We start from the raw sequence: 576,716 nt of genomic DNA on the forward strand, positions 1-576,716 counted from the left end.
TGTTGAACATTTCTTCATGTGTCTATTGGCCATCCTTCTTTCTTCTTCAGAGAAGCTTCTCTTTAAGTCTTTCGCCCACTTATTTATTGGGCAGTTGTTTCTTTGAGGATTTGTTGTTGGGTGGTTTAATTTTTTGAGTTCCAAGTATATTTTAGATATGAGACCCTTGTCCGTTGTATGGCTAGTAAAGATCTTCTCCCAATCGGTGGGCTTTCTATTGATCTTGCCAGCTATGTCATTTGCCCTGCAGAAGCTCTGCAATCTTATGCAATCCCATAGTGACTCACATTTGTAATCCCAGCTACTCATGAGACTAACCATCGAAGTTCAAAGCCAGCCCAGGAAGCAAAGTTTATGAGATTCTTATCTCCAATGAATACCAAAAAGCTGGAACTACAGATGTGGCTCAAGAAGTAGAACTTTAACCTTGAACAAGACCAGCTTAGGAACAGTGCCTAGGCCCTGAGTTCAAGCCCCAGGACTGGCATGTGCGCATGCCCGCGCGCGCACGCACACACACACACAGAGTAAAAACTAAAGTAGAAAAGCAAAGAGACTCACCAAGTTTGGATTTGACTGAGTTCTGATTTTATCTCCAGGGCCTGTGGTTTTTAACAAAGGGTCTCATTTGGGAGGGTCGGAGGTAGGGGGGATCCAGGATTTGCCAAGGAAGCAATTTATAAATTAACTTTTGGAGTAGGATACCTTTCGTTTTGCATAACAAACTCCATTTTCACCCAGGTGGCCCTCTGCTGTCTCTACCCACAGGATTCCAGGGCTGCCAGCCTCGCCTCGTGGAACATTCATTCCCTTCCAGGTTTCTCTTCTGCAACTTCCAAAAAAAGAATTCTGATGCATGTCTAAGCCAGGGTTTTTCAATTGCACACCACTGTTACTAGAGTCCAGCCATTCTATATTGTCCTGTGCATTATAGAATGTTTACCAACATCTCTAATCGCTACCTACTACTCACCAATGCCTTCATCCCACCCTGTAGTTGAGAGCTACTGCTTTCAGTGTCAGATGTAGAAGTCTTTTCTTTCCCAGTCAATTGATGTTATACGGTGACTAGACAGGACAGTCCCTCCCTCAAGAGACTGCCTTTGCTTAACAACCATAGGAATTGTTTGCTCCCCACCATTAGGTCTCCAGGGTCTGCATACAGCAAACACTCAATAAATGTGAGCACAGTGAAGAATGCTCATGGTTTTTTAAGTCAAATGCACGCAAGACATATCCCAGATGATTGTGTTTCCTTTCCACCTGGGCATCTTTGACTCATACCTATAATCCTAGATACTCAATAAGCTGAGATCTGAAGGACTGTGGTTCAAAACCAGCCTACACAGAAAAGTCCATGAGACTCATGTCACCAATTAATCAATAAAAAGCTAGGAGTGGCTCAAGCAGTAGAGCGCCAGCCTTGAATGATAAAATGACTTATCTCCTTTGTCCCTGAAGTTCTATGCTTGCCAGGTTCTGCTGATCAACTTACTATTTTCATATAGCAAAGAGAAATAGATACAATCTTAGCAGTCACATCCACAAAGATCACAGCAAAGCTGGATTTTACATGGATTCTCTTCGCTGGATTGACAAACATTTCTATAAAGATCTTTCCTTTCTTTTTTTTTTATTTATTTTTGAGACAGGATCTTGTTATGTGGTCTGAGCTAGTCTTGAATTTTTTATGTAGCCTAGGCTAGATATGAACTTACCTCAAGCTGACCTCAAGCGTGTTTTTCCTGACTAAGCCTCCTGAATGTGAAGATTACAGGTAATGTATCACCACATCAAGCAAGAAAGATAAATGTTTAACATTATCTTCTATGCTGTCTTTTGAGCCTACCAAAATCAACTGCTTTCCAAGATTTGAGGCATTCACATTGTTTCCTACTTTTCCATTTAAAATACACAGCGAACATCCTTTCTCCATGCCCTTTTAATTTTCTTTTGGATCAGAAAACTCTCTTGGGAATACAAAAGGAAACAACCCCTTTGCTCATCTCAGACTCTTTTATTGAATTTTATACCTGAAAAGTCCTCTGCTAATTCAAAAAACAAATCTCTGACATTAAATGAACTTATAGCTGGCCATCATTGGGTCAAGTCTGTAATTCTTAGGAAGCTGAGATTTGAGCATCATGATTCAGAGCCAGCTCAAACATGAAAGCTCAGGAGATTCCTATCACTAATTAACCAACAAAAAGCCAGAAGCGGAGCTGTGGCTCAAATGGTAGAATGAAAGTCTTGAGCAAAAATGCTAAGGGACAGTGCCTAAACCCTGAGTTCATGCCCCAGTACTAGGAACAAAAGAGAAGATCAATTCCGCTTCAGTTGGCCTCCATGTCATTAATATAACTAAGTAGTGTCTTTGTAGATAGTGGTTTGGGGGACACTTGTCTGTTTTTCCAAGTCTTTAAGGCTCATTTTCGTCATCTAATAAGTGGGAGTGACAATAGTTCCAAATTCAGAGAGATTTTCCTTCTTTCTTTCTTTCTTTCTTTCTTTCTTTCTTTCTTTCTTTCTTTCTTTCTTTCTTTCTTCCTTCCTTCCTTCCTTCCTTCTTTCTTTTTCTTTCTTTCTTTCTTTTCTTTCTTTCTTTCTTTCTTTCTTTCTTTCTTTCTTTCTTTCTTTCTTTCTTTCTTTCTTTCTTTTTCCTTCTTCCTTCCTTTCTTCCTTCCCTCCCTCCCTCTTCTTTCTTTCTTCTTTCTTTCTTTCTTTCTTTCTTTCTTTCTTTCTCCTTCCTTTTTCTCCCTTTTCTTCTTTCTCTTTTTTCTTCTGTGTGTGTGTGTTGGTACAGGGGCTTGAATTGAGAGCCTTACTCCCTTGCTTGGCTTTTTCCACTCAAGGCTGACACTCTACCACCTGAGCCATACCCCCATGACCAGTTTTTTTTTTTTTTTTTTTTTTTTTTGCAGGGGGGCTGGTTAATTGAAGATAAGAATTTCACACTTTTCTGCCTGGGTTGGCTTTAAACTGTGATCTTCAGATTTCAGCCTCCTGAATAGCTAGGATTACAGGCACAATCCACCACAGTCTGGCCCAAAGAGAATTATTTAAAGACTAAGGAAAATAATCTACACAAAGTTCCTGTACATTTTGGGGGGGGGTCCAGTCGTGGGGCCTGAACTCTGGGCCTGGGCACTGTCCCTCAGCTCTTCAGCTCAAGGCTAGCGCTCTACCGCTTGAGCCACAGAGCCACTTCCGGCTTTTTTCTTTTTGCTTATGTGGTGCTGAGGAATCGAACCCAGGGCCTCATGCATGCAAGGCAAGCGCTCTACCACTGAGCCACCTTCCCAGCCCCCTGTACATTTTTGTTGTTGTTGTTGTTGGTCCTGGGGCTTGAACTCTGGGCTTGGGCACTTTCTCTCAGCTCTTCAGCTCAAGGCAAACACTCTACCGCTTGAGCCACAGCACCACTTCCAGTTTTCTAGTGGTTTATTGGAGATCAGAGTCTCACGGGCTTTCTTGCCCTGGCTGGCTTTGAACTGTGGTTCTCTGATCTCAGCCTCCTGAGTAGCTAGGATTACAGGCATAAGCCACCAGCGCCCGCTTCCTGTACATTTTTTAACTTAAAAAGGCTTCAGCAACACAGTGATACATTGGAAGAATTTAGGTGATGGATATATGAATGACCATATATAGTCCTTCTCAAACTTTATGTTTGAAACTTTTCATAGTAAAATGTTGGGAAAAGAAACTTGGTATCAGTGAATGGGGCAAATATTAGAAAAAGTCAGTTCACAATGTGGGATCTGCCAGGTGTTGGTGGCTCATGCCTATAATCCTAGCTACCCAGGAGGCTAAGATGTAATTATTGCAATTTGAAGCCAGTGGGGCAGGAAAGTTCGTGAGATTCTTATTTCCAATAAACTACTCAGAAAACACTGGAAGTGGTGCTATGGCTCAAGTGGTAGAGCACTCACCTTGAGCAAAAGAAACTCAGGACAGAGCCATGGCCCAGAGTTCAAGCTCCAGGATTGGCATACACACAAAAAAATGCTCATGTCTTGGAGTTCATTTCGCTTAGCATCATCTTATGTGGTCATATGTACACAGCTATTAAGCTATTCTACTCATTGAGTAGGACTAGCCTAGATATATACTAGAGATTTTTCTTTGTCATTGTTGTTTTTAATGTACTACGTGATTTTTTTTTATTCTTTTGTGTGTTCTTCTCCCTATGGTTTATCCACTGCTGTCACTGTGTTTGATTTTGGCACCCTGGGTATTGCACATACGTTTATCTGAATTAGGGAAGGGAAGGGGAACAACAAAATGGTGAGACAAAGGACAAAGGGCAAACCAATACAACAGCGAGACTCACAAGACAATATGCTGGAAATGATCTATACAACTTGCGGGGGGAGGGAGGGGGTATGGGGGGGAGAGTTGGAGAAAAATGAGGGAGGGGATAACAAGTTCAATAAGAAATGTAATCACTACCTTAAGTATGTAACTGTAATCCCTCTATATATCACCTTGACAATAAAATTAAATTTTTTAAAAAAGTGAAAATGTGGGATCTATACTTTGGATGTCATATTGGATTTATTTAGATTCTCTTTGGCTATAGGAAAGCATGTCTAGAAGCTTATGTGAGCGCTGGAAAGGACTGTTAGGTTTTGTTTTACCATCTGGTCTCAGACTATAAACCACAGTGCTGGGGATAGCATATGCTGTGGAAGTGATTTGGTGTTTCATTTCTTTTCTTTCTTTCTTTTTTAACTTAGGAGATTAAAATATATAGTTTGTTTGCAGAGTTATTCTGGAACATTTGGATCAAGCACCTGCTTTGGCGTCAAATGCAAAGGATTTGAGTTGGAATTCGTCCTTGGCTGGTTGTGGGCGCAGTTTCCTCGACTGTAAAATGGGACCGATATAATGTATTCCTGGGAGTGAAATAAAGATGAACTGAAAGCCTACACGAGTGAGGTTGTTTAATGCAGGGCTTGGCAGGAGGCAAGGCTAGCAATAGAGAAGGCATTTTCCTCCTTCCTCAGGGGCAAGTCTTAGTATGGGTTTTGCCATTCTGCTAATGGATCTGAAGGTGATTTTTCTGTTGGGAAGGTCACCCAGGGCTGCATATCCTGAACTGCCCACAGGCTGGTGGCTAAGCCCACAGCATATTGTTGTCCTGATTTCCTCCTATTCAGAGACTTTGCAAGTGATGACTGGCTTTATGATTCACGAGATTCCTCCCAGAAATTTCACTTTGACCTGAAATGTGTGAAAATTCCATTCCTAGCAAGTGGGGGAGGGGGGGAGAAAGAGAGAGAGCACAAACTGAAGGTATTTTGTATTTTGAATCTACTGTTATTAGTTAAGATCGGAAGATCTAAATTGTACGCCCATCATTTGAGCTTGCTATAACAGTTTATGGAATTCCACAACCTCGTGTTTCCTGATATTTACTGAATACATTCCTCTTCCTATCCTGTAGCAATGGCAACATGGACTACATCCAGAGACATGCTCATTATTTTCTACAACAATCATGCTCATGGTCAGCCTTCCCTTCCTCTTGGCATAGGATAGAGGGAAAAGAGGAGGTCTGGTGCTAGATTGTGGGAGCCTTGTGCCAAGCAAAGGAGCACACCCCTCCCTCTCCTCCAGGCAGATGGACCTTCCCTAAGGCATATGACTTAGTAAACAGTCATGTGACTGTTTCAAGAGCTAAATGCAAGGCTGGAGGCGTGGCTCAGGTAGTAGAGTGCCAGCCTGTAAGTCAAAGCACCAGGACTTAAGTTCAAGTTGTGGTCCCAGAAAAGAAGAGCTAAATAAGATGGAATACTTTAAACCTCTATGTGTATTTGAATACACATAAATAAAAGAAGATATACATACAGAGCTCTTAAGTGAGGTTAGAATTTAGGGGCAGAATTACAAGGCATAAAGGACAAATGTTAATTTTAAAAATATTTCTGGGGCTGGGAATGTGGCTTAGTGGTAGAGTACTTGCCTAACATGCATGAAGCCCTGGGTTTGATTCCTTAGTGCCACATACACAGAAAAAGGTGGAAGTGGCGCTGTAAGCTCAAGTGGTAGAGTGCTAGCCTTGAGCAAAAGAAGCTCAGGGACAATGCCCAGGCCCTGAGTTCAAGCCCCAGGTCTATCAAAATCTCTCTCTCTCTCTCCCTCCCTCTCCCTCCCTGCTTCTCTCCCTCCCTCCCCCATCTCTCTCCTCCCTCCCTCCCTGCCCTCCTCCCCGTGTGTATATGTGTGTGTGTGTGTGTGTGTGTGTGTGTGTGTGTGTGTGTGTTTTGCTGGTTGTGGGGCCTGAACTCTGGGCCTGAGCACTATCCCTTGGGTCTTCAGCTCAAGGCTAGCGCTCTACCACTTGAGCCACAGCACTACTTCCAGCTTTTTCTGCTTATGTGGTGCTGAGGAATAGAACCCAGGGCCTCATGCATGCAAGGCAAGCACTCTACCACTGAGCCACATTCCCAGTCCCTTTTTGGTAGTTTTTTGGAGAGAGGACTCAGACCTTCCTACCCCGGCTAGGTTTGAACTGTGATCCTTAGATCACAGCCTACTGAATAGCTAGGATTGTAGGCGTTGAGCCACTGTACCTGGCTCTTATTTCTTTAAATACTTCCTTCACATTTGAACTTGTTAATGGGCTTTTATTACTTTTTAAAAAATAGTGGCTTTATTTTGGAATAATTTAGATTATTTACAGAAAAGCTACAGGAAGGGTAGATTCCTTTTTATTCTCCACACAAGTTGTTCCCCATATGGGAAATGTTATTGACAAATATTACTTAATATTTGTCAAACTTAGAAGGTGGAGATGTGGCTGAAATGGTAGGACACCTGCCTAACAAGTGCAAGTCATTGTGTTCAAATCTTAGTAAAACCACACACACATAAAAACAAAACAAAAACAGGCCCGGCAGCAGTGGCTCATGCCTGTATTCCTAGCTACTCAGGAGGCTGAGATCTGAGGATCACCATTCAAAGCCAGCCTGGGCAGGAAAGTCCGCGAGACTCTTATCTCCAATAAACCACTCACAAAACTGGAGGTGGTGTTGTGGCTCATGTGGAAGAGCACAAGCCTTGAGCTGAAGAGCTGAGGGACAGCGCTCAGGCCCAGGGTTCAAGCCCCATGACCTACAAAAACAAAATAAGACAAAAACAAAAACAAACCAAAAGAAAAACCTTAGGTGAAAAATGAAACAACCGTATTCATACAGGATACTAATTAAATCTCAAACTTTACTATTTCATTGGTTTTCCCACAAATGTCCTTTGTTCCAATAATTCATGTAGCATTGCACATACATATACCTATATGTGGGTATGTGTGGTATATAATATAAATAAGTATATCACATAGGTTTTTGTTGTTGTTGTTGTTGCTTCCACCCACAGGGAGGAGGGGGGATTAAGACATTTGAAAGTGACTTTGCTACATACAGCTGTCAAGTTAGAGCCAGTATGTCTGCTCTCTGACCTCAGTGTTCTCTGGAGAAAGGATGCGTGGGGGAGAAGTTACCTCTCTTACATTACAAGCTCTATTGTTTGCAGGGGAGGGGAAAAAAGAGAGAAAGTTGTAAGATACAAAGGTACTTTTAAAATAAAAATTCTCAAAGTATTAAAAGAGATGCCATAGCTCCCAAGGAATCCCTTTTGGCCTCATTAACGAAAGGAACAGTTAAAAGATCTAATCACATCTTCCAACTTGGGACTCCTGGGTACCAGGGCCACTGGGGATGAAGGTATTTGGGGAGCTCACAGGTCTTTTCCATTTCTCTCTACTAGGGTTTATTTTTATAACAAAGACTTTGAGGGAGACAGAGGGAGATTTTTATCTGTAGTCTTTCAGAAAGGAGAAATGTAGTAAATCTTGATTCTTGTTTTCCCCTAGTACGTTTGTGACCTTGAGATCTCTGTGAAGGAAGATTTGAGGTTAGTCTCCCAGTTTTTCACTAGCTGGTTTAGTCTAAAGTTCATGGCAGCCTGCCCAAAGTGTGCCAGTTGAGTGAGCTGTAGATAGGAAGATCTGAAATGGATAATTTTGCATCAAAACTCATTCTACTGTGGTTGGAGGTGGGGTTCAGTAGAGCATGTGCTTATTAGCAAGCATGAGACCCTGGGTTTAGTTTCCCGAGACACAAAAGAAAACCAAACAGCCCACCTTGGTTCTACCATAGAGGAACCTGACATCTGATTTCTTTTTCTTTAAACTATTGGCATGGACCTATTTGTTTAGAATTGTGTCCATGGTGGGCAGATTCAGTCCAGGTGTAGCTCAAGGAAGAAGTGATATAGCGTGGTCAGCACGCTATAACTTCATTAGTGTCTTTCCTTGTGGTTCTCAATGAAGACAAATCTATTCCCCAAGAGACATTTTGCAATATCTGAAGACCTTTTATAATCTGTGGTCACAGTAGGCAATGGGTATACTGTGGGCATCTTAGTACGTAGAGACCAGAGGTGCTGCTTAAACACCCAACAGTGCACAGGACAGCTCCAGCAACCCAAACTTATGTATCCACATAGTAAAGACTATGAGGATATGGTCTCAGTCTATTTTATTCAAAATGACCCCAGGAAGTTCATAGAACTTGTCACCAGAAAAGATCTGATGTGTAGCTGAGAAGTGACATCTGCCTCATACAACATCCGGGATTTGGATGGCCTCAGTCCGAATTTCATTTCTCAGCTGAACCAAGTACATAAGTCAACATAAGGAAACTACACTGAACCCAGTACTTGAAGAAAAGATAAGCGTGACAGTAAATAAATGGGACAGGAAATGTGGCTCAGTGGTAGAGTGCTTGCCTTGCATGCGTGAGGCCCTGGGTTCGATTCCTCAGCACCACATAAACAGAAAAAGCCAGAAGTGGTGCTGTGGCTCAAAGTGGTAGGGTGCTAGCCTTGAGCTGAAGAGCTCAGAGCAGCCTCCAGTCCCAGAGTTCAGGCCCCCATGACTGGCAAAAATAAAAATAAACAAACAAACAAATAAATAAAAGTAAGTAAACAAATGAAGAATCTGTGAATGAATGAATGAATCTATCCATCCATCCACCCATCCATTCCTCTATCCATCTATCTATCCATTCATTTTCCCATCCATTCATGATCCAATTGGACCCAGATGCCAAAAATCCCTCAGTAGTTTTGAACCCCAATTTTGGTTTTACCAATACCCAACTGAAGTGATCTTATCAATGCGGCCTGTATCTTTCTAGACCAGAATTGATCTGCAGTTCTGCATAGGTTGTAAAACCTGTCCCAGGCATTGCTCCACTTATAACACAAACAAATGCTTATGTTGTTCAATACAGTCATCAATATACAGTTCCATATAGTAGTGATTGGCCACCTATGGCTACTGAAACTTGAAAGTGTGACTATTTTACTTCATTTAAATTTAAGCAACTTCATGTGGATAGTAGCTACTATGCTGAAAATAGAATATTTGAACTTTTAGAATAATATTGTATTACATATCCTCAATACTATACCCACATTAAAAATAATATTGTTTGAGTCTATAGAAATACACTTCCATAAATTCTACCACTTGGCTCTTTTATTTACTGCATAGTGATTTTAGTATGTCTGTTTTGCATTTTTCAGTCATTTTCCTTCTGATGGTATTGTGGCTTATTTCAATTTTTTTAAAATGCTCTTCTTACAGCTGGGTACCAGTGGCTCACGCCTATAATCCTAGCTGTTCAGGAGGCTGAGATCTGAGGAGTGAGGATCAGAGCCAGCCTGAACAGAAAAGTCCATGAGATTTCTATCTCCAAATAATTACCAAGAAGAAAGAAATGGAGTTGTGGTTTAATTGGTAAAGCACTAGCCTTGAGGGAAAAAAGCTAAGCAAGAGCTCAAGGTCTCAGTATTGGCACACAAAAAAGTTTCTGTGATAAACAGAGCCTCAATGAGCATCATTACATGTTGCTTTGGGCTTCTCCTCAGTATTGCTCCAGTGGAATTTCTGGGTCAAAATGTGTATGCAAGGGTAAGTGCTAGTGGCTCATACCTGAAATCCTAGCTACTCAGGAGGCTGAGATCTGAGGATCAGATTAGCCAGGACAGGAAAGTCCGTGAGATTCTTTTTTTTTTTTTTGGGTCCAGTCGTGGGGCCTGAACTCTGGGCCTGGGCGCTGTCCCTCAGCTCTTCAGCTCAAGGCTAGCACTCTACCACTTGAGCCACAGCGCCACTTCCGGCTTTTTTTGTTTTTGCTTATGTGGTGCTGAGGAATCGAACCCAGGGCCTCAGGCATGCAAGGCAAGCGCTCTACCACGGAGCCACCTTCCCAGCCCAGTCCGTGAGATTCTTATCTTCAATTAACCACCAGAAAACTGGAAGTGGAGCTGTGGTTCAAGAGGTAGAGCACTGGTCTTGAGCTGAAGAGCTCAGGGACAGCACTCAGGCCCAGAATTCAAGTCCCACAACCGAAATAAAATAAAACAACAACAAAAGGGCATATAGGTTTAATTTCATTAGTTTCTGTAAAAATTGGGCCCTATTTTTTTCAACCTGTAAGATGAATACAGTGCAATGATTTCTGAGGTTTCTTTCCCTAGTATTAAATCCCAATACTTCTAAAACAATAGAAGTGAAAGGCAGACTTAGAATTATTGGCAGTGATCTAGTCTATACTGTGTTCCATCAGATGAAACAAAGAAGATAACGGCCAGGGTCATGTATCTCCAGTTGTTCCCTCTTCAGGTCTCTGGGAAGAGAAAAAAAAAAACTTCATAAAACACTAGATCAAATTTTATTTTAATCCTCTAAGTAATGAAGTGGATAAAAGTTTTTGGCAGTGGAAAACTCCAGTTATTCAATTACATTCAAATAAATCTGTCAAAGAGACTTGGAAACCCAAGCTTTTCTTGCTTAGATAGCTACAAAAGTAAAAAGGTTTCCATGCTATGCATGGGCTTTCTAACTTTCCTCATGTGACTATGATTTAGAGTTGCTGTACCTACTCACACCTGCTGTGCCCCAGCTGATAAAAGGGACTGTAAGAGGAACCCTATCTGATTCCAGTAAGTACCTCATTTCTACTAATTTTGAATGTGTCAGTTGTCTTTGGGCAGTAACCACAATTCAGCATTTGAGAATATGTACATGTGCACACAAACATATTCTCTTCCCTAGGAATTAAGATACAATGGTCCTTGACATCTTGGCCATGACTCATGTCCTCATGACTCCAAACTCATGAGAAGGTTTTAACCCATTTTTCAGGGTGAGAGAATAGGACAACATGGACCTTCCAATTTAATTTCAATACTAAGTATTGGGCAGTATATTAGTAAATATATATTATAATATGTAATAATATATTAGAACACAATATTATAGCACTATATAATATAATAACAGATGTTGTATTTATGTATTATATATTATAATATATTAATGGATGTTATATTAATGTGTTATATTAATATAATATGTAATATAGTAGGCATTAGTAAATACATATATATATAATATAACATAAATAAATACATAAACAAATGTATATAAATATAAATATATATGAGGGCTGGGAATGTGGCAGAGTAGTGGTAGAACACTTGCCTAGCATGAAGCCCTGGGTCTGATTCCTTAGTACCACATAAACAGAAAAAGCCAGAAGTGACACTGTGGCTCAAATGGTAGAGTGCTAGCCTTGAGCACAAAAGGAGCTCAGGGATAGTGCCCAGACCCTGAGTTCAAGCACCAGTACTGGGGAAAAAATGCATGTGTACACATATGTGCATATGTACATATATGTGTGGATATATGTACATATATGTGCATATAGGTACGTATGTTCATATATGTGTGTATGTATACGTATATATGATAGTTCAGTATTGCTTCTATACTAATAGTAACTATTTATACATATGAGGAGGCAGCTAAGAACAAAACGAAGTGACTTCATAATTTCCTTCTGCTTATGCATTTCCTCATTACAAAAACTGGAAATTACCGAAAAGCAGAAGAAAGGATAAAAGGATGATCACTATTACTATTTTGGTGTGGTTCCTTCCCTTTTTTTTCCTTTAGAAATTCTTTTATATTTTGAGAACAAAATGTAGCTATAGCGCCTCACCCCACTTTCACCACCGAGTATTTTGTTACATATGCTGCCAGCCTTTGTTTCCTTTCTTCCTCTCTAAAACAAAAAGCTTCAAAACATTGCAGAGAAAATTAAAGAGAGATTTCATCAAGATCCCCTTATCATGATGTTTGATTTTTTTTCCCCTCAGTTTCTTTAACATTTTTACAAAACACAAAGGGTTGTAATCCTGGCTCAAGTGAGAAAGAATTTGCCTAACAAGCACAAGGTCCTAAGCTTACACCCGAGGACTACCCTCGGAAAATTATAAAAACAGGGCTGGGAATGTGGCTCAGTGGTAGAGTGCTTGTCCAGCATGCATGAAACCCTGGGTTTGATACCTCAGTACCACATAAATAGAAAAAGCCGAAAGTGGGGCTGTGGCTCAAGGGGTAGAATGCTAGCCTTGAGTAAGAGAAGCTCAGGGACAGTGCCCAGGCCCTGAGTTCAAGCCCTAGGACTGGCACCAAAATTATAAAACAAAAACCATAAAAATACACTGGGTGCTGGTGTTTCGTGTCTATCCTAGCTATTCAGGAGACCGAAATTTGGGAGATTGCAGTAAAGCCAACCTGGGCAGAAAAGTCTCTGCCGTCTCTGACTGCATCTCTAATATAACCAGAAAAAAAAGAGGAGCTGGAGGCATGGCTTAAATGGTAGAGTGCCAGCTGAACAAGAAAAGCTAAGCGAGCATGAGGCCCTGAGTTTAAACTCCAACAAAAAATAAAGTAATTACGTATAATAACATGTATAATTGTATAACGCTCTGTGTGTACTGAACATATGCAGATTTTTTTTCTTACTAGTATTCCAAAGAGCTTGCCAGACCCTGGGTTTGATCCCCACAATCTTGGAAAATTGAAAGAAAAACATAAATAAGTAGATAACAACTATTTACAAAGATATTATGTCATCTATGAGGGATAAAATATGCAGGAGGATATATGTAGGTTATATTTTTATACTGTTTTTTATACTGTGTTATAGAAGGAACTAGAACAGTTGAAGATTTCAGAACTAACTTTGAGGAATCGATCTTGGAATAACTCTTTGCAAATACCAAACAACTAACTGTATTTTATATAAAATAGCACTGTGTGTGTGTGTGTGTGTGTGTGTGTGTGTGTGTGTGTGTGTGTGTGTACTGAACTCAAGAACCCAGGCCTTGAGAGAAGGGAAAGAAAAAGGAATGGGAAATGGATTTCAGTGCTATGTATGCAATATATTATTTCTTGTTAAGAATAAGAATATGAAGCCAAGAACTAGTGGCTCACCCCTATAATCTTAGCTAGTCAGGAGGCTGAGTTCTGAGGATCATGGTTCAAAGCCAGACTGAGCAGAAATGTCTATGAGACTTATCTCCAATTAATGAGCAAAAAGCCAAAAGTGGAGGTATGGCCACCCTTGAGTGGAAAAAAGCAAGTGAGAACTTGAGGCTCTGAGTTCAAGCTCTGCTACTGGGTCCAGAAGAAGAAGAAGGAGGAGGAGGAGGAGGAGGAGGACGAGGACGAGGAGGAGGAAGAGAAGGAAGAGGATGAGGGTGGTGGTGGTAAAGAAATGCAAGTGATATTTGATATCTGTCAAATCTAGGTAGTGAAAAAATGGCATGTATTTCATGCCATTTGAAATATTTTAAAATATTTAATTTTAATTTTAAATATTTATATTTCCTCTTCTAAAATAAGCAAATAGGTAGGGAAAAAAACCTACCTTGAGCTGATTGATACAAACAAAACCTTCAAAAGACATCATTTATAAAATTCTTTTTCTGTATTAAGTATTATGTTTCATTTCTTCCATTTGTTGCTTTTGTGCTTTGATCAACACATTGCTGTGAAATATTTTGTTCATTGTAAACACGAGAGATGTTGGAAGTTGTGGTTTAATTAGCCTCTAGGGTCTATAGTGCAAGTGTTTAATTGTTACCTTGCCCTTAAAAAAAAAAGTAACTGCGTAAGGATTTAGAATAATCGGAGGATAATCTCTAGGTGTATCAGTCAGGACTGAGTAAAGTTGTGAGTGACAGACAAATCATATAAAGTAAGTTTAAGATAGAATTTTAGTTGGATGTGTTACTGAAGAGTTTGGAGTTGCATGAGAGCTGGTCATGCTTTAAGTGCCAATAGATTTTAAGTGATAATATATTGTCCCACTTTCTAGTTTTTTGGGTTTTTGGGGGGGTGGTGCGGGTTGGTCATTTGTTGGGTTTGAACTCTGGGCCTGAGCACTGTTCCTTGGCTCTTCAGCTCAAGGCTAGCACTCTACCAGTTGAGCCACAGTGCTACTTCCAATTTTCTGAGTGGTATATTGGAGATAAGAGTTTCACGGCCTTTCCTGCCCAGGCTGGCTTTGAACCGAGATCCTCAGATCTCAGCCTCCTCAGTAGCTAGGATTACAGGCGTGAGCCACCATGCCCGGCCCACTTTCTAGTTTTTAATACTATAAAAAATGTTGCAATAAACATGAAATCTTTTACAAATGAGAGAATTTCTCAAATATAGAAATGGAGTTGTCAGATCAACAGTATACACACACACAACATATACACACATTTATATTATATAAAACAGTTCATATATATATATATATATCTAATAGTTCCAAATTTTCCAGATAGTGACAATGTTTAGCCAAAGAAATAGTTTCTTTCTTCCAATTTTACTTCCACTTATATTAGCACAGTATGAAAATTTGAATTTCCTGTTTCTTATTCTTTCCTTCCTTTCTTCCTTCCTTCCTCCTACTCCTTCTTCTGTCTTTGTCTTTTATATTTTTTGTCAGCCACAGGGCTTAATTTACTTTGTATAATGAATAGTAAATAGTTCTAGCACCATTGCATTTCATCTCTTTCCACTGTTATTATGCTATTTCTGTTTCATGCAAAGTTCTCATATATATTGAAGCTGTTTCTGGCCTATCTTCTCCTTAATCTATTTCTCTATCTCAAAACAAATATTGTAGGGGCTGGGAAGGTGGCTAAGTGGTAGAGCGCTTGCCTTTCATGCATGAGGCCCTGGGTTCGATTCCTCAGCACCACTTAAGCAAAAAGAAAAAAGCTGGAAGTGGCGCTGTGGCTCAAGTGGCTAGCTTTGAGCTGAAGAGCTGAGGGACAGCGCCCAGGCCCAGAGTTCAGGCCCCACGATCGGATCCAAAACAAACAAACAAAAAAAACCCCAAATATTGTATTTTTTAAAATAAGGCTGTGTGATAAATTTTTCTTATCTACGAGGTCAAGTTCCCTCCCCCTTTTCCTCCCTCCAAAATTTTCTTGGCTATTTTGATCTATTTGTTCTTTCCTGTTAAATTTAGGCTCAGTTATCAGTACTAAGAGCATAAGAAGTCTTTTTGGATTTCTGATTGTTGCTACAATGAATTTTTTGTTTTGAGACAGTCTCACTATTATAATTATTTTTTTTAGGTCTGCAACTGGGCCTCAAACTCAGTACCTGCCTCTTTTGGTCACTGGCTAGCACTCTACCAACTGGGCCACGCTTCCAACCCCTATTGCAATGAATTTGTAGATTGCCTTTGTAATATTAAACTGTTCATGAACATAGTATGCTCTCCATTTAAAAAAATTCTCTCTTTATGTCCTTCAATAACGTTTTGTAAATTTCTCCCTGAAACTCTTGTCCATCTTTTGTTATTTATTCTTGGGCATCTATCTGATAGTTTTTGTTACTCTTCAAATTGTACTTAAAATTTTATTAACAACATTATTGATTTTTGAATGCTTTCATTACCAGAAAATTGCTATTACTAGGAGTTCTAGGCCAGAGGCTCGACTCTCTGAGATTCCACATACCTGTTCTAGCTACTTGCCCCAACATGCCAAAAAAAAAAAAAATGAGTAATGGCGAAGGGCAAAGGAAAGGAGTTTTATTACGTGGCATGGGCATGCTGAAGGATGATGCAAAGTAAACACTTCAGTCGATCCTCAGTATATATGAGCTTTATTTAGGCTTAAATAGAGATAGAATTGGGGCAAAGGGTATTCAACAGGGTTAGAACTGGGATCTAGTATTCATTATTTCAGATGGTTCATGCTGAGCTCTGTCACAATAAAGAAGTCATCCTTACCTGGCCAGTGGTCTTCCCTGGGTAGAGTTTCATCCCTTGTGGTAAAGATGCTGTGCATCAGTCTTGATCTTCCTGGAATCCAATGTGATTATAGGACAGAGAGAGAGAGAGGAGAGAGAGAGAAGAGAGAGGAGAGAGAGAGAGACTGAAAGAGACATACAAAATGGAGGCTAAGATGTCTAGCTTTTCTCTTATTTTTAGTTACCCAGGCTCAAGTGGGGTCAGTGCTTTTTGGCAAAAACAGTTTCTGTTCTGAATTATTTTAATTTTTTTTTGGGGGGGTGGTGTCTTCCCAAAGTAGACAATTATTTCAATGGCCAATAATAAACATGTTTTCTTTCTCACTTTCCAATCCTTATTTTTTCTTATTTATTAAATTTATTTCATAGTATGTTGATCAGACCCTTTTGGATAACGTTTAAGAGTAGAAAGTAACTTTGTCTTGATCCTATTACAAGGAAATTCTTTTAAATTTTCTTCTAAAATTTCCATCAACTATGGTGTTTTTGCAAGTTTTTGGTAAGTTAATTGTCACTCATTACTCATTACTTATTCTGTTCCTCTTGTGACATTAGACCCCCAGAATTTTTAGCTAGTTATATACTTTTCCAAAATACCCTTGCTCAGCTTCTTTATAGTTAAGAGATGTGGTGTATTTTGTTTTTGTCAGTTATGGGGCTTGAACTCTGGGTCTGGGCACTGTCCCTCAACTCTTCAGCTCAAGACTAGCGCTCTACCACTTGAGCCACAGCACTACTTCTGGCTTTTTCTGCTTATGTGGTACTGAGGAATCGAACCCAGGGCCTCATGCATGCATGGCAAGCGCTCTACCACTGAGCCACCTTCCCAGCCCCCAGATGTGGTTTTGTCTCCAAGCTTTGGTAAATATTATATAATTAAAATTGTCTGTAAAGGGCAAGAAGACCTTCTCTTTCATTTTCCCCCTTTCTGTTATCTGAGGTGAAATAGCCATCCTGATTCACAATAAACTAGGACTGATGGCATAGACAGATATCAAAATAGAATAAATTTGGGAAATGAAGGTCTTGGAGCTGCCATTCCAGCTGCCTTTCACACAAATAAGAAAATCAAACTGCTGATACTACTGGTGTGTGTGTGTGTGTGTGAGAGAGAGAGAGAGAGAGAGAGAGAGAGAGAGAGAGAGAGAGAGAGAGAGAGAGAGAGATACATTTGGTCATTTGTGCTTAACCCTATCTTAATTAAATCTCTATTAGATTAAGAAAGGCTTTTGTGTTTCTGGTTTGCTTAGAAATTTAAAAGAATGGTTCATAGCACACAATGCATTTTTTCTGCACTGATTGAGCTGACCACAAAATTTCTCTCCTATCTTTCTACTTCACCTGTAACATTTATTTATCTTGTATTTTTTTCTTAACCAGAAGAGGAAGATTTATTATTCCAGAACATAGATTAAAAGGGTATGTTTCCTGCCTAATTAGAAATATTTTGAAAGTTGGCTAGGAATGAACTGACTGGGGAACACAGAACTCTTTTTTTTTTCTTCTTTTTTCTTTTCTATCTGTGTGTATGTGTGTGTGTGTGTGTGTGTGTGTGTGTGTGTGTGTGTGTGTGTGTGTGTGTGTGTGTGTGTGTGTGTGTGTACACCAGTTCTGAGGACTTAAACTGAGAGCCTGGGTGCTGTCCCTGAGCTTTTTTGCTCAAGGCTAACACTCTACCACTTGAACTATAGCTCCATTTTCAGCTTTTTGGTGGTTTAATTGGATATGAGTCTCACAAAGCCCAGCACCGGTGGCTCACATCTGAAATCCGAGCTACTCAGAAGGCTGAGATCTGAGGATCACAGTTCAAAGCCAGCCCAGGCAGGGAAGTCCATGAGACACTTATCTCCAATTAACCACCAGAAAACTGGAAGTGGCGCTGTGGCTCAAGTGGTAGAGCACTCACCTTGAAGAGCTGAAGAACTGAGGGACAGTGCCCAGGCTGACAGCACCCAGCACCAAGCCCTGGGCACTGTACCACTGAGCCACCTTCCCAGCCCGAAGTAAATTTCTTAAAATGAATTTTCTTAGGTAACTATAATTAAATTTTAAAGAAATGGATGAAATATGACAGAGGAAAATTGTTTATTTAAAAATTATTTGAAATGATGCATGATTTATGAAAAAGCGATATATAAAATTGACAAATACAATAATATTTTTACCTATTATTTTCAGTCTTTGTTTCTATATTCTTGTTTATGCTCATGATATACTATATATATTATATATATATATATATATATATATATATACTTTTGCATCATGAAAAATTACTTCTTTTTATAGTGGAGATGTTTAGCCTCCATGTATGAAAAAAATAACAAAAGTCTTAAATAACAAGGGCAGGTATCAGTTGTTCACTCAAGTGCCAGCCTTGAGTGAAAAAGCTAAGAAACAGAGCCCAGGCCCTGAGTTCAAGACCCAGTACAGGTGCACAAGTACATGTATGCACAAACATACATACATATATATTCATACACACACATACACACATACACCTATTACCTATTTAGCAGAGAGAAGACAGTTTTCAAAGTGATTAAGAGAGTTCAGGGCTAGCTACATCCTGGCCTATGCAAAGCCCTGGGCTCAATCCCCAGTTTAGCAAACCGACTACTTAACCAAACAAACCAACCCACAACAAGATCTATGTATTTAATAAAAAGCACTGTGGAGAGTAAAAACAAATATTCTGTTTCTCCGCTTGCACTCGTGTTTTTTGACCTCCACCAAATCAGATCATGCCAACCTTATTCCAGTTTCAAGTAGAAAAAGAATTAATGAGCCAAACTTTCTCAATGACGAATTGTTCCCTGGATGTGCTTTTCATAAATGGATACTTCGTACTGGATCTGTATTGGGTGCTGCAGTAAGATGGCATTTGACTTAGCATGAAGTTGCATGTTCTGTGATTGTTAAGTTTCCTTGTCAGCATTTCTACAGTATTCTGCAGAGCTCAGATTTCCAGGTGTTGCACTATGGGAATATATTTTAAAACCATTGCATTGTTTTTATGCTGAATAAGCTCTGGAACTTGCAAGATAAACACATTTGAGGTCCCCAAATAATGGCAAAGTGCTACTTTGGGCTTGCTTCACTCTCATTTCATTTGAAATATGTTTCTTCTTACTAAATATCAAAGTCAATTTTGTTGAGGAATGTATCCAAAGGGAATAATTTCCCCCTTCCCAAAGGGAATAATTTTTCAAAGGCCATAAGCATAGATTTAGCTACAAGGATGTTCATTTCAATGATGTTTATAAAGGGTTTGAAAAAGGAAATGAAATAAATGCCCAAAGTAGAACATTGGCTAAATATTGTATTTCCTGTAATGGAATATACTGCACTATGCATTAAGAATATTTACTGAGGGATTGGAGGGATGGCTCAGGTGATAGAGCACCAGCCAGTGAACAAAGGCATCAGATACCAAGTTCGAGTCTCAGTCTAGGAAAAAAAAAAAAAGAATATTTACTGATGTGAATTGATGTTCACAATGAGATCAAAAAAGTATGATAAAGCTCAGTGTTGGTGGCTCACATCTGTAATTCTAGCTACTTAAAAAGCTGAGATCTAAAGATGGAGGTTCAAAGCCTGCCAGGGCAGGAAAGTCCATAAGATTGTTATCTCCAATTAACAAGCAAATAAATGTCAAGTGGAGCTATGGCTCAAGTCGCAGAGCAATAACCTTGAGCATGAGGTCCTGAGTTCAACCTTAGTACTGGCACAACAAAACAAAACAAAACAAAAATCCCCAGGATAATAAACATATAATATTTTTGTAACATGTAATGCAAAATATACAGAGAAACTTTTCAAAAAAGATAAGGCACTGTTTTTTGTGGTATTAAATAGCTACAAAACTTTTTTTTTTTAAACAACAACAAACCCTCAGTTCTTTGAATGCTTTTCCTTCTTTCTTTTTTCATGTTGTGGTCCTAGGGATCAAACCCAGGGCTTCAAAAACACTAGACAAGTTTACACACACCCTGAGCCTTTCGCACAGACTTATCTAAAGCATTGGTAAACAAGGTACCTGCTATATTCTGTCAACTTACAGAGCAAAGGAAGCGGAAATGGTTGTGTACAGAATTTAATTTAGACATAGAAGTATTTCCTGAAGATAAACCCTTTAATTTGTTAAAATGGGAAGGGGCCTCTGAGAAACAATTAGGCAAAGGGAGGTGGTGAGGAAAATCTCAGCTGGGCAGGACTGAAACTATAAAGGTGGAGAGAATTTGAAGATAGATAATAAAAGGCTTTCTAAACTTGGCTACCTAGGATACAAATTGCCTTGGTAATGACTCTGAAGCAGTCAGTTAACAAGCATGCTTTGAGAAGAGTCCTGTTGAAAGAAAGAGAAACTCAGATTTCAATTATTCATTCACTCATTTATTGCTCAAACATTATTGATTGCTCACTACAAATCCAGCATTGTGCTCACTGTTGGGCCTTGCTCTTGGACAATTGCTCTTACAACTCAGCTGGAAAGATGAAACACAAAGCTACAATATCATTTGAGAAGGACTAGATATCAAAAGGAAAAGCCAAATAGTTTAGTTCACTTACTCTCAGAATACCTGAGATTAATATGAATAAATTCCTGAAGATTGGAATTTTAAAGTTTAAGAAAACTTAAAGCCAAAGATAACAAATATGAAGGCCTTTTTGACTATAATAACATACTGTATATACGAGATATATTTTAAAATGTATTCCCTTCATCAAGCCCAGTGGCTCACACCTGTAATCCTTCCTACTCAGGAACTGAGGAAATCAAGAGGATTGTGGTCCAAAGCCAGTCTAGGCAAAAATTGAGAGGCCTCATTTTAACCAATAAAAGTTGGGCATGGTGATACATGCCTGTCATTCTAGCTAGGAGCAAAGTGTAAATAGTAGGCTTGCCTGGGCATAAATGCAAGATCTTACGGTAAAAATAACTAAAGCAAAACTGGGGGGCTGGGAAGGTGGCTCAGTGGTAAAGCGCTTGCCTTGCATGCTTGAGGCCCTGGGTTCAATTCCTCAGCACCCATAAGCAAAAAAAAAAAAAAAAAAAAGCCAGAAGTGGCACTGTGGCTCAAGTGGTAGAGCACTAGCCTTGAGCTGAAGAGCTGGGACAGTGCCCAGGCTCATAGTTCAGGCCCACGACTGGACCCAAAATAAAACAAAACAAAACTGGGCCCTGATGGTGCTTTGTGCCTATGATCCTAGTTATTAAGGAGGCTATTCTGGAGATTTGAGGATTGAGGCTTGGAGCCTGCCAGGCAGATGAAGAGGAGAGACGTTATCTCCAATTAAATAGCACAAAGCTGAGAGTGGAGGTTGTGGCTCAAGAGATAAAGTGCCAGCCAACTAGCTATAAGTAGAAAAACTGAGTGAGGGCCAAAGACCAGAGTTTAAGTCCCAATACAGGCAAGAAAGGTAGGAAGGAAGGAAGGAAGGAAGCAAGCAAGCAACCAACCAACCAATCAACCAACCAAGCGTGGCATGGCTCAAATTGGCCTGCCTAGCAAGCTCTAGGCCATGAGTTCAAACTCCATAGCACAAAAAAATTGCTCTTTTTCTATTATTTGTAGTTCAGGTATTTCAGATTAAGATGTTGCCCAGGTACAGCTGGAGAATCACAGAGAACAGGAACATAATAAAGAGTGATTTCTAAGACAGATGTTGGTGGCTCATGCCTTGTAATCCTAGCTACCCAGAAGGCTAGGACCTGAGGATCAAGATTGAAGCTAGCTTGGGGAAGGAAAGTCTGGGAGACTCTTCTCTCCATTTAATCAACAAAAAGTGTTAAGGTGTACAGTTTGAAGCATCAGCTGCCTCAACAGGAACAGTACATCCTGAGGGGTGAGGCAGGCTATTTGGATAAATATTGACTGTCTGGAAGATATTGAGCTTGGGGCTTTATCCAATAGGGTTAGATTACTAGATTATTAGATGGTTCAAATCTGAGAGTCTCCCCTACCCCCATGACCCTCTCCAAATGGAGTGACCACTGTGAAGAGGCTACCTGGGTATAGGAAGTTATTTCTGTGCATTTGACCCTTCCCATTTGGTCCTCTTCACCCTTCCTGGTCTAATCTTGAAACTTAGAGTGGGCTCTATGGGGATAAAGGGCCATCATCCTAATCATTGGCCTAGGGTAAGAGCCATTATGTCTACTGTAGGTCCAGGTATGAAACTTCTGGGGCTTGAAGAATGGATCCTTATAATCCTGTGCATTTTCTCATTTCTGATCCTACCTTCCTATGTGGCTAACATTTTTAGCTCTTCTTTGCTTTGTGTGTGTGTGTGTGTGTGTGTGTGTGTGTGTGTGTGTGTGTGTGTGTGTGTGTGTTTGACACATGACCTTGCAATGTAGTCCAAGTTGATCTTGAACTCTCTATGTAGTGTAGGTTAGTTTCAAACTGGAGATCTTCGACCTTTGTCTCCCAAGAGAAGGGACTTCAAATGTGTCCCACCAGACCAGATTGATTCTGTTCTATTAAGATAGTATTAGGATGTTTGAGTAAGTGTAGCTTAGTGGTAGAGCACTTGCCTAGAATGTGCAAGGCATTTGGTTCCTTCCCCAGCGTAACAAAGAGAAAAGAAAAACACATTCTGTACAATTACAGAATTTCAGCTAGGGAGAATGTCTTCACTATTATGTATGTAGATATTCTAATTGTCTTCCACTTCTGTTCTCTCTACTTCCAACTGACCTCCAGCTTTGTTCAGAACCTCAGTGTACCCATCCACAACCCCACATTACCCAGTATTCCCTTTTTGATGGGTGACCACATAACTCAAACTTGCCTAATGAAATGTAAGTTGGGGCAGGTGTTTAGGTCTTTCCATAAACTGAACTGTTCTTTTTGTCCTTCAACCTTCTTCCTTCTTTGGTTTAGAATGCAATGATGCCTAAAGGTAATAACCATCTTCTAAGTATGAAGACGTGATCATTTTTTTTTTATTTTTTTTTATTTTTTTTTTGGGTCCGGTCGTGGGGCCTGAACTCTGGGCCTGGGCGCTGTCCCTCAGCTCTTCAGCTCAAGGCTAGCGCTCTACCGCTTGAGCCACAGCGCCACTTCCGGCTTTTTTCTTTTTGCTTATGTGGTGCTGAGGAATCGAACCCAGGGCCTCATGCATGCAAGGCAAGCACTCTACCACTGAGCCACCTTCCCAGCCCAAGATGTGATCATTTTTAAGTTGTGAGAGGAGAAAGGCTTGTGAGACTAGCCTCTGAAAACCCACCTCCATACTTGTATGAGGAAAATAAGACCTCTAAACCAACCCAGGCACCAGTGGCTCATATCTGTAATCCTAGATACTCAGGAGTCTAAGATCTTAGGATTGTAGTTCAAAGCTAACCTGGGCAGAAAGTCTACAAGACTCTTATCTCCAATAAACTAAACTCAACAAACAAACAAATAAACCAAAAGGCAGAATTGCAGCTGTGGCTCAAGTGGTAGAGCATTAGCCTTGAGCAAACAAACTCAGGGACAGCACCCAGGCCCTGAGAACAAGCCCCAGGACTGGCACAAAAATCAAACAAACAAACAAACAAAAAACCCTCTAAGTCACTGGTGTTTGTCATTCACAGCAAACAATCCCTGACTATACATAATCTAATTCACTTCATAGGAGACAAGGCCAAGAAAGTTCTATAACTTGTCAGATTTTCTTACTCTGAAGGGAAAGGAAACCCAATGTGAAACTCTTAAGGAAAAACGTATGCCGGGCGCTGGTGGCTCACGCCTGTAATCCTAGCTACTCAGGAGGCTGAGATCTGAGGATCGCGGTTCAAAGTCAGCCCGGGCAGGAGAGACCGTGAGACTCCTATCTCCAATAAACCACCAGAAAACCGGAAGTGGGGCTGTGGTTCAAGCGGTAGAACGCTCGCCTTGAGCTGAAGAGCTGAGGGATAGTGCCCAGGCCCAGAGTTCAAGCCCCATGACCAACAACAAAAAAAAGGAAAAACGTATGATTTATTCACTCAGACAATTGAAGTCACATCATTGAAGCCAACTCTGGCTTCCTCCAGAGAATCAAGTGATCTCTCTTTTCTTTTTCTTTTCTTTTCCTTGTTGTCTAGTCTTTCCTCCCCCCCCCCATTCCTCCCCTCCTTTCTCTTTTCTTTGCTTATCCCTCCTTCTCTCCCTCCTTCCCTCTCTCCCTTTCTTCCTGTTTTTCTCACTTCTGTAGATTCTGATTTTTCTTTCTTCCCATCGCCTGGCCCTGCTTTGTGGTGGTAAGTCCACTCTTCCTTCTGTGGCAGGGTAGCTGCTGGTAGTTCCTTTCTTACCCTAACAAGGATTAAGCCCGGAGAGAAAGCAAAAACTCCTCTGTGGAGGAAAATCACAAGACCCCGAAGTATGAGTTCCTGCTGGGCCTGGCAAAAGTGAACGTCCTCTATTGGGTAGGTGTCAAACTAGAACTAGAACTTAGGACTCCAAGATCTCCTGGGTAAGTTCATTTTCTGCTTTAGCAAATAACCTGTAATAAACTTATATACATGCAGTAGCATCCAGAAGAAATAGCAGATATTCCCATCAATCACATACATTACTATTCCTTTGGGAGCTTTGATTATTGAATCATAAGAGTGCACCAGAGGGGGTAGGGTGGGGGGTGGGGGAGGAATCAAGTGTAAAAGAAATTACAGAACTCATTCAGCACCATGACTAAAGATGGCCTCAACACTAAAGGTCAAGTCTAGTTTGGGGATAAAGTTGATCTGTTCATGAACAGTGATATTGGTTACATCTTCCTCTTTGCTTTAAAGGGAGCTTACTGGAGTGACTATAAAGAGAGTTTCTCTCAGGGTTTTCTCTTAACCTTTATTTTATTTATTTATTTACTTATTTATTTATTGTATGTGCAGGTCCTAGGGCTTGAATACTTGGCCTGGACACTGCCCTTGATCCTTGGGCCACACCTCTACTTTCAGTGTTTTGGTGGTTAATTGGAGATAAGTCTCTTGGGCTTTCCTACCTGAGCTGGCTTTAAACCTTGATTCTCAGATCTCAGTCTCCTGAGTAGCTTACAGGTATGAGATACCAGCAACCAGGCTCTTTTTCTTTTGATGCTAAAGATTAATTCCTGGGCCTTACTCATATGAAGCTTGCATGTTCCCTTCTGAATTTCTCTCTTTTTAAAAATTATTCTTAATTAAAAAAAAAAACTTTAATAGCCAGAGGGCATAGATAGAGGATCTACTTTTTTGAACTTTGGTTCATCCTGTTAGAGCTGAGTTCAGAGTTCCCTCCTCTTTACACCTGGTTTTTACTTGCTTTGTTCCTTGGTCCAGACCTTAAGGTGTAATCTTGGGTTCATTAGTATCTTAAGTCTTCCATGAAGGGAATGTTTGCCTCTAGAAAGCCATGATAGCTGGGCGAGGGGCATAGGGGTGGGTGGGGGGGCAGGGGCAGTTATTTTTTATTTTTACTAGCTCTTGTTGTTGTTGTTTTTCCAGGAGAATTGTCGATCTTAGAATTATTGAGCTTCTTCCACATTTAGTTATGAAAGTGAGCATTTAGTGACATAAATAGGAATCTTCAAGTATGTTTGGAGTAAAACTTGAAATGCATGATTTTTGTTGTTGTTATTTATTTTCATGCTAGCACTGGACCTTGAACTCAGGTCCTATTCTGTGTTCTTTAGCTTTGTCACTCAAGGTTGGTGCACTCTACCACTTGAGCCACATCTCTACTTTTGGCTTTTGGCTGGTTAACTGGAGATAAAATCTCAAGGACTTTTCTGCCGGGGCTGGCTCTGAACTGTCATCCTCAGATCTCAGCTTCCTGAGTAGCTAGAATTACAGGTGTGAGACACTGGCATTGGTGCTCATCCAAATGCATGCTTTTTATAGATTTGTTTCTCAACACTTCACTTTTTCATTTCATGTTTACCAAGACTTCCTACCGGGAAGGAGTAAGTCTAAGATCATGTCCTTTAAGGTTAGAGTATTTTCCATCCCAGATAACAAAGAGTGTAAAGTTTCTTGGGTGATTCACGTGTAGTGGTGTTTGCTTTTCTGTTAAATTGTTTTTTTTGTTTTTTTGTTTTTTTTTGCTGGATTAAGCTATTGGATTTCAAGGAGAATGTTTCATGTCTGCATCTCTTCCTCACTCTCAATATGGGAGCAGTTACTGAGTTCTTTAGACTCTACTTCTGCAATAGCTAACACATACAATTCCTTCTTTCCACTTTTTCATATACTCTTAGAGCCTCATTGGCTTTTGGCTAGCTTCTCTAGTTCACACTGTACACTGTTGCTTCTGTTATTTTCTTAGTGTTTGCCTTCTTCAAAAACCTTCTAAGGAGCTAGAAACTGTGGCTCATACTTATAAAGCAGGCTGAAGCAGGAAGATTATGAGTTCCAGGCCAGCCTTGAGAGGACTTGTTTCAAAACAAATCAAACAAATAATACTGTCAGTGGCTTAACAGTGCCTATAGCATAAACAACAAAGTTATTGGCTTAATCTTCAAGGCCTTCCCCCTCTGCCTTTTTCTTGCCTTTTCAATTTCTTCTTCTAGTCCAATGATTGCTATAACCTAACATCCAATTTCTATTAAAATGTTGACAGATAGATGGCTATGAAAGAGTTTACTTCATTCTGCCAGGGTAGTAAAGCTCTGCATTTAAAATCACTTATAAGCTATTTAAGGAATGGATTGTTTGTTTACTAGGATTTGAACAGAGTCTTGTGCTTACAAGGAAGATAGTCTGCTACTTGAGTTACATCTCTAGACATGGATTGCATTTTTATTAATTTTTATTGTGTTAGAAGTTAAAATCAGGGTTTCATGCAAGTGAGGCAAGCACTCTACACTCCTGTACCATTTTGTGTGTGTGTGTGTGTGTGTGTGTGTGTGTGTGTGTGTGTGTGTGTGTGTGTGTGTGTGTGTGTGTGTGTGTGTGTGTGTGCTGGGGCTTGAACTCAAGGCCTTACTTGGCTTTTTCTCAAGGCTGGCACTCTACCACTTGTGCTACACCTTCACTTTCAACTTTAGCTGGTTAATTGAAGATAAAATGTCATGGACTTTTCTGCCAGAGCTGGCTTTGAACCCTGATCCTCAGATCACAGCTTTTTGAGTAGCTAGGATTATAGGCATGAGCCATCAGTGAACAGCTGGTAAAGCAGGGACTTTGCAGGTGGAGAAACTGAATGAATAAATAAAGGAATATTATAATTTTTTACTGTATAATTGGACTCTAACCCCTGTGAGCAGATCTCTAGTATATTTCTTCTCATGTTTGTGGAAATCCACTTACTATTTTTTAATTTTTTTTATTCAGTTGAAACAAACGTTTCTCAGATAGAATATATTATTTTTAAAGTCAGTCTGGTTTATGCAATAACTTCTACTTAGCCCTTCAATTTGAGGTTTAGTTGTGGATGACCAATTCAGCTATTTTTAACATTGTATCCTTAACTTGAGTATTTAGCTATAATCCTCAGAAAAGCTGAAACAAAGACACTTGGTGTTTTTTTGACCATCCAATGACAAAGTCCAATGACGCCCAGGTATTTCTTGGAATATTTGCATCAACACCTCATAGCTGTGATGCATTACATTGTAAACATGAATGTGTCAGGACTTTGCCCTGCAACTACCCAGCTCCTTTCTGCCTAGGCAGGAAAATGTTGTTGGAATGAAGAGACCATCCCTACAGGATACAAGTAAGAATATGAGATACCATTTTGCCTCTATCAAACCACTAAGAAAGCAAATGCATAATTTGTTTGTAGATACCTGTATACATTTTTAGCCTGGCTTCTATCACAATGCATGTGCTTTTGTAGTATACTTCTTCCATTAGGCTGAGTTGACTTTTTTTTGGGGGGGGGGAGGGTCCGGTCATGGGGGCCTGAACTCTGGGCCTGGGTGCTGTCCCTCAGCTCTTCAGCTCAAGGCTAGCGCTCTACCACTTGAGCCAGACAGCCACTTTCCGGCTTTTTTCTTTTTGCTTATGTGGTGCTGAGGAATCGAACCCAGGGCCTCATGCATGCAAGGCAAGCGCTCTACCACTGAGCCACCTTCCCAGCCCCTGAGTTGACTTTTTTTGTGTGTGCTGGTCCTAGGTCTTGAACTTAGGGCCTGGCTTTGTTGCTCTGAGCTTTTTAGCTCAAGGCTAGTTAGTGCTCTATCACTGGAGCCACAGTTTTTTTGGTACTTAGTTTGGAGATAAGAATCTTACAGAGTTTCCTGCATGGGCTAGGTTTGAACTGAGGTCCTCAGATCTCAGCCTGCAGAGATTCTAGGATTATAGGCATGAGCCACCAACATTTGGCATGAGTTTACTTTTTAAATTCATGGTTGTAAAATCTCTGTGTCTCTATTACTAGAGTTTCTGGTGTTCATTTTGTCGGATGAGAGAAGAATGGATTTGCTTCATGTAGAAGAATGGTTTTCCATCTTCTCTGGATTACTGAACTGTCTTTCAGAAAGCTTCTGAAGGATAGACTTTTAATTTTTCTTTATTTCCTGTGTTTGCCAAAGAAAGAGATCACGTTAAATCAAGCTTACAAATCTGTGCTCACAAGTTTAAGAAGATGACAAATGACTTCATGCAAACCCATGGACCTCTGATTGAAATTCTGAATTAAGGGAGAGTAGAGAAAATTCATAGCCTTGGTTAAATTAATGTCACATGCCAGATAGGGCTATGAGGTACACTCAATGAGTACTATGATTACAGGTGTAAAGAGTAGCTAGCAAAAGTAATTTCAGTACCTGTATTAATTAGGGTTTGCTTGAAGTTTGCTTATGTTTAACTCAACTAGTGGTGGGATGAATTGGAGAAATTACTTTCTTTCCTTCTTGATTTAATGACTCGGGGTTTTCTACTTCTCATTAGAATTTCTCTTCTGCTAATCCCTTCTTCACATTTCTGTTGCTTTTACATCCTTTCTGCTCACTGTCTTTCTAATTCAAGCTGATTGCACTGCTTCTCTGGGCTTAGAATTACTCTAGATCTTGACTTAACATGTCTATGCATTCAGGTGCAAAAAATAAGATAGTGCAAAATGAAATAGGGGTGGGGGCATGGCTCAAGTGGTAAAGCACCTGCTCTGAGTTCAAACCCTGACACATACTTCCCCATAAAAAAGGAGGGAAAAAGAAATACTTAAGACTTCAGATGAAACTGATGCAGATAAATGAATAAAATACCAAAGTAATTCACTGGAATGAAAATACCTGGTTATAATAAGGTTTAGGAACTTTGGATGATTGAAGGTGTGAGAATGTTAGATCCAATGGCAAATAGTATGAAAACTAGTTGAGTGCCAGAGGTTCACACCTGTAATTCTAGCAGCCCAGGATGCTGAGATATGAAGATTTAGGTTGGAAACCAGCCCTGGATGATAGGTTTATAAGACACTTTTTTTTCTTTCTTTCTTTCTTTTTTGGAGGGAAGGCTTGAACTCAGGGTCTGGTCACTGTCCTTGAGTTTTTTGCTCAAGGCTACTGCTCTATCATTTGAGTCACAGCTCTTCTTTTTTATGGTGATAACTAAAGATAAGAGTCTCTCTTTTTTATGGTGATAACTAAAGATAAGAGTCTCATTGGGGCTGGGAATGTGGCTCAGTGGTAGAGCGCTTGCCTTGCATGTATGAGGCCCTGGGTTCGATTCCTCAGCACCACATAAGCAAAAAGAAAAAAGCCGGAAGTGGCGTTGTGGCTCAAGTAGTAGAGCACTAGCCTTGAGCTGAAGAGCTGAGGGACAGCACCCAGGCCCAGAGTTCAGGCCCCACGACTGGATCCCACCCCCCCCACCCCCCGCAAAAAATAAAAGAAAAGAGTCTCATGGACTTTCCTGTCTGAGATGGCTTCAAACTATGATCTCAGCCTCTTGAATAGCTAGGATTTCAGGCGTGAGCCACCGGCACTCAGCTCCATGAGACTGTTATCTCCAGTTAACCAGCAGAAAGCTGGAAGCAGAGCTGAAGCTCAAATAGCCTTGACTGAAAAAACTAAGAGACACCTCCAAGACCCTTTATTCAAGTCCCAGTATAAACACACACACACACACACACACACACACACACAGAGGTAGTATGGAAACTAATTTTTCCTTCAGCAGTATTTGCTACAACCTATTCTTAGGGTGAAAACTGACACATCAATATAAACAAACAAGAATGTATTTATCATTTCAGCACAAATGAGCTCACTACTCTTTCCCACCACTATCAATTCTCCATGATTATCAAGGAGTGTTCCAATGTGGGGCCAAAATAATTTGCGGTCTAAACTTTTTCTTTTTTAGTTTATTACTTGAATTGCTCTGGAAATTTTCCTTTCAGATTTTGTGTTTAGCAGGTTCTTCAGAATGTATGTGTGACTAAAATTGTTTTAGCAGCCTTAATTGTATTACAATGACAAAGATTCTGTAGATCTTGAGACAACACATTGTTCTGTAGTTTAATTCCTTTTCAGTGGTTGATATTTGACCCTCTTTCATTGAGAGTTGATCCAACTACCCAATTCACAAAGTGCCTAAACAGGTCCAGGAGAGGTTAAAGAACTCACTGCCAATATAAAAACTGCCACACTATTGCATCATCTGTATATGATCTTGTAGTTGAACCTGGGTTCTTGTGAAATTTTTATCAAGTGAGTAGGGAATGTGATATATGATTGGGAAGTAAAAATATAAAGGAATTCTACAAACTACTAAATCTGTATGCTTTGTTCTATGATCCTATTGTAATTTTCAAGGAGAGGAAATTTCCAAATTTTTAGCTTTAAACATTTTACTTTTTTTTCATTGTGCATTTCATTGTTTTATGAAGTGTGGACGATGGGCTGTTGTTAAAATACATCATTTGGCTTTACGCCAATGGCTCACACCTGTAATACTAGCTATTTGGAGGCTGAGTTGCAGTTCAAAGACAGCAGGGGCAGAAAAGTCTATAAGACTTTATTTTTGTTGGTAACGAGAATTGAACTTAGGGCCTGGGTGCTGCCCCTTAGCCTCTTGAGCTATAACACACTACTGGTTTTTGAGTGGTTAATTGGAGATAAGAGTCTCATGGAGATTTTTCTGCCCTGGCTGGCTTCGAACCATGATCCTCAGATCTCAGCCTCCTGAGTAGCTAGGATTACAGGTGTAAGCCACTGGCACTGGGCTTCTAAGACTCTTATCAATAATTAACCACCAAAAAGGCAGAAGTGTTTGCTCAGCCTTGAGGGAAAAAGCTAAAGGATATTTCCCAGGCCCTCAGTTCAGTCCCCAGTACCAGCATAAAAACAAAACAAGGGCTGGGAAGTTGGCTCAGTGGTAGAGTGCTTGCCTTGCATGCATGAGGCCCTGGGTTCGATTCCTCAGCACCACATACGAAAAAAGCCGGAAGTGGCGCTGTAGCTCAAGTGGTAGAGCGCTAGCCTTGAGCTGAAAAGCTGAGGGACAGCGCCCAGGCCCAAAGTTCAGGCCCCACGACCGGACCCCCCCCCCAAAAAAAAACAAACCAAACCAAAACAAAACACTACTATAAAAAAGGAGATAAATGACCACATAAATGACCACAGAAGGAAATAGCATTGGATCTAAAAGTGGCATATAATTTACTATAGACACCATGATCAGACCTTGACTATAATGTAAGTCATGGTATTTTTTTTAAATCAGAAGACAGCAAATATGAACAAACTTGTTTTTAGTCACTGAAATTTGAAAGACAAAATGAAAATCTAGGTTTTTATGTTGCTGCAAAACATGGCCATAAAAATCATCCATCTAAGCAGTTTTTCAAAGAATGTATGTCTGAAAAAGGACACAATGAGGGTGGGGAGGGGAACACTGAATTTTCAAATATTTACTTAGATATAATCAGTTTCAATGCAGGGTCTAAAAGGGTGGGGCCTGAGCCCGAGAAATCTGATCTAAGGGAATTCACAATAAGTGCCAAGTCATACTTTGAGTTTCCCTTCTTCATTTTGCTCCCACCTAATCAGGGGAAATCTAATTACTATAAACAATACGGCATAATGTGGGGGAAAATGTTATCAAAGGGCAGAGTATTGAGAGGAAGTGGAAGGGGCCTAGCCACTTCTTGATTTGTTAATTAGGGGCAGAACACTATATGATTGCCTAGGTCTGAAGAAAAGGAATGGCTTAATGTACTTATAATATACTATGTGATTTTTTGTTTGTTTGTTTCTTTTGTATGTTCCTCCCCCATGGTACAACCCCTGTTGTCACTGTATTTGATTCTGGTGTCCTGCATCTTGTATATACATTTCTCTAATTTGGGGAGGAGAAGGGAAATAACAAAATGCTGAAATAAGGATACAGGATGACTCATTGTAACAACGCAGTATGTTGAAAACTAACTTTACAACTTGGAGGGGAGGTGGGGAGAGAGGTGGGGAGGAGTTGGGGAGGTGGGGAGGAAAGGGATGGTAGGGGAAATATAAAGGAGAGTATAACAATGCTCAATAGGAAATGGACTCATTACCTTGCTCTTGTAACTGTAATCCCTCTGTACAGTATCTTTACAATAAAAAATATATATTAAAAAAGAAAAGGAATGGCTTTCTTAGTGTTGGGGCTCTGCCTACTGCATTGCAATTTCCCCTTTGTATTATATGGTGATCAATAGAGGGGGGAGATCTCTTAACAGGTGTTCACTGCAGCTCAAAGGCTCATTAGATTTCAATAGGCCTTGGCCTGTTAGTGTGAGGTCTGAATCTTCCCCTCTCTAGTGAGAGTGGGTTTCTTAGTAATGGAGGGACTTCCCTTGGGACTTGTTACAAGTCTACAGAAATTTGGAGGTAGTTTCCAGTTTTGTTTTGCCATCTTGGGGGTGGTTTTAAAAATCTTTCTCACCTCTCACAGAAGTAAAATGTTCACAGCATTGATTAATTACTACACAGAGTTCAGTGAAGATAATTGAGCAACCTCAATCAGATGTCCAGATAGAAAGATAGACAGGTTTTGATGACACAAGGTTAAATTCTAGGTCTGCAGGTAAAGCTTTGGAAAAAGGCCCACCCATGACTGTACTGGATCAAGTTTTTGGTGTTTTTTTTTTTTGGTGCTAATTTTAGGGCTTTAATTTAGGGCCTAGGTGCTACCCCTGGGCTTTTTGCTCAAGGCTAGCACTCTACCACTGTACCACAGCTCCCTTTCTGACTTTTTGCTTGTTAATTGGAGATGAGTCTCTGGGACATTCTTGTCTGGCTGGCTTCAAACCAAGATCCTTAGATCTCAACCTTCTTAGGTATGAGCTACTATAACACAGCTGGGTCATCTTTTGCTAGAAGTGCTAAGCCCAGCACCACAAGCCCAGATGAGATGCTGGGAATGAGGCTGACGAATTAACGGGAGAAAGGCTTTGTAAATTATATGTACATATATAATAGAACTTTTTAAGAAAAATTTCTAATTGTCTTTGTAGATTAAAAAACAACAACTAAACCATCTCCAATATCCCAGACAAGATTAAAATTATTTCCCAAGATGCACACCCTGTGGTCCAATTGATATTTTAATAACTTGTTTACAAATTTCCCAGAAGTCTATTATTGTCAGGAAACAGTCTGCAGTGTAGGTGAGGATTTTAGGGTGGGTTTTTTTTTTTTTTTTTTGCAACGGAAACATTTGGCCCCCATGAACAGAATAGCAAAAAAACTCATTGACGTGTTCTTCCTCCACCCTCGCCTAATCCAAAAGTTAAAAAAAAAAAAAAAAAAAAAGGAAAAACCTGTTTGGAAGAGGAGTGTTTTAGGTTTGCTTTTTCCTTTACAGGAGCCAGGCGGATTCACATGATCCAATTTTTAAATTATCTGCTATTTTCCACGCTGAGGAAATGTGGGCGATGTAGAATAATCAGAGGACTCTTTGAAAAAAGAAAAGGTATATATATATATGTATATATATATATATTCTCTCTCTCAAGGCTAGGGGACAAGGTAGAAAGTACTTTAATTAAAAAGCACCAATAACTTGGAGGGGGGGCGGTTTCGGAAATGGTTGGCTATTTCCTAATTAACAAATGAGTTTGACAATCCTCTGGCCAGCTCATTGCAGACCCTGCTATGACCACCCCCATCCCCCAAAGAAAAGGGTTGGTATCGGTCCAGATGATAAACTCCATTCCCCCCAAGACACCTGCCCTCCCCCCGCCGCCAGTCGCCCAGCGTTTCTCTGGGGTCCCTCTCTCCCTCCCCGGCAAACATGTCGGCTCCCCAGGGTCGGTGTCCTCCCGTGCCCAGCGCGAGCGGGGCCGGCCGCCTCAAGCTCGCCGCCACCAGGTCGGTGCACAACATCTTTTCCCTGCGCGGGGCCCCAGCGCGCCGTCGCCACCCGGCCTCCCTTCCTCCCGCCCTCCCCGCCGGCGGGGCCCAACTCCCGGCTCGGGATCAGCAGCAGCAGCAAGCAGCAGCAGCAGTAAGCAGCAGCAGCAAGCAGTAGCAGCAGCCATCCCCGGCCGCGGCGGCAGGAAGCGAAGCCCTTGTTGATGCTGTTCCTTGGCGCGCCTCTCCGCCCTCCGGCGGCCGCGGCCGCTCTTCCCAGTTCTGAATCGCCTCCCTCCGCGCCTGCGCAGTGGCGCGCGGGGGCGGGGCTCAGATTCCTGTCAGCGGCGGCGGCGGCGGCTGCGACCGTCAGTTTTCGCTGAGGAGAAGCCCGACACGGACCCGTTGGCTCTCCCCTCTTCCCCCACCTCCTCCCCGCCCTGAACCTCTCTCTCTCTCTCTCTTTCTCGCTCTCTCTCGGCTCGTCGGGACTTAGTCCCTGTGGAGTTGCCCTCCATCCACGCCGCCGTTTCGTCGGTCTTCGGCCCGGTGGAAGTCGCTGCCCTCGAGGAGGAGGAGGAGGAGGAGGAGGTGGAGGAGGAGGCAGCGGCAGCCGCCCTCGCCTCGCCACCCCCGGTTCGGTGCCCGCGGTCCCGGAGAGGAGGTGCCGCCGCCACCGCCGCTCCCCCCCTCCCGCCGCCCTCGGGCCGGGCTGGGTCGAGCTGCGATGCCCTCGGACTTCATCTCTTTGCTCAGCGCGGACCTAGACCTGGAGTCGCCCAAGTCCCTGTACTCGCGAGGTGAGTCCGGTGGGGGGTGGGGTGGGGGGGCCGAGCCGGCTCCGGGGGACCCCCCCCTCCGTGTGTGTGTGTGTGTGTGTGAGGGGAGGGGGGGGTCCTCGCCCCGGGCCGGCCACCTCAGCACCCCGGAAGTCCTGGCTGGAGTTGGGGGGTCGCGCGGATGGTGGCGGCGCCGGCGGAGGAGTGGCGGCCCCTCCCCCGCGGAGGCGCCTGGGGAGGCCCCGGGTTCCGTCGGCGCCCCCCCGGGGGTCTCTGCGGCACCGGGCTGGGGGGCGGGGTACGGAGTTGCAGCTCTGGGGCCGCTTCGACCTCTCCCCCCCCTTCCCACTCCCACCACCCCCCCGTCCTCCGCGAGCTGCCCGCCCAGGCCTCCCCCCCCCCCCCCCGCCGTCCTCCCCAGCTCGGGGATCACCCTGGACTGGGCCCCGCGCCGGGGCCGCCGCGCTTACCCCCCCGGCTCTGCTTCCCAGTAAAGTTGCTCCCCTTCTCCGATCCTCCCCACAGAGCTTCGAGGCTGGGAACGGGCTCCGGGGTCACCGTCATCCATTTTTCTCCCCTTTTCGGCTTGTTTGTGCGCCGTGGTTGTACCCAGCTCTTGCTCTGGGCCTAGTCCACTCCCTCCCCTTGTCGGGACGGCCCCCCTCGACCCAGGCGTTCTTCCTTTCCTCGTCATCTTCTTGCTGGAAAGGGCCCGAATTTTCTTCTCTCTTTTTCTTTCTTCTTTCTTTCTTTTTTTTTTTTTTTTTGCCACCTCCGTGGCATTCGAATAAACTTACTTCTCCCTCCCTCTCCCTCTCTCTCTCTCTCTCTCTCTCTCTCTCTCTCTCTCTTTTTTTTTTTTTTTTACAAAGATTGGGGAGCTTTTCTCTGGATTAGTTTTGTTCCTCATCTCTCTCCCTGGAGTGCCAGGTTCAGGCACAGACGCCGTCCTCTGAGAATTTTCTCTTTGCCGTTCAAGGGCTCCTTGCAGAGAGGGGGCACTCACTGGACAGAGATTCCCATTTAAAAACTCTTGCTGGCTAAGGCCTGCAGGGGATTCCCATCATCTAAAATATTAACTCTTTGAGGTGATCCCTACTGGGGTCAAATTCCTATACTTGACACAAGAATGTGTCAAAACAGGTTCTCAGTGTAAGGGGCATCTCACAAAAATGCGCTCACTGCATCGATCAGTTTTTACCCTGGCATAGGACAAGAGATGGAACTGGGTTAGCTCTTTATTTTATCTTAAAGATTAAGTATGTGACACTGTGAACCCCTTTCCTGAGAAATTTCAGCAATCCTCTTGTTTTTGGTTTCATGTATCTATTCAGTTGATTTTATGCTCCAGCTTCACATTTAAATTTGAATTTAAGTGAATTAGAATGACATGGTTTTCACTGGAAGGCACTGGACTTCATAGACTGACTGTTGAGTTTGTACACAGAGTCCTACTTAGTAACTGAAGCCATTGTCTGTTGCTCTAATGGCTTTAGTTGGCAGTCACCATCCGATAGGATGTTTTTCAGATATTACCTGAAGTAGTCTGGAAATATCGTAGTTTTGAGTGTCAGGAGGAAGAATCAGTATCAAGAGATGGCTCTTAGACTAGGACTAATGTAGTACAATTGGGTGCTAAAAATAAAGACACTAACACCATTTGAGCAGTAATCTTCAGATAATTTTCCATGAAACAAATACTTTATCAAAGTCTAAGTTTAGCTTGGAGAACAGTGTGGAAGCACTCGACCTTTTGCAGTGAATAAATTCACAAATATGGGCTTTAGCTCTCAAAAATACATGGTAGTTATGTAAGAGATGTATGCTATACTTGGCATTTTTTTCTTATTCAGCATAAAAAGTACTTAATGCTTTTTGTGTTTTTCAGATTCTCTGAAGTTACACCCATCACAGAATTTTCATAGAGCTGGACTATTGGAAGGTCAGCAAAGTGCATTTTAAAGCATATTGTGTTAGTATGCAAAGGTTTTCTTAGTTTATATTGGAAAGCTGGAAACTTTGCAAACTCACACAATGTAGTTTTTCCTAACGAGCCTGATCCTTCTTTTAGAGCAGCTAAATATTTCAGTGGATTTTGTTGCTGTGCTTGAAGTGCTTATTGGCTGTGGAATCTGCTTTGAAAAGGCTTGAAAAAAATTCTCAAAAATCATATAAAATTATGTGTTGGGTGTTCTACTTTAGAATTCCAGATCTTAATTCTATCTTTTTATATACAAACTAAATGTGCAAAGGCCCAGACATTAAGATGGATTAATAATTATGATTGTGACACCAAACACATAGTTTGAAAATTTTGAATTTAAAAAATTCTGTGTATTTCAAAGTATATTATTTATTTATGGTAGCGTTGATATTACTACTGTTGCACTATATTTAAGGATAAGAAAAGCTAAGTAACAAGACAATTAAGTTATGTGTAGAAAAAAGGAACTTAAGAAAGTTTTGAAAATGTTACTTTCTGTAAAATAAACAGCTGAAAATTATTATAGAAACTTTGTTTTTAGTAAACACTTTATTAAATACTCGTGTTTTATAGATTTTGTAGATTTTACGTTTATCATCTTTGAATCTTATAATCATCGTATTGGGTAACAAGGATATTATAGAAATGAAAAAATAGGCTGAAATTAAGAGACTTTGGGGGAAAAAAAAGGCTCACAGCAGCAGAAACAATGCTTTCTGTGTGTCAGTTAGTATTCCTTATCCAAAGCCAAGTTCTGTCACTATGAAATATATATATATATATATGTAACCAGTAACTTAGGCATTTTATGACCCACTTAAATAAGGCCATAAGAATTCAAGTTTGACTTGGGTATAGGTTTTTCCTTCCTTAGAGGTACTCCAGTAAGCATTGTGGGGGGAAAAGTGGGTGTTATAATTGAGCTTTAGTTTGAATACCAATTTAGCAACATATTGGCTCTGACCTGGGGCAAGTGATTTAGTTCTCTAAACTTTAATATTGTTTCTATAGAAACAGATATTTCAAGTTTAGTTAGCTAATGTATATTAAAATGCCTAATATAGGCAGTGTCTGGCTTAATAAACTTGCTTTTTTCCTTTCGAATCAGCTAAATTGTTTTGACAGCATAATTTAGAACATATAAAATACATTAGTATGAACAAAATTCAAAGTAGTTTTTTGTTTTGTTTTGTTTTTTTGGTGCCAGTACTGAGGTTTGAAATCAGGGCTTCTTATTCTTGCCTTCTTTTTTGCTCACAGCTGACAGGTGCTCTACCACTTGAGCCATGTCTCCAGTTCTGAAACTTAAATATTCTTAAAACTATAGTCTGTAGAGAGAAAGGTTTAGAAATGTTTCTTGTGAAGCAGAAAATGTTTACTCTTCTTGGGGGATGAGGGGAGTATTGGATTTGAACTCAGGCCTGCTGCTGTGCTTGTTTGCTTACCTGGCTTTCTACCACTTGCGCCACATCTCTAGCCTGTCTTTTTAGTGGTTATTTTATAGTCTTTTGGACTTTTCTGCCTAGGCTAGCATTGAACAATGATCCTCCAGAGCTCAGCCTCCTCAGTTACTAGGATTATAGGTGAGAGCCACCAATCTCTACGTAGGTAGCTAGGTGTGTGTGTGTTTGTGTGTATGCGTCTGCACTGTTTTGGGAGCTTGAACTCAGCCTAGGTGCTGTCCCTGAACTCTTTTGCTCAAGACTAATACCAGGACTGACAAAAAAAAAAAAAAAGTCTCACGAACTTTCCTGCCAAGGGTTGGCTTCGAATATAGATCCTCCGATCTCAGCCTCCTGAGTAGGATTACAGACATGAGCCACCAGCACCTGGCTCTAGCTGGGTTTTTATTCCTGTTCTGTGTTGTAGAGTCATTTGTCCTGACCAATCCATTTCCTGGCTAACAAACAAGAGTGTCATAATCATGGAGCTTATCAAGCAGGAGAAAGAAATGAAAAAGGTGTTATTATTTAAAAAATTTTATTGAGTTATAGGAAGTACAAGCATCTAATATGTATCTTTACATGTTTGTGCCTAAATCTACCTGTTAACAAATTTTTTGGTTTGGTTGAGAAGATACTTAACTATTTAAGACCGTCCTTATAAGATTGCATATAAAAAGCAATGTCTTTTTTTTTGGGGGGGGGGGTCCGGTTGTGGGGCCTGAACTCTGGGCCTGGGCGCTGTCCCTCAGCTCTTCAGCTCAAGGCTAGCGCTCTTCCACTTGAGCCACAGCGCCACTTCTGGCTTTTTTCTTTTTGCTTATGTGGTGTGAGGAATTGAACCCAGGGCCTCATGCATGCAAGGCAAGCGCTCTACCACTGAGCCACCTTCCCAGCCAAAAAGCAATGCCTTAAGTGTGTCATGTTCTTTTCTTTATAAAATTATTACTTTTTTATATTTTGGTAGGATTGGGATTTGAACTTTGGGTCTTGTGTTTGCTGGGCTGATGCTGTGCCACTTGAGCAACACCTCATACAATTTTTTTTTTTTGCTGATTGCTTATGAGATAAGGTCTCTTGAACCTTTCTGCCCAGATTGGCCTCAGACCTCAGTGCTCCGTTCTCAATCTCTGGAGTAGTTAGGATTACATGTGTGAGCTGTCCCTTTTTTGGTATTTTTGACACAGGTATGACAAAAAGTTATTTGGCTGTTTAATGAAGTATTGAATCTATGCCATCCTATTGTTATTTTTAACCTCTAATTTAGACAGATAAAGAATACATAAAAATAGAATAAAATGTATTCCTCATGCCTTTTTCTAGGCTTTAGAAATTACCAAGCTAGTTTCTTTTATTCTTTCATTCTCCTATGCTGGATTATTTAAAAACAAATATTATATGTAACACTTCATGTATAAATAATTGTGCATTACTGATTTAATATCTTTTGAAGGCCACAACAGGGTCCTTACGTAGCCCAGGCTGGCCTGGAACTTTGTGTGTAGGTCAGGCTGGCCTGGGATTCTCCTACATCTACTTCTGCCTCCTCAGGGCTGGGATTGCCAGTATGTACCACTATATACTCAGTTCTTGTATTAATTTTCACAGTAATTCGATTTTATTCAAGAGTACATATTCGAACTTACTCAGTAAACTTTCTTGTGGCTCCCTTGCCCTTCTTTCAACAGTATGGCAAGTAGCTATTGCTTTCAGTATTTATATCCTGTAAAAACACATAGTCCATTCTTTTAGACTCAGGTTTGAATCCTTAACTCACTAATTTCCTATCTCAGCCTTTTGAGTGCTGGGATTCTAAATATGTTTCCACACCTTACTCTGTTTTCTGTTAATTTTGGTATGCTGTGAGGTAGGAGTGCTTCATTCTTTAGTGTGTAGATACTCGTCTGTCTCAGCACTTTTTGTTGAAATGACTATTGTTTTTCCATTGAATGGTCTTAGTGTTCTTGGTATTAATAAGTTGGGCATATATGTATGTGATAATTTCCAGACCCTCCCTTGGTTCTTTCATTTGTATGTCTAGCCTATCTTAGTATCTACCAGTTTTTAAATCTGGAATTATGAGCCTTCCAACTTTATTTTTTTGCTGTTATAAGTGCCTCACCATGCAGTCTAGGCTGGCGTCAAATTTAGGATCCTTTCCTTATTCTCCAGAGTGTTGTATTACATGCTTGTATCTTCTTCCCACCTGTCTCAACCTTTCTCTTGTCATCTTCCATCTCCCACCAAGCTGATGATTAAATCCAAGGCCTAACTACTCTATCAGTTGAGCTACACCTCCAGCTCTGGTGTGTTGAGATAGAGTCTCAAACTGCCCTACCTGGCCTCAGAATCAAGAGTCACCTACTTCTGGGATTATAGGCATGGGCCACATCACCTGGCTCAACTTTTTTGTTTTGTAAGATTGTATTGACTGTTTAGTGTTCTGGGAATTCTGTATAAATTAGAGAAGCAGTGTCACAATTTCTGCAAAGAACTTAGATATAACTTCCATAGTGATTGTGTTGAATCTGTAGGCTAATTTGAGCAGTTTCAATTTACATCACTTGTTTTGTTTTGTTTTGTGGTGATGCTGTCCCACTGAGCTATATCCTCAGCCCTGGTATTGAGTTGTTTTGTCTATAAACATAGGATTTTTTCTCATTTTTTAGGTCTTAATTTCTTACAGTAATTTTTTTGGAGAGAATAATTTTTAAGTTTTTAAGTTTTTTTTTTAAATTAAAGGTCTCAACATTTAGAAAAGCTCTTTTATTTAAATTCCAAGTTACAATATTCCCCTCTTTTTTTTTCCCACTTTCTTTGGTTTCAGTTATCCAGGGCTAGCTGCAGTCAGAAAATGTTAATATTTTGATTATTGAGAGAGAGATCATAGTCACATATATATTTTTTTCCTTTGTGCCATTTCTGGGGTTTGGACTAAAGGCCTGGGTGCTATCTCTGAGCTTTCTTGCTCAAGGCTAGTGCTGTGACACTTGAGCCACAGCTTCACTTCTGGCTTTTTGGAGATGAGAGTGTCACAGAGGCTGGCTTCAAACTGATTCTCAGGGCTGGGAAGGTGGCTCAGTGGTAGAGTGCTTGCCTTGCATGCTTGAGGCCCTGGGTTCCATTCCTCAGCACCATATAAGCAGAAAAAGCCGGAAGTGATGCTGTGGCTCAAGTGGTAGAGCGCTAGCCTTGAGCTAAAGAGCTGAAGGACAGCGCTCAGGCCCAGAGTTCAGGCCCTACCGACAAAAACAGACAAAAAAAACCCAAAAAAACAACTGTGATTCGCAGATCTCAACCTCCTGAGTAGCTAGAATTACAGGTGTGAGCCACCAGCACCCAGCTTACATAATAACTGTTATTATAGTACTTTTAATTTTCAGCTTAGTTATTAGCAATTGTTTTTTTTTTTTGGGTCCGGTCATGGGGCCTGAACTCTGGGCCTGGGTGCTCCCTCAGCTCTTCAGCTCAAGGCTAGCACTCTACCACTTGAGCCACAGCGTCACTTCCGGCTTTTTTCTTTTTTGCTTATGTGGTGCTGAGGAATCGAACCCAGGGCCTCATGCATGCAAGGCAAGCGCTCTACCACTGAGCCACCTTCCCAGCCCCAGTTATTAGCAATTGTTAATATCTTTCTGTGCCTAATTTGTAAGCTAAACTTAATCATAGGTATGTATGTATAGATAAGTAGAGTTGGATATTATCTTGTGGTGTCTTTCAGCCATTCCCTGGCGGTCATAGAATATAACTACTACAGATAAGGGGAAACTAATATGTGCAAGCATTTAGGCAAAGAAATCTAAATCATGCTAAGATAATATCTGTGAAATATTAGGAGTACTCATTGAAGTAGAGCTATGATAAAACCTAAAGAACATCATCTATTAAAGTCAATTTTTAAAAAAAGAGTTACATTGATGGTGACCTCACTTATTTGCCTGGCACATTGCTTTGAATATTACAGGTTCTTAATACCTATTAAATAAACAAAAGAGGAAATACTGCATTCAGAAAAGAAGGGAGGTTGTTAAGTTTGAAATGATTGTGCTGCAATTATACACAGTCATGTAACAAGCTTCAATTGGAATAATAATTACACTAAAATGATCAGATGAAATATTAGGCTTTAAAGAATTGAGCACTGGTGGCTCATGCTTGTAATCCTAGCTACTCAGAAGTGGTTTGAAGTTAACCTGAACAAAAAAGTCCCTGAGACTCTTATTTCCAATTAAGCACCAAAAAAGCTGGAAGTAGAGCTGTAGCTCAAGTGGTAGAGCACTAGCCTTGAGCCAAAAAAAGTTAAGAAAAAGCTCAGGAACAGCACCCAGGCTCCAAGTTTAAGCACTAGCGCACGCACGCACACGCGTACACGCGCATACACACACCTGGAGTCATCAGCTCATATCTGTAATCCAAGCTATTGAGGATACTGAGATAGATTTATTTATTTATTTTTTGTCGGTCGTGGGGCCTGAACTCTGGGCCTGGGTGCTGTCTGAGTTCTTCAGCTCAAGGCTAGCACTCTACCACTTGAACCACAGCACCACTTCTGGCCTTTTCTGCTTATGTGGTGCTGAGGAATCAAACCCAGGGCATCATGCATGCAAGGCAAGCACTCTACCACTGAGCCACCTTCCCAGCCTGAGGATACTGAGATTTTAAGGAGTGTTGTTGGAAACCAGCACTCAGCTGCTACTTGTACACTAGTAGCATTATTTACAACGCTTAGAAGATGAAAGGATTGGGGAGATAAACTTGTGGTAGAGTGCTTGCCTATGGTGTGAGTCTCTTGAGTTTTATCCCCAGCACCAAAAGAAAAAGAAAGGCCAGACTTCATGTTGCATACCTGTCCTAGGAGGTTGAAGCATAAGGATTATGAGTTGGAGGTCAGCCAGGTTACATAACAAGACCCTGTCTTTTGGTGAGGGAAGGAGCAATCCAAATCTCCTTCAATAGATGATGGTTAAACAAAATACAATGTGCATGAACAATAGAATATTATTTTCCCTTAAAAAGGAATGAAATTTTGATACATTCTACTACATGAATGAACCTCAGAAACATAAAAATGAAATAAGCCAGACAGAAAGAAGCCATATTGGTTATGTTATACACCATTGTGAATGTATTTAATATCAATGAGCTTCTTTTAAGATGACAAAATGAATACATTTTCTGTATTTTGACCACATTATTATGATAAAACTTTTTTTTGTGTGTGTGCCAAAACCTGAGTTTTGAACTTGGCTTGCTTGCTCACTCAGTTTGTACTCTACCATTTGAGCCAGGCCTTCTTCCTGACTTTATGTTGATTATTTTTGGCGGTGTCATCTCTCAGGCTTTTTCTGCTGGAGCTGGCTTTTAGCTTTAATCCTCCAGATCTCAGTCTTCTGAATAGCCCAGGATTATAGGTGTGACCCACTAGTGCCCAGCTCCTGTTAAAATTTTAAGAGTGAGGGCTGGGAAGTTGGCTCAGTGGCAGGGTGCTTGCCTTGCATGCCTGAGGCCCTGGGTTCGAGTCCTCAGCACCATACAAGCAGAAAAAAGCTGGAAGTGGCGCTGTGGCTCAAGTGGTAGGGCGCTAGCCTTGAGCTGAAGAGCTGATAAACTAAATTTCAGTAAATTAGAATACAGATGACTGAAAAATTAGTGATGTAGACATATTAGCCTCATTTAGATTAATATGTATGGTCATTCCCTTATGTTGATTTGTAGAAAGCAAATATGTATATTTAATAGTAGCAAGAGAATTACAGTTTTCCAATAAATACCACAGATTTCAGAGGCAGAAAGAAAGAACTACACTGGTGAAGTGAGACTTAATTCTGTATCTACAGATGCTATAAACTATGCTAAATCTCAAAAGGTATTCTTGTATTTGTATTATTAATTAGACATTGCTAGGGGTTAATGAGGACCCTGGATAACTGCTAGTTAAATATAGGTATAATTAAATTCATTGAAGGATTTGGTTAGTAGGTACAATTTGGTAGTTTAATATTTGCTTTGTGTGAAGTATAAAAAGTACATAATTTACATGAGATAGTGAAATAATTATATATGAAAGTTGATATGAAATAACTTATAATAATTTTTTAATGCATTGAGGCTGTCATATAATTTGCTATGTACCCTAAGCTGGCCTCAAGCTCAGAATCAAGTGGTAGGATTAAAGGTGTGTGCCACTATGCCCAGCATATATAAAATAAGATTTTACATTATGCTAGTATTTTTAAATATTATTTGAAACAGGGACCAAAAACTTCCTGCCAAAATACAGGACATGAAGAGAGAGATAGGCTAATTTCTAGCCTGTCCAGCCAGTGGGGCTTGAGTGATAGAAAGCTCAAACCCTAGTATAAAAAAGCCAATGAAGGAAGAAAAGAAACAAGCTAGCAAGATAATGGAGAGTAGGCCCTCACAGTCAACTGTTTCAGAAGTGAGAAATAATTCAGTTAGAAATTTATTGGTAACAATAATTTATAGTGTTGTGAACACAAGCCACGTAGTTGAGTGAGTAATAAATGTGAATAGAGAAAGTACAGGCAGACAGTGAAGTCAACTTTCATTGTGCTAAGGGTGTTTATGAATCATTGGTGTCCAGCTTACTCCTCCACTTCCATGTGTGTGCTGGGGCTTGAACTCAGGGCCTGGGTGGCTTTCCCTGAGCTTTTGTGATCAAGGCTAGCACTTTACCACTTGAACCACAGCTCCGCTTTCAGCTTTTTAGAGATAAGAGTCTCATGGACTTTTCTACCCAGGCTGGCTTTGAACCACAACCCTCAGATCTCAGACTCCTATGTGGCTACAGATTATACACATGAACCACCAGCTCATGACACTTCTCCTTATTTTTAAAGTATGTTTGTTTTGCTTGTTTTTTTTTGCCAGTCTTGGAACTTGAATTCAGGGCCTGGACACTGTCCCTGAGTTTCTTTTGCTCAAGTCTAGCACTCTACCTCTTGAGCCACAGAGCCACTTCTGGCCTTTTCTGTTTATGTGGTACTGAGGAATCAAACCCAGGGCTTCATGAATGCTAGGCAAACACTCTACCACTCAGCCACATTCCCAGCCTGTGTGTTTGTTTTTGATTCTGATATAAAACAAGGCAGTATAAGCAGGGAAGAACATGAAATAAAAAAGATTAATGGAAAATAACCTTAAGGATAAGATAAAGTATGAGTTTGTATCCTAAAGAACTCTTTACTCTGCCTATGTTGTTTCCCTATCATATGCATCCATTTAATCATGCCCTGAATAACCCTAACCATTCATCTTCAGTAGTCCTAAACTACTGTTTTTAGGGTTCCATGGAGAAAATAACATGTAGTCTAATAGCCTGTGAATTCAGGACCTTCCTATAGCAGCTCAGGAGCTCTTTTTAAAGATATATTTCTTGTCAGCTTTACCTCACAATGAATCTCTTAAGGCTACTCCTTTGTATCTATCATTCTTGGCAAATAACAATTTATTTCAACAAAGAAAATGGACTATAGGTCGTGAATTTTCCTTTTTCCTTATCCTTATCTCTGCCCCTTCAGGCTCAAGAGAAAGAAGAAACATTCCTGCATATTAGATACCCCCTTTCTCTTTTTTTTTGGGGGGGGGAGTCTGGTCATGGGGCCTGAATTCTGGGCCTGGGCGCTGTCCCTCAGCTCTTCAGCTCAAGGCGAGTGCTCTACCACTTGAGCCACAGCGCCACTTCCGGCTTTTTTTCCTGCTTATGTGGTGCTGAGGAATCGAACCCAGGGCCTCATGCATGCAAGGCAAGTGCTCTACCACTGAGCCACCTTCCCGGCCCTAGATACCCCCTTTCTTCCTGGGCTCCAAAACTTCCTATTTCTTATTCCTGTCTATTGACTACAGTCCCTTCACCTTGGAAGAAATTCCTGTTGCTGTTAGCATCTCTTCTTAGTTTCCTCCCTTGGCTTCTTTACATATTGTGCATCATGTGAGTTAAATTATACAAAATGTAGCCTTTTGTGTCTTGCTTCTTTCAGTATTTTGTTTTCCTTATTTTTTGCTGTGCTGGGATTAAATACAGGGTCACACACATGCTTAAGCAGGAACTGTACCACCAAGTTACAAACCTATCCTACAATAAAGTCTTTTAGGTTTACCCATTTTGTGGCATTTATTAGTATTTAGTTTCTTTTTCCGGGTAAATACTATTCTGTTTTATGAACATCATGGTTTACTGTTCAGTTTACTATTCATGTATTAATAGGTATTTTGGTTTCTATGTTTTGGCTAATGTAGATAGTGTTGCTGTTTATGAAATATGCAGTACTTGTATAAGAGTATCAAATTTTAATTCATTTAACTATAAGATTGGAGCTTTTTTTTTTTTTTTTTTTAAGAAATTAGTCTTTAGCCAGGTGCCCTGGCTCATGCCTGTAATCCTAACTACTCAGGAGGTTGAGATCTGAAGATTTCGGTTCAAAGCTACCCTGGGCAGGAGAGTCCCTGAGACTCTCATCTCCAGTTAATCACCAAAAAGCCAGAAGTGGAGCTGTAGCTCAAGTGGTAGAGCACTAGTCTTGAGCAAAAAAGCTTAATGATAGTACCCAGGCCCTGAGTTCAATCCCCAGGACTGGTGGGAGTAAAAAAAAAAAAGGAAATTTTTTTTTTTTTTTTTGGCATCACAGCCTTATTTTCATTGTCTGGAAGATCAGGTATTTGCCAGCCTTTGACTATTATAAGCTCGCTCTCTCTTTCATACTTTTTTCTTTCTTTCTTTCTTTCTTTCTTTCTTTCTTTCTTTCTTTCTTTCCTTTCTTTCTCTCTCTTTCCTTTTCTTTAATTTTCTTTCTTTCTTTCTCTCTCTCTTTCTCTCTCTCTCTCTTTCTTTCTCTTTCCTTTCTTTCTCTTTCTTTTTCTTTAATTTTCCTTTCTTTCTTTCTTTCCTTCTTTCCTTTCTTTCTTTCTTTCTTTCTTTCTTTCTCTTTCTTTCTTTCTTTCTTTCTTTCTTTCTTTCTTTCTTTCTTTCTTTCTTTCTTTCTTTCTTTCTTTCTTTCTTTCTTTCTTTCTTTCTTTCTTTCTTTCTTTCTTTCTTTCTTTCTTTCTTTCTTTCTTTCTTTCTTTCTATTAAATTGCCTCTAAGGGCCAAGGTGTGTATGGTCCAGAAAGATGAGACCACTCACTGTTCCAATCTTTAATAAGCTCTTGAAGTTTTGCCAGGAATATATTCTTTGTCCTCTCTTCCTCCTGTTCCTTCAGTCTTGCAACCTAGTGTTGGTATTGTAAACTTAGGCTCCTGCAGGAGACGATATAATACACATCACTTGATATTGTAACTGGAGAACTCTAAAGTAGGCAGGGTGCCCCAGCTTTTCTTCTGAGAATATAGATTTTGTGTTGCCAGATCTTGTGATTTGTCCGGAGAAGCCCACAGTCTGGATTTTCATGTAAAATGTTATTGTTCAATGTTGACAACAAATTCAAAATGTCTTTAAAACACTACAGGTATTTGATGTAAGGAACTCTTCTGTAGTCTAGATATGTACAGGAAGTTCAACTCCTATGGAAAGGAAAGCTGTGTATTTTGAGGTGAAATTAAAGTCATCTTGAAATGAGCATGGAACTGCCCTCAGAATAAAAGACATAGAATCCAATCAGTATCCTAGTAACATTTCATTATTGCATACCCTTTTCAGGGCAGAATTATGGCTTTCATTTGTTATTAGAAGCTCCAACTGACGGGCGCTGGTGGCTCACGCCTGTAATCCTAGCTACTCAGGAGGCTGAGATCTGAGGATCGAGGTTCAAAGCCAGCCCGGGCAGGAGAGACCGTGAGACTCCTATCTCCAATAAACCACCAGAAAACCGGAAGTGGCGCTGTAGCTCAAGTGGTAGAGCGCTCGCCTTGAGCTGAAGAGCTGAGGGACAGCGCCCAGGCCCAGAGTTCAAGCCCCACGACCGACAAAAAAAAAAAAAAGAAGCTCCAACTAATATAGTAGTATTAGTTTTAGGTGTGTTGTACACATTACTAGCACATAGTACTCTATAAGTTGATATAAACACGTGTACAAATGAGACAACTAAGTGTTCCTTTTAACTTTCCCAAGGTTATGTAAGAAAAAGTAAGAGTCATAATGAAAGCTTGATTCTGTCTTTGATCTTTCATTATAATATGCTATCTGCTTCTTATCACAAATAATATTGGAATACACTAGTGCTCTTCCCTTATCTGCAAAGGGTACATTCTAAGAATCCCATTGGAAGCCTGTACTTAGCAACAGGGCTAAGTCTTACCACTGTGGTTTTTCATATATATACATCTCCATGATACAGTTTCTAAACTCAGTTCAGGAAAAGATTATCAACAATAGCTAGGAATAAAGTAGAATAATTATAACTATATTGTAATAACATTGCGACACTATCTTTCCCTTAGGGGCCATTATTAAGTAACATAAGGGTTACTCAGCTTTCCTAGTAGCTGGGAGTATAGACACATGACACAGCTAGGGCTTGACTGTTTTGTTTTGTTGTTGTTGTTGTTTTTTTTTAGTTAAATCTCTTCTGTATGATCTTTTTGTGTGTTCACACTGATCCTATTGTTTGAACTCAGCCTGAGTACTATTCTTGAGCTTTTATTTATTTATTTATTTATTTATTTATTTATTTATTTATTTTGCCAGTCCTGGGGCCTGAACTCAGGGCTAGGCACTGTCCTTGAGCTTCTTTTTGCTCAAGGCTAGCACTCTACAACTTGAGCCATAGCACTTCCAGCTTTTTCTGTTTATGTTGTACTGAGGAATCAAACCCAGGGCTTCATGCATGCTAGGCAAGCACGCTACCACTAAGCCACATTCCCAGCCTCTCCTTGAGCTTTGTTGTTGTTGTTCAAGGCTACAGCTCTACCACTTTGAGCTACAGTTCCACTTCCAGCATTTTAGTGGCCAGTTGGAGATAAGAGTTTCATATACTTTCCTGCCTAGACTGGCTTACAGTCATTATCCTCAGATCTCAGTATCCTGAGTTGCTAGGATTATAGACGAGTCTCTGGCACCCATCATCTTGACTCTTTAAGCATTATTTTTTATTTTTATTTTTTTGTTGGCCGTGGGGCCTGAACTCTGGGCCTGGGCACTGTCCTTCAGCTCTTCAGCTGTAGACTAGCGCTCTACCACTTGAGCCTCAGCCCCACTTCCAGCTTTTTCTGCTTATGTGGTGCTGAGGAATTGAACCCAGGGCCTCATGCATGCAAGGTGAGCACTCTATCACTGAGCCACCTTCCCAGCCCTAAACATTTTTTTAAATGACTATGCTGTAAAATATATACAATTTCTTCTTTCACTTAATAAGTCTTTTATATGGCCCAGGCTTCTTAAGAAAATCCTTTCTTTCCTATGGGAAGAGTTTATTGATTAGTAGTTTCCTTCCCCTCCTTTCCCCTTCCCCTCCTTTCTCCTTCTCTTTTTTCTCTCCCTCCCTCCCTCCCTCCCTCCCTCCCTTCCTCCCTCCCTCCCTTCCTCCCTCCTTCCAATGTTTCCTGCTTGTTAGGCAAGTGATCTACCACTTGAGTCACATTCTAATCCTTTTTGTTTTAGGCTATTTTTCAGGTAGGGGATGTACTTTTGTCTGGGCCTGACCCTCTGTCCCTCTCCCCCCCCCCCTTCCCCCTAGCTTTTTTCCTGGTTCTTTTGCCATTCTGATCCTTCTCCCTCTTTTCTTACATGACCTGTCCCATGGAATGTGTTTTCTTGTTCATTCATGCACTCATCAAGTGAATGCCATATTTATGTAAAGCACTGTACTGTTGAGTGAGTAGACAGTATGAAACTGACCCAGCTACCATCCTCATGATGTATACAGCTAACAAGAAATAAAGGGGGCTGGAAAGGTGGCTCAGTGGTACAGTGGTTGCCTTGCATGTATGAGGCCCTAGGTTCGATTCCTCAGCACTACATAAGCAGAAAAAGCTGGAAGTGGTGCTGTGGCTCAAGTGGTAGAATGCTAGCCTTGAGCTGAAGAGCTGAGGGATAGCACCTAGGCCAAGAGTTCAGGCCCCATGACCTGCAAAAAAAAAAAAAAAATACAAGAGGCAATTATTGAACAATATGTAATATTCTGGTGAGGGTAATACATAGGAGAGATATATAAATAATATTGAAATGGTCAGGGAAACCATAGCGTCAAGTAACAAAGGGACTGTAGGAAGGTCAGTTTTTAAAATAAAAACAATAGCATTTCCAGAAAAATAGAGGAGAAGCCAGTGATCTAGAATTGATGCAATAGAGCACAGAGTCTGAGAAAGTCAAGCTGCCTGGACTTCGCAAGGCAAAATAGTGGACTGGAAGTAGGCAAATAGAGCTTTATATCTGCAGAGGGTTTCCTTGGATGCCAATTGAGTGCTTAGTATTTGTTGCATGTATGTGGAATAACTGAGAACTTCGCAGATTCCCATATTTCCTTTTACTTCTGTATTCTGTCATGGAAAGTGGCTCCACCTTCTATCAATTCCTAACTAAGAATTCCTATGAATTAGTTGGAAATCTTTATTTCCCTCTGCTGCAGCCAGTCATCTAATTCATTTCATCTACTTCCTAAACATTTTATTTATTTATTTATTTATTTATTTATTTATTTACTTATTATTATTATTAGTCATGGCTTGAACTCCGGGCCTGGACACTGTCCCTCAGTCCTTCAGCTCAAGGAGAGTGCTCTACCACTTGAACCACAGTGCCACTTCAGGTTTTCTCAGGGTTAATTGGAGATAAGAGACTCACGGGGACTTTCCTGCCTGGGCTGGCTTTGAACCTCGATTCTCAGATCTCAGCCTCCTGAGTAGCTAGGATTACAGGTGTGAGTCACTGGTGCCTACCTCTTCCTAAATATTTTTACATTCATGTCCTTTTCATTACTCTAACTGCTACTACCTTGGTTCAGGAATCCATTCTTTCTTTCTATAGACTCTTACAAACATTTTTTTTTTTGGGGGTTCGGTCATGGGGCCTGAACTCTGGGCCTGGGCACTGTCCCTCAGCTCTTCAGCTCAAGGCTAGCGCTCTACCACTTGAGCCACAGCGCCACTTCTGGCTTTTTTCTTTTTGCTTATGTAGTGCTGAGGAATCAAACCCAGGGCCTCAGGCATGCAAGGCAAGCGCTCTACCACTGAGCCACCTTCCCAGCCCCCACAAAAATTTTTTCTTACTTTCATTTTATGATTATTTCACATATATGTGATAGGATAAGCTTCCTCATATATAGCTGATGATCTTGTAATTTATTTGCTTCAAAACCCTCAATATCCTTTATTTGTTTTTGTGATAAAATTTTTCTTAGCCTGATACATAAGGCATTTTTTGGGGGGGGTCCAGTCGTGGGGCCTGAACTCTGGGCCTGGGCACTGTCCCTCAGCTCTTCAGCTCAAGGCTAGCACTCTACCACTTGAGCCACAGCTCCACTTCTGGCTTTTTTTCCTTTTTGCTTATGTGATAATGAGGAATGGAACCCAGGGTCTCAGGCATGCAAGGCAAGTGCTCTACCACTGAGCCACCTTCCCAGCCCCCATAAGGCATTTCTTTTTTTGGGGGGGGAGGGGGTCCGGTCACCGGGCCTGAACTCTGGGCCTGGGCGCTGTCCCTCAGCTCTTCAGCTCAAGGCTAGCACTCTACCACTTGAGCCACAGCGCCACTTCCGGCTTTTTTCTTTTTGCTTATGTGGTGCTGAGGAATCAAACCCAGGGCCTCAGGCATGCAAGGCAAGCGCTTTACCACTGAGCCACTTTCCCAGCCCCCATAAGGCATTTCTTAACCTGACTTCTTTCTCCTTTAGTAAGAGCCACATTATTTACTCCTTGTAATTCCTGTGTTTTAAGGAGTTAATAAAATTACTTGATTAAAAAAAGAAAGAAATACCTGAAATAAAGATTTTTCTTCTCTGCTTTTTATAGCTTCTCTGTTTCCCCAAGTCTGTATGTTAAGTATCTTTTTCAGTGTTCAAGATTCCCTTCAGGTGTCATCCATCCTCTGAAGTCTTCTTGTGATTCTCCTCAGATAATGCTAAGGAGTCCCTCTTTTCCACTTCCATAGCACAGGACACTTTTATTAAAGTTCATACTTTTATTATTATTTTATTTAGCTATGAAGAATGAAATTATGTCACTTGCAGGAAAATGAGTAGAACTAGAGATCATCATGTTAAGAAAAATAAGCAGACTCAAAGACCTCATGTGTGGAATCTAGAGCTTAAAAAAAAAAAAACAACATAAATGGGAAACCATTGGGGAGAAGTATGTCGTTGGTTTTCTTGATGTTAACTACTCTGACAGGGGTGAGATGGATGTCATCATTGTTTTGATTTATGTCATTGCTTTTTATGTCATAGTGTTCTTTATAATGAAAGAATACAGTATAGAATTACCTATCCTTTTCTTCAATCTGAGTTTGTTCAATGGTCTTTCCTGGACAGTTCTGCTTGCTATCGTCTGAATATTTGTTTCCATAGAATTCCTGTCATTGTCATATATTAGTGAGATTTGGTGGGAGCCTTTGGAAGCTAATTGGATAATTAGGATTCTCTTATGAATGGATTCATCCATCCATAGATTAATGGATTAATATATTCTCATGGAAGTGGCTTGGTTACAGAAGCAGCTAGCTTTCTCTGACTTCCTTGCCCAGTTTTACCATGTAATGGCCTGCAGAATGAATCTTGGGTCTCTGTGGGGTACCCACTAGCAAAAAGGCTCTCATCCAGCTTTGGCTCTCATCTTTAGAACTATAGTTGCCAGTTTTCAGAACTGGAAGAAATAAATTTCTTGATGAAGTCTTGACTATTCTCATACAAAAAAAAAAAAACTGAGTAAAATGATTTCAATATTTTTGAAAATTATAAATCAGTTTACTAGACTGTCTCAGTTAAGAGTTGCATCCAGGGTCTGGGAAGGTGGCTCAGTGGTAGAGCCCTTGCCTTGCATGCCTGAGGCCCTGGGTTCTATTCCTCAGCACCACATAAGCAAAAAGAAAAAAGCCGGAGATGGCGCTGTGGCTCAAGTGGTAGAGCGCTAGCCTTGAGCTGAAGAGCTGAGGGACAGTGCCCAGGCCCAGAGTTCAGGCCCCACGACCGGACCCAAAAAAAAAAAAAAAAAAAAGTTGCATCCAAATATGTGTCTTTAGAAGGAAAGATACAGAAAAGTTTCATTCTTTTTTTATCCTATCAAGTGGCTTTATAATTTTAATTTGTGTCATTACTAAAGATATTCACTTTGATCATTTGCTTAGGTACTATCTGTCATAGTCCTCTTTGCCCTGTTTCTCCTTTGGAGTAACTTTTATGAAGTTGTGCTTTGAAACTAGATGTCTTGCTTTATATCAAACTTTAAACTTATTCATTGTTTTATTTTGATATGGATTAACATATTTTAATAGATCATAATGTTGTTTTTATTTAAAATTGCCTAGTGTCTCTTATTTGGTCCATGAAAACTTGTTTCAGGGTGACTTCTGTGTCCTTTTTACACATTCCTATGATCTTTTAGTTCTTCCTTTTTAATTTTATATATTGTTTATGTGGTACCAAGGAATTGAACCTAGGGCTTCATGCATGCTAGTCAGGCATTCTACCACTAAACCACATTCCCTGACCCATCTTCTTACATTTTAAAAGTAAGACATTCCAGGGTCATTTTGTCCTCTTCTGTTCTCAGGTCTATTTCTCTATAAAGCTTACATTACTTTTAGTTGAGAGTTTTTATTTAGAAACCAAAATCTGAAGCTAAGTGTTGATAGGTCATGCCTCTAATCCTAGCTACTCAACTGGCTGAGATCTAAGGATCAAAGTTTGAAGCCAACCTGGGCAGAAAAATCTAAGAAACTCTCCATTTAACAAGTAAACACCAGACTGAAGGGTGTGGCTCAGGTGGTAGAACACCAGCCCTGAGTGAAAAAGCTGAGTGAGAGTAGGGCCTAAGTTCATGCCCTAATATCCTTCCCCCGAAAAAGGTAAAAGTCTTCTATAGTAGAGTTTCCCACAGAACCTGTTGTGCTAGGGTCTTAGTACTTGTACCCTTCCCCAAAAAGTCTCCCACTGCAGGATAAAAGTCTTCAATAGTTTCCATGGTAGGATCTCCCACTGAACCTACTATGTCAAGGGTCTATCAGTATGTATAAGCCAGAAGTATTTGTTTAATGAGCTTGATATGCCAGCATTTGGTGTAAACATTTTAATGTGACAAGTTTTACCTCTATTTTATTTTTTGTGCCAGTGCTAGGGCTTGACCTTAGGGCATTGATTTTTTTTTTTTTTGCTTAGCTTTTTCACTATTTGAGTCACAAGTCCTCTTTTGGCTTTTTGTTGGTTAATTAAAGATAAGTGGCTCTTGGATTTGTCCAGGCTGGCTTTGAACTGAGATCCTCAGCTCTCAGCCTCCTGAGTAGGATTTCAGGTATGAGTTACTGACACCTGTCTCTATTTTCCTTTTGATCCATTTTTTCTTTATTAATATGAAGTGACCTTTTTCTTTCTAATTTTATTTATTTATTTATTTTTTGGGTCCGGTCATGGGGCCTGAACTCTGGTCCTGGGCACTGTCCCTTAGCTCTTCAGCTCAAGGCTAGCGCTCTACCATTTGAGCCACAGGCGCTGTGGATTTTTACTTTTTGCTTATGTGGTGCTGAAGAATCGAACCCAGGGCCTCAGGCATGCAAGGCAAGCACTCTACTACTGAGCCACCTTCCCAGCCCTCTTTCTAATTTTAATTTAAAATATTTTGTCAGATAAAAATATAACCGTGCCGGGCGCTGGTGGCTCACGCCTGTAATCCTAGCTACTCAGGAGGCTGAGATCTGAGGATCGCGGTTCAAAGCCAGCCCGGGCAGGAGAGACCGTGAGACTCCTATCTCCAATAAAACCACCTGAAAACCGGAAGTGCACTGTAGCTCGTGGTAGAGCGCTTGCCTTGAGCTGAAGAGCTGAGGGACAGCGCCCAGGCCCAGAGTTCAAGCCCCACGACCGACAAAAAAAAAAAAAAAAAAAAGTATAACCGTGTTTGCACTTGTTTTCAGGGTTAGTTTGCTTGGAATTTTTTCCCCATCCTTTATCCCTAATCATGTATTTGTCAGCAAATGTATTTCTTATGACAACAAATGGTCACTGTTTGTTTGTTTGTTTGTCTTTTGTTGGTCCTGGGGCTTGAACTCTGGGCTTGGGCGCTATCCCTCATCTCCTCAACTCAAAGGGAGCACTCTAGGGCTTGAGCCACAGTGCTACTTCCGGTTTTCTAGTGCTTTATTGGAGATAAGAGTCTCACAGACTTTCCTGCCCAGGCTGGCTTTGAACCGAGACCCTGAGATCTCTGCCTCCTTAGTAGCTAGGATTACAGGAGTGTGCCACTGGTGCCTGGCTCACAGTTTGGTTTTTTAATTCAGCTTGCTGTTCTGCCTTTTTGATTGAAAAGATGAGACCATTAACATGTAGTGTTAATTTTGAAAGGTATTTCAAAATTATTTCCTATTATGTTGTTGTTTTATGATGTTTACTTCTTGGCTATTCTTTCTTTGATACTTCATCCAGTGGATTTATTTTTTCTGTACTTCCTGTTGTGTGTGTGTGTGCATGCGTGCGTGTGTGCGTGCATTTGCATGTGTGTGTGCGCATGCATGTGCGCGTACCAATATTGGGGTTGAACTCAGGGCCTCACTCTCTCTTTGCTTTCTGGATAATGACTGGCACTCTACTGTTTAAAACATGCTTCCAGTCTGACATTTTACTGGGTAATTGGAGAGAGGGTCGAAAGGACTTTTCTGTCTCAGCTGACTTTGATTGTGGGCCTCATATCTTTATCTCCTGAGTAGCTAGGATTATAGGCATGAGCCATTAGCAACTAGCTTACTTTCCTCTTTTTGTTGTCTTTTGGTGTGTAGGATCCTTAAGGTATCTTCTTCAGTATTGGTTTTGTGGTCATCAATTCCTTTAATTTTTTGGAAGCCTTTGGAAGCCTTTTATCTATAAAAGATTGCTTTTCTGAGTACACTAATAATCAATTACTACCTTTTAGGGTTTGGAATTATAGTCTTCCATTTAGAGTTTGTATTGAGAAATGTCATTCTTAATAGGTTTACTATTGTATATAGCTTGTCACTTCTCTTGGAACTTTTATTGCATATATTATACTGTATACTTTTCTGTATGTTTAGTGTTTTAACTGTAATTTGTCTGAGTATTACTTCTGATATTTCCTGTTTGGTTTTCTTACTTTTTTTTTTTTGAATCCTGGGGATTGAACTCAAGGCCTGGCCCTGGCCCTGAGCTTCGGCTAGCACTCTACCACTTGACCCACAATGCCACCTCTGGCTTTTCCTGAGTAGTTTTTAAAATTGGAGATATGAATCTCATAGACTTTCCTGCCTGGGCTGGCTTTGAACTGCGATCCTCAAATCTCAGCCTCATAAGTACCTAGGACTACAGGTGTGCGTCACTAGTGGCCTGCAGCCTGTTTGGTTTTCTTTTTGTTTTTTGGGTCCAGTCATAGGGCCTGAACTCTGGGCCCTGTCCCTCAGTGCTTCAGCTCAAGGCTAGCACTCTACCACTTGAGCCACAGCGCCACTTCCAGCTTTTTTCTTTTTGCTTATGTAGTGCTGAGGAATCGAACCCAGGGCCTCATGCATGCAAGGCAAGCACTCTGCCACTGAGCCACCTTCCCAGCCCTCCTGTTTGGTTTTCTGTAAGCCTCTTCTACTTAATGACTCTTTCTCAAGTTGGTGGAAACTTTTTCCTGTTATCTTATTGAATAGGTTGTCTGTGCCTTTATAGGTTTGGTCTTTTGATGGTGTCCCAAAGGTCTTTAAATGCGTATTTGCTTCATGTTTTTTTTTTTTCACTGTCTTTGACTGATTTATCTAATCAGTCTGCTTTATCTTCAGTCTCTGATACCCTGTTTTGTACTTGTTCTGTAATATTAACTAAGCTTTCAGTTGGGCTTTTTATGTGTGTGCTGGGCTTAAACTCATGGCCTAGGCAATGTCCTTGAGCTATAGTGCTCTACCATTTGAGCCAGAGCCCCACTTCTGGCCTTTTAGTGGCTAAATGGAGATAAAAGTCTTAGGGACTTTATTGCCCAGGCTGGATCTGAACTTCTGTCAGCATCCTAAGTAGCTAGGATTACAGTCATGAGCACCAGCAACCAGTGATTGTTTCTTGTTTTTTTATTTTTAAACCAAACCTTAATACTTTGCTTATTTGATTAGTCTGATTCTTTGTTACCACTCTCATCCTCCTTTCTGACATGCTAGTACCCTAGTTGCCCAACCTGAACTTTCATATTGTACCTCCTTTCTGGATGCTTTTGATACCCAGAGCTCTCCTTCACACCTGTGGATACCTGTCTCACCCTGCGTGTGTTCTTATTCTAAACATTGGACAGTCTTATTTAGTAGATAGTCCCTTGTCTTCCTCACCTTGCTAACATTTTAATACTCTCCCTTACTGCTTTTCCGTTGTGCATTCTTGACCTCTGTGAATATATTTCTTATAATACTTTTAACACCACACCCACTGTTAGTTTTTCCATCCATAAAAATGTCCTCGTCATCTTGCTCGTTTTCTTTCTTTTTTTGGGGGGGGTCCTGTCATGGGGCCTGAACTCTGGGCCTGGGCGCTGTCCCTCAGCTCTTCAGTTCAAGGCTAGCACTCTATCACTTGAGCCACGGCGCCACTTCCGGCTTTTTTCTTTTTGCTTATGTGGTGCTGAGGAATCGAACCCAGGGCCTCAGGCATGCAAGGCAAGCGCTCTACCACTGAGCCACCTTCCCAGCCCATGTTGCTCATTTTCTAACATCCCCACACACAGGAAAGCCTTCCTTATCCTGCTTAGGCTCTATAATCATTAATGCCCTGACCATCTTCTTGGATTATAATCTACTTGCTGGAATCCCTTACTCCTCTCATATGGGCACAGTATTCATACCTTCAGGATAATCTATTTGATATCTGTCCTTTGGAAGTCCTTCTAATGTGGATATCTTCATTATTGCTTAGCTTCTACACCCTGGATTGGATGTCCCCACATGTAAACTCTCCTAATTGCTCTGCCTTTGACATCTGTGTTAGGCTGTCCTACTCCCGCTCATAAATACTCTTCTCATTCTGCTCCTTTCTACTCCCTAGCCTGGGCTATCTACTATGCTTGGGTTCCAACCTCTCTCTCCAAACTACCTTACATTGTGTTATCCTTCCTGCTTGCATGACTGCTCTCCTCATCCTGTTTAATTATTTCCAGCATCTCAAGTTGAGCCATCTGTGAAAGTACATTTTTCATGATGCTTAGACTGTGATACCACACTCCAGATTTTCTATATGAATATCTCCTGTATGTTGCTTTTTTAGTACCTAGATATTCCTTTCCTTTTCTCACTCTCCACTTGGGCTACTTGGGCTCTGAATTTCCTTTCCCCTTGCCAAGTTTTTGACAACCTGTTCTTGGACTTCCAGATCTCTCTTGGACTATACTTACTCTAGTTTGTTTTTTTGTTTTTTTGTTTTCTTTCATTGTTGTTGTTGAGACAAGATCTTGCTCTCAAGTTTAATTCCCAAGCTGGCCTCAAACTTGTAGTTATCCTGCCTCAGCCTCCAAAGCACTACATTTACAGATGTATACTGTCATACTCAGCTTATAGTTTGTTTTGTTTTGTTTTTCCAGTCCTGGGGCTTGAACTCAGGGCCTGGCCACTGTCTCTGAGCATCTTTTGCTCAAGACTAGTACTTCATCACTTGAGCCACAGCACCACTTGAGGCTTTTTCTGTTTATATGGTACTAAGGAATCAAACCTAGGGCTTCATGCATGCCAAGTAAGCATTCTACCACTAAGCCACATTCCCAGCCCCTCAGCTTATAGTTTTTAATACCCAAGTAAGATTTTGGTGACTTTTAAATAGGCCATAAATGTATCTCTTAATGGTTTATGGATATTGGAATTTTGTTCTTCTAGTACACATCTGGGTACTTTTTTTAAGGAAAAAAACCATGAAATTTAAAATGTAGATAATTATAATAGCTTAAAGCATGTTCTGTCCTGTATTTCAGTAAGTAAGTAATTTAGAAAATAATTGTGAAGTTTTTAAGTAAAATGCAATGGATGTCTAAAGGAAATAATACATGATATAAAGTTCCACAATTTGGTATAATGCATACTGTTGTATATTCTATTATCTTAGAATACTAAATTGTTTTAAGCAAATAATAAAATCTCAAATTACCAATGTGAATAAGTAAATACATAGCATCAGACTAATAAATTGGCTTAAACTTAGAAACTGACAAAATTTTGTTATAGCAGAGAATCACTGACCGATTATTCTTGGAGTCTATAATCTTTCAGAAACCAAATACCCTGTGGATCTGCAGCCAGTACATTTTTTCCAGTGGAGATGCCAAGTACAATGACTGTCAAGTCTGAAGTGTGTTTTTAACAAAATGAATATTGTCTCTTTTTATACAGAACTACATTGGCACATTGAAGATTTCAGGCACTTTGTTTTAGAATGTTGATGTGAAATCTTGGCTTTGGGATTCACCAACTTATTGAAATGATTAATGGAAAGATAGAAGAGTAAAGCAGTTATTTCCCAAACCATTTTTAAACCTTTATAAAACTTTAAGATGCCTTATATAAACTCATATTTAGAGTTAAAAATGGTGAAGGAAACCTCATATTTAAAAGAAGAGGGCCTCATACTCTTACTGGGCTTACTGTAGCTGGTGCTTTACCATTGAGCTGAGCTTCCAATTCTGGCTTTTTGCTGGTTAATTGGCAATAACATGTAGATTTTTCAGCATTATATCTGCAGCTGGTGTCATTGTTGTAGTACTTAATGCCTTTGACTGAGACTCAAAATCAGTACTTGATGCTTTGCTCATTGGCTGGTGTCCTACCAACTGAGCCATACTTCTAACCTCCCCACAATATCTTTTTTTTTTTTTTTTTTTTTTTTGTCAGTCCTGGGCCTGAACTCTGGGCCTGGGCGCTATCCCTCAGCTCTTCAGCTCAAGGCTAGCGCTCGGCCACTTGAGCCACAACGCCACTTCTGGCTTTTTCTGCTTATGTGGTGCTGAGGAATTGAACCCAGGACCTCATGCATGCAAGGCAAGCACTCTACCACTGAGCCACCTTCCCAGCCCCCCAATATCTTTTTTGATCATTAGTTAACTTTATTTTAGAAACATCCTTATTATAAAAAAAAATCCATTTAGCTGCTTGTTGACAGTTGAGTAGAAACAGTCTTTTTATAGAGCTTCTTATTTTTTTGTCCCTGCATAGATGTAAGTTACTAGTATCTGTATACAACATTATTGCCTGAACATAAATCAGATAAATATCATGAAGTACATGGCTCTGGCAATTTTTTGTTTTTTACTCTGTGACTCTCCAGAGCAGGTTAAAAGTCAGTTTTCAGGTCAACAAAGATAAAGTGAGCATCAGTAATCCAAAACAGAATAATAATCTACAGAGTACTTTTAAACAGACTGTTTAAATAGTTACTATTTGGGGCTGGGTCTATACTTGTAAAACTCTGGTTTTGGTTTGTTTGTTTCTTCCCAAAGGCAAAATCTCAACCTATAGCAAAGAATGGCCTTAAACTCACTATGTAGTGGAGGATGACTTTGACCTCTCCATTATCCTAATGCCTCCATTTCCTAAGTGCTGGGATGATATACATTCACTATCATTCCCAGCTATAGCTCTACTTTTGTTGTATTTATTATTTGATTTGTCCATATACTTAGTAAAAAGATATGAATTCACTGTCTTGCCCAACTTATTTCTATCCTCTTTTGTCCTGTCTTTTGAATGTGAGGGGAAGTAGGGGAAAGCTGCCCTGGGGCTTGAACTTGGAGTACAGGTACTGTCCCTGAGATTTGTTTTTCTTCTCAAAGTTTAGTGTTATATTACTTAAGCTACAGCTCCCTTTCTGGCTTCTTGGTGATTAATTGTAGGTAAGAGTCTCATGGACTTTCCTGTCTGCATTGTCCTTGAACTACAATATTCAGATCTCAGCCTCTTGAGTAGGTAGGATTATAGGAATGAGCCACAGGCACCTGGCTTTTATCTTTTGTCCTATCTTTGTGTCTCCTATCGTAGGAAACTAGTATTTGAACTTTGTATTTATCAATCCCTTCATTTGTTTTACCACATTTTTCATTTTTTGTTATAATTCTCAATTTCTTTTCTTTTCTTTTCTTTTCTTTTTTGTCAGTCATGGGTCTTGAACTTGGTCTGGGCGCTTTCCCTCCGTTCTTCATCTCAAGGCAAGCACTCTACCGCTTGAGCCACAGCACCACTTCTGGTTTTCTAGTAGTTTATTGGAGATACATGTCTCATGGAGTTTCCTGCCCGGACTAGCTTTGAACTGTGATCCACAGATCTCAGCCTCCTGAGTAGCTAGGATTACAGGCATGAGCCACCAGCACCTGGCTGCAATTCTCAATTTCTTGATAGGTAAAACTTACCTCATAGTAACGTTTTCAAAGTAACTGAGGTTATATATGTAATAAGTTTTGCATAGTGCCTGGCACTTCAAATGACCAATAAATGGTAGCTGCAGTCTGTTATAGTTGTTTTGCTAAGCTAGAAGAGGGAAGAAAAGTGTCTTTACCCACCTGTTTCCTTTGGTTTGTCTCCCTCGACTCTTCTGCCGAAAGTGAGTAAACAGAGTTTTGAGATACTTTGAGCAATAACAGAATGAAGCCTTAAGGCATGGGATTTGACAGTAGTTAGGCACAGAGTGCCTACTGGGAAGATTAAAAAAAGCTACATCATCAGATTAAGACATTTCCTCTTCTCTCTCATTGTCCTGTACCCTTAGGATAGAACTTCTTTCTACTTTCTTCTTTGAGCTTGATTCTTCTACACCTTCATAGCCAATGTTGAATAGTAAAGGACTTGGATTGACCCAGAAATAATCAGTAATTACAGGTGTGGTTTTTTTTTTTTTTTTTTGTCGAGGGGCCTGAACTCTGGGCCTGGGTACTGTCCCTCAGCTCTTCAGCTCAAGGCTAGTGCTCTACCACCTGAGCCACAGCGCCACTTCCAGCTTTTTCTGCTTATGAGGTGCTGAGGAATCGAATCCAGGGCCTCATGAATGCAAGGCAAGCACTCTACCACTGAGCCACCTTCCCAGCCCAGTAATTACAGTTTTTTAAATAACTAAGAAAACAAACAAGTTAGCCCATTTTTATTGCCGTGCACTTTGCATCTTAACAGGGGGAAGCATAATTTTTTAAATTTTTTTTCCTGTACTCTGGCTTGAACTTGGGGTCTCCTGCTCTCACTGGATTTTTTTTTTTTTTTTTTTTGCTCATAGCTAATGTTCTACCATTTGATCCATGCCTCCATTTCTGATTTTTTTGCTGGTTAATTAGAAGGAAGTCTTTTGTATTTATTCTTATTTTTATTTATTTATTTATTTTTTGGGTCCGGTAATGGGGTTTGAACTCTGGGCCTGGGCGCTGTCCCTCAGCTCTTCAGCTCAAGGCTAGCACTCTACCACTTGAGCCACAGCGCCACTTCCGGCTTTTTCTTTTTGCTTATGTGGTGCTGAGGAATCAAACCCAGGGCCTCATGTATGCAAGGCAAGCACTCTACCACTGATCCACCTTCCCAGCCTCTTGAGTTTTTCTTTACGTCTAAGCAATCCTTGTTTTTAAATGGATTGAAAAATGAGTATTTGATGATAATGCCATTTAACTAATTTCCCATATCTCCTCTTTTCCTATTTATTGGAAAGATGTTTTAAGAAGCTGAAAATTTTTTGTCAGGCACTTTATATTCAGAGAGATGCAGTAATTAATTTTAGCTATCCTTCATGACCCTCTTCTTTATCCCTAGCAACATCAAAGTTAGGATACATACATTAGGGATTAATTGGATCAAAGTATTTATGAACTCAGTAATCAGTTAACTAAAAGTATTGTCTTTTACCAAGGTTGAAATGTCTGATAGTGCTACCATTTTTTTTAAGTCACTCTGAAGATAATAATCTCCTTTGTTAGAATATTACTAGGGATACTAGGCAAGACACTTAAATTTTATGCTTTTATCCTTTTAAAAATGGACAAATGCTTCTAATTGTTCTTTCGAGTATTGATTCCACTACCTCTATTTTGAAATTATTTCGTTCTAAAAACCATAAAATGATAACCACAAAAGAATTTTAAAGTACTACATGTATCTAATTTAATGGACAATAAAGTGTAAACAATACTTTCTAAAGATATAGGATGCTTTAATGTGGGGCAAAACCAAAACAACAAAAACTTAAGGTACAGGGGCTGGGAAGGTGGCTCAGTGGTAGAGCGCTTGCCTTGCATGCCTGAGGGAGGCCCTGGGTTCGATTCCTCAGCATCACATAAGCAAAAGAAAAAAGCCAGAAGTGGTGCTGTGGCTCAGGTGGTAGAGCGCTAGTCTTGAGCTGAAGAGCTGAGGGACAGCACCCAGGCCCAGAGTTCAGGCCCCACGACCGGACCCAAAAAATAAAAACCAAAAAAACCCCCTAAGGTACAGAACTAATGGAAAGATTCCTTTTCTGTTTTGTATAAAATTATATAATAAAAGAAAAAAAATATAAAATTTATTGTATAAAATTATACAAGAAAAGAAAAAAATAAGTATCACTACTCCACAATACTGTGAAATATGTGAAATTTATGTAATCACCTAATCTCAATAAAAAAAGAAAAAAATTGCTAATAACTTTACAACATTCATCCTTTGGGGTTGATTTTTGTGAATAACTTCTCACAAAAGAAGAGATAACAGGGCTGGGAAGGTGGCTCAGTGGTAGAGCGCTTGCCTTGCATGCATGAGGCCCTAGATTCGATTCCTCAATACCACATAAGCAGAAAAAGCCAAAAGTGGCTCTGTAGCTGAAGTGGTAGAGCGCTAGCCTTGAGCTGAAGAGCTGAAGGACAGCGCCCAGGTCCAGAGTTCAGGCCCCATAACCGACAAAAAAAAAAAAAAAAAGAAAGAAAAAAAAGAAGAAGATAATACCAGGGGTGATATCAATCAGGATTCATTGTGTTTATAAACTGGCATGTTGAATGGTAACCCCTTTGTACAGTTACTTAAAGATAATGGAAAAGACAAAAGACATTCATGCATATATAATGAAATTGCTGACTGAGTTTCTTAAATAGTGTTTTTTTTTCCTGTGTTCTTCCCACAGAATCTGTCTATGATCTTCTCCCAAAGGAGTTACAGTTACCTCCATCTAGAGAAACATCTGTAGCATCAATGAGTCAGACAAGTGGTGGTGAGGCAGGCTCGCCTCCTCCAGCTGTAGTTGCTGCTGGTATGCACTTCATTCTACTTTATTAAAGAAAGCTAGGATATGTTACCTGGCCAACATGAACAGTGCTGGCAAAGTTCATTTTTAAAAAGTGTGTGATTTGAGGGTTTGTTCTACGAAGTTTTAAAATATAAACCTTTAATCTGTAAAATTTTTAATGTAATTTTCTTTTTATAAAATTTCATTTTGGCAAATCTGTGACATCTCCTTTAAATGGGCCTTGTCTTCAAATATGCATTGTTTATATAACAGTCACATTAAAAGCTTAACTGTCAAGCTATGGATTAAAAAATTGTATTTGAGTTTCTAGTCAAGAAATACTTTTTCTTATAAAACATAGTATTTAGAATTTTAAAAAAATAATAAATTATACATTAAAAACAGCAATTTTGAAAAGTAATTAAGATAAGCTAGGCACTTGGTGAGCTCACACCTATAATTCTTACTGCTCAGGAGGCTGAGATCTGAGGATCAAGGTTCCAAGCTAGCCTGGGCAAGAAAAGTCCATGAAACTCATCTTCAGTTAACCACCAAAAAGCCAAAAGTAGAGCTGTGGCTCAAGTGGTAGAGTACTAGCCTTGAGAAAAGTTCAGGACAGCACCCAGGACCTATGTTCAAGCCCTAGGACTGGCACCCACTAAAAAAAGTAACTGTTGATAGACCTCTTTAAGAAATATTTTTAAAGACTTGTTCAAAGAGGACAATATTTTATATATTCTGAAAATCAAGCTCTTAATACTTTTTCTGCTTGTAACATATTACTATAACCTTTTTTCTACATTAAAAAATCTGTGATATCATTCTTAAACATTCTCTATGTCAGTATAAAAGTATAGAAAGTAATATTTGAAATTTATGAAGATTATTTGTACTTGCTCTCAAATCATACACTTTATAGCTATATAAAATTGGTTCAAAATTTCATTTTATAGTAAAACATCAACAGATAAGCTAATAGAAAAGTTTTGATTAGTGATAAATTAGTATAAATGCTTTGTATAATATTAACTTGCCCAACTACAATTCTTTTTTTAAAGTTGGGATTATAGATAGCTAAGTATTTTTGTGTAGAAAAAGGAAAATATATATCTATATATCCTGAAGTTTAATCTGTCCTTCTTAGGTAGATGTTTCTTGCTTGATATACTGCCTCTCATCTTTTCAAATGGTATTGAAAAATCCATGAGAGCATTATTTTCAGTAAATTCTTTTAGTTTCACAGACAGAAGAGTGAGAAATAGAAGGTTGTAAACTGAATGTGGATTTTGGTACTATAGTATAGCGTCAGATATTTTCCTCAGATGTATTAACATATGTACCATTAACCTTGTGTACCAATCTCTCCTAAACTGTATAGTACAATATGAAACCTTCTATATTGAGGTCAGGAAAACATTAAATATGGCAAAGAAATTTATTGGCCCTGCTACTGTTCATGTGTTGCCAGAAATTTTCTAACAGTTTTGTGGATTTAATTGTGAATTAGTGAACTTTTTAGTAATACAAATTAATAAAAATAACCTGTTTTACTTTGCCTACTGAATTCTAAAATGGCTCTGAATATTTTTCTGGAATTTAAAGTTTTAGTTCTATCTAATTATATCAGCTAGTAAAATATGAAATATTTTTATTAATGTATTTCCCTTTAAATCCACATGTAGAAATGGACTAACTGATATCTTTTGTATCTTTTGAGATTGTTTTAAAAAGACATGTTGAATATGTATAGAACTAAAAGTCTGTTTCTTCTGTGCTTTTTAACATCTGTTTATAGTACGTTCACTTCCTTTTAAAAGCTGAAAAAGTTCTAGCCAGGTTTGGAAAAAAATATCAGCACTTGCTTTTAAGTAATACCAACTCAATTTCAGAAATTATTTGTATCAAAGTTCTTGATTTTTGGTCAGTGATGAAATATTAATTCTCACCACCACCACACATAACTGAGAAAATCCTGTACAGATGAATTAGATTCGAGGCTATGAGTTGAAAGATTATGAAAGTAAATTATTTGAAATGTTTGACGTATTCTGAAGCTATAAATTTATATTACTTCGAAATGATTGACATTGTAAGGATGATAGAGAGAATAAGGAGGTAACTGAAATTTTTCTCACTCACACGGAGTTTCTGTTATCTAAAATGAAATGATTTGCTGTCTCTTTTTTCCTCCCCACAATCTACTTTTTCAGTAATCACCCTAATTGATTTTAATATTCTAATGTCTGATTGGTAGAAAAGAATCCTTTAAAGGTGGGCAAATAGTACATGCCTCTAATATCAGTATTTGGGGATGCTTAAAAGTCCTGTCTGGGCTACTTAGAAGTTCCCAGGCCAGCCTGGACTATATAGAAATAGAGAGAGAGAGAGAAACTCCATCTCAAAATAAGTAAGTGAATAAAATAAAAATAATCAATCCTTTATCATATACTATCATAGACAACAGAGAGGATTTATAGAATAGTAATGTTAATACATATAATTAGAGTCACATTTTCATTTGTTATATTAATATCCTTGGTTATATACATATATATATATCATCAAAGAGATTTGGAATACATTACCAAATTATTCATTATTTTCTGGTCAAAAGACTGGGAAATGAACATTAAACATCTGTGAGTTTTTTAAATTGTAGCATTTGCTGTTTAAATATGAAATGCATTAAAAATGACTCTTGATATAGTTAATTCTTCATAGTGTTTTGAAGGAGCCCGATTGGCTGCTATCAGGTATGAGGGCCTGGTGGGAACAGACTTCTAGTTCTGCCATAAAGGTTTGTGCTTCACAAGTTTTAAATCAACTTAAAATTAAAATTTAGATGCTTGGGATATGCATGTTCAAGTACATTTTTTGTTATTAAATTGTGAAAAACATGTTTCTCAGATTCACCAATATAAATTCCTCCCTCCTCTCATATGTTACCCAAGGCATAAGTAATCATGATGCTGCTAATCCACAATCCAGAATATTGAGTAAAAGAATCTCTCTCAATCCTGACTTTTTAAATCTTTGCCTCTATACTATTTGTATACCTTTACATACACACATTTATAAAATCTTTTTATCCTGTTACTCCCACAGCTGGAATGTAGGAAGGAGGAGAGGAGGGTGGGTTTCCACAGGGTCAGGTGTCACAATCTGGGAGGTAATTGAGAGTTACCAGTCTGAAATTGTTCATTTCCCTGTTTTAAAGAACTCTGTATTTGTCCCATGAAAATGTAGTTTCAATTTGTCCATGAATGGAAGCTAACAGTATTTTAGGATCTCAGTATTTAAGGTGTAGGCCATTTTTCCTAAATAACAAAGTGCAAATGAATTGGAAGTATTAGCAAAATAAAGAATTAAAAGAAATGTGCAGGGCACTAGTGGCTCACACCTATAATCCTAACTACTCAGGAGGCTGAGGCCTGAGGATTGCCAGCCTGGTCAGGAAAGTATGTGAGACTCTTATCTCCAATAAACCACCAGAAAACTGGAAGTGGCACTGTGCCTCAAGTGGTAGAGCTGAAGAGCTGAGGGACAACGCCTAGGCCCAGAGTTCAAGCCCCATGACCAATGGAAAAAAAAAAATGCAAGTCCAAACTGGATTTTGTTTTGTAGAATCCTAAAGTATTATAGAATATAAACAATCAAAATATAGATATTTATTAAAGAGCAGTAAAACAATCATAGCAAACTTTAGGATTTTAAAGAGTCATGGTAGGGTTTGAACCAAAGGGCTCAGGTGCTCTACTACTTGAGCCATGTCTCTAACTCATTTTGCCCTTGTTATCTTGATCTTGGCTCAGGCTGGCTTGTGTGTCTGTGTGTGTGTGCGCGTGCGTGTGCGTGCGTGTGTGCGCGTGTGCACGCTGGGGCTTAAACTCAGGGTCTAGGCACATCCCTGTCCTCACTCCCACTCCCACCCCCCAGCTTTTTTGCTCAAGGCTAGCACTCTTCTACTTGAGCCACAGCTCCATTTCCAGAATAACTAGGATTATAGACTCATAGTCACACGGAGCTCTTGATGGGGTAGAAATCTCCTGAACTTTTTGCCCAGATTGGCCTCCAATCATGATCTTCCTGATCACATCCTTTAATTATATGTATAGTAATTAACTGTAGATGTGGAGGTTTTAATCCTTAGAATTAATTTATTCACAATAGAAAAATCTTTCACAGAAGTCAAAATGACTTTGGGTTAGTTTAAAAATCATTATCTTGTATTACCCTAGATTATTTGTTCTCATTTAAGGATGTTATCTTTATTAGTTTATATCAAAATATTATGTTTTGCTAAAGTGACTATTTCAAATTTCTTTAACATTTCTAATTCAAGCTCTTGAGCTGACTGGAGGCTGAGCAAAAGTGTGGGGTCCAGAGTTCAAGTCCCTGTTGGTTCAAGGATCAACCCTTCTCCCTGCCCCCCCCCCCTTGTTGTCTCTCTGTCTGTGTCTCTGTCTGTCTGTCTGTGTCTCTCTCTCTCTCTTATTGGAGGCTGAGCAAAAGTGTGAGGTCCAGAGTTCAAGTCCCAGTTGGTCCAAGGATCAACCTCTACACACGAAAAACCTTGAGCTGTCCAGGAGTGGTTGTGGGTTTTCAAGGCCAGCCTGGGTTACATAGCAAGATCCTGTTTCAAAATACTAAATAAATAATACTTATTTTAACAATGAATTGATCAACTTGTAAGTTTTGTAGTTTGGCTGAGAATTTCTTTTGGTTGGGGGAGCAGTTCTAGAGTTTAGTGTCAGGAATTTGCACTTGCTGGGCAAATGCTTTACTTCTTGAGCCACATTTCCAGCCCCAATGTACATAGATTTTGTGAGTGCAGATGGTTTATTCCATATGAATAGTCCCAGTTTTCATAGAGAATAAGACACAAGATTGGGGCATGCATTGGTGGTAAGTACTTGCTTAGCATGCACTACTACCACAAGAAAAAAAAAGTAGTACAAAGGAAAAAGAAGAAAAAGAAAATTAAGCTTAACCCTAGAAGGAAGTTATAAACATGTTTTGTGGAATACATTTAAAAATCTCACTTTTTTTCCTTTTTTTTTTTTTTTTTTTGTCGGCCGTGGGGCTTGAACTCTGGGCCTGGGCACTGTCCCTCAGGTCTTCAGCTCAAGGCGAGCGCTCTACCACTTGAGCTACAGCGCCACTTCTGGTTTTCTGGTGGTTTATTGGAGATAGGAGTCTCACGGTCTCTCCTGCCCTGGCTGGCTTTGAACCGTGATCCTCAGATCGCCTCCTGAGTAGCTAGGATTACAGGCGTGAGCCACCAGCGCCCGGCTCCTTTTTTTTTTTTTTTTAATGGAGCTCGTACAGGGCTAGAGCTCAGGGTCTAAGTACTATCCTTTAGCTTTTTCACTCAAGGTTGGCACTTTACCACTTAAAGCCATAGCACCAATTCTGATTTTTAAAGTGGTTGATTGAAGATAAAAGTCTTAAACACTTTCCTGCCTGGGCTGGCTTTGAACATGGTACTCATATCTCAGCTTCCTGAGTAGTTAGGATTACAGATGTGAGCCACCAGTGCCTGGCTTCAATAGACACATTTTTATATTCTGGTGTCTATAGAATAACATTTTCCTTTTTAAATTACTATTATGTTGGGTGTTGGAAACATCACATCTCACTTGTATTAGGCAAGTCCTCAACCTCTGGGCTGCACTCACAATGCTTAGAAAAGCATTAGAAATGCTTAGAAAATTTGTCACCGGTTATCAATCATAGGCCAAAAACTTACACAAAATAGATACAATTTCTGTTTTTTTTTATGTATAAATCTTATTTATTTTTTTGGTCAGTCATGGGGCTTGAACTCGGGTTCTGGACACTCCCTGCTCAAGGCTAGCATTCTACCACTTTGAGCCACAGTGCCACTTAGGATTTTGTGGTGGCTATTTGGAGATAAAGTCTCATGCACTTTCCTGCCCAGGGTGGCTTTGAACTGTGATCCTCAGATCTTAGCCTCCAGCTAGCTAGGTAGTTATAGGTGTGAGTCACCAGCACCCAGTTTCACAATTTCTATTTTTATGTGTTCTGTGCAATTTTTACTAAGTTCTGTTGATGCTGACACTCAAGAGGAGCCCTTGCACATAAAAAGAACATTGCTAGGGTCTGGGAATGTGGCTTATAGTGGTAAAATGCTTGCCTACGGTGCATAAAGCCTGGGGTTCTATTCCTCAGCACCACATAAACAGAAAAAGCCGGAAGTGGTGCTCGGGCTCAAGTGATAGAGTGTTAGCCTTGAGGGGAAAAAAAAAAGCTCAGGGACAGTGCCCAAGCCCTGAATTCAAGCCCCAGGATGGGGAAAAAAAAACAAACATTGATAGAGGAAGATGAGTAATAGGAATATAGAGAATGCTTGTAGGGATAAAATTCTACAAAGTAGACTGTGTAAAAGTTCTACCCACTTTTCTTTAATGGAGTGATAAAATTGCCTGATCAGGCTGAGCATATACTCCCTGCCCTCAGGAGATGGAGGATTGGGAGGTTGAGGCTGGTCTGCTCTACATAGTGAGATCATGTGTTAAAACAACAATATCCCTTCCCCCCTTTTATTTTAAAAAACTTAGTTATTATAAAGGTGATATACAGAGGGGTTACAGTTATGTAAGTCAGGTAATGAGTACTTTTTTTTTTTTTTGGGTCCAGTCATGGGGCCTGAACTCTGGGCCTGGGCACTGTCACTCAGCTCTTCAGCTCAAGGCTAGCGCTCTACCACTTGAGCCACAGCACCACATCTGGCTTTTTTTCTTTTTGCTTATGTGGTGCCGAGAAATGGAACCCAAGGCCTCATGCATGCAAGGCAAGCGCTCTACCACTGAGCCACCTTCCCAGCCCCATGTACATTTCTTTTTGGACAATGTCACCTCTTTCCTTGCTCTCTCCCAGTTTTTCTCTCCCATTCCACCCACAAGTTGTATAGTTCATTTTCTTCAACATAGTGTCCAGTGTTGCTTTTATTTTTCACAAGGCAAATTAGCCTATAATGGGAGCTAATATACACTAATCCAGACCACAGGTTTAAACCTGATTAATGATTTTAATGATACTGCATATTATTTTATTGTTCTGGTTATAGCTAAGAATAATATGAAGATACTGGACTAGGATACATTTATTATTTAAACTATATTAAAATTTTGCCAGGTGTCAGTGGCTCATGTCTGTAATCCTAGCTACTCAGGAGGCTGAGATCTGATGAACATGGTTCAAAGACAGGCTGGGCAGGAAAGTCCATGAAACCTTATCTCCAATTAACCGCTAGAAAACCAGAAGTGGTGCTGTGGCTCAAGTGGTAGAGCACTAGCCTTGAGCTGAAGAGCTGAGGGACAGCACCCAGGCCTAGAGTTCACACCCCACAACTGACAAAAAAAAAAAAAAAAAAAGCAATATATTTTTTTAAACTTCTGCAGGTTTTTTTGTTGTCGTTTTTTAATTTTATTTTATTGTAAGATGCTGTACAGAAGGGTTATGGTTACATGAGTAAGGTAATGAGTATATTTCTTGTCAAGTATTGTTTCCTCCTCCTCTACTACTGGAAGTTTTCCCATGGTTTTTGCCAGTGTCTTTACCAGTGCAATACATAGAGTTATCAACTAATACAGTTTATTTTTGTCTGAATTTGAGGTAGAGGAATATGTCTGGGCTTTTGTGTTTTTACTGTAAAGCTACCCGGTAGTACTTAAATCCCTACAAGATAATGGATACTTTTTATCCAGTAATTTAGAAAGGATTAAAAATCAGGTTATTATTTTGAAGGAATGGCTCAGTGGTATAGCACTGACTTAACAAGGCCATGAGTTCATGCCCAGTATCAGAAAAAATAATCATGCTATTTAATTTGTATTTACAGTTTGTTTAACCCTGTAAATAAATACTGTGGGTAGACTAGAACAAAAGATACATTTTAAATATTGCTGTGTCAGAACGAGCATTTTTTAGGAAGCATTCTTTGATAAATATTCTGAGTATATGACATTCTGACAAAGTAAAAATAAAATGGTGACTCCGTGGCTCATATCTGCCATCCTACCTTCTTATACCTGCCATCATCTTCATAGATCAGGTGGATCATAGTTGGAATAGTGGGAGAAAAGTTTGTGAAACTTCATTGCATCCAATAAAAGCTGGGCACATTGGTATGTGTCCGTCATCCCAACTACATGGGAAGTGGAGGAGGGTTGAGGTCCAGATTGGCCTACATTTTTTTTGCTGGTCCTGAAGCTTTAACTCTCGGCCTTGGTGCTATCTCTGAGCTTCTCTTGCTCAAGGTTAGCACTCTCCCACTTGAGCCACAGCAATACTTCAGGCTTTTTTTTTTTTTGAGTAGTTTATTGTAGATAAGAGTCTCATGGACTTTCCTGCCCCAGCTGTCTTTGAACCACAATCCTCAAATCTCAGCCTCTTGAGTAGTTTAGGATTATAGGCATGAGCGACCAGTGCCTAGCTCCTATGCATCAGTATGAGACACTATTTGCAAATTTAATAAAGCAGGGCTGGGAAGTTGGCCCAGTGGTAGAGTGCTTGCCTTGCATGCATGAGGCTCTGGGTTCGATTCCTCAGCACCACATAAGTAAAAAGAAAAAAGCTGGAAGTGGTGCTGTGGCTCAAGTGGTAGAGCGCTAGCCTTGAGCTAAAGAGCTGAGGGACTGGGACCAAGCCCAGAGTTCAAGCCCCATGACTGACAAAAATAAATAAATAAAATAAAATAGAGCCTTGAATCACAGTTTGAAAGGCATCAGAAGAAAGAGATGCTCTCAGTAAATCAGCAAACCTTCCAGTGTCCATTGGTTGTGCTAATTACTTTCCTTAAAAAGCCTTTGGATCAGACATTTTATACATAGTAACATATCTAATTTAAAATTACAAATAGGCAAATATTTTGAAAAGAAAATCAGTGTGGGGATCAGTATGAAAAATAAAAAACATTTTTGCTGCTGCAAACATACAGGTGTTTCTTACAGTCTGGGTGTACTGTTGACAATACATATTCTTCCACTCTGTATGAGAGTTTGGGTAAGGGTGCAGCCCCAAAACAAAACAAAACATATGAACTAGAGTTCTGGCTTATGGATTAGATTGCATTTGTAAACAGAAAAAATTGGTGAATATGAGTTAACAAAAATTGGGAGTAAGAAATTTTCTGACATGCATTTATTTGGATGTTAATAATTTAATTTTAAAACATTGCTAATTGTAGCATGTAAACTTAGGTTGGGTGGGAAAAGTACAAGTGGGAAATTGAAACTGTTTTAAACATGTAAATTAAATGATCAGCCCTACAATTTTTGTTTTTTGTATTTTTTTGTAAAGTAATCTGGATTGTTTATTTTATATGCTGGGATGCCAGTTGTTTTTTCTATTAATACACTTAACTTGCATTCTAGCTTCGCCATTCAGAGACAGGCATCGTGTGGTGGGTTGTGTGACAGTGTCTGTCAATAGTGAAGAGAAATAGTGCCAGAGACACTTAACCCATCCAATCTCACCCAGGGTATAGGTCGGTCTCGTTTTCAGACTTCTTCATAAGTCTTTTTTACTTTCTTTCTTTCCTCCTTTCTTCCTTCATTTCTTTTTTTTGTTTGTTATTTTATTTCTAATTAGTGGATTGATACTGATTGAAACTAAACCTTTTTGTAAAGCTTCAAACTTTGCATTAATATTTTTAAGAAGAAGAAAAGTAGAAAATGAAGGTTGGCATGTAAGGTGTTGACAAAGCAGGTTTGCAGCCACTTTGTGTATTAGAGATATATTAGTATCTTGGCAACATAAATGTTGGCCTTATAATTTTTTTCTCTAAAAATCTCTTTTGTTTGATCTGAAAATATGCTCTTATATCTGGTAATTTTTATCAAATAGGCTGTTTAAATTTGAAATCATTCTTAACATTAAGAAAAATAACTTATGAGGAATAACTAGGGTTCAACAATGTGTTTTAGGTTAGAAATTGTTTCCAAATACCTGTTGGTTTTTACAATTATTGTATGAATAATCAACAATTTGCTCCTTCTCTGTTCCACTATTGGTTCACTTAGCACGCTTAAAATATTAGAAGGTTCTAAGAAATGTACATATATTAGAAAGTTCTTTGCTGGGTGCCTTTGGCTCATGACTGTATTCTTAGGTACTTAGGAAGCTAAGATTGGGAGGAGTGCAGTTCTAGGTCAGCCCAGAGGTGGGTGTGGTGGCATATGTCTGTTACCTTCCATATGCTAGGAAACCTGAAATAGGCAGATCAATAGCCCAGGAATTGTCCTGGGCAGGAAGTGAGACCCTGTCTCAAAAATCACAAGTGTTAGCCAGGTACCAGTGGCTCATACTGTAATCCTAGCTACTCAGAAAGTTGAGAAATCAAACCCTAGTTAGTACTATTGGGGGTGAGGGAAGGAGGGAGAGAGAGATTTCTTTTAGTGACATTTTAAAAGAAACTGCTTTTGCACAGATGTTGAAAAATTATAACATATATGCATAGTTAGATGATAGGGTTCAGATTTGATTTAGGAAATGTAGTTAAATATTTCTATCATAGCCGGGCGCTGGTGGATCACGCCTGTAATCCTAGCTACTCAGGAGGCTGAGATCTGAGGATCGCGGTTCAAAGCCAGCCCGGGCAGGAGAGACCGTGAGACTCCTATCTCAAATAAACCACCAGAAAACCGGAAGTGGCACTGTAGCTCAAGTGGTAGAGCGCTCGCCTTGAGCTGAAGAGCTGAGGGACAGCGCCCAGGCCCAGAGTTCAAGCCCCACGACCGACCAAAAAAAAAAAAAAATATTTCTATCATGTGTTATATTTGTTGGGTACAGAATGTTTCTAATGTCAGCTTTCTATTAAAAATAATTAGTATGGCTTTTAAAACACTGAAATATTATTGTAGTTAAAATACCTTATTTGGCATTAAAGGACTAAAATATTATTATAGTTTAAATAACTTATAATTGACACATCAAGAACTAAAGTCCTTATTTTTAAGAAAGTAATATATAAAATCTGTACATTTTTCTGTATATGCTACTGCTTAGTCTATTTTCATCTTTTTCATTGTCACAAAATTGAACATATTGGGCTGGGAAGGTGGCTCAGTGGTAGAGTGCTTGCCTAGTATGCATGAAGCCCTAGGTTTGACTCCTCAGCACCACATAAACAGAAAAAGCCGGAAGTGGTGCTGTGGCTCAAGTGGTAGAGCGCTAGCCTTGAGCTGAATAGCTGAGAGGCAGCACCCAGGTCCAGAGTTCAAGCGCGCGCGCGCGTGCGCGCGCGCACACACACACACACACACACGCACGCACACACGCACGCACGCACACACACACACACCCCATATTGTCAGATACTGTCTACCAGTCTTTTTACCCCAAATACTCTGCATGTTCATTGCCTATTAGTGACTCCATTCTTTTTGTTAGTTCTCCCTGCTGGAGTTTGAACTTAGGGACTTAATTACATGCTAGGCAAGCAAGAATACCTCTGAGCCTTCTATCAATTCTTAAAAAGAAGTCATACATACAAATGAGGCTCATTATCATTACTGACATTTGGACTGGCAGTTGGCTATTGCTAATAGAATATTAGTCTTAAATACAGAACGCTATAGATAAAATACTTCCCTTCCCTTTATTAAAATTTTGAGATTACAAATTTTCATTTGTGAATTATAGACTGATCTATTTCCCCTCTCCCCCCTTCAGTTCATGATGTTCTCTGTATTCACAGAAAACATTTTAGGAAAAATAAATTCTTATATGTAAACTAAAGTAGGTTCAAAGATAATTAACTTCACAAAAGTAAAATTGAATAAAAGCATATTCACATGCTATTTAGATGAGTAATTTAAAAAAAAAATAAAGAGAACTGCAGATTTATAGTTTGCTTCTGAGAAATAAGCAACAAATAAAATCAAATTTATAAAGTAGAAATTCATTATACCTCAATAGGAAATAAAAGCAGTGAATATAAAAATATAGTAAAAAATGTAAAAACTTTTATATTGAAGTTTCTGTATTTTTAGTATGCAGTAATTAAACATAGACTACACATTCCTACCAGATAAAAATAGGGACTCAGTACTAAAAAGTAGGAAAAAAAGTAGTTGCTATGTTTTCTTTGGAGGAATTTATTTTTAAAATGTATATACAGATAAGTCAGGATTGCATTAATATTAGTTTTATAGGATGCCAAACTATTTCTTGTTAGTGATAAGAGGACTGAAAGAGCTTTATAGATATTTTATGTACATTTTTATTCCTTGGGATATATTATATGATACTTTCCTAGGAATCCTTGGAATTGAGAAATTTAAAATGTTGGTGGTTGATGAAGTGGTAGAGTTCAGGTGGTAGAGCAACCTAGCAAGTGTGCAGCCTTGAGTTCAATACCCATTAACACCAATAAATTATAAAGAAAGAAAAAATAGATATGTAAAATGCTTTTAATGTTATTTTAATATATTTATATTTTAATTAGATTATATTAAGAATATTTTTATTCTTGGTAAATTTATAGATTATGTACAAGTAGGTAAAGTAGGAGAAAAATGAGGGAAGGGTAGCAAGTTTGACAAGAAATGTACTGATTACCTTACTTATGTAACTGTAACCCCTCTGTACATCACCTTGATAATAAACTAAAAAAATTTTTTTTTTTTTTGGTCCAGTTGTGGGGCTTGAACTCTGGGCCTGGGCGCTGTCCTTCAGCTCTTCAGCTCAAGGCTAGCACTCTACCACTTGAGCCACAGCACCACTTCTGGCTTTTTTCTTTTTGCTTATGTGGTGCTGAGGAATCAAACCCAGGGCCTCAGGCATGCAAGGCAAGTGCTCTACCACTGAGCCACCTTCCCAGCCCCCTAAAAATGTTTTTAAAGGAATTAATAGAATACTCTGGGAAATAGTAAGTAGTTATTTCTAAACATAGTTTTTTCCTTGGATTATATGTTATTTTAATGTTTATTTGAAGAATTTTGTGTAAATCCTTTCTTTTTTCTTTAACCTATATTTATTTGCCAATTTAACTTGATATAATTCAGTAAATATTTCCAATATTTAGCTTCTGGCTGTAAGTTTAAGTTCCCATGATCCTTACTTTGGGTTCAATTTACGTGCTAGGATAATTCACAGAACCCAGGGAAGTACTTCTTATTATAAAGGATTATAAAGGATATTTTAAAGGGTACAAATGAATAGTTTTAACAAAGAAATATATGGAGCAAGGTGTAGATGGATACTGAGCACAGAACGTCTCTGTGGTGGTTGGATGCATCTCTCTCTGCCCCATGAATGTGTTCTTGTTCACTTCCTTAGAAGCTTCTGAACTCAGGCTTTTGGCTTTTTATGGAGGCTTCATTTTATAGGCATGATTGATTAAATCATTGGCCACTGGTGACCAACTTAACCTTCCTCTCACTTCCTTCTTCAGTGGTGAGAGGATGGAGTTGCTGTTAATTCTCACCCTTTGAGCACATGGTTGGTCCCCTGGCAACCTGCCATTCTTCATGTGGTTATCTAGTGACTTCCTCAATTTCTTTTTTCCTTTATCACTCTGAAGCAAAGGGTCAAAATTGTAACTAGAAATATTTTTTCCTTTTTTAAAATTAATCAACTTTTATGTTTTTTGAACAGTTTCAGGTTCACACTAGAAGTGAGTGGAGTTCCTATATCCCCTGTCCCTCCGTACCAATAACCTCCCCGACTACCAACATCAACCATTGGTATGCTTGTTACATGCAGGAACCCACATCCATACATCATACCACTCAAACTCCATGGTTTATAGGGTACGGCTTGTTTATTATATGGGATTTGACAAATGGGTGATGTTAGGTATCCATCATTGTTCACTGACCTAAAACTCCTCTGTATTCAGCCTATTTTTCCCCATAATTCCTGGCAAACATTGCCCCTTGCACTTCTCTCAGGTTTTTGGAATTGTTACTGGTTTTCACAACCACCCAGGGTAGGAAATCTTGTTTGACCTTTGAAGAAACTGAGACTCAGGAGGGAGATTTCTAGGGTTTAGTTAGGGCCTACTCAGTTGGCCACCCAGACTCTATGCCTGCACCCTGGTATGAAATGTATTCCTGAAGGAGATAAAGCCAGTAATGGTGTGAGAACCATGCAAGAACATTCAGGCTGCATAGGACTGCCTTGCCCTGACCAGAAATACTCTTAATGATCTAGTTGTTTAGGAGTTAATGAAACTCTAAGTCAGGAACCTGAGATGAACCAAAAAATAATAAAATGCTGTTGAATTCATTATTGGTTTTCATACAAACTTTCCATCTGTGATGGACAGGGATCTCTGAGATGTTCTGCATCCTCATGTGTGATTCAAAAAAGATGGATGGGGAAGCAGCTTTATAGAAATATAAGTTCACAGCATTTGTGCTGTATGCTTTGTGTATTCCACTGCAAATATTGCATGCTGCCTACTTATATTTCTCTGAAAATCAAGAACATAGACACACACATTTATTTCATTTTTTGCCAATAGTTGGAACAGATGGAGGAATGTTTGGCACATCTTTTCTATTTTTTTTCTAAAATGAATGTGGTAGTGTTTTTCAAGAAGCAAGGAAAAAACTTTATACTTAAACCCAAAGTGGCTACAAATCAGCTCTTAAACTGTCACTGACATTAGCATCTAGATTTTGTAGTTTTTACAAGTCTTTTAAAATATTTATTTACTAAGAAAACATTGCATTAATGCATGATACAAAATTGATAGATTTTTTTTTCTTTAAATTGGAATGCAGTTTAAAAGTGACTGAATTTTCTAATTTCAGCTACTGCATTTGACAAGAATACAACCTGGAAAATGGAACTGGTATCATCTTTTTCCTCTAGGTTCTTTGACTTATAGTAGTTGGGTAAACATCTTTCAAAGTGGCATTATGTAGATCACGTTTTTTAATATTTTTTAATATTTATCATAGTGCTCTTAATAACAAAATGTCAATTGTAGATAATTTACATATTTTGATATATTTTTAATTAAAAAATAGCTTTGGCTTTTGATTATCTACAAATTGATATTCCTACATTTTATTCTTTATAACTGATGTGTGTTTTGTAATTTCAGTAATGGCACATCTCAAAACTGTAATAAATGCCATAGATAGCAGTTAAATATAAGTATTTTAGTTGTCTGACACATTACCTATTTTTATGTGTATGATTATAAATCTTTTCTATTTTACATCAAATAAATGATATTTTTAAAGTATTATAAGTAATGACTGTCAGCCTACATTTTAGTGTGCCTCCAAGGCTAAGAGTTAAAGGTTAAGATTAAAGTAATATTTTCAATATTACTACTTCTAGTTGCTACTCATCTGAAAAAATCTGTTTATATCTTCTTTTTTGCTTACCACATAATAGATACATGTGGTTTTTTTTAAATTTGATGTGCTCCAGAGATTATTCTTACTGTTTAACAAACCAGTAAGATTTGCTGTTTATGATATTAGGAAAGTGTGTTAATGGTCACAATTACACAGATCCTTTGAAAGATAAAGGTAATGAACAGTGGCAACCAATTTCTGAGCACATAATCAAGTACTTTAAAAAGAGAAATCCATCTAATAGTCTTTTACTCTGCTTTTTATTCAGTCTTAAAGAATGGATTTTAGACCTCATGATTTTAAAATGCCACTTCTAAGTTCTGGAGACTCTGAGTAGTTAACTTGTTTATCTTCTACAACCCAGCATGTTCCAAATCAGACTGTTTTCATCTTTTTCTCATAGATTTTACAGTCAATCATAGTGACGGTACCAGTTCCATTTTGCCTCCAATTCAGTTGATTATATATTTTTCTATTTATTTCTCATTTTATAATTGATATCTGGAATAATCAGCAGCTCTTTTCTCATTTATTTTCTCATATTTTTATTCCAGGATTTGCCTCTGAAGCAGGGAGTGTCTGCATTAAAAATGACCTGTAGTTCTCTGCTTCATAGGTTAGAAACTTATTTTAATATTTTGTGGCTAAGCACAGTCCCACTTCTCAAATTTTATAATGAATTATTTAATTGGCATTGAATGTGGACCACAAGAATATTTCATATTGGGGTTTTCTTTATTATTTTAAATGATTAAAATTCAACAGAACATCCAGCTGAGGCAATAAAAGCTTTGTTCTTGCTTTACAGCTTAAAACACTAAATTAGATTTTTTAAAATCTATTGATTATAACACAAAATGATGCTATTTGAGCATTTAAAAAATTACATTTCTTAGGCCTTTTATCGCTTGAAGCATTTATATTCTAAAACTTAACCAAATTCCAACTATTCATTTTGGGGAAAACAATCTGTTTACAAATCACATTTTCAATGGGACTGCTAGCCAGCACAGGTGAAAACATGTATAGTGTATTTACTCTTGAATTGTACACTGCAGATGCTTCTTCAGCTCCCTCCTCTTCCTCCATGGGCGGTGCTTGCAGCTCCTTTACCACCTCTTCCAGCCCTACCATTTATTCTACCTCAGTCACCGACAGCAAGGCTATGCAAGTGGAGAGCTGCTCCTCAGCCGTGGGGGTAAGTAACAGAGGGGTAAGTGAAAAGCAGTTAACCAGTAACACAGTTCAGCAGCATCCATCAACCCCGAAGAGGCACACAGTTTTGTACATCTCACCACCACCCGAGGACTTGCTGGATAACAGTCGGATGTCCTGCCAGGATGAGGGGTGTGGATTGGAATCTGAGCAGAGCTGCAGTATGTGGATGGAGGATTCCCCCTCCAACTTCAGTAACATGAGCACCAGTTCCTACAATGATAACACAGAGGTACCTCGTAAATCACGAAAACGAAATCCAAAGCAGAGGCCTGGGGTCAAACGACGAGATTGTGAAGAATCTAATATGGATATATTTGATGCCGACAGTGCCAAAGCACCTCACTATGTGCTTTCTCAGCTTACTACGGACAACAAAGGCAACTCAAAAGCTGGAAATGGGTTGGTATTCATATTTTTTTAAAGTTCTATCACCATTATGCAAAACAAAAGAAATAAATCATTCCCAACTTTTCTTAATTGTTCAGTATAAGTGTGCATATAAAGCAAAGATGCTAAGTTTATCATTGAAATACACAAAAACTTAAAATAATCAAATTTTGCAATACAAAAAAAATAACAATAGATTATAGCAATAGATACCTTCGAGGTATAGTGCTAGTAGAAAATGAGAGTAAATGCTTTGAAATAAACTTTAAATTTCAAATGAATTTGTATTTTAAAAGGATTTTTAAAACATTTTTACTTACAGAAATAAGTAGCATTGTAATAGGTATAACTAAAACAACTTAAAAACCTTCTCCAAAAAGTAATTTGTTCTCTTTATAGTGCATCTTCATATAGTTTACTCCCATTACATTTTGAGAGGATTTTAGGTCTTATTTTTGTTTTTTTCTTTTCACTTGATGAAGGCAAGAACAATCAGTATTAATGGCTTGTCTCATCACTTATTTAAGTTTATGTGTTTTAAACTTTTTTCCTTTGATATGTTATTCCAGATGAGGATTTGTTTTTTTAGAATCATTTTTCCCCTTTGTGATTCTGGGTTACTTGAAGGGTGAAGGAGCCAGATCATGGTGCATATTTGAGTTTGCATTTATCTGTGTAACTTATACTCTTCTCAGGAAAGATATTTCATAGCTGTATTACAGATTATTCCCTGCTACAGTGCAGAGATATATTTTAAACTGTAAGTTCTTTAGTATTTTAATTTAATAGTTAATTGCTAGAGTTTTTTTTTTTTTTAATTTTTTTTGGGGGGTCCGGTCATGGAGCTTGAACCCTGGGCCTGGGCGCTGTCCCTTAGCTCTTCAGCTCAAGGCTAGCGCTCTACCAATTGAGCCATAGCATCACTTCCAGCTTTTTTATTTTCTGCTTATGTGGTGCTGAGGAATCGAACCCAGGGCCTCATGCATGCAAGGCAAGCACTCTACCACTGAGCCACCTTCCCAGCCCAATTGCTAGAGTTTTAAAAGTAGCTTTTCCTACAATATATAGTCAATACTGTTTAGTAAATTTCACTGGATTTTGAAAATTTAAATTTTTGGGAGGCAGAGTATAACTTTTTTAAAAAAAGTTAACCTTTAGTTGAGTCCCTTATAATGTCAGCCCAAAAAGTTCAGATTGATTTACTAAGTTAGGACACCATAATCTCTCTTACATTAAAATCTGGTTGAATGTTATAATCTTCTTACATATTAACTTTTTCCTTAAATATTTCCTCTGTACATTTTTAAAGTAATAACCATCATATAAGCTAGAAGATTCATACTATTTTCCTTTATAATTTTCAGTTTAACTTCTTTAGGATAATAGAGTTAAATAAAAATGCACATTTAGTTTTTTCAGTTTTAGAAAGTACAAATTAATAAGTTTCCAAAAGGAAAATAGAATATTACCTTTCCTAAAATGATTCTACTTAACACAGTCAAGAATTTCAGAATATACATATAGAACTAATAAATACAAGACTATGAAACATAAAACCAGAAGTCACTAAAGTAAATATGACTAGTAGCACAGATCTAAAAGGTTCATGAGTACCTTTAAACCCATGTGTGTTTTTGAGTTTCAACAGAAGAAGGTATTTTATAAAGTTACAAAGAGCTTTCATTCTTCTAAAATAAATAACAAAGATTCCAATTAAAATTAAGTTAAAAAACAAAAAGAAAATTTGTGCTGGTATTGGAGCTTAAACTCAGGACATTTCACTTTGCTTTTTTGCTGACAGCTGACACTACCAGTTGAGTCATACCTCTAGGAAGATTGGTTTTTTTTTCTCGGGTCTGGTCGTGGGGCCTGAACTCTGGCCTGGGCGCTGTCCCTCAGCTCTTCAGCTCAAGGCTAGTGCTCTACCATTTGTGAGCCACATTGCCACTTCCGGCTTTTTTTTTCCTGCTTATGTGGTGCTGAGGAATCGAACTCAGGGCCTCATGCATTCAAGGCAAGTGCTCTACCACTGAGCCACCTTCCCAGCCCTCTAGGCAGATTTTTTTTACTGGTTACTTGGAGAGAGTCTCACAGGCTTTTCTGCTTGGGCTGGCTTTGAATTGGGATCTTCAGATCTCAAGCCTCCTACAAAATTAGGATTACAAGGGAGCCAACAATACCTGGCCAAGAGCAAGAGCAAGTAAAATTTTAACTTAGAGTTAGTTTATACAATGATACATTGCTGCTGACCTAAAAGGGATATTCTCTGGTTAGAAAAGATTTGAGGTTACCCAGTTGAAGTATAAAGGTACTGGTCAAGACAAAAATCTTTCATTAAGATAATTCTTGGAAGCAGAAACTCCATCAAGCAGCAGAAGAAATGTGCATTATTTGACCCTAGTATGGAAATTATAGGGAAATTAAAAGTTTTTAGTTATAAAAAATATATTCAAGAAAGAGGCTGGGAAGGTGGCTCAGTGGTAGAGTTGCTTGCCTAGCATGCATGAAGCCCCGAGATTGATTCCTCAGTACCATATAAACATAAAAAGCTGGAAGTAGCACTGTAGTTCAAGTGCTAGCCTTGAGCAGAAGAAGCTCAGGGACAGTACCTAGGTCCTGATTCAAGCCCCAGGATTGGCAAAAAAAGAAAAAAATGTATTTTTAGGAAAGAATGAACCACATGGAAAAACTGGTCTCAGTTATTATTATTTTTTTTAATGTGTGTGCCAGTCCTCAGGGCCTGGGCTCTATCCCTGAGCTTGCTTTTGTTCAACATTAGCATTACCACTTGAGCCATTAAAATTCAATTTGCTTCTTTTTGTTCAAGGGTAGCACTCTACCACTTGAGCCACAGCACTACTTCCAGCTTTTTTTGTTATGTGGTACTGAGGAATCGAACCCAGGCTTCATGCATGCTAGACAAGCACTTTACCACCAAGCCACATACCCAGCCCAACATTTAATTTTTAAAAATGGATTTCTCCAACTTTTTGGAGGTTAATTGGAGACAAGAGTCTCAAGGACTTCCTTGCCCAGACTGGCTTCAAACCACAATCTCAGTTTCCTGAGTAAACAGGATTACAGGCATGAGCCAGCACTGGCTTCAAATAATTTTGCATTCCTAAGCTAATTACAATTTCAACAATGAGAGAAATGCTAGCAACATGAAATTTTAAAATGTTTTGCGATACAGTTACATTTTATATACCATAATTTGTCATTTATATAATACTAAGTAGTTAGAAAATAAACTTCCAAATATAGTATATATAGCAGTTTTTCTTCAAAATAGTACATAGAAATGTACATGCCCCTTATCCTGTGAGCTTGTGGTGGGGCTTGAGTTCAGGTCCTTACTCCCAAGTCAGGTGTTCCACTATTTGAGCCACACCTCCAGTTCTGTTCTAGAATTTTAGATGGTGGAGATAAAGAGTATCACAAATTTGTCTGTTGGTGCTGCCTTTGAATCAGATACTTAGAGCTCAGGCTCCTGAGTAGCTAGGAGTACTAAGTATGAGCCACCAGCACCCAGCTCCCCTATTTTTTTAGCCTGTGTTACTTGTACCAAGGAGTTTCATTGTGATATTACCATATGTGCATGCATTATTCCCTAAAGAAGTCTTTTTAACTTGTAGAAAATCCATTTTTTAAAAAACTTAATGTTGTTTATTAAGGAAAAACCTGTTTAAAAGAAAAATTTGGAGCCGGGCGCTGGTGGCTCACACCTGTAATCCTACTCAGGAGGCTGAGATCTGGGGATCATGGTTCAAAAGCCAGCCTGGGCAGGAAAGTTCATGAGACTCTTATCTCCAATAAACCACTGGAAAACCGGAAGTGGTGCTGTGGCTCAAGCAGTAAAGCGCTCACCTTGAGCTGAAGAGCACAGTCCGCCCAAGCCCAGAGTTCAAGCCCCACGACCGACCAAAAAAAAAAAAAAATTTGGCATTTAAATATTCTGCTATGTTATTCTTCAGTTCTTCAACTAAATATCCTGAACAGTCAGTCCTATATGTCTTCTAGATATTCCTAGAAGATAAGGTATGATGGCACGTAGATGAAAAATGTATTTTAGACATTTTATAGTAAAAATTATTTTTGTAAACAACCACAGAAAGAAATGACTTATGAATAGAGCATTCCACAACAGTGGATTTTCCTTTTTAGTTGTCCTTTATAATTAAGCTGGGGGCCGATGGCTCTTGCCTGTAATTCTAGCTACACAGGAGACTGAGATCTGAGGATCGTGGTTCAAAGCCAGCCCAGGTAAGAAAAGCTGTGAAACTCATCTCCAATAAACCACCAGAAAACCGGAAGTGGCACTGTGACTCAAGTGCTAGAGTGCTCGCCTTGAGCTGAAGAGCTGAAGGACAGTGCCCAGGCACAGAATTCAAGCCCCATGGGCTAGGAAGGTGGCTCAGTGATAGAGTGCTTGCCTTGCATGCCTGAGGCCCTGGATTCGATTCCTCAACACCACATAAGCAAAAAGAAAAAATCCGGAAGTGGCGCTGTGGCTCAAGTGGTAGAGTGCTAGCCTTGAGCTGAAGAGCTGAGGGACAGCGCCCAGGCCCAGAGTTCAGGCCCCACGACCAAAAAAAAAAAAAAAAAAAGAATTCAGGCCCCATGACTGACAAAAAAAAAAAATTCTAGCATAAGGTTATCTCCAACATCATAATCAATAAATAGTTACTTTTTTTCCCTTATGCTATTGTACCTTAAGAATTAGTTTTTCATGCCTATAGATAGACCTAAATATATCTACTTTTTATTTTTACAATTTAAACTTAGAAAATAAAGATTTTAAAGACTTTTCAAACATTATTTCTAGACTAAATAGGAAAAATATGAATTGAAAAACTCAGACGTGGAGCTGCAGCTCAAAGTGGTAGAGTATTAGCCTTGAGCAAAAGAGCTCAGGGACAGTGCCCAGGCTGGGCACTGGGCAATGACAAGCTTAGTTCAAGCCCCATGACTGACAAAAAAGAAAAGAACAAAAGAAAAAAACGCATTTCAGAAACTACTTAATTCCATGTTCTATTCCTTTTTATGCCTTATTGTATACTTTGTGAACTCATCCAGTGGTCTTCATTCTAAATAAGATATTTTGTTTACCTGGAATAGTAAAAGTTATTTTCATTTATTTACCTTCATGAAATACTAGCTTGCCGAGCTTAAATGAGTATACAAATCTTATCTGGCCAACTTATTTGATGTGCCACACGTGTTTTCCTTATATTTCAAACTTAAAATTCCCCCTTTTTTGTTATAAAGCTGATATATATGAATTATAAATACTTGAAAAGTACAAGGAATTAAATAACTTGTAATCCAGCTATTCAGTACAACTTTTATTGCCATTTTGCTATATGCAATCCTTTTTTATGTGATTGTGAGGGATATTTTACATAGTTTCAACAAATTAAGTTTTTATTTTGATATTGATGAATGTAAAACATTATTACAGGTTTGTTTGTTTTTTTCTCATGCCAGTCTTGGGGCTTGAACTCAGGAACTGGGTTCTATCCCTGAGCTCTTTTTGCTCAAGGCTAATTTTCTACTGCTTGAGCCACTTCCAGCTTTTTGGTGGTTAATTGGAGATAAGAGTCTCAGGGACCTTTCTGCTCAGTCTGACTTCAAACAGTTCTCAGATCTGGGCCTCCTGAGTAGCTAGGATGACAGGAATTTCATATGAAGAATGGCACACTATTCAGGCCAACAGACTTGAATTTGCCCCCAAATGATTTAAAAAAAAAAAAAAGGCAAAATTTCTTGCCCACTTTTCCAGACATAACTTGATATTTTCATAAAATTCTTCCCAAGTTTTTAAAAAATAACTTATACAGGTAATCTTCGATTTAATTATGACATTTTTATGACTGGCATTTGTCCAGTTATGATTTGGTGACTTTCTCTTCCTTTCCTTTTCTGTCTCTTTGAGTGTTATGTAAAAGCTCAACACACACACACACTCACAAAACAAAAGCTCTGTTTGCTTTTATCATCAAACATTTCACTTCTGTTGTGTTTTGTGAATTTATGAAGACAAGCACAAGACTTGCCCTGAAAACTTTTCCTTTTGCCTAGTAACTTACTGCTTCTGTGTCAGTTCCATGCCTGCTTTCCTTCATTCTTCTGTCCTTTCTTAGTAGTCAAGGGGTTCAACCCAGTTCCCATTTTTATTGAGGTCACTGTCTTTCTTCCCTTTGTTCCTGATGACCGAGTCAACAGCTTCTTTTTTATTTTCACCTGAAGCGGTAAACATTAGAGCCAGGTTTTAAGGCTTTTTAGTTTGTCTTCACTTGGAGTCATAATATTTCTCCTCTGACCTGGTTACTTTCAGAGATTTTGTCCATAGTGTCTCCTGATTTCAAAATCCTTAATGTGAAATCAAGACATGATAGATCTAGCATTAGACATGTACTTTTAAAAATAAATGTACATTAATAATTTAAATTTTTATGTTGCTCAACAGTATTATTACTATTTTCATCACATATTTACAATGTTGCGGTTAACTTTACAAATTAAATATACTGGCCTCAAGTCCTAATAGTGACTTTGGATATTGTCTGTTTTTGAAGATACATTCAGTCTTTATAACAAAAATATTAAAAACAGATGTTTAAAAATTATTTTTAAATAACATGTATTGTCAGTACTGTAAAGCCCAGATTGTTAAATTTTTATTTAGGGGTTTAATCATTTAAGCAATCACAAAGATAATCTGAAAAAAAAACAACAACATAATGCTAGAGAATGTTGTTAGAGTAGAGATCGTTTCTAGAGTAAAACTAATTTCCCATAGAATCACATTTTTTAATTATAAATTTTTCTTAAGTGATTTACTAAGGAGGAGATCCAAAAGAATATACTTAATATATTTTCATTTCTTTAGGTGTGTGTATATATATGTATTTGCTTCTCCTACTTTTTTCTTTTGCTTTGCAAATCTGATTAGAAATACTATCCAATTTTGGTGGTTTAATGCTCTAATCCCAACACTGGGAGGGCAGAGGCTAGAGGATTTCAAGTTCAAGGCTGATTTTGGCAATATAGTGAATTTAAGACTAGCTTGGGCTGCATAGCAAGATCCTGTCCCCAAAATACAGGGGAAAAAAGTAGTAATAGTTCACCTGTGAGCTTTATATAAGCTCACATATATGTGTAATTAAAAATTTTTTTTTGTTCAGCAATGTGAAAGATTCTAGTTTATTGTACTCTTCTTCCTTCCTGCTTTTACTCAAATGCATTCTTTTTCTTTTCTGTCCAGTTTTTTATATTATAAGCTTTATGGGTTGTATTTTTGTTTGTTTGTTTGTTTTGAGGTGCTGGTCCTGGTGCTAGAACTCAGGACCTAGATGCAGTCCCTGAGCATTTCTGCTGAAGGCTAGTACTTGAGCCATAACTCCATTTCTGACTTCCTGGTGGTTTAAGTGGAGATAAGAGTCTCAGAGACTTTCTTGTTTCTGTTGGCTTTAAACCACAATCCTCAGATTCCAGCCTCCTGATTAATTAGTTAGGATTATAGGCATGAGCCACCAGTGCCTAGTGTCTGGCAAACTTTGTTAAATTTTGAAGATACTTGGGTTATGGAATGTTTCTTCCTTTAACGCTGTTTTATAAGTAAGCTAAGTAGTTGTATTTAATGTTATAGCCTATTCTGTTTCTTTATCTTAGATGGCTTACCTTATTAGAAAAGTGTTTTTGATATTTTCTTCATGTTGTGCTTTTATTTCTCAGAACATTGGACAACCAAAAAGGAACTGGAGTAAAGAAGAGCCCTATGTTGTGTGGACAGTATCCTGTTAAAAGTGAGGGAAAAGAGCTGAAGATAGTTGTACAGCCTGAGACCCAACACCGAGCTCGTTATCTGACTGAGGGCAGCCGAGGCTCAGTGAAAGATAGAACACAGCAAGGCTTTCCTACAGTAAAGGTGTTTATTTTGCTTAATATTACATAAATTTTTTTTCTAATTTCACTATTTTGAATTTTTATTTTATGTTGTATTACATTTTAAACTCAAGACTTTTTGCACTCTACCACTTGAGCCACTCCCCTAACCTAATAATTATTTATTTTTTAACTTTGGCAAAAGCTGCCTAAAGCAGAAAAGGCAACATTATTATCTCTGTATAAAAGAGAATGGACTTAAAGGGCTGGGAAGGTGGCTCAGTGGTAGAGTGCTTGCCTCACATGCATGAGGCTCTGGGTTTAATTCCTAAGCACCACATAAGCAGAAAAAGCCAGAAGTGGCACTATGGCTCAACTGGTAGAGCGCTAGCCGTGAGCTGAAGACCTGAGGGATGGCATCCAGGCCCAGAGTTCAGGCCCCACAACTGACAAAAAACCAAAACAAAACAAAACAAAAAAAGAATACTGGAAGTCTAATTGGCTCCTAAGTCAAATATTACCTTGATAGTCATTTAATTTTAGTTTACATAACGATGAGATGTTTTGAAAAATAAACGTGTTTACTTTTACCAGCTCCAAACATTGTTTTTAAGAAGAATTAGGCTTCAAACTCTTTACATGCTTGCTTAACTGGTGCTCAACCACTTGAGCCGTTTCTCCAGTCAAGCATTTAACTGATTAATTGGAGATGTAATCTCACAGACTTTTCTACCCAGACTGGCTTCTAACTTTGATCCTCTACATCTCAGCCTCCTGAATTTCTAAGATTACAGGCATGAACACTATCACCTGACCCCAGCTCCTTTATAAAAAAGTTTTAGGAGCTGGGAACTAGTGTCTTGTATCTGTAATCCTAACTGCTCAGGAGGCTGAGATCTGAGGATCGTGGTTTCAAGCCAATCCAAGCAGGAAAGTCTAACAACCAACCAAAAAACCAGAATGGAGATGTGGCTCAAGTAGTAGAGCACTATCTTTGAGCAAAAAGAAGCTCGGGGATAGCAACCAGACCTGAGTTCAAACCCCAGGACCTACACACACACACAAAAATTTTTTAGTGGTAGAGTGCTTGAGTAGCATTCTTGAATTTGGATTAGTAGCACCACACAAACAATTTTTTGACCTGTTTTTCTTTAGGATTTAAATTACTTATTTTAATCTAGTTACAAATAAAGGATTTTAGTCTTAAATATTTAATTTTATAAATAGCTCTTTTGAAATGGTAATTAGTGATTCTCTGTTTCATGGTTTTTGGTTCCAGCTGGAAGGCCATAATGAACCAGTAGTGTTGCAGGTGTTTGTGGGCAATGATTCTGGCCGAGTGAAACCACATGGATTTTATCAAGCCTGTAGGGTAACTGGACGAAATACAACTCCCTGCAAAGAAGTAGACATTGAGGGCACCACTGTGATAGAAGTTGGCCTTGACCCTAGCAACAATATGACACTGGCGTAAGTGCTTAGTACAAGCTTTTCATTATATATTGTATTTTGTCCTGGGCAGAAAAATATCTTGGTTTCTACTGTAAAGAAGATGAAATTCTAACACCTTAAGGATTTTACTAAAATGTTTTAGTAATTGTACATACAAAGTGATTACTATAGAATGTAAATGGGTTAAATTTAAATCTTACCATTTACCAAGGTGAAAGATAAAGAAAAGAAAACCAGGTAGAATGCTGGCTTTTGGAAATTTTTGAACTTATTGAGATTTATAATATTAATATAGAAAGTAAAAGTTTGATTTATTAAATTCAGTATATGTAGTAGAAGAGGAAAGGAAGACAATACTGGTCATTAAAATAGAGAAAAGCCAGATAGGGTGTTACACGCCTATGATCCTAGCCCTTAGGATGCTAAAGCCAGGTGTATAGCAAATTTGAGGTTAGCAGAGGGTATGTAGAAAGATCCTGTAAGGAAAAAAGCAATAGAGACTGGGGTCACAGATCATTGTTAGAATATGTGATGACTACAGCAAAATCTTAGACCCTAGCTCAAAATAACCAGTGGAAAAAAGGGCTAGAAGCATATCTCAGCAGTAGAGTGCTTCTTAGCAAGCAAGAAGCCCTGGTGCAAACTCAAGTATTACTACACATATACAGTGCCCCCCCCCCCCCCGGCAAAAAAAGTAAACCTATTCTATTTTAATGTCTGTATAAGCTGCAAAAACAAAGTTAAATTAATTATTTTAAAATGTCTTGGGCGGGGCTGGGAAGGTGGCTCAGTGGTAGAGTGCTTGCCTTGCATGCCTGAGGCCCTGAGTTCGATTCCTCAGCACCACATAAGCAAAAATAAATAAATAAATAAATAAATGTCTTGGGGCTGGGAAGGTGGCTCAGTAGTAGAGTGCTTGCCTTGCATGCATGAGGCCCTGGGTTCAATTCCTCAGCACAATATAAGCAGAAAAAGCCGGAAGTGGCGCCATGGCTCAAGTGGTAGAATGCTAGCCTTGAGCTGAAGAGCTGAGGGACAAAGCCCAGGCCCAGAGTTCAGGCCCCACGACCAACAACAAAAAAAATAATAATAAAAATTTTTTAAAATGTCTTACAAGGCATTACTTGTATTCAGATTTTAAAATAGTGATTTTTTATTTAGGTTAGGAACTATGAATGTTTAAAATTTTCCCTTCTGTACTTTGTGACTTTAGATTTTATGACTATATTGCATATTTAAAAATGAATAGATAAGCATAGTTTTCTTTAAAATAATCTAATTTACTAACGTGCTTCATTTACAATCATGTCAATTCATAATTTTTTTCTGTGTTAGGGTGGACTGTGTAGGGATACTGAAGTTGAGGAATGCTGATGTTGAAGCCAGAATAGGAATTGCTGGTTCCAAGAAAAAAAGCACTCGTGCCAGATTGGTTTTTCGAGTTAATATCACAAGAAAAGATGGCTCCACTTTGACATTGCAAACACCTTCTTCTCCAATTTTGTGTAGTAAGTAAGAACATATAGAAATATTAAATGTACAGAGAGGTTTTTTATTTTTCTATCGGTCTCTAAATTTTAGATGTTTCATAGACTCTAGCTTGTGGTCATGTAAAATTTGAAAGTCCAAAACTATATTAAAGAGCTAGGCTTACCTAAGGTCCTAACTATTCGAGAGGCTAATGCAAGAGAATCCCGTAAGCCCATGTGTTTTAGGCCAGCCTGTATCACATAACAAGTCTTTGTCTCTCTTTTCTTTTTGGTTGGTTGTGGGGCTTGAACTCTGGGCCTGGGCACTGTCCCTCAGCTCTTCAGCTCAAAGCTAACGCTCTACCACTTGAGCCACAGTGCCACTTCCAGTTTTCTGAGTGTTTTATTGGAGATAAGAGTCTCACGGACTTTCCTGCCTGGTCTGGCTTTGAACCGTGATCCTCATATCTCAAGCTCCTGAGTAGCTAGGATTACAGGCGTGAACCACTGGTGCCCAGCAAGCCTCTGTCTCTTAAGGAAAAAAAAAAACAAATGTTGATATTATCAAAGCCAACTCTAGGTTAGTAGTTGAGATAAAAGTCAGAGGTACATGTAGTTTTATGTTCTCATCATGTATCTATTTTTTTTTTTTTTTTTTTTTTTTTGGGTCTGGTCGTGGGGCCTGAACTCTGGGCCTGGGCACTGCCCCTCAGCTCTTCAGCTCAAGGCTAGCACTCTACCACTTGAGCCACAGCGCCACTTCCGGCTTTTTTTTTATGTGGTGCTGAGGAATCGAACCCAGGGCCTCGAGCATGCAAGGCAAGTGCTCTACCACTGAGCCACCCTCCCAGCCCTCATGTATCTATTTTAAAAGTAATTGGAGCTGTGGATTTAGCCCAGTGGTAGAGCCTTTACCTACAATGTATAAGGGCCTGGGTTTGTAAAGTATGCAGGATTTTGTAATTAACAGCATTTCAGAAATTCTAACTACAAATTACAGGACTGTAGTATACTGTTGAAAAGTGGAAAATGAAATTCTTTTTTATGAAAATTTTTAAAACATTTTTATTAAATAGTTGTACAAAGAGGTTACAATTCCATAAATTAGATTATGAGTACAATGTATCTTGATCAGGGTCACCAATTCTATCATTCTCCCTCATTTTTTCCCTTTCCATCCCTACCTTCCATTTACATAGTTCAATTTTTATGTAATGTATATTGAATATAATGACTTCGGGGAAGTGAAATTTTTATCACTTACCTTGAAGAACATGTTATATGGATGTTTCTGCATTTAAATGCAATTATGTTGTTACAGGGTTCTTAATCATAGTTATTGTTTAGATGATTATACAAGTAACAAATAGGAGAATCTTCTCTTTGTATATGTGTTTGTGTGTGTGTATACATATATGTAGTTTGTTTTTACTTTGTTTCTTCATTGGTTTTGTTTTGCTTTTTTGTTTTGTTTTACAGGAGAATTGAACCCAGGGCCTAGATGCTGTGCCTGGACATTTTTGCATTGGCTAGCTCTCAACCACTTGGAGCCACAGCACCACTTCCAGTTTTCTGGTGGTTAATTGGAGATTAGTCTCACAGACTTCCCTTCCCAGTCGGCTTTGAATCATGATCAGAGTAGATAGGATTATAGGCTAGAGCCACCAGCAGAACTTGAAAAGCTCATTCCAGTTTGGGACCACTATGAATTGGACATGTTTCAGTGTCTGCTTACCAAATGCTAGGGTTATGGAAATATATTACTACATATTGCTTTTAAAAAAATAATATGTGTGGGGCTGGGAAGGTGGCTCAGTGGTAGAGCCCTTGCCTTGCATGCCTGAGGCCCTGAGTTCGATTCCTCAGCACCACATAAGCAAAAAGAAAAAAGCCGGAAGTGGCGCTGTGGCTCAAGTGGTAGAGCGCTAGCCTTGAGCTGAAGAGCTGAGGGACAGCGCCCAAGCTCAGAGTTCAGGCCCCACGACCGGACCACAAAAAAAAAAAAAATAATAATAATAATAATAACAATAATATGTGTGGCTGGGCGCCGGTGGCTCACACCTGTAATCCTAGCTACTCAGAAGGCTGAGATCTGAGCCAGATGATCATGGTTCAAAGCCAGCCCAGGCAGGAAAGTCTGTGAGACTCTTATCTCCAATAAACCACTAGAAAACCAGAAGTGGCGCTGTGGTTCAAGTGGTAGAGGCTTGCGTTGAGCTGAGGAGCGCAAGGACAGCACCCAAGCCCAGAGTTCAAGCCCCATGACCTACAAAAAAAATACATGTGTGATTTTAAAAGATCAAAAAAATAATTCAGTTGAAATGCTTGTTATATTGCTATGGGCTTTATGTTGTTTATTATAATGTCTTTAGTTTTGTAAAATATTCATCTTTTATGAATAACATCATTCTTTGTTTTAATTTAATTAGAAATTATTACACTTAAACACTTTAGGTTAGCAACCATACTGATTTTAAAAAGCAAGTGTACCAGGCACCAGTGGCTCCACGCCTATATTCCTAGCTCCTCAGGAGGCTGAGATCTAAGAATTATTGTTGAAAGCCAGCCCTTTATCCCTTTATCTCTATTAACCACCAGAAAACCATAAGTGGCACTGTGGATTGAAGTAGTAGAGTGCTCTACTTGAACAAAAGAGCTCAGGGACAGTGCCCAGGCCCTGAGTTCAAGCCCCACAACCAACAAATAACAAACCTGTATTTTATACTCTTTGCTATGCTTAAGATATTGTTGGCCACTTTAAAGTATTATGTAACCTTCATCATCACCTTCCATAGATTGAATTCTGTAGTGGATGAAACTGCAACATGCAAATAACTTTCTCAAGATGACATCACTAGTAAACAGCAAGTCCAGGATTCCCACAAAGCCTCTGCTTTTATCTACTGTGCTATATTGCCACCATGGTCACTTTAATTGTAGATTTGAGCCCTGTTTTGTACAACTTATTTCATTTAAGTCTTGGCCTTTGAGTGGCTAGAACTATAGTCAATGATATGAAATTATTATTGAAAGAACTATACTTTACCTAGACACTTAAAATGTATAATTCAGACATTTTATGAATTTAGAAAGTTGATTTCAATATATATTAAGGAGTTTCATGATTACCAATGTTGTCCTTTCCATTTACTTTTGTGGGTGCCATTTGTTAGGGAATTGTAGGACATGTGTTTTTTTTATTTCTTTTATTGTATACTTCACACTTGCTATTTGGTTAGAGAAACAGCTTAGATAAGCATTGGCAGTATCTTCTTTTAAAGGGAAGAAATTTTAAATAGCTAGAAAAGAATAGACTGAAGATTTGCAACACTTAGAGAAATGATTCTTTTAGGAAATAAAATGTGTCCTGGTTTTGTTGCTTCATATTGTTAGTATGAAAGGTTGGAATTAGAGCCTGGCACCAGGGGCTCATTCTTGTAATCCTAGCTTAGGAAACTGAGATCTAAGGATAATGGTTTAAAGCCAGCTCAGGAAGGAAACTTCATGAGAACTCTTACCTCCAATTAACTACCAAATAAGGCTACAAGTGGAACTATGGATCAAGTGGTAGAGTCTTAGCCTTGAAACAAAAAAAAGCTCAGGAACAGTGCCTGGGCACTGAGTTTAAGCTGCAGGACAAGAAGGGAAGGAAGGAGAGAAGGAAGAAAGGGAGGGAGAGAGGGAAGGAGAGAGAAAAGAAGAAAAAGAAGGAAATGTAGAGATGAGAGGGACATTGGAAAGCAAGTGGGCCCAAAAGAGAAGTAACAGGGAGAGAGCAAATAGGAATTTAGAAACATCTAGAAACACAGTGGAAAAGAGGCCTAATGCCAAGATTCATGCTGGGCTTTGTGGCCTCAAAAAAAAAACCACAACTGTTTTGAATTGTTGCCTTAACAATGGCCATTGGATTCTTTGTCCTTTTGTTTGTTTTTTACATTTTCATGGATCACCTTCCCCTGCTTACAGGAAGAACCAAAAAGTTAATCCTTTTTTTTTTTTTTTTTTGCCGGTCCTGGGGCCTGAACTCAGGGACTGGGTGCTTTTCCTCAGCTCTTCAGCTCAAGGATAGCGCTTTACCACTTGAGCCACAGTGCCACTTCCAGCTTTTTCTGCTTATGTGGTGCTGAGTAATCTATGCATGCAAGACATGCACTCTACCACTGAGCCACCTTCCCAGCTTTTTGTCCCATTCCTTAAGCTAGACCTTAGAACCTGTCCCTGAGCTCTTTTGCTCAAGGCTAAAGGGTATTAGACTTTGTAATTGCAAAAGAATTTAATCCCAGAATTTCCTAGTTCAAAAAAACAACTTGATAGATAACTTATTTGTTCCAAAATAGATTGTATATTTTTAGGTGCTCTTTGGGATGGGGGTCTCTGGATTCTGTGTCTAGGTACTTACAAATCATCTGAGTAGCACCCATTGCCTTTAGAGATACTACAGTGTGATGATCTAAAAAGCACATGGCCCTGAGTTCATTCCCAATACCCAATAAATTAATTCATGAAGTTTTGAAGCTCAATTAAATTTTGTTGTACCCTTATTGGGAATATAGAAAAGAAAGAAAGCCATAGGACTGCTAATTCAGTCTTGGGAAGATTTGCATGTGTCTGCAAAAGCGAAAACGACTTGACTTCTTTTTTTTTTTTTTTTTTTTAACGACTTGACTTTTATGTATGACACATCTCTACTAGTCCACCTTTAGCTGACTGAATGTTGTATGATAGTCCTTCTCCAAAGCAGGAGTAGAATGTTATGGTTTTACCACATATTTCATAAATAATTTCAGTTTGAACCAGCACATAGATTACCGCATTTTTTTTTGTCAGTAACTTTATTCTTTTTGCTTTTTTTATTTATTTTTGTCAGTGTGGGGCTTGAACTTGGAGGCCTGGGTGCCATTCTGGGTGACAGCATCACTTCTGATTTTCTGGTTGTTAATTGGCAATAAGTCACTTGGACTTTCCTACCTGGGCTGGCTTTGAACTGTAATCCTCAAATCTCAGTCTCCTGAGTAGATAGGATTAGTCATGAACCATTAACGCCCAGCTTTTTTCCTCTTGCTGTTTAAAAAATAATTTTTGTTTCATATTTAAAGGCCTGAAACTTGTCTTTAATCCATCTTTTTTTATACAGAGGGGCTACCATTCAGCTTGTCAGTTAGAAGTACAATGCGTCTACATATCACCCCTTTTCATCATTCTCCCCTTTCCCTTCCAAGTCCATCCTTCCCTCAAAGGATATGTATTGAATATTATGAATATCAATACATAGGGATATGTATTGAGTATTATTGAATATTATGATATTATTAAATCAATTTAATTTTTAAAAATATTAAGGTGGAGGGGCTGGGAAGATAGCTCAGTGGTAGAGTGCTTGCCTTGCATGCATGAGGCCCTAGCTTCAACTCCTCAGCACCATGTAAGCAGAAAAAGCCAAAAGTGGCACTGTTGCTCAAGTGGTAGAGCGCTATCCTTGAGCTGAAGAGCTGAGGGACAACGCCCAGCCCCAGAGTTCAGGCCTCACAACCGACCAAAAAAAAAAAAAAAATTATGTGTGTGTGTGTGTGTATATATATGTGTGTATATGTGTGTGTGTGTATATATATGTATGTATGTATGTATTAAGATGGAAAATGTTTATATTTATAAACTTTTACCATACACGTAATGAAAACTAAGATGAATTAAAGTGAAAACATTCAAATTAGGCATTTATCTATACCCATAAAACTTTATGACAGTTGTTAGAAATTAATATGTTAGAGTAAATTTAAGCTTCAGAATAAAAAAAACTTAAGGATCAACACAAACAAGTCATGAAACTAGAGATGTAATTACAAGTTGGTTTTCGAAAGAAGTACACATAACATTATGGAATGTTTATGTGTATCTACAGCTCAGCCAGCTGGAGTGCCAGAGATCTTAAAGAAAAGCTTGCATAGCTGTTCAGTGAAAGGAGAGGAAGAAGTGTTTTTAATTGGCAAGAACTTTCTAAAAGGAACCAAAGTTATTTTCCAAGAAAATGTTTCTGGTAAGTAGGCATATTATTCTACAGAGATGTCCCTATGTTTCACTTGTTATATAGTCATAGCTACAGAGTTAAAAAAAAAAAAGAGGTTCAAAAATTCAGTAACTGTTTTTATTTCAATCAGATGAAAACTCTTGGAAATCAGAAGCTGAAATCGACATGGAATTATTTCATCAGGTATAATTTAAGCCTTTTAAAATTTGGTTATTTTCTGATAAGTTTAGTTTTATTCTGAAAATTTCCCAAATCAGTAGATTCTATTTCATCAATATATGGGATTGATATAACTCCATTAAACTTTCTTTTCTGAGTTTCTTTAACTTATTCTTCTGATGCCACACATGACAAGTTTTCTATTTTCGGAGGTTAAGGCTATCAGCAAAGGCTTTCATTGGTAATAAATGAAATTTTTATATTTTTTTTCTTGAGGATTTGGATATCCTTAATCTACTAAGTAGTTAAATCAAAGGGAAAATAATATTTATAGAGTACTTACTTATGGGTCACATGCTTTATGTTTGCTAAAATTACTTACATTTAGAGGTATCTTCCTTTATATTAAAGAATCTGATTGAGTTAGCTATGGTGGCCCATACCTCTAATTCCACAGTTGGAGGCAAAGGCAGTAGAACATCAAGTTTGGGCCCAGCCTGGGCTTCATGGTAAGACCCTGTTGAAAAGAAATTTGTGGTAGTAGTGGTATGTGTGACTAGCTCTATATATTTATAGGATCTTCATATGTGTAAGTGTTATTTTCAAAATAAAAAGAAGAAACAGCCATTAAAAAAAAAAGAATAATGATTAAAGAATTAGTATGTAAAGGAAATAAGACCAGACCCATAGAAATTGAGACTAACAGAAGAAAATGCCAAGTTTATGAGCAAGTTAGAAGGCATATGCAGGAGTAGTATATAAAAATACATATGGCAGTGGGGCCTATAATCCTAGCTGCTCAGGAAGCTGAGATCTGAAGATCAGGGTTTGTAGGCAGCCCAAGCAGAAAAGTTCCTGTGAGACTCTTATCTCCAATTAAACACTCAAAAACTGGAAGTGGAGCTGTGGCTCAAAAATGGTAAAGTATGGGTTGGGAATGTGGCTTAGCAGTAGAGTGCTTGCCTAGTGTGCATGAAGCCCTGGGCTCAGTTCCTCAGTACCACATAGAACAAGCCAGAAGTGGCGCTGTGGCTCAGCTCAAGTGATAGTCTTGAGCAAAAAAAGCTCAGGGACATACCCAGGCCTTGAGTTCAAGTACTGTCACAAAAAAAAGAAAAAGTGGTAGAGCACTAGCCTTGAGCAAAATAACTTAGGGACAACTCCCAAGTCCTGTGTTAAAACTCCACAAGTGCCCCCTACTCCCCCCCCCCAAAAAAAAGGAATCTCATGGACTTTCTTGTCTAGGCTGGCTTTGAACTGTGATCTTCAGATCTCAGCCTCCTGAGTAGCTAGGTTATATAGAGCCACTAGTGTCTGGCCAAATTTTACTTTAAATTTAGATCAGTTATAGAGTTTCTAATTCTGTTGAAGTAGTATGAAGCATTAATATTAAAATAAGTTTCTTTGGCTTTTAAAAGATTTCAAGTTAGGTTTCCTTAAGTGCACTGTCTGAAGTAAGTAGAATAGTATATCAGTAAAAAAGACATATCTGAATTTTAAATGCTAATCCCTAATATAAGTTGCCCTATTCATGTGTTCTGTTCAAAAGAGTAATTTCTTTTTTTTCAATTTCTTTATTGTGACTAAGTAATTATATAATTTCACAAATTTTACAGTATTGTGGGATTGTGATGCTTAATTAAATTCACAAACACATTCTAACTTTCATGGTGCAAATTGTCTATTGTGGTCTGTAAAGTTTATGAATTTATGACAATACAGTTATTTCTTCACATCAGGTGATGTGTACATTTCTTTGTTTTTGCATAGTGTCAGCTGTTGCTTCTTTCCCACTCATTCCTTCCCTCCCATTGCTGCCATAGAGTTGTTTGTTTTGTTTTGATCAATGTCCAAAGCAGCTGATGGGTCCCACTGTTGTATGTTTTTTCCTTAAAGGAGTAATTTCAAATGTAGTTTGCCACATAATTGAAAGAATTCTTCACAAGCTCTTTGTTCAGCTGTGTCCTTGACTCTGGGCAGACTACTTTAGTGAAGGAGTTTTAGTGTTTAAAGAATAGGCCACAAATTGAGGGCATTCAAGATACAAAAGTATTTCTAAGAAGTTGTATAATTACAGCTGTCGTTTTGATGGTGAGGTATGCTTCTAGATTCTATCCGCCTAGTAACAGTTGTATACACACACACATTTATAATATACTTTTCCACCTGATTTAAAAGTGTGGGTAGGCCAGATGCTTCCTGGTGGTTCACACCTGTAATCATCCTATCTACTTAGAAGACTAAGATCTGAAGATTATGGCTCAAAGCCAGCCCAGGCAGGAAAATCCAAGACTCTTTTTTCTTTTTTTTTTTTTTTTTGGGGGGTCCAGTCATGGGGCCTGAACTCTGGGCCTGGGCGCTGTCCCTCAGCTCTTCAGCTCAAGGCTAGCACTCTACCACTTGAGCCATAGTGCCACTTCCGGCTTTTTTTCTTTTTGCTTATGTGGGGCTGAGGAGTCAAACCCAGGGCCTCATGCATGCAAGGCAAGCGCTCTACCCCTGAGCCACCTTCCCAGCCCCAATCCAAGACTCTTAACCAGGAAAAAAAAGAAAAAAAGAAAGTAGAATTGTGTCTCAAGTGGTAAAGTGACAGCCCTTGAGCAAACTTCAAACTCGAACATTGTCACAAAAAAGATGGGATGAAAGGGGTATCTTTTGTTGTGTTTTGACAGTAGCTAAGTTAGGAGGCATTATTATATTAGTTATTTTAGGAGCTTTAAATTCTTTCTTTCTTTCTTTCTTTCTTTCTTTCTTTCTTTCTTTCTTTCTTTCTTTCTTTCTTTCTTTTTTTCTTTCTTTCTTTCTTTCTTTTTCTCTTTCTTTCTTTTTTTTTTTTGGGGGGGGGGGCTGAACCTCTGGGCCTGGGCATTGTCCCTTAACTCTTCAGCTTAAGGCTAGACCTCTACCAGTTGAGCCACAGTGCCACTTCTGGTTTTCTGAGTGGTTTATTGGTGATAAGAGACTCATGGCCTTTCCTTCCCGGGCTAGCTGACTTTGAACAGTGATCCTCTGATCTCAGCCTCCTGAGTAGCTAGGATTACAGGTATGAGCCACCATACCCTGATTAACTCTTATTTTCATAATGTGAATTTATTTCAAAGACTATTAAGATGATCCAAAAACAAACTGAATGCTCAGATATTGAAACCTTTATTTGGTCTCATTTGTTTTCTTTTCTTTTCAATTGAGTCAACCAGCTGTAGTCTGATTAAATAAGAAATTTTATCAGTTACTCATCGTCAGCCTTGGCCACCTGTATGTCAGATCATTGGTTAAAAAAAAATAGAAAGAGAAAGAGACATAAAATATAATCCTTGCTTCCTAGGATTCTTTGTATTCCTCAAATTTACTAGAGAAGAAGAGAAAAAGTCAAATGTACTTGACTTTATCTTCAGAGAAATGTAGTTTTCTTGAATAAGTGTTGTGAAATATTTATGAGCTCCACCCCATTTTTTAAAATAAAGATTCATTGACCACTAAAATTTTTGATTTCCTGGAGTTTGAAAAAACTGAACTCATTGACTTTAAGTGAGAATTAAAGTGGCTTAGAAGTAGTAAGATATACTATGATCTACTGTCACATTGAGCTGTACAGAACAGATGGCAACTTCTTTGCTCTTAGTGGCATATTTTTTCCTCAGAAATTAACTATTATTTAGGCACATTCTCATTATGTAGCCCAGGATTGCCTCAAACTCACTTATTCTTTCTACAAACTCATTTATTCTGTTCTCTGGTACTGGAAAAAGGTTTTCCCTTTCATCCAACAAATATGTTTAAGTATATTTGTATATGGTATATATTAACAGAGGAAACAGTGAAAACTAAAACAGCGTAGTTCTTCATGGTGCTTACATTCTTGTGGTTGGAGAGAGTATCTCCCCCTCTTGAAAAAGTAAAAAGTAAATCAGTAAGTTCAAGAGATAAGTTCCATTGCAGAAATAAATACTTACATAATCATGTTAAGAGAGATACTACTTTAAATACAATGGAAGTGAGGTGATAGTAGCTCATGCCCATAATGCTAACTACTCAGGAAGCTGAGATCCAGAAGATCATGGATCTAGACCAGCCTGAGCAAAAAAGTCTTGAGAGATTCCAACTCCAGTTAACCAGTAAAAAGTCTGCTGGAGGTGTTGCCAGGCCAACCATGTGTCAAGCCAGGAGTTTAAACCCCAATACTGGTGGGGAAAAAAAAACCAGGATAATCCAGGCAAGCTTCTCTAAGGAGATGACATTGGTATGTAAGAATGGGTAAGGAATTTAACATTTTACAAGAAGGAAGAATATTGTAATTGTAGACAACATGAGTTTACTTATTAAAGGAATGGGTTGAAATGGTCAGTGTGCTGGATTGTAGTAAGCTGGAGGAGTCAGTGGAAATAAGATGACATTGACAAGGTACAGGGTGTTAAACATTTTAATTTTTACTTTAAAAGAAATCATGGGGGGGGTGAAGGATGGGAAGGGGAAACAAAGGAAAAGGCTACAACGCTTGATAAGAAATGTACTCATTATCTTGCCCATGTAATTGTAACCCCTCTGTACAGTATTTTCACAATAAAAAAAATTAAAAAAAAATCATAGGAGGGGCTGGGAAGGTGGCTCAGTAGTAGAGTACTTGCCTTGCATGCATGAGGCCCTGGGTTCGATTCCTCAGCACCACATAAGCCAAAAAGAAAAAAGCCAGAAGTAGCTTTGTGGCTCAAGTGGTAGAGCGCTAGCCTTGAGCTGAAGAGCTGAGGGACAGAGCCCAGGCCCAGAGTCCAGGCCCCACGACTGGACCCCCCCAAAAAAAAAAAATCATAGGATTAGGTTGGGTGCCATCGACTCACACCTATAATCCTAGCTACTCAGGAGGCTAAGATCTGAGAATCTCCATTCAGTGCCAGCCCAGGCAAGAAAGTCCATGAAACTCTTTATCTCCAATCAACCACCAGAAAACCAGAAGCGGTGCTGTGGGTCAAGTGGTAGAGTGCTTGCCTTGAGCTGAAGAGCCCAGGGATAGCACCCAGGCCTGGAGTTCAAGCCCCACGTCCAAAAAAAAAAAAAAAAAAAAAAAAGACCTGGTAGAGCTCATTCTGCCCTACTGCTGCCAGAGCCATCTGGTCCCCAAAATCAAGTTCAAAGCCAGCCCAGGGAGGAAAGTCTATGAAACTCTTATCTCTAATTAACCACTAGAAAACTGGAAGTGGCTTTGTGGTTCAAGTGGTAGAGGGTTAGCCTTGAGCCTTGAGCTGAGGGACAGAGTCACAGGCCCAGAGTTCAAGCCCCATGACCAACAACAACAAAAAAAGAAATCAGAAGACTGAAGACCTGGAACCTGTCCACCTGAGCTTGGTGTATGACTACAATCCCAGTACTCTGGCTACATAGTGAGACTTGTTTCAAAAAGAATCAAAAGATAGCTCAGTGCTGGTGGCTCAAGCCTATAATCCTTAGCTACTCAGGAGGCTGAAATCTGAGGATCGAGGTTCAAAGCCAGCCTGGGCAGAAAAGTCCGCGAGACTCTTACCTCAAATTAACCACCAGAAAACTGGAAGTGCTTCTGTGGCTTAAGTGGTAGAGTGCTAGCCTTGAGCTGAAGAGCTAAGGGACAGCACGTAGGCTCAAGAGTTCTAGCCCCATAACCAACAACAAAAACAAAAAGAATCAAAAGATATTGGAGGTGTGGTTCAGTTGGTAGAGCACTAGCCAGTGAGTTAAAGCATGAGGTACAGAGTTTGACTCCTCGTCTCAGACATAAACACCCCCCCAAAATAATAAAAAAATAAAAATACATTCTTTTTGTTCTAATCAGAGTTTTTAAAAATTTACAACCAACAGGAACTACATGTTATTCTTTAAACTTAAATACCACTTATTTTCTGACTTTTGTCCTTTTTTATTTCTTAGAATCATCTTATTGTGAAAGTTCCCCCATATCATGACCAACATATAACTTTACCTGTATCTGTGGGAATATATGTGGTGACCAACGCTGGAAGATCTCATGATGTTCAGCCATTCACTTACACTCCAGACCCAGGTATGTCAAAATGAGAAATTTCTCAACTAATGTGAATAATTAATTTCTACATTTTGTTTTCAATTTGAAGATTAGCCAGCCAAAACCAAAAAATTGCTCACTAAGTAAGATAAAATTGATATTAATTTGTTTTGTGGGGGCATTACTTCCTAAAAGATAATATCATTTTGGCTCTTACTTTAATGGAATCATTTTCTCTCATACTTTAATGATACAAGAGAGGATAGGGCACAATCTTTATCTGCACTGCACAATCTTTATCTGCACTGCCAGCCTCACCCCTTTAATTGTACTTTTATTTTCCTAATAAACCAGTCTTATTTGGAAGGGGGGGGGGGTATGGAGAGAGGGAAAGGAAAAGAAGAGGAAAGCTCTGAGATCAAACTCTTCAGAGCTATCTTACAAGTTAATTCTCAGTAAAAATTATCGTTCATCTGGGTATGATGGCTCAGGCCTATAATTTTAGCTACGTGGGAGCCAGAGATAAGGGTACAGAAGCTCAAGGCCAGCCTGGCAAAAAATTTCAAGACTCCATTTAACCAATGGCAGAGTGCAGTGGTGAGGACTTATCATCCCAAATATAAGGGAACCTACAGTGGCTGGGCATAATGGCATGTGCCTTAAAGGCATAACTTGAGACCCTGCTGTAAAATTTACCAGTGCAAACAGATACTGGCCAAGTTGCTTAAGTGATAAAGCAAGCAATAGGCCCTGAGTTCAAACTCCAGTACCTCAAAAAAATAATGACTCTTCATTGAGTTCCTTTTTTTTTCCAGTCTTGGGGCTTGACAAACTCAGGGTCTGGACACTGTCTCTGAGCTTCTTTTGCTCAAGGCTAGTTAGTCCTCTACCACTTGAGCCACAGTGCCACTTCTGGCTTTTTCTGTTTATGTGTTACTGAGGAATTGAATAGGGCTTTGTGCATACTAGGCATGCACTAAACCACATTCCTAGCCCTCATTGAGTTCTTTTATGTGCTAAAAATTGAAAGTGTCACTTGAGAAATCGTTAGATTTAGCTTTTTTTTTTTGTCAGTTGTGGAGCTTGACCTGCCCTGAGTTTCACTCAAAACTAGCACTCTACCATTTTGAGTCACAGTGCCACTTCTGGTTTTCTGGTGATTAATTGGAGATAAGAGTCTCACTGACTTTCCTGGCTTTGGACTTCGATCTTCAGATCTCAGCCTCCTGAGTAATTAGGATTACAGGCGTGAACCACCAGCACCTGGCTTAGCTTGATGTTTGTGTGTGGGGGGAGGGAGGGATGATTATTGAACCCAGGGACTCATGAATGCAAACAGGTATTCTACCACTGAACTACAGCCCTGGCCCTGGGGGTGCATTTTGAGAGGCGTAGGAGATAAATTTGGTGTGGTAATTGAAAATATGAAAGTGTCAAAGACTGCTAATGAATATTTTAAATAAAATTTTAACATTTAGGTAAAATAAAAGCTTTAGAAATAAAAATATCAGGAACAATTGATGTGTTAAAAGTTTAGAATATATCTAGTTAAAGAGTGACTTACAGCTGGGTGCTGGTGGCAACACCTTAAGCTGAAGAGCTCAGGGACAGTGCCCAGGCCCAGCGGTCAAGCCCCACAACTGACAAAAAAAAAAAAAAAAGAGTGACTTACAAATTATTGCCTGCATTCATTTAGTTGCCTGAAGAGGACAAAAGGTAGGAGAGTGTTTTAGAAATGGAAACTCTTTGCATATCACATTGGTCTAGGCTTGGTTTCTGTTACGTTTACTGAAGAAGCTAAGGTAGGAGGATCACTTGAGCCCAATAATTTTAGGCCAACCTGGTCCCTGTCTCAAAAATGTAAAATGAAAGGGAAAAGCAGGCTGGTGGCACATATCTGTAATCCTAACAGTTAAGAGGCAAAGGCAGAAGGATTGTGATTTCAGGGCCAACCTGGGCTATATAGTAAGATTCAGACAAAAAAAAAAGGGAAACAGATCAGGCACCAACTTCTCATGTATGTAATCTTATCTTTTCAAGAGGCTGAAACCTGAAGGGAGAAAAGAATACAAAACTTCCTCTCTAATTAACCAGCAAAAGTTAGTCTGGAAACATGTCTCAAGAAAACAAAGCCAGTGCAAGTCCCTGAATTCAAGATCTAAGAAAAAAAAGAGAAACAGTAACTAAAGCAGAGTTACACCTAGTCTTAACAATTACTTTTTTTTTTTTCATTTTGTCTGTTCCTTTTTTTTAGTCATAATTGAAATTTGCAACATTGGTTATTTTTCACTAGTGTGCTACAAAGATACAAGACAGTTTATAGCATGAATGAAATTCCCTGGTTATTTGTCACAGAATAAAAGGTCACAAGTAAAAACTTAATACCAAAAAGGCAAAGTTTAAAATTTAGAATTATTCTGGCTTCAAAAAACATAGGAGAGGGGCTGGGAAGGACTCAGTGGTAGAGTGCTTGCCCTGCATGTATGAGGCCCTGGGTTTGATTCCTCAACCCAGGCTGAGTTCAGGCCCTACAACTCCCCCCCCCCCAAATAGGAGAAAGAATACTAGTTTATACTCAAAGACCAAGTATTATTTGTTTCTACTTTTTTAATTTCTGAGTTAACATACATTTGTAATATGAAATGGGTCTCACTGGAAGTGAAGCTGTGGCTCAAATTGATAGAAAACTAGCCTTGATTGAAAGAGCTCAGGGATAGTGTCCAGGCCCTGAGTTCAAGCCCCAGGACTGACCAAAAAAAAGTTTCATTGTATAAAGCACTATTGACTATTGATTCATTCTTGTAATCCTAGCTACTCAGAAGACCTGGGCTTTCAATTTAAAGCCAGCCTGGACAAAAAAGTCCACAAGTTCCATCTCTAGTTAATTAGCAAAATGTCAGACTGGAGATGTAGCTCAAGTGGTAGAACACAAGGCTCTCACCAGTACTAAAAAAGGAGGGAAGGGGCTGGGAAAGTGGCTCAGTGGTAGAGCGCTTGCCTTGCATGCATGAGGTCCTGGGTTCTATTCCTCAGCACCACATAAGCGGAAAAAGAAAAAAGCCAGAAATGCCACTGTTGCTCAAGTGGTAGAGCGCTAGCCTTGAGCTGAAGAGCTGAGGGACAGCGCCCAGGCCCAGAGTTCAGGCCCCACGACCAAAAAAAAGGAAGGGAAAATGGATTTCATTGTAATATTTCCATACGTTCAGTCCATCAAAAAATAATACTCAAGGTTCCTGTGTACTTAGAACATGGTCCAAAGATTGGATTGGGGAAAAGGACTCAGTGAGCATATCCTGGCTTCACACAGCACCAATTGTAAATGTTCCTTCTGGAGCTATACAGCACTAGATTATGCATTTTATGTGTGTGCTCTGTGTACTTGGGTCATTTGCTTAAATGTTAAAGTATCTTTAATTTTGTACTTGAGTCTGAGACATAGAAAGCAAGTTAGACATTATTTTGGCACTACATTGGTGATTCTTATAGGAATGGTATGTTCATACCAGTTTTTGCTGCTATAAACACAAATTAGTAATAATTAAAAAGTAGAAATTATCATTTTTTCCAGGTATTAGTTTCTATTCTTAAATCTTTGATTTTTGCAATTACTCCCAGCACTCAGAAGTATGGCACTGGAATAAAGAGTTTAAGGCTAGCCTGGACAACATAGCAAGCCCTTGTCTCAAAAAAATCATCAACTTAATTAATTAAAATGCATTGGAAAATCAGTGTGTAACATTTGGACCAGACTTAGTTTATTTGCAGTTTATTTAACTTCATCATTTAGAAATGATCTCTTTTTTTTTTTTTTTTTTTTTGTGGGGATGGGGAAATGGGGAGGGTGTCAGTTGTGGGGCTTAAACTCAGGACCTGGTGCTGTGCCTGAGCTCTTTTGCTCAAGGTTAGCACTCTACCACTTTTAGCCACAGTGCTGTTTCCAGTTTTCTCAAGGTTAATGGGAGATAAGAGTCTCATGTACGGGCTGGGAAGGTGGCTCAGTGGTAGAGCACTTGCCTTGCATGCGTGAGGCCCTGGGTTCGATTCCTCAGCAACACATAAGCAAAAAGGAAAAAAAAGCCGAAAGTGGCGCTGTGGCTCAGGTGGTAGAGCGCTAGCCTTGAGCTGAAGAGCTGAGGGACAGTGCCCAGGCCCCATGACCGGACCCAAAAAAAAAAAGAGTCTCATGTACTTTCCTGCCTAGGCTGGCTTCAAACTATGAGACTCGGCCTCCTGAGTAGCTAGGATTTCAGGCATGAGCCACTGGCAGCTGGCTTAGAAATGATCTCTCTTACTGGGCTTATTAAATTCAATCTTGTCATAGAAGATTTAATTGATGTGACTAGATCCCATCAGCTGTCAGGGAATGCTAGTAAAAGTTTTATTTTTTTTAATTTTCCTATTACCAAATATTCATACTATTACCCATTTAGTATGTTCATCACAGTTGTTTTGATTTAACTTAAACATTTACTAATATTTTCAAATTAGCATTTTTAGTATATCTAAGTAAATGAAAATTTTCTTGCTAGTATTCTAATATTAACTGATTTTATATCAGTCTTCTACTGAGCTGATACTGTCAACATGTATAGGTTACAAGGAGGATTTTGTTTTGGTAAGTGATCATATGCTTTATCACTTGGAGATTAGTGAGTTTTGTAACTACTTGTTACAAAAAAATAATCTCAGCATAGAATTTCTGCCAAACAAATAAGTCAATGATGCTCTATGATAAAATATTCCAATTACAGAATTTTAAGGTTCACATTTCTTAGGATGAATAAATTTAAATAAATACATGAACTTTATTTTTTTAAATAGCAGCAGCTGGTGCTTTGAATATAAAAGTGAAGAAGGAAATATCTAGTCCAGCAAGACCTTGTTCTTTTGAAGAGGCCATGAAAGGTACCAACTTGATTTTTCTCAAAAATTACAATTAGGTGATCCCATTTATTTTCTCTAGGAAACCTTAGTGTTTTGTTATTTTATGTATTTGTAACTCATAGCAGGGTATCTTCCATATTGTAAAATAAGTATTTGTTTAAATTTAGTGAATGCTCCCAGATATCAGTGGCTCATCATGCTTGTATCCTAGCTGCTCAGGAAATTAGGATCTGAGGGCTGCAGTTTTAATTCAGCCCAGGCAGAAAAGTCCAAGAAATTCTTATTGCTACTTAACCAGAAAAAAGGCTGGACCTTAATTAAGTGTGGCTCAAGTGGTAGAGTGTAAGCTGTCAGTAAAAAAAAAAAAAAAAGCCAAGTTTGGGGCTTGGGAAGGTGGCTCAGTGTTAGAGTGCTTGGCTTGCATGCATGAGGCCCTGGCTTCAGTTCCTCAGCACCACATAAGCAGAAAAAGCCAGAAGTGGCACTGTGGCTCAAGTAGTAGAGCACTAGTCTTGAGCTGAAGAGCTGAGGGACAGAGCCCAGGCCCAGAGTTCAGGCTCCACGACCAACCAAAAAAAAAAAAAAAATGCCACGTGAGTGTGTAAGGCTCTGAATTCAACCTCTAATACTGGAACCAATTTAAGTTTATTTTTTACTGAATGCTTACACTTGTATTTATTTATTTATTTATTTATTTATTTATTTATTTATTTATTTATTTATTTATTTATTTATTTATGGGTCTGGTCATGGGGCCTGAACTCTGGGCCTGGGCACTGTCCCTCAGCTCTTCAGCTCAAGGCTAGCACTCTACCACTTGAGCCACAGCACCACTTTCGGCTTTTTTTCTTTTTGCTTATGTGGTGCTGAGGAATCAAATCCAGGGCCTCAGGCATGCAAGGCAAGCTCTCTACCACTGAGCCACCTTCCCAGCCCTTACACTTGTTTTTCAACTTGATATGTTCCCTCATTCAGTACAATAATTGAAGGGCTAAGGCAGGATGATTACAAGTTCAAGGACATCCTGAGTTGTACCAAAACACCAAAACAAAAGATACATTGGTCTACAGGAGTTTTTGGTTTTTTATTCCCCAATATTAAAACTCTTAAAGGTAAAAAGCTAGACATAGAGAATACATTTAATCCCTGCAATCAAGAGGTTGAGACAATAGCTTTGTGAGTTTGAGGACAGGACAGGACACACATTGAGATGCTGTCTCAAAAAAAAAAAAGTAAGACAGGGAAAGAAGGGAGGAAGGGAAAAAAAGAAAGGAGAAAGAGAGGAAGAAGAAAAGAATGAACATAAACTTGTTTCCTGTATATTTTAATCTGGTAGGGCAGATGAACAGATTTCTACTTTGATTATAGTTTTGATTTACAATAATGAAGCATTTATGCCTTTATTGTGAAAGCACAATTATTTAAGGGAATGGTTTTTAAATCCTGCCCTTACTTACATTTTTGTAAATTCTAAATTACATTTTCATAAATAATAAATCATTTTCTAAATTATATTTTCATGAATTCCTATGGATTAAGTCAAATTAATTTTAATTTTTATTTAGTAATTAAAAATTAACTTTTAAATACTTTCAAAAGGCACAGTACACTTAATAAGTTTTATTAAATACAATGACACCTTTTTTGTCTGTAGGAAACTTCAACATTCACATATTGAATGGTTCAGTATAGCTTACCATGCTAATTTTTGGCCATGAACATTTTTCCAACATACTTTAAAGAGGAATTGTGGAGTAGTAAATTAACTACTAAGATTATCAATTTTAGTTACCAAATTTAACTGATGAAAAATTCGCAGATCTATAGATAACTAACTAACATTGGTCAAGCATATATTAAGTGGTAGTCAGTATGCTAAGTTTTTCACAGGCATCATCTTGTTTGATCTTCCAAACTACTTATATTGATAATACAGTGTTTCACATTTATAGCTGAGAAAAACATTCAGAGAGGTTAGATACTCTGCCCAAGTTCACATAGTTAGGATTTTTAAAATACTGTTGGTTGAGTGGGTCCTAGTGGCTGTTGCTTGTAACCCCTTGGGTACTGTAATCCAGAGAATCAAAGTTTGAAGCCAGCCTGGGTAGAAAAGTCCACTAGAAGGGCTGGGAAGGTGGCTTAGTGGTAGAGTGCATGCCTTGCAAGCATGAGGCCCTGGGTTCGATTCCTCAGCACCACATAAACAGAAAAAGCCGAAGTGGCGCTGTGGCTCCAGTGGTAGAGCGCTAGCCTTGAGCTGAAGAGCTGAGGGACAGCGCCCAGGCCGGCCCAGAGTTCAGGCCCCATGACTGGCAAAAAAAAAGAAAAGAAAAGAAAAGAAAAGTCCACTAGACTCCCATTTTCAAAATAGCCGAGATCCTGGCTCCAGTGGTAAAAGTAGCAGGCAAACAAGCACATGGCTCTAAGTACAAACCCCAGTATTGCAAAAAAAAAAAAAAAAAAAGAAAAAAGAAAAAGAAAAGAAAGAGCTAATTGAGCATCAGTGTATAAACATATCAGAGAAAAAAATTCAGATCATGTTTATAAAACTAATATCTTAGTATTAATAAATAGACCATAATAATATGGCCTAACTTTTAGTTAGTTAGTTAGTGCCAACTTTTAGTTATCCTGTTCTCCCGAATAGGATATTGCTTTCATAGAATTCCAGACTTTGTAAAAACATTTAGTACTTCAATCAAAATCTTACCAGCCAAAGAAAAAGACATGGCTATTACTCTTTTTTACATGTGCTGGTTCTGGGACTTGAACTTAGGGGCCTGGCCACTTGTCCCTAAGCTTTTTTTTTTTTTGTCGGTTGTGGGGCTTGAACTCTGGGCCTAAGCACTGTCCCTCTTCAACTCAAGGCTAGCGCTCTACCACTTGAGCTACAGAGCACTATCTAAGCTCTTCTTTTTTTCTCTCTCTCTCTTTCTCTCTTTCTCTCTTTCTTTCTTTCTTTCTTTCTCTCTCTCTCTCTCTCTCTCTCTCTCTCTCTCTCTCTCTCTCTCTCTCTCTCTCTCTCTCTTTTTTTTTCTGCTCAAGGGCTAGTTATCTTACTACTTGATCCATAGCTCTACTTGCAGCTTTTTAGTGATTAATTGGAGATAAAAGTCACTGTTTCTTGCCTAAGCTGGCTTCAAACCATAATCCTTAGATCTCAGCCTCCTGAGTAGCTAGAATTTCAGGCATGAGTCATCAGCACCTGACTGAGACCCTCTTATTTTGATGATTGCTTTATCTATAAATTGAAATTGATAAAATATAATTTTATGGGGGGGAGAAGGATTGGGACTCAGGGGGTGAGGGGGGAGGCTGGGAAGGGATGTGAAGGATAAACAAAGGAGGAGGCTGCAATGCTTGGTAAGAAATGTATGCATTATCCTGCCCATGTAATTGTAACCCCTCTGTACAGTATGTTCACAAAAAAAAAGACAAAAAAAAATATAATTTTATGAAGCAAAATTGGATACTAAATTTTACCAGTTTAAACTTTACATTTGTTGTTTTAGTTACAACAATTAAAGCTGGGCATGGGAGTACATGCCTATAATTCCCAACTCTTGGGAGGCTATAACAGGAGGATCATGAGTTCAAGGTTCATCTGGACTACATTAGTGAGTTTGAGGCCAGCTAGACTAGTGAGACCTACCTAAAACAAATAAAATATAAATAAATATAACAATTAGAAATCCCTGACCAGTTTTAAAAAATAGGTTTCAGGACTAGGGGTTTTCTTTGACAAATAGTTTATTTTTATGATTCCTTGAAATCAGGGCTTTAGTTCTTGAGTTAAAGTGCTGTGTGGAGATTTAATTGGCTTTACTTTAATGATGAAGACTAAGAAGCATCAATGATTTTTAAATTTGTGTGATGGCAGTAATCCTTGAAGGATGCTTTTTTTAAAATTACCTTTAAGTAGTTGAATCAAGGGAGTTTCAGTTCAGTCTGTCAGTTTATGAGCATAAAGGATGGCTCTTATAAATAGCCATCAGTTGCAATGCAATTTAGAACTTCATACCCCAAAATGGTTTTCTCTAAAAGAAAGCTTTACTCAGTGGTATATGTATATCCATAATACCAAATAACTCAATGAAGTATACGGTACAGTATATGTATATACTGCTGTTAATGGTTTCTTGGTGTTTCTAGAAAATTTTCTAGGTATAGGTACAAGAAGATTGGAGAATAAACCAATAAATTGCACAAAAATTCTGCATGTTTAAAAGACCTAGGAATAAAATGTTTGTTCATCGTATTTTGACTTTGTAAGGAGTTGTTAATTGAGTGAGCATAAAGAACAGTTGGGAGTATATTCTTTTCTCTTAACTAGTTACAACTACATGATAAAATTTAGGAGCTTAGAGGAACCATAAAGATAATTCAGTTCAGTTATTTTACAGGTGAATAAGCCAAGGCTTAGAGACAGTGAGTGATTTTTTCAAGGTTTGAGCTAAAGAAAACATTAGTGATTGCAACTTAGGTTTCCCCACAAAAAACTGTAGCTGGGCTGTAGCCCAGACTTACCTCAAACTCTTTGTTCTCCTACCTCAGCCTTCCAAGAGTTGGGATTATAGGCATGTGCTACTATCTACTATGTTGGGCTTTCTTAGGTCTTTTTGCGTGTGTGTGATATACTGATTTTATTTTTTTCTGAGACAGGATCTCACTATGTGTAGCCCAGGCTGGCCTTGAACTCAAGATTTTTCTGTTTCAGCCCCCTTCCCCGCTTCTCTTCCCAAGTGCTGGGATTACAGATAAAAGCCACTACCTGGCCTGTTAAAGGTTTTAATTCATATTTTAATCAAGCATTTATATTTGAGCTAAATGCTGTCTGTTGGCAACATGCTTTTATTTAAATAAACAGACAAAAAAATACATGGGGCTGGGAAGGTGGCTCAGTGGTAGAGCGCTTGCCTTGCATACCTGAGGCCCTGGGTTCGATTCCTCAGACCACATAAGCAAAAAGAAAAAAAGCTGGAAGTGGTGTTACGGCTCAAGTGGTAGAGCGCTAGCCTTGAGCTGAAGAGCTAAGGGACAGTGCCCAGGCCCAGAGTTCAGGCTCCATGACCAGACCCAAAAAACAAAAAACAAAAAAAAACTGCTATCCTAAATTTCAAATACTATTATTTTGCATGGGTGAAAAACTTTTAAAGTTTTTTGGAATAACTATAAATACCAATGTTCTCCATAGTTCAAATAAGCATTGGGATGGTAAATGTATCTTTCTTAGCTGGGTGCTTGTGGCTCACACTTATAATTCCTAGCTACTCAGATCTGGAGGATTGAGGTTAAAGTCAGAAACATCTGTGAGCCTCCATCTCAAAAATAACCAGCAAGAGAAGGCTAAAGGCCTGGTTCAAGTGATAGGATTGCAGCTGAGCAAGCAAGCCAAGTAAGCACAAAGCCCTGAGTTCAAAACCCAGTGCTACCAAAAAAAAAAAAAAAAAAGAAGAAGAAGAAGAAAAGATTTTCAGAATTTGTTTAAAAGAGCCTCTTTCTCCATAGGTGGTATATATACTTTATTATTTTTTTTTCATCCCTTACTGGCCTATAATTTCCAGTACCCATTTTAATCTTCACAGGGTCTTCAGCTTAGAGCAGTACTCAGCACATTGTAAGGCTCAATAAATACATGTTGAAATGCAGAAAAGAAAAGATGGTAGCATCTCTCATGCTACTTGATATTGTTAAAAAGACTCGTTAGAGTACAATCATGAATTCTAGGTCAAAATAGTATAAGTAAACTTTTTCCTGCACTTCCCCTGCAAATAGCTGCTAAGTCACTTGGAAATAATTCAACAGTCATAAAAAGTACTTTGAAATATAGAAAGAAGAAATCAATATACTTAAAAAGGGAGGGTAAATATTGATACACTTGGGCTAGGAAGGTGGCTCAGTGGTAGAGCGCTTGCCTTGCATGCCTGAGGCCCTGGGTTCGATTCCCAGCACCACATAAGCAAAAAGAAAAAAGCCAGAAGTGGCGCTGTGGCTCAAGTGGTAGAGCGCTAGCCTTGAGCTGAAGAGCTGAGGGACAACGCCCAGGCCCAGAGTTCAGGCCCCACGACCGGACCCAAAAAAAAAAAATATTGATACACTTCTTTGTATCAGGCTACCATTGTAGCATAAATATGTATACTACAATGTGTATGTATGTATATACATCGATAATGACTTGTCAAATTATAGAGTTATTTTAGTGATTTTATTTCACACAACATATATTTATTTTACTGATTTTAAACTTTAATTTCCTTGTCTTCTTTTTTTGTGTGGGTACTTATTTGTATGCAGCAATGAAAACTACTGGATGTAACTTAGATAAGGTAAATATTCTTCCTAATGCTCTGATCACTCCACTCATATCAAGCAGTATGATTAAGACTGAAGATGTTACTCCAATGGAAGTAACAGCAGAAAAAAGATCTTCCCCTATTTTTAAGGTAAGTTACATTGACTAGTGCCCCAAATTTTCACCTCAGAGACAATATTGTTAGGTTTACTTTTTCTTGTTTTTTTCACATTTACTTTGCATTATATATACGTAATGAATTTTGTTCTCAAAGTCAATGCTTTGAACTTTAGCAAGAGTGCTTGCAAAGCAACTTTCAGTATCCATTTGAAAAGTGGAGGAATTAATACCTGTGGGATAAGGAGTATTGATAAGTACTAATGGCTGGGCATGGTAGCATATGTGTAATCCCAGCAATTGAGAGGCTAAGACAGGACTATCTTGAGTCCAACCTAGGATAAAATTGGGAGGCTCTTGTCTCAAAAAATGAAGGAAAAGTACTAATTTAATAGCACTTCGTGATGTAGAAACATTTTTACTTCAGTTTTCCTCCAGTGCTTTTCTGTAATTCCTTTCTGTTTCAGTTGCTTTTTCTACTGTAGTGTTACTGATAATCCACAAAATGATTTCTTTTTCAGTTTGATATTTATGAACTATAGAATTAATGTTCTCTTAATTACCTGTAATTTGCCTAAGAATGTCAGTAGCTGTTTCTTCTGCTTTCCTATTAGATTGTCTTACAATATTTTTTTTTTTTTTTTTTTTTTTGTCGGTCGTGGGGCTTGAACTCTGGGCTTGGGAGCTGTCCCTCAGCTCTTCAGCTCAAGGCTAGTACTCTACCACTTGAGCTACAGCGCCACTTCCGGTTTTCTGGTGGTTTATTTGAGATAGGAGTCTCACGGTCTCTCCTGCCCGGGCTGGCTTTGAACCGCGATCCTCAGATCTCAGCCTCCTGAGTAGCTAGGATTACAGGCGTGAGCCACCAGCGCCCGGCCTAGATTGTCTTACAATATTGAAAATCAGAAGTTACATTATCATAGTGAGTCAATCTTGAACCTGTTTTCAATGATAAAAAAAATAAAATTGGTTCTAAATATATTTTACAGTAGTAATTTTAAGTAGCATATATATTTATTTAATATTTATATGTGCATTTGTTTGGGGATTTTTATTTTTTAGACTACGAAGTCAGTTGGATCAACTCAGCAAAATTTAGAGAATATTTCTAACATAGCAGGAACTGGATCCTTTCCATCACCGTCGTCTTCCCACTTACCATCAGAGAATGAAAAGCAACAGCAGCTTCAGCCCAAGGCATACAACCCAGAGACCCTGACAACTATCCAAACACAAGACATCTCACAGCCTGGGACCTTCCCAGCTTCTGCCTCTAATCAGCTGCCCAGCAGTGATACACTACTACAGCAGGCTACACAGTTTCAGACAAGAGAAGCTCAGTCTAGAGAAGTATTGCAGTCAGATGGCACAGTGGTTAACTTGTCACAGTTGAATGAGGCATCACAACAGCAGCAGTCCCCACTGCAAGACCAAGCTCAGACTTTACAGCAGCAGATATCATCAAATATTTTCCCATCACCAAATAGTGTAAGTCAGCTCCAGAACACTATTCAGCAGTTGCAAGCAGGAAGTTTTACAGGCAGTAATGCTGGTGGCAGCAGTGGAAGTGTTGATTTGGTGCAGCAAGTTTTAGAGGCCCAACAACAGTTATCTTCAGTTTTATTTTCTGCTCCAGATGGTAATGAGAATGTTCAAGAACAACTTAGTGCAGACATTTTTCAACAAGTCAGTCAAATTCAAAATAGTGTAAGCCCAGGAATGTTTTCTTCAACAGAGCCAGCAGTTCACACCAGACCAGATAATTTAATGCCTGGAAGAGCTGAAAGTGTTCGTCCACAGGCTGAAAATGCATTGTCTAATCCACAACAGCAGCAGCAGCAACAGGTGATGGAATCATCAGCCGCAATGGTGATGGAGATGCAACAGAGTATTTGCCAGGCTGCTGCCCAAATTCAGTCAGAGTTATTCCCTTCAACTGCTTCAGCAAATGGAAGCCTTCAACAATCTCCAGTTTACCAACAGCCTTCTCACATGATGAGTGCACTATCTACCAGTGAGGATATGCAAATGCAGTGTGAATTGTTTTCTTCTCCTCCTGCAGTTTCTGGGAATGAAACTTCTACAACCACCACACAACAGGTTGCTACCCCAGGCACTACCATATTTCAGACATCAAGTTCAGGAGATGGAGAAGAAACTGGATCACAAGCAAAACAGATTCAGAATAGTGTCTTTCAGACAATGGTCCAAATGCAACATAGTGGGGACAGTCAATCTCAAGTTAACCTTTTTACATCCACAAAAAGCATGATAAGTGTTCAAAATAGTGGTACCCAGCAGCAAGGTAATGGTTTATTCCAGCAAGGGAGTGAGATGATGTCACTTCAATCTGGGAATTTTTTGCAGCAGTCTTCTCATTCACAAGCTCAACTTTTCCACCCTCAGAATCCTATTGCTGATGCCCAGAACCTTCCCCAGGAAACTCAAGGCTCTATTTTTCATAGTCCAAATCCTATTGTCCATGGTCAGACTTCTACAGCATCCTCTGAACAAATGCAGCCTCCGATGTTTCACTCTCAGAATACTATCACTGTGTTACAGGGCTCTTCAGTTCCACAGGACCAGCAGTCACCCAACATATTTCTTTCCCAGAGCCCTATGAATAATCTTCAGACTAACACAGTAGCCCAAGAAGAACAGATTTCATTTTTTGCGGCACAGAACTCAATTTCTCCACTTCAGTCAACATCAAATTCTGAACAGCAAGCTGCTTTCCAACAGCAGGCTCCAATCTCACACATCCAGACCCCTATGCTTTCCCAAGACCAGGCACAACCCTCTCAGCAAGGTTTATTTCAGCCCCAGGTGTCCCTGGGCTCCCTTCCACCTAATCCAATGCCTCAGAATCAACAAGGAACAATTTTCCAGTCACAGCACTCCATAGTTGCTTTGCAGAGTAACTCTCCATCCCAGGAGCAGCAGCAGCAACAACAGCAGCAGCAACAGCAACAACAACAGAGTATTTTATTCAGTAATCAGAATACCATGGCTTCAATGGCATCTCAGAAGCAACCACCACCAAACATGATGTTCAGCCCAAACCAGAATCCAATGGCTAGCCAGGAGCAACAGAACCAGTCCATGTTTCACCAACAAAGTAATATGGCTCCAATGACTCAAGATCAGCAACCCATGCAGTTTCAGAATCAGCCCACGGTTTCATCACTTCAGAACCCAGGTCCTACTCAGTCTGAGTCATCACAGACTTCCTTGTTCCATAGCTCTCCTCAGATTCAGTTGGTTCAAGGGTCACCTAGTTCTCAAGATCAGCAAGTGACACTCTTCCTCTCTCCAGCATCCATGTCTGCATTACAGACCAGTATAAACCAACCAGACATGCAACAGTCTCCTCTTTATTCTCCTCAGAACAACATGCCTGGGATCCAAGGAGCCACCTCTTCGCCCCAGTCTCAGGCTACTTTATTTCACAGCACTGCAGGAGGCACAATGAACCAGCTACAGAATTCTCCTGGCTCATCTCAGCAGACTTCAGGAATGTTCTTATTTGGCATTCAGAATAGTAAGAAACTTTCTAATTTCTCATTACTCCATTCAAATGTTCGTTCAAAAGGGAAGCAGAGTAAAGCAGTTTTAAGAATACAGATTGTATTTAGAATTCTACCAATAAAAGACGAGGAAAGTTATTTGTCCTATGTGGACCCAATTTCCACACATAAAATAGTGATTATCCTCCACAAGGATATTGGAAACATAATGGTAACGAATAAAAATGCTATGTTTGCTATTATAAACTTGACAATGAATGAAGACTGTCCAATAGGTCTGGGATGTAAAATAAGTGGCAAAACACTTGCCTAGAAAGTGCCACACTTGGGCTGGGAAGGTGGCTCAGTGGTAGAGCGCTTGCCTTGCATGCATGAGGCCCTGGGTTCGATTCCTCAGCACCACATAAGCAAAAAGAAAAAAGCCGGAAGTGGCGCTGTGGCTCAAGTGGTAGAGCGCTAGCCTTGAGCTGAAGAGCTGAGGGACAGCGCCCAGGCCCAGAGTTCAGGCTCCATGACCGGACCCAAAAAAAAAAAATTAAAAAAAAAAAAAGAAAGTGCCACACTCTAGGTTTGATCCCCAGTACCAAAAGAAAAGTTAAGAAAAAACAGACTGTCCAATTACAGCTAGTTAAAGTAAGTAGTTTCTAAGTAAGTAGATACCCACCTTTAAGGTTCATATAACAAGGAAGGACTGGATAGGTTATTTTTTTGCTTTTTGTCAGTACTGGCACTTGTAGATGGGTACTTACTCTACCACTTGAGTCACACCTCCAGTCTCTCTAGTTTGTTTTCTTGCTTGTTTTTGTATCAATGCCTTGTGTTGTCGCTTAGCTTTTTCACTCAAGGCTAATATTTTAACACGAGCTACACCTCCATTTCTCGCTTTTTTAAAATTTTTTTCCTGATTAGTTGGAGATAAGTTGTTTGTTGGGACTGGCTTCAAACCTCAGTACTCAGATTTCAGCCTCCTGAATAGCTAGGACTACAGGTGTGAATCACTAGTGTTCCTTGAACTGGTATTTTTCTATCAATAAAAGAAACCTTTTTCTTATACTGTCAAATGCCTCACTTTTAGTTTTGAATAGAATAATGAATTTCTGCTGGGTGCCAGTGGCTCACGCCTGTAATACTAGCTACTCAGGAGGCTGAGATCTGAGGATCATGGTTCAAAGCCAGCCTGGGCAGGAAAGTCTGTGAGACTCTTACTGCCAATAAACCACTGGAAAACCGGAAGTGGCGCTGTGGCTCAAGCGGTAGAGCTCTTGCCTTGAGCTGATGAGCACAGGGACAGAGTTCAAGCCCCATGACCGACCAAAAGAAAAAAAAAAAGAATAATGAATTTCCCTGGCAACTAATAAATATTTTCTTGTGAATCCTGACTAACCAAGTCATTTCTGTTTTCATTGTGCCTGCAGACTGTAGCCAGCTTTTAACCTCTGGACCAGCTACGTTGCCAGATCAGTTAATGGCCATAAGTCAGCCAGGCCAACCACAAAATGAGGGACAGTCACCTGTGACAACACTTCTTTCTCAGCAGATGCCAGAGAATTCTCCTCTGTCATCCTCTATAAACACTAACCAGAATATTGAAAAGATTGATCTGCTTGTTTCATTGCAAAACCAAGGAAACAACTTGACTGGCTCCTTTTAACTGGGTAAGTGAATAATAACTTTTGGCTTCTTACTGAAAAGCATCAATAATTTAATTTTTCTTAACAGATTTGTGCTAAATAGTAACACTGTTAGAGCCTTAAAATCTGGTTTTCCACAAGATGGTACTTTTTTTACTTTTAATAAATTGTGAATAGTGAGCATTCCTTTGGTCTCTATATTTCTTTGCTTTGGAAAGTTGAGACATTGGACAGATGCATTGCATTTCCCTCCTACTATATATTGAATATGGTAATGCTGTATTTTTCCTGTCTCCAGGAAGCATTAAGTAAGAATAGTCCGAAATAATAAATATGATAAAACTCTATTTAAGCTGGGTGCTGGTGGCTCACTCCTGTAATCTAAGTTTACCCAGGAGATTGAGATCTGGGAATTGAGGTTCAAAGTTAGGCCAGGCTGGAAAGTCTATGAGACTCTTTTATCTCCAATAATAACTGAAAAAGTCAGAAATGGAGCTGTGGCTCAAGTGGTAGAATGCTAGTCTTGAGCCAAAAAGCTCAGGTACAGTGCCCAGGCCCCCAGCTCAAGCACAGGACCAGCACCAAAACAAAAAACAAACAAAAAAACGCCACATTTATAAGAACACAATATACTTTGGGATTATTCTTTGTGACAAACACCTTGTAAATGCTTCCATTACCTAGTGAGGTTTTTTGTTTGTTTTCAGATATTTCCTGAAGAAAATCATGACTCCAAGATGTCCTGAGATCTTAATGGTTCCTTGAAGATTACTAAAGCAAAATATAAAAACCTGTATTTGAATAAATGGATAAATTTTACTCTGATTGCAAAAGAGCACACTGTGCTGCCTATTGCAGTGACTAGCCACCAATGTTAACAAATTCAGTTTATATTTCTAATAACAATTATGACTGAGAATCTTTAGAGTTTCCAGCTGACGGAAATAATTGTTGCTATTTCCTTAGGCACAGTTTCTTTAAAAGTATGCGTCAAATTAAAGGCTAGATCACTCAGTTATTATTGCTGTTAGAAAATACTATCTGACATGTTTACTTTTGTTGTTCATTATTCTCTCTCCTGCATTATTTTTGTCAAGTAGTGGCTTGTGAAAAAGTGAGGCTCAATAATAACTAAAGCTGTGATTTTTTTTTCAATATAAAGAACACAGCTGTTGGCCAAAGTGAAGGAATCTTTTTTTTTTTTCAGTTTTTATAAAGAAACTGAAGTGGTAACTTTCTGAAAAAATAAGCTGTATTAAGAGGACTCTTGATTAAACACAAAGGCAGATGACATACAAAACTGGGGACAGCTGGAATGTTACTGATTTTTATTTTTCAGAGGATTATTCTCTGTGTTTCTACTAAGGGGTATAGCCATAAATGTATAGAAAAATCATTATTTTGCTCTGAAAAATGAAGGGGGTAATATATGGTAAATTATGTTCTGATATCCTCCTACAGTAGTTTAAACTGACAGTAATTTGCGTTTAATTTCTTCTTTACTCAGTTTTAGGCTGGTATCCCTTTTCTATTCCTCTGTATTATTTTCTACCTACTTTTCACTTCATTGTAGAGTACTATTAATATACTAATGGCTTTGTGACTCTGTATTATCTTAAAGAAAAAGGCCACTTCAATCTAAGGTGACCTAGAAATCCTGCAGCACAGTTCTTTTAGGAAATATTGAGAGTTGCTTTTTGAGAAAAAAAAATATTTTTTTCCATGAACGGTGCTGTTCTGAAGTTATCAAAATTCTCCCTCTATAGAACACAGTATAAATTTTCATTGAAAAAAAAAAAACCTTAAAGGATTTCTGAAACATCACTTCTCCCTGAGCTGCAGTGAGTATCATTTACTCGTCACCTTAGTGCTTTACAGTTTGAAGTGTCACTAACCTGATGGTTCCCACAGCCTTAGGCTTTACGGGGTCATATTATTGACTTAAAATGAAGAATTGATTTGTGTAACATCTATAAAGAGCAAAATAATACACTCCGGAACTTGCAGTTGTAGCATTAGTTATACAGTTTTGGGTGTTCTTGCCACCCATGGGATGCCTGCTTCTAACTACCACCTGTGTCTGGACACGTGCTTATCTCATTTTCCTTTTGGCATGTGGAAAGCTGTCCATGCAGTGTCAAGCCAACTGTGTGTGGATTCTATGTGTTGATAAAATATTTTGGTATCCTATCCATTTATTTTTAAATGTATAAAAAAAATAGCCTGTTAATGGTTGTTGAAGGCTACTTTTCTGTTCTTTATTTTCTTTCTTTCTTTTTCCCCTTTCCTGTTGTATTCATTTAGTTGAGTTGTGGCATTGGGTTTTTGTTTTTTTTTTTATACAGCCAGATTTTCCCCCTTTGTGATGGTCTTCATTGCTCTTTGAATGTGTTGTTTTTCTAATTTGTGTTTTCTCTTCATTCTCATATATCCTCCCCTTCACCCCTAACCCTTTCTTTCTTTCTCTCTCTGATTGAGAGGCATTGAATTATGTTTTCAGTAGTACAGGCTTCTGGCCGATATGAAGGGAACTTTCAGAAAGAGACCTACTCTGGGTCATTTAATTTTGAATACAGTTTTCAATCGTTCAAGTTTTGGATGGTTTATATCTAATGTGTGTTTCATTTTTTTGGAAAGCTATATTTTGTATTTAGGAAATGGTATACTATTTTGCTATTTGTACTGAGTGAGTACATTGGCATAAATATAGAAATTTATATATATACATATATATAAACTATTCTTTTTTTGCCACACATTTTTGTGGTAAATTTGTGAGTTTGTCTGATGTTCTACCACAACGTGGCGTCTGATAACAGTGACAGGGGAGGGGGGGTTTGTTATGTCTTTATGAGTATTTAAGTACCTTTTGAAACAAATGACCTGTTCATCTGTAGCCATTCCATCAGGCAGTTCCTTGATGTTATTAAGTGGGCTAAAGGCAACTTACAGTGTGTTTGCTGGATCTTTCACTCAGATGAATGTGAAAGAGTAAGGAAACCTACTGAGGCAGTTTGTGTCAAATGGTGTTTTATAAGAATGAGCCATTCAGTCTTTGCTCACTATATATTTAATATTTTATTATTGTTATTGTTAATATTAATTGGCTTTCTGTATTCTATGCCTTTTATTTATAAAGACACTAAAAATTTGTAATTTTAATAACATTTCTCCCATCTTGTAATACCTAGAGCAAGCTACTTTATAAATTCTCTTAACCAAAAGTATTTTCCTCAATACATCTCTTCTCCCCTGGGATTAGGAAAGATTATCCAATATAGTTCAGGTTTTAAGAAGGATCAGCCACACAAACCAGTGCTTCAGTTTTAAAATGTAAAATTCTAACCCTAGAGAATTACCTATAATGTCAGAGAATGCAATCCCAGAAGGAATTAAAAAAAAGAAAATAGAATTAGTAAACTATTTTTTTCTGAAATCACATAAAAGGCTCAATAAGCCTATTTGTTCACCAAGATCTGATTAGAATGCTTGTTGATACTATACTTGGGATGAAATGGTGGCAAGAAGACTGGCTTGTGTGGTGATTTCTGTCTGTTCTGTGGTTTAAGCAAGAGGCTTATCTCCTTATACAGTGATGACTGGCAATGCCAAGTCACCGGGACCAATTTTCTGTTTTATAATACCTTAAGTTTAGAACAGAACATACACCTGAACTGTAATGGTTTCATGGGATAGAGACAGAAAACCCAATTTTTATTCTCATAAATTTTGTGGTTATTTATACAAGGGCTGTGCTACCATATTCTTATTCAATAATGATAGGGGTTTCTTGTTTGTTCTTTTTTTTTTTTTTTTTTTTTTTTTACTTTGTTAAATGTTTCCAACCCCTAAAGGTCAATGTTAAGTACAACATTCTGAACATATAATTTGGTTACAAAGAGTATTTGTCTTCTTATTGAAAAGTTAGCTCAGTGGTTGATACTTGTGCTAATAATGTGATTTCCCAATTACTGTTACAAGTTACAGCTACATATGGGAAAGACTCAGTGTGCCACCAAAGGCCTTGGAAACAAAAATGACTGACTTTTGGCAGAAGGACCTAAATAAACTGTGAATCACATTGTATTTCTTTATATTAATACATTCAATTTTTTGCTTTCAGTGACTCATAAATACTTGGAGCTTATCTCTTTCTATGTGTGTTTGTTTGTGTGTATATATGTGTTATTCCTTATTATCATTCCATTATATATCCACACCAAGGGGAGGAGACAATTAGAAGTCATACTTTGCTTCTAAGTTTTGTCATGTTATACTTGTGGAGTATCATATTGTTATTTCGCCAGTGCAAATCTGTTTTTTGTTGTTATATCATGTGCTATAGTTGGGAATTTTCTGTTAATGTTTATTTCTTGCCCCTCAGAACCTCAACTAATGTATGTTAGAAAAATAATTCCAAAGAAAATAAGGAAGTAGTTGTATCTGTTGTATCTGTGTCCCTCCAGAATAAAAACAATAGATCTTTTTGGCCTTTTTTTTCTATCTCCTTTTATTTTTGGCCTTCTGTTTTACTTAATTTTTGATACAGAGCCTGATTATGTTGCCCAGGTTAGCCTTTAACTATCTGATCCGCTGGCCTCAGCCTCCCAAGTAGCTGGGACTTAAGAGACACATACCATTGTTCCTGGCCTTTTTGACCCTCAAAGCCATTATAAAGTATTGTTTTGGAAAAGTAAAATCTTAGATGCATCAATAATTAAGGACCAAAACAAATGACCTAATAATTCTCAATACTCAGATAGCTATAAACAGGAGTAATGTGAGATTTTCCATTTATATGATGAGAGTTTCTGTTATATCTGTTTCCTGGCTGTTTTAACTAATAAAAAATTATGAGACCCATTAGCTTTACTATGAATCTTAGGTTTATTCTTAACCAAGTCAGCCATTTTACATCTCTTTGGAGGAACTTGATGAAAGAAAAAGACGGCAATTCAGCAGATAAAGTAGAAAAATAACTTATGACTCAATGCAGCCCACTGCTAGAGCACTTACCTAGCAATGTGCAAGCCCGGACTTGATCCCCCAGCACCACCAAAAAAAAAGGACTCAGAGTGTATACCCATAAAAGTGAATTAGCAGGATCTTATATATTAAAAAGGTTTTTCTTTCTTCCTGATTTTGTTACTAGGGCTCAGTTTTGGAAATTAATGTTCATAATGTAGATATCAGAATTCTGTCTATAATATCACTTGTGAATTGTCCAAATGCTCTAGATATGTTCAAGTCTAATTCCTTTTGTGTCATTCTAAGCCTCACTTATTAATAAAATTCTCTTTTTACCCCTCTTGCTCTTTCAGGAAATTTTTTACATTAATATTTTATACCTAGATTAAATATTTATGGAAAAGTGCCTTTTTTAAAACTGTGATTGTGCCCCTTAAATTCTACTTTTCACTGTTGCCAAAAACACAGAAACAACTAGTTTTAACAGATTCCAACTTTCCCTTTTTTGCTTTTAGTCATTCCTCCCACTCCCGACCCCCCACCCCCTCCCTGCCCCTGACTCTCTCTCTCTCGGGCTGGCCAGGACTTCAGTCATCTGACATAGCTGGGATAAAAGTTGAGGGCCAGTGTGTCCAGCTGTTGGTTGTTGTTGGGGGCACAGGTCTCAGGAGTTTCTGCCTGGGCTGGCTTCCAAACATGATCTTCTTGATCTTGACTTCTCTAGTAGCTAGTATTATAGGCAAGAATCACTGATACCTGGCTTCTTTTCTCTTATTACTTTGTTACCCTAGAAAATAACTTTGTAAGTTTTTTTGAATAACAGAAGAGGCTGGGCTCTGGTGGCTCATACCTATAATCCTAGCTACTCAGGAGGCTGAGATTTGAGGATTGCAGTTCAAAGCCAGCCGGAGTAGGAAAGTCTCATGGACTTCCAAAAAAATTGAAAGTAGAGCTGTGGTTCAAGTGATAGAGTGCTAGCCTTGAGCAAAAGAAGCTCAGGAACAGTACCCAGGACCTGAGTTCAAGTCTCAACACTGGCCAAAAAACAAAAACACCCAAAAGATACAATTTTAAATTGGTCCTTTGAGGAAAGCAAGTAAAAGATTATAGGATCATACCATTTGTGCTTATATAAATCAACTATAAATTTGTCTTTATCTCAACCAACTATTGATTGGTTGTACCTGAATGCTAGAAAGTATTGTTATCTGTGAGATTCTCTGCACCCAAATGTTAAATTTCAGAAACTATTTAAAACATCTTTTCTGATCTTAACTAGATGAATAAAAGTAAGTCAGTAACATGCAAGTAAGGCTTGGTAGTGTCAGTTTTTCTAACTAAGTGGGATACCATAGTTCATTCTAATCATATATCTTGCCCACTAGAACCTGTTCACTAGAAAGAAAATATTGAGCCTCTTCAGACCTAAAATAATCATTTCTTCTACCAGATAGTTAGATTTAGTGTCCTGGGTTTTGTGTGTATATGTGTATGTGTTTGTTTCTAATTTTTGCTTCAGTTCTGGCTTCTTACAGCAGTGGTGGTGCTTGAAAAAAGTGCCATCAACAGATGAAGGACAGTAGGGACTTTGTGGTAGAGCTGCTTTCCCCATGCAGGTATTGTCATGACTGTTAGTGGCACTGAAGACTGGAAACCTTTATGCAATATTCCTAGCTCCTTGTTGACAATATGCACTTATATCATTCCAAAGAAGCCAATAATACTGTACGGTGATGATTCCTTCTTAACGAATACATCTTCAACTATTTAGAATACTGTCTCTTTTATTTTGGTAACAGACCTGCTGTTAGGTGGCTATTTCCTAAAAGATTTGGTATAAAGTGTTAAGTAGATGTTTTCTAAAGGACTGTAAAGAGAAATGATTACACTTTAGCAAATTATTTTAGAAACATTAAAATGTTCTACTTGCTAGTCCATATGCTTGGGAGTTAATTAAAATCAACCCCCTTGCTGTATAATTTGTGTTATGTATTTGAGAGCATTATAGAACATAGTTTTCTATTAGATTATCTGAACTGGTGGTTTTTCAAGTATCGTCCTCAGCCCACCAGCTACCATCAGTATCACCTGGAAACCAGTTAGAAAGAAACATTTTTGGACTTGATGTCAAACTTTAACTGAGTCAGAGACTCTAGAATGGGGTCCAGCAGTCTGTTTTAACAGACCCTCAAAGTGATTCTAATATGCATTAAAGTTTGAGAATCACTGGTATAAACTATATCTGGTGAGAGAAGTTTAATCATTTCCCACTCCTGGAGATGCAGTTACATGTTTTTCTTTATGTGAATTCATCTTAATCTGGTCACCTATAATAATGTCTTGGCAATGGTAATTTATTCTCCAGTACTGCCTAAAAAATACATATATTTTATGCACATATACAATTAGAATAGTTTAGTTAACTTAGTTGGGCATTTTCTTGCCACTTACTAAGAAGTTTACATTAAATGACAGACTTAAATATATAGGTGCAATGTTCTATATTTCTTTGAATTGTTAAAACATTTGAGTAGCTAATAACAATTGATGGGTGCTAATGTCTCCTGTTTATCTGAAAAATGGGTACATTGTGGGCAGTGTAGTACAAGCTTTCTCTCCATTGCCTCTTTACCAGCAGATGACAATTTTGCTCTGGCTAGACCAGCGCTAGGAACAAAATTATCATTCCTCATAATGACATTTGTATCTGAAATAGTAAATATGATGGCTGGCCAGGCCAACATAGCACCTTAATTTTTTCTTTTAATAACTAAAATTTCTTTAAAAGTAACTTGCTCGTAGTATAATAATAATGTTGCAGTAGAGATAGAGCTATCCTTGAAGTTTTATGCTTCAGATAAGAGTTACTAAAGTATTGAACAAGATAATACATTATTTAATTTGGGCATTTCTCCCTTCTTAGTTGTATGCATGGTAGTGAGTATACTCTAACCACAAGCAGACTTACTCATTTTTATTTCCTTGTATAATAATTCAGCACCTCCATAATTATTCTAAGCTGGTACTGTTTACCAAATCATCAACTAGTTAACTCATGAAAGGAAAATTTACTTTTCTCAAGAAAAGTTTATATTTTCTCACTTCTGAATTCACCGCTGCTCCCTTAACACTAGCAGTGGAAGTGGAAGTGGCATGCTCTACAAACTTTGGTGCTGGCAGACTGCTGAGAGATGCTCTAGTTACATTCCTCCTTTTTAGTTCCTTTCCTCACGACTTCATAGTGTATTTTGGTACCCAAAGCATTCTGCCACAATCTTGTTCAACCTCAGTTTGTAATACCTCCTTCTAAATTCTGTTTAACCATATCAGCCCTGCTTGCACGCGCGCACACAAACACACACACACACACACACACACACACAGAAGTTATTTGCCTGTTTGTAGTGATTTGTTATTATTTTATTTAATGAACCTCAGGACAACACACATGCATACATACAAACATCCACACATACACACATGAGCTCTGATGTTTGAGAGTGAGTTTGGAATCAGACGTCTGTGTCCAGTAAAGAACTGTCCTGCACTGAAGTGATTGTGACCTTACTAATAATACTGATTCCAATGAACTTGAGCTGATTTCTTTTAATCTAATGAATGTATCTGCTCACCTTGTTCCCTTCTAATAAGCTCCAAGTGATTCATTTTAGGCAACCTTATTGAGTCCCAGTCACTTATTTTACTTAGTGTTTCAATAAATATGCTATGAATATTTCACTAACCTGTTCTCAAGTAATTTAGCTACCATTCTGCCATTTAAATTTTTTCATTTAATTTTATTTGCCTGAGCACACTGATCAACCACTGAACTGCCTTCTTCCATTGTCCTGCAATGATGTACAAGTTACATTTTTGTGTATATGGCTTTCATAGTTGGGATTTCAGAGCACTGACACCTGATATTTTCAGTTTGTTCTCTGGGGGAATTTCATTTGCATCTATGTTTTTAGCTATCTGTGATAACTTGTTAAATATTAAAAAAGATATTTTGCTTCTATTGGAACATTTGTATACTTGCAACTATATTTCTGTAAACAGCTGCAGTCAAAAATAAAACATTGAAAGTTTTCATTTTGCATTGGTAAGTCTTTTTCTTTTTTGTCAAACTGTGTGCACAAACAGGAGATGAGAACAACACCAAGTACACAGCTGCATTTACAGAATCATTTGGAAGGAGGTGAGATGCAGAAATCTTTTTGATAGTTATTTTGATTGCCAGGAGGAATAAAAATATGACAGCTTTTGGGGTTTTTTTGGTTTTTGCCGGTTCTGGGGCTTGAACTCAGGGCCTGGGCACTGTCCTTGAGCTGCTTTTGCTCAAGGCTAGCACTCTACCACTTGAGCCACAGTACCACTTCCACATTTTTCTGTTTATGTAGTACTCAGGAATCAAAGCCAGGACGTCATGCATGCTAGGCAAGCATTCCACCAACAAGCCATAGTCACAGCTCCAGCTTTTTTTTTTTTTTTGTCAGTTGTGAGGCTTGAACTCTGGCCCTGGGTGCTGTCCCTGAGCTCTTCAGCTCAAAGTGAGTGCTCTACCACTTGAACCACAGTGCCACTTACAGCTTTCTGGTTGTTAATTGGAGATGAGAGTCTCACAGACCTTCCTCCCTAGGCTGGTTTGGAACTGTGATCCTCTGATCTCAGCCTCCTGAGTAGCTAGGGTTACAGGCATGAGCCACCTAGTTGTTTTTTAATGTTTAGCAAAGCAGTACTTACACAGAGGCACGTTAGATGAAAGCTAAGTCTCTCCACTCCTCAATTCCATACTTCTTTTAGGTAGTTATTTCCACAGATATAAATCTGTTTACCAGAGTTGGTAAGTACAACTACCTATCAGTAATACTCAGAATTGTTTCAGGTGATGCATGGATTGGGGGAGAGGTGAAGGAGGAGGAACTATGCATGGGAGGTTAGGAAAGAAAAGGAAAAGTTGCTAGGTAGATATGAATGTAGTATGTAAATAATAAACTGCTTTAGACAATATACACTTTCTTACCAAATTTTAAGAAGGAATGACAGTTTTTAACATCTAAATGTATTCATCCATTGAGCTGTCCTCTGACTATGGTTTAACAATGTTACCCTTCTAAAGAGAATTAAAAATTGTCTTGGCATTTTTTTATTTTAGCACTGGAAATTCACATGAAATTTAATAGTATAAATGTAAGATTATATACTTTTCTCCCTCAGAAACAATATAGAGGGAAAACGTCAATCTGAAGGTGAGGCTAAAACAGGATATGGCTGCCAAAATGCTGACCCTACTTCAGGTTGCTTCAAACCGGTAGGAGTCCTATGCTGTACCAGATGTAAATCCAGCAATCAGCAAGCTGATTCAGGAAGATCTTTAGTTTGAGGCCAGCCTGAGATAACACAGTAACTCTATGGTTAAAAAAAACTGTAAGCAAGCTGGGGACACAGTAGCCTGCACTTGTAATTGGAGCTACTCTGGAGAGGGACGTATAGGTGGTTGTTGGAGGCCAGCCCAGGCAACACATTTACAGGACTCCATCTCCTGTCATCCCAGCTATGGGGAAAGCCTAAAGAGGAAGACCACAGTCCAGGCTGGCTGGGCCATAACTCTAGACTCTTCAAAAAAAAAAAAAAAAATTAGCTGGCTAAAGCAAGAAGAGCTGAGGGGGAGGGGGGGGTGGAATGGAGCTGAGGGGAGGGGAGAGGGGGGTGAAATGGAGGGGGAGGGGAGAGGGGTGGGATGGGCATGGCCTAAGAGCATCTGCTGTGTCATAAGATTCTCAGCAGCCATATATAAAGCCCAGAAGACAGTGGAAACAGGAATCACTGTTCAGGACACAATAGAAACTCTAGGACCAGCTCCAGTTTCTCAACTAACAGTCTTGTTCTCAGGAAGGAAGTACTGATTGATACTCCGGGCTTTAGGTTCAGCATCCCAGCATCTCTGCTGATTCTGAGGCCGTGTTAATACAGTGTGTCAAAGTGTGGGCTCTTGAGTTTGCCTCCCCTTTGAGAGCCCTGACACCCACATTTTACTGTTGTAACTCCCACTTCTTAGTTTTCCCTTCTATAAAGTGGAAACAATAGAACCTTCCTTAAAAAGTTGTCACAAGTGTTAAGTACAGTAGTACATATAAGATACTTAGTTCCTACAGCACCCAATAAGTAACTCAGAATGTTACCTTATCTTAGTATTATTAACCAATGCTGTTTCTTTTTTCTTTAGTGAAGGACATGCCTTTGTCCCTTTAATTGGCCTCCACATCAAAACTTTTAGTCATTCTCATTGGCATATGCATTTGCTTTGTTTCTTATCTCTTAAAAATGCAATTAGTTTCAGCTGGGCGCTGGTGGCTCACGCCTGTAATCCTAGCTACTCAGGAGGCTGAGATCTGAGGATCGCGGGTCAAAGCCAGCCCGGGCAGGAGAGACCGTGAGACTCCTATCTCCAATAAAACCACCTGAAAACCGGAAGTGGCGCCTTGAGCTGAAGAGCTGAGGGACAACGCCCAGGCCCAGAGTTCAAGTCCCACGACAGACCAAAAAAAAAAAAAAAAATGCAATTAGTTTCTTTGATCACACATCTACATTATTTCTCCTTCCTCTCCTTCCTTCTTGAACCCATTACACTGGTACCTGGCTATTGGCCTTTTGTTTTGTTTTGTAAAACCAAATTTTATATAATTTGGAACTTTGCAAAACTTGCCACAGAACTGCAGTGACGATTAAGGCAATAGAGTACATTTTCAAACTGAAACACCTCCCTCTCTGCTATTGTGTATACTATGGAAGGGCATCTGGACACACACACACATCTGGACAAACACACACACACAGGCTGATTCCCATTTTCAGGTCACCTGGCTTTGTATCTTTATTCTCCTTCAATACACCACAAGAGGGCAGTCTTTCATCAAATTCTACTTGAATTATAGCAATTGTGAAGACATTTAAATTGTCTAAGAATTAATATTAGAATATAAAATGTTACTCCAAAATTGGAAGTTGGTCTGTAGTTCAAAGATAGAGGGCTTATTTAGCCTGTATAAGGCGCTGGGTTTCTTTGATCATGTGTGAGCATGCGGACATAACATTATCCTATGCCGATATTGTTCACCAAATTAGTAAACTTGTAGGTGTGCAACTTTATCCCAAAAGTCATGGGATCCATCCAAACAAATCCTTCAAAAAGAAATCCATAAACTTAGTAATGTTATATAAACAACCTTCCAGACATAGCTCAGACAAAATACTTTTTTTATGGACACCTACTGTTTTTAATACTTAAAAAGTATTAAATGTGGGCTGGGAATGTGGCTTGGTGGTAGAGTGCTTGCCTAGCATGCATGAAGCCCTTGGTTCGATTCCTCAGTACCACATAAACAGAAAAAGTTGGAAGTGGCACTGTGGCTCAAGTGGTAGAGTGCTAGCCTTGAGCAAAAGGAGCTCAGGGACAGTGCACAGGCCGTGAGTACAAGTCCCAGGAAGGGCAAAAAAAAAAAAAAAAAAAAGTATTAAATGTACTATTTCCTTTCTTTAATTCAATCAGTATAGAAGATATAAGGTGTGAACATGTGGGATTATTTCTGCAAAAATTAGAAGATTAAGGAAAAGAAGAGACCTTTATTAGCTTCATTTTAAGGTATATGTGCACATGGGTACAAAAAAAAGTTGGAGGAAGAGAGGCATATTAGTCACTGTATAGTAATTGAAACCAATAAAGATCATAAACAAGCATTGGATTGCTAACAACCAAACAAAGTCCCTTAGGCTAGATGGATTCAGTCATTATTTTCTCTGGGCAATTCCCCTTCTGCTGTAAACCATAGAGAGGTAATTAAAATAGATCACTGGAGATTTGGATGATATCTAGCTCGAATTGGCCCTAACAGTTCAGCCCTAAAAAAAGGAATTAAATTGTATAGCTGACCTTCAAGACTATTTTCTAGCATTTTCCTACACCTTTCTTTGCTTTACCACCCAAGTGGCCTCTAATGACTAAAACAGTCTAAAAGCCACACTAGCAATCCTAACAACCAGTTACACTGAAATAGTAAGACTATCTACAATGTTACAAATACAACCTAATCCTTTTCCTACTCATTCTTTATGGACCTGAGGAAAAACACAAACCTTAAAATCTAAAGCAAGTTGGGGAAACAGAATGATACCTAGGCTGTCTACATGTTAGAAAAGAAAGCCTATGAGTCATTTTTTCTGGCTTTGATCTGGTTGTCAGTTGGAATGGACTTGCCCAAGTGATGGCCCACAGAAAGGCCAAATTTCTTATTTTTCTGTTCCTCCTCTACTTCTTTTTTCATAAGGAATCCTGCCTGGAAGTTTAGGTCAAAGAGGCTGCTTGGAGCAAAATACAGTGGTGTTTCCTCCCAAATATTTTCCAGGCGTTTCTTCCATCCTTCCAGGATCTGGGTTCGGGCATCCGGTGGCACATGCCCAATGCTGTAAGTCAGCTGAGGTTCTAAGACTTGGAAGCCACAGAAATGCAAAGTGCCACTCTGAGGAGACACGAAGCACAGAAGTTAGTCACAGAATCAGTCCTGCTCACAAAAAAAAGTTGATCTGGGCTGCCCAAAGGGAGACTCCAGTGAGGAGAACTGAGGTGCCCTGGAGAGTCTGCTCAGCTGCACCTCCTCTCCTTTTATCCTTCCTACCAGCTGTGCCCTGCGTCAGCCTATTCCTCTGTGCTCTTCTTGAAATGAGTGAAACTTTGAAAGTGTGCCAACCTGGATCCTTTGCCAAAAGAGCTGAAGTTCTATTACATTAGGGAGAGTTTAGGCTTCTTGGTGGCTAATTCCTGCCAAGGAAGGCTGATGTGCATTTCTCTGCCTCTCTACCTAACAAGATCAGTCTCGATGATTCTTCCAGACAGCTACTTCACTCGCTTTCCTCTCCAACTCACTGCTTTGAAAGGTTAAGGCCAGGGGTGGTGGTACATCCCTTGAAATTCTAGCTACAGTGGAGCTTGGAGGCAGAGGTAAGAGGATTGTGGTCCAGGCAAAAATTCAAGACCCTATTGGGGGAAAAAAACAAAAACAAAAAAAGGCTAGGGACATGGCTCCAATGATAGAGCTCCCTGTCATAAGAAGTATAAGACCCTGAGTTCAAACCTGGTGATTTCCCCAGAAGCTCTTCTCAGATAGCAGTTTTTAATTCAGCTCTAAAAAACTGGCTGGACAGCTAGGCACTGGTGGCTCACACCTATAATCCTGCTCAGGAGGCTAAGATCTGAAGGTCATGGTTGAAAGCCAGCCCAGGAAGGAAAGTCTGTGCTCTTATCTCCAATTAACCACCAGAAAACTGCAAGTGGAGCAATGGCTCAAAGTGGCAGAGCACTAGCCTTGAGCAGAAAAACTTAGGGACAGTGTCCAGGCCCTGGGTTCAAGACCCATGACTGACAAAAACAAAAAACCTGAATCATAAAAAACTTCTCAGAGTCCGTGACACTGAAGGAAACCAGAAAGATTGGTGAGTGATGCGTGTCTTCTGGAAAGAGGAGAACCAGAGCCCCAGGCTCCACAAATTGAGGCCTGTATGCACCAGTACATGGCTAAGAAAGAGTGCAGTTGGACTAGGCATGTGCATGTTGGACCATGTGCTAGAAACCCTGGGCCAGAGGTCAGGCAGGTTCTGAGTCCCTGCTCTGCAGTCATCCTCACACCGCCCATCTTGTGTTTGGCCCCAAGGAAAGCTCAATTAATGAATTCCCTGCAGGCTCACTGAGCACAAGGTACCTGAATTGGCCAGAGATTGATGTTCATGTCCCCGTGGACACCCTGAAGGGAGTACATGGAGCCACTGCCACCAGTGGTGATGGAGAGCACCGTCTTCTTATTCTGGGAAAGAGAAAACAAGCCTCCATGAAAGACTGCACAGAATGGGACACGCATGCCCACGCTGTTGGCTGTTTCTGTTGCACACAGTGTGGCTGCAGAAGTTCCAGCCTGGACCATCCACAGACAGGGAGGATGGGCAGGCCAAAGGCTCCACGCACCTGCCTGCAGCCAGCAGCTCAGCGCTGTCCCAGCAACTGAAGGCAGTTATGCGGAACAAAAGACCTCTCACACCTGGGCCCTGGCGCTCTTGCCTGTAGTCCTAGCTACTCAGAAGGCTGAGATCTGAGGATTGAGAGTTGAAGCCAGCTCAGTAGGAAAAGTCCAAGAGACCCTTATCTCCAATTAATCACAAACAGCTGGAAGGGGAGCTGTGGCTCAAATAGTAGGCTTTGAAGCCAAAAGAGCTCAGAAACAGTGTCCAGGCCCAGAGTTCAAGACCCAGGACTATCACCAAAAACAAACTAAAAAACTAAAAACAAAACAACAAAAAAAAAAAAAACCCTGTCACTTGGCAAAACATTTCTCAAGCAGTATTTGGGGCTCAAGAACAAAACAAAGGTGCACTTTTATTTTTATTATGGAAAATTTCAAACATAAAGAAGAGAAAGTCATGAATAGTCTGTTGATGCATCTACCACCAGCCTCAACTCTCACCGCCACTCTAGCTCCTCCCCTCACTCCTCCTGCCGTTTATTCTGGAATATTTTCAAACAACTCCCAAGCATGATGTCACTTTCTGTGTCTAAGACCTTTGTCAGGCATTCCTCCCAGAGGACTTGGTGCTTAGCTATGCTCAAAGCTCAACCTATGGAGGGAATGTACACAGACTCCCCCCGCCCCCCCTGCCCCAGCAAACAACAGCTCACCTACCTGGAAAGGGCCCTTGTCGTACATGGCAGCGTACGTGTAGGCAAACCCTGCCACGAGCACTCGCTCAAACCAGCCTTTCAGAATGGCAGGCATTCCAAACCACTGCAGCGGGAACTGTGGGACAGAAGATACCAGAGGTCAGCTCCAGGTGTTTCTGTGACCCTGTGGAGAGCCACCTTCCTTCAGGGCTTGACAGTCCCTCTGGAGGAGTTAGTATATTTAAAAGAAAAGTGAAAATTAGTGGAATGTGATGCCCTTTCCCTGTCATCTCAGCTACTCGGGAGGCTGAGGTGTGGAGGATCGTCCCTTGAGCCCAGGAGTTTGGCATAGTTATTCAAGGTCAGCCTGAGCTACATATTGAGACCCTATCTCAAAAGCTGAGAGAGAGAGCAAGCGCAGGTAGCGCAGGTAGAAGGCTTTTCTAGAAAGCACAAGGAAGTTCAAACCCTGATACTTCCAACAACAAAAAAAGCCAGTGCTGGTGGCTTGCACCTGTAATCCCAGCCACTCAGGAGACTGACAATCACAGTTTGAAACCAGCCTAGGGTAGGAAAGTCCATGAGATTCTTATCTCTAGTTGACCACCAAAAAGCCAAAGTAGAGCCCAAGTTAGAGTATCGGTCTTGAGCTAAAAAACAAATAAGGGACAGTGCCCAGGCAGAAAGAAAGAAAAAGAAAACTGTCAAAATGCAAACGATGTATACCTGTCACCCTCGCAAGTTGGGATATTGGAGTAGGGGGCTCATGAGTTCAAAGCCTACCTGGAAAGCCTTTAGGGAGATCTCAGAAACATAACACTCCAAGACAATGCCCAAGCACTGAGTTCAAGCCTCAAGACCAGCATACCCATACAAACACACACACCCACACACCACCACCACCACCACCACCACCACCACTAAAAAAAAATCCTGTGTGGATAATTAGCAGGCTTGATGGGCCTGGTTTTATCCCCAGCACTGCAAAGACCAACAGCAAAAACAAAATGTAAGCCATTCTGTGGAGCTCTGGCTGCCAGTGTGATATCACTTCATACCCACAGGCCTGAGGGGTAGGAAAAAGGGCCGTAGGGATCACGTGCTTTCGAATAACAGCCAGGAGAACTACAGCCTATAACACCTTCCCTGGGCAGTTTTCAGCACCATATACGCTCTGTGATGAGCATGGAAAGGCTGGTGAGGGTCGCTAGCAGCCAGGTCATTGACTGCAGAGCGCACTGCCTTTACGGGGAAGACGATGGAAAAGATGCACACACAGCCGCAGTGTTGTCTGCTGAACAAATGGGGAGATGACTCCGCTGCAGGCAGCAGGAAGCCCCCTAAGCAGGGCCAGCCCCCTCCAGCTGGGACACCCCAGCAGCAAGGAAGTCCGTGTCTTACATGCCACTCTGTAAATGGTTCAGGATTTCCATGGAGAGAGGAGAGACTGAGTCCACTGAGAATAACTGAACGAAGGGAAGTTAGGCACAGGGAAGGGAAATGCTGAAGACTCCTGCTTCATTTTTGGAGTCTCCTTCCTCTAGGCAAAGAGGACTAGCATGCCAGCACTCAGGAAGGAGGCTGAGTCAGGAAGGTCTCAAGTTCAAAGCCTGAATAGCTACACGGTAAGACATTATTCTTGAATGCCATGGCCAGATGCACAGCATGTACAACTCTGTGCCATGCTGAGCTTTGAAGCAATCGCCCTTACTACAGAACAGACTGTGTAAGCTCGCACAGCTAGTGAGGGGACAGGCTGAGAACAGTAAGAATTTAAGCATCCCAGACAGCTTTTTTTTGGGGGGGGAAGGGAGGGGAAGAGGGGAGTGCTGTCCTGGAGATTGAACTCAGCAGGTCCTGGGTACTGTCTCTGAGCCTTTTGGCTCAAGGCTAGCACTCGACCCCCTTGAGCCACAGCTCCACTTCCAGCTTTTTGGGGAGTTAATTGGAGATAAGAGTCTCACAGACTTTCCTGCCTGCACTGGAAAATCTCAGCCTCCTGAGTAGTCAGGATTCTAGGCCAAAGCCACCGGCGCCCGGCACAGACAGCTCTTCTGATATCCTATCCTTACCATACCTGAAATATCACAAGGTCTGCAGCTTCCAGTTTCTTTTGCTCAGCCACAATATCCGGGCTCAGGCGACCTTCCTTGTAAGCTAGCGAGGCCTCAGCAGGATACTGAAAGTTCTCAGGGTCCTTCAGCTCACCTGCAGGAGGACAAAGAGGCTGAAGCCCTGGAGGCCAGGGCTGGACCACAGCGCCCACCAGCAAGGAGTTCCACAAAGAACTCAGGAAAAGGAGGGGTGGGGAAGGCAGCTCCTACCTGTGATGTCCTTTCTGGAAATGAGGGGATTGAAGTTCATGGCATAGAGGTCAGACTCCATCACCTTCCATCCTCTGCCCTTCAGAGCCTCCACAGCTGCCTCCTTCATGGCATGGTTGAAGGATGTCCTTTCTGAGTGTGCCAGGACGATCAGTGCTGTCCTGACTAGAAATACACAGGACAGGGGCTGGGAAGGTGGCTTAGTGGTAGAGAGCTTGCCTAGTATACATGAAACCCTGGGTTCGATTCCTCAGTACCAGATAAACAGAAAAAGCTGGAAGTGGAGCTGTGGCTTAAGTGGTACAGCACTAGCCTTGAGCAAAAGAAGTTCAGGGACAGTGTCTAGACCCTGAGTTCAATCCCCAGGACTGGCAAAAAATAAATAATTTAATTTAATTTAATTAAAAATAAATAAATACACAAGACATAGGAAATCCAAACAGGCTGAAATCTGCTGTCTTTCACATTTGGAAATACTTGGCTAGATGTTACCAGTTGAGTCATCCCCCATCCAAAACCTTGAAATTCAAAGGGCTCCCAAAATCCCAAACTTTTGGACCATCTTGTCATTACTCACAGTGTTTCACAGGGCTCCAACCTGCCATCTCAGCATATGGAAGGTTGAGGCAGAATTGTGAGTTTGTTTCTAATTTTATTTTTATTTATTTATTTATTTATTTAGGGTCCGGTCATGGGGCCTGAACTCTGGGCCTGGACGCTGTCCCTCAGCTCTTCAGTTCAAGGCTAGTGCTCTACCACTTGAGTCACAGCACCACTTCCGACTTTTTTCTTTTTGCTTATGTGGTGCTGAGGAATTGAACCCAGGGCCTCAGGCATGCAAGGCAAGCGCTCTACCACTGAGCCACCTTCCCAGCCCTCATTTCTAATTTTTTTTTTTTTTTTTTTTTTTTGTCGGCCGTGGGGCTTGAACTCTGGGCCTGGGCGCTGTCCCTCAGCTCTTCAGCTCAAGGCTACAGCGCCACTTCCGGTTTTCTGGTGGTTTATTGGAGATAGGAGTTTCACGGTCTCTCCTGCCCGGGCTGGCTTTGAACCACGATCCTCAGATCTCAGCCTCCTGAGTAGCTAGGATTACAGGCGTGAGCCACCAGCGCCCAGCTTCGTTTCTAATTTTAAATAGTTACGATCATTCAAAATCTGTGCGTTCATAATGCTATTGGGAGAAATATGGGCATATTAAGCACTGGTCAAGTACTTTCTTTGTTAATTTTGTCAGCTTACTAAACATCACTTTGGCATTTTGTATTCCATAGACTTGCTTATTAAACATTTCCTGAGCAGTAAACTATTAAAAATAGTAAAGGCACTTCACAGAAAACAATCAAATCAGGATATCTACTGTTTATCTTTCCAAGACCAAAAAAAAAATTAAGCCAGGTGCCAGTGGCTCACACTATAATCCTAGCTACTCAAGAGGCTGACACCCGAGGTAGAAAGTCCATGAAACCCTTATCTCCCATTAACCATCCCCCCAAAAGCCAGAAGTTTAGGGGTACCTTAAGTAGTAGACTGAGTGGTAGCCTTGAGCACAAAAGCTCAGTGACAGTATCCAGGCCCACACACACACATTAAGTAAATGGGTCAATGTATGGCTCAAGTGGTAGAGCACCTGCCTTGTCTGAGTTCAATCCCCAGTACCACCAAAAATAATTTTAAAATTAAAGAAGAAACCAGGTGTGGCACATGCTTGCAATCCCAACACTCAAGGTGGATCATGAGTTCAAGACCAGCCTGAGTTATATACCAAGACCCTGTCTCAAAACAACAAAATCACACAGTGGAAAAGCTGCCCATAGATGTAGCTTAGTGATATAGCACTTGCCTAGAATGCACAAAAGACTCGGTTCCATTCCCAATACCACAAAATAAATAGTCATTTTTGTTTGCAGCAGTGAAGAGTAAATCCGATTTACAACACGAAAGTAATAATCCTGGGTAAGTAGACATCCTTTTCCATGCACAAAACCGGGCTTTGTGGACTTGGAAGGTTCATTTCCACTTCCTTCCTGCTAGCAACATGACCCAGGGCAAGTTAGATGTTCTCAGAATTCACATAAGAGAGGCAACAGGACACATACACAGCCACTTCAGGGAAACAATGATGCCGGGGACAGGAGAGGTAAGGGCAAAATTCCTCAGGAAAAAACCAAACTTGCAGCTTCAGGGCTAGCCAACATGGACGGCCTTCCCAGCACCTGCCATATTGCATTAATGAATCGATGGATTGAAAGCATAGACACTAATTCCTTTGCTTTATGCTTCACATTCCCTCACTAAAGCTGCAATATACAGTTCGGGTTTTTGTTTGTTCCTTGTTTTGTGTTTTAAGGCAGCTCCCTCTCTCTCTCTCTCTCTCTCTCTCTCTCTCTCTCTCTCTCTCTCTCCCCCCCCCACCTTGGCCTACTTGCCCAAATAATTAGTATGCTCTGGGCACCAAGGATACCTCAATAATTAAACAGATAGGCACTTATAGGACAAGACTTGAGAAAATGACTCTTCAATGCACAAAAATTGTTTGGAAAAATAAACAAAAACTGGGCTGGAAATTTGGCTCAGTGGTAGAGTGCTTGCCTAGCATACATGAAGCCCTGGGTTCCATTCCTCAGGACCACATAAACGGAAAAAGCCAGAAGTGGCACTGTGGCTCAAGTGGTAGAATGCTAGCCTTGAGCAAAAAGAAGCTCAGGGAGAGTGCCCAGGACCCGAGTTCAAGCCCCAGGACTGACAAAACAAACAAAAAAACAAACTTATTTCCAGGAAGGACACCTTTAAAGGAGCATAGGATGAAACTATCCTTTGCTGAAAGGGAGACTGAGGAAAAGCAGACACCATCACCATAGTAACCCAATTCAGTAAACCAAACGAATAGACTTGATATCTTCGGGCCCAATCAATAAAGCCAGAACAGTGTACCAGCAAGAATGATCGGGCATATCAGGACACATCTAGAACATAGGGAAACATCTCTGGTAAATTTAAGTCAAACCCCCCTGATATTAGAGCATGCTTATTAGCGCCTGCCCGCAGCCGTGTCTGGACTGTATACTATCCTTTCTTTGCTTTGCTTTACTGTGAACCTGTTTTGGTCTCTAGCTGCATGTGTCCTCAAACTCTTTTATTGCAGCAAAGTCACAAACTTGGTACTGATCAGCCAGACAAAGCCTCATCCCTCTTGAAGACCTCCTCCCTGCCATATTCTTGGCGCCTCTAGCTTAACATTAATTAGTTCTTGTTATGCATGGTGTAGAGAGGTCTATCTCACTGAAGCAAATAGATCTTTTTTTTGGGGGGGGGGTCAGTCATGGGGTTTAAGCTCTGGGCCTGGGTACTGTCCCTGAGCCTTTTTGCTCAAGACTAGCTCTCTACTACTTTTAGCCACAGCTCCATTTCTGGATTTTAGATGGTTAATGAGAGATAAGAGTCTCACAGACTTTCCTGCCCAGACCAGCTTTGAACCACAATCCTCAGATCTCAGCTTCCTGAATAGCTAGGATTATAGGTGTGAGCCACCAGTGCCCAGCAAATATACCTTTAAAAAAAATAACCTTTATATATATATAAAATATTAGATAAACATAAATGCATCTATATTTTGCTCTACTATTGAGTCACTCCTCTCCCTGAGCCTCAAGCACATCTCTGTTCATGGGCCTCTAAGAACTGATTACACAGGTTCACCCTCACTTTTCCATGAACTGAGAGCCCTCATTCCTTCACTCTTTTATTTCCTCACCAGCTTTTCCTTTTTTCCCAGGACATACTAATTTCCTCACAAACCAACCTCTTAGCCCCTCCATCAGTGTCTCCTGAGGGCCTTCCCCCCCCCACTTTCTCTGGGCCCTTGCAATACATCCCTTGGAACCTCAATTCTGGTGGTCAGAGTCCTCTGGGAACAGACCCTGTTCTGCTCTGTTGTTCTGGTGTTCACCTTCTTCCTTTCCTTCAACCTCAAGCCAGTCTAAAAGCTAGTCGTTTTTACTAACCTTCTACATGAAACTATCATCTCTCAAGCTGTCCTCCCCCCAGGGATTCACTGATGACCCACCTCGTAGAAGTTATACAAGCAGTGTCAGAGCCAGAAGGAGATTGTGGCATGCTCTTAGTGGAGGCACTGTCAGCACCCAAAGATTTATTTTCTACACGGCCTTTTTGGCAGGAAGAAGAAGCAATCGAGAAACCCTACTAGAAATAGAGGTAAGCCTCAAATCAGTCTGGGGAATCCTTCCTCTACTCCCATTTGAATCCTGGTCACAGATGCTCCACAGTCCACCTCAGGATTTAATTAGCTGGTATTACCAGATCCAAATCTTCCCATTTCCCCTCAGGGGCTTGCTACACATAAACAGAGGGCTTCCTGTAGAGTTGGAAAAATCAGAAAATATTTCTGGGCACCAGTGGCTCGTGCCTGGAATGCTAGCTACTCAGAGAGGGTGAGATCTGAGGATTGAGGGGCCTAAATCAGCTAGGACAGGAATGTCCGTGAGACTCTGAATCTCCAATTTGCCATCAGAAAAGCCAGTAATGGAGCTGTGGCACAAGTGGTACAGCACCAAACGAGTGAAAAGGCTCAGGGTCGGCACCCAGGCTGTGAGTTCAAAACCAGCACTGGCTTGAACAACCACCACCACCACCTTTCCCCTGCTCTGTTTCCCAGCATGGTGGATAGGGCTTAGCCAGTATCTCCGTCCTTTTCTAGAAACGTTTACAACTGCGTGCGGCCTGCTGCATGGGCAAGCTTCCCCGCCCCCCGTACTTTTAGCCTAGGGTGTGTGCGGGGCGGGGTGGGTGGGGTGAGGCGGGGTGCAGGCCGAAGCAGGTCCATTGGAGGAAATGCGTCCTGACCCTTGGCGCTGCTCCGCCTCAGGGAGACTGTGGAAAAGTACTGGAGCCTTGGAGGTGATGCAGCTGGTCAAGGCCTTGGAAGGACCCCGGGTCTGAAGGCGGCGTAGGGAATCTGTCACCAAAATGGATCGAGCACCAGCTCAAGTGGGCCCCACACTACGGGTCGCAAAGGATTCAGGATCAGGCCGCCCGGAATCGGAGAAGTGACGGGAAACTCGAAACGCAGCTCCACTCACCGGCCATGGCTCCAGCGGCACTGGGCGCGGATTGGCTGGGCTGCTGGTTGCCGGGGCAACCCTGGCCGGGGGCTGGCGCTGGCCGGCCGGCGAGAGCGCTTCTTGGCGAAGTGGTCCCAGCTCCCGCACCGAGGACTGGCGGCTTTATACCTTGGCCCGGCCGCCCCGCCGGGAACGGGGCGGCTTCCGGGGGCGGGGCCGGGCGCCGGCACCCTCGGGGCGCCGGGCCGCGGAGGGGGGCTCCCCACGTGCGGACCACCAAAATAAAAGCAGCTCGTGGAGGCCGGGGGGAGAGGGGCTTCCAGGACGCGTGAGGGTGGGGGGCACGCGCGCCCGCGCCCCGTCCCGAGCACACGTGGGCTCTGGCTGTGGAGGCCCCGGGCTCTTGGGGCGTCTCCGGAGCTCTGGAGAGAACGGGAGGGTGCGTGCTGACTCACGGTGACTCTGGCCTTGGACCGCCAGAGCGCGGGGGAGACTTGTCTGATGGAAATAAGCGAGGTTCTCTTGGGAGGCTCAGATCCTGCATGTAGGGGCCTGCAGAGCACCCCTCCTTGTTCCTCCTCGCCTGGTAATGGGGAGCAAATCGATCTTGCGAAAGGCAAATCAACAGAGCTCAAAACAGATTAAAGCCAGGCCACGGTGGCTCCAGCCTGTAATCCAAGCTGCTTAGGAGGTTGAGATCTGAGGATCAAGACCCAAAGTCAGAGGGAACAGACAAAGCTGAGACGCTTCTCTTCAACTGGTGAAAAGCCAGAACTGGAGGTGTGGCTTAAGTGCTAGAGGCTAGCTCTGACTGAGGCCTTGAGACCCGAGTTGAAATTGCACAGGCATGCGCCCGCCCCCCATTCAATAAGCCAAGCCTTATGCACCTACGGCAAAGGAAAAACCAGTCATAGAAAGCCTGTCTTTATCTAACACCTTGGTATTTTGTTTTCCTGCACTTTTTTTTCTTCATTAATTATGTGTGTGTGTGTTGGTCGTGGGGCTTGAACTCAGGGCCTGGGCCAGCGCGCTACCGCCTGAGTCACAGCGCCACTTCCAGAGTCACGGTGAGTCAGCAGGATCTGAGCTAACGGACAGCACGCACCCACCCAGCCCGTTCTCTGCAGAGCCCGGGGCCTCCACAGCCAGAGCCCACGTGTGCTCGGGACGGGGCGCGGGCGCGCGTGCCCCCCACCCTCACGCGTCCTGGAAGCCCCTCTCCCCCCGGCCTCCACGAGCTGCTTTTATTTTGGTGGTCCGCACGTGGGGAGCCCCCCTCCGCGGCCCGGCGCCCCGAGGGTGCCGGCGCCCGGCCCCGCCCCCGGAAGCCCAGGGCCCAGGTATAAAGCCGCCAGTGCTCGGCGCGGGAGCTGGGACCACTTCGCCAAGAAGCGCTCCCGCCGGCCGGCCAGCGCCGGCCCCCCGTAATAGAAGTTTCTCTCTTTTTTGGGGGGTGGGGGTCCAGTCGTGGGCTTGAACTCTGGGCCTGGGCGCCGTCCTTCAGCTCTTCAGCTAAAGGCTAGCGCTCTACCACTTGAGCCACAGCGCCACTTCCGGCGTTTTCTGTTTATGTGGTACTGAGGAATCGAACCCAGGGCCTCATGCATGCAAGGCAAGCGCTCTACCACTGAGCCACCTTCCCAGCCCTCTGGTGGTTAATAGGAGAAAAGAGTCTCATGGACTTTCCTGCTCAGCTGGCTTTGAACTGTGATCCTCAGATCTCAGCCTCCTGAGTAGCTAGGATTACAGGCGTAAGCCAGCTTTCTTCATCATCATCATCATCATCATCATCATCATCATCATCATTATTATGTCATGGGGCTTGAACTCTGGGCCTGGATGCTGTCCCTGTGCTCTTAAGGTTAAGGTTAGCACTCTACCACTTCAGCCACAACACCACTTCCAGTTTATTGGAGATAAGAGTCTCAGGGAATTTCCTGCCTTGGTGATCTGGTACTGGTGATCGAACCCAGGACATTTCATTTACTAGGCAAGTGCTTTGCCACTGAGCTACATCCTAGCCCTTCAGTAATTTTATGATACAATAAAACAATAAACAATCTTGATCATGAGATTTTCTGGTATTTCCTTAACTCTAGTGCCTGAGGTTTATAGCTCCCATCATCTGAGCTCTGACTATAAAGAAACTATCTGTGCTTCTTTTCATGATACAAAGCAAATTGATACTGTCTAAAGATGGAAAATCAAGCCTGGCACAAGGGGCTTACACCTAGCTACTCAGGAGGCTAAGATCTGAGGATCATAGTTCAAAGCCATCCCAGGGAAGAAAAGTCCCCCATGAGACTCTTATCTCTGATTAACCACTCAAAAGCTGGATGTGGAGCTGTGGCTCAAAAGTGGTAGAGCGCTGGCCTTAGGCAAAAAAGTTCAGGAACAGCACCCCATAACTGACAAAACACAAAAACTAACAATGGAGAATCAAGGACTAGCGTAGAAATACTTGACGAGAGTATCATATTCAGCATAATCACTAAACATTTCAAGTTTTATGTATTGGTTTTGGTGTGACTGGGAACTGAATTTAGGGTCTCACACTTGCTAGTCGGACACTCTACCACTTGAGCCACAACTCCAGCCATTGTTTGCTTTAGTTACTTCTTGCTGGGACTGTGGCTTAGTGGAGTAGTTGCCTAGCATGCATGAAGCCTAGCTTGCCCCGCCCCCCCCTTCGCCCATGGGTCGGACTCCACCTTCTGTGAGTCCAGAAAAGAAACTCTGCTTGTCCCTTCAGCTCCTTGGCCCCCTGGCTTCCAGATGTGGAGCCAATGGGCCCCATTTGGAGATCAGAGAGGCAGGAAGAAGGAGAGGCTCCTACCACGCCATCTCCCATCCTCAGCAAAGCAGCTCTTGGGGGTGCCCCTCTGCGGGGGCTCCCGCTTTCCTGGGCTCTAGAAGTATGGCCCCTCCCTTGGTCCCTTCAGACCCGCAGCTGCTCCTGGCTCCCCACTGGCTCTTGTCCCTGAGAGCCCGGCCTTTCCCAAATGGTCCCATCACTGCCCACGCCTTTGTACGTGTGACTCTGCGGGAAGTCTATTCCATGATTAACTCTTGGAACTTTCTTGCCAGGCCCTGGAGTTCTAGAAAGCCGTGGACGAAGCACCATCTCAGGAAAGGCACGTGAGGTGCAAACAGGTGAACCTTGGCAGTTTCCCCCCAAGAAAGACCCTGCAACTTTCGGACCACGGAAGCGCTGCAGCTGTGTGCTGGCGGCTGGGGGGTGGGCGAGCGTGTGTGGAGGGAAGGTAGCCAGCCCTCCCGGGGGCGTGGTATAGTCAGCACTTCCGGGGCGTGGCTGCCAGTCAAAGTGCTGGGCGAGGCTGGGCCTTGCCTTGGGTGACTGGAGCGACTGTGACCTGGCAGAGACCGGCTTAAGAGTGTCTGCAAAGAAGGTGTCAGCTGGAGAAAGTGGAGCTTCAGAGCGAGGGCCTGGGGCAGCGTGAGCCCTTTTGAGCTTCACTCGGCACCATCCGTGGAGGAAGGCCTGTCCTGCTGGGAGGGGCCTGGAGGGCTCCCTAATGATGGTTTGACTTTCCTGGTGAAGTTGCAGGTCAGGCTGAATTCAGGCTGGGCTTGCCTGGTTTCGAGGGTAGCAATGAGTTTGGCAAACTACACAAAATTGTGCTCAGTTCAGACCCCAGCCGCAAGGTGGGAAGTGTCTAGGCCGTTTTTCTTGTTCTTTCTGGTGCTAGGGATCAAATCCAGGACTTTGAAATATAAGGCACGTGTTCTGCCCAGTATACCCCAGGAGCATATTAAGTAGGTGAGCTTGATGGGAAACAAATGATTCCTTCTGCAAATCGATGGAGTTTTTGTTTGATTTATTTTTGGTGCCACTACTGGGGCTTGAACTCAGGGTCTTCCGTTCTTGCTTGGCTTTTTCTGCTCAGGACTAGCACTCTACCACTTTAGCCATACCTCCACTTTTGCCACCGCCTCCCCCCTTAATTTGAGATCAGACTCTGGGCTGGCTTTGAACTGCAATCTTGAGATCGCAGCATTGTATGTTCTTAATCTTCCTCTCCTAGCCCACCGGCCCCACAGGACAGGACAGTACATCTGGGAAGTTTTGTTGATTGTCTTCATTATCTAGAAATAAACAAAAGCTGGAACAAGAGAATCCTCAGGGGTCCCATCTTTCTGAGGAGGATGCAAACGTTCATGAGTCCCCTGGGAGCGCGTGGTGGCCACGTGTGCAGTTGCTGCTTTGCACCAGGAGAATCCCCAAAGCCCCTGGCTTTTTCTCGGTACTGGAGATGATGGACTTTTGTACATCGGCTCCGAGCCATTCTGGGGCCTGTCTGGGGACCTGGGTTTCTGTTGTCCTCCGTGGTTTCTGTGGATACAAGCCAAGTATTCCTGGAGGAAATAGGGCCCTTAATGGGAACAAAACTTTCTGTCCTTGTCTGCCTTCCTGTCTTCCACCACCATTGTAACTGCCCCCAGGACATGTGGTGTCAGGTTGGACTTGTGTCTGGGTAGGTCTTGCTGGAATTTTGGCTTGTCACGTAGGTGTTTGATGAGGACATCCTCCATGGGGCTTAGAACCCTCTGATCAAATTTCCTTTGAAACGACATTCACTTGCTGTGAAGGGATTTTATGCTATGTAGAAATCCCGTGTAGCAGATCGTAGGAGGTAAGGTAGGAAAGGGCGACCTTCTCCATGCTTGGATCTGTCACCCTGCAAGTAGCTCCTCATCTTTCATGTGAACCCCATCATGGTGGGTGGAATTTATTTGTTATTGTTTTTCTTTTCTTTCTGTGCTGGTCCTGGGGCTTGAACTCTGGGCCTGAGCGGTGTCCCTCAGCTCTTCAGCTCAAGGCAAGGGTTCTATGGCTTGTGCCACAGCACCACTTCGGTTTTCTGGTGGTTTATTGGCGATAACAGTCTCATGGACTTTCCTACCCAGGCTGGCTTGTCCTCAGATCTCAGTCTCCCGAGCAGCTAGAATTACAGACATGAGCCACTGGAGCCTGGCTCCTAAACTTTTTTTGCTCAAGGCTACCACTGTAACACTTGAACCACAGTTCCATGCCCAACTTTTGGGTGGTTAATTAGAGGTAAGAGTCTCTCAGACTTTCTTGCTTGGCTGGCTTTGAACTGTGAGCCTCAGATCTCAGCCTCCTGAGTATCTAGGATTACAGATGTGAGCCCCTGGCACCTGTCCTCACTTGGAATTTTTTGCTTAGAGTCCGGCACTCTATCACTTGAGCCACACTAGAGATCATTGTCCCATGGGAGTTTTCCACCTGGCACCTGGTCCTAGGCATTGGGCAAGGCAGCAGGATTGCTCTGGCTGGGAATGGGAGCTTTTGAGGTGTATCATGGGAGGCAGCACCAGAGCATCCTTTGGTGTGGAGCTAATTTTCCCTCTGAGAATATTTCACCCCATGCCTTTGCATGATGCTATTTTTTTTGCTGTGGTTAGTGGAACTCCATGACTGCTGCTGGCCTGTGTGAGCTTGGATGATCACCTTCCGTGCTGTTTTGGGGGTGCTTCTTTCCCCAGGCTCTGGGAGTTCCTTGAATGCTTGTGCCATCACTACTTAGTTCCCAAGTGAAGACTCAAGAGGACTCCTCCTCCTCCCTGAACAGTGCTCTCTCCCCTCCAGTGCTCTGCCCCTGCCAGGCCGCCTAGCTTGGCCCATCTGGACTCCCAGCTGTTTCTTTAACTTATGATATCTGGATTCCCCTCTTCCTTCTGAAATTCTCTGCCTTTTACTGCAGATGTGCTACCTTCACCTGTCCCATGATCACCCATCAGCGCACCCGCCTCCTGCCTGACCTCTCAGGATCCACATCACTGTTTCCTGTTAGGTAGCCCAGATTGCCCCTGTACTTGGGATCTCCCTGCCTATCCTCCTGAGTGGTGGGATTAAAGGCATGTACCACCATGCCTATGACCTATCTGTAAGAGCTCATCTTGTGTTACTGGTTGTGGGGCTTGAACTCAAGACCTGGGCACTATCCCTGAGCTCTTTTTGCTCAAGGTATGTGTTCTGCCACTTTGAGCCACAGCACTATTTCTGGTTTTTGAGTGGCTAATTGGAGATGAATTGGAAATGGAGATGAGTCTCATAGGACTTTTTTTCTTCTTCTTTTTTTGCCTGAACTCTGGGCCTGGGCACCGTCCCTCAGCTCTTCATCTCTAGGCTAGTGCTCTACCACTTGAGCCACAGCACCACTTCCAGCTTTTTCTGCTTATGTTGTGCTGAGGAATCAAACCCAGAACCTCATGCATACGAGGCAAGCACTCTACCACGGAGCCACCTTCCCAGCCCTCATAATGACGAGGCAAGCACTCTACCACGGAGCCACCTTCCCAGCCCTCATAATGACTTTTCTGACGTATCTTTTGGTGGGGGTTTATATTCAAAACCTCACACTTGCTAGGTAAGTGCTCTACCTACTGTCATGCCCCCAGTCCTACCTATAGGATTTATTTCTTTCAGTTTGGAGATGACTTAGTGAATTTTTTTCATGATTTTTTTTTTAAACCACACTGTTGCTGTGATTATCAAAAATCCCATGTGGCTTACTGTCAAAACCTTGACCCACTCAGAAAACTTTCGGTTTCTCCTGAATGGAGTGGAAATGGATGAGACTGGGAAGCAGAAGGGGACGCTCAAAGCTGGTGTGGGGGCTGGGATGTAGCTCAGTGGCAAAGTGATTGTCAAGTGCAATGTCGTGGGTTCGATCCCCAGTACCAATAAAGACCAAAAAAAAAAAAAGTAACAAAGCTGCTGTGGGAGGATAAATAAAACAGCACAGGAACAGCCTGTGTGTCTTCATCTTCTGTCCATCCTCTTGGCTCCTACTAAGAGAAATCCTTAGAGAGGTGAACTTCACCTGGTAAGGCTCTGGTCCCTTCCTTCCATTATGCCAATGGATTTAGAGGATCATTTAGGTATTGTTGGATGCAGCTGCAATTCAACACGTGACACATAGAGGGCAGTGGTCACCCTCCATTTCCTTCCTCAAGAGGTCTGAGAATCTTCAAAACTGCATTTTTTTTCTGGGTAGGTAGTGGGGCTTGCTCTGGGCCTAGGCGCTGTCTCTGAGCTCTTGAGCTCAAGGCGAGCGCTCTACCATTTGAACTAGCACCACTTCCAGTTTTCTGGTGGTTTAAGATCAGAGTCTCGGGGCTGGGAAGGTGGCTCAGTGATAAAGCGCTTGCCTTGCATGCCTGAGGCTCTGGGTTCGATTCCAGCACCACATAAGCAAAAAGAAAAAGCTGGAAGTAGTGGTGTGGCTCAAGTGGTAGATCGCTAGCCTTGAGCTGAGGGACAGCGCCCAAGCCCAGAGTTCAGGCCCCACAACCGGACCCCCCCCCAAAAAAAAAAAAAAGATCAGAGTTTCATGGACTTTCCTGCCCAGGCTGACTTTGAACCACGATCCTCATATCTTGGCCTCCTGAGTAGCTAGGATTACAGGCGTGAGCCACTAGCACCCCCTTTGCATTATTTCGTTCCCCCTCCCCTACTACCCATTTCTTTTGGTACCTGAAATGGTCTCTTAGTTTTTAGCTGATAATGGAAAGATATGATGCAGGGTATTTGTTATATGGCCCTATTTTCCTGTTTCAGTATGGACAGTAGAGAAGGCAGGTGAGGTGGGGTCATGTCTTTGTCCCCACACCCTGGGTTTTATTAAGGTGGCATCAGCCCAACAGCTGGAGCCCAGCCCTATGGATCACACAAGCCAGGGTTGAGCATGCTTGCTTTCAAGCAGGGACATTTGTTTATAAACAGCAGTGGACTGAGTGGAAATCTTGGCTTGTTCACTGACAGTCTGTGACTTGGAGAATGTGCTTTAACATCTGCTAGGGTCCAGGCCTGCTGGGTAAGGGCAGCCATGCCTTTAACTACACTCTGAGCTATTATTAAGTGGGCTGCTGTTCAGTTGTTAAGGTGGAGACTGTAATACATAGGTTAATGCTTAGAGCTCTACATGATGGCCTTCACACTGGAGTGCAACTGGTCTCTGTGACTGACACTGGGTGGTTTCCAGTGCCAAGTAATTTACTGGTGTTCAACTTCCCGAATTAGAACCGTCCTTACCCTGGGAGACAGCGTGTGTGAACCCAGAGCAGTAAGTGACCCATATGCATTCATTATACTCAACTTTGCTGAGTAACTCAATTTAAAAAAAAAAAAAAGTGATAGAGCACCTGCCGGCAAGCCTAAGGTTCTTAATTTAATCTCAATATCACCTAAAAAAAGAAAAAAGTAGCCAGGCGCCAGTGGCTCACGCCTGTAATCCTAGCTACTCAGGAGCCTGAGATCTGAGGATCTTGTTTCAAGGCCAGCCTGGGCAGGAAAAGTCAGTGAGACTCTTATCTCCAAAACCACCAGAAAACTGCAAGTGACACTGTAGCTCAAGTGGTAGAGCACTCGCCTTGAGCTGAAGAGCTGAGGGTCAGCGCCCAGGCCCAGAGTTCAGGATCCACAACCAAAAAAAAAAAAAAAAAGGCACTTCTTTATTGTGAAACACAATTTCTTTCTTTTTTTTTTTTTGTCGGTCGTGGGGCTTGAACTCTGGGCCTGGGCGCTGTCCCTCAGCTCTTCAGCTCAAGGCAAGCGCTCTACCACTTGAGCTACAGCGCCACTTCCGGTTTTCTGGTGGTTTATTGGAGATAGGAGTCTCACGGTCTCTCCTGCCCAGGGCTGACTTTGAACTGCAATCCTCAGATCTCAGCCTCCTGAGTAGCTAGGATTACAGGCATGAGCCACCAGCGCCCGGCTTGAAACACAATTTCTACCAAGATAAACCTGGCCCTTTGTTCCTAGGTCCGCAGCAGGAAGCGTCAGCCCTCTCATTCCCCAGGTGCAAAAAATGTGCAACAACTTGTGAGCTTGTTTATTAGAAAAATACTGCCAACTTGGAACATCCCTCCTTTGAAGGTTTGAGCTTCGCTCCCTTTGTGTTCATGGAATTCCTGCTCCTGCGGCCTGGAGCGAGGTGGGCTCGGCTTCCCCAGCCGCCCTAGACAGCGGTGAGCTGCAGCACTGGGTGGCCCAGCCCCTGCTCCCATCCGGATGCTTCACGGGCCGCGCAGCTGGAGGAGACGCCGGCGTCCCGAGCGAGCGCCCGGGGCGAGCGCAGCGCAGTTCAGCGGCGGGGCCTCGAGCTTCACCTTTTCTTCACAAACTTCTTTCTGGAAGCGTTGGGATTTAGTCGTCTCCGGCCCGCTCCCAAGGAGCCGTCGCGGACCTGCAGCATGGCCGAGCGGCTGCAGATGTCGTTCTCCGCGAAGGGGGACACGCCGGCGATGTAGTCCGGGGCGAACACGTCGGTCTTCTGCCTGGCCTTCCGGGAGAGCCGCAGCTGCGGGAAGCGCTGATCCTCCGTCAGGTGGGGGCTCACGGCGTACTTGCCCCCCTTGGGGGTGGGCAGTGAGTACTGCAGACAGACCCGGGAAGGCAGTTACAACGGAGCACAGCGGGGTCCCGCCGACCGCAGAGCCCCGCACACCTGCAGGGCGCTTCCTAGTGACCTGGCACCACTGTCACAGCTCTGTGTGTCAGCAATCGTGAACTGGCAGACAAACTGCGCTGGGGCGAAGCAGGCCTGTGGCCCGGCGGCGCGCACGGTGTCAGGGAGGGCCCTGGGGAGGGGCACGGGGCTGCGCTGTGCAGGGAGATCCCCGGGACTCCAAGAGCCACGGCGGATTCTAGGGCCTGGGACCACTCTGTGCCGGGAAGAACAAGTGTGATCCAGGGGCACCCAGGGCGGCTCCACGGGCCCCTGCTGGCCACGCGGGGCACAATCTCAGCCTCCAAGTGAGGAGCACATTCCAGAGACGGAAATAAAAATTCACAAGCTCACACTTAGGAATAAATGGGAATAAAAGGTCAGAGCCTCTTCAGCTAGAATGCCAAGCAACACAGAGGCGCAGTGACTCACAATTCGGCAATTTCACTACAGCGTCTCTCTAAAGTAAGTTACTAGTTCTGTAACCTTACACGGCCGAGTCCATCAGATTAACCAAGTGACCGATCAACACTGCCACCACCAGAAACCGGCAACCATAACCACCTACCCTCTGCCACCACACAGTCACTCCAAGCTGTTTTTGCCCAAACTTCAGAGCCCCATCTTTGCATGTACACCACACGGTCGGTAGGAAGGACGTCAGCTCCGCTTAGAACCTCGCAAGGGGACTGGTCTCTGGTTCCCCCCCCCCCCCAGCCCAGGCTTTCAATCCCGTGCTCTGAGTGTGGGGAGACGCTGGCACTCACCCGGAGGCCACGGGGGTTCAGCACCTTGGGGTTGCGGGAAAAGTGCATGTGCAGGGTGCCATCGTCACTGACGGTCACAGACACCTTCTTCAGGGTCTTGTTCCCACAGTGCGCACAGAACACGCGGCTCATGTCTGACGTTGTCCTGGAGGGCAGAAGAGATGTTGTAGGCTGGCACTGCAGGCAGCAAACATAGCCCCGGTGCACAGCGGTCCCCAGCCTCTGGGGAGGAAAGGACAAGGGGCGTTGAATGCATGCAGAGAGCTGCAAGGTACCACATACATCTTTATAAAAGGCTGGCGAGCGCCCAGTGGCTCACACCTATAATCCTAGCCACCCGAGAGGCTGAGATCTAAGGGTTCAGGTTCAAAGCTAACCTGGTCAGGAGACTCATTTCCTATTAACCAGCAAAAAGCCACAAGTAGAGGTGGGGCTCAAGCCTTGAGAGGAAAAAAACTAAAACTAAGGGACAGTGCCCTGGCCTCCAGTTCAAGCTCCAGTACTGGTGCGCGCGCACGCGCACACGCGCACACACACGCACACACACACACACGCACACACACACACACACACACAGTCAAGCTCCAGTACTGGTGCATACACGCGCGCGCGCACGCACACACACACACACACACACACACACAGTCAAGCTCCAGTACTGGTGCATACACACACACACACACACACAGTCAAGCTCCAGTACTGGTGCATACACACCACACACACACACACACACACACACACACACAGTCAAGCTCCAGTACTGGTGCGCGCACACACACACACACACACACACACACACACACACACACACACACACACACACACACACACACACACACACACACACACACACACACACACACACACACACACACACACAGAGGCCGCCTGGGTTCCTGCACTAAACACACAGCAAAGGCTGCTGCCTTCCTCGGAGGGAAAGGTAAGTGACCTAAGGAGCAAGTGTCCTTTCTAGAGCTTACTGTTACGGCTCCTACCCTGTCCCTGATCGTTGGCCTGGACAGTACCACCGGAGGTAGCCAAGAATCACACAGGCAACACCTGGTGGGGGTGACGAATGGCTGGAGAGCGGGCCTCAATCCTGTTCACTCAAGCTCCCAGGAAGGACCCCGGACAGGCTAAAGCTGCCCCTGTCAGGGGCCAGGCAGCAGCCATAGGAATGTCCCAGCGTGTGTCAGGACAGGAAATGAGGGTGACATGGCTGGAGAAGCGCCTCCCCCTGCCTGTAAGTCTAAGAGAGAACCAAGTGCCCGCTCACAGGTGTTGTGGACTAAGTTCCAAGCCTGGCAGTAACTGAGTGGCAGATTCACACAGGAAGAGGGAATCTGGACATGAATTCCTGTACTAAAGATTTAGACTTGGAGCCGGGTGCCGGTGGCTCATGCCTGTAATCCTAGCTACTTAGGAGGCTGAGATCTGAGGATCGCAGTTCAAAGCCAGCCCAGTCAGGAAAGACCATGAGACTCCTATCTCCAATAAACCACTAGAAAACCAGAAGTGGTGCTGTAGCTCAAGTGGTAGCACGCTCGCCTTGAGCTGAAGAACTGAGGGACAGCGTCCAGGTCCAGAGTTCAAGCCCCATGACAGACCAAAAAAAAAAAAAAAGATTTAGACTTTGGTCTTACTCTGAAATTTCAGGCATGAAGTATACAGTCTGGTCTTGTTTCATCTCTGTTCTACAAAACTCAGTCTCCCAGTGCATTACTTCAAAGCAAATTGGTCACTCCCCCCAGAAACAGTCCAGGGTGAACATCTAGAATGAACCCAGACCCCCAAGGGGATGTGTTTGTGCGTGTGGAGTTGCTGGCAACCTCTGTGCTCTGGTAGAGTGGAACCAGGGCACCCCAGAATGAGAAGGCGGGCGAAAAATAGGGATGGAATATAGCGCTCTGCTTGGAAGTTCTCAGCAGCGGGCACAGCAGCGGGGCCCCAGGTTCTGCGCATCGCTACATACTTGAAGCAGCCATGGCAACGCAGGATGTAGCTCCGGGCCTCTCGGATCAGCATGCCGTTCACCGCCAGCACGTGCAGCCCCATCTGCAGCAGAACATTCTGCAAGCAGCAGGTGAAGGAAACCAGACACAAGTTAGATCTTAACACAAACTTTGTAGTTAGTCAGCTAGATACCTTGGTTTGGCTCATACCTTTTGTGGTTGTGGTTTTTGTGTGTTAGTCCTGAGGCCTGAACCTCTGAGTCTTGTACATTTGTTTAGCTTTCTCACTTGTGGCTGGCATTCTATCACCTGACCCACGCCTCCAGTTGGTCACCTAGAGGTATCTCTCCAGGTGTATGCACTAGACAGGGACTCTGGCAAGGACAGGCCTCCTGTGCTCATTGTGAGCAAGCTGTCTCAACAGAGACATTCTATCAGAGGAAAGGAGTCCCACTTCTGCGTTGAAAAACCTGCCTACCTTCTCCATGTACCTAACTGAGTTCAACTAAACTAAGTCCAATTCGAACATCAGATACACAATACAAATGTTGCTAAAGGACACAGGTCAAATTCCTGGAGCCAGAAAAAGCAGCGGTAGACACCAGCAGTGCTGCACAATCCCCAAACCCCGACAGGACCATGCCAGTGACAGCATGATGCAAGGTCCAGGACTGGCCTGTGTCCACCCCTCACCTGCATAGCGAAGTCTGTGGTCACACAGCCGACCCGCACGTCCTTCGGGTGGTCACACTGCTCCAACTCCTGCTGGATCTGTTTGATGTTGCTGGGCGTTATCCACCCACCCCCATCGTCATCGCTGTCTTCTTTCCTATCTTCGAATCCATCTTCTCTCTCCTCCTCCTCCTCCTCTTCCCCTCCATCAATCTGAAATAGCAATAGCATAGAGTTCCAGCCCACTGGAGATGGGTGGACCAGCTAGCGCAGGGTAAGCTGCAGACCAGAGCCAGGCCTCACCAGTAGCTCCTGCAGCTCGCGGTCAATGTTAGGCAGGGGGCTCCTCCAGAACACAAAGGAACTGAATTCCACGCTCTCAGGACCATCAGCCGTGTATCCATGATTGGACGTTTCTGGACGGGGTTTAGGCTAAGATTAAAACACATAGACATTAAAAAAACATCTTTTCTGTGATGCTGGGGACCAAACCCAGAGTGCTGTGCATACCTTCACTGAGCTATTCCCCCTTCTTCCAGTGACAACTTAAAACTGGAAAAGTGAGTGTAATCACATGACCTGCAAGTCAGTTCGGACAGGGATGGAAAATACTGCTAACAGAAAATGCAAGTTTGGTTTTCTACAGACAGAGAGCCTGTAGAGCCAGGCTTGGTGATGGCACCTCTAATCCCAGCATGTGGGAGGCTGCGGCAGGAGGACCATGAACCTGGGCTACCTGGGGAGACCTTGTCTTAAGCAATACAGAACAAGAGCTTGAGGAATATGGTTTGTAGATGGAATTACCTTGGAAGGCAGATGAAAACCAGAAATGTGCAGAGGGTTTTCTGGGTGCTGAGTGGAGGAGCTCACTCTAACCTTAAAGAAATAATAATAGGATAAATAAGATGACCACTGAGCAAGGAAATTTAGCTTGAAACTACAACATGAAGGATTATTTTTTAAAAAGGCAAAATATTTCCCCCATAGTTACTGAAATAAAACCTATCCAATGTTTAAAAAGACTGGAAAATATAAGAATATATACATAGAAAAAAATGACAATATTTTCCCATCCCAGCACAATTAAGTAAGAACTTGGGATTCAATTCCTCAACATGTGTGAATGTCACTGCCCATTACACTTAGGACAGATGCCTCAGAGCTGGACTGCTGGGTCAAAGGAAGCACTGTTCCAAAGCATCGCATACCAATCAATGCATTCTGGTGACATGCAAGTTTGTGTTGTAAGGTATCACTTTTAGACCTTTAAACCAGAGGATTCTAAACCTGGCTGGGAATAGATAGGGAGGATAGATCTAACTAGCACAGGCAGTCAGATAAAAACACTGCTTGTGGGGCTGGGAAGGTGGCTCAGTGGTAGAGTGCTTTCCTTGCATGCATGAAGCCTTGGGTTTGATTCCTCAGCATCACATAAACAGAAAAATCTGGAAGTGGTGCTGTGGCTCAAGTGTAGAGCACTAGCCTTGAGCTGAAGAGCTGAGGGATAGCATCCAGGCCCAGAGTTCAAGCCCCACAACTGACCAAAGACAACAACAAAAAACACTGCTTGTAGCCAGGCGCCAGTGGCTCATGCCTGTAATCCTAGATACTCAAGAGGCTTAGATCTGAGGATCACAGTTCAAAGTCAGCCAGGGCAGGAAAGTCCATGAAACTCTTTATCTCTAACAAACTACCAGAAAACAGGAAGTGGTGCTGTGGCTCAAGTGGTAGAGTGCTTGCCTTGAGCTGAAGAGCTCAGGGACAATGCCCAGGCCCAGAGTTCAAGCCCCACAACCGACAAAAAATAAACAAAAAAAGCAAACACTGCTTATGATTTTTGTGAACACTATCAGAAATAAATTATCTCCAGGTTAACTGGCTGGCTTCCAAAGTCCTCTGGCCTGGACTCAGCCAGTGAGTCCGAGTCAATCCATCGTCAATGTCTTCAAACCAACCAAGTTCGAGTCCCCAACAGGAGCCCACAGTGAACGTCAGAAAGGACTATAAAAAAGGCAAGCATTCAAGCACTAGTGTTCCTTCTTTTTGCACTTCCAAAAAGCATTCTACTCAAACAAGATTTTTGATCTTTCCATTTTCAAAACTTAAACAATCCTTCCTAGGAACATATGGATCAAGACACACATTTGCTTATTTGCAATTAACGAGCTGTATTTGGATGCTGATGAAAACCAGGCTTACTAATTATAAAACAATGAGAAATACAACAACTGATGGCTCCTTGGGTGACGTTAGAGGACTATTGTTTCTGTGTAGGTGTAATGGCTTTGAAGCTATTTCTTTCAAGAGGTTCTATCTTTCAAGACACACCAAGAAACATTTATCAGGAAATTGATAAATGCTGTCCAAATTCAAAATCCTCAGGGCTGTGGCTCAGTAGAAATGAAGCCAATCAACCATGAGGCTGCTGTAGTAAATGCAGACAGCGTCCCATTACACCGCTTCCTCCACTTCCACAACAAAAAAGTGAATTGAAAAACAAAACCCCAGCTCTCTGGACTTACCTTTTCTGGTTCTTGTTTCAGGTGAGACACCCCAACAAAATCTGCTTCCAACTGGTAAGTAAGTGCCAGCACCTGGATATCTGTGGCTGAGAGGCTGGGATAGTCTCCAGTTTTCTTTGAAAACTCAGTCACTGAAAGCAAGAGATCCCCAACTTTGATTAGACGCCAACCCTCCCCCCCAAAAATAATAGGACCCCAAATAACCATAAAGAAAAAAAGCCAGTAACCCATAAAAATGGCAACACAACTCATTCAATTCTACCCTCAGTTGAGACACTATTCTCCACCACCAAAATTCATGCTGTAACTAGCATGAGTCCTACTGCATCCTAGTGTGAGCAGATGAAGGAAAAGATAGTTGAAAGTCTCAGCAGTTAGCCCAGTATTTGCATAAAGGATAAAATGTCCTTATGAAAGCTTAGAATAGAATCCTCCTCTCCCAGCTCTAAGATTCTAACTATAACAATCTAGATGAAGAGAATAATTAGAGTCCAAATGGAATGGAAAGTTATGATGAAAAAAAATACTAAATTGCTTTATAACCACAGACCGTTTTTGAAATTTTTTTTAGATCTCTTTGTTTTTTGGCAGTACTGGGATTTGAACCTCATGCCTGCTGGGCAGGTACTCTGCTGCTGAGTCTCATCTCTAGCCTGAAAGTTTTTAAAAGAGTGAGCTGAGGGCTGGGAATGTGGCTCAATGGTAGAGTTCTTGCCTAGCATGCATCAGTCCCTGGGTTTGATCCCTCAGTACACATACCCAGAGAAAGCTGAAAGTGGTGCTGTGGCTCAAGTGGTAGAGTGCTAGCCCCAGGACTACAACCCCCCCCCAAAAAAAAATTATAGTGGCTTATACCTATAACCCTCACTACTCAGGAGGAAAGTGATCTAGTTTTGCAGCCAACCTAGGCAAAAACTTTACCCAACCCCACTTAAACCAATAAAAAGCTAAGTGTGGTGGCAAATACCTGTCATTTCAGCTAAAGCAGAAAGCTAGGTAGGAAGATGGAAGTCTAGGCCAAATCTGGCATGAAGGGGAGACCTTAATCTCAAAAATAATCCCCCACATCCGGGTGGTAGTGGCTCACACCTCTAATCCTAGATACTTAGGAGGCTGAGATCTGAAGATTGTGGTTCAAAGCCAGCTGGGGCAGGAAAGTCGGTGAGACTCTTCTAATTAACCACCAGAAAACCAGAAGTGGTGCTAGCTTTGAGCTGAAGAGCAGCACCCAGGCCAGAGTTCAAGGAGAGGAGAAAGGAGAGGAAGAGAGGAGAGAGAGGAGAGAGAAAAAGCTTCCAACAACCTGGCAAAGATCCCATAGGTAGCAAGTTGGTAGAGAAAGCCACAGAAACCAGAAACTATTAGAATGGGTAACAATGTCTGTCCTCTCAGCCTCTAACTTCTAAAATACTTCAACTGCTGAGAACCTTTCATTCCTAACAAGAGAGCAACGATGACTCCCAGGCAAGAGATAACTTTAGTTTTATTTAAGGTCTAATTATAATTAGTACAAGGTCTAAAAACATCCCTTTTTCCTTTCTTTTTTCTTTTTTTCTGGGCTGAGGCGGGCCTTCACATCCAAAAAGCATCGTCCCTAAGAAAACTAACAGTGAGCGATCTGACTTTTTTCTTTTTGACCAGGTCCTTAATATACCAGGCTCGCGTGTGTGTGTGTGTGTGTGTGTGTGTGTGTGTGTGTGTGTGTGTGTGTGTGTGTGTGTGTGTGTGTGTGTGTGTGTGTGTGTGTGTGTGTGTGTGTGTGTGTGTGTGTGTGTGTGTGTGTGTGTGTGTCTGTGTGTGTGTGTCTGTCTGTCTGTCTCTCGGGGCCTGTGTGCTGTCCCTAAGCTCCCCTTCCGGCTGTTCTGGTAGTTAATTGACCTCCCTGCGCTGGTGGCCTTCAACCCGCAAGCCTCCACCTCGGCAGCGCCCGTTCTGTTCTGAATCCACCCTGTGGGCTAAGAGCGCGCAGGACGCGGTGCCGAGGGGCCCGCGCCCGGTTCACGGCGCTGCAACCTGGCGGTAGGCGTCTTTCTCGTTTTACAGAGGGGGCCCCGCGGCTGAGACCTCTCGGGAGCGGTGCGGGGGTGGTGGCGGGTCCGGCCACTCCGGGCCCAGGAAGACCTCGCTCCCCACGCTTGAGACCCCCGATCCTCCAGCCCGGGCCCCGGCGGGCCCCGGCAGGCCCCGCGCCCCACGCCCCGGCCGCGGCGCTCACCCCGCCGCACGCACTCCGGGCGCGGCTCCTTGAACCGCAGCTCGTACGGCAGGACGGCGAGCCGCCGGCGCGTGGCCCGGTCCCGGATCTCGCTGACGACCTCGCGGATGGTGTAGATGTGTTTCCCGATGTCCTGCGGAGAGATCGGCCCGGCTCACGCCCGCCCCCCCCCCCCGCACCCCCGCGAGCCACCCCGGGCTTTGTTCCTCGGGCGGGATCTCCCGTACCTGCAAAGGCGCGTCCTTCAAGAAAGCCCCGGCGTCGGCCACGACGTGCTCCACCGGCGCCATGTTGACAGGACCGCCAGGGAGCGCGCGTGCGCGCAGGGCCGGCGCGTCACGACGTCTCAACCTAGGCCTCTGGGAATCCGGAGGAACAGCCGCCGCGATTTAGCGGCGCCCCCTGGCGGCCGGAGCTCCGCGGCTCACGGCGCGGCCTTGCGCATGCGCAGCGACTCCGTCAGTTCGGGCTGGGCGAGGTTAAGTCTTGTAGTTACTGGAGATCTGTTCTAGCGCTCACTTCATATCCTTTAGTTTTTAAGAATTTTATTTTCCGCTTTTGTGCTGATCCTGGGGCACTCGGCCCTGGGCGCTGTCACTCAGAGGTTTCTTTGTTTTTGTTACTTTTTTTGCTCAAGGCTAGCTCTTGACCCACAGCTTCATTCCAGCTTTTTTTTTTTTTTTTTGGTGGTTAACTGGAGAAAAGAATCGTAGACTTCCCTGCCCTGGGATCTTCATGTCTCACATTCCTGGGTAGTTAGGATTATAGGCATGAGCGATCAGTGCCCAGCTGCTCTTTTACTTTTTAGAGTTCAACCTGGAAAGAAACAAAAAACAAAACCACCTAACTGGGTGCAGGAGACCTGTGCCTGTAATCCTAGTTACTCAGGAGGCTGAGATCTGAGGATGGCGGTTCGAAGCCAGCAGGGGCAGAAAGTCTCCGTGAGGCTTTTATCTCTAATGACCTAAAACCTGGAAGTGGCAATATGGTTCAATGTGGTAGCTACAGCCAAAGAGCTCTCAGGGACAGCATTACACCCCAAGGTCAAGCTCCATCACACACACACACACACACACACACACACACACACACACACACACAAATTCCTTTTAAACTTGAGATTTCACCATCATAAGTTCTAGCCTAGTACACTTTGGCTAAATGTTGATGAGTCCTTTTTTTTTGGTCAGTCACGAGGCTTGAACTGTGGGCCTGGGCACTGTCCCTCAGCTCGAAGCTAGTGCTCTACCACTTGAGCCACAGCACCACTTCCAGTTTTCTGGTAGTTTATTGGAGATCCTGCCAGGGCTGGTTTTGAACTGGGATCTGCAGATCTCAGCCTCCTGAGTAGCTAGGATTACAGACATGCGCCACCAGCATCCAGCTCTGATTTTAGTCATTCTTATCTACCTTCACTCACTTTCTTTCTTGGGTCTTCCTTCAGTCTTCCCTTTAAAATTGTGCCTAATTTGTCCTACCCAAAATCCTTCAGTGCCCTGATGGTACCCAGCAGCAGTGACCAAAATCCCTCTTCCTTCCCCATTCTTCATGCCCTTCAAAGAACTGTCTTGGCACCTTTGTTTCTCCAGGTTCTCTCCTTCAGCAACAGTACATCCTCAAAGCTCCAACGATCGCATTTTAACTCTTCCAAAAACCTATTTTTTTAAAAAAAAGTTTATACTAGTTATATAGGAGGGGATTTCTCTTCCCAAGTCTGTCTGTCTTTCTTTTCTTCTCTCCCTCCCTTCCTCCCCCCCACCCCCTTTCTTTCATCATGGGGCTTGAACTCTGAGTCTGGGCACTATCCCTCAGCTCTTCAGCTCAAGAAGAGCATGCTACCACTTGAGCCACAGCGCCACTTCCAGTTTTCTAGTGGTTTATTGGAGATAAAGTCTCACGGACTTTTTTTTTTTTTTTTTTTTTTGGGGTCTTGTCGTGGGGCCTGAACTCTGGGCCTGGACGCTGTCCTTTAGCTCTTCAGCTCAAGGCTAGCGCTTTACCATTAGAGCCACAGCGCTACTTCTGGCTTTTTTCTTTTTTGCTTATGTGGTGCTGAGGAATCGAACCCAGGGCCTCATGCATGCAAGGCAAGCGCTCTACCACTGAGCCACCTTCCCAACCCCTCTCATGGACTTTTCTGCCTGGGCTGGCTTTGAACCACAATCCTCAGATCTCAGCCTCCTGAGTAGCTAGGATTACAGGTGTGAGCCACCAACACCCAGCTCTTATTACTTTTATTTTTTGGTGTGTGTCAGTCCTGGGGCTTGAATTTAGGGCCTGGGCACTGTCCCTGAGCAGCTTCTTCTTCTTCTTTTTAACTTTTTTATTTATTTTTCTACCTCCCATTTCTTCCCTGAGCTGCTTTTTGCTCAAGGCTTGCATTCTACTACTTGACCCACAGCACCACTTCTGGCTTTTTCTGTTTATGTGGTGCTGAGGAATTTTTTTTTTTTTTTTTTTTTTTTTTTTTTTGTCATCGTGGGGCTTGAACTCTGGACCTGAGCGCTGTCCCTCAGCTTTTCAGCTCATTAGCACTCTACACTTGAGCCACAGGACCACTTCCGGCTTTTTCTGCTTAAGTGGTGCTGAGAAATCGAACCCATGGCCTCATGCATGCAAGGCAAGCACTGTACCACTGAGTCATGTTCCCAGCCAGGGCCTTTTTTTTTTTTTTTTTAAGCTTGTGGGCAAAAGAAATATCAAAACACGATTATCAAAAATTTACATGAGTTGGTGGCTCATTCTATAATCCTAGCTAATTAGTGTTAGCACCATTTATGTTAGGTTTTTAAAAAGAGGTAGCCGAGTAAGAACAGCACCAGCACGCAGGTGGTATTCAGGTAAGGAGTAGGTTCAGTAGACCTGCTGGGACCAGGCAAGGTTGGCACTCCACGTGGCTGGGAAAGGCCTGGGAATGAGAGAGAGCTGGGAAAGAGAGGAAAGAGAGAGGAAAGAGCTAGAGCAGAGGGGCTGGGAAGGTGGCTCAGTGGTAGAGCGCTTGCCTTGCATGCCTGAGGCCCTGGGTTCGATTCCCCAGCACCACATAAGCAATAAGAAAAAAGCCGGAAGTGGCGCTATGGCTCAAGTGGTAGAGCGCTAGCCTTGAGCTGAAGAGTTGAGGGATAGCGTCCAGGCCCAGAGTTCAGGCCCCATGACCGGACCCAAAAAAAAAAAATACACAAAGAAAAAAAAAATACACACACACACACAAAAATACACAAAGAGAGCAGAGAGAAAGCAGAGAGAGCTAGAAAAAAGCAGCAAGAGAGTAAGAGAAAGCAGAAAAGAACAGAGAGAGAGAGAGTCTGGGCCTGGGCTAGCCCTTATCTAGGGTATGGGCAGAGAAAGGTGTGGCCACATCAAATTCAGATGTGACCTCAGCGGATGCAGATGTGACCTCTTCCAGGTGTTCCAGTTGCCTAGGTAACACAGGTACTGGGTGGAGACTTTGCTGTGAGGAGGGTGGAGTCTGCTGGCCATCCAGGAGCGGACCTTACACTTAAGAGGCTGAGATCTGAGGAGAGTGGTTCAAAGCCAGCCTGAGCAGCAAAGTCCATGCATAAGACTCCTATTTCTAACCACCAGAAACTGGGAAGTGGCGCTGTGACTCAATGTGGTAGAAGAGCTCAGGGACAGTGCCCAGGTCCTGTCAGGACTGTCATAAAAAAAAGTGCAAGGGACATATTATCCAAAAGAATTATATACGGGTGGGGAGTGGAGAAGGGATGGGAAGGGGAAACAAAGGAGGCAACAATGGTTAAGAAATGTACTCACTATCTTACCCATGTAATTGTAACCCCTCTGTATGGTATTTTCACAATAAAAAAAAAGAAGTATATATGAGTTAACTGACAATGAAATCTAGTTAATCATCTTGTATTGATATTAATCATCTTGTATTGACATTCCCTTCCCTACTGGGGGTTAGCCCCCGTTCTAGGGTCTAGAACCAAAGCCCGACTATTGTACAGCCTCTGTTCCAGGGACAGAATGCAAAAATGGAAAAGCTTCTAAACCTCACCTAGGCCTATAAAATGGCCCGCCCCGCCACACCTACCTCTATTCTCTTTGTACACATAAGTCTATGAATTACATTTTCGGAGAGCGAGTGCGGGTTAATATGTGGTCTCCCTATGTAGCCCAAACTGGACAAGGGCCAGGATGACAGGCTTGTCTTTTTTTTTTTTGGTCGTGGGACTTGAACTCTGGGCCTGGGCGCTGTCCCTCAGCTCTTCAGCTCAAGGCGAGCGCCCTACCACTTGAGCCACAGCGCCACTTCCGGCTTTCCGGCGGTTTAGTTGGAGATCAGCGTCTGGCGGACCTTCGTGCCGGGCTGTTGGAGGCGCGATCCCGGGCCTCAGCCTCCCGGGTGGCTACGATGCCAGGCGCCAGCCACCGGCGCGCGGCCCTGTCTCGCACATCGGCTTAGAGCCGAGTTTATTTTCCTGAAGTCGCTACTTCTTACAATCCGGAGCGCTGTATGTACTTGGCTTCTCTTCCCCAGGAACGTGGGGCGCACAAGTGTCACCTGCGCGGTGTCGGCTCGGCTGGCGTCCAGTGCCGCCGGGATTCCTGCGGCCACGTGGGGGCCACGCGGAGGGCGGAGACCCCCGACCACCCGGGAGCGCACCAGCCAGCCAGCCAGCCGCCGGGCCACCCGCAGCGCCTCAAGCCCAAGGCCCGCGGGACCCGGCCCAGGTCGGCCGCACCTGGGAGCTCAGCCAACCACTTCCGGGTCAGGTGACCGCGCGCGCTCGGTCACGTGACCCGGCCGGAGTGCGGGCGCTGGAAGGCGGAAGTGGGAGCGGAGTTGGGCGCCTCTGAGGTGACCGCAGCAGGTAGCGAGCGCTTCCGCCCGGGGCGCGGGCGGCGGTGGGCGGGTGGAGGGCCTGGGGGGGGGGGGTGACGGGCGGCGCGCGGGGGGTCCGGGGGCGGGCGGGACCGGAGCGGCCAGGGGGGCGGCGGCTTCCTGTGGGAGGGGCCTGGCGCGGCGGTTCCGGCCTCCGAGGAGGGGTGTCTCGGCTCCCGCCCGGGCGGGGCGCACGCCTGAGGCGGGCGGCTGAAGTGGGCGCCCGGGGCTTGGCGGGGGGCTGCGAGGGCCGCGGGCGCTTCCGGGAGAGGAGACCCGGAGAGCCGGGGTGCCCCAGGGATGCCAAGCCGCGCGCGAGCTCTGTGGAGTTGTGCGCGCCCGAGGAAGGGGCGACTGGGGTCGGAGCTGAGACCGGGGGTGGGCGGGGGGTGTCTGGATTGGAATGGGCGGGTGGCTGGCCCGGGAGGGAGCGCGGAGGGAGGGAGGAAACGCGGCCTGGACCTCTCTCTCTCCCCCAGCGTCTCTTCCTTCCTAATTCTTGGGGCGTGATTGGCTGCCCGGAACTTGGATTTCGGTCCCATTCAGTTCTTCAAACTTCTGAAAGACTCCCCGAATCTTGATGCTTTCGGCACGCCCTCTTCGTCCAGCTCCAGGCGGCTTCCCCCATCTGGGGAAGCTGGCCTTTCACACCATCTTCCTTGGAGATTTTTCTCCCATCAGGTCGTCTTTGAGCCTTTACATAATAATAATAATGATACTAATAATCATAACCACTTGGGCCATAACCTGCCTTTTAACCTATGCTGTTGTCTACGCCCTAGGCCGGTCTCACCTTCACACTTGTCACTGCTGCAGTTTTGGACTGTGAACTTAACCACTGCTTTAAGGACTTTTCCGTGGGTTTAAATTATTCAGCTGTCCTTGCCACGTGACTGCTTATCTTGACAAGCTGTAATTAGGTAGGGTGACTTGAGAGGTCCCTGTCGTGTTGTGTAGAACTGTGACCTGGATCGTGATGGCGAAGTTAAAATACCGCCGTTCAAATTTGGTCCCCTTGCTTTTTTTTGCCTTGGTATTTACTAACATGTGCATACGTGAAGGGAATGCCTTGAATGTGTTGTAGTTGGGGTGAATGTTCAAACTGGACATTCACAAGAAGCCAGGAGAGGGAAATAAAAGTCCTTGGGTAATGTATTAGGAGGTCAAGGTTTTGGATAGCTTGACATACCTTTAAAAGTTAACCTGTGAGCCGGGCGCTGGTGGCTCACGCCTGTAATCCTAGCTACTCAGGAGGCTGAGATCTGAGGATCGCGGTTCAAAGCCAACCCCGGGCAGGAGAGACCGTGAGACTCCTATCTCCAATAAACAACCAGAAAACCGGAAGTGGCGCTGTAGCTCAAGTGGTAGAGCGCTCGCCTTGAGCTGAAGAGCTGAGGGACAGCGCCCAGGCCCAGAGTTCAAGCCCCACGACCGACAAAAAAAAAAAAAAAAAAAAAAGTTAACCTGTGTATTATCCCTGAGAGATTGGGAAGGTGTCATTCCCAGTTCAAAAGGAACAATTATTTCTAAAAGAGTTGACATGGTTAAAAAGTAACTTACTGCACTTGCTTACTGGTCTCTTTTCTTCCTGTTACTTTGCAAATTCTTTTTTTTTTTTTTTTTTTTTTTTGGGTCCGGTCATGAGGCCTGAACTCTGGGCCTGGGCACTGTCCCTCAGCTCTTCAGCTCAAGGCTAGTGCTCTACCACTTGAGCCACAGCACCACTTCCAGCTTTTTTCTTTTTGTTTATGTGGTGCTGAGGAATTGAACCCAGGGCCTCATGTGTGCAAGGCAAGCACTCTACCACTGAGCCACCTCCCTAGCCCACTTTGCAAATTCTTGAAGGGCAGGGTTTTTATTTTATTTGGCTTCCTTAACCACACCTTGTACATTGTGGGCATTTGGTCAGTCCAAGTTCTTTTCTTCATGTTTATTTTCACATGGGCCAATAACCAAAAATAGCCAGCTGTGTAACAAAGGAGATGGGCTAGAAAGTGAGATCAAATCTCTTGGCCAACCACTTAGCTGTGTGGCCTTTAGTCATCAAACATTGGCCAAAACAGGAGTCAAAGGCTTCAATAAGGACAGCTGGAAGAATGGAGTTGTCTTTAACTGAAGGGGGGGTGGGGAGAAGAACAGAGTCCAGCTCAGTTTTGTACTCTCTCTCCTTCCTTCCTTCCTTCCTTCCTTCCTCCTTCCTTTTTTTTTCTTTTTCCCAGAGCTGAGGATTGAACTCATGGCCTTGTACTTACTAGGCAGGTGTTTGTTCTTCCACTGAACTAAATCCCCAACCCAAAGGAGTGTTCTTGTTTTTTGTTTTTTTGGGGGGAGGCTACAACTGGCCGTTTGAACTCAGAGCCTGTGTTTGATAGGCGCACTTCCTACCTGAGCCAAGTTCTTAGCCTTCTGGTTCAGTTCATGTGGATTGTCAGATGCCTAAAAGAAATGCAGGTGAAGGTATTGATGGGAGTCTGGCAGGCCTTGGCTGGAGATGTTTGTATGGAAGCTGTTACCATGGGGATGGAGTAAAAGTTGAGACTGGATGAGGTCACCCAGAGAGTAATGTGAATATGTCTCTGAAAAGAATACTGCTGTTTGGAAACATAACCCTCTCCCCCCTCCCCCTAGTACTGAGGTTTTTTTTTTTTTTTTTTTTTTGTCGGTCGTGGGGCTTGAACTCTGGGCCTGGGCGCTGTCCCTCAGCTCTTCAGCTCAAGGCGAGCGCTCTACCACTTGAGCTACAGCGCCACTTCCGGTTTTCTGGTTGTTTATTGGAGATAGGAGTCTCACGGTCTCTCCTGCCCGGGCTGGCTTTGAACCGCGATCCTCAGATCTCAGCCTCCTGAGTAGCTAGGATTACAGGCATGAGCCACCAGCGCCCGGCCTAGTACTGAGGTTTTGAACTCAGGGCCTTGAACTTGGTAGACAGGCACTTGAACAATGCCTCTGTCACCACCCTCCCCCCCTTTTAACTTTAGATTTTTTTGGGGGGGGGTCTGGTCGTGGGGCCTGAACTCTGGGCCTGGGCGCTGCCCCTCAGCTCTTCAGCTCAAGGCTAGTGCTCTACCACTTGAGCCACAGTGCCATTTCCAGCTTTTTTCTTTTTGCTTATGTGGTGCTGAGGAATCAAACCCAGGGCCTCAGGCATGCAAGGCAAGCGCTCTACCACTGAGCCACCTTCCCAGCCCCAACTTTAGATTATTTTTCCAATAGGTTGCACTTTTTGCTGGGGCTTGCCTAAGACTGTGTGTCCTTCCTAGGCCTCCTGTATAGCTGGGGTTATAGAAGTATACCTTCCCACCCGCCTTACTGCATTGAGGTTTCACTTTTTTTTTTTTTTTTTTGGTCGGTTGTGGGGCTTGAACTCTGGGCCTGGGTGCTGCCTCTCAGCTCTTCAGCTCAAGGCTAGCGCTCTACCACTTGAGCCATAACGTTGCTTAGGATTTTCTGGTGGTTTATTGGAGATAAGAGTCTCATGGACTTTCCTGCCTGAGCTGGCTTTGAGTTGTGATTCTCAGATCCCATCCTCCTGAGTAGCGAGGATTATAGGCATGAGTCACCAGTGCCAAGATTTGGATATTAACTTTTGTTTTGTTTTATTTTGGGTCCGGTTGTGGGCCTGAACTCTGAGCCTGGGCGCTGCCCCTCAGCTCTTCAGCTCAAGGCTAGCACTCTACCACTTTAGCCACAACTTTTTTTTTTTTTTTGCTTATGGGTGCTGAGGAATCGAACCCAGGGCCTCAAGCATACAAGGCAAGTGCTTTACCACTGAGCCACCTTCCCAGCCCCAGGCTATTAACTTTTAAAGTAAACCTAAACTGTTGTTATAATTGTTAGTATTTGAAGAGTAGCAAAGCATTGTAGTGTATCTGTGAGAAGTTGAATTTCTCCTTTCACTTTACAGTTAAAGACCCTTTTGCAAACCACAAGCTAATGGGTTTCTTTTTTTTTTTTCTTAAGGAGAATGCTCTTCAAACTGAGCATCTTTGTAGTGCTGTTGAAATCAATTTGAATGCCAATTTTCTGGGATGAATCTGGCTTTCTGTGTTGGAAACCAATTTCAAGACCTCCAGCAAGGATGGGAGTAAGACAGCCAGGCAAGATGGATAATGGATTTTTAATGAAATACTGGTTTCATCAAACATATATTGAACACTTTTCTTTTTCTTCAATACTAGCATTTGAATTAAGGGCCCTACACTTGCTGAGTAGGCGCTCTACCATGAGCCACACCCTAGTCCTGACGTCTTTTTTGTCAGGCATCTTTCCATTTTATAGATGTGACACAAAGAGAATCCCACTGAAGGTAGAGTGACTTGTGCGAGGTCATGTGACTAAGAAATGGAGGAGCTGAGATGTGAATTTGGTCTGTGAGTTTAGATGTGATCTGAACTGTGAACTCAGATGGCTGACAGTGGGTTTGTGAATCTAAATCCCCCTTGGGATCAAATCTGAGAGCCACTTCCAAGTGATTTTTGATAACTTAGGGCTACTATGGACTCTGGAATTAATTACTTAATTATTTTGATACTGGGGTTTGAACTCGGGCCCCCAAGTGCTATCCCTGAGCTTTTTTCAGCCTAGTACTCTACCGCTTGAGCCACAGCTCCACTTGTGGCTCTTTGGTTAATTGGTGGTGAGTATCACTGTATATGGTAGGAAATTTAGAAGAGTAAAGAAGGGATGGAGAGGGGAAGGGTAGGTGGGAATGTTGAAAGGAGTGACATCAAACAAGGTATACTTTATTCATAAACTATTTTTTTTTTTTTTTTTTTTTGGTCGGTCGTGGGGCTTGAACTCTGGGCCTGGGCGTTGTCCCTCAGCTCTTCAGCTCAAGGCGAGCGCTCTACCACTTGAGCTACAGCGCCACTTCCGGTTTTCTGGTGGTTTATTGGAGATAGGAGTCTCACGGTCTTTCTTGCCCGGGCTGGCTTTGAACCGCGATCCTCAGATCTCAGCCTCCTGAGTAGCTAGGATTACAGGCGTGAGCCACCAGCGCCCGGCATTCATAAACTATTTTGTTAAATGGCAACTACTTTGTACAGCCACCTAAAGATAACAACAACAACAACAATAATAATAAAAGTTTCACAGACTTTGCTGACTGGGCTGGCTTCGAGCCACTGTTCTCAGATCTCATCTTCCTGAGTAGGATCACAGGTATGAGCCACCCAGCACCTGGCTGACTAGAATTTCTGAGAGGTGCAGCAGTAGTGAAGATCTGTTCTCCTTAGATTCCAGCTAGACTTTTTTCTTTCTTTTTTTTTTTTTTTTTGGTCCGGTCCTGGGGTCTGAACTCTGGGCCTGGGCGCTGTCCCTCAGCTCTTCAGTTCAAGGCTAGCACTCTACCACTTGAGCCACAGCACCACTTTCGTTTTTTCTTTTTTCTGCTTATGTGGTGCTGAGGAATCGAACCCAGGGCCTCAAGCATGCAAGGCAAGTGCTCTACCACTGAGCCACCTTTCCACCCCCTCCCTTTTTTTTTTTTTTTTTTCTTTTTAAAAAAGGTTTCAAATTCCCTGGCTTTGCCCTCTCCCTCCACCTATCCCCAGCAGATGAGCAGTCAGGGATTTTAAGTTGACTAGTAAGGACTGCATGTAGTTGTAGGAAAATGCCAAAATGCTTAGACCTGGGATCTTGACCTGGGATCAGGTCACTTACCCTTTACCTCTTATTTGGTCTTGATATGTGTCCATATCTTTTAATATTCACCCGTAATTCCATTACTATCCTTTCTTCATTTTTTATGTGCTTCATCTTGGAATAGATGTCATTGGCTCTGAGTTCAGAGCCATTTGATTGTTTATCAACATGGACCCTTGCTGAGTAGAAGGCTGGGCAGAGAAAAGAGGTCAAGAAAGAAGCACCAGTGTTGGAAAGAACTGGAACAGTATGAAGGAAGGGAGGGATCTTTTCATCAACCTTCTCTTGCTCATCTTTTAAGAAATGGATGCAGGGTCAATTTGTAGCTGGTTAATTACCAGTAAAATCTGCATCTTGTGTGTTTTACTTTTACCTTCTCATTTTATACAGGCCTTTTTATCTCCAGGGTTTGTAAGTTTCTAACTCAAAGCTGAATCAAGATTTTAGGAATTAAAGGGCTACAATCCCAGAACTTAGGCTTTTATATCTTAGTATCAAGAACAAGTTTAAGGCTGGATATGTAGCTCAGTGGTAGAATGCTTGCCTACCATGCTCAAGGTCCTGGGTTCAGTCCTGAGCAACACACACTTGCGCACACACAGTTTTTTTTTGTTGTTGTTGTTGTTGGTTGTGGGGCTTGAGCTCTGGGCTCGGGCGCTGTCCCTGTACTCTTCAGCTCATGGCAAGCGCTCTACTGCTTGAGCCTCAGCGCCACCTCCGGTTTTCTGGTGGTTTATTGGAGGTAAGAGTCTCAATGGACTTTCCTGCCGGGGCTGGCTTTGAACCTCTATCCTCAGATCTCAGCCAACTGAGTAGCTAGGATTACAGGCGTGAGCCACTGGCACCCAGCGCACACACAAAGTAGTTTAGCTTTTAGCTGACATTTCAGTATCTACTAAGTGATTAAGACTATTTGCTTCTAAAAAAATTGATATGAGAGTTTCTTGCTGAAGTTGGTGAAGAATGGTCAGGTGCAGGCTAAAGGTGTAGGCCAAAGTGTAAAGTGTTTGCATAGTACAAGTAAGGTTCTGGCTTCAATCTCCCACACTGGGGAAAAAAAAAAGAACCCATTCTGCTATAAATGTCCATCAGCTGGTGAGTGGATAAACCAAATATATGAATACAACGGAATATTACTCAGCATTAAAGTAGGAATATAAGTTCTGATACATGCTAACATGAGGATAAATCTTGAAAACATACCATAAAAGGCAATATACTGTATGAGTCTACATATATGAAATATCTGGAATCGGCAAATCTGTAGAGCCAGAAAATAGATGAATGGTTATCAGGTGCTGGGAGCAGGAGCAAATGGTAGTGATTGTGAATGGTGGAATACTAAATTTCTTTGGGGGTGATGAAAGTGTTCTGGAATTAGTGATGATGGTAGCACAACTCTGAATATAATTTTAAAAAACCCCACTTAATTGAATGCCTTAAAAAGGACAGTAATTTAATATGTAAATTGTATTTCAATAAAGAAAAAAATGCAGCCACCCTGTTTTCCATGTGCTATCTGTCTTGTGGGAGCCCATGAGATTCAAGTACAGGGGTGGGAGTATGGCTCAGTGGTAGGGAGCTGGACTAATATGCACGAGGTCCTGAGTTCCATGCCCACTTCTGCCAAAAACAAAAAAAAAGGAACAACAACAAAAAAGATTTCAGTGCAGTACCAGCCACCACTGCCCACTTGTCTAGTGTGGCGCCACGTGATTCTGTTGTTTCCATGTGAATACATTCAGTCTTTCCCTTGCATTTTTTGCAGTGCTTGGGGTGGAAGCCCAGGCCTTTCCCCTGTGAGGCAAGCACTCTACCTCCATCCCCAGCTTGTTTCTGTATGTTGAGACCCCAGGGAGGGAAGGCCACTGGGGTAGAGCTTTGGGACTTGCCCCAGACCTCTGCTTTCACTTATGTCCCTGAGTCAGTGTGGTGCCTGATCCCTACCCTCCAGCCCTACACTCAGCCTGACTCGAGTGAGGCCTTCCAGCTTGTTTTAAACTGTTCTTTGGGAGATTAAAAGCTCTCTTGCTTGAGATAGTGGAGGGGACTCTGAGACTGTAACTCTACCCATATAGGCTTTTATTTTGAAAGACGCTTGTTAAGATTTCTGTGGAAAGTAAGTTCAGGGGACATTCATTCATTCATTTTTGAGAAATTTGGGTAGATGTACCTGCTATAGTGTGTGTGGGGAGGTGTTTCTCCCTGTCTTCCACTAAATGCATCAGTGCTTTCAGTGGTGACCTTTTTGTATCTAAACTACAGTCATATTCTAAATGTGTTTTCCCTTCTCCCCTGCCTGCTCCAGGCTCCTCCCCTGCTTTCAGGTCTTTTGTCTTTTGGACATTCGGATGTAAACTCATCTCACCACTGTTAGCAGGGAAACATTCCTGGAGTACACACACACACACACACACACACACACACATATACATATATATATATAGTCAGAGTAGACGTAGACTGGGGCCTGATGTTTCAAGAGCTTCCTGCAGTGCACAGTGGAGATTTGAGTCCAGTTCCATTCATGCTAGGAACCCTGTCTAGGATGAGACACAGAGACAAAAGCCAATGGGCTTGAAAATACTTGGATGGGCTTGCTGTTGGTTTTCCCTTCCTGGTGATGGTTATTTTCTGTTATGTGGAGCTTGGCTATGCCTGCCTGATTGGCTCGGCCGACCTGGGTGACTGGATAAATAGCAGACTAGTTATGAAGGACAGAGAAGAAGAAAACAGGGTGGCCTCTCCACCCTGCTTTTCCACCTCCTCCACTTGTCTGGGTTCTTTCTGAGCCTTCTTTCAAATTTATCCCACTGATTCTGTTTTGGGGATCAAAAAGGTTAGTTTTTCTCCTGCTTCCCAGGCCTTGTAGATGGAGCTTGAAGTGTTAGAACAAAGGCTAAAAGCAGCAAAGCCCAGGAGAACAAGGTAGTTTAAAAATGACCCTTAGTTGAGTTGCCTTAGGAAAGAGTCCCAGTAGATGCAAAGATTTTTAAAATATTCTTTTATTTTTAAAGCCTATAAATAATGGATTTCTAGCTTTTAGTATTTCAGCCCCTGTTACTAAAAGCCCCAGAGTTAAATTTATAATCATTGCTTTTATCTTCATTGCTCAAGTTAGGATCTCTCCCTTAAAATTATTATTCAGTTATAAAAAAAAAATCCCAATGGTTCAAAGACAAACATGACAGTCTAAGCTGCTTCTGGTTTATGAAAGTGTTTACCATATTGCTTCAGCACATTTGTGTCCTAGGGCTTGAACTAAGGGCTTAGGTACTATCCATGAACTTTTGTGCTCAAGGCTAGTGCTTGAGTCACACCTCCATCAATTTCCAGCTTTTTGGTGGTTAATTGGAGATGAGAGTCTCACAAACTTTTTCCTCCTGGGCTGGCTTCAAACCATGATCCTCAGATCTCAGCCTCCTCAGTAGCTAGGATTACAGGTGTGAGTCACCAGCTCTCAGAACTTTGTCCTTTTTTTTTTTTTTTTTTGGGTCCAGTCGTGAGGCCTGAACTCTGGGCCTGGGCGCTGTCCCTCAGCTCTTCAGCTCAAGGCTAGCGCTCTACCACTTGAGCTACAGTGCCACTTCCGGCTTTTTTCTTTTTGCTTATGTGGTGCTAAGGAATCGAACCCAGGGCCTCAGGTATGCAAGGCAAGCGCTCTACCACTGAGCCACCTTCCCAGCCCAGAACTTTGTCCTTTTAAAGATAAAATGCTGCAGATACTGTGGAAGTCCTCTTGGTCTTTCCTTTTTCCAAGTCCCCTGTTCACTGCTCTCTGACTCCATAAGGAACTTCTGTTCTGAATTTGAGTTTGGCATATCTTTCATGTCTATGATTTTATGTTTTACTACATTTGTGTGTCACAACATAAACAGATGTTCTGTGTATGTTCAGGTATACAACAACAGCATCTGCTGAGCTCAGGCTGCTTGCTTGCTTTTTTCCTTTCTCTTCTGATTTGGGACCTGTACAGGTAAACTGAATTAACATCTCTGTTAACAGCTCATATTTCTATTTGGGCAGTACTGGGGTTTGAACTCAAGACCTTTCACTTGCTCAGCAGGTGCTCTATCACTTGACTATGCCCCTATTTCCTTTTGGCTTTAGGTTATTTTTCAGTTGGACTATCTATGTTTTTGTCCATTGGACTGTCTGACCCCAGACATCAGTCTTCTCACTGCTGACTCCCCACATCATTGATGTGAATTACTATCCCTGGCTTGTTTGTTGAGATGGAGTATTAACTTATTGCCCAGGCTGGCAGTAAGTTGAACTATGATTCTGTTGATCTTTCCCTTCCAGGTAACTGGGATTACAGGCATGAGCCACCAGGCCTTGTTCCATTTTAGAAATATAGTTTATCCATTCCCTCAGAAATTTTTGCCATTACAACCATGGCCGTAAACATGGCTTCTGTATACAGTGGAGAATCTCACCTCCTCTTTCTATCTGATCTCAGAGTGGGATAAAGTCCAGTTTTTGTTTCTTTAACTCTATAGGAGGTAGGGCTGGGAATGTGGCTTAGTAGTAGAGTGTTCGCCTAACATTCACAAAGCCCTGGGTTCGATTCTCAAGTACCACATAAACAGAAAAAAACATAAGTGGTGCTGTGGCTCAAGTGGTAGAGTGCTAGCCTTGAGCAAAAGCAGCTCAGGGGCAGTGCCCAGACCGTGAGTTCAAGCCCCAGGACTGGCAACAACAAACATGAAAGAAGTAAGAGGTAGGGTAGAGTTAGAAGCCTTCAAGACTTCTTCCCAATAGGCTTTTAATCTTTCTTTTCTGATAGCAGCAGAGAGACTAGGTCTTCCTCCTGCTTCTCCCAGATAAATTTAGTTTAAGGGAGTGGAAACATCTTTTTAAATCTTAGAAACCTGAGGCTCAAGTTCATTCATTCCAGAAATATTCCTACTAAGAACCAGGTCTTGTTCTAGAAACCAACTTCCAGGTAAACTTGAGTCAGACATCACAGCCCTCAGGAGGCTTACACTTCAGCCAGTAGGCAGACATTAAAGGAATAAACTCCTCAGCCCTGGGACTGCAGAGATCCCATAGAGGATGGAATCAGGGAGGTGTGTGTCGATAAGGGATAAGAGGGTATCATGGAGTCCCTTGTAGGTCACTTGTACAACTTTGACTTTTACAGAGTTAGAAGGTGTAGTCTCAGTTTACTGTCATGGTGATGATACTTGAGAGAAACAGCTTAAAGGTGGAAAGGTTTATTTCTACTCTTGGTTTCAGTCCATGGCAGAACATATTGGCAGGAAGCATGTGGGCTGCAAGCTGCTTATCTCATGTTTAGAGGATAGCTGGGGAGAGGGCAGAGAGCAGTGTATGACCCTCTCTTCAAGGGTAAACGCCCAGCAATCTGCTTCCTCCACACAGACCCCACCACTGGGTTGTTCAGCTGTGAACTCATGGGATGGGTCATCTGCTGGTGAGGTTAGAGCCCCGATGAGCCAATCCCTTCCCCATACCTCCACCAGCTGGAGACCAAGCCCTTCCCACAGCAGCCTTTTTAGGGGATTTCTTCATGTCCAAACCGTGGCAGATAGGAAGTGGCTGGATAGTTTTGAATATCTGAGTGATGGGACATCCTTTACATAATTAAAACAAAAATGACTCCAATGAATTGGAGATATGATTGATGGGGGCAAAGGGCAGGTAGAGGGACAACCATAATCTGGGTGAGAGATCTTGGTGCTTTGGATTGAACTTGGAAAGATTAAAGGTATGACCAGAGGGATTTATTGACTTTGGCTGTGGGGTGTAGAAGAGAAAGGGGAAGTAGGCAAGTTGGGAGGATTGCCCTGAGCCACTAGAAGGAGTTGTCCTGAGCTGAGGACGGATGAGCAGTTCCTCTGTCTCTGTGTTGAAAGTGCAGTTTTCTTTCCAGGTCAGTGCATGTGACATTCTGAGTATCAAGGCTGAGCACACCAATGGGGCACACCAATTTGGGATTGTCAACAAGAAGATGATCTGAAAACTATGAGACAGGCTGGGAAGACTAAGAGGAGAATACAGCCCTGAGCTTTGGGACACCCTGATGGTGGTAGCAGAGAGAGAGAGAGAGAGAGAGAGAGAGAGAGAGAGAGAGAGAGAGAGAGAGAGAGAGAGAGAGAGAGAGAGAGAGAGAGGGAGGGAGGGAGGGAGGGAGGGGAGAGAGGAGAGAGAGAGAGAGAGAGAGACAGAGAGAGAGACAGAGAGAGAGACAGAGAGAGAGACAGAGACCACACAGCCTGACTCTGTTTGCTGCCTGCAGAGCAAAGGGTGGAAAAACAGTGCCGCAGCATGAACTCAGGTGTACAGACACAGTGAAACCTGTGCCTGTACTCAGTACTGACTCTGGAGCAAGCACATGTGTTTGTAGTGTTCTGGGCTGACGGGGAGTAGGCCAGACAGTACACGCTGCACACTGAACTGCGAGGGCTGTGCTGACAGCACTTGTAACACTTGTTTGAATTAAGGGTTGAATTCTTGCTTTTTCATGAAATGTCATTTTTTACTTGAGAAAACAACTAAGAGACAAATGAAAGTCACTAGAGGAGTATTTGGCAGACTTCTCCAAAATGAGTGAAGTGAGCCTGACATTTCAAGGAAAACAACTGGCAGTATTTGTTGCCAGTGACAAAATAGTTCTTAAGTATAGATCTGAATTTTGGGCCTTGTATATCTACCACTAGGAGCTGGGCAACTACTAGTGCTTGGAGGTTTATGTGAGGAGATTAGAGGTGACATTCACAAATGTGATTTTTTTGATATTGTATAATGAAATGTGTCAACATTTGGAATCTTTACATAGTTTAATGAGCTGATGTCTTTCCAAATGACAAATGATGATGTTCCAAAAGAAAAATAACATTTGAGTACAGATACATTCAGAATGCCAGCTTGACTTCCGCTTCTAGTCAAGATGGAGTGACAGGGACACCTGATGGCTTCATTAGCCATTTGGGTTTCTTTGGTGAAATGTCTATTCAGATCTTTTACCCAATTCAAACAGTCCTATTAGTTTTTTGTTGTTGATCAGAGACTTTGGTTTTGGAGATGTTCTGTTCTATTCTGCATTCTCCAGACATTGCCCTTTTTGTCCTGTGGTCCTCTTAGGCTCTCCTAAAACTGCTGTAGGAGCATTTAGCCATTATGAGACAGAGGGACAACAAACACTCTGATTTATTTTGCCTCTGTCTCTTTATTTTTAATTTTTTGTTGTTTTGAGAAGGTCTCAAGATGTAGCCCTGGCTGGCCTAGAACTTGCTATGTAGCCCAGGCTGGGTTGAGATGGGGATAAACAGATATGTAATACTCTAGCTTCAACCCCCTACCCTTCTCTTCCCCACCCCCAAGTGCTGGGCTTACAGGCATGTACCGCCATGCAGTTTTTTTTCTGTCTCTTTAATTTTAACATAAATATTAAAATTGAGTTTATGTCTTTAATCTTCTCAAGAAGTAGCTAAGTCCACTGCTTTGCTTGTATTGCAGTTCCTGGTGATGATATGGCATCTGCCAGCTCCAGCCGGGCAGGAGTGGCCCTCCCTTTTGAGAAGTCTCAGCTTACCTTGAAAGGTGAGTGGCTCTGTGTGGTGGAGATCATTTGTCATATAGCCCATTCTTTGGGCAGGATGTGGGTCATATCCACACCTTGGTATGGAGAGCAGTATCTTCTAGAATAGCCTTTGAGCCTCCCTCCTCATTCTTATCAGATTGTTACTTTGTAGACAGCATTTTTTTCTTTTCCTTTTCCTTTTCCTTTTCCTCTTTCTCTTTCTTTCTTCTTTCTTTCTTTCTTTCTTTATTTCTTTCTTTCTTTCTTTCTTTCTTTCTTTCTTTCTTTCTTTCTTTCTTTCATTCTTTCTTTCTTTCTTTTGCCAGTCCTGGGGCCATCTGGGCATTGTTCCGGAGCTTCTTTTGCTCAAGGCTAGTGCTCTATTACTTGAGCCACAGCACCACTTCTGGCTTTTTCTGAGTAGTTTATTGGAGATAAGAGTCTTACATGCTTACCTGTCTGGGCTGACTCCAAACCATGATCCTCAGATCTCAGCCTTCTGAGTACCTAGGAATATTGGCATGAGCCACTGGTGCCCGGCTATAGCCAGGATTCTTGAAAAAGAAGGAATGAAGAAAGGAACTTTGGGCTAAAATGGTCTGAAATGGTGATTTTTTTCCTGTCCTGGGCTCTTTCCTATCTTCTCATACCCTAAGTGATTGATCTAGCCTGATGGAGTGATTAGTGTCTACTCATTCTCAAATTTGTGTCTTCAGCTGGGCCTTATTTTGGAACTCCACATTCGTATCTAGTAGCCCACTTGTCACCTCCACTTTGTTGTTCCTCGGTCTTGTAATGACTGAATGTCCCATGCAGAAGTCTTGGATTGCTTAGGAAGACCACAGGACACTTAGGGCAAAGTCTAGAGGAGGCAGAGTTGAACAGAATATCTCTAAGGGAAAGTCAGAGCTTGATAAAAGAAGTATGTCTTATTTTTTTCCGGTGGATAATATATCTGAGTGTTTAGTAAATATCTGTGTTACACATGTCCAGAACTGAGCTCCTGAATTTTCTTCCTCATATCCTGAATGAGCCAACCTGGTTGGTGGCTTAGTCTTCTAAATGCACCCAATGGTCATGTTAGATGCAGTACCTCATACCTGTAATGCCAGCTACTTGGCAAGTGGAGATCTGTGTGGAAGATCTGGGTTTGAGGTCAGCCTGGGCAAAGTTATCAAGACCCCCCCCCCCCATCACAACAAAAACATAAGCATACTTATTCGTGTCTGTCATCCTACACCAAAGACTTAAGCCAGAGTTTGTGGTCCAGGCTGACCTGCCTAGGCAAAAAAAAATAAATAAATAAAAGGAAAGCTTGGCTGAAAATACCTAAAGTCAAAAAAAAAAAAAAAAAAAAAGGTGGGGGGTGGCTGGAGGCATAACTCAAGTGAAGATTAGCAAGTGTGAGATTCTGTGTTCAAAACCCAGTTCAGACAGCAGCAACAAAAGTAACTGTAGCCAGATAGCCAGGCACTGGTGGCTCATGCCTATAATCCTAGCTACTCAGGAGGCTGCGATCTGAGGATTGCTGTTCAAAGCCAGCCCTGGCAATAAAGTCCGTGAGACTCATCCCCAATTAACCACCAGAAAACCAGAAGTGGTGCTGTGGCTCTCAAGCAGTAGAGTGTAAACACCTTGAGCAGAAGAGCTAGGAGATAGTGCCCAGGCCCAGAGTTCAAGCCATATGACCAACCTCCTCCCCCCTCCAAAAAAAGTAACTATAATTTGTTATCACAGAAGTTCTCTTCCAGAGCCTGATACAGATACATAGAGACACATGGGAAAAGCAAACAGAACAAAATGGCAACAATTAGTGATGACTATGCAGATGTTCCTTGTTCTTTTAATTTTTCTGTATGTTGGAAACATCAAGTAAGGCTAGTAAGTGCAACATGTGATTCTAGATTGGGTCCTATGATGGACAGTGAGTTAGTAAAACTTGAATAAGGTCTGAAGATTAAAGAATAGTGTAAATTGTTAAATGTCTTGATCATTGTACCCTTGGTTGTGTTGGAATTTTTTTTTTTTTTTTTGTTGGTTATGGGGCTTGAACTCTGGGCTTGGGCACTGTCCCTCAGCTCTCCAGCTCAAGGCTAGCGCTCTACCGCTTGAGCCACAGAGCCACTACTCGTTTTTCTGGTGGTTAATTGGAGATAAGAATCTCATGGACTTTCCTGCCCGGACTGGCTTTGAACCATGATCCTCAGATCTCAGCCTCCTGAGTAGCTGTGCTTGCAAGTGTGAGCCACCAGCACCTGGCTGGAAAGTATTTTTGTTTTGGGGGAAATATACCTGGAGGTAATGAGAAGTGAAGAGACAGAGTATCTACAAATGTGTGTGTGTGTGAGAGAGAGAGAGAGAGAAAGAGATAGATTCAGGGGGGGAAGCAGAGCTAGTGTAATGTACAGTAACATCAGGTGACTTGAATGGAGCGTGTAGAGGAATTCTTCGTATTCATTTTGCAAATTTCCTTTCAATTACAGGACTCTCCATTAAAACAAGGCCTTAAGTTAAAGACATGTAGGGCTGCCTTTTCACCAGCAGGTGGCCTCAGCTAACCTTGGGCTGTATGTAAGGTCCTGTGTTTTTCTTCCCCGTTCAGCCTCAGCACCACCAACCTTAATTCCCAATACTGACCCTTGTTGCTTCTGAATCATAGCCACAACTGTGTTTTGCTTTTGTTTTTGTTTTTTGTTTCTAGACTTCCTTCCTTTTGGCTCTGGAGAAAGTTATTGCAGATATAACCTGGAATATTTGACCTATTCTAGGTTGTGGGCCTGTAAGGGACAGTCATCTACCTCCCTTATTGCCTGTGAGGGAGATTTGCTTACTCTCAACAGAGGGTGCCTCTGATCAGTCACATCCTGTGATTTGGGGCATAGCATGGAAGATGGTAGAGGCGTTTTTTTTTTTCTTACAGCCTAGGTTTTTCACCAGCATCATGAGGTCCTGAGAGACACATTCCCCTGAGGCATAGTACTTGCTTGGCTTGTTGCTCTGTGAGATTTTGGCTTGCTGGTGCCAAGTGAACATGAGAAAGCCTACCAAAAGAAAAGGAAATACAGGGGAGGGGAGGGATGGTATGGGAAAAACAAAGGAGGGAGTAACAATGCTTGATAGGAAACGTACTCATTACCTTACTCAGGTAACTGTAACCTCTCCGTACAGTATCTTTACAATTAAAAAAAAAATATATATATATATATATTTTTGTCGGTCGTGGGGGCTTGAAATCTGGGCCTGGGCGCTGTCCCTCAGCTCTTCAGCTCAAGGCGAGCGCTCTACCACTTGAGCTACAGCGCCACTTCCGGTTTTCTGGTGGTTTATTGGAGATAGGAGTCTCACGGTCTCTCCTGCCCGGGCTGGCTTTGAACCGCGATCCTCAGATCTCAGCCTCCTGAGTAGCTAGGTTTACAGGCGTGAGCCACCAGCGCCCGGCTAAAAATATATATTAAAAAAAAGAAAAAATAAAATTATAGCCACAGGCAGGGGCTGGGGGGGAGGGTGGGGAAGGAAATACAGATGACTAATCAGCACATGAAAAATATTTGGCCTTACTGTTTATTGAAGAAGAATACTAGAGTGGACAACAACATCCAGTATAGTGTGGAGTCAGGCTGGTGGGTGTACATTTTGGCTTGTGGCTTTCTGGCTGGGCATCCAATGACCTCACTTCTTAGTCCTGTTTCTTCCTGGTAAAGTGGCATGCTGGCTTATTCCCCATCTCATGCATTTGTTGGATAGTGTGTGCATAGCAGTGTCTATGATAAGTCCTCATTGAGTCTTAAAATTACCTTGAAACTGTTTTTAAAGATCTGTATGGTTTGCCAAGAGTGAAGAAACATTAATCAGCACTCTGCAGTGTTTGGTGAAATGGATCTATTCCTATATGTAGTGTCCACCTAGGTTTACCCTTTGTGAAAGGGAATTAGGCAGTTTTAAGAACTTAAAAAAAATGTTTATGATGGGTGCCAGTGGTTCATGCCTATAATCCTAGCTACTTAGGAGACAGATCTGAGGATAGTGGTTCAAAGCTAGCCCAGTCAGAAAAGTCTATGAGATCCTTATCTCCAGTAAGCTACTTAAAAAAAAAAAGCTGGAAGTGGAGCTGTGACTCAAGTGGTAGAGTGCTAGCCTTCAGCAAAAGAAGCTCAGGGACAGTGCTCAGGCCCTAAGTTCAAGCCCCACAGGACTGACAAAAAATAAATAAATGAAAATGTTCATATACTTTTGGGAAATATTCAGTACATGCATATATGTATATTTGTGGCAATTTTTCTTTCTTTTTTTGGGGGGAGGGTCTGGTCATGGAGCCTGAACTCTGGGCCTGAGCATTGTCCCTCAGCTCTTTAGCTCAAGGCTAGCGTAGAGCAAGAAATTATAAGCAAATCTTAACAATGGTAAAAAAAATAATGAACATTGTCATACAACAGAATTATATTGCAGGGTTGTTTTGGGGGTTGGGTATAGGTCACTGACATAATGCTTGCTTACTCAGTCTTCATCCTCAGCACTGCCAAATGAAAAAAAAAAAGACTTTGGATGGGGAAGAACTTTAAAGAATTAAAGAAATAAAAATAAGTTTGTCATGATAACTAATGATGATCATCTCAGGGGTTTCAGATAAAAACTGACTTTTTTCTTATGCTTCATGGTTTTTAAATTTTTCAATACTCGTTTCTTATAAAGGTTTCTTTTTTCTTTTTAAGAAGCAGGAGAAAGGAAAATTTACTTTTGAAGAGATTCCACAAGAGTAGGCAGACCACCTGCCACAGGAGGGCATGGGAACTCTCTGGCTCATCTTCCACTCTTTCTCCTGTCCAATGCAGTGGTGTCGGCAAAGCCCAAGGTGCACACTCGACAGCCTCGCATTAACTCCTATGTGGAGGTGGCCGTGGATGGACTCCCCAGCGAGACCAAGAAGACGGGCAAGCGCATCGGGAGCTCTGAGCTTCTCTGGAATGAGATCATCGTTTTGTAAGAGAAAGTCATTTCTTCTGGAAGGCAATAAGAAGGGGAAGGCAGAGGTTCCCTTCAAGGATGAGGGGGAGCCTCTGGCTCCTGCCCCAGGGCTCCTCTCTCCGTGTTTCTGCATCATAGAGCTCACAGAGCATTCATTGTTAGCTAGAGGGTTGCAGGTCAGCATTGGGGTGGGGAAAGGTGTATGCCAGTGTCTTCCTGTTTTGCAACCCCCAGATGTTAGCTGTGTAGTGTAACTGTTTTCTTGCAAGTTATAGGAGTGATCAATCTGCTCCGATGCCATGAATCAGGTCTTTGTTTTCCAGGAATGTCACGGCCCAGAGCCACTTAGATTTGAAGGTCTGGAGCTGCCATACCTTGAGAAATGAACTTCTAGGCACCGCTTCTGTCAACCTATCTAACGTCCTGAAGAACAATGGGGGCAAAAGTACGTATGATGAAGGGGTAGCTGAAGTGATTCATCCGTGGGGCTGGGGAGGGCAAGCAAGTGGGCCTGGGGTACCCTTTCACCTTCAACACTTAGGGCCAGGGCTGCAATGCTTCTGACCTCACTTGCTGTTTGTGGAATGTGAGGAAGGCTAAGAGCCTTTCTGCCTCTGCCGGCATTCAATCTCCTGCATCCTGGGCCTTAGTGGTGAGATAAATTGCCGAGTCCCCCCATCCTTTCTCAGGGTGTAGACCTTCCCTGTGCCCCTTTCTGACTCAGATGTGTGATATGTTGGGTTAAACTGTCAAATGCCTCCAGCCTAAATCACTGCTTTCCTTTTCTGAACCCTAGAACAGAACAAAGGATGTATATGTGTGTATGTGTTTGTGTATGCGTTTGCATACACATATGTGTCTGTGTATGTATGCGTGTGCATACACATATGTGTGTGTGTGCATGTACCTCATGGTTAGTAGGGCTTTGTGGGTGATTACTGGATGTTGGGAGATGGCAGCTCCACCTGAATTATTGAGAGTGCCTCTGTCACCTGGGCATATAAATCTTCACTTTTCTGTTTGTTGCTGTTTGTGGTCAGTGGCCTAACCTGAGCCTGTGGGCTTTAGACCCTCCCTCATAAAGCCTCTATTCAGAGCAGGGCCATATGTAGCGACTGAACGTTGCAGAAAGAAAGCCTTGATGGCTGCTGTTGAGAAAATATTTTTTGAAAGTAGATTTAGGCTGAGAGAGATGTGGGGGTGGGGAGTGCTGAGTCCCAGGGAAGTTTACATTGATTTAAGAGTCTTTTCCTTAGGAGCCAGTCTTTTCTGCTGGCATTATAGAGATGTGATGGACCCTGTTGGCCTGAGGAATGGTGAAAGAGCATGGCTATGTCTCTGTTTTGGTTCTGATGCTTACTAGTCTTTATTTTCCCAAGCCCTAGCCTGCTTGTTGGGATTGATTATCAAGGAAGGTTGTATTTGTTATTTATCTGGAAATTCTCACATTATGGTGTAACACAAATATGAATGGACTCTTTCCCCATCTTCATTTGTCTAGTTAACAGACAAGATTTGTTTTTGTTTGTAGTAGTGGGGATTGAACCAGGGCCTGTGCTCTTTTATTGAATCACACCTCCAACTCTACATACCAGGTCTTTGTTATAGAAGTAATAGTTGAAAAATCAGAACATTACAGAAAAGCACACAAACATGCAAAAAATAAAACTCACTGTAAACCAGCACCTCACATTACTGCTAACATTTTGGTATGTATACTCTTTTGAGCTTTTAATCTGTGTGCAGACATATATTAATAGTGTGATTTCAATGAAACAGAGCAGAGTTCAGAGCATAATGTGAACACAGTATGCCTTTGCCTCTGTAAAATGTATCAGTCTTCATTTATTTATTTTTACTATTTTGGTTTTCTGAGATAGAGTGTTGTTATGTAGCTTAGGCTGGTCTTGAAGTCACTGTGGTCCTGCTTCAGCCTCCTGATTGTTGGTTATAGATATGTATCACCATGCCTAGCCATTTATTTATTTGTATTTTATTTTATTATTTTATATTGGTCTTGGGGTTTGAACTCAGCTGACCTTGAACATTTTTTGGACAATGCTAACACTCTACCATTTAAGCTTTCTTTCCAGCTCGTTGGTGATAAGTTGGAGATAAAGAGTCTCCTAGCTGGGCACTGGTGGCTCACGCCTGTAATCCTAGCTACTCTGGAGGCTGAGATCTGAGGATTGGGGCTCAAAACCAGCCCAGGCAGGAAAGTCTGTGAGACTCTAATCTCCAATAAACTACAAGAAAACCGGAAATGGTGCTGTGGCCCAAATGGTAGAGCGCTCACCTTGAGCTGAAGAGCTGGGGGACAGCGCCCAAGCCCAGAGTTCAAGCCCCATGAAAATAAAAAGAATCTCTTAGACTTTTCTGCCCTAATTGCCTTTGAAATGTGATCCTCAGCTCTCAGTCTCCTGAGTAGCTAGGATTACAGGCATGAGCCACTAGTACTCAGCAGTAACTTGTCTTACTTGCTTTATTAATCATTATTATTAAAAAAGGATGATTGTTAAACTTTTCTCAGATATTCTAAGCAACCGTTAAGATGAAGACATGATTGCTATTTACTGCTTTAACCTCCCAATAGTTATAGTCTTTGAGTTTCTAGAATATACTTAATTGCTTGAGGTAGATTTTTCCTTGAAGATTTTGTTAGGATCACTATTAATTCTTTCTTGGGGGTTTTCTGTCTGTATACATCAGTAAGACTTGTCTGTAGTTTTGCTCTATTTTTGAAAGTTTTGAAATCAAGGCTAAACTAATTTTATAAAGTAAATTGAAGCACTTTCCAACTTTGGGAACTGACTCCTAGCACGGGAATGATCTGTTCCATGAGTACAGGAAAGAACTCAACCATAAAACCAACCAGGCCTGGCATCTTCCTTTGAAATAATTCTTTGATGGCTTTTCAGTCCCCCACTTTCCATAATTATTGGTTTATTCAACTTTCCTGATTCATCTTGAGTCAATTTTGTTAATTCATTTTTTTCTGAGAGAATTGTTTCATGAGATATTCTTATGTACTAGTATAAGGATCTAAATAGTATTTTATTTTATCAAATGTGGGTAATTGTTTTTACTTAGATTTTTGGTACTCATATATTTTTCTCTCAGCTTTTCTTCCTGACTAGCTTAAGTGGTTTTAACTTTTTTGTTGTTGTTGTTTCTGGTTGGTCATGGGGCTTGAACTCAGGGCCTAGGTGCTGTCCTGAGCTCTTCTGCTCAAGGCTAGCGCTTTACTAATTTGAGCTACAGTGCCACTTCTGGTTATTGAGTGGTTAATTGGAGATAAGTGTCTCATGGGGTCTTTTGTGCCCTGGGTGGCTTCGAACTGCAATCTTTAGATCTCCCTGATAGCTGGGATTACAGATGTGAGCCACCAGCGCTCAGCTGTTTTAACTTTTTGTTTTTAGTTTTCTTCTTTTTTTTTCCTGTGGTGCTGGGATGAAACAGAGGCTCTTGTGCATACTCAGCAAGCACTCTACCACTAAGCTATGTACCTAGTCCTTTAGCTTGCTTTAAACAGAGCAATTTGGATTTGTCAATTATGTCATACTTTCTATTTTCTGTTTTTAGCTTTATTCACTTTTTCCCTTATATCTGTTTGTCTTCATTCATTCATTTACTCACTCACTCATTTTATAACTTTTCAAATTGAAAGCTTAGTACATTTTTGTCCTTTCTTGTTTCATAATGAAAATATTCTTGCTTTAAACTTGTCTCTGATTTTTTTTCTTGTGAGTATTGGAATTTTTTTTCAAAGTAAAGTGCACAAGTTTAAATGTTACGGCTTGATGAATATGTGCATATATTCACACGTTCACATCTGTGCTTATCACCACTTTGATCAAGATACAGAACATTTTCCTAATGTTCATATCACTGAGATCATACAGTACCCTTTTCTCCTCCCTTCCTTTCCTTTCTTTCCCTTTTCTCCTTTTACTTTTCTTTTTGTCTTTGCAGATCTGTCTTTCTCTTTCTCCCTTTTTCCCTTTCTCTTTCTCCCTTCTTCCCTTCTTCCTCCCTTCCTCTCTTTCTCTCTTTCCTTCTTCCCTCTCTCTCCTTCTCTTCCTCCCTCTCCCTCCCTCTCGCTTCTCTTGTTTCCTTCCCTCCTTCCCTCCTTCCTTCCCTCCTTCCCTCCTTCCCTCCTTCCTTCCTTCCTTCCTTCCTTCCTTCCTTTCTCCCTCCCTCCCTCCCTCCCTCCCTCCCCCTCTCTCTCTTCTTTCTTTCTCTCTTTCTTTCTTTCTTTCTTTTTCTTTCTTTCTTTCTTTCTTTCTTTCTTTCTTTCTTTCTTTCTTTCTCTCTCTCTCTCTCTCTCTCTCTCTCTTCTTTCTTTCTTTCTTTCTTTCTTTCTTTCTTTCTTTCTTTCTTTCTATGGGATTTGAAGTCGAGGCCTAAGGCCTTGTGCTTGCTAGGCAGGTTTTCTACTACTTGAAACATGCTCTTTTGACTGGCTTATCATTTTATATCTATAAAATTCACCCATTAATGTATCAGAAGTCTGGTATGAGATTTAGTTGTTATATTATAATATATGAGTATGCCACAATCTGTCTGATTTCCTCTTGGTGAGCATTTGAGTTGTTTTCAGTTTTGTCATTGTGAACATTTTTTTGTGGGGAGGGGCAGGGGTACTCAGGGCCTCATGCTTGCTCAGCACACAGGTGTTCTACCATGCAAGCTGCAACACCCCCGGTCCTTGCTGTGACCATTCTTCACACACATATTTGAGGAGATCTACGCATGCATAGCAGCATGGGTTCACAGGGTGGATATGTTTACCTTTTGTAGGTATCATCAGTTTTCTAGTGCTGTACAAATACTGTATTTCATAAATCTTGTTGTTTTGCTCATTGTTTGTAATTAATATTGAGATTTCCTCTTCATGCCCAGGGTTATTTAGAAAGGCATATTCTTTTTTTTTTTTTTTTTTGGTCGGTCGTGATGCCTGAACTCGGCCTGGGCATTGTCCCTGAGCTCTTCAGCTCAAGGCTAGCACTCTACCACTGGAGCCACAGCAGTGCCACTTCTGGCTTTTTCTGCTTATGTGGTGCTGAGGAATAGAACCCAGGGCCTCATGCATGCAAGGCAAGCACTCTACCACTGAGTCATCTTCCCAGCCCTAGAAAGGCATGTTCTGTGCTTTCCAATGGTTGTGCTGCTTGGGGTGTTGGTTGTAGCTGTTGCTGGCACATTTGTGTATGGCTGAGTTGGGTAGTAAGCCCATTAGATCAGAGTCTGATGGGAAGTGTGGCTCTTGGTAGGGCAGTGGCTACTTTTTCTCGGGAAATCAAATCTAGAATGACAGCAGCACAGTCTGTGTACAAAATGTTATGGTCATGTTTCACAAAGCCTTCTATTAAAAAGAGCAAAGCCATTTCTGGGTGACTGTAAATATGTTGTATAGAGGAGCTATTCATACTTTGTAGATGCAGGGGCCAGACTAACTGGATGACAGTCTTGATTCCAGCAGTTTGCTGACATTGAGGAGTGAGTCACGGAACTTCTATGTGCTTTATTTCATTTTCTGCAAAATGTTGTTTTGATATCAAATGAACTGAGAACAGCATCTGGCACATGTAAGACCTATGTAAATAGTAGCTGTCTCCTCTGATACAAAAGTTCATCCTAAAAGTTAGCAAGTTTGAGTCCCTGAAGTAGGCCACAGAGATCATTTTCTGGTGTGAGGCCTTTTGCCTGGAGGCAGTCTTGAAGTTGTCACTGAAGAGAATCCCAGGGTGGGGCAAATTCAGAAGCTTTGGTGAGGTGGAGTGGAAATGTCCTTATCTTGGGACATTTCAACACCATGTTTTCGGTGCCTGCTGTCAGCCTAGAGCTGCTGGGCTGCAAATGCTTCCAGAGGCCAGATATGAATGCAGTCACACAGGGCAAATGGGTCCCATTATGTTAGATCGGTTTTTCTCCCTTTGGTCTGGTCATTCTAAAATAGCTCTTCTCTGGAAAGGCAGCAGATGCCCTTCCTGGCATTCTTCTGTTCCACAGATGTAACTAGTTCTTGCACTTGTTTCCTTGTTTCCCTTGGTTGGACTTGTAAGTTGACTAGGAAACTCAGCTGGCTGTTTTGTGTCTTCTCTTAGCAGAGGGATGCTATGCTGGAGGGTTTTTCTCAGGCTCTGTATATGTATGGCCAGCCTTGGCTTTCTGCAGGGATGTTGACCTGGGTATGGCTGCAGAGAGGATTTGACCGAAAGTGCTGGTCTGGCTCCTAAAGATAGTTCTACTCCAAATCAATTGGGTTGCGTATTGTTTGTGTGTGCATGTGCACTCATGTTAGAGATTAAACCCAGGGTCTAATGCATGCCAGGTAAGCATTAGCTTGTAATACTGAGCTATATACCCAGCCCACATATTGATTTCAAAAACCCTTTCTATTAGAGGTATTTTCCTGGAGGAGGTTGGTAGGGTAGAATCACATTATGTAGTCAAGGCTGGCCTAGAATTCACTATGTAGCCTAGACTGGCCTTGAACTCGTGATCTTTTAGTTTTGGCTTCCTGAGTGCTGGTGTGGTGGTGCCCACATATAATCCCAGGTACTTAGGAGGTTGAGGTAGGAGTTCAAGCAGATCCTGAGCAAAGTTATATAGATACCATTTTTAAAACAATACAAAACAAAAAGGGCTAAGGGAATAGCTGCGTGAACCCTAAGTTCAATCCTTAGTACCTCAAAAAAATAATGTCATAACAAAGAATTTCTCTGCACACTTCAACTGATGGTTAATATTTTAATACATTTGCTTTTACATTATTTTCATTTATATATACGTATATAATTATTCTCTGAACCACTTTAGGGTAACATATACCTTGTGCTTTCTCCTGAAATGCTTGTTACTTGCTAACAAGATGGATTGTTTCTTCTCTTACATAGATATAGTGCAACTAACCAAATGAAATTTAACTTTTATAATATTATCTTCTCATTTCAGTTTTTGAGTTGTCACAGTAATGAGCTTCAAGTGACTTTTTCTCTTGGTGCAGTATTTCATGCATTTACTAAGATGCTGCTTTGTATTTAGTTACCAAATCTGGGGTTCTTGGGCCTTTTTTTTAGTTAGTCATGGGCTTGAACTCAGGGCATGGGCACTGTTCCTGAGCTTTTCTGCTCAAGGCTATCACTCTACCACAATGAGCCACAGTTCCACCTCTTGTTTTCTGGTGGTTAATTGGAAATAAAAGTCTCACAGATTTTTCCTGCCCAGGTTGGCTTTGAACCACTATCAGATCTCCTGAGTAGCTAGGATTACATGCATGAGCCACCAGTGCCTGGCTTTAGGCCTTTTTTTTTTTTTTATTCATGATTTTGCATTGTTAGCACAGATCAGCCAGACATTGGTGGTTCATGCCTGTAATGCTGGCTACTCAAGATACTGAGATCCAGGGGATCACTGTTTAAAGCCAGCCTGAGCAAAGTCTATGACCAAAAGTCAGAGCTGGATGTGTGACTCAAGTGATAGAGTGCCAGCTGAGCAAGTGCAAAGCCCTCAGTTCAAATGCCAGTACCCTCTCTCCCCCCCCCATCAAAGAAAAAGAGCACAGATCATTTGATAGAATCCCTTCATTTTGGCTTTCTCTGCTGTTTCTCACTAGAGTCAGAATATGCATTCTCTGATGAGCAGGGATGTTATATCCTTAGTTCATGGTCTCAACAGACAACTCACATGACATTAATTTTGATCATTTTGTTATGGTGCTGCCCTCTAGTGTTTCTCCACTGCAACTGTTTGCTTTTGCAATTAAAAAAATAACTTGTGAGGAGATGGGTTTCTTTTTGCACCTTCACTTACTAGGTTTTATGTGCAGTCATGGTTTTACTGTGATGGTGGTTATTATTCCTGTTTTCATCTTCTACTTACCAGTTGACATAGTGCTACAAGAAAGAGCTTTCTCTTTTTCTTGTATACAAGCATACTATGTATTGTCAGTCATGGTTTCTTATTTTATTCATGGAGTTGTAATTTATTACTACCATCCTCTTGATGCTAAAATCATCCATGGTGTGGCCTCTTCAAGAGATGAAGTGGTACTTTGTCTTCTTCAAGGGTGGGTAGCTCTCTCAAGCTTGATCCTGTATTTGGACATGTCCCTATCATATATTTTTTTTTGTCCAAATATAATTCAGCTTTTGAATTTACCGTATGATGGTGACATTTAAACTCAGAAAAGAAGGGCAAATGAGCATTGCAATGCCAGCTAACCTAGTGGTTTTCAGAGTGTGGTCCTGGGACTAGCAGTATGGGCGTCTCCTGAAAGAAATGTAAATGCCTAGGTCTGTTCCAGACCACAGAATTAGATACTCTGGGGAATGGGCCCAGCAATCTGTGTTTTAACAAACCCCACAGGAGTCACAGATGTAAAGTTAAGTTTGAGAACCTTTAAACAAGTAGTGTGTGTGGGGAAGTAAATTTAGTTACAGCCTTTACATCAACCTGACCTACATGTGAGATGCTTTTTGTTACTTATTTTTTAAAACATTTTACTTTTAAATCAGTGTGGACTTTATTTTGGGGGAGGGATCTAGTTGTTTTTTTTCCCTTCTGGATTGTTTACATCCTCGTATGGTTCCACACACTTCTCACCAGTCTTCCTCTGAAGTTTCTTGGCTCTTCAGAATTTTTATTTTATTTTTTAACAATCTGACACATACTCACATGCACACATCATCTGTGCACACATGAAAATATTGCTTTCTGTATCTTATCTGTTCAATATCAAGACTTCACACTGAACCCTCCAATCCCAATTTCAGACCCTGGATCTGCTGTGCTGCGCCTGAGAACCCTAGCCCCAGCACCGTCCATACAGTCAGTCACTTGTTTCCTGAAGTCTAGAATATATAGAGGTGATTTGAGAATTGCCCCCATACTGTGGTGACAAATGGAGGGTTTTCTACATATGGTTCTTTCCTTTCCCCTCTCTGAATCCCCTCCCGATTAAAAGAAGAAAGAAAGAAAGAAAGAAAACAGATCCTTATTTAGTTAAAAATATTTTAAGTACAGACTTGTTAGGGTGCCTTCCTTTCTGAAAACAGACTGGCCAGTTAGGAGCCAGATCTTCCTGGTTTTTGGTGAGGATGGAGTGTTGTAGTGGATGGGCCTCAGGGTTCAAGAGCCACTCCTGATAGATAGTGCATGTACTTATTCTGAAGTAAATACAGACACTGTTTTTCTACTTTTTCAGCTAAAAAATAAATAAAACTCCCACACCTTTCTTGGAACTTGATTCAGAGGGAGAGAGAGGAAATATTTTGAAAGTCGCCATCCAGTTAAAAACGATTTGAAAATTTAAGTCTGAAAAACCACTCTTTTTTTTTTTTCCACTCACATTTTTATAGCTGAGGAGGCAGTGGTTAAGGGACGAAAGTGAAAGGCTGCCTGGTTGTGTAGCATACATCTGTAATCTCAGCAGTTGAGAAGCTGAGGAGTGCAGAAGTTTGAGGCCAGCCTGGGTGAGGGTTTGTTTTTAAAATAAGAAAGAAAAAGGAAAAAAGGTGAAAAGCACTGTATTACATTCTGTAAGCCAGTAGAGAATGATCATTTCAGATACAGCAATAAAGCACAACAGGCCTCATGATTGAAATGGCTAAACACATTCTACATAGCTAGTTACTTTCATAAACTTGGTAAACCTAGTAAATAACAGAAATAACTGAGAAATAGTTATTTCAAATGCATGGCATACTCAAAGTGAGAAGATTTTTTTTCTTGCTCTTGAAATTGGAAATTATTACTATTTTTGATTATTAACAGCAATGAAAGTCTATGTGTTTTTCTATATGTATTGCTACAATTGAGAATAAAAAGCAGGGCTGAGAAGGTGCCTCAGTGGGAGAGTGCTTGCCTTGCCCTGGGTTCAATTCCTCAGCACTACATAAGCAGAAAAAGCCGGAAGTGGTGCTGTGGCTCAAGTGGTAGAGCACTAGCCTTGAGCTGAAGAGCTGAGGGACAGTGCCCAGGCCCAGAGTTCAGGCCCCACGACCAGCAAAAAAAAAAAAAAAAAAAAAAAAAAAAAAAAAAAAAAAAAGAATAAAAAGCAGAAGAAAATAAAACAAAAAGCAATACGTATTAAAGTTAAATGTGTATTTTCTTATTTCATACATACTGTTTAAAAAGAAGACAAATATTCTGAGTGCTTAGTATGTGTCAGACCTTGTTTGGTTTCCCTCTCTATGTATATATAAGAATATATAGAGCTGGGCACTGGTGGCTCATGCCTGTAATCTTGGCTACTGAGGAGGCTGAGATCAGAAGATCGCGATTCAAAGGCAGCCCGGGCAAGAAAGTCCGTGAAATGGCGCTGTAGCTAAAGTGGTAGAGTGCTAGCCTTGAGCTGAAGAGGTGAGGGACAGTGCTCAGGCCCAGAGTTCAAGCCCCATGACTGACAAAAAAAATAAAATAAAAATAAAAGAATATATAGATAGCCCTGCACTAGTGCTCATGCCTATAATTCTGTCTACTCAGGAGGCTGATATCTTAAGTATCATGCAGACAGATCTGAAATTCTGATCTTCAGTTAGCCAGCAAAAAGCCAGCAGTGGAGTTATGGCTCAAGTGGTACAGCACCATCTTTGAGTGAAAAAGCTAAGGGAAAGTACTAGGCCCTGAGTTCAAGCTTCAGTACTAACACTCTCTCTCTCTCTCTCTCTCTCTCTCTCTCTCTCTCTCTCTCTCTCTCTCGTACATTTTTACAGACCTTCTATGACTTACGAGGTTATATTATCCATTTACATTATATAACATTACATTTACAATGTAAATTCATTGTAAGTTGAAAATATCCAGAGTTGAGAGTGTATTTGATGCACCTAACCTACCAAGCATCAGAGTTTAGCAACACAGTGTGATGTGTTGAGTATCTTGCCCTTCTCCCTGGGTATCCTAGCTAACTGAGAGCTGTGGTCTGCCTCTCCCTCCCAGGATCATCAGAGAGAGAGAGAGAGACAGAGATCTGTAAACCATTAGCCAGGGACAAGATTCAAATCCAAAATTACAAGTGTGGTTTCCATTGAATGGATATTGCTTTGGCACCATCATGAAGTTAAGAAATCTGAAAATGAGCCATTAAAAATTGGGGACTATTTTTTTTTCTCTATCTTTTTTTGGGTGGGGGTTGTAGGGCTTAAATTTAGGGCCTGGGTGCTGTCGCTGAACTCTTTTGCTCAAGTCTAGCATTCTACTACTTTGAGCCACAGCTTCAATTCTGGGTTATTTGGAGATAAGTGTCTCATGGGACTTTTCTCATGGGACTTTTCTGCATGAGCTAGCTTTGAACTGTGATCCTCAGATCTCAGCCTCCTCAATAGCTAGGATTATATAGTACCTAGCTGGGGACTGTCTGTATTTGAGCTTCCTTAACCTCCTCTGTACCTTAAAGTAATTATATTGCCATCTTCTTGGATGCGGAAACCAAGGCTGAGGGAGGTTACATACTTTGTCCAAGGTCATTGATGGGCCTGGGAGAGTTAAGATTTAACATAGGTTTCTTGTTCACTAGCCCTTGTCCATAACTTGTGCATGCTGCCTTTTGAGAGAGAGTTTAAAACACTAGGTCTGTTACTCAGACTCCTGTTAATATACCTTTATAGATCCATTAAGGGGTCCTAATGTCATGTTTGTGTGCACATTTGTATGTATTTCCTTTTTTCATTCAAGTTGGAGCTCAGTTACATACTTTTTTGTAACTTTTTCTTGACCTTTTTCTTTCCATTTCAGTGAAACTGGATTAGTTCTAATGCGGTAATAACAAGTTTTATTTGTTTTGTTTTGTACCTACTGTTAAGCCATGGCCATTTTTTGTAATTTTATTATTCTAATCTTTTTTTTTTTTGGTTACATTCTTTCTTTCTTTTCTCTTCTTTCTTTCTTTCTTTCTTTTTTTTTTTTTTGGTTGGTTGTGGGGCTTGAACTCTAGGCCTGGGCGCTGACCCTGAGCTCTACCACTTGAGCCACAGCGCCACTTCCAGCCTTTTCTGTTTATGTGGTGCTGAGGAATTGAACCCAGGGCCTCATGCATGTGAGGCGAGCACTCTACTGCTGAGTCACCTTCCCAGCCCCTGGTTAAATTCTTGTACAGATAACTTTGTACTCCTGTTCACTCTTATTCTTAGGGTATATTTCTAGATGTGACTTCTAGGTCAAAAGGCAGGCATAGTTCAACCCTTTTGGTGCCTGCTGCCTGAGCTCTTTTTAAAGTCTGGACCAATTTACACATGGACAATGAATATATACGTGTATCTGCCTTCCAACCTGGCCATCAGCAACTCCTGTCTTCAGTAACTTGATCATGTATTCTAGGATTAGATCATTACTTTTTTTTTTTTGGGGTCCGGTTGTGGGGCCTGAACTCTGGGCCTGGGTGCTGTCCCTCAGCTCTTCAGCTCAAGGCTAGCGCTCTACCACTTGAGCCACAGTGCCACGGTTTTTTTTTTTCTGCTTATGTGGTGCTGAGGAATTGAACCCAGGGCCTCATGCATGCAAGACAAGCACTCTACCACTGAGCCACTTTCCTAGCCCCGGATTAGATCATTTCTAATTCTGCAGCTGCTGCCTATTTCCAAGCCCTTATCACTCTGAACTGTTTTATAGAGCTTTCTTAATGTCTCCTTGCCTCTTCCTTTGCTCTTTACAATAGAGTTTTGAATCCTGCAACATGAATACTTGAAACTAGGTCAAGTCATATCCCTCCTCCAGAGGTTTCCCATCTCACTTTGAGTCACAACTAAGGCCGATCCCTTTTTGCCTTGAAGGCTCTCAGATCCTCCCCTTACCTGATGACTGTTAGAGCAATCTGTCTTACCTCCTTGCTCTTCTCATTGGCTCACTGATGCCCTCTTGCCTAAAGCTTTTGCACTGGCTGCCCTCTTCCTGAAATCCTTGTCCTGTGTCCTCATAGCTGTTCTCTCTGTCATGCTATCATGTTTTCAGATATTTTCTCAGTGAGGCCTTCCTTCTCATACTGCATTTTCTTTTTTCTTTAATTTGGTCTGAGACCTGGATTCCAACTCAATATCTGACACTTTATTCCCATTGGTAGGCATCATACCCCCTGAGCCACACCTCCCATCCATGCTTTTATTTTTTATTTTTTTGCCTTTTTTTTTCTTTGTCAGTCCTGGGGCTTGAACTCAGGGCCTGGGCATTGTCCCTGAGCTTTTTTTTGTCGGTCATGGGGCTTGAACTCTGGGCCTGGGTGCTGTCCCTGAGCTCTTCAGCCCAAGGCTAGCGCTCTACCACCTGAGTCACAGTGCCACTTCTGGTTTTCTGGTGGTTTATTGGAGATAAGAGTTTCACGGAGTTTCCTGTCCAGGCTGGCTTTGAACTGAGATCCTCAGATCTCGGCCTCCTGAGTAGCTAGGATTACAGGCGTGAGCCACTGGTGCCTGGCTTCAACTGTATGCTTTTTAAGAAATTTGCCAAATTGACACTGGCTACTGGGAGGCCAAGACTAGGAAGGTCAGAGTTTTAGAGTAGCCTAGGCAGAATAGTTTGAGAGACCTCTTAGTAGTTCATGCCTCTCATCCTGAGACACATGGGAGGCTGAGACTGGGAGGATCACAGTTTCAGGCCAGCTCAGGCAAAAAGCTGTGAGATTCTTATCTCCATGGAAGGATGCTAGAGGCTGGTGTCCCTGTGATTTTAGCTAGGACAGATGAGAAAGCTTAAAGATCACAATTCACCTTGGTACTCAGTGGGAGGAAGTGAGACCTTACTTCAAAAATAGCAAAAAAACAGGGCTGGAGGTATGGCTCAAGTGGTAGAGGGCCAGCCTAGCAAGTGCCAAGGCCCTAAATTCAGGCTCTAGTATCACCAAAGGGGTGAGGGGTGGGGTAGAAGAAGAAGGTGGGTGCTGGTGGCTCATGCCTATAACCTTAGCTGTTCAGGAGGCTGAGATCTGAGTATCATGGTTCAAAGCCAGCCTGGGCAGGAAAGTCCATGAGACCCTTTATCTCCAATAAAATACTCAGAAAAAGTCAGGAGTAGTAATGTGGCTCAAGTGGTAGAGGTCTAGCCTTGAACACAAAGAGGCTCAGGGATAGCAACTGGGCCCTGGCTTCAAGCCCCACCAGAACTGGCCAAAAAAAACAACAACCCAAAACATGTATGACTATTACTATGAATGTTTTCATCATTTCAACAATCCTCTATGCCCATTTCGAGTAAATTCCCATTCTGGTCCCTGGTATCCCAAATGCAAGCCTTTGTTTCATTTGCCCCTGTCTGGTTGTGGTGACATTAGTGACGACCATACTTTTTTTTTTTTTTTTTTTTTGCCAGTCCTGGGATTGAACTCAGGGCTTGGGCACTGTCCCTAAGCTTCTTTTGCTCAAGGCTAGCACTCTACCACTTAAGCCACTGTACCACGTCCAGCTTTTTCTCTTTATGTAGTATTAAGGAATCGAACTGAGAGCTTCATTCCTGCTCGGCAAGCACTCTATCACTAAGCCACATTCCCAGCCCCCTACTGTACTCTTGATTGGCACCAGATGCCAGGCTCTGGGATTTCAACCCCTCGTTAATAGTCTCTGAAAAGGTCTCTGTGTGTTGTTGCTTTCCATCATCTGCACCTCAGGCAGATAGGCCCAAGCCAGAGCCTCAAGAAATACCTAAGGAAGCCAAAAGAGCCCCCTCTTGCAGCCAGCACTCCTACCCCCTCAAAGTTATAGGAGGGGTCCATTTTGTGGCTTTGGTGTCAGTCAAGAGCTGCTTGAAAGAAAGGTCCTTTTAGCCAGGAGTCTTGAAAAATAAACATATAGACCCTGCAATGAATGTTCAAACAAACCTACTTTCTGTGTTACTGGCTGAGAGATTGCCTTGTGGAACTCATATGAGGAGAGAAGAAAAGCTTTCTGTTAGGAGTTCATTCCCTGGGCTGGCCACCTCAATGCAGCCGGGTGGGCTGCTGCCTCTGAAGTGTTCTGTAAGGCTGTGGGCTCTGAAAGTTGGCCAGCCTTTGGAGAACATGTGTGTGATAAAGGATGACTTTACCCTTAGAAGGCTGAATGCAGGCCAAGGCAGTTGCCAGCTTTTTCTTTCTCTAAGGTATATTATGACCTTTATGTTATAATCTAGAGTTGGTGATCAAGGTGTTTCCACCTTTTCTTTCTTCTTAGACTTCAGTTCTCTATGTTGGAATAGGGTTTTGTGTGTGGAAGAGAGATTTCCTTTATCTCTGCAGGGCATTTGGTTAGGATTGTGAGATTCCCTGTAGAGGGAAAGACTTAAAGTTTATTTGCTAAAAAAAACCAAAACAACAAAACAACAACAAGAAGAGTTTATTTGCTGGCTTTCATACCATAAATAATTAATTGCTAAGCTAGATGTTAGCTTTGAATCACTGAACAAGGCAGAACAGATTATAGTTCTCCTGAAATTAAGGAGAGAAAATCTAGAGAAAAAACAGACAGGCATTGAACTGACTAATGGCTTAAGACATTCCATTTGAGTAGATGTCATGGGAAGAAGTATAGGTGCTCTGGGATTGCATCATGGTACTTGCCCCAGCCTTGAGGAGGGATGCGTGTATGGCAGGGAAGGCTTTGTAAAGTGACAGCTATTTACCCAGAGAGTGAGAAGGAGAACAAGAGAAAAACATTCCAGGCTGTGAAGAACAGTTCATGGTAGAAATGGGCTGGATAGGGTCAGTTTGTACAGAGAAGGACTTGGGACCAGGCAAGGTAAGTAGAGAGCAGGACAAGACTGACAGAGATGAAAGAAGGAAGCTGGCACCAGGTTGACATAATGCAACAAATGTAATTTAAAATTTGTAGCCACCTTAAAAAGAAGGAAAAAAGTAAAGGTGACCTTAATTCTAACAGTGTATCTTGTACTTACTATATATCTGTATAGCTAATAATACATTTTTTTTTTTTTTTTTGTCAATCATGGAGCTTCAACTTAGGGCCTAGCCACTGTCCCTGAGCATTTTTGCTAAAGTCTAGTTGCTCTACTACTTTGAGCCACAGTTGTACTTCTGATTTTCTGGTGGCTAATTGGAGATAAGAGTCTCATAGACTTTCCTGCCTGGGCTGGCTTTGAACAGTGATCCTCAGGCTCAGCCTCCTGAGTAGCTACAATTACGGGTGTGAGCCACTGGTACCTGGCTTACAATACAAAAGGTTATTGTCACACATTAAATATAAAGAAAAGAACTATCAATGAAATATTTTCTTTTTTTGATACCAGGTCTTTGACATTGGATGTGTCTCTTACATTTACAGCACATCTCAATCCAGTGTGGCTTCATTTCAAGTGCTCAGTGGCTATGTGTAGCTGGGCAGCCTCCACACTGGCCAACTGAGGTTTAGAGGCAAAATCACTGAAGGAAGTTCAGGGAACTACTTTTCTGACTCAAATTACTGTTAGTGTAAAGCTATATTATTTGCACAGTTCTAGAAATACCTTCCATTCCTCTTGACCTGCTTCCAGAATAATTCAGATTTTTTTTGGAAGACATGAGCTATTTGTCAGCCACCTAGCCATCATGTCTAAACTGGGAAATGTTATAGGCATGAAATAGTGGCGTTGAATTGCTAATTGGAAAATGAGACCATTGCCTGGAGATGGACTGTTTTCTTCCCCTTGATATACTTGTTTTTACAATCATTCTATAACATCTCTTCTTTAGACTTACTATTATAGATTAATTATTGCTTAATCCAAATCCTAATTTGGATATAGTATTTCAAACCTCTGAAATTGTAGTTTCTAAAAATTCAGTTTTAGCTTCTGAAATAAGGTGGTGGGTTAGAAGGTTATGTGTGAGTCAATGAGTGAGTAGTAGTCAGTGTAACAGTGTATTCTAAGGAGATCATCAGGAATCACAAAACTGGTGACAGAACAGCTGAAAAGCATGGAGAAACAGAAAAGCTATGAACAGAAAATAGGAAATAGCCTGTAGCTTGAACCCTTTGAACCCTGCCTCCCTGGGAGGGAGGAGAAACTGAAGCCATAACCACACGTGGCACCTGGGGATTGAGCTCTCAAAAGAAGGTTGCTCATAGCTGTGTTTGAGTGGCTCAAGCCTGTAATCCTAGCTACCTAGGAAGCTGAGATCTGAGGATCACAGTTCAAAGCCAGCTTGGGCAGGAAAGTACATGAGGCTTTTATTGCCAGTTAACCACCAAACAAACAAACAAACAAAAACACCTAGAAATGGAACTGTGGCTCTAAGTAGTAGCCTTGAGCACAAAAGCTCAATACCTAGGCCTTGAGTTCAAGCCACAGGACTGACATATCAAAAATAGAAAGGAAAGAAAGAAGGAAGAAGGCGGGAGGGAGGGAGGAAGGGAAGAAGAAAGAAAGGAAGGAAGGAAAGGATGGAGGAGGGGAGGAAGGGAGAAAAGAAAACTGCTCATTAAGATGAAGAAAACCAAGAGTTAACATCCAATCAGATGTGCAAATTATAACTTGGAAACATAAGAAATATGAAAAAGTAAGGCAATGTGTTCCTTCAAAAGTTTTTTCTTCCTTTTTATTTTTATTGGCAAGGTGATGTACAGAAGAGTTACAGTTACATAAGTAATAAGTACATTTCTTGTCAAACTTGTTACCCCCTCCCTCATTTCTCTCCCCTTCCCCCCCCAAGTTGTTAGATCATTTCTAACATATTGTCTTGTGAATATTGCTGTTGCATTGGTTCCTTGCTTGTCCTTCATCTCACCATCTTATTGTTCCTCTTCCCTTCCCTAATTCAGATAAACGTATATACGATACCTAGGGTACCAAAATCAAATACAGTGACAACAAGGGATAAACTCCTTCAAAAGTTTACAACTCTTCAGTAGTTGAGTCCAATCTTGAGTGACAGCTCGAGGCTCTAAGATCAAGTCTCTGCATATACATATAGTATATATCGGACACAAATGTAGACTAGTACTAGAAGTACACAGGCTAATTATATATATGAAAAAATATGCATTATCCTTAGCTGTCAGGAATACATAAATCAAAACTATATTGAAATTCTCTCACTCCAGTCAGAATGGTTATCTTTGATGAAACAACAAATGAGGGTGAGGGTGGAAAAGATAAAGAAAGCTTTGTATGCTGTAGCACATGCTGAAAATGTAGATCAGTGTTGCCATGATAGGAGTCAGTATGGACTCCTATAGAATAGAATAACTATGATCCAGCTTTACCCCTTCTGAAGAAATCTAAGTCACTGTGCAATACTTGCATACCTATGTTTATTGTGGCATTATTCATATTAGCCAACTTATCGGGATCAGCCTCAGTGCCCAAGAAATGAATAGATAAAAAATATAATGGAGTATTATTAGCCATAAAAAGGCAAAGTTATGTCATTTGCAGGAAAACAAATAGAACTAGAAATTATGATGTTATGTGAAATAAGCCAGACTCAGACAGACAAATACCACATTTTCTCCCATATGAGGAAAAGTCATGAAAATAGAAGGACTATTTGGACTATTTGGGAAGTGAGAGGGTGCATATAGAGAGATAAGAGAGGGTAAAGGATGGCCGAGTATGAGTACCTTATATACATGTGTGGAAGTGTCATAATGAAATTCTTTATTTTGTACAAGTGATATATGCTAGTAAAATGAGCAATTAAATTAACCTACACTAATAAAGTAAATATATGCTAATAAATGAATAACAAAAATGAATAAGAGGAACAAAATTGCTTTTAAAAAGGGAGTCTTTTAAAACCAGCATTTTCTCCATAAAATTATTTTTCTAGTAGGCTTCTACATTTTGCTATGCAAATAACCTTTAAAAGGAGGTCTGTGTTGCAAGCCTGCTGTGTTTATAGACATGGCTTTGGTCCTGGGCAACAGTGATAGGTAGTGTGTGGCTGAGATTTCCTTTGGGCACAGAGAATGGATGATCTGTGAAAGCTGGCGAGTCTGGGAATGGAGATTAATGGTGTGAGGAGGACTTTCCCTACCCTTGAGGCAAAGGAGCGCTAATGAGGAGACAGCAGTAACCGATGTGAACTATTTATTCTAAAGACTTTATTTTTCCTGATCTATATTTTATTTCCCTAAATCTTTATTAGAATTTTTTTATTAGCATACATTAGTTGTACAATGAGAGGGTTTCATTGGGATATTACCATACATGTCTACAATGTATATCAATCAGCATCATTTCCTTAATCACTTCTTACTCCTCTCCCCATCATAAAACATTTTAACTGGTTTCATTGTTTTCTCTCTCTCTCTCTCTCTCTCTCTCTCTCTCTCTTCTCTCTTCTCTCTTTTGTCAGTTGTGGGGCTTGAACTCAGGGACTAGGTGCTATCCTGAGCTATTTAGCCACTTTAAACCACAGCACCACTTCTTTCCCCCCCCCCCCCCCTTTGGTTAATTGGAGATAAGAGTCTCACAGACTTTCCTGCCTGGGCTGGCTTTGAACTGTGATCTTTAGGTCTCCTGGGTTGCTAGGATTACAGGCGTGAGCCACCAGTGCCTGGCTCATTGTTTTATTTTCATGCATGCAAATAAAATTCTTTGATTGTTATTCATCTTTATTAGTTCCTCATACCCTTGCCACCTACTGGTATTTCTGACCTGCATGTAGTATATTTTCTGAGAATAACTTTTCTATTGTTTTCTCTTTCTTCACCTCCCCAACCCCTACTAATCTACAACATTCACTGAGCTTGCTTATGACATCATACACTGTTGTAATGTGTTTAGAAATATTCATTCCTCTCCTTTTCCCTATCCTCCTACATAGTCCTATAGTTAGAATTCTATTCTATGTGTGTGTATATATACATATATATGATATACACAAGAATATCACTTATATATGTATGTGGACATATGTATATATTCATGAATATGTATGTCTTAGGTCCAGTGTTTTCATTTGACTTGAACTCAGAGCCTGGATGCTGTCCCTGAGCTTTTTTGCTCAAGGCTAGTGTTCTACCACTTGAGCCACAGCTCTACTTCTGGCCCTTTGGGTACTGGAGATGAGAGTCTCATGGACTTTTCTGCCCTGACTGACTTCCAGCTGAGATCCTTAGATCTCATCATCCTGTGTAGTTGGGATTACAGGCCGGTTTGAGCCTTGGGTACCTGGTGGGATTAATTGTTCTTTAACTGCTTAACATTTTGTGCTTTTTTTTTTTGGTTGGTCATAGGGTTTGAACTCAATGGCCTGGGTGCTTGCTGTCCCTGAGCTTTTTTGCTCAAAGCTAGTGCTCTACTGCCTTGAGCTGCAACACCACTTCTGGTTTTCTGGTGGTTAATTGGGGATAAGAGTTTTAGACTTTCCTGTCTGGGCTAGCTTTAATCTGCGATCCTCAGATCTCAGCCTCCTGAGTAGCTAGGATTACAGGCTGCCCAGCTTGTGCTCTTTGTATATTCTGAACATTAACCCTTTATTTGTTGAGTAGCTAGCCAAGACTTTTTTTCTCCCATTCAGTAGGTCAACTCTTGATTCTAGGAATTGTTTCTTTTGTAGTATGGAAACTTAAATCTGATGTAGTCTCATTTGTCAGTTCTTTTATTCTTTTTTTTGGGGGGGGGGCATGGGGCTTGAACTCTGGGCCTGGGCACTGTCCCTCAGCTCTTCAGCTCAAGGCTAGTGCTCTATCACTTGAGCCATAGTGCCACTTCCAGTTTTCTGGTGGTTAATTGGAGACAAGAGTCTCATGGACTTCTGTGCTGGGCTGGCTTTGAACTGTGACCTTACATCTCAGCCTCCTGAGTAGCTAGTTTTACAGGCATGTGACACTGGTGACCAGCTCATTTGTCAATTCATATTCTTGTTTACAAGACATTTGGAATTGTGCCTCTACCTTCCAGGCCTTTTCTTTTGTTAAAGTTTCAGGTTTTACTTTGAATTATTTGATCCATTTGGAGTTGATTTTGTACAGGGTTAAAGATACGGGTTAAATTTCAGTCTCCTGCAGGTCTATAACTAGTTTTACCAGCACCATTTATTGATAAGGCTGTCTTTTCTTCAGTATGTTTTGGGCTCCCTTGTGGAAAATTATATGGCTATAGCTGTGTGGTTTTATTCCTGGGTCTTCTTTTCCCTTCCATTGGCCTTCAGATCTCTTTTTATGACAGTACTGTGCTGTTTTTGTTACTATGACTCTATAGTATAATTCAAGTCCATTTGCTTGGAGGATCTTTTTCCATCCTTTCATGCTAATGCTATACTTGTCTTTGTGAGTAAGATGTGTTTTTTTTTTTTGGCCCGGTTCTGGGGCCTGAACTCTGGGCCTGGGCGCTGTCCCTCAGCTCTTCAGCTCAAGGCTAGCACTCTACCATTTGAGCCACAGTGCCACTTCCGGCTTTTTTCTTTTTTGCTTATGTGGTGCTGAGGAATCGAACCCAGGGCCTCTGGCATGCAAGGCAAGCGCTCTACCACTGAGCCACCTTCCCAGCCCAAGATATGTTTCTTGTAGTCAACAAGTGGCTGGGTTTTATTTTCTTCTCTTTTCCCTTCCTTCCTTCCTTCTTTCCTTCCTTCCTTCCTTGCTTGCTTGCTTGCTTGCTTGCTTGCTTGCTTGCTTCCTTCCTTCCTCCCTCCCTCCCTTCTTCCTTCTTTCTTTCCTTCTTTCCTTCTTTCCTTCTTTCTTTCTTTCTTTCTTTCTTTCTTTCTTTCTTTCTTCCTTCCTTCCTTTTCTTCCTTCCTTCCTTCCTTCCTTTCTTCCTTCCTTCCTTCCTTCCTTCCTTCCTTCCTCTTCTTTTCTTTCTTCCTTCCTTTCTTCCTTCCTTCCTTCCTTTCTTCCTTCCTTCCTTCCTTCCTTCCTTCCTTCCTTCCTTCCTTCCTTCCTTTCTTTCTTTCTTTCTTTCTTTCTTTCTTTCTTTCTTTCTTTCTTTCTTTCTTTCTTTCTTTCTTTCTTTCTTTCTTTCTTTCTTTCTTTCTTTCTGCTTGGACTCAGAGACTTGTGCTTAGGCTTTTATTGGTTGGTATTCTACCACTTGAGCCACACCTCCAGTTCTGGCCTTTTACTATTTACTTAGAGAAGAGTCTTGTAATTTTGTCTCCTTGGCTGGTTTTGACTCTCAATTCATATATCTCAGACTTCCTTAGTAGTTAGGAATATAGGCATTAGCCACTGTCACCCAGCTTGTGTCTTGCTTTTTAATTCAAGTTGAATTTCTAGTCTTTTGATGGGAGAATTAAGACCTTTAATTTTCCATTGTAAATTCCATTCATATCCTCCTAGTTTTTTCCCCCAATGTCTTTGTGAATTCCATTGATATCTTCTTATTTTTTTCAATGTCTTTGACTAATCAAATGCCTCCACTTTATCTTCAACCTCTGATGCCTTATTTTCAGCTTCTTCTGTTCAATTAAAGAGGATTTTGATTGAGGTTTTTTTTTTTTGGGTCCGGTCATGGGACCTGAACTCTGGGCTTGGGCGCTGTCCCTCAGCTCTTCAGCTCAAGACTAGCGCTCTACCACTTTAGCCACAGCACCACTTCCGACTTTTTTCTTTTTGCTTAGGTGGTGCTGAGGAATCGAACCCAGGGCCTCAGGCATGCAAGGCAAGTGCTCTACAAATGAGCCACCTTTCCAGCCCCTTGATTGAGTTTTTTATTTGGACCATTGATCTTCATTTCCAGGATTCTATTTTTTCCCTGTCAAGATTTCTGTATCTTTATTGAATTCCTCTTTTATTGTCTTTTCTAGTTCATTCAGTGGTTCAAAGTCTCTAGTAGTTTGCATCTTTGAATGAATTTTAGCTGTTTGTACATCATCTCCTTTATTTCATTGGTCATTCTTGTCATTATTTTATTGAATTTGTTGTTTAGCCTTTCTTCCTCTTGACTATTATTTAAGCTCTTTTGTGTGGACTTGTGAGTTAAGGGTATTCTTCCCCTTTTCTGCCTGAGGTAAGTCTGTGACCTGGGCCCTGGCTGGATGTATTACTAAATGTCCTTTAATTTCCAGGCTTTCCTAGATTGTGGCTCAGTCTTAAAGCTTGCCCAACCTCAGGCTGCCTGCTAGCAATCAATGTAAACTGATCACTTAGTAATCAGCAGAACATGTGCTTTTCTCCTCTATCATAACCTAGCCCCTAGCAGTGCTTAGCAGATAGTGGGTGCCTAATCGATGTTTCTCTAATAAATGAATAAGAAAGAGAGAAACAAAACTTATAAACTGTTTTTGTAAAGTGAAACCATTTTCTTAAAGAATTAATGGAGCCCACAGTAGACCCAAATAGTAAGGTATGCTGAAGGGTAGATTTCCAGCAGCACAACAATGAAGGGTCTTCAAGGTCAAGATAGACCCTTATCCACTGTGTTCTGAGAAGAACCTGCCAAGGCATGCATGTTAGAGGCAGGGGAAAGGTGGGCAAAGCAAAGACATTCTTGGTACTCTAACAAGCATTCCAGTTTTTACAACCGGATTCCAGCTAGGTAGGAAAGACTTATACTTACTAGGTTATAGCTACAGTTGGGTGCCAGAGAAAGCTCATAATGGTAAACCTTGAATTTTCTGGTTTTGTTGACTGCAAAGAGGATGTGAAAGAGTGCTCTCTTTCAACTTGGGTAGACTCCAGCCTGTGAGTACCAGGTTACAGGGACCTGGGGAATAGAAAGGACACTATTTACTCTTTACCCTTCTGGAATTTCCTCTGGTTCCGTTCCTCTGTGCACCAGTGTTTTGCAGTTATGTGTAGAATGAACACTGACCTGTTAATGAATGCTCCGTTTCTTTTCACGTTGTTTTGATGGACTTGTGCGATTGAAGGCAGAGGGAGCCAGAAGGAAGGAGGCTGGTTCTATGGAACAGCTCTGTGAAGGCCAAATCAATTCTAGCTTCATTAGGTTTTAGAGACACTACTTAACCCTAAAATTCTGGGTCTCCCTTATATAAGCATTCTACTTTTATGTCATTTCATTTTCTCACATTTCCAGGTAAATCTGTACCTGTGAACAGGAACAGAAAGAAAGCTATTTTTTCTTTAAAAAAATATAAGACAAATACATTAGAGTGTATATGAGGCCTTGGATTCTATCTTTAGCAGTTCAAAAAACAAAACCAACCCAAAACTCAACATAGTGCTCCATGCCCTATTTTGTTGGTGTGCTAGAGATAGTGATAATAAAAGACCCTTAATCAGAAAGTTCTTCCTACCATACTATGAAACTGTCTGGGCAAGAGTTCTGAATTTCATAAATAGAATCACTTTTTAGTAGCATGTTTTTGGCAGTTATGGATTATGTAGGTTTTTTTCTTTTGTTGGAATGAGGGCAACTTCCGGACCCTATTTATCTATACTTATTAATACCACTTGCAAACAACATATTATAAAGTCGAAGTCAAGAAAGTGAAAAAGTAACTCTTAGAAAAGTCTTACTCATTCTTGTTATGCGTACCAACTCTTCACAATAGGACATTGTTAACCTGAAGCCACTTGTACATCCAAAGCTTTGAAGCTAGGAAAATAGGAGTAGCAGTTACTCCCCAAACAGCTTGACCACTGTATTTTTTGTCTTTTAGTATTTCCAGCTATGTGTGTAATGTTGACTCTTTCAAGTTTTTTAGTTGCTGCTTGTGCCTTAGGTATGCTGGCCTGGGGGAAAATAGAAAATTGTGAAGAAAATATGGAGCAGACATGAAAACACCCATGTGCAAAAAGTAGTCAATGTGTGCCTCTCACCCAGCTCAGCAGACATCTTCAAACAACCATTCCTGTCTCATCTAATTGCCCACCACATGCCCACTGGCTTAGTAAACCCCAGACCTATTTCATCCATGAATATGTCTGTCTGTATCTCTGAAAGATGGGCGCTCTTCAAAATCATAATCTTGGGCTAGAGGTGTGGCTCAGTGATGGAACATTTACCTGGCATACCTATAGTTTTGGGTTCAATCTCTACACCAGTTAGTCAACCCAACCAACCAACCAACCAACCAACCAACCAAACAACTAACCAACTAACCAACCAACCAACCTGAACTCATAACCTTCATGTTAATTTCATACCTAAAAAACTCTAATGGTAATTATTTATCTTAGCAGCAATCTAACTTGTTTTTATATTTCTCCACTTGTGCAAGTTTCTTCTTCTCTGCCATTGGTTTATTTAAGTCAGGATACAAACAAAATTGCTATGTCTTTCAAATCTCTTCTTTTACTTGTTTTTTTCTTTCTTTTAATGTTTTTAAATTTTGAAAATGCTAACATATTAAAATAAAATTTAAAAAGAAGAGAGTGCTGGGGTTTGAAGCCAGGTCTTTGTTTGCTAAACAAGTGCTCTACTACTTGAGCCACTCCATCAGGTCCTTACAAGTCTTTTAACCTAGGGATTTCCTTCCTTTTCACGCTTTGAGTCTGTTGTTGACGAAACGGAACACTTTGTCCTGTCTGGTTTTCCTCATTTTAGGTTTTGTTACTGTTGCCCTGAAATGTGGCTTAACATCACTCTGCTTCTGTACACTCATGGGTGGATCTAAGGGCTTGTCCTGATCCAGGTTCTCTGTTGTTCTTGGCGTGGTGGTATGCATTTCCATTAGGGGGAACCTGGCATTTGCTTGTGTGTCTTGGTGGGCTGGCTATTAAAGGCCTTGCCTGACACTGTCCTTGAGATTTTCCAGGTTCATTCCCGCAGATTCTAATACCAGCTTTACCACTGTTTGTCGATCTTCATAAAGTAGCATCATGGTGTTCTAGTAACTAGTTGGTACTTAGAATAAGAAGAAAGAGTGTGGTCGTATAAACAAAAAAGGATGCTGGCTGATTGCTGAAGTTGGCATGAGCCTCATGCCTTTGGCTTTTTTGGTAGACCTGAAGTCTCTTGCCAGCAGAATGTTTATTATTATTATTATTATTATTATTTTCTGTTTGGCTCTAATTTGATTTCCTCTAGCCATGCCCTCAGTTGGCCTTTTATTTGCTGTCCCTGCCTATGAATTGTCCAAAGGGTTTGTAGGGCCTGCTCATGTGCTCTGTGGGGAGTCATGGGTCTTTCCTAACATTATACCAAACAGGAGGTTGAGTCCTAAGTTTTTTTTCTTTTTTCTTTTTATTATCTTGCTTTCAGTATATTTTTTTTGTTTTTGATTTTTTTTGGGTCCAGTCGTGGGCCTGAACTCTGGGCCTGGGTGCTGTCCCTCAGCTCTTCAGCTCAAGGCTAGCACTCTACCATTTGAGCCACAGTGCCACTTCCGGCTTTTTTCTTTTTGCTTATGTGGTGCTGAGGAATCGAACCCAGGGCCTCATGCATGCAAGGCAAGTGCTCTACCACTGAGCCACCTTCCCAGCCCTTGCTTTCAATATATTTTATTTTGATAAAATTACAAAGTAGGGACAAAATACTTTTTTGGTTGTTATTTTTTTCTTCTGTTAGTATTGAAGTTTGAACTCAAGGGTTCATGTTTGCTAGGCAGATATTCTACTGCTTGAGCCACATCTATAGTTCCCAAATACTTTAAAAAAATAATTAAGTGACTTGGAAAAATAGATAAAGCCCCTAAAGCTTTAAAAACCTAACATCAGGGCTGGGAAGGTGGCTCAGTGGTAGAGTGCTTGCCTTGCATGCATGAGGCCCTGGGTTCTATTCCTCAGCACTACATAAGCAGAAAAAGCCAGAATTGGCGCTATGGCTCAAGCGGTAGAGTGCTAGTCTTGAGCTGAAGAGCTGACAGTGCCCAGGCCCAGAGTTCAGGCCCCACAACCAGCAAAAAAAAAAAAAAAAAAAAAAAACCCTAACATCAATTTTTATGTAAAGAATATTAAAAATATTTTAGATATAACCAAGAGTAACTTAGGCAGACCACTTTTGATGTAGACCAAACACAAAATGTTGTTCTATAATGGTCCAGACTACTTGTTTGAAATCGAATCTCATAAGGAGAGAAAACCCAAGAGAATGTCAATGCCATTGCTTCAATAAAATAACCCCTGTCACATGAAATGTTACCCACAAAAGCCTTTTACAGACCAAAATATGGAAGTGGAACACAAAAACAAAAAATTCTAGGCTGAATTTTCTAAGACAAATGGAAGATATTGCCATTGCCTTGGCCCAGGTCACCCTCTCCTCTGGTCTGTGTTACACAGTGATTTCCTAGTTTGTCTGGTCTGCATCAACCCTTGTTTGTCCTGCAGCCAGAGGGATTGTGCTTCTGTAGGATTTTCTCCCTTCCAACCTTCTCGTGGCAGCCCACTTACATGGAGAACACCGAGGGCTTGCAAGGGCTCCAGGGCTAATGCTTTGGCTCTATTACCTCCTCCCTTCATCTCCCTCTCCTCTCTCTCCTTACTTTACTCCATCTACATTGGCCTCTCTGCTGTTTCTCACATGAGCCTGACAAGCTCTCACCTAGGACCTTCAAACTTGCTTTTTCCTTGGCCTAGAATAGAATTATTCTTCCTCTGGATATTTACATGCCTCTGCCATGTGCTCAGTTGTCACTTCTCTCATGAGACTTTCTACCCCAGTCATCTTTCAGTGAAGCTCTCTGACCCCCATGCTTGTTTTCATTTTTTTTCCTACTGTACTTGCCATCTTCTAAACAGATTATACCATGTTTTCTCTTTCTTCCAATTAGAATATTCACACCTCTGGTGTATGGATACTCATATTTTATTCTGGTAGAATCACAGTGAGTACAGAATGTGGGTGCTCAGTACAAAGTATATATAAGCTTCAAGAATCCAGCTAGCGCAGGGCCTGCCAAGCTTAGAGCGGTGGATGAGCTTTTTTTTTTTTTTTTTTTTTTTGCTAAAAGCATTTCCAGTTATGGAAATTGCCCTCCTATTTCCACTTTTGCATGGCTTTCCTTTCTTTCTTTCTCATTTCTTTCCTTCTTTGCTTGCTTGCTTCCTTCTCAAAGTTTCATGCATGCTCTACCACCAAGCTACACCCCAACCCCCATGGGTTTCTTGATTTTTTGAGCTATGCCTCCAAAAGCAGTAGGAAGACTTGCTGGAAGAGAAAGGGTCTTTGTAGAGATGTCAGCATGGCTGTAGTGAAACCAGAGGGCTCAGAGGTGAGGTGGCTGAGGACGCTATTTATAACTAAGATTCCAGTGTATGCGTTCCAGCCACACTTACGCCTTTCAGCCTGTCTGTGTGCTCCAGTCTGTCACTCAATTAGCTAATGGTTTCTTTAGTCCCATTATGCATTGTAGGGTTCCCCTGGCTCAGGTTGTTTTTTTTTTTTTTTAATTTCTTTTGGAGAGAATAATAAGGCGTTCTGTTCTCAGAGGTTTAATTTTTAATAGCCTAACCAATTTCAAAAATCCCTTCTCCAACTGTTTATTATGAAATTTGCAAGCATACAGGAGAACTAAAAGTGTGCTGCAATGAACACCCAAGTGCCCTCCACCCAGATCCCTAGTTAACTTTTTTTTTTTTTTTTTGTCGGTCATGGGGGTTGAACTCTGGGTCTGAGCACTGCCCCTCAGGTCTTCAGCTCAAAGCTAGCACTCTACCACTTGAGCTACAGTGCCACTTCAGGTTTTCTGGTGGTTTATTGGAGATAAAAGTTTCACCGACTTTCCTCAGATTTTCTGGTGGTTAACTGAAGATAAGAGTCTCATGGACTTTCCTGTCTGGGCTGGGTTTGAACCACAATCCTCAGATCTCAGCCTCCTGAGTAGCTAGGATTACAGGCGTTAGCCAGAGCCCGGCCACAGTTAACTTTTTACAGCATCTGTTTTATCTTCTGTACATGTGAATGTGTGGCTATGTGCATATCTTCTCCTGACCTAGTGAAGATAAACTGAAGATACCATGACACTTTATCCTAAAAACTTTTGCCTGTTCTAAAAGGTCGCTTGAGAGTAAGTATAGATATAATCTATTCTCCATCTCCTAAGAATAGGATGTTCTTATATTTAAAATGGTGGTACTGTTATTGAACCTAAGAAACTTTACATTAACTGCAAATGTCATCTAATACTTAGTTTAGAATACAATAACCAGGTACAGGTGGCTCATGCCTGCAATCCTAGCTACTCAGGAGGCTGAGATCTGAGGATTGTGGTTCAAACCCAGCCCGGACAGGAAAGTCCATGAGACTCTTATCTTCAGTTAACCACCAGAAAACTGGGAGTGGTGCTGTGCTCAAGTGGTAGATCATTTGCCTTGAGCTGAAGAGCTCAGAGACAGTGCCCAGGCCAAGAGTTCAAGCCCCTCAAAAAAAAAGAAAGAAAAAGAAAAAAAAAAACCAATCATCCATGACACACACTTTTCTTCTTTTTTTTTTTTTGTCGGTCGTGGGGCTTGAACTCTGGGCCTGAGCGCTGTCCCTCAGGTCTTCAGCTCAAGGCGAGCGCTCTACCACTTGAGCTACAGCGCCACTTCCGGTTTTCTGGTGGTTTATTGGAGATAGGAGTCTCACGGTCTCTCCTGCCCGGGCTGGCTTTGAACTGCGATCCTCAGATCTCAGCCTCCTGAGTAGCTAGGATTGCAGGCGTGAGCCACCAGCGCCCGGCACACTTTTCTTCTTTAATTTAGAAAGAGTCCTTCCTTTCCTCCCCCACTTTTTTGTTTCAATAACAATGTATTAAATACTATTGATTTTTCCAAGAATCCTGGAAAATTATCCTGGAGATGTTCTATATTCTGGATTTGTGTGCTTGTCTCATGGTTATTATTTAGCCTGTCCCTATTTCATGTGAACTGTGAAGTAGATTCAGAGGCTTTAATAGATTTTAGATTAAGTGCTTTTAGCAAAAGGACTTTACAAGTAACATGTTCTTCATATTCCATCCCATCAGGAACTGAGTGTTCTTAGAGATGCTAAAGTTGACTACTTGGTGATGATGGCTGCCAGGGTCTCTCTGGCTTTCTTGTTAGTAAATAGAACATAATAGGGTTATGTTCTCAAACATTCAGACTCTTCTTCCTGACTGGCTCATTTTGAACATTAACTCTACCCCAAAAGGTTATAGGGTAACTTGTGTGTCTATAAGGGTGTCAAATCTGCTGGAGACATTAGTGGGCAAGGTAGGTAGAAGAGTTAAATTGAGCTTTGAGGAGAGACTGTGGAGAAGACAATTCAGGTGATGCTTGTGGCGACTGTCAGAAGAGCAGGATAGAGGGCATTCAGCAGCTGGAGGCCTTGTGCCCACCACTTTCCTGTTGAACATTGCATCACTCCAGGAATTGGGGTAAATGCCCACCTTCCATTTGTAAACCAATAGGCTTGAGATATTAGGAAGGCAATCTCAGTGCCAGCAGTGATGCAAAAAGTCCTTGGGAGTTGTCCTAGAAACAAGATAGGCTATTTATCCTTGTGATCATCTTGTGGCTTATCTGGGGATTCATGGAGTTCGTTACTACAGCCTAAAAAAGTCTCAGAAAGATCAAGGGTGACTATAGACTAAATGAACTCTTTAGCCAACGGGAAAGTCAACAGGTGATAGTAAAAATAGTAGCTTATTGGAGCTCTTTAAAGTGCTCAAACTGTTCTCTGTAAAAGGTGCTATGATTTCTTCTGTTTTGCCGGCAGGGAGACCAGTGCTTTGGTTAAGTAATTTGCGAATTGCTACTCAGCTCTTAGGTAGTAGCGCTAAGATTTGAATCCAGTATGCCTGACAGCATCTGCCTGATTAATTCCTGTACTGCTTTGCTAGACGTTTAGGTTTTGGGTCTGCTAGAGATAGGAACGGGGACATTCCCTGTTCAGAGAAATGAAAGCAGCATGCTTTCTCTCATAGTTGTAGTGTGTCCACAGTTTGGCGCAGCCTGGCCTGGCATCTCTTCTTAGAAGGTAGTAGTGGCCATGTTGCCTAGGTTACGCTCATCTGAAGTGGAGGATCCACTTCCAAGGTGGCACGCTTACATTCACCAAAATGCTGATAGGGGCAGATGCTTCAGCTTCTCCTACACCCCTTGGCTCTTGAAAGAACTAGTTTCCAAATTACCAGTGTCTATTTTGTAGAAACTCACCAAGACCCTCAGTGAAACTGACCAAAAATAGCTTTAGATGCCCAAAGGAGCTGGAGAGACCCAGTGCAACATCCTATGGATAGTAAGGGTACATTTGACTTAATTTAACCGTATTGCATTTTGTACCCAACAGTGGAGAATACACAACTGACCCTGAACCTGCAGACAGAGAACAAAGGCAGTGTTGTTTCGGGTGGAGAGCTGACAATTTTCCTGGATGGACCAACTGTTGATCTGGGAAGTGTGCCTAATGGCAGTGCTGTGACAGATGGTAAGTGTCACCCTGCTCCCCAGGGCTGAACCAGGACAAGGCAGGGTAGGGACCATGAGGTTCTGAGAGCTTGGTTTTCTACCAGGTGTCTCACTTTGAGTACTGTATAATCATTCCTGGCAAACGTCTAGCTCTGACTCTTCTTAGCTTTCCAGATCAAAATTGTGACATGAATTTCCAAGCAGTTTTCTGATCAAGGACCAAAATAAATGTCACATCTTTTTGTGTGTGTTTTTTTTTGATTGAAAGCAAGAGAAAAAATGCTTTTTCATCCCACGTAAACTCTGGAAAATAAAATATCATTAGCAAATATGACTTTGGCCTGTTTTCTTCTCCCTAGTATTGGAAGAAGTACTTCCTGAGAAGGACAAGTTTTTGCCTTTTGGTATAGGTTGAGGAGGGGACAACACGTACTTCTAGAATTACACAGCAGCAAAAGACAGGCTGGCAGCCTAGAGTCTCTGTCTCATCTCCCATCCCAAAAACAGCGGGGAAAAAAAGGCAGACTGAAACAAGGAGATTGGGGAATGTCTTCTGCTTTGTTTTGGGGATTTATAGAATGTTCCTTCTGATTTAGTCTTAAATTAGTCAGCTTTGGATTTAACAGGAAATTATTTCATGAAGTCTAAGGTCTGCAAAGGGTTGGGTTTCTCTATAATTTTTTCTTATAAAAATTTTGTTAGATGTGTTGTAACCATGGCACTTTTCTGAGTTTCAAGGGGGTAAAATTTGGATTCTAATTCAAAGGTAGGTGGGTAGAATCTGGTTGGATATATTTTGACTGTTGACAAGATTTCCTCCACCAGGCTGAACGGCACTTGGGGTACTTCTGCATAGAGGAAAACACACCTCATGCACTCATTCAATACAGATATACATAATTGAACACCTGGAATGTCCAAAGTCTCAGTCCAGGTGCTGTCCAGATGGTCATGGGCAAAAGTCACATCAAATGGGTAAACATGCAAGTAATTACATAACTGACCCTGAAACATAAGCCATGAAAGAAAAATACAGGGTGGTTTAAGATTCGTGTACCCTGGAGGATTTCATCTAAACCAAGGAAGAGTCTATGAGACATTTAGATAGGCTGGGTTGCGAGTGCAGGGGAAAAAGGTGCTGGGTCCACATGGAAACAGAGGTACCAGGGTGACCAGATCCTGGGAAACAAGGAGGAGGAGCATGGAGATGAGACTGGAAGGGTAGTTTTCCTCAGATCATGCAGCCATCACAAGGATGTTGAACCTCATTCTGAGAAGCAGAAGGGCTTTAGTTGAAGAGTGTCTGATTTCATTTGAGTCTTTGTTGTTCAAAACTTCTACTTGAGCCACAGCTCTACTCCCAGCTTTTTGGTAGTTAATTGGAGAGCAGAATCTCAAGGACTTTTTTGCCTGGGTTGGCTTCAAGATGTGATGCTCAGATCTTAGTCTCCTGAGTAGCTAGGATTACAGGTGTGAGCTGCCAGTGCCTGTCTCATTTGGCTTTTTAAAGGCTCTCTCCACTATGGAGAAATGCCCTCATTCCTTATTCCTAACTTTATGTTCTTTGTCTCACAATTGTGAGGTTGCAGTTCACTTAATGTGGCAGACTGCTCATTAGTACCTTCCTCCCCGCTCCCCTCCTCCAGTCCTAGGGCTTGAATTCAGGAATTCAGGGCCTGGGCACTGTCCCTGAGCCTCTCTGTGCTCAAAGCTAGTGCTCTACTTGAGCCACAGAGCCACTTCTGGCTTTTTGTTTGTTTGTTTGTTTATGTGATACTGAGGAATTGAACCCAGGGCTTCATGCTTGCTTGGCAAGTAATCTAAAACTAAGCTACATTCCTAGCCCTCATTAGTACCTTTGATGTTCTTGAGTGTCTTGGAGAAGAGATGCTGTTTCCTAGGCTCAACCCTCCTATTGTAGTATAGATTAAATCTCACACAATTGTCCCTATTCCTTCTCCTGCCAGCAGCTATAGCTAGCAGAATGTCCATAGCCCATTGTGGTGAAGAACTTAATAGTGGAAGTTCTGTGCTTGGTAGCCAATTACCAAACAAGGGTTGAGATTTTCTCTCTCTCTCTCTCTCTCTCTCTCTCTCTCTCTCTCTCTCTCTCTGTCTTTGTGATTGATCTTCTTTCCAGGATCACAGTCATCTTCTAGAGAATCCAGTGGGACATCCATTGGTTCGGAGAACCGGCATCAACCCCCCAGCACAAACTGCTTTGGTGGAAGATCTCGGTAAGACCCCTCTTGGTAATGAGAAAGAAATGGGAAGGTGCTTGAAGGGATTGAAATCACCTGAGAAATGGCAAGAAATTATTTAGAAAACATTGGAAGCTGAGCATGGTGGCACATATGTAATTTCAGTACTCAGGACACTGAGATAGGAGGATGTAGAGGTTGAAAATAGCTTGGACTACATAGCAAGATCCTATTTCCAAAAGGAAAAGAAAAAGCCAACTATTGATCTTATAATTTATTCAGTATGTTAAAGAATTCAGGATTCTTAGAAGGAGCAGTGACTCCTTGACAATGATTTTGGAATTGCTTTTTTAAACATTAGGGGCTGGCCGGCCATAGTTGTCCTTTTAGGATGTATATAGAAGTATGTGGAGCATGGTTTTTTGGATACAAAATTTTGATTGTATTTTTATTTTCAGGAGTGGCCTGTGGTTCCTTTTGTAATGTCAGTTAAAAACAGGTCTATGGGGCTGGGAAGGTGGCTCAGTGGTAGAGTGCTTGCCTTGCATGCATGAAGCCCTGGGTTTGATCCTCAGTACCACGTAAGCAGAAAAAGCCAGAAGTGGCACTGTGGTTCAAGTGGTACAGTGCTAGCCTTGAGCTGAAGAGCTGAGGAATAGTGCCCAGGCCCAGAGTTCAGGTTTCACAACGAACAAAAACAAACAAAAACAAGTCTATGCTTGTAGTCTGAGTTATATTATACTTATTTTGCATACCAGAATGATATAATTTTATTCCCCCCCCCTTTTTTTGTTTTTTTTTTTTGTCAAGGGGCTTGAACTCTGGGCCTCGGTGCTGTTGCTCAACTCTTCAGCTTGAGCCATAACGCCACTTCTGGTTCTCTGGTGGTTTATTGGAGATAAGAGTCTCATGAAGTTTCTTATCTGGGCTGGCTTTGAACCATGATCTTCAGATCTCAGCCTCCTGAGTAGCTAGGATTACAGGCATGAGCCACTGGCACCTGGCTATTATTTCCCCATCTTATACCTGCATTAATGGTATAAACCTATTTCCGTGGCAACCAAATTCTTAAGCAGAATAGTTTTGAGTGTATTAAAGAGGCAAGTGAGAATGTTGGGTCATATGTTTATTGTTTATTATAATATACATCCTCTCAAGTATTTTTAAGAAAAAGAATCCTAGGAGTATAGCTTATAAATTTATATTATTTTTTTGTCAGTGGGTGAAGAATGGGTAAAAACTTCTCAACAAATCCCAGGGAGTAGGGAATAATGCTTTGAAAAGTAGAGTCTGATTTTAGCCAGTTAATGGCCCATATCATCTTGACAGCCTCTTCTGAGGGCAGCTCTCAGCTTCTCTAGCTTGGGTTGGTTTGTGAGTTTAAGAGGTTATGGTTATCAGCTGAGCACTGGTGGCTCATGCCTGTAATCCTCGCTTCTCAGAAGACTAAAGTCTGAAGGTTGTGGTTCAAAGCTAGCCCAAGCAGGAAAATCTGTGAGACTCTTATCTCCAGTTAACCACCAGAATACTGGAAGTGGCGCTGCAACTCAAAGTGGTAGAGTGCTAGACTTGAGCAAAAAAGCTCAGGGACAGTGCTGAGATCAAGTTCCAGGACTGGAACACATGCACATGTGTGCACACATGCACGCATGTTCACACACAACACACATAAAGTCACATACACAGAGGTTGTGGTTATCAGAAGATGCTGGGGACAAGAGAGGATGGACATTTAGACCTTTGTCTGTAGAATTAGAAGTTGTTCTCATTTCAAGTCTGCACAGTTGTTATGTCGTACATGAAGACAAGCTGTATTTTCTGTGAGTTGCTAGATTCCTACAAGATTGGATAAACAGAAAGGGCATAGAAGTTAGTCTTGACAATATGATCGGTAAACTTTGAATCTATAAAGAAATGAATCAGAACTGGAGGGAACAGAATGTCTTCAGTAGTGACATGGCACACATCAGTATTTCACTTTTCTGAGAGTGCTGCTGCCTTTGCTTGGGTGCTTAATAACTGCTGGCTTGTTCCTTTAGTTGGACTTGGAAAGTTTGGGTTAAAGTTGGACTTGGGAAAGTTTGGTGTCACTTAACTTGGGGCTGGAAGGCAGAGAGTACAACTCTTAGCAAGTTGGAACCCGAATTCTTGACCTACTTATTAGTCTCTAGATTTCTCTGTTAATCAACCTTGACATTGATGGATTCTAATAACTTCTCTTTGACTCATTTGTGTTGAAAATCATGCGTGCATGTGTGTGTGTGTGTGTGTGTGTGTGTGTGTGTGTGTGTGTGTGTGTGTGTGTGTATGTGTGTGTTAAAATAGCAGCCAGAATTCACCAGAAAGTCCTCACTCATCCTACATGATAGGCATTCAGTGCTGGTTAATTATTGGTGGGCACAGTGCCTTCCAGAGCTTGAGCTGGGTGGAGTCCTTGTTAGTCTGCCCATTTGCTGTGGCATCTGACCCTCTGTGCCCTCTTGAGTTTTCACCAGATTCTGCTGTCTGGTATTTATCATGCATTCATGTGGAGCCTGCTGTCATTCAGCAGCAAACACTTTTGAAGATACGACCCAAGATAGAATATTCTGCCATTGTAAAGATCACTGTGTACTTCCCTGTCTAGGTTGTAGTTGAGTAGTCCAATGGGTAAGGATGTAAGGCTTTGGAATCAGAAGACAGATCAAACCCCAGCCTGTCATTTAACTTCTGTAATTGATATTGGGGAATTCTCTTAAGTCTCTTAAGAGCCTCAATTTTTTAAAGGGTAAAAAGGGATGTCACTTGCCTCACCAAGTTACTATAATAATTAACTGCAATGAGGTGTGCCACTTGGAGGGCTTTGCATACCGAGAGTGCTCAGTGATGGTAGGATGCTGGTTTTTCTTTGCATCTTGAGTCTTACTGTTGCACACCCCCCTCCCCATCCAGGTCCTGAGAAGTGAGACACTGCTGATACGCTTAGCCAGGACTGTGATTGGGAGGTGGTGAAGTGAACTTTCAAGATTCAAGGGGCAATCTGCTGCAGGTCTTGCTTCCTTGGGCAGAGAGAATGATGGGCTTCTGCCTCCTAGACTAAATATTTAGCTCTCACTGTCTTAAAGGGTAGGTCTTTTTTTGAACTCAAACAGAGATGCTCTGATGTGTTCAAGAATGTGAAAATTGCAAGGCCAAGGCAGCCTTTCCTTTCCTCTTCCTGGACTTTGAGAGCAGCAGTGGACTTGTGGAGGGGTTTGCTGTGAGAGATTCAGCCTGCAGAGCAAGCCACCATCTGCTTCCTCAGCAAGGGGTCTGACTTCATTCCTTAGAGGGATCTTGCCTACTTACAAAGAACAGTCAGGTGAAGGGTCTCTGATTGTTTTGTTGTCTGGCCTGCCACATGGAAGCCAGCATGGGATAGTAGCATGACTCAAGTGGCATAAATTCGTCTGCAAGCAGACTGATGATATTGACACTGTTCCTGCGATGGAAAACTATCCCATAGTAAACATGGGTGAACGAGTTATATTAACATGGTGGTTTTGTCCCAATACTGGTAAGAAATGGAAAAGAGAACTGGATAACAGTACATTTTTGTTTTTAGTTTTTGGTTGGTTATGTAGCTTGAACTCAGGGCCTGGGTGCTGTCCTATGGTGCTGTGGCTTAAGTGGTAGAACGCTAGCCTGGAGCTGAAGAGCTGAGGGACAGCGCCCAGGCCTAGAGTTCAGGCCCCATGACCGGCAAAAAAAAAAAAAAAAAAAAAAAAATCTCACAGACTTTTGTGCCCAGGCTGGCTTTGAAACAAGATCCTCACATCTCAGCCTCCTGAGTAGTTAGGATTATAGGCATGAACCACCAGTGCCCAGCAAACAAAACATTTTTATGATTACTTAAAATTTTTTTTGAGGTAGTGCTGTGGCTCAAGTGGTAGAGTGCTTACCTTGAGCTGAAGAGTGCAGGGACAGAGCCCAAGCCCAGAGTTCAAGCCCCACGACCAATCAAAAAAAAAAAAAAAAAAGAGTTCTATAAAATCTGGGGCTGGGAAGGTGGCTCAGTGGTAGAGCGCTTGCCTTGCATGCCTGAGGCCCTGGGTTCGATTCCTCAGCACCACATAAGCAAAAAAGAAAAAAAGCCGGAAGTGGTGCTGTGGCTCAAGTGGTAGAGTGATAGCCTTGAGCTGAAGAGTTGAGGGACAGCGCCCAGGCCCAGAGTTCAGGCCCCACGACCGGACCCCCCCAAAAAATTTTTTTGTGTGTGTGTGTGTGTCAGTCCTTGGGCTTGGACTCTGTCCCTAAGCCTTTTGTGCTCAAGGCTTGTACTTTACTACTTGAGCCTCAGCTCCATGTCTGGCTTTTTGGGTATTTAATTGGAGTCTCATGCCTATAATCCTAGCTCCTCAGAAGGCTGAGATCTGCAGATTGCAATTTGAAGCCAGCCTGGGCAAGAAAGTCTGTGAGACCCTTATCTTCTATTAAGCACCAAAAGAAGAGGAAGAAAAAAGCTGGAAGTAGAGCTGTGGTTCAAGTGGTAGAGTACTAGCTTTGTACAACAAAACTCAGGGACAGCTCTTAGGACTGGTGCACGGGATGTGTGTGTGGTGGGGGTGGGGGGGTGGATGGGGGGAGGGGGGACAGGAGGGAGGGAGGGAAAGAGAGAGAGAAAGGAGAGAAAGAAAAGAGCATGTGTATTTAGGGCTTAAACAATTTATTTTCATTTTTTAATATATATTTTTTATTGTAAAGATACTGTACAGAGGGGTTACAGTTACGTGAGCAAGGTAATGAGTCCATTTCCTATCCAGCGTTATTACCCCCTCCTGAGTATATTCATTTCAGTTGTGTGTATGAGGTTTTGAAGAGCTAAAGGCCTTCATTCCTCACTAGCTGTTGGTATTGGCCAATGTTGTTCCAAATCTGCATGGGAACATGTCCCTCTAGTGATTCTCTGCGTATGAAAGTTTCAAAACTCTTCTCATATTTTTATTCTCCCACCTTTTCCTCCTTTTTGTCCTGCTTTATGAAAATGCACCAGATTTATTGGCTCCCTTGCCTTGGCATTAGTGACCTTTGAGGGCTTAAAAGGGCTATATTCTGGGAACCTGTGCAGCCCCAAAGTCTCTGGTGAGCTCTAAATAGCTCATCGGCTGTGTCTGCAGACAGCCCATCCCAGAAAGGAAAGAAAAATAAACTCAGACGGGTGTGAGGCTGCTGGGAACACTTCAGGAAGTCCTGGGAGGGCCAGTGGAGAATTGGGAAGGGAAACCGACAGAGAAAGAGGGAATTTGGGAGCTGAGCCTTCAGGTACTGGGCCATTCTCTGTTAGTGTTGGCTACAGCTGCCCCATCTTCCATTGTGACAACTGCGAGCTACCTGACTGTGAGATGTCACTCTGTCAACTTGAAACTGAGTTTAGCTCCTTCACAGTTTCCATTCAGTCCTCCCACTCAACAGCGTTTCCTTAAATTCTGGCTGCAGCATTATTTAGCGTTGCTGACGAAGAGAAGGGAGTAAGCAAAACAGTGATAAATGAGACAGTTTCTGTTTGTGTGTTTTCTTCTAAGCAGTTGGCAGGTATGGAATAAATTGGGACCATGACTAGTAAGGACCCCACAAAGCCAGACATCAAAAGTCATCATGAGCCAGGTGCCAGTGGCTCAGGCCTATAATCATAGCTACTTAGAAGGCAGAGATCTGAGGATTGAGGTTTGAAGCTAATCTGGGGCAGACAAATCCAAGAGATTCTTATCTCTAATTTACTAGCAAAAAGCCAGATGTAGAGATAGGACTCAAATAGTAAAGCCCCAGTCGAATGCAAAAAAAGGCTGAAAAAAGAGCCCGAGGCCCTGAGTTTAAGCTCTAGTGCTTGGGGAAGTGGAGAAGATAATCCTGGAGATAAATTCCACATTAACTTATATACTGATATATTAGTTATGCTTTAACTTAAATGATACATACTCCATTGTTATATATTTATTTATTCAGGTTCCATAGATTTTTATTTGGTAGTTCCTCTGTATGAACCTAGGGAGATGTGATGCTAGAAATCTGGTTAGGGGGCTTGGGAATGTGGCTGTGTGGTAGAGTGTTTGCCTAAAATGCAGGAAGCCCTGGGTTTGATTCCTTAATACCACATAAACAAAAATATCCCGAAGGAGCATGTGGCTCAAGTGATAGAGTGCTAACCTTGAGCAAAAGAAGCTCAGGGACAGTGCTCAGGCCTTGAGTTCAAGCCCCAGGACTGGCCAAAAACAAAACAAAACAAAACTGGTTAGGACTAGGAAGAAGCATGGCATATGAAGGCCCTGGTCACAAAGCAATAAAAGTTATGCTTCCTGACATCAAGAATTGCCTCTTAATAGAAGACAGATAAATTGGGCAACAGTCTTAGTCTATGGTAATGGGTCCCTTAGTGGTGTTGTGTGTTACAGGTAAGAGAGACACAGGGGGAAGTTTACTTAGTGGATTTGGAGGTGATTTCACACAATCGAGCTGCATTTTGAAGGCATTTGCCTGACCCCCGAGGTAGGGGTCAAGGAGATTCTACTGGCATGTACAGCAAGGACAAAGGCAAGGGTAATAAGAGAATGTATCCTAACTTATCCTGAGAAGTAGAGAATATTTGGCAGTGTTGGTATATAAGTTATTGATTGGGGAGATATCACTGCAGCCCACTATGGTTTCTAAGACCAAATCTAGCTTGCCACCTGGTTTTTTTTTTTTGGGTCCGGTCATGGGGCCTGAACTCTGGGCCTGGGCGCTGTCCCTCAGCTCTTCAGCTCAAGGCTAGCACTCTACCACTTGAGCCACAGCGCCACTTCCGGCTTTTTTCTTTTTGCTTATGTGGTGCTGAGGAATCGAACCCAAGGCCTCAGGCATGCAAGGCAAGTGCTCTACCACTGAGCCAACTTCCCAGCCCCTGGCTTTTTTCTTTTTGCTTATGTGGTGCTGAGAAATCGAACCCAGGGCCTCATGCATGCAAGGCAAGCACTCTACCACTGAGCCACCTTCCCAGCCCAAGAACATTTTATTTCATGTACTGTTTTCGTTCTCTTTCTTTCTTTCTTTCTTTCTTTCTTTCTTTCTTTCTTTCTTTCTTTCTTTCTTTCTTCCTTTCTTCCTTTCTTTCTTCCTTTCTTCCTTTCTTCCTTCCTTCTCCTTCCTTCCTTCCTTCCTTCCTTCCTTCCTTCCTTCCTTCCTTCCTTCCTTCCTTCCTTTCTTTCTTTCTTTCTTTCTTTCTTTCTTTCTTTCTTTCTTTCTTTCTTTCTTTCTTTCTTTCTTTCTTTCTTTCTTTCTTTCTTTCTTTCTTTCTTTCGTAGGTCATAGGGCTTGAATTCAGGGCCTAGGCATTGTTCCCGAACTCTTTTGCACAAGTCTAAACTCTACCACAGTTCTACTTCTGGTTTTTGAGTGGTTAATTGGAGAGAAAAGTTTCACGGGAACTTTTCTGCTGGGCTGGCTTTGAACTGTGATCCTTAGATCTCAGCCTCTTGATTTTTTTTGGTGGTGGTGGGGTGGTCTGGTCGTGGGGCTTGAACTCTGGGCCTGGGCGCTGTCCCTCAGCTCTTCAGCTCAAGGCTAGCGCTCTACCACTTGAGCCACAGTGCCACTTCCGGCTTTTTTTCTTTTTTCTTTTTTGCTTATGTGGTGCTGAGGAATTGAACCCAGGGCCTCATGCATGCAAGGCAAGCGCTCTACCACTGAGCCACCTTCCCAGCCCCGATCTCAGCCTCTTGAATAGCTAGGACTACATGCATGAACCACCGGCACCCAGCTCATTTACTGCTTTCTATCTCTGTATTTTGTTTGGAAGGTGTCAGTTTGGGTCTTTTGCTCAGTTTTAAATCACATTGCTTTGTTTTGTTTGTCTCCTCCAGCCTCCATACACCATTCTTCTTGTTGCTTTTAGTTGGTTGTGTGGCTTGAACTCAGGGTCTGGACACTGTTCCTAAGCTCTTTTGTTCAAGGCTAGTGCTCTACCACTTTGAGCCACAGCATCACTTCCAGTTTTCTGGTTAGTTGGAGATAAGAGTCTCACAGATTTTTTGGCCTGGGCTGGCTTTGAACCATGATCCTCAGATCTCAACCTCCTTAGTAGCTAGGATTACATGTGTGAGCAGGCTCTCTGAATAGGGGTACTTCATGACTTTTGAGCAGAGCCGTTCCTATGAAAGTACATCTATAAGAGGAAGAGAAATAAAAACCACACTTAAGAGACAGAGCAAAATATCGTATTCTTAATCATAGGCAAGAGGACTGAGACAAAATGACAGCATCACAGAATGCAGGAGTGATAATTCTATGTTAGCCAGATCTGTGACTAGACTCTGGGGCTTCTCAGTCCTAAAAATTTGTGACAAAAAGAGAAAGGATTCAGAGGGAAGCTAATTTAAAAATAAATACGGGTCTTGGAGGAATGAGTCTTTATTCATGGGCAGCTTGGTACATGGTGATAGACCAGAGCACCACTGGCTGTGAATGCTTTGGACAGCTGTGATGGCAAGGAAAGGGGTTGCATAAGCCATGGTGTTTGTGGCTGTGGTTTGGTATGATGAGTTTAGACTTTTCCTTTAGGATTCTGTTGGAACTGGATAGCTCTTTTAGAAGCGCCATGGTTGGTGGAGGTGGTTTGGGGTTTGGTTCAGTGACTACCTTTGGGATTACAAACTGCATAGCCGAATAGAATGCCTTTCAAATGCTGAAAGAATCCCATAATTAGGCTTTTCACTGAAATATAGTATTGTTTTATGGTTTCATGAAGTTATTTTGAAAATGTAGTGAAGGTATTGGTCTCAGTATTCTTTGAGCTTTCCCACTTATTTATCAGTTTTTACCACCCTGGCATCGCTCCTATCATTCTTCAAAAATTACTGCCATAAAAGCCCATCTGAGCTATTGGCAGGTTTAACACAGTGGCCAAATCCTTTCTAGAAGCATTTTGTGCCTTGACTTCTTTTTTTTTTTTGGGGGGGGGGGTCCAGTCATGGGACCTGAACTCTGGGCCTGGGCGCTGTCCCTCAGCTCTTCAGCTCAAGGCTAGCGCTCTACCACTTGAGCCACAGTGCCACTTCTGGCTTTTTTCTTTTTGCTTATGTGGTGCTGAGGAATCGAACCCAGGGCCTCAGGCATGCAAGGCAAGCACTCTACCACTGAGCCATCTTCCCAGCCCCTGCCTTGACTTCTTTAATAATAGAATAATGAAATTCCAGTGTTGCTTTTTTTTTCCTTCTGGCTTTTAAAAGCTTAATCATTTAAAAAGTAAGTTTGAGCCAGGTACCAGTGGCTCATGACTGTAATCCTAGCTACTCATAAGGCTGAGATCTAAGGATTGTGATTTAAAGTCAGCCCAGGCAGGAAAGTTCCTTATCTCTAGTTAATCACCAAAAAGTTGGAAGTGGGAAATCAGCCAACGACAAATGCTGGAGGGGATGTGGAGAACGAGGAACACTATTACACTGCTGGTGGGAATGTACACTCATACAACCACTTTGGAAAGCAGTCTGGAGGGTCCTTAGAAAGCTAAAGATTGACCTCCCTTACGACCCAGTCATACCACTTCTAGGCATCTACCCTGAACAACAGGAACCAATATACAAGGACACGTGCACCTCCATGTTTATTGCAGCACTGTTCGCAATAGCTAGGATATGGAAACAACCTAGATGCCCCACCACAGATGAATGGATCCAAAAATTGTGGTATCTATACACAATGGAATACTATGCAGCCATTAGAAATGACAAAATAATGGCATTTGCAGGGAAATGGATGGAGCTAGAAGGAATCATGTTGAGGGAGTTAAGCCAAGAACGAAGAGACAAACAGTACATGGTCTCCCTGATAAGTGGATGATGAATCCAAAATGTTAGGTGATATGACAAAACTAACAGGACTTAAGAAACAAAGAACTCCCACTCATCTGGTTGAACCACTACTAAATATCCCCATGCTGCTGATCACATATATGGTATATAACATATGAGCACCGTTATATATTACAGACTGTGATAGACAATTTGCTCCAGGAAAGTTAGAATGAACTAGTGACTTTAAATGAGCATCATTATTCCACAATACTGTGAATTTCCGGAAATTAAGTAATCACTTAATCACAATTAAAAAAAAAAAAAAGAGCCGGGCGCTGGTGGCTCACGCCTGTAATCCTAGCTACTCAGGAGGCTGAGATCTAAGGATCACGGTTCAAAGCCAGCCCGGGCAGGAGAGACCGTGAGACTCCTATCTTCAATAAACCACCAGAAAACCGGAAGTGGCGCTGTAGCTCAAGTGGTAGAGCGCTCGCCTTGAGCTGGAGAGCTGAGGGACAACGCCCAGGCCCAGAGTTCAAGCCCCACTATACCGACAAAAAAAAAAAAAAAAAAAAAGAACCTTGGGGAAGGGAGGGAGGGAGGGGATGGTAGGGGGAAAACAATGGAGGGGGTAACAATGTTCAAGAGGAAGTGGAAGTGTACTCATTACCTCACTCATGTAACTGTAACCCTCTGTATAGTATCTTTACAATAAAAATATTAAAAAAAAAAAGTTGGAAGTGGGGCTGTAACTCAAGTGGAAGAGTACTAGTCTTGAGCAAAATAGCTCAGGGACAGCACCCTGAGTTCAAGCCCCAGACCAGTGTGCACATGTGTGCCCATGCACCCCCCTCACATAAACACACACATGTATGCACAAATAAACAAATAAATACTAAGATTGAGTCAGGTGTAGTGTATGTATATATATATATATATGTATGTATGTGTGTATATATATATATATATATATATATATATATATATATATATATATGATCCCAGCACTCTTGAGAGTGACACAGAATTGTGATTTCTAATCCAGTTTGTCTCAAAAAATAAAAGGAATGTTGGGTTCATGAAGAAAAATAGTGTATATATGTATATGTATAGTATACTGTATGTGTGTGTATGTATTTCATAAAAAAGGGTGACTGATTATGCTATTCAAAAGAGGCATTGTAGAGCTAGATGCCAGTGGCTCATACCTGTAATCCTAACTACTTAAGATGCTAAGATCTGAGGATGTCTGTTTGGAGCCAACCTGGACAGGAAAGTCCCTGAGACTCTTATCTCCAATTAGTCACCAAAAACCCAAAAGTGGAGTTGGTGGCTCAAGTGGTAGAGCTCTATTCTTGAGCATGAAAGTTCAGGACAGAAAGTGGTGCTGTGGCTCAAAGTGATAGAGCACTGGCCTTGAGCAAAAAATGCTTAGGGACCATGCCCAGGCCCCAAGTTCAAGCCCTACAACTGATTTAAAAAAAAAAAGAAAAAAAGCTTGGGTCAGCATGTAGGCCCTGAGTTAAAATCCCAGGACTGGCATACAAACAAAAAAATGGTGAATTTTATTTGTACTTGTAATTTTTTAAAGTTTCATGTTCTATCAATGAGCCATGCCTCCAATCCTTAGAAATCTTAAAAAAAATTATTTTTGTGTGCTATTACTAGGGCTTGACCTCAGGGCCTCACTGTTTTGGTTTTGAGTGCAAGGCTGGCACTCTACTGCTTGAGCCACACTTCCACTTAACAGCTTTTTTTCACTGACTAATTAGAAAGCAATCTTTTGGATTTGTCTGCCCAGGCTAGCTTTGAATCTTGGTTCAAAGATCTCAGCCTTCTGAGTAGCTAGGATGACAGGTGTAAGCCACTGGCATCTGGTGAGACTGCCCTCTAGAAGAATCTTAGCCTGGCCTGGTCATGCACACATGTGATCTGACTACTTAGACGCTGAGGCAGAGGACTATAAATTTGAGGCCATCTGGGCTGGATTCAAACAGCTAGACCCTGTTGCCAAAAAGGAAAAAACTATGGCCAAATGGTGAAATGTTTACTTACCAAGCATGAGGCCCTGAGTTTAAACCCCAGTAGTGCTTTAGAAAAAAAAAAAGAACAGATTTATGATTTGCTGATTATTTGAAAATGGAATGTCAAATGTATCATCCAATAGTGTCAAGAGAACAAGAACTTACTTATTAGTGCCTATCTGCAGATTTTGTTTGCCTTTTTTTTTTTTTTTTGGTTGGTCGTGGGCTTGAACTCCAGGCCTGGACACTGTTTTTGAGCTCTTCAGCTCAAGGCTGGTGCTCTACCATTTGAGCCACAGCACCACTTCCTTGTTTGGCTTTTTATGGACATATTACATCTATGTTTTGGGTCTACTTTATATGCTAACAAATGGCCTTTGAAGTTGGACTTCTTTAATACACTGACAACAAATTTTTTTTTTGACAGTACTGAAATTTGAACCCAGTGCCTCCAGCTTGCTAAATAGGTGCTCTAACATTTAAGTCATACTACTATTTTGGCAAAAAAAAAGAGAGGGCTGGGAAGATGGCTCAGTGGTAGAGTGCTTGCCTTGCATGCATGAGACCCTGGGTTCGATTCCTCAGTACCACATAAGCAGAAAAAAGCCGGAAGTGGTGCTATGGCTCAAGTGGTAGAGTGCTAGCCTTGAGCTGAAGAGCTGAGGGACAGTGCCCAGCTCCAGAGTTCAGGCCTGGCCCCACGACTGACCAAAAAAAAAAAAAAAAAAAAAATTAATTAAAAACGTAGGATATGGAGGAAAAAAGGGAGATTTTTTTTTTTAGTTGTCGTGGGGCCTGAACTCTGGGCCTGGGCGCTGTCCCTCAGCTCTTCAGCTCAAGGCTAACGCTCTACCACTTGAGCCATAGCACCACTTCTGGCTTTTTTCTGCTTATGTGGTGCTGAGGAATCGAACCCAGGGCCTCATGCATGCCAAGGCAAGCACTCTACCACTGAGCCACCTTCCCAGCCCAAGGGAGATTAGGTTTATTTTGTTTTTTCCTTAACAATTTTATTTTGAGATTTTTACCTTAAAACTATTTCAGGAACTGGGAAGGTGGCTCAGTGGTAGCTCAGCGCTATCCTTGAGCTGAAGAGCAGAGGGATGGCGCCCAGGCCCAGAGTTCAGGCCCCATGACCAACCAAAAAAAAAAAAATCATAAAGAGTTTTTTTTTGTTTTGTTTTGGTCTGGAGATCAAACTGAGGGACTCAATTTAGTATACTAAGCACATACTTTTTCCCTGGCTTAAAAAAAAAAGGAAGAGAGAATTTTATTTGAAATCAAATTATATGTGTGTTCTTTTTTTCTTTACACATAGAAAGGGATGATGAATAGAGTCGAGGTCTTGCTTCTTCCTGTTTCATGTTGTTTGTTGGGTTTCTGGTGGCGCGTGGCCTGAGGCCTGGCAGAACACTGCTTCAAGGGCTCTGTGTGTTCTATTCATCTTTGTGTCCCTACTAGGACCCAGCATAGTGCCTGGCTGCACGTAGCAGCCGCTCAGTCAATATTTGTTGAGTTGAAAGAGTCTTGTATTCCCCCTCGTCATTTGCCAGAACTTCAGGTGGGTCTTGCTACTGGTTTACATTCCTTGGCGTCCTGACTCCTGAGGTGTGATGGCTTGAGGGGCCTTGGTCGGGGGAGACTGGTTTTCTGTTTCCTCAGCATCTCTCACCACCAGAGGGGTGGGTTTCTCTGCCTGCTCAGTTCCCCTTGTTTCACGTTTATTTTTTTGTGATTGATACTGATTTCAGGGCCTCGGCGCTGTCCCTGAGCTTCTTTTGCTCAAGGCTAGTATTCTACCACTTGAACTATAGCTCTGCTTTTGGTTTCTTTGCCAGGGCTGACTTCAAACAATCCCCAGATCTCAGCCTCCTGATTAGCTAGACTAATTACAGGTGTGAGCCATCAGCACCTGGCTTTTTTTTTTTTTTTTTTTTTTTTTGCCAATTTTGAGGCTTGGACTCAGGCCTGGGCACTGTTCCCTGAGCTTCTTTTGCTCAAGGCTAGCACTCTACCACTTGAGCCACAGCATCACTTCTGGCTTTTTCTGTTTATTTGTTAATTAGGAATCGAACCTAGGACTTCAAGCTTGCTAGGCAGGCACTCTACCACTACTGGCTTCATTTTTTGAGACAGGGAGTCACTATGTTGTTCATCTTGGTCTCAAACATCTTAGAAACTTAAGTGGTCTCTTGCTTCAGCCTCTTGAGTAGTTATGACTAGAGGTATGTGCTCTGCTGGCAGGTTCCATTCTTTAAAAACAATGGGAGAGGTGATGAGTGACTGGATTGACAAAAATATGCAAAGTTCTACAGATTATAGGTCCTAGAGTGCTTTTGAACCTGATTTGCTTGCTTCTTTAATTTATTCAACATGCTAGGTGCTGGGTGTACAAAGGCACAGAAAATAATTATGTGGTCCCACTGTCTTGGCCTTATTGGAGACAGACATTACATAAACACAGACAAATACATGCTTGCAAGTAGAAGTGCCATGGAGGAAGTGATCAGTGTGCTTTGTTAGAAAATGAAAGATTTACTCTCATTTGGGAGATGAGGGACATTTGATTTGGCTTAGAAGCCATCTGGGTGGAGTCCAGAAAAGAGTGTGCCAAGCAAACAGATTGGAAAAGGGCCTGAATTTCCCTCAGCAAGAGTTTAGAAGGCTATGCCAAGAAAAGAAAGTCCGTGTTTGTTTTGATATGCAGTTGTTTGAATCTGTGGAAGTAGAATCCAACAGATATAGACGAGTCATCTCAAGGAGAGGGTCATCTCTTATATAGATCCTTCAAGTTACTTTGGGGGTCAGATTCAATGATAATATGATAGCAGTAGGAAGAAGGTAAAGATACTGTCTGGTCCATCTACAAGTTGGTATTTCAAATCCCTTTCTAGACCAGCTTCATGCGGATTCTTCCTTTATGTTAGGGGAGCTTGGAGGCCCAATTCTTGCTCCTGTGAGAGCATCCCATTCCTTTATCATTCAGCTTCAGGATTTGTCCTAGTCTTCAGGACAAATCACAATCTGTGCTGAGTAGGTGAACACTTCCCCTCTGAACTTGGGCTTTTTCTCAAGGTCAGACATGTTTTAGCATTCTTTTCAATTAAGCCCAATATACAACCTAGAATTGGATGAGTCACAATTTATTGTTTGTTCTCTCATGAGATGAATGTCTTGGTCCAGTAAAGCTGCCACCATTGAGAGGATTTCTGTGTACTCCAGGTTGAACAAAAGTAAAAAATTTGTCTTTCTGTAATTTAGAATGGACTTAGCAGCAGTTTTATTTTTACCTTCCCTGTCTGGCAGCCTAGAGGTAGGGTGTGGAATGGAGCCATAAATTATTGTTAGAATGACTAGAATGGTTCTATTTTAACTGTAATTGAACCTTTCCTGGCTCACCTCTCCTTTTTTAAAATCCACAAGAGTAAAGAGGAAGAGTAGCGAAAGGTGTGGGTAGAGTACAGTTGCTTATTGATACCTTTCTCAATGGTAGAGACTGGTTCTTTTCCCATCACCATTTCCCTTTTTAATTTTTTTTTTTTTGTGCTTCTATTTCAAGTACCAGTATCTTGCTGGTTCTGTCTTGCTGGAAGCTAGCCCAGCATTACTCAATTTTTTTGTTTTTTCCCTCATACTGCTATTAAAAGACAATGACCAGTTTAGCATAACTGGAGAAGAGGTAGAATGGGAGACAGAAGCCCTCTAGGTTGTAGTAATCCCAGGGAAATATCAATTCTCTTTCCTTGGATTAGAATGAGATGGGTTAAATTTATTAGGCAATCTTAACCTGTGTTTGTTTTATTAAAATGGCAGAAAACCAGTCATCAATCATTAGATCCTTTTTTTGGGGCGGGGGAGGGGAGTCATGGGGCTTGAACTCTGAGCCTGAGTGGTGTCCCTCAGCTCTTCAGCTCAAGGCTAGAGCTCTGCCACTTGAGCTGGTTCTCTGGTTGCTTATTGGAGATTAGAGTCTCATGGACTTTCCTGTCGGGGCTGGCATTGAACTGTGATCCCTCAGATCTCAGCCTCCTGAGTAGCTAGGATTACAGATGTGAGCCACTCGTGCCTGGCTTCCTTAGATCCTTAAATTTCTCTTTTCTGAGCGTGAATACTAATGGGTTAATGTGAGCTTAAAGAGCCTCCCTTCCATATTGTGAGTCTTTGCCATGATAGTTCAGCATACTTGGTGTCTGGTATTGAGCCATCCATGAATTCTTGATGTTTTTCTCTGGGCTTAAAATGAATCTCCACATTCATTGATACAAAAAAACTTTTGCGAATGGCTAGAGGCATGGCTCAAGTGGTAGAATACCTGCTTATGAAGTACAGGTCCTAAATTTAATCATCACTACTTCAAAATTAAGAAAAGCAAGCTGGGCGCTGGTGGCTCATGCCTGTAATCCTAGCTGCTCAGGAGGCTGAGATCCGAGGATTGCGGTTCAAAGCCAGTCTGGGCAGGAAAGTCCGTGAGACTCTTATCTCCAATAAACCACTCAGGAAACTGGAAGTGGCGCTGTGGCTAAAGTGGTAGAGTGCTAGCCTTGAGCTGAAGGGCTGAAGGACAGCGTCCAGGCCCCAGAAGAGTTCAAGCCCCATGACCAACCAAAAAAAAAAAAAAGCAAGAAGGTTTGAGAAAAATCTAATATATCAAAACATGTGGAAGGGAGGCTCTTTGACCTCAGATTCATGTTAGATACTAAGAAAGTACCACTGAACTATCACTCTAGCACTAAACTGTTTTCTTTTAATCGGTTTGTTAAAGCTATATTTAACAATCTAAAATTCTGAGCCACTACCAAATTTTGAGTTCTATGTTTTCTTTTGGTGCATTGGTGGTCAAACTCAGGGTCTTAAATATGCTAGGCTGTTGTATCTACTCTATCACTAGGCTGCCCCACAGTCCTTGAATTCTACTTTTCAATGTGTAAAACATGTTTTTTTTCTGACTTAAGTCATTATATTTTTAGACTCTGCACATTACTAATGCTTTCATTTCTTTTTTAATTTTTTTTTTGTATTGGTCATGGGATTGAACTCAGGGTCTGGGCGTTGTCTCTGAACTTTTATTTTGGCTAAAGGGTAGTACACTGCTACTTGAGCCACAGCTCCACTAATGGCTTTTTGGTAGTTAACCAGAGATGAGAGTCTCACAGCTTTTCTTGCCTGGGTTGGCTTCAAACTGTGATCCTCAGATCTCAGCCTTCTAAGTAGCTAGAATTACAAATGTAAGCTACTGACATCTGGTGCTATTTTTTTCCCCTTCTTAATAGAAGTAAAACCTATAAGGTGATGGGTACCAGTGGCTCAGCCCATTATCCTACTACTCAGGAAACAGATCTGGAGGGTCATAGTTTAGGGCCAGCTGGGGCAGGAAAGTTCTCAAAACTCTATGTCCAAAATAACCAGCAAAAAAACAGCTGGAGGTATGGTTAGAATGACAAGAGTACCAGTCTAGCAAATATGAGGTCCTGAGTTCATGACCTCCTTAGCCTTAATGTCTCAGTTTCCCAGCACTTGAGAGACTTAATGACTAAACCTCCTGGCTTAGCCTTCTACAAGTTGGGAGGCTACAGCAGAGGATGGAGAGTTTGAGGCTCAAAAAAAAAAAGTCATAGAAGGCTGCATAATGGAATTTTATCATTGTAACCATTTAAAAGTGAACAGTTCAGTAGTATTAAGTCCATCCAGAGTGTTGTAAAATGTGGTTTCCTTTATTAAACCAAAGAGATGCAATTTGACTTTATTGAATTACTCTGTATCATATGTGAATATGGGGAGCCAGGCTACCCTACCCAGGCTACCCTATCAGGGCAACGCCAAGTAGTCAGCAAGGCTCACTCACTGGTCATCATGGTTCCCACACATCAGTATTAAAGCCAAATTATACATCCCTGCATTTCCACCAAGGTGTGAGCTTGTCAAGGTCAGAGACTCTGTTTTGTTGCCAATCCTCAAAGAAGACCAAGCACTCAGAAAATAATGGTTGAGTACACTCAGTGGCCTTCATGAAGGGTGAGGCAGGATGTCCCAAAACATCCCAAGTTCTAGTTGTCAGAATATGACAGAGAACAGGGCTGTGATAACGAAGAACTCTTCTCTCCTGAGTTCTCACATACACTTTGAGGAGTATGGAGAGAGGGTCCCCAGACTCTGGCTTTGATTGGCATCCCTTTCTGCCTTCAGTTCTAGAGAGAAGGAACTTAGATAAAGACACACGAGCTTTCTGGGGAAAGCATGGTATAGAGTGAGCCGAATTTCTGTACTTTGGGTGACTTGATACTACCCGTGGAATTTGGCCAGACTGAAGTTTGTCCCTTTTCTTTCTTCCTGTCCTGGGGCTACATAACTCTTCCCTGCCCCCTAAATGTTGAGTGGGATCAGGCCAAGGTTGAAGTCACTGGCAGAGCCGAAGCCAAGGTGTCTGTGGCAGAGGCCAGCTCATCTCCTCCCCATCACCCCAAGTCTGTTCTAGTGTTATTTTGGCCTGTGGTATGTGGTTTCATTCTGTGGGCCAGTTCAGAGTTATGACACAATCACATCTTATAAGTGATGAATGAGTGCTCCAGGAGCAGAAACTGCTGATTTTCCTCAACTCTCGAGACTTTTCTCTTCCCTCTGAATGTCTTTTTTTTTTTTTTTTTTTTTTTAAGGTAATACAAGAGTAAAAACTTGGAAACTCCAGATTTGGGGCAGGGAAGAACTGGGCAAAGCCTGTGGATATGACTTGGGGGAGGGAGGCCATGGGCAGAGGTGGGTGGCACTTGGCCATAGGCAGGGAGGTAGCAATTCATGCAAAGTGGTCCCAGCTGCCCCTGGTTTATAGGCTAATCCCGGCCCTGCTCCAGCCTGTCATTCAGGGTGAGCTGCTATCATTAGTGGTTAAACATTTCTGAAAGTATTCTCTCTCAACTCTGACCACATGCCCTTTTGCAGATGGGAAGGAGGAGCCAATAGAGTAATGGGACCCACCCTGTCCTTGTGCCTAGATGCTCTGCAGAAGGACACAAGCCATGGCCACTGGAAGTAATCAGGCCTTGGGAGGACCCGTCCTCTCACAGGATTGATGTTCCTTTCTGGTGCTGCCCACATAGCCTGCTGCTCTGGACGGGATAGAGGCCTCTCCTGGGGTGAGAGCTGCAAATCAGAAAGGCCTTTTTTGTCCTTGTAAGGGAATTCTTGGCTGAAATGAACCTCCTATTAACCAATTTTACCTCTCTCAAGATCTTCTCTCTCAACACATATGCACACACAAACACATGTTGGCCAGTTGCTAAACACTGCCTTTCCTTTTGGAACTAGTTTGTGCTCATTCTGCTTTCAATGAGGAGTTGTGGTAAAATGCTTAATACCAACATTTCTTCCCATGAAGTGGAGACTTTGAAATATTTTTCTTTGAGGTATGGTTGACAGCTTTTGATTTATGAAATTAGCTCGGGGGAAAAAATAAGATGGAAAAGAGAGTCTAAAGTGAATCTTTATTTCCACAGATCAGTATACTCTCCATTTTTAATGACCACACCTTCTTTAGGTATGACAGACTTAAGAGTCTGCTAAGTCTCTCTCTCCCTCTCTGAAGAAAACTTTTCTTTTTCCCTTTGAAAAATTGTGGGTCTTTTCTTTACTCAAAAGAGTACAGACTCAGTAAATGAAACTAGGAAAATCTAGATGAGTACAAAAAGCAAAAATAAAATGGAAATGCAAATCAAAACTACACCAAGATCTACCTCACCTCAGCCAGAATGGCAATCATCAAGAACACAAACAACAAACGCTATTGAGGATGTGGGGCTAATGGAACCCTATATATTGCTGGTAGGAATGTAAACTAAGGTAACTCTGGAAGTTCCCCCTAAAACTAAAAGCAGACCTATCTTACTACTTGTAGGTAGGTGTATATATAAATCAGTATATGAGAGAGATACCTGTGTACCCATGTTTACTGCAGCTGTCTCCACAATAATCAAACTATGGAATCAGCAAAAATGCTCAACACATGATGAGTTGATAAAGAAAATAGGGTACATATATACTATGGAATATTACTCAGCCATAAACAAAGATGTAATTATGACATTGGCAGGAAAGGAGATGGAGCTGGATATCATCATGTTGAGTAAGAAAAGCTGAGACAGAAAAGCTAGCTATCAGTTGTTTTCACTTACCTGTGGAATCTAGACCCAAAATGATGATGATGATGATGATGATGATGATGATGATAAAAAATAATGGTGGGAATATAAATGGGAGAAAGAAAAAGATACTGAAAGGTGAGGAGGACTGAAGTATATTTTTATGCACACACACATATTTGCTCACATGCACACACATACATGAAGACAGATAATAGAACTCACTGAAGACTTTGGAAAGCAGGGAAGATGGGTGTATAATGGAAGGACTCACTTGTTCAAAGAACACTGTACACATCTATGGAATTATCATAATATAATCTGCTTATCTTATTACATGTTAATTTAAAGATGTCCATATTCCTGGCATCCAAAGATAATTGATGTTCATATTTTGGTTTGTGTTATCTAGTCAGAAAAATCTGTTACTGAGAAGATAGTCAGCAAGGGTAGTTCCCCCTGGATCCTTTCGTTTATTGTGCTGCAGGCTTGTTCTCTTATGGACCAAAGACTCATCAGAAGGATGCTCTGGTGGGTTTAGATTCTCCTAGCAGGGAACTTTCTGTGCTAAGTCTTGGTCTTGGCATTGGCCAGCTAACTGGTGGAAGAATAGCCCAAGAAGAATTAAAAAGGCTTCCTACCCATGTTCCAGCCAGTGAGAAGGAACTATCAAAGTTATATTGCCCGGATGCAAATCTATGCTCTGTGTCCACTTTCTATGTAACTTCTTTGTATTAGTTTTCTTCTTCTTTAGAATGCAGGTAACAACAGTATGTTCCTTTTAGATGGCCACATTAAATGAGCATATACACACATATGTACACTGGAACACATTTCAGATGAATAAACATCATATTCCTCCCTGGTCATCATGGTCATTATTATTACTTTGATTGTTGATAATAGTGCTATCACATTGCTCTGTGTCACATATTGTAAGTTGTTCTCTGGGCTTCTGTTTTGTTGTTTGGAGAGTCTTCACTGATGATTTAAATAATCTCATAGTTCCAATTCATATATACATATATATATATATGTATACATATATAAACACACACACATTGCCTATGTTCTGTGTATATGTCAAGTTGGTTTTCTTCAGCTCAATCCCACTGTCTCCTTTGTGGCATAATAGATCACTTTCTGCATTGGGTCTCATTCCTGCATTTGAGTAAGCTGTTGAGTCATCTTTCCTAGGTCAAACATATCATTATATGCATTGACTAAGGATTTTTTTTTTGTCATGGGGCTTGAACTCAGGCCTGGGTGCTGTCCCTGAGCTCTTTAGCTCAAGGCGAGCACTCTACCACTTGAGCTACAGCGCCACTTCCAGCTTTCTGGTGGTTAATTGGAGATAAGTCTCATGGACTTCCTGCCTGGGCTGGCTTTGAACTGTGATCCTCAGATCTCAGCCTCCTGAGTAACTAGGATTATAGGCGTGAACCACCAGTGCCCAGCTCAGTTTTTTTTAATGCCCTTTAACTTCTGCTTCCAAGAAATTCATCTTGCCAGCTATAGGAGAAAAAATGGATTTGGATAAGTGTGAGCTTTTTTTGCCTAATGGGGAAAATACTTCATCTGTAGTCTGTCCAGTGAGTCTTGTTTATTTCTAACATTGAAGCCCAATAAAAACAGTGTGATGGGCTCAGGATATTTCACAGTTACTTCAGATGTGGGGGAATTCACTCTGGATTTGTTTACTTCAAGTGGAAAAGTTTGCACAAAGCTGCCTGTTGGGCTTTTACCAAGAAGGAAGCTTTCCTGGGCATCTCTTGGAGCCAACCTCTGTTGAGTCAAAACCTAAGATGGGCTATTACAGATCTTACTTCTAATAAATAGCAAGAGAGGGAATACAGTGTCCAAGTGGGCTATGCATCTTTCTTTTTCACAGTGACTTATATCTGTCTGCTTTATACTCTGAATTCCCAGGACACACAGACATTCAGGTGGTTCAGCCAGAACAACCACAGCAACCAGCGAGCAAAGCCCTGGTACCAGGAACCGGCACCGCCAACCCACCAAGAACCCAAGCCACAGTGGCCTGGCCAGTGGCACAGGTGAGTGATAGCACAGAATGCTCACCTGTCCAGCCATGGTTTCAGACATGTGTCAGCATATAGAGTAGGGGTGGTGATAGAAAACTCCAATACCAACACCAATTTAAATCCATCATTTTAATCTTTGATCTCTAGCTTTTTCTGGACAACCAAGGTTATTTTTCATGTTACTGTTCATTTCTAAAGTACTCTCTTACACATAAATAAAATATTCTAAAAATATTCTAAAATGAAATATCCTATTCATTTCTTACCAACACTGAATTTTATTTGGGGGACTATTTCTTATTTATACATCATGTTTAAAATGTTTCCTTAATTTAAGAAAATTGTCAGACTAGAGAAAAGAGACCAAGTTCATTGCTAAGATGTGAGCTGGAGAAGATCTGGCAGCATTGGGAGCGGGGTCAGTTTGCCGACCTGGTGCAAAGTCAGAGTGCCACAGGGGACTGTGCTGACCCCATTCCAGAGTGGATCCCATTTGAGAAGAGACACTTGATTTTATGTACATACAAATAGAACTTCTCTGCTTTCCTGTAAGAGCAACGGAAGGACCTGTTTCAAAACAAATTGCTCTTTGTCCTGTTTCTCTCTGTATGATTGGGAAAGTGTCAGAAAAGAAAGAGAAGAGAACAAACTTTTTTTCTTAACTTCTTGGACATGGCTGAAACTTAGTGACTGCTGGTCACGTGGTCATTTGCCTTAATTAGGACAGGAAAGAGTCATAGACATTTGCCTCCACAAACTCTAGGTCAGAGAATGCAGGCTTTCAAATTGGTAAGTGACCCTGAAATAATTTTGAAGATGCTTGTTTGTGATGGCAGAGATATAACACGAAAGACACAAGATCCAGAGCAGCATTGTATGGTCATCTGATTGTTAGTGACTTATGTGTGATAGACAGAGTAAAAAAGACTATTTGAATTACTCTGTAATAACTTCCAGTTTCCTGGCAGCACTGTATGGGGCCTTCAGAGCCCCTTGGGTAGCTTATTTAGTTATTTATTATCTGCAATGGACTACTAGGTGGAGTAGTCTATGTCCAGCACAGCTCACTGAAAGCACAGTGACTTGACTTCCTCTCTGAAGTTTGGAACTTTTCTAAAGGATCTGGGTTAACTAGCTCACCCTGAGCCTGGGGGACAAGGAGGAGTCCCAGCAGCTACTGTCTTAGTCTGCCTGGAACACATGTGCCAATAACTGTATTGATATGTTGGGACCTTTCTGTCTGTGTGAAGGCGACAGTGTCCTGGCACTTTGTGCCAGTAAACATGTTTCTCTTAGAAAAATAAGTTGCTTGTGGAGAAGGGCCAGCATTTCCAAATGGGGGAAAAGAACTGGCCATTTTGGACCAGTTGTTTCCCAGATGGCATGGCTGAGATCCCAACCTCTTTTCCTTCCAGGGTCCACATTACTGGGATAGTGGTTTCCCTCAACCACCACTGCTGTTCTTCCTGAAACTACTGGAAGTTCACTTTATATGGTGACAGTCTTTGAGTCAATCTTCTTGAGCATTTAGTCAGATTTTTGTTTCTCCTACATTTTGTTTTGGGTACCTTTGCTTCTTGTCCTTATCTCCAGGAACATTCTGTTCCAGTAGAAGAGGTAGGTGCCAGCCATGTCTACAGAAAGCCCCAGCCTGCCTGGGAAATGTTTTATGGTGGTGTATTTTAATGCCCAAACTGTTCCTAAAATTTAAGTAGTTGTACTTCAGGGATCCCTGCCCACTAAAATATGAAGGCTTGGCTTCTGCTTCTCTGCTTTCTGCCATGACAACGGTTTACCTTTATCTCTCAGGCAGCCTGGACTTTAGAAGCTCTTTCATGTCTATCCAAAGGTACAGAAAGATGTTCCGTGTACTGTGGAGTGGGTGGGGACAAGCAGAAGCTCTCTGCTTTGGCCATGCAGGACAAAAGAAGGTTTGAGGATGTGAGCCTTGTGAGAACCAGTTCCAAGATGGCGGTGGTAGGAGCTATGCCTCCCAACAGAGGTTTCACAGACATTCAAGATTTATTTAACAGCTCTTTTGGCTGTGTGCTGCAGTTATGCATGCAAAAGAAATTTGGGGTAAAACCAGAATTGAGTTCCAGGTGGGTTTTTTTTTCATGTTGTCACAACTGTGAATTTTTTTTTTTAATAAAATGAAAGTGAGTGGTAGCCTGTCTATATAGCTATAATATTTCTAAGTTTTAAAGTGGTGGAACTGAGAAATAGACTAATGGTATAGCACTTCATTGAGACTTGTATGGAATGATTTACTTTCTAATTCTTTATTGAAAACTTTACCCAAAAAATTACATTTGTTACTGCCTCCTTAAATGTAATTTCCATGCACATCAGTCACACTGGCTGTGGTTGAATCCTGACTCTTTTGTGTAGTGTGTATAAGAGCAGTGACTTACTGGGCAGTAATTTCTCATTCTTTTTTTGGGGGTGGGGGTGGGGGTTGGTTGTGGGCTTGAACTCAAGGCCTAGGTGCTGTCCCTAGGCCTCTTTGTGCTCAAGGCTAGCACTCTGCCACTTCATCCACAGCACTATTTCCGATTTTTAGTGGTTAATTGAAGATAAGAGCCTCACAGAGACTTTTCTGCCTGGGCTGGCTTCAAACTGTGATCCTCAGATCTCAGCCTCCCAGGTAGCTAGGATTTACAGGCATGAGCCACCAGCACCTGGCTCATTTTCTCATTCTTAAAGTGAGAAAGAATATGTAACTCATAAATTTTATTATAAAGAATAAGCTATATAAGTCATAGAGATTGGCATATAGCTTTTGTCTTTATAATTTCATATAGTTATAATTATGCAACATGGGAGGGGAGGGTTGAGTAGGGGGGGTGGGGGACGATGGGATGGGAAGGGGAAACAAAGGAGGAGGCTACAATGCTTGATAAGAAATGTACTCATTATCTTGCCCATGTAATTGTAACCCCTCTGTACAGTATTTTCACAATAAAAAAATAATTATGCAGCATGGAAATAGGTGGTTTCACTTTATTATCTTTTTATATATGCTTCCACTTACCTATATAATCTTTCTATTTACTTTTCTTTTGTATATGTGCTGGTCCTGGGACCTGAACTGAGGGCCTGGGTGCTATCCCTGGACTTCTTTGCTCCGGGCTAGTGTTCTACCACTTTTTGGTGGTTAATTGGAGATAAGAGTCTCATAGACTTTCCTACCTGTGCTGGCTTCAAACTGTGATCCTCAGATCTCAGCCTACTGAGTAGCTAGGACTACAGGCAGGAGCTATCAGTGCCTGGCTATAGGATATAATGTCTGGGAAGGCTAGATCTATCTTACTGTCTTTTCTCTTTGGTAGTGCATAGATTTTTCAAAACAAATTCTAGGCTTTGAAGTCTTACAGGTATGTTGTAGTATGAGAATTGTATTAATCTCTATATTTTCTGGAAATGGAATTTAGTCATCCCATCAGTCAGTTACCAGGGTATAAGTTTGTAATTTTCTGTGCCTCTTTTTTCCATGTAATCTCCCTGCTTTCATGAACATTTTTTTTTCTATTTTGGTAGCTTTTGTGTATTTGTGACTGAGCAACTGCATTGGAAGTGCAGATGCTTGCATGTCACAGGGGAACAATTCTGGCTGCTGTACTGTGGATCACATTAGGAGCTTATCTTTCATGGAAAATGCCTCTGTTGTAGCTGATCACCCTCCATGTGTCTGAGGTATGGACTAAAAAGACGTGTGCACACCAGGAGCCTATGCCCTCCCGCCTGGATGTCTGGGAATGCAGAGTGAGCTGGCAGCGTGTCTAGGATTAAGAAAGAGAATTTCCAATTGCTGATCTTTTTGTTGGCTAACTATAGCTAGAGTGTGTCCTAGTCTTAAATGAATATGTGATTCATAAAGACGAGTATTTAACCACCATCACAGAGGGAATCTTGTGAAATATCCACAGTTAGAGAAACCAGAGGCTGTTCAACTGCCATTTTGCCTACTTAACCCCACCCACACTTGGTGCCCTGCATTTCTTCCTATCCAGGAAAACCACCTGAGCCACCTTCATTTCTTTCCTTCTTCATTGTTTCACCTCAGGGTGTTCTGGGTTTGAGCACTGTTCTCCTGCTTGCTGAATATGTGGTATTTCTCCAAGTTGCCCTTCAGTAAACTTCAGTGCTGTTTTGGGGGAAATGGAAACAATATCTTCCTCAGGAGGCTCTTGGGAGGATGAAGGATGTAATAAAAGTATATTATATCTACTGAAGGCAATGAAGGATCCTGATTGCTGTCAGTACTAAGTGCCACCTCATTGTTTCATTTTCCTTAGAAAATGAACCTTAGTGGGAAATTAGTAAAATCCAAATAATGTTGAATTTAGTGAATAGTACTATGCTAATTAATATTTTACTTTTAACAGATGAGCCATGGTTATATAAAATTATAATATTGGGTGAAGGTACACCCAACTTTGCTATATCAAAATTTATTCTAAAAAATAGAATATTCAATAGTATTTGGAAATAAATGCACATGATTTTATTTCAAATATCTTCCCCCCCATATCCTTATTTTTTGGTGGTCTGGGGTTTAAACTTGGGGCCTTCTGTTCTACCGTTTGAAGCAGATTCCCAGCCCTTTTTGCACTGGTATTTTTTGAGAAAGGGTCTAGTTTTTTTTCCCCAAGCCAGCCTGAACCATGATCCTCCTATTTATGCTTCTCACTGTAGCTGATATATGTTTACCACCATGTCCGACTTTTTTTTTTTTTGAGCTGGGCAGTCTGTACTGGCCACCAACTATTATCCTCCCAAAGTAGTTAGAATTACAGGTGTGAGCCACTGTGCCTGTCTTCAAATGTCTTTTTCCCCCTAGATTGGGTTTATTGAATGAGTATTTATTGACTAGGTGTTTTATCAAAGCTGTTTTGCCAAACATTGTAGACAATATAAAAAAGTATAAGACTAGTCCTTCATAATTTTAAGAAAAAGAGGTGAAGCCACATTTGAGCTAAGTACCAATGGATGTCTCAGGGGCTGTGGGCAGTAAAGCTGAAATCACAAGTGCTGTGATTCTTCACAAGGGATGAGTACTCTGGACTTAGTTCTCCTTATAAATTTTAGAATGAACGTACCTAGCTCTGGAGAATGCAATGATAGGATTAAAAAAATGGAACTGAGTTGAATTTATAGATTAACATAAAAGGAATTGCCATCTGTTATGTGTTACTAGCTTGACTGAGATAGACTAAGGAATACAAATATAAAGTCTTGCATTTATGTTATGGGAAACATGAACTGCATAAGATTTAGGCATTTTTTAAGCAAGTAATTTTGCACATGTGCCAGATAGTTTCTGTACTGGGGAAAAATTGAATGAATCAACCAGAGGCATCCCTTGCATCCTGTCTTTTTCCTACTTGTGAAGATTAAACTTGATGTTACATCCTGTGAAGGCTTGTAGTTTCAGCTCACCAACACTCTCATGTTTAGCCATTTTGTATCCAGTGGTTGATCAGAATTATCAAAATCTTGGATCACAATAAACAGTGTGCAGAGAATCTAAATATGAATGAGTGAAGAATGGGTACTTTCCATCTTGGATGCAGGCAAATTTAGATGCAACATGCCCCTTTCAGGTTACTTAGCTTCTGATAGTTTCTTCAGTGTAAATAAAGTGTGAGCCATCAATGGTACCTAAATTGTGGGATTGTGTATGAGGTTTAAAGGAAACAACTTAAAAGTGTTTTGCACCTTGGCTTAGCACATAGACCCATGCTCTATAAATGTTAACTAATCTAATTTAGTTTAGCAATCTGACTCTGCTGGTCTGGTGGCATCTAATTTATTATGTTCAGTTCCTCATATTATTTAGGGGAGTGACAGAAGACAGCTGTGAGAGGGCTGCCAAATGATAACCACTGAAAGAAATAGATTTCTTATTAGAGAAGAGGACTAATGCAAAGCATGAAATATACCAGATGCTTACTCTGAATTGTTTTTGAGGTTCAAGACTCAGACTAGCTAATGGAATTCTGATTAACAAAAGAAGAAAGTTTTTTGCAGATGTATCTGCTCAACCCTGCTTAGGTTCCATAGTGGGCCCCTGTCAGAAGAAATGTTCCAGGAAAAATCTAGATAGCCATTTGAAACTATAAAACAAGTTTCTGAGTTGGAGAGGTGAGGCTAAATAATGATTAGGGTGTTTTCTAATGCAAATTAATAGAAATGTACACTTACATAAGCACATGTAAAAATTTCTCTGCATATGACTCATCCATTTTTCTAAAATGCCAATTTTTAAAAAAAATCATTTGATAATTTTTTTTAAAGGTAATGATGTTGCAATGCTCTGGGGTCCTTGTGGACATATACAGTAGTCAGAGCTATGGAGAAAATAGCAAAATAAGGAAACACAGGAAGTAGCTTACTTCTTTGTCTATTACCTATGAGAGCAGTCTTTAACATTTGATACCCCTTTTATTTAGAATGTTAATCCTAGATTCTGTCCTTAAGCATAGATCTTAAAGAAAAGTAAGCACATTACTGGAAGTGTTGTTTGTTTGTTTTTTGCCTTTTCATGTGTGGAGTTTTTTTTTTTTTTTTTAAAGAATGTGTGTTTGTCTAGCAGACAAATGACAACTGTACAAAAAACAAGGATGTGACCCTGTGAATTTGGTTTCATTTACCAATGTGGTTCCCTTTTATCTTCATCTTTTCTTCTTTCCCCTCCCTCTCCCAGTATGAGGGTTTAGAGCCAAAGGCCTTGTGCTCCTGCTTGGCTTTCTTGCTCATAGCTGATGTTCTTCCCCTTGAGATACATCTTCAGCCTAGCTCTTGCTGGTTAATTGGAGATGGAATCTCAGACTTTTCCTCCTGGGTTGACTTCAAACTTTTGTCTTCCAGGTCTTAGCCTCCTGAGTAGCCAGGATTATAAACATAAGCCATTGGTGCCTTCTTTTATTATAGTCAGTATAACCACAATATATTAGAAAAGGCTAGTACAGTTATATGGAAAGATAGTATTTGATATATTTATTTCAGATTCCTGATTACTATAACTATAAAACATTTTATAAAACTTCTTGTTGTCACCTAGCAACTGCAGATGCTACATTTAGCGGAAACTGCAGATGCCCATTTAGTAGAAAGCTTAGTCAAAGTAAGCACACATTCTTATTCCTAAGACGATCTTTAAAGTATGGTTTGTGCATTTTCAGTGAATGAGGAACCTACTACAGCCCCGGATCCTGAAGAACCTTCTGTTGTTGGTGTCACATCCCCGCCTGTCACAGCCTTGAGTGTGACCCCAAACCCCAACACAACATCTCTCCCTGCTCCTGCCACACCGGCTGGGGGAGAAGAGCCCAGTACTTCAGGGACACAGCAGCTGCCTGCTGCCCAGGCCCCGGATGCCCTGCCTGCTGGGTGAGTAGCCTGTGGTCCCACCGCAGTGCTTTCCTCCTCAAAGACTGGGCCTCCTTCACCAGGTCAGAAACAGCATGGTTATTTATTACCTACTAGTAGCCGGTAGTCTCTAGGGAGACCTCCATGTATAGAAGGGGAGGGAGGTGTGGAAAAACTGCTTGTTCTACATAAATCTGAAAAGGAATCTAAATCATCTGGACAGAATCAATGCTACCTTATGCCGAGACTTGAACAGCTTGATTCAGAGTGGCTTCTGTGGAACAAGGAACTCATTTTGCCTTTTTGGATCTTGGGAGGGTGTTTCCCTTGATCCCATGTAGAAAGGGTTTTCTCTCTGGAATTTTATCTTCACCTATGGGGCCTTGGATTGTTGGTGGTTAATTAATATTGCTATGTGCTATTTCTATAGCTGGAGATGATGATACCATAGCTCCTAATGTTTCATTTTTTTTCCCATCCTTTTAGTTTGGAATTAAACTAGTGGTTAGACCTTTAATGAGAAGATGATCCCAGTGAGCCAAAGGGAAGTTCAAGTTTGAATGTATAGAGGGCAGAGTTCGAAGAACCAGGACTTGTAAATCAAATAGACCTGGGGTTGAATCTGCCCTTTCATCCCTCCTATGTGATCCTGGGCAGCATCTGCCATTTTGGTAAGGTAGAGATAATGAGCTTACACATCTTTCTAGGAAGCTTAGAGACTTCCAAGAAAGTGGTGTATGTGAAGCACTTGCTGAACAAAGTGATTGTGAAAGAGACAAGCATTCTCTTCCTTAAGGAAACTGGGAAATGAACTCTTAGCAACTACTGACCATGGTCAGGACCAGTCCAGTTTTACCTTGGTTATCAAGATGGTAGGGAAGAAACTGATGCCGAGAGTGTAACAGGCCCTGATAATCCAGCTGAAGTTGGTTTGGTGATTGTGGATGTCCTCTGAACCTTTCTGTATAGTTCATGAAGGAGAGAAAGGAAGAATCTAAGAACTCTTGCTTGACATACAATGTGCTTTATTGTTCTGAAAGCCATTTCTGAAAGCCAGCCATTAAAAATCCTAAACCTGAAGGCATATGTGATTTTTGGCCATGTATACTTGGGTACACTGTTAACTCCAGTCTCTTAATAAAGTATGTTGATCAAATAAAAAGTATTTCAAATACTTAATGCTTTGACCCTGAGACAATTGAAAATGTTGAAAGGCAGCTCTTAAAGTTTAGTTTTGGGGGGGATGGGGGGGTAGTCAAGTTTTTGATTTTGTGAAAAGATTATTAACCAATTGCATATGTCTAACTACTCCCTTCAGAGATTGCTTTTCTCTTTTATGTGTGGTGCAGAATACTCAAAAGACCTTCGGTGTGTAATTTCAAATCTCTATGCTATAATTTGGGGGGAAGAGAGCAGAACCATTTTGGCAGAAAACAGAGAAAATGGCTGCCTGTGTCCCCAGTGAGCTGTTTGTTTTCTTTCCACTGAGCAAATGCCTGGAAGGCCGGCCTCAGTCCTGTGTCAGTCACAGGCAATTAGGGCTAATGGCTCAACATGTCTTTATGTAGGGCGTGTGTGAAGGTTACTGTTCTCCTGGACTGGGCACTTCCTGTTTCCAGGCAGCTGGAAAACTCCAGACTCTGTAAACGCTCTTTATTCTCAGTCTGGCGACTTGAGCAGCCCAGAGAGGCTCATTCCCCTCCCTCATCTGGCCAGAGGCTGAACCACTTTTCTGAGGAAGAGTCTGAACAGCTCTTTTCCCTTGGAACATTTAGGAGGTGACAAGGCCTGTGTGTGGGTCTGGGGTAGCTGTTACCTGCTTTAATATGTATGATGGTCCTGAGAAGGGTATGGAAGTCACAATTTCCTAGCTTACAAAGGCTATTAGGTGCCCATCTGTATGACAACTAGGCATGCTCAGTCTCTTTGAGGACTGTCTCAGGGTTTACATAACCTGTTTTCTAACTAGGGATGACCACCAGCCCTGCTGAGTGTACAATAGTGAGACAACAGGCTTTCCTATGTCTTGTCTGTGTTCAAAGCAAGAAAGGACATGGTTTCCACAGTGACCTTTGGATTCATAGACCTGCCACCCCTGCCCATCGCACCCTAAATTTGTGTATAAATTTAAAGACCCAGATAAGTGGATTATTAACTTATTTATGGTATTTTGGCTTCAGGAATTAGAGACTAATGAGGGAATGAAATCTGTTATGTTAATTCAAATAGCACAGAGGGTATTGGTGATAGCCCAATAGAAGGGCTGCCCATAGGAAATGAGACTTATTACCTAGTCTTTGTCTTTTGTGAGTATATGTGTGTGTGTGTCTGTGTGTGTGTGTGTCTGTGTGTGTGTGTGTGGTGTGTGGTGTGTGTGTGTGTGTGTGTGTGTGTGTGTGTGTGTGTGTGTGTGTGTGTATAAATGCAGCACCTACGTTATTTACTGGTACTCTGGTGACAGTCTTGATTTTACATGTTCCAATTCTTTTTCTTTTTCTTTTTTTCTGGTCCTTAGGGCTTGAACTCGGGGCCTGGGCTCTCTCTGAGCTCAAGGCTAGTGCTCCACCACTTGAGCAACAGTGCCACTTCCGGCCTTTTGTTTATATGGTACTGAGGAATCGAACCCAGGGCTTTATGCATGCTAGGCAAGCACTCTAACACTAAGCCACATTTCCAGCCCATCCAATTCTTTATCAAACAGGATATTCATACTTTTTAAGATATATCAAGTCCAGGACTGGTATTACAAATGCAGAACAAGAAATGATCTTGTGCTCAAAATGGTCTACCACTGTATTCTCCTTTGGTCCTTCTGGTTACCTCACCCATTCCCTTGGGTGAGATTCCAAAGGGAATCTCATGCTAGTTCTCCTTTCTGTATCTTCAGCCTATTGTTCCATGTCTGAAACAAAACCCGCCATCCTATTAACCTCATCCTGTCTAGAATCTGATTTCCCTCCCAAATATAGTGCCACCATCTGCCCAGCCAACTCTCAGGTTATTCATCTTTTATTTCTTTCTGACATCTGTCCAGTTATCCAGCCCCACCTCTAGTCCTCTGGATTATGCTTTTAGTTCTCCATTCTTCTTAGCATTTGTTCCAAGTGCAATTTAAATGCTTTGCTGAGTGGCTGCCTGTTCTCTAATACTATTAGTGCCGCTAGGCAGGAATTATGTATTTCCTATTACCACCACATGTCTAGCATTTAGTACAGTGCCTGGCACATCACAGGACTCTAGGAAATGGTTAAGTGAATGAATGATTCTATCTCTAAAAGAACTGTCAAATCTTCCCCTTTGACTACATGCTTTTGCCATATCCCAGACTAAGGTACCATTCTCTGTCACTCAAATGACCTGTTCTTACCCTTGTCCAGTTTTTTAAATCTTTTAAATTAAAATTCTGAGTATGTATGACCTTTCACTACTTGAAGTACTGTGTGTGGGAGCTTCCTATTATTTTATTTTTTTATTATTATTTTTGTTAGTCATGTGGCTTGAACTCTGGGCCTAGGTGCTGTCCCTCAGCTCTTTAGCTCAAGGCTAGCATCCTACCACTTGAGCACAGTGCCACTTTCTGGTTTTCTGGTGGTTTATTGGAGATAAGAGTCTCACGGACTTTCCTGCCTGGGCTGGCTTTGAACCACCATCCTCAGATCTCAGCCCCTGAGTAGCTAGGATTATAGGCATGAGCTATCCTATTATTATTATTAGGGATAAATTCCTAAATCCTTGAGCAAGTCTGAACAGTTTTCTCCTTGCTTCCCTTTGGTTCGACCATTGCATTCTACCCTTTCTCCAGGCTGAGGACCCTCCCCCATGCAGGACCTTCTTCCTGAGAGTGTCCTTAACATTTTGTCTGTTAATTTCTAAATGTCTTCAACTCTCAGCTCCATTGGTAATACCTCTGGGAATCCTTCTCTGACCCTTGCATGTATGTGTGTGGCTCTTGTCACACTGTGATCATCACCCTACTGGTCTATAGATAGCAGGAAGATAGATAGAAGAAAGTAGAACAAGTTGGATGGCACAAGTAGGCTGCCAAGACTTATTTGTAAGTAATAAATTAATACATTTAAATACTATCTTTAAAAAATGTTTCCTTTACCTGGATAAATGTATTCTGCTTCTTGAATGTTTCAAAGGAAGAGCAACTATGACAAGAATATTACATTTTCTTCCCGCCAGCAAGGAAGTTGAGCTGAACACAATTGTTAACTGGGTTTCCTAGTTTGGGGTTCAAATATATCCCTGGAGCATGGCTCCTCTTTAAGGAGAAGTTTCTTAGACAAACTATTGTTTGCTAAGGCCTCCAGCCAACTGTTTCAAACTTAATCTTCTCAACTCCTCAGTCTTCCTCAGTGAACAACGGGATCAAGGTTCACTTGGGGATTCAAGGGTCTATTTTGCAGGTTGCGGGGCACCCTTCTAAAATTTCCAGTCCAGGAGACTAGCGGTAAAGAAGTCACACATCTCTGTAATGTATGTAAGCCCTGAAGGCCTGAACTAGGCAAGTTCAAATACAATACTCAATTATTTCCCTCTTTCCTTTTCTTGAAACTTTTCTGGAGCTTTTAACTTGAGCAGGACAAAAGAAGCCCTTGCCAGGGTGTGGAGCTCCCAGGCTGCAGGGCTTTGAAGGGATGTGTGAGATATAGGGGTCTAAGCAGGGGGTAATGGGAAGTGAGTCTGCGTTAGTCAGCTGTCTGGTTTTTGTCAACTCTGAGCCCACTTTGGGGACTGAATGCTTATTGACAGACCATGTGTACGTGGCTTCGACAACCCCAAGCGCACCCTGGTCTCTGCAGCTCTCTGCGTTCCCTCCTACACAGAGGCACATTATTTCCCCCTGGCAGCCAGCACACGACTGTGGTTTCTTACATAAGGGAGGGCGTTGTGTTTGGACTGCTGGCTTTCCCTCAACCCTGCAGTTTCACACCATGCTTTTGCTCCTGCAGTCATTGGCTGCCCTGTTTCCTGCCTCACAGTAGAATTAATTGAGGAGGGGTGTTTTCTAGATCTTTTGGATTTGCTATCTGCCCTGCCCCCCCAAGACCCAAGAGGCACTTTCGCTAGATGGTCTTTGAGACCCTATCAAAGATGACAGCCTTGTGACAGTTCTTTGGTGTTTTGTTTGTAGAAACACTGGAAAAGACATTAGAATTTGAAGTGTGTCTGCTAAGCTCTGAACAAACCTCTATCATTGAGTTCCATTCCAAACTCAAGTTCCGCACTGTCCCCAGAACCTTACCCTTTTTGTTTTTTAAAATTAATTAATTTACTTTATTGTTACAATAGAGGTGATATACAGAAGGATTATGTTTACCTGAGCCAGGTACTGAGTATATTTCCTTCTGTACAGTGTCTTCTGTTCTCTCACTCTCCCAGTCTCTCCTTCCTGTCCCTACCCATGAATTGTATAATTCACTTTCACCAGTGTCTAGTGAGCTTCGCTGTTGAACTTTTTCCACTCTTTTCCCTCAGTACCCTCCCCCAACCCTCCTAAAGATACACACTTGAATATATTATACATAAGGGAAAGCAGACAGATCATCACAAAATAAAAAATATAAAAAAGATATGAATTAAAACAAAAAAAGAGAGATATCTTGGAGTTCATTTCGAAATATATATTATTTTATGCTAATATGAAGAGGCATATAGGCATTGCACCTTTGTGTTTCTCTCTTAAGTATCCTTTTTTGGTCTCACCGTGTTTACCCAGAGTTTTATTTTTTATTTATTTATTTATTTTTGGGTCCAGTCGTGGGGTCTGAACTCTGGGCCTGGGCACTGTCCCTCAGCTCTTCAGCTCAAGGCTAGCACTCTACCACTTGAGCCACGGCGCCACTTCTGGCTTTTTTCTTTTTGCTTATGTGGTGCTGAGGAATCAAACACAGGGCCTTAGGCATGCAAGGCAAGTGCTCTACCACTACCTTCCCAGCCCTACCCAGAGTTGTAAAACAACACTTCTAAGATGTTTTGTAAGGAATTGGCCATTTTACTGCTGTTTTGTTTCAATGTATTTTAAAAAATTTCAATGTATTGCAGAACCATGCTTTTTGTTCTACACTCTGTGCAAGGGGGTGAATTTGTGAATTCATTCATTTGGATGTTGTGGTGATGTTAAAGGCACAAAAGTTTCTAAGTGCTAAGCAACTTGTCTGGTCCTAGGACTGTTTACAGTTTAGGCTGTGGATCACATTTTGAGTAGCTCCAGATTAAAGGATTATATTGAGAGATTTGATGCCTTTCCCTAGCATGTTTTAGGGCTGAATATAGTTTAGCTCTTGACCCTGAAAGGGTTTTACATGCTTAGGTAATGCTGAATAGTATGCATCTGGCTTCCTTCTCATCTCAGAATAGAAGGCTTTTTCCAAAGACATCGTTGGTCTAATGTCCCAGGTCGTTGCTCTGTGTCTGTGTGTGTAACCATGCATAACTGTTTCCATTTTCACTATACCTCTTGAGAGCATCTCTAGAGCAGGAGTATTGTGACCATCTTTGCATTCCCACCTCTCAGTATAATATATGGCTTCTATGGAGACAGATAAATATTGGTCAAATGGGTACTCTTTAATTTTAATTTCCTTCTTTTTTGCTTTTCTTTTTATACTAGTACTAGGGCTTGAACTCAGAGCCTGGTGTTTTGCTTAGGTTTTTTTTGTTCAAGGCTGGCATTAATTACTTGAACCATACTTCCAGTTTTAATTTCCTTTTTTTTTTTTTTGGTTAGTGTGGGGCTTAAACTCAAGGCCTGGACGCTGTCCCTGCACTCTTTGCTCAAGGCTAGCATCTACCACTTTGAGCCATAGCTCACTTCCAGTTTTTGAGTGGTTAGTTGGAGATGAGTCTCACATAATTTCCTGTTTCCTTCCTGGGCTGGCTTAAAATCATGATCTTCAGATCTCAGCCTCCTGAGTAGCTAGGATTACAGGCATGAGCCACTGGTGCCCAGCTTAATTTCCTTCTTGATCTCATTATAAAAGCTCATTGATATAAAATTAGAAAAGAAATAGATCAGCAACAACAATAATGTAGTACAGACTCACCCAGATTTAATCATTGACATTTAAAAATTATTCTAAACATTTATAGTGTGTTGAGGATGGCTAAATTTTATTCCTAGATTATTTTATGTAGTCTTCACAACACTATACTACTTGTATAGCTACTTTTTTTTTTTTTTTTGCTGGTCCTGGGGCTTGAGTTTAAGGCCTGGGCTCTGTCCCTGAGCCTCTTGGTGCTCAAGGCTAGCACTCTTCTACTCAAGGCTAGCACTCTTCTACTACACAATGACACTTCCAGCTTTTTCTGAGTAGCTTATTAGAAAGAAAAGTTTCATGGACTTTCTTGGCCAGGCTGGTTTTGAACCATGATCCTTAGATCTCAACCTTCTGATTAGTTAGAATTACAGGCGTTAGCCACTGGTGCCTGGTCTTTTATTTGTGTGTGTGTCAGATGTATGGCTTGGGCTCAGAGGGCCTGGGCACTGTCCCCGAGCCTCTGTGCTCAAGGCTAGTGTTTCTACCACAGTGCCACTTCTGTTTTTTGTTTTTTTTTTTTTTTTTGGTTGATCATGGGGCTTGAACTCTGGGCCTCGGTGTTGTACCTTAGCTCTTCAGCTCAAGGTGAGCGCTCTACCACTTGAGCCACAGTGCCACTTCCAGTTTTCTGGTCGTTTATTGGAGATAAAGAGTCTCACGGACTTTTCTACCTGGGCTGTCTTTGAACCAGGATCCTCAGAGCTCAGCCTCCTGAGTAGCTAGGATTATAGGTGTGAGCCACCGGTGCCCTGCTGCACTTCTGGTTTTTGAGCAGTTCATTGGAGATGAGAGTCTTACAGGGACTTTTCTGCCCAGCTTGGCTTTGAACTGCTATCTTCGGATCTCAGCCTCCTGAGTAGCTAGGATTACAGGTGTAAGCCACCAGTGCCACCTATTTTTTTTTGTTGTTGTTATTTTTGATGGTACTAAGGATTTTTTCATTGAACTCAGAATTTCATACTCTCCCACTCCAGCCACACTCCTAGTCCTTTTGGCTTTAGTTTGTTTTTTCAGATAGGGTCTTTTGCCCAGGCTAATCTTAAGACTTTGGCTCCCCTACCTCCAGTTCCCAAGTACCTGAGAATTATAGTGTGTGAGAGACAGTGTGTATATGTGTGTATGTATGGTTTCTTGAGACAGGGTTTTGCTCTATAGCCCAGTCTGGCTTCAAACTCTCCAGCACTATACCTCCTGTGTTCTGGAATTACAGGTGTGTGCCACTATCCCCATGTTGTTTGTTGCTTTAAGGTTTGTTTTGGGCCAGGTATGTTGGTATACACTTGTCATCCTAGCCCTTGGGAGGCAGCGGCAGGAGAATCAAAGCCAGCCTGGGCCACTAGTGAAACTGTTTCAAAAAAAATAACAAAAGAATGCAAACAAAAAGATTTGTCCTGGAACTGGAATATGTACATTGTACAAATGAAGATTTTGAATTCTAGTAGATAATTAAGAAATTACTTTCTCAAGTCTGCCCACCAATTCGTACTCGTGTGTGTTTGTGTGTGTGTGTGTGTGTGTGTGTGTGTGTGTGTGTGTGTGTGTGTGTGTGTGTGTGTGTGTGTGTGTAAACTCTCCAGCTAATACACTATTGTCAGATTTTCTCAGTGTGGCCAGTCTAATGGTGTAAATGGTATTTTGGTGTGTGTGTGTGTGTGCGGTTTTGAGTTTCCTTCATCACCATTGACATTGAATCTCTTTGTAATGTTTTATTTGATTCTTAGATTTCTCTTTTGGGAATTATCTATTCATTTATTTTTTCCATTTTTCTATTTGCCTTTTGTATCTTTTTAAATTGCAGGATTCTTAATATTTGTTGGATAGTAATCACTTCTAAATGATATGCACTACAAATACTTTTGCTCAGTCTCTATCTTTTCACTTTGTGGTGACTTTTATTGTGTTGGAATTTAAACTTTTAAAGCCAAATTTTTCATATTCTTCCTTACTCTGGAATTCTAAAAATTTTACATATATATATATTCACCTCTCATGTATTATTGATTTGCTATGTATCTTATTTCACTTCTTTAAAATCATGGTGCAATGTATGAGCATTGGCATACCATTGTTTAATTGACAGTGTCCTTTTTTATTTTTTTTTTATTTTTTTAAATTTTTTTGGGTCCGGTCGTGGGGCCTGAACTCTGGGCCTGGGCACTGTCCCTCAGCTCTTCAGCTCAAGGCTAATGCTCTACCACTTGAGCCACAGTGCCACTTCCGGCTTTTTTCTTTTTGCTTATGTGGTGCTGAGGAATCGAACCCAGGGCCTTGAGCATGCAAGGCAAGCGCTCTACCACTGAGCCACCTTCCCAGCCCTGTCCTTTTTTTTTAGCAGTGTATTAAATACTCATATAACCAGTGACATTTTAGATTTAATAAGAAAAGCATACATATTTAATTTACACATAACTTAAATTATCTTAAATATGTCATTTACTAAATAGCTTTTCTACTCAATGTATTGTAAAAATTAGAAATCAATAGTCATCTACAATTTTATTTTCAAATAATGAATAACTGTTGTGGGAGTAACGTCATTTCTTTGATCAACTTTAGATTGCTTCAGTTTGCTTACAGCATTTATAGTGTGATATGATATATATGCGTACAGTTCAATTTCTGACACATAATTATTTCTTTAGGCTATATTCTAGAAGGAAAAGTTGATGTGCTAAAGGACATTCATACAGAGAAGACCTTCTTGCCAAATTGCTCTTTAGAAAGAGAAGACCCTTTTCTGGCTCCCATTAACTATTTTCAGACTCTACATTTCCAACTTTTTATATGAAAGTAAATGTGAAAAAAATTGTTTTCATGGACACCTTGTCCAAGAATTGTCTTGAAAACATATTTTGAGTGTTTCCAACTTCCATTGAAGAGCTTTGGGCATTTTTCCAAATCAGAGAAAATGGAATGACTTGAGGAAAAGGAGAAGAAAACCAGACTTAAGTCAGGAGCCTCAGTAGCTGGTACTCTGATATACTGAGCTTAGAGAGCATAAAGCGCTGGTTGTTGATCGTTATTAAAGGCTAGTTCAGTATTTCAGAAAAGGCCCTTGGGGGGAAGGATGCAGTTTAAAACATTTCCTACTCAGTTGACAAAGGATCTCCTAAAGCCGTGAAAGCTGTGAGCAAGAGGTATGTGCCACTGCACACAGGTTTCTGACTCATAAAACAGGCTAAAAACATCCCTTCGCAGGATATAAATCTTATGTTTCACCCCGGAAGTGGCCAGAGTTTGTAGGGGGTAGGATTTGTTGGTGAAGCATCCATAATAAAATATATTTTATTTTAAAAAAAGAAAACACAAGTTTTATGTTGTTTTGCCTGTGGGGAATTAACTTTCTGCATAGACAGTTTTAGGAAAACTTGAATACTTCCAGAATATTCTTCTGAAGTTCATCTTTTGTCCAACCCCAGCAAGATATCATTTCTCTAGGGTATATAAAGGTTCTGGCATGACTTTATTTTCTAATGGAGAAAGTGTATTTTGCTTGAGAGCTTTACTACTGCCCAGTGCCTGCGTTAATGAGAACTGAGCAAACTAATGACTAATACAAATTAATAACGCACTTACTAAGAGAATTTTTGAGCATTTTATTATGTATATCTTCTTTTTCTTTGTTCCTTCTTGGTTTGGTGGTACTGGGGTTTGAACTTAGAACCTCATGCTTGCTAGACAGGCACTCTACCACTTGAACCTTGAGATATAAATTTGTTAGGGTCATTTCAGGAAAACTTCTTTAATACTGATATTCCTTGTCCAGCATTAACCCCTCCCCAAAAAGTTGGGTAAAACTGCTACTACTTTGGGTAAAACTGCGATTCTGTCTACACACAGGGAGATCTGACTAAGACATTGATTGATTGAGATGGTTGAATGCACACTTAATGGGAGATAATAGAGATCTTTTAGGAAGCCTTCTACAAAAAAAATATGGTTCCAGTGACCAGACAAAGTCTTTTCAGATAATACAGGAGAGAGATGATTGCCATCATCTTAATAGGCAGTTCTTTTAGTGTTTGACCTTTTGGTGATGGTGAGTGTGGGAAGTTTAAGGTGTGTGGGCAGAAGGTATAACCGTCTAAAGGGCACCTGTAGGAGTAATGGTAATCTAGGTAAAAGAAAAATTACCTGAGATTAGTTGTAACCGAGACTCCTTGTTAAGTGCTTTCCAGCACAAATACCCTGTGCAGTCCACAGTCAACTCTACTCACTGAAGGCCAAGGAGCCATTCAGTTCTTTGAACACTGTTTCTGAGAGCATCAAAGAAAGCTATTCAGCCAGAGCAGATATGGCCCACGTGTCCAAGATGCAGCATTGAGGGAGACCCATGGGCAGTTGGATTGAAAAGCCTTTTCATCTCTGTGTGAAGAAGAAGCTTGCAAGGGACAGAACTTAACCCCTGACAGGGATGTGCTGATGAAAAGTCAATGCCAGTATCATTTTCTTGGCAAGGGGAGGCCATACCAAGAGAGTCGGGAGGCTTAATCTATGTGGGTCAGCAAAAGCGGGAGACTCATGTGGCTGGCAATAGAAGTGACTGACTGTGCTGCATGAATGAAGGGAAGAGATTTGTGTGACTCCTGAATAGCTGTGCAGGTTAGGGAGGAGTGAGAGTTCTCTTAAGAAAGGGAGGTAGACCAGGTCAGGGATCAGGGAGGACCCACACGGACATTTAATCTGAGCAGGAGTCCAATTTAAAAGGAAAAATGTAGATATGAAAAGGGGCTGTGCAAGAAAGGTCTTGTTCCTCTGGTAATAACTATTTTCTAGCTAAGCCAGTTGAGAGGGTTTGTAGAAGGACATGGAGTCTTGCTGGACAATAACAGTCCCTGAAAGAGAGACTTTCATTTCTAGGATCAGCTGTGATCAAAGATGGGAAGGGCAGATCTCATCTGGGCCTGGGCTCAAAAGAGCCACCGAAATCATAGATGATAAGAGAGGAGGAGTTAACTCAATTTTGTTTGCAGCAATGCATGGAATTTGAAGTATTCTTCTATCTTCCAATTTAAAAATTAGGCAAAATATAATAAAACCAAAAATTTCCTCTTGTGTCAAATGTAAATGGAGTAAAAAGTAAATATCCTTTCCCTTCCTTTTTCTTTTTCTTCTTTTCCTCCCTCCCCTCCCAACTCCCTTCCCCTCCCCTGTCTTCTTGCTTTCCTTCCTTCTTTCCCCCTTTTCCCTCCATACTAAGGATTGAACCCAGGGCCTTGTACATACTAAGAAATATATACTACTTGAACCTCCTTTTGTTTTTGTTTTTGTTTTGGTTCCAGTCCTGGGGCCTGAACTCTGGGCCTGGACGCTGTCCCTCAGCTCTTCAGCTCAAGGCTAGTGCTCTACCACTTGAGCCACAGTGCCACTTTCAGCTTTTTTCTTTTTGCTTATGTGGTGCTGAGGAATCGAATCCAGGGCTTCATGCATGCAAGGCAAGCGCTCTACCACTGAGCCACCTTCCCAGCCCCTCCTTTTGTTTTTATTTTGTTTTTACCTTTACTATTACACCTACTATAGGTGTAATAGTAGAAGTTATGATACATTTTGGCATGCAGTCAGATCTGCTATAGTGTAAATAGGGTTACAAGTTACCACACTATGCAGAAATTGTATAATAAACACCAAAGGGCTTATGGAGGAAAAATGAGTTCCAGGCATACACAGAATTTGTCAGTGACATGCAAAAGAGCTAGGAACTTACCAATATAACAATTTCCCACATGTTAAATAATTTAATGATGTAACATCACAGTCAATAGGGCTCTTGTCTTGGAGTAAACTGCTTGTGCAAGTAGATATTGCAAGGAGTGGGACTTATGGGTGTTTATATCAAGTAGGCCATAGAGGGTTAGCTGAAATCAGACAGGAGATAGAATACTAGGTATAGATAGTGAGGCAGATAATGTGGTAAACTGAGATAGCTTGTATGTGTCTATAGGTTTTGTATAGTATTTATGGCCAGGTTTGCTTAGGAAATTTTCTATGTTCATCTAGTGTTTATTACAGATACAGTCATGTCTTCGTACGTTTTGCTCACATCGTTTTCTGGAACAGATTCACATTTTCTTATTTTTATTTTTTATTTCAAGCAGGGGGGGGGTAGGAAGGGAAACTAATTGAAGCAGCAAAATTATTTACTGCAAAGCTGTACTCAGCCCAAACAAATAGACGTTTTCAAAACAAGCACCTCAGCACAACAGAATACATAGTAGTTTCTCTGAAAAGGTGCTGTCTTCCCCTAAGCAACACCCAAATGCAGAAGAAATCGAAACAAATGAAAACATAGAGGCTCCTGGATCATTAACATTTTTTTATAAAGTGGTAGATATTATATAAAGTTTTTGTATCCTTTATATATGTTACCATATTGTATGTTTAATTGTAGGCTGTACTGTAGGTAAGTGGAGTGGTCAGACTGTGTATGAGTGGCAGGAGTACAGGGATGACATTAGGCTGATTTGTATTTCCTGCTCATGGGGTCTCTGCATCATGTGTTAGCATTGTCATTCTTCCGTTAGCACCGATGAATCACCTCACCTCAGCACCCTGGTAACAGTAACTTGCATCCAGACTGAACCTCAGTCTGTAAATAATTGTATGTCATGTTTTTGGACCCATTCAGATCTCTTAAAAAAAAAAATCCCTGTTAGGACTGGCGAGTTTCAGCTCAGTAGTAAGTACTTGACTAGCATGGTACATAGGCTTCCATCCCTAGCATGACTAAAAAATGAAAAGCAAGGACATCTTCTAGTGAATTATTTTAAAAGGAAATATGGCTATAAATATATATAGTGTTAGAAGAACAGGTGTGGCATTATAAATTTAGACTTTACAAGGTACATTGCAATCGTCTGTGTAGGGACACACATAAAGGGTGGTTACTGTAGTCTCCTCAACAACTCATGGATGGGCCTGGTGACACATGCCGATAAACCTTACCATTTGAAGGGCAGAGGCAGACGTATGGCCAGTTTGACGCTAGCCTGGGCTACGTATGCATAGTAAGATCCTGTCTCACAAAACAAAATGAAACAAGCATACCTGGAAGCTACCTTAAGTGATAGCATGGAACTGGTGTGACCAGTGGGTTGACTTTGAACCTCATATTTGGTGTTTCCTGAAAATTTTTCACACCTGTAGTTAAGGACTGCCTTTCTAACAGAAGCTATACCTTGGAACTGTGTATCTCATTCATCATCCTTGGCTTTATCTTCCAGGTGGGAGCAGCGAGAGCTACCCAATGGGCGTGTCTATTATGTTGACCACAATACAAAGACAACCACCTGGGAGCGGCCTCTCCCTCCAGGGTAAGGACACATGTAAAGCCTTGAGACTTTAGAACTGGCAACAAGAGACTCCCAGGGCTTCTCCATCATTCTCACCATCACTGTCTGTTTTACCCTGTACTGCTGACTGATGTCCCTGGGCTTCATTAAATGATATTGAGAACTGACATGACCGAAGGCAAAGGGTCTGGAAAAGCCTCCGGGCCTTAGTGTCTCCTTGGTCCCCAATCATGTCACCCACATTAGGTCTGGGTGTTCTCCATATGGTATTAGAGTATGATGATATTTATTCTGATTTATTTGATTGCTTTTCCTATCCAGTTACCTGAATTCTGCTCTCATTTCTTAGGACATACTAAAATTCTTAGAAAATTGCTAAGGAGAAAACAGGTACAGGGAGACTGATTTAGAAAGAGCATTTATGCACGTCACTGTAGAACCTGCCCTGAAAGGCACAGTGCTCTTGTTGTTGTTGTTGTTGTTGTTGGTGGTGGTGGTGGTGGTGGTGGGGCTTGAACTCGGCCTGGGCACTGTCCTCAGCTCTTCAGCTCAAGGTGAGTGCTCTACCACTTGAGCCACAGTGCCACTTCGTTTTCTGATGGGTTATTGGAGATAAGAGTCTCACGGACTTTCCTGCCCGGGCTGGCTTTAAATCATGATTCTCAGATCTCAGCTTCCTTAGCAGCTAGAATTACAGGCGTGAACCACCGGTGCCCGGCTCCACAGTGCTCATCTTACAGCTGGACTTGGTGAGAACACAGCTGAGTTCTCCAAAGCCGAGAGATGACAGCGGCTTCCAAGGGAGGGAAAACTGCCCACGTTTAAGGAGAAGGGGTTTGATTCCCTGTTTGCCAGGGACAGAAAGTACTCTGTCAAAAAGGAATGTGTTCTGCTCATTCCCCACTGGGGCAGCCATGAAGGGCTCTTGCATAAATACGAACATTTCACCACCCAAGTTTGCAGAGGGAAGGATGGTAGTGCTGGGGACTCTTGGGCAAGCTTCGGTGCTTAGCTTTTTCCAGCTACCAGGCGTGTGCCAGGCAAATACCACCTCACCTTCTGGCCCTAGAAATTTCCAGTAGAATGCTCGAGTCTCCCTTCACTTCCTTACCCACCCGGGAATGGAACTCATCATTTGTCATCATTACTGTTCACTTTGTTTCCTAAAGTCAAATGATGTTACCAAAGTTAAACATTGACTTCTTAATAAAAAAAAAAACCAAAAAACAAAAGCCAGTTCACTATTTGATTGTGGAAATTTTCATATAATGGAAAGTTTCAAGTATGTGCATAATAGAGAGGATAGTAAATAAGTTAAATAAGTCTTCACATATTTACCATTTGTTTCAGCAACTGTAAACTCATAGCCAGCTTTGTCTCAGCTGTATCAAGGGTAGGCCTCTGCCTATTTTTTAACTTGAACTCTAGGCTGGGTGCTGTCCCTACGCTCTTTAGCTCACGGTGAGTGCTCTACCGCTTGAGCCACAGCACCACTTCTTGTTTTCTAATAGCTCATTCCTGCCTGTGCTGGCTTTGAACCACAATCCTCAGATCTCAGCCTCCTGAGTAGCTAGGATTCTGTAATCCTAGTGGCATGAGCCACTGGCACCCAGTTTTTTTTTTAATTTTTAATTTTTTATTTTTTTTTCTAATTATCTTTCTTTTTATTAGCAAGTATTGGTTGTACAAGAAGGAGGTTGTGAAGTTCCCATACATGGATACAATGTATCACAGTCATACCCCCTCCATAACCTACCCAGTCTTATTTCCAGTTAACACTAAAAAGCCAGAAGCAGTGAGGTAGCTCAAGTGGAAGGGTCCCAGCCTTGAGCAAAAAACTGAAGTGACATTACCAGGTCCTGAGTTGAAGCCCTAGTACAAGGACCACCACACCCAACAAAAATAAAACATTCCATGGGAATGAATGTAGATCTTGTAACATACAACTACAGAAAATAGTAATGTCTGGCATTGAGCTTCCTTAAATTATAAATAACATGAGGAAACTGTTAGGTTTTTAAAAAGAGGTAGCCGAGTAAGAACTGCACCAGCACGCACGTGGTATTCAGGTAAGGGGTAGTAGACCTGCTGGGACCAGGCAAGGTTGGCACTCCACATGGCTGGGAAAGGCCTGGGAATGAGAGAGAGCTGGGAAGAGAGGAAAGAGAGAGAGAAAAGAGCCAGAAAAGAGCAGAGAGAGGGGTAAGAACAGTAGCACTCACGTGGTATTCAGGTTAAGGGGTAGACCTGCTGGGACCAGGCAAGGTTGGCACTCCATGTGGCTGGGAAAGAGAGAGAGCAAGAAAAGAGCAGCAAGAGGAAGAGAAGAAGAGCAAGAGCAAGAGCAAGAGCAAGCCTGTTTTATTTTTTTAAAGTGGTGTTAGGAATCAAACCCAGGGTCTGGTGCATGCTAGGCAAGGACTCTACCACAGCCCTATCCCCATCCTTGCTTACCTTTTAAAATGACTTTTGTGCTGACCGGTGGCTGGAGTAATTGCAACAGAGATTAAATGACCCCAAAGCCTAAAATACCTACTTTTGGGCCCTTTGTAGAGAAAGATCATTTCCTGTATAACCCATGTCCACTTTCCTCCTACACTCAGAGTATTTTGAAGCAAATCTTAAGCAGTATATCATTTATCCATCTATCAGTGCAGATTTTTTAAAAAAGTACCATATATTGTTAGTATTTCTTTCATATGCTCAAACATCTAATCAATATTTTAATTTCTCAGTGTATCACAAATTAAGCATTGACTTCAGTGGAATGTGTTGCATACTTGAACTTTGTGTATTTTGATATGCATTTCTGAAAGCAGCAGGAATTCTGGAAATGAGCTATTGCTGCCTCTCAATTCTCTAGTCTACAAAGTATGAAGACCTTGGCCTGATGAGGATTTGGATAGAACTGAAGTAAAGATATAATTTCTAAGGGTATAGCTTATTAGTTCTAAGTTTTAGATGAACATCTTTGAACCTCTTGCTCTTACTTTACTATATAATTATAATAGAGTACTCAAAACACAATGATTATGGTTTTTATTTTAAGACCAGTTAATGGGAGAAGTCCTACCCCAGGAAAATATAAACCATAATGGGAGAAACTTTGAAACTACAGATGGTGCCATTATCTCAACATACCAAGACACAAGGCACAAGATGAAACCAAAGGGTTCATACTTTCTCATGGCCAGCTCCTTATAGAAAATCCATGGGAGGGGGCTGGGAAGGTGGCTCACTGGTAGAGCGCTTGCCTTGCATGCCTGAGGCCCTGGGTTCAATTCCTCAGCACCACATAAGCAAAAAGAAAAAAGCTGGAAGTGGTGCTGTAGCTCAAATGGTAGAGCGCTAGCCTTGAGCTGAAGAGCTGAGGGACAGCGCCCAGGCCCAGAGTTCAGGCCCCACCACCGGACCCCCCCCCAAAAAAAAAAAAAAGAAAAGAAAAGAAAAAGAAAATCCATGGGAACATGTGTGCAGCCCTGGCATTTTATCTAGGAGCTCAAAACTTTGGAATTGTTAGCTACAATGAATCCAATCATTTGTTTTTTAGTCACTCTCAAGCAGTGCTCAGAGCAGAAGTAGGTGGAAGGAAGGATGATTATAGAGCATTAGGGCTTGGAAAGCCTTCCAGAGGGAGGTGGAGCAAACTCTTGTAGAAAGGGTTGGACTTAATGTAAGAACAGGAAGATGGTCCAGGCTGGAAAGACTGTGGAGGCACCAGCTTGCACATGGAATGTGAAAAATGATGCATGGAACAGCTTTACTGGAATGGAACATTAGTGTAAATCCAAGGTACTCAAGGTGTGTGCAGCAAGGCTCCTAGTTCAGTGATATATTCTGTACAGTGAAAAGACTGACTAGGCCTCCAAGCACTGCTGTTTTTAAATATTACTAATGCATAAGATCTCTCCTGAAAGCTGAGGATGTCCTCCAATGGCAGAGCACATGCCTAACATGCTTAAGGCTCTAAATTCAGTCCTCAGCACTGTGAAAACAAAAACAAAACAAAACAAAAAATGGACATGGAGCATAATTGTTACTGGGCTGGTGATGTAGTTTAAATGATTGAGCTTAAGTAAATTCATACCTCAGAACTGTAAGGCTGGGTGGAAAAAGAGGGAAGAAAAGAAGAGGGGGAGAGAAGAAGAGAGCACAGGAAAGGAGAGATAGCTTTTGAAGCTGAAATTGACTGTGGCAGAGGACTTCTAGTTAAAATGTAGATTGAATATGTATTTCCATTCTTCTAGAAAATCTACTAAAATGACAATAAAGTATAATCCCTCAAAAATAAAGGAATGGAGGAGGACAAACAACATGTGGGAGAGATATTAATTCAAGTTTAGTTTCTGATCATAAGTGGCAGAGCTTAGGACGCTGAAACCCAAGCCTGCAGGATCAGGCATCCAGCAGGACGTGGTTCCTAGCTGCCTCCATGGAGCCCTAGAAAGGCTCAGTGATTGGAGAACCCAAAGAGTGCGTGAGATAAAATTAAAACTAGACCAGTTGAAAGTTTGTGAAGGGAGCTGTTAGATTCCCATCACTCCTGTTCCTCTGCCACATGTACATGCCACATGTGTATACACATACACACTGCCACCTGTGTACCACCACCATACACATATACACATCAACAGCAATGCTGCTGCCCCTGAGAACCTCCTCAGAGTAGAGTCAAGTTTGGGAACACCTCTGAGGAAGAAGAAAGCATAGGATGCAGGACACTATGCAGAAAAGATGACTTATGTTTTCTGGATGTTTGTTTGTTTGTTTGTTTGCAGAATACCTAGCAAAAGTTCTGAAATCCACTTTGATTTTCCCAGTACAGATTGCATGCTTACTCCTAGCCCAGTTAAGCATTCAGCTCAGTTTGGGAACAAATTCAGCTTCTACAAAACCCCAAACTGGAAACCACAGATCTAGTTCCATAAGCCTCTGTGCCCTGACCTTGCCTTACAGAACATCCATGTTCCTGAGCTACGCTTCACCCTCCCTCAGCCCTTTCTGAGGGGCCATCTGAGATTTGTCTAGAGTTTGTGGATGGAAGTAGTTGGTCACTATATTCATTCTGAGCTTAATATTTCTAGCTGGGAAAAACGCACAGATCCTCGAGGGAGGTTTTACTATGTGGATCACAATACTCGGACTACCACCTGGCAGCGCCCGACAGCTGAATATGTGCGGAACTATGAGCAATGGCAGTCACAGCGGAATCAGCTTCAGGGAGCAATGCAGCACTTCAGCCAAAGATTCCTCTACCAGGTGAGGACAGGGGCCTGCCACCAGGGGGGCAACTTCCATACGTGCTAGAATATGCAGTCTCACGCATTGACTATAGACCCATATAGGTGATGGGCTGGGAAGAAGGTGGCCAGAGATGTCAGCGCTCTGACTCTGGAGATTTCACTCATCACAGTGAAATTCCTCGGATTCCAGTGTTTCTAACTTGGTAACTCCATGGCCAGCCTTGGTGTTTAGGGAATCAACATATCTGAAACTGACTTCACTATCGTCTAAGACTGGCTTTCTTTGCTACCTTCTCCATTCAAAGCCATTTTTTCTGACTTGAAACCTGGAGGTCAAGTTTGACTTGGCCCGTATTCAGCTTTCTAGATCACAGCACTTGATCTTTGTTACTGCTATAGTTTTTTTTTTTTTTGTCGGTTGTGGGGCTTGAACTCTGGGCCTGGGTGCTAGCTCAAGGCTAGCATTCTACCACTTGAGCCACAGCGCCGCTTCCAGCTTTTTCTGCTTATGTGGTACTGAGGAATCGAACCCAGGGCCTCATGCATGCTAGGCAAGCACTCTACCACTGAGCTACCTTCCCAGCCCCTAGCATTAGTATTTTGAACTGGACCATGCCATGAGAGAGAGAGAGAGAGAGAGAGAGAGAGAGAGAGTGTGTGTGTGTGTGTGTGTGTGTGTGTGTGTGTGTGTGTGTGTGTGTGTGTGTGCTGGTCCTGAGAGAGAGAGAGAGAGAGAGAGAGAGAGAGAGAGTGTGTGTGTGTGTGTGTGTGTGTGTGTGTGTGTGTGTGTGTTGGTCCTGAGATTGAACTCAGGGGCTTCTGTGTGTGTGTGTGTGTGTGTGTGTGTGTGTGTGTGTGCTGGTCCTGAGATTGAACTCAGGGGCTTGGGGTCCCTGAGATTTTTTGCTCAAGCCTAGTACTCTACCACTTGAGTCACAGCTCTACTTCTGGTATTCTGGTAGTTAATTGGAGAGAAGAGTCTTATGACTTTCCTACCTGGGCTGGCTTTGAACTTCCATACTCAGATCTCAGCCTCCTGAGTAGCCAGGATTATAGACGTGAGCCTGGCTGGACCATGACTTTTAATCATCATGTATAACTTTGTTTATTTGAAATGAATTTTAATTCCACAGTGTATTTCTAAATTAGATGCTATTTTAATTAGGTGCTCAGAAAAATTTTAATTCCATTTAATAAAATAGCAGTTGTTTTATCACCTTTGTGGCTCTTGACTTGCTTACCTAAACCAGAAACTCCATTTTCAACCATAAGTCATGATAGCATCTCTCTTGGCTAGCTTGTCCCTCTGTTGCTTCTGCCAGAAAGTGAGGAAACGGAGGAGTACCTCAGTTTTCTTAGTAGGGTTGATGCTGTTTGTTTTAGGAAATTGCCTTCACAGCCAACTGTTATGCCCATTCATGAGCACCAGGCCCTGGTGATCTTGCCCAGTCAGCATTGTGACTGTCACTATGCCACATGCCCAGAGTATGCCTGGCATCCATAAGAAGTTTCAAAATTGAATGAAATCTGGTCATTTCCCCAGCTCATTCCTCTTGAACTGGGCCCCAGAGAATTTGCCTGCTATTTCCTTGGGTGGTCCTGGCTCCAGACCTGGGAAGGTTTGGGGCATCTTTCTTCTTTGATCTGTTTGTACTTTGGCTTATAGACAAGGACACAACTTAGAAGTCTTACCATGGTTTTGTCTTCCTGTTTATCCAACTTTTCTTTAAAAAAAAGTGCACTGAAGACTGTCTTTTAATCTGTACCATATTCCAGGCAGTTCATTCTCGAGGTTGACTGGGATGTTTTGGGTGTGAAAGGGGAGATTGGAAGGAGCTGCCACCCAACTCTGTGTGGCGTTGGTGGAGCCCTCATTCCTCTTGCCTGCCTCTCTCATTTTAGCATGTCTTCCCATACTGGTAGACCTTGGATTTGGAGAATTCCCTAGAAGAAAAACTACAATGTAGAAACGTCTTTCTTTCTGAGTCCTCAAAAATGGTTTGCACAGCTTAGCTGGGGACACAGGACAGGACTGTATGGAGGTGGGGGCCGCCTTTTCTCCATGGAACACATCTTGTATTGAAAAATGTGATGGGAATCTTGTTTTGCTCTGCTCTCAATGTCCTTCTGTTGCTTTTCCTCCCCCTATGGCTTTACTTTTCCCTCTCGTTTGCTGTGGTGCCATGTCCTGGTTACAAGCAAGAAGGGTTGCTTTCATACAGTTGTTTTGGGGTTTGGCTTTGGACCAGGGTTTGACTCGGAAGACTTAAGAGCTGATACTATACAGTGGTGTCCCCTCCTCCTCTTGCTCAGCTTAAACTGAGATCTTGTTCTTAACTAGACTGCAGAGAGTATGAAATACAGTTCAGAATGGGAGTCAAGCGAAGCCCACGTTTCCTCCGTCTGCCTCCACTCATACTTTCTTCATGTTCTCTAGGTTATTGTTCTCCATATTTCTGGTGTGTGTTTCTTTCCTAACTCCCAATTTGCCTTTGTTTCTTGAGGTCATTGTATGTGTATTTTTGTTTGTTTATTTCTCCCTTGTAGTTTTCTTTGGCCCCATGCTTGTGGGGCCACTGCTGTGGCCCACTGGGGATGCTGGCGGTCCTGTGCCATTGTGTCAAAACCAGTCACATAGCCTGCCATCTCTGCAGTACCTCGGCCTTCATTTCCCCCCTTGCCCTGTCCTAATGAGCAAAGAAGAAAGCCAGCGATGGCAGGGCTGACACAAATCATGGTGTGCTCCTAACTATGTGTTCTATCTATGGGCACTATCCAGAAGCTGTCACCTCCCTTCCGTTCCCGAGAGCCTTCTCAGACTGAATTCTCAAGCACCTCGGTTTCGTTCCAAGTCCATTGGGTATATCCTAAAAAAAATGCAATGCCTCCTTCCCCTCTTCAACCCCTCTGCCCTTCCCAGAACCTTTCTTGCCCTAGGCTGTATTTGCTTCTCTGCTGTATTTGCTAGACATTCTTTATTTCTTAGTTTGTATCTTAAAATATTGCTGGGACTTTGTGTTTAGTCCCTGAGGGACTTAAACTCACGTGAGCTCTCTGGCTCATGGTCTGCACCCCAGATATCCCAATCCTGGGACATAGGAGAGCAGTCCAGTAGCACAGCACTCCATTATGTTCTAACCACAAATAATATTGCCTCTTGGAGTAGTTACCACTATCTCCCAGGGTGTCTCCTGTGGCCCCAAGTCCCCTTGTCATATCTGTATGCTTGCCAGCTCTGTTCCGTATGACACTTTTTAGGAGAAATGTGTTGGAAGAGAAGCAGCAGTTATGCTGGGGCATGGCCCACATGTTTAGCACATGCAAGGCCCTTGGTTTGACCCCTTAGTACCTCATTGGAGGTGATTTTTATTTGTTTTCTGGCCATTATAGTTGGCTTTTATTTTTCACTTTTCCTTAGCTTCTGTTCACTCTCTTCCTTAGCTTTCTTTTCTCATTTTTCAAATTATAATATATACCTTAGGAAGAAATATCCAAAATAGTCGAGTGCTTTGCTCTAATTATGAGAAGTAAAATTATATGAGCATGTTTCCAATGATTCTGATTTCCTATGTTGTGTGTCAACGTTGGGTCTCTCCCTCTGCTGTCCTTCTTTCTTCCTCTAGGTTGAGGTGGGATGAGTGGAGTTCTGAGGGAGATGGATGGGAGGGTCCCAAAGACATGAAATAAGACCGCACTTTAATGAAAAAGAGCCAACATTGTGGGATTTTGGATATTTTTTTTTTAATGACAAAAACTAAGAAAAAGGTTGGTTATGTCTGGTATGGTGGCAGACCCCTGTAATCCTAGCTACTCAGGAGGCTGAGGCAGGAGGATCATTTGAGCCCAGGGATTTGAAACCAGTGGAGGCAACATACTGAGACCTTGTTTTGTTTTTGTTTGTTGTTTTTTTTTAAGCTGGGTGCTAGTGGCTCACGCCTGCAGTGATAGCTACTCAGGGGGCTGAGATCTGAGGATCACAGTTGGAGCTACAGCTCATGCTAGCTTATCTTATCTTCAATTAACCACTCAAAAGCTGGAAATGGAGCTGTGGCTTCTGGTTGTAGAGTATTAGCCTTGAGCAAAAAGTGCTCAATGACAGCACCCAGGCCTCCCATTCAAGCCTCACATACCAACAACAACAACAAAAAAGATCTGATAAACATTTTTGCTCATCAGTAAAGAACTTTTGGTCTGTTGATATGTAGAGTGAAGCAGAAGATAACTATAAATCTACTGATCATAGCTGAATTCCCACTGGAGCCTGTGGGTACTTTATACATTCCTTCCTCAAAGAGATTGGAGGCAGCAGGTACCAAGTCCTCCTTTTTTTTCTTTTTCTTTTTTGTTGTGGGGCTTGAACTCAGGGCCTGGGTGTTGTCTCTGAGCTTTTTTACTCAAGGCTAGCACTGTACCACTTTCAGTCACCTCACTTCCAGTTTTCTGGTGGTTAATTGGAGATAAGAGTCTCACAGACTTTCCTGCCTCTGCTGGCTTTGAATCTCTGTCCTCAGATCTCAGCCTCCTCAGTTACTAGAATTACAGAGGGGAGCCACCAGTGCCTGGCAATCCTCCTTTTTTTTTAAATTTTCTTTAGTTTCTTGAAGACACTTCTTGTGAAGCCATTGCTGTAGTGTTCTATCATTATCTATGAGATGCACTTTCATTTTTGCTCTTCTACTCCTGTTGCTGAGTTGTTTTTTTTCACAGTGACTGTTCTTAGGTGGTAACTACAAAGCAAAGTGGGAGGAATTGGGATTTGTGAAATGCCGCACCCCACCACCTCCATCCCTCCTCCACTCCAAACACACACCCAGATGACCGCTGTGAATCGGAGCAGTGTTTTCCAGTGTTGAGACAAGTCTGAATTGCAATGGTGGTTGTACGCACATCCTAGAGATTGTGCCCTAAATTGAGGCCAGCTTTCGCCTGCTGGGTGCAGTTGCATTCTGTGTGGCAAGAGGCCCTCCACTGAAAGGGGCCCTGTCCCGTCAAGGAACTTATGGTTGCAAGACTTAAAACGTCTTTGTTGGAACTGGCTTGGAAGAGTAGCCTGTGTTACCACCTCGGAAAGAACGTTTCTCTGTTCTTTCACTCGCGGGTGGAGGGAGGGCTATGAAGGGAGCTCTTGGCAGTAAAAACTCCACCAATGTTTGCTCAAGCTGAGACTGAGCCCCATTCATCCTCCGTCCCGCGTGTGGCTCCATCACTCCCAGACGGGGCCAGCCCCGCAGCCTGAAGTCTGCATTTAGAACTTGATCCCTTAATATAACGATTAAATTTTAGTAAGTGTAATAAAAATGCTTCGGGGAGGGGGGAGTAAGCAGGAGCAGAACAATACTTGTTTTATTTAACTATGAAAAGGTTTTGACAGCATCCCCCCTCCCCTTCCCCAAAGGATATGAGAACTCTCCATCCACTGAAGCCCTTCCCCAGGGACCTTGAAGCAGAATTAGGTGGGGAGGGGTGGGGGGCACTCTAATGCAAACAGTGACCTTGAAGTCCTGGAGCCTGTTCCCCCTCTCCCTCTCCCCATCTCTCTTGCCACCCCACCCCCAGCTCACCTTCCCCAGACAGGCAAACACAGAACACTGAGCAACTTCAGGTTCAGGCAGGGGAAGAATAAAGGTGCTTTGTGCAGGGGAAGGAAAGCATTCCTGGGGGAGGTGAGGGGCTCGGGGCATGAATGTGCCCTCAGTCTGGGTGGATGCTGTATACCCAGGAGGGAGGTGAAAGGAGGAGGGCCCAGCTCTAGCCAGGAAGCCCTGGGTGTGGGCAGGGCTTGTGGGAATGATTTCATTGGAAAGGCCTGTGGTATTTTTTCCCCTCCCGTGTGTGGTTCTTGGAGAAAGTTAGGGGTGGTGGGGATTTCATTTGCCTTGGATGCTCTGAGCAGGAGCTGAGCAGAAGCTGGCGGCGAGCTGGCGGGGCAGCCCTGTGTTCCCAAGCCCTCTTGCCATACCTGCGCCTGCTCCTGCCCTAGCACTCTGGCCCACCTTCTTCCGAGTACCTCTTCCTCCGACTCGCTCTACACTTCTCCAGACCCAGTTGGGCTCTGCCCTCTTCAGAGCTCTTTGTTTTTCTGGGTTTGTTTATTTGTTTGTTGTTTTTAAACAAAGACTTTAGAAGAGTAGTGCCACCTAAGGTCCTGCTGCTGAAATGTGGAAGTGAGTTGTTAGTGTTTTATTTTGATCGATTTATTTTTAACTGGTGGCTTTTTTTCTTTTCTTTTTTTTTTTTAACCTCTGTGTTCTGCTGTGTTTCTTGTGTTTAGTCTTCGAGCGCCTCGACTGACCACGATCCCTTGGGCCCCCTCCCTCCTGGCTGGGGTAAGTACTGCGTCCTTTTCCGTTCTGTGCCCTAGGCCTGCGGTGCATCAGCCATGCCCCTCTCTCCCTTCTTCTGCATGTCAGAGCAATGACAAATGGTGGAGCTGGCAGGTTGGGACTTCCTTGGGCCATGGCAAAGGAATGTGACCCTAAAAAGATTGTGGGACTATTGGGTTCTGGTCGGAAGTTTCAAGGTGTCAACTCAGAAATCCAGCCCATGACAAGGTCTTTTGACCCCTGTCTGTTTTCCAAATGGACTTCTGTCAGGTTTGTGATTCTGGCTGGAAGGGAGCACCTTAACAGATCTTTCTTTGCAGCTAAGATATTGGGGAACTTCAGCTTAATTTGACTAATGCAGCCCCTCTTGTATTTGCCACATAGCTGTTTGTACTGGACGGTGAGTGTGAAAGGGCAGCAGTGCTAGTTAGCACTTCTAAGGGCTATGGCATCATGCTCAGTCCTTTCCACTGGTAGCTACTACCACTCACATATTCCAAGTCGTTGATGTGATGCACCAAGAATGAGTTAAAGGATAGACACCCATGGCTTAGGAGAGATTATAGGCCTCATGGCTATTCTAGGAAGGAGTAGCTATGAAAGAGGTGTCATTAGATATGGTGAGATGGGCGCATTCTGCAGTTCTCTGAGGTGGGTAGGATGTCGTCCAATCCGGCAAGAGTCCCCGAGTGCTGAAGGGGGCAGTTTTCACAGGAATCAGCGGGTGGTGTGTTTTGTTTATTGGTTGGGGCAGCAGAAAACAGTAAGTGGTGTTCACAGACAGTATTCACTTGGCAGGGAGTGCTCACCCCCAGAAGTGGTGAAACTCCTGAGATGCTGACAGTGGTAGGATGGGCATCTGCCTGCAGAAGTGCTGCTGGGGGGCTGGAGCCTGTCCAGGCAGCTGCTCCCTTATAGTAATTTTAGAGGTTCTGTCAACTCCTCTGGACCTACAGAGCTTCAGCTGGTGAGTTCCCACTGCATTCGAGAGTGCTAGGAGACACTCTCTTCTAGTGGGAGTTATCAGTAAATCTCCCACATATCATCATCATCATCATCATCATTATTTATTGTTTTTATAAGGGTGATATACAGAGGGGTTACCATTTCATAAGTCACATAAAGAGTACATTTCCTTTCGGTAGAATTATTTCTTCCTCCTCCTCCTCCTCTTCTTTTTCTTCTTTGGTACTGGGGTTTGAAAACAGGACCTCACATTTGCTAGACAGGTGCTCTATCAAGTGAGCCCTCTTAGCTCTGGCTGTTTTTGAGGTAGAGTCTCACTCTTGCCTCTGGGATGATACATTATGTCCAGCTTTTTCTATCAAGATGGGATCTTATAATCTTTTTGCCCAGACTGGCCTCAAACCATGATCCTCTTGCTCTCAGCCTCCCAAATAGCTAGACTTATAGCCAGTACTCCTAGCTTCCATGTATTTCTTGACTTTCAGGTAGGGAATCTCTGTGTACGCAAGTGACCTGCCAGGTTCCTTGGACCAATACAAGGTTATTAGTATCTCCAAGATGAGCAGCATATCAAACATGCTCTTGGGATCCTCATGTAGACAGGGAAAGGACCTCTGGCCTCACAAGAATCTGTAAGGCTGTTTGGCAGCCAGCGACATCAAGATCAGGACCTGGAGTTTGTTTCTAGCTCTTCAGAGGCAGATGATGGAGTCTAGTCAAGTGAGTTTATTTCTGTAGAAGTTTTGCTTTAAAAAAAAAAAAAAAAAAAGAGCAGCTATCAAGACTTGTAAATGGGTCCCAGGCACTAAGTGGGAAAACATTACAACTGGACAGAGAAGAGTCCGTGCTGTTTATGAACAATCAGAAAGAGCCACAAAACAGTTACGTTCCAAAAGTACAAAAAGAACATTCTGCTCAGAGGCCAATCCCACTGGTTTGGGCTTGGTGTTAGCAGCCTCAGGGCTGCGGCCGAGAAGCTCCTGCCATAGCCAGAGGAGCATGGCAGCAGCGATGAGCCTGCCAGTGCTCCTCCTGCCCCGAGCTTCCAGGTCTCTTTCTGCCACTCCAGGGATGACTCCATGGTTGTTCCCGTACACTGAATTTGTGTGCAGTAAGGCTGCTTATGAGTGTAAAGAGGCCTCAGCATTGTGGCTATGCCAGGAATGGTGGCCCAGGCCTCCGAGCCACTGTAGGTCACAGCCATAGCTCCTGGGCTAGGAGTGGCCATCGTTCAGGAACCTCAGGGGAGGACAGCCTTCTATGATCAGTAGCATCCATGGGCAGGAGGTGGTCGCTTTGTAATAGTTGAATCTACCTCCTGTTCTTTCTCTCATTTGTCTTTATTTTTATTTCATTTCTCATCTTCATTGAAGTATGATTGACAGGTAATGTCTGTATTTATAAAATTCCAGCCATAAAACAGCAGGAAGGGAGAGTTGGAGACAAAAACCTTGGACTGATCCTGGGAGTATTCAAGCTTGCTTCTGTCAGGAAGAGCCTGATCTCCTCAGTTCGGCCTTCCTTTCACTTTTTAGGTTTCTCGGAGCTTCTGGAACTAATTATTATCACTTTCTTTAATGTCATCCTATTGTTATAAAAGGGGGAGAGCCATTAATACTGTTTGTTTCCAGGACAACTTCAAAGCATCAAAAACTTCCCAGGAAAGGTGGCTTCATTGGGCTTAAGAGCCTTGGCCCCCATTTTCCTCCCACCCATGTGGAGCTGATGGCCTGCCCCATGTCCTGTCCTGTGGTGCTGAAGGAAGACTTAGCGTGGGGTGTGTGTGTGGAGTGGGTAGGGATCAGCCTGGCTGAACACAGCTGGCTGGTTTAGCCAGGCTGTCCCACTCAGAGCCGCCATGCTCCCCTTCCCACAGCCACAAGTTAGAAACGTGTGCATCTCTCCCCACTCTGCAACAGGGAAAGTCTCTTCATTCGTTTTTCTTTTGACAAGCATGAGTTAGCCAGGCTTTGGTCCCTAAACATGGCTCTAGGGAAAGAAATTCACATCTAGCACCCAGGCCAAAGGAGCTGAGGAGAAGGGTGCTTGAATGTGATTATTTTCTCTCCTTTCTTCTTCAATGGCAGAAAAGAGACAGGACAATGGACGGGTGTATTACGTGAACCACAACACACGCACCACTCAGTGGGAAGACCCTCGAACCCAGGGGTAAGAGTTCAGGCTGAGAGGGGCTCATTGGCTAAGTGGCTTTGAATTGCATTTACTCTACAAGTGCTGACATTGGGAATCTCTACAAGATTCTTAGGCTATGGCATTGGGGTTCCTTAAATAGACAGTCCTGGTGAATAAGGAGTAACCACTGGTAGGGGCTGCAGTGTCTGTACTGACTGTGACAATATGATTGCAAAAGGCGGAGGTCACTTCTACCCCACCTCATAAGAAGCAGGACTAGGGAACTTGGTGGCTCACAATTGCTAGCAGCCACTCAGGTTAGAACCGTTTGTCCAGGGCTGGCCTTTAGCCTGGCCCTAGTAAGTGGTTTCTCTCTGCCCACCCCAGAGATCAACAGAGCAGCAGTTTGAGGACCCCTGCCTCCTAAGTGGAGGTCCAGAGATGGGACCAGCTTTTAACTTCTCCTTGTGCTTCCAGGATGATCCAGGAACCAGCCTTGCCCCCAGGATGGGAGATGAAATATACCAGTGAGGGAGTGCGGTACTTCGTGGACCACAATACCCGCACCACCACCTTTAAGGATCCTCGCCCAGGGTTTGAGTCAGGGTAAGGACCTTCCTTCATAGGTGGCAGCAGTGAGTGTAAGCACAGGCCCAAACTGTCAGGCTGGCTCAGGGTGGGGAGCTTTAGCATTGGGTGGCTAGAGTAGATGTGTTATGCTGCTCACTGCCCTCTAGTGGCCAGTGTTGGTGTCACTACAAAGGAATGGAGAGGAAAGGGCTATCTTGTTGATTCAGAATAGCACTTAGAGATATTTCTCCAAAAGCAAGAGGTCTGCCATTGATTCTACATTTTCTCTTGACTCTCCAGAGTTCTTAGTAGTAGTCATTTCCTTTCTTTTATGCTTTTACTTTACATCTTGAAATTCCCATAGCATCTGCTTTCCCTACAGCTAACAAAGACAGGTTGTTCATTTTTGAGAAATCACAAATTCCAGAGCGTTATTTATTCTCTCCAGGACGAAACAAGGTTCTCCTGGTGCCTATGACCGCAGTTTCCGGTGGAAGTATCACCAGTTCCGTTTCCTTTGCCATGTGAGTTCTGGTCCCAGGGTCCCGGGACTGTTGAATGCTCTTAATTTGATTTACTGGTCCAGCCCTTAGAATGTCTGCAATCTAGCTACAGGCACCATGTTTCTCTCACCCTGCTCTAGGTATCTAGGAAGCTAGCTTCCATTCCTGGAAAGTGGGGGAGATGCCTTTTCATGTAGACAGGAAAACCCATTGAACAGATGCCCTGTGAGGTTTTGAGTTTTTTGTCTTTTTTTTTTTCTCCAGTCAAATGCCCTACCCAGTCACGTGAAGATCAGCGTTTCCAGGCAGACACTCTTTGAGGATTCTTTCCAACAGGTTAGAGATCCAGGGCCAGCAAAAGCCCTTGGTCCATTGCCCTACCCTCTGTCACAGGCATCCTCTGTCAGACCCATATTGTGGAATTCCCAAGGCACAGGCATCAGTGATGTGTCTCTTGAACAGACCTTAGAGTCTCTTTCCCACCTCCCCATCCTTCACCTGCCATCCTGGAGACAGTGGCAGGCTGGCCAGATACCCTGTTTCCTCAGATCATGAACATGAAACCCTATGACCTGCGCCGCCGGCTCTATATCATCATGCGTGGCGAGGAGGGCCTGGACTATGGTGGCATCGCCAGGTGAGCTTGGATGTCAGTTGGATGTGCTGTACCCAGTGGCTACGGGGGAAGGAGCCAGAAAGTGTCTCCTCCTTGCTCACATTGCATCTTCCGGAAGGCCATGGGATGACACTCAGAACATTTAACCCTCCTGGCTGGTCCCAGTAGGCACAGGAGCAGGCACCAGCCCTTAGTTAGTGGGCAATGGGTTGATAGAGGGCTCCTGGGGGACAAGGCCATGGCTCTATACCAGACAACATGTTATTGTTTTTCTGTCTTAGCAACCAGTCCAGTTGTATCAGTGGACAGTGGCTGAATATTGGGGCCCCTGGGGTTTTCCTTAAAGTCAATCCCAGGGCTCCTTTAATCCCAAGGGGTCCAGGACAGGTGAAGATGGGTATCATGGAATGTATAAACCGTGCTGTGATAAAGGGCTCTTATGTGTACAGAGACCAAGAAAACCAAAATGGCTGTTAGACTCCAAAAGAGCCCAGGACACTATCCTGTGCTCAGCCTGGTGTACTCACAGGAGTTAACAAGCTGCCCGAGAAAGTGCAGCCTCCGCCAATAGGCCCATAGCCCCGACAGAGAGAAGGAGCATCTCAGCTGCGGTGACCTCAGCCCGCTGACCTCATGGTGTGGGGCTATCTCCTCGCTTGGTGTTGGGCTCCCCCTCTTCTCACCCTCTGTTTGCTGGTGGTGTTGCCTTCTGTGTTGCCCTGTGGATGGATTGTTCTTTTTTCTGTGGTGACTCCTCTCCAGGCTCTGCTTGGTGGGCTTCTGGTGTGGCTCCGCCCTGTTTGTCTCTCTCTGTGTCCTGCCAGTGGTTTTACCCTATGGTAGGTTACATCATGCTGTTCTACCACAGGGTAGAACCACGGACAGGATACCGGGGTACCCTCTGCATCGAAGGACTCCGTCTACCCAGCCACAAACAGCCCAGCCTCCAGGGCCCGCCCCACTGGGAACAGTCCTCTGCCAACTTAGCTCAAGCCTGAAAGGACTCTGAATTCTGGCTTGAGGCTTGGACCTGGGGTGCAAATAGATGCTAAGGTGTGGGTGTGGGTTCAGATGAATGCGGGGGAGCGTGGGAAAGGAGATGGTGAGGGAGGGCAATGGTGAGTGAAGTGAGATGCCTGTGCTATTGCTGCTTGGTGAGGATTAGAATCTGGAGGTATGCGCAGCACAGTTTTCATGGTGCAGGTATTGGGAATGTTACCATATATTTACGTGCCGCATCAGATAAAGTGGAAGCAGGTTGGTTGCTGTCATACAGCAACTGCATAGAAATACTATAGCAATAAATGTGCAAATGTGTGAAATGTATAACTTAGTACCCTTGTGTAGTGTACAACCTACACAGTTATGCCTGGAGGCCAAGGACAATAGGAGCAACTTAGTCATGCAAAGCGCTGCACAGATGACATAAAGTCTTGGAATGTGCCACAGCCCTGGAACTCACAATTTTCCTGAGCATTATCCTCAAGTGCCACTGTCTTAGTTCACCCTCAGTCTGAGCCCAGCTGGCTTGCTACCCAGCTGCTTGTCTGGGAACAGTCCCCAGACCCCCTGGGACACACGGCAGTCACAATCTCTGTGCAGGTGTACGGAGGGATCTATTGCTCTTGTTTTTCTCTCTTCCCTCACAGAGAGTGGTTTTTCCTTTTGTCCCACGAGGTGCTCAACCCTATGTACTGTTTATTTGAATATGCTGGCAAGAACAATTACTGTCTGCAGATCAACCCGGCCTCGTCCATCAACCCTGACCACCTCACCTACTTCCGCTTTATTGGCAGATTCATTGCTATGGTAAGGGGAACCTGGAAGTCCCCAAGTCCCAGGAGTGCTTCCTTCCCTTTCCCTTCCTCCCCCTGGAATACCAGGGGGACATATTCTTCCCCTGAGCCCTCCAGGCAGCACCCAGGGAGAGCCACGCTTCCTATACTGGCACCCGCTGTCTCCCCCGCAGAAGTTTGCACCTGAAAATGGGAAGAGCTAGAGATAGTTCTAGAGAATCCAGAGCTTTCTCGGTGACCCACTGTGAAGTACTGCAGGTTACTCATGTGATTGTGTAGCACTTTACGAGTAGAATCCCAGGGTCCCTGAGCAGTAGGCTTCACTAATGTTAAAAGTGCACCCTGTGGGGTACTGGGTTGGTGGCTGGGCTGAGTAAAGCCATAGCTGCCTGCCAGTCTCTGGAAGGTGCTGCCGCCTGTCATGATCCATGGGTGGAGGGAAGACTAGACTGGTGCAAAACCTAGGGGAGGCACCCAGATATAGGCACCCAATATGACTGTGGACAGGGAGACCATGCCATGTCTTCCACGGTATCTTGTGGGAATGGAGATCCAGTTATGTGCAAGAGAGCCTGTGGAGGCCATAGCCGCCGCTGTGCTGACTGTGCTGTGCTTCTTTTCCTGGAGTCCCAAAAGTATCCTCCTTCCCCTCTCGGGAGGATAAGGTCCTTAAGGGTTTGTGACTAAATATGGTCCTTCCCATCATCTGGATGTCCTTGGCCAAGGCTCCAGGCTCTGAAAGTGGGCTGGAGACCCGCCTGGCCCAGCAACCAGGACAGGCCAGTGAAGCCCTAGACTATTACCCCTGGCCACCAGGTTTCACTCTCTACCACACTGGCTTTGTTTTGGCTTCCTCCTCCACCTGCTGTGAGCACCCAGTGAATCAGGGCTGCCACCTGGAGCTGTTGTGAACAAGTCTTCCTTGGGCATGAGTCAGGCCTCTGCTTGACTAGGAGTAGCCTGGGGGGCATTCTCAGCCACAGTGGGTCAGCCCTGCTCCTTATCTCTGTGGCTAGCAGGATGGGATCAGAGTGTGTCTCAGGGTCCACGTCAAGACAGAATAGTATGCTTATTTCCTGGTCCCCGAAACAGCTGGCTGCTTACAGTCCCCCTGGGGAGGGAAGGAAGGTAGTGGAGCAGCCTTTTGGCTCAGAGCCTGCCTGCCTGCCTGCCTCACACCCTGCTTCTTCCTTCCTCAGGCATTGTACCATGGAAAGTTCATTGACACAGGCTTCACCCTCCCTTTCTACAAGCGGATGCTCAACAAGAGACCAACTCTGAAAGACTTGGAGTCCATTGACCCTGAATTTTACAACTCCATTGTCTGGATCAAGTAAGTCCTGTGCTTGCTCTGAGCTGACAGAGAACAGGGCTCTACCTGGGTACTCGGTTTTAGTCTCCTATGCCAGAGAGGTTCTGAGCATTTACACTTACCTGACTTTTCTATGAGCTTGTGGAGAGACTTTCCAGGCACTGTAGGGTGAGTCCAGAGTCCTCTCCTATATCAGGAGATGTCCTCTGCCACTGATCAGGATTCTAGGCCCATCTGTGAGTCTTTGGTGCCTCATAGGCAACAAGATGAACACCTTCCCCCTTGGCCTCCTGTGCTCCAGAGAGAACAACCTAGAAGAATGTGGCCTGGAGCTGTTCTTTATCCAGGACATGGAGATCCTGGGCAAGGTGACAACTCATGAGCTGAAGGAAGGTGGCGAGAGCATCCGAGTGACCGAGGAGAACAAGGAAGAGTACATCATGTGAGTCTCAGGTCATGGGAGGGGTTGGGGAGGGAGGGACCCAGCAGGTCCCTGAGAATGGGTTTCTACTCTTGTCTCTGGGGCCCATAGGTCAGCACAGATTGCAGGAGCCTCTCAGTTGCACTCACCTGGGCTGGTGGTCCATGGCTGGCCATGTAATGACATGAGCTAGGGGAGCCACAGCCTCTGGCCCTTGCTTACCTTTCTGTGTGAGGGAGGCTTCCCAGCTGAGGGAACTTACTTAGATATCACCATCTCTTTCCCAACAGGGAATTTCTGTGTCTTACTTGCTTAAGTCCGCTATCTGTTGGGTGCTGGTGTGCACACCTCCACACATCTTCTTCAGGCCTTTGGCCTAGGCTTTCCTGCCCACACTGCTGAACAGCTAAGGTTCAATGAGTGATGGTGGGAAAAGTGCGAGGAGGAGGTAGTATGGGAATGGGGCATATCTCCATGTCACAGAGACGTTTCTGGGGTCTGGTCTAAGGCCATAGTTTGAGTATCCCAAATGACTCAGTGGATTTGTTCACTACACAGGTAGGAAGGCAGCCAGGCCAGGTGTCCCAGGCTCCACCTGTGTCTGCTCTTTGGTTCTAGGTTGCTGACTGATTGGCGTTTCACACGTGGTGTGGAAGAGCAGACCAGAGCCTTCTTGGATGGCTTCAACGAGGTAGCCCCACTTGAGTGGTTGCGCTACTTTGATGAAAAAGAGCTGGAGGTGCGTGTTGAAGGCAGGAACCCCGAGTCCCTGCTTCAGGGGTAATCACAGAAACTCCCTAGTCAACTCCCCCCCCGCCCCCCCAACCTTTGGCTGCCTGGTGTGGTAGGGCGGGTGGTTGTCACTGGGGTCCTCAGCCCCCACTTCCCTGGGACACATGGGTGGAGAGTGCAGGGACATGTGTTACCCATAGGACTTAAACTGCTATAACCCCACCCCAGAGGTGGGGTTATTGCTGGGGTCGCTGACTCCTCCGTCCCTGCAGCTGATGCTGTGCGGCATGCAGGAGATAGACATGAGTGACTGGCAGAAGAACACCATCTACCGGCACTACACCAAGAACAGCAAGCAGATCCAGTGGTTCTGGCAGGTGGGTGCTGGGTCCCCTCCTGCTGGGCTGGGGACTGGTCTTGGCAGAGGACATTTTAGAGTGACCTCAAGGAAATGGGACTTCATTAGACCTCGGGCTCAAGAACCTGGACACTCTCGGACAGTCTCCTCAACTCCCCCAACTTGCAGGAGAGGCTCAGCCTGGCTCTGGACAGAAAGGGGGCTGGGCTGGGGCCAGTGTGTGTGGAGATCAGCCTGGGGCCAGCTGGTAAGGACCTAGGGAGGCCTGCAGGCAGGAAGTACAGTTGTTGTTGGTCATACCTCGTAGCGGTTCAGGTAGAGGTTGAGGCTTCCCGGGTTGGTAGCTGTCATCCCCTGCCCAGTGGGCGCCTGGGCCAGCTGTGTCCCCTGACTGCCTTGGCTTGTTGGGGTCGCAGGTGGTGAAGGAGATGGACAATGAGAAGAGGATCCGCCTCCTGCAGTTCGTTACAGGAACCTGCCGCCTGCCTGTTGGGGGATTTGCCGAGCTCATTGGTACGTTTTCTTTGTCCTGCTGCCCCCCTGGCTGGGGGTCAGGATGGTTGGAGAGGAGGGTGGGACCTGGCGTCTTTCTGAAAGCGAGCAAGCCAATGGTGGGGAAGAGCTGCATGCGGGCTGTGCCATGGGAAAGGCTGACGGAAGATGTGCTCTCACCTTGGATAACAGGGAGCAATGGCCCACAGAAGTTCTGCATTGACAAGGTTGGCAAGGAAACATGGCTGCCCAGAAGCCATACCTGGTAAGCCTTCTTTGGGTGGGATGTGGTGGAGCTGCATGGATCCGACGGGTTCCTCCCAGTCCAGTGAGGAGGGCAACTGGGGCCTAGGCTCTGAGAATGACACTTGCACGGCCCTGGGGTGTCAGGCGGGAGAAGTGGGGCTGTGACAGATCACCTCTCCCCCAGCCTCTGACCTACGTCTTGTTCCATTGAAACAGAACACTTGCAGTAGGCAGAGCTACTGTGCCAAGGGCCCCTAGTCCCTCGCCATTTTTATAGGGTCCTGTACCTTCCACAGATGCCTTCAGGGTCTAGGGCCTAAATCATGGAGGGCTGATGTGGTAGTGCCCTAGGGCCCTGACCTCCTAATGTGCACCGTTCTCTCCCATCCTGACAGCTTCAACCGCCTGGATCTCCCACCCTACAAGAGCTATGAACAGCTGAAAGAGAAGCTGCTGTATGCCATTGAGGAGACTGAGGGCTTCGGACAGGAGTAACTGCGGCGGTCCCTCCCATACCCCTCAGTGCACATGTAGTCCCAAGTCCTCCCTGCCCGAGAGGTCACTGGCCACGCAGCCCTCAGGAGGCCCCCATGGATGGTGGCCCTGCGTGGGACCTTGCTTTCATCACGTTGGTGACAGAAGAGCCAGGAGGCGGTTGTAGCCCTCCCTCCTGCCTGCTGGTGGCAGTCTGGAATAAAGCCCCTAGTCACCTTTGGCCCCATCACCCACTGCAAAGTCTGAGGGTTGACCCTGTCTTCAGAACTACCCCTAGGACAAAAGCCTGGGCTGTGTAGAGTGCGTGCTTAGGCGAGATCAGCCACTTGGGATGGCTGCCCTGGAGTGAGAAAGCCGAGGGTCTTTGCGGGCATGGGAGTTTGTGCTTAGCTACAACTTCCCAGGTCTGTCTGAAATGCAGGTCTGAGGGAGAAACTGCATGGAGGCAGCTTCGCTTCCCTCCCAGGCAGGCCGTAGCCACAGAGGCTCAGCAGTGGACTTGGTTCCCCCAATTCTTGGTGTGGCCAGCTCGTCTCTTGCCAGCCAAGGACTGGGTGAGCCACACACCACAGGGATCCCCAGGAGGGAAATGACGAACTCCCTCAGGCTGGCCTTCTACAGAAACTTGAAGTGTTTGTGTTTAGGGTTGTTTCCTGCTTTGTTTTTGGTATGCTGCTGTCCCTTTCTGTCAAGGAGCTGGTACCTCGGGTGTCCTGAGGCCTCAAGGGGACCCAGCCCCATCGGTCCAGTTTTCCCATCTGTCCCTTCTCTCAGGAACCAGCTTAGCCGTTCTGTGAGCTCAGTAGGCCTCACCTGGAGGCTTGGCTGCCCAGCAGCCAAGGCCCTGAGCTCATCACATTTGCGCCTTCACTAGGATTCCCTTTGCTTCATGCAGTCACCCAGGCGGGGCCCCGGCAAGGGGCAGGTGGGCCTGGGGGTCATCTCTGAGAACCTCCGGAGCTGCAGCAGCTGTCAGTCCCTAGCTTAGAATGGAGGCATCCTGGCCAGCTGAGGCTGTATAGACTTGAGTCTTTATCTGCCAGTGGGAAATAACACCACCGAAAACTAGCAGAAGGCTAGCTCAGGAGCTGCCCCAAGGGCCTGGCTTATTTGACTCCCATGAGCCTCCATTGTGGGGACGCAGCCCCTGATTGACATCTAGTTGTGCAAGTTCTGCTTGGGTGCTCCCTAGTCCAGGTTCCCAGGGCTGTGAGGCTGCAGACCAGCCTCCTGGGCCCTGGGCGGGTTCTCCAGCCAGTCCCTGACACCTTCTGAGGATGGTCTTTCCTCTACATCCAGTCCTTCCCCTGTGTAGGGAGGCTCAGTCCGCACCCACCCAGGCTGCAGTGATTTGAGTGGCCGGCTTGCTGCAGTGCAGCCCTTCCTTTGATCACTCATTGTACTTGCTCTGCACGAGTCACCGCAAGGGCCTGGGGGCTGGGGGCTGTGTGGGAGCTGCCAGCGAGGTTGTTCACGTGTGTTCGTATGTGTGCGTGCATACATGTATATAACTGAAGTGTTTGTGGAATGCCCTGCAGCAGCACCACTGGATTGGTTGATGGACTGTTTTGTAATGCCCGCCCTGCCTTGGTATTGCCAGTTTCTTGTGCAATAAACAATCAGCAGCTGTGGGTAGTGTCGGTGTGGCTTGTCTGCCCACTCACTGCCCTCCAGGCCATGGGCCTTGGAGCCCTGTGGACCCTCTAGGCCCAGACCAAGGCAAGTTCCCTGGCCCCCTTGTGAGTTTGAGAAGCATATGTGCCATTACCAAGCTGGCCCTACTTCTGGGAGGTGTGGATATCAATATCATTTCTAGAAATGATATTGTTGATCATGAGCTTTTTTTTTTCTCTTTTTTCTTTAAACTGGTCCTGAAGCTCAAACTCTGGTCCTGGGCACTGTCCCTGAGCTTCTTTTTTGCTCAAGTAGAGAGTCACTTCTGGCTTTTTTTTGAGTAGTCTATTGGAGATAAGAGTTTCAGCCTTTCTTGCCTGGGTTGGCGTTGAACTGCGATCCTCAGATCTTAGCCTCCTGAGTAGCAAGGATTATAAGCATGAGCCACAGGCACCCAGCATGAACTTTTTCTTAAAGACAGTATCTCATTGGCTAGTCCAAGCTGACTTGAAACTTTTAATACCTGTCCAGGCTGGCCTTGAATGGGGGGATCCTCCTGCCTCTACTGTGTAATTCTGGGATTACAGGCATGTACCATTTTGTCTGGCTGTGCCTTTATTTTAAAAGTTCAAATTCACAGACACAAAGGTCTCCTTCACTCACAGTTTCTTGCTCACTCTGATCCCCTTCTGGAGGCAACCATTGTTGATGTATTTGCTTTTGGATCACTCCAGATAAACTTTGAAGTCCTCACAGGCCCTTGCCGAACCAGCCTAGCCCTGCCAGAATCTCCTGCTACCTGCTTTGCAGCGGACACCTGTGAGCACCTGTCTCTTGTCCTATCCTATTTCTAACTCCTGCCTCCTGCCCTTGTACTTGTATGTGACTTCGGCCCTTTTTGTAGAAGCTTATTCTAAAAAGAAAAAAAAGTGACTAAATGTTTCGATTACTACCATTACATAGTTTTGCTATATAGACTAATGCAGTGATTTCCAGCACAGCTTTCCTCTTGGGTCCCAATTACCTCTTCCCCTCTTTTTGTTATATCCTCAGTTATTTTCTTGATTTTCTTTTCTCTTTCCACCCTTCTGTTTCCCATCCTCTGCCTCCCCTTTCCTTTGCCATAACTGGGGCTTGAGCTCCAAGCTTTGTGCTCTTGCTCAATTTTCTCACTCAAGCTGGTGCTTGAGTCACACCAATTGAGCCACACCTCCACTTACAGCTCTTTGCAGGCTAATTGGAGATCATAATCTCATGAATTTGTCTCTCCAGCCTGGCACCAGTGGCTTACACCTATCAGCCTAGCTACTCAGGAAGCTGAGATCTAAGGATCGTGGTTCAAAGCCAGCCTGGGCAGGAATGTCTGTGAGACTCATATCTCCAATTTCCAGAAAACTGGAAATGGCTCTGTGGGTCAAGTGGTAGAGCTTTCACCTTGAGTTGAAGAGCACAGGGACAGTGCCCAGGCCCAGAGTTCAAGCCCCATGACAAAACAACAACAAACAACAACAACAACAACCAAAGAATGTCTTTCCAGTCTGGCCTTGAACCACAATGCTCAGATTTCACCCTCCTGAGTAGCTAGGATTATAGACATGAGTTACCAGCACCCAGCTTCAATTTTTTTCTTAGTCTAAAATGTTTCAAATAAAACTAGACTGCAAGAGAGACCTCACCCCAGTATCGGTACATATTATTAGGCAGAGGTACATATTTCAGAAGTGAAGAACAGGAGGACTTTTTGGCACTTGAGTCCCCAGTGGGGATCCGGGGTGCTCATAAGGCTTGTGAGGGTAGAACCTTCTTGCCTGATCTGGAAAGCCCAGTTTTTGCCCTCCCACTGTCCTGGGCATTGAGGGCTTTCTGGAAACACAAAAGGTCTGAGAGCTTCCTTCCATTTAAAGAGATGTTTACAAATAGCGGGCCTTCTTGGAGGGTGACTCAGACTTGGTATCCACAAGGCCCCTCTCCTAGTGAAGAAGAGTCCATTTCACAAAGCCATGACCTCAGCATATTTCCCTACAGTCTGCCCTGGGACCTGGGTCAATACCTGTAATGCAGGTCCTTCTGACTCTTGGGTAGCTCAGGCACCATAGTCCAAAGCCCACTTTCCTCTAGTCCAGGCCTGTATGAGTAGCTGATTCAGATGGAAACATACAATTTGACTTTGGTGTTTTGGGGTTTTTTTTTGAGAGAGAGGTTTTCTACTCTAGCTCAGGTTGGCCTTGAACTCGGGATTCTTCAGCCCAACCTCCCAGGTGCTGAGATTGCCTAGTCACATTGTCTAATACTTGCAACTTTTGAGCATTGTCATGAACTCAGGGACTCATTTATCAAATGGTTTTTCTGTTGTGTAAAATACACAAAAGAAAACAGATCATAGGTATATAGTTCAGTGGTATTAAATATATTTATAATGTGCAACTGTTACCACTATCCATCTCCAGAATTTTTTTTGTTTTGTTTTTTGTTTTTGTCGGTTGTGGGGCTTGAACTCTGAGCTTGGGCACCTTCCCAGCACTCTTCAGTTCAAGGCTAGCGCTCTACCGCTTGAGCCACAGCGCCACTTCTGGTTTTCTAGTGGTTTATTGGAGATAAGAGTCTCACAGACTTTCCTACCCGGGCTTTGAACCGTGATCCTCAGATCTCAGACTCCTGAGTAGCTAGGATTCAGGCGTGAGCCACCGGCGCCCGGCTTCCAGAAATTTTTTTGACAGGTTTTTCTGTTCAGTTGAGGATGGCTTTGCACCACTGTGAAGGCCTCGAGTGCTGAGGATTACAGGAGTATGCTCTCACACCTGGCTCCAAAAATGTTTTCATCATGTAGAAACTCTGAACCCATTAAACAGTAACTTCCCATTTTTAGTTCTCCTCCAGCCCAGGCAATGAGCATTTTACTTTCTATCTTTATGATTGACTACCTTCTTTTTTTTTTTTTTTGGGTCCGGTTGTGGGGCCTGAACTCTGGGCCTGTGCGCTTTCCCTCAGCTCTTCAGCTCGAGGCTAGTGCTCTACCACTTGAGCCTCAGCGCCACTTCCGGCTTTTTTTTAATGTGGTGCTGAGGAATAGAACCCAGGGCCTCGAGCATGCAAGGCAAGTGCTCTACCACTGAGCCACCTTCCCAGCCTCTGACTACCTTCTTTCTTTCTTTGCTTGCTTTCCTCCTCCTCCTCCTCTTTTTTTTTTTTTTGGTCCGTCCTGTGCCTTGATCTCTGTCCCTCAAGTGCTTTACCACTTGAGCTGCAGTGCCACTCTCAGCTTTTTCTGTGTATGTGGTACTGAGGAATCAAACCCAGGGCTTCATGCATGCTAGGCAAGCACTCTACCACTAAGCCACATTCTCAGCCCTCCTTTTCTTTTTGGTATAAGGGGTTTGAGCTGAGGGACTCACCTCCTTAGGGTGCCACTCTACCATATTAACCATGCCTTGGCCTTTTTTGTTTATTTTTTCATATAGGATCTTACATTACTTCCTGGACCCCAATCCTCTTGCTTATGCTTCCTGCAATGGGGTGACAGGTGTGTCCCACCATTCCAGGCTCTTGGTTGAGATGAAGTGTCTTGTGAGCTATTTGCCTAGGCTGGCCTTAAATTGCAATCCTGATTGCTGCCTCCTGAGCAGCTGGGATTACAGACATGAGCCACTGTACCCACAAACATCCCTGTATTGGGGATTAAACCTGGGCCTTACGTATTCTGGGTTAAGTGCTCTGTCACTAAACTATAACTCCAGCCCCTTATTTTATTTCAAGATAGAGTTTTACTATGTAGTCCAGATTGGCCTTTTTAAGGCTGAATAATAACCCATTATATGTACATACTACAGTTTGTTTGTTCATTTATCTGTTGGGCATTTCTGCATTCTCACTGCTGCTATGAACATGAGTATACAGCACCTCTTTGAAACTCTGCTTTTAATTTGGGGTATATATGCAGGAGTGGAATTGATGCATTGTATGGTAATTCTATTTTTAATTTTTTAAGACATCAGTCCATAGCTATCTCATTTTACATTTCCACTACTCGTGTACAAGTAGTCTACCTTTTCCACATCTTTGCCAGCCTTTGTTATTTCCTGATAGGCACCTTTCTGACAGTTGGAAGGTGGTATTTCATGACAGTTTTGTTTTGCATTTGTCTGATGGTTAGTAGTGTTGGGCCTCTTTTCATGGGCTTGTTAATATATCTTCTGTGGACCAGTGTCCGTTCAAGTACTTTGTAATCATTTGCCTGCATTCTGGTGCTTGTTACCATCTAGCATCTTAGTTCTGTTGTCATGTCTGTTGGTATCTTTGATGTTTTATAATATATTTCTAACTTTATTTCTCTTTCCTGAAACATAAAACAACTATTGGCAACCTTGAATCTTTTTGGTATTTAAAAAAAATTAGCCAGGCACTGTGGCTCATGCCTGTAATCCTAGCTACTCAGGAGGCTGAGATCTGAGGATTATGGTTCAAAGCCAGCCTGGGTAGGAAAGTCCAAGAGACTCTTATCTCCAGTTAACACCAGAAAACTGGAAGTGAAGCTGTGGCTCAAAGTGGTAGAGTGTTAGTTTTGAGCAAAAGAATACAGGGACAGCGCCCAGGCCGAGTTCAAGACCCATGACCAACAAAAATAAATTTAAAAATTAACTATCAATCAGGCATTGGTAGCTCATACCTATAATTCCAGCTACGCAAAAGGCTGAGATCTAAGGATCATAGTTCAAAGCCAGCTCAGCAGAAAACTCCAAGAGACTCTTATCTCCAATTAGCCAACAAAACATTGGAAGTAGAACTGTGGTTGAAGTGGTAGCAAAAACAGCTAAGCAAGAACATGAAGCCCTGAGTTCAAGCCCCCAGTGGAAGAACACTCTGGTAATCCTAACTACTCGGGAGGCTGAGATCTGAGGATAGCAGTTTGAAGCCAGCCTGGGGCAGGAAAGTCCCCTTGAGACTCATCTCTAATAAAACTAAGAACAAGCCAGAAGTGAGACCGTGGCTCATGTAGTGCGGCTAGCCTTGAGCACAGAGAGGCTCAGGGACAGCGATCAGGCTCAGTTCAAACCTCCGGACCTACCAATCCCCTCCCCTTCCCCCCCCCCAAAAAAGGCACAGAGGTGAAGCATGGTAGTGCTACCCAGTGGCAGAGGTGTGGGATGAGTGTATCTCAAGGCTGGCCTGGGCAAAGCTAGCATGAGATCCCATCAGACAATAGGGCTGGAGATATGGTTCAAGGGGTAGAATAAGAGGCCTTGATTTGAACCCTTAGTACTGGGGAGGAGGAAATCAGAGCCTGGGGTTCTTTCAAACTTCACTACTAAATTCTTACCTGGTCAACTTCTCTGTTCCAATTATTATAAAGACATAAAATAGAAAAAGAAAAAAAAAAAAAAAGGGGCTGGGAAGGTGGCTCAGTGGTAGAGCGCTTGCCTTGCATGCCTGAGGCCCTGGGTTCGATTCCTCAGCACCACATAAGCAAAAAGAAAAAGAAAAAAAGCCACAAGTGGCGCTGTGGCTCAAGTGGTAGAGCACTGGCCTTGAGCTGAAGAGCTGAGGGACAGTGCCCAGGCCCAGAGTTCAAGCCCCACAACCGGACCCCAAGAAAAATAAATAAAAATAAAAAAATAGAAAAAGAAGGGCTTGTTGAAAATCAAAAGGGATTATTGTGTGGGCCAGAAAGAAAACCCAAAGTGCAAACGAACTGTTGAGCAAGAGAAACACTGTGAGCTGCTGCTCCTGGGCCTCTGCGGTGTGGCCCTATACAGACAGCTAGTGACAAGGTCTGTGTCAGCTCCAACCCGACGAAGACACGGCCAGCTTGCTGCTTCCCCCGTGGTGACAGCAGGCCAGCCAGCAAGCAAAGGCACATTGCCGCCGCTGGGCTTCTGGACGCTGGCTCTGAGCCTAGGGAAGCCAAGACACCAAGCCAAACCAATAGTCCTGGGCCAGCTATTCCTAGGTCATGCCAGGCCGGGGCCCCAGGCTGCCACTGGAAGAATGGGCTCCGGAGTGTAGGAGGAGGCAGCTGAAACCCTTAAAAAGCAACAAGAGGACAGGCGGACAGAGGAACAACTCCATACGTCTGGCTCTGTTTAAGAGGAAGATTCAACTCCTTAATGACCCTTACATTGAGGCCCTAAATGTACGGGGTCTCTGTTTGAGGGCCTCCAGTCACTGTAGAGATAGAATGCTATGATTTGAATGTGCCTCTGAATTAATGTGTTGAACATTGAGTTTTTATAGTATTAGGAGGGGTCAGGGGCCATGGCTCATGCCTGTAATCCTAGCAACTCAGGAGGCTGAGATTGGAAGCCAGCCCAGGCACAAAAGTCCATGAGACTTTTTTTTTGGTCAGTCGTGGGGATTGAACTCTGGGCCTGGGCACTGTCCCTGAGCTCTTCAGCTCAAGGCTAGTGCTCTACCACTTGAGCCAAAGCACCACTTTCAGTTTTCTGGTGGTTAATTGGAGATGAGTCTCATGGACATTCCTGCCTCTGAACTGCCATCTTCAGATCTCAGCTTCCTGAGTAGCTAGGATTATAGGTATGAGCCACCGATGCCCAGCTCATGAGACTCTTATCTACAATAAAGTATTCAGAAAAAGCCAGAAGTGGTACTGTGGCTCAAGTGGTAGAGCACTAGCCTCGAGCACAAAGAGGCTCAGGGACAGTGCCCAGGCCCTGAATTCAAGCCCTAGGATTGGCAAAAATAAAAATAGAGTAGTATTAGGGTTAGATGAGGTGAAAAGGGCAGGGCACTCATGGTGGCATTAATAGTGGGGGTGGGGGAGAGGGAGAAAGAGATTCCAGTCATCACACTTGCTGTTTCGCCATGCAACGCCCTCTGCCACATTATGAGCTGAGAACACCCTCACCAGACACAGAAGTCAGCACCATGCTCTGGAACTTAGCCTCCAGAACACATGCCAAATAAACTTCTTTCTAAATTACCAGTCTCGGGTATTTTATTACAACAGAGAATGGCTGTGATGGTGGTAAGGTGGAGGTGGGCTGGGATGCAGCAGGACTGGATAAGAGATGTGGTTGGTAAGGATGTGGTAGTGTGTGGATGCTGGGGTGGGAGTGGAGGAGGAGATAAAGGGATGGGTGGTAAGATGGGTTTCCTTGGTTTTATTGTCTCTAGGACATGGTGATATTTTACTTTTGTGTTTCCCACTAAGATTATCCTCATCCTAAGGCATTCATTAGGCACCAAAATTTACTAAGAAAACCCTACTAGGGTGTGGAGGGATTAAAAACAAGTAGGGTGAATTTGGCCCAAGTACATTATATACATATATGGAAATAGCATAATGAGTCCCCTTTGCATAATTAAAAACTAAAAAACACAAACCACCCACACATAGCCTATTGCTTATTACCCTTGTGAATTCCTGTTCCTACTTGAAATAGGTGGATTTCTTAGTTGGCCCCCAATGATCACCTCATGGGGCTCTCAGCTTTGTGGCGTAACCCTCTCCCCTTGAGTGTGTGCTAGTTTAATTCTTGTTTCTAACCAAGAAAATATGGCACCCACGAGGCAATGCCATTTCTGTGGTTTAATTGCCAAAGATTGTCAGCTACATTTTGCCAGCTGCCTTCCTATTGTCTTCTTGGCATGAGGAATCAAACTGCTTTGCTGGAGAGACCCACAGGCAAGAGATGAGCTCAGCCCGCTGTGGCCCAGGAGGACCTGAATCCTGCCGAAAGCCTTGTTGAGTTTGGAACTGGATCCTTCCCTTCTGGAACTTTCAGATGTCTAACAGCTCAGTAGCCACACCTGTAGCCTGAAAAGCAGCCCTGAGCCGAGGAAGCCAGGTAAGCTGGGCCTGGGCAACCTTCCCATAGAAACTGGGAGATAACAAATGTGTATTGATTTTTAACTGCTAGGTTGTCTCATAATTTGTTACTCAGCCATAGATAACAAATGCATTATTCTCAAATCAGATTACAGTTTTCCCTTGAGACAGAATCTTACGAGGTAGCCCAGGCTGGCCTGGAACTCCTCCTGTCTCAGTCTCCTGAGTGCTGGGATCATAAGCATGACACCACCATGCCCAACACATGGTTATGGCTTCTAACAAATGAAAGAGAACCTTCCCCACTCCGCGCTTGGGGAAGGAGAGTCCTGGGGAGTGGATGTCTCCCCTGTCCCTTCCCCCTCCTGACATTTCTGCCTGGCCAGGGCCTGGCCCAGCCTGTGACTGCGACTCCCGGCCTCCAATGTCATTAGTGCTTGTCTGGGCCTCCAGCCAAACCCAGTTGGCAAGACAGTCTCTCAAGGACAATTTGGAGGCCATTTCCTGTGTAATTACAGCATGCGTGGCAGGGAAGACAATGCTCTTGCAGCAGTAATTAGTGTGAAGGACTGCCTTTGCATCCCCAGCCTCCCACCGAAGGGAGTGTTTGAGGCTCAGCTCCTGCCTCAGTGGCCTCTTTGTGAGCACCTGGGCTGGCCTGCCATCAGTGTAGAAGCCTTGTTTCTTCTGGGCAGCAGTTCATTCCATTCTTATAGTCATGGTTTGCCAACTGCCTGTAATTGGCTCATACTAGTTAAAATAAGAGGTGGGTGAGAAGTGGCCTGTGCATTTAAGCATTGACTAATACCTGGTCCCTCTCCAAAAGAGCGCCGCCACACTATGGATCGTCTTGGCCATAGAATACAGGAAACCTCTAAGTAGAGACTATACAATAGTGAAGGATGTGGCAAAGTAGGGTGTGGATGAAAGGGCAACCATAGATTAGGGAGTGGGGAAAGCATCTCTAAACAGATGTTTCAGCCTACACACTAGAAAGATAAGAAGGTGCCAGGTGAGTAAAGAGGGAGAGGAAGAGGTCTGAGAGGGAGCTTCCAGGAGGGAGTAGCAGTAGGGGTGATGAGATTGGCCGGTGGGGAGGGGAGGGAGTCTAGCTCTGGGCCCTTGTGAAGAGCTTGGGTTTGACTCTGAGAAGAATGAGAGAGCCTGAACCCTGAAGGGGAGTGACTTGAGGTATGGCCGAACCAGATTCCCCTGAAGGCAGTGTGGTGTGTGGCACATTCAGAACTTGGTGGGCAGCTGGGTAGTCTAGGAGAGGGGATGGATGGCTGCGGGGTCAGGCGCTGGCTTTGACTCGGAGTGGAAAATGGGCAGATGAGCAGGTATGCATTGCTTCTGGAGGTTGATTGACAGGATTTTCCCAGTGGATTGGAAATAGAGCCTGAGGGAGAGAGTAAAATCAAGGGTGAATTCTACATTTTGGGGGTTAAGAAATGTGAAGATGATGGTATTATTCACTAGGTACAAACCAAGGGTCCTACCTGATTGTTTTGAATGGGAGGATTGTTGTTCTAGCCAGCTCAGGAAAAAAAAAAAAGAGTTCTCCACTGATAACTGGACATGATGATACACCCCTGCCATCCTGCCCATGTAAGAGGCTGAGAGTGAGAAGACAGTGGTTCTAGGCTAGCTTGGGTACAGTTGTTCACAATACTGCATTTCAGTCAAAGAAGCTGAGTACAATGGCATGGGCCTGATATCTCAGCTATGGTGGGAAGCAAAAAATAGGAGGACTATGTTCCAGGCCTGTGTAGGAAGTGAGACCATAACCGATACATAAAAGGGCTGGAGACAGACATAGCTCAGTATGAGAGCACTTGCCTAGCAAGCATGAGGCCCTTGAGGTCCTGAGTTCAAAACCTAATGCCATAAAAAACCAAAACCCCTGGCCTGGCATGGTGGCTCACATCTGTAATCCTAGCTACTCAGGAGGCTGAGATCTGAGGATCACGGTTCAAAGCCAGCCCAGGCAGGAAAGTCTGTGAGACTGTCTCCAATTAACCACTAGAAAACCGGAAGTGGTACTGTGGCTTATGTGGTAGAACGCTCACGTTGAGCTGAAGAGCTGAGGGACAGCGCCCAAGCCCAGAGTTCAAGCCCCATGACCAACAACAACAAAAAAACAACAACAAGACCACCACCACCACCACCACCACCACCACCACCACCACCACAAACACTTTCACTCTTAGCTCCCCACAGGGATTCTAATATAGAGATCTGAATTAGAGCCCAGGAACATGCATCTTTAATAATGATCATAGTTAATTCTGATGTTGTTGGTTTCACTCTTTGAATAGTTGATCTAAAATGTTCAATTAAGGGCTTTAAAAAATGGAACTAAATCCAACAACTCCCCCCTCTCTCCATGCCCCTATTCTGGAAGAATCCTCAGGCACAGGATAGGCGTTTATCACCTTCAATGCTCTGCTGCTGTTGATTTTAAAGACCCGAGCCATGTTAACTTTTCTTGAAAAGAGCAGAAGCAAGCAGGTGCAAAGTAGCATCAACTGTCAGGGGCTGGACCTTGGTTTTGGGGTCTTTAACTAATAAGGATAGCGGTCATTGAAGCAGGACTGGTGAAGATGGAGGGGGGAGGGGTTCTTTGCTACTGGCTGGGAGCCAGTTCAGGTTCACAAGAACTAGTTGTTAAACTGCCAGGAATTTAACTGGTGTTTAAACATAACCAGGGATGGGGTCTAACTCAGCTCCAGAACACTTGCCTGGCATTCATGGCATTGAAAAAATAAAGCATAAACTTAACAATTGAAAAAGTTAATGACTTAAAACACATCATATCCTCATTATTTTACCATTTTGTTATTACGTGCTCTTGAGGCTATTGTTTGTATGGGGGAACTACTTTATAATGTTGCAACTGTGCAGGTCCCAACTCCTGGTGTTCACTTGGAATCAAGTGGTGTATTTACACCAGAGACATTGGCAATGGCTGCAAATCCACATACCTAGCTTTTGGAGAACTTCTGATACATGTTCACCAGTACACTCACTGACAATGGTGTATAAGAAATCAGGATCCATGGCTTATACCTGTAATTCTAGCTACTCAAGAAGCTGAGGTCTGAGGATCACAGTTCAAAGCCAGCTTGGGCAGGAAAGTCTGTGAGACTCTTGTCTCTAATTAACCACCAAAAAGGTGGAAGTAGAGCTATGGCTCAAGTGGTAGAACACCAGTCTTGAGCAAAGAAAGCTCATGGACAGTGCCCAAGCTCTGATCAAGCCTCAGGACACACTCTGTCTCTCTGTCTCTCTCTTACACACACACACACACACACACACACACACACAACACACACACACACACACACACACAACACACACACACACACACACACACACACAGGAGAAATGACAGAAGCAGTGAGGATATCAGAGCAGGAGCCATCTAAAGGTCAGATAAAACCCATACATTCATTCTCTGAACAGTAGTTAAGGCAGCTTGACCCAACCTCTTTGAATTCATACACCATCCAAATTCCTTCAAAATCTTACCTAGATGGTTGCAGCTCAAAGTAGAACTGTAAGGAAGCAGTTTTTAGGGGGATCCCATGTCTATGCTAACTGGAACAAAACATTACTCCTGACAAGGGGTTAAGAGCAGTTAGCAGCACCATCTAGTGTTGAAGAACAGATCTCCCCTAAAGAATGATAAAGGAATTTTTTATTTGGGCCCTGGAAACATTGACATTATGGTTTCTTCTTCACTTCTTTCCCGTTTTTTTATATTCCCTCAATTTTTTATATTTTCAGAGTCAATTGTTTGTCTAGTCCAGCAAAAAAAAATAGCTATTAGTTCTGGAAAAGATCTTTGTGTTGGTTCCTTGGCAACAATGGATAATGCCAAGTTGACTGGGTCAGGCCATATGCAAAGGAGTGCTGCATTATGCATGATTTGCTTAGGGAAAGGGTAAATGTTTTCTTATGGGTTACCTATGTCAAATATTCCTCTGACTTCCTAGCTTGTATCGTCCATCCAGTTTGAGTAGATACAGCTTTCTTAGCTATGATGTAGTTTAACCAACATCCCTAAATCAGGGTTTAAAAAAAAAATCATTTTGTAGGAAAGTGGTAGAAGAAAAGACCAGCACTTAGCTTCCTAGTGAATAGTATTGCCCTCTTTTATGAGGGCCAGTGTCAAGCATTTACTAGAAATGAAATAATTGCATGTGTGTGAATTTTCATACTGAAGGGTCCAAAAGTTGGAGTACACTTCTATGTCTCTATGCCCTGTTTGATTTACTTCGCATGTAGCACTCTGGAGAATATGGAAGGCCAACCAATGAGGATGTCCCTTTTGTCACTTTAGGTTTTGATGGTTTGAGCCAAATGAGGAAGTGTTTAATTAATTGGGTTGGCTCCAAGTTCTTACTCCAATCCTGATAGTTTCCATCTTTTTAATAAGTATAACCCATAACCTCAGGGATACTTATGCTGTTTTTGAGGCAGAAAACCAGGAGGGAGTGAATGCCACCATGTGTAAGGTCTGACTGGAGCAGGCTGGATTCTGATGTCAGTGGGAAGGGATTGGGGAATGGAGGGCACACTAAGGTAGAGCTGTGGTGAGATGCAGTCTTGGGATCAGACTTCTTCTAGGATACCTTTTCCAGTGTTTTCAAAAATGTTATTTAGGAAAATTCTCTGGAGATGGTCAGATATATAAACCTAGATATATATTGTCAGATATATAAAAGTTTTAGGTGTAGGCTCTGGGTTTTGCAGCCACACAGTTATTTATATAAGCAAGACTGCATCATCAGCCTACATGCTGATAGCAGCTTCACGTTGGAAAATGAGCCTGACACTAAGGGCTACAGTTTTCTTTTTGCAGTGCTGGGTACCAAGCCCAGGTCTCATTTATTAGACAAGCACTCTACCATGGGGTTGCCCTGCTAGCCCCTTAAATTATTTTTCTCTTGAAATGAAGATTTCATTAAGAAAACAAGTTACTTTTGGCTCCTCTGTGAGTCAAACATTTATCAGAATAAGGCCTGGGCATTCCTGTTTCTTACACTATAAGTATGCAAATCCATTGAACTATTAACAAGCTTAAAAGCTTGTAGCGTTGTGCTATTTCACTAGCCTATGGAAAAACTTTTTTTTGTCAATCATGGAGCTTGAGCTCTGCACCTGGGCGCTGTCCCTCAGCTCTTCAGTTCAAGGCCAGTGCTCTGCCACTTGAGCCACTTGAGCCATGGCACCACTTCTGGCTTTTTCTGCTTATGTGGTGCTGAGGAACCCAGGGCCTCATGCATGCAAGGCAAGGACTCTACCGCAGAGCCACCTTTGCAGCCCTGGAAAAACTTTCAATGTCCAATTCACACTATTAAAGGCAGACCTGAATTTTGTGTGGACTCAACTCAGGAGTGCACTTGTCCCTTATATGAAGGACTCACTCCTTAGGTGACTCTCCACGTTTTCCCTGTCTAATGCCCAGGGACCAGGGCCTCCTATTCTCCCCTATACTTGTGTCTTTCTCATTCCTGGAACCAAGTCCACTGTCTACTTCCTTCTCTCATGTTAGCAGGTTCTAAACATGGCACCTGAATCTCAAAGTCTTCCAACACTCCCATGACTTGGATGTCTTAATGTTTTGAACTATTTCATGTTTCTTCTATCCAGTTAGATGCAACTGTGAAAGATGAAACTTTCTTCTCTAGTTTTCCCTTTCATCTCAGAATCTTAATGAGCCTCAAGGACTTGACATGGGTGTTTAAGAGTAAGTTTACTTTTCCATTTTAGCCCTTTGGCAAGCATGGGCAATGTAAATAGATGTTTCTGACCATTTCCAGGCACTATAATTTTATGATAAGGTTTTGGAGATTTAACTGACTTACCTTTTGTGCTATTTTATATATTCTTAAATTTCCCATCATCCATACCATGCACTTGAGACCACCTAAAGCTTCAGCTGCTCAAGAAAGAAAAGGAACATACAGGTGACTACTCTATCAAATGATGAAGTAACTTATTTTCTTGTCCCAGTAGGAGACCTGGGTATACCTAGGTATATCTAGTAACATTCTAGGTAGTGCAAATGAGTTTTTCTGTTTTGGGGACTTCAGAGATGTCCTACTTCAACCTACCACTTCATAATGAGGAATCTGAGACACAAACTAGGCCCCTGGTTTTAGGGGATGGGTGCCAGGAGTGCTTCTCTTTCCTAAAAGATATCAAGTCAAATAGAATTCAAGGCAGGACAAATGGTGGTGGTTCATACCTGTCATCCTACTCAGGAGATTGGGAGGATCAAAGTCAAGGCTGGCCCAGGCAAAAGGCCAAACCTTCCTCTTAACATATAAAAACCCAGGTACAATGGCACCTGCCTGTCATCCTAGCTATGTGCAAAGTATAAATAGGAGGATTGTGGTCCAGACTGGCCTGACTACAATATAAGACCTTGTTGGGAAAAAAAAACCTAAAGTAGTGAAGGCTGGGATTGTGGCTCAAGTGGTAGAGGATCTACTCTGAAAACACAAGGCCCTGAGTTTGTATCCAGATCTGCCAAAACAAAAAAAAGTAACAAAATGAAGAAAATCAAATGAAAGAATGTAAGGCAGTTCCAATGGAAGATCTGTCTTCTTGCTATAACAAAGAACACATCACCATTCTCAAAAGTCAAAAACTACTAGAACACAGACTTAAAAACCAAGCCATTTAATTGTGTCTTTGAAGGTAAACAATGTAAGGAGCTAGATCCCAAGCCCTGAGAATGCAAGAGCTACGTTGTGGGTCCAAAACATCGCGTGCTGTTCTGAAGCTGAAGGTTCAGAAGGGCCAGATCTCAAGGGGTCAGGAGGCAGGGAGCATATGGGATCAAGGCATCCCTTTTAGCAATTTTGTCAACCACCAGAAACAGACCCCATGAATCTCTTAAAATGGGAACAAATTCAACTCCTGGTTTTATGGACAAAAGAATGAAGAGTACAAAGTGATACGCTGAGTTCTCTTTGCTTTTCTCATACAATCAAGACGCCTGAGCTGAAGCTGTGGTTTGGGTTCCCGATCAGTTCGTGTCCATTCACTCCCAAGGAATGCCACATGAAGTGACTGTGATAGAGAGCTCTCACCAAGACAGCTTTAACAAGCACTGAAAGTGAAAAAGAACCCTCTAGTGGCACACTGACTTAGTTTATAAGATTTTAATTCACACATTAAAAAAAGCTACAAGTTTTACTTTTTCTCCTTTTTCTCGTCTTTCTTTCCATCACCCTTCTCCTTGTCTTTTTCCTTGTCTTTGTCATCTTTCCTCTCCTTTTTGCTCTCCTCCTTCTCCTGCCCTTCCTTCTTCTCCGCGTCACGGTTGGCGATCTTGTTGTTGATGAGGTTATGCAGAGCAACCACAGAGCGGATCAGCGAGGCCAAGTACACCACCACCATCTGGTCATTGGTCTTCAAGTAGAAGGCCTTGACAAACTCCTGCAGGCTGACGTCCGGCAGCAGGTTGAAGACGTCCTGCAGCTGGTATATGATCTGGTGGTTGATGGGCAGCTTGCCTGTGGCTACTTTCTCCAGGTAGCTCCTGATATCCAGAAGCTTGGAGTTCAGTCCCTTCAAACCATGGACCTGGTTTGTGATCCGCTGTGACAGAGTGCCCACGGTGGTGTCCTTGATGTCTCTGGATAAGCCACAGAAAGGCAGGAAAGAGCATCAGGCTACGCATCCCCACGAAGGGCCTCACATTCTAAGCAAACACCCAGCTTGGCAGAGGAGGGGTAAATTTTCAAAAGAAAAAAAAATGTTACTTCACTTTGTCTAGAGTCAAACATAGCTTTTACTTCCTTCACTGTTCCATGAAGGATGATGGCATGTTTTGGGAAGAAACTGCTTGATAAAAACTGACTTTTTCAGAACTGAACTGGAGCTCAGTGGTATGTCTTGCTCAGTATATGCAAGGACCTGGCTTTGATTCTTGACAGTGCAAAAAAGAAGAAAACATCCCCCAAACAAACAAACAAACAAAAAAACCCCACACAACCACTACCTATGAATTTTTCAAATGAGGATTACATGAAGGTGTTTGAACACCATCCCAAGATGAAGATCCCTTCTGTAAGTAGGCTCTGGTCACTGGAAAGACAGCCAGTGGAGAGCGAAGACCGGAATCTCACACACCTGTTCCCAACAGTCAATGTTTGGTTTCTGGATAAGATGTACTATCTGCAATGTCACATATTCTGACTCAAGATATTTAGAGATGAACTAATAAGACCACTCCAACTTAGAGATAGGAAAACTAAAGGGCTAAGCAGGCAGCACATAACTATAACCCTAGTACCCAGTGCTTAGGAGGCTAAGCAGGAGAACAGAGTTCAAGTTCAGCATGGGTTGCATTAGTAAGATCTTGTCTGAAACAAGATCAAAATGGGAGAATCATTACTTCATGGCCAGAACCAGCAGCTGATTCTGGCTTTCCAATAAAAAAATTCAGATGTTGTACAAGGGTCTCACCTTAGCAAGTGTTCCACTCCAACTTCCTCTGCTTCCTCTGCTCCAATCTCACTGGTCACGTGCTCAAATGTTTTTGAGGTTGGCGTTCCATCCTGGGAGAAGACACTTATAGTTACTCACTTTCAATAAACAAACTGTTCTTTTCGTACCCTCAATCTTTTGCTTTCAGTCATCTCATTTTATGAGTGTCTCATTTGAGATCTGCATGGCAGTGGGGGGTCAGTTTAGCCTGGAAAGTTCAGTCTTCAAAGGATACTCACTGATACAGTCTGTCTAGACATGACTGTTAGCACTGACCTCTAAATTGTTTCTGTGAAAAGCCTGCAATCTGAGTAGCTGGTGGTCTGCCTTAGTGATCTGTTGGGGAATGATCTGGATCTCTGGACAGCTTAATGATGTTTTGATGGGAGTGGAGAGCACTGTTCTTAAGCCTAGAGCCAGAGGCTGCACATCTCCTGTAAAGGTGGTACAAAAGTCTGTGAGGGGTTCAGTGGCCAGACTGCTGGGAGGGGGAGGCCCAGAAGGTGCTGTGATTTGTTCAGAATGAGAGAACACCATCGGTGTTAAGGGCATGTGATAAGGGAGCTGAGGGGCCTTGGGCAAGTCATTCAGCGATGTGATGTGATGTGCTATACAAGTCAGCTCTTATCTTTCTCAGGATGGTGTCAATCATCTACCAGGCACCCCTCACCCTCCTGCTTTGGACACAAGGATGGTGTGAGCCTTGCAGTCTTTAGGAATTCATGGAAAGCTCTGCCCAGCCATGTGCTCTTTTCATCCTCTACTGAAATCCTTGCTTCTTAGGTGAGAGTAGCTCCAAATTCCTTTTCTAAAGAGGCAGCACTAAAAATTAACTTAAAAAAAAAAGCCAACAACCTCTCAGAGATAAAAGCCTGATTGTAACTAGGCAATCCATTTGGCTACAATCCTCCCCCCTCCAACCCCCAAGAAAAAACAGAAGGCTAGGGCTTAGTGTAAGAACATTGGCAGGAAGGTACTCTTTAATATCCTTTTCCAAATTTTACAACACATTAAGGATAAATACCATATATCTAAATCCAAAAGCAGACTGCAATCCATCCCTCAACTCTTTGGATTTTGCCATCTGGGTCTTGGCAGCTCTGACTAACTGTAGGAAAGAATTTAAAACCTTAAAGAAGAAGAGAATACTGACAAAGAATAGGCTCAACAAGAATGGAGATCCTATTAGATGAGGAATAATGCCCCAAACTCTCTAACTGGGCATCTTGGATTTCTCTTATCGTCTGTTATTTCTAAAGTTGGACAATAAAAAATTCAAGATCAAAACTGGCAGCAGAAATCAATGTCCTCTTTGTTACAGACAAAGGATTTGTCGACTTGAAAATAAGAAACTCCCCACTAAACCTGCATGCACAGAAAGATAACTTACATCATGAACCTCTTCCACTGATATATACGCTTCAGTGGGCAGCCCCAGGTCCTTTGGTTTCACATCAATAATGACCAATACCTGGCAGAGAAACACAGCTTAGCAAATATCACACTGGAATTAACGGATCATGTCAGCCTTTTTCCTGACTGCTGAAATTATTTCATTCATTCAGTTAGACAAGCCATAAAATGAGTTTATATTTCAAATGAGCCTGTCATTTGTTGTGGTATATAGTGTGGTTAAACAGAAGAAATCAGGAGAGCTCAAATTTATTACAAAGCCATGGAAGGATTTCCTATCCAAATCGTTTCTAGGATTCTCTTATTTGAGTTAGTGGGCAAAGAGAGTACTTACTGAGTTAGGGCAGTATCTTTTCATGAGTTCATTGATGGCAATGTCATTCTTGTGTAGTTTAGGGCCTGTGTGGTACCACCCAACTATTCTTTCTCTGGCTGGGAAGAAGAAAAAAACTTTAGTAGGCTTAAATCAGTTCATGAAGATTGATAGCAGCAGCTCAAGAAGGAGAAGGACATCAGCATTTTTGAAAATCCCTTGACTTATGCTACTGTGAAACCGAAAACTCAAACAATTCTTGGAAAACAAGCAGTGTGTCATCTGGAGACACGAATACCCCAAATTAGTTTAGTGTACCGGTCATATGTCAAACAACCAGAGAACAATCCCAAGGCCATATAAGAGTAACTGAAAGTTCACATCATATACATGGCAGCTGTAAGTGTTGTGGGACTAACTATATACAAAGCAATGTAGTTGCTGTAATGAAATAAAATCCAAGTGATATATCTCTTGCTCAAGTTTGAGGGGCAGGTAGATTTTATTAGCGAATGTTTTGTTCTTCTGCTGCAGTCAGAGGACTAGCTCTACCCTCAAACTAGGTGGTCTACCTGGCTTGTAAGCCAGCATTCTAGTTTCTTATTTATTTTTAACTCATTCCTTTACCACTTACTTAAGGTCACTTGGCCTTAAACAAAAAAGAAACAGACATATAATTCAATATCCTGCCATCACACTACAGAAAGTCAAGACTTACCATTGACCTTCTTAAACATTCCATACATGTTTTCCAAATAATCATGGTCTAAAAACCAGACAGAATCATCTTTGTCATCTTCATCAAAAGGGACTAAGAAAAAAAGAAACATTAAAGCACAGCCGTCAGAAGGGTAGATTCCCTAGGCCAAATCTAACTCACTTTTTTGTTTTATTTGTCCAACATAGCACATATATATTTAACATTTTTTATTGAGATTACATATATTACATACATATATTACAGTATTGTAGAATAGTGATACTTAAAGTCACAAATACACTTTTAACCTTCACAAGGCAAGTTGTTATTATCATGGTCTATCAAGCTTGTGAATTCTATGAGCTTTGACAATACAACTATTTCTTCTACATCAGGTGGTATTTATATTTCTTTCCTTTTGCTTAATGGAAGCACTTCCTCTTTCCCTCTCATCCCTCCCTTCCACCACTGCTTTTGAGTTGCTTAGTTCATTTTCATCTATGTCCAGTGCAGCTGATAGGCCCCTCTGTTGTACAACATAGTATATTTTTTAGTTGCCCTCATTTAAAAAAATGAGAATTTGGGCTGGGAAGGTGGCTCAGTAGTAGAGCGCTTGCCTTGCATGCCTGAGGCCCTGGGTTCGATTCCTCAGCACCACATAAGCAAAAAGAAAAAAGCCGGAAGTGGTGCTGTAGCTCAAGTGGTAGAGTGCTAGCCTTGAGCTGAAGAGCTGAGGGACAGCGCCCAGGCCCAGAGTTCAGGCCCCATGACTGGATCCAAAAAAAAAAAGAGAATTTATATTAAAGTTCCAGATTTCCAGCTTTTCTATAAACTGGCCACATGCTTTTCATCTTCTAAACACCCCATCACTTTCTAATATCTTCCATTAGATGATCACTCTGCTGGCCAATTCTTTTTGACAGTGGGATTCATGATCTCTAATCAGGTCATGCCAGCAATTCTTTATTTCTTTTTTCTTGTTGCAACTTTGATCATGAACACAATACATGGATCTAAAAGTAAAGTTCTTGCAACAATTCATGATTCAAATTGTAAGACTAAAGATTTCCAATAGCCACGGTTGAAAGTTTAAGGTGCTGACAAGCCTAAAACATGGCCCTACTTGTTTTTTGTCACTGTCTGCAGTGCACCAGCATTCCAACAGAAGAGAAGAAAATCAACAATGTAGACCATACAGCCTAACTATAATGTTTACCTAGTGATAACCAAAAGTAAACTCAAAGGAGACTTTATGGGGTACAGGACATTTCTCTCTTATCCATTTCTCCCTAATTTAACCCAGTTATACTAAAAAGAAATCCTTGTTACAATTTTCAAGGAAAAGAAAGAAAAAGAAGGTAATAGTGCTTAGATAAATGTAAAGGTTGCTTTTTACCTGCAAAACTGTTGGATACATCAAGGATTTTCTTTTGCCAAGATCCCAAAAGCACACCAACAACCCGCTTCTGGTTTCCAACCTTGCCGATTCTAAGTGAGGAAACAGGCGGATCAGTCTGCATAGTGGATCTAACCATTAGATACTTGGTGGCAGATTATCAACAGTTGAACAATTTACCCTGGAATAAATCAGCCTAAATAAATGTAATAGGGCTAGGGTAGGACTGGCTACCTAACCTACCTACCCCAACCCTATTACACATGAGGAGTGATTCGCGTACTTTGTACTACTGCACACTAGCAATTTTTATTTACCATTGGCTGCAAAGTAATACATGCTTAGAAAAAAGTGACTTAATTTTTTTCTTTGCAGCTTTCCCATCTCTACACTTTCTTCCTATCCCCAGATCTTTTTGGGGCCAAAGCTGCTAGAGTGGTCTCAGTTTTTATGGTATGCCTTCCATGTTGCCAATTCTTTTGTGGAACATCTGCTCCATATCGACAAGTGCCAGTACATGCACCTTATCAGGCACAAGGTAGAAGGGAGTTGACAGGGAGGCTGGATGAATGAGAATCAGGATGATGAGCTCCAATTCAAACCTCCTCCTCAGTGATTTCTTTCTAGAGAGCAATAGTGAATCACCCTTCTTGTCACCCATCTTCAGGAAATCACCTTAAGCAAATAATAAGACACAGAAATGCAGTTCTCTGCTAAGAACAAACAAAAGCCAGCATAAAATGCAACCACAATTCCTTAACTAGCCTCTAGTCTTCACACTGGTTTTAACTGAAACATTTTTTTTTAAAGGCACATATCTTAGCAAGTCTATCAACTGTTCACTAAATCTGGGGTTTGGAACAAAATCAAGGATTTTGTATTCTTCATGGTTACTATTTTTCTTTGAAATTAACTGCAAACACTTCTAACACTGAGTTTCCCTATATCTCCACTTATTAAAAGCCTACACTTATGTGACACCGCAGCTGGCAGCATCTGCTTGGGCTATGCCCCATCAGAACCCCTAGAATCCCATGGGTTCTACTAATTACTGTACAGTGGAAAAGCCCACATATCCTGCTGAACGGCGGAACTGGAGACCACAAACCTCACTCTTGTTTGTTTCTGGTTGCACTAAGTAAGGTTCAGGAGAATTGGGGGGAGTGTGTGTGTGTGGGGGACAGGCAATAGGCAGCCACGACTTTACAGCAGGTAATTTTACTTTTTTTTTTTTTTTAACATACGAGATCTTTACATGTTCATTCAAGTAAAATTATCTTGTGAAACTTCGGAACACGTGCAACAGGTCTAGCTGGATGAACAGCTTCCAAGAGGGGAGGAAAAAAAAAAAAAACAACCCCACCACTAACAAAAACAAGAAACAACAAACAAAAGCTCACCCACCGGGCGCTCTGTGGGATGTTCTCCCACCGGATTCAGTAACGCCCAGAACTGACACACCTCGTCTATACGTTTTCAGGATAGCATCAGACCCGATTCCCACGAAGACATTTTATGAATGGAAACCGCCCTTGTTCCTCCCCATTCCAGGAGGCCCAGAATCTCGGTGACAGCTTTCTCCCGGCGGGCCACCTGAGCGCCAGGCGGAAGTGCCGGGTCTTTGCTGGTGAAAAGAGGCGGGTGGCAGGAGCCTGGGACGTGTGTGTGCGTGCGTGTGTGTATGTGTGTGCGTGTGTGTGCGTGCGTGTGTGTGTGCGTGCGGTCAGAGTCAATTGGAATCTGCTCGCCGCCATCGCCCGCCATCGCCCGGAGTTCCGCACACCAGCCGGCAGCCCCGGGCTCCGGAGCGCAGGCTGGGCCGGTCGCCGGCTCCCGCAGCCGAGGGCCGCCGCGCCGGTGCCCGTCCCCAGCGCGCCGGTGACTCAGCAGCCCCAGCGCCCGGACGCTAGGCCGTCCCTCGCCGCCCGCTCACCGGTTGAAATGATCCACCACACTGAGCAGCACCAGGGGGTGGACCACCACCTTCTGCACCGCCAACTCCGGCATCGCGACAAACCCCGCCCGCCAGGCCTGGCTCTTGGCGACCCGCAACACCAACGGCGGGAGCGACCGCGACAACCGGCGGAACCTCCGGGCCTAGCTCCTCCTCTTCCGGTCCGGTGGTCGCTGCGCAGCCTTTTTCCGCTCCCAGAGTGCTTCGCGTGGCGCGCCCACAGTGTCGCCGGGGCCGCCATGTTGTGGAAGGGAGAGGGCTGAGGAGAGGCGGGGCCGCCTTGGATTTCGCGCCTGGAGGTGGCTTCTCTGGACTTCAGAGCTGACGATGAAGCTGGACCTGGTATTGGACCTGCCATGGCTTTTCACCCCAGTTCCTTCTTAGCTCACAGTTCTTCCCCCTCAGAAAACAAACAGACCTCAAAACCACCATGCTGAAAAACATAAATAGCAGTTCCTTAGATTTCCACAAAACTTAACAGAATTTCTTGGAGGAACTCATGCCAAACCACACTTTTGATGCAAATGCAGACAATTTATCTCATCTTTCATCATCGTCATCATCATCATTATCATCATCATCATCATCATTATTATTATACTTTTTGCTGGTCCTGGGGCTTGAACTCAGGGCCTGGACACTGAGTTTTGTCCTCAAGGCTAGTGCTCTACCAGTTGAGCCACAGCGCCACTTCCAGCTTTTGTGGTGGTTACTGCCCGGGCTGGCTTTGAACCTATATCCTCAGATCTCAGCCTCCTGAGTAGCTATGATTACAGGCATAAGACAAACACTGGTGCCCAGTTTAATCTCATTATTTTTATTGTTGGGAATTTCTCCCCAATCTTTATAGGTTTCCACTGTCTTTATTTTACTTAACTTTTTATCTTACTTAACAGGACTAGCAGAAAGCAGTTGGTGTCAGGCCACAGACGTTCATTTTCAAATAAAATCTTACAATGAGGGTTGGAGAACCTAATGTCACTAAGCTAGATCTACAGCCCAAATTTGGCCCTCTTTATAAGTTCTTCATAAAGGCCCAGTTACTTCATTATAATTCCCAATTTGCTTTAAGCCTAAAAGGCTGTGTTGTGTGTAAAAACTGTCCCAACATGTTTCTAAAATGCATTAGGTTTCCCACTGTTTATAAGATACTCATCTTTTCTGATGGATATTTATTTAAAAACATGTCTTCTCTTTTACTGTTAAGTTTTCTTAATGTGGTTTGAGTAATGAAAGTCCTGGCTAAACTATGAGTGCTTAAATTAATTATGGTAAACTAGATACCCTGCTTGTGCTCTGGCTCTCCCAAACAAGGGGTCCATATTTTCAGGGTTATATCTACAATGGGTTCACTACAGATAAAAATCCTTGTTAAGAAGCTCTGTGGAGGGCTGGGAAGGTGGCTCAGTGGTAGAGTGCTTGCCTTGTATGCATGAGGCCCTGGGTTCGATTCCTCAGCACCACATAAACAAAAAAAGCCGGAAGTGGTGTTACGGCTCAAGTGGTAGAGCGCTAGACTTGAGCTGAAGAGCTGAGGGACAGCACCCAGGCCCCATGACCAACATTAAAAAAAATTGAAGCTCCATGGATTTCTTGCTGAGAAAGATGCAAACAACAAAGTGTTAGCAGGATGACAAATAAAATGATGACTAGATGGTGCACACCTAATCTAAATGCAGCAGGTACCTATGTGGCAGAGTTGTTGGGTGCTGGAAAGAAATCCCAGTAGACAGATTCATGGTAGCCGGTGTCTTCTTAATCTGCAAACTGTTACACAGAGGCAAGCATGAGTCTATACAACTCAAAATTATTGGAAGATACTCTTCAATAAACAGTGTATTCTATAAACAATATATCTTGAATGTCACTCAGTATTCACCTAATATGTGTATATGGATACTATGTACTACTGTTTTAATTGCTGAGTGAGAAATAAGCTTTTGTTGTTGGGTCTGAGCTCAAGAGATCTCACCTCCATGTCTGAAGAATGACTAAGTTACTTTCACTCTGAATCTTAGCCTCCTTTTAGTGTGTTTAGGGAGCTTCTGATATTCTTTCTGGTTCCTAACCAACTACATTCATTACAAGTATTCTTTCTACTTTGGGGAGTATTACTTAGGGATTTCCTCATTCCTTTTAATATTGCTATTTGACTATAGGTGACAGCTACTATTATGACAACAGAATTTTTAAATTAAGAAAATTTCTCAGGTCTGGGAAGGTGGCTCAGTGGTAGAGTGCTTACTTTGTGTGCATGAGGCCCTAGGTTCAATTCCTCGGCACCACATAAGCAGAAAAAGCTGGCAGTAGTGCTGTGGCTCAAGTTGGTAGAGTGCTAGCCTTGAGCTGAAGAGCTGAGGGACAGCACCCAGGCCCAGAGTTCAGGCTCCATGACTGACCAAAAAAAAAAAAAAAGAAAATTTCTCAGGCCCCATTATACAATTTGTTAAATCATGTTTACTGGTCTTTAGTGTTTGATTCAAGGGAGACTTTCTAGTTTCATCCATAATGCTCTTCAACATAGGAGAAACTTCATGTTTCTATTATAGAAAGAGTGAGGAAGAGTTTTTCCCTATACTTTTATTGTTAACAACTGGATATTTAAAGAATGACTAAGCTGGGTGCCAGTGGCTCACACCTGTAATCCTAGCTACCCTGGGGGCTGAGATCTGAGGATTACAATTCAAAGCTAGCTTGGGCAGTTAACCACCTGAAAACTCAAGGCAAGTGCTAGGTGCTAGAGCACTTGCCTTGAGCTGAAGAACTCAGGGACAGCTCCCAGGCCCAGAGTTCAAGCCCCACGCCCAACTAAAATAAAATAAAGAATGACTATTGGATGATCAAAGATTGATTTTGATTTTTTCTTATGTGTCAAATAAGGCTTAAGCATGGGAATATAAAAGGAACATCTTTCTTAAAATTATTATTTTTAAAAGAAAAAGAAGGTATTTTCTGTTACCTTTTACTTTTCAAAAAGTAGAACTAACTTGAAATCATCTCTGTTATTGTAACTATTATTGGGGCTGAATGCTTTCAGAGAAATGCAGAAGGGAGGGATAAGAAATCTTTTGCTTATTGAATTTTGGACTTAACTTTAAGAAGACCTGATGAGATTTGAAGGTTTATGCATTTTCCTCTCCTTTGATGGTCTTTGTCTTTAGTTTAGGAAGTTAACCCTCACAGATGGCAGCATCTTGAAAGAGTTCTTATTGATGGTAAGCCAAGAACTAGGATAATAGTTCTGCAAGCATGCCTTCAACTTGGCAGCTTCTATTTATCATGTTAAGATTAGAAGAAAAAAAAATGCAGATAGAAGAGCTTCAGCCTAAGCTGTATTCATTACTATGTTTCCTATTCTTAAGCATACCTGACAAACCAAAAGCCCACTGGAATTCCACGTGTATGAGCCAATGCGATCCAGGATGGACCTCCTCAGAAGAGAAGAATCAGACTGCCTTAAAGCAGAATCACAGACTCAGTCTTTGGAGACAAAAATGGGAATTCTTACATAGTAAGAACTGGCCATGACTCTCAGTTTAGCACCTCATGGATTTTGATAGAAGTCCAGAGTGCCATGGTGGGTTAGCTCTATGGCAATCTCCAGCCCTGGCTCCTATACGTGCTTTAAAGGGCCGTCGCCTGTTACAGCTTCTTTACCCACCATTTAAGTACTGGCCATGTTGAGAACTAGTGCTTTGGTGTCTTTCCTGTGCTTTCTCTGTAGCTCCTCCCACTCTGTCATCTGTGTAGCAAGTCTTAATAGTGTCTGTTCTGGTATGGATTCTGTCCAGGAGCGTGGGAAAGTTAACCTTGGTATTGCTAAGAGCTCCTGTGCAAACTATGTTGATCTTTAAGTCAATTCTGAATGTTTTTAATTCTCTTATTTAGGTATTTATTGAAGAAGTTTGAACTCATAGCCTTGTGCTTTCTGGGCAGTCATCCTATACTTGAGACACACATCCAAACCCCCTTTAGGAGGGAGAGCTGCTTTGGTGTTTTGTGACCAGCCTTGGACTATGGTCTTCCTACATGAGACCTCCAATATAGTTGGGATTATAGGTGTGTGCCAATGCCCTTGACTATTGTTCACTTTTTCTTGCTGTTCTGTTTTGTAATTTTTCTAAATTTATTATATATTGCTATTGTTTTAGCGGAGTCACTGAAAATATGCCCTGCCTATTAGCAGGGCAACTGGTTACTAGTGGTTACTAGTGCAACACCTCATAGATAAACAGGCCTCTCATTTTAACATCTTTGTATTTAATTATGCAAAGGCTCAGCATACCAATATATTAGCCAGAAAACTCTCGGTTGCTACTGTTGGATCCTACTGTAAGAGGCTGCAACACATAGGCAAATTCATTACCTTGTGGTACAATCCTGCTGATTCCAGGAACTCAAAACGAACTTCCTCTTTCAGCATCCTTTGGTCTTTTTTTTTTTTTTATAGTACTGGGCATTGAAATTAAGGCCTTAAATTTGCTGGCAGGTGCTCTACTACTAGCCATATCCATAGCTTTGACCGGGTACTCTTCCTACCTCTGCTTCCTGCCCTATATAGGATTATAGGAAAATACCACAACACACCTTGCTTGTTTTTGAGATAGAGTTTTACTAACTTGTGCCTTCAATTGTGGTCTTCCCAACTCTACCTCCCACATAGCTGGGATTACAGGTATGCACTATTGTACCTGACTCAATATCTTGCATTTTCTAGGCAAGTGCTCTACTGTTTGAGGCATACACCCAGCCACTTTTGTTTTATTTTTTTAGATGGGGTTGTGTTTGTGTGTGTGTGTGTGTGTGTGTGTGTGTGTGTGTGTGTGTGTGTGTGTGTGTGTATTTGGACTGGGTTATTCTAGACTATGCTCATTCTAACTATCCCATATATATCATCCTTGGAAGACAAGAATGTGCCAGTACACCCAGTGTTTTTGTTGAAATAAGGTCTTGCTAACTTCTTGCCTATTCTTTTTTTTATTAAGTTTTTTATTGTGAAAATACTGTACAGAGGGGTTACAGTTACATGAGCAAGGAAATGAGTACATTTCTTATCAAGCATTGTTGCCTCCTCCTTTGTTTTCCCCCTACCATCCCTTCCCTCCCACCTCCTCAGCTACTCCCACCCCCATTGTAAAGTTTGTTTTTGACATAGCATCTTGTACATCTCATTGTTGCAATGGGTCAATCTGTATCCGTATTTAAACAATTTGTTTTTTCCCTTCCTCTCCCCAAATTATACCAACATCAAATACAGTGAAAACAGGGGTTTTACTGTGGGGGAGGAACATACAAAGCAACAAAAAAATCACACAGTACCTTATAAATATATTAGAAACAATAGCAAGGAAGAAAAAACCACTTGTGTCCCTATCTTGGGGTTCATTTCGCTTAACACCATCTTATCTGACCTTTCTGCTTGTCCCAGAGATATACTAGTTATTGCAAATAAGGGAAACCATGAGACCTATGTTTCTTTGGGTCTGGCTTACTTCACTTAATATAATTTTTTCCAAATGTTTCCATTTCCTAACAAATGGGGCAATGCCATTCTTTCTGATGGAGGCACAGAATTCCATTGTGTATATATACCACATTTTCTTGATCCATTCATCTACTGAGGGGCATCTGGGTTGGTTCCATATCTTAGCTATGGTAAATAATGCTGCAGTAAACATAGTTGTGCTGGTAGCTTTGGTATGGTCTTGTTTGGGCATTTGTGTAAATGCCCAAAAGTGGGATTGTTGGGTCATAGGGGAGCTCTATGTGGAGTCTTTTGAGGAACCTCCATACTACTTTCCAAAGTGGTTGAACAAGTTTACACTCCCACCAACAATGCAATAGGGTTCCCTTCTGGCTACATCCCCTCCAGCATCTGTTGTTATTAGAGTTCTTGATTATAGCCATTCTAACTGGGGTGAGGTGGTATCTCAATGTTGTTTTGATTTGCATTTCTTTTATGGCTAGAGAGGTTGAGCATTTCTTCATGTGTCTATTGGCCATTCTTATTTCCTCTTCAGAGAAGTCTCTCTTTAAGGCTTTAGCCCACTTATTTATCGGGCAGTTGTTTCTTTGAGGATTTGTTGTTGGGGATTTAATTTTTTGAGTTCCAAGTATATTTTAGATATGAGACCCTTGTCCATTGTATGGCTAGTGAAGATCTTCTCCCAATCCGTGGGCTTTCTATTGCTCTTGCTAGCTCTGTCCTTTGCTGTGCAGAAGCTCTATAGTTTCATGCAATCCCATTTGTCCAACCTTTCTTTGATTTGATGTGTTTCTGGATCTCTATTAAGAAAATTTCGGCCTGAGCCAAGGAGACCTAGGGTTTCTCCTATTCCTTCCTTGTGTTTCAGAGTGTCTGCTTTGACTCCAAGTTCTTTGATCCATTTGGAGTTGATTCTGGTACTTTTTGCCTATTCTGTTATTGTCCTAATTTCCACTTCCTAGTATATGGATTAGAGGCATGAAGTACTACTACATTCTGCCTTCCCTGACATTTATATTTTATGTAAATTAGCAGATTAGGAATTAAAATTCACTTTTGCCCTTACCAAGACTTTCTTTTTCTATCTTTTATCTCATGTATTTTTAGTTAATTGTTTTTGTATCATTCCTTTCTCTGAAACTGTGCTCAGGATAACGTTGATCTTTCCAGTGGCTGATGGTTGCGGGGAGACTGAGTTTGTTTAATGAGCTCTCCTTGTTTTGTGCTTTGTACCAGGAATGGTCCTGTGTGGTAGTTAGCCTTGGACCTTGACACGGGTTGTCATTCATCCTGTTGTTGTTACATTTCATTTAGCTGAAAATTAAAAAGAACTGGAAATATTGCAGCAATTTCTAGTTCATATCCAGGAAATAGAACTCTCCGCAGGAGCCCTTGCATGGTACAAAATATGTTCGAAAATCATTTGTTATTGTGTTTTCAGGCCCTGGGAGGTGGTCACCATGGAATATGGCTCCTTGCTCTTGGATGAAGCCCAGTGAGACTGCGGTGGAGACTGTAGGAAATCTCCTATCTGAAGAGTTAATTTTCTTCTAGGAGGCTGCTGTGATTAAACCAGACACTTTCAGATTGGCACAGGAACACTTATAACAGTTGACCATAAAAGGAAAAACCTAGTGGGTCGGACTTAGAAGAGAAGCCATTTTGGCTTGAGCCTTCTAAGACTTTTATTTGAATTTACCTCTTCTTCCTATTATACATGGTGCCAGCTTCAATAGAAATAATTAATCAATCAGCCTAAATAATCAAAGTGTGTGTGTGTGTGTGTGTGTGTGTGTGTGTGTGTGTGTGTGTGTGTGTGTGTGTGTGTGTGTGTACTGGGGTGAACTCTAGGCCAGCTAAGGACACTGACCTTTAGCTTTTACTTCTCAAGGCTAGAGCTGTGCCACTTGAACCACAGCTCTACTTTCAACTTTTTGGTGGCTAATTGGCAATAATAGTGTCCAGACATTTTTTTTTTAAAACCAGGGCTGCCTTTGAACCACAATCCTCAGATCTCAGTCTCCTATGTAGCTAAGATTATAGGTGTGGGATGCTACTGCCTAGCATTCCTTCTTAGTTTTATCTGACTTTTAGAAGCAGGACCATGGATCTGTTATCAAAACACTTACAAAGTTGAAAACACATGGTGCTCTTCTTCTTTTTAAAGGCAGAGATTTTCCCCCCTTATTCAGCAGTGCCTCAAAGAAGCATTTATTGTTAATTTGACACCCAGAGGTAACAATATTAAATAATATGCATTGAAAGAAGAAGAAGAAAAAAACAAAACACAACTCAATCCTAAGGCTAACGTCAATGTGATGTGTAGGCTTTGTTCTATATAAATCTTCTCTTTTTGGATCCAGGCATGCATACTTGATCTAGTTGGAGTGGAAACTGAAGCAGAATTTTAATACAATTAGAAAAACTTTTAAAAGCAAGTCAAATCACTTTGAACTTGGTGTATTACAAGTTTTGAGAAAATAACTATCCAAGGATTGAGCTTGGTGGTGCATACCTATAATCTCAACTACCAGGGAGGCAGAAGTAGGAGAATAGTAGTCTGAGATGAGCCCAGCAAAACCATGGGACCATATGTGAAAAACTAAAATTAAAAGGCCTAGAGACATGGCTCAAGTGGTAGAGTGCTTGCCTGGAAAATATTGGCAAATGGAGGGAAAATATAATATATATTGTATATATTTCCCTCCTACAATATATGTATGTTTGTTTCATATCTCAACCATACTCTCTTATATACTTGATGTTTGTTTAGAATGACATCTTTAATGCTCTCACGAGACACATAAAAAAAGGTAACTATGTAAGGTAATGGATATGTTAATTAGTTGAATATCAAAGCCATTTGATAGTGTATCAAAACATTAGAATGGACCTTGGTATTCATAGCTCTCTATTTCTGAGGATATGGCCACTGATGCAAACTCACATACTCCAGATGCAGAATTCAGTTATGCATGGAGGATGCTTGATTTGTTTTTCCATAACTCTGTCCAGTTTCCACCATAGATGTACCATCTTTTAACACAATCTAACACCTTCACTTTATCAAGTAAACCAAGTGCTTTCATTTTGCCATCTTGCTTTATGGGCATCATTTACTTGTGTGTGTGTGTGTGTGTGTGTGTGTGTGTGTGTGTGTGTGTGTGTGTGTGTGTGTGTGTGTGTGTGTGTCCTGGGGCTTGAACTCAGGGCCTGGGCACTGTCCCTGAGCTTTTGTGCTCAAGTGCTCTACCACTTCAGCCACAGCAACACTTCAGGCTTTTTGGTGGTAATTTGGAGATAAGAGTCTCAGATGTGGGCTGGAAATGTGGCTTAGTGGTAGAGTGCTTGCTTAGCATGCGTGAAGCCCTGGGTTCAATTCCTGAGTGCCACATAAACAGAAAAAGCCAGAAGTGGCATTGTGGCTTAAGTAGTAGAGTACTAGCCTTGAGCACAGACTTAGGGACAGTGTCCAGGCCCTGAGTTCAGCCCCAGGATTGGCAAAAACAAACAAATAACAACAACAAAAGAGTCTCAGACATTTCTGCTCAGGCTGGCTTTGAACAGCAGTCCTCAGATCTCAGCCTCCTGAGTAGCTAGGATTACAGGTGTGAGCTGCCATGTGGTCTTTTACAGAGGTAGATTTCCACAAAATGAAGAGCAGGGGAAACTCAACAGATGGCACAGTGCTTTAAATACAACTGACCATGTATGCAACTGACTCCTCTTTTTTTTTTTTTTTTTTTTTTTTTTGTGGTCATGGGGCTTGAACTCTGGGCTTGGACACTGTCCCTCAGCTCTTCAGCTCAAAGCTAGTACTCTACCACTTGAACCACAATGTCACTTCCAGTTTTCTGGTGGTTTATTAGAGATGAGTCTCATGGACTTTCCTGCCCGGGCTGGCTTTGAACCGTGATCCTCAGATCTCAGCTTCCTGAGTAGCTAGGATTACAGGCATGAGCCATTCACCCAGCCTCCCCCCTCTCCCTTCAAGGCCCATATTGAGTCTTGAATTCAGGGCTTGAATGCTGTTCCTGAACTTTTTTGCTCAAAGCTAGCACTCTCCCACTTGAGCCACACTTCCACTTCTGGCTTTGTACTGGTTAATTGGAGATAAGAATCTCATGGACTTTCCTGTCTAGGCTGTTTTTTTTTTTTTTTTTTTTAACTCTGATCCTCAGATTTCAGCCTCCTGGATACTGAAAATTACAGATGTGAGCCACAAGTGACCAACTTTCTCTGCATCAATAGAGCTGTGTGGTATGTGCATGGAAGTTAATGTTTTTTTTTTTTGACATTTCCTTTGATTATTTTATTTTTCCTAAAATTATTTTTGACTCAGCTTGGTCAAAACTGTAATAAATTCACAAGTAAGGTGTACATTATACACCTTAAATCTATGCAATTTCCCCCCAGAGCTTAATAATCTTTTTAGAATTGGTGTCAAGTAAGAATCAGATATTTTTTAACTGTAATGTAAAACTTGGCAATACGTAACATACTACAATATCTTAAAAAATTTTTTTTGGTTGGTTGTAGGGCTTGAACTTTGGGACTGAGTGCTGCCCCTGAGCTCTTCTCAAGACTAACGCTCTACCGCTTGAGCCACAGCACCACTTCCAGTTTCCTAGTGGTTAATTGGAGATAAGAGTCTCACAGACATTCCTGCCTGGGCTGACTTTGAACTGCAATCCTCAGATCTTCGCCTCTTGAATAGATAGGATTACAGGTGTGAGCCATTGGTGCCTGTCTATACTACAGGATCTTAATGATTTTACAGCAGTGGTTTCCTATGTAGTCTTGTATAAAAACATGCCAAACCAAACCAAACAAAACCCTTATGTAGAGCCAGGCACTGGTAGCTCATGCCTGTAATCTGAGATCTGAGGATCGTGGTTCAAATCCAGCCCTGGCAGAAAAGTACTGCAATTAACCAGTAAAAGTCCATAAGTGGAGCTGTGGCTCAAATGGAAGAATTCTGTCCTTGAATGAAAAAGCCAAGCAAGAATGTAAGGTCTTGAATTCAAGACCCAGTACTAACCAACACAAAACCAACACCAACAAAACAAGGACAACAACTCCCCCCACAACTTACATAAAAAGAACAGAGCTCTTTGACTAAATATTTCTCATCAGTGCATGTAATTTTATATATACCTATTATTTTGACTATTGGTGACATGTGCAGAAATGTGAGGGAAATAAAGAGATGGACTAACGAAGCCCTTAGCAATGAAAATGGTCCATTTTGGGCCAGCTGTAACTTTTCGGGAGGATTTATGTACCTTTTTAGTAAGTGTCAGATAACCGCTTCACCTTCATTTCTATTTTCACACCTTTTTATCATAATGTCTAAAGCTCTCCTTTGTAGCCAGAGTTAAAAGTCGAGGCTCTTCAGAACCCCAGCATCTGCTTAGGACTGAACTGTCAGGGGGGAGAGATTGAGAAGCAGTAGAGAGTCTTTTCAACCAAGTACTTGGCATTTTAAATAGTAGATGTTTGAAAAAAAGGTATTAATAGTATTGGAAACTCTTCTGTCCCTCCCTGCCCCTTCCACAGTCCAGGACTGTGAAACTGCTTGGTGGATTTGTACTTTGACTTCTTTTATCAAGATAGTTCAAGCTTGATTTGGATCAAATTAAACTCCTTAAAAGGCAGCCTTTCCTTTGAGCAAAGGTTTAAACTTTAGTATTCAAATTCCTTCCTTCCGACATCAAAGGAAAAGGATTCAAGGCTTTTATAATCTTAGTCTGAATATATCAACCCGCCCCAGGATAATGTTTAGAAAATCAGGAAGAGAGTTTTGAGATAATGAAAGTTTGAGTCTCAGCTTTTATTTTTGCTGAATCTAAGAGACCATGTTTATTCCAGTTAAGAACAATTTGTGTGTGTGTGTGTGTGTGTGTGTGTGTGTGTGTGTGTGTGTGTGCCTGTGTGCACGCGTGCGTGTGTGTGCATATGTGCCAGTCCTGGGGCTTGAACGCAAGGCCCAGGTGCTTTCCCTGAGCTTTTTTTTTTTTTTTTTTGCTCAAGGCTAGTGCTCTACTATTTTAGCCACAGCTCTACTTCTGGCTTTTTTCCCTCTGGTAGTTAATTGGACATAAGAGTCTCATGGACTTTGTGCCTAGGCTGGCTTTGAGCCATGATCCTTAGATCTCAGACTCCTAAGTAGCTTGGATTATAGGTATGAGCCACCCACCCCCCTTTTTAAAAAGTGTGTGTTTAGTAATTTTGCATTATTCCCATGAATTTTCAGAGCCTTCTAAGATCCAGAAGCCTCAAGTGGACCTTTTGTGGCTACATCTTCTAATATGTATACATTTTACCTTTTTCTTTTGTAACTGGAAGAATTTTTTTTCCCAGCAGAGGGAGACATCTGACCACAAACGTGGTATTGCTACTCTGGGAGTATTCTGTAGCCCATTTTATCAATATACATAAAAAACTCAATGTTCAAATTAACTAGTTCAATAAGTAATTTAGCTCATTGATTTTTGGGCATATCCTAAGTGCCATTACAAGCTACGGATATTTTAAATGCCATTACCTAATAGAAGGAATGTTTTAAGCACCTTTTATTGATTTTATTACTGCTTTATTTTGCTGTCTTGGTTTAAAATCATTTTAACCACTCCGTAATCAAGAAGAAATACATCGCTGGTGAAATACAGTCAATTTCCTAAAAACCTTTGACATCGTTAAATAAGGAATTACAGTTGTTAAATCATGTCAGGCAATAACTGAGGGAGAGAAGAGATATAAAATTGGGAGCAGTGGGCCACCATACCAGCAAGCCACGCTGACCTCTTGCCTTCACATTCTGGTACGCTAGGTGTGCATATGGCTTTGACATCAGCTAGAAGGATGGAGAATCCCAGGTAGCAAGGAAGGTAGAAGACTGCTACCAAAATGTGATCCAAAGGCAGTCACAGGAATTTGGAATGACCTCTGGTGACTCTCCCTGAACATGGGCAGTTTTGTGATTCCATTTGCTTTTTGCTTTTGATTTGTGACTTTGTGATTTCATTTGCTTTTCTTGCTAGATGAAAGTCTATTGACATTCTGCCTAACAGGGACCCAAAGCACTCACAGGGTTGTTTTATTTTAACCACTTCCTCCTCCTGCTTATTTGATTCTATATTAATGGTATTACTGAGCAGGTCAGCTCATAGGCAGGGAGGGAATATGGTCCATATATGGCTTAATCAAAGAGACGGAGAAGTGAGTAGTGAGCATCAAAGCTCGGCACAAGCCTGCTAATGAGTTGATTGCATTGACATTTGATGTAATTTAACTCTAAAGTGGCAAATATCAATACCTGTATATGATTTGGCAGATGGTTGTTGAACTGTGATTAGAAGTTAAGAATGATTTCCTGGTAAAAGACCACCTGGCAGAAACCCAAGAGGAGAGAACTGAGTTTTCCTCATTAAATGGAACAGGTCCAGAAAGTCAAGTGTTTTGATCATTAATAAAATCTTTTCCTTTTCTCTTATCAGATGTTAGCTTCAAGAGGAAATTGATAATTATGCCTGAGTCTATTAAGTGATCTTAGGGAGAGCTCTTTTCATGCCTCCAAATGAGCTCACATCTTACAGTTGTGCAATTACTCACTGGCAAGGAAAGAAAACTAGCTGAAATGCTGATAGGTATACCTTCAGAGGTTGGAAGCCATTGGATAGAACTAATCTGTTTGAAGCTAAAAACTAGGTCTGGTTGTAACATGTACGTTAATAAGTTATGTAATAAGTTATACAAAACGACAATAGGGAATAATTTAAGCTGCATTGAGTATGGATTTATGATGATGTAGGAATTTCTAATACAGAGGATACTCAGATGACATCTTGCTTTCCCTCAGCAAGGGATGACACATACAGCATACATCCCATAGAACAGGGATTAGGAGCTGTCCATGGCCACACAGACAGGCACCATAGGAAGAGGAAATGTATGTCAGATGAAGTAACATGCAGGTGTTATTTACAAAGGATCTTCTTTCCCCCTTCCATTTAAAAAAACTTAATTTAGCTAATTTTAGGCCATTCTAACCATTAAAAGAAAACATTTGAAATCTATACATCACTTACATGTTGTAAGTTCAGTCTTCTAAAGGTGAAGCCATTTTTTAAAAAGTGTGTTGGATGAAAAAATGTAGTAAAGAAACAATATTATAAGCTCCCAGTTTATATTATCCAGTATTATAAAGATAAAAGTATCCATTTTACTATTACAGTTTAGTAATTTCTAATTAACTTGGACACTAGAGACACAGATATATGTGAAAGATAATTAGGTTGCTTTTGAACAAGTACATGATTTAGTTACATTCTTAGTATATTGAAGCTTATAGGTTCATGCAAGGGAGGTTGATTCTTTTTTTTTTTTTAGGTCCGGTTGTGGGGCCTGAACTCTGGGCCTGGACGCTGTCCCTCAGCTCTTCAGCTCAAGGCTAGCGCTCTACCACTTGAGCCACAGTGCCACTTCCGGCTTTTTTTTTCTTTTTGCTTATGTGGTGCTGAGGAATCGAACCCAGGGCCTCATGCATACAAGGCAAGCGCTCTACCACTGAGCCACCTTCCCAGCCCAGGGAGGTTGATTCTAAAAGATCCACAAACGTGGTCATATTAACCAAGTTTGAAGAATTAATGTTAACTCACTTCAAAGAGTTAAGAGAAATGAAATACTATAAAATAGATTTTGAAAAGTTGGCACTGAGCATTCAGTACAAAAGCACAATCAGCTTAGGAGAATTTGTGCATGAGCTGTGTATATGTGTGTTTGTGTGTATGTGTATGGTTGTGGGGATTGAACTCAGGGCTTGGGTGCTGTCTCGGAGCTCTTTTGCTCAAGGCCAGCACTCTAACAGTTTGAGCCACAGGTCCACTTCCAGTTTTTTTGTTTGTTTGTTTGTTTTGTTTTTGCTCAAGGCCAGCACTCTAACAGTTTGAGCCACAGGTCCACTTCCAGATTTTTTTTTTTTTGTTTGTTTTGTTTTTTGTGGTGGTGGTGGATCTTGAACTCGGGACCTGGCATTGTCCCTCAGCTCTTCAGCTCAAGGCTAGCACTCTACCACTTGAGCCACAGCACTATTTCTGGTTTTCTGGTGGTTAATTGGAGATAAGAGTCTCATGGGACTTTTCTGTCCAGGCTGGCTTTGAACTGCGATCCTGACATCTCAGCCTCCTGAGTAGCTATGAGTAGCTGAGTAGCTATAGGCAAGAGCCATTGGCACCTGGCTTGTTCATGAGCTTTTTAACAATATTCATTTTGTTTGTTCTGTTTTCTTTTTCTTTTTTGCATTTTAATTGTGGAGTGTTTAGTATACTATGATGTGTGTGTGTGTGTGTGTGTGTGTGTGTGTATGTGTGTGTAAGAACAGTCAAATATATAAAACATGTTCTCCCAGCTGAGTTATAGACTGTTCCCAATGCCCCTGAAGCCCTGGTGGTCTCCTGTCTAATCATCACCTCTTTCTTGGCCAGTACTTGAAATCAGTCAATATTCTTATGCCCATTGCATCTGGGTCTCTCAAGATCCACAACTTCATTTATTTATTTTTATTATTAATAAGTTTTTTATTGTGAAAATACTGTACAGAGGGGTTACAATTACATGAGCAAGGTAATGAGTACATTTCTTATCAAGCATTGTTGCCTCCTCCTTTGTTTCCCCTACCATCCCTGCCCTCCCAACTCCCCCCTCCCCTCCCCCCTCTCTCCCCCTTCCCCAAGAGGAAGGAAATGAAGGGTTGAGGTTTGCTCAGTGAGCTCAGATTATAGGGAAAACTATTTTGTTTTTGGAAAGGGAGAAAAAGGGTTTCAGATAGCCTGAATGACTATCAATGTAATTTAAATAAATGCAGAGGAAGCCTGATTTATTCAGAATATGGCTTCTGCTTTGTTTTGAGCTTTCTTGCCTATTACATCCAGATCGAACCAACAATCCTGGGAAAGACTTGTTGAATAGATTCAATCCTGATTCATGGGAGGTGGTTTCTGAGATTGGTAGATGCTCAGACTTGATTCTCCAGGGCCACTTTTGAGTCCCACTCTGGGAAGAATGACTGTAGGCCGCACGCCTCTTCTCTGACTACATTCTCAGGCCCATTTCTTTCTACCTCTACCCTTTTGGATTGGGATTTCTTAAAAACATCCCACTGTCTATATTTCTTTTATGTAAAGGCCATTCATACAAGTGTTGTGAAGATTAAATGAAATAATGTATGTAAAGCATTCTTCCTGGCATATGTTCATTGAATAAATGAGTGATTTATTGGCTACTGTCTGTGTAGGCACTCTGCAAGTGCTTTATGAACCTTATCATGCACAAATCCTGTAAGATAGATTTAAAGGGACTCAGATATGCGATTTGCAAGGCAGGAAGTTAGAAAATGGCTCAGCTTGGATTTGCGTACTGCTTTGTCCTATGTTTCTGGTCCTTTGGACGTGAGTCTAATTGTTCTAAACACCAGGAAATCTGGTACATGCCATGGTGGTAGTACCCATTCTGCCTTATCAGGTTGGGATGTCTACTGTGCTGTCCATCTGTAGGGAAGCTCTCTTGGGTGCTTTGATGTGCTCACACCTATATAACACCTTAGTAGACCTGACTTTCTCCAGAGACCTTGGCCACATTGCTACTAGTGAACTCCATCAGAGTGTGAAGGAACTTTACTCAGATAATTCATGTGCAATCTGGAATTTTCCTCAGAGGAGTTCATGGCACCTTTGGGCGCAGGAAGTCATTGCTAGAGGGAGGAAAGTACAAGTTGAGAAACTTGGAAAGAATTGGTCAGTGAGAATAAGGCCAACCATGGAGAGGAAAACTACAGAATATGCTTGAGGCATAGTCTACTTCCAGCTTTTAGTAGTTAATTGGAGATGAGAGTCTCATGGACTGTTTTTTGCCTGGGCTGGCCTCAAACTATGATCCTCAGATCTCAGTCTCCTGAATAGCTGTCAGTGGGTAGCAGGGGGAAGTCTAATTTTTATTTGCTCTTGCTGCTTAGGACAATCCTTAAGTTGTAAACTTTACAACCTCAAGTTGTAAACTGGCCAGTTTCTGGTGGACAACATTCCTAACTTTTTCATATTGTGCTTGTCAGGAAAATACATTCAAAAATGCCTATTTTTCTGGATGATAAAACAAGTGGGATCTTGAGAGAAGAATACTGATTTTCATCCTGATTTTGGTTCTGTGGAGGATTTTAGTGATAATCAGGAAAGACCATTCCTTGTGTTTTGTCGTTTAGCTTTGTTCCTAAGAAATTACAAATAATAATATTTATGCTTTAGATTGTGTGTGTGTGTGTGTGTGTGTGTGTGTGTGTGTGTGTGTGTGTGTGTGTGTTCCAGTCCTGGGCCTTGAACTGAGGGCCTGGGTGCTGTCCTTGAGCTTTTTTTTTTGGGTCCGGTTGTGGGGCCTGAACTCTGGGCCTGGGCGCTGCCCCTCAGCTCTTCAGCTCAAGGCTAGAGCTCTACCACTTGAGCTACAGCACCACTTCCGGCTTTTTCCTTTTTGCTTATGTGGTGCTGAGGAATCGAACCCAGGGCCTCAGGCATGCAAGGCAAGCGCTCTACCACTGAGCCACCTTCCCAGCCCCCATCCTTGAGCTTTTTTTTGCTAAAAAAAAAAAGCACTCTATCATTTGCGCCATAGCTTCACTTTCAGCTTTTCAGTGGTAATTAGAGATAAGAGTCTTACAGACTTTTCTGCCTGGCCTGGTTTTAAACCATGATTCTCAGATCTCAGTCTCCTACGTAGCAAGGATTTCAAGTGTGAGCTATGGATGCCTACCCCTTTGGGACCTTGATATCATTGTGGGTTGAAGCATTCAGAGCTCCTTGGAGAGCAAAGCTACTTGCATTCCAGAATCTATGACTGCACTGTCAGCTAGCTGATCAGTGAGACTTCTAGTTCTACTTCTCAGCACTGAATCAAAATTTGCTTTGGCCAAATGAATACAGTTATGGTCAGAAATGTAATAGTAAATCTGCTGTAACGACCATCTTTCTAAGCCCTATTCTTTTCTGGTATTTATCTGAATAGCTAGCTTTGCTTAGCTAGAAGAGATTGTAATGTCAACACTATAAGTATATGAAGCCATTTAAAGGATGATCTGGTTTTATGCTTCCAATGGGCATGTCTGAAAGGTTTTCTTCCCACCTTTTTTATTTTTGTTTTGAAAAATTAAAACAAGACAACAGTAAAAACTATGGAAGGTCTACACGTTTTTTTTTTCTCTACACCTTGAGGAGTAGCAAAATCTTTAATATGTGACTTTATTTGTACAAAGCAAAACTTCAAAACCACTCAGAAGCTTTTCTTATTAACTGCTGTCAGTCCTGTGATTTACAGAGGCAATAAAGAACTGGAGGGGTTACATTTATCATGGAGTCCCACACACCACAGCCATTTTCTCCAGCGGTAAAGGCAAGTGATAAAAACAAATTCTTTTGTTCTATAGCAAGACACACTCCCCATTCCCTGTTCTCTAAACTTGGACAAACCAGACTCCGCTGGTGACAGTCAGGGGCCACCTCATCTACACTTAATGATAAATTGTTAGGACGAAAACATCGATGATACACCCACAACACTTGGCTGTGAACTATGCTGCGGGCTTCCCTTCAACTCACAGTCCTTAGCTGCTAACATATTTGTAACACTAATCCCTACTTTATTTGGAATAATACTTTGTGTGTGTGTGTGTGTGTGTGTGTGTGTGTGTGTGTGTGTGTGTGTGTGTGTGTGTGTTTTGTTTTGAAAGAGAGTGGATGAGGATGTTAAATAATGTGGACTTTTAAAAACTTTTATTTAATGAAAAACATAACATTTAGATATTAAGTCTGAATTTTTCTTGGGGGTAGCAAATTTTATCTGAATTTTGATTGCTTCCTAGAAAATTAATTCCATATTTGATTTTGATTTTGTGTTTTGTGGGGCTGATAGGCAGAGATGCTTTTAAACTCTGAGCTTTGATTACACATCTGTGGGTTTGTTTTTTTTTTGAAATGAGCTAGTCAGGTGTTGCATTAAGCTGGACATAAAGGCTCTAACAGTTTTGCTGTTCCAGAGATTTTTAAAACATAGGGCATTTTCGAATATTCTATAATTGAGTACATCCATCATCCAATAGTATTTATTAGGCACCTACCTGTGCATGACAACGTGTCGGGCACGAAGATTACAGAGAAAAATGTCAATGGTCTGGAACCAGAGACAACGGTGGTGTTTGTGCTCATGGGAACACAGACACAGATGCTCAGTTGTGAAAGGCTTTCCCTCACAGAGCTGCTGGTGTGAATTTACTCTCAGAAAAAGACAGGAGCTCCTAAGAAAGATCTGTTGGTATTTTCCAATTCTGCAGTAATCCACTCTGCCCTTTAATCATCAGTGTATTAATGAAAAACCAATATGTTTGCCAGACCGTAGGAAGGTGGAGGCCCATGAAGAATGGAGGAAAGGAAAAAAAAAAAAAAAAGCAGGTCAGGGACTTTTGTGAAGTGTTGGCCATTCTAATAAACTTTTGACTGTGAAGGAATCTGGTGGGGTGTGAGTCGGGAGTTTCATTTATCCATCCGTCCTTGGTAAATGTATAATTTAGTGGTTAAGGTTATTCTACTTTGGTCACTATTAGTTTCTTTTCACAGGGAGGAGAAATAGGTCCCTCTCTCAGTAATTTGGCAAAAAGGACTGAAAAGCCCATTATCCCAGTTGGGAAGGAGGCACAGGTCCCTGGCATGTGAAAACTGGGCAGGCTCGGCAGGGATGGGCCTCAGCAGGCAGCTTCTAGCGAGGGCTGGGCTTTTATTCCCAGAAAGTCCTGGCAGCTTGATATTCTCCCGGAGTCCACCTAACATTTTCGCAGAGAAGCTATCCTCTACTTCCACCCATCTATAAAAGAAGTCCATTGCTATGGAAAATATGGGATGGAGAAACAACAACAACAGCACCCCAATCATTGAAGTGAAGAACTCACATCTTTGATGCATTTTGGGAAGGAAGTGCAGGATGATGGGAAGTTGTGTGTGTGTGTGTGTGTGTGTGTGTGTGTGTGTGTGTGTGTGTGTGTGTGTGTGTGTATGTTTCTTTAAGAGATAAGCTTTCACTGTGTTATCCACATGTCTAGGCTTCTAACTTCTGGCTTCTTGCCGTCCTTCTGCCTCAGCCTTCCTAGTAGCTGGGATTACAGGCATACCACAGTGACCAGTGCAGATTGTGTGTGTGTGTATGTGTATCTGTGTGTGTCTGTGTGTCTTAACATTGTATCTCATATTATTTCCTCAACCAAAAAGAGCAACTACTGAGGAAACACTGTCTTCAATCTGAGCGCTAAGGGGTTTGGGTGGGTAGGTTTGAATATCTGAGCACCTTTATAGAAAGATGGTCAAGGCTGCTGTGGTTTGAGGTTCATATTTCATTTTGGGAAAGAGAACTTTTTTTTTTTAAACAGAGGCTTTTTTTAAAATGTGATTTTGAAAGGAATTGCATTTTTGCTTCTGACACTTATTGTACTGTAAAATCTCTACTCTCTGATATTTAAGGTGGAAACTTTCAACTTTTTCTCTTTTTAAAAAACACAACAAAACTCTTGGGGCTTTTTAGTGCTATAGTCTCTCCAATAATTCTAAAGCTTTGAAAAATGAAATTCTTTAGTTTTTATGAAGCAGTTTTGGGGGTCAGTTTTTTTTCTTCCCTAAAAAAATGTATGCTTTTATGTTGAGTAGTTTTGAGACCAGCTGTTAACGGAAACAACCATCACATAAAAGCTGTGTTCCCTATTAGTCTCGTCTCTTTCCTATTAGTCACTTATGAAAGGCTGCAGGAACATCTAACAAAACTCAAACAAAAAATTGAAAAAAAAACCCAAACAGATGTTGAAACCATATTGGTTTGATGGTTTTCTTATTTTTTGTAATCATTAATGGATGATGAAATAAAGCTTGCTTGGCTGACTTATCACAAAATGATTAGTAGTGGCTTGTCTGGAAAATTAATATTTTACTAGAATTTTAGAGAATTCAGAAAAAAAGGAGTTGAGGCCCAGGCCTGGGAGCACCAGAAAAGAGGACAGTGTATGAGCCCTGAAAGTATGCTTATAGTCTATGGTCTTGGCAAACTGCAAATTAAAAAAAAAAAAAGACTGGTCCTTAGGTCCTTGTGACTTATTGTTCATTATTGTAAGAGTTGATTTAAGTAAAGGTCTTTGGTGAGGGTGGGAGGGGAACCAAATTAACTTTATTCTTCAAATAAGTTCAGCTAAGAGCCTACAGGCTGGCATGGCAGCATACGTAATTATTATTAATGTGCCTTGCTGGGAAAGAAACACTTGCCGCCGCTTAGCAGTGATGGCTTCCTCTGGAATCTCAGGGAGGTGCTCCAGAAAATGAGAGGTGCAATTAAAAAAAAATCATTCCTGGTGCAAAGGATTGGAGAGAGAGACACACACAGAAGGATGGAGGGAGAAAGGGAAAGGGGGAAGAGAGGGAGTCTTATTTTGGGGTCAAGTTGCATGTGGCATTGGTGAAGTTGTCTATGGCACTTTGGGTCAGCATGAACATTGTTTCTAGCTTGGGAAAGGTTTGCTTTATCTTGGAGGCTCTATTTCCATCCTTTACCCAAGGGCTGGGGGTGATTTGTTTTAAAGGCAGGATATGCTCTGTGTGTGTGTGTGTGTGTGTGTGTGTGTGTGTGTGTGTGTGTGTGTGTGTGTGTGTGTGTGTGTGTGTGTGTGTGTGTGTGTCTTCCTGGTTGACTTTGAGTCAATTATTAAAACTGAAAAGGTGGCTTATCAACATGTTTTAACTTCAGTGGTCAGTAAACTTGCTTTGAATTCATTGTTATGCTTAGGAATGCCTTTTTCAGTTTGAACTAAGGTTTGAATTTAGGACATTGTGCTTGCTAGGCAAGCATTCTACCACTTGAGCCATGCCCCAACCAGACAGGGTCTTGTGTTTTTTTACTTGGGACCAGCCTGGGACTGAGATCTTCCTAGTTATACTCTCCCAGTAGCTAGGATTACGTGCATGTTCTACAATACCCAGCCCTTACTGGGAATTACCTGTAATTACCGTTTATAGCCCACATCCCCAAATTTATATCAATGAATTGCTTCTCTTCTTGTCCCTTTTCCCACACGCTCTGTCTTCCACGCAAGACTCCTGTTCTCCATTTATGCCCTCTAACATTTGCCTTTGCGAGGAAAGGGTAATAAATCTCTTTATTACCCATACTCGCTCCATAGTTTAAGCCACCTTTCCTTCGAAATGTACTCTTTCCTGGCTTATCTATGTCTAATTCCCTTCCCCACCACAGACCCAGATTCCCATCGAACGCAGCTGTTGCACAGGCACGAGCATCCGGCCAGAGCCAGCCATTCCATTGGCTAGCCAGAAACCAATCAGGTTTTCTCTCCTGAGTCTATGCCTCAGAGATTGGAAGGGCAGTGGCTTCATGGGAGGAAGTGAAGTGGAAGGGTCCAGTATTACCTGAGGCAGCCCCGCTCTGGACCTAGTTTACAACTCTATGTGAGGGAGTCCGAGACCCAGGTAAGCGGATGATGATTGTACCGAGGATGGAGCAGAGGCTGACAAGAGTCACATGGGGCCCCAGGAACAGATGGTTGTGCTGGTTCCCCACAGGCCCTGGAAGGGGAAGCCAGATTCTGTAACTTCCACTTGCCATAGTGGTGCTGGGCACTGTACATGCCTATGTAAGTCTTTTACATTGAGCTTCCACATATGAATGAAAACATGTGATATTTGGCTTTGGGAGCCTGGCTTATCTTACTCAACATGATGATCTCCAGTTCCATCCATTTTCCTGCAAATGACATGATTTTACTTTTTATTTTCTTCTTTATGGCTGTGTAGTATTCCATGGCATGTAGGCACTGCGTCTTCTTTATTCATGTCTGTGCTTTTGGATTTCTCAGCGGATTCTGCCGTTTGGCTGTTGTAAACAGGAATGTTATACACGAGGGTAGAAAAATTTTCTTGTGTTTTGTCGTATGTTCCTTCCATTTTATGCCCAATAATGGTGATGGCAGGGTCGTAACATAGGTCTGGTTTTACTTTTTTGAGGGAAGGCCATACTGATGCGTATAGTGGTTGTACCAATTTACCTTCCCCCCAGTGTGGGAGGGTTCCTCCACTCCTCCAACATCCTTGCCAGCATTGTTATTGTTGCTTCTTGAGGGATGCTGTTCTGATCAGGGCGAGATGAAACCTTAGTATAGTTTTCATTTTTATTTCCTTCCTGCCTAAGGATGTCGAGCATTTCATGGTCTATTAGCCATTTGTACTTCTGTGCTCTCATATGGTCTTTTCTCCTCGATGCCTGAGCATCCCTGGCTTCTCTCTGTGTTTCTCTTCTTAGAAGGACAGGGTTAATTTGGGTTAGACTCTAACCTAACAGCCTCACCGTGTATTAGTCACCTTTTCAGAGGGCCTGTCTCCACACTGAGCCACATTCTACTGTGTTGGAGGTTAGGACTTCAACAACATGAGTTTCGGCAGAAGGATGTAATTCAGCACCTCATATTTATTTTCCTCCTCTGGGAAAATAATATATTGTGGCTGGGCGGGCATACTCTTTCATGACAGAAGGCAGGCCTTGTAAGAGGGACAGGAAGAAGCATCCTGTCAACAAAGCTTCTGCTTGCAATGAGCACCCAACCCATCGCTCCCCATTCTATCCTTCCAAACAGGTCACATGACCATGGCCAAAGTCTGTGACAGAGTTAAGTCCTTCTGGCAGAAGGGAAGCATGGATGAAAGGGGAGGGAAGGAAATTCTGAAGACAAATTGGATAGTCTATTATATAGAGAGAACCAGTCTACTTCAAGAAATTTCATGACAGTAGACACCTGTTCCCGTCAACACAGAAATGGCGCCTCTTCTGGCCGCGAACAAAGCAGGAGCACCCTTCTTATCCGGCCATACTTGGCTGTCTTGGCTCTTCCTAAATGTCCACCAGCATGCTTGTGCTATCTGCTCCATAGAAGGCCTTTCCCAGTCTCTGGTCTCTTTCTCTCTGCAATTGCTATTCAACCTTCAAGACTTGAGTTTAAAAATCGCTTTCCATGTGATATCACTGCCTCCCTGAGGCAGAGCGGGCAGTTCCTTTCCTCTCTCCCAGAACCTCTATTGTAGCTTTTATTATTTTTTCAATTATAACTTGGCATAACTTGGATGTCAACTTTCCCCCTGTTCTCTGGGTCCAGCAATATCAGTCTATGCCCCGGGCCCCTGAGGATGTCAAAATCAGCTCTGGTTTGTTACTGAGCTAAATTCCAAAGGGTAGCACCGCCATCCCTTTGCTAAACAGAAACAAAAGCAATAGTAAAATGCCAAGTTCACTTATCTAACGATCCAGAGGAAAGTTGGGTTTATAGGGGGGAGAGAAAGAAGGGCTTATATGGTACCCCAAGACAAGTAACTATGGAAACACCTAGACATTTCTGCTGTCTCCCCAGATCTCCATGGCCATGGGGTTCTCTTTTGGTTCTTTCCTTTTTAAACTATGATTTTGTTGTTATTATGAAGGTATTCTCAATTCAGGTAGTGAGTACATTTCTCCTTTGGACAATGTCACCCTTCCTTTTTCCACAGGCTGTATGCTGGATACCCTGATTGCATTTATTCACCCTTCCTCCCCTAAGAAGCAGAAAATGGGGGAAAAAGCATTTGCCCCTCTGCAGAGGGATGCTCAGCCTAGGAGAGGGCTCAGGACCTGCCTATTGATAGCACAAGATCTAGTAACTACTTTTTAATTTTCTTTCTTTCCTTCTTTCTCTCTCCCTCTTTCTCTCCCTTTCTTTCTTTCTTTCTTTCTTTCTTTTTTTCTTTCTTTCTTTCTTTCTTTCTTTCTTTCTTTCTTTCTTTCTTTCTTTCTTTCTTTCTTTCTTTCTTTCTTTCTCCCTCTCTCCTTTCTTCTTTCTCTCTCTCCTTCCTTCTTTCTCTCTCTCCTTCTTTCTTTCTCTTTCCCTCCCTCCCTCCCTCCCTCCCTCCCTCCCTCCCTTCCTTCCTTCCTTCCTTCCTTCCTTCCTTCCTTCCTTCCTTCCTCCTGGGGCTTGAACTCAAGGCCTGGGCACTGTCCCTGAGCTTCTTTTGCTCAAGGCTAGCGCTCTACCTCTTGAGCCACAGCGCCACTTCTGGCCTTTTCTGTTTATGTGGTACTGAGGAATTGAACCCAGGGCTTCATGCATGCTAGGCAAGCACTCTACCACTAAGCCACATTTCCAGCCCTACTTTTTAATTTTCTGATAGTTTTTGGTGAGTCCATTACTCTAAGGGCTCAGGAAGTCATTTTCTTAAAAAAATTTGTTTGTACATAACTATTGTACAAAATAATTATGACATCTTCATGCATGTATATAAAGGATATTTGATCATAGATCCCTTCCATTATTGTCTTCTGTCCTCCTTTCTCTCCTCCTGCTGGTCCCCTTTCTCTTCTCAAATAGTTTCCCCATTTTCTTCCATGTCTTTTACAATTTTAATCTAGATTAGGCATATGAGAAAAAAACATGCTGTAGGTGTCTTTCTGAGTTTGGCTTGTGTCGCTACCGCCTCGACCAGCAAGGAAGACGCGACACCGGACTCTTCTCTCTGCCGTTTATTCAGGACCTTTTTTTTTAATCTTGTGACCCCAACCCCGGGGAGAATTCCCCACAGCCTTAAGTACCCACTGGGTAGCCAACCCTGATACGCCACGTGGGAACCACCATTAGGTTCAGGTGCGCGGAAGCAAGCCAGATTCTTTGCCTTAGCCATATCAGGAGTTGTTTACCACGAGAGCACTCGCCATCGGGAAGGCGGAGGGCGGAAGCTGGCACCATCTTCCAGGTGCGGCCTCTCGCAGCTCTCTACAGGCTTGTTTTGCTTAACATGGTGTTCTCCAAACCCATTTGTTTTCTTGTAAACACATTTCATTCTTTTTTAAAATTCTTGAATCAGGCACCAGTCTGCATATATACCAATTTCCTTATCCATTCATCTATTGATGGTCACCTAGACTGATTTCATAACTTGGCTACTGCAAATAGTACTGGCATAATGAACAGAGGTATTTAGATATCACTATTAGAGAATGATGTGGGTTCTTTTGGGTGTACATTCTATTTCCTTAAAAAAATTAAATTGTTATTATAAAAGTGTTATATAGAAGGGTACAGTTACATGAATCAGGAAAGAATACACTTCCTTTTGGACAATGTTGCCCCTTCCTTCATTCTCTCCCAGTTTTTTCCTCCAATCCCCACACAATTTTTGGTTTCTTGAGGATGCGCCATACTGATTTCTTTTCTTTTCTTTTTTTTTTTTTGTCGGCCGGGCTTGAACTCTGGGCCTGGGCACGGTCCCTCAGCTCTTCAGCTCAAGGCGAGCGCTCTACCACTTGAGCTACAGCGCCACTTCCGGTTTTCTGGTGGTTTTATTGGAGATAGGAGTCTCACGGTCTCTCCTGCCCGGGCTGGCTTTGAACCGCGATCCTCAGATCTCAGCCTCCTGAGTAGCTAGGATTACAGGCGTGAGCCACCAGCGCCCGGCCGCCATACTGATTTCTATAGTGACTGCACTAATTTACGTTCACACCAACAGGGTATAAGTGTTCCTTTGCCCTGCATCCCCATCAGCATTTGTTGTTTATTTTCTCATCAAGGGCTTCTCTAACCCACCCGAGATCATTGATTTTTATATTTATTTACTAACTTTTATTTAGGATTAGAATAATAGCTCTTAGGATAATGTACTTCTCTCTATATTATCTCACCTGTTCCGTCTAGACCATGATATTCTTTCAGTCAGGGATTGTGATTTATTACTTTATGTATTTCAATGTCTAACACAGTTCCTGGAACCAAGTAAGGTCTTAAAAAATGTTGAATGAATAACTACCCAATTCACTGTGTTTTATTTGAGATGGTAATCAAGAATCCAATGGAATCTGAGTCAGTACCTAGTAAATATGTTTCTGCATCTCCAGAACTGAACGAGAACTGCTGTTTTATTGAACCAGAGGTAAATTGACACAAAGCTGCTTGATATTTTCATTGTAAATCAATTAGGATTGCTGACTGGCTTGAACCAAAGATAAACTGCAGGACTGTTTAACTCAGAGTGAAACTAGTCTGACAAATGTACTGGTTTGATTCTGTAGCAATTCACTGTGAATGTGAGATTGCCAACTTATTGACAATCGATCTAAAAATATTAACTCATAGGTGAGTAAATGTGGTTAAACGATGTCTCAGGCATTATTTTAGGGATCTCAAAAATATTGTGGATGGTCACATCCACTCATTTGTCATTCATTCATTCATTTACGGATTCATCCAGTAGCTCCTGAGTTATTATAAAAATGTTCTAGAATTAAGATGAAATCAAATTAAGGTGAAATCAAATTAAGATGAAAATCAATTGCTGAAGAAAACAGAAGATGAGCTTAGGAGATTGGAGGGGAGTATAGTAACAAATTAAAGATAGGAAAGTCAAAATGAAACCAGGATAAGATTTGTATCTACCTGTGTGCCTTCAAATCTTACTAATTTTGGCAAATGGTATCATAAACTTTAATAAAATTAAAATCATAATTAGTAAAGAAGATTTGAAAAGAACAACAGCAAGATATAGTTCATTTCAATCTGCTAAAGGGAAGTTGGATGAATTATGAGGGAAAAATCATCGAATTTATCTTTTGACTAACTTCCTTTTTTTCCCTCCCTGATTTCTGAAGAATTTATTTTCGTTTACTATTCTGAAACATCAGATTTCTCCTTAGTATTGAGTGGATGTGCTGATAAGACGAATTAAAACTGAGCGAATAATTTCAGGATTGTATACCTTAATTTAACTATAGAAATTGGTGTGTAGAAATTTTTTCTCAAGAGCATTTTCCTTCTGTTAAAATAATACACATGGCTCCAAAACTTATCACTCAATGGTGAAATGCCATATAACTTCTCACCATCTGATGATAGCCCCTTTACGTTCCCCTTGGTTTTATTAGCTTCTAGAAAAGGTTAATTAGGTATCCACTGCTCTTAGTGGAAGAAGATTAAAAAAAAACAGAATGTTACAAAATGTCCTCAGAGGGTATGAAGGTAACACCACAAGGGGGTACTATATATATATATGTATATATATATATATATATATATATACATATATATATATAATCAAATTTGTCCTGATAACTTGGCTTAGAAGGTGAACTGACTAGAGCCTGCAGAGTTAATTTTAATATGCTAATATATCACAGTAAGTTGGGAACTTAGATACAATGATACAATTAATATAATTTTATGGGATGTAGAAAGACTTAGTAAGGTCATTTGTAGATTATATCAACTGCATTTAGACTTATCAGGTTTAAAATTAAGCATTCTTAAAAGAAAGTAGAAGATGACTGATGTATGCATTTTAGTGACCTTTGAATGAGGAAGTGGATGTCGAATTGGGCAGAAGATCTCCATCTAGATTCTGAATACATCTAGATCAAGATTTTTACATCTTAATTTCTTTAGCATTGCAATAGAACATGATGGAGTATGTTGATACTGGAAGGGAAATTTTTCCCTACCTTTGAAGAATTAGCAACAATTAGTCATACAAGGGGGTTCATTTTGACATGTCCATCAAGTGTTCCTTGATCAGATTCAGCTCCTCCATCACTCTCCCTCCTTCCCTCTACCCTCTTCCCCAACAAGCTTCATTGTTCCATTTCTACACATGCACATCACCTTTTTGGACCACATTCACCTCCTTCACCCTTTTCCATGGAAGGTGTTTCTCTGCTTAATCAAGGAAGATTCTTACTTTCTAATTTGCCTCTGAAAGGGATTCTACAAAGTGACTTGGTAGTAGCTTTGAGTAGCTTGCAGTCCTTCTTGGTTGAACAGTTTTGTTCTTGAGTCTGAAATAGCTGAAGATGCTAATATGGCCAAAGAATTATTTTCTTGAAACATAACATCTTGGCACTCTAGATGTTTATATGTTAATTCAGCAGCTACTGCTCATTTACTGAGCAAGGTAGGCAAGTGTATATGGTATAAGCCAGTGGCTTATCTATGTGTACAGAATATAACGAGACTGTTTTTCCATCTTTTGTCCTACACTTATCCCATGGCACAGAGTGGGTGCTGGGCCAGTGCTTGAGATCATTGTAGGATCAATTGAGGTAATACATCATGTGAATTTTGCCTAACAAAACTAGAATGGTGTTGGGGCAGCCCATAGCCTTCTGTCTTGCTGGCTATGTCTCATAGTTTCCAGTCTCCCAGTCATGGAGCAAAGCTGCCAGGCACAAGCTTTGGAAATGGCTTGTCTCCACCATTCAGACATGCACAGTGTAGTGGTTGGAAAGTAGAGCTGTTTTACTTTTCATTCTTCTACTGGATAAAGTAGGAAATCAGAGCTTCAAGAATTTGCTTTACTCCCCATGGGACTGAATCCAGCTATTTTTATTTTGTACATTAGTAAGAGCATCCCATAATGCCTTTCAGTTCTCTTAAATTATCCCAGCCTATTAAAAGATTGCTTGTGAGTGTCCAAGGGCAAACTTGGCTAGAATGTTGCTTTTCCCCTTCTTCTCTTCTCTTTTCTTTGTCTCTGAACTTTGTCACCATTAAGAATCAGTGTTTTCTTTCTTTATGAACATTGATGTGGGGCTTAATCTAAAAGCATGGCTTTCTTCTGTGGCTGATAAGAAACAAGCAAAACTACATGTACAGAATCAAGCCATATTAAAAAGGATCAGGGTTGTTATCCTCCTGCGACCTCTTTTGTTTCTTGATGTTTTCTTTTTTGGTGGTACTGGGGTTTGAACGCAGGGCCTGGCACTCGCTAACCTGTCACCGTGCAACGGAGAACCAAGTCTTCAGCCCACCTGCGACCCCTTATTGTAATGAGTGGGGCTTGGGAGGGAGCGACTGCTGGAGAAATGCCTGCTCCGCTGCGCCACCCTTGGGAGGGAGGAGGAACTGCAACCTGCCATGTGGGGCACATGCCATGGTGGAGCGCGGACCCAGCCGAGGAGGCCAAAGGAGCTGAGGATGGTGGGAGGTAAAGCGATGAAAGCCACAGAAGCCATTTCAAAACAAATGTCCTGGACTGTGAGGACAAGGTCAAGACAAGTGCAGTCCAGAGTTCAGCAGGCAGTCCCTCTGCCATCAGGTCCACGTGACTTTTGTGCCCAGTTGGTGGTTTGGGTTGAGTCTCTTGTGACAGTTCTTAAGATCAGACACATGTGCATGTGGACTTGCCCATTGTAGCCCCAAAATGACGTTGAGAGTTTGACATACGTGACTCCATCTTAGATCTGACAACTTTCCCGACAATGAGTGCAGGAATGGAGGCAGGAATTGGCATTCCTTGGCCCATTGTTGTTTTCTCAGAACCTACATGGGATAATCACCTAAGGAACAACTGCTGTCTGAATGAGGAGCTGAGCTCCGGGCACACCGGGCAGCACACCGTGGGACCACTGCATGACGGAGCTGGCCTGTCCAGCGACTCTTCAACCCCTCGGCTTTTCCCTGAACAAGTACCTGGGATGAGGAGTGGCGGTGTCCTGTTTTGGCTCGGGATGACCCTTAACATGTCACCTGTCACTGGTCTATAGTAGTTTATCTTGCAGAGATGGTCTCGTGCTTTTGCTTGGGCCAGCCTTGGACTTTCAGTTCTATTTTTGCCTCCCAAGTAGCCAGTATTACAGGCCTGTGCCACTACACCCAGCTGAGATAATATTTTTTTTTCTGATGTTGAAACTTTTTATCTTGTACATCCTTCTGGGAATAGATACAGAAATAAAAGATCTCTCTTCTCCATCTCTGTGGAGTCCTGATTATTGTGGGGTTATTCTTGATTATCTGACTGAAGCCTTAATTAGAGGAAGTAGTAATGTGGTTCTGAAGGAGCAAAGTCACAGGAATAAAAAAAATAATACTTCAAATGATTCTCGATTTCTTTTCAGCAAGATGTGATAGAGAGCAGAAATGATTAGAGTGACACATCCTGACTGGCACTAGCACATTTGACTAAAAGCCAAGAGTGGCAGAGTCAGGATACTTATGTTCATGTTTAAGTTACTCAAGTGCTTAATTGTATAATTTCAGTTTCAATTACCAAATGACTTTACTTTTAAAATTAGTCCTTTGAGTATTAGCTGCATGATGTTGTTATTAAGGTTGAAAATCTGCTATTACGGTTTAGAGGATTATAGGGAAGTTGTTGGCATATGTCTTGTTTAATAAATAAGTTTAATTGTGCATGTAATCTGGTAATTTAATAATGATGAATTATATTTTTACAGAAATATAGGATAGCTTCCCCCTCCCTCTTTTAGAGTAAAATAAAATTATGGTTTTTTTCAGGGATTTAGTTTCTAGGGGAATATTTTATTATAAAAATACCTATTTTATTATAAAAATATCTTGCTATATAAGCTTCTATGAATATTGAGACTTTTCATGAAAAATGTACATTAAATATTCCTCTCTTCCTCCAACCCCCATATCAAAGAGGTTGAGAGCAGGGAAACGAAGTTCAATTAACAAGGCAGTGATGTTTATGTATTTAATGCTTTCTCAGTTCGCATTTCCCCTGGAATGCTGCGAGTATGACAGAGTGGCCCATACAGAAGATTAGTGTATTTTTACTCCATGAGGCACTTTCCATTTGATTATGAACTCAACAGCTGCTATTAATGTTAATGAGCTTCAGTACTCAAGAAAGTCCCTTGAGCTTCTCCTGAATTACCCTGGGCAAAAACCTTCTGATTGGTGTTATACCGTTCCTGCTTCCATTAGCCCTCGCATTGTCCTTACTGAGTTTCAGGAGGGGAGCAAAAACAAACAAACACCAATTGTTTCAGACCTGTGTCTTAAAGGAAATTTTGGAATTTGAAAAGTCAAAGATAGTTTTCATTTTTATTTGATATTGACTTTTCCATTGTTCTTTAGATACAATCTTTGCATCAAGGAGAAGATGGCTTGTTAGCTAGGTATGGTGGCACCCTCTTGGGCTAAGACTCGTCCAAAGGAAAAGCGTGAGACCCTGAGACACAAACTAAGAGCAGAAGGGCTGAGGGCCTGGCTCAAGTAGTAGAGAACTTGGCCCTGAGTTACATCTCCAGTACCCCAAAGAAACACAGACACATACTCATACACAGACATAGACACACACAGACACACATACACACAGATACACACACACAGACACAGACACACACAGACACACACACACACACACACACACACACACGACTTTTTTTGACCTTTGATGGTGAAGAAACTGAGGATACCAACTGGAATGGCTTGTTTGGGATCGCATGATGAATGACAGAGGCAGTGAGTGCCAGGTTTTGCCTCTGTGGCCTCTCTCCTTTAAACAGGGGTGGCAATCTCAACTCTGGGAAACCACAGACTACAGTATTCTTTGGACCCTGGAGGAAGAGGAGTTTTAAAACTGATCACTTCTGGAGTGTGAGCAGGGTCCCCTTTCAGCTCCATTACCATGACAGTTAAGGAACAAATTAGGACAAAGGACCCCAGACACTTGTTACTCCAGCCTGGAGGCAGACAACTAGCTGGGAAAGCGTAATTGACTCTGAAGGACTGAGGAAGCTGGAAAGTAGTCAAGCGCTAGAGAGGCTCAGGCCCCCAACAGGTGAGGGTACAGCCAAGGGCAGGGGAGCAGGTGCAAGCCCCTGGAAGGAGCAGGTAAACAGCCCCCCCTCCCACCAAAGTGACTCCTCCTGAGATGAGAATGATGATGAATGCCCAATGGCTGATGGGAGCCACTGTCACCTCCCCCACAGCTTTCAGAAAGCCCTGACAGGCCAGGCGCTCGCTGATGGCTCACACCTACCAGTAAGCCTAGCTAACTCAGGAGGCTGAGATCTGAGGATGGTGGTTCAAAACTAGCCCAGGGCTAGAAAGTCTGTGAGATTCTCATCTCCAATTAACTACCAGAAAACTTGGAAGTCGAGCTGTGGCTCAAATGGTAGAGCGCTAGGCCTTGAGTTAAAGAGCTCAAGAACAGCACCCAAGCCCCAGGACTGGCATACATACAAAAAAAAAAAAAGAAAGCTCTGATAAGTTTCTGTGTGGAACTGGAGACTGGAGGAGTTTTGCCTGGGAAAATGGCTGAAATGCCCTACTAACGGTAATGTCCCCAGAGTCCCTCAATGAGATCCGCGAGGTTTCATCTGGTCACCTTTGAGGTTTGTCTTTTTCACATACCATCTTTCTGCGCCTCACCCTTACATGAGAACAGTCAGCAGTTGTGTATTAGAGAATTGCCTGTGGAATGAAAGACAGCACTTCTGTACAAAGGACACACACACACATGTATTATAAAGCTTTGATTCATGCAACTATGGAGGCTGGGAAATCTCATGATCGGCAGAGTAAGTGAGTCAGCAAGCTGAAGACCTCAGAAAGCCAATAGCGTAATTCCAGTCTGAGGTCAGGAGGAGCCCGAGAACCAGAAGGGATGGTCATGAAGTTTGAGTTAAAGGGCAAGAAGAACCCAGTGTCTCAGTTCAAGCCAGACAGATAGAGGGAGTCTCCGTTACTCTGCAGGGGATCGATCCACTGTTTTGCACTTTTGAGGCCTTTAACTGATTGGATGAGGCTCACGCACACCAGGCAATCTGCTTGCCGGAAGCTCACCCATTTTAACATTGATGTCAGCCAAAGGCAGTCGTACAGGAACACCCGTGTGTTTATATTTTGTTTAAATTAATATACCCAGCACTTTTATTTGTTTGCAGTGATAGAGTTCCTCAAGGTCTCTAGACTTCTCTATTGGCACAGTCTGACCTGGCAGGCCAGCATTTATCCACAATTGGCTCTGTGATGCAAAGTAGAGGGCACTAAAAAAAAAAACAAAAACCAAAGAAACAAATGCCAACACACACCCCCTTCCCTCCCAGCCCCCCCACAAAACAACCCACTCAGTACCGTGGCAACCTCTGCTGACCCCTGCTGCACGTCCTCAGCCTACCCACTTGCCCATAGCTGGGGTGAGCGCCAGGCAAGCTGGGGGAGCTGGAGGGGGGCACAGGTGCTCCCCATGAGTAGTTGGGGGTGGAGTTGATTCTGTGCTTAGTCCTCAACCAATGGGCGATGGCAGTTGGTAGTCAAAGGCCCCACCTCCCTGTCCTCAGCTGAGTCAGTTTCTAGACTCTTGTGCTTGGGTCCACTTCTTAAACAAGGTCAGCTGGTAGAGGGTCTGTGGATTTCTAGGCCGAAGAATACGGTATGTGACTTTTCCCTGCTAAAATGCAGAAATCATTTCTTTCCGAATTCAACTTTCCTCTCCACCTCTCTCATAGTCTCTTTCTCTCTCTGTCTCTTCCCCCTCCCTCTGTCTCAGTTTATCTCTGTCCTTCTATCTCTCTTTCTGCTGGAGTTAGAACCCAGAGCCTTGTGCTCTACCAAGTGCTCTACCATACCCCTGAATTTAGCTTTAAAGAAACCAACTTCTTAATAATTTTGAATAGATTTGTAAAGTATGACAACTGTCTGCTCTAATATCTAGGTTTTGAACAGGGGTCTCACACTTGCTGAGCAAGTGTGAGCTCTACCACTGGAGGTACACCTCTAGCCTTTCTCGATTTAAATTGAAAAAAAATTCAGAAAAAAATCTAGTAAAAATACCTTTCTGTTTGTTCTGATACTTTAATTCTTTTTTTTTTTTTTTTGTCTTTTAAAATACTTTGGAAGTAGCAGATATTGTTCTGGTATTTGACCATGCCAGTTTATTTTTCTTTCTAGAATTTCTCATGGACACAGAAGTAGCATACTGCTGCTTAGAAAGATAAGAAAATGAGTAAGAACTAACATCAATTTCTCTGTGATAGGAGATGTTATATTGATGACAACTTCCATATGTTAATTCCTTTGGCTTAATCTCTTATAAGTTTTTTTTTTTTTTTTTTTTTTTTTTGGTCCAGTTGTGGGGCCTGAACTCTGGGCCTGGGCACTGACCCTCAGCTCTTCAGCTCAAGGCTAGCACTCTACCACTTGAGCCACAGTGCCACTTCTGGCTTTTTTCTTATGTGGTGCTGAGGAATCGAACCCAGGGCCTCGAGCATGCAAGGCAAGCACTCTACCACTGAGCCACCTTCCCAGCCCTCTCTTATAAGTGTTGTTATGCAAAATGGAAATGTTTTCCTTTGCCTGTTAGTCTTGTGGTCTTCTGCTTATTATTTCAGATTTAAGGTTATCTTTCCTGAGTTTCCAGAAGTGAAAACTATGGGCACAAATAGCTTTGAGTTTTGTTAGAGATTTGGTGGCTAAGATTTCCTCGGTGGTGGTGGGAGTTTTGAGGGTGCTGGAAATGCCGAGGGACTTTCAAGAGGCCATGACTTGGACTGGCACCTGTGCTAGACCCAACAGATCGAACCCATGGGGTTGAATTGCCATACCTGGGCTTTGCTGTGCGTGGGACAGAGCTGTGTCTCCCTCGGCTGTTGCCAGCTCACAGGCTTCCTCTGGCTCTTTCTGATGTCCTTTGTGAACTTAGCTGGAGATCTTGGAGCATGCTTTGATTCTGAAAGCTACCAGATTGAAGAGCTGCTTTGGCAGTGGTAGTTCTATTTTTTTTTCTTTTTGCCTTGTTTCATTTTCCTGTGCCACGGTAAACAAGTAAACTGTTATGTAGTGCTTGGAGGGGCAGGTCTGGGAGTAGGAGATTGGTGGTCCTTGAATTTGAGTCTTGGGGTTAGCTTGTCCTTATAATGTACACCTGGGTAAAATGTTATTTTTTTCTCATCAGGAAAACTCACTTTTCAGGGTGGCCATAGGATTAAAAGGAGCCAATTTACATGAAGCCCCAACTGGTATACCTGGCTTATTGTGTCTGTGGAATAGGCTGGGCAGGGCCTACCAGCCCTGTTTGTGTGAAAGAACTTCTGGGTGGCTTTGAGTGTGTGGCTCCTCATGGGGGTAGCGGGGGTGGCTCAGACGTCCTCCACTGAGTGCACCTGTGCATGGTTGCCTGCTGGCTTTCGCCCTGGAAGCAACTCGTCCTGAAGCAGGCCCTGTCCTGCAGATTGTCCTTCAGCATAGCATCATTTCCTGACTTTCTTTGGCTGTTATAGCATTTGGCTGTTACCTCTGGTTTTCTAAAAGTAGTTTTTAACACTAGGGCTTGAACTAGACCCTTGCACATGTGAGACAAGAGCTCAATCACTGAGCTACGTGTCCAGCGTGATCCTATTCCTTCAGGAAATTCACTCTTGGGATCTGGTCGTGTGTGGTGGTGGAACAGTTGCCTGGAAAGCACAAAGCCCTGAATTGAACCCCCAGAACAGAAAGAAAACCGAACAACAGAAAACTTCGCTTTTCCCCCAACTCCAGGGCTAAGCGTTTTATTTCGGAGTTTATGAGGTTGCTGTGGCTTGGACCCTCCCCCCAACTATGAACTTAAGCCACAAGTCATCTTGGGGTGCCACATGGCTCACTTTGAGGATGGCGCCTGACACATTGGCAGAAACAGCTAAGTCACCAAGAGGAAGGAAGGTGTCCCATGCAGACCAGGTGTAACCACAGCAGATTGGTTCCCCGGGGGCAGGATTGATGCCACGAATGGGCTCTGGCCTCAGTTACTGACCCAGATGGACCTCTTCCCAAACCTGCTGGTGGCAGCTTTATTTGATATCATAGCTGCGCAATTGAAGCCTCACATACACGGACAGACTGTGAACGTACCAGTGTGGTTATATCTAAGAAAATTACCATCATTGTTTTAGAAAAAGTCCACGAATGCGTGTTTGCTCAATGTTTTCCATTGGAAAATGGAACAAAATGTGGGTATCCCAAATACTAAAAATCTGTTTTCAAATTGCTGTGTGAGTGCCTTTATGTTTTTGCTGGACTTGAGGGAAAATAACTAGAAATAGGACACTGTATCTTAGGTGTAGCTCATGCCAGTGGATGAACTTACACTAAAGAGAAAGACTTGGTTGGTGGTAGCATTTTTATTTTGAGTGCTAGGGATTAAATCTTGGTTATGGTAGGCAGGTAAGCACTCTACCAGATAGAAAACATTTTATAGTAATGGCCAGGATGGTGAGGGAAAACACCAAGGTGTCCATATGTGCAGAGGAGAGTGATTTCGTTATCTAGTAAACAACTCATCAGTGGAATCATTTATTGAACATTTTGTTGAGTATAAGATTAATGTAGGGGGAAAGATAGGATGTTACAGAAACAATGGCATAAAAAGTACCGTGGGTCAAGATTCAGAGAAACCTCAGTAATGGATGGCCAATTGCCTTGTACCCCGATGCAATAATAGGAATATTTTGTGTTGGGAGAGGATTAGGAACCATCCAGAATTAGCAAACTTAGTGCCTAGTATCTTCCAAATGACACAGTAATTTGTTCACAAGTCAGCCAGGGTGTGTTAAGTGCAGGTGCCCCACAGATTCCAAGAGCTGAGAGCTTTAGGGTAGCCCGAAAGTTGGCAAGATTTACTAAGCTGATTGGTGAATGGGCAACACCAGCCCCAACATGGCAAGTGCCACATGCACACACTTTGCTGGAAAGCTATAGGCCAGGGCAGGGATGAAGGGATTTCAAGCAATTCAGACTCAATGTCTATACAGTACATCTCTGTATTTCCTTGTCACTTCTCTCTCCTGGATTTTAGACTGGCTTCTGCAGAGTCCAGATGTAATCCCTTGAGGATTGGGTGGCTTCTTAAAAAAGAGCAGATCATGGTTCAGCTCCTTTTTTTATTTAGCACTAGCTCATTTTTCCTATTTTAAACATTTTTATTATTATACCTTTAAGTAGTTGTACAAAGAAGTTCCCATTCTACAAAACAGTATATGAGTACAAGGTGTCTGACAACATTGTCTCCCAATGCTACTAACCCATCCCTTCTCTCACTTTTTTTAAAAACTGAGATTAGATGATTTACAGAAATTTTACATTTTTCACAGAATTGTGGAATAGTGATACTTAGTTAAAGTCACAAACACATTTTAACCCTCACAAGGCAAACTGTCATCATGGTATAAGGTTTGTGAATTCTATGAGCTTTGACAACACAAATTATTTCTTCCCCATCAGGTGATGTTTACATTTCTTTCCTTTTGCTTAGTGTAGGCTGTTCCCTCTTTCCCTCTCATTCCTCCCTTTGCATCGCTGTCTTTGGGTTGCTTAGTTCTTTTTCTTCTATGTCCAAAGGGGCTGATCGGCCCCTTTGTTGTATGTTGTTCCTTTTCCCACTTACTCTGTTCCTCCTTCTGGCTTCCTTCTGTTGTGTGCATATATCTACCATATATATGGTCAAGAACATGGAGTCATTTAGCAATGATATGACAAAGTGGGTGGCTGTCCTTTGTTTCCCGAGTCCTGTTTACTTTGTCATATCTTCTTGCATTCCACATATCAGGGAGACCACGTGCCATTTGTTTCTTTGTTCTTAGTTTACTTCGCTCAAAATAATTTGCTCTAGTTCCATCCATTTCCCTGCAAATGCCATTATTTTGTCCTTTCTAATGGCTGCATAATATTCCATTGTGTATAGGTATCACAAGTTTTGGATCCACTTATCAGTAGTGGGGCATCTAGGTTGTTTCCAAATCTTGGCTATTGTGAACAGTGCTCCTTTTCTTTCTCCATGATGTCCGGGCCTTGTATGCACCCCATTATAGCTGGGGGGGGCTTCAATTAAACAATTCAATCACTGTGTTTGGGCTATTATGTCAAATTGGCATCAAGTCTTGCTCCTGCTTCCGGCAATTGCTGATATTCCTTGGAGATAACTAACTAAACACACTGTATTCCAAAGAACATTCAGGAAGCTGATGGATGAGAACAGATGGCAGAAGTGAGTCATGTGTACAAGGAAAAGTGACAGCAATCCTGTCAGGGCGTTTTCCAAAGTCTTCTTGGATGATGGAGAAAATGTCTTTCTAATGTGTGCATTAAAAAAAATCAGGACATGATGTATTTTAGTAGGCATTTTTGTGGGTGTAGTGAAATTTTATTAAAGATCTGAATCATGAAATGGATTGTTTTTGGTTGTCAGTGCCATAATGAAATAGAGTGGTGCTAAAGCTATCCCCTACCAGCAAGTTAACTCACCTTTGGATTTGAATAATAAGCTAGTGTATCTAAAGTAGAAAATGAATTCTGTTGGCAACATGAGCTTAAGGAAGAAGAGTCCAATGACTACTAAGCCAAGATTGCTCAGGGAATTCCTAAGTCCTTCTGCATAACTTTAACACTGGAATCTCTTGTTAGTGTCCTGCAAGGGTGTACCATAGGACTGTCAGAATTCTTGGGAAATAGAACAGAGCCAAAAGCTTGGCTATTTGCAAGGAGGCACGTTTGCTCTGCTGTTTGACCCTCTGTGTGGCTAATCACCTTTTAAAGGCTCCATCTTTGTGTATGTGCACACACACATGCACTGGATCTGGGGCTTGAACTCTGGAGCTCAGCACTGTTCCTCAGCTTTTGTGTTCAAAGATAGAGGTCTACCATTCACTTAAGCCACAGCTCCACTTCTGGCATTTTTAGTGTTAAATTGGAGATTAAGAATCTCATGAACTTTCCTACTGGGTGGTTTCAAACCTTGATCCTCAGATCTCAGTCTCCAGAGTAGTATTACAGGATTATAGATGTGAGTCACTGGTGCCCAGCTTCCATCTATTTAGCACTATCACATTGACAACACCAGAATTTTGGAGGGAACACACTCAAATCATAGCATCCTTCACCCCAAGTTATCTTGGAACGTTAAGAGAGGCCCATTCATAGTCAGGCTCTGAATTCTCAGGGAGTTAAACCTGAGTAAATGATCACATTTAAACTAGGTTGGTGCTTTTAGAAAGAGGCTCTGTGGGCTGGGAATTTGGCTCAGTGGTAGAATGCTTGCCTTGCATGCATGAGGCCCTGGGTTTGATTCCTCAGCACCACATAAGCAGAAAAAAAGCCAGAAGTGGCACTGTGGCTCAAGTGGTAGGGCCCTGGCTTTGAGCTGAAGAGCTGAGGGACAGTACCCAGGCCCAGAGTTCAGCCCCCGCAACTGATTAAAAAAAAAAAAAGGCGCTCTGTGTGTGTGTGTGTGCGCGCGTGTGTGCGTGTGTACGTGTGTACGTGTGTGCGTGCGTGTGTGTGTATGTATGTGTATGTGGTGCCCCCTCCTTTTCCCCCACGACTGCATATCGAGACACGCAGTGAAATGCCTGCTCGTTGACCAGATGTCTCTCTAGAATGCCCAGTTCTCTGAACTATGTAAAAGATTCAAATATACACTCACAGGAGATTTCCCTCGGAATAGGCTTTTATGAATATTCATGTTGAAGTATTTAGCCTCAGGCTGTGAAATATTAATCTCTTACCTGGAGTTTTACATCTAATTCTTCTTCAATGACACTGAGAAAAATTAAATGTTACCTGCCACCAGGGGCATCATTAAGATGAGCTCTCTGGACTAACGCTGTGCAGGAAGAGCTCAGTCTCAAATCTTTCAGTTTTTGCTGCTTCCCGTCCGGCGACAGGGAAAATTTACAAAGGTATTAAATTTGTTTTTGTTCAACAGTGACTTCCTGTCTGTCTGTATTTGAGAAGCAAGCAATCTTAGGGGTCTGCTTCAGTGGTAAGCATGAACAGTCCACAAGACTTGTGTTAGGGCTTGTTAGGGTGAAAATGCATCCGGCATACAGTGCCTAGCAATAGAGAAATACAAAGAGAGACTGATCAGTCACATGAACACAGGGTCTTAACTGAGCAGGAGAAATTAAGAAATAACATGCCTTGGTGAAGATGTTGGGTACATTCTTGTCTTCATGGTGTGATTTTTTTTTGTTTTTTTTGTTTTTTGGAGGTTTGAGACTTCAGATATGTTATTCTTCAAGGGTGGACTATCTAGGGAGGAAGAGGAGAGGGAGCTGAAGGGGAGGTCTTCTTTTGTTTTTGGTTTTTGGTATTTTTCTTGCTAGAAAAATATTCATTGAAGAAAATTTGAAATAATAGCCAAAAATGGTTTGGAGACCTACTGTTTAGGGAAAACCATTACTATCATTTTTGTTTTAAAATTCAGTCTTTGCGTGTGTGTGTGTGTACCTGAGTGTGTGCACCTCAGGGCCTGGGTGCTGTCCTGGAGCTTTTTAAAAAAAATTGTTCCAGACTGACACTCCAACTAGATATCTGACACTTTCACTCATTGTCTGATGGTCTATCACCTGAGCCTCCAAACCCATGTCCTTGAGTTTTTATGCTCAAGGCTAGCACTCTGTCACTTCAGCCACAAATCCACTTCTGGCTTTTTGGTAGTTAATTGGAGATGAGTTTCACAGACTTTCATGCCCAGGCTAGCTTTGAACCGTGATTCTTAGATCTCAGCCTTCTGAGTAGGATGCTGGTGCCCAGCATCAGTCTTCCATTCTTTACTAAATATTCAAGTATATGTAACCATCTTGTACAGCCATTTGAAGTATTAGGAAATAAAAAATAAAACATGCCCCTAATCTTACAGTTTTATGTTCTAAATGGTATTTCTGTAAACCTCCTTAAAGCTAAGTTTTTGCATAGATCTATGACTTCTTATTCTCAGGATAAATTCTTAGAGGTGGAATTATATAATCAGGGTCCATATGTACATTTTGGGACAGAAATATTGTCAAATTGCCCTGCAGAAGTGTTCAATTTCATGTTTCCAAATTGTCCTTAAAGCTGGTTGTTAGCATCAGAATATATATTGGCAAAATGCATATTCGAAAAGCCAACGACAGCTCATTGCTGTGTTAAATTTGAGCTGTTTTACAATTCTACTTTAATTTCAAATGCAGTGTTTTTTTAAGGGTAATTATTTCTTGATGACAAATAAAAGAGCCCAAAGAAAATCTTGCTCTTCTCCTAGAAGGAGATCAAATCTCTTCAAAAGAACTCATACTTTCCATGTCAGGGATTAGGAATAAATCTCTACTTGTAGAAATCATTGCATTGGTGGGGCAGTTCTCTCTTGAGATACAGATCTTTTCCCACCTCTGCTTTAAAAATTGTAATTAAATCCATTTTGATGGAATTTTACCTGTGCATAGCTGAGTACACTGCATTAAAAAGTTAATTTTGGGTTTGTAGGGGGATACTATCCCATGAGTCTAATGACTGTGATTGTCTGATTTGGGGTCATAATTAAGAATTGAAGAAGTAGCCTTGGGCACAAGCTACCCAAGAACAAGTAGATTACTTTCATTTTTTGGGTTTAATCCTAGATACAAGAATCCCAGGGCGGGGCTGGGAAGGTGGCTCAGTGGTACAGCGCTTGCCTTGCATGCCTGAGGCCCTGGGTTCGATTCCTCAGCACCACATAAGCAAAAAGAAAAAAGCCAGAAGTGGCGCTGTGGCTCAAGTGGTAGAGCGCTAGCCTTGAGCTGAAGAGCTGAGGGACAGCGCCCAGGCCAAGAGTTCAAGTCCCAGAACTGGCCCCCCCCCCAAAAAAAAAAAAGATAAAAGAAAAAGGAATCCCAGATAGCATGAAAAGGCTGGGATTGGAATCCATAAACAGTATTTATATTCTTCTAGAAGAATTGCTGTTGGGGTAATAAAAAAATATGTTCCCAGAGACTGCAGTAAGTCACTAAGAAAAGTTTACTAATGTGAACATGTATTGACCTCACTGGCTCGATTTTGAACTCCACTAAAAGGTTATCTACATTTATTTTGGCAGCTTAAGTTGGAAGATCAGCCTGGGGATTGGGAATTCTAATAAAAAAAAACTGTAGCCTGGAGGCATCTTGCTTATGTCTGCTTATTTAAATGCTCCTGGAAATCTGCCTGTTTTCCCTCTTACTGCTGAGACTATGATAGGTATTCGGCAAAAAGAAAAGAAAAGAAAAGAAAATTCTTAGTTTCTTATCAATTTTGTTCTAGGCTGTTGATAGAGATTATTTACATTGGTTTTGGTTACCCTTACCTATTAACAATCCTCCCCGACCCCCCCAAAATACATTATTGCCATATTAAATTCCCTACCGGTCATATTCCATCCATGCCAAGCCTTGTTGGAACTCTCTAAGTGACTCCATTAGAGTGCCCTACTGCCCGTTCAGTCTGCAGTGAGAGCCCCTTGCCTCTCCAGCGTCATCCATTACGATATACCTACCTGTGTTACACCCTCAACAGAACTCTTGATCTCCTGCCCCTTTGTCTTTTCAAAAGCCATTATTTTTGTCGGTCATGGGACTTGAACTGTGGGCCTGGATGCTGTCCCTGAGCTCTTCAGCTAAAGGCTAGCACTCTACCACTTGAGCGATAGCGCCACTTCCAGTTTTCTGGCGGTTAATTGGAGATAAGAGTCTCATGGACTTTCCTGCCCTGGCTGGATTTGAACCGCAATCCTTAGATCTCAGCCTCCTGAAAAGCTAGGATTATAGGAATGAGCCACTGGAATCCTGCAAAAGCCCTTTATTTTTGTTGTTATTAACTTTGTACTTGTTTTCATTAGTATAGAGAATTTTGAGGGGGAAATCTTGAACATTCATACTTTCTGATTTGCAAGACTCAGGATATGTGCTCTATAGTCTCTGGTTTCTATCGGTGGCATTTTTCCTCTGCTTTTCTTTTTCTTTTTCTTTTTTTTTGTTGGCCATGGGGTCTGAACTCTGGGCCTGGGTGCTGTCCCTCAGCTCTTCAGCTCAAGTAACGCTCTACCACTTGAGCCACAGTGCCACTTCTGGCTTTTTCTGCTTGTGTGGTGCTGAGGAATTGAATCCAGGGCCTCATGCATGCAAGGCAAGCACTCTACCACTGAGCCACTTTGCCAGCCCCTTTCCTCTGCTTTTCTGTGTGTTTTATTCATACTACCTTTGAGACAGGCTGGACTTCATTCTCCCTATTCATAGTAGACTGTGTCCCTATATTTCTCCTCTACATCAAAAGGTGAGATCAGGGGCTGAGTTTTAATTTTGTTGTATTTTTCTTGTATTTCTTAATATACTCCCAGGCATACAGTAGGTTATCAAGAAAGCTTAAATGAAAATGTATTGAGAAAGTGTTGGCATGTAATTCTATTATTTTGTAGGTGCTCAATTGACAAATGGTAAGTTCTCTCTCTGTCTCTCTCTTTTTTGGGGGATGGAGGGCACTGGTCCTGAGGTTTGAACACAGAGCCTGGATACTGAGCTTCTTTGCTCTATGCTAGCATTCTACCATTGGAGCTACAGCTTCATTTCCAGCTTGTTTTGGTCATTAATTGGAGGTAAGAGTCTCATGGAGTTTCCTGCCCCTGGTTGGCTTTGAACTATGATCCTCCGATCTCAGCCTCCTGAGTAGCTAGGATTACAGGTGTGAGCCACAGGCACCCAGCACAAATGGTAAATTCTGAGAGCATCTAGACTGTCTACCCCTCCACTCCTTTCCTTTTTTTTTTTTTTTTTATGTGTGTGATGCTGGGAATTGATCCCAGAGCCTTGTGCATGCTGTAGATTCAAGCTTACACAAACACAGAAGACTATTCGGAAGGAACGTTACACTTCTACCCTGCACCACGTTGTGTCACCTGAGACAGGGCTGGGAACACAGCACAGGGACTGTCTGTCTGCTCAGTGTCTTGTCCTGCCATCCCCACAGGATGGCAGGCATTTTTTTTGTTCTTTCCTATGGTCAACCATAACTGTACTTCGTTACTGTCTTCAGTCCCTTCCTCTTGCTCAGCTCGAGTCACTACAGCATCACTGGAATGGCCTTACTCATCCCCATGCTCTCTTGAGAGTCCTCTGCAGACAGGTCATCAATAAACCCCTACCGGACATGGCTCATCGCCTCCTGATGACGAAATGCAGACTCCAGCTTTGTGATCAAAGCTCTTGCTAATCTGGCTCCATTTTACCTAGGCAACCTCTCGCTTTTGACAATAGTCACCTTCTACTGAGGTGCCATGTCGTCTAGGAGCCTTTCCAACCCAACATCCAGTCCTGATAAGCCGTTGGGCTACATGGAGCAGCTCCTCCATTCCTTCTCTACCTTCAGTCACTCTCTGCTTTCTCTCTCCCCTGCCTTCTTTCTCCCTCTGTCCCTCCCTCTCTTTCTCCTTCTCTTCAACCCTCACACTTCTGGTCAGGAAATCCCTGATGCCCTGGACATTCTTTCTGGCTTATTCGTTAGTGAGTCTGTTTTGCCCACTTAGGCCTTGCTAGTAACCGGCTTCATCTCCTTGGGTTCCCCTAGTAGTTGGGTAGAGATGTAGAGACGGAAGGCAGGAATCATTATGTGTTTCTCTTGTGTTGCTCTAACACTGGGCACTTGGTTTAGGATTCTCAGTGGACATCTGAGTGTAACTTTGAAGAAGTTCTATCTGTAATAGATCATGCTGCCTTTCAGAAGGCTTAAGATACTTTTCATGATAATTTTTTTCTAGGACGCTGAATTTTTCTCTTCTTGCCCCCATTACTTCTAAAGCCTTAAAAAACAACCTTAAAAAACCCTTGGGATTCTACTGTAGTGCCTTTCCTATGCTAATTTCAGAAGTGAAAAAAAAAAAAAAAGCATCTGTGGATGGCTACTGCGGATTTAGACTTCAAACCGATGTGTTAAGTTGGCCAGTGATTGGAACTGGGGATGGCACATGTGGTTCAGGTTTTATTGGTGTCAGTTTAAACCAACAAGCTTAACAACAATAACAACCAAGTTAAAAAAGCCCAAAGCATAGCAGGAAGCTGGTTTTATAGGAGTTGCTGATGGAGTTTTTGTGTTCTCTGCCCAGGCTAGTTCAGCTAGGTGACCATGTATTGTAGCAGTCCCCGTGGTAAAGAGATACCCATCCTCTGAATGGAACACTAAAAAACAACTCCATCTTCCTGGTGTGTCTTTGAAAACTCTGCTGTTTCTCTTGCTCTCTTCTTTAGTGTTTTTTTTGTTGTTGTTGTTGTTGGTGGTGGTGGTTATGGGACTTGAACTCTAGGCCTGGGTGCTGTCCCTGAGCATTTCAGCTCAAGGCTAGCATTCTACCACTTCCGGATTTTAGGTGGTTAATTGGTGATTAGAGTCTCATGGGCTTTCCTGCCCAGGCTGGCTTTGAGCCGAGATCCTCAGATCTCAGCCTCCTGAGTAGCTAGGATTACAGGTATGAGCTTCTAGTGCCTGACCTTCTTAGTTATTTGAAAAAAAAAAAAAGTCTAAATATTACTGAAAGCTCATTGCGGTTTTCTCTGGTTCCTCCACTCTGTTCTATTATCCAGAGTTTATTTGTGTGTTGGTTACAACATTTAACAGCTAGGGAAGTTTCTGTCTCCATCAGAGGACCCCAACCATGACACTAAGCCACTAGTATCGCGGAAAATACTGTCTGTCTGTTCCTAACAGCCACCATCATGTCTTCACAGACAGCTCTGTTGTTTCTCCACAAGAGGGCAGGAAAGTCTGGGCTGTAAATAGAATTTTTCAAAAAGTCCTTGTTGGAAGGAGTGTTGTACTTCTCATATACACTTCATTTTTAATAGATATTAATTTTTTTCCCCTTTAGGAAAAGTTCCTTGAGTAGGTGATTGCTGAAGAGCATCTGATCTGCCAGGCTGCCCTTCAGTGCCATTCTCCTGATGCTAGTCAGGTTCGAATTGCTGGACTTGGGGTGGGGGTGGGGTGGGGTCCCTGTCATCTGTGACTTGTGGTGTTGGTCCTTTCCTAATCACATGGGGGAATGGAAAAGACCAGCCTTTTCCCTAGACATCTCTGCCAATGTGAAAATAATGCTCGTGTCAAAGCAAAAGCTAAATCACAGGACAGATCAGCTCAGTTCTGTTCCCCCACTCCATCCTGGTATATTAATCCCGTTCCTCGCTGCTTCCCCCTGCCTCCCACTCCCTTGCCGCTTTTGTCCTTTCTTTTCTTTTTTCCATATAAATTATAGGCCATGCGACAAAAGCCGATCTAAACCCGTGATATCATGGGCTGAAGGCTTCTCTCTTCCGGAGATCACAACAGGGCCAGCTTAACATATTAGGTCTCACTGTGTTGAGATAACAGATAAATAACATTTCATAGAAATGCAGTAGGATTCAGATTTGGAGGTTGAATGCTCCTTGAATACCTAGGATCAACCAAATACTTTTTTTCCCCCCTCTGCCTTTTAAAATTTCCTATAAAGTGCTAATAGATTGGGTGAAAGATAAATTATATAAAACAAAGCCTTAAAGACTCAATTTTTTGTTTAATGCTGATTACAATCCCCCCCCCCCGTAGTGCATGAAATTAAAAGATGCACAGAAGAACCAAGTGATGGCTTCAGACTCACCTTGTCTGTTTGAAGTAGTTGATATGGCTGAGAGGAAGTGAGGTGGAACAATTCAGGTGGCCAAAGACACACTCAAGGAGGAAGGCTGCTCATATAGACTTATTGACAGCTACAGTCCTAATTGCTTGGCCTAGTGTAATCAATTAGTGACAGGCCTGGAAAAGCAGGGGACAGAGATACCACAGAAGTAACGTGAGAGTTTTCTTCTAAAAAAAGAACCACGATCACCAACTCGAATAGCACAAGCCTAAGCAACATGGCTGCCAATAGCTGCTGGGTGCCTAGAGATCTAGCAATTGTTTGCCTTTAGTCCTTTAGATATTGGACAGTTGGCTGTTTTAGGAAAGGTTTAATTGAAAATATGCCTTACTGACAGGCATTAGTGGCTCATGCCTGTAATCCTAGCTAAAGGGGAGGCTGGTAGCTGAGGATCTAGGTTCAAAGCCATCTAGGGCAGGAAAGTCCATGAGACTCTTTAACTCTGATTAACCACCAGAAATGTTGGAAGTAGAGCTATGACTAAGGTGGTAGAGCCTTGAGTAGAAAAAAAAAATGGTAAGGGAGAGCACTTAGTTCCAGAGTTCAAGTCCCAGTACTAGCACAGGAAAAAAAAAAACAAACCCCCAAAAACTGCTGTTAACTATTACATTTAGTCACCCTAAAATTTATTTCAATCTTGTGAATGCCTTATGTCTTTTGCCACTGTCATTCTTTTCAAAGCACAGGTAGTGGGAATTTTCTCCTTTTCTTTAGAAGTAATGTGATCAGCCATCTCTGTGCGTGCAGTATTTATATATTGTCATTTTTCTTCTATGTTATAATCATTGGACAATATATTTTTTCATCTTTTTATAACTCCTTGTATAATATTTGTGTATTTTCATCTTTCTTTTACATTATTATTCATTTGTAATATTTTCATCTTTTACATTATAACTTGTTCGGTAATAGTATATAGATATATTTTTTCTTTCTTTTACATTGTGACTCATTGGGCCCATGCTGAGTGGGGTTACTCTTGGTCAAAAGCTATCCTAGCTCCCTCCTCCGAGAGGGAGAAATGACAAAGTAGACTAAGAATTCCATCATGCAATGGGAGGAGGAATGTGCTGAGTGGGTTTGACCCAAAGGAAACATGCGGAAAACATCTTATTATAAGATAGATATTTAATGCCTTTCATATTTGGAAAGAAAGTCTATGTCTGGGAATGTCTTTTGATTCATAAGCCAGAAGATCAGTATTGTTCTCCACCCCTTCCTCCCCTTGAGCCCCGTTTTCAGATTACAAATGATTTATTTACAGAAGAAAGAACAGTACTTTGATATGCTATACTAATGTTAAACATTTATAGGGTTTAAAAATATTTATGGATATGTAAAAGTTATTAAAGTAAGTGTGTTTTAGGTTACCTTCTGATCAGGTAGAGTATGAACACAAAACACAGGAAATTTTATAAAAGAAAAAAAAGAACAAAGTGGATACACATATGAGTAGATTTGTAAGGTTTAAAGGTATCGTCTGTGTCCTTTTTGTGTATAATTGAAAATGCATAATCTTGTAAAAATAGATTTAATATACGAAGGAACATTTTCAGTCATAAGTTATAGTGTTAAAGCTTCCAGAAAATTTCCTTATAACTCTTGATTCCTAGTCACTCAAAATATAGTATTATTTTTTTCTTTTTCAATGAAAAAGTCCCACAATTTGGTCCAAATTATCATTTGGAGAATACTAGACTCCTTTTTCAAGGGTATTAGTTTTAGGGGAAGAGAGTTGGTTTTTTTTTTTCTCTGTAAGATTTTTTTCAGACCTTATGCTAGTTCATAAGAAAAATGTTCACTTAACTTACATAAAATTGCATGGAGAAATAGAATACAAAAAGAGAGGCCATAAAATATTTCAAGTTAACTTAAAAGTAAAAGTTTCCTCTATGCGTTTATTAAGGCAATTTTTCTAAGAGTATCTATAGTGTTTAAAAGAATAAATGCCCTTCTAACAACATTAATATAAACCAAGCAAGGTTATCTTTTTCAGGGAAATCAAAGATATGACTTTAAGGTTTTAGATTCTTCATCTTCTCTTTGCATCTCAAATTTTGGAAGTATATAATGTTGCCTAAAAAAATAGTCCCAGCAGGGTGTAGCGATGCATGCTTGTAATTCTAGCAATGAAGACAAAAGACAGAAGAACTGTGAATTCGAGGCCAGCCTAGGTTATGTGATGAGCTTCTCGGTTATTATGTAATCATCAGAACAGGACAGACCAGATGAAGAGACCAACCCATGAATACTAGAAGAAAGCTTGGGCTGGGAATGTGTCTTAGTGGTAAAGTGCTTGCCTAGCATGCATACAGCCCTGGGTTCAATCCCTCAGTACAACATAAACAGAAAAAAATTGGATGTGGTTCAGGTGGTAGAGCACTAGCCTGGAGCAAAAGCAGCTCAGGGACAGCGCCCAGGCCCTGAGTTCAAGCCCCAAGACTGGCACACACACAAAAACGCTTCTTCCTCTTCTCACTGTTCCTCTTCTGCCTCTCCTTCCTCTCCTTCTTCTTCTCCCTCTTCCTCTCCTTCTTCTTCTCCCTCTTCCTTTCCTTCTTCCTCCTCCTCTCCTGTCCATGTCCTCTCTGACTTCACAGCCAGGCAGGACCTTGACAAGGAGTTTCACTGCGGGACAGGTGTGCCCTATCCTGGGATTGCTCAAGTTTATTTTAATTTTACCATGTGAAAGATGCCTGAGGCTATCGATGGACATTGTAGACAATCGCCATCTATGTCATAACCACCCAGGTAATGGAGGAAATGCAGTCTTCATCCTGAGCTCATTCCTGAGGAATGATGGGAAGTCCCCAGATCTACAACCATCTGCTTTGTGTCGGTGCAATAGCCATGGCTTGCCCAGCTCAGTTAAGGGGAAAGAGGATAGTATATGCATAGCACTCTTCCATTCGTGTGTATTAATTATAGAAACACAAAGGTTTCTTAGCATGCTTGCAGATATTTTAAATTGAAAATTGAAAATCGCTGCAGCATTCATCTTTATCAGGTGGAGTTGTAAAAATATGGGTGTATTGAGTTCACTCAATTGTCTTCTGCTACACCTTCAACTTTGCATTTAACAGTACCATTAAAAAAATCAAGCTTTTAAAATGGACACATGTATACACATTTGTGGGGAATGATACAATTTAATATACATACATGTGTGTGTATACACATACATATAACAATAGTGTAACACCAGTGTAGCCATTTTTGGTGGTGGGCTGTCTGGATTTTGTGTTTCCTGTACACCAGGATGTGGGGGATGTGGGGGGCATGTGGCGGAGAGTGCTGGGAACGTCTAGGGCCTCCTCAGGACGCATATGCTTCAAAGGTTAGGAAAAGTGGAAATCTCCAACAACCCTACTCATTGCTTGGTTTTGACCAAAGTCACAATGAGATAGCCGTCTTGATAGAACCTAGAAAGGGAGGGGAGGGAAGAGAGAAGGTGGTGGGGAGGGGAGAGGGAGAAGGCACAGGCATTTCTACTTTCCCAAAGATCCTTTTGGATCCAGAGACAACAAGCAAGGGCTGAATCAGGACTAGACTTTCAAGTCTACAAAGATGAAGAGCTCATATGGGACCTCCCCCAGCTGACTCAGGAGAATAGAGCATGAGCAGCTGAGCAGGAGCTCTTCCGGGAGAGATGGGCTGTGGCGGCACAGCTTGGGGTCTTGTCTTATTCCAGAAACAGCACAAACAAGATTCTTATGACTGACTCAGATATACCAGTTACCCATTTTTACCATCTCCTTGCTATATAAACACACAAAGTCTTTCTTTGAACCATATGAGTAGGTTGCGTACATGGGGGTCTCTTTACCCTTTAGTCTTCATGTGCATTACATAATCACTCCCAATACACGAAGCTGAACATGGACACATTACCTCTATGTATTCCACAGTGCATATTCGAACCTCATCATTTCTCCTCCTCACAGCCCCCCTTCCAGGATCTAGACCAGGATCACCTTTTGAATTTGGTTGCCCTGTGAGACCGAATCATCGTCAGTGGACAAGTTCTGGCTCAATTCTCACCAAATGCATCCAGCCTCCATCAGTCAGAACCCAAACTTCCAAGCAAGCCTTCTAATTTCTGCATGTTCATTATATGACATAAAGCTCTGTATCCATTCCCATTCCCAGACATTGCCAGGGAAGCCACCTCCCCCCGCCCACCAGAGTGGAGAGATTATTCTTCATTTTCAATTAGACTTCAAGTGAAGGAGAGGGGCTTATTTCTGTGGGTTGGAGGATGTCAAAATGAAGTTGAAGAGAGCCAAGTTGTATGTTTTAGAAGAGCAGTCGCTCCATTTTATTGCATACAGAAAGCACTAAATACACAAACTTTAATCTTCAAAACACATCTTCTGTTCCTGAAGCTACCATTATCTGGCCCTTGCCCATCATTAGCCAGCTTTCCCATTCTCTTGCCATTTTCCTCCACTTCTACCTTGACACTCCACAGAGGGCCACGATCTTTTCCATCCTAGCGTTCTTGCTCTGGAAAGCTCTCGACTTCAGCTTGCTACGTTTTGAAGAAGCCCAGTGGTAAGGAGAAGAAGAGGTTCTGAAAAGATCAAGGTGGCACTGGTGGGTGGGTCTCATTCTTCTTGATTTGTAGGTGTCTTTGTATGGCACCACAGAGCCACTGAGTAAGTCAAAGGTGACAGGTCGAAAATAGGGAGGCAAAGGACATTGGGCGGCAGTTCCTGAAGAGAATGGAGATGGCGTGACAAGTGAAGAGAAGAGCTGTGCACTGCTTGGAAAATCCCTTGGGAGGTGTTTCAGAAATGGAGGGAGTTGGGCTCTTATACCTACTCTGTGTGTGTGTGTGTGTGTGTGTGTGTGTGTGTGTGTGTGTGTGTATGTGTGTAACACAAGTGAGTGAAAATAGATAGGACCGAATCATAAACCCGAGGTGCCTCTGATTTTAGATCTGGGCCTGAGAATGATTCTGAAAGTGTCTTGCATAGAGAAAAGTATGGAGTGAACAAATGTTCCAGATAGAGCCCATGGGCCTCTGCATGGACAATGGAGCTTTTCCTGGGTAGCTAGAGTGGCATGCTTGTAACATGTGTGGCTTCAGGGGGGATGAGGAGGCAGCAGGGGGCCCTCTGAGAGGTGACGGATAGGTGGGAAGACATTTTTGGAAGATGCCAGTGTGATGGATAAATGAAGCTCCAACTGTTCTTATGCCTTAGTGTTGTCTAGGGTCCCTACTTGTGGCAATAAGACTCTGGACAGCAAGGAAGGGTTTTCTGAACCCACGTTCATTTAAAAAAATATTGTTGGCTTATAAATAACCAAAAATATTGTCCAAGGCAAACTCCGGTTCAACTAGTTCTTCAAAAGGAGATATTTCTAAATGTTAGTGTTATAAAGGCTGGATTTGTTGAGGAATTTCCATTGAGAATTGAAACTGAATCATGTCACGGACAGAAATGGAAATCTCTCCCTCTCTCTCTCATGTGCCTTTGGAATATAGACCTTTTTTACTTCCCAATAATTCTCTGCCTGAAGCGCTGACATTTCTAATTAATAGTAATATTCTATTAAACAGTATGATTAATCTGAGAGATCATTATGCACAAGTAGATTAAAAGAGCAACCTAAATCCCCTTGCTCTGATTTAAGATAAAATAAACCTGAATTTCTTATCCAGAGATTTTTTTTTTTTCCCCTCCTGTGTGATGTAACTCGAGGGTACATTCTGTTTCTGTGATCTTTCAGTGTGTGCTTTATTATCTGATAAACTTAAAGAAGCTTTTGGATTAATAGTGCCTATTCAGTTATCCCCAATTATAACTTTGTATAAGTATTTGCATGTGAATTTTTTTTTTTTACAGAATAAATGTTAGAGAATGTCTGTTGTTAGTGTTACATAGAGGAAGAGCTGTTAATATTTCGATCACAGGTGGAAAGATGGAGGACAAATCAGGCAAAGATCTCCCTGGGGTCTCTCAGAGAAAATTTTGAGTTTTGAAATGGCTTGAAGCCAGGTGTGGTGGCTGAATGCCAATAGTCCTAGTTACTTGTGAGGGGAAAGACCAGGGTTCCAGTCCAGCCTGGGCAGAAAGCACGTGAAATACCTTCTCAACCTTCTCAACCAAGAAGTGTGGGGTGTGATGGTCATCCCGGCCACATGGAAAGTGTAAATGGTAAGATTGTAGTGTAGGTCCTGGATTCAAATCCCAGTAATGTTCCCCGCCTCCCCCCTCACCACCAAAGAAACAGGCTTGATACCTGAGCCAGAAACATGGTAATAGGTAATTGTACGAGTTAAGCGATTGAAAATAGCATGAATGGTCTTCCTTTGACAAAGCGCTTCAATTTTAGGAAAGTTGGAGTATTTTAAGAGTTGTCCCTTGAATTTTTCATCTATTATTGGCCACACTCACTGCCAGATGCTGAGTTCAGTGATTCCATCTAGGTCTGGGGATTCCGCTTCAGGTCTCAGCTTTGCCGTGAGACCCTGGACAAGGTGGCTGATGCCTCAGGGCCTTCCTCTGTTAAATGAGAGGTTATCTCCTAACCTCCCAGGCCTGAACACCCCCCTGGCCTTGTCTCTGCAGACTTCTAGCAAGGAGACACATCTCAGCGATTTCCAGATGGACCAAGGAGAAGGAAAGTGGAAGCAGCAAAACAGATTGAGAAAATTGAAAGGACATGGTGGGCTTCAAGCCATCAGCCCTGTGTCAGATGACATCTCACGACACGTGCAATGGGGACTGGGCTTGTGCCTAAGAGGAGGGGACAGTGGAGCCTACATAAGAACCAAACTAGAACTCTAAGAACAAATCCAGACTTAAGAACAAGAAAAGGACCTTCATCCTACTTAATGGCTCAAATACCAACACTACTGTGCAACATAAAATTTCAACATGAGTTTTGGTGGAGACAAAACACATCCAAATAGTAATAGGTTCTGTTTTCCTTTTTTTTTTTTTTAATTTGGTCAGTTGTAGGGCTTGAACTCTGGACCTGGGTGCTGTCAGCTCAAGGCTAGCACTCTACCACTTGAGCCATAGTGCCACTTCTGGTTTTCTGAGTGGTTTATTGGAGATAGTCTCCTGGACTTTTCCTGCCCAGGCTGGCTTTGAACCATGATCCTCAGATCTCAGCCTCCTGAGTAGTTAGGATTATAGGCACGAGCCACTGGTGCTAGGCTTGTTTTTACTCTTACAGTTGGTTTCTTTTGTGTTTTATTTCTCCACTGATGTGTTTAATAGTTAGACCAATTCCTGGCATACATCAGATGGTAAGGAACTGTTAAGACAACGATGACACTGGTGGACACCCTGGAAATGCTGATTTGTTCTCCTCTTCTTTCATGCTTTTGCTTTCTACTTCTAATCAGGTCCAGTAGAGGTTGCACTCTTTTCTTTTCTTTTCTTTTATTTTTTGTTGGTTGTGGGGCTTGAACTCTGGGCTTGGTGCTGTCCCTGCGCTCTTCAGCTCAAAGCTAGCATTCTACCACTTGTGCCACAGCACCACTTCTGGTTTTCTGGTGGTTAATTGGAGATAAGAGTCTCACGGACTTTCCTGCCTGGGCTGGCTTTGAATTGCAATCTTCAGATCTCAGCCTCCTGAGTTAGGTAGGATTTCAGGCATGAGCCACCAGTGCCCGGCTGTGGTTGTACTCTTGATAGTGGCTGAAACTGGCCTTCTATTACAAGTACCTTGATCTATCTCACCAAATTGCTGATTTCTGGGCTTCTGGTCCTAGGCTGACTTTGGGCCATATTTTTCTTCTCTTCCTCCGGGAAGAACACATTGTGTGCCACTGTGATATTCTAAATCTACTTTTGCTGAGGGACATCCAGGCTTGGCCACCTGCATCCTTTCTTTACACGTCAGAGGCCCTTGGCAGGGGACACTTCTTTGTTTTATCACTAATAATTAGCATGCACCTGGAACATAGTTGATGTCCAATAAATGTTTGAAAGAAGAAGATGAATGGGCACAAAAATACAATTATCTGGCTTAATGGATCATGTAGATGGCCATAATGAAACACAACCTAACATTTGTGTAGTCTAACATGTAAATTTAGTCTTCAAAATGAAGGCCACTCATAGTTAAATCACAGAGAGTAATGATTGCTTCAGAGGCCATCATACACTTCATTCCAGCACTCATTCATCTATGCAACACACACACACACATTTATATAGTGGCAGTACTGGGGTTTGAAATCTGTGAGGCAGATGCCCATCATCTTATCTGGCTTATTGATTGAGACAGGGGTCCCACTTTTTTCTCTGGAATGACCTTGAGCTGTGATGCTATCAATTTCTTCTTCCTAAATAGCTGGGATTATAGGCATGAGTTGTTTTGCCTATCCTAGTATTAATTTTTGAAGGTAATTTATACATAAAATAGTAAGAAATTGGCCATCTCCATATTTTTTCTTACAGACATACAGAAATTAAAGGTTACTTTGGGTTAAAAAAAACCCAAAACTCTCCACAATATATACAAATTTCAAAAGATCTTTCTTTTTCCTTTTTCCTTTTTGTATCTTTAAAATATGCTTCATGTATCTTGGGCAATTTACAAAGTATGAATAACACTAGTCATTCATCTTGGGACCCTGAATCTAACCTCAGGATGGTTGGAGTTTCAGTCTTATTTTTTGCTACAGTGCTCCGTGGACATCCTTTGTGTTTCCAAATATTGAAATCAGAACATACACATCCATACTGGTTAGTGAAATTCAGGAAGCCGTAACTTTCTAGCATTTCCAGACAATGAATATACAGTATATTTTGCATGTAATTTTTTATCTCCTTCCATCAAGTGTAACAATATGTTGAATTTCCCATGGGCCTTTAAAGCTTCGATGTTGTGAAGAGCGCTGCATGAAATTTTAAAGAGGCTGGACCTTTCATCTGTACAGCAGCAGGGTATCTCACTGTAGGGACAAGAAAGGAAGGGAGAGAGAGAGAGCGAGCACATTTCTGAATCAATAGGAAAAAATAACAGTAGAAGCAATTATTTCATCAAAGGTTGATTTTTTCTATTCCATTATATATCTATATATCTCTATATCTATATTTCAATTTCTTAGCTGGAGATAGATGGTCTATGTGGTTGCCTTCGTCTCCTGGTGAATGCTAAATTGGCAGGTTTTCACGTGGTCAGAGTAGGGAAAAATTCATAAGCAAAAAGGTGTTTGTTTTAGGAGGTGATGTTATTGGCAAATGCATGTAAATGTATTTTTCAAGCATTCTGGGAGTGAGGGATGATGGACATTTGGCATTCCCTGCAATCCTGAGGCTGTTTATATGTTTAAGGATGTAGATATTTCACCAAGACTTTGACCAGACAAATTCCCTTCTCTGCTTTGCTTTCCCCACCTCTCCTCCCATGAACGTTAACCTAGACTTTGACCTCTCTAGGAGGGAAAAGACCTTCATCTCTACCTCTGTGCTTAATACTCATAGACTTTTGTTTTGATGCTGGTCCTGGGGCTTGAACTCAGGGCCTGGGTGCTATCACTGAACATTTTCCCTCAAAGCTAGCACTCTACCACTTGAACCACATCTCCACTTTTGGCTTGTTTTGGTGTTTTATGGGCTTTCCTGTCCTGTTGGCTTCAAATCATGATCCTCAGATCTGAGACTCCTGACTAGATTACAGATATGAACCACCAGCACCTGGATGACATTTTGGTTTTAAATACCAATTCTTTATTAGCAAAGAAGATGTAATAAATTTCTGACTACTCCTACAATACATGAAGTTCATGCAGAATGTGCTACAGAAGAACAGTAGGAAAATACCAACAATTAACGATTTCTCTTCAGTCACAAACCACATACATAATTACATGAAAATGAAATCTATCTTTAATTTAGAAATACAGGACAAAGGGCTGGGGACATATCTCATCAGGAGAGAGAACACTTGCCTGGGCTCTTGTTTTGATATTTAGCATCATAGCAAATGGATTTCAATTCACCCAAAACATTTAAAAATAGAGAAACCACGCATAGTGGCTCATACCTATGCCTCCATCAGAAAGAATTTATTAGGAAATGGAAAGACTTGGTAAAAATTATATTAAGTGAAGTAAGCCAGGCCCAAAGAAACATAGGTCCTATGGTTTCCCTTATTTACAGTAACTAATATATGTCTGGGACAAGCAGAAAAGGTAAAAAGCTATGTACATATGTCCAGATAAGATGATGTTAAGTGAAATGAACTCCAAGATAGGGACACAAGTGGTTTTTTCTTCTTGCTATTGTTTCTAACATATTTATTAGGTACTATGTGATTTTTTTTCTTGCTTTGTATATTCCTCTCCCATGGTATAACCCCTGTTTTTGTTCTATTTGATGTGTGTTTAATATGGGGAGGGGAAGGGAAAAAACAAAATGTTTAAATAGGGATACAGGTTGACCCATTGTAACAATGAGATGTACAAGACACTGTTGAACTTTACAATTTAGGTGGAGTTGGGGGTAGGTGGGGGGAAGTGTAATTGTGGAAGTGGGAGGGAAGGGATGGTAGGGAAAAAACAAAGGAGGAGGCAAAAATGCTTGATAAGAAATGTACTCATTACCTTGCTCATGTAACTGTAACCCCTCTGTACAGTATTTTCACAATAAAAAACTTATAAACATAGAGTTCCCCTATGATCCAGCAATATCACTCCTGGACATTTACCCAAATGATCACAAATAAGGCCATACCAAGGCTACCAGCACAACCATATTCATTGGAGCCAACCCAAATGCCCTCAGTAGATGAGTGGATAAAGAAATGTGGTATATATACACAATGGAATTCTGTGCTTTTATCAGAATGAATGACATTGCACCATTCATAAAGAACTAGAAAGACTTGGAAAGAATCATTAGGGAAGTAAGCCAGACCCAAAGAACCATAGACTCCATGGTTTTTCCCTCATTTGTAGTAATTAGTATATGTCTAGGATAGCCCTAGCACAATAGCTATGTACATATGACCATATGATGTACATATGATGCTTATTGAAATGAACTCCGAGATATGGGAAAAGAGGGTTTGTTTTTGTTTTGTTTTGAGAAACCCTCTTCTTTTTACCTTCCTATGGGTCCTCTAACAAATTACAAGAGATTTTTAGTGGCTTAAAAGAACACAAGTTTATTCTCTTAAAAGTTCTGATTCTAAAATGAGCATTTTGGGGTCAAACATGTTGGCAGGGCTGTGTTCCTTGTCTAAGGGGTGAGTCTCAATTCTTGTCATTACCAGCTCATAAAGAAGGCTGCTTACACTCCTTGGTTCGTGGCCTACTCCCTCTGTCTGCAAAGTACATCACTATCCCTTGTCTTGCATTATTCCATACCTTCCTCTTATGAGACCCTTAGTTATATCTGTGAAGTCTCTGTTACCCTGTAAGGTTCTGGGTACTGAGATATTGATGTGTTGGGTGTCGATATTCACCCCAACATCCCCCTTCGCTTTTAGGTTATCTACTACTTTTTGATATCCTCCACCTAGCTTTTTCTGGGTGTGGGTGTGAAGATCATTCCATCCTTGAATGGCAGTGACTACACACCTCCACACACAGGGGAGAGACGCTTTGCTCACATCCTCTGCAGTAGTCTTTGTAAGGGTCAAAGCTGTGGTCCATGGGAGCAAGCTATTTTTTTTTCCTGGTCACTCACTTTGATTCTTTTCATTCCAGATTTCGGGAGGTTTTTCTCTGTGGTTCCAAGAAGCTAGACCTGGGGCCTGGCTCAGAGCCAGGTGTTTCTTCTTCGCTGTTGTGCTGGAGGCGATGATACAGAAGCCACCAGTGCTAGTACTCCTTCCATCTGTGTGCTCTGCCAGCTACTCCGCTGCTGTGAAAAAGGTAAGGATGAGACCACCCCCAGGAAGATGCAATCCTTTGTGGCCTAAATTGAATCCATCTTTCTGCTGCTCAGGTATGTGCCATAGAAACAAATGAAACAAATTATACACGTATCCCTTAAGTGTGTGCCGGTGGGAAACTGAAATAAGTATATTCCACACACTGCACTATTCTATTCCATTAAACAGCTGCTGTGTTTTTATACTATGTATCCTGCTAGACTACTTTCTGTGCATTTGTATACTTAAAGTTTGGCGGTATGTGCGTTCTTTGGCAAATTGACTTTTGGACTCAACTTTCCGCCTTTCACGTCTGTAGGTACAAATTGCTCACATTCTCTTCAACATTTTGAGTAGCTTCCTGTGTATGGTTGAATGACTACCATAGGTTTATTGATAGATACTTAGATTTTTTCAGACTTTTCATATTAAAAGCCAAATTTTAATGAACGTGTTGGAGCTGAAAGGGCGGTGCCTAATTAACACTCTGGTAGCTCTTGCCTCCCCCAAAATTATGTTTCTTTGTGCTTTGGCCAACTTTTGGTGACTCTTGTCAACAGCGTATTTAAAAAAGCCCATTTTCACATATTCTTACCAATAAAGGATCTTCAATATATTTAAATAATCTGGCAGGTAAAATTTGAGTTTTTCCGATTATGTGAAAGATTAGCATCTTTACAGTTTTTTTTTTTTTTTTTTTTTTTTTTTTTGTTTACCTCAAGGCTAGCACTCTACCACTTGAGCCACAGCACCACTTCTGGCTTTTTCTGTTTATGTGGTGCTGAGGAATCAAACCTAGAGCCTCATGCATGTGAGGCAAGCACTGTAACACTGAGCCACCTTCCCAGCCCAGCACCTTGATTCTTTTTTTTTTTTTTTTTTTTTTTTTTTAATTTTTTTTATTGTAGAGATACTATACAGAGGGTTACAGTTACATGAGTGAGGTAATGAGTACACTTCCACTTCCTCTTGAACATTGTTACCCCCTCCATTGTTTTCCCCCTACCATCCCCTCCCTCCCTCCCTTCCCCAAGGTTCTTTTTTTTTTTTTTTTTTTTTTTGGATCGTGATTAAGTGATTACTTAATTTCCGGAAATTCACAGTATTGTGGAATAATGATGCTCATTTAAAGTCACAAGTTCATTCTAACTTTCCTGGAGCAAATTGTCTATCACAGTCTATAATATATAACGGTGCTCATATGTTATATACCATATATGTGATCAGCAGCATGGGGATATTTAGTAGTGGTTCAACCAGATGAGTGGGAGTTCTTTGTTTCTTAAGTCCTGTTAGTTTTGTCATATCACCTAACATTTTGGATTCATCATCCACTTATCAGGGAGACCATGTACTGTTTGTCTCTTCGTTCTTGGCTTACCTCGCTCAACATGATTCCTTCTAGCTCCATCCATTTCCCTGCAAATGCCATTATTTTGTCATTTCTAATGGCTGCATAATATTCCATTGTGTATAGATACCACAATTTTTGGATCCATTCATCTGTGGTGGGGCATCTAGGTTGTTTCCATATCCTAGCTATTGCGAACAGTGCTGCAATAAACATGGAGGTGCATGTGTCCTTGTATATTGGTTCCTGTTGTTCAGGGTAGATGCCTAGAAGTGGTATGACTGGGTCGTAAGGGAGGTCAATCTTTAGCTTTCTAAGGACCCTCCAGACTGCTTTCCAAAGTGGTTGTATGAGTGTACATTCCCACCAGCAGTGTAATAGCGTTCCTCGTTCTCCACATCCCCTCCAGCATTTGTCGTTGGCTGATTTGTGGATGTGGGACATTCTGACTGGGGTAAGGTGGTATCTCAGGGTTGTCTTTATTTGCATTTCCTTCACCACCAGGGATGATGAACATTTCCTCATGTGTTTCTTTGCCATTTTTATTTCTTCATTTGAGAAGTCCCTCTTTAGTTCCCTTGCCCATTTAGTAATTGGTGTGTTGGGTTTGGGAGGGATTAGTTTCTTGAGTTCCCTGTATATACAGGATGTTAACCCCTTGTCTGATATATTGCTGGTAAATATTTTTTCCCAATTAGTTGGTTGTCTTTCTAGCTTGGTTGCGATAGCTTTATCTGTGCAGAAGCTTTTTATTTTAAGGTAGTCCCATTTGTCGAGTCTCTCTCCAATTTGTTGTGACCCTGGGACTCTGTTCAGGAAGTTCCTTCCTGTGCCTATTAGTTCAAGTGTCTCTCCTACTCTGTCCTGCAGTAGTTTCAGAGATTCAGGTTTAATGTTAAGGTCTTTAATCCATTTTGAGTTGATGTTGGTGCATGGTGATAGGCTGGGGTCCACTTTTAGTTTTCTGCATGTGGCTGCCCAGTTTTCCCAGCACCAGCGGTTGAAGAGGCTGTGTTTCTTCCATTGTATGTCTTTGGCTCCTTTGTCGAATATCAGCTGGCTGTAGGCCTGTGGATTTATTTCTGGATCTTCTATTCTGTTCCATTGGTCTTCGGGTCTGTTTTTGTGCCAGTACCATGCTGTCTTTGTTATTATAGCTCTGTAGTAGAGTTTGAAGTTCGGCATGGATAGCCCTCCCATATTGTCTTTATCCCCTAGAATTGTTTTGGCTATTCTAGGTCTTTTGTTGTTCCATATGAATTTTTGGACTGTTTTCTGTATTTCAGTGATGTACGTCATTGGGATTTTAATAGGAATTGCGTTGAATTTGTATATTAGTTTTGGAAGTATTACCATCTTTACTATATTAAGTCGGCCTATCCAGGAGCATGGGAGGTCTTTCCATTTCCTAGTGTCTTCTGCAATTTCTTTCTTTAACTTTTTATAGTTCTCATTAAATAGTTCTTTTACATCTTTGGTTAGGTTAATTCCTAAATATTTTATTTTTCGGGAGGTTATTGTGAATGGGGTTGCTCCCTTTATTTCCCTCTCTTCCTGTACATTATCAGTGTATAGGAAGGCAACTGATTTTTGTGGGTTTATTTTGTATCCTGCTATTTTGCCAAAGTGATTTATGATTTCTAAGAGTTTGGGGATGGAGTTTTTGGGATCGTGGAGGTATAGTATCATGTCGTCTGCAAAAAGGGATAGTTTAACTTCTTCTTTTCCTATGAGGATCCCTTTAATGTCTTTTTCTTGCCTTATTGCCCTGGCTAAGGGTTCTAGGACTATATTGAAGAGGAGTGGAGACAGTGGGCATCCTTGCCTTGTTCCTGATTTTAGGAGAATTGGTTGTAGCTTTTCCCCATTAAGTATAATATTGGCTATTGGTCTGTCATAAATGGCTTTTATTGTTTTTAGAAATGTTCCTTCTATTCCTATTTTCTCCAGAGCTTTTAGCATGAATGAATGTTGAATTTTGTCAAAGGCCTTTTCTGCATCTGTAGCGATAATCATGTGATTCTTGACCTTGGCTCTGTTGATATGTTGGATTACATTTATTGACTTACGTATGTTAAACCATCCCTGTGTCTCTGGGATGAAGCCTACCTGGTCATAGTGAATTATTTTTTTTATGTGTTTCTGGATTCTGTTAGCTAGAATCTTGTTAAGGATCTTTGCATCTGTGTTCATCAAGGAGATTGGCCTGTAATTCTCCTTTTTGGTTGGGTCTTTGCCTGGTTTGGGGATGAGTGTGATATTGGCTTCGTAGAATGAGTTTGGGATAGCTCCTTCCTTCTCTGTTTCTCTGAAGAGCTTGAGGAGTATGGGTATTAGTTCTTGTTTAAAGGTCTTATAGAATTCTGCTGTGAATCCATCTGGTCCTGGGCTTTTTTTTGTTGGAAGACTTTTGATAGCTTCCTGTATCTCATTATAGGATATTGGCTTATTTAATTGGTTAACTTCTTCTTTGCTCAGTTTGGGCAACTTGTATTTCTCTAAAAATGCATCCATTTCTGCCCGATTTTCTTCCTTTAGAGAGTATAGCTTTTGAAAGTAGTCTGTTAGAATTGTTTGGATATCTTGGGTACGTGTGGTGATGTTTCCCGTGGCATCCCTAATCCTATTAATATGGGTTTCCTCTCTTCTTTTTTTAATTAATCTAGCCAATGGGCCATCAATTTTGTTTATTTTTTCAAAGAACCAGCTTTTTGTTTGGTTTATTTTGGTTATGGTTTTCTGATTTTCTAATTGGTTAATCTCTGCTTTTAATTTGGTTATCTGGCTTCTTCTAGTAGCTTTAGGTTCCATTTTTTCCTGTTTTTCTAGCTGTTTTAATTGCAACGTGAGATTATTTACTTGGTCTGTCTCCATTCTCTTGATGTGGGCACTGAGGGCAATAAATTTGCCCCTCAGGACTGCTTTTGCTGTGTCCCACAAGTTTCTTTGTGAGGTGTTTTCATTTTCATTGAGTTGTAGGAAATGCTTTATTTCTTCTCTGATCTCTTCTGTTATCCAGGCATTGTTAAGGAGTGTGCTGTTCAATTTCCATGTATTGGAGAAATTTCTGCGGTATGCTTTGTTATTGAGAGCTAGCTTGATTCCACTGTGGTCAGATAGGATACAGGGGATTATGTCGATCCCTTTGTATTTGCTTAAGTTCCTTGCATGAACTATGATATGGTCTATTTTGGAGAAAGTTCCATGAGCTGCTGAGAAGAATGTGTACTGTGTTGTTTTAGGGTGAAATACTCGGTAGATGTCAGTTAATTCCGCTTGCAGTATGGCCTCTCTTAATTCGGTAGCTTCTTTGCCAATCCTCTGGTTGGTAGACCTGTCCTTTGGTGAGAGTGGTGTGTTAAAGTCTCCTAGTATTATCGTATTGGGATCTATTTTATTCTGTAAGTTTGAGAGCATTTGTTTGACATATCTGGGTGCACCAATATTTGGGGCATATAAGTTGATGATGGTTATATCCTCCTCTTGGATTGTTCCCTTTATTAATATGTAGTGTCCGTCCTTGTCTTTCTGTACTGATTTTAATGAAAAGTTTATTTTGTCAGATATCAGGATAGCTACACCTGCTTTCTTACTGGGGGCGTTTGATTGGTAGATCCTTTTCCACCCCTTCACTCTGAGTTTGTTTGTATGTTTGGCTGAGAGGTGGGTCTCCTGAAGGCAACAGATGGATGGGTCTTGTTTTCTTATCCAGTCCTCAGTTCGTTTTCTTTTAATTGGCGAATTCAGCCCATTTATATTAAGAGAAAGTATAGAGAGATGCATTGTTGTCCCTGCCATTCCGTTTTCCTAAGTTTTTCTTTTTTCCTTTCCTCCTGTGCTTGCTCAGTTAGACTTTGAGTAATGCCTGTTTGGGGCAGGCCCCAGTTCCTGGCTGCTTTCTTCAGGTTGTGTCCCCCCTCTTAGAATTCTTTGTAATGCTGGCTTAATGTTTATGAATTCATTTAGTTTTTCTTTGCTATTAAAAGTTTTCAGTTCTCCATCAAATGTGAATGCTAGCTTTGCCGGGTAGATCAGTCTGGGTTGGCAGTTATTGGCTCTCAGGGCTCGTATGGTGCTTTCCCAGGCTTTTCTTGCATTCATTGTTTGTGTGGAGAGATCTGCAGTAATTCTTATTTTTTTCCCATTGTAGTATAGCTCCTTCTTCATTTTTGCTGCATGCAGGATTGTTTCCTTATTATTCAGATCTATCATTTTTACTATAATGTGTCTAGAAGTGTTTCTCCTGGGGTCTTGCTTGTTGGGTGTTCGATAAGCTTTTGTGATGTAGTTAAGATGGTCGTTTTTGAGGTGGGGAAAATTTTCATTGATTATCTTGTTAAATAGGTGTTGCATTCCCTTGCTCTGGAATTCCTCACCTTCGTCCACTCCAATTATGCGAAGGTTAAATTTTTTAGCATTATCTGCTTGCTCTTGAATATCCCTTTGGTTTAATTTGAGTAATTTTTCCATATCTGTCACTTTTTGGTCCAGTTGGTGTATTCTGTCTTCTGTATCTGACACTCGACCTTCCATTTCATTCACTCTGTTGACAGTGGCTTCTATTGTGGTTTGCATGGAGGAAATGGATCCCTTTATGGATTCAATGTTGGTTCTCAGAGTACTGATCTCACCTCTCAATGAGGTATGCATTACCTCTAATTTGGCGTTTATCTCACTTCTTATTGAGGTTTGTGCAGCTTCTATTTTTGCATGCATCTCTTGTTTGATACCCTGTATCTCTTTGGATAGTTCATCCTTGTGCTCTTTCAATTTCTGATAAATTTCTCGCTTTATTTCTTGAGTCATTGCCTCCAGCAACCCTTGGAAGTAGCCTTTGTCTTCCATTCCTGCTTTGCTCCCACTGGGGCTCTCCCCTGTGTGGCTGCTGGCTTTTGGGGTGAGCTTGCTGTCCTGGGTGGTAGTAAACCTTGTGATTTTTCTCTGTGATTTTCGCATGGAGGTTCAGGAGACTGCTCTTCAATTTTGTTTTGGTGTGTCTGTCTTTGCTTGGTTGCTGATTCTGTATTGGTAGAGAGAGTCTGTGCCTGATCTGGGTTCTGTTGGGAGCCTATTTCCAGCTGCTATTCTGACTTACTTAGGATTCTCAGCTCTCTGCTGTAGATTGCTGACAGTTCCCGCCTTTGGAAGGGTTGAGCAGCCTAGACTGCTTGTGTTTGCTCCTACGGGTGCTCTTGTGAAGAACAGATGCTCTGGATGCACTCTCCCAAATGCTGGAGTCTGCTATGGGCTCCTGATGTGTTTTTGTTTATTTGTTTTGGGCTGGTTGTGGGCTTGAACTCTAGGTTTGGGTGCTGTCCCTCAGCTTTTTCAGCTCAAGGCTGGCACCCTACCGTTTGAGCCACAGCACCACTTCTGACCCTTTTTGCTTTTGTGATGCTGAGGAATCAGATGCAGGGCCTCATACATCCAAGACTATCACTCTATTGCTGAGCCGCCTTAACAGTCTGAGCTCCTGCTTACTATCAGGTGCTGGCAGCCTGTGTTGCCCAATTCCCAGTCTAGGGTATATGGGTGGAGTTTTGGTGGGGTTTGGGCTTCTCTTGTCCTGGGCCTCCAGGTCTTTTGTTGTCACAGGCGTGCTTCCTGGGGGAGTGTTGTTTCCTGGTTTTCTCCCCTCTGTTGAGGCGTATGCTCAGCTTTTTACTTCAATTGGGAGGAGTTGGTTGTGTTGTTCAGGCGCCGGATCCCCGGGCTTGGTTCCGGCCCCAGCCTGGAGCGCGCTTGTTAGGCCTGTGCTGATGTGTATACCCCCTAGGTTATACAGCCTGGGGGACACAGTTCAAATTTCTTCTACTGTTGGTAGTCTTGACCCAGGGGCGCTGTTCCTGGCTTGGGCATTCTTTACAGTTTTTTTATTTATACTTGTGTATACTGTCCATATTCCTATTTTCTTTGGTTTATCTTTTTCAAAACAAGGTAATAATGACTTACATGTTACAAATAGCACATGACATTTGAAAGTCTTATTGCAGAGTGAAGATAACTTCCAAATCAAACCAAACATTTACTGCACAACAATATATTCAGTATGTTGGATAATAAAAATAGTAGAAAAGATCATCTCTGCTTTCAAGACATTTGTGTGTGAATTATAAATACTTAAAAATTAGGGCACTGGTCAGCTGAATGCCAACTCCTCTTATAGAAAAACGACCAGTATCAGAATGCAAAAGGAGCTGGGTAGTATTTAACTTAAACAGCTATAAATGTAATGGGAAATTTAGCCTGGAGCTTAAAATTTAGGCAGGATGTAGGTATGAGGTTGTAGAACTTGCATCAGTTTTCTATTTCTGTATAACCAACCACTCAAACACAGTTATTAAAAATTAAGAGTTTAATCACATTCATGAGATTTCATATTAAGAATTTTGGCTAGGCTCAGCTGTCTGTTCTTCAGGTGTGGCCCAACCTTGGCTAATCTCATTTAGGGTTCCTTATACCTTGTAGTCAGAAAATAAGTTTTATGGGTGGTTTTCTGAGGGCCACAGTTGTGATCTGGGACATTGCTGGGTCTTTTCTTCACATGGACTCTCAACATCCCACAGCCTAGTCTAGGTTTGTTGCCAGGGTGGGCACAATAGCTCAAGAACTTGAGAATGGAACTTGTCTGTTGAAGCCGGGGGTTCAGGATTAATATATTACCTCTGTGTGTGTGTGTGTGTGTGTGTGTGTGTGTGTGTGTGTGTGTGTGTGTGTGTGTGTGTGTGTGTGTGTGTGTGTGTGTGTGTGTATGTGTGTGTGTGTGTGTGTGTGTGTGTGTGTGTGTGTGTTCTGTTGGTGAAATCAAGTTGTAAGAGCAACTCATGTTATAGGGATAGAGAAAATATGAAGGCCACCTTAGCAGGCCACCAGAGAGCCCCTATTCAGATTCATGTTCAAAAATCAGGACAGAGAGAGGCAACACAAATTGAGTAGAACTCTGAACATAAATGACATTTCTCTATGGCAGAATGTATATTGCTTTTTAAGGGACCCTCAAAAAAATCTTATTTCAAATAGCATGATTAGGAACATGACGTCTGTGTTTCTCAACTTCCATAATGTTGTGATCCTGTCACTGCCTCCCATCCACGTCATCTTAAACATGGGTGTTGAGACATTCAGTTCTGGCAGTAAATGTCACGATCATTCCATAGGAGAATTCTCATGTGAAAGTGTCACACACCAGCCGGCTGGGTTTCTTCTGCTCTACGCAAATAGAAATTACGGGTAGGCCTGCAGAAGTTATCCAAGGCCCTTGCGTGTGGCTGAGTAGCTGACAGTGGGGGTGGGGGGAGGTGATCAGTTCTGGGCATCTAACAAGCCAATCTTCATAGTGTTCTGGTCTCAGAGTCTGTCTAGCTTAAGGCCCCGAGAGCTAGGGCAAGTGCCACAGGCGACTTAGGAGATGCAGCCCTGGGCGGAAGTGGCAGTTAATGACAGTCGGCCTTCCACTGGCCTAAACAACTTTCAACAGAGTTATTAGACTAATGATTGATAGGTTGCAGTACTTTACTGATATTTAACGGTGCTTAACTTCTTGTTAACCCAGGAGTTGAAGGTCCTTACCGTCTTGTCTAAAAAGAGCCAGCTTCTACTCTTGATGTCTTTTATTAAGATAACTGTATTTTCAAGTTAGTCGATGGCCTTCAATTTTTATTTTAAGTGATTGGTACATCGAAAGCTTTTATTGTTATTATAAAGGTGATGCACACAGGGGTCACAGTTACATAAGTCAGGTAAAGAGTACCTTTCTTTTTGGATAATGCCATCCCTTCCCTTGCTCTCTCCCAGTTCATTTCTTCTTTTCTTATCTTGTCCCTTGGAGCAATAGTTCTAGGGGCTCAGAGAATTCTTATTTTTACCATTGGGTGGTCATTTCTTAAAGGTTCTCTTGATGACTCTACTGATGATGCTGGCTGCTTAGTATACACAGTAGAAGTGTGATTCAGGCTCAGGTTAATAGACCTCTTGCATCTTTGTTTATGAAGTTATGGTCCCTTGATGAAGATTTTAAGGCAACATGAAACATGGTTAACGTCAGCATGTAACCTGAAATACTTTTCATGGAAAGCCGGTGGGTTGTAAAAACTCAAGCTTCTTTCTATGGCAATCAGTTCTTAAAGGAATTTCTATAACTTCTCGCCTTAGAAAGCCCAATTCCCTCTGATTCGTGGGCATGTACAAAATGATGCTAATTAAAACAAATGGGTTGTCCAATCAGGGGACAGTACACAATAGTGGAGCTGTCTGCGTGTGCTGGAGCCAGAGTCTTGTTTGAATTAGGAGGATGTCTGCTCAGCTAAGACGCCCCGTGGAGATGGGGAAGGCAAGAGCCTCCAGCAGTCCATACTGTCTTTATTGAGAGACATATTTATATCTTCCAGACTAGCAATTAATCACTCAGTGGGGTTTTGTAATGGGGGGCGGTGAGGAGAGCCATGTGCTCACAGAGAATCTTTCGGTGCTGCCAGGAACCACAAAAGCATGGGCACAATTAAAATGCTGATTTAATTTATTATATGAAGGCATGGAACAGGAATGTTTAAATGATGTTGACAGGGCCAAAATTTCTGAACCACCATTTTTTTTTTAAAATAGAAAACAAATGCCAATCCCGTTAAATTAAATTATATTAATAACATGTTTCAGTAAGTTGGCTGGAAGCAAAATAAAGCTCTTGACATTAATTAAAATTTGAAGATGTTGTATCATTTGTTGTTAATGTGCAGCCTTTGTTAGGGGAAATACATTTCAAAATGATCTATTTATGAAAATTAAATGGAGAAAATTGCCTATTGAGCAAATGTCGGTTAATAAGGCTGCCTTTCTTAGAAATGTGGATTCTCAAGTAACTCAAATGTTTTTATACTCTTAATAATGGTTTCTATTTCTGATCCTCTCAGAAATTGCCTTTGTTACTTGAATTTGGGTATTTCCACACCGGAGTCATTGCTTCGTCAGGAGGAGTCTAAACTCTTAAAAACTGGAAGCCTGTCATATATTTTTTTTTGGGGGGGGTCAGGGAACATGTATTGGCAAACAGCATTAGATCAGAAATGGTTCATGGTTAGGCCCATGAACTTCATCTGCTTCTCGTTGGACCCATTAGCTGTTAATTAGCCTCCTCTGATGAGCCCTGGGTGTCCAGTAGAAAGTGTCACGGGATGATGAAAGCGTTGTTTCATGTTCCCTTCTCTCCCCCCCACGGTATGGAAGCAAGACCAGCTAGCAGAGCCGCCTCGGAGCATCTCACATGCAGAGAATGCCTGGTCAGAGGGGAAAGGGGTTTTCTTACCCAGGGTTAAGAAATCTCATTTTCTCTCAGCGTTCGTTCAAAACACATTTGACTTGGCTTTTCAAAATTGCCATTGAACAAAACTCTCGGGTCAATGTTTAAATACTGTGCACTTCATTGAGTGAAATGAAGAGCGCAGGTGTGGGTGGGAGGGGTGCTGCCACCGGTGTTGGTGGAAACGGACATGAAGAGTGTGCAGGTCCCGGTAGGGCTGGGGCTTGCTGGCCTGGGGTGGGTCTCCATCGTTCTGGGACTGGAGCGCAACTGGAATGGAAGAAATGCAGTAGTTCATGTAAGTGCAGTCCTCCACTGGTTAAAAGGAAAGCATCCACAGGGAAGCCAATGTTTATTTCATGAACACTTATATGGTATGAGATGGCTTTTGGGAAATGTCTTTTTTTTTTTTTAATGGAAAACATTTCACTTTGGCAATAAATAATAATTAAGCACGGTCGCCATAGGAAGAACTGTGTTTCTCTGCTTCCATCACTCCCCACCACTGATTCCTATGGCTTCTACTCTTCAATATCTAACTGTTCTTCAATATCCCCACCTGCCCGGGCCACTGTTTGCCCTCTCTGCGAACACTGATCTGCCTGTCTGCTCTGTGGGAGGACGTGAATCAAGCTTTATTTGACTTGGCTACCTAGCAAGTGATCATTATATAATTGATGTTAAGGAAGGCTTTCTCCCCAGTCATTTAGCGAACCCGTCCTCGGCGACATTCTCCTCCTTTTGACATGTGACAATATGTGAAGACTCGTTTGGTTTTATAAATAAACTGATAAGCGTGCGTGCTCACTGGGCTGGATGAGGATAGCCCTGCTGTAGAATAACCCACCATAAAACTACAGCAAAGAATTATTGGGCTTGGGATGCTGAACATTCCAAGGTTAAGAAATTTCTTGCTCTCTAAATTGGCTTTTCAATATCTCTGTCTCTGGCATAGGGGTCAACAGCTGGCAGAAGTTTCTTCTCTTGATCTGCGGGAGTATACGTGGAGAGATTAAATGGCTTATTCAAGTATCCCCTGCTCAGGGTAGTCACAGAACAATGACTGAATCCCAGCCCTTGAGTCCAAATATAGATTAGAGCAACTTTGCTACCATTTCTTAAGTGATTACTGTGACTTTTGAGTTTATTTAGATTGTTGTCCTAGAAATCCATACTTGGAGTGAGGCATTAGTAACTCATGCTTGAAACCCTAGCTACTCAGGAAAATGAGATTTGAAGATTACAGTTTGAAGCCAGCCAGGGCAGAAACATCCAAGAGATTCTTATCTTGAATTAACCAGCAAAAAGCCAGAAGTAGAAGTGTGGTTCACACAGGAAAGCTTGAAGTCCTGGGTTCTAATCCAAGTACTGGGACACATACACCAAATATACCCACAGCCACAGGAGTCCATACTCTAATCAAAAGCAGTAGTTAACAGAAAATATGTCTGTGCACATGGGGAAGTTAACTCTCATAGTATTTTTTAAAATCTTGCATGCAAAATTTGAATTGCCTAGGCTTATATACTCCCACAGAGTGGATTTCTCTAGTGAAATGAGTCCATATACTGACCCTGTTGGTACAGTTCTGAAAGATGAACATAATTTCATATTCTGGGGTTATTAAAACTGAGGCCTAGCTGGGCACCAGTGGTTCACATCTATAATCCTAGCTACTCAGGAGGCTGAGATCCAAGGGTGGAGATTCAAAACCAGCCGGGGTAGATGAGTTAGAGAGACTCTTATTTCCAATTAATCACTAAAAAGCTGGAAATGAAGCTATAGGTCAGGTGGTTGAGTCCTAACCTTGAAAAAAGAAAGAAAGAAAGAAAGAAAAAGCTCAGGGACAGCACAAAGGCTCTGAGTTTAAATCCCACTATCTGCACAAACAAAAATCAAAACCATATCTGGAGTTAACTGTCAGATACTTTGCTTAGATGTCTAATTAATTTTTCATGCCATACTTGCTTATACTCTGGAAATGCACAGATCATAGTGGCTTCAGATTATAAACTGGAAATCTAACTACTGGAAATCTAACTATCGTATGACCATGTATAGATCACTGCCTATTGATTGGCCAGTATCTCTTTAGAAATAGCATTAGATATGGAATAGGATAATGCAGGCAAGGGTAAACTTGACAAGTCATGGGAAAAAATACCCAGTTGATTCAAACAGAAGGGGCAGAGATATGTGATATGCTAGAATACTGCCATTGTACAAGAGCCCGAGGGAGAAAGATATTTAAGACACACTGTTCTTGAGTGTTTATATAGCAGATAATATGTATGCATGTATTAAAACGAATAAGACAAGGCAGTACAAGGCCTGACCAAATAAATGGTCATAGCAGGGAACACAGAGGGGAGAAATATTTTATACTGCTGAGGTCTGAGAAGGAATTATCCATAATGCAAAAATACATTTAGGTTGGAAAACACAAGTCGTGAGCCTTGATTTAAAAGAATATTTCACAGTAAATTATAGTGTTGGTTATTTTTTTTAAGCGACAAAAGCAATATAACTCTTGGCTGGTCTGAGTGCAGTGGTGTTTACAGTTAATCAATCACAACCAGTTAGGTTTCTTTGTTCCTTATTCTCTCCCATTGCTTTTTTTGACTAGGAAGGAGGAGGAGGAGGATGGAGGAGGATGGAGGAGGAGGAGGAGGATGGAGGAGGAGGAAGAGGAGGAGCAGGAGGAGGAGGAGGAGGAGCAGGAGGAGGAGCAGGAGGAGGAGGAGGAGGTTATTTTACAATCTCTGTTCATAGGTTGGGGAGTTCTAGATGTTACTTAAGTGTCCTTACTGAAAGATTGTTTTTACTACTTAGAATCCTTGTATTATTAACTTCTGATGATTGCAATGTTGAATTGGTCTGGGTACTAGAAGGTTCTATGCCCCGTGTCATGAGAGGATTATTAAATATTTCCTATATAGAAGTTCTTATAGCCTGCAGGGAGAATTTTGAGTATTTAGCAGAATAAAGAAGAGCTTTACCTCCATGATCTGAATATTGTCTTTGACTTTGCAGGTTTTCATCCTTTACTTGACGTTTTCTCAGAATTGGGTTGGATGGCCATTCGCTGGGTTAAAATAATGGGAGGACAGTTTCAGAGGACGTTTGTAAAATTGTGAGGCAGAATATGTATATATATATATGTATATATATATATATATATATATATATATATATTAGAAATGCATTTTTTTTCCTTCATAGAACAGAAGGCAGCACTTGAAAAACATTCTAGTACGTGGTAGAAAGTAACATCGCCGATTGCAATTGTGCATTTATCTTTTAAAATCCAAGGAGGAAGGGTGGGTGAACACAGTCATGATACGCCATGTCCATATGTGAAAAGGTAACTTGAGGGCGAGGTTGAGACAGATGGAGGAGTCTGGAGAATGATGGGAGGGGTGACGTGGTCAGGATAGGATGTACTTGTAAACGGACCCAGGGAACTGAAATCCCTTGTACAACTACTAAAAGGTAATAGAACAATGAAATCCCAGTGAAGGAAATGTCAGGCAGAATCATTTTGGCCAACAACAACAACAAATCTCAAATTCATGGATCTACTGACAGTGGCTAAATATTCCAATTCTGACAGAATGGAAGAAACCCAGTGAAAACCTTCCCAGAACACATTGTGATTACACTCCTCAAACATCACGTCCATGAGAAAATGTATTGTAGCCAAGGACGCCAACACCCGTGAAGGCTGGACTGACGCAGTTCAACTGTCCACCGGATTCATGGTTCTTCATTTAAAAATGATAAAATTGAGCAATCTCAAATAGACTATTAAAAAAAAATCTACCCAGGCGACTTGGTGATTTCATTCCCCAAATCTTATTAAAAAATCTTTCAATCCAGCTTGTTTAAAGTTTTGCATTGAGCGGGGATGTTTGAACACATTATTCAAAAAAATGTGAAATTAAACAGACTTTGAGGTGACATTATTTTACACGGAGATATTATACAAATATTTTTTTTAGCTCATAGGAAATGGCAGTTGAAAGGATTAATTTTAAATTTCAGTCAAACATGTCTGAATTGTAAATAGTAGAAACGATGGTTTCCAGACCACTTGCAGTCTTTCCATTTGGCTGAAGGGAGGAACTCAGTACAACCTTTTAAGAAGGACTGCTTGTTCTTGGGGAGAACTGTGAACTAGTCAAAGCTTTTCCGTTTGGTCCCAGACTGTCCTTTGTATGTTTAGGGTTTGCTTCTGCATTAGATCTTAGCCAAAAGGCCCAGAAGTGATTAGGGTTTGCTTCTGTTCAAGCCTAATTTCAGAAAAGGACTAGAGACTCACACAGAGTGAAGTATGAGTACTGGTGATCAATGCTTTGTAATTACTTTTGGGAAAGGATGGTAACCTACGAAGCCATATGGAGGAGCTCATGGTTCCTTGGCTGCTTGGTGTAGGGGGAGAAGGTCACTGTGGGGTTGGGCTCAGGCTCATGGGGTGCCGCACACAGCGGAGGTCATCACTGTCCAATAAGCACTAAGAATGAGAACTAGCATTACAACAATGGGGAGGAGGGGTTTTTGTCCAGGGCACCAGAAATAAGCAGAGATGAATATTAGATTCCAGGAAGGCAGAGTCTACTTTGATTGGATGAAGACAACAAAAAGAAAGCTGGAGGAATTAGGAACATGAATCACTTGGGTGGGTTAAAGGAACAGATTGGTTTCTTCAGGGTTCCTCATCTCAGCTGTCGATTTTGGAATTTTCTCAGGAACAACCTACTTTGAAGAACTGTTGGGCAGATCCTAGTCTTTAGGGTGGTACAAGCCTGGGAAATAATTGTTCCATTTGTATGGGAGGTTGGCAAGTGGAATATTCCAGTTATTTAAACATTCTGTGGAAGCAGTAATTTTGGAGTTAGGTTCTTTGATTTTGTCCATATCTGTTGTGTGAAAACGCGCTCCATTTCCCTTAAGTAGAATCCTGGTAAAAGAATGGTTTGCATGTGTTGAAATATCACCTTTTCAGTTGACTTTAAAAAAAAAAAGTTGCTTGTTTTCACACCTTTTAAGCCTTTGTTCTGAGTCTGGCTGCAAGGGGGGTGGGAAAGCTGGGGGGGTGGTGGGGGGCCAGGGAGAGGAGGAGGCTGGAATTAGAATCAGGTATGCAGTTGATGAGCTAGGGTCTTGAGGCATCTGAAGAATGTTCCAGAAAGTACATCATCATCTTCTTAGAAAGGCAGCCACTCTATTCCTTCCTGCTAATGGCCCAGCAGTGAGCTGTGTACACTTGAGGGACAACAATGGACTACAGGCACCCCACGTGCATAGAGAAACTGCTCTGGAGAGCACGGGACCTGCGCTCCTCCGCCTCCTTCAGAGGATGCGGGTGTGTCTTGGCAGGATGTTTTAGAGCCATTGCATTTACACAGTGGCAATGGCCTAACGTAGGAAAAAGCCTTTAGCACCTTGAAAACTGTGTTCATTCTTGGGGTGACTTGTGATTTGTCCTGGCTTCACATGTGTCCCTATTGTTTGATGACAGTCTAAAGACCAAAGGGTAAGCCCTACTTCCTTTTCTACCTTGAAAGACTGAGGAAGTGTGTGTGTGTGTGTGTGCGCGCGCGCGCCACACCAATGGTTCCTATTAACTCAAAGCAGATGGTATTAGTTACATAAAATACACATGTATGACCTTGACTTGAGAAAGTATACTTGGGTCTTTAATGGGTTTATTAATTGGCTTTGATGTGGGATTATAAATATAGGTGATAAGATAATTTGGGAAGGTAAATTTTCTTCCTCATGATGAGTAGGGATTTCGGGATTTCCCTTGCATGGGAAAACAGGGTGAAGTCAAGACAACTTTCTTTACCTACCTTGACTTTAAACATTGGCTCTGGTTTCGTAGATATTGATGCTCTTCCTGGTGAACATACATGTGTCTCTTGAGCAACATGAAGTGTTCGACTCAAATAAATAGTCATGTGACGAAGAACAAAATCAGGGAAGAGCAAAATAAGTACATGTAAATAATAGTTTTTTTTAAAGCTATTGAAGCTTGAACTTTGGGCCACATGCTTGCTAGACAATTATCCTATAATTTGAGCCATACTCCTGGACCTTTTGCTTTTTTTTACCCCCCTCTCATTTTTTTTCATTGGTTGTGGGGCTTGAACTCGGGGTCTGGGCACTATCCTTGAGCTTTTTTGCTCAAGGCTAGTGCTCTACCTCTTTGAACCATAGTTCTACTTCTGGTTTTCTGGTGATTCATTGGAGATAGTCTGAGATAGTCTCACAGACTTTCCTGCCTGAGCTAGCGTCAAACTGTGATCCTCAGATCTCAGCTTCCTGAGTAGCTAGGATTACAGGTGTGAGCCACCGGCGCTCAGCTTACCTTATTTTTCAGCCTGTGCTGTCCTTGAACCTCAGCTGGGATTATAAGTGTGTCACCATACTTGACCAAATCCGTTTTTGGGTGGGTGCAGTTTTTTTTTTTTTTTATAGTTTTAGGCAATATTGACTGGCATTTTATCACTTGAGCAATGCTTATAGCGTTGCCCTTGCTTTTGCTGGTTATTGAAGAGATGCCTCAACAGGACTAAAAAAAATCCCGTTCTCTGGATCCTATCCTTTTGAGTATCTAGGATTATGGGCATGAGTTACTAGCACCTGACAATCCCAAATCAGTTATGGTGTGAGTAGAAATGATTCCAGGGAACCGGAATAGGCTTTTTCTCAGGTCATTTTTTTTTTAATCTGAGAAGAATTTTTATCTTCAAGATGAACCCGACATGTTGAATCACACAATAACCACCCAAACTGACTTTGTTTGTTGTTGTTGTTTGTTCCAGTCCTGGGGCTTCAAGTCAGGGCTGGGGCACTGTCCCTGAGCTTTTTGGCCTAAGGTTGGCATTCTACTACTTGATCCATAGCACCACTTCCAGCTTTTTTTAAAAAATTGGAGATAAGAGTCTCACTGACTTTCCTTCCTGAGGCTGGCTTCAAACAGTAATCCTCAGATCTCAGCCTCCTAAGAAGCCAGGATTACAGGTCTGAGCCCTGCAGGTGTATTTTTTTTTTTTTTTTTGCTTTAACATGTTAGAATTGGAAACAAGTTCATATTTAGCAAGGATAGCTACTTTTGAAGAAGCAAGGTCAATGTTTGGTAAGTCTGGGACTTGGTGGTCTTAAGGAGTAAAGTTTGTCATTTGGCCTTAAGGAAAGTAAAAGCTGAAAGAAACTTATGAGAAAATTTGAGCGTTTCCGTGAATCAGGTAGACTTAGATTTCATTAGAGGAGTTATATTCTAAAGAAACAAGGTTGGCTCAGTGGTAGAGCGCTTGCCTTGCATGCCTGAGGCCCTGGGTTCGATTCCTCAGCACCACATAAGCAAAAAGAAAAAAGCCGGCAGTGGCGCTGTGGCTGAAGTGGTAGAGCGCTAGCCTTGAGCTGAAGAGCTGAGGGACAGCACCCAGGCCCAGAGTTCAGGCCCCACGACTGGACCCAAAAAAAAAAAAAAAAAAAAAAGAAACAAGGTGTTGCTGGGCGCTGGTGGCTCACACCTGTAATCTTAGCTACTCAGGAAGATGAACTGCTGTTCATAGCCCGCCCCAGCAGCAAAGTCCATGAAACTCTTATCGCCACGTAAGTGGAACTGTGTGACTTGAGTTGTAGATTACCAGCCTACAAAGAAGCCAAGTCAAAGAGTTGAGTTCAAGCCTCAGTATTGACAGATGTGTGTGTGTACATACACATGGAGAAATGGAATATTAAGCATTCATGTCAAAGTTCTTGAGATAAGTAGAAAGTCTATCAGCAATTCATAGTCAGCCAGAAAATTCTGCTCTTCCCCCATAGAGTTAATAATGGTGAACTGTAAATCTAATTCAGAGTGAATGTTTTAGTATTCATGGCTTTTAGTTAAGAAATCAAAAATAAAAGAGAAAGACGAATTCACTGAGGTATTAGATATGTATGAGGTGGTCTTTCGGGTGGGTTTAATGAGTATTTTTAAAGGAAATTGAAAGGATAATGCACATCAGAACATGAACCCAGAAGGATGGAAAGAAACCCCAATTTAATCACTAAATACAGTGCCATAATTTCAAATTGCCAAATGTATAAGAATGTATAATAAAAATAAAAGCTGAAGTTCTATGGCCTCATATGGAAGCAGTGGATTAAACAACAACAACAAAAAGAAGGCCCTTTGTAAAATATGGAAACCATCTTGAGTGAGCCAAATGCCAGACAAAATTATAATTGTAAAAAATGAGATGTCGACTGTCGTTATTACAGTGGCTGTGTTGTTTCCAATAACAATTTGGCGTTTTATTTAGTCTGTAACAATCTACAATTGAAATATAAAATAAAGATTTTTCTTTTCCTTCCCTCTGAAGTTGTGTGCCAAGCTAAGCAAAAGCGAGTGCAACATCTGGGGGCGATTAAAGTGAGCTTTTGGATGGGGTTTGGAGTAGAAAGTAAGCATGGGTTTTATCCACAGTCCACAGCATTTACAAATGTAAAGAGAGGGAGCTACTGAGTTTTTGAAGAATGGGCTGTGGAGAGGAAATGGCAGCCTAGAAGGGGCAGATGGCTGGTAATCACTTCCATACGGCCAAAAGCTACTCCTAGAAAACACAACACAACAAAACAAAATGACAGTGAGCTGCTTTGGTTGGTTGATAGTTTATTGAAGCAATCTCTTTGTCTGGGTCTTCTTCCCTTCCTCCCTTCCTCCCTTCCTCCCTCCCTTCCTCCCTCCCTTCCTCCCTCCCTTCCTCCCTCCCTTCCTCCCTCCCTTTCTCCCTTCCTCCCTTCTTCCCTTCCTCCCTTTTTCTTTCTTTATCAGTTGTGGGGCTTGAACTTTAGAGCCTGGGCGCTGTCCTTGAACTCTTTTGCTCAAGGTTAGTGCTCTCTCACTTTGAGCAACAGTGCCACTCTGTGTCTGGTTTTCTATCTTTTGTCTTGGTTAGCCTCAGTTTACAAAGCCAGACAAAAAGTGAGTCCCACACAAGGGGTAGTTTGGGAATCCATGTGGGTTCTCCTGAGAGAGTTGACTCTTCATTAGCAGGTGTGGTTTAGGCCAGTGGAACCCCTGGTGTACACTTACCCATGTCTTCTGCCTGAAATCCCTACTTAATTTTGGGTTCATTGAGTCTCTGTGTGGGAGTGCTGGAGAACACTTGATTTGATGCCAGACTAGATTGAAATCTTACCGCGGTTGTAAACTTGGGGAATTACTTAAGCTTTTCATGCCTTCACCTGCAAAATATTACTACTACTACTACTACTACTACTACTACTACTACTAAATAAAATAAAATGGTAAAGCCAGGCACTGGCGGCTCATGCCTGTAATTCCAGCGAAGAGGCTCTGGATTTTCTTGATGATAGTCCAATTGACCAATTGATAAGATTACCTTATCAATAAGGCTCCCCCCCCCCCCCCCCCCGCTTTGACTTGGTGACCTTTCTCTGACACTTCGGCAATTACCCCAGTCCTTTTGTGTGTTGGTTATTTTGGGGTCTGGCATGTCTGGGCTGGCTTGCCACTGTGAGCCTCCTATTTGTACTTCTCTCTGTTGCTGGGATAATAGGCAGGCACCACTGAGCCTAGACTTGGTGCCTCCATCGTAGCTTGGGATGCCAGGTGCGTGGCACTGCATACAGCTTTTGGCTGTACGGAGTCTGCCACAACTTTAATGCCTGGTTTGGCTTTGAACCGCAGTACCCCAATCTCTGCCTCCCAAGTTTCTAGGATCGCAGGCTTGAGCCATCCCCCCTAGCTTTATTTTCTGAGAGAGGGCTGGCTCTGTTTTCTAGCTTAGTTTGGCCTTGAACTCACGATCCACCTGTCTCAGCTTCCCAGGTGCTGGGATTACAGGCAGGTACCACTTAACAAAACATTTTTAAAAGCACTTTTACTATAAGATTGTTCATGAGTTTAATAATCTACATGCCCTCTAATATAATACATATACTTTATAACATATATGAAGGTCCCCTCGCTTGTACCTTTTCCCCCATTTCCTTCACAGCTGGTGCAGGGGTGTTAGTCTTCTTTTATTTCTTTTCAAGCCTTTCTCCAGCTTGATAATTACCCTGGGTGGAGATGGCTCTTAAGAACACACTGTCAACCTTGAAATCAAGTGAGGTTGAGCTGAACATTCAGATGAGGTCTTAAAGATGCCAGGCTGCTGCTATGAACAGTGAGCAAGAATTTGAGTAGGGCCTTCTTAGAGGGTAATGGCACCTAGAAGATGGAATCCCACTACCCCATATTCGCACGGGATGTTGCTGTTTTCTTCAAACATGTAATGCTTGTTACTGACTGTGGGCAGGAGGAAGATTGTCACCTGAAGTAGGGGCAGCTCACCATGGCATTCTAGACAAATGATAGAAAACCCTAACTTGTGTAGTCATTTCTTTCTAGTTTTGATCATGTCATGATTACAGTCCACACGATGTCCTAGGGTCTGTCCCCATGATTCTTGGTGAAATCTAGAGAGATCTTTAGAAGATCATTTTCACCGAATTGGAAGAACGCAGATTCTTGAATCCATAAATGAACAATTGATACATTATTTGAATGCTGTTTAAAATATCATGGACTGAAAGAGCGTTCCATCTTTCAATGTCTGTTCTTGTAAAAATCATGGCAGGGCAAGCAGCATAACAGACAGTGAGTTGGAGACCCTTGGCCTGAATGACACCACTTGAGCTATTGAAGGTCGTAGGGGAAGGCCAGTCCACCATGAGCTGCCTCAGAGACTTCAAGAAAACTGCCCGTACTAGCACTGATGCTGGAGGTGGGGTAATGAGAAGTCAATGTAAGGGTATTATTATTATTAACTATTATTATTTTGGGGGGCAGTTCTAGAGAAAGTTATACAAACATTCTTCATTCTATCCTATTTTTCTAAATCTGTGATCATTACAAAATACAGGTGAAAGCAAAAGATCACACTGGCCTTTGGGAAGAGAGGTTTTATTTTTATTATTTTTTTCCCCATCTACTTTTTTTCCACATCTAATTGTGCAAAGGGGTTTTCATTCCACAGACCAGTTGATGGGCACAAGGCATCTTGATCGTGTCCCTGCCTTCATCATCCCCCCCCCCATCTCTCCCAACCCCACTCATCCCTCAAGATACCGGGTTCCGTGTTCACATGCATACATTGAATATTAGGACTGTATTCATCCACCCTTCCTCTCTGTATTTGTCTTCTCTCCCTCCCCTGGACCTCACCACCCCACACCTCAGCTTTCTGGTATACACTTTGTTAAACAGTAAGTCACTTATTCAAAGGAGTTACACCATCAAAATCCTCCCCTGCATATATTATACTTTAGTCAATTTGTTTGTGTATTTATGCATGTGACCCTGCACATGTTTCTATATATGTTTATACTTTAGATCTAGTAGCCACCTATGAGAGAAAACACATGTGTCCTTTGTATCTCTGAGTCTGACTTCACTCAACATAATATCCCCCTCCCCGGGCCCCGTGTGCGAGCGCCCCCCCCTCCCCGCCCCCCGCCCCGTCCAATCCATTTCCTTACAAACGATAAAATACTTTTCTTGATGGAAGAGTAAAAGTCATTTCTGGTCAGGCAAGTGTGGAAGTTGGACCATGAGAGGCCAGCAAAGGCACTAGCCGGTGAGCCCAGGAGAGCAGCAGTTTGACCTGATGGTGGAAGTATCAGAATAAAAAAGAAAGAAAAATGGTCAGATTCAAGATACATACTGTTCCCTGAACTTAGTCCTGAACACAAGGAGCTTAGAAATCCACACAGCTATTGCAGACTCAGGTCATTGTGCAGCTAGGGTTGAAGGCCCCAGTTAACTTGCCAGCTACTTAGTTCTTTGTTTCTCCATCTGGCAGCCCATTGCAGCTTAGATTACAGTGAGCAAGGAGGAGGCACTGTCTCTCTGTCCTTAGAAATGATAACTGTTTACATGATTCAGTACTTGCTAGCTATTATTATATTTATTGGGCATCTAAATATCAAATATAATATACCCAGTCAACTATTAGAACATTAAAATAATTAATAATTATCACTAACATTTAATTGTTAGAATATGAAATAAACAATGAAAATATTATATGCACAATTTAATTATTAGGTGCAGCAATAGAATAAGGTATCCATCCAATGTGAAATTATTCTATTTATTAGAAGTGACTCACTAGGTTCAGCCTATACTCAGGAAACTCACAGATGTGAATTTGAGGGTCACTGGGGAGCCATCTTTAAACTGCTTTCCATGGGAGTCACAGAAAACATGAGTATGCAACTTGAGTTCATCACTTGGCAATGTGCTAGGAAGATCTCTTCATATTAATGCATAGTGATTTGCTTTAAATTCTTTTTTATTCTTTAGTGGTATGCCTTTTTTCCCCCCATGATGGATGTATTGCAATCTATTTAACAATCCCATTTGTTAAAATATGTGAGGCCTTCAACTAAAAAACAAAATCTTTTGTTACTCTGATGCTGGTATAACTATTTTGGCGCTATGACTCTTAGAAATGTGTCAGTGGGCAAAAGATGGATGCGTGTGTGTGTGTGTGTGTGTGTGTGTGTGTGTGTGTGTGTATTTGTTAGTTGTGGGGCTGGCTTGAACTCTGGGCCTGGGTGCTGCCCCTCAGCTCTTCAGCTCAAGGTTAGGGCTCTACCACTTGAGCCATAGCACCACTTCCTGCTTTTTCTCTTATGTAGTGCTGAGGAATTGAACCCACGGCCTCATGCATACGAAGCAAGCACTCTACCACTGAGCTACCTTTTTAGCCCCTGGAGGTATTTTTAAAAAGGCAAAAGCTGCTAAGTCTAGATTCTTGGTATGGTGCTAGTGCTTGTAATTCTTGCATTAAGAAAAAAACTGCTCATTTCCTAAAGGTAACTCAGACTGCCGAAAAAAGGCCAGTCTAAACCCTTGGGTAAGAGGTAATGAGTGTTGCCCAGTATTTCAATAGGGCATTTAAATGCAAATTAAAGTGACATTAGGAAAAGGGATTAAAAATGGCATCCCCTTTGTAAAAATTTTGGGAAGTAGTGGGAAGTAGCTGGCTTTCTAGACAAAATTTAAAAAGGCAAAATTTTCCTAAATGTTTCTTTCAAAGTAGAAAAAGATAAATTAGGATTACCAAAATGATTGTTTATTCCAGTTTGCCCTTATAGGTTGTTTTTGTAAGTTTCCAGCAGGCCCACAGTAAAGGATTCTTACAAATTTTTCAGATGTAACTTTGGCCCTTAATAAATTCCAGGTAAAGACCATGCTTATGAAACTACTTCTAATGACCATCTTTGTTGCTTTTAATTGGAATATAGTGGCTGTTTGTAAAGACTCATTGATCTAAGAACTGCAGTTCAAAGCCAGCCTGGGCAGAGAAAGGTCCCTGTGATATTATCTTCTCAAATATGTCAGCAGAGTGCTGAAAAGCAGAGTTGCTTTGGAGCTCAAAGTGGCAGAGTGTTAGCTTTGAGCTGGAGAGCTGAGGGACAGCACTCAAACCCTGAGTTCAAGTCCAGTGACGAATCAAGGAAAATGCCAATGGTGCATTTATCCCAGCATGGAGAAAGACACTCCTGGGACCCTAGCGATGATGGAGCATCCAGAGGCAGTTACAAAGCCACTGTTCACCAGATGGCAGAGATGTTGTCAGATCCTGGAGATACTTGTGCTTGGCTCTTCAAAAGAATTGATCAGAGCTGGGAGGTCATGGGAAGGTAGTTTGTAAGCATGTCTTTCTAATTCCCATGTCTATCTACCTCATTCTGGGAAAGTACTTGCCAGTCATCTGTGATAGTGGGAAGTAAAAGTAAGGTTGTAAAATGTGAGGGATGATTTAAATCCCACCCCCCCTATATCTGCTCAAAGTCCTAACTGGCAGTAATTTTTGAGGTGGTACCAGACACATAAATTCATATATTAAGGAAAGAAAGTTTGTGGACCTGAGATTATATCCCTATTAAGATATGTCTAAAGGCCAACTCAGGTAGGCATTATTGGGGTCACTAGAGATCAGGTTCCTCAGCCATCTAGAAAAATGCTTTTACAAATCAAAGTACTTAACAAGCTATGCTACTGTAGCCCAAGAAAAGGTCTTTGTTAAAAGACCTTTGTTAAAAGTTAAATGTTGTATATAAGCCATTTTTTTTTTTTTGTTGGTCATGGGGCTTGAACCCTGGGTCTGAACGCTGTCCCTCAGCTCTTCAGTTCAAGGCTAGCATTCTACTACTTGAGCCACAGCACCACTTCTGGTTTTCTGAGTGGTTTATTGGAGATGAGTCTCATGGACTTTCCTGCCAGGGCTGGCTTTGAACTGTGATCTTTAGATCTCAGCCTCCTGAGTAGCTAGGATTACAGGCATGAGCCACCAGCACCTGGCTTATAAGCCATTTTAAGCAGGTTGCCCAAAGGCAATGAGCAGTACTCAGAGTGCCAATCAGTTGCAATTTAAAAATGTCTACTGCAGTTTGTTATTACCAAACTCTGGCAAGTAATTGTTAGTCAACTGTTAACAAATTATAGGTAACCTGTATCTCCATTTATCTCCTTGTTGCCAAAGCCAGCACGGGCACAAAGAATCCCTCTAAAACTCCATCTCCCAACTAATTGGCAAAGAGCCAGACTGGAGGTATGGCTTGAGAGACTCTCACCTCCACGTATCCAGCTGAAGGCTGAAAATGGCATTGTAACTCTTAAATGGTAGAGTACTAGCCTTGAGTAGAAGTGCTCTGGACAGTGCCCAAGCCTTGAGTTCATATTTTGTGAATGCCAACTGGCACAAGCTATCCCAGCAATGAATGCTGAGAGCCCCCTCCCCACCCCACCCCAGCTCCACGATGAGGTCAGTCCTGACAACAGAAAACTGTGGAGACAAGTAAGAGGAAATAACATTCTAAATGGACTTTACACTTGTCCTCGCAAAATTAATCAGAGCTGGGAGATCAAGAGAAATAGTTGCTTGCCCACCTCATGTCCACACCTATCTACCTTCTAACTGGACAGAAAGACACAATCTTGCCTTTGTTACCTGCTATTTATTTATAGTAGCCTCTGACGGGTTACTTACAACAAGTCCATTATGTTCTCCCCTACCCACCTGCCAAAACCTCAGACACTCTCTTCCTGCCCCAAGTCCAGTTATTCCTCCTCCCCTGTAATAGGCCACAACTGGGCTTATACTCCAAATGGAACGTTTCTGGCCCATGGCCAATGTGTGTTCTCCAATGTCATTCATGTTAACTGATCTTGGTACCTTGTCAGCTTTTTGCCTGACCTTTCCAAAAGTTTCTTTTAACAGGATAACAGCCCCCTATCCAGGACACCACCTGGGAACAAGTCAAGGCCATCCTGTTCCTACAGGCAACTGGGGACATCACTTACACTGCCCGGCCTTGCCCAGACCTGGACCCTTAAGACCCCTGCTCCAGGGATTCCTTGATGCCCCACGCCAGCAGGAAGTAGCCAAAAGAGCCCATGACACTGGTTGGCTCTGGTACCTTTAAATATCTCTGCTACCTCCTCCTCAGGTTACTGTGATCCTAAAGCAGGAAAAATCTTAGTCCCCCTCCTCCAGGATGCCGGGAGTCAGGAACCATGCTATGTCTTCAGCCTGAGACAGAAAAGACAATTTCAGGTCTTTGATAGCCCCTTCTGGGAATCAGTCCCTCCTTGGCTTATTCCTCTCTGGGGCTGCTAACAGCAATTTTTGCCTTTTATTAATTGTGTCTTGTAATTTAGATAACTATTGTCATGGAAAAGATAAGGACCTTTACCAACCAAGCTGTCAGGCTGATGCTTCTTGGATGATACCTGGCCGAAAAACAAATCAGGGACCCCTGACTACTTTGCCCTTTTATGGCAGGAAGTAGCTCCAGAAGAAACTCATACCCCCAGCCTGGTACCCCTATTTTTATTAAACAACAGAGCGGAGAATGTTAGTATTAGCCCCATCTTTGTCTTGAGCTCCACCCTGACCTGAACTCCTCCCAGCCCTAGAGTTCCCTCCATACAGCTGATCCCTCCCTCTCTCCGCCCAGACTCACCTGAGCTCACTTCCCTCACTTCCTGCCCCCCCCCCCCCCCCCACTCCTGCTACCTGGATAGGGATGGGTGCTATGTGCTCCTTCTCCTGGGAAACATGTTTGGCCCCTCTAATAACTCTTATAATCATCTTTCTCACGTGTCTGCCTGCCTCGGGGTGGTCCCCTGGGATGGATGTGAGAGAGCCTTACAAACCTTGCCCTCACTCCAGCTTTAGCTGGTCCCATCTGTATTAGTTTCCTGTTGCTATCATAACGAATTAGCACAAATGGAGTGACTGAAGTAAGAGAGAGATCCTACACTGAAGCTCTCAGCAGAGCTGGTTCCCCCTAGAGGCCTTTGTGGAATAGATTTCCCTTTCCAACTCCCAGGAAGCGGTCTGGGTCCCAGGACTCACCATGCCTCCCTCCTTCTCACAGAAGTACAGCATCTTCAGTATTCTCTGTCTCTGACCTGCTGCCTCTCTCTCATGAGGAGGTCTGAATTTACAGTGGGGTCCACCCAGACACTCTAGGATACTAGCCCCATTTCAAGACCACAAATGGTATTTTCATGGATGGTCACTTCCCCTCCCCCCACCCCAACATCACAGAATCCTTGCTTCTGGGTACAGGGCCATCCTATGATTATGTAGGAGAAACCTTTTGTTTTCTTCTTGTTGTTGTCTGTATTTTTTTCCTCCCCTGAATTACTACTAGAACACAGATTCCAAGAGCAGATGCTTGGAATGTTACATGCTCAGTTGATTTTTCTGACAGGACTAAGTTTGAACTCAGGGCCCTCTACTTCCTAGGAAAGTGTTTTCCCTCTTGAGCCATGCCCCCAACGCTTTTTGCTTTAATCTGTTTTTTAGAGAGGAGCTATATGTTTTACTTACTTTGTGATTATTAGGATGCTTACATTTTGTATCTTTTCTTGAGTTATTTTGGGTCTTTTTGTTTTTGTTTTTGTTTAGCCTAAAGATTATTCATTTCATCTGAAGTTTTGATTTTATGACAGTATTGTGTTGTTATAGATTTATCATCTTTTCTGTATTTGTGAGCATGGCCTTGATTTTCAATCTTAAAGTGTTTGTTTGGGTTTTATTTCTCATTTACTTAGTTATACAAAGCAGAAGTGCTTTTGTTGGTATACTGATGTGGCAATTTTTTTCCCCCAAACATACACTTTTTAACAATAAAATTTCACTTTTATCTGGAGCGATAAAAGAAACTTTATTGTGAGTAATTTTATTTTTATGTCTAGCTTTTACAATTACATGCTTATTTCATTTCTTGCCTTGCTGATTTTTTAATACAAAATTAATTTAGAGCAACTTCCTCTGAGTATCAACTCTGGTGTTTTGATATGTGGTATTGTCACTGTAATTCATCTCCTTTGAAACTCTATTTATGGTGAAGAAATGAAAACATACACCAAAGTAGAGGGAACAAACGATAAAGATGCCCTCGATTTACCCCTCCAACTTCAACAAACACAGTCAATCCTGTTTATGCATCCCTTCTCCAGTCTTCTGGATTATTTTAAAGCCAAGGCAGTTATATTATTTTATCTGTAAGCACTTCTATTTGCATTTCTAACAGATTTGGACTCTTAAATAAACATGAGAATTTCCAAATGAGAAAGTAACAAAAAATTCTTTCTGTCACTTAATAGCTAGTCAGTGCTTACATTTCCCCCTTTATCTCATGAATATATTTTTTATAATTGGTCTCTTTGAATGAATATCTAAATAAAGGTCATTTGTGATATCAGTTGCATGTCTCTTCCCATCTGTAGCTGCAGTTCCTCCTTCTTCTTTGTTTTCTGATCTATCTATCTAGCTTTCTTCTTTGTTTCTTTCTCTCTCTCTCTCTTTTTTGTGCTGTTGTTAAACTTGAGGCCTTGTGTTTCCTAGGCAGGCACTACATGACTTGAACCACGACCCCCCTTTTTTTGCTTTAGTTACTTTAAGGTAAGGCCTTCTGTTTTAGCCTAGTCTGGCCTTGAAATGTGATTCTCCCAATTGCTGCCTTTTAAGCAGTTTGGGATTACAGGCATGAGCCACCATGCTTGGACTCTTTTTATTGTTGTTGGTAAAAAAAAATGGGGGCATTTGTTCTGTAAAATGTCCCAGCTCTGCACTGGGCTAGTTGTTTTCCAGTGGTGGACGTTAGCATATTCTGTCATCCCTGTGTTTCCTATGAGCGGGTGGTTACAGTTCTGCCCTGTCTGATGTGCCTTTTCCTGTGGTATTGTGCTTGATCGCTAGGCTCTGATGTTTCCAGTGCCCTCCTGTCCTGTATGTCTCCTCATCAGTCTTACCTAATGGATTTAGCAGCTATCCATGACCATGGTCCAGACACTTCTATTTCATTAGGGTTGCAGACATGCTGGGTTTCCGTTTTTTTATTATTATTTTTATATCTGCTATATATTGGTATCAACTCTGGATACCTTGAAATAGATTTCATGGAGAATGACAGGATGAGTTCTGGAATATTGGTTTTACTATTTTTTTTTTCAAAAGAAAGTGTTGGTGCTTGAGAACTGACCATTTTTAAACTTAAACTAGTATTACAAATGCAAATTTAAAAAATAGTGTTGAGATAGGGTCTTGCTCTACAGCCCAGCTCTATAGCTGGTTTTGAACTCATGATTCTCCTGTCTCAGCCTCGCAACTATTGGGATTACAGGAGTGTGTTATAATGCCTGGCTCACTGACATACGTGTTAATATACTATATTTCAATATAATATAGTATTCCTTTCATAGTTTTCTACCTTTAACTAGTGAGAAACTGTATTGGCACCTAAGTCTTTTAATGAGCCTTTGCAGTCTGTAGGCTGTTATTTTCTTGTATAACTATAAATCCTGGCTTATTGTATATCATTTCTGCCCTATATATGGAATCTGCCATCCCTCCAGACAGCTCTGGTTCTTTTTTTGTGATAAACATTAATTTTGTCTAACTTTGTTCTAACTAGTGTATAACTTCATATTGAGTGTTGAGTTATTCAGGAGAGTGCTTTCAAATTTCTGAGTGCTTCGTGTTTTGTTTTCACATTCAATGTAGTTTTTGTTGTTGTTGTTGTTGCCCTGGGGTGAAACTGTGGCCATATAATTTTCTTTATAGCTTATGGGATTAATTACAATGTTTGGGAATTTGGACAGAATTCTATAGAGTTATTAAATCCATTCTTAAATTTATTCATGAGATTTGCTTATTTTTGTTTACTTGCTCTGCAGATCTTTAAGAAGTGCTACATTTAAAACAACTACTATCTTGGGAAAACTGAAAGGATGGGTAACACTGACCAAGAAGTATTGTACTCATAACCTGACTTGGAGAATTATAACTCCTCTGTAAACTACTCAATAATAACATTAAAAAATAAAAAGCCCCAGCCGCTATCGAGGCTTGCAGGTACATTTTAATTATTTATTTCTTTGCTTTGTGGACACAGGATCTTGCTGTGTATCCCAGGATGACCTCCAGTTCTCGACCCCCTGGCCTTTGCTTTTCGAGTGCTGGGATTACAGGTGTTTCCCACCCTAGGTGCCTTGCCAACTTTTTAATTTCTAAAAACCGTATTTGAGCTTGTTTATTTTGAAAGGATGTTACTTGTCTATAACATTAGCATCTTCCAGCGAATAGAACCTAGTTATTCTCATCTATAAGATTGCTTGTTTGAAATGATGAGATCAAGCTTGCTTTTCTTTCTTTTGTTTTTTATACTGGCGCTGGGACTTGAACTCAGGGTCTTGTGCTCTCACTTCTCCTTTTCACTCAAGGCTGAGTGAAAGGCTCCACCCTCTCCTCTTCTTAAGGATTAGGCTTTATTGAGGGCAAACAAAGGTTTTTGCTTTTGTTAGAAAAGCATTTGTGGGGCTGGGAAGGTGGCTCAGTGGTAGAGTGCTTGCCTTGCATGCATGAAGCCCTGGGTTCAATTCCTCAGCACCACATAAGCAGAAAAAGCCAGAAGTGGAGCTGTGGCTCAAGTGGTAGAGCGCTAGCCTTGAGCTGAAGAGCTGAGGGACAGCACCCAGGCCCAGAGTTCAGGCCCCACAACCGGACCAAAAAAAAAAAAAGAAAAGAAAAGAAAAGAAAAGCATTTGTGTGTTGATGGCTCAGGAGTTGAAGAAATGATGTTTTAGGCATTGACTTGATGGTCACAATGTGCAATATATATATATATATATATATATATATATATATATATATATATATTTGTTGTTGTTGTTGGTCATGGGGCTTGAACTCTGGGCCTTGGCACTGTCCTTCAGCTCTTCAGCTCAAGGCTAGCGCTCTACCACTTGAATCATAGCACCACTTCTGGTTTTCTGGTGGTTAATTGGAGATAAGAGTCTCACAGCCTTTCCTGCCCGGGCTGGCTTTGAACTGCAATCTTCAGTACTCAGCCTCTTGAGTAGCTAGGATTACAGGCATGAGCCACCAGCACCTGGCTGAATATGCAATAATTTTAATAGCATGGTGAAGTGCCAATCGTTGAATGAATATATGAGAAATTATTAGAGTGAATGATTAAACTATTATCAGTCCTACATATTTTCTTCTTCTGGTGGTATGGAAGTTTGAACTCAGGGACTCATGCTTGGTAGGCTGGTGCCCTACCATGGATCCATGCCTCCAGCCTTGTTTTTTGCTGGCTAATTTTGAGATAGGGTCTCACTTCCTGCCTTGGTGCACACTGGAGCCATCATCTGCCTACTTAGGCTTCCCTATCCTTGCTGGGACCACATGCCACTGCATCCAGCGACCCTCTGTGGAGTATGGAGACAGCGGAATTTCATTGGCACCACACCCCCCAAGTGGCCTTGAACCTACAATCCCCCTTCTCTCAGCCTCCCAGGTAGCTAGGATTACAGACATGAATCACAAGTGCCCAGCTACACATTTTCTTCTAGTGCTACTCCTTGAGAAGCTGGAAGCCTCAGGAAAATGAGCTGTTGTGGGAGATGAATATGGTAAGAATGCCTTTTCCTTCCTTGGAATGCTACAAACCTCCAACACTGGGTACCAAGGAGTCCCAGGGAGGCTGGGCCCGCTTGTGCAGAGATGGGACTTGTGACAAGCAACACTCATGTGTCATTTGCACACCCCGATTGTGGACGAGTGCAGACAGCCTGCCTCCTACGCATCTCCCTCAATTTCAACTGTTTTCTATCTCACACATTCTTTGACTTCATGAATGAAAAGCTGGGCTTTAACCCAGATGTCTTGTCTGCCAGTTGGAGCTGCAGCAGGACCGGGCAGTCAGCCTCTGGACTTGCTTTCACAGCTTGAATGGAAGAATGTCAAATTGGAGTTGCTTCAAATCAGGACATTCATATGACCGTTAAATGGTTTTCAAAGAGATTACTGGCATTCAAATGTCTTTCTCTGGGTAGGATATTGAATACTTGCTACAAGGGATGATCTGTTGTTAAATTATCTTTCTAAGAAACTAACCCTAAAATCATTTGTTTCCTTGGAAACCGTATACTCCATTTCTTCCTTTCTTCTGCAAATCAGGCTGACTCTTGATTTTGAAATAGATCCAGCTTCCAGTTATTTCTTATCTCCCTGACTATCCAAGTCACATCACCATCATCATCATCACCATCATCAATAATTCTCTTTTTAAGTTTTTATTTTTAAATGAGCACTTATTTGTAATTTTGGGGAGGTCCCATTGTGACATTTCCATACATGCACAGTATACTTTGAACAAATTCACCCCCTCTACCATGTTTCTGTTCCTTCCCTCTCCAATTTTCAAGCAGTGTTTGGTGGGCTATGGTATATTCATTTGTGACCATACATATTCAGATATATGAATATATATGCAAGTCCTTTGATACCCTATAGCTAAGTCTCCCCTCTTTTCCTCATGGGTCCCTTCCTAGACACTCCACTTTTACATTCATGTCCATCACCATCATCATCATCATCATCATCATCATCATCATCATCATCATCATCATCATCATCATCATCATCATCTAAAGTCCATACTCCACAAATGAGTGAGAACATGATATTTGGCTTTTTGAGCTTGGATGGTCTCCAGTTCCATCCATTTTCCTACAGATGCTATAATTTCATCTTTATGGCTGAGTTTACTCCATGATGTATGTATGTTTACATACCATATTTTCTTTATCCATTTTGCCAATTTATCTTGGCCAATTCTTCAGTTTGGCCATTGTGAACAAAGCTGCAATAAACATGAGCATGCAGGTTTCTTTTATTTTTTGCTGGTCCTGGGGTTTGAATTAGGGCCTGGGCAATATCCTTAAGCCTCTTTGTACTCAAGGCTAGCACTCTACCACTTGAGCCACAGTGCCACTTCTGGCCTTTGCTGTGATTAATTGGAGATAAGTGTATCACAGGCTTTCCTGCCTGGGATGGCTTCGAACTACAGCCTCCTGGGTAGCTAGGATTACAAGCATGAGCCACTGGTGCCTGGCAAGGTCTATTTTGTGAATACGGATTTACATTCCTTCAGACGATATATCCAGGAGTGCTATGGCAGGGTCATAAGGCAGATCTGTTTTTAGTTTCTTTATTTGGGGAAGGGGGGTGTCCGTGGGGCTTTAACTCAGGGCCTGGGTGCTGACCCTGAGCTCTTCAGCTCAAGGCTAGTACTCTACCACTTTGGCCCACAGCTCTACTTGAGCTTTTCTCGTGGTTAATTGGCAATAAAGAATCTCATGGACTTTCCTGCTTGGGCTGGTTTCGAATTGCCATCCTCAGATCTCAGCCTCCTGAGTAGCTAGAGTTACAGGTGTGAGCCATCGGCATCTGCCTTCTTTTTCAGATTTTTAAGGAAGTGATAACTTAAAAAAAATTGAGAATATTTTTTAGACAGCAAAGCCTACGGCCTTTGGGATTTAAGTTAGTTGTGTAATATCACCTCTAGCCAAAAACAAACCAGAAAAGCATATTCTGGATATGGTTGGGTAGCACCACTTCCCACATGTGGAGGTGACCAGGCCCATCCTAGGAAACTGAACAACGTCACTTTCCCCTGGTCTTGGAAGCAGGATAGGTCAGAGGGCAGCCCAGAGTTAGAGAGATAGGAAACAGACTCCACCTCCTGACAGAGACGGGGCTAGGTCACCGGTGAGAGATAGCTGCGCTGTTGTGGTCATCTTAGCAAACAAAATCTAACCCTAAAAGTCATCCTGAAAAAAAAAGTACCGTTTTATCATCCATAGAGAACAGAGAGAGGGCCTGGGAAGGTGGCTCAGTGGTAGAGCACTTGCCTTGCATGCATGAGGCCCTGGGTTCGATTCCTCAGTACCACATAAGCAGAAAAAATGGGAAATGGTGCTGTGGCTCAAGTGGTAGAGCACTAACCTTGAGATGAAGAGCTGAGGGACAGCGCCCAGGCCCCACAACTGAAAAAATAATAATAATAAGAGAACAGAGAGAAACATGAGAGTGAAAACCACCCTTTTGGAAAAGAGTGACTTTTCTTTAATGTACAGTGGACATTGCAAAAAACAGTCTCCCCTTACTTTGCTCTTAATAGTGACAGTGTGGATGGTGCTTTTAAAAAGAAAGAACAGACATGAAGTTGTAAAACTGAATGGGCTTTCCCAGGTTTTGCTAAGTGGTTAATTAGTATTTGTATTTCATTTTGTTGGTCCTGGGGATTGAACTCAGGGCTCCCTGCTTGTTAAGTAGACACTCTATCAGTTAAGCCACACTCCAGCTCTTTTTTTGCTTTAGTTATTATTGTTTTTTTTTTTTCAGGTATATTCCCTGATTTTTGCTCCTGCTTGCCTTGGACTACTATCCTTATACTTACACCTCCTGGGATCACCGATGCATGCCACGAGTTAGCTTAATTTATCAAGATGGAGTCTAAGGAATTTTTGCCTGGGTTTGGCCAAGAATGGCAATTATCCCCATCTCACCAGCAACTGGGGTTACAGGCACAGACTACCATGTTCAACCTACTCTTTGTCCTCTGCAACAAGATTCAATGGCATTCACATGCTATCATTTGTCACGAGGTAACTTGGACAAGAACCATAAAGCCCTCATTCCCCCTTCACATTTGCTAGAATATAGTTCATGGGAATATTCCCTGCATTGCGGATACATAATCATGCCGTAGTCAATAAATCTAAAAGGAGTGGATGGACATGGTACCCTACAGTTGTCTTTCAGATTGGAAAAGCAACAAATCTTCAGGTGGCTTGAAAATCGATTTAGTGTTTAGAAATCTTTCTTGTCTAGTTCTAGACACGTGAACAGTGAACAGTTTTTCTTTTTTTTTTTTTTTTTGCAAATATTGGCTATTAGGCTTCAAGACTGGCTTTTTTGGTTCTAAATAGAAATGAAATACTGTGCGATTAATGGTAAAATCTAACTGGGGACTACCTTTTTATTGGCATATGCAAACAATATGAATGTAGCATAGGCAGTCATTTTTAACTTGAACTTGATCGTGGCCATTTTTATTTTTGGACATTCTGGTCTCATGTTTTAATTTCTCCCCCTCTCTTCTCTCCCCCTGTTCCTCCTCCACTGGTTGGCAGGACACTCTGTCTGGAACTGCTGACTTAACAACTTCCTCTGCTGTGATTATGAAATTCTAATCTTTCCCCTCACGAGAGAACTTTCAGTGAATTCTAAGTCCATATGCTCCATATCCCCATCTTGCCTCTGAAGTAAGTTCCAGACACGTGACAGATGTGGTCAAACTATTTACAGCAACTGTCCACAGGAGCGTTCTTACTAAGCAACTGGGGACCCAGGCTTGATTCACAGGGAAGTTTCTGTTTGACTTGACTGTCATAAACAATGGGATCACAAAAGTAAATACTCCACATCTGGCTGTCTGGATTCTAACTTACATGGGATATTTCAGGAAACAAAAGCGCCATGTGGATCATTCAGTATCTTAGTGACCACATAATTACAGTGTTTCTGTGTGTGTGTGTGTGTGTGTGTGTGTGTGTGTGTGTGTGTGCATGCGTGTGCGTGTGTGTGTGTGTGTGTGTGTGTGTGCATGTGTGCATGCATGTGCACGTGCGCGCCAGCCATCCTGGGCTTTGAACTTATGGCCTGATGCTGTTACTTAGATTTTGTGCTTAAGGCTAGTGCTCTAGCACTTGAACCACAGCTATCTTTTTTTGTTTGGTAGTTTTTGAAGATAAGAGTCTTACAGACTTAGTTACCTGGGCTAGCTTTGAACTGTGATGCTCAAATCTCAGCCTCCTGAGTAGCTAGGATTTCAGGGGTGAGCCACCAGGGCCTGGCCTTTTTTAAAAATAGGTAAAGAGTAGATTGGGGCTGGGAAGGTGGCTCAGTGGTAGAGTGCTTGGCCTTGCATACCTGAGGCCCTGGGTTCGATTCCTCAGCACCACATAAGCAAAAAGAAAAAAGCTGGAAGTGGCACTGTGGCTCAAGTGGTAGAGCGCTAGCCTTGAGCTGAAGAGCTGAGGGACAGCGCCCAGGCCCAGAGTTCAGGCCCCATGACCGGACCAAAAGAAAAAAGAAAAAGAAAAAAAGAATATATTTGCAGGCTGATCCTTTGAATAGCTTTCACTCTTGAAATAAATGAGCAGTTACTGTATTTGAGTTAGCTCAGGGTGGGCAAATGAATGAATCTAGATATTTCAGGTTCATTCACAGTATTTTTAGGAGGGGAAAACATGTAGTTACTATGTTTATAGATGGCAGTTTTGCTTTGCTAAAATAAAAGTTAATTGTTTTAGAATATAATTGTCTTCTTCTGTCTCTACCTCCATTTTACAACGTGTTTGGAATGCAGGGCCTCACTCAAGCACTAACACTTGAGCCACATCCCAAGCCTTCTCTCTCTCTCTCTCTCTCTCTCTCTCTCTCTCTCTCTCTCTCATTCTTTCATCTCCCTATTCATCTGACCTTGAATTCAAGATCCTTCTGCCTTCATCTCCTGAGTACCTGAAATTAAAACCATGTTTTCTTTAGATGCCATTTGATTAAAAATAAAAGAGCTTGCCCACGTCTGGAAATATCTGATACTCAATTTCCTAACAAATTTTGGTAGAGAAATGCCAAATTGATTATCCCCTTACATTCTAACCAGATATTCACATAGTTGCACCTACTGGTAACCACGAGGAATATATAATGTCATTCAGTTAAAGGTAAAAAAGAGAAAAAAAATCAGAGCTTGTCCAAACAACAGGCCCGCCTATGTGGTAAAACATATACATTTTTCTTGCAATCTGTTTGTATTAGGGATAATCTATATTTGTGGATTCTTTAGCATACTATTTGCACTTCAAATGCTTTTTCCCTTCTTACAATGCATAGTAATAAAAGGTAATATTATATTTGAGGGTGTGTTGGCAAGGGAAAATGGTGGAGTTAATCCAATAACTTGGAGCTCCTTGGAGAAAAGGCACTATAGAAACACAAGGTATCATTAGCGCTGCTCTCACCGTGTGGGCCTGGAAACCCCGTCTGCCCTTTGTTAAAGCTGCCCATTTACGAGAAACGCGGAATCGTCATAGCAGGAGTTGAAAGAGATTCATATTTTGAAAAATGCGCACAGCTTGCTAGCAGGGTTTTTTTTCCCCCCTCAAAGAACCTGGTTTACTTAGGTTTCTTACTATGGCTCTTCATGTTTGAAGAAGTTAAAACCTGAAAGTGAGACTCTTAGAGAATGGGGTGTTGGTGGTCAGACTGGAGACAGTTATTTCCATGAAGATTTGTAAACTGTTGATCCTGGGGATTTTGGTGCAAAAAGACCCCAGGATGTGCAGAAGGACGCACAGTTTCATGTGGAATCAGAGCCCCTGGGAACAAGAGTGGCCCTTCTGAGCACTGGCTTAGGAGGTGTCTGTACTAGGAGATGGCGAATCGAGTGGTGGAGACTTATCTCTGAAGTGACATTGGTCTCTTCTCCATTCAGATCTTGGCTACTCACCATATGCCTTTGAAAAAAAAAAAAAAGGCAGTAGCCAGGCACCGGTGGCTCACACCTGTAATCTTAGCTACTCAGGAGGCTGAGATCTGAGGATTGTGGTTTGAAGCCAGCCTGGAAGTCATGAGACTCTCACCTCCAACTAATTACCAAAAAGCTAGCAGTGGCACTGTGGCTCAAGTGGTAGGAGTACCAGCCTTGAGTGAAAAAGCTAAGGGACTTGAGTTCAAGCCCCAGTAGAAACACACATACACATACAGGCCCTGTACTAAAACAGACAGATTGACATGCAGACACACAGGCATTAACTTCTTCAGCCTTTGTGTTTTTCATCTATAAACTGAGGATAAAATCACAGCAAAGCCAGTGCCCTGCACCTGTGGTCCATTATCCGTTGCACCTGTTAAAGCTGACTTAGAACTTTACTGGCAGCTCCAACATGTTCATTAACAAGACAATGGTACTCAAAACAAGTTTTTTTTTTCAAAACTGCAGGTCTGAGCTTCTCCTTTTTGCTGTTTTCTTGAGAGAAAGGAAAAGCCATAAAAACCTCTCCAAATTTGGAATGAGAGAAAAGTGATTCATAAACCATGCTGGTCTGGTAGCCATTTTTTGTCACATGAACATAACTTAAGGAAGTGAGATGGATGTTCGTGTCACGTGGGCGGCATCATTACGTTCCTCTTCCTTTCATGGGTATCAGATGATAAGTGATCGGCTCTTCAGGGTTGTATTTTCAAAACTGCTTCAGCAGGATTGTTTTTTTGAATTTATTTACAGCTGCTTAAGTTACCCTGCATTTTAGTGAGCTCACAAATCAGAAGGGGATGGGTTTCCACATTCAACTTCTGCAGACACGGTGTCGCATGGCTCCAGTGAGGTGTAGAGCCCTCCAGGAAGGTGGAGTCTCCAAGGACCCTGGGCATAGGTGGCCTTGGGCCTGAAAATAATGATGACTGTGGGTACGTGCACTTCACTAGGAACGTCTTTATCGTATCATAGTGGTCTTCTAGAACCACAGTAGTTCAGCTGCATGTCCAATCACAGCTGCGATGGAAGGATGGGGCTCATACCTTAAATTAGCTGATTTTTTGTGCTGTGGAGTTTTCGGCAGGCCTGTGTCTATTTGACTGAGAGAAATGATGAACCCCTCAAGGTGGTATTTGAATTAGACCCGGATTGAGAGCCTTAAGGTCACTACATTCCACCAAAGACCAATAAATTCGTATGTCTTCTTTCCATTTCAAAGGAATAGACGTCAGCTCCTAGACATCCCCTTTCTAGGCAGTTGTACCCACAGTCCCCCGTTTATATAGACATAGCCACATATAGTCATTTTTTTCTTCTGATATTATCTTTTATGAAATTATGTATTTATTGACTCTCCCTTAATCTTCCCCTCACCCTTGCTGGTGACAAATGAATTTCTCTTTCTGCAGTAACTCAGTGGGACGTGGATCACTGCATCTGGAACACAGCTACCATGGGGCGGGGCTGGGGGGCTGCTGGGGTGACCTCTGTATTTGAAAAACAAAGGGATTGAAAAACATCCAGCAGCTAAAAATGAGGGGGCAAAAAAAATCTTGTTCATTTCCACTGAGGAAACATCACAGCCTCTCCAAGGTCCCTTGTAAGGAAGCATTCACAAATGTGTACACAGTGCGCGCACGCGCGCACACACACACACACACGAGTTTTCACAAAGATGAAACAAGCAGAAGGGCTGAACCTGGGTTATGTTTTAGTCCATTCTAAGTTAGCAATCTCACAAGGACTATTGTGGTACAGAGTTCTACCCCATGCACTTAAATTGTATTATTTCCAGCAGAGGAAACCACCTCCAAAATTCATCTTCAAAGGAGAAACATGGTCCTACTTCTAGCCATCCTTCCTCAGGGTCAGCTGTGATGGTTGGTGGTTCCATGACCGCCATTACTTCCCAGGCCAACAGCAACTTACCTGGGACAGAAAGGATATCCGCCTTCTCTCCTGCTGGGTCACTTGCTTGCCAGGAGGACTTTTTTTCATGACTAATATTCAACAAAATATCTGATGTTTTAAAAGCAAGATTGCTTAGCTTTGCAATTGTTATTAAGTTCTTTTCCTGGGCTATAATGCATAGGCTTTGATCTGAAGTCCTACGGTTGCTAGAAAGGCTTGTATGATTACGATAATGTGCACTGCTCTTTTTGCTATTCCTATAGGGAAAATAAACCCCACATTAGTTCCATATTAGTACCTGACTTGGAGAAGTTAAAAAGCACCAGAAAAGGTTAAACAGAGTCAAGTACACATAAGAGAGCAGTGGTTATTAGTGTTCAGGGAGCCATTAAAAAATTCTGCTTATACAGAAGAATTTATTGGTGCTCCTGCTTCTGGCTGCTTTATGCATTTTAATAAAGAAGGAGGCTGTGTGTGTGTGTGTGTGTGTGTGTGTGTGTGTGTGCGCGCGCGTGCGCATGCATGTGTGTGCACGCACGCGTGCATGTGCACTCACACACATTTATGGCTATGATTGGACAAGGACTTTAGTTATTTGGTCTGTCACTAATTTCATCTCCCACCCCCGCTCCTTTTTTTTAAGTTTCCCTCTAACTTTCAGCTTCCTAGACAATAGGATTCTGAAAATCCTTCAGTCCATTTTTTATTAAGGCAATGCAGGAAGAATATGCCTATTAACTCTATACCAAAAATATAGTTATTAATAGACTGGAAAGCCTTTTTTTGCTTTAACAAGATGTTTGAAGGTAATTATCTAGAGAAAGAAAACTAGGCAGTTTCATGAACCAAGAAATGTTTGTGAAATTCTATATTTCTTGGTGCTTTGAAAAAAATTTAAAAGCTATTTATTAGGAAAGATTTGTGGGTTGTGGTTTAGAGCAGCAAGTTTGAGCATATGCATTTAACTACTCCTTTTAAATTCTCATGGAAATGACCAAAGGAATATAAAATTAGAGGAAAGGGTATGCCAGCACTTGGCACTTGGCTAATGCCATGGATATTAAAAAACACAGGGAGAGATTGGCAAAGTATTCTGTAGACAAGATTGAACCATGAGGGTAACCTGTCAGAGTGTGGGATGTGGGGAAACAATATGGATCTGACATACATACCAGGCAGAGAATTATACAATATTCCTAACTTGTATGTGTGTATGCCAGGCTAAATTATATAGAATTCTCTGTCATCCTTTTTTCCCCCCATCATCATTTTTTTGTATTCTTTTTAATGTTTTTCTCTCTGGTCAGAGATTGTATTTTGTGTGACTTGAGCCTTTTAACTTGATTGATATCTGTTTTATGCACCCCTTCTCCCCACACATGTGATCTGTCTTAATAAATGTTCCATGTACACCTGAGCCATGTGTTCTGTGATCGGATGGAATCAATAGAATAGGTTGGTTGATTGGTCACTGCTGATATTCTGTTTATTTGTGTTGTCCATTATTGAATGATGGGTATTGAAATCTCTAACTGTGAAAGTTGTGTTTGTCTGTCTCTCCTTGAAGTTTTACCAAGGAGAGAGTAATTTTTGCCTCACACTTTGAAGCAGTGCTATTAATTAGGTCAATAAAAAAAAATCTTTGTATAGTTTGTCCTGATAAACTAATATTCACAGAACTTCTTTACTGTGAAATACAATTGGTCTGATGATCTCCAACTTTCTCTTGATTGGTATTAATATATCTATCTCTGTCTTTCTATATTTGACTTCAGTTTTACTTTACTTGATTTTTTGGAATTGGTCTTGTTCTGTCACCCTTTCCAGTCTAAACTCCTTGGTTAAGGAGTCTCCCACCTCAGCTTCCCATGTAGATAGGACTACAGGTATGTGCCACTATGCCCGCATCATCTTTTTGTTTTCAACCCATTTGTGACTTTATATTTAAAGTATTTTTGTGTAGGCTGAATATAGTTCTTGCTTTTATATCTAGTCTGATGATCTTTGCCTTTTAATACCAGTGTTTAGACCATTTATACTTAATGTAACTATTGATTTGGTTAGGCTTAATCCTGTTACCTGGCTATTTGTATTTTACTTGCTATTTTATCTATTTTTCTCTTTAGCTGAAATCTTTTAGGATCCCACTTTGTTTGGGTTGATTAGCAGGCACTTTGTTTTGCTTTTCAGTGGTTGTGTTAGGGTACAGGGCATACATCTTTAACTTATAGTATAAAAACCTTAGAACAACTTACCTCTATTTTCCTTTCATAACCGTTGTGATCTTGTTATGTTTTACTTTAAAATGTCACAAATACTGTGCTACATTATAATTACTTTTGTTTAAACAGATTATCTGTTCAACAATAAAAGTTCCACATATCTATCCATATTGGTATCACTTATGGTTGTATCCACTCTCTTATGTAGATAAGTATTTCCATATGGTATTGGTTTTATTTTCCCTTTTAAGGCCCCTTGAAGCTATTTCTTCCAGTAGAAGATTAGAGTTAGAATATTCAAAAAGTTTTTGCATATTTGAAAAGTTCTTTGCTTTTTTTCTTGAACTTTGGGCCTGGGTGCTGTCTTGGGCTCCTTTTTCTCAAAGCTAGCACTTGAGCCACAGTGTCACTTCCAGCTTTTTCTGCAATTAATTGGAGATAAAGAATCTCACAGACTTTCCTGCTCAGGCTGGCTTCAAACCACGATCCTCAGATCTCAGCCTCCTGACCGGCTAGGATGATAGGTGTGAGCCACTGGCACCTCGCTCCTGTTTATAAAAATATATTTATGACCTATAAAACTATCTGTGCGTCCTCTTCTTTCAGGGAATTTCCTCGATGCTGCCATCATTGTTTTGCCTTGCTCCATCACCTGCAGACTCTCCCATCCCACGGACTGGTTCTTGCTTCTTTTGCTCTGGAGAAACCTTTTATTTTAATGTAGACCCACCTGAACATTCTTGTTCTTGTTTTCTGACCGATTAGCGACCAGTTTAGAAAATAATTATCTTCTTAATCTGTACCAACTTGTCAAGTCATTGCAAATCCAGGTTTATCAGTAGTGAGATTTATTACGTGAGTCTGTTTACAAAAATCCATTACATGTGTATAAGAAAACATAGGTATGTTTTTGTGGCTAGTATCCTATCTCATGGAAAAGAGCAAAAGCTTTCTCTTCTATAATTAGAAGAAAGGCCAAGGATTTTCTCTTTTGTTATATCCATTTAATATTGTAGTCAAAGTTCTAGCCATGGCTTTTCAGCAAGGAAAAATGAGTAGCCATTAGAAAGGAAGAACTAAAAAAAGTATCCTTCGTTCTAGCTAAGATTTTGTTTATAGAAAATCTTAAGGGATTCACATGCAGAAAAAAAGTGTGGCAGCTATTCATCAAGGTTATAGAAAGTTAAAATAAGGTCAATATGTATAAATCAGCTACATTTGTGTAGCAATGAAAGATCAGAAAAACAGAATTGAACAAAATTCCACTTGTGTTAGTAGCAAAATGAATAGTATTTTATTACCCTTTTAAAGTGCAGGATTTATATAATGAAAAGAAGAAAACATATGAAGGAATGAAGACATAATAAGATATTCCATGTTCATGGATGTACAAGACCTAATGTTGTTAATATTGAAGTATTTTTTAAATTGATCTACAAATTTAATACATTCCTATCAAAGTCCTTTTTCTTTTGGATGGTCATGAGGCTTGATCTCAGGGCCTGGGTGCTATCCCTGAGCTTTTATTTTAAGGTTAGTGCTCTACCACTTTGAGCTACAACACCACAGACAGTTTTCTAGTGGTTAATTGGAGGTAAGAATCTCATAGACTTTTCTGTCCAAGTTGGCTTTGAACTATGATCCCCAGATCTCAGCTTCCTGAATAATTAGGGTTACAGGCTTGAGCCACCAGTGCCCAGCTTCAAAATCCTATTTTTTTCCAGAAGTGCACAAGCTGACCCTAAAATTCATATATAAATGGAAATGATACAGTATAGACAAAACAGATTTGGAAAGGAAAAGTAATATTGGAAGATTGAAACTCTAAACTTACTAGAGGTTGCAATACAAGGACTCAAGACTTATTACAAGCCACAGCAGTTAAGACTGACATAACAATAGACAGAGATCTTGGAATTAACCTTGCATTTATGGTCAATCTATTTCTCAACGAATGCTGAGGAAATAAAATAAGGGAAAGAAGATTTTTTTTAAAGAACAGTACTAGGACAATTCAGTATCCACATATAAAACAACACAGGACCCATGTCTTACAACATGTAAAAATTAACATAAGTTGGATTGAAAATGTAAGAGCTAAAACCATGCCATTCTCTAAACATCATGACCTCGGATTAGGTGATGATAGTTTTTTATGTGACATTTAAAGCACAATGGTTGGCGGGGAGATGGGGGAGAAACAAGTTGATGTTATAAAAATTAAACACTTTGTACTTTGAAGGGTGCTATGACAAAAGCAAAAAGACAGCACACATGGCAACAGAAAAAGAGTAGCAAATCCTATATCTTCAGTTTCAAGTATCCAGAAAGTGTTTCTTCACAATAAAAGCCACCCCAGGGAAGGATGGCTAGATGTTGCCCAGAGAGGTGGAGGCAGGAGGAGGATTGTGAGTTTGAGGCCAGCCGGAGCAACACAGTGAGACCCTTATCTCAAAAGGCAATATTGAAACAAAACAAGAAATACTGAAAATTAGGCAAATTGAAAAGACAGACATTCCATTAAAGTCATGCAGATGCCCCCCAATAACACGAAAAATGTTCAGTTTAATTAGCAATTGAAAAATGCAAATGAAATCACGATGAGATCCCTACCTCATACTTGTTAAGATATGGAGGAAGTGGGCTCTCTCATCCAGGGTTACTGGAGAAACCAAGTGGTCTCACTGCTTTGACAGCCAATATACCAGTTCCTGGAAATGTTAAACCAAGCATTGCCTGTGGAGATGACGAGTAGGTTGGAAACTTCACCTGGATATAGCAATTTGGAATGAGGACAACACTGGTGGCCTTACATTCCAGATATGAAAACATGTCATCCACGTTCATATTGCTCCACACTTGTGTACTGAAAACTATTTGGGATTCAGAAAAGAAGTGTCACTGAATGAAGACTATGCCTAGGTCCAGTTTAGCAGTTGTGGTATGTATACCTACACACACACCCCATCCATTTCTTAACTTTCTTAAGAATCTATTGGCTTAGGTATGATGATGCCCACCTGTAATCCAGAACTCTGGAGACGAAGGTATATTGATGGATCAAGAGCCCATCAGTGGGCTGCATAGTGAGATCCTGACGTCACCACCATTACCACCAACTACTATTACTATAGGACCCGTTAAAAAATCAGTCAAGAATCCTACCTGAGAGAAAGGCCAAGGAAAGAAAATACTAACAGATTCTTAGGCTAGCTTTTGTAGAAAGCCATGCATGATTTTTTTTTGTTTGTTTTTGGTTGTGGCCTTGAACTCTGGGCTTAAGGGCTGTCCCTGAGCTCTTCAACTCAAGGCTCTACCGCTTGAGCCACAGCACCACTTCCAGTTTTCTAGGTTTATTGGAGATAAGAGTCTCATGGACTTTCCTGCCCACGATCCTCAAATCTCAGCCTCCTGAGTAGCTAGGATTACAGGTGTGAACTACCATCTCTGGCTGCCATGCATGATTTTAACAAGTGCTCCTATGCAGTCTAACCAACAAATGGCTCAGTAAAGCTGGGTATATGTGGCGGATTGAGGAAATTGGTACCCAGGGAAGCCGGGAAATAGCCTTTGATAAATGTTTTAATGCAAATCTTAAAAAATATATTTATATATGGTAAAACATGATGATAAATGGTATTATCTTTGTATCGCTCTAGTTGGTAAGACCAATTCTTTACACTGATAACGTTTCTTAATTAGCACTGTTATTTTCAACTTTGTGTTTCTGTTGTTCATGTATCATTCCACACAAACCTATGTATATTGGCTCCAAAATGTTGTGCTGTCTTCCTCAAAAAACAGGGGAAAAAAATGTGCCTGAACAAAGACATCCCTTGTGGTTAGATCCCAGCAGTACAACACCATGACATTTATCTATTATACCTCTAACAAAGACTGAGAGGAAGAGGAACAACGTGTATATTTATGCATGGAGTTTTTTTGCTTATAGATGGACATTATTTACAACCCCATGTGAAGAGGATTTTGAATGAGTAATTTTGAGTGAATAGAAACTCAAAAGCCATTAAAAGACCAAAAAGGACAGGAAGCTGTTTCTTGAAAAAGACACAGAACATTTTTATGGTGCTTGATATTTTTTTGGTTCTTGGCACAAGTCCTGCTTGTTTATTAGAATTGTTTCCCACTGAGCTCAAGTACTTCTTTAGACTTTCTCTGTGGTTTGGGGCTTCAGTTATTTCCTCTGATATCGAGCTAATTTTCTTGTCTGAAATGTCAATTTCATCTGTCTCCTTATACGATGGGGTTTTTCCTGATCATTTTCATTTTCTCCTGTTACCCAATTTGATCCATTTTGTGGTTTTGGAGTGTGGAATGAGGCTGTGGCCATTTCTATTTTGTGAATTTTACCTGAGTAGTTGTGTGGACTTTTTAAAATTTTGTGTTTTGTAGGCTTTTCCTTAAATGGAAGAACAGCAGTTATTATATACATATAGTAACATACATAAGCTTCTGTTACATCAATAGAAAGATTATAGTTTGTATATTTCTTTTGGGTCTTTGGTTTGCCACTCCAGATGTTGGCATTCGGTTGTAACTTGAGTGGGAATAATCTACAGAAATAAACATTATTTCTAATTGAATTCAACATTCTAATTTCAACATAGTCTCTAATTTTGAAGAAAACATTACAGCCTCTTCTCTTCTTTTTTACAGTGCTGCAGATTGAGCCCCAGATCTCATACATGCTAGGTGTGAGCTACATTCCCAACCCTCAGGCTCTCTAGAATCCTTTCTAGAGAGTTTATATAAAAAGCCCGTCTTAATAGAATATAGAATCCGAATGCGGACATCATTATGATGAATGGTGTTTAGCTGATAAGTATTCTGAGACCCTATCTGGGGTTAATGGGGCAGGCTCAGATGGGCAGGACTGGGACAAAGACAGGGTAAAGGATTTTGAGAAAGCGAAGCTGGCTGATGGGTTACGTGTTACTCCCAAAGTAACAGGGGGATGCTGAGATGGGGAATGTGTTCAGTAAGAGTTGATTGACAGTCTGCTGCTGATAAGCTAAAGCCAAGAGGTCAAGTAGGCCAATGAATGGATGAAGAAGCCAGGTGGGTGTCAAATTCCAAATCAGAGAACCAGGAAGTAAAAGCTGGTAGCCAAAGGCTGAGTCTTGGCAGGTGGTCCTGGGTCACCTGAGTGTTCCTCACACAGACACAAGTTCCCCTGGCATAATTGTCTTCAAATTACTTGTCCATTGCCAGGAAGTCTCTGTGTTAGCTACAACTTCAGGGACAGAGCTGAAGGATTTCGCAGATAGCTTTTCTAATCATAAGAACCAATGAAACGTTTGGCCAATGGGAGATGAGACATTTGTTTCCTAGATCCTTCTAGAATATCTGACTTTCGATGAAGTCCTGCTCATAGGTGAGGAACTGAATGAATAATGTACTGCAATTGCTTCTGACAGTGGCAAGTTGGATTCATCCTCTGTGTGTGTTGTTACACTGTTGTTGGTGGGGCAGGGAATAGAAGGTCAGGAACTTGTTTGGAAGCAAATCTCAAAACAGTTTCCAATTGGGTAGCCATGAGCAACGTATGCTTCTGGCCTTCAAGACTTTCAGACCTAATCAGGCTCAGATGGCAGCATCTCAATCAAGCAGCCCGGGGGGGGGCATATTCCTTCTTGACCGGTAGATGTTTCTTTCCTTTTCAGGTACACAGTATTATTGTTGTAGCTACAGGTATATGGCATGGTATAATAAGTCTATTGGATTTCTGCCATTAGTTCAGTTCAGAGCCGACAAGTGGCCAGATCTGAGCAGCTTCAGACAATTCACATATGGTTTTACACATAGGCCTGACTTCCACAGGGTCACCTTCACGTCATCACAGGCCCCGGTGTCTGCTGTATATGCCGGAAGATACTGGGTGTCCATGTGAATTGTTACAAGCTGGACTGTGCCCCTTCTTAACAGTGGTTTGCCAACTAAACAGAGACTTTCGTAGGACTTCCAGAATTGGCCAGAGACTCATGGTTTTGTAAGAAGAAAATGAAAGGCCAGTTAAAGCGTTCTTTTTTTCTGTCTTTTGGGAGGAGCGGTGGTATGAGGGACATACGAGGGAGGAGGGTTGTGATAGGATCTAGTCTAGACCAATCTTGAATTTGCTGTGTATCACAGGCTGGCCTTAAACACTAAAGTCCTTCTGCTGTAGCCTGCAGAGCGCTAGGATTATAATTACATGCCATCATGCCCAACTTGCCCAGTTAAAGATTTCAGGAAAAAGCTGGGTGCTAGGGGTTATGCTACTCAGTGGGTTGAGATCTGAGGATTGAGGTTCAAATCCAGCCCAGGCAGGAAAGTCCATGCAATTCTTTTCTCCAGGCAACCACCGAAAAGCCAAAGTAGAGCTGTGGCTCAAATGGTAGAGCGCCAGCCTTGAATGACAAAGCTAAGGATGGATGCCCAGTTCCTGAGTTCAAGCCCCAGACCAGCATAAAGCAACAAAAAGAATCTCATTGAGGATTCTTCTCAGTGCAGGGAGTACAAAGGAAGAATAAAAACTGTCAGTACTGAGTCGTAGGGAGAAAAGCATCACTGTGTACAGATGACAGGATTAGGTAGAAAGCACACAAGAATATACAGAAAATTCACTACAACTGATATGTGAGTCTGAAAACAGGATAACTATAAAATCAATATACCAAACCCACTGCATTTCTATGAGCCGGCAGCAAACATTTAGAGAAGGAATGCAAAGGTGCTTACTGCAATGTAAAGACAGGACGCATGGAGCAGGAAGGCCGACAAAGAACAATCAACAGTGCAAAGATGTCAGATCTCCTAATTCATTTAGATTTGACACAATTCTGCTTAAAATCCATATAACAATCATGTTTCTTTTGTGAATTTGTTTGAGTAGCTACTTGTAAACTGAGAGAGCTAGAAGAACCCCTGTATTCTTCATCCCCTCCCTCCCTGTATTTTAGAGACAAGGTCTTGCTAGGTCCAGGCTGGCCTCAAATTGGTGATGCTCCTGAGTGCTGAGAGTATAGTTATGTGCCACCCAAACTGACAACCCCAGTGTTCTTTTGTTTGTTTTTTTTTTCTTTTTAATACCAAGGCTTGGACTCAGAACCTCATGCTCAGTCAGCAGGAACTCTGTCACTTGAGCCATGTCTCCAGACAGATTTTTTTTTTGCCAGTCCTGGGGCTTGAACTTGGGGCCTGAGCACTGTCTCTGAGCTCCTTTTGCTCAAGGCTAATGCTCTACCACTTGAGCCACAGCCCTGCTTCCAGCTTTTTCTGTGATTAATTGGAGATAAAGAGTCTCAGGGACTTTCCTGCCAGGGCTGGTGTTGAATCACAATCCTTAGATCTCAGCCTCCTGAATAGCTTGGATTATAGGTGTGAACCACCAGCGCCAGACTTTTTGCTAATTATTTTGGAGATGGAGTCTTCACAAATTTTTCTGTTTAGGCTGTATTTGATCCTCAGATCTCCCCACCCACCTCTCATGTGCTGGTACTGAGGCTTGAACTTAGGACCTGAGTACTGTCCCTTAACTTTGTCACTCAGGGTTGGTGCTCTACCACTTGAGTCATGCCTCTACTTCTGGCTTTTTTTGGTGGTTACTTGGAGAGAACAGTCTATGGACTTTTTCTGGGCTGGCTTTGAACTGCAGTTCTCATATCTCAATCTCCTGAATATCCAGGGTTACAGAAGTGAGCCACTGGTGTCCAGCTCCTCTACTATTGTCAATTAAAGTATAACAAAGGTTCTGAAACAGATAACAACAGCAGTCAAGTCACTTTTGGGGTGGTTCAGGCATGGCGACATTAGTTGAGTCAGAGATGCACACTTTCAAGGATGTGCAGTACTTAGAAGTATGATGTGCAGAGCAGGTAGAGACTATGTGGGAGATGGTGGTAGGATGTATATATAAGGGTATGGAGAAAAAAAGAGAAGAAATTGTTCCCCTGTCTTACTTAATACACAGAAAATCAATATCAGGTACATTAAAGACTTTAATGGGTCTTTTAAGCTTGCTTTTTCAACAACAAGCTTCCAGAAAATACTATAGATTTAGTTTCATAACCTTGAGGTAAAAGATTCCTTAAACACGATGCATAGTCCCTGAACAAAAAGGCAAAGATGAATGACTTTGTCTCCATTGCAATGGAGAATTCCTCAACAAATCTACTATGTGACAATTGAGAATTCATCAAAAGTCACCCCCTGGAAAAATCGCCCCCAAACTTAAGGTTGTATGGACTGAAGGGATCAGTAGCGTAGAAACTGACAGAGGACTAGCATCCAGTGGCTTCATGTTTAGGGACTGTATCTGCGGGGCTGGAGCTAAGATGCCTGCCATCGGGGAAGTGGAGTTTGCCTTTTGGGTTAGTTTCTGCATATGGCGGGCTCACAGGGGAGGGGCTGGGGGAATGAGTATTTCTTTTCTGTCCCTTTCCTGCCTCACTTGGCACCACATTACAAACTTTGTTCAGAACCGCCTTGGGAGAGGATGTCCTTAAACTAGGTGCTACTTCTGGATCCAGGATGTCCCCCAAAGGCGAGTGTGCCAGAGGTGCTCAGCTGGGAAGGGAAGTGGGGTCTAGAAGGAGTCTGGAAGGGCACTGTGGTCATAAGGTGAACCATTTGCTTTGCACCACGATGCTCTGCCTCACACAGGCTCAAAGGGGAAGGAGTCGATTGAATGCGTGTGGAAACTACCAAAGCGGTGAACACAAACCCCCTTTTCCTCTACAAATCTGTTCCCCTTGGGCAGGAGGTTCTCTGGTCTCTACCTACGCCCAGCCTCTTCTGAACTGTATTCCTGCCAATGGGGGTGAGGGGTCTGCGCAGACCCAGGAGTGGTTTGCAGGCCTCCATCTGTTTTCCCAGCCCCAAGAATAGAGGTGAGCTTGCTTCTAATAGGCAGTACCAGTGGGGGTACTATTGTGACCACTCTGGTTGGCTGGCACAGCTGCACCCGCTCCATTGGTGCCAAATCATATAGAGGACACCCCCCCCCATAGACCTCCCCCTCTTCCCTCAAGCTGGAAGACAAGCATCAATTCTTGTTGTCTCTATTGCTTTGGTCCTGGTAGTGGAAGCTGACCAGGCCCGGAGTTTAAACCCCAGGACCGGCCAAAAATAAATAATTAAATAAATAAATAAAATGCCCGATGTTGAGCTCCGTTTTCTTCATGAAATCTGGACTGGGGCAGTTTTGTGTTATCTATGAAAGCTAAGGCTACTGCCTCTCTCTCAACTTCCTACTCTTTTCCCACAGAAGATAAAGCATTAAAGCACTATGTTCAGCTACAGAGTGCTGGCAATTAAATTTTGAACCTCCTTCCCCCTTTTTTGGGGGTCTGAGTTCAGGACTTGAACTTAGTACCTGATGCTTTGCTCACTGGATGGCACTCTACCAACGAAGCCACACTTCCAACCCCAAGAGTCGATTCTTTTCTTTTCTTTTTCCTTTCTCTCCCCTTTCCTTCCCTCACCTTCCTTCCCCTTCCTTCCTCTCCTCTTCCCTCTTCTCCTCTCCTCTCCCCTCCTCTCTTTTCTCCTCCTCTCCTCTCCCCTTCCTTTCTCTTCCCTTCCCTTCCCTTTTTCTTTTTCTTTTTAAAATTTGAACCTGTTGTCATTTGCTGTGGTCTCTGATCTGATGAGAGTTCTCTGGAGTACATCTCATTTCCCAGTGGCCCCAGCTAATTGGGAAGTTTATTTGGTAAGCAATTCCTAGAAAGGAATGGGTGGGCTGGGAAGGTGGCTCAGTGGTAGAGTGCTTGCCTTGCATGCATGAGGCCTTGGGTTTGATTCCTCAGCACCACATAAGCAAAAAGAAAAAAGCCAGAAGTGGTGCTGTGGCTCAAGTGGTAGAGTGCTAGCCTTGAGCTAAAGAGCTGAGGGACAGCGCCCGGGCCCAGAGTTCAGGACTCACAACTGGACCCCCCCACACACACTAAAAGAAAGGAATGGTAGTGGGATGAGTAGATAGGAAGCCAATTGAGATGTATCAGTGAGGGCTGAGGTGTGGCTCAGTGGTCAAGTGCCTGACTAGCGAGCATGAGGTCTTGAGTTCAAATCCCAGTACTTCCAAAAAAAAAAGTCAAGACGTATCAATGATCTGGTGACTGTTGGGGACACCTGGGACTTGTTGCTATGGAGAACTCTGGAGAGACCATACAGTCCATGTTCCAGAGGTGTCCCACCTGAAGGCAGGGACACTGTGCTCTGCTCCATAGTGTTTGGACCTTGGTTGAAGGATGCTTCCTGAGAAATTACTTCCCAAGGACTTCTGGTTTAGTCCTGCAGCCTTAGGAAAGTCCCCTGGCAGCCCTAGGTGTTAGTAGCAATGAGTTGTGTGTGTGTGTATACACGTGTACACACATGTACACCAGGGGCAATCTGTAAAACCCCTCAGAATAGAAACCTTGCTTCTGACTGTTTATATTTTCCTTGTGTGTCTATTGAGTTTAGTTGCTTTTAGGCATTTGTGCAGTTAACTACTCAGAGAAAGAAGCTTCCGGAAAGGCATATAGAAGCTGACATTTTCTGTTTATTCTGGACCCCTGCTTTCAGGTATTGGTTGATCTCAAAATGATGTGGCTTTTTATTTTTTCTTTTCTTTGAGAAAGAATCACAAATCCTTAATTTGTAACCAGACCATCAGCAGCACTGTCAACACACTTTCAAAAGAGCCTTATAAAAATACAGAGTTCACATCTTCTTGATGTCCTTAGCTGCAGAGGATAAAACTTAGAAGAGAGAAGAAAATTAAAAAAAAACCCCTCACCCCCAAACTTTTCACAGGCACCAAGCAGAATGCTTTAGAAGTCCCTGAGAGATGACAGGTATTAAAAAAAAATAGACTAATACCCAGGAAGCGAGAGGAGTTTCTTAAAACAATGGAGCCGTAGACAGAACATGTTTAAATCAAGTTTAAAGAGGCAGCGACAAAAATGTAAATCAGTAGTAGTTGCCTGTGGTTGTCTTAACCAGAGGAATAAATTTGGATACAATCAGTTCCTCTCCTTTGGATTAAAACTCCTGCTTTTCATTAGGTTGAAAGCAAAGCGATCAGAAAGCAGAGTTTTCAGAGTTCAAGAGAAACAGCATGCCAATGGGTGAAAATCGGGGGGCATTCTTCTCCTCCTGCTCTAGTCCAGAGACTCTAGCACAAGACCTCCCCCAGGCAGGACCTGGTGCATGTCAATCACAACAGATACTTTGAATTTTCTGCTGCTCATCCACACAGCCCCTAGAGGCTACACATCTGTAATGAATGAGCTGTAGAAACTTCACTGTCCACACCTTTACCTCTTTTAGACTAGAACAGGAAATGGTATTATTTTTTAATCATAGCTAGTAGAGTTTGTGTCTAGGCTACTTTCTGTTGTGTCAGAGAATACCTAAGACTGGTAAAAAAAAGATTTTTTTAAAGAATGGAGCTTTGTTAGGTACATGGTTCTGGAGACCGAAAAGTCCAAGACTTCTGTTCAGCACCTGGTGAGGATGGCCTTCCAGCATTACCAACCCTGACAAGTGCACTCGCTCGGGGAATGCCACTAACACTCACCACTGGGCGCTTGCCTTCACGGCCTTGTTAAACCCCACCTGCAAAGTTGGGCACCTGTGGCATACTCACGGCATCCCAAGTTTCTTGGGAGGCTGAGATCTGGATGATTTTGAGGTTTAGGACAGCTGGGGCAGAAAAGTCTGGGAGACTCCATCTCAACAGAAAAATCTGGGTGTTAGAGACACATGCTTGTCATCCTAGCACAACAGGAAGTGTGAAATAGGCAGTTCAGTGTCTAGGTATGTGTCTAGGCAGGAAGTGAGATCCTCCCTGGAAATACCAGGGGGTGTGGTTGGGGAAGGACTGACTGGAGGGGTGGCTGAGTGGTAGAGAGGGGCTGAGTTCAAGCCTATGAGCACTATTCTTGCTACCTCCCTTGTGTCTTGACTTGGACATCGTCTTATGCTCACTGAGCCTTCTTCTCAAGATCATGAACAGCCCCCAGCTGGGCTCCTCTCCATTCTTCCTCTTCCTTAGCTTCTTGATGCAAACCCTCCTGGACAATGTCTGTCCCTGGCACCTCGGGCCTTACTTTTCCACCTTGAGCCTTCATTTCCTTCTTTTCTATTTTGCCATTGTTCCTCTGCTATTTCATAAGGGTTATTCTTCCCAAGCATTCTCTCCTGGACTTTCTCCCTACTCTTTATGAGATTGCTGGATGGATGGGGATATCTTGGAGAGCTTCTCCTGGGTCTGGCTACATCACAGTCATTTCTAACAAGGCTGGGGTTGTCTTTAAGATAAGACCAGTACTCTTGCTCACCACCTTGTGAGTTCCTCCTCCTCATCTTCATCAGTGTAGTCAGCATCTTTCCACTTCCTGGGTTGGAGCCCAGTCACCCTGACGTTTGAGTGCCCCACTTTGACATTTATCTCACCAGCATTTTTCTTTTTGGCTTTCAAATCCACTCTGTCTGATTCCTGCCACTTCCCCAGGCTGAGCCTCTGGGGTCTTTTAGAGGATTGAAACGGAAGCAGGATACATAGATGAAGAGGTGGAGGATAGGTCATTCCATGTGTATGAATCCTTATTCCTTAAGGTCTAAGGAGATGGCTATCCTCAAGGGTCCTGAATTAAAGCTTCTATTAGAAGAGCTCAGACGGTGGATTTTAACCAAGAATTGCGGCAGCTATGCATCCCTCGATTCCTTTCATTTTTCTTCCTCGTTCTTTCTCTTGAGACATGGAATAAGGAAAGAATGGAACTGTTGCTAGTAATCCTGTGTATTCTGAAGACTTGGAATCAACATCCAATATCTGTCATGAACCACAGAAACAGAGGTGGATCCCCAGACTCTACTTAGAGCCTCAGCTCATGCCTGTATTCCTAGCTGCTCTGGAGGCAGAGAGATCTGAGGATTACAATTCAAAACAAGCCTGGCAGGCAAATCCACGAGACTCTTATCTCCAATTAGCCACCAAAATTCCTGCAAGTGAGCTGTGGCTCAAGTGGTACAGTGCCAGCTTTGAGAGGAAAAAGCTAAGAGACAGTGCCCACATCCTGAGTTCAAGCAGTATCAGCGCGCGCGCGCACACACACACACACACACACACACACACACGTACACACACATGTACAGATGCACAATTTAGTAAATTTGGCTTTTGAGGTTTTCAGCAATCAGGATTTAATCAAAGAACAAAATCGGTTAGAGGCAACAGAGGCAGGCCCAATTACTTGCTAAAAGCAAGGTCATATATTAGCTCTGACTATAAATGGGAAATTTCTCTCTAAAGACTCCCTGAACCTAGGGCATCTCTAAACAGGTTGGTTCCTGTAACTCGAAGACTAACTGTTATAAATGTAGAAAACCTGGACATGAGAAAGTTAAATGTTTGGAAAAAGGGCCACACTGTTCTGGGACATGCTTCTGCCATCAAGGACTAGAGAAAGAGGAGGCATTCATCTCCAAAATGGCAGTCACTGAGGACTAAAGCTGGTCAATGAGTCTCACTAGTTGAGATCCAACTGGTCAACCCCATATCCTTCAAGAACCCCCAGCCAATCTCCCAATGGGGCTAGAATATTTGTTTGAATAGAAACAGGGTCCAATGTTCTGTCTTAACTGACTCTTTGTAAATGGAGCAGGATGGTGATGGCTGTGGATAACATTGCAAAGAATGAAAGATTCACTACTCTCCTAACTTAAAGGCATGACACCTTTCCCTCCTCAAACACTTGTTTTTCTTTCTTTCTTTTTTTTTTTTTTTTTTTTACCAAAATGCACAACTCTTTTTCAAGGAGAGGTTTAATTACTTTAGAAACAAATGTGCTTTTTGTAAATTGTTCTGTAGGAAGATAATTTGATATTGTTTTTTTCCTTGTTCTTCATTTTAAAAACGCTAGGAGTATTTCATTGGGAAAAGGTTTGTCTAAATCCAAATATTAAACAAAAAGGAGATGGGATCACATACAAGACATCTTTCTCAAGTAGGAAAGATATAGAAAGGCACAGGATCCTTCTATTTCCCTATAAATGATGTAATTTCATTCTTCTTGATGGCTGAATAAAATTCCACTGAGTCTGTGGCTACCAATCATCTGTCTGAATGTAGTATATTTTTAAAATCCATTGTGTCCATTGTAGAGCATCTGGGCTCTTGCCATAACTTGGCTATTATGAATAGTACAGCAATGAACAAGGATATGTAAGTGCCTTTGTTGTACGGTGTCTTTCAGTGTTTTGATTTAAGGGTCTTTGCAGATGAAATTTAGGATAAGATGCCACTGGATGCTCCATTGGAGGTCAAAACAAGCTGTTGTAGGATCAAAAGTTGTCATCTTGGCCCACTTATTAAAAATTGCTATGTAAAAATTGTTTAAATTAGGGACTTGATTCAAGAAGACAAATGGTAGAGTGAATGGAATAATCAGTAAATAACCATCCTGAAATAGCAGCAAGGGAAGGATTGTGATTTCATGGAAGGCTGTTAAGAACGAGGTCACAGGCAGCAAACTGGGGAAATGTTTCACCTAATTAATTGAAGTAAGTTTGTGTTGGAAAGACCCCAGCACTTTTATACCCTGAGTTATACTTCCTGCAATCTTCTGCCTCAGCATGTAGGAAATGGGATGGCTGGAGACGGAATTTGTGGGGAGAGGCAGACTCTGTGTGTGTGTGTGCGTGTGTGCGTGCATGCGAGCCTGTCTGTCTGTCTGTTTGTCTGTCTCCCTCCCTCCCTCCCTCCCGGGTTTTGAACCTAGAATCTGGATGCTTTCCCTGAGCTTCTTTCATTCAAGGCTATCTCTCTACCACTTGAGCCACAGCTCCACTTCAGCTTTTCTGATGGTTAAGTGGAGATGAGAGTCTCACAGACTTTCCTGCCTGAGTTGGCTTCAAACCATGATCCTCAGATCTCCGCCTCCTAAGTAGCTAGGATTACAGGCGTGAGCCACCAGCGCCCTGCCACACAACTGCTTTTGGATTTCATCACGACTTAAAAGTGATAATAAGATCAAGTCATTTGATGAGTAAGAAAAGTTTTTCCCGCCAGGAGCCGGTGGCTCACGCCTGAAATCCTAGCTACTCAGGAGGCTGAGATCTGAAGATTGTGGTTCAAAGCCAGCCAGGGCAGGAAAGTCCATGAGACTCTTATCTCCAATAAAACACCAGAAAACCAGAAGTGGTGCTGTGGCTCAAGTGGTAGAGTGCTAAAGAGCTGAGGGACAGCGCCCAGGCCCAGAGTTCAAGACCCACAACTGACAGAAAAAAAAAAAGAAAAAAAGAAAGAAAGAAAAAAGAAAAGTTTTTCTCTAAGGATGAAAAGAATGATGCAGGGGATGGGGGCAAGCATTTCAAGGACTCCATGGCCACTGAATTATCTTCTGTTTTTAGAACCATTTTCTGGCTTCATGGCTTTGACAATTAGCTAGTGTAATTATTCATGAAAGGGAAGAAAAATTCCTGAGTCCAATATATTCTTTTTTTTTTTTTTACATATTTTTAAACTATAAATCAAATCCCAATAAGTTATGAATTTGAAAAGGCTGATTATGTTTGTGTCTTAAATATCACTTCTCTGTAGGGACAAAAAATATTAGCAAAGTGGTTTTGGGTAATAAATTCAAGTTTCCTGAAAGTGAGACATAAATTGCAAGATGTTTTTCTATAGGCTGTCAGAAAGAAGTTAGAAAAATATTCTTTCCTCTGTAGGTAAGAAAGAATTATCTCTCTAGCACAGGTGTTTTGGCACTTTTATCCATTGGAAAAACCTTTTCATAGCTTTTAACCAGTGAATCTGAGGTTATCTCATAATGAAAGTATTTTTGGGGGCTGAGTAGGGTGAAAAATGCCTATAATCCCAGCTACACAGGAGGCAGAGACAGGAGGATTGTTTTTCGGGACCAGCCCTGCAAAGGCATGAGATTCTATCTGAAGAAAACAACTAAAAGCAAAGGACTGGAGAGGAGCTTATGTAGCAGAGCACGTGCCAAACTGTGAGCCCCTGAGTTCAGTTCCCAGTACTGAACAACAAAAAAGTCCTATTTTTATAATCATAGATCCTACTGCACACATACCAATAATCTGTTTTTTTCTTAAATTTTATTTTATTGTAAAGATGGTGTACAGAGGGGTTATAGTTACATAAGTATGGCATTGAGTACATTTCTTGTCAAACACTGTTCAACCAATAATCTCTTAAGAGAGGCAAAACTATCTGATTAGCAACTTCCTCACTGTCTGGGGCCTTCAATAAATAGAGTTGGTAGTTGGCAAGTCTAGAGTCTGTTACCAGTTGCCTACAACTTTAAAAAGATTCTTAGTTTCTCATGATTTTCTGGGTCACTGGATCTCAGCAGGGTAGCTTTTCTGCCACATTTGATGTCATCTGGGCTGGGCTGGAATTTCTAAGCAAGCCTCACTTGAATGTCTCATGCTTTGCTGCCTCTGCATGTCCTGCCCCAAAGTCTTGATTGAGCTTCCTAACGTCATGGTGACCCCGCATTTCTTATATTGCAACTGAGTTCAAGAGCCATAGCAGCAATGCCAGCCTTTAAAGAATGGAATGGGGCATAGGGCATCTCCACTGCTTCCATGTTATGAGGCCAACCCCCGGGATTCAAGGGAAGAGAAGTAGGTGGGGACACTCTTCCCCTTCCACCTCCTGCTCTACTGAGATCTGAGATTAGTCGCGGGTCTTGAACTCAGGGGCTCAAGGCTGTCACTTAGCTTTTTTTTTTTTAAATTGCTTCTTTGCTCTAGTACCTGAGCCACGGCTTCACTTCTAGCTTTTTGGTGGTTCATCGGAGATAGAGTCCCATGGACTCTCCTGCCAAGGCTGGCTTCCAACCACAGATCTCAGCCTCCTAAGTAGCTCAGGTTACATGCATGAGCCATGAATGCCCAGCATGAGTGTTACCCTTGATTTTGAGAACTGAAGCCAAAAACCTGCCCAAGTTCTCACAGCTTCTAAAGGGGCAAAGCCAACATTGGAAAGGAGAGGTTTCTGATTTTAAACTTGGTGATTTTTTTTTTTTTTTTTTTTTTGGGTCTGGTCGTGGGCCTGAACTCTGGGCCTGGGCACTGTCCCTCAGCTCTTCAGCTCAAGGCTAGTGCTCTAGCACTTGAGCCACAGCACCACTTCCGGCTTTTTTCTTTTTGCTTATGTGGTGCTGAGGAATCGAACCCAGGGCCTCAGGCATGCAAGGCAAGCGCTTTACCACTGAGCCACCTTCCCAGCCCCGTAAACTTGGTGATTTTACACTTGAAACAAGGTAGTTTTTAGGGAGGGTCCAATATGAAAATTCTGTATGAGGCTTCCCAGAAGCCATCTGTATGAGATCTGTTGACTAACACTGAATTTGTTCACAGAATTTCCCCGAAAGACAGCCTATCACTGAATTTCCTGCTGAACTGAATTTCTTATGTCATCTTCTAAATTAGATAGGGAAATGACTTTTTGGTTCCATTTTTTCCAGGCAGGGCCAACTGTCCACTGTCAAACCATTACCCTACTGCACCAAAATGACCAAAGTCATTTATGGAGGAAATGAAGCAGGATAGGTAGATCAGGAGACAGGGAAATTGCATTTTTCAACCAACGCCTAACCGATCAGACTTAAGACCAGAAAGAAAACTGGGGCAGCAGAGAGGCTCTCCTCTCACACCTCCTTTTGAGTGTTAAGTTACAAGATCAGGAAATAGGAGGGCTATCTAAATCTACCTTCTCCTTTGAAATGGATCTGGGCACTCATCATGGACCAGTAAAGACTGAAGGAATGGAAATCCTGTCAGGCAAAAGGTGGTCCTCACCCATCTTCCTTAGAACCATCGTCTAAAGATTAAGTCCTCTTGCTGGAGGACCTGACTAGCTCAGAAAGAATAAAGGCAACAAATAAAAGCGACCATTTTGAGTCTTGGAACTCTCACTTCCTGAATGGAGGCGCAGTAAATGTTTCTTATTCCATCTCTTCCTACGTTAACCCCGTAATCCTAAAAGAAATCCTTGCTAAAACTTAAAAGGGGGAAAACAAAAATGTGACAATCATTCCTGTTTGGGTCTGGAGAAGAGGACCAGGTCCTTGAGATGTCTTGGTGAATGGAAACCACCTCTAAGCTTAGTGATTTATAGCGTCTGTGAAAAACACAGGGATTCCACACGCCCCCTACCAAGAAATCCTCCTCCTGTGTCCACATATCACCCACAAGTGTGGCATGAAAGGCATATCCACAGCCCAGCTCTTAGCCTTTTCTGGTCCAGTATTAGCATATCTTAATTACATTTCCCTGCTGAAGTCTGAGCCTGGCTCTCCAGACCACAGAGAATGTTTCAGTGCGTTGAAGATTGGCTTTTGCTATTTTGAGCATTTGATTCTCACCCTGTTCTCTTGCGACTGTTGCAGTCTGTTAAACTCGCTACCACATTCTTTTAGTTAGTACTTTCTGAGCCTGTCTGCATTCCACTTTGATGTTAATATTTTATATTTCTGGTCATGTATTTTCTTTGCACTATCATTAAAAAGAGTTAAATTGCTTGGTTGCAGGCTTTGAATTTTTTATTATAACTCTTTAATTCTCTGAAACCTCTTTCTGTGATAGAAATAACAAATGATCCAGAAATTGGTCAGAATTGGGTGTTTGTTTAAATACTATAATTTTATTCTGGTTTTATTTTTCTGGGAGGAAAAATAGAAGCACAACTCAGAAAGACTGTAAAAGGCCATTAAAAAAAATGTTGGCTCTGTCCTTTCATCCCTTGAGTGCCATTGGGTAGTCACAATGACTCTGTCCTCTTGCGTTAATGACAAAGTAAAAAAATTTAACTCTGGGGTTGAATTGGTACTGTATTTGTGTTAGTTAGCTTTCCATAGAAGTGATCAAAGTAAGAGAGACAGAGAGACACAGAGAGACAGAGAGACACAGAGAAAGAGAGACAGAGAAAGAGGGGGAGAAGGAAAGAGACATAGAGAAAGGGAGGGGAAATGGGGAGAGGGAGGGAGGTAGAGAGGGGGAGGAGGAGATGGGGAGAGAGGGAGAACAGAACTTAAAGGGAGGGTTTGATTCTTTTAGCCTACAGTATCAGAGATCCCAGTTCACAGTCGTAGGTCCTTTACTTCTGGTCTCATGGTGAGTGAGAACATGATGGTGGTGGGAGTTTATGAAAGAAACAGGTCTTCACTCGTGGAGGACAGAAAGCAGAGAGAAGGGCTAGGAAGAAGTTAGTACTCCTAAGGACCTGCCCCCAGGACCTACTTCTTTTAGCTAGAAGTCCTCTTCCCTCCCCCCTCCCCCCCGCCCCCACCAAGTTTCCATAACCTCCCCCAAATAGTGCCCCTGCTGGGGACCGACCCACAGAGCTTGAGCCTTTTGGAGCCGCAGGTCATGTCCACACCTTGGCTAGTATCTTAGACTAAAATACTGGATGATCTTGGAGTTACCATCATTGCCTCCCAGGGAAAATCTTGGTTCCAAGAATTACAGTGCCAGAACAGACCCAGGGATTTGAATTCCCACTCAGTTTAAAGTGCTTTATGATTTTTTTTCTCCTCCTTCTTTTACCCAGGGATTGTACTGAAGTGTCTTCCAGATCTTTGGGGAGTGTTCAGGGCTCTTTCTGTTATTGATTTCTAATTCAATGGCAATGTGTGCAGTGATCAAACTGTATGTGACGCAGGGTTTGTTTGTTTGTTTGTTTAACTTTCTAAGACTTCCTAAGATGCGAGCTTTCCCAGTTTCCTGTCTCTAAAGAGTATATGCAGAGCATTATTTTTCATTTTGAAGACCCAATGCTTTCTTTTTTTCTTTAAATAACTGCTTTGCAGGATGTAGGTTTTCCAATTGTTTCCATATTCTTTGTTCCTTCTTTGACCCGATCCTTTTAAAGACGGTTGCCCACCATATTTCCTTGATCACCACTGGGGTGAAATCCATTGTATTCAGATAGACTACACATGGCAAAGGGTCGTATATAATAAATACAAAGCAACATGCCTATTACATAAAAATAAAATAATTGTTTTGTGAAATGAATTGGAAGATGTGGCATAATTAGACAGTGGGCATTTGTATTCTCCTATTATCATTTTTTAGAGCTAGGGAAAAAATGGAAGTAATTTATTTCATCTTGGTAATGCTCCTTCTTTCTGCTCCAACAATTTATCAGAAATGTTAATCCAGCAAGCAGTAAGTGGAGGGGGGGTGAAGAGAGAAGGGGATTTAAAATTAGCCTGAAAATATTGCACAACTCATTAAAAATGTAATCATGCGTAAAATGAGATCAATGAAAATTTATCGGAAAGTGCAAGGAAAAGGCATTTTCTAGTATGATACTGGATTTAATAGACTGGATTTTAATTTAGTCAGTTTGCTACCAAAAAAAAAATCCCCCCTAGGCTAAATAAAACCATTTTCCCTCCCAGTTATTGTACGGACAGCTAATTTCCAGACCCTTCCTTCTCCTGCCCAGTCTTATCTCTTGCTAGATAGGAGTTTCAGTATATTACAGAATTTGTTTTCTTTACATTTTTCCATTACTGCTTTCATTTGCATGATAAATGATTAGAAGCAGAAACAGGAAAAAAATCTCCATGCAGAACATTTCTTTATTAATTATGTTTAAATCAGAGTAACTTTTGTATTCATTCTCATGCCCCATTTAATAGTCTGTATCTGAGAGTTAGGTTCATGTTTTGTACAGCTGGAGGGACGGGTTAACTATTGAAATATTTTCTTCATTTGACATTTTATTTCCTTCTGATATTTTGTACTTTATATTCTGGCTCTTGGGTTGTTTGACCAGTGATTTTCTCTTGAACTCTTGTGTTTGAATCTGAACCTAAGTTATAGATTTAAAATGTTAACATTCATGTACATTCAGGTTTTGAAGAATATTCTGCAGGCCATTGGATAATTCTTGGATAATAAAGAGAATTTGCAAAACTGGACTTAAGTCTCTTCCCCTTTTTGCTTAGCTGCTTTTCTTGTTTGATAATTTAGAAATGTGAAGTAGTGTGATTTATGAAATAGGGTCAGTGAAGATCCGTTAACGATCTGCCACCTACCATCTGTATGTTCTATATTAAAAGAAGCTAGAGTTATCAATAAAATTTATGCAAGCCAATTGAGTGGTTTCTGAAAAAAATTGTCTAAGACTCCAGCTTGATCATTTTAGAATTTTTTTCCCCTTTTGTGTTGGTAATGGGGCTTGGGCCTGGCCTGGGTGCTCTTCCAGAGCTCTTTGGCTCTACTGCTTGCACCACAACTCTACTTCTGGCTTTTCTTTTTTGGTGATTAATTAGAGATAAGAGTCTCATGCACTTTCTTGGCCAGGTTGGCTTTGAACTTTTATCTTCAGATCTCAACCTCCTGAGTGGCTAAGATTACAGGTGTGAAGTACTGGTACCTAGCCACAGTCTACATTTAAGTGCGGTGGCCCGCCCCCACAACCTGCTCCTGCAAATTCTGGTTTTCCAATGGTCTCATTGTCCTTCATTTCTGAATAGTTTGTAAGTTCTGTATTGATTTTCCCCCTAAACATGAGAGTTATTCTCAAGGGGGTTTTAAAGTTTCTAAGCCTATGGATTCTTTTTAATCTATCATTTTGATGATGAATCTAATTATATTCCATTTTGATCAATCAATATAGCTTATATGATTCCTGCTTTCTGGGAGTGGATGAAATTTTTTCTTCATGTTGTAATGCATGATCAATTTTATGAGTGTTCCTGATCATTGAGTAGAATACTCTTTATTGAGTTTAAGGTCTGAATATATATAGTTTGTATAATATATAATATCCTCATATATATATACCCATATATGTATATTAGATCAAACTGGTTAATTAGGCTATTGAAATATTTTGTATTCTTTATGTTCATCTATTTGTGGGTTTCTGAAAACTATATTAGACATGCTTAACAGTTCACACATTACATATTCTTGGCTTTTTTTTTTTTTTAGTGTGCTGTAGTATAAAATTAGTGCTTCATGCTTGCTATGCAGAATCCCTGCCTTGGAACCATGTCTCCAGCCTATTTTTGCCTTGGTTATCATTTTTTTGGTAATACTAGGGCTTGAACTCAAGGCCTTGTTCTTAGAATGCTTGCTTGTTTGGCTGGTACTCTACTACTTCAGTTATACCTCTAAACATGCTTTTCACTGCTTATTTTGGACATGGAGTCTCATGGACTTTTCTGCCAAGGCTGGCCTTAAACCAAATGATCCTTTATGAATAGTTAGGATTGCAGACATGAAGCATTGGTGCCTGGAACAGTTTAGATAGCAGCAGAATTGCCTGATCTTTAAGTTTGTAGGGTCTTCCCAGCGAAATTGTCTGTAGATCTAATCTAGTTCTTGAGGATATACTCACTGACAGCTTTCTATACTTCTTCTATGAAAATTTCTTTACTAGACTTCCTAAGACTTTTGTTCGTTCTTTAAAGAGGAGTCTCCCAATATGGCTGAAGATAGCATTGAAGTAGGGATGTAATGCCTCAGCCTCTAATGCTGGGATCACATTTATGTAGAGCCGTGAAACATCTGTTTTAAAAGTTTCTTGGTTTTCTTTACCCCCCTTGTATTGATTTTTATTTTGTGGATGTTTTCATATTCTTTTAAAGAGTAAGTTCATTCATTAGTTACCAATTTGAGTGGCTTTTCCCAAATCACCTATTATCTGACTTGATGTATTAATCTATTTTTCTGTGTTTCAACTTAGAATGAATTTTACCTTTTTATGTTTTTTAAATTCTAACTTATAATATTTTGAATTTTAACTTGTAACATTTTTAAATTCTTGATACTTTTCTGTAGCTAACTTTTTTCCTCTCTACTCTTTGGAAGATTGGAGGTTAATTTATTTCTTTTCATTGTTTTTGTTACTAAATTTATTTAAGACAATGAGTATTATGCAGAACTATGCAACCCAGAATTCTTTGGTAACAATTTGTCTTACTGATAAGTTATGAGAATTACTGCTTTTATTGCATTATGATCAGAGAAATTGGTGTCATTCCTATTTTGGGGACATTTCTTTTGCTTACTTTGTGCCATAGGGGTTGCTCTTCATAAATGCCCCATGGATGTCTGGGAAAGTATATCATCTATTGTCAGAGTACACAGTTTGACGATGTGGTCTACAGTCTTTTTACTTAGTGACTTGATCTGCTTGGTGACTTGAGGGGAGAATGGTCAAACGAAATGTCCTGTTGTTGTTTTCCTATTTCCTTGTGTCTCTCATAGTTTTAGCTTTATAAAAAAGTTGCTGCCACGTTTGATAGACACGTTCACCCACCTTTAGTATCACTGAATTGTGGCCTTTAAGCATGACACGTTTCCATCTCTGTCTTTCTTAGACCTTTTGGGGCCTGAATTATTTTTGGTAATTTTCAGAAATCGTATATCAGTGTCAGCAGTGTGAGGAGAAGAGGTTACCCAAAAGAAGAAGAGGTTGCCTTGCGGAAGAGGGAATCAGATCTAGCAGTTCCTTGAACATGTTGAGCCTTTCTCAGGTCTGAGCATCTCCTGGGCAGGTCTCTCTGTTGAGATTGTTGCCACTCACACTCACATTTCAGTATATGGAGGCCTGTTGTAAGAGTCCAGGGCACTTTTTTTTTCTGGGTCCGGTTGTGGGGCCTGAACTCTGGGCCTGGGCGCTGTCCCTCAGCTCTTCAGATCAAGGCTAGCGCTCTACCACTTGAGCCACAGCGCCACTTCCGGCGTTTTTCTTTTTGCTTATGTGGTGCTAAGGAATCGAACCCAGGGCCTCTGGCATGCAAGGCAAGTGCTCTACCACTGAGCCACCTTCCCAGCCCTCCAGGGGCATTATGAAGAGGAATTATTGAGAGATAGTCATCATCTCAAGCTTTGAACAGACATTCTGGATACAAAGCAATGCTCAGTCTGGACCATGGTTGGCCAAGGCAGAGAGATTTCAACTACCCGGGCAAAGGTGGCAGAGAATTTAGGAAGTACTGGCTGTAGATTATGAGCATACCCGAGACAAAGAGTGTCTTCCAGCACCTATGGTGACTAGGGTAACAAAACGGATCAGAAACATAAGCAACTGTGGAGTTGGACCTAAGTGTGAGAGGGCCACATCCCTGTGGCCCATTGGGTTTCTCTCCTTCTCATAAGTATGACACAGGGGTGATGCCCTTTTGGGCTCAACAGAGCTGGCCATGTTTGTGTAACAAATTAGATGAGACATTCAACTCCTAAGGAGAAAAGATGTACTTTGGTTCATAGATTTGGAAGTTTCTACTCCATGATGAGTGTTTTATACTACGATGAGGTTGAATAGCATGCACGGATAAGAGTGCATGGTGGATCAGAATTATTTATCTCATTGTCAACACCCAAAAGAGAGAGAGAAGGGATAAAGATCTCATTCCCCAATAAGCAAAAGACCTGCCCTAAGGTCCTCCTCTTAAAACTCCTACTTCCCAGTAGTTCTACCTGAGGGCCAGACCTTAAGCATATTTGTCTCTGGGGAGTATTCAAGGTCCAAATGATAGCAATGTCTAGTCAGGGGAAAACTCTTAGAATCCTCCAATAGCTTGACAATTGATTTTCCAGGGTATGGTACCCCTTTTAGGTTTCCATTGCCCTTGGAAATGTATTCTCCAGCTAATTTGTACATACTAGTGTTTAATGTATTTCAGGTAAAATTTGAATGTGTGCCTAGGCTATGAGATTGTAATGAACATTTCCTAGGTGCTTCAATAGCTTAATCAAACACTCAATCACCAGCTAATTATAATTAGGTGGGAGGCAGAGTGATCTGGTTCCTCAATTACACCCAGCCCCACTGATTGTCAACAATTTCAGAAAACTAAGTCAATATTTTTACTAAGTGGTACGTAAAGTAGTATTACAAAATATTTTATGAAACTAAATGGATTGACAAACTATTAAAAGCTAGGCTTTAGACCATCGGTGCTCACTGAATTGAACATTCATGCTATTTTAAATGTGGACTGTTTCTACAAATCATCTTTCATACCCCCATTTGGAAATACCCTCCCTGTGCTATCATTTTGTGCACCTTAATGACCTCATTTATATCCATTTTGAAACCCTCCCCTCTCTCCAGGGAGTGTTACTTCCAATCTGGAAGAAATCTCAGGATTTCGTCATTTCCATCTTGTCACATAGCTTTTCCATTTCATTTTCTCTGAGGAGCTTCCAAGATGGATCCTGGGAAACTGGTGTTCAAGTAGATAGTTTCCTGCTCATGGAATAGACACGTTAACCCACACTTGTATCTAGGAGTCTTGATTATACGTCCTTACGCTAATCACATTTCGGTGAGATGAGGTGTTCTATCCCCCCACCCCTGTGCCCAGCACTCACAGATCAGGTCCTTCGTTTTAGGTCAAATCCATCCCTGCCAATCTCATGGCAACTTCATGTTACAAAGAAATATTACTGTATTAAAAAAAAAATTCCTGAAACCTTTGACTCCCTGTCCTCTCTACAGTATGCATTTTGATTTCCAATTATTTCCATGCTATAACAATTCTTCAGCAAAATAGATCCTTCTGTTTTGTACATTCACATTTTCTTGTGTTTTTTTTTTTTTTCCCTCTACCACTTCATATCCCATTGACTGTGATACGTGAGCATGGTAGGTTCTTTTTCTCTGGTAGTATCAAAATAAAACCAGGAATGATGGGCAGTTTTAGAGATTTTATTTAGTAAAGGGAAAATAAAGGCCACTCTGAAGAACAAGCAGCAGGACCCAGTAACTGGTTGAACCATCTGTTGGTCCTGGTCTGTGGTTTTGTTTTTGTTTTGTTTGTTTTTTGGGGTCCTGTCGAGGGGCCTGAACTCTGGGCCTGGCCACTTTCCCTCAGCTCTTCAGCTCAAGGCAAACGCTCTACCACTGAGCCACCTTCCCAGCCCCTGGTCTGTGGTTTTATGTCGTCCTCTCTCCCCTGTTCCCCTCGAGCAACCTGTCAGCTCATGGTAGGTATCTTTGAAGCAGGCCAGGTCCTCTCCGGGGTGGTGGCTTGTCGGTAGGAGGGCTGACTGGGGTTATAGCATGACCCAAGTCCCTTCCTTGGGAGGAGGCCACTAGTACGTGGGTGGGGATGGGGACAAGCCTGCTGAACTGGTTGGTTGATGGTTTCCTTCAGTTGTCTTTTAAGATCTCATCAAAGGTGATCCATCACACATGCCTCAGGGATCTGGGTGCCCTCGGTCTGTGGCTTGGAAAAAACAGGAGTTGTGTCTTTGAGGATCACCCATGACAGTCAGCATGAGGGCTACGCATGCTTGGAGGTCCTTGGAGAACAAGTGTTTCATAGTAAGCACGTGGCATCATCCCTGGCATCTCCCGGTCTGCCTAATGTTGCTACAACCAACCTGTTTTCTACATTTGACATTAATTTCCCCCAGAATGAGAGACATGAGATTTATCTCCAGGGCACTGTTGTACTGGCTCTCCTTGCTGCATCCACTCATCTTTCTCTAGACATAGGGCGATCTCACCACACATGAAGGTCTCCAGATTAACAATGCCTTTAGGATTAGATTCACTCATGATTTCTGTCATGTTCTTGTTCCCAGAAGAACGGAACAAGCAAATGTTGATAAGTCATGTTATTATGTAAAGACAAAGTATAGATACTTGGTCAGGCAGGGCTTTGTTGTCCGGACATGGGGCAGTATATTAAACTGACATACAGCTGCTTTTTTGAAAACTATAATCACTTGGGTATTTGTCTACATTACATTTATTTCCCCAGTGGAGTCCCATATTTGTTGGTGATATATTAAAACTCTAAATGAGGATGGACACAAAGATAAAGAAGTTGTGTTGGAAAAAAAGATTGCAGGTCCAGAATTCCTTCGTTTCCTCCTCTAGCATCATCTGTTTTCTATTCATTTGGTGGAAATTTGCCATTCTTATTTGTATTGATAACAAATATTAACAAATGGGGTTTGGTTGAGACACACTTGCTTTAAAGGCTTTCTGGAAGGACCGGTGCATTGCCTTAACCACACCATAGGAACCTGTAATTCTCCTCCGTGGAGCATCAGAGGTAAATTTCTGCTTTGCATCCTGGTAGCAAGATAGACAGAGGAAGAGAGAGTTCACTTGTGGCCGTGATTCCTCACTTTTATGGAAGTTAAATTCTTTTGTTTTAATGCACACTTGATTGAGCAAGGCTCTATTGAAGCAGTTACGGGTTTGTAGGAGAAGGAGACAGTTGAAGAAAGAACAAATGAATCTAATGTAAATCAAATACTTGGCCCTTTTTATAGGAACTACAAAGCCTTAAGTGTGTGTTCTTAATGGTAATTTTTACAAAACTCCAATAGGAAGCTTTGACAGTGATTGTTTCTACTGGGAGATGGGTTTTTCCTTTCACATGCTAATCACCTGCTCCTGGTGATATTTCTCTCCTTGACTGTAGTCACGGAATTGAATAATTTATGGAATGAATTTTGTTGTAAATTTATTGTGTCACCAGCAGGTTGTAATTTCACTAACAGTTCACTTAAGTTATTAAGTTAAAAAAAAATGTGGCTGATAGGATAGTGCATTTGGAGACATCCCCCCCTTCAAGGTCCCATCTTATTTATTTTCAAAACAGAGAACTTGCCTAATTTTTATTCAGAATCTGATATGAGAGAAAGAAGCACACATTAACATAAGTGGGATTGCATTTGCACACTATTGTTGAATTTTGGAAGTCGTAAACAAATTACTGAAGATTTCCTAGAGACAGGAGGAGCATTAAGCCTACACCGCTGAGCCTCTCCGGCTGTCCCATTGTTTTCCAGCAATTGTCCCCAGCCTGCTGAAGACAGAATGGAAATTTGGGGGTGGTGGTGGTAATGGTGAAGATGCCCTGGGAAGGGAGGAGAAAGGCCACATTAATTCTTTTAAATATTGCTGTAAGTTTGAGGCGAAGAGAATGGCAAATGATCCCTGCCTCAAATCTTACCCGATCCAAATGGACTACAAGGAGACTGGGGAGGGAGGAGGGAGAAAAATCTTTAAAAATCTCTCACCAGGGTATCTGATTGGCCTCCATCTGCATTGAGTGAGTTCTCAGACTCCCTTTTTAATGGCCATTCTGCTGTGATAAGAGGCAACATTTGGCCACCCTAGAAACCTCTGCTTAGTTTCTGTCCCGAAGCGTCAGCATTCAGCAAATATGCATTTAAGGTTTCCTGTTATTTACATAGAATTTTTTTTTTTCCTATTGACCCTGCCAGTGTGAATGAATTTCAAACAAGTCCTTGGCTTTCTCTGGCTGGATTATTTCCCTAGGACCCAGGTAGGGGTGACTTTTAATTCCTCTAAGTTGCCTCCAGCCTTGTTAGCGCCCTGAGGAATTGCTTTCAGCTTTCTCCCCTGGGACCCCTACTTCCCAAACCCAACCCTGAGTGTTCAACCCTGGTGAGGGAAAAAAGGCTGGAAAACAGCCAGACTTTCTGAATGGATGTATGCTTCGGACCTTTAGAACAGACATTTCCACTATCTGTTACACAGAATCTGGACATGGGAGGAGAAAAAGATACTGTAATTAAGTTTTTTAAAAAAATGGGTAAGGCTACGTGTCTTGGTGCCTTTAGAGTTGAGGAAATAACCTTGAGTTTCTGTTTAAAGAAATGCAACTTGTACATTTTTAAAATTAATAAGCCTTATTTGGGGTAGCAGGTTTTTTTTTGGGGGGGGAAATTGAGAGTATTTCCAGTGTAATTCTTCCTTTTCTTTCCTCTACGCAGTTTCCTCCCTCCTTCCCCATTAACATCTTGCATTAATATGTTTGGTACATTGAATACAATGGCTAAGGTGAGACTGACATACTGTTAATGAACTAAAGTCCATAGTTTACATTAGAATTTACTTGTGGGTGTATTTGGTTACTAGGAGTCAATATCTGTGGTGGGGTACTTGATAAAGAAAAGTTTGCCTCAAAGTGTTGGAGACTGAAAGTCCAAGCAGCACAGCACCAGGTTTGGTGGAGGCTTGTTTGGCTGCGGAAGCGGAAGCACAGGTGTGTTTCTGTCTGGTTTTTCTGCTCTTTCCTTCTAGAGCCACCAGATCCCTCAGGTGTCTTAGCCACTGTCTTAGCCACTTCTCACAGGTACCACCTCTGAACACACCATAGACAGATTATGTTTCCGTGTTCTTAGTAACATTAACATTATCTAGGTGAATTATACTCTTCCATGAATTAGCAGCGTGGATAAAACATGTTAAAAATGAGGCGGAATGGGTAAAGGAGATAGGCCTACCAAAATACAGGGTCAGTCGGTGAGTTTAGGACTTCCCTGTTGTTTTGGTAGGCCTCCATCATGTCTTCACATTTTAGAATGGTAAATAGCACTCATATTAGTGGCCCAACATCATCGTCTTAAGGATCTGAGATTCCTAAAGGACATAGCCACATGTATTCATTCCCAGTCATGCACTAAGTATTACCATGCCACATGTAAATGAATGACCTTTCCCCCTTGTATATATGGATGTAGCATCCAGGGTGATGGTTTCCTAATCCAGGACTTGCCCCATAAAACATAAATGAATGATCTTTCCCCTTGGACCATTGCTTGCATAGAAGTAAGGATGGAGACAAGAGAGTCACAAAAGGACTGGGCTCCATCCATAGTGGTAAAGAAACAGTGGTAGGGATAATACAACCATGCCCAAAGAGTGACAGCCACACACAGTAGAGTACCTAGGGCCAGCTTGGCCTTTTTGTCTATAACTATGTGAGATGAGTTCACTGGCATTAGCACTAAGCTGGCTGGTAAAAGATTCTTTGCACTTGTATCTTATGTGATGAATTCAGTCTTTCCTTGTTGTTTGGTTTTGTTTTATTTTTGGTGGTACGTGGGGATTGAACTGAAGGCCTTGTGTTTACTAGCAGGTACTCTACCACTTGATCCATGCCTCTCGCCTCTTTTGTCTTGGTTATTTTTGAGATGGTGTTGTTTTATTGATGCCTGGAACAGCCCTGGCCTGTGACCCTCCTATTTGTGCATCCCCATAATGGTGGGGAATGACAGGAACCCATCACTGGGCTCAGCAATTGGGCTTTCTTGGAAGCTGAGGACAGCAGGTGTATACCACCATACCCAGCCATTGGTTGCGCTAGAGTCTCAAATTTTTTTTTCTTTTTGCCTCCAACCGCAATCCTCCAATATTTGCCTCCCACGTAGCTGGGATTGCAGGCTTAAGTCACTGTGCTTAGACATAATTTATTTAGGTTTATCCATCCAGACAAGTAATAGCTAAAGACATGCTAACAGGTAATTTGTAACCAAGAAGTGCAGCAGTATCTGATGACTGATTTTGTTTTTCAGCATAACCCTATCAGTTAAAAAAAAAGTTCTTTTCATCTTTTAGCACATTCAATGCAGTTCAGATGTGAGGAGTCAAGTAAACCGACAGGGTATGTTTTCCTCTGTGTTACTCTGATCTCTTTCTTTAGGTCAAGGTTAAGCAGGTCTAGAATAACAGACATTTGTGTTTGTCATGCAATGAAGTGTAATGAGCATGACGACTTTCTCTAATCTACCTCAGCTGGATATGCAAATGAAACAATTAAACTTCTAACCCATAACTCCATGGGGGGAGTCGCTGGGTGACCCAAGTGCGGAGTATTTACTGTAGCTAATGGGAAAGTTGTTAGGCAATAGCACTGTAATAACGTTCTATTTGCAGATGGACTAAAGAGCTAGTTAGCAGAGTAAATGAGGATTTGGTTACTTAGGAATAACCTTCAAATTGGCAAAATGAGTCCCAACAGCATGATTGAAGTTTTAAAAAAAATCAATCATTTGTTTTATAGTGTTTGCATTTGCTAACTACAGCTTGTTATGTGTATTTAGAGGTTTAGTACATGGGGCGGTGCATCGTCTCAGCGGGGAGACAGGGCTGTGGTGGAGGGAACTAGTTGTTCGTTTTTCTTGCGGTGTTCTCCTTCAAGGAACTCAAAGTACTTCACAGCGATCAATTCCTTAATCCCTGACAGTCCTGCTGGGCAGGCCAGGGCCGGGAGGTGAAAATTAAAGATGGGGACACTTGGTGAAATCTTACCAAGGAACACATTCAGAAGTCTTAGGCATTTGGTCCCAGTTAATATTGAGACAAAACAAGAAACATTTGTTGTTGTTGTTGCTTGTTTGTTTTTTTTTGGGGGGGGTGGTTTGGTAGGTGGTAGGGCCTGAACTCTGGGCCTGGATGTTGTCCTTCAGCTCTTCAGCTCAAGGCTAGCACTCTACCACTTGAGCCACAGTGCCACTTCCGCCTTTTTCTCCTTATGTGGTATAGAGGAATTGAACCCAGGGCCTTATGCATGCAAGGCAAGCACCTTACCACTGAGACACCTTCCCAGCCGTGAAACATTTGTTTTTGCAGTCAATTTTATTTTTTTCCTGGCTGGGGAGGGAAGAGGTTCTGAGAATCAAATCCTGTGCCTCATGCTTGTTAAGTAAATACTCTACCATTGAGCAACAGCCCCAGCCCTCCTTTAGATAATTTTGTTTTCTACTTTTCTACTTTGTTTTCTACTTAACACATTCTCCAGCCTTGATAACCTAGAGTCACCTTTCTTAACCATTAATGCTTAGAGTTAGCCACTGGCTTTCTACCCCAGAAGCCTGCCCTCAGGTTCTGTGTAGTCCCAGGGAGGAGCCAGTGGGTGGGTGGTGGTTCCATATAGAAAAGGTGAAAATATCGCAGAGACTAGGCAGAGACCAGTCCTGCCTCTGCCTCTGTGTAGATGAGGAATGAAACAACCACTTCTGATGTGAATCATCCCTGGACTGACTCTGCCCTCCTGCCCCCTAATGGTGTATCAATCGATTTACTCTTCAACCTCTCCCTTGACTAGGGATGTCTGATGTGAGCACAAGCACTGGATGCAAGCCAGCAGGTAGTAGGAGATTGCTGATACACTAACATTTTTGATCTACAAAACTGGTCATTTCAAGCCAAGCACTGATGGTTCACACTTGTAATTCTAACTATTGGGGAGGCAGAGATTGGGGAAGATCATAGTTTGAAGGTCAGCTCACGCAGAAAAATTTGGAGACTCCCTCTCAATTGACAGCTGGGTGCACTGGCATCCATATGGTATCCTAGTTACAACAGGAAGTCTAAAATAGTTGGATTACCACCCAGGTGAATGTCTACACAGAAATGGAGATTCTTTCTCAAAAATAACCAGTGCAAAACAGGACTGGAGGCAAAGGATCTGCCTCTCTTGCATAAGGCCTTGAGTTGAAACCATAGTCCTGCAGAAAAATGCAAATAAGTAAGAGGTCAGATGGCTCATCCAACTACATCCTACCCTAGGACAGATTGAACATTGGGTCCTATTCTCAGGGTTCTTCAAAGGCTGCAGAAGCAATGAAATTGCCATCTTCTCTGACCTTTTGACCCTTTCACATTTTCTCTCTAAGCATCGATTTGAAGAAAAACCTGTTAACACCTGTTATTTCAAAAATCCCGTCTTCAAAAAGTGACTTGTTGTGGCGGATGGCATTGATGATGCCCTGGGCTTCACTTACTGGTGTGCATGCGCTGCCTACCATAGGAAAGGAGATGAGCGAGAGACCCTTGACTCAGTTTCCATCAGTGACACTCTCTGGATTTCTCAATGCTCTAAGGAGGTCACATAGCAGAAAAAAAAATGAGTCAGTGGATATGACAAGGGAAAGGTAATTCAGTCACCAGAACAAATGAGGTTCTACCGATCTACTGTTAGGATCTGTTAGGCCTGTCTCAGTCATAATTCAGCCGACATTTTAGAATCATCAGTGAACACAATCATTGTACATCTTGCCTCCCATTTACAGTTGTTTCAGGTAGGAGGATAATATAAATCCAGCCACCGTGACTCCATTTGGGCTAGAAGGAGAAACTTCCCCTGTTGACTCATAGCTATTAAACAATGAATAATTTTTAAATGATGTTGGCTTCCTTTCAAAGAAAGCTGGTTAGCCAAAAACTTGGGGACTATAAAGTAGGGAACAATCAAATAACTCTGTGTGTGTGGGGGGGGGGGGGAGAAAGGAGGGAGGGGAGAGAGAGAGCCTGAAAGAAAGGCCAGAGGTAGAGCTCAGAAGGGGTGTCCCCTGTGCTGATGGCATGCTTCGTGTGCACACACGTAGAACACTCATTGCTTGGTTAAGTGTTGCCAAAGTGAGGATAGTAGACTGTGTTTTCATTCTGCCAGAAGCATCTCCGCAGTGCCCTTCCGTCTCTGGAACCCCTCTTGAGTTGTCCCTGTTTCCTCCAGGCACTTTTTGGACATAGGGGTCTTTCAAGTTCTGAAACTAAAGTCAGTGAACCATGAGAAGCACAAACTTCTGCTAACTCTCTCTGGCTGCTCCATCCATTTCATAATTAATTGCCAAAGAGCAACATTTGCCAGGTTTGCTTGGATAAAGAGACCACACCCCCCAAAGAGTAGTGAGCCAATGCTTTGGTCTGAATAGAGACCAGAAGAGCCGGTCAAATCAAGTGGGGCCTTCCATGGCAGGCGGTGAGACAGGAAGAAGATGCGAATGTTTAGATGGGCTGAGCTCTCACATCAGGATGTTCGATGTCTACCGATAATTAAACCTCATTTTTCCTCTTTGTTTTAATTGGGAGTTATGTTATTTAGAAGTGAAAATAAATATGTCAGAACACACTGTTAACTTAATACAACAGCTTGTTTTTATTGAAAAATGCCTGGTGAGTTGATGGGGTGTTTCATGTATTTCTACTTTTGAGGTTTTTTTTTTTTTAAAAATTTTGTGTGTGTGTGTTTTTCCTGTATCTGAAATATAACTAACCATGGAATGTGTATTATAGTAAATTGTGACTAGAATTGGCCTGGAGGCAGTTTTCTTAAACACAGACATCATGGTTGGAGAGAGTTAATTTGCTTCCTTAAAGACTTGACTGGAATACTAATTCAGGATGTAAAAATGTCACAGTTTGCAAGCTTTGAGAGTTACAGTGATTACTGTACAAGTGCAATATTTGAATAATCATAACAGTTTTTCCTTATTATGGGAGAGAAAAGATGATCAGTCATTCCTAAGTACCAACAGCTATACTGCCAGTCGCAGGCCCAATCTAACTGCATTGTATTCATTCTCATAAATATGCCATTTATAATTAGACGTTAGTTATTAAATAACACGATTTTCCAGGTTTGAGCTGATACTTGAATCCCATGCATTTGCAGAAATATATACAAACTGAGTGATGATTCATTTTCTTAAAATTAGTCACAAAAATGTATTTGAAAATAATCGTTTTAAACTCCATCCAACTTAAGACAAGTTCTATTTTATCCATGATTCTTCGACTAGTGAAAGTCTGTCTGAATTGTCTTATAAAATACGTAAGTTAGAGCCGGGCACTGGTGGCTCATACCTGCTTCCTCAGGAAGGATCACTATTTGAAGCAAGCCTGGGCAGGAGAATCTCTGACTCTTATCTTCAATTAACCAGTAAAACATCCAGAAATAGAGCTGTGGCTCAACTGATAGAGTACTGGACTTGAACAAAAAAAGCTAAGGGACAGCACCAAAGCCCTGAGTTCAAGCTCCAATGCTGGCATGTACATTCACAAGACAAATATGTTGTCATTCTTCTGGCCTAATTACTTTGGAAATTTGTTACAGCTAGAATGAAAATATTTATTTTTTATTTTTAACAATTTTTAACAATTTATCTTTTTTTATTTTTATTTTTGTTTTTGGTTGGTCCTGGGACTTGAACTCAGGTCCTGAGCTCTGTCCCTGAGCCTCTTTGTACTCAAGACTAGTTCTCTACCACTTGAGCCACAGCACCACTTCTGGCTTTTTCTGACACTGGAGCTTAGAGTCTCACAGACTTTCCTGCCCAGACTGGCTTCTAACCATTATCCTCAGATCTCAGCCTCCTGAATAGCTAGGATTACAGACATGAGCCACTGGAACCCAGCTCAATATTTATTTTTATAGAATCATTTATCTAAAGCATTTTCTGAAGTATCTTCTCACAGTCTTTCTCTTCAGATCAACAACATCAGTGTTACCTGAATACCTATGAGAGATGGAAACTCATAGCAGGATCCCATCACAGGAAAGAACAAGGCCTGTGGTATAGCTCAGTGCTAGGGGAACTTGCTGAGCAGTCACGATGTCCTGGGTTCTATCTCCAGCACAGGTACATGTATGGGGTGGGGAGTAGGGAGTGATGTGAATTTTCCAGGCCCACCTCAGACCCACAGAAGCACAGGTGAGCTATCTGAGTTCTTACCAGGCCAGGGAGATTGCTGTCATACCTCTGAGGGGAATGCATGAGTCTCTGCTTGCAAATAGATAACAGGCAAGCTGCCTTTTTGCAGAATTTTCCCAGCTGTTCATTTGTGTCTCTGAAACTCCTGTCGTGTGTCTGGTTTTCAACTGTTAGTTGAGGCTAATTAGGATTTGAATCTATTTAGAATGAATAAGAGCAAGCTTCTCAAACCATTTTTTTTTCAGTTGAATGTCCAAATGATCATTTCATTGCTTCAGATGAAAGTAACGAATTTGTCTTCAGATTTCCAAACTGTAACTAACGCAAGTTAACCGGGAGAGTTGCAGCTAATTGGATCATCAATTTACTCACTTCCATCAATTCTTGATGGATAAACTCACCAGAACGAATCTGAATGTGGGGCTCGACTCTTTCATTTCTCTCCTCCCAGCCTGCAGAAAAGTAGGAGAAGAACTCACAGTGATAGTTATTGCATTTCATCTCCAGCTGGGATTTACTGTTGCGAAGCACACTGGTATTTGCTTCAATATCTTTTGATAATTGTTGGGAAATAGAGGAATAGTAATCTAGGAGAATTTAAGGTGAGAAGGTAGGTATTTACAAACCAGAAAAAGAGGAAAAAAAAGAACAAAATCATGTTCTTTCTTTCTCTGCCAGACCTTTTGACAGGTGAGTTTGAGACTTTTTCTACTCTCGCAGGACGGAAGTGCCTTAAATTAAACACGGCCTCAACTTCCAGGATTGATAGTATTATGAAAATTTATGGCTGTGTACAGTGATAGAAAAATCATTGCTTTGTGATGAGAAATTTCTCCTGTGAGTCACAATGGAGGGCATTTGCGCTCTTTGAAATTGGCGCGGAGTGTTGAATAATAATATTAGAAAATTTAATTTGACATTTAGACAGTTGTCAGGTTCTTTAATTTTTATTTGGATGGTCTCCCAAGATTCATGCTCTGATAAGCAATGGGGCTCACTGGGACTAACTCTTAGCACACACTTCAGACATAATACAGGATTCTCATTTGTTACTCTGAGGTAACTGGTATCTCCCAGGTAGCTTCTGAAAAATGAGTTAGTGTTGATAACCCTGAGCTTCCTAGACAGAACATTCCAGAAATGCTGTTGTAAGCCATAAGGTTGGAAAAGCAAATTGCCAAGAGCTGCATATGGAAAACATTTTGAAGCTCATTTTTTTCTTCCCCAATCACCTCTTAGGTGATCATTACTGATGTCTTGTAATTACTTTTTAATTAAATGCTAATAAAGCTACTCAGTACTTACACCTTCTAGCAGGGTGGCCATTGTGTAATGAATACAGAAAAGGCCTGAAGAGCTCTTATCGATTTAGGATTATAAATTTATACAACTGGAGGACGCTCTTGCTTTCCTACTTTGACCTCTCAAAGGCAACTGCTTCTAACTTTTTTTCATTGTTTCGTTGAAGATTCTGCTTCTAAATCATGTTAGTAAGCTACTCCCCTCCTCCTCATACCCACACACTTCATTTGCTCTGTTCTTCAAGTCCCAGAGATAAAAAAGACTTGAGCTATAATTTTTGATGTCAGCATTTAATTTGTTTTTTGTCAGTTGTAGGGCTTGAACTCTGGGCCTGGACACTATCCTGCAGCTTTTTTTGCTCAAGGCAAGTGCTCTTATCACTGGTGGTTAATTGGAAATAAGAGTTTCTTGACTTTTCTGCCAGGCTGGCTTCCAACCATGATCCTCAGATCTCAGCCTCCTGAGTAGCTAGGATTACAGGTGTGAGCTGCCAGTGCCCAGCGTTTATATTATTTTAATGCTGTAAGTGTTTTTAGCTGAGCCGTATAGTGTCCTACCAGGTAGTCTATTTGAGGCCACATATTTGCTGTCTTGGAAATGATAACTATCATTCCGGTGGTGGTTCAGTTTTCTGGAATATGAATCACTAAATCTTCCCTCCAAGTGTCATTCAGATCTACTGAGAGCCCCTGAGAATGGCCGGGCACATCGGGTTATCCAGTAGCTTGATTTGGGGGTGACGCTGGGCCTGGGAGCAATGGTTCTCCTAGTTTTTCCAGGCTCTTCTCCAATCCTCGCCACTCGGTGTGGAAGTACAGGGAGAGCCTTGCTCCAGCCGAGGAATTTCCCTAGCTCTGGGCCCCAACTTGGGACTCAGAGAACAGAGAATGCAGATGCCCAGAGTAGCCAAGGAAGGGCACAGAGATGGGGCAGTGGCATGTCTCTCGGGCCCTGGTGATGTTACCTACTATCCTACTGCATCGCCCAGAGGCTGTTGCCTTCTGCTTCCTTCCCTGCTCCCTCCCTTGTGTTCTCCTTCTCTCTTTCTCTCCCTTCCCTCCATCTACTTTATTGACGCGCAGTCCATGAACTTACAACTTACTTGTTTAAAGTACACCATTCAGTGGCTCATAGTTCAGATAGACGCCACCATCACCATAGTTAATGGGAAGCGTTCCGTCAACTCAAAAAAAAGAAACCCTGTGCTCTCCAGCAATTGCTTCCCTGTTGCTCCCAGCCATGAAAAACCACTGGTTCACTTTCTATCTCTAAAGCTTTCTCTACTCTGGACATTATACGCAAATAGAATTGTATAATAGGCAGCCTTTTATGATTGGCCTTTTCATTCAGCATAATGTTTTCAAGATTCTTCCCTTTTTGTGGTTAATAATGTTCCGCCGTGTAGATATACCCCATTTTACATCAGTGTCCGTCAGTTGGTGGGCATCTGAGTTGTTTGCATATTTTGATTATTTCAAATAATGCCACGATGCATATTTTTGTACAAGAGTTATGTACCATATGCATCTATTTCTTTGAGGTATGTGATCTTTGGGGAATTGCTGAATCATATGAAAATTCTACATTTAACTTTTTAAAGAACAACTTCTAGGCTACTTTCCACAAAGCATTCATGCAATGTAGGGAAGTTCTGACTTCTGACTTCTCTGTATCTTCAACAATACTGATTGCGATCTGGCCTTTGATTTTAGCCATCAGAAGTGATGACACACCGAGTTCCCCTTTTTCTAGATCTTGTGCCCCTTTCTATCTTGGTTTTCCTTCCTTGTTTGACTAGAGTATATCTTCTGGTACTCTATTGACAAAGAATACTGAAGAGATACATTATTGAGGTTTTGTGTCTCTTAAAATGTTCTGATTTAAGTAGTATGGAGTGGCCTGGTTGCATTTTTAAAATTCATAATCCAGTATTGTTTTCTTAAGGCGAGTATAATAAATTTTGTATGCTTAAGGTTCTAGAAAGCCTAGGTCTATCTCTGGAGAGAGCTACCTGTGCTTAAGTCTTCGGCCTTTTGAAGCTTGATTTTTCTGGATCTTCTCCAAGCTCTATCCATTATGCTTGGTTTCCTACCCATGAGAAAATACTGTGATGGAGTAGAGTTGAAAAATCTCTGCTATTGAAAATGAGTCCTGTTACGTGTGGAGTAATGTGCCAACCACCAAGGGAGAAATTTCTGTCCTTATGTCTTGAACCTAGTAAGTACTTAATACATTTTGTCTGAATTATGCTTGAGGATCTCACATTGTAATTAAGGAGGCAGACCTACTTTCTGTGGTTAAGTAATTCTTGAAGGTGTTATTTAATTAAGGACAGTAATTAACAGAATAAGTAATAAATGCTTGAAGTCATTCCTCTGGGGTCTGAAGATTGGACTTAAGAGAAAAATGAGAGAAGTGGTTAAAAATTATCCCGACTCAGGGCTGGGAAGGTGGCTCAGTGGTAGAGTGCTTGCCTTGCATGCCGGGTTTGATTCCTCAGCACTACATAAGCAGAAAAATCTGGAAGTGGCGCTGTGGCTCAAGTGGTAGAGCGTTAGCCTTGAGCTGAAGAGCTGAGGTACAGCACCCAGGCCCAGAGTTCAGACTGACACCTCCCCTCCCCGCAAAACTATCCTGACTCGCCTGATATTACAGGTGCAAAAACCAGGAAGATTGTTAGGCAGAGTTCCTTGGCTTGGTTTAACATGCTTAGTTCACTCAATCTAGTTAGATACAATATTGCAAGCTGTTGTTAGAGCAGGAACTTTAGAGTATGGTTTTATCCTGTCATTCCTGGTTTGGGGTCTTCTACCAAGTCAAAGGACTGAAAGAGCAGACAAGTAGTGTTTTCATATTTCTGTCGACCTACAGGATCATCAACATAAATAATAAAAGGCCTTCATTTCCTTCTATGCCCTCATTCCAACAGTGCAGTATGTCTGAGGACATGTCAAGAATGAGGAGAGAAACAAATTTGGGGAAACTCCCCTGGAGCTGGAATTTGGATGGTCGATAGAATGTAATAGGATGACTTGGTCCAGAACAGATAGGGAAGAGAGTTCTGGTCTCTTCCATCCTAAGCACAAGTGAAATGCTGCCCTGAGTCACTGGTACCCACTCCAAGCCTGCCTAGGGCTCCTGAGGCTCCATCTTGAGAATGGCGAATGGATTTCCATGCTTTTTCTTTTGCTAATGAAGATGCCCAGTGAATTCTCCATCATCACCAAGAGCAGAGTCTCTTTTTCATCTTTTTAAAAATTTTGCAGACATGGGGAACAGTGGTAGGGGCAAGGTCAGAAAAACATTTTTTTTTTGGACTATGGGATTATAGGAAACTGTGATGGCCTCCATGTCATACCAGAACTTTTTTTTTTTTTCCTAAAAAAGAATGTTGCATTTTAAACAGTGCATTGATGAAATGACTTCAGAGTTTCGGGCGGCTTATCCTAGTGACATTCTGGACAAATTGGAGGAGTTTGCCAGATAAAAAAGGGTTTGTAGAAAGCCTTGAAATGAGATGCCCAGTGGGAAACAGTATGGGTAGAAAGGAAGGAAGGGGGATGGAGGATGGATGACTGGATGGCTGTCGGGAACAAAGGAATACTGTTGACTTTGACCTTGTCAAAGGCACAGGGTGAACATGAGCCACAGATCCCCGCTGTCATGGGCTCACACCTTCTAGAAAGGAAGACAAATGACAAAACACAAACATAAAGAACTGGAGAGGACTTGACATGATTCAAAGAAAATAGGAGGTGATGCTCAGATTACTGGGGAGTAGGTGAGGATTTCTGTTCTATATTGAGTGGTCAGAAAAGGAGGTAACATTTGGGCTGTCAGCCACTCCTCTCCCATCGCCCCATCCCACGCCTGAACTCACCATACCTTCCAGCATCCTTCCCTGTAGATCAACGCATTGGCTTGTATACATCTTATTTACATTCATAACCCTTGCCTCTAGCACTGTTCTCGGCACATGGCGGGTGTTCGATTTGTGTCCTGGATAAATGAATGAATGGTTCGGCTCAGCAAGAGAGAAGGGAAGGAGGTAGTGGTTGGAGCATTGGGGAATCACCATGGTTGGGGAGAGGTTCAGAAATAAGGAGGTCAGGAAGGGCTTTGGAAATTGACTCTCCATTCCTGCCCAGTCAGTGTATGGGTCCTCGCTTGCCTCACTTCCTTTATCTGTCTAGAGTGGTGTTACTATGGAGGCGACTAGCCATGTGTTCACTAGCAATTACTGGACAGTAACTAGTCCTAATTGAGGTTTGCTGTGTCAGAAATGTATAGTATCCCAAAAAATATAAGCTAGTGAATGAAGACATTTTAATGTTGATTGGGTTCTAAGATATTTTAGATATATTGCGTTGGATAAAAAGAATATTAACCTTCCTTCCTTCCTTCCTTCCCTCCCTTTCTCCCTCCTTCCTTCCCCTCCCTCTCTCCCTCCTTCCTTCCCCTTCTTCTCTTTCTCTGTCTGAACCCAGGGCCTCATGTTTGGTCAGCTTGCTTGCTCACTGTGGTGGGCTACCATTTGAGCCACACTTCCAGTCTAGCTTTTTTTTTTTCCCTGGTTATTTTGGAGATAATCTCTCAGATTTTTCTGCATGGGCTTTCTTCAAACCATGATTCTGCAGATCTCAGCCTTTGGAGTAGCTTTGATTTTAGGTTTGAGCCATCAGTATCTGGTAATTTTTTTTTTCCTAGCCTTGGGCCTTGAACTCGGGAGCTGGGCACTGTCCCTGAGCCTCTTTGTGCTCAAGGCTAGCTCTTTACCACTTGAGCCACAGCACCACTTTTGGATTTTTCTGAATAGTTTTTGGAGTTAAGAATCTCATGGAGTTTCCTGTCCTGGCTGGCTTTGAATTGTGATCCTCAGATCTCATCCTCCTGAGTAGCTAGGATTACAGGTGCCCAGGGCTTTGCTTTTTTTTTTTTTTTTTAAGTTTAAATCGCAAATATGTCAACATGAGAATTTAAAGTGAATACCTGACTCATGTCACCTTTCTGTTGCCCAGTACTAGTCTTTATCCTATACTGGATACATAAGCTTACTGTAGCTTGCCATTTTGGAAACAAGTGATTTAAAGAAGAGAGATAGCTGTCACTTGAATTCCTTCTCAAAAAATATAAAAATCCCAGCACATTCAAAAGTAAATGGATGCCAAATGTAGGAGGTGTAAGTGACATTTCAGAGCCAGCAGACATGCCTGGTACAGAACACATTTGAGAACTATTGGTTTAATTTCTAATTTGGAAGTAAATTCTATCGTGTTTCCTGGAAGATGACTTTCAGTCATTGTCGAGGAACCCTTACATTCAAAATTCCTTTTCCTCATTTCATTTTTCTTCTGTTCATCGATGTTTCTGCCAGATGATAATTGTACGACTTCAAGATTGTTATTGTTGTAATTGTTTTCTTTTTTGATGTTTTTAATGATGAAGAACAATGCCCTTCCTTCCATGGTGGCTAGCAGCTCATTTTCCCCCCGGTTTCATTCACAAAGGCAGTAGCAAAATGAAGACCCTTCAAAGAAGAAAAGCAGATGGTACTGAGATGTTCCATGCTTTTTTTTTTTTTTTATCCCTATGACTACCGTTTGTAAGTTGGAGCTCACAGGTACCCGAACGTTACAATTCTTTCTTAGCACCCAAATTACGAATGCACCATGTTGCTTTAAATCTAGCACATTGCGATGGCTTTATTAGATTAAACACCCTGGCATGCTGGTGGAAGAACAGTGGCATTATCACATTTCCCTTTGAAAAAACCCCGTAAAGACAAAATAAATGGTTACCAAAACACAGCAGATTCAGTTTACAGGTGTTCAGAGGCCAGATAGCTCCCAATGGAACCGTGCTATTACAGCGTCTCTCTGCTTGCTTGCTTGCAAAATGCCATTTCAGCAGGCCCAAAGATTTCCGGAAGAAAAAGGAATCTAGGGGTGGTGATGGTGAAAGTTGCTCTCCCTACCTTTTGATGCCTTGCTAATTGCGTGGTCCCTACTGCCGGGAGAGCCAAGGCGATTGGAAAACTTTGTTTTGTTAAGCTTCACTTCTGACTGTACACCCTGGGTGTGCCAAGAACAATTCTTTATCATCCCCATCTCCCAGAGTGTTGACTCCGAACAATTGATTTTTTTTCTCCCCCCGCTTGGCAAATCTAATTAAGTATTTGAAGTATTTCATCAATTGGTGCCCTGTTACCACGTATCCTTGCTGGTTGGTTCTTGGAGATTCACTGAAAACAAAACAAAACAAAACAAAACACAAAAACCACCTCGGTTACATCCCAGCACTCTAAAAATTCTCGTCTGCCGGAGCAATTTGAATTTTGTTATCAGTGTCTGCTGGAAGCTATAATTCAATAAAGACTAACTCATTTAAAAATGTCTCCTACTGGGCATGCATTAGGTAACTTAGGAGACAGAGGAACAGGGGAACATGCAGGTTTTCACAGGAAATTGGAGAGGTACTAAACGCTTGGAAGGAAGCTTTTTGTATTTTTTAAAGACACTCCAAGCAGATTAGTGTGTGTGTGTGTGTGTGTGTGTGTGTGTGTGTGTGTGTGTGTGTGTGTGTGTGTGTGTGTGTGTGTGTGTGTGTGTGTGTGTGTGTGTGTGTGTGTGTGTGTGTGTGTGTGTGTGTGTGTGTGTGTGTGTGTGTGTGTGTGTGTGTGTGTGTGTGTGTGTGTGTGTAAATCAGAGGCATAGTTATCTTTTCTTCTACTCTCCCAATATGGTCACATTTTGTCCTGATTCCTATATGCAAAATGGCAGGCATAGAAAGACCCTTGATCGATATTTAAAAATAATAATAAACAAGAGCCCTTGTGTATGTCTTTGTGTCATCTACTTGTCGGAGCCTGTCTTTTCCTCTTGAGTGAGATTGTACCTGTCATCCCCTCTTTTCTCTTGCTTTTTGTGGGCCGAAGATTATTGCCGTGGAGAATGTGGTAGGACCGGAGGGGAGTAGGCCTGCTGCTCAGAGTGTGCTGGTTTTCAACTGCATCTGCAGGCTGCAACTGCCGGAGCCTTGGGGGGAAAAAATAAGAAACCCAGGGCCTTAGGAAACTGTAATTCCTGAACAATGAATTCCTCCTTGCAGGACACTGTACTTTCTCCCCGCCTTCTCCAGCAGCCTGCGAGATCTCAGTCTCCCCTGCAGCTTATTTGCTGTCTGGGTTCACCATTTGACATATGTAGGAATATTTAAACAAATTTTTTTCCCCAGAGAAGTTTGTTTCATCTTTGGAAGCCCGAGGCTTCCTGTGGACTTCATAGGAGCCCTCCCCCTCACCCCTCTTTTCTTCTGCGAGCTGCTTATCTTTGTACAACCCGTATGGCCCCTCTGCTTTATGACCAGGGTCCCCCCACACTGTGTGCCATTCGCCTCCCTAGCCAGGTTCAGAAAATACCCTCCCTGGCTCACTTCTTCCCTCCCCTCCTTTATTTCTAAAACTCCTTCATCTCTTGCAAAATATCAGAACAATCAAACTTTCAGTTTCTCCTTCTTTCCTTCCTTCTTATTATTTTTCCTTTTTCCTTTTTTTTTTTTTACTGTTTCAGTATGTTTGGTCCTTTGATGAGATGTAATTTCCCTTGCTATTAAAATTTAACCCAGTACCTAGAGAGATTATAACATCCTTGCTAAAACTAGAAGGGGAATTTTGAAAAAAAACTATATGTATTTTATTTGGTCTCTGGTCCTGTCCTCTAAACGTTATTAAGTACTTGAACATAAGAGAGACCCATCTTGACTTGATGGATGGAAGTCTACATCCTGCAGAGAAATAAAAAGACAGCTAGATTAGGTGGATAATTCATCATCTACAGCGAGATATTCTTATCTTTCAAACATTTTTTTTTTTTGGTAAATCAGACTAAATCAGCCTTGATGTGGGATTTTTTTGGTAGCTCAACTTTACAATCAAAGGCTTAAAAAATGGATATTTTCAGAGACTAGTTGGTTTTCCTTTCTCTTTAAAACTTACAAGTAAGAAAAGCGAAACTATTGATTGCTTTTTAATGATTATTTGGTTTTTCTTGTCTTTTAAACCGAAGGAGAAACCTAAAGTTGGTTTTTTTCTGAATAGCACATCTGTCCTTACTAACAGGCAAACTTCTTATTATTTAATATTTGTGTGTAGGGAACTTGCAGACCGTTTTCTTCTAGAATAATACCAGGAAAGCAATTGGGATGTTGATGTTACATGGTACTGGGGAAAGTCGGTCTCTGCTCTTACATCTGTTCAATGTTTCTCTTGCCTTTCATTTTCTGAAGGGTTACATATGGAATACATATGTCTTTCAGCTCCAATACCACAGGAAAAAGGGGAAGAAAAAGAGGGAAGAAATAAAAAAGAGAAAAATCACAAAGAAATCAATAAACACCTGTAATTCCCAGATCTGTAGTTATTTGGGCTCAGAAGTGCCTGCAGGCAAAGTTAAAACAAAAATCCAAGCATGTCTCTGTGCCTTCGTAGATTTCTTGTAGCTGGTGTGGAGGGTTCTTTTTCTTTTTTTCTTTCTAAAATTTACTCTGTATTTATTTCATCTTGTCTCATTGCATTTACTCTCTTTCCCCAGATTTGTTCCCTCTGACATATATTTCCTGTTTCCCCATATACCATCTTTTGTATTCAGCAGAGTGAAGATTTTGTTTTGTTTTGTTTTCAACATAGCTTTGTTTAGCCCTGGCCTCTAACATGGTAGGTTTCCTACGTTAGATTGCCCCCTGCTGCTTCCGTAACATTAAAAGTAAAGCACAGGAAAAAATACATTTGGGGACCTGCCATGGAAAGGAATATATCCAGTGAAATATAATGGACTCTAACCCCTTGAAAACAGGCTCAAATGCGAGCAACAATGGGTTGATGTTTTGCTGTGTCAAGGAAGATTTTAGATTTGAGTGTGTTTCTGTGTGTGTGTGTGTGTGTGTGTGTGTATGTGTGAGAATGAAGACATGTATGTGCGTATATGTGTGTGTGAAGACATGTATGTGTGTGTGTGTGTGTGTGTGTGTGTGTGTGTGTGTGTGAGAACAAATTGCCTCTTTCCCCTAAGTCAGCTGGGAATTAGAAGGCATTGTTTTAAATGACGAGGAATCATAATCACGCACCTCTTCTTTGATTTGTTACAGATAATGTCGAACCCATGAACAGGACCTAATTCAGCTGTTCAGTCTACATTTTCTGAACATACCGTGTTACTGTGCTTTCTCTAAGGGCAAGAACCATAGCATATTTCTTTTTGTGTCTTAAATCTGGTACCTGACCCATGGAGATACAAACTGTTCATCTCATTAGAGTCATTCATGCTACAAACAGAGATCACTCAATTTCAATCTATCAGATTAATTTTCATGGGGCTTAGATTCCAGAAAAGTAAATAACATAGCATTTGGGCAGAAATACATTCTAGCCCCTACCACTGGAAAAAAAAAAGAGATGGGAGAATTTTTTATAATTTCACCCCAGAGACAGACAGGTTCTACATTGGTGGCATGGGATTTTGTCTATCAAATGTGGCTTTAAAACATTGCTGTTTCTGGCCAGGCACTGGTGGCTCATGCCTATAATCCTAGCTACTCAAGAGGCTGAGATAAGAGGATCGTGGTTCAAAGCCAGCCTGGGCAGGAAAAGTCTGTGAGACTCTTACCTCCAATAAACCACCAGAAAACTGGAAGTGGTGCTGTGGCTCAAGTGGTAGAGTGCTAGCTTTGAGCTGAAGAGCTGAGGGACAGCGCCCAGGCCCAGAGTTCAAGCCCCACAACTGACAAAAAGAAAAAAAAAAGTTGTTTCTGGGGTTGGGAATGTGGCTTAGTGATAGAGTGCTTGTTTATCACGCATGAAGCCCTGGGTTTGATTCCTCAGTACCACATAAACAGAAAAAGCTAGAAGTGGCACTGTGGCTCAAATGGTAGCACAGAGAGGCTCAAGGATAGTGCCTAGGCCCTGAGTTCAAGCCCCAGGACTGGCAAAAAAAAATAATAAATTGCTGTTTCAGACCTGACCTGTCTTCAGATTCCTTCCGTCCCCCACTTGTATTTCAAGGATGCTACACTGAACACTTTGGTTGTTGGCACTTGTCAACAAGTAAGCTGCTTGGAGGCAGGAAGACTATCTTGATTCATTTCAATATTTCCAGAACCATCCCAGAAAATGTCATTTCTATTAGATAGTTGATACCAAGATGGGATTCTGATACTCTCCAAAGAAAATAAATATTTAATTGTGCATGAAAGGACGAGAGTTGGGATCTAGTTTTAGGGTTGTCCAAACAAAGCGCAAAGGACACCAATGAGGTATACTTAGCTGTGCTCCTAAAGCCAGGATTACATGGGTGCAGTAATCCTGGTCAGTTGCCCTCACCTGTGACCCTATCGCCTCTGCCTGTGTATTTCTCTCTCCCCTTCCCCAGCCGTGGATGGCAGCTGGGTTTGACTTGCTGCATAACCATGATTGCTGTCAACAGTCCCAAGGATGATGAGAATCCTAGCTGGGTACAGTGACTCCTACCTGCAATACCAGTTCCTTGGGAGGAAGCAATCAGGAGGGTCCCACTGGGAGGCCAGCCTCAAAGTGGGGGGAGGCATCATGATATCAGTCTGCCTAAGAGAAAAGGAATCAAGAAAAAAACACATTAAAGCGTAAAAGAGTGTGGAAGGGTATTGTTCAAGTGGTAGAGCACCTGCCTAGAAAGTGCAAATCCCAGGAGTGTAAAATGGATGAGACTCTTGGGAAGTCATGAGGAATCTTGCCTCCCTCGCTTGCCGGGATCACCACAGGCCATTGGTTTCTCTCTCTCTCAGTCCTGTACTGCAAGGGGCGAGCTCCTGATGCGAGAGCATGCGTTTCTTGGGAAGCCAATGAATCGTATCAGGACCTAATTGCTGGGGTTGTGGTGAGAACCAGGTGATCTTACCTGACCATGGCAGTGCCATCATCTCCTCTTCCCACTCAGCATCTGCTCTTTATTTGGGCCTTCAGTTTTCTTCTATAGCCATCAGTTCAAAGCCACCAGCTTTGTCCTGAACCTTGGCCTTCCTGTCTGCTCAGCCAGGAAAACTTTGACCTGCATGCGCCCAGGGTGACCTCTGCGACCTTTGGTTTGAAACATGCCCATCCTGTGGGGGAAAAAATAATGATCTTGAAATTTTTTCTGTCTCAACAAAGCAGAACTTATTAGAAATTTCCTTTGGGATTCATTTGCCTTTCTTCTGAGCCAGAAGTCATTATTATCCTGATTTGGGCTTTTCTTTTTTCATCACGATGAGGTCACTCAAAACAAAGTGTTTAATCACCATCCCATAGAACAGCGGGTCACATACATGTGTCTCCCAAGTTCTCCTTTAAATGCTGATCTTGAAAGGAATTTAGGTGCTCCCCTGTTAACTTCTTCTCCCCATGGGAGATTATACTTGTAAAATGGATGTTGCATATGATTGCTCTTTGCTCCTTTTCATGGCCACAGGGTATGAATGGTCTCTGTTTAGGAATGATGGTGGCCTTTTCATCTTGATAGACCCAAACTTAACCACAAGGAGCATTCAGGTGCATGTATAAGCCTATTTTTTTTTTATAGTATTGTAGTTTAAACACAATGCTTGCAGGGCAAGTTCTCAGCCACTTTAGTTTACTCTTCAGATTGGGTCTTGATTTCACTTGGGCTGGCCTTTTGATATTTACCTCATGCATAGTTGGGATTACAGGCATGAGCCATCATAGCCTTTTCTGAGTATGTGCCTAGCAGAATTTCTGACTTGTGGGATATGTTTTTTTTTTTCCCACTTAGCTCAATAATGCCAAGGTGTGATGTGTGTTCACACCCCACTGGTCATGTACTTTTCCTCATCCTTGCCAGTCATCCTAATTTTTTTTGCCTATACTATTTGTCATGGAACATTTAGCTTACCTCCCTGTGGCCTGTCTATCAGGAGTAACAGTAACGGGACCTAATTGCTGGGGTTGTTGTGAAACCCGATGGGCTTACCTGGCCATCATTGCCTCTTTCCACTCATCATCTGCTCCTTAAGACTGAGTCTTCCATATTCCTCTAAAGCCATCAGTTCAAAGCCTTCTGCTCTGTTCTTAATCTTTGTCTGAGCTCACACTCTGGCCATTTTCTTTGGCTTTGTCATTTTAGCAAAGCAAGGACAACTCATTGTCAGTGGCAGTTGGGAGAACGTGACAAAACAAATCAAATACGGCCCACATTCCCTCAGAGCAGTTGCGAGGCCCTTCTGCCTCCCGATCATCCTTCTCCTCCTCCCTTCACCACTTTCTCCATCTTCCTCCAGCTTCATCCTCTCATTCCTCATTCTTCTTCCTCCTCCTCTTATTTAAAACAGATGTAAACGCATCCTGGTCTAAGTTCACACATGGTAGACGGAGGTTTGCCTCGTGTGGGGGTCCAGCAGCCTTGCTGGCTTTTCAGGATTCCAAAGCTTATCCATCAGGTGACACACACACAGTGTCTATCAATAGTCTGAGAAGTGAGATTCCAAGTAATTAATGGGTCTCCTCTGGGGCCCGGCTCCCAGGCCCTGAGACCCTCTGTACCTATTCCTAACATCATGCCTGCCAGCGGGACTCAACATCAGATTCCAGCTCTACCAACACACCTGAGCAGGAAGTGGGTCTCATCAGAAAAGGATCTCTAGGGCCAAGCAACCCCAGTGGTTGCGGTAATTTCTTTCCATCTTACCTGATTTCACATTCTCTATCACCTTGAAGGAAGCATTGGTTCCTAGAACAAGCATTGAGTGCCTGCTGTATGCCAGCATATGTTCCCCAAAGTGCCCCAGACAGTGTCCAGCCCCAAGCCCACAGCTAGCAGAGTACACACGCAGCCAGCTAGGGGTGGCAAGGAAAATAGGGAGGGGTGATTTGACGGACAGAGATTATTGAGGGTATGTGGTGAGAGCCAGTGGTTTTTCTGTTTTTGCTTCAATTTTTTTTCAATGACTTCTGGAAAAAGAAAAAAAAAAAGGCCTTATCTATTTTGCTCAATGCAGGAAGTTTATAGCGTGTCTTTGAAAAGACCATAATGGCACACCTCTTAGCTACCCAGTGAATTTCCAAGTATTTACTCGGCTAAAAGTAGCTTGGGAACAGATTTTTTTTCTCTCTCTCCTGTCAGTTTGGCACACACGGGGGAGTTCTCAGAAATTCTGAAGCGGCGTGGAGGTGGCAAGTTACCGTGAGCTCTAGATGAAATGTTTTGTTGCAATTGAATTTTAAGAGCTTTTAAATTTTTTTTTAAAAAAATAAAAATGTATTAACAAAGCATGAATTTGTTCAGATAAACACTTATTAGTAGGAAGAAAATCTAGCGTGGGGGCGGCGGGGGGATCTTAGAGAGGCTGAAGTGGAGCTAGTCACCATGGCTCACCTGCGGAGATCATGTGCTTGCTCTTTTACTTTGCCCTCACTCGATTTTCCAGAAGGAAAAAAAAATGCTGGACTTGCTAGTAATGTGTTTCTGGTAGTTGGCTAGGTTGGGAGCAGTCATGGAAAGCCAGTGGGGAGGGAAGGGGAAAGAGGCCTTCCTCTTTGTGGCGGATACATTTCAAACTTGTTATATTTGTTACCTGCCCCATGAAGTCATGGCACCAGATCCACTTAAAGAATGGAAACTTGGGCTGGAGATGGAGCTCAGTGGTAGAGCATTTGCTTAGCAAGTGCAAGGCCCCGCGTTTGATCCCTAACATAGTAAAATATCAGACTCACTTTATTATCATTAGTTTTCAACAGAATAGAAGAAGATCCCCGCTCTAATTAGAGAAAGCTTTCAGGTGAGGGCATTCAGTATTTCGCTGACTGGTCAAAGTCTAATCAGAAGGCCCTGATGGAAATGGAGATAGATTCGTGGGATATTTGGACCAAGGAAAGTCAGGCACATGCCTGGATGGTCTCTCCAGTGAGGGGAAGGAGGTGTTGCCGAGGGCTGACTTTGTTACTGGCGACAATGGTAGGAGTGGCGGATCCTCTCCAAATTCCCTGCTCTTTGCTAGGGATTTCACTGCTTTATGAACTACGCGTGGGGTTATTGGTTGTACTGAACACTCGGGGTTGTGGCTTCTTCCTGAAGATGATGCCAGTCTAGATCAGACTTACGTATAGCCCAGAAATGATCCTAAATGTTCCCACTCCCCCCCATTATATGCTGCTATTACCTGAAATTTTTCAGTGAGTCATTCCTTTTAGTAAACACCATTAGGAAAAAAAAAAAAAAAACAACTAGAAATGACTCATGTATCATCCATGCCCTAAACAAATGAGCCTACTGGCTCTTCCCAGCTAAGAATTTGAGACTCCAAGAAGCTGAAATTTAACTCTGGAACAAGAGAGACAGATTTCTTGGAGCAGAAATTCATCCTAGGGAAGGTGCAAGCTAACCAGGGCAGACAGGGGGGGAGCCTGGGGGGGGGTAGCATTTGAGAGTGAAGATAGGAAAAAATGGGGAGACAAAGTCCAGAGACGTCACAGTTAAACCTCATGTTGTTGGCCGGCTGTGATGAGATGGAAGTAAACTACCCCTGTCCACTCACTGGCTTTTGTCAAGAAACTAGTACCATGGCCAGCACCCAGTATGTGCTCAATAAACATACATGAATGGGTTAACTGCAGTACCAAAGGCTACAGTAAAAGTATTTTGCTCTACATTACTACTGCTCATTGGTTCTTCAGTTAACTTCTGCAATGCTTTCCTTTTTGCCTCTCTCAAATGGTTTTAAATATTGTTCATTATAAGCAATTAAAACTAGTTTCTACCCTTCCCTTGGCCCCTGCTTAAAATACTAGGTATCTGATGTCCAGCAACTAAACAAGCTTATTACAGGAATCAATCAGTGAAGTATTTATTGACCACATAGTCTGTGCCCAGGAAATTTTTTCCCTTCTGGAAGACAGAAAGGCTAATTTGTTAATCCATATTTTACTTTTATACTTATAGGAACCTAAGGCAAGCAATTAGGACTTTTTACTATTTAGGGATGCAAATATGTGTGATAAATAATAGTCATTATTTTAATCTTTCAGATTTCATTTTATGGTCCCATTCTGACCACTTGTCTGATGTATTTAATTTTCTAAATTTCTGTTCCATGAAAAATGGAAATGGTATTGATTTAACATCAGAAGAATGTACAGCAGTTAATATAAAAAAGCTGGACCTAATTTTGTTAATAAACTATAAATGGCAAAATGACATACAGTTTAGATTTTCAAAGCATCGGGAACCCACATTTTTCTGTCACATTAATTATGTAGTTTTAGTTTTGGCAGGAGAATAATTCTACAGTGTGATATTTCTACTTTATTGTTCCTCAAAGTAGGATGTTAATATAATACGGGAAATTTTCCCCGGTGAATTATGCAGGGAGCTAGGAAGATGGAGTTTTGCCTTGCAGACCTAACCCCTTGTAGCGATTGGCTACTCAACATCTGATCATCATGGCTGTCCTCAAACCATACCTGGGAAGATCTTTTTACTATTGGCTGACATGCATTGGTCATTATGTGTCATGAATTCAGACGTTGTTGTCCCTGACTATCAGGGGAATCATAGTGAAGTTTAAGTTTAGCAAGTCAACTCTGCAAATTTATGATTGGAATCCTGCTTCCTCTACTCATTGGCTGTGTCCTGTTTATTTTATGTCCTTGTCTATAAACTGGGAATCATAACTATCACAACTCACAAGGTTCCCTCTAGGACTACCTAAGTTGGTATTAGCGAATGTTTACAATAGCCACAGGAACATAGTATGTTCTCAACAAATGTCCATTAGGACTTTTATGGAGGAACATCCTGACTGTAGACATTTTGCCTCCAAGCCTGGAGCAGGTGATTCACACCTGTAATCCTAGCTACTCAGGAGGCTGAGATCTGAGGATTGTGGTTTAAAGCCAGCCCCGGCAGGAAAGCCTGTGAGACTCTGTCACTAATTAATCACAGAAAAAGCTGGAAGTGGTGCTGTGGTTCAAGTGGTTGAACACTATCCTCAAGCAAAAAGAAGCCCAGGCCCAGAGTTTGAACCTCAGGACTGGCAAAAAGAAAAGAAGAGAAATTTGCCTCTGCTGAAAAGATTCTGGGCTGGTTTGGATTAGTTCAGGCCAGTGGCAGAGCAGGGTAGAAGCTGTGTATTTATCTGGCACGGCATGCCCTGGGAGGAGCTTCATTGCCAAAGGTAAGCTCAGACCAAGCACAGAAGGCTTTTGGTGGAAAAGGACACAGGTCTCTTTGCATCTGAGGGTGATAGGAATTGTTGGGCTCTCTGGATGTTGTGAGAGATGAGACTGAAGCAGAAAAGTGGGGGTCAATCCAGCACGAAGGATGGGAATCCCTAATGGAGCTCTAGTGGGACAGTGATCTATCCGCTAGTAAGATTTGAGCAGCACCCTTGTGGCTTCCATCCAGGAAGCCTGTTGGAGGAGTCTGGGGTGGGGAGTAGGAGCACAAGTTTGCAAATTCTTGAAGGAGACAAAGTCACTAATACTCGATGATCACTCAGCATCTGTAGGGGAGAAAAAAATAAAGGTAACTCTTAAGTGAATGGGCCAAGGTTCCTGGCCGTGGTCAGTGAGGACATTGCCTCCCCCTCCCCCCTCCCTGCATCCCACAGAAGCCCAGTACTGGGGTGGATCACAGGCCTGCAGGAGGGGGGTGGAGATGGGCAGCATTGCAGGTAGGAATGGAGGCCAGTGGGCTGGCCCTCTTTACCCTGTTCCTACATCTGTAACTCCAGGCCACTGTAGATCAAAAATATTTGGGAGAAAAAAGTGCATCTGTACTGAACACTATAGATATATTTTTTTCTTGTCACTCTCCCCTGAACAATACAGTGTAATAATGTAATAGGAATTTATGTTCCCCAGCCATGATGTACAGCGTTCAGGAGGATGCGTGCTGGTTCTAAGCAAGCACTGCACTGTTTTCTAGAAGGAACTCGAGCAGGTGCACATTTCAGTACTCATGTGCAGTTCAGGAAGTCAGTTTGTCCTCTGAGGAGTGACTGAAATTGTCCACAGGCTCAGAGGCTGGGAGGGTATATGGGTAACAGGTGTAGGTAGTCAGAATAAAGTGTAGGGGGGGTTGAGGGCTAGGGCCAGGGGAGACAGGGCTTCACCTCCCATCCCCCACATTCACAAATGGCTTCAAGAATGGCAATCAGAAGGCTTTCAATCTTTCAAAACCACAACAGGATTCCTTTCTAGTGAATACTGTCCCCACAGCAGTCCTGGGAGGATTTATGCGCCCTGAGCGATTCTGAACCTTTACCTATGCTCCCCTTGTCTGCCCCGGAGGCTTAGGACCTGTGGTTAAGGCTTGTGACTCTATCCCTGAGGCAAGTTACAGGTTGCCCTCATATCTGAGACTTTCTTGGGTTGTCATTTCCAGGTTCTGAAGAAATTCCTCATCAGCATCTTTTTTTTCCCCCTGTCTGGGTCAGTGGCCCCTAAAAAGCCAAAGCACTTTTTTTTTCTCTCTCCTTCCTTCCCTCCAACCCTCCCTCTCTCCCTCCTTTCTTTCTTTCTCTTTATCTCTCTCTTCTTTCTTTGCTTCTTGCTTTGCTTGCTTGCTTTTCTATTTCTTCTTCCCACCCCTAAGTCAGAGTTTTGCTATATAGCCCAGTCTGGCCTCAAACTCTTGAATCTTCCTGCCCAGGCCTCCCAAATGCTGAGATTACAGGTATGTACCACCATGCCCTACCAAATCCTTAATTGTTAATGCCTCATTTGTGATACACTCAATTCTTCTTTTAGATTTTATTTTTCATCTCTAAGTAGTTGTACCAAGGAGTCGCCACTGACAAAGTACTATATGAATACAATGAATCTTGATGAGTGACGCCCCTTCAGTCATTCCCCCTCACTCCTTCACACATCCAAGTCTTACTATGTTACAGCTTCTTTTAAGCCATTCGGATAAAACTTGAAAGGAACTATGTCTTTTTTTTTTTTGTTTTTGTTTTTTGCAACAAACAACCCAGAGATGAGTTAGGTTGGCGACCTGCCTCTGGAGATAAAGTAGATTGAATTTAGGTCATCGATAAATTCACCTTCTGTTTTCATAGGGGTCAAGTTGTGCGCATCAGCACACATCTGAATGCAGTGCGCATCGTGGCCCCAGTGGGTGGGAATTAAAAAATTAATGCTGTTCAGAAGTTAGCCATCTAATCTTTCACAAGATTGCTAAGAATGGTGGAATTGCTCATTCGTGGGTATGAAACATGAATCTTTCCCCCCGTCAGTTTGCTTAACATTAGAAATTAAGGAAGAGGAAGGATTTCAAAGCATTTCAAAATATTGGAAACCTTCTTAAGGTGTTCACTGCAGCAAGCTTTCCTGAAAGTAAACAGATCTTTCTTGCCCCTTCAATAGACGAATGGTGATGGAGAGAATGAAATTAGCACTGAAAGTATTAAAATATTGATAGCAACCATTCTGTGTCCAGGCTTTGCCAATTAATAATTAATTTTACCTTGAAGGTAACTGTAAGAGTCAGACTTTTCTCCCCCCCAAGATTTCTCTAGACAGGAATCTTGGGCTTTTCCCCTTCAATATTACCAAGGCCCCAGCAAATAACTCATATTTTTATGTGGTCAGTGGCTGGAATTTTTGTGTGGCTTCCATTTGTGTGTGTGTGTGTGTGTGTGTGCGCGTGTGCATGTGTGCGTGCCTGTGCCTGGGCTTGTGCCTGTACTGGCCTCAACTCAGCATATGGGTGCTGTCCCTTAGTTTTTTTTCCTTAAGGCTGGAGCTCTACCTCTCAAGTCACAGCTCCACTTCTGGCTTTTCCTGGTGGTTAATTGGAGATAAGAGTCTCACAGGTTTTCCTGCTCAGACTGTCTGCAACCATGGTCCTCTGATCTCAGTCTCCCGAGTAGATTGCAGATATGGGCCACCAGTGCTTGGATTTATGTGTGGCTTCCTAAAATGGAAAAGTAAACAGTGATGGTGGGGAACAGATGGCAGAAGGCACACATGGGCCATCCCTTGACTGATGGATGTGTGGTAAAAGCGGAGTTTAGGTGTGGTCTGGCCTTCTGTGTACCTCTTAGGATGTGCTTTTGCTTTTCAAAACTTTCAAGAGCCACATTCTCAAAGAAAGGAGAATGAAAATAGTCTGTACACCGATGGTTCTAGGAGAGTCATAGGTAATTGCAGAACAGATATTTCCCCACTGAAGCAGAAGACACGCCTTTCCGTGTCATGGCAAGACCAGGGGTCCTCATCATTGCTGAGGACCTTCTTGCTCTCATAACACTTGGGAGTCCCACATGTTATGCTAAGTGTTGATCTTGCCCTAACAGTTGGCAGCAAAACTGTGCCCGATTAATCTTCGATAGCCACTAGTTATCTATGCAGACATGCTTTGGTTTCATTTTGATAAGTTGCTAAAGCCAAGCATCAGTGGTTCCTGCCTGGGGTCCTAGCTGCTCAGGAGGCCGAGATCTGAGGCTCCAGTTGGAAGCCAGCCTGGGGAGGAAAGTCGGTAACACTCTCATGTCCCATTAGCCACCTCTCAAAAAAAGCCAGAAGTAGAGCTGTGGCTCAAGCGGTAGAGTGATAGCCTTGAGCAAAAAAGTCTCAGGGATAATGCCCGGGCTCTGAGATCAAGCCCCAGGACTGGCACCAAAAAAACAATTGCTAACAAACTCAATTCTTTGCTCAGTGCCTGGTATGTGCCAAAAACTGTCCTACATTCAGTACGTTTGAGAAAGTTTATGTCATCCTATTAGGTTACTAAAGAATGGTACTCAATTTACTTTTTCTTTTTTAAAGGGATAGGATATAATCTTTGGATCTCATGCAGTTTATTTCTACTTTTATAAATTATTCATCTCTTCTAATTAAAAGCTTAGCTTCATTATTTTGGTGTGTAACAGCCTTAGAGTCATCCTGGACTCTAGATTTGGGACATGTTTTTGTTTTAAACATCTGCTATGCACAACTACAGGACAAGTTTAATGTTCCTGAGCAATCCCATTCAAATGTTTGAGACCAGAGCCCAAATGGTGCCTGATACACTTGGTGAATGCTGAACGTGTTGGAATTTTTTTCTCAGGCTCAAGAATCTGGTAGTTTGACCCCACTCAAGTGATTTGCTTTCTGCTTCCAACCTAACATTATACACCGTTTTCACTGCTAATATTTTTGGGGTGGTATTTGGGATTTAACTGCGGGCTTCAAGAAAGTGGTCTTCCATTGAGCCACCCGCCCCCAGTCCTTTTGCTTTTAGTTTGTTTTTCATATACTCTTGCACTAACTTCAAACTATAATGCTCCTACCTCTACCTCCTGAGTAGATATGATTGCATTTGGGTGGCCACTTTTGTGCACAAAAGTGAGCTTACTGACAAGGTTTCCTGATCCAACTTATTTATTATTCACGGTCTTGGTGTAGTTTGTAATGTTTCTACCAACTGGTATTCTCCTAATCCAAAGGCACACATGGGGAAGACAGTTTCCAATGAGTTAGACACTGATGGTGTTCTGAGATTACACATGAGATTTATATGGTTATGCCAGCAATTTAATTTTTGGCAATTTTAAGGTTTATAAAACACTGCCACTTGTGAAACATAATTGGCCCAGTATATATATATATATATACACACACACATATATACACACATATATAGTAAGTACATATATATATATATATAAACATGAATACATATATAATGGCCTTGAGAAGAATTCTCTTTTGCAAGAGAGAGAGGGAGGAGACAGCATACATAAATGAAAATAAATCTGAGAAAACAAAGGTGCCCCAATAGAGTACAGTATTTGTCAATTTTCCAGATTAGATAGAAAGCATACTTACAGGTTGTTTGTATTGGTTGCAGTAGAATTCCCAATATAAGTTGACAAGAAACACTATCATGTTTTATACCCACTCTTTCAAAACCTTGTTAATTATGCATCAGATAATACTCTTCAATAGCATCAAGAGTAGACAACTGGAATCATTAGTTTTATATTCCAGCGCTCCATGCCCATTTATTATAACTATGTATTTGAATGCTCTCACTCCCATTTCTCAAAATCAGTTTTTCATACATTATAATGTGATAACCACGAACGAATATGAACAGTATTAGGTAATGGATGCAATTGTACAGAAGGACGCTAGCTTTTGGAAATGATAAACCTCACTCGTCAGTGTGGAAGCAACAATTTCTATGTAGCCTGTGACAATGAAAGGAGAGGTGTCAGTCATTTGCCCTTGTTTTTATTTCATTAAATACAGCCTCTAGCAAATATGTCATCTATTCCAACATGCTTAGTGTACTGCCAGGGAAGCAGAAGAAAAAGAAGGGTTTTATTTACTTTTTTTCCCCTTTTTGTGGTGGTATCTTCTAGGAAAATAAGAAAGGTGCAGCGGCTTCCTGCAGAGAAAGCTGGGCTGTGGTGAGGTATCTGGGGGTATATCTGCGTTTTCCTTTAATGTTGAAGCATTCTAGAGAATTATTTTGAGAGGTAAGAGAAGAAATGCACGGTGTACATTTAAAATGACTTAGTAAAATGATATGATTTGCCAAAATGCACATTACTATAATTTAGCCAGGAGAGGTGGCCTATTGAATGTTCTCAGAAATGTAATTGTCTACATGCTATTTGCAAGACCCTTTTCTGATAAAGCTAGCAAATGCACCTTTTTTTTCCTTTCAATATCCATTTGGTTAGAAATGCATCCATTACTTATAAATGATGACTTTTGGGGCTACTATAAATACAGGTAAAAGGTAATTTCTAATAATGTCGGGTGTTTTTCCCCCTACTTTTGTAGTTGTGAAAATTATTTCAAAATATACCACATGTTATCTTCAAGTTCATTTGCAACCCTATAGTTGCTCAAAATGAAAAAGGAATAGAATCTGAGAAAGACAAGTAGGTCCCCACAGCATATAGTTCTTGCCATGTATTTTGCAGGCAGATCACGAATGGAAACATCACCTAAGTTTTTACTGTTAAAGATGGATTAAATTTTCAAACTTTTATTTCTTTCTTGCCAAAACTACCCATAAACGATTCAACTGCAAAATAGGATGGTATCGGCTATATAGAAATGGTACTTTGTCATATATTGGTAGAACCATGGGTACTTTGGTTTTACCGTTCTGAGTACCGTCAAAAGTACAATAACATGTCTGTCAATGACAGACCACATACACTACACCTGCCTTTTCATGAGATCATGAGGGAACTGAAAAGCTCCTACAATGTGTGTGTGTGTGTGTGTGTGTGTGTGTGTGTGTGTGTGTGTGTGTGTGTGTGTGTTCTGTTACTATAAAAGAGTAAAAAAATTATGATTTTTAAAACATTTTATATGGTTACAAAAATCACACTAAGCTAAAATTACACTAAGATTCACATATTGGTGAAGGAAGGAAGGCTTGGTGTCACTGGAGTGCAGCGTTGGTGAATTGAGGATTAGGGCTCAGTCAGAGCCAGGTCCTTCACCACCCATCCCCCCACCTACTGACTCACATGGTGTCCAGTCCTGTGAGTTCCATTCGTGGTGCCTGCACTGTATAAGTGTCTTTTAAAAAAAGTCTTTTATACCACATATTTTTACTGTACTTTTTCTATGTCTTATATACTTACAGTGGGTTACAATTATAGACAGTATTCAATACAACACATGATACAATTTTGTGGCCAATCAGCACAATACATCAGCAAGTCTAGGTGCTGATGTAAGTACACTCAAGGATGCTCAGAGAGTGACAGAATCATCTGATAATACACCTCTTCAAGTATGTCCCCGTTATATGATGATGACTGAATAAACTTAGGAATCAAATTATAGGAAAAAAAAGTCTCCCTGCCTGCCTGTGAGTTGTACTATTAATAGCAAATGGTAAACATCTTTCCTCATTGAGTTTTTTTAATTGAGAGATAATTGTCAATATTGACAAGGGTAGTCTTTGTATCATCGGAGTTGTTTTTCCTATGTTTCCTGTGTATTTGTCTGTCATGTCTGAGACTGACAACTGGTATTATAGCTTACTTAGTTTATCCCCTGCTAGCTCTTTTGCTTTATGTAAATTATTCCATTTATGTCTCTCTATGTCTCTGTTTCCTCATCTATAAGGTAAAGCAGAGTGCTCTTTTGTTAAGATGCCATGAGTATTAAATGACTTAATACAAGTTCCTAATGTAGGGGTTCACATAACTTGAAATGCTGGTTATTTTAAGCTACATACACTAATGAAGTCCTTAATAATGAAGAAGCCATGACTTTTTCTATTTGCAATAATGTGTTTTTGTGTAGCTCTGAAAAACAAACCCAGAAAGGTATAAACAAAAATAGAAAAATCATTTATAATAGACAGAGATAATCACTATTTCCTAGTAAATTATTCATCTGTCAGCATCTCCTTTTCATAAATTAGTATTTGTGCAGCATCTCTTCCCTTATTACCTTATTCTCAAACTGTCAGAGTTTCTCCCTGAGGTCAGTTTTCTGGGAGGAAAAAACACATAGCTATTTTTACTTCTGATTCATTTGAGTCACTGTCTTTTAAAGAAATTTTAAATCATTTGTATTTATTGTAGTAATTGATGCTTAAAATTTTTTGTACTACCTGTTTTCTTTTCACCATGTATTTTCTTTCCTCCTCAATCTTTAGTAGTTTGATTTCTTGGGTATTTTCTGTATTCTGCTCTGTTTGAAATTTGTATTTTGTATCAGTTTTTTTCAATAACCCTTAGTAAGTGACAGAAATACTTCAGATCTTCCTGAGAATGAAAATGGATGAAAATTCTATCTGTTAAATAAAACAAGAATTCTGGGATATGTTTCAAGTTATTGTAGAGAACTCTATAAAAATAATTTTTAAAACTTCAAAATTATTTATTACTGGGTTTTGCTTTACCAACAATTCCATCGGTTCATTGCTTCCTATTGTTTCTGGCAACACTTTACTTCCTGTGGGAATCATTTCCTTCTGACTGTTTATACCCTTTCATAGTTTTTTCAGAAGATGTCTGTGCTTAGCAGACTCATAATCATTATAGATTTTGAAAATCTTCTTTTGTTGAAACTCCTGAGTAATTGTTTAGCTTTGTATGGAATTCTGGGGCATTTAAAAAATTATTTTATTGTAATGATGCTGTACAGAGGGGTTACAGTTACATGAGTAAGGCAATGAAATGGGACATTTTTTTTCTCCTTGGCATTTTGAAGTTTTGTGTACCCACTGTGGCTGAGGGTAAGACTCTTGTTTGGTCTGATTGTTATTGCTTGAAGGTATTTCCTCTTTTCTCCACTTTCATAATTTTTGTCTTGTTTTCTTGGGTTCTGTAGACTGCCTTTTATGGTTTTGTTGTGGCTTTCTCTCCCTATAGGAGTTGATGAGTTCTTTCCATCTGAGGATTTACATCATTCTTCAGTTCTGGAGACTTCCTATGTGTATAGTACTTCATTCTCTGTCATTATCACTGTCAGAGTTAAGATTCTTTCAGGATTGTTTTCTTATCTAGAGTTAGTTGGGCATGGTCTTTTGTAGCATTTACCAGCGCTCATTGGTTTAGTTTTCTTTGAATTATTTGTGTCCTCATTTGGGCCGCTCAGTAGTAGCTGCGTATCTGTGGGTTCTATACTGGGGCTGAAGCATCCTTACGGGAGAGTTGCGTGCTATACTCTATGAGAAATGCATGACAGCTTTGGGGCCACTTTTCCCATAAATTTTGATGAGCATGGCTTTGGAGTTTGTTGATGGCTAAGAGAATTTTGTCTTGTGCCTACATATCTTACAGGGTAGGAAGTTAAGTTACCACAATTGTCATGGCCGATTCTGCTTCATATAGTACCATGAAACAAGCTGTGCCTTTTAAAACTTTTATTTTTGCCTCTGTACAACACCTTAATAATAACAGTAAAATTATATTACTTAAAGATAATAAAAAATTTTGTTTTTGAACTAGCACACATTTACAATATGAGGGTGTTTCATTGTGCTATTTTCATAAATGTACACATGGCTATTTAAACAAATGTACTAAAAGCAACAAAATGAACTCGTGAAGGAATAGTTAATAATTTCCTGAGAATAATTATCTCAGCATTTCCTTGCATGTACGAATTGCTCCTTTACTACACTTCCAAATGGCCTGTCACCATGTCAACCGCCAGAAACAACACTGCCACCAAAACTGCTCTCTTCCTTCCTTCCTGCAGCTACGCCCTAACAGTCATTTCTCCACAGAAAACACGAGGGGGTCGGTTCCCAGTGGCCTCAGACATGGCCCTGTGACTCACAGGCCGCCCAGCCCAGCCCTGGCTGCAGGGATCCAGTTCATCCATCACAGAGTGCCCCTCCCTCTCTTCATTGCTAATGACTAATTTAGATGTTGATGTCATTTTGGCTGGAGGAAGATTATCCTGGGGACTTTCTTGGAAAGATGTTTTCAGTGTTGGGTGTGTGTTGGGGGCATGGGGATGGTAAGGCCTACCTTCACCGGCCCCTGCTGGGTCTGGTTGTAGTTGGAGCATCTGCAGTCTTATTGTCAACAGCCTTTGGATGACATCATCACATGAGAGGCCACAAAGTCAAGAAGAGGGAAATGAGGAACCTGGCCTCCATCCTACCCCATGGTGTGTTAAAGATTAAGTCCGGTGGCTCATACCTGTAATCCTAGCTATTCAGAAGGCTGAGGTCTGAGGATCAAGGTTCAAAGCCAGCCTGGGCAGGAAAGTCCATGAGATTCTTTATTTCCAACGAACCAGCAAAAAGCTGGAAGTAGAGCTGCGGCTCAAGTGGTAGAGCGCTAGCCTTGAGCGAGAATGCTAAAGGACCTTGCTCAAACTCTGAGTTCAATTCAGTACCAGTGTAGTAAAATATAAAAATCCACAAGGCTTGAGTTGTATTTTCCATTTCTTAAAGCACCCCCCCCCCCAAAAAAGGCAATTTAATCTGGCTTCATACCTAGTCTATTGAAAGCTTCAAGTATGTTAAGATTTCCTGGGTGTGCATGTTCAGCTTTTTGGTTGGTAATTGGTAATAGGAGTCTCATTGACTTTCCTGTTGGGGCTGGCTGTGAAGGGTAATCCTCAAGTCTCAGCCTCCTGAGTACTAGAATTAGAGGCTAACAAAGCGTTTTGAAGAAAACCCAGGCAGAGAGTCTTTATAGAGTAGGAAACTTTATTTCATTTCAGGGAAAGGATAATTTGTATTAGAGGAAATGTTGAAACGGAATTTTTATGTATTTAAAGTTATTTACCCAGAGGCAGGAATGATTTGGAGCTTCAGAAAAAAAATCATAGATAATTTGAAATTCATGCATTACTATTTGATTTAAAGCCACATCTTTCTTCATCTAGATCATATCATTTTAATTCTAAGAGCAACATCCAAGGGGTTTAAATGGATTTTTTAATGTAAAGAAATGGCAGTAAAATTAAAAAAAAACCCAACCAAATCAGCTTTTCACAGTGGTAGACTTGAAGCTGTTAACTAATCTTATAACAAGCAGCATTTACTCACACATTTTCCAAATTAAATATGAGTATATGCAGGCCTGGCTTAATATGCTATAATATAGACACTTTCCCTGCTAAGGGGAAAAAGAAAAGAAAACCGAAACTCCCACCCAAAGATTTTTAAAGCACTGAGAGTGAGGTAAGAATTAAAAAAGAACAACAAAACAAAAATCCAGAGACAAGATTTGTGTGTGACTGTGAGTGTCCACTCGGGGTGTAGCAAGGTAGATAGAAGTGGCAGGTTGGTTAATGTTATGGAAGATCTGGCTCTCCAGAGTAAACGGGCTTACAGTACCAAGACTGCGGTAGGAAAGATGGTCTCAATGCTAAGTCCTGATGAGTGTTCTTGCCTGGGAAATATTATGATTTTCTTACCCCTTTTCTTCCCAGAATTACTATATAATTTCTGTTTGCCCTTTCCTTTAAAATTCCTTCTCAGAGGGTGAAAGAACATTTAAAAAAAATCTTCAGTTGAATCAGGGGTGTCAGTTCAATACAGGTTTTGAGGAGAAGAAACGCATCCAACCCTGGGCTAAAACCTAGATTATTACTGTGTCCCACCCTACCGTCTCCTCCCAGCCTGCGAATGACTTGAGAATCCTATTAAATTTTATTCAGGAATTCCTTACCAGCCAAATGTATTGTTTCCATGGCTACAATTAATGGGGAGAGCAATTTATAAGACTGGTGTTAAAAAAAAAATAGTACTTCATCAGCCCCCTGCTGGTCCCAGTGAAGAGACTGGAGGAAGTTGCCTCTTCTGGGTCTTGGAAGAGCCACATTGGAGGAACCCAAGTCAGAAATGTCTCTTGAGCATAAGGAATTGCCCCCTGAAGATTTTTGTGAGGAGCTGAAAAATGCCACTAACCTGTGACATCTTTAGACACTTGTTCTATTTACAGAATCTTCTCTGAGACCAAAAAGGAAATAGAATCTTCTCTTTTAATTGCTGGAGCAGGTTTTAGGATATTTCATCCAAGACAGGTAGAGAGAACACAAGCCCTGATAAAATTAATTTACTAGCTCATCCATCCCACAGTTCCAGCACAGTTATGGGTAGGAAGTCAGGACTTGATCATCACAATTTCCTTTGTATGGGTGGCTCACGCCTATAATCCTAGCTACTCAGGAGGCTGAGATCCGAGGATTATGGTTCGAATCCAGCCCAGATAGAAAAGTTTGTGACTCTTATCTACAATTTAACACCAAAAAGCTGGAAGTGTAGCTGTGGCTCAAGAGATAGAGCGCTAGTCTCGGCAAAAAAGGAAAAAAAAAAAGCTAAGGGATAGTGTCTAGGCCCTAAGTTCAAGCCTTAGGACCAGGCATACACCGCTCCCTCCGCTTTCTTGGTTAGAACTTTTAGAGCTATCTGCATTAAAGTGAAATCAATACAAACTCATCTCACTTTCTAAAATATTCAAATGGAAATAAGAACCATGAGGCAATTTTCCAGGCATGTAAAGATGCCCTAACTGAATTTAATCTCCACCCTAGGCCCAGACCAGAAAATCTCAAGAGATCTTGCGCAAAATGTAATACTTTGCTCCATACAGTTCAAAGGATATTTGAATGGCTTCTAGATTTTTGTTTGTTTGTTTGTTTGTTTTTGAGGCTACTCTAATTGGGGGAAGAAATAAGACTGTAGCCATTGTGTGTTCAGTTCAACATCACCTTGCCGCTTGCAATAGAGCAACAACAATAACAGCAAGTATTGTCTCTCTCTTAGTTGTGTGTTATTAGACCTATTAGTCAACATTAAAAAAAAACAGCACACGTTAGGTTAGGAATAAACGCGGTTTAATTGCTTATGAGCAAAGCCATTTAAGGAACTATTTATTTATATTTTTAACAGCTTTACTCATTGCCTGAAGGATAGTTGTTAAGATGCTAGTTTTAGCCTGTAGGGAGCAGTCTGCCTCCACAGAACAAACCCAGTGCCTGCAGCAGTTCAGAGGAGAGAACAAAAATGTATAATTATTTTTTAAGCTGTGGATGTAAATAATTCGGTTTTTCCTTTGGATGAGGTGATGAGAAAGAAGCCTCTACTACATTAGAAAATTATAGATTATGTACAGTTCTGGTTTATTTTCCTGTCCTCCAGCTGTACGTTGTCCTTCTGACCAGTGGGGTTTTTTTTTTTTTCTTTTTCTTTTTCTTTCAGAATGAAGGCATTTTTGAATAAGGGTTGAGCAAGAGAGATAACAAATAAGGTCCCAAATGGTGAAGGAAATGGTAATCAGGAAAATAAGAGAAACATCAGGCTGCATTGTAAATTAAAAATATATTTATATAAAGAGTCTGCACCACCAATGCAGCCAGAGTAAAACATACCACCTGCTATATACATGTTTTAAAATAGAGAAATTAATTTCAGTTTGAAGAGGTTTTCTATCAGTAGCTGGAGATACTTAATCTGAAATGTGTGAGAAAATAGGTGTTTCTTTTGGTCATATTTCTCTCCCATTTGATACATGTCTGTGGCTGGGAGAGGAATGGTTTAAATAGAGGCCAGTCAGTCCAGGGGAGAATCGGAACCTGAGCTGGGGTGCTGAATTGTGAGTAACAGAGGCGCAGAGAAAAATGCCACAGTACAATTCCCAAATAGTTCCATCTGCTTTTTTCTTTCCCTCTCTCCCTCCCTCCCTCCCTCCCTCCCTCCTTCCCTCCCTCCCTTCCTTCTTTCCTTCCTTCCTTTTTTCCTTCCTTCCTTCCCTTCTCCTTTTCTCTCTTCCTTCCTTCCTTCCTTCCTTCCTTCCTTCCTTCCTTCCTTCCTTCCTTCCTTCCTTCCTTCCTTCCTTCCTTCCTTCCTTTCTTCCTTTCTTTCTTTCTTTCTTTCTTTCTTTCTTTCTTTCTTTCTTTCTTTCTTTCTTTCTTTCTTTCTTTCTTTCTTTTCTTTTCTTTCTCCTTCCTTTTTTCCTTCTTTCTTGCATGGAGAAAACTGTTTAGAGATATTAAGGCCAAACCATAGATGATCATTTCATGATCACTGCTTTCCATGGGTAAAAGCAACCGTATTCTTCATGTAGAAATTCATCATTACATGACTTTTGTTCATTGAAAGACATGTAAAGCACTCATTAAATACACAGTCACTAACATGCGGGTGGAAGCAGTCAGAAACACGCAGCTTGGGAATAGCCCAAGAATCTGCAGCTCACACTGATTTTCACATTGTGAATGCAAGTTTGGGAATACCTTTGAGAATTTCTCTTCTGCCTGCCTGCCTGCCTATTTACTTGCAAGCCTTTCCCCAGTTCCTCTGCTAAAGCAGCTTGAAAACGTGACTCCCGCCTCTCTCCCCCTCCCTCCTTTTGGTGTGAAGAAGATTTTGCAAAGTGCCATTTATTTATTTGTTTCTCATTCCCTGTTTTTATTAATGTGCGGTTGTTCTATAGCAAGATAATGTGAGTCCAGGATTTATTGTCTCTCCAGGAAGGGGAAGCACTGGAAGTGGTTTAATAATCTTTTTTATTTTAATTTTCTTTTTCGAACCTCGTAGTTTTTGGAGGCAGCTCCAAATCCTGCAAGTTTGTCGTGAATTTCTGGTGGAGTCAGGTGGAGCAGGAGCAGCGACAGGGCAGGATAATGACTGGCTGGGGGAGGCGAGGGAAGTGAGTGTGAATGAGCTCATCTGGTCCTGACTGGACCTTAATCAGGTTATACAGAGTGCCGGGATCTATCTTGTTTGCCCCATCTGAAACTCTTTGGAAAATGTAAATCACAAACATCTCAAAATATGAAGAATAGAGAGATGGAGGAGAGCATATGCTAGGGTCCAGATGTGGTTTTTTTTTTGCTGCTATGAATATTTGCATTAGCAACTTTGTTTTAGTCTAGTGACCCATTGGATATTACGTTGATGTGGTACATGCAATCATAGTGGTTGGGGGTCAACAGTTTTAAATTTATTAGGGTCATGTAGTAGTGTGACATTACTCTGTTCTAGTTACCGAGGCCAGCATGAAGTTCAGAACCAGAACTAGAAAGGAATACAATGTTTTTAGCTCAATGTAGCTTACCTTTGAGGGGGGAAGAACTTTATTTTACCAAGTTTATAATGATTCAGTGGCCTATTCTATGACATTGGAGAATCATCTAATTAATTCTTCTTTTCCAGAACTATAGAACAACTATAAGTTACTAGCATAGATCGAACTAGCTTACATTTGGAAGGATATTTTCCCCTGTCCTGTCCCTACTAGCAGGCATAGCTTTATACCCTTGAATCTAAATGAAGATTACAAATATTTATGTTGTGGCCTTCTGATTTAAATAGTGCTTAAAACTTAAATATTAGAAGCTAAATAGGACAACTGATATATAAAAGAGGTATAAAGTTGGATCACATAGTTATTTTTCAATAAACGTTAAGGCCTGTCAACTTGTGAAATTTGTATGCAGTTTGGGCCATCACTAGCAAGACAACTGATGATATTGGTGCATTAACACTCTTTTTTCCCTTCTGAGAGGGTGTGTGTCAGTATATACAGTCATCTGTAGAATCTGTGAGGCCGCATGCTACAAAGGTATCGATAGTTTCTTCTATGGCTAGTGAGGAATACCTGATTGAATTTATTGTAAATTAATTCCCTTGCCAAAATGCATTATTTTTTTATGGTGTACAAAACCCAGAGAGGATTTCCTTTGTTCTTCCCAGTACTTTGTACAGAGAATAGACTTGGGCGACTTTTGCATGGCTCAAAAATTTTATACGACATTCTGACTTCTGTGTGTGTGTGTGTGTGTGTGTGTGTGTGTGTGTGTGTGTGTGTGTGTGTGTGTATGTATGTGTGAGAGAGAGAGAGTGTGTGTGTGAATGTGATTGTGTGAGTGTGCTATCTAGTGACCTTCACACCTTGACTTTCTGGTAGAATTTTAAGTATATCTTTAAATTGTAAAAACAAATACTAAGTATTTTTTCCCCACTCCTCCCAGGCAAATTTCAGCATAACCAACTTTCACATTTGATTGGGAAAGCAGTAGCATTTAGCTGTGGGCTCGCCTCTGTCTCAAATCAAAGTTGTATTGGTTTTTTTTTTTCCCCACCACCTTCCATAGCCCAGTGCAAAAGCAAAAACAAAAACAAACAACTCACAATGGGAACTCTGGTTTGTGTATCTATGTTGCTGTTGGATTCTTCAATTGCCTTGAGTTTATAATGTTTACATTTGGTCTTATGCTGAAGGAATGCTTTGGAAATCCTACTCACTTTCTCTCCATCACTGTCATTTCCATATGAAAAGCAAATGCAGATTTAAAAAATATACATACATACATATACATACATATGTATAAATACAAGGTGGTCAGGATAAATCATCACACTATTTGCTGGGTCTTTGCTGCTGTCTCATGCTGTGTGCATTACATTTCTGAACCTTGTTGTGAGGGGAGTTGTTTTGTTTATTTACTTAATATTTTTCTTTTCTTTTGTAGTCTATTTAGAGTAAAAATACTTCCAGTCAGCAGAAATCGCATTGGCTCTCTTCAAAATCTTGCCCCACAGGCCTTTGGAGGACAAGAACTGATTGTCTGTCTAGGGCCTAATGTGGAGTTTTTTTTGTCAATGAGAAAATCAAACATATAATTGCTAACACCCAATGTGTACCTTTTATGTCGGAAAAGGTGGGTTAAATTGCAAAGCAACAAGGGGCAGAGAGAGAGAATATGAGAGAGAGAGAGAATATGAGAGAATATAAGGCAGAACTTCTGGAGTTGGGGGATTTCTTGTAGAGCATCCTGGGGAGAATACACTTGAGGGTGTGCCGAGGTGAGTGGACATTTGGAAGGCCCATAATTGGGCCAGGTGAAGGCAGTCTGAGAGGACTAGAGAAGGAGTGGATTCAGTGAACGGCATGCCTGCGTTAGCCATTCTATTTGTGTCTGTCAGATTCTTTCCCCATGTTCCCATTTACAATACTGATGAAAATTTAGAAGCTGGCCTACCACCGATCTCCAACCCTAGTCCTTCCTAGGATCAAAATCTTCGTATGCTCCAAAGGTTTCACCGAGCTCATATAACAGATGACTCTGGGAGCTCTTGAACCTGGGCTTTGATTTTTTTTTTCTGTTGTTGTTGTTTTAAATTTTGAAGAAGGGTAGCACTTTTAATTTCATTTAAGCTCCTCCCACTTCTCTGTATCTGATCATATAGTGTCATCTTTTGGTTTGAGATTTGCAATGTGATTTCCTTCTTTCTCTAGGTTTCTGAATTTAGTAGAATTCTGAGACCATTCTCGGATATCTGTCTGCCACCAGGACATAAAGATAATTTTGAATTTTGCCAAGCAATGCCTGGTACATTGTCTGCACGTTTCAGGGTACAAATGGAAGGCAAAAGACTCCTGAAAACACTTCACGTTCCCATTTCAATGGGGATGCAACAAAATGAAAGAAATAGAGTGCTGTGAATCTCCACCCAAACCGCAAGGTGAACTGCGGCAGACAAATGGTTAAACCATACACTCATTGGAGTATGAAGGCAGTTCCTCTCAGATGTCAGATGGTTTGACCAGTGTCAGGCTATCCTGACGAGAGCGGCATACCTTCATTGCATCATAAATAAAACAGACAAATTACTCCCCCCATCTCTCTCTCTCTCTCTCTCTCTCTCTCCCTCCTAGGATGGAATAAGCACTATGAGCGAGGGGAGGGAAAAGGATTAAGGGGGAGGGGTGACTCGGAGGGGGTGTATGGAGAGTGAAGAATTAGAGGGGAAAGAAGGAAAAAAAAATACGAGATCTTTTCAGCCCTTCTATGAATCTCGGCATGGCAGCTGAGAACAATGAAAAAAAACCAGGCAATTACCTAGAATCCCCTTCCCTTACCCAGACATAGAAAATATATTCTTGCTCCAGCCTTCCTTCCTTCCCCCCTCTGCCTGCTTCCCCCCTCTGTCTAATTCAGACCTTTCCAGGAGGCCCAGCACATGTAACAAAAGGGGGATGGTTTCTGAGGATGGGCGACTCCTGCAGGACTCAAGGCCCAGCCTTCCACATCTGCAGCGGGGAACTGAGGGGAGCTTTGCTTTTTTTTCTCTCCCCAGTTCCTTTTCCTCTTTTCTTTTCTTTTTGTGTCCTCGCAGACTTTGGCAACCTCTGGAGCCGTTGAACAATGGAAAATGAGCGGCAAGGTATTTTATAGAGCCCAAGTTGTCTTTCTGATTCCCTGGTGAAAATCAAGGGCTGAGGACACCCAATAACCACAGTGGAAAAACTCCAGTTAGCTTTGGGAATTCTGTCCTGAGGTGTGGCTGGTATTTTCCCTGCTGGGAGGTTTCTGAAAGTCCCCGAGGATTCCTGCTTTGTTTATTAGGGAATCTTAGGGAATCGTGACTCCTGCAAGAGCCATCCAAGTACTAAACCTTTGCCTTGTGATACTAGTGATGGAGATACAGGCCTTTTGGTGAGCTCTTCCCTCCCTCCCTCCCTCCCTCCCTCCCTCCCTCCCTTCCTCCCTTCCTTTTTACCTTCCTTCCTTCCTTCCTTCCTTCTTTCCTTCCTTCCTTTCTTCCTTCCTTCCTTCTTTCCTTCCTTCCTTCCTTCCTCCCTCCCTCCCTCCTTCCCTTCCTTCGTTCCTTTTTCTTCAAACTGAGATCCTCATATCTCAACCTTCTGAGTAGTTAGGATTACAGGCGTGAGCCACCAGTGCCACCTTTCTTTTTCTTTTCTTTCTTTTTTTTTTTTCTGAGTCCCTGGGAAACCTGTGTTTTCTTCATTACTGTGCTGGCTGGTCCAAGCACCCAGCACTCAGAAGAATAAGATGTAAATATCCTCCTCCCTCCATACAGTTGAAATATACGCGTCCCATTGCAGGTGAATGGGAGCATTTGATCAATCAGCCTATTGAAGAATGACACGTAAGTGGGCATACAGCTATGCAACCCTGCCATTTGTATTTCTAGATGGCTGGCATGACCTGCAGGTGGCTTCAGGTATTAGGACTTACTGCCTGGTCCTGTGCCATCCACACTGTTTGTCAGGACCGGTCGTTCATACAGTGAGACGCTGCCTGGGCGTGGGCAGCCACCCCCAGAAAAAGGGGCAGGGCCGTAAGTCTTCACGTAGCAAGGCTTGCTTAAGACAGTGCTCGAATTTGAGAGGCTTGTTTCATCTTTGTGAAAATAATGGACAAAATCTCCCAGGCAAAGAGAAGGTCAAGATCACCTCCCCCTCCCCTCCCCTGCCCCCATCCCCCAAATTAGCCAAAGACCACTTGCCATTTAACCTTTCCCTCGATTTCCGGATTTACTGGGAAGACTGTTGTTTCCAGTGGTGTGCTAGTATTCAGTGTGAACATGAATGCAACATGCTTTGAGTATCTTGTGCCCTGAAATATACTTCACATCCCATGTTAGGTAGTGCTTGCTGTATTTATTTGAACAACCTGGTTTAGATTCCTTTGTATCATCCTAACCAAAACGCTGAAGATTCGGAGTGGGAGCTTGGTTCAGATTCCTGTCTTGTCTCCTGTTTGATGTGACACCGGGGAAATGGATCCTTCTAAAAACCTAGCCTCATTTTTTGTTGTCTCAGAGTCTGAGGCTAAAAATGTGTCAGGAGTCGGGGCCGGGGGGGGGGGGCGGGGGGAGCGGGGCCCACAAGGTTTAAGAAAATAGAAACCTATGATAATTAGGACCTGGTGAACTCCAAGATCCCTAGCAGTCAATGTGAGTTCAAACAGTGTGTGGACCAGAGCACCTGGCCTTCCCTATTCATGGGTTATACATCTATGAACTCGACCAACCTTGGGCCAAATATATTGAGAAAAGAAAAATAAATAAAAACCTCAGTGCTGCACATGTGCACACACTTTCCTCATCATCATTCCCTAAACAAAGTTGTATGACATTTACTAGCGTTTATATATATTAGGTATCATAAGTAATGGAGAGATGTCTTGTTGAAGTTTCCATGCATAGGTTATGGACACGTGATATACTGTGTGTATAAAGGACCTGAGTATCCTCGGGTTTTGCCCTCCTCTGGGGGCCCTGGCACTGAATGTCCTTAGATCCTGGGGCATAGGAGGCAATGTAGTTAGAGATATTTGTTGGGTGAGGTAGTGGTTAACTAACATAAGTTAGACTAAGCAACCATTCCCTGGAGGGAGTTATATCATTAAGGACAAACTCCTAAAAGTAGAGGTATATCTGGGTACATGCTGGAAAAATAGGTTGGGCTAGGTTTCACATAAAAAGTTCTCTGAAATGTTTTCAAATTGCCAGATAGAAAGCGCGCTTCCTTTTTTCCCTTACAAGTCACATCTGAATTTAACATCACTTCTAAAAACCCAGCACGGAGACAACCATGAAATAATTAATGAGTCCCTAGTGTAGTTTGTATAGCATTAAGGAGAAAAAATGTAATTAGGAGTGTAGCCTCAGTGGTAAAATGCTTGCTTAACATCTTTGAGGCCCTGGATTCAAGGAACACACACATACACTTCTTTGCTTGTTTTTATTTATTTAAATTATTTTTTTATGCTACTGTCAAGTGCAGGTGATCCTTTATCAGGTGAGATTCTTTTCAGTCCCCCCAGTTCAAATTCTATATTCTTTATGTTTTAACAAAACTTTACCATTTAAGATTTCTCATTAGCCGGGCACCGATGTGGCTCACGCCTGTAATCCTAGCTACTCAGGAGGCTGAGATCTGAGGATTGTGGTTCGAAGCCAGCCTGGACAGAAAAGTCCCCATGAGACTCTTATCTCCAATAAACAACTCAAAAAAGCCAGAAGTGGCACTGTGGCTCAAGTGGTAGAGTGCTAGCTGTGAACACAAAGAGGTTCCGGGACAGCATCCAGGCCCTGAGTTCAAGCCCCACTACCGACCAAAAAAAAAAAAATTTCTCAATGTCAAGACATTATTTTCAACTTGTGGACCTGCTAATTCCCACCGTGGAATCCATCTTACTACCTTGCTATATGCTCCACCATCAAAGTGACGCACAGCCGACTGATGAGCTTTCACTTGCAAGTCTTACGTGTGAATAGACATATAAAATGCAGGCCAGTTCTAGAAGTCCAACGGAATGAAATCGCATGACCTTTTCAGTCTGGTGTTTGGACTCAAAACAAAAACAAAAAACAAACCCAAACAAACAAAAACAAAACCTGTCCCCAATTTGTCCTGCTGAGATTGAAGAGGCCCCGGAAGGTGATTGTAGCCTACCCCAAGGGAGTTCAGGCCCCATGGCGATGTGAGTGTACATTGTGAGTGTACATAGATGGGGGTGGATAATTAACAAAATGATCTCAAACAAGAGCTTCCCTGCTATGCTAAGTGCTCTCGTGGTGTTTGCAACATCGTAGTTCATGCAAGAAGCACTGCAGATTCACAAGAGGGGCAGAAAGGAAGGGTTAAAAACCCAGAACTATTTAAATGCAGGTGAATTCTGCCTTACTTTGGATGTTGAGATTTGTTTTATCCAGGTGACAAATAATTCTGGAGAGACTTCTGGGACAGGGGGTGGCGTATCATAGTACGATCACTGTGGTCTGTGCAAGGCTTTTCCTTAACGGAAGGTTGTTGGAAAAATCTATCATCTCTCCTCTTAAGCCTCATTTTACATGAAGCCTCTGGGCTTCCTGGACACCAGCCTTGATGGCATTGTTCCTGCTGTTCACACCCTAGGCGAGTAATGTTAAACGCCTGTGGGATTAATAACATAAGTGACAGAAGAGTTCGATGCTTTTTAACCATTGGGAACACCTTTTGACATCCCACCTGAAAAAGAGGTCGCATGCTATTAGCTGGCCTAGAATAGACTGTGCCAGGCTGGGAACGTGGCTTAGTGGTAGAGTCCTTGCCTAGTGTACATGAGGCCGTGGGTTCGATTCCTTGGTACTGCATACACAAAAAATAAATGAAGAGGACTGGGAAGGTGGCTCAGTGGTAGAGCGCTTGCCTTGCATGCATGAGGCCCTGGGTTCGATTCCTCAGCACCACATAAGCAGAAAAAGCCGGAAATGGCGCTGCGGCTCAAGTGGTAGAGCGTAAGCCTTGAGCTGAAGAGCTGAAGGACAGTGCCCAGGCCCAGAGTTCAGGCCCCACGACCGACCACAAATAAAATAAAAATAAATATATACATAAATGAAAGAAGTAAAAAGAGCAGACTGTACTGTCCCATAACAGTCCTGGTCATTGGTGTCCATAAAACTTCTGTTCAACTGTCTGCCTTCTACTTTCATGCCTTTTGCCTTCTTTTCCTTTCTCCCTTTTCCTTCCCATTCTTTCCTCTTGTCTCTTTTCTTCCCTCCCTCCTTGATTCCTTTCCTTCTTCCCTCTCTCATTACCCTTTCCCTTGTCCCCTCCCTTTTTGTCCCTTCTTTCCTCTCCCTCTAGCTTTTCCTCCCTCCCTCCACCTCTCTTTCTTATTTCCCTTCCTCCTCCTCCTCTTCCTCTTTCCCTCTCTTTTCCTTCCTTACCCCCTTCCTTCCGTCTCCCTCCCACTTTTCCTTCCTCCCTCTTCTTTCTTTTCTCCTTCCCTTCCTCCCTGTGCTGCTTTATCTCCTTTCTCCCTCTGGCTTCTCTCCTCTCCAGTTCCCTTTCCCCTCGCTTTCTCTGTGTTAATATATGTCTTCCTCATAATCTTTCCACTGCTTAGCAGTTAGCTACCCCACAGTTACTGCCTAGGAAACTGACCATTGCCTAGCAATTGTGTGTGTATGTGACTTCTGCCCATAAACCTGCCTTGGTACAGCCTCCTTCTCTGCCCCTCCCCTCCTTCCTCTCCCTTCTGGCCCCCTCACGCCCCCCCCTCCCTCCCTCCGCTGGGGCTCCCTGCCTTCCTGAGCCAGTGCATCCTCACTCCCACCGTCTTCCACCTTCCACCTCCACACCCGCCATCCTCCCGCTGATGCTTGATACTTCCTGGGGTTCTTTATGAAATGGATGCTCGCCTTTTGTTCCAGCCCCATTCTGAGCTCCTGGGTCAGGCAGCTCGAAGCCTCCCTGGGGCAGTGCTGTGATGAATTCTGGCCTGGCCTGGCTGCTTAACAACTCCATCGCGCGACGCCAGCTTCCTCTGAGATTGAAAGGAGCTGTGATGAGATTTTTTTTTTCATTTTTTTTTTCTCCAAAAGGCTTCACTCAAGTTTTGAAATGCCATGGATTCCCGTGGATCTCTAAATTAAGTGGCAGGGTTTTTTTTTCTTTTTCTTTTTTTTTAAAGCCACACCTAATGAATACATGTGAATTTTGTTTTCCAAGAAGTGTTGCTTCCTGCGATCTTATTAGTGAAGTACATCAATTTTCCCAGGACCCATTGTTCATTGTTGTTTGGATTTAATAATTTTTTTTCCTTTAACATTTTCCAGTCCTGTCAACCTTTGTATACAGCCGATAGTCAGGCTGAGTCTTGGCTGTCATTCACCTGTTTACTTCATTTACAAAAAGTCTGTCAAAGGATTTTTTGTTTTTTTAAAGAAAATGCTGGATATTTTAGAATCATGAAAGGTGTCCATTACTGAGTGCCATATATATATATATATATATATATGTATATGTACATATATTTGAGAGTTGAACCAGTTATTTCAGGGTAAATTATGTAGCTGTGTATATATAAAAACATAGTTTAAATTGGGATATATAGTTGGCACCAATGGCCATGGCTTCTGTGTCCGTAAGTTCAACTAAATGTAGACTGAAAATATTGGGGGAGGGAAACTGCATCTCTGTCATAATCCCCTCAAAGGTGTAGTGAGACAATGATTTACACACATTAAGTATTATAGTTAATATGTGATATAAACTATATGGCATGCATATGAAGATAAAGCTCAGTCATTGGTAGATCATGTGCTTAGTATGTGCAAGAACTTAGGTTTAATCTCTAGCACCAAAATAAATAAAGCATATGGGGAGAATATGTGCATAGGCTATATTCAAATTATCTACCTATCTATCTTTTTATCTTTTTTTTTGAGCAAAGTTTTGCTCTAGGTTGACCATGTTGGCTTTAAACCTGACTCTTTCCACTCATGGCGGGCACTCTACCACACCTCAGCTTTTGACCTTGGACTTGAGATCCCACTTCCTCAGCCTTCCGAGTGCCTGGATTACAGGCATGCAGCATTCCTGGTGTGTCCTGTCACGTTGTGTGAGGGTCTTGAGAAATCTGCTGGTCTCCACAGGAGCCGGGGTATTCTGGGATCATTTTCTGTACAGCCCGTGTCTCATTTTGTTTTAAGGTATTGAAATTTTGTTTTCAAGTTTTTCTTTCTACTTCCTTGGGGGTAGGATGCGATGTTCACAGAAGCCAACAGTAATCTTCCATGGAATGAACTTAGATAGCCTGATAAAGCAATATTGCCAGGGACATTCTGTTGTTCAGTCATGAATAAGAAAGCGTAGACAGTTTGTTTCTGTGACTGGGTACCTATCACATGGCCTCTGCAAATTGGGAGCCTTTCGGCTGGACTTCACGGTGAAGCTCTGCTTCTCCCAACTTTCTAGAAACAAAGAACAGGAGAAGAGTGTGTGTGTGTGTGTGTGTGTGTGTGTGTGTGTGTGTGTGTGTGTGTGTGTGTGTGTGTGTGTGTGTGTGTGTGTGTGTGTGTGTGTGTGTGTGTGTGTGTGTGTGTGTGTGTGTGTGTGTGTGTGTGTGCATACATACATGCATGTGTGTGAGTTTTTCTACTGCATGTGACGTGTGCTCTCAGGAAGGATAACGCAGGCCAGCGTTAACAGCCTGGTACCCTCTTTTGTAACCTTTCTGGAATTCATTAAGTTAATATACTATTGCCTGCATGGGGCACCTTCTTTGATGGTGAGTACAGTTAAATGCCTATTTAGACATGTCACGGACTAACCAATCCAAGAAGGCCCATGAAGGGTGGTGGGTGGCTGGGGGCAGGGGAGAGGGAGAGAAAAAGAAGTGTTGCTCTATATTTTTTAACTTAAAAATGCTTCTTCTTAACAATCCTTTGCAGCTGGCAGAAGGCTAAGGTTTCTCACACTATGAAAGGAAGTCAGACCATAAATAACCCAGTCAGGCACACCTGGAAAGAATAAAATGCCTTTCTAGGCTTTACACTGCGCCTAGAATGAATGCCAGGCTGGTGAGTGTACTCGCACGCACGCCATGAGCCAATCTGTAAATGCCACATTAGGATAAAGCCAGAGAAATGTTTCCATTTTTAATCTGCAATTTTTAAGCTCTTGGTTTATGGGAGAAAATACAGAAAGACACTTTCAAAGTGCAATACCTTGCTGTCTTCTTTTGGTGGATTTACCAAAAAAAAAAAAAGTAATGTCAGAATAGAGCCAAAGATAGGTTACTTTCAGAAACAGAGGCTTACAAACTTTCCAGAAGGTTTCTGTTTTCCTACTTATGAATAGAAATTCAAGGGTAAAGATAAGCAACCCCGTCTTCATTTGGTGCACATACAACGACATGATGTGATCCAGCCATTATTAGTTCTTCTTACCCTGTCACTGTTTTGGATGTTATACAAGATTTTTATTGTTGTTGTTGGAACTCATGGTGCTTGTCTTTTTTTGTTGTTTGCTGCCAGTACTATCTGTGAAGTCCATCCCATTTGGCTTAGGTCTTTTTACAAATTTTAAGGTAGAACAACCCAACGTCCTTAGAAGCTGGGCACAGCTGAAGCAAGCCAACGAGCTTTGAGACTGTGTTCCTGTCGTCTGAAGAGTGTGCCTTCCCAGACTCCCTTAACTGCCACAGTAGGGTGGCAGTTAGCCTTGTGTACCAGGCCTGCGTGGGGATGTGGAGTGTCCACTCCCTGGGCGAGGAAGAGAGATGAGGTCCTGCGCCACCCATTCTTTACTCGGTAGACTCTAGCCTCAGATTCTGACATCCAGATGGAAAAGAAATCTTTGTTCTTCATTTGGTTTCTATCAGCTTTTACAGATGAATGCTCGCTGCGAGCTGACGGTTTAATACATCTTCAAATGTTGATGGATACAGCAGCAAAGTAAAAATGAGTATGTTTGGGTGGAGCTGAGCCATGACCACGTTCCTTCTGCCTTCCTCAGTTTACTTGTACTGCTGTCTCCTTGGGATGGTAGCTGGAGATGCGTCACCTCCCTCGACAGTCTGCCCGGTCAGCATTCCTAGGGTCAGTGACAGCACTGCACCTGAGCGGGGCTGGACAATGTACTGAGGGGGCTCCTTTGGATGTCCTGGTCTTCCTTCAGATAGCCTCTTTCTCAGCCTGAGCTATGCCTGCTGTTGTGAAGCCAGAGGGGAGAGGAGGAAAGACATAATTACTGAACACCACCTCTTACTGCTAGATACTGCTAGGACCAGATGGGACTGTCTGTCTGTCATTTGTCCCTCCCTCCCTCCCTCCCTCCCTCCCTCCCTCCCTCCCTCCCTCCCTCCCTTCCTCCCTTCCTTCCTCCCTTCCTCCCTCCCTCCCTCCTTCCCTCCCTCCCTCCCTTCCTCCCTTCCTCCCTTCCTTCCTTTCTTCCTTTCTTTCTTCCTTCCTTCCTTCCTTCTCCCCCTTCACTATCTTTCTGAACCTTCACAGACTAACTTCTCTTGGTGATTGTTTTGTGTCAGACACATGGTGAGAATATTGCTTTCTACCACACGATTCAATAGATTTGAGAAGAGGAAAGTCTGGGTATTTGACTTACAAAAATACTACCTCGGGCCTGGGAAGGTAGCTCAGTGATAGAGTGTTTGCCTTGCATGCATGAGGCCCTGGGTTCGATTCCTCAGTACCACATAAACAGAAAAAGCTGTAAGTGGCACTGTGATTCAAGTGGTAGAGTGCTAGCCTTGAGCTGAAGAGCTGAGGGACAGTGCCCAGGCCCAGAGTTCAGGCCCCATGACCGGCAGAGAAAAAGAAAAAAATACTACCTCGGGTTTTTTTTTTTTTAATGCCAACTTAGTTCTTCAAAAAAAAGAGGAGTAGGAAGGGAAGAAAGGAGGAAGAAAGAATACCTTCAATTGGCATGTTTCTGGGAAAAGGAAATTAGTTGTGATATTTTGATATTCTCATTCATCCACCATTTCATTCTGTGATCATTGGGCAAATACTTTAGGCAAAATATACATGGTCCCAAGGGGAAATGAAAGGAGACAATGACTGCTTTGCTTTCATCAGGGTCTACACTTGCAGACACACATTACAGGAATGTGTTGTGATTTATGTGTGACAATGCTGAGTTTTCTAGATAGATTTTCCTTCTTTAAAACATTTTTAGTTTATTTTTAAAATTAATATGATTTTTAAAACCAGGATAAATGAATTACTGGATATTATTAAGAGTCTAAGAAGGCAGGTAGCAACTATAAAAAGTTTATCAGTTATAGTTAGCCACATAAATAGATAAGGCTTCTAAAATACAGAAAACCTTCATCCAAATCTGCTAAAATCTGCATACTTTGTAACTTTCAAATAATTTATTAACTTGAATCACTCTCCATGGTTAAAGTAAAGCAGTTACAACCTGAAACAAACAGGAACCCAAAGCTCTCTAAGGCCCAAGAACTTTTTAAACTTGTTTTTTCTTATTTATATATAGTTCATGAGATGCCAGTTTTTTCTGTCATATGATATATATAATCTTAATGTTTAAAGGACCATAGAAACACACTCAAAGAATGAATGGATTTTTTGTAAGTACACATCAGTTAGTTGTAGGGGAGGGTTCATGTATGTGAACAATACTTCTTGATCGTAATCATCTCCTTACCATTTTTCCTTTCCCACTTTCACTTCCCCATTATTCTCTTTTTGACAGAGAAACCAAGAAACAAATGAAAATATTTGCCTCCCTTCTTTTTTAGAGCAAGGATAGCTCCTGTGGATTTCAAATAAAGACAAATTTGACCTTGAATACTTAAGAAAATAATTTTCCATTAATTAAAAAGTATGTTATTAAAACACTTGCTTAGGGTGATTTTAAATAGCTATCTTCCTTAAAAGACTAAAGTTACACATGACACTGTGCTCTAGTCAGTGAAGGCTGGATTCATTTTGCTCTAAGTTTGTTTGTAGACCGAACCCTGGGAATCTTTTTGCCATAGAGTAAGATGGAATTCACAGTTCAGTGTCGCTAGGCATCCAAAAGGAAAAGCGTAGTGTTTTTAAGGTAATGTGCTGCTAATATTTAAAGTGTTGCTTTTCTGATATTATTGCTTAAATTTCCAATGGTGTAAATTAGACCTTCTAATCCTTGCCTCAGCAGTAAGCAATAATTGAGGATATTTGATGGATTTTAGCCACATGTACCGCATAATTCAAGAGCGGTAAATCTCTGCATCCAGTTTATTTATATTGCTTTTTTTTTAAGTTACAATATTTTGGAGAGGAAAGGAATGGTTGAATAATATTTTCCTAAGTGACCAGTTACACAGAAACAAATTTAATAAGGAAGTCAATGGGGATAGACTATATGAATAGGTATTTCTTGCCTTCGAGTTTGGTATTGTTTGCTTTCAGCAACTATTATCCAGCCTCTCCTTTATCACTCCCTTGGTTGATTTTGGAATCATGCATTAACTTGATGCTTCATGATCTATGTCCATTTTATTTGAAGTCAACACATTTTTAGTTCATCTTCTAGTTCCTTTTTAGTTCAGAATCAAATGGAGAAATCAAACACAAGGGTAAAAGGGGCCATGGGGCACAAGCGGGTATTGTATGTCATGGAGCTATATATAAATCTCTTTGCAGGGCTTATAACTTCACTGTCAAAATTCACCTGTGGGTGACGCTCTGTAGGTAAGAAATCTTAATTGAAGGGAGATTTCCAAAAACAAACCTTAAAGAAAACACCAGAGAGTGTTTCTAATTTTCCCAAGCACGATTTTCATATAGGAATTCCCTCTAATATGGCACTATGATTTTTTTTAGCACTAAATTTGACAGGCAGTAAATCTAATTATTTACTGAGCATACAAAAAATGTGGATATATATACATATATATATATATATATATATATATATATATATGTCAAGAGAACTGGCATCTAAATATTTTGCTTTCACATTCATGGAATATTTGTTAACAAAGTTTCATAAGGATTAAAAAAATCATTCTCCATATCACAGTTATACCTCTAATAAACTAATTACATAGGTTGTTTCTACTCTGTAATTAGATGTAATTACACTAATTGCATAAACAGATGATAATCAACCCGAAATTACTTTATAAAACAAGAGCATTTACACAACAATAATGTCATTAAAAAACATAAGCCCCCAAGAATGAGACAAAGCAAGCACTAACCAGGAAATTCAGTTAGGGATTAAGTGTCTGGTACTGTAGGTATAATAGGGGCCCTGTCACCTTCCCATTACCCTAATGCACTCCGTTCCTCTTAGATATAGTATGTTTAAATCCCGAGCTGTGAATTTCTAGCCCTTTGTGTCTTTTGTCTTGCCACCTTAACATTTTTAATGTAGTTTTTGTTGTGTAAATCTATATAAGTGCCATCGCCCATCAGTGGTGACATCTGATGGCCCAACGCCTACCCAGTCTGCATGTATTAGGGCTTTTTGTGTTTGTGCACTGGAACCTACTTAAACAAATTCCAGTTGAAGGGATAAACCTGTAAAAGGAATATATTTTCCCTGCTCTGAAACAATAGCTCTGTGCTGAATGGATGCCCATGAAAAGGAATAAATCGCTCTGAAGGGTAAAGTTCTTTTTCTTCCAAAAGGCAAGAGAGGAAGGTAATGATGATTTGAATCTAAGGAGGAAATAAATCTTGTGATTTATCAGCTGAATGTACAGAACCATCTAGAACACATGCCAGGATGCTTCCTTGAAATTATTGCTAAATTTGGGATTGTACAAAAAAAATCTCAAATCACAAAAATAATATAGAAGACTTGACAATTTCATTAAAAAAAAAATAGTGAGGCTCCCAAACTAGGCAGGAGTCCCATAGAGTTCTTGAAGGCTTTGGTGTTTTGTCAGCGCTGGGAATCACTGTTAGACGCCTGAAGTAGCACAGCCACAGCGAGGGGTACAGTCAGCCTCCTTTAAAAAACAGTATTTACCTTGCAACTGACCTTTTGAGCCATCTGTGAACAATGGCTTAGGAACTCTAGATCTGTTATTAGATATACTTGACTAGGATTTGCTGCTGTTGACAATGATTTTGGGGATTTCGAAATGTATAGGTTTGTGGTGCTTCAGTTCTTATACTTGGGAGATCTGCACCATACACATACACCAATCGACCGCCTCTTGTCCTGGTAATGTGTATAGCAGCGGAGTTGGAGTATATACAAGCACAGTTAGGAGGTAAGATGTGATGAAGTCAAGGGTAACCTAGTTACCCTTGGAGATGCCCAGTTCACATCCTGGTTTGTTTTTTTTTTTCTTTTTTTGTTGGTCTGGGCCTGAGCGCTGTCCCTCAGCTCTTCAGCTCAAGGCTAGCGCTCTACCACTTGAGCTACAGCTCCACTTCCTGTTTTCTAGTGGTTTATTAGAAATAACAGTTTCACGGACTTTCCTGCCCTGGCTGGCTTCGAACCACAATCCTCAGATCTCAGCCTTCTGAGTAGCTAGGATTACAGGCATGAGCCACCGGTGCCCGGCTTCATCCTGGTTTCTCTAGTGATAAAACATAAACTGTGGATACAATGTAGACAAGCAGGTGCTCAGTAACCTCTCACTAATGGAATATACAAATATTGTGGGGGGGGGCAGGGAGGAAAAAAATAGGCATTTGGTGGCCTTCTCCAGAAGAAAAGACATGAGCTTTGTTTGGCCTAGAAGCTTGCTACTTAAAATGTTACACAATAGAATTTTTTTCTGATTAGAAAATAATATTTAAGAATTTTGGGAACTACAGGTAAGCACAGAAGAAACAGAAGGGCGTAGAAATAAATGTTGCCTTACATACTGTACAGACAGCTCATTCTTTATGAGATCTAAGATGGCCTTTCCCGTACATTTTACCAGCATCAAGTAGTTTGTTTGTTTTTTTTTGCCAGTCATGGGGCTTGAATTCAGTGCCAGGGCACTGTTCCTGAGCTTTTGTGTTCAAGGCTAGCACTCTACCATTGAACTATAGCTCTTCTTCTGGCTTTTTAAAATTTTTTGTTTTGGTAGTTTATTGGAGATAAAGGATCTCAAGGTCTTTCCTGTCCAGGCTGGCTTCCAATGATGATCCTCAGATCTTGGGCTCCTGCGTAGCTAGGATTTATAGGCATGAGCCACTAACTCCCATCTCAAGTGTGATTTTTTAGTTTAAAATTTTATGTTTTTAGGACACATAAGTCTTGAGGGAAGATTTTACGGGAGTGGATGCAAGGAATTGATTGTCTAGAATGTGCTTGGACAGAGCTTACAACCGACCCCAAAGCCCTTATTCAGAAAGGGAGGGAAGCCAGGGAACTCAGAAGGGAGAAGGAACTAGAGAGGGCACTTTAAAAATGCTTTAAAATTCTATTATGAATGTTTAAAAGACATGGCATTGTCTATGTATATAACCCCATATGGCATTGTCTATGTATATAACCCCATATAGTATATATATTGTATAAGACTCTACATGAGCTTATGTTCAAGATAGTCTCTCTCAAGCATTTGTTTTTACCTACTCAGGCTACAGTCAAACTTTTATCTCACTCTCTACCCCCTGAATAGGTAGGATTATTGGCTTGAGTCATCATTGCATCTGGCTGAGTTTCCTATAATTTTTTTAAATGAAGAGAAGCCAAATAACATTGAGAAATAAATCCACAGCAATATCTCAATTAGTGTCTTTACTTTTCTTGTTCTTTCCAGAGGAGCCTCAACTATTTACCAGGGTAACACCTACAGTTCCCAGAAAGTTTTCAGAAACATTAGCTCTCATTAACTCTTAGTTCTGGGGACTCAGAACATTACAGGTATTTCTGTTTAGATACAGGCTTTGTAGAATTCAAGTAAGTGCAGGTTTGACTCAAATCTTCCTCATAGCTAGGCCCAAAGGGACTCTAAGTGTATCCCTTATTTATTTAATGAAAGCATGAGTGAATTGTTGGAATATGTATCATTAACAATGACGGAAACCCATAATGGCTATTAGAGTGGACTGCATAGAAACTTCTGGATTTCTTCTCATTTTACCAAGAGACTGGATGAAAGCTGTTCCACATCTCTGTGGAAACAAGAGATGATGTCACCATAACCACTTGAAAGAAGCACTGTTGATTTCTATAATTTCCTGACATAACTCTCTAGGGTGGATATTGTCTTGGAGAATGCCAGTACGTTTATTGTGAGCTTAATAGTGGAGACTTCCATTAAATTAAGGGTTCCAGATATCATGTTCTTCTTGAAGTAAATGAACATAGCCTTAACTATGTATGCATTTTGCAAGTCTTGCTTTTTCCATCTCAATAAATACTGAATGTCACCAGCTTTTGCTAATACTTGGCCCGCATAGCAATATACTCCTACTAGTTTGCTTCAGAGTTAGGTAAAGCCTCTGACCTGGAGCCATGATTTAATCTCTAGAGAACTTGATCACTCCATGATCCCAAAAGGTATCAAACTAAGCCATAACATTAATGACTTTGTTCTGAGATGATCTGGGTAATGTGAAGTAACGGTCACTTTGGCTATGTTAGCAAGACATATATACCAGACATTTCTCTGAGTAGACTTCTTGCCTGTTAGCCAGTGTCTTGATTTATCATGACGCTGTAGGAAGAACTGTAAAAATCTCATTAGGAGAAGCTTAGCAGATGCCCTTGGAATTTGGGGTTACAAAGCCATATTCTCTTAGTCAAGTAATTAGTCTACTGAGAAGCAGCTCTTAGCTGTGTTTTAAGGCCATTACAGAAAGTAAGTGTAACTATTCATACTGCACTGGCCATGAATGAATACTGCATTTTAGGGGTATATTAAGCTGCAATATATTTTCAGGTGGAGTTAATATAAAATGGGAGCTAGCTCAAGATTCACAAGATAGTTCTGAAGTCATATCTAGGGTCTCAAAAGGAGGTTCCTATGAACTAGTGGATGTTTAAGGGAGGGAATGAATGATTAAGGGGAGGGTGGATGCTTCATGACCAATGGCTATTTGCATGATGAATTAACACCACCGGAAGTGGGTTATATCAGTGTTACATACAGATAAGCTCGGGTGTCCTGGCCTCAACTTGTAAACATCAACCCGAGTGCCATCACCAACTGCCACTGCTGGATGTCCATCCTTCTAGTAGTAGCCTCTCCCTACCTTCCCCCCAGTCATAATGGTACCATACCAAATGGTGCCAAACCAAGTAGGGTACATACTCATTGGGGATTAGCTAGAACTTACCTACATTAAACTGTATCAAAAGCAATTGTAAACTTCAATTTGATTTTCTTATCTGTCATGCTTGGTGATGGAAAAGATTCAAGGAGAGTTAATAAAAATAATTCAAAGCAGTTGAGAAGCTTCCATGCAAAGGGAAATTTTAAATAATAGATTGATAGTTTCACTGACAGGACTGAGCAGAGAAGCAAACGAGGCTGGACCAGTATGAATTCATTTGAACTCAATGGCTTTCCTTTGTAAGGACTTTATCAAAAGTAATCATTACAAACATCTCTTTCACCCCTATAAAATAGGATATGGAGATTATGACTCCTTTGACCAGCTTAGATTGTTTTTGTTTTTGATTCAGGCTCTGGCTAAATACTTGACCTAGAGGTCATGTTTTGAGTTAGAAATAATTGAAACTTTTCATATCTTCTCTAAGTCTAACATGGTCCTTTGGCATGAGGACACTTGACTTAGTGTTATTAACTTGTTTTTAGATGCCCAAATTCCACATTTCTGCCTTGGAGATGGTATGAAATGGTGTAAAATACAGAGGAGAAAAAAAAGAACAGATTTCTAAAGAAATCACTGAAAAGCAAACAAGAAATGGAGAGCTAGTAGTGGACCGTTGGCCGTTTTGGCATGAGGGCCCTGTGGTGTTAGCCACTTTCCTAAAACTCCTCAGTGAATCTGGTAAGTGTGGTGGCTTACCCGATAGGTGAGTTAGGACTGATGTCTAATATGAGTGCATGCATGTCGAAACACATATAGGTGACAATCCATGGAAAATTATGCAATTCATTGTTGCCTTCAGCTCCCAAATGAGTATTTTATTTATTTATTTATTTAGTGTCAGTCCTGGACATGAACTCAGAGTCTCAGCACTGTCCCTGAGCTTTTTTTCTCAAGGCTAGTGCTCTACTACTTTGAGCCACGGCTCCACTTCCGGCATTTATTTTGAGTAGTTTATTGGAGATAAAAGTCTTACAGACTTTCCTTCCCAGGCTGGCTTCAAACCATTTCCTCAGATCTCAGCCCCCTGAGTAGCTAAGATTATAGGCCTGAGCCACTGGCACCTGGTCCAGATGAATATTTAATGAGTTAATAAGAATTAAATTAGGAATATACTATGCTATGTCAAGTTTTCATGCCAACAGTCTAGTATTCATAGCCATGGGGTTCATGACTGAGTAGAAACACAATATGTACAAATAAAGAAATAGAAATGTATACAAACATAGAAATACAAATACACATATATTATATTTTCTCTTCTTTCCTCTACCTCCTCCTCTTTTTTTTTTTGGTGCTGGTACTGGGACTTGAAATAAGGGCCTTGTACTCTAGGTTAATTTTTTTTTTCCACTCAGAACTGGTGCTCTACTATTTGAGCCATCCCTCTCCTTCTGGTTTTTTTGTGTGGTGGTTAATTGGAGGTAAGACTCCCTTGAATTTGTCAGCCTGGGCTGGCTTTGAACTTCTTTCCTCAGATCTCAGCCTAAGGGTCAAGGATCACAGGTGTGAACCACCAGTGCCAGATCAGACTGTATTTTCAAGTGTTGTACTTCTTGTTTTCAGAGATAGTTTCTCCCTAAGTGGGCCAGTCTAGCCTGGAGCTCACAAGGTAATCCAGAAGTGGTCTGACCTACTGAGTGCCGAGTTACATTGGTACACCAGTACCTGATTGAGTGATGTATTCTTAAATCAGGCACTTAGATGTCTATCACCTCAGTTAAGATGGATAAGAATGACTCTTCAAAGTGTATCTTAAATCAGGAATCACTGGGCCAAGGGATCATGATTATTAGCAAATTCACTGGAAAACAATTATATTGTATACTTGTACAGTTGTTGTCATGAAGGAGACCATTGAGAAAGAGCTTTTTGTGTTTTAGAGGAAAACATGGCAGCCCAATTTGGAACCACTACAACCTTGCTGGGGTATAGATAGCCCCGTGAAAGGAATGTAGGTGTAGGGAGGAAAGTTTCAGAATATTTATTCCCCATCACAAATAATATCCTACTTCTAACTGATGAGTTACTTTATTTCCTTGTATCAGGAAGATCTGAAGATAATCGATTGTGTATCTGCGCACAAAGGAAGCAAGCACATGGCACGCAGCTCAGATCCATTCTTGCTTCTACCTTGACCTATTTGGCCACTTGTAGACAAAGGCAAATAGGTTGCATGGTACCTTGTCATGGTAATCTCAACGAGTTTCATTACAGCCCTGACATCAGCAAGAAGGTTGTTTCAACAGAGTTTGATAGCGTGGACAGAGCCATTATATGGTTCCTAAGCATTTTTTTCTTACATTGAATTGTGATTTTTCTGGGTGGCAGGAAAAAAAATCTGGGTTGCAAGGACCACCTGTTTCTGGAAAAAGTTCATGAGCAAAAAAGAGAGGATTGTGAAGACATAGAAACGAATGTGGATTTGAAATCGACAAAGAGGGAACACTCCGTGATGGTTAGTGTTTCAAATCCCGCAGAGCCTGTGCACTTACTTATTCATGGCCCACTATTTGTGACATAGCATGTGATGTCACCCTGCGCTGGTTCCTCGGGTGACCTAGTGTTCCCCCTGTTAACCGGAGTCCGAGGGACTTGCCAAAAGTTTAAAGGGAAACACATGGTTCCTGGATTGCTCCAGTATCTAATTAGATACTGAATCGTGGGGAGAATGTTGAATAATGAGAGCAGGAAGAAAAATCTGGCATGTCTTTTGTTGAAATTCAATCCTCTGGTCCCCCTCCTACCCTCCATTCTCCGCAACAGTCTGAAAACTTTTCAATCACTTTTTAGAGGATATAGTGAATTTTATCACCATTTTTTGTCGATCAAAACCACATGTGCATGCTCCATTGATGATGGAGAAAAACAAAATCATATTTGTTAAGGCCAAAATTCAGGTAATAAATAATGGAGATGCAACATGAAATCTAATGTTCTCTACAGAGAAACAACGAACCCTGCCTAAAAATTTAATTTTTTTGGGGGGGGAGGAAATAAACTTTTTGATGAGGAAATCATGTGGAGTTGCACTTGTGGTGGTGAAATGACTCCCCCACCCTCTTGCTTCTTACGACAACTCTATTTTTCTGTTCTGAGGGTGTAACAGCCAGCTAGCCTACCCAAACTTGGTGATGTACATAAAAGTTGCCAAGTGTGGGTTCTGGTCATGACTGTGTGGTAGAGCAGAAGACAGCAAATGACTTTCTATTAGGCCCAGTTTGGACCAGTGCCTACTTTTGTGAATAAAGTTTTATTGACATCTGGTCATGCTTGCTCTCTCATTTGAATGTTGCCCCTTGCTTCTTTCATAGTCCAGAAAAAGTGAGAGATTGTAGAAGAGTTTGGCTGGAGCCCATACGCCCAAAATATTTATAACCTGACCTTCTGTAGATACTGTTTACTAAGCCCTCTTTAAATGCAAGGATGGGCAGACAAAATGCGGTCTGTAACAACTGGCTGGCTTCTAGATGGATGAGAATTACGAAAAATGGTGGTAATTTGAGAAACACTTCCTTCTAATTCTTGAGGCCTGATATTGTTTGGTTTTCAGTGGCAGAAAAAAAGACTAGTTTTCTGTGTGTGACCGTGGTACTCAACAACCACTCAGAGATCTCCATTCTGAATTGCTGAAATTATTTGTTTTGGGTTTGGCTTTGGCAAGTAGCCAGAGCCTGTGTGTACACACCAGCCCACATCCTGGTTCTCAGGGAGCCTGGCTTCAACCCACATGCAGAGGACCCTCTTTAAGGTGTAGTGGAGGCTTCTTTCCTCCTCCATTTGTCCTGGAATTTTTACCCCTGATGGTTAAGGACCAATCAGAACCCAATCAGAACAAAAAATAAAAAATAAAAACAGACACAATGATACTCTTATCATTGTGTCTGTTTTTATTTTTTATTTTTTGCTCTGGAAACGTTTGATTTTCTTTTTAGAATGCTCTCAGTTTTAATATGATTGTGCAAAGAGAACAAAAGAAATGTAATCATATCTTGGACAAGATCTTTGATCACTTAATTGATGAGTTAAAGACTCTCAAAGGCCACGCAAGGGGTGGATTGCTTCAGATTTGCCGGTAATTTTAGAAGTGCTTTGTTATTAGTTCCTTACTTCCAGCCGTCCTGCAAAAGGTATTTCAAAATGTATATTAAAGTCAAAGCCAAGCTGTCTCTCTTCTCCAAAGGCTTCTGAGCTCCAGGGAACTTTCCTAAGAAGGCGATGTCAGAGTATTTGGAAAGGTTAATTCATCTCGAGGTGATAGGTACCAGGTTGTGTCCATTTGAACTGAATAAAAGGAGGGGAGGTGGGGGTACCAAAGTGAGACACTAGAAAGAAAAAAAAAAGACTGCATAACTATTGGAAATAACCATGAAATGTGTAAGGCCTGTGTGTGTCTTTGCTTAAAAGAAATCAGGCTGGGGGCAGTTAGGAATTTTAATGGTAATATAAAAGGTGATTAATGCTCTGTGCTGGCCGAGGCAGCCTTACTGGTGAGGCTGGAGGTGGTAATAATTTCAGCAGACTGGTTTGATCTTTGTGTTTTGCTCATCTGACCACATAGAGATGGCAAGTTGGTTTCTCAGCTGCCTCTTCCAGATGCAACTTGTTGGTACAGCTGAATTAGAGTTTGCTCTTAGCACTCAGAAAAGCTGCTGACCTTCCAGCATCTCAGGAAATTGCTGTGTACCTGGGATTCCTAGTGCTTTTCTTTTTCCAGCATGGGAGAACAAGAGATGGAGGAGATGCATGGCCCTCCATGCAGCTTAGCCAGGGTACTAGAAACAAGGTTTTTCATTGTGTAAGTGCCTATTGATAGGGTAGAATGAGACTTTGCCAGAGAACCATGCAGACATCCAGGTACAGAGAACAAAGAAAGGTTTATTGCTGGGAAAAGGGCCAGCAAGACCCCTTCTCACAAGGGAGAAGTGAGAAGAAGCGCCGGCTGTTGTCTGAGGTGACCTATATAACCTAGGAGATCCAGGAGGGGCTGGAAGGGGCTAGAAGGCAGAGACCCTGGTGTGGATGTGTGGGCCAGGGCCTTCATCATGGCGGACTAGGATTTATGGCTGCTATCCAAATAGTAGATAAGGGGTCCTGCAACTGTCCAGAGCTGAAGGTCACTCTACAGGGCTCTTGTTGCCTTATATGGTAGTAGCTGCCCCAGAGAAGTGCCATCCCAAGGCAAAGGGGGTTGGAGGCTGATTATTTACTGCCTTTGCTAAATGGGCCTAGTGTTGCCTAGGAAGGGAGCATGCTAAGCTGTGGAGAGGGGAAGGATTGTGCTAAGCTATGGGAAGGGAGCTCATTTTGCTGACACCTATGGCTAAGATATTGAAACTTATTTTTGTTTTGTTTTCTTTAACATGGGGACTGAAGTTTAACTGGTGCTTCCCCACCTGATTTTAGTGCTAAGTTGTGAGCCAGAGTTGGGTAGGTATTTGGGTGCTGATGTTTTAAGAGTCCATGTTCAGATCCCTCTTTGACTTGTGATGAGCTGGTGTCTGAAGTCCATGGGAGTTGTCTTAACAAGCTACCAGTAACTGGCTTTTAAGTAACAGCAAGTTATTTCTCACTGTTCTGGAGGCTGGGACATCCAAGCACTAAGGCAGGTTCACTAGTGGGCAAGGCTGGTTGGCTCAGGATGATGCCTTCTTGCTGATGGGAGGAGCCATCACTTTCTGCAGGTCTTGCCTCCCGTGAACAGCATCTTTGAGGGCAGAGTACCACCACAGGACTGTGGTGGTGGTGATAGTGGTGAAGTGTCACATTCACACAACAGTGGCTGAATTCCTGAGTGCTCACATGGGCAGGCCCATGCGCGCAGCTGATTGGACCATTTTTCTCAGAGAAGCCCCTAAAATACAGGTTAGAGAGGAGGAAGGAATTAGAGAAATGAATGAGACATGACCAGGTCCCTTCAAAACTTTCAAGTGTTCAGGCACACTTGAAAACTGGGGACCACACAGCAAAGAAAACGAGGTAGCTGTATACCAGCTCTCCATTGAGTTCTGAGTATCTATCAATATGCCGAATCATGTACCAGACACCCAAACCACAGCATGAAATGACCCGTGTGGACATTGTCCCTGAGAGCGTTTTCCAGTCTGCAGGGGAGAGAGGCATTTTCTCAGTGTCACAGAAAACAACCCCCAAGGTTGCAAGCTAAGGAGTGATACATCTACTTGGCGTTTTAGAAAGACTGTGGCTGATGCTCACCTGAAGAATGGCTGAAGAAAGTTGGGCATGGAAGGGAAAGGGAGCCATGAATAGGTTGCGGTAGCCCAGGCTGGAATGATCTTGGCAGGGAGGTGAAGACACGTGTGTGGATTCGTGCACAGGGAAGGAGAGAAACATCAACAGCTCATGTGCTGCGGGCACGGCGTGTGTGTGTGTGTGTGTGCGCCCAACAACCAGCATCAGTGGCTTGCTCCTGGTAAGATGCGGAAGGACACATGGAGGAAGGGTCAGGGGAAGAATCAAGAGACAAGTCTGGATGGAGAGCCAGGAGACGTGTAGGAGAGGAAAACCTAGGAAGAAGTAGTGCTTAGAAATCTTTACATCGGAGACTCTTAGCTGTTTGAGGACTCACGGGAATGACAGCTAGACACTGTCTCTCTCCAAAGAAAGGCCCCTGTGTTTCATATGGACTATAATTTTGTTTCATGACCATTTAAGTTGATCTCTGTGTTCTTTGTGGACTCCAGCTTAAAAAATCCTCCTCCTTCCTTCACCTCCGCCTCCTCTTCCTTCCTTTTCCCGCTCCTGCTTCTCCTCCCCTCAGCCCTCCCTCTTTTCCCCTCCTCTTTCTCCTCCTTCACCTTCTCCTCCTTCATCCCTCCCTTCCTCCTCCCTTCTTTTTGGCTGCAGTACCAGGATTTGAACATGGCTAGGAGCTCTACCAGAGAACAATACTGGATGCACCTGTTGTCCATTGGTCACCTTTGTCAAGGGGCAGCTGGACACTTAGACATCCTCACAACTGAGCAAGCAGAAGTTTCTGGCCAAGCTCCTATCTCCCTGATGAGAGAATGATGTTTGTTCACCTTGTTCTTTTACCTGTATTCTCCTCTTCCTTGGGATGTGGAAGGGATGGTAAGATGTGTTGAGACCATCAAAAAGGCAAGGTTAAGAGAATCCGAGAATAGAATTGGAGAGTCAATTACAGAATGGTTTTCTACAGTTAACTCCCCCCGCCCCAAGTATGAAGGTCCTAATGTTTCAACATGCTTGCTTGCCCTTACTACTGTCTTTTAAAGTAGGTACCATGGTGGGCATGAAAATCTCTGTGGTTGTTTTGATTTTCTTTTTCCTAGTGACTAGTGATGGTGGCATCATTTAATGGATTCATTGATGATTTGTATGTCTTCAATAGAGAAATGTCTATTCAGATCATCTGAATAGACATTTATTATTAAAAAAGAACTGGCACATGTTGATAGGATTTCATCATTCTGTATACACTGTATACAGAATCAAATTTAATTACTTCCTTTTCCTTATCAATACATGTCCTGGTATTGAGAAGCTCCAAACTGCTTTCTTTTATGATTCAATGAAATATATAATAAATTACTGTGAACTCAAGTCATCCTCTGATGCTATAAACTTGTGCTAGAATTCTTACTATCTAACTCTATCTAGCCTCCTTCTATCCTCTCTTCCCCCTGCTCTGCCTAGCTTTGAAACCATTGTTCTATTCTCATTCTTGATGAATTTGACTTTGTAAGCTGTGTCATAATGAGTGAGAACATGTGGTTTTTGTAAGTCTGTCTAGATTACCCCATTTAGCATAATGTCTTCTGGTTCCATCCCATTTTGCCACAAATGGCAGTATTTAATTCCTTTTTATGGCTGAATAATAATTCACTATATATATATAGTCTGTATTTTCCCTTTCTACCCATCCATTGGTGAGTATCTAGGTTTATTTCTGATCTGACATTTTCCCATTTTAAACTTGGGTTGTCTTTGTATGATTGAGTTGTAATGGTTCTTTGTATTTTCTAGATAAAAGACTTATCAGATAATTTCTTTGATAAAATATTCTTTTATATAGGAGATAGTATCATTTGTAGCACAAAGGTTTTCAGTTTCATTGTGATCCAGTTTATTTATTTTTGTTTCTTTTGATTTTTGTGATGTAGTCAACGAATCTGCTTAATGCAAGGTCATGAGGTTACACTTATGTTTTCTGAGGTGTGTGTATCTATCCAGCTGTACCAGAACCATTTGTTGAAAGGACCATTTTTTTCCTCCATTAAGTTGTTTTAAAAATGAGTTGATCATAGATATTGGAGCTCAGCTTATTTCTATACTTTGAATTTTCATCCAGTGATGCACATTTCTGTCTTCATGTCAGCACCATGCTGTCTTGATTAAATTACTATAGTGTTGTACATTTTGAAATCAAAGTGGAAGTTTCTGGACTTATTTTTTCTTTCAAGACTTCTTGGCCTAGTTTGAATCCTTTGCTTTTCCAAAAGAATTTTAGAAGCAACTTGACCATTTCTGCAAAAAGCCAGTTGGGATTTTGATAGTAATCGTGTTAAATCTATAGATTAATTTGTTGACTAATGCTGTTTTAGCAATATAATCCAATATGTCAACATGGGAATATTTTTCTTTTATGTTTTTAGTTTCTTTTGGTAATTTTTTTAAAAATAGCTTTCAGTCTATGAGTTTTGAATTTATTTTGTTAATTTTATTTCTGTTCTTTTTTAAATGCTGCTGCAAGTGGAATTGTTAATTGTATTTTCACAATGTTCAAGTGTACAGAAATACAATTCATTTTCTTATGCTGATCTTGTGTCCTGCAATCTTGCTGACTTGATAGCAATGTTTCTTTTCTTTCTTTTCTTTTTTTCTCCCCTCTTCTCCTCTCTTGTTTCTTTAAGGGCCAAGACTGGGACTTGAACTTGGTACTGGTTGTGTTCACACATTGGGTTAGTGCTCTACCAACTGACTCACACAGTCCAACTCCCTCAATAGCAATTTTTCCTTTTTTAAAAAAAAATTTATTATAAGGGTCATGTCAGACGGGTTATAGTTACATAAGTAAGGTAATAAGTACATTTCTCGTCAAACATTGTTACCCCCTCCATTTTTTCCCACTTTCCCTCCCCCTCAACTTCCCCTCACTCCAAGTTGTAAAGTTCATTTCCAACATAGTCGATAGCAATTTTTTCTAAGTGGATTTCTTAGGATGTTTTATGGTCAAGATTGTATCATCTGTGAATAGAGCTCTTCAAGTCACATACTTTTACTTTTTCTTGCTTTATTGCCATGGCTAGAGTTTCCAATACAATGTTGAGTAGACATGATGAGAACTGGCATCCTCATCTTATTCTTGTCCTTAAGGGGAAAACATTCTGTCATTCAACATTAAGACAATGTTTGCTGTGGAATTGTCATGGATGCCCTTAATCAGGCCGAGTAAACTCTCCCTACTTCTACTTTTTAAAATGATCTTGTCATGGATTTTGTCAAGTGTTTTTGTGGTATGATCATATGTTTTGGGGTTGGTTTTTTTTTTTAACCTTTTATTCTGACAATGTGGTATGACATATTAATTGGTTTTTAGGTGTTAAACCTTGTGTTTCTGGAGTAAGTCTCCCTTGGTCACGGTTAATATTCCTTTTTATATATTGATAGGTTTGATTTCATATTATTTCATTGGGGATGTTTGTGTTTATATTTATCAGAGATATCAGTCCATATTTTCTTGGATTTTTTTCTTATAATGCCTTTGTCTGGCTTTGGTGTTAGGGAAATACCAGTCCCAGAGAATTAGTGGAGATATGCTCCCTTTTTCTTTTTCTTTTTTGAGGGGACGGGGGCATAAGAGTGTGAAGAAGTAATTTAGTAATTATTTGGCGGTTTGAACTTGCTAGGCAAGTGTTCTGCCAGTGGATTCATACCTCCAGCCCTATTTACTTTAGTTATTTTGTTGACAGCATCTAACAATTTTTACCCAGGCCAGCCTGGGACCATAATCCTTCTACCTACATCCCCCCACAGAATAACTTTGAGATAGAGTCTGAGTAATGTTTTGTTTTTGGCCTGGGCTGGCCTTGAAGAACTTTGATCCTCATCTATCTGTCTCTCAAGTTGTTGGAATTACAAGCTTAACCTACAATGCTTAGCTTTAACTGTGTAAGTGGTAGAATTCACCAGTGAAATCATGTGGGCCTGAATTTTTCTTTGGTGGGAAATTAACAATTACTAATTTGCTATTTTTACTTTTCTAGGTCTATTCAGATTTTACGTGCCTTAATTCTGTCAGGTTGGGCAATATGCCTTTCTATGTCTCTGTCCATTTTATCTGAATTATCTAATTGGCTGGTATACAGTTGTTTGTAGTATTTTATTACAAATGTCTAAAAGAATTTTTGTAACATTGGTGGCAATAATCTTGTCATTTTTATTTTACTATTCTGTGCTTTCTTTTTTTCTTTCTTTTTTTTTTTGTTGTTGTTGGTTATGAAGCTTGAACTCTGGGCCTGGGTGCTGTCCTTGAGCTCTTCAGCTCAAGGCAAGCACTCTACCACTTGAGCCACAGCACACTGCTGGTTTTCTGATGTCTAATTGGAGACAAGAGTCTCACAGAATTCCTGCCTGGGCTGACTTTGAACCATGATCCTCAGATCTCAGCCTCCTCAGTAGCAGCTAGGATTACAGGCACCCAACACTACCCTCTTTTTATTTTCTTTTTCTTTCTTTGGTGTTGTGTGTTTGTGTGTGTGTGCGTGCAAGCATGTGCACAAGTGTGTGCCAATACTGGGGCTTAAAGTCAGGGCCTTGAGCTCTCATGTGGCTTTTTTGCTCAAGGCTCGTGCTCTATGACTAGAGCCACACCTCCTCTTCCAGCATTTTGTTGTTTAATTGGAGATAAGAGGCTTACTGACTTCTCTGCTGGGCTGGCTTTGAACACGGATTCTTACATCTCAGCCTCCTGAGTAGCTAGGATCAAAGGTTGAACCACTAGTGCCTGGCCTACTTCTGCTCATTCTTAATCTGAATCTATAGTTGCAGATGGTTGTGGAAATTTAAGTTAGAATTAGATAAACTTCAATAAATCATTTCCTTAATTTATACTGGCACATTGTCAGGCACTCGGTGGCTGCTACACTGGACAGAATAGCTATGTGACCCTGTTCTCTATCACTTGCCCAAGTTCCATTGAGCTGGGGGTCTGGCAAGCCTATGTCAAATATGACACAGGCACCTGCTAAAGAATGAGAAAAAGGTGGAATCAGATGAGGAGAGGGCATTCCTGGTGATCTGTAACTTGGTGTGTTTATGTGAAGTGTGAAGCAAATTATTACAGGAAGGAAGAAAGCAAAGAATGATCCCTTTTCCTGAGCTATGGGCTGTGGCAGGAGATTGTGGGAGGAGGCACTGGTGAATGCCGTAGCTGGTGAAGAAGCATTTGAGTGCCTGGCCCATAGACCGTGCGGTTCTACGCTAGGTGCTTCAGGGGATATATTAAAAACAGACATGCTCTAGTGCCTAGTTTGTGGATCCTGTGATTTTTTTCAGAACTCCCAGAAAAGCTGACAAAGTATTGCCTGATGCACTGCACAAGAACCATGCAGATAAAAACCGTTCATACTGTCAACAGTCGTACAGAATATTGGCTATTATTTTCTTCCTCAACAAAAGTGGGAGATAGATTGCCTCAGGCAAAATAGTATTTTCCACATGGTTTCCCCAAAGCCCCTTGCATATTTAGAGCTCTTCTCAAAATGTTTGCATTTGTTCTTCCAAAAAGAAATTTGCATGACATTTTAGAATTGCATTCTGTCTAGAAAGCAAATCCTGGCTTTTCATATTTAAATTCAAAGCTTTCTGATGTAAAATCTGCCAGGAAAATGTATGTTCCAAATTAGGTTCTTCTAAGAGCTTGGTGTGCTTTTTTTTTTTTTTTTTTTTTTTTTTGGTGGCAGACTTTATTTTTTTTAAACCATTAAAATAATTTTTTTTTTTGGAAAAATTCCTAACATCAAATCATCCTTCTTTCTTGGCTGAGGAAATCATTGGTGGTGATGGAAGGATTTGTCTAGTGTTTTACTTGGAGAATATCGAGCCTGAATTTCCTTTTTATTGGACGTCCCAGAGACACTTGTGTTGTTACTGACTAGAATGTCACAGCTGTGCCTTGTGAAGGTCGGCACGTGAATATTGGCTAGCAGTGGCAAGGAGAAAAGCAAGAAAAAATTGGTAGCTCATACTTATAATCCTAGTTATCCAGGAGGCTGAGGTCTGAGGATCATGGAAAAGTCTCTGAGACACTTTTCTCTAATTAGCTAGTAAAAAGCTGGAAGTAGAGCTCAAGCGGTAGAGCACCAGCTTTGAGTAAAAAATCTAAGCCATGTCAACAACTTTGAAAAAAAATCCCCCCCTCACCCCCAACCCCCCAGATCTGGGGCTTGGTATTGTTCCTGAACTTCTTTTGCTCAAGGTTAGCACTCTGCCACTTGAGCCACCATGCCATTTCCAGCGTTTCCTATTTATGTGGTACCAAGGAATTGAAACCCAGGGCTTCATGCATGGTAGGCAAGCGCTGTACCACTAAGCCACATTCCCAGCCCCTGTCAACATCTTTGACTATTAAGGAAATTAGTACACAATGCAAAAGGTAGAGACTGATGACTCATTTGTTGAATATCAGAACTAGTGAAGTCCACCAAATGACACTCTGCAGGTCGGTTTCCCTGGACTTTATCACTGCACCTCAACAACATTGAGCACTCTGTCTGCTCAGAAGTATTTAGTGAGAAGAAGCTGTGTCCTCTGTGAACTCCCCTTCCAGCTGATATAAAAGTTTTAATGTTTTACTACACATAGCTTTCAGCATCTTGCAAATATCCAACTGGACCTGGGATTGGATAGATAGGCCCAATGAATACCCCTGATGAACTTTTCATACCAGGCTTTCTGTGGACGACTTGGTAGTTCTGCCTAATTCTACTTGTAAAGGCCTTTCAGGTTCCTTCGGTATTGAAGAGGACTCATGCCTAAACATTCGCATCAGGCAGTGTTACTCTTCATGAAGATTCTTAGAGGTAGAGCCTTTTGAAAGGGAGATCACATAAGTCTTACAGTCTTGATCTTTAACAAAATGTCATGTTTGAGCCCAGGTTTTCTTCCTCACTTGGCGGTGAAGAGTTCCCTTGTGTACTTTCCTTTAAGACTCTGCAGCAAATGAAAACAAAATAAAACCCCTTCCCCTTTCCCTGTACTGTCCGTTAGAGTGGAGTGGTCCATGCATGGGTCAATAATATGACAGCAAAATGGGACAACAGTGAGGCTAGAAAAGTGCAGGTGCAGAATGCAGGCCCGTGCTGGTGACTACCAGGCATTTGAGTGAGGGCCTTAGGCCTGACCCAGTACCCCAGCTGATCTCACAGATAAGCCAGGTGGGTCCCAGGTGGCTACACTATCTGCCTCCCCCTTGGAGCAACCAGAGAACGCCTTTGGTTCAGTTGATGATCTCTGTCACTTACTTCATATCACCTAGTTTCTGCATTAATTACTTACTTACTTTTTTATTTATTCTCTTTCTTTCTCTCTTCTCTCTTGGGCTTTGAATTGTGCCCCCCCTCCTTACTTGGACTGGATGTTTCCAAGCCTTTCTGTGAAATGGCAAAAACTTAGCTTTATAGGTAGAATTGAAAGGGGTTGGTGGCAGATTGGACATGGCACTCAAGGAGCCAGCCAGACGTGTTGTGAATACCTCACAGGTTTGGGATTGCATTTAGTCTGGCTTTTTTTTTTTTTCAACCACATCAAAACGTTTACACTTTTATTCTTCCCCAGTTTTATGGGTTTTCTTCCTTCCTTCCTTCCTTCCTTCCTTCCTTCCTTCCTTCCTTCCTTCCTTCCTTCCTTTCTTATTGTGAAAATATCGTACAGAGTGGTTACAATTACATGGGCAAGGTAATGAGTACATTTCTCATCTAGCATTGTTTGCCTCCTCCTTTGTTTCCCCTTCCCAACCCTTCCCATCCGTTTGGCTTTAAAAAAAAAATTGTGCTAAAGATCCAAGATGGGTTGAACACACTTGGGTCAGTTTAGATTTAGCAGTTGTCTCCAGAATTACCACTTGGTGTCTTAGTTAGAAAGCAGAGTTTTGTTCTCTTTGAGAGATGAAACTAAGTAGGATTACTTGAGAATTAAATGCGATTGACAGTGTAAAGACATAGACATCCATACTGAGTATTGTTTATTATAATTATTATACAATTTTAATAATAATAATAATGATGATAATGAGGCTGCAGGCATGGTGCAGATTCTAAATGTGAATTTGTACTGAAGGTGACAGTTAACCTGACAGAAGTGAGGACCAGAGGCCACTCAAGTGTGTCCCAGCCCTCCCGTGGACTCACCAAGCTCATGCATTCACTTTTAACTCCTTACTTTGTCTGCATCTCAGCTGGAAGCTGTGTCTTTCTCCTGTTCATCATGGCCTCTTTGTGCTCTGACTATGAATGAATAAACAAAGGTTGGCCTGGGCCTATCGGGTCAGTAATCACACGGAAATGACAAACCTGCTTTCTGTGTTACTGTTTGGAACTCCTGAAAATTTCTTCTGAAAATCTGATTCCTCTTGGAACTGTCCCTAGTTATTATACATATATATATATATATATATATATATATATATATATATATGTGTGTGTGTGTGTGTGTGTGTGTATATATGTATATATATATATTTAAATTTCCTTTATTTCCAGTGAACAGGGTTTAACCCATGTTTTTCCTCTTGGGCTCTCACCAGTAATTACAATTCCTTATTCTAACATATCACACAGGCACAAAGTCTTGTATTGGGATCCACACATGGTGCTTTTTATTAGCTCAGACTGGGCTTCCACCAGGAATAACCCTCATTCTCTTTGAGGAAGATGGAGGTCTGCCTCCCTCCAGGCCCTGGCACTGCAGCAGTCTATTGGCTAGTGCTGGGTGCCCAGTAACCAAGTTCTCATGCTGATGGGCAGGCCTTGGCCAGGGGAGAGCCATCCATCACCCCCCACCCCAATCACTCAATGTGGAAGCAGAGCAACAGAGTCCAGGAGGCAGGCCCGTGGAGTGTCATGGAATAGGCCACATTACTTCTGTATCCTGCACTGAGCAAGGTGTTTGTACACTCCACCTTTGATTATTGCGTGTGATCACCACTCACTCATCTCTCCTACCTGGAGTAGAGTCCTTGCCTGGCTTGTTGGTCCTCTGTATGACTAGGAAGGATGGTTGCAGGGACACATCCCCGGTGTGATCTACAGGTGCATGGCACTTTTAGTACCTGCATTCTACAGCTTCTGAAAACAACACTGGTGCAAGCATGATCTGTCAGTGATGGATTGTATATAGTTGAATCTATGGACAACAAACCAACCTCTGAAGGAAGATTTTTGCCATTTCTCCCTAACTTTTATTTCCCTCCCTCCCTCCCTCCCTCCCTCCCTCCCTCCCTCCCTCCCTCCCTTCCTCCCTCCCTCCCTTCCTTCCTTCCTTCCTTCCTTCCTTCCTTCCTTCCTTCCTTCCTTCCTTCCTTCCTTCCTTCCTTCCTTCCTTCCTTCCTTCCTTCCTTCCTTCCTTCCTTCCTTCGTTTCTGGCTTGCTTGCTTGCTTGCTTGCTTGCTTCCTTCCTTCCCTTCTTCCTGTCACTTACTTCCCTCCTTCTCACTCCTTCTCCTCCCTCCCTCTCTCCCTCTGTCCTCTCTCCCTCCCTCTTTCCCTCTGTCATCTCTCCCTCCTTCCCTCCCTCCTTTCTTCATTCCTGCTTGCTTTCTACTTTTCTCTTTTTCTTCTTTCTCCTCCTCCCTTCACTTATTTTTCTCTTCTCCCTCTCTCCTTCCTTTCTATCATTTTCTTTCTTTCTTTCTCTCCTTCTCTCTTTCTTTGCCTCCCTCCCTTCCTTATCTTTTCTTTATTCTTTTTCCTTCCTTCCTTCCCCTCTTTCTTTCTCCTTTCTTTCTTTCCTTCCTTCCTTCATTCTTTCTCTTTCTTTCTTTCTCTTTCTTTCTTTCTTTCTTTCTTTCTTTCTTTCTTTCTTTCTTTCTTTCTTTCTTTCTTTCTTTCTTTCTTTCTTTCTTTCCTTTCTTTCTTCTCCTCTCCTCTCCTCTTTTACTTTCCCTCAATTCTTCCTTCCTTCCTATCTTTTTTCTTTCTCTCCTCTCCTCTTCCTCTTTCTCTTTCCCTCCCTCTCTCCCTTCTTTCCTTTCCTTCCTTCTTTCCTTCCTCCTCTCTTTCTCTTTCCCTTTTTATTTCTCTTCCTCCCATCACTTACTTCCCTCCTCTCCCTCCCTCCTCCCTTCCTATCTTTTTCTTTCTTCTTTCTTTCTCTCATTCTCTCCCCTCTTCTCTCTTTTTCTTTCCTTCCCTCCCTTCCTACAGCCCTTCCTTCCTTTTTCTCATTCTCTCCTCTTCTTCTTTCTCTTTATATTTCCTTCCCTCCCTTTTTCCTTCCTCCTTTCCTTCCTTTTGAAAGAAATTTCTCCTCTCCTCTCCTCTCCTCCCCTTTCTTTTTCTTTCTGGCTTAATGTGTTCTTTTGCCATTTTGAACTTCCACAGAACTGAGTTTCTTTCCCTGGCTTTCACCTTTTGCTGCCCGCTTGATAGAAGCTACAAGATGTCTCAAAGAAAGTAGCAGACTTCATTCTATTTCTTAAAAAAATGAGATTTTTTTTTTTTTTGCACTTTAAAGTGCCTCTCAAAGCATTCTGGAGTTGAATGGGGGCCAAGCTCTGGTTTTACCTTTTTCTTTTGTTATTTTATTTGATTAATTTTTTGTTTGTTGTTTGAACAGAAGACCGCTTTCAAGTTCTACCTGAAGAGGAGTTTCTCTTCCTGAAGTACTTCTGCAATATCAGCGTTTGTTTTTCAGCCTCACGAACCCTAAAACACAGGAGCTTTCTTCTCCCAGACTAGGCTACTTTCACGTACAACCTGAAGTTCCCAGATCAGAGCAGTGAGGGAAAATCCCCATCTGGGCGGTCCTGTGGAGGATCTGGGAGTAGTTGGTAGTGACCGCTGGGGAGTGGAGATTCTAAGGGTTGGAAGAAATCACTGCTTAAAGCAAATGCTAATGATTTAAAATGCTATTCCTTCTGTGCTTTTTTTTTTAAAGGAAAAAATTAAAGTAATAAAGGCTCACAGCCTGTACCTCATCTCCAGTCACTCTGCTGTATGCCCAGGAGGGCGTCAGCTCCCCTTTTTCCTTTAAAAATGGTGGACCTGGAACCACTTACTGGAGAGGTTTAATAAGAGACAAATGTGTTTTATATTTTGTATCTTGTTAAGTGAAGAAAAAAAAAAAAGGATTCTCACAAGTAGTCTCTTGGTGCAGATTTGAGTGGTCTGTGTGTGCAATCAGGGGGCTGGGGGCATGCTTTCCCAGCTAGCATCTCTGTTCTGGTCCCCCGTGGCTATTTAAAATCTCCCCACCCCCATACCACAGCTCCCCACTTTCCACCCCAGAGCCCATGGAGACGAAATGGCTTCATTTGTAGAAAAGATCTGCAGCTCCAAGAAACTTGTTTCTGTCTGATTTGCTGATAATTTACTCCCCATTTAATTGAAGAGGAGAAAAAGAAGCGAAGGAGGGGAAAAAAAAGAAGAAAAAGCAAAAAATCTTTTTTCTTTTTTGCTTACATAGTCTTCTGTGTGGAAAGAGGCACTGTGGTAGAGGAAGAAGAAAGTTGTGATTTGAGAGTATCTGAAAACAATTCATAAAGGTGGATGCAAAGGCCCCACAGTGGTTAAAGAGAAACCTGGGAAAGCGTCGCACCTGCAATGATTCCACCCCAAGTCCACTTCCCCCGTTTAAACAACAAATCCAAACAAGATCTTCACGCAAAGTAGCTCATTGTAAGCTGGGTGCAGGCGAACGATTATTTTATTTAAAAATGTATTTTTATCATATTATATAGTATATATAATTTTATAATGAGACACATTCCATTTCTGGTAATTTTTTTTAATGACCTTTGAGTGCCAGCTTGAGCCATTGCTTCTCTCTGCTTTTCCTGTTGAGCGTTGAGGGAACCCATTATATCTGTCTTTGATCCAGAGATCGGGGTTGCGAAAACTGATGGCCACAATTAAAGACAGTCCCGTTGAAAACCTGACCTCTGTCTGCTCTCAAATGCATGTAAACTTTTCAATATGGATGTAATTTGGTATTAAATTACCCATGCTTTATTGCTTTTTAGTACAGCCCTGTCTGTTGCCTTTTAAAGATAAAGGTAACATAAAAGAAAAATTGTGGTGTGTCTGCATAATTATGTAATTATAAACTTGTTTTCCTACATTCAGAAAACCCTTTGTGTGCATGTGCATCTATTGAAAAGTAATAGGCTAGTAGGATTTGAGTGGACTTTCTAATTTTTTTTATATGTGTGTGTGTATTGTTGTTGTTCTGCTATTTCCAACAGATATCCACTGTCTAAGAGGAGTCAGTGAATCTAACTCCTCTTGGTTTTTAGAGGGTATTCTTGTATTCTTGATTTGGAGAGCGGATATGTTTGTAAAAGACGTTGCTCTAAGCACTAGTGGCTTACACCTGTAATCCAAGCTACTGAGGAGGATGAGATTTGAGGATTGTGGTTTGAAGATAGCTCAGGTTAAAAAAAAAGTCCATGAGACTCTTATCCCCAATAAACCAGCCAAAAGCCAGAAGTGACTCAAGTGGTAGAGCATCAGCCTTGAGTAAAAAAGACAAGGAAGTGTGTGAGGCTCCGAGTTCAAGCCCTAGGTACCCGCATACACACACTCTCTCTCTCTCTCTCTCTCTCTCTCTCTCTCTCTCTCTCTCTCTCTCTCTCTCTCTCTTCTCTCTCACTTCTCTGTTTTAGAACTGGCTCAGAGTTGGAGGTGTGGCTCAAATGGTAGAGCACCAGACAATGAGCAGAAGCAAATGTCAGAGTTCTGGTCTTGGACAAATTAAAAAAAAAAGAACTAGCCCAACTAGAATGCGGTTTACACACCAGAGCACTAAAGCACAGCCTATTGGGTCCCCTGTAGCCACATGGAATCTGCCAAGCGTCTGGAATGGATTCTTGGATTATTTAAACCTCTATTATGCTTGAAATTAGAAATGACAGCTGTGATTTTTCACTTCTACGAGGCTTCTTTGTGATGGATTCCACGGCCAGGCTCCAAGAACAAGCAGGAGGGACTGGGGCAGATTTCCTTTGACATTTCAGAGCCGTGTGCCTCTCTGTTCTAGCTCAGGCTCTGTTATTTCAGCCTTGAGGAGTGTAAGCCATCATTAGAGTTTGATACGGGTTTCCAGGGTGGTAGTTGGTGAATAGAGACAGGCTATCAGTGTGTGGGGGCGGGGGGGGGGGGGAGGGAGAGTGGAAAACACAATCCCGTCATAAAACATGGAAGAAGAAATACTCTCAGGCCTGTAGAAATGGGCAATAATTCTGTGTGTAAATGGAAATAGCCAGGCCTGCTTCCTCTCCAGGTTAAATGTTCCATGGTAAGACTTTCTAATAGAACCACATAAAATGCCAAGCAGATAAAGAGCTGATATCAAAACAATTCACAAGGAAGCCTAACAGGGGGCTCTGGATACCTTAAGACATTACAAAGAAGTTTTCAAGTGGAGTTTAGTCCAGCTCACCTCCTTCCCTGCAGCTGCCTTTGGGCCACACTGTTCTCCCAGCCCTCTCGGAGCTCACTCAAGAGCTGCGGCCTGACCCAGAGTTGTAATTCGTCTCGTTGCTCTATAAAAACTGCATCCTGTGGAAAACATATGCTACGTACATTTTTATTGGCCCTCATGCAAAGAGGCAATTCCAGAATATCGAGGAAAAGTGGAAAATAGATTCCAGGCTAAGTGGAAATTTTAGCCCACAGCCTAGCTTGCTTTACGGACTGAAACGAAAGAGAAGGCTCGGCTTTAGGCTCAGCCGTCCATCAAGCTTCTGTTGGCATTCTTTCATTCGGCATGGCTCATCTTTCCTCTGAGGCTCTAATTCGGAGGCATAAGATGGCTAAGCTTGGCTCAAGGTGGGAGTTAAAAACTGGACCATGGGGCTGGACCTGAGCTTTCCAAGATGGCTTCCTCCAGCTCCTATGTGCCTATCAATATTTAAATGATCAAATAGCATATGAAACCTTTAATTCCTCAGTCATAGGCCCAGTGCTGTCATTGTAACAAATGCCCGAGACAATCAGGCAGTATTAGCTTTATAATAATAGAGTAGGTTTATATTTTGGAAGATTTTTCTCCATGACCTACTTGCCCCATTGCTTGGGCCTGTGGCAGGAGACCTTCCTGTTTACCACAGGGCAGAGAGGAAGAGACCAGGGTTGCAGACTCTTCTTCAAGGGCACGCCCCACAGTGGGACCTGTGACCTTGTAGTAAATCCCACCTCTTCAAGGTTCCACCACCTCCCAGTAGCTCCACAGGCTGAGGCCCAGGCTTTTCACACATGAGATTTGGAGTGGACTTGAGTAGGGTGACCATCGTAGGCGATACGGCTATGAAATCTCTTTATTCTTGGAGGGCTAGGCATTCTGGTGGGGGGATGGGGTGTCTCCACTCCACCCTCACCTTGGCAAAGTCACCACACCTGATTTTATTCATATATACAGAATGAAAATAAAAATGGTGGGGCTGGGAAGGTGGCTCAGTGGTAGAGCGCCTGCCTTGCATGCATGAGGCCCTGGGTTCGATTCCTCAGCACCACAAAAGCAGAAAAAGCTGGAAGTGGTGTTGTGGCTCAAGTGGTAGAGCGCTAGCCTTGAGCGGAAGAGCTGAGGGACAGCGTTCAGGCCCATGACTGACATACACACACAGACACAGACACAGACACAGACACAGACACACACACACACACACACACACACACACACACACACACACAGAAAAATGGTACCTCCAGTGATGAAACTGATTCATCACCAATGTACTGTATCTTAGTTCTTTCTTCTTGTTTTATTTCATTTTTCTTTTCCATTGCTTTATCCCTGGCACCATCCATCTTGTATATGCATTTATCTGATTGGGGGAAGGGAAAGGAAATAACAAAATGCTGAAAGAAGCACAAAAGATGACCCATTATAGGACACTATGTCAGAAATGAACTTTACAACTTGGTGGGGGAGGTGGTGTGTGTGTGTGTGTGTGTGTGTGTGTGTGGGGAAGAGGTAGTAAGAGAACAGCAATGGAGTGGGTCACAATGTTCAATGAGAAATGTACCTTACTCATGTAAATGCAACCTCTCTGTACAGCATCTTTACAAGAAAATAAAATTTAAAGAATGTTCCAGATCTGCTTTATCAAATAATGATCACTACTAGGAACATGTATGTTCTAGATCTGCTTTATCAAATAATGATCACTGCTAGGAACATGTGGCTTTTGAGCAGTTGCCATGTGATAGAGACACTGTAATTAAAAAACACTTTTCATTAAAAGTAAAACTTAAATATACATGGACTGTACTGGTCCAGGCAGACTTAGAGCGTGAACTCAACAAATATTAGCTTTTATTTGTATTGGCATCTCCACCAACTGGCAAAAGACAAATAGTGATTTATTGCAGGTGTATTTTTGAGGTTCCAATGCAAGAATGTTTACTGAAGCACCATTTGTTATATCATTTATTAGAAATAAATGAAAGTTATATTTTGTCACTATGAACTGAATTTATTTACAAACATAAACCTTGTGGAAACAGAGAAGTTATGAATAGGAGTTACCAGGCATTATGAAATACTAAAAGATCAAATAATGCACTTGTCTTCTGTTGAAATGCTCCAACACAATTGAATTCTGAGACAGTTAAGAGGCAACCAGCCAGGCCTTGGTGGCTCACAGCTGTAATTCTAGTGACTCAGGAGGCTGAGATCTGAGGATTGTGGTTGAAAGCCAGCTCAAGCCAAAAAAGCCATGATACTCATCTTCAAGTAAGCACCAAAAAGCTGGAGATAGAATTAGAGCTCAAAGCTCAGAGTTTTCTGCTTACTTCACTCTCCTCCAATGCTAGTAGCCGACAGGTATTCTGTTACAAATACTGATTGACTGATTTTAAGACTCTCTCTCTCTCTCCCCCTCAATTTCTTTCCTTTCCTCCCTCTTCCTTCCTTCCCTCTACTCCTTTCTTTCCCTTTCCCTTTCCCCTTTCATTTCCTTCTTTGTTCTTTCTCTCTCTCTCTCTTTCTCTCTCTCAACCTCTCTCTCTCTCTCTCTCTCTGTGTCTTCCTCTCTCTGCCTCTCTTCTTTCTTTCTTCCTAACACCAATTTTGATTATGCAGTTGTGACAAAGTAAAGACACGCCTGGTCCTCTGTGGCAGTGAATAATGATTCTGCATTTATTTACACCTTCCAACCCTCAGGAGGGTTGCGGCTGCTGTCCAAGGATGCTGACAGCTCTGAAGCCTTGCTTTGAGAAAAATCAGCCTGCTGGGGTCATTGTTGCTGTCTCTCACCACTCTTGAGAGAGCATCTTTTACTTCACTAGGAGACTTGAATCTTAAGAGGGATACCCATTCCGATACATTTGGGAAAAAATTAGTATCTATTAAAAAATTCTTATTAAAATTATGTAGGTTGCGTGGCTTAAACTGGGAATAAATCTAAAGATAGTAGTTTCGTGAAAAAAAATCTGAGAAGGCTTAGCTCCCTTTACCTAAACATTATATGGACTATCTTCTTCCATATGCAGTTTAACATTTATTGTCTTAAAAAATAAAGCTTCAATTGAGCCGGGCACCAGGGGCTCACGCCTGTAATCCTAGCTTCTCAGGAGGCTGAGATCTGAAGATCACAGCTGGAAACCAGTAGAGGTAGGAAAGTTTCTGAGATTCATATCTCCAGTTAAGTATCAAAAAGCCAGAAGTAGAGCTGTGGCTCAAGTGCTAGAATGTTAGCCTTGAGTGAAAAAAACACGGAATAGTGCCCAGACCCTGAGCTCAAGCCCCAGTACCAACACACACACACACACACACACACGCACACACACACACACACACACACACACACACACAAATGCAGGCATGCACACACACATAATTATTTTTTAAGGAGAGCTGGTTGTAAGAAATGTATTTTTACTCAGACAGACTTGGATGTATAATTTTTTTTTGGTAGTAGTAGAATTTGAACTCAGGATCTTGTGTGTTTGCTAGGTAAATGCTGTCCTGCTTAAGCTACACCTCCACAGCCCTTGGAGTAGAATTTTAGAGTTGAAAGGCCTTTTAGAATTCAAATGGGTCTGCTACTACTGAGATTAATGAACTACCTCACAATTATAGCCAAGATCAGAGCCAGTTCACCTCTATCAGTGTAGACACGAGGCATAATTCGCTTAAACAAATAATAGTAATAAGAAAAAAAAATGCCCTGGGCGTGTTCAGTGCGAGCTGAACCCTGGTCATGACAATTGCGCTGCTTTGGTAGGCCCTCTGCAATACATTCTATTTTTTTTTTTTTTTATGAATCCCTAACTCCTCATTGAGATTACTTTATTTAAATGTCATCACCCAGCTCTCAAATAGGCTTTCAAAATAACCATGGTGGCCATGAGATACAAAGTATTGGGAGGAAAAAAAGGACACGGTGGAAAGCAGCCTCTGTTTGATATGTAGACACATCTCAGTGCTCCGGGCCCCGGTGCTGGTACTGAGTCAGCTTTCCAGCCAAGCCAGAACATCCCAGCTGTGCCGGGCATTCAGCAGAGGCCTGCCCTCGCCACTCGCAGGGTTGTAGCTCGGAGGCATATGGGTCATTGGTGGAGTAGGATCAGAGGAAAGGTATAAAAAGTGAGCTGAAGCAAAGGGGGTCTATAAACTAAAGTCTTATGTTGCAAGGTGGGGTGGGGGAGGCTCCTGGCATTAGACAGAGAGAAGATCAGAGTCAGTTAATAAGTTTGGGGTGCTGGCGACTGAAACCAGATCACTGGGGCCTGTCAGCTGGAGAGGGGCGTTATCCCAGGTGGATGGCGACCTGGGCAGCTCCGATTCAGCATGTGCCCGAGTTTTCATTGCTCTCCACTCCCCTTCTCTTTTCTATTCCATCTTTTGTCAAGAGACAGTGAAGGGTCGGCCTTTCGTCCCCCATGCTGCTCTAGGTAAAGGCCCGGACCGACGGTGCCAGCCTTAATTCCCCCCAAAGAAAAGGAGATCCAGATTTATGTGAATACCTTTACTTCTCAAACAAGAAAAGATGAAACAGGTTGCATTCACGTATTCATGAAGCAGCCGGTGGGTGCGTGTGTATTGGTGGATTCTGTACAAATTCCCTCATTGTCCCAGCCCTCTGATTGCCAAAGACCCTGGGCTCATTTTCCCTCAATAACATAAAAGCGGGTTTAGCACGAGTGAATTTTCGAACTTAAAACTAGGTATCCAACAGTTCAAAAATGCCCTTGGAGTGTGTGTGTGTGTGTGTGTGTGTGTGTGTGTGTGTGTGTGTGTGTGTGTGTGTGTGTGTGTGTGTGTGTGCAAGCAACAAGTTGATTACAAGATCAGCATGATTCCATTGGGAACAAAGGTGTGGTTTTTTTTTTTCTTTCCTTTTTTTTTTTTCTTCTTCTGATTTTTGAGAATTTTTTTTTCCTCTTAGTAAAACTGAAGGGTTTCTTCTAGCTAGGAGAATTGTGTGATCACAGGCCAATATTGTGACATCTCAATAGACCTGGTGAGTGGGGACAGGTGGCTAATTTTCCTTTCCTTTGGATTGCTTGCCTTCTTTTCCATTAGTAGGTGTATGGTCTTGGGGAGCTGGAATGATAACGTGTACAGGGAACTGGGGAGAAGCTGGGTCTAGGATGGAGCTCCTCAGGGGTTTGTGTGTCCACACATCACCCCCAAGCAGGTTGTGACGCAGCTGCGTCTGGGCTGCAGCTCAGGATTCTATTCTTTGGTGGCCACATGTAGAAGGCTATCACTCTAGGATGAGTCTGGCAAACTGTTTGCCCATGGACCAGATGGAAGTCATTGCCTGTGTTTTGTAAATAAAGTTTTATTGACCCACCCATTCTCATTTGCTTTGCCTTCCATGTGTGTACACGGCGGTGTGGCAGCTACGGACATGCAAGACATTGCACGGGAGTGTTGACCAGCCGCCCCAGAGATCCCCCGGCCCACAGACCTGAACACATTCACATGTACGTGTGTGGAACTAGACACATGCACACATGTAGATGATGTCTTAAATGCCTAGTGTAAATTTAGAGGTTAGATGGTTTGACCTGAGGACCAGAGGCGGTCATTTAGAGGGGATAAAATGCTTGTGTCAGCCAGGGGTCTGTGTCCGGTGATCTAGATGCTGGCTTGACAGGACTCGGGACCAGAGATGAGTTGCTGAGCCTTGTTTTTCTAATCTGTGGAAAGAGAAGGGGTGATTGTAGGTAGGACTTACCCATGGGACCGTAGAAAGCATCAGAGATACACAAGTGAGGTGCTTTGTCTCTGGTACTGAACTCTACCAGTGTCATGGGCGCTGCTGTTGTCAGGACCACAGCTACCTCAGTCTCCTGCAATGACAGCACGGGGGTCTCTGCGCGTCTCATCCCCCGTGTTTGTCCATTCTGCACCAGGCACGCTCAGAAGCATGATCTTTTCTTATTCCATGTCATTTCCAATTTTCTCCTCGAATACACGGTTTCAAGGAGGTGCCTGCACCTTGGGACATGGTTATTCCAACCTCCTTTGAAGAAGTATTATTTAATCATGGCCGTGAGACCCCCATCCACCATCGCCATCAAACCACAGATGCAGGGTTTGGCAAATGGAGATAAGGACTGTGTTGGAGCCACGCGCCTTGTCTTGCCCTCTTCTGTCAGCAGTGCATCACTGTCAGCATAAATGATACAGCTGCATCTGTTGTACATAGTGGTGAAAAGATCTACCTATCATACAATGGATTTTTTTTCCTGCCTGTTTATTAACCATAGTGGTTAAAAAAGAAAAAGCCAGGAAAACACAAGGCATGGATTGAACACGATCTACTATATACTTAGAAAATGGGTTGAATTTGGCAAGAACTCATCAGCGCTAATTTTCCCTCCTCTTCATTAGTACAGAGTCACGTGTGGGTCTCCAGAAATACCTCTCACCTGGGTTTTAAGTCTTTGAGGAGTGGGTGCTGATAGCTCATGTGTGTGATCCTAACGACTCAGAAGTCTGAGATCTGAGGATTGTCATTCGAGGCCAGCCTGGGCAGGAAAGTACTCTTATCACCACGGTAAAGCCAGAAGGGGAGCTGTGGCAAAATAAGCTCAGGAGCAGTGCTTAGGCCCCGAGTTTAAGCCCTAGGACTGGCACAAAACAAGAAAAAAGCAATATTTGGGGATTCACAGCCCAGGGACATGATGTTTTCCCCAGTTGAGATGGGGTTGGGGTGGTAGAGTGCACAGCTTACATCTAGCGGTTAGAGCCCAGGATGCTGTTAAGCATCCTCAGCTCAATAGACAGCGTGCATCCATTCCCAATGAAGAACTACCTGGTCCAAAATGCCAGTCCTACGAATGTTAAAAATCCCTAATTCTTGGGGACAGAGGTCTGAGTCCTCCTACTGCTGAACTAGCTCCTTGCTTAGGGAGCAGGTGGCTACTCATTCTAACTCATTTCTTGTTTTGAGATTTCTCCCAAATCATATTCTTCCTTGGCAACCTTGGGGACTCTGTGACAGCACTGTTACCCCAAGGCAGTGTCCTTCCTAGTTAGAAGCAGTTCTATTTGGTAATGGCAGAGAAGGAGGAATTACATCTGCAAGTGGTCCATAGACTGCAGAGGTGACTGATTGGTCCTTACCTTCAAGGCCATCTGATCCAACTCAACCTGGTGAGTCAAAGTGATTTTCAGTTGCTGGTATCCAAACAGCATTTGTCATTTTTAACTCTTACATATTTAGTTTGCCACATTGACATGTTTAAAAGCAAATGAATTTCAACATCAAATCAATTAACATAAAATCTACACTGTGGCTATGATAAAATATGTTTATAATACTTAATTAAATCAATGTTAATTCGTAAAATATCATTGGTGGTAAAACTTGCTCCTAAACATTAGCTTTCATAAAGTCATTCAAGTTTGTTTTTTTTTTAAAGCAAGGTAGCAAGGTGCTGGTAGCTCACACCTATAATCCTTGCTACTTGGGAGGCTGAGTTCTAAGGATTGGGGTTCAAAGCCAGCCCAGTCAAGAAAGTCTGTGAGACTTTTATCTCCAGTTTACCACCAGAAAACTGGATCTGGAGCTGTGGCTCAAAGAGGCAGAGCAAAAGAGCTCAGGAACAACACCTAGGCTCTGGGTTCAAGCCCCACAAGCCCTACAAACTGACAGAAAAAAAGACAAATTATTTTAAGAAGTACTTTGTAGCATTATCTGTATTAATGGTGTCAGATATGGTAAAGTCATGAAGACGGTATTGAAATTTCTGGATGTGAGCTGGGCTTCTGGGTAGGTGTGGGGACAGCTCATTTCTGCCCAATAATCATCAGTTGGGATGGTCATTAGGCTAGGACTAGATTCCTTGGTTAGGCCTCAGCTCAGGTTGTAAGCAGAACACTAACGGACTTATTTTCTCTCCATGTGTTTTTTGGCTTCCTTACAACATGGCGTCCATGTCCCAAGGAGGAGATTCCCAAATGAAGGTCAGGCAGGGCTGTAGAGAGCTGCGAGAGGCCGCACCTGGAAGATGGCGCTGGCTTCCGCCCTCCGCCTTCCCGATGGCGAGTGCTCTCGTGGTAAACAACTCCTGATATGGCTAAGGCAAAGAATCTGGCTTGCTTCTGTGCACCTGAACCTATTGGCGGTTCCCACGTGGCGTATCAGGGTTGGCTACCCAGCGGGTATTTAAGGCTGTGGGGAATTCTCCCCGGGGTTGGGGGTCAGAAGATTACTAAAAGGTCCTGAATAAACTGCGGAGAGAAGAGTCCGGTGTCGCGTCTTCCTTGCTGGTCGAGGCGGTAGCGACACGTGGTGGCCCGTACGGGGACTCAGCCATAACCCCAACGAGGACTCAGAACTCTCTGTGGTCAGGGTGGTGCACCGGTAAGTTCCCAGGTAAAAGGGGAATCCGCCACAAGAGCGGGGAGTAAGTTCCCAAGTAAAAGGGGAATCCGCCACAAGAGCGGGGGGATTTTTGCTCTTCTCGGTAGATAAAGAGAGAGTGAGAACCCGGGGCTAGTCAGTAGAGTAGCCAAAAGTGAAAGTAAAAGCTTGTTTACCAGCTTTAAATGTTTGAAACATGGGCGCTTCTTTTTCGCACCCAATTTTTTTGGCTCTCAATGAGCTACTGCACTCAAAAAAGTTAAAAATAAAAAAGAGTACTTTAGAGAGATTTTTGAATGAATGTGACACCGTTGCCCCATGGTTCGCTGTCTCTGGAAGCCTCACGGTGGCCTCTTGGGAGAAACTAGGGAGGGACCTAGATTTTGCCTCTGAACAAGGAACGCTTAAGAGCGGAGTGAGACCAATATGGAAACTGATAAGAGGCTGTCTCGAGGACCAGCGTTGCAGTGAGGCGGTAGAGAATGGTCAGGCCGCCTTAGAAATGCTGCAGGAAGAAAGATCAGAAAGGGCAGACAGCGAAAAGGAGGAGAGCAGGGGGGGGTCATGCCCTGATTTTGCCGAACTAGAGACCTCTGAGTCTACAGACTCAGAGGAATTACAATCAATCATAGAACAAATAGAAAAAACAAAGATAAGAAAGAGGAGGAAATGGAAGGAGAGAGAGGACCCAGATAAAGACGAATGCACGCCCTCCGTGCACCGCCCCACACCTTCGGCCCCTCCGCTCTATGCGGAGGACCCTGGAAGTGGCAGCCCCGGCTGTTCTTTCAGCCCAGGAGTGTGGAAAGCGGTCAGAACCGAGTTACATCTAGCCTGTCCAATATTTCAGGATCCACAGGGACAGCGGTATCATGAACCCTTAGATTTTAAGGTGATAAAATCTTTAGCTGAGTCTGTGCGGACATACGGAATCACAGCCTCCTTTACTGTAGCCCAGGTGGAGGCCCTAAACAGACACTGCATGACACCCGGTGATTGGAGTGGGCTCGCACGAGCTTGTTTGAGCCCAGGTCAGTATTTAGATTGGAAGGCCTTTTTGATTGAATTTGCTAGTGAAAAGGCTGCGGCCAATCAGGCTGGGGGAAACCCAGCTTGGGATAGAGATATGCTGCTTGGACAGGGGAGATTCGCCAATCAGCAGATAGGCTACCCGGTTCAAGTTTATGAACAAATCAATAAAATTGGCATAAAGGCATGGAAGGCCTTACCAAATAAAGGCGAGGTGAGTGGCAATCTCACCAAAATCCTGCAGGGCTCTACGGAGCCGTTTTCGGACTTTGTTGCCCGTATGGTCGAGGCTGCTGGCAGAATTTTTGGTGACCCAGATGCAGCCATGCCATTAATTAAACGGCTTGTTTACGAGCAGTGCACTAAGGAATGCAGAGCCGCCATAACCCCATATAAGAATAGGGGACTAGAAGCATGGATGAAAGTTTGCAGAGAGCTGGGCGGACCACTAACTAATGCTGGATTAGCTGCTGCTGTGGTGCAATTAACCCAGAAGAAAGGGGCTGGGAAGTGGCTCAGTGGTAGAGTGCTTGCTTTGCATGCCTGAGGCCCTGGGTTCGATACCTCAGCACCACATAAGCAAAAAGAAATGAAAAAAGCTGGAAGTGACGTTGTGGCTCAAGTGGTAGAGCGCTAGCCTTGAGCTGAAGAGCTGAGGGATAGCGCCCAGGCCCAGAGTTCAGGCCCAGGAAAAAACCTATTTAAAAAACGCTGCAAATTTGTCTAAACAGTTGTCTAGTTATCTTTTAGGTAATTGAACTGGGGAGTTCGACAGCCTGATGGAACAGCTCAGGGTTGCCATCGTCGTGGTGAACTCGACCCGAGTGGATGCCGGATTGGCGGAGGGGTTATCTTCATGGATCTCCACTGCTATGAATCATCTCAAGGAGGGGGCGGGTTTGGGAGCCCTGACAGGCCTCCTGGTGTTAGCCTCCTTGGTATGTCTGTGGTGCATTTGCCAAATTAGAGGTTCTCAGCGTCGCAGTGCAGCCATGGTTATCCAAGCCTTTACAGTCATTGGAGCAGGTCAGTCCCCCTAAGCGTGGCTTGCCACCCTAAAACAATGAGCACAGATTGCAAAGCCAAAGTACTGCAGTCGAGAGGCATGAGTTTTGCCCTCGAGGAGAGCATGTTTGATTGCACACGGGTTCGATTCGCCTTTTCCCGTCCTTGTGAAAAACGAATCAATGGACAGGCTGAGTCATCCCTAGAGAAGGTACCCTCTGGGAGAAGGCTTGTATGCAGTCCTTGCAATTGCACAACAGGGATCAGACCTCTGTTCTCATCTGTGTTCTTTAAACAAAAAAGGGGGAACTGTAGAGAGCTGCGAGAGGCCGCACCTGGAAGATGGCGCTGGCTTCCGCCCTCCGCCTTCCCGATGGCGAGTGCTCTCGTGGTAAACAACTCCTGATATGGCTAAGGCAAAGAATCTGGCTTGCTTCTGTGCACCTGAACCTATTGGCGGTTCCCACGTGGCGTATCAGGGTTGGCTACCCAGCGGGTATTTAAGGCTGTGGGGAATTCTCCCCGGGGTTGGGGGTCAGAAGATTACTAAAAGGTCCTGAATAAACTGCGGAGAGAAGAGTCCGGTGTCGCGTCGTCATTACCGGCCGAGGCGGTAGCGACACAGGGCTGTAATTCTTTTTCATGACTCAGCCTTAAATGTCACCCAGTGTCACTACCACCATAGCACAGAGAACGTGGACACGAACCCTGGCTCTTGGTGGTACATTGTAGGTATAGTGTGTGGGAAAGGGCATAGATCTTTAGAAAGATAGACCCTTAACACCACTATCTGTATAATGTGGCTTAATTCTTAAAATCATCCTGTGTGTCTCCATCTGTTTTTCCTCTTGATCATCTTCCCTGAGCATAAGGAACATGTCCATTAACACACTGCAGGTTATTGGCTGAGAGGAAGTTCTAGGATCAAGAAGGCAGTCTTACCTTGACAAGTTCATGGAGGCCCTTCTCCCCTTTCCTTCCATTTCTTCACTAGCATGATGGCATTTCTTCAGCTGGGTTCATTACTGAGCTGTCCTAGGAGGGGCATACATACCGTTTAGCAAGCAAGATCCCTAAAGTGGCCCCTACATGTCAAATCTTGTGACAGTTTATATTTATTATTAATAATAACACTTATTATAATTATTATTTGCCAGTAATTGGCCTTGAACTTAGGCCTTATGCTTGCATTCAAAGCTGGCGATCTATCACTTGAGCCCACATCTCCACTTCCAGCTTTTGGTGCTTGATTAAGAGTCTTGTGGTTTTTGTCTTCCTAGACTGGCATTGAACCTTGATCCTCAGATTGCAACCTCCTGAGTAGCTAGGATTACAGGTATGAGAAAAGCCACCAGTGTCTAGCTGGTATTGGGGTTTTAAACCTAAAATCTCCTTCTTGCTGGGTAGACACTGTACCACTTGAGCCATACCTCCAATTATTTTTGATTTTAGGTTTTTCTTTTTTTTTTTTTCAGACAGGAGCTCATGTTTTTGTGTAGAGTGGCTTAGAGCCACAGTCCTCTGACTTTCACTTCTCAATTAGCTAGGATTACAGCACATACCATTACACTCAGCCTATTTTGGGGACAGGTTCTGCCTGACTTTTTGACTAGGTTAACCTTGAACCACAGTCTTCCTCTCTCTTGAGTAGCTGGGATTACAGGCATCGGCTATTACACCCAGACTGCAAGAAGACATGTTGTAGAAAAGGGAGCCAAGGCATCAGTTCTCTGGGGGGGGGGCAGGGGTCACCGGGCTTTTCAATGATCAATCTTTGCTTCACATGTCCAGGAATATGTTCCTCAGGTCAAATAAATGGTCAACACACAGGATGGGCTGAGAACACTAGCATCTCCAGTTCCCAGGCATGAGGAGTAAATCTCTAGTCTGTGTTCTAGACTCTTCTAGAATCTTAAAAACAGTTTCTTCATAGCCTTGGTTTCCAAAAGCTTATTTAACATGAGTATGTTGAAAAATGTTGTGGCCTAACCCAAATTAAGAGTGTTTGGGTTGTCTGGTTTTATGAATGGAATTTTAAAAACTGCATTATCACATGCAATTCTTTCCCAAAAGGCACTTCTTAAACTCTATCAATGGCCAGATACCATGTTCAAGTAATAACTGGGTTTATTTGTGAAATCTAGACATTCTTTTCTGGGACTTACTTGTCATTGTACTTAATCAGAAGCATTAAAATGGAAAATGAAGTTTGCTTTTCATTTAAAAAGAAAGGAATCAGTAACACTTGCAATACATCAACATTGTTGCCTGGTAAGTTGCAGTCAGATTGTTTTGGCATTATGTGATGCATTGTGCTAATGCTCAGGGAAATTTCCAGAGTTGTCCTTGCTCATGGGCAGAAAGATCTGGTCCTAATAGAAGATCCCATGCTAATGCTTGATTGGAGGTAGAATTGTGTGAATTATAAAGAGATATTTCTCTTTATTGAGGAAAACTTTCACATGTCAGTTATTTGTATGTGTGCGTGCATGCATGTGTGTGCATCCAGGTCTTGAGCACCATCCCTTAGCTTTTTTGTTCAAAGATGGCACTTTACCACTTGGGCCACACCTCCACTTCTAGCATTTTGCTGGTTAATTAGACGTAAGAGTCACCTGGACTTTCCCACCCAGGTTGGTATCATACGGTGATCCTCAGATCTCAGCCTCCTGAGTAACTAGGATTACAGGCGTAAGCCACTGGTGTCAGCTTCACATGTTAGATTTGTAACTGTCCAGGATAAGAAATGCTCTTATTGTTATTAAGTACATTTCTCTGTGGAATCAACCCAGCTGAATCCAGTAGAATAAACTTTGCCTCTCTATAGATACTTCTTTTATTGGGCAGAAAGTGATCACATCAGTGGTTTTCAAAACAGGTAACTTTTAAGTTATATTCTTGTCTGTTTTTATTTCTTAACTCCACTTGGGTCTTGCTACTGAACGAACACAGGAGATTGGGAAGCAGTTGCAGTTCTAGAGTGTCCACTAGTGGGCGCTGCAGTTTTACTAACATCCTGTATTTTTTTTTTTTTTTTAATCTGAGCAGAGATTTTTTTTTTTTTTTAAATCATGCAGTAAATGGTGAGTTTCCTTCTCCACAGAGCTACTGTCCTGTCAAGAAAGACACACCAGAAACACACTGGGAAGATGATATCTGCTGAAATTATTTACTAAAATTTTAGAACAGAATGGCATGGTTGAGATTGCTACTCAAGTGATTGCTGGCATTCGCGTCTATTTGTGAATTGTCAGGTTTGCTTCTGTTTGATAGGCATATGCTTTGATGTCCACAGTTATGCAGGGATGGAAAGATACCTAAAAGCATGGTCTAAATTAGTAATATTTATTAGGCGAAAAGCCTGCCTTTTCCTATTAAAGTAAGCATGTGAAATGTTTTTTCTGTAGGTGATTTTGAGAATATACTGATGGTGTTTGTGGCTGAGACGTCTATTTGATATTTAGAGCAGAATTTGATGCTCTAATAAGGGAATCCTCTGTCTCCCTCATCCATCATCTGCCGTCCTCATCCATCCAAACCCCACTGTAAATTTGTCAGGGCCTTTTCCATATTCAGTACTTGAATAAATAATGGCTTGCTCTGATTTGGAGAAAGAGCAAGAGAGAGAGAGAGAGAGGAGAGAAGAGAAAAAAGAAAGGACGTATGCATTTTTCCAGCTATGTTATCTGTCTGGTCACAGTCATGACCACGGCTCATAGTGTGTGTTTGCCATTGCTCAGCCTCAGTGCATATATTTGAAGCCCTAGAGCCAAAGGACATTTGTATATGTTGACCTTTGTTGTGGTTAGTACTTGCCAAAATGAAATTAGTTTGGGGGGGCAGGGGTGGGGGGAGAGATGCATGTAATGCCAGACAAAACACAGCCTCTGTCTCATTACTGCTCTTTTGTCACTGTCCATCTCTTCCCCGGCCTCTCCTTTGCCATCTTAGGGATTATATAGGTTCCTGTAAGATTCTGAAATCAATCAAAGCAAGCAAAACCCCCGTGCCCTGTTATCCAGCCTGGGGAGAGAGTGGTTTACACCAACCCAGAGAGCTTTGTGATGCTGTCCAGTTGTGTAACTTGAATTTTATAATCTCTCTCTCTCTCTCTCTTTTAAAGTTTCTGTGTTTCTTTTTCTTTTTGCACAATGAAACCTTTTCATATGAAAACTTGGACGAGCGATGGATCACTCGCATGAGTGTGACAAAGGATATGAAATTTAACTCCTAGGCTGTTTCCTTTATTTAAATCGGGGGCTGATCGGTGAACAATGTCTGTTTTCTCTCTTTGATTTTTAGCTTAGTGGAACAGCTAAGTCTCTAATGGAGAAACGGGCCACAAGAGCTTTCCTTCTACGGACACCGGAGCAAACTTCCCATCCGCTTATCCAGTCTGGTCCTTGCGGTCTCGCTCATCTTTTCTTTTATAATCAGGCTCTGCAAATTATTTGTTTCTACTAAATTAGTGGCCATTGTACAGATTGCAGACACTTAGTTTGATTGAAAGTAATAAGAGGAGATTATCCACTGGGTTGGTGGAGTGAAGGTTCTGATTTGACCCATTGCCTGGAGAGAAAAGAATTAATCTTATAAACCCGACTCATTTCTGCTATGCTTTGAAAAACCGCCAGGAATGCATTAGAGCCCCTTTTGTCTTTAGTCCAGAAAAAGCTAAAGGTGGGTAGAATAGATCCCGATGTAGGAAGCCAATAGATGCCTTGAGTGGTATCTTGAACGTTTTGTGTGTGTGTGTGTGTGTGTGTGTGTGTGTGTGTGTGTGTGTGTGTGTGTGTGTGTGTGTATTCTTAGTCCCTGTCTGCAAATTCCTACTACTACCAACTTGAAGGAGGAGAACGTATTTAAAAAAAAATTAAAAATATTCATGGCACCTAACATTTCTAGACTTTCTGTTTAGAACCTTAACCTATTTGTATGTTTTTGTGTCTCATCCACATGGCAATAGAAAATTATTCTGTGGTGGAAACTGGTACAACAAGGTGGTAGAGTTCAAGTTCTGACAGCTAGCAGACAGATGACTGGAGATTCAAACTCTTGCTGTTTTCTGCTGGGAAACAACCCCATGACCTCTGGCCTCCGGGACAGGAGGGGGAAACCAATGTGAGTTCACACTTGGTGAGGGCGGCATACCGGCTGCTTCACCGTGGTCTTCAGAGCAAAAGATGCCGCGAGGCCTTTGTCCTTCAGGCTTCCAGGTGCACGAACCCTGCCTCTTCCCTGTGGTGTTTTGTGGCTGACCTTTCTGAGTCCCTCAACCTGTCTCCATCCCAGGCCCCTGGGCTGTGGGGAGTGGGAGGGAATGTGGCCTGGTGGTTGTAGGACAGCAGACCCTATTTCTGAGGTCCCTGGGAATGCAGGGAGTAGCCCTGGGTGTGAGGCTGGAGTTGGGGCAAAGGTCTTTGCCCCCAGGAAGAAGGCAAGGTGGAGCTTCCTGTATGTCCTATGGGAAGAATCGTAAGAAATTCCTGCCATGAAGGTAGCACAGAGCCATCAAACCTACCTGGATCGCCTTTGTACACTAGATTGCTCTTCCCAAGGGCTGCTTTGAAGACGAGCTTTCAGCACTGTCAGTAGTAACGCTGGATCTGATCTTCATTTGTTGCTTAATTTTCAAGGAGTGTCAAGATTGTCACTAGGCCTTGGTACCAGTCTTGCTCTTCCCATCCAGGCCAGCTACCATGACTGATGGAGGAAGGCCGTTGTATTCTCTTTTAGAGATGGAAAACACATAAAGAAATGTACCAGAACTCTTGGTGGGAATGTAAGTTAGGATAGCCATGACGGACATCAGTAAGGAGGGTCTCAAAAAAAGGAGAACTAGAATTTATCATATGACCTGGCAGTCCAACTCTGATATATATCCGCAGGAAACAAAATCAGTATGTGGAGACTTTTGCTCATTACAGAATTATGCACAGCGGCCAGTGCGTGCCTATGTCCAAGCAGGACATGGATTAAAAATGTGGTATTTGGAATCAATCGCATATTCTTCTATACCATCAGCAGAATACTAGTTACCATTAAGATGGGAATCTGACGATTTCTGGCAATGTGGATGAAACAGAGGGAATTTGCTATGTGAACGAAAGCCAGATGCAGAAAACCAAATACCTTCATGATCTCATTTATATATGAAACCTAAAAAACAACAACAAATTTTTATCAGGGACTGAGGAGATAGGCAGGAGATACTGACTGAAAGATATAAAATTTTATAGTTAAACAGAAAATAATGAGTCTAGGAGATACATTGTATGACATGGTAACTGTCTTTAATTAATCCGCTTTTTAAAAAAATTTTGATGTACAGAGGGGTAACAGTTATATAAGTCAGATAAGAGTACTTTTTGAGGGACAATGTCACCCCTTCCCACAGCTTTTGTATGTGTGTGTGTGGTAGAAATCTCACTAACTTTTGCCCAGGTTGGCTTAGAGTTTTGAACCTCCTATCTTTAATCATCAATAGCTGTGATTACAGTCATGTGCCACTAGATCCTGCAGTTGTCTCTTCTTTAATCTTAGAATCAGAACGAAGGAGGGAAAGTGTAAGAGATAGGGGTCAAGCGCCTGAATGAAGTAGGAGAGATCAAGAGGGTCGGGAGCTCCCAAGGCCGTGATTCTGATGGTTAGCAGGATTATCCCGTGGCTTGAACTGAGATCCTTGGAGGGAGAGGATGGGCAACCTCTGATCACCTGGTCACTGTGTGTGCATGCGTGTGTGTGTGTGTGTGTGTGTGTGTGTGCGCACGCGCGCGCACACGCATACACACATGCTCAGAACTTATTCAGGTCTTTTCCTGCCTTAGTTGTATTTAGGAATGCCTTCATTGCCCAGCACTGGAAATTTTTAAAAAATAACAGAAGCACAGTATCTTGTGTACAGACTCCCCAGGCAGTGTGTCCAACCTTCCATGTTCGATGCGCTCACTCAGATAACAGGTGGAGAGATGCTGGGTTGCTTTCCAGCCGGGGCCCTAGGCGTACAAGAACTGGCAGTAAGGAGGTCAAGAACTGAGTCTGTTTCTGTTTTAACTTCAGACATTTTTGTCTGGTGTCTAGACATCCCTTGAGGGGGGTCGAAGAAGGTCATGACTGGAAGGGGTAAGCCAGCTCCCTTTTGATTTCTGGACTTTTAGGCTTTTGGGGGGCCCTGTCTTGTCCCCGAGCAATGCAAAGGCCTTGTAGGGCGCCCCTCGAGGGCCTGGCTAGGTTTTGCTCGACAGCCACCAAAGCCTTATGGTTATATGAAAAGCTCATGTGTTTCTTCTATTCTGGTCCCTTCTGAGGACAGGAATTAGACAAGGAAGGAAGGAAGGGAGGGGAAGGAAAGTCCCCAGAGTCAGGCCATGGCTCTTAGCTGTATTTCTCCCTCTCTCTCTTCTTAGCCCCCCCCATCTTAACACCCTCCTTCCCCCCAACCCCGCCCCCAGTTTGCCTCTGGCCTTTTGTCCCAGCCAGAGAAGAAGCTACTGGTCTGCAAGTTGTTGGGCTGGATGGCGGCTGGCTCAGCAGCAGACTTCCAGCTGGGCTGACTTAACCCCTGGAGTGTTTGTGCTGGTGTTTGACAGCCAAGACAGGGAGCAGGAAAGCTGTTTTCACTGGGCTGGGGCTGGTTGTTTCTCCAGCCACAGTTGCCTGACCGGGCTCAGCTGCTTTGTGGAGCCATCCTGCCAGCAGTGGGGTGTGGATGAAGGACAGATGTGTTATCTAGACGGAATCCTGGATCTTCATCCAAAAAAGAAAAAACCCCCCGCCAGCCGCTGCATATGCCAACAGGCAGAGCGGCTCTGTGCAGCTCTGTATCTGTGTGGATGATGTCTGCAGGGGGAGAAAAGCCCCAGTGCCATTCATCTTCCTCTGCTCTCAGCAAAGTAAGAGCCACTCACTTACAACCCATTCTATTGATGCGGGTACTGGGTCTTGAACCCAGGACCTGAGCGCTATCCCTTACCTTTTTCCCTCAAAGCTGGTGCTCTGACATGAGCCCCAGCTCCACTTCCAGCTTTTTTGGTGGCTAATTGGAGACTTATCCCACAGAGGGTTTTTTTTTTTTTGCCAGGGCTGGCTTCAAACTGTGATCCTTAGATCTCAGCCTCCTCCATAGCTAGGATTACAGCAGGAGCCACTGGCACATGGCTTGGGCTTGTAGTTCTAATACTCCATGGTGCTAGGGAAGCGGCTCATCTGGGTTCTGTAGTTGGAGCTTCAGAGGTGGGGCTTGCCTGAGCCCAGTGAGCAAGGGGGTCACAGTACTCCAGGAGGTGAAGCTATCAGTCATCTCATCAGCGCGATAGCTAAATTATTCCAGATCAGCCCGTTGAAAAAGGGGAGGCATGTACTGGTTGTTCTGACCATATGGCATCAAAGAAACGGGATTGGCAGGTTGGCTATGGAGGAGGGTTTGCTACCTCCCTGGCCTCCTGGGGCTAATGATTAGAGAGATGGCCTCAGACAGCACCCACGTGAGGAATCGGAGCCAAAGCCCAGAAACCGAGCCGCACTCCCATGCGAAGGCAATCAAGAACTTAGAAATTCCAGTTTCGGTCCAATGAAAGTCCATAAATCGTGTGCCGGGGCATGTGTGTGTTTGTGTGTGTCAGTCTAATGCAACTGTTTCTCACTTCGGTAATTCGGTTGTCCATTTGCTCTCAGGCAGGCATTACCATGTGCTATGATTCCCAGTGATCTCACAATTTGACAACCTCTCTCTCTCTCTCTCTCTCTCTCTCTCTCTCTCTCTCTCTCTCTCTCTCTCTCACACACACACACACACACACACACCTGTGTGGAAATTGACACTACTGCCCTCAGTGGCAATAGTTCATGTCTTTCTCTCTTCCCAAATATGATTACTCAGAAGTAGACAATAGTTATCTAATGGGGAACAAGGTGTAAAAAGAGGCTCCGTCCTTTTGAACCAAGGCAGCGGATGGTAATTGCAGCCTGAAGGATTTAGGTTAGACATTTCATTCTGGGGAACCATTCTCTTCCACCAGTAAGAACAGTAAGACATGGGGACGCAGGATCAGAGCTGAGTTGTGACACATTCTCTGGGTATCTTGAAAGAGAAGGACAGGGGGTTTTATTTCAATTCTTTCTATACAGCTCTCCTCTCCGGGGGCTGGGGGGAGGGGGGATGACTGAATTGTGAGCCATGTCTGGAGCGCCATTTTTCAGTTCTGAGAGGCATGAGGGCTGAGTCCAGAGAACATTTGATTAAAATCCATGTCAAAGAGCCGTGGATTACAGAGCTGGTTTCAGATCACGGATCAAAAGTCCATCAGCTGTTCTTTCTCTCCGTTTTTGAGTCTTTCTATTGTCTTCCATTCACGTTTCTAATTGGAATTTCAGCTCAGTATGCCGAGGCCCTGGCCATCCTTGCTCCAAGAGCCTTGGACAATAGGCTGCCATAAAGGATGCCCACACATTGTTCTAAAATCATCACCCCACTATCATTTTTTTTTTTGGCAGAACACCCTACTAACACCTATATATCCAGACAGAATGACAAGACCTGAAAATAATGGAGATTAAAACATGCCAGCTTTTCAGAGGATCCTGAAAATAAAATACTGTGTTTCTTCTAGGTGATGAATAGCATCTTCTTATAGTCAGTATCTACCACACGCACACACACATGCGTGCATGCGCATGCACGCTCACACACACACACACACACACACACACACACACACACACACACACGGCATAAAGATGAGAAATGGCATCTGAGTTCCTGGTGAATATTTTCGAGATCTGTTATCATGGGATCCTCAGCAGTATGTGTTCAATAAAATTCACAGCAGGCTCCAAGGAATGTGGAGAAAGTCTACAGACATTGGAGAGCCAGCTAGCTTGAACCTCAAGAAGGCTCAGGAGCAACATGAGGGTTTTGAAAGCAAGAATGAAGAAAGTGGGAGAAAGAAGACAGAACTTGACAGTTGGTGGTGACAGGCTTGCGTTTTGGGAGTTATGGAGGGGAATTCTGTTCTCCGCTGCTAACTCTACACCTACTCTAGAATCAGCCCCTCCCATTCAGGCAGGATAGAGATGAGAAAATGATGAAGACTGTGTTCTCTGTGTGATCACTTATGGTTGTTCAATCTAAATTCATCTGGCCTGCATTCTTACTAGCCTGCCGGATTATTAAATCCGTGAGGCCAATTGGGATTTTTGTGTGTTTGTTTTTAAAGAAAAACAACAACAGAAATTTGGCCCTGGAATATGTTTTCCCTTATTCTGCCACATCTTATTCAATGATTTACATTTTATGAGTCACTAAATTTCAAAGTTTCCCTAAGAAAAATGTGTTCAAGCAAACAAAACAACCAATCATTTTTAATTTTTTTTTAAGCCATGATTTCACTAAAGAGGTAAAAAAAAAATGTTGGAATACTGAAGCTTTCTGACAGGTGATGGATCTCAGAATAAAATCCTGCCTGTATGTTAAGCAAATGTAGATCTGTGAACACTGCATGAATGTATTATAGAGCAGCCCTGGCCAACAGCCGGGAACTTGGGAGATCTCCCAGGTTCTTGCTCAGGAGTTGATCCATGAGGACGGGGTAACTTTTGAAGGTCCCTTGACCGTTGGCTGTAGCTGATGCAGACGATGCCACCCAAAATTAGAAACATTGCAATAACTTCTTTTTTTTATTAACAAAAACTAAATATATTCATGACTAAAAGTTTACTTCATTTCAACAAACCCATGCAGAGAGAATTTCCTAGCACCTTACTTATTGTTCAACTGGTTTTTTTTCTTCTTCTTCTTCAAGATTTAGTCATCCTTTGGCCATTTAAAACCTGGAAAGATACTCTTTTTTTTTTTTTTTTTAGAAAGTCATGTTCAAATCTCAACGGTGCTGTTTTCCGTGGCTTGCAAACATGAGATGACTTGAAACTTGGGCATTGTACTGTTTGAAGGACGAGATCTTGTTTCCATGTCACAGCACTTACAACTCCTGTTACTTCTGTGCGGTGTGTTCATGTCTTTGAACTGGGGAGGGCTGGTGGAGAGAAAAAGGAAATGAATTCCCATACTTAGAGGGCTGAAAACCAGTTGTGATGACTACACCATTCTCCATGTGTTAAATATCCACCTTCCCCTTTGTACCTCACTTAGATTGCAATAGTCCATTTTTTTAAAAACTTAGATTTTTGTGGGTCTTTTTTAGGGGGAGGGGAACAAATACTGGCATAGGCCCAGGCTCTTATTTCAACCCTACAACCATTTGTTGCAATTATTTCTCAGCAGGCAGTGTGGGCAGGACGTGGTGGCCACCTCATAGCATGGGACAGGCAGTGAGTGAGCCTTGAAGGAGACTTTATTCTGTAGAGGAGGGAGGCAGGGAAAGGTCTGGGAAACGATTCAAGTTGAAATGCAGATGTCCCAGACAGGGTGTATAACAGGATGCAGAAGTGGAAAATTGTGGAAGATGACAGAGTTGAAAGGTACAACCGTCTTTCAGGTAAAACTTTTTTTATGGATTCCTCCCCACCGCTCCGAGGAGCGCAGTTGGGGAGAAGTCGTGGAGTTTGTGCGTAATGTGTTCCGCAGCCGTTGGGAGATGCCAGATGTGCGTGTGTCTTGTGTTCTTCGGTGTTGACAGTGCTAATGAGGGCCTGCAGATGTTCACGGTTCCCTATTTGCAATCAGCTCCAGGTTTAAGAGGCTCCTGCCTCTCAGGGACGCCTTCTGGGTGCATTGCTCGTGGCGCCATCCTGTTGGGTGCTGGGGTAATCGCTTTGGCACGCTTTGGGCATTACCTCTTTCTGTTACTACCCATCTTGAGCCAAGCCTGCTCCCTCTTGAGGCTTGGATCCCTGGAACTTTCTTTTGTCTCAAGCGATTCAACCTTTCCAATGCATCCTGCTCTGGCTGGCTTAAAGGAAAATTAAGAAGGTCAAGCATCATTGAGTTGACCTTAAAGGAGTAAACAATTAATCTAAAGATCACGGGGCAGTCCTTCTATTGAGCTGAGCTCATTTTGTGTTTGCTTTTGCTTTTTTTTTTTTGGCCACATGCACTAAGGCATCCAAGTACTTGGGTCTTCATAATACTGTTTCTCTCTTCCACTTGTGTTAATACAGATATTAAGTCTAATAGTATCTACTTAGCATAAACAAGAAGATAAAAATGATTCCAATGATTGAAATGTTTGTTATTTAGCATTAAGCATCTTCCTACTCCCGTGCGTTTTGCATTTTAATCCACTCGGTGCTTGGTTTGGGGATTGTTAGATTAGTTTTAATCCCCTGTCTAATAGTGGAGTACTGGTGAGATTTATTACACAGGCAGGGTTTGGTTCTTGGATTTAAGAGGGCTCAGGCGCACTCTTCATGCATATTAAATTTTGGAAAGCTGTGGCTCCATATGAAAGGTTGGGGAGACATCCTTTATCACAGAATGGTTCTCTTTAGGCACACAAAGTGCAGACAGCATTTATTGCATTAATGAAAAGAAAATTGATTACAAGTGTTTTCCCTCTTTGGGGGTCAGACTACTGTTCTCAGAATCTGTGTTTCCTTTCTCTCTTTAAAAAATGTGCTCTACCATCATTTCAAAAATGTTCTAGATGTTTTCTCTATTTCTTGGGAGGCTAGCACCAAGGGAAAAACAAATGCTTTATTATATAATGGGTTCTTCCCAAGAAAAATGGAAAAGGTTGAGTAGGACTCAACCAGGGGAATAAATATTTTCAGAAACTACAGAAAAGTAGAAGGGTTGCTATTGCTAGGGAGCCCAATAGCTGCCAATTTATTTCCTCCAGAGTGATATGAAAACCTGCTATGTGGAAGAACAGAGGTTGATTATTACAATTTCAATATTTGCCACGTGTCACATGACACAAGAAGCAAAAGTGTAAGATTCGGGCTAATAGAAAACTTAGAATACTGTAACTTTCATGTTTTTGTGATTAATGGATCAAACTCAGTGGTGGTAGCTTAGGTTTTCTTCCTTCGTTCCTCTTCGATAACTTCATCGTAGGGAAAATAATTGACTGTAGTAAGTGATAAATAGGTGCAGGAGCAAGTTGAGTTTGTGTGTGTGTGTGTGTGTGTGTGTGTGTGTGTGTGTGTGTGTGTGTGTGTGTAAATTCAGGTTTTATGATGGTGAAATACCATCCACTATTTGGAAAGAAACTTGAACTTCCAGCTGATGAATTTAACCTGGGAAATCTTACTCAGTTGGTCTTTCCAGTCTGTTTTTTTCTCCTCCATTTAAGATTTGTTCCTCCAGCAGGGAAGAGAACATTTTTTTTTTCTGCCCAAGGGCCATTTGGTTGTTTATAGCATCATTCAAGGGCCATGTAAAATGATGAATACAGGCAGATGGGTTTATGGGCAGCCAATAAGAAACATACATATCTGTCCCACCATGTACCAAATGATTTTATGGGCCCCACATGGGCTGCATGGCTGGACGTGGCCTATTCCTGCAGGCAGGCAGTCTACATCTCCTAATAGAAGTGAAAAAACCCTCACTTGAAACAAACAGTTCAGGGCTATCCGAAAGGCTATCTTTGAAATTTATAAAAAACAACTTTTTCTTTTTATGACTTTGAGAGTTCTAGAATCCTCTGTATTCCTTATTTCTCCTTCACACTTGGATTTAAAATTCAATAGTTCCCCCTTAGCCACTTGTGATTAATTCTCCGACCCCAGTGGACATCTGTTACAGAGTCTTCAATACTAAGTATATGCACATATATTCATATACATACAAGTGTGTGTACATATACCAGAAGTAGCCAGTATCTATTAACTATTCCTTTCATTTTACGTACATGTTGATGTAATATGTGCACTGTATCTATAAACAGGGAATGGTTTTTTGTTTTTTGTTTTGCTTTGTGTGTCACATAAGTAAAAATAGACACAGGTGTTCTGCTTCATGTTTTTGGTTCCAAAATATATTTTTGAGATTTTTCTGGTGTTCCTGCATGCAACAAATAATTCATTCAAAAGAATTATTGTATTTTGTTCTATGCATAGACCATAATTTGTCCATTCTTTTGTTAATAGGCCTGTAGAGTGTTTCTTTTATTTGTTATTTATACAGAAATGTTCTTGTGCATCTCTTTTGGTCACATTTGCTAGGGGTTCTCTGGGGGCACATCTAGAAATGGATTTTGAAGTCATAGACTACAAGTGCCTTTACTAGATAATATTAAATTGTTTTCCTTTTCTAAAATGCTTGCACCAATCAACATTACTAATTATTGAAATATAAGTTCTCAGTATCACATAAGGATCCTCTTAATTTCAGAGATATCTGTTGAAATATACACACATACACATATACACATGTATCTTCTCTCTTTTCATTTGGTAGTCTAGTTTAGCTAAGGGTTTGTATTGTTCATATTTTCAAAGAACAAACTATCCAATTGATATTTTATATTATTTTAGTCTCTATTTCATTTATCTCTTCTTTCATGTTTGTTAAATTACTTTCCATCAATTAATTTTGAGTTTGACTTGCTTTTATTTTTCTAAGACTTTCATGTGTATCATTAATTTGGGGTATCTGTGATTTTTTAAAAATGTAGATATTTACAGATATAAACTGCTCTCTTTGAACTTCTTTCCAAGTATCCCAAAGATTCTGGTAAGTTCTATGACCATTTTTTGAGTGTGTGTGCCTAGGGTCGGACCGAGAGCCTGGGTGCTGTACTTGAGCTTTATTTGCTCAAGGCTTGTACTTACTCTACCACTTGAGTTACAGCAACACATTTGACTTGGTGCTTAGATAAGAGTCTCATTGGGGCTGGGAAGGTAGCTCAGTGGTAGAGTGCTTGCCTTGCATGCCTGAGGCCCTGGGTTCGATTTCTCAGCACCACAAAAGCAAAAAGAAAAAAGCCAGAAGTGGCGCTGTGGCTCAAGTGGTAGAGTGCTAGCCTTGAGCTGAAGAGCTGAGGGACAGTGCCCAGGCTCAGAGTTCAGGCCCCACGACCGGACCCCCCCCCCCAAAAAAAAAAGAGTCTCACAGACTTTCCTGCATGGGCTGGCTATGAACCTCAGTCCGCAGATCTCAGCCTCTTGAATAGCTAGGATTATAGGTGTGTGCCAGTGGCACCTTGCTATATTAGCCATTTTTATTTGATGCAAAGAGCCTTATAATTTCCCTGTGTTTTCCTCAATGAGCCACTTGTTCATTCCTCAGTCTGTTGTTTAGTCTCAGTGTGTTTGCATCATTTCTTTTTTTTATATACCTTATTTATTTTTTTTATTGTGAAAATACTGTACAGAGGGGTTACAATTACAATTCCCAGCCTCCCTCCACCCCCCCCATCCAAACCTCCCCGCTATCCCCCCCTCCCTGCACCAAAGTTGTAAAGTTCATTTTTCGACATAACAACTTGTACATCTCATTGTTGCAATGGGTCCACCTGTATCCCTATTTAAACGATTTGTTTTTCCCCTTCCCCTCCACAAATTATACCGACATCAAATACAGTGAAAGCAGGGGTTATACTGTGGGGGAGGGACATACAAAGCAACAAAGAAATAATCTTATAAATGTGTTAGAAACAATCGCATGAAAGAAAAAAAACATTTGAATACATATCTTAGGGTTCATTTCCCTAACATCACCTTATCTGACCTTTTCTGATTGACTCAGACATATACTAGATATTGCAAATAAAGGAAACTGTTTGCATCATTTCTGTAGTTTCCCTTGCTATTGATTTCTAGTTGTATTCTAATATAATTTGAAATTATTTTAACTTTTTGCATTTGTTAAGACTTGTTCTAAGGACTGTTAAGATTAATGGGCATTCTACATCTGTTCAGTAGAAATTCTGCAAATGTCTTAAATCCATTTGATTTATAGTACACTTAAACTATTTATTTGTTAGTTTAAAAAATCTCTAGATGATCTATCTATTGATGAGAGTGAAGTACTGAAGGCACCCATTATTATTAAATGTGGACATATTTTATTTTTTATGCCAGTAATGTTTGTTTTATGAAATCATAGGTATGGCATTCTTTGGCAAATGTTTATTTCTCATTATTATATTATTATATATAATAATGAAATCTGCTTTGTAAATATATGAATATGGGGTCTCTTGCCTGCTTTCAGATTCTATTTGGTTAGACTATAATTTTGCATCCTTTTGAGTTTGTGTTGTCATGACTACTGAGATGAGTTTCTTGCAGTCAGGTAGCAGTTGGATCTTGTTTTTAATGAATGCAGGCAGTCTATCTTTTAATTAGAGACTTAAGACCATTTATATTTAGTTTATATTGAGAGGTATGTATTAACTTTTTCCTTATTCATGTTAGAGGTTAACTGATTTGCTGAGTTGATATTAGATCCTTTAGTAATTCTCATTTGTATATCTCCTCTAATGAGATTTCTTTTTCTTTCCCAAGCTGCCTGGCTGTATATAATTTTTTTCTCTGTATGGTATTCTTTTAAGTATCCTTGGCAATGCTAGATTCATGATCATGAATTTCTTCAGCTTAAGTTTTTCACGGAGAGTGTTTATCCTGAAATGATTACTGAAATGATACAGTAGTCTTGGTTGGAATGTATTTTCCTTTAGGGCTTAAAGTAAATCAGACCCCACTCTCTTAGTCTTTTGGTTTTCTCTTGGAATAGATTTTCCTTTGCAATTAAGTTGGCATATCTCTCTTGCATATTTCAGAATTCCCTTTTCAATATGCTGAGAGTCTTAATTATAATGTAAAGGAATTATTTTCTAGTCATATCTACTTGGGGTTCTACATTCTGCCTTGTACTTGCATTTTGTTTCTTTCTGTGGTTTGGAGGAATTTTCTGTTATAACAATTGAATAGATTTTCTATGATGTGAGTCTTTATCACGTTTCCCTCTTCAGTGCCACAGATTAATAGGTTTCGTCTCTTAATCATGTCCCTTGATCATGTTGTCATCATGATTCTTGTTTTAGGCTTTTTAAAAAAATGTCTAGATGTTATGATTTCCAAACCTTGCCTTAAATCCCTGATATCCTTTCTTCAGCCTGGTCTAGTTTATTTGTGAATTTCTCATGGGGTTTAAAACCTTTTTTTAGTGTTTTATTACTAAAGTTTCCATTTTTTTCAGACTCTGTCTCTTTACTACATTTCTCATTTAAGTTACTAAATTACCAAGTTTCTCATCTGAATTTTGAATTGTCAGATTAGTTCATACATATATTTAAATGAATATTTTTTCTTTATTGAGATTAAGAGATTATGTAAATTTCACAAATTTCACAGTATTGTGGGATAGTTAATTAAAGTCACAAACACATTTTAACCTTCACAAGTCACATTGTCATTATCATAGTCTATAAAGCTTACGGACTCAACACTTTGGCACTTTGACACTTTGAATCATCAGATTGGTTCATACATATATTTGAATGAATATTTTTTCAAGCTAGATTTTTAAAAAAAATTCTTAGCCATTTCAACCATTTTTTTTTTCATGCATGCTACGCAAGCACTTTATCACTAAGCCACATTCCCAGCCCTGAAAGAGCCATTTTAACAGCAACAAGTCAGAGTGAGCATGTGAAAGACAGAATGGCCGGCAGGGTGGGAGCCAGACTTAGGAAGGTCTGGTTGGGCCCCAGGACACAGTGTCTGCCCCCCCCTTCAGTTCCTTCCTCTTCTGCCTGCTCTGCTGTCCTCAGCACATCCTCTCAACGGCAGCAGACCTGCATCCTGGTAGACCCCAGCTCTTCCAGCCATGATCTCCCACTCACAGAGACCTCTCCTCTTCCAGTGCACCTGATGGCTTTGTACAAAGCGCTGATGTCATCTGAACATGTTTCTTAGCATAAGCACACAGGAACACAGGATTAAGGTGTGGCCATCTCTGGGGGGAATCCATCGTTCTACATGCTGGTCCTCCCTCAGCTTCTTCCCTAGGCGGATTATCCAGTAGGCAACAGGAAGGAAATATGAGGGATCTACACTTCTTGAGTAAAAGAAGCTCAGGGACAGTGCTCAGGCCCAGAATTCAAGCCCCAGGACCAGAAAAATAAATAAATAAATATGTTCTCCAAGAACCACTGGATCCATAATAGGCACAAAAATAAAGAATTGTCTCAGCAAGGCAGAATTTACTTCTGCAGAAGGATGCATTATCAGTTAAAAACTGGCAAGCAAGCTCTTCAACCATTTTTAATACCTTCGGGTTCATTTATTGAGGAGTTACAAACTTTTGGAGGAATTGGTTAGCTTTATTTTTATTGAGTTTTCACATTGTGGTTTGTATATCTGTCGGGATGCATATCTCTTCTGGTTTTGGGGCTTCTCAGTGAGTGGCTTTTTCTTGAGGATGCAACCTTTGTTACTTCCTAGAGAGGAAGTTGTTAGAGCAAAAACACCAAAAGAAACACAATATAGAAAAACTGTAAAAACCAGCCGGGCGCTGGTGGCTCACGCCTGTAATCCTAGCTACTCAGGAGGCTGAGATCTGAGGATCCTGGTTCAAAGCCAGCCCGGGCAGGAGAGACCGTGAGACTCCTATCTCCAATAAACCACCAGAAAACCAGAAGTGGCGCTGTAGCTCAAGTGGTAGAGCACTCGCCTTGAGCTGAAGAGCTGAGGGACAGCGCCCAGGCCCAGAGTTCAAGCCCCACGACTGACCAAAACAAAACAAAACAAAACAAAACTGTAAAAACCAATCAAGCTCAACTACTGAACTCATCAATAAATAGGACAGAAAGGGCAAAAATGATGCAGAAAAAGCTGTGATATTTAAATGAACAAAAGTAAGGGTAATATTAATGAAATATAGGAGACAGAAGGGCAAGGGAAGGGAGAAGAAGCAAAGTTCAAGGAAGGGGAATATAGAAGACAGTGTGAGGAAGAAGAACACAGAAGAGCAAGAGATTCAAAAACAATCAGAGAGAAAGATAGATTAAAAAGCGATTCAAATTAAGAGGAAGAATAATGAAAAGTACTTTTAATAATCAAGTCAAAACAATATTAAACATAATAAGAGGCAAATTATTGGAGAGACATCTTCCTGGGTCCTGCAATGTTGGAAGCTACCAGACCTGAGGGGAGTAAATTGAACCTGAGGTGTATCACAGTGCTTCGCTGTTCCCACTGCAGGGTAATGGTGGGTAGGTGCTGTACATGTCTTGAGGTACAGGCTGATCAAGGGGGACATTCCCAACGTCACTGCTGCATTCACTTTGTAAAAGCCTGACTTCTTTGAATAACGGGAGCCACTGCCGACCCCTAAAGCTTTGTAGGCTATGGGCTAGGCAGGCTCCCTTTTCCACCAGAAGAGCCCCCAAATTTGTGCACACTCAGATGCAGCAAATGTGGAAGCCAACAGGTAGCTTCTGAGTACCTCAGGGAGTAGGGGGAGGCAAAGAGCACTGAGTTGGATACTAGATGGGGAGATCTGAGGGAACTTGGGACTCTGACTGAGGGTGAGGGATAAGGCTACAGGAAATCAAATGATCTATAATATTTGGGCTTTAAGCTTCACCAAGCAGCAAACAGCCCTTGCCAGTGAGACACCTCTGGAAGTCAAGCGGTTGGTGGTTGTTGGTTTGGAGACCTCAACTGTCCCTGTAATCCACAAATGTTTTCTCTTACATGTGAGGACCTCTCATGGGCTACTGACCACAGTGCCTTCCACTGTCCATGTTTCCTGGTGCTTAAATAAAAGTTCAGCATACCAAAACTTGTGACACAAGGCTAAGGCAATTCTGAGAGGAAAAGTTATAGTAATAAGTGCTTATATTGGAAAAGAGGAAAAATTCAACTCAAGAACCTGAGCTCCCTTAGCAACAACCTAGAAAAAGTAAGACAGAAATAAGCCCAAAGCAAGCAGAAGGAAGGAAATAATAAAGATATGAGCAGAAATCAATGAAATAAAAAAAACACTAAAGTAGAGAAAAAATCAATAAAGCAAAAAGCTGCTACATTGGAAAAAATCAATAAAATTGACAGACTTCTAGCATGACTGATGAAGGAAGAAAGAGAGAATACACAAATTACTAATATCAGAAAAAGCAAGGGATAGTACTAGATCTTACAGACATTGAAAAGATAGTAAGAAAATAGTGCAGACAACTTTATGCACATGAATTTGGCAACAAACTGCTAAAATTCATTATGAAAAAGATAAACTGAATAGTTCTTTGATTTTCAAGGAAATTGAATTTATAATTTAAAGTCCTCTCAGAAAAAATTTACACTTTTGGATAGTTTCATTACATAATTCTGCAACATATTTAAAGAAAGAACTCTGCACATAAAATATGAAAAAAGAATTGAAAGGACTACTTACTAACCTTACCTATGCATTCAGAAAAGTCAGTATTATTCAGAATCAAGCTCCCCACATAGTACCACCACAAAACAAGACAGAAAAAAAGAAAATAGACCAACACCTTCGTGAACATAGAAGCCTTCCTAACAGATTATTAACTGAATACAGCAGTACATAAAAAGAATTATACATACAACCATTCAAAAGTGACAAGACCAGTTTAATGGTTAGAACCAATAAAATGTACCATACTAAAAGGTTAATGAAAATTCATATGGTTATTTCCATGTGGAATAAGCAGTTTGCAAAAGTTGATGTTAGCTGGGCACTGCCTATAATCTTAGTTTTTCGGAAGGCTGAGATCTGAGGATCGTAGTTTGAAGCCAATTGGGTAAGAAAGTTCGTGAGACTCTTATCTCCAATTGTTCACCCAAAACCCTGGGAGTGGAACTGGTAGAGTCTTAACCTTGAGCAAAAAAGCTCTGGGACAATACCCAGGCTTCAGGACAGACCGGCATACACAAAAAGAAATTTAATGCTCATTTATAATACAAAATGTTTACATAACTATGAATAGAGGGAAACACCTTCAATCTGATAAAAAAAAAAAATCTACAGAAAATTTACTGTTGCCATCACACTTAGTAGTAAGACGCTCGATACTTTCCCTCTACCAGCAAGTACCAAGTAAGCTCACCACTGCTATTCGATAGAAGCTCTGTGATAAATAGAGCTAAATAAAAAGAAATAAAAGCTACATATTTATGTAAGTCAGAAAGAGAGGAGAAGATTGTCTCAACCTTTTAGCTTTTTAACAGGTGAATTCAAAATGTCTGGATATCAGACAACAACCAATTATATGTTAAGGTACTAACAACGAATGTGTGACAATCTCAATGTTTAAATATAATGCCCTTAAGAAAATGAGAGAACAAGCCACACATTTGGAGAAAATATTTGCAGAACATGTCCAATAATGGACTGATATGCAAAATAAAGGACAAATCTTAAAACTCCACATTATGATAGCGACTTAATTTTAAAAAAATGGGGACTGGGACATATGGCTTAGTGGTAGAGTATTTGCCTAGCATGCATGAAGCCCTGGGTTTTATTCCTCAGTACCACATAAACAGAAAAAGGCAGAAGTGGTACTGTAGCTTAAGTGGTAGAGTGCTAGCCTTGATCAAAAGAAGTTCATAGTCAGTGCCCAGGCTCTGAGTTCAAGCCCCGGGAATGGAAAAAAAAGTGGATTCTGAATACTGTTGGCTCATACTTGAAACACACACACACACACACACACACACAAACACACACACACGCACACATACATAATGCTTTCATCTTAAGGAATTACAAATTACAACAGTAATGGCTACACATGTGTTAGAATGACTAAGGTCTAAAACATTGTTAACACTAAATGTTGATGAAAATGTATGACAACTGGAACTCCTGTTCATTTCTGGTGGGAATGCAAAAGGGGACAGACAATTCAGAAAACAGTTTGGGGGTTCCTTACAAAACTAAACATGAGTCCTATCATGTAATCAAGCAATCCCACTGCCTGGTATTTATCCAAAGTATTTGGTGTTTTACATTCATGCAAAACCTGCACTGAAATGTTTATAGCAGCTTTAGTTATCGTTTCCTGGACTTGGAAATAATGAAGATTTCACAGGTGAATGAATGAATAGGTATATCCATACAATGGGACATTTACTCAACAATAATAAAGTAATAAAAGAGAAACTATAAATGGATGAGAAGAAACAGAGGCAACTTAAATGCATATTGCTAAGTGACAGCAATGAATCTGAAGAGATGAAATATGACATTATTTCAACTACATGACATTCTGCAAATGGAAGACCACAAGGCAAGAAAAAAAAAACAAGTGGTGGTTATGGGTTGTGGAAGGAAAGGAGAGAGGAGTGAATAGGAGGAATAGAGAAATTTTAAAACATTGAATTAGTCAGTATGATATTTTGATGATGAGTGGAGTAGTTGAAACCACAATGTACAATAGCAAACTCTAATAGCATCTGGGGAATTTACTTAGTAAGGTAACAAAGTATGAGTCAATATAGTAAGTTAATATGGGGAGACTGTAGAAAATGTGAGATGAGTGGATCTTTCTGGCAACTCTGAGCTTTCTGCTATATATTTCTGTAAACAAAGCTTTGCAAAAATAGCCTATTACAGATTATGGTATTAGGTATAAATGACCCCAAATACAGACGTAGGCTGAAGTCTGTGAAACACGGCTGAAGGGAACCAAAGATCTACAGAAATGGAGAGATATACCATGTTTATGGATTGAAAGATGTGACACAGTAAAGGTGTTAGTTTGCTTCAATGGGGTGGGGGGGGATATATTTAACACAATTCATGTCAAAATGTCATGAGGTTTTTCTTGATGAAGAGAACTCTTCAAAAGCAATTGAAAAGGCAAAGGAACCAGACCAGCTAAAACAATTCCAGAATTTTTTTTAAAGCAGGAATAAAGTCAGAGAATCAGACTACCCAATAGCAATACTTACGATAAAAATGGAGAGAGTTTTTCACACATGTTGTTCCAATATCGGACTCCTGGATTTGATATTGTGTTATAATGACACGAGACAACCATTCGGAGACACCAAGGAAATCATAGCTGGGGACTCCTTGGACTACCTTTACTACTTCCTGTGAGTCCCTAAATATTTATGAAGGAATAGGTGAAATTTTTATGTGATGGGTTACGTTGATGGCGACGATCTGTGGTGGCAGTTTGACAGGTGAGTACTTATTGACAAAGTTATCGAGTTGCCTGTGTTCAATGTGTGTCTCCTCTTTTGGGTGTCACGCTATTCTTCTATGGCTTATTGTTATCAGATCAGCTCTATTTCACCCAGTGTGGATGCATTAGAGTCAGAAGCAGAAGAACCACTCCAGGATTTTCAAGCAGAAGAATTTAGTATAGGAAGCTGGTTGACAAGCATTGAGAGGTGTGAGAGAGTAAGGGTGAGGTTTTCATGAGAGACTGAGGTTCCATAGCTCTGGGAATCTGTTATTAGTATCTAGAGGAAAAAGGAGAACATAGGGCAGGGAAAGGAAAGTCTACTTTTTCCCAGAACCCATTTTTGAATACTCAAAGTTGGTTGACTGCATGAGCATCTGGAGATTGTCCTCTTGACCCAAGAGTTAGCTTTTGCATATTAGACGCCAGGAACAGTGGCAATAGTGCTACTCACCCAGGTGGCTTTGGGAGCTTGTCAGATGCTACCTGGTGAGGAAGACACAGGAGATTCTCCTGTTGAATATTCTCAGATATTGTTGGGGTCGAAGGGCTTTGAAAAGGCACCACTGGGAGCATCCAGGCTTGTGAAGTAAAAATTGGAACTTGGTTTGATTGAGCCTGATGTGATCCATTTACAACCTTGGAATGGAGAACTCTCACAGTTCATGGTTAGTTATGGCATGTATTGGTCAGAGTCTGGTGCATAACAAATCACTCTATAACTTAGAACAGGAAATGTTTCTCGCCTCTTTGAAGAATTAACTTTACAGCTCATGAGTTCTGCGCTGGTTTGATGGAGGATGGATGGACCAGGATGGTTCTCCTTATCTGTTATGGTCTCCAATGAAATGACTAGAAATACTGAGGTGAACGGGAACTATTTTTGTGTGATCCGTCATATTTTTCAGAGGCTAGTGCGTTTGTTTGCACGTGAGCAGTTTGATTCCCAGTAGTTAAAGAGGTGGGAAAAGACTTGTTGAGTCTTTGAACTTACCTTGCTGGGAATCGTCCATTGATTGAAGTATCCATTGGCTTGGAGGATGTTCAAGATCAGATTGAGAAGAAGAAAAAAACATTCCTGGACAGGAGAAGGTGGAATGTCCCATGTAAAGGAGAATGGTCTGAGGAATGGACTAATTGGTTTCTATATTGAGATCTACTCTATTGGAGGTGATGGTGAAGACCTCAGCTTTGTGCTTATGATAGAGACAGGATAGTCATCGAGACCCTCTGAATAGCTCTGAAGTTTCTAAGTGGTAGAGTTGGCTCCTCCATTACAAAGTGCTCATCATCCCTGGCAAGCGTCAGTGTTTTTCTTTGCTATTGGACCATTTATTAAGCTATTGTGTTTTGGTTCTTAACCCAACCTTATATATCCTGCTTCATGATTTGGCTCAGTGCTGTACTAAAAACTCATGGGGTGATCAGCTTCCAGCCCGCACATCTCATGGCTGTCGGCAGTGTAGCTTCACTGACTGTGTTCCTGACCTGAATTGTCACCAGCATGTGACTGCCAACCTCAAAAAAAAAAAAAAATCATGTGCCTTTTGGTGAGCCCAGGTGTCCCAGAATGCCTTGCTAGGATCACATCTACATTTATAATCCCAAGTACAACGCCATTTAGACGCTGAAGACATTTTTTGCTTTCCTTTGGGGAGCAAAAATTTCTACTTAAAAAAGAGAAAGCCACAAACACAAATGATATACATTGGAGGGAAAAAACCCAGTAGTGTTCTGTTTGTGGTAATTTTCCTCATCGCAAGTATTGGGAGAAGGAGGAGAATGGGAAAGGAGAGAGGTTAAAAATCGGGAACTTTGTGCGTATGTGTAATAAGCTCATGCCACGAGCAGACACACACGGTGAGAGTCAGGTATAGAGGCAATAATCTGTGACAGAAAGATTTACATAATATTCTTGGAGGGCAAGTTCCCCATTTAAAGAAAAAGATGGTGAAATGCAGCTGGTATGCCTGAGTGCATTGAATCTAAATCAGTCAAATAATTTGCGCTCGAAGATTATGCTGCACCCCTGCCCAGCATCCGTACTTGCTTAATGGATCTATTATAGCGCAGAGGAAAGAGGAGGGAAGTTTCCCTGATGGGAATGGACAACGTAAGTAGGAACGGGGCATTACAAACGGCATACCGTAGTGACAGGCATCAACAATTTGGATCTTGGAGTGGGTCATCATTTTATAAGTGGAGCATTTTCAGGTAGAGGAAAGATCTACCTAAGTCACGATGGCATGGTCTTTGAAGTATCCCCATCAAAAACAAAACATACTGGGATCGAGGATTCTAGGTTTAAGGAGATGTTGTGTTCTGCTTGCAATGAGTCCATGCTATGTGATACGCAGAGCTGATCAGTAATGGAACTTGCCATACATTTGTTGGTAGGAAGGTTCTTGTGAATGTGGAAAGATGTCTTGTTCAGAGAGGCAAGAGGAAAAGATGCTGTATGGCTCAAGTGACGTCACCCGTTTGTATCCCTAAACATTTCTCGTCTGTTGTTCTAGCTGTTGCATTTCTGGAATTTGAAATGCTTTCTCTTCGGTGTGGCAGTTGACACAGCTCGTGTGTGTGTGTGTGTGTGTGTGTGTGTGTGTGTGTGTGTGTGTGTGTGTCTGTCTGTCTGTCTGTCTGTCTGTCTGTCTGTCTGTTTCAAGGAGGCTATATACCCAACACCAGAAGCCTCTGATCCCAGATTTATGGCTTCTCACTTTTTATGGTACAGCAACTGTGAACAGTTGCCCAGTGCTGACTGGGGAACTTAATGCCTGCTCTCTGCGACATAAGTTTCAATGAACCCGCAAATCTTTTGGTTAGTGTAATGCTTACCTACAGCTAGAATAATTAGCTGCCTGTGACCACTGCACAAAGCAATCTCACATTTTATTCCCTCCTGTACAGAAAGGTGAAAAACCCTTTGAAGACTCAGTTTCTTCCTTGACATACCATCCATGCAATCTGTTATCCATGGTAGATAGGTGGTTTTCAAAGTTACAAACAAACTAGTAAGCGTGAAACAAAAATTGGAATGAGTTTCACCAGTGTTGTGGTTTGTTTTCAGTGCTTTTGTTTAGCTCACCCATGTAGACAAAAAAGAAAGAAAGAAATGGGGCAAGGAGACGAATTCCAATTAGGTTTAAAGAAGAAAAAAATGTCATTTATTTGGTGAAGGTATCTGATTTGCTGAGATTCATTCCTGTGTCTGATGCAGGCCACTGTCAGTTATTACCTCACCATAGAAATGATCGTTTTTAACTCTTTTTCTTCAAGAAAGGGAAAAATTATGTGTCTGTTCACACGTATCTACATACAAAAAGGAAAGCTGGGAGCTGTCTCTCAAGAGTGGGCTATTACATGGCTTCGGAGGAAAGGCTTTGTCAGTGGGATTACGTCCCCTTCTCATAAACCTATCTGTTGTCTGATCAGAAATTCATAACACAGACCATCTATTGCTCAGCCCAGCCAGAGCTGCAGGATTGAATTTAAATAGGCAAATGCCAGACTTGGCGTTGACATTCTCTGTCTCTCTCAGTTTTTCTCTACCCTCCTGTCTTCCTCATTATGACCGGCTCCCTCTTTCCTTTCCTCTGTTTTATTTTTTATTTTTATTCCTCCACACATCAGCATTTTCTGTGCGGCATGAAGGAGTGCACTTCTGGGAGTTACCCAGCAATGGGAGATGAAGGGCGGATGGAAAGGCACCAACAGTGAGAGGCAGAGGCCGGAAGGAGGAGACAATGAGATGGAAGGAAATTGTAAATTGTGGCTGTGTCATGTTCTCGCTGGGGCAGGGAAACCTGGTTGTTGCTTTTTCCATGTTTTGGTTTTATATTTAAAGGGAAATATTTCAAGATCAATTTCTGAGCAAGTACCTGAGCCCAGCCAGTATGATGTTGGTACATATAAAGCTTACACATGTACCATGTCATCTCAATTGTTCTTATGTAGCCAAAATGATGAAGAAAACATTTTTTTTTTTTTTTTTTGGTCCGGTCGTGGGGCCTGAACTCTGGGCCTGGGCGCTGTCCTTCAGCTCTTCAGCTCAAGGCTAGCACTCTACCACTTGAGCCACAGCGCCACTTCCGGCTTTTTTCTTTTTGCTTATGTGGGGCTGAGGAATCGAACCCAGGGCCTCGAGCATGCAAGGCAAGCGCTCTACCACTGAGCCACCTTCCCAGCCCCGAAGAAAACATCTTTGCGTCTGTTCCCTGTCAGTCATGGCTTCCTTCGGTTATAGGAGGTAGAAGCTGAGAAAGTTCTAACTTCAGATTCTCTCCTTGTAGCTACTTTCCCATTTCCCCAACATCTAGAGAACAGATTTTAAGTCCAAATCCTATACTAGAAGGAATCTTGAAATGAGAACACATGAAACATATCTGTAGTATGGCATTGAACGTTGATGGCTTTTGCATTCATGTGGATATGTGAAGGTTAATTGCACTGGCTAGGTGTTGACATAAATGAATGAAATTGAAAAACAGAGTAAAGGAATGTTCTGTTGTCCTGCCTTTCCTCCAAAAGGAGGCAGGAAATTCCATCCAATGATGTTACTGCTATCTACGCTCCTCTCTCATAAGCTAGAATGTGACGAACTAGGAGTTTTGGTGTGGTATTTGCGCTTCCTGTAGTATTTTTGTAGGATTATTTCGCTGGAATATAATCTTTCCATCAGTGATGCCTAATTAAAAAGAAACCCTTAGCGAGGGGCTGGTGTCTCATGCTTGTAATCCTAGCTACTCAGGAGGTTGAGATCTGAGGATTAAGGTTCAAAGCCAATCAGCCAGGCAGACAAATCTGTGAGATTCTTAATCACCAATTAGCCAGCAGAAGTGTGACTCCAGTGGTAGAGCACCAGCCTTGAGTGAAAAAGCCAGGCAAGAGTGTAAAGTCTTAGCCGGGCGCTGGTGGCTCACGCCTGTAATCCTAGCTACTCAAGAGGCTGAGATCTGAGGATCGTGGTTCAAAGCCAGCCCAGGCAGGAAAGTCCATGAGGCTCTATCTCCAATAAACCACTAGAAAACCGAAAGTGGCACTGTAGCTCAAGTGGTAAAGCACTTGCCTTGAGATGAAGAGAGCAGGGACAGTGCCTAAGCCCAGAGTTCAAGCTCTGCGACCGCCCCCCGCCCCAATAAGAGAATAAGGTCCTTAGTCTAGGCCCCAGTATGGGCACAAAAAACAAACACACACGTTTATATATGCATATATGTGTATAGTTAAATTTTAATCTCCATCAATTTACTTCTACTTACATTTATCCCAGAGGGCAAACTCCGATAAATTTTGTCCACATGTCTTAAGTAACTTGGTGGTATATTTGATTCATGCAACATACAGTGACTGGGGTCCAGTGTGAATGAACAAAAAAAATTTCAACCAACACCAGTAAAGACCCCCCAAAGTCTCCTTCCTCTTACGGTTTTCCTTAATAAGAAAGGGAGCCTTTCTTCTTACTGTCCGGGCCATTTTCTCAGTTTGTCATGGGCAAGAGTTTGCTAACTTTTTTTATTTTGTCCTAGAGGGGCTAAATTGTATGCAATTCTGGTGAGTCAGGGAATAACCACTTTATTGAGATAAAATTCACACACAACACTATTTGCCCATGTAAAGTCTACCATTCAGTGGTTTCTGGTGTATGCAGAGTCATCATTGCATTTTAAACTATCCTCATCACTGAGCATAAAGGAACCCAGTGCCCATCAGTGGTACTCTGCACTCTCCACATCCCTCCAACGCCTCCTCTGAGCCCTAGACAACCACTCCTGGACCTTCTGTGTCTGCAGGCTGTCTAACGTGGACACTTCCTGTTCCTGGGATCCTATGACAGACGAACTTTTCTCACTGGCCAGCATGGTTCTCTGCACGTTTTTCCGGAGAACAGAGATGCCATTAAGAATCTAGGAAGATGCACATACATCTCTTGAGGGTGATGTTCTCCTGTGAACTCATGGGCCTCTGTGTAAGAGCACTCCTCACTCTGCAGAAGCGTGCTCAATCTCTCTGAGCAGGTACACGCAGGGCAGAGGAGGTGACTGGGAAAGACGAGGTGCCCGTGAGCTTGCCGGTGGGCTGTCTGCGCGGAAGTCCCCTTAACTGCTCTCCCAAATGGCACATATTCACCTTTGCTTCATTAATTATTGGGGTTCACAGGTCATATCTTTGTACTCTATTCCTTTACCCTAAAATAGATTGGATATTCAAAAGATGTGAAAGTCATGATTTTGAACCCAGGACCTCAGTCAGGTGTGCTAAGCTCTACCACTTAAGCCACATTCCCAGCTCTTTTTGCAGTAGTTTATTTCTCTGATAGGGTCTTGTGCATTTACCCAGTGCCAGTCTTGGATTGAGGGCCTCCTACCTCTCTACCTTCAGTGTAGCTGGGATTACAGGTGTACACCATCACACTTGTTAACTGTTTGCCTATGTTGGGTTTGAACCAGGGTCTTCCCATCTCGCCTCCTGCATAGGCATGCATCATCTTGACTCAGTGGACTATTCTTAGGATGGTCTCATGTACCTTCAAGTATTTCCTACTTCCACCTGCTTGTATTGTGGATGCCCATGAAAGTTGCCTGGGGAGAAATCCACACAGGTGATGGGGTTTTCTTTCTCTGATCTCTTCAGATGCAAGTCACTGTGCAGCCAAAATCCCTCATACTCTCTTAGCTAGGTAATGTGTTTCGCTTCCCTCTGGTTACTATTTGTTTTCTTTTCTCTTTGTTTTTCTCCCCCCCCCCCCGCCTTTAGTTGTCTTCTTTTGTACATATATTATTATATTTTTTCTTACCTTGGGAATCTTATTTTTATTTTAAGAGCAATGGAATTTGTTGGAAAACCAATTTTACTCACACAATGAATCTTTATCTCCATATTATTATAAGTAGTACTAGGGAATACATGGGACAGAAAGCACAATAAATTTATTTCTCATTTTCAACTATAAGCCAGGGTCTAATTCTGTCTAGAGATTGATTAGGGTTTTGCTTTGCTCTGGCTGGGGTGGGCATATATCTTGGATACAAAGCTGGTCCTCAGATACTACTGTTGTTTCCAATAGTTCCTTGGTTTTGTGACCTGGGAGCTACCAGGAATGACCTGGGTTTTGGGTCAAGCTGAGAGCCCCTCTTGGTTAAAAGACACATTGTACATGATCACTGGGACTTTTCTTAGTTCAAGGATAAGCCAAGCGTTGGTGGCTCACACCTATAATCCTAGCTATTCAGTAGGCTGAGATCTGAGGATTCTGGTTCAAAGCCAGCCTGGGCAGGAAAGCCCCTGAGATTCCTAGCTCCAGTTAACTGTCAAAAAGCTACAAGTAGAGCGGTGGCTCAAGTGGTAAAGCACCAGCCTTGAGCAAACAACACCAGCAACAGCAGTACCAACAACAAGCAAGAACATGAAGCCCTGAGTTCAAGCCCCAGAACTGGCACAAAGATGAAAAAAGAAGGACATTCCCATGATTGGCTTCTGTCTGCAAAGTGAACACAAACCAGGTTCCACAACTTCTTTTCCACTGTGTCACATAGGAAATGAAGAAGTTGTTGATTCGGATAAGATTAACTGAGTAGTTGAATACCACACTGACTCTCAACGCTACAACATCATCTGATTGTGTTCTTCTGTCCTTTAAAATGTATGGTTAAACAGTAGGTCCTGTAGGAAATCCAAAGTGCTAACCAAACATGCCATTCATGTTTCTACCTCAGCCACACCCTACCTAGGTTTAATTTGGTTTTGCATTTTACAAGAGCCTCGGCACGAAAGCCAGCATGCGCCTCCATTTTCCTCCAAGCCACTCATAAAAGATGCATTAGAGGAACTTTCTTTTCTTTGCAGTGATACAAATAAGCCAGTGGTAACGTGTCATATCTGGGTGGCCTTTGCTTAGCTAACAGGAATTTCTGACTACCTTCTGATAATCTCATTTGGGCACATTCCCCAGTTACCTCTCTATTCCATGCCCTCTTGTTTTTCTTCCCCCTCTCCTTACCTCCTACATTCCACGTGTGTGAATGAAAATGGTTTAGTACTTTTTTTTTTTTTTTAATCTTCAGTTGGGCTCATCTCTCACATGTGGCATGGTGAGTGAAAGGATTTCCTCTTTGAAGATGGTTCACTCTTACCATGCACACTGATGCTTGCTGTTAAAAGGGGTTATTCTAGCCACACTTGCAATCCTAGCTATTCAAGAGTCTAAGATCAGAAGGAGAGTGGTTTGAGGCCAGTCCAGCCAAAACATTTACAAAAATCCAACTCAGAGGCTGGGTGTGGTGGTGTGAGCCTATTATCCTAGCCACATGGAAAGCTGAGATTCAGAGGATTATGGTTCCAGTGTAGTTCAGAAAACGTGTTTATGAGACCTCTTCTCACCAGGACAAACAAAAGCTAAGTGTTATAGTACATGCTTGTCATCTCAACTCAGGTAGGACGTATAAATAGGAAGATTATAATCCTAGCCCAGTCAAAAAGCCAGACTCTATCTCAAAAATGACCCAGTAAAAAGGGCTGAGAATGTGGCTCAAGTGGTAGAAAGCCTGCCTAGCAAGTGAGAAGCCCTGAATTCAAATCCTAAAATTCCTTTTGTTTTGGTCAGAGAATAGGACTTGAACTTGGTACCTGATACTTTCACTTATTGGCTGATACTTTACCAACTGAGCTACACCTCCAGCCCCTTAAATCTTAATATTGTAATTAAAAAAAAAAAAAAAGAAAAAAAAGATCTTAGCCTGGTCATGAAACATCACAAGTGAGTAAGTTAATGAATCTTGTGGATATTGAAAATAAAAGAAAAAAAATCCAAACTCACTTGGAATATATTTTGAAACTAATTTTTTTGTATAAAATGTAAAACTGATTATACTGATAATTGAGTATAAGATACAAACTGATGTTTGAAAATATCTAAGTCTTTAAAAAAGGAACTAGAGGGCTGGGAAGGTGGCTCAGTGGTAGAGCGCTTGCCTTGCATGCATGAGGCCCTGGGTTCGATTCCTCAGCACCACATAAGCAAAAAGAAAAAAGCCGGAAGTGGCACTGTGGCTCAAGTGGTAGAGCATTAGTCTTGAGCTGAAGAGCTGAGAGACAGTGCCCAGGCCCAGAGTTCAGGCCCCACGACTGGACCCCCCCCCAAAAGAAATAAATAAAAAAGGAACTAGATTCTCTACATAAGACTGTGGCATGACTCAGAAATAACTATATGAAGATAAAACTAGCATCTAATGATCAGAATGCATGAAAACACATCCTTGGACTGAGCCCTGCCATTCCTGTTTTGATTCTAAGTCGACCTCTATCCAAGAGTAAAACTGGAATCGGCAGAATTTGGAGTCTGAATGGCAATGTTTTCGTGTTAATTCAGGTTTGTTAGAGTGGCCAGAAGCCTGCTGGTTCCCATCTCTGTCTGCCTTGGTGAAGTTTCATTCTTCTCGGCTCGAAGGAATCACTTGCAGGTTAGCAGAGCTTTTGTGATGTCATCAAATCTTTCCTGATGAGAAGTCCCAGATATCTTATCCCCATTCAATCTTCACATGAATATTTCACATCTGTGAGAGCGGGAAATACAAGGCTTAATCTCTTGTTCAAACATTTCGAAAGGTCTAGGCATTTAATACGTGCACACACTTTTGAGAGGGCTCCAGTGGTGCTGAAAACTAGTTTAGTTGGGCATAAGAAACAGCTGCTGGATCTGTACCATTGACGTATACCTCCCTTGCTGTTCAGTGGGGTTCCTTCAGAAGGTTGGTATAGAATAATACAAAACGTGCTCCCGAAGAGATCTTCTGTGCTTTAAATCGAGCCAAACAAAGCATGCATTGGTTCAGGACTCAGCCTAAAGTTGAAAATTATAGCATAGTTCAATTATAGTAAGATTTCATTTTTCAGTGTCTATCTGGTTCATAAAACCATCATATAGGTTTTCTGTGTCTCTGTATGTAGGTGTGTGCATGTGTGTACATGTGTGTGTTAATTTTGGATGATGAATGTTAGTTTGCTGGCAGATCCACTGACTAGAGAAGCAATTGCAGCTTAGAACACAAGTTAACACATACCATCTCTACTATTGCCTGGGCTGATATAAGAACAGTCATGAGCTGGGTGTTGGTGACTCCTGTCTATAATTATAACCATTCAGGAGGCAGAGACCTGAGGATCCCAGTTAAGCCAGCACAGGCAGGAAAGTCCATGAGACTCTTATTTCCAAAAAACTGGAGATGGAGGTGTAGCTCAAGTTACAGAGTGCTGGCCTTGAGTGAAAAATCGACATGAGGTTGTGAGGCCCTGAACTAAGTTCACCAACACCGAAACAAAAGCAAAAGCAAAAGCAAAACAAAATCATGAATCAGTTCATGATGGGGGAAATGGATCTTCAGGCAATTTCCTCGTGGAGCAAGCATCATTGAGCATCCTTCTACAAACTAAGATGGCGACAATGTCACTGGGTGGTGTATGCTTTGAATGCGTTGTTGAAAAATCAGTATATGATGATGAAGTATCAGTTAATCACAAGAAACCTCAGCTTTTGAAAGAGAGGCATGTACTCACTACACACCCCTAATATTTTGGGGTAGCTACTCAAGGAAGAAGCATTTGAATGATTCCACATTTTAAGATGGAGAACTCATACCCAGTGTTTTCAGTTGTTACCTTTTTCAGTAATTATGATTTCATTGATTCTTTTCTATTATTATCTTTCCTGCCTTTTGAGCATTACAAAGTTTCAGATGTCTTTTTCCTTGACCCTAAGATGTTCTGCTCCAACCCTATGGAAATACATTTTTATCAAATGCCCCTGAATATATCCATTTGCATGATGCATTTACCATGGGTAATTGGGGGAGAAATTTTCATCAGTGATTATGAGTGCCCCCTCCCCCTGTCCCTACAGCTGGTGACCTCCAATTCAGATAAATTCTCTTGACCCACAAGGAAAACAGCTGGGGAAATTGCCCACCGATAACCTGTGATTTTACCCCCTGCCTGAGGGAATTGGACATACAGCAGATTAGCATTCTTAATTTAGCTGGGGTCATGGATTCCTATGATAATTTGATGAATGCACACACACACACACACACACACACACACACACACACACACACACACATTCTCATACAGAGTTTTCCCATCTTAATCTCTCTGGGGCTCTTCAATTCTCCCATTAGGACACTAGACCTAGAGAACCTGACACTGAATGAGGCATAGGAAGATAGGTAACCAGTTTTGTGAAGCTGAGGGCCATTGTAAATGACCACAACCTTTTGTGTCTGTTGTAGTTTTATCCCCTTCTTATAGTTTGTTCCTCCTCTTCCTCCCTGTTCTCTCTCTGTTTTTTGTTCCCTCCAACTCTGTTTTGTCTCTGTTTAGAGTCTTGAACTCTAGCTTCTACTCTGATTTCCTTCTCCTTTGTGTTGTTATTGAAATCTCTCTTCCATTTCTGCTCAGCTCCATGTCTTTCCATGTTTTCCATATTGTGCTTCAGTTCCTAGGTGATGGTTGTTGAAGGAAACAAGTTTAGGATGAGATTCCAATATCTTTGTAACCATCACTGTGCTGAGAGCCCTAAATGCAGTGGTACCAGGTTCATGTTGTCAGTGTCACAGTGCACAGAGAGAGAGAGAGAGAGAGAGAGAGAGAGAGAGAGAGAGAATATCACTTAGGGGTTGGGGGTGGGGTAAGGTAGAAACATTTTATAGTCAGGGAAGTTTAGGTAGAAAACAAGTAATGCTGATATTTTATCAAAAATGTTGAGTCCTTCTGCAAAATGACATATGATGACCCAGGAAAATGAATCACTAATCTGTTTTTCAAGCAATTTTTTAAAAAAATCAGGCACTTTCCATTTTTAGAAGGGAAAATCTGATTCCCTTTAGCTGGATCTTTATATAATTTTGTGTTGCATTTTGAGGAGACTCTGCTGAAACCCAATGAAGTGGCCATTTCCAGAGACGTTTTAGAATGAAGTCACTTCAATCAATGGAAATCAATCTCATGACAGAAGGACCAGGAAATGTACCGGGTGCGAAGCTGTGTGGTAGTGAATGAGCTTTTCATGTCAGAATTGGCATATTTCCACCATGGGGCCTCCAGGTCCTCCCCTCCCCTGCCCTCAATGATCTACTTGGGATTATTTCTTGGAGTTTAATGATTGGTAAAACTGTAGTGTAATGTCATCTGCTAGAAGGTTTCGAGTAGGGACAGAACTTACTGATTTTATTTTATCTTTCTTTTCGTCTTTCTCTTTCTTTTGCAGTGCAGGAGCTCAGACTCAACCGCTTGCATTTTCTGGCGAAGTGTTCTACAGTTGAGCCTTACTTTCAAACCCTAGAACTGACTAGGCTCAGTCAGGTGGAAACTTAGGTTTTTATAAAAGTTTATCCAGTATGAAGATCCAAGCTTTATTTGCTTTCCTGTGGGGTAGTTGGTAGATTTTCTGTTGAAAATTTTTTATATCAGTGATTATAAAAGTAATTTTGACTCAGGATTTTTTTTCCTTTTTGTGCTGGTCCTGGGATTTGAACTCAGGGCCTGAGCCCTGTCTCTGAGTGTTTTTTTTTTTTTCCACTCAAAGTGAGCATTCTACCACTTGAGCTCTACATCTGGCTTTTTGGTGGTTAATTGGAGATAGTCTCCAGACTTTCCTGTGTGTTCTGGCTTCAAATCGCAATCTTCAGAGCTCAGCTTCCTGAGTAGCTAGGATTACAGGCATGAGCCACCAGTGTCTGGCTGAGTCAGGACATTTTAATTAGCTATGTTACTTGGGTAGCACCCCTTATATACTATCTAAGCAGTTATTTCAGTATTCAGTTAATTACATTAAGTGAATTAACTGTAATTATGAGGACTCTACAGGTTATCATCAAATTTAAGTTTTTAGAAGACCATGCCTTTCCATTCACATTTATTGTCAGCTCTTAATCTATTAAGAAGAGCAGGAAATTAATATGATGTACAACCCAAAGGATGTTGGCTGAATATAGGGTAATTCGATAATAGTTAAAAATCATTAACATTTGTGAGAACTTGCACTTAACATCAGGAATAAATAAATAAAGTTCTTTTATTTGTACTTGATGCCTTAATATGGTCTCTTCTCAAAGTTCTGGAAGACTAAGATAGGCAATAATATTACAGTACTACTGAGTTTTTGTAGAATTGTTACATTTGATAATAAAAATCGTGCGAGTCTATGTAGATGGCTACCATGAGCCGCTTCTCCTGAGAGTCTTGAAATCATAGCCACCGTTTTTCCCCTTTATCTGGGATAGTTTTAAGTATGGCTGTGCCAAAATACCAGAAAAAAAATTTTTAGAAAAGATTTCTGACAATGATCTGTCTTAAAGAGTTGAAAACTGATGAAGGCACTGAAGCATTCTCTGTTACAGATGTTGATTACCAGGCTGTCTACATTTTTATTGTTAATGTTGTTGTTGTTGTTGGTGGTGGTGGGGCCTGAACTCTGGGCCTGGGTGCTGTCCCTCAGCTCTTCAGCTCAAGACTAGTGCTCTACCACTTGAACCACAGCACCACTTCCGGCTTTTTCTGCTTATGTGGTGCTGAGGAATCAAACCCAGGGCCTCATGCATGCAAGGCAAGCATTCTACCACTGAGCCACCTTCCCAGCCCTACATATGTTTTTAAAGTACATTTTCTAGTGTTCCTCTTGCACTTGCTTCCTTGGTTCTTTGCAAGTGATTTTTTATTATATTTATAAAAGATATAATATAGGATATTAGACCAGGAGGAATAGGCCATGTCTGTTCAAGTACAGGACCACTTCACACTTTGCACTGTCTTTTGAATGTTGATTGTATTTTCCCACTAATGAAAACAGGTATGTACCCACCAAGGGTACAAATCAAAGAGTTAATGAGACCAAAGGAGGTGCCGTGGCATGCAACTTTTCCTGGCTACATGGAGCAAAGAAGAGTGATAATGTGCAGATATTTACAAACTTTCTAGTCCATGAACATATGCAGAAAGAAGAAGACAGCCCTAAATATATGGTCAGTGGTAGGAGAGGTTGGTCAATAAACCAATGACCAACAAATGGGGAAACTGAGCCAACACTCTTTTGCGCTAAAATTGAAAGTATTCAGATGAACAGTTCTTAGAGTCCTTTTTACTGCTCATTAATTGCAATATTTATTGCAAATTGCTGACATTCAATTATTTGGGGCTGAAAATATGTCACTTTTGCTTACAACCACATACGCTTTACTCTAGTTTGTCCATTTAATACAGAGAAAACAAATAGATTGAACTCATAAAATTATTGTGAGGATTAAGTGAGATCCTGCTCACTACTTGCTTAGTATAGTTAAGTGATCATGGATTCTTTCTATTATTATGAAGATTAAAAAGTAGCCGTGTATGGTGGCTCAAGCCATGCAATCCTGGTTATTTAGTAAGCAGAAATCAGGGGCTCATGGTTCAAGGCCAGCTTAGGCATGAAAGTTTGAAGAACTTCATCTCAATCAATGGCTGGGCATGACAGGGCACACGTATCCTCCCAGTGACAAAATGAAGCACAAATATGGAGATTACAGTTTAGGCTTATCTGAGTATAAGGCAAGATCCTATCTTGAACATAATCAACACAAGGTAGCAAGAGAAGAATGCTGTTATAATATTCAGTGCATAGCCTATGACACTGGGAAGATTGAGGGGAGGGTTAGGTTTGGAAGGGAAAGGAGGAAAATGATGAAAGAGGAAATAATTTATCAAGATGCATTATACTCATCAAATGGCACATCAAATGCTAACCCCTTTGTATCACTCCTGGAAGATAACAATATAATAACAAAAAAGAAAAAAATAATAACCCACACACAAAAGAACGGGCCCTGAACTCAAATTTTTATATTAAAAAAATTAAAAATTATCCTATTGTATTTATTTAAGAGGAGTGACCCTAAATACCACTAAAAACAAAAACCTTTGATTGTTTTTCCCAGTTGTCATATCATACCTCAGTGATGTTGCTGGTGCATCTTGGTGTAGGAATGAATGTAATTCACCTCCTATCCTTCATCTTTCAGCTAGAATTGACTGCTGTCTGGCAATGCTGAGTTGCCTTGAACTACGTTTACCTGCTTCTAATTTCATCATCCTTTTTGTTTTTGAGAAACCTCATTATAGCAGATTATAAATAAACTAGGAAGAAGAGGAGGAGTATATTCCAAGATACTTGGAAAGAAGGGCTAGAATCTGTAAGCCTTTGGAAATGTGGAGTCACCATTAGGTATTCTGAGACATTAAAGCAGACAAGGGGTCCATTCTGGGTTGAAGGGATGTAAGGGGAGTGGAGGGGTCGGACATGTTTCAAGGCAGCTGAAGAATTCACCTTAAATGTGACTTAACAAGCTAGGCACCATGGCTTCAACTGGGTTTCCTTCCATTCTAGCCTTTGTTAAGAAACACTGGCTTCTCAGTAAGAAGGAACTATACCCGGCCCAACTCTTTGAAAGAATGAATCTGCTTCTTGTTAAGGTGGTGGTTCTTAAGTCGGAAATGCTCTTGAGCTCCTGGAATTGAAGGAAATTATTTTTAGCCCTTTTATGTAGCATATTACTTAGATTTTTGGTAAACATTAAATTAGGTACTAATTTCCTACGCATATAGCTTTTATATAGCTGTAAAAGAGTACTGGATTTCCAGATTTCTGTATAAGTTTACTATTAAAAGGAAAACATTCAAGTTTCAGTGAGCAACATTCATTTAATGTTTTGCTCAAACTGTAGTGCTTGTGGTAGATTTCGTCAGAGAAAAGGGTATTTTTATATTTGATATTTTTACTCGTTAAATTGATTCTTTGGATTGTGATCTTGAGGGGATTATCATTTTTAATAATTGTCATTATCCTGTTTTTTTTCCTTTTATATCCTGAATTAATTTCAAATCTCAGATCCATCATTTTGATGAGCTGATCCATTTAATAGTAGAACTTAAAAAAAAATACAGTGTTGAGAAGTGAAAAAGTGTGTTTTAATGAAAAACTCATCAGCATTATCCTCTCCATCTTTGGGAAATAAATTGTGCAGGTTCTTCAACATAAATATCAGTCTTGGTATTTTAAGTGGGAACATTACAAGGGAACTGGTGGATGAAGGTGCTTTTCCTATGAGCTTAGCATGTGTCATGGGAGGGTGCATTATACCCTTGTTTAATCATTCTCTCTGCCTTCCATGAAACCAGAGCTCCTATGACGCCCTAAGAAATCATCAGGCAAGCACCTATCCTTATATGTCATTAGTCCTAGATTCGTATTTTTTTCTCATTAGATATGTAACTATTAAAAAACCTCATAATCTACCCACTATCATTTTCATGGTATCAGATTAAGGACTCTGTTCATTAGCTAACTTAAGAATCTACATCTTATTCTGTGAAACTGTTTCTCAATTGGTAACTATCACTGTCAAAAAGAGACTTTTGTTCTTCTATTGTGAAGAACTGCACATGGTAAGATGAAGCAAAGTATAATCCCAGCTACTCTGGAGGTAGATATGGGGAGAATTATGGTTTGAGGCCAACCTGAGCAAAAAATGTTACACAATCACCTCTTAAGACATAAACTGGACATGGTGGTTCACCCCTGTAATCCCATGTATTTCAGTAGGTAGAAGAATTGAGATCCTGAGACTGGCTCCAGGAAAAAAATACAAGACTCTATCTGAAAAAAAAAAAATAACTAAAGCAAATCAGGGTTAGGGATGAGGCTCGGTGACAGAGAACCTGCTTAGCAGGCACAAGGCCCTGAATTTAAACTCTGCCACCACCCAAACAGACACACAAAAAATCAGAATTCCACTTGATGACATGATTGTTTTATGTTTGGAATTTCCAGTGTTGTAAAGCTTCAGTGTGGCATGAAAACATGTTATTTAAATGAATGCACCAAGAGGCAGAGATGCAAGGAGAAGCCATTGTAAAAATACACTCACTCACTATCCCAAACATATCCAGACAGACAGGGGTAACATCGCAAGTTGTTTAGCTCAGCACAAGAAAGCTCAGTGGATGGCAGTCCCCTATCCCAGCATGGTGGTTGGTAGTCTATGACTTCATCTTATTGAGATTTGTGTTGTTTTCTGAGCTGCTCATGAACACTCCATTCTGGGAGTAAAGTTTTACTCAGTGGCACTGATTTGTTTTGAAAACAAACTCATTAGAAGGACTGATCAGGAGGTGAGTGCTATCTGCCCCTTACAATCCCAAAATCTTAAAAAACAAAAACAAAAAAGCCAAGGTCTGGAGACTACTGCCACATGTGTGCCCTGAGGCGGTGAGCCACAAGGAAATACAGCAGTCTTCCTCATTCGTGGGAGATTTGTCCTAACACTCCCTCCAGACACCTCAAGCCCCAGAGATTACCGCACACAGAGGTTTCTCTCGCACACGTGTCTGTTTGAATCTTGACTTGTAACTGGCATGCGAAGAGATAAACACACTGTCCAAACAGAAATGTACTCTTTACCAGCCTTCTGTAACTGTAACCCCTCTGTTCATCACCTTTATGATAACAAAAAATATTCTTGGCAAGTTTTTTTTAAATAAACAGAGACAAACAATAGTAAATCCTAGAATGGACCAATGATGACAATCTGTGATCCCCCAAGCTGTGTCAATGCGAGGTCTTTCAGTTAAATTTCGGTGTGGTACTCACACTTCTTATGATGTTCGATGGCGGAAGGCCACGTAAGATGAAGTGAGGTGAGTGTTGTGGGCACTGGGACCTGGTATGAGGTGACCCAGTAATGGTAGTTGGCACTGCAGTAGATCTGATAACCCATAGCCAGGGTGGTTGCTAAGTAACGGGCAGGTAGAACACACAACACGGATACACTCGACCAAGGAAAGATTCACATCCAGAGTTTGCTGGATCAGGGTGGTTGATGACTTCATCCACAGCATTTAGTACAGCAGACAACTTAAAGCCCATGAATCACTCCTGCAATTTTACATTTTAATTAATTAGTTAATTATTTTGGTCTATGGTTTGATGTGAGTAACTGAAACTCTACCTAGAAAACAAAAGTGTAGTGAAGGGAGAAACTATTGTCACTTAGTTGACTGCAATTTGAATACACGCCTGCATACTTTATATAAACACATGGTATTCACCTGCTGAATGCACCCCTCCATCGAAATCAAGTGGATTAAATATCGTAATGAATTTGTGATCACCAAGATCCTCCAATTCTTTCACTTTCATTGGACATCTCCATTTGTTTCCAGGTTTTAATCGTGTTAAGGAGATTTCCTATGGGATGGAAGCTTGGCCCGTGGCTGGCTGAATTCTGCCTGTCGCCTCTGAGTTGAGGAATAGAGGTTTATTGGAAGCCAGCCATTCTGGGTGGTGGAATTGCCTCTTTCTGCTTTTTACTGTGAAGGACAATGGAGCAGTTAAGACAAAGATTGGATGATCTTGCAAATTCTTAAATATTTACTACTTCCGCTCTACAAAATGATGTCTACATGAACAAATGTTTACACTCCACTAAAGTCCAGGACCAGTTATAATCCTATTCAGAATCTCAATTCTTGATAGATAACCATCCTGCCCATGATTTAGTGCGTGCAAATACTTCCTTCTTCTCTGACCATGACATTGAGTGGCATCTTGAGATCTTGTTTCTTTTCCTGATACTTCTGTTGGCCTGACTCTTTAAAGAGATTGAGAGACAGACAGACAGAGAGAGAGAGAGAGAGAGAGAGATTCTCAGTGACTTGAATGATGTGACTGAAGATTCTAGTTAAAAATAGACACATTTTTAATCTAGTTCATTACCAAGATATAGAAATATGTGCCAGGCTAATGTCTTACAAAGTTTTAAACCCAAATTTCACAGTGAATCAAGTAGATCACCATTCCAGATAATAGATAATGAGGAAAGATAAGACATAGCAGATAAGTTCACATTTTAAATGTATTTATCTATTTTTTTTACCCTTCCAGATTTTCATGTGTTTAAAAATTTTTTGGCTTGATAGGTTGAGTTGAGATGATTTGGAAGACTATGGTAGGAGAGAAGGTCTATAAACTTACTTTCCACTAATTTAGAAGGATCATTTGTATCTCATTTAAAATACATAATTTTAGATTGGAGATCAGCCTCTGAGATCAGCATTTCTTAACATTTTTTAAATCCATGGAACCTTCTCATAGTAATTGATAAAATCTTGTCAACTCTTAGGAATTTTTAAATCAGTTCATTATATATTATATATATTATGAAGAGGTAATTTTTTGCGGGGTCCGGTCGTGGGACCTGAACTCTGGGCCTGGGCACTGTCCCTCAGCTCTTCAGCTCAAGGCTAGCACTCTACCACTTGGGCCACAGTGCCACTTCCGGCTTTTTTTTTCTGCTTATGTGGTGCTGAGGAATTGAACCCAGGGCCTCATGCATGCAAGGAAAGCGCTCTACCTCAGAGCCACCTTCTCAGCCCCAGGAAGAGGTAATTTTAAGAGAAAACTTTTACCTTAGATTAGTACATTATGAAGGACTGTATAACACACTTTCACATAGTCAATGATAGTACTTGAAAATATGTTTTGCCTTTTTTATTTAATTGGTGATAAATAATTTAAAAATTCACATAAAAGCAATTATGAAAGGAAAAAGTATGAACTGTCAAAAACTGAATTGGAAAATGACATTATTTTTGCAAGTAGTTTTGGAATTAAAATGTGGGTTAGCATAAAAAGGGGGAAATTACTTGCATAATGTGATACTTGAAATTCTTAAGATTTTATGCTATGAAAATTAATTTAATTTTTTTCATAAGTTTTGTATTTGTGCTTTGGGTGACAAGATCAGAGGTTTGGGGTTTTCTTTCTCCAAAGAAATCATATTGCCTCAAACAAGTAAAAATCCCCGTGCAAAAGTCAAATTGGTTATCATTGGGTTTATGTGTATATATTTCATTTAAACATTGTTCAAGCACTAGATGAATGTTCCTACTTTTGAGCAGAGGAATTTATCTTATGAACTTATTAAGGAAATATGATGTGCAGCTATTACTGCTTTTATTCTGCTCTTGTAGCCCCATTTCAGTGTGATTCCCCACACTTTGCATCGCTTGGGACTTGCCCATGTTCTGTGCTGAGATGCATCATTCTGTGTACAGCCAGGAACAAGGTCGCCTTGAGTGAGCCAGCCTGCATGATGGGTGTGGGTCTGGGGTCAGGGGTGGGTGAGACTGAGAGTCTGGGATCAGAACACATATCTCTACTGACCCCATGTTCTCTCCTTGTATCCTAGGAGACTTTCAAGCTTTTCCATTTGAAAAGAAAAGACTTGTTTTGCTTACTTGTTTTACAAAGAAATGGATACATGGTATTGACAAGAGCCCAGAATGTATTCATTATATATGTCTATGATGACATTGGAGGCCACACATGCTGACCAACATTCTCAGGTTCACACATTAGCCTAATGACTGAGCCAGTGTCCAAGTGCTCGACCTCAGTGTATGTTTTGAGGGTGCCATCTAACCCCTTGACACCTGAGTTCATGTAACCCAACAGCATTCTTAGGTATCTGTTTTTTGAAACTGGTAGCTCATGCCCCATGAATTCAGTCAACAGCATGCATTGTGTGCTAATGCTGTTGCTAAGCAGAAGGAAGCCCATCTTGTTCTTTCTTAGATAATTTTTTGAAGGCAAGGACTCATAATGTGTTTCTTTAATGATACACTAATATTCTACTTACAATTATTTGTATTTAAGTCCACTACAGCAAATACTTATTCCACAGAAACCACTTTGTAATAAAGGGCATTGAACCTGAAGTAATGAACCTTTTAAGCAAGCCAGTGACTGAGCTTGCAAAATGAGGGAAGAATTTAGAGGGTGCCCTAAGGTAGTTCATGTTCAGCATATCCAGACTTCACCCCCAAAACAACATAAAACAATTTCTTTGAATCATTCCTGCAAATTCAGATTGAAGATTAAATTGAGCCTGGCAGAGGCTGTGTGATCTCTGCTGGTCGGTAGAATTCATTCAGACACCGTCTACTTCCCAAGTTGCGTTTGGCCATTATTGTTTTCCCTGAAGATCATAACCAAAGGATCCTTACTCCTTCGGTTATTAATCTCTGACTGCTCATTTGCTCAGCAAGTATCTGTTGATGTGTAGTCTTTCCTCTCCGTTGATAAATTCGTCAAAGTATGTTATCATCTAGCTCAAGGCCACATTGTTCCCTTTCTGGAGGTTAATTTGAACCAATCTGTTGATAACAGTAAGAGTGGAAGGCCTCCTATTTAGCAGTATGTTTAGTTACTGGCCTACAGTGACAAAGAAAGGCCAATATATGGAAGAAAGAGCATTAGGAAGATGTGGAAGTATTAAGAAATGTACTGGGGTTAGACTGTGTGTCTTCACCCAGTAGGAATGTCCCTTGAGTCCAGGACACTGATACTTTTCAGTGAATGCCTGAAGATCATAAAGGAGAACCCCTCTGCAGTGACTCTTTCTTCCACTTACCCTGGTGGCCTACATTCATTCTAGCTGAACTCATACTGCACCTGTACACAGTCCTTTCAAATAGATATGGAGAAAAATATTCTGAACTCATACTGCACCTGTACACAGTCCTTTCAAATAGATATGGAGAAAAATATTCTTAACCCATCTTAAAGCGTTATGGGATTTAAAAAAAATTGGATTGATAATCACCTACCTTCACAGTGTCCAAGTTTGCAGCTGGTGAAATACTCCCTGGGCCCAGCCACCATTTGTTTAAATCTCTACGTAATCAGTTGTTATCACAATCATCATTTGGAAGAATTTATCTTTGTCCTTTCATCAAGTTCTGGCACAGTGAGGGTGTCTTGGAATGAGCCATTTGTTGTCGTAAAGACTTTTGCCTGAAGTTTTAATGAAATACTTTAGCTGTTGGGTTATAACAGCAGGCAAGCATGTCCACCCTACCTTTGGGGGTAGCTGCTCTGGATGAAAGGTAATGGCAACCTGTCTTCTACATCCCTTTAAGACTCAACCCTTTAAGATGATAGTATCACACTCTCCCAGCAAACTAAATTATTATGGGAACAACCAAATGACATCCTTGAGAATACTATGCAAATGACCTCAGTGCTTGTGTTCCTTCCCTGGGATCGAGAGCCCTGAAGTTCTAAGTGGGAAACCCAGTCCGTCACAGAGTGAGAATATTATTTATGAAAAACTTCATAGCTGGCCCCCATCTCCAATAACACCATGTCACGCCAAACTGACTACCCAAATCAAGTACCTTTGGATAATCTTTCTTCCTCTCTGACACCTCCCACTTCCTCCTCCAAGGCAGCAGCAGCGAGGAGGGCTGGGGAACAGAGAAGAGAATATAAAAAATATAAAAACCCGGCTTCCTTCCTCGCCTCTTTACTGTCTCAGCGGGAGTCGCCAATGGCAGATTATTCACGTGGCTGTGTTGTAAAAATCCTAGATTTTTAATATCTGAACTACTGAGTACAAACATAACATTTAAATAAAAATAATGCCGAGTTATTTATCTTCACCAAATCTTCTCTACCCCCTTAGAGGATGTGCCCGAGCTGTCTCTTTAATAATGCAAAGGAGTTGTAAATTTCAAGCTGAGGATGGGCCGTAACAAAGGGAATGATCTCCAGACTGGAGAGAGCCCAGGGAGGACACCTGATTAGTTCTAACAGGCTGCTTAGCTGGGGTCACCCCTCTACCTCCATCTACCCCAGCAGGAGTGCTCAACTCTAGGCTCTATTTGGGAGGATAGAAGTAAGGGGGTAGGAGGGAAATATCTTCAGAGCTTCTCCCATTTCCTCAGCATTGATAGTTGTTTGTTTATTACTATTATTATTATTATTGGTTGTCTAGTTGTGTTTTTCTCTCTCTTTCCCTTCTCTCCCTTTCCCTAGTGGCCCATTCTTCTCGCCTGATAGTCTGTCTGCTTACATGCTCCCTGTCCTTCAGGCAGAAACTGCATCTGTGGGTTTTTTTTTTTTTTGGTCTCTCCTTAATTATTTGTCCCATTTGCGGAAATCATCCCAAATAAATGTAGTTTATAAATCCATATGTAAATCAATGTTTACTGTACTGAGAAACATAACACTGGGAGCCCACGGACCAGGGATATGAAACCACACAGGCATGCCCACACCTTGTACTGTCTTCAGAAATTGAGATCAGTCACATTTTAGAATTGGGTAAATCAATAAGGGAGTGTAAATCAATCACATTTGAGAGTTGTACTTAATAGGTTTTCACAAAAGAAAAAGATGAACTATCCTCTTTTTTTTCCAGACATGAATTTCTGTGCTATCTTGGATACATATATATATATATATATATATATATATATATATATATATACACATGGATATATATATATTTTTTTCCTCCATCATAGCCACCAACCCTTTCTCTTTCCCAGCCCCCAACCCCCATCCCCCATTCTTCATCCAAAAATGAATGCAAAGAAATACTATTAGGCTGTCTGGTTATGTATTTTTTATGAGGCCATACAAGGCACTGCCTGACCCCTTGCCGCTCATGTTATAAGCACACTGAAGATGCTTTTCATTTGGGTTTTGCTTTTCAGCCTGGATGACCTCTATTAAATAAAAAAAAAAAAAGCGGAGGTGGGGGCTGCATGTGGGGAAGCCTAATATGTGACCCCAGGGACTGGCCGCTTCAAGGATTACATTTAATTCATATGATAATATTGAAATATAGTGTTCCTGAATCTAATGTTTTTGTTATTTTTTCCCCCTTTCTCTTTATTTCCGGGACTCATTGATGAGTCTTGTCATAAATGTTTTTCATCAATTTGGGGTAGTGAGCTATAACTCATGCATCTAGGGGTCAGTCTCTTAATATTATATCCTCTTTTTTTTTTCTTCTTCTTCATCTTAGAATTCAGGTCATGAAGGCAGAACATCTCTCTTTTCATAGTTTTCTCTGAGAGATGCAGGAAAATTAATCTTTCCCCCTAATGTGTGTCTGCCAAGAGTTCTGTTTCAGATAAAGAAAACAGTTTTTATTTTAGTATTTCTGTAACCCACCCTCAAATTCTTTATTACTGTGAAGCTAATGTCTTTTAAACCCCCTTTTCCCTTCCCTCGCTCTCCTTCCCTCCCGCCCTTCCTTCCTTCCTTTCTTCCTTCTATTCATCCCTCCCTTCCCTCTCCTGCAGGTCAGTTATAGATACAGAATAATAATCTCTCATATATGACATGTTTAGTGATTTAGATAATGATCTGCATGTGGGTCTTTGTGCCTAGTACATATAGATGGCATAATGCTTATTTTTATATTGCTCTTAGAATTATCCTGCTCTTCATAAAGCCTACATTAGTTATTGGATGCCAATTTGCATAAATTGCAAAGGATATAGAACTTCACCATAAATAATGTGGGTTTTTTTCCTGCTACAGTAAAATATTGTTGGTAGCATATAAGTTTATGATCAATATTCCAAACCCACTTGCAAAAACATCCTCCTGGCCAGGTTTTAGAGTTATATTCTGTTAAAGTTTCTTCTGACATCAGATATCTTTTTGCTTTTGCTTGTTGAAATGAATAGGTTTGAATGGCATACACATTCGTTGTATTTTGAAAATGTTCTTTTTTGTTGTTGTTCATTCATCTCATGTCAGAGACCCACACTTAATTTCTTTGAATCAGCAGTTCTTCATCTGTGCTCTGGTGTGTCTTTGAAGGCAGATTCCTTAGAGGGACAATAACATTTCACCAGAACTAATAAAGTAAATTAGGATAATATCATACAATAGGCCACTAGAAAATCAGGTGCATTTTGTCCCAATCATTATGTGTTTTTTATTCATATCAATCTTACACTTCATAAGGAAGAGAGAGAGAGAGAGAGAGAGAGAGAGAGAGAGAGAGAGAGAGAGAGAGAGAGAGAGAGAGAGAGAGAGAGAACTATTACTATTAGTGTCATCTGCTTGCTGATGTATGCTTAATTGCAATCTCTCTCTCTTTTTTCCCTCTTTCTCTCGATTGCTTTTAGATAATGCAAGAAAAAGCAACACAGAAAAATTGTGGACACGTTCACACATTTTCATTACCGGGAAAGTACTGATGAAAGCTGATCAAAGCTGGGAAATTCATGGCAGTAACTGAAACCCCACCTCAAGCCAACCCCTTATTACTACGCAGGTAGTGCCACACAAGTGATTCAGCAAATAAAGCCCCTGGCTGCAGGGGGTGGTAGGCGGGTGTGTGTGGGGGGCTCTGCAATCAGAGCACTGCAAAGTGGATATCTGCAGTGACTCATAATTTTCCTACATTTGTTTGCTTTGCTCTCTATACATATTTTTTTTTGACATCTGGGTGACTGGTGAAAACCTTACATATGTCTCCATGTATACATGTAGTCCATATATATATATATATATATATATATATATATATATATATATATATATATATATATATATACAGTCTTTGTCAGTCACTGGAAGAGGGATGTTTTAGAACCGAGCCCAGGTTGCTCTTTGTAAGTAAGGCATTAGCTATGACCCTCCTCCTCTCTTCCCTCCCCCTGTGGCCTTCTTGACTGAGCTTAACATAGAGTTGTCTTTTTTTTTCTTTTTTCTTTTTTTTTTTATAAACCCAGTCACAACACAGAAAGAGGAGGAAGAGAGAGAGAGAGAGAGAGAGAGAGAGAGAGAGAGAGAGAGAGAGAGAGAGAGAGAGAGAGAGAGAGAGAGAGAGAGAGAGAGAGAGAAACTAAAAACCCTGAAGGATGGTTCTCAAAAAATTCTAAAGGAACCACAGGGAATTCCTTTTGAGAGCTCCAGCAAACAAGGCTAGCTGAGGTAAGGTAGATGGGGATATATTTCTTTTCTTTTCTCCCTTCTCTCTGTCTCTTCCTGTGTGTGTATGTGTGTGCGTGCATGTCTCTCTCTCTCTCTCTCTCTCTCTCTCTCTCTCTCTCTCTCTCTCTCTCTCTGTTCCCCCTCCCTCCTCATCTTCCCTCTCTTGCCTTTCCCCGGTACATTCAAATGTTCTCTCTCTGTCTCCTTACTAGCTGTTTCTTTATGGATCTGGGAGGGTGAGTAGGGGAGCCACCCAACTTCGTCCCTGCTTAAGCAATCTGAGAAGGGAACTCATGTGAATATGCAAATAGGGCTGCCTTGGCCGCGCTGGCGACACGTGTATGTGTTGTATCTCTCTCCCAACCTCCCTGTCTCAGCGTCTGATCTTCAACAGATTGCTGTTGTTTCTTCTGATCACCACCAGTACAACGTGCTGGAAAGAGATGGGGGCGGGGGGGGGGGGGAGGTGGGGACTGAAGGGAGTGTGGAGGGGTTGAGAGGCAGGAAATCATGCCATGATTGCTGTGACTTTTTTTTTTTTTTTTGATATTAATGTGCGGCTTTTTTCCCCCCTTCTCCTGAGCTCATTTGCATGTCAAAGTGGTGGAGGTGTGAGGGCAGAGATTAGTATGGAGATGACATAATGATGCAATGAATTAAATGTGATCACTTCTGTGTGTGTGTGAGTGTGAGTGTGTGTGTGTGGGGGGTTGCATCCTGGCGAGGGGGGGAGGCTGGAAGACAGACAGAGCCAGGGAGCGAGAAGGGAGTTCTGCTGCCGTGTCTGATCTGCACCGCACAGTTGATTGATGCCAGCGGCTCGTCGAATGCATCTTTTTATTGTGATGATGGTGATGGTGGTGGTGGTGAAGCTGATTGCAATGATTACACTTAGTGTTAGTGTGAAATTTGAATTTTAAGTGGTCAGTGCCTGAGCTCCAGCACACGTGATTATTTGGTGTATCAGGAAAGACCCTTTCCTGTCAAAATTGAACACCATCTCTGATGTTTTGCCTTTTTTTTTTTTTTTAAAAAAGAAGACAACTATGCAACCTACAAGCAAAGACGTTACTAATTTGTGATCTTAAGCAGTGGGTTGCAATACCAAAGCTTTTCGTGGGGGTTTCAGTTCTTTTTTGAGTATGCAAAAAAATATTTTCTTTAAAAGGTGGTGAGATTAAAAACATATATGCGAAGAGAATCTCTCACTGAATGAGAAGGACTGCAAAGGTTTCCACCACTGACAATAAGGAAGACACAGTTTCACCTTTGGTATTCAGTGTTATCTTCCTTTAATAACCAAACCAGACTGATTACTGAACAAAGCAAATTCTCAGGAGGCTACTTGCAGGTCTGGAAGAAGTATAAAAAAAAATTGAACGTGCCCCTCTATGCTTTGGCTATTTTTCCATGCAAAACCTGAAAATGGGCACAGAATGGTTGTAAAAGGGGAAAGGGAAAGAATCTCTCTCTTGCTCTCTTCTCTTTTAAAATAAAACACTTCTCTAATTAAAAGTTAAAAAAGAATATAGACACCAACTATAGAGGTTTTAGACTCGGACGATTTGTGTGTTGCCCAAGTCCAAGTTCATTTTGTCTGCCTGACTTGTAATTAGCCAGCTCTCCTGCTTCTTCAAGGGGACAGACTTCTTAGAGTATAGACAGATCAGTTATAGAAATTTGGGACTAATTGTTACAGGCGTAGTAACCCCGATGATATCAATGAGCACTTAAGAATCCACAGAACATCACTAACATTAATTTATTGAAAAAGGAAAATCCAAAGCAACTCCATTAGTTCCCCACCCCCACCTTCCCCGTTACTGTTAAGGACTTTAAATTGATTTCCTAATTGGATAATTTTATTCACAAGAAGAAGACACAGATGGAAAACAAACCCCCACCTCGGGTGGGAGGGGAGTGGTTGGGCCACAGAAGGAAGAGAGAAACCATTGTCAACTTCCAGAAAGCACAGAGAGCTTAGGAAGAAAGGGTGCGTGGTCAGATAATAACCTGGAAGGGCCAACCCTACCTGACTGGCTGGGTGCTGGGGAGCAGAAGGGTGTAGGGTGTCAGTCGTACTCTTCACAGGACACAGCAGATAATGGCCCTCTCTTCTTCTTTATGATATTCAAAACAATGCTCATCATGGTGACCCCATCTTTGAGCCTAGATACTGGAAATTCATCAGTTCTCCAGTGTGACATCCCCCATTCCCCGCTTCCTGCCTTCTTCCCTTCCCTCTTCAGCCACATCCCAGAGTATTTTTCCATCCACCAAGTCCGTCTTGGGTTGTGCTTGGGTGTTCTTCCTGTCCCTGCCCTGTCTCAGATGAAAGCAGCTGTTGCTGGCGATCATCTGGGTCTCTCTGCCTGCGGTGCACAGATACTATTAATAGAAAAGCACCTGGGGTCCCCGTTCTTACACCTTTTGCCTGTCACATAGCATGCAAGTAAATCGGGGGTGGGGGAAGGGATGGTCAGAGGCAAGTTTGGGGGAAACTGGTGTCCGTGGAGGCTGCCCCCTACCACACCCACACCTGTGCCAGTCCTGGCTTTCCAGCTGTTCCCCAGGTAGCCCTCCCCACCCACTGTGGCCGGCTCTGTGACTCCCTCTCTCTCTCTCTCTCTCTCTCTCTCTCTCTCTCTCTCTCTCTCTCTCTCTCTCTCTCTCTCTCTCTCTCTCTTCTCTCTCTCTCTTTCTCTCTCTCCCCCCTCGCCTTCGTCTTCTATGCCAATAAAGAAGAAAGGCAGGCATGAGGATTGTTACTATTGATCTGCCCAAGGGGATCATTAGGCATCCGTATCAATCTACAAATCAGTGGGCCTGTGTTACTAGCTTGGGCAGTCATTGCCAATTTGTTCCTATTAGATGGCCGAGCCTGGAGGTGTGTAATGAGCGGATTGGGTCTTTATCTCAGCGCTGGGGAAAGTATGCAGGCCTGCCAGCTAGCCGGCAGAGTTCACCAGAGTTTTATTTTGAAGGTGGGGGACAGTGAATGCGTCTGGGAGTCAGAGATCTTGATGGGTTTTTCTCTTCCGCACTGAAATCTGTCTGCACCTTAACTAGACCCCATTCCATCCCCCACCCCCAATCATCTCTAGCTGGAATTTGCCCTCCCCTCTCGGCCCTACAATCTCGCAGCCGGGAAGCTGCCCATAGTAATAATCTTCCTTCATATTCTTTTGTTACCCCCTTTTCAGGATCAGCATCTGAACAATTGAAATGAAAACTTTTTTTTTTTTTTGGTCTTACTCCTCCAGCTCCTTTGCTATCCACAGTGTATTTACCATTGGGCAGGTGATTTTTGCCCCTTCAAGATTTTTTGTTTTTCTTCTCTGTATTTCAGTTAGATCAAGTGAAAGTTAAAGTCATGGTAATTTTATTTGTGGGAATCCTATTTACCTTTTCTCTTTGAATGGAAATCTAGAATGAAACATCATCTCTCTCTCCCCCCCCTCCCCTCTGTTTTCTAAATTTATTGCTACTGGGTTTTTAATCTGTCTCTTGTCTTGGGCTTTGAAAGAGCAACAGCTATGGTGAAAGTCACATTCTCTTGCATGCGTGTAGGTGTGAAAAATAAAAATTATGTTTCCATGGGGAAGGGGAGGGAAAAGCATAATGAATGAATAAGCACAATTTATGCCGTTCCCTTGGCTAGCATGACATTTCTTCTTCATTATTTTGTGAAAAGCTCAATTTTAAACCTGGTTTTACTCATTCCTGACGTGAGCATTATTCAGTATAAATATCTGTACATTGCCAGCCCTTGGTGAAGCTCCCAGTGACATTTTTACTTTATAGCTTTCGGCTGGGGGAAGTAGAGAGGCAGGGAACGTGGGCTGGTGCGGCCTGGCAGAGAAGGGAGGGGGACAGGCCGCAGCCACGTTCTGGGAGCTGTTTAGATCTTGCTGTGGAGTTAGTTCCTCTTGAATTAGTCGTCTATCTGTCCTTCTAAACTCTGTGTGTGTGTGTGTGTGTGTGTGTGTGTGTGTGTGTGTGTGTGTGTGTGTGTGTAATACAGCTCAACTTTATCTGTGTACTGAGCACTTATCTCTGATTCATTATTCCCAAAGAGAAAAAAACAATCTGTGTTTTTTTTCTTTTGAGAAAACAAAACCTTTCATATTTCCATTGCTGAAAATAAGAGGAAACCTCTGTGATTGAACACCAATTTCCAAATGTTTATGGCTTGGTTTTTACTTCATTT

At 41.9% G+C, this 576,716-nt stretch overlaps 5 protein-coding genes and 1 long non-coding RNA gene across 16 annotated transcripts; 2 read left to right on the top strand and 4 right to left on the bottom strand.

Annotated features, from left to right (window-relative positions):
- Positions 1 to 10,469: 10,469 nt before the first annotated feature.
- Positions 10,470 to 35,817, bottom strand: LOC138807061 (uncharacterized). The gene is made up of 3 exons (XR_011366036.1): positions 35,661 to 35,817; positions 16,161 to 16,232; positions 10,470 to 10,697 (listed from the first exon to the last, which is right to left on the bottom strand). It is a non-coding gene; the product is annotated as an uncharacterized lncRNA (long non-coding RNA).
- On the top strand, positions 34,801 to 130,328 carry LOC138807059 (nuclear factor of activated T-cells 5). Of its 11 annotated transcripts, XM_069992647.1 has the most exons (16): positions 35,144 to 35,211; positions 37,079 to 37,132; positions 64,786 to 64,911; positions 80,786 to 80,847; positions 81,290 to 81,848; positions 89,574 to 89,766; positions 91,003 to 91,193; positions 92,511 to 92,683; positions 98,544 to 98,678; positions 98,800 to 98,852; positions 104,724 to 104,856; positions 109,642 to 109,722; positions 115,996 to 116,144; positions 117,173 to 119,651; positions 121,053 to 121,292; positions 121,976 to 130,328. In XM_069992647.1, exons 5-15 carry the CDS (start codon positions 81,319 to 81,321, stop codon positions 121,286 to 121,288), a joined length of 4,353 nt encoding a protein of 1,450 aa, XP_069848748.1. In that variant the 5' UTR covers positions 35,144 to 35,211; positions 37,079 to 37,132; positions 64,786 to 64,911; positions 80,786 to 80,847; positions 81,290 to 81,318; the 3' UTR covers positions 121,289 to 121,292; positions 121,976 to 130,328. The 11 variants fall into 11 exon arrangements, with proteins under 11 accessions (XP_069848741.1, XP_069848742.1, XP_069848745.1 ...); XM_069992640.1 differs by lacking the exon at positions 80,786 to 80,847 and having other exon boundaries at positions 34,801 to 35,211; positions 109,639 to 109,722; XM_069992641.1 differs by lacking the exon at positions 80,786 to 80,847 and having other exon boundaries at positions 34,801 to 35,211.
- A 3,511-nt stretch (positions 130,329 to 133,839) lies between these two features.
- LOC138807062 (NAD(P)H dehydrogenase [quinone] 1) lies at positions 133,840 to 144,497 on the bottom strand. Its single transcript, XM_069992651.1, has 6 exons — positions 144,359 to 144,497; positions 139,263 to 139,427; positions 139,016 to 139,146; positions 136,961 to 137,074; positions 135,989 to 136,090; positions 133,840 to 134,752 (listed from the first exon to the last, which is right to left on the bottom strand). Exons 1-6 carry the CDS (start codon positions 144,363 to 144,365, stop codon positions 134,438 to 134,440), a joined length of 834 nt encoding a protein of 277 aa, XP_069848752.1. The 5' UTR covers positions 144,366 to 144,497; the 3' UTR covers positions 133,840 to 134,437.
- An 8,701-nt stretch (positions 144,498 to 153,198) lies between these two features.
- LOC138807064 (RNA-binding protein NOB1) lies at positions 153,199 to 166,531 on the bottom strand. Its single transcript, XM_069992653.1, has 11 exons — positions 166,026 to 166,531; positions 163,544 to 163,623; positions 162,196 to 162,784; positions 161,969 to 162,101; positions 159,754 to 159,884; positions 158,036 to 158,107; positions 157,535 to 157,663; positions 157,253 to 157,444; positions 156,580 to 156,677; positions 154,602 to 154,746; positions 153,199 to 153,762 (listed from the first exon to the last, which is right to left on the bottom strand). Exons 3-11 carry the CDS (start codon positions 162,256 to 162,258, stop codon positions 153,493 to 153,495), a joined length of 1,233 nt encoding a protein of 410 aa, XP_069848754.1. The 5' UTR covers positions 162,259 to 162,784; positions 163,544 to 163,623; positions 166,026 to 166,531; the 3' UTR covers positions 153,199 to 153,492.
- Positions 166,532 to 166,712: 181 nt separating this feature from the next.
- Positions 166,713 to 285,819, top strand: LOC138807063 (NEDD4-like E3 ubiquitin-protein ligase WWP2). The gene is made up of 24 exons (XM_069992652.1): positions 166,713 to 166,806; positions 179,943 to 180,026; positions 184,836 to 184,983; positions 185,292 to 185,413; positions 215,974 to 216,111; positions 218,233 to 218,329; positions 240,158 to 240,285; positions 247,461 to 247,668; positions 261,914 to 262,003; positions 267,067 to 267,241; positions 273,497 to 273,551; positions 276,602 to 276,683; positions 277,125 to 277,253; positions 277,666 to 277,741; positions 277,985 to 278,056; positions 278,269 to 278,357; positions 279,986 to 280,145; positions 281,332 to 281,465; positions 281,746 to 281,886; positions 282,484 to 282,604; positions 282,870 to 282,974; positions 283,372 to 283,468; positions 283,640 to 283,712; positions 284,089 to 285,819. The coding sequence occupies exons 2-24, from the start codon at positions 179,957 to 179,959 to the stop codon at positions 284,186 to 284,188; spliced, it is 2,610 nt and encodes an 869-aa protein (XP_069848753.1). The 5' UTR covers positions 166,713 to 166,806; positions 179,943 to 179,956; the 3' UTR covers positions 284,189 to 285,819.
- Positions 285,820 to 300,262: 14,443 nt separating this feature from the next.
- Positions 300,263 to 308,027, bottom strand: LOC138807065 (26S proteasome non-ATPase regulatory subunit 7). Its single transcript, XM_069992654.1, has 7 exons — positions 307,849 to 308,027; positions 305,916 to 306,007; positions 304,538 to 304,630; positions 303,841 to 303,938; positions 303,484 to 303,564; positions 302,073 to 302,164; positions 300,263 to 301,239 (listed from the first exon to the last, which is right to left on the bottom strand). Exons 1-7 carry the CDS (start codon positions 307,920 to 307,922, stop codon positions 300,795 to 300,797), a joined length of 975 nt encoding a protein of 324 aa, XP_069848755.1. The 5' UTR covers positions 307,923 to 308,027; the 3' UTR covers positions 300,263 to 300,794.
- Positions 308,028 to 576,716: the final 268,689 nt, after the last annotated feature.

Source organism: Dipodomys merriami, unplaced genomic scaffold (genome assembly GCF_024711535.1).
Source record: "Dipodomys merriami isolate MVZ:Mamm:240054 unplaced genomic scaffold, mDipMer1.0.p SCAF_41, whole genome shotgun sequence".
Lineage (NCBI taxonomy): Eukaryota > Metazoa > Chordata > Mammalia > Rodentia > Heteromyidae > Dipodomys > Dipodomys merriami.

Excerpts from the sequence above, each read along its gene's own strand:
- LOC138807062 (XM_069992651.1), bottom strand. Across the intron at positions 139,147-139,262 it reads TTCCAGAAAGGACATCACAG|GTGAGCTGAAGGACCCTGAG; the intron begins GTAGGAGCTGCC and ends GTCCTCCTGCAG. Across the intron at positions 134,753-135,988 it reads TCAATCTCTGGCCAATTCAG|AGTGGCACTTTGCATTTCTG; the intron begins GTACCTTGTGCT and ends GTGTCTCCTCAG.
- LOC138807063 (XM_069992652.1), top strand. The coding sequence starts at position 179,957 with ATGGCATCTGCCAGCTCCAGCCGGGCAGGAGTGGCCCTCCCTTTTGAG. Across the intron at positions 185,414-215,973 it reads GAAGAACAATGGGGGCAAAA|TGGAGAATACACAACTGACC; the intron begins GTACGTATGATG and ends TGTACCCAACAG. Across the intron at positions 262,004-267,066 it reads GAGCGGCCTCTCCCTCCAGG|CTGGGAAAAACGCACAGATC; the intron begins GTAAGGACACAT and ends TAATATTTCTAG.
- LOC138807065 (XM_069992654.1), bottom strand. The coding sequence starts at position 307,922 with ATGCCGGAGTTGGCGGTGCAGAAGGTGGTGGTCCACCCCCTGGTGCTG. Across the intron at positions 306,008-307,848 it reads GTGGTGGATCATTTCAACCG|AATCGGCAAGGTTGGAAACC; the intron begins GTGAGCGGGCGG and ends TTCCTCACTTAG. Across the intron at positions 303,565-303,840 it reads AAAGATACTGCCCTAACTCA|GTATTGGTCATTATTGATGT; the intron begins GTAAGTACTCTC and ends TTTCTCTGCCAG.
- LOC138807059 (XM_069992640.1), top strand. The coding sequence starts at position 35,139 with ATGCCCTCGGACTTCATCTCTTTGCTCAGCGCGGACCTAGACCTGGAG. Across the intron at positions 37,133-64,785 it reads TAGAGCTGGACTATTGGAAG|AATCTGTCTATGATCTTCTC; the intron begins GTCAGCAAAGTG and ends TTCTTCCCACAG. Across the intron at positions 64,912-81,289 it reads TCCAGCTGTAGTTGCTGCTG|ATGCTTCTTCAGCTCCCTCC; the intron begins GTATGCACTTCA and ends TGTACACTGCAG.
- LOC138807064 (XM_069992653.1), bottom strand. The coding sequence starts at position 162,258 with ATGGCGCCGGTGGAGCACGTCGTGGCCGACGCCGGGGCTTTCTTGAAG. Across the intron at positions 157,445-157,534 it reads GCGAGCTGCAGGAGCTACTG|ATTGATGGAGGGGAAGAGGA; the intron begins GTGAGGCCTGGC and ends TTGCTATTTCAG. Across the intron at positions 153,763-154,601 it reads TGAACCCCCGTGGCCTCCGG|TACTCACTGCCCACCCCCAA; the intron begins GTGAGTGCCAGC and ends GTCTGTCTGCAG.